Here is a 492,996-nt window from a genome sequence, read left to right on the forward strand (position 1 = left end):
AGAGGGATCTGGGCAGGCTGGAGAGGTGGGCCTGTGTGAACCTCATGAGGTTCAACAAGGACAAGTGCAGGGTCCTGCACTTGGGTTGGGGTAATCCCCAGTATCAGCACAGGCTGGGGGATGAAGGGATTGTGTGCAGCCCTGCTGAGAAGGACTTGGGGGTACTGATAGATGAAAAGCTGGACATGAGCTGGCAATGTGCTCTGGCAGCCCAGAAAGCCAACTGTATCCTGGGCTGCATCAAAAGAAGCATGGCCAGCAGGTCGAGGGAGGTGATTCTGCCCCTCTACTCTGCTCTGGTGAGACCCCACCTGGAGTACTGCATCCAGCTCTGGAGTCCTCAGCGCAGGAAAGACATGGACCTGTTGGAGCGAGTCCAGAGGAGGGCCACAAAAATGATTAGAGGGATGGAACACCTCTCCTACGAGGAAAGGCTGAAAGAGCTGGGGTTGTTCAGCCTGGAGAAGAGAAGGCTGCGGGGACACCTTATTGCAGCCTTTCAATACTTAAAGGGGGCTTATAAGGAAGATGAGGACAGACTTTTTAGCAGGGCCAGTAGCGATAAGACAAGGGGTAATGGTTTTAAACTAAAAGAGGGTAGATCCAGACTGGATATAAGGAAGAAATTTTTTACAATAAGAGTAGTGAAACAGTGGAACAGGTTGCCCAGAGAGGTGGTAGATACCCCATCCTTGGAAACATTCAAGGACAGGTTGGATGGGGCTCTGAGCAACCTGATCTAGTTGTAGATGCCCCTGCCAATTGCAGGGGGGATGGACTAGATGGCCTTTAAAGGTCCCTTCCATCCCAAAGCATTCTATGATTCTATGATTCTATAACATAGGTGGAAGAAAAAAGACCTGGTCTTTTCTTCCTTATTTTGCCATGCCTGAAAAGTGGGACAAGCAAAATATCGTCCAGTCACCTGATCCTCTTAGATGAATTCTGTTCTTGAAAAGTTACACATTTGTGCCTAAGGACCAAAGTGACCCTTAGTGTTGTGCGTTAAAACAGACAAGAACAAAAGCATTTTCTAAGGGCAGTTTCATGATCTGGGGTTCTTACTTCCAGTCTTTGCCTTAACCAAATGAGAGTAGCAAAATTTGGTGTCCCTGATACAATAGCAAGCAGGAAAAGGAGAGGAGCTGTGTGGCCTCCATCTCTTCCACTCTACCTGCATGGACCAGTTCAGCTGTCAGCGATAGCTTCTCTGCACGACTCCTTATCAGCCCCCTGACTATTTGACATGTCAAGTTCTTTTATACCTTGCCTCAGTTTCCACCTTTTCTATGATTTACTACTCAGTCATTCTCTTTGTAGCTTAATTTTCAAGGCAATATCTCTGAAACTCCCCTGGCATCATCTTGTAGGAGGTATCTGAAGCTTGGTGAAGCCTCAGTTTTCTTTCTTGACTAGCTGATCCATTTCAGAGCTATCATCTATTAGCTTTTTTTCCTCTGAAATGATTCACTTTTAAACTTCTTTCTCTCTGAACCAGCCATCAGACACTCAAGGGCCCAAAAAGTAGTAGTAAGCTGCTTTTTCTCATTCCAATATCACTATCTGTGTGGTGTAAAAATCAGATAGTGGAGAGGGGTTAGGCAGTGGAGGAGACCTTCTTCATGTGCCCTAAAAATCTTCTTTTTACCAGAAAATGGTGTGAGACTATGGCACATAGTTATTAACACACACCTTAGCTAACCGAGTTTGTGTTTAACAGTGGATTTTTTTACATTGATTCCACCATAATCAGGATTTTATACTAGAACCAGGTAACTGAACAGATTTTATTTCAGTAATGAGTACATGAATTTTAAAATACACTTTCCACCGACCACTCTTTTCACGTGTTCTCAAGAGGGCTAAGAAGAACAGAGTTGCCAATTTCACCTTTTTTTGCATTCATAGAATCATAGAATAGTTTGGGTTGGAAGGGACCTTCAAAGGTCGTCTAGTCCAACCCCCTGCAATGAGCAGGGACAAAGGCATAAGTGAGAATTTTGTTGAACTCTTTAACAAAAAACATTCTTAGGACTAGGTATTGTAATTATTGAAAACTGAGGCTGTTGTTGAAAACTGAAATTATGGTTCTGAGTTATCTAATGGTACACTTTAGTAATAGTTGCTTTTTATTCCCTAAAAATCTCAATATTTACCTCTATTCAGTCTTTTAAATGACACAATAAATTTTTGAAACTGTGTTTTTGAAACATAAGTGAGCTTTTTTCATACTTTTTATCCTCTGTGGAGTCATTTGCCTTACAGGATTCCTATTAGTGTGACTTCTTGTATCTTCAATATACACTCTTTCTACCAAGTTTCAAGCAATTGGTCCTGTCAATATTATTTCAGGGTTTGTTGGTTTCAGGAAACAAGAGTCATCACTGCAAGAGCGTTATTGGTATGTTCATTAGGAGAAATAAATGTGCTTTACATCTCTATTTAAATTGCTCTGTGATGAGCCTGTCAGTACAGTACGTGCAGAACAGCATCAGAGCACTAAAATAATAATAGGGAAAATAGCAGTACCACCTTTGTCCTTTCTTACAATAGTGTTGCTGCAAACAGTAGACAGGCAGGGGCATGGGAAATACTGCTCGTGCTGTAACATCGCAGCTGTCGGCAGAGGGGCACGAGAGTTCCTGGGAGAGCTGGGCAACAGCAGGGCTGGGAATGCTGGGCTTCAGCTTGCAATAGTCCTGCCTACAATCACTGTGAAAAAGAACTAGCCCAGCTCAAAATTCATCAGCCTGTCTTTAAAAGCCAGCAGGAGCCGGCCAGGAGTCACCACTGAAAGGAGATGTGAAAAGGCAGCAAAGCCAGCATAAGCAGATGAAAGGTTTCCGAAGGAGCCAGCTAGCAGCAGCATGAGAAGTACAATTACCAACTCTTGACACTTCTAACTAGAGAGATTTGGAGCAGATAACGAGGAGATACTTTTAATGTTATTGAAATATATCAGAATAGGAAGGATATGTTGGGAAAATAGCAATCTTCATGCTTCTTTGTCTCCTTCAGGGTGGCTGACATGCCTGGGAAAGAGGATGCTGGTGAGTCGGGGAGAGGGCGGGGGAACTACGATGCTCCTTGCCAGTGCAAAGGAAAGCAGAAGCCAGTGCCACAGCCAGTCTCCGTGTGGTCGTCTCAGCTCACACCCACAGCAAACACCTGCTGAGAAATGCAGGACCTTCTGGGAGCAGCGTATGCACTGGGCAGCCCACGAGCTGATCGCTTGGGTGATGGGAACATATGGGGTTTTTAATCACGTCTAATAACAACCCAGCTGCCAAAGGCAAGCGAGGGGATGGGAATGTGATTCTTCTCCACCCGGCGTTGTTGTGAAGCTAACTGTTGGCTTCCATGCTAATAGAGCCAAAAACAGCAGACCCAGTTTTAAAATGTAGTTCTAAGGCATAATAGCATATTTGGTTTTTGTTTTTTAATAGCACAGCTAGGAAAGTTGATCCTTTATGGAATACTTTGCTAAAATGAAAAGAGCATCAATATTTTTCTTGCAAACAAATACATATTTGAATTTCATCAAACAGGATCCTTGTAAAAATAATTATGAGAATAGATATTAGCTGAGCGTGAACCAAACTACCCCTTGTTTACCTGAATTAGAAAAAGGATGATTAATGGTAATGAACGTGTTACATTACTCATTTGTCAAAAAAGATCAATAATGTTAAATACCCCAGGAATGTCACAAACCTGCCCCCAATGCCATGCAAGTTTTATGAACAATTCTAGTGGAAAACTGTCTATCGAAGGGGCCATCCCTCCACACGCAGAGATCTGCGCCTGCTGTCCCCTGTCTCCTCACTTGGTGCTGAGGAATGACCCCTGTTAACGGCTGGGGGGGGGGGGAGGGGCGTGGAATCTAGAAAATAAGGATGGTAATTTTTTTGCTTTACTTTGGTTATTTTGCAATTCAGATCATTTCACAGGAGCAGGTATAGATACAATTAGGCAAAATGTTAATCCCCAGAAGGGGGGTGGGGGAGGATGGTGAGCTCATCAGTGGTGCCACTGTGCAGCGGAGGGGGCTGGGGGTCCGTGCTGGCGGGGCAGTCGCCTCTGCCAGCCCTGCTGCTGCCTGAGGAGAGCACGATGCAGCCCAGGAGGAGAGGCCAGAGCATTGTTTGTGGCAACAGTCTTTCCCCTTAGCTGTTCTGTAATTATTTCACAGTTTTTGTGTTTCTGTGTGATGCAATGCAAATTCCTGGAGGCAATGGTACCTGCCATGAAGGACCAATTAGTGGCCATCTCAGGAGAACTCACGCAGTTGTATCCAGTTGTCACTGAGTCAGATGCAGGGGTGGTGTATATTATGAGCAGGGATTGCTTTTTCCATCAAGAGTCTTGAGATGTTGGGAAACAGTGATGGAATAGAGCCTACTTAGTAGTTTAAAACCAAATGCCTGGAATTCATAGTAATTAAATGAACTCTGACAAGTAATCTTCTAGAAAACCTTTTTAGAGTTACAATAACACTCATATTCTGTAGATTCAAGAAGGACAGATTCCCTTAGTTTGTATAGAGGAGTAGGATAGACTCATATCATCTTCCGGATTTTTCCCTGTTTCCCCCTCTGATCTTGAGTGAGTTAAATTAACCTTCCCTTGGCTCACTTTTCCCACCTACAAATTATGTACATTGTTATTTAAGTACCTCAGAGAGATACTTCAAGTTTTAATTAGTGTTTGTAAAATGCTTTGGGTTACTTGGATCAAAGTGTGATTTATTATTCAGTAACGTATATTACTGTGCAGTAGGTGTACACATATGCATGCTGCAAAGTGGGGTGGCAGCAAATACACTCATTTGTACTTTGTTATCTGTTTGTATAATATGGGTTGTTAAGATTCATTTTCTTTGGTTTCATTTCCAACAAGTTTGATCAAAGGTGTTTTGATTTTTCACAGCCTTGGCTTTAGTATGTATTGAAGTGCATTTTTGTGTGAAAAAGATCTAATCATGTGAAGGGAAAGGACGACCAATACTCTGAATTGGACCCCTCTATACTTTTTTATTGAGCTTCCATTCTGTCTGAACACAAATGTATGCATATCATATTGTCTTAAGGGCTTTCTAGGATATGAGGTCTGAGTTCTAGGTTGTAATTTTAGGAGACTATGCCGATGAGAATCCCATTCAAAGACATGGCGACAAACTCTTATTCCACATGCCAGGACCCAGGAAGCTGGAGTGCACAGGAACCTAGGACTGTGCAGCAAATGCAAATGAACCCTTCTAACGGGATTTGCTTTAACTGATCCCTGTGAGTAAGACCCAGCAGACTGGAACAAGCCAGGGATTGTATCTGTATTCTCAGAGAGATAATTTGCCAGTAGGAGTGTCTCCCAGCTGAGTATTCAGGCTCTGAATTAATGAACTTTGTTTACATTTTCTTAATATAAGCAGATTTGTCTGCAAGTTGTTTCAACTACAGGTGTTATTCCACATGTTGGGAATGAGTCAGATCAAGCAAGAAAGCCTTTCTGAGGTTCACTGCAGTACAAACCCACCATTCCAAAGGCATCTGGAAAGCTTGAGCCAGCCAAGCAAATGTGTGGTATCACTGATAGCATCATTCAGGTCCATCTGATGCACTTACACCTTGATTTCTTTTCATCTCTGCCCTGTCCATTGGCAGGTTCATTCCCTGTGGTGCTCCTTCTGAGCCCACTCCTTTGTTACTGAGCAGGCAGTGAGAGACAGCTGGAGGAGGATGATCCTATGTTTTTAGCTCTTGAAAGCAAAAAAAGCTGTCAGAAATGTGCAGATTGGAAGGGCAGAGTGGGATATCCAATGTTGGAAAATGTACAGCACAAACCCTCCTGAAGGAGGCAAATAAGGAATTGCTAAGAGGGAAATCTGTGGGAGAAAAGCCCAGGGCTTAGGGAAGCTGTGCAAAACCAAGTGATGCGGGAAAGAGAACCTCTGCCTTGCATGATACTGCAGGTGGATTTGCCTTCAGTCATGCTGAGACATCAAACATCAAGTTAAGAAAAGGAAAAACAATGTTAAACTGCAAAGATGCAAATATAAACTTTTTATAAGATGAAGTGGTGATAATATGGCAAGGCACAGGAAAGCTCTGGAGAGGCCACATAGACTTGAGTCGGTGCTTGCTGAAGCTGCAATGCCATACCCCTATATTTCAGAGTATGTAAAGTCTGTAGCAGTATAATTACAGCAAACTAGAACTCAAAGTAACTACATTTGTTACTAGGAATTAGATCAACTGCATGATTTTGACAGAACTTTAACTGAATGGATGACCTGTATTTAAAAAAAAAGAAAAAGAAAAGAAAAAGGAACAAAATTGCTGGATGGTGTTGACCACAAGATGGATTTGAACTTAAGTGCAGTTTCTTATAGATGAATTTCAATAACTATGTATTTATTGAAATAGATATGTGTAAGTTTGCAAATGTACCCCTATATGCCCCACAATACATTTATAAATATCGGTCTCAGTTTTGTAGAACATACAAAACCAAGTGATTAACAGTGGGTTGAAACAAAGCTGACACTGGTAAATTAGAATAGTAATTCACTATGTTTTAAGACTTGAACTGAATTCTTACACAAGGAGCTAATTCATTATATGAAAAAAGGAAGAATTGCTCAGGACAGCAGCAAGGTCTGTAATAATCTGTTGTCTCTTTCTTTCCTGTCTCCAAGGTTTCACTTTTCCATGTGACCCTAAAGAGTGGACACAAAAGACATGTATTTGCTTGAAAGGTGAGAAATAAAATATATGTCTTGACTTTAAGTGGCTCCACACAACACTGGCTCTTGAGTCAGATTTTCTTGCCTGTCTACATATGGCCCTCCCTCAGTTCCTCTGCTATTGTGTTCAATGTCACTTTTCCTGAAGGAAAGTGGCTGAAATGTCGCTTTAACCATCCTGAGATTTTGGAGGCAGGCCTGAACCTGAAAAAAGAGATTGATTCTCACGGGAAAATCCTGCTGTTGGACAAGATGTAAATCACAGCTGGCTTCCAAAATTAGTGAGAAAACTAATTTTTTTTGCAAAATTGGGTAGAGGGGAGGCTAGGCTCTGACAGGCTAAGGAATCTGGCTTTACCAGGGCATGGAGCTGCACAGATCGCCTGGACACCTACAGGACAAACTCTGCTGCTGGTACCGATCCAAGGATAAAGCTATCACGTGCTTTCTTCTCACCAGCACCTTCCCAAGGTGTCCTTCATGTTTCTCAGTCCCCACTAGTATTATATAACAATTCTCATTATTATTATTAGCCACTCTCCATCATTTATCAACAGTCCTGGTCAACCAGGGAGGTCCCAGATGACTGGAAGCTAGCAAACGTGACGCCCCTCTACAAGAAGGGTTGGAAGGAGGATCCAGGGAACTACAGGCCTGTCAGCCTGACCTCAGTACTGGGGAAGGTCATGGAGCAGATCATCTTGAGTGCCATTATGTAGCAAGTGCGGGACAACCGAGGGATCAGGCTCAGCCAGCATGGGTTTATGAAAGGGAGATCCTGTTTCACTAACCTGATCTCCTTCTATGACAAGGTGACCCACTTAGTGGATGAGGGGAAGGCTGTGGATGTTGTCTACTTGGACTTTAGTAAGGCCTTTGACACAGTCTCGCACAGCATTCTCCTGGAGAAGCTGGCTGCACATGGCTTGGATGGGTGCACTCTACGCTGGGTTAAAAACTGGCTGGACGGCCGAGCCCAGAGAGTGGTGGTTAACGGAGTCAAATCCAGTTGGTGGCCGGTCAACTGTTCCCCAGGTCTAAGGCCAGTCCTGTTCAACATCTTCATTGATGATCTGGATGAGGGGATCGAGTGCACCCTCAGTAAGTTTGCAGATGACACCAAGCTGGGCAGGAGTGTTGATCTGCTGGAGGGTAGGAAGGCCCTGCAGAGGGACCTGGACAGGCTGGATCAATGGGCCAAGGCCAACTGTATGAGATTCAACAAGGCTCAGTGCCGGGTCCTGCACTTGGGTTACAACAACCCCATGCAACGCTACAGGCTGGGGGAGGAGTGGCTGGAGAGCTGCCTGGCAGAAAAGGACCTGGGGGTGTTGGTTGACAGCCGCCTGAACATGAGCCAGCAGTGTGCTCAGGTGGCCAAGAGGGCCAATGGCATCCTGGCTTGTATCAGGAATAGTGTGGCCAGCAGGACCAGGGAGGTGATAGTGCCCCTGTACTTGGCACTGGTGAGGCTGCACCTGGAGTACTGTGTTCAGTTTTGGGCCCCTCACTACAAGAAGGACATCGAGGTGCTGGAGTGTGTCCAGAGGAGGGCAACGAACCTGGTGAAGGGTCTAGAGCACAAGTCTTATGAGGAGCAGCTGAGGGAACTGGGGTTGTTTAGCCTGGAGAAGAGGAGGCTGAGGGGAGACCTTATTGCTCTCTACAACTACCTGAAAGGAGGTTGTAGCGAGGTGGGGGTCAGTCTCTTCTCCCTAGTAACGAGTGACAGGACGAGAGGAAACAGTCTCAAACTGCACCAGGGGAGGTTTAGGTTAGATATTAGGAAAAACTTCTTCACCGAAAGGGTAGTCAGGCACTGGAACAGGCTGCCCAGGGAAGTGGTTGAGTCTCCATCCCTGGAGGTATTTAAAGAACGGATAGATGTGGTGCTCGAGGACATGGTATAGATGGACTTGGCAGTGATAGGTTAATGGTTGGACTCGATGATCTTAAGGGTCTTTTCCAACCTTGACGATTCTATGATTCTATGATTATCCCTCATTTTAAGCTTCTAATTATTTTTAGTTTTCATTGGATTAATTTTCTTGTGTGCAGCAAGGAAGCCATTTTGCACACCTTGTAATAGGGCTAAGGCTGAACTATGGTCACTGAAGACAACCACCGATCCCACCAGGACTGACATGCAGAAATGTAGTTGCCCCTAGTGTGGCTGCCCGCCATTCCCCGCTGTTTCAGTGAGCCCAAAGCAAAGCCGCCCCTGAGAAGGTAGCTGCTATTCTGCATTTAGGGAGTTGGGTGCAAAACTCTGGGGCAGACTTGGAAACACTGAGGTGATACAGAAATTTAGCATTCAAGAGAAGAATCAGAGGGATGCAGAAGATGACTCTTTTAGAGGGTCAGGGGATACAGGGCATCAGGCAAAGTGAGGGGACAGGAAAGCAAGTAGAAATGTAAGGTCACTGGTGATCACCTGGGTCCTGGGGACAAGCTGTGACTGCAGACAGCGGTATGTAGTGTCCACACAGCTGCTGCTACAGTCCAAGTGGGAACCAATGGTGGAGGAGAGTGGATCTCTATGCCCTTTCCAGTGATCAAGACTTGCACCCCCCTGTGGCCAGGACATGGCCAGCTGAAAGTGGAGTATACCAGATATATACGCACCAAAGGACAGAGTGACCAGTGCCTGTACCTTCTCTTGGCCTGCTCTTCAATTTATATTATAGCTCCTTTTCTACACCTTGCCCACTTAAAGCAGTCATTACTCTTTTTTTATCTCCTAACAATACAGACAATTTCACCTTCTGCATTTTATATGGTACTGTCAGTACCCTCTAATATTTTTGATTTCAAGAGCTTTTTCTGAACCTTTTAATTTCGAAGACTAGAAATCTTATTCAGATAGTAATTCACCCTTCTTTAAAAGTCTCTACCTGTATATTCACTGCTGTGATCCAACATATCTCATTCTTGCATCTCTTCTTAAATCTTCCTTCAGAGTTCAGATTTTTTTCTTTTACCAGTAGTCATCTGCTTTAACAGAAAGTTGTAATATGCTCAAGAACAATTTGATTATTCTTTTCCTTTCAGGTTTTGGGAAGTTTCATTTCTTTCCTTCAAAAGAGGCTGGAGAGATTTGCCATGAGATGATTCTTAGAGAATATGTAAGAGCACGCTAACATCATCTGATACCTGTTGAATCAGAAATCTTCCCCCGTGTCTCATGCTAGAAATCCAAGTGCAAAGGTAGGTGTTCTCTGAGATGATGGTAATTTCCAGTAAGCATATTTAGAGGAAAGTAGTTTTTTCTCTTCTATCAAGGCTAGCCTGAAGAACTGAAAACATGTTCTCCATAATATTTTAACTCACTGGTAGCAGTTCCTCTTATTTACCTTTATATACGCATGCATACACACAAATGCATATATGCATATACTTATATGCAGAAAGAAATAACTGTACTAAAAGCTTTAATGATACTGAGGAAGCAGTCACCTGTTACTCTGCTCTGACAGTTTCAGCTGTCTAGTGAACTTGAGTTATTGTGATGATTGATCACTACTGCTTTAAGCCATATGCTATATTCAGCATCTATATTTTATATTTATAGCTTCCTGTATTGAATACTTATCTTTTCATCTTTTTTTCACAATGAAAGTGTTTTTAATAAGGTACCAAAATAAGGTGATGCTTGCTCCTTGTACCATCCTTGATATCTGTTACTTTTTTCTGAAGTGGTTGACCAAAACTGGGCCCATTTCACCAACATGTAGAAACTGGAGCCACTGAGGGTGAATCACGTTAAGGTCAGCTCGTAATGGCAGTTTCCCAGGGATGACTTCTGCTCTAGATGTCAAAACAATCTCAGCTGAGGCTGGAGGTCTTTGCCTAAAGTCCCTGAGATGTGGTGTTTCTGATGACAAAACTGCTGTAGTGTGTCTTCTGCCAGCGATGTCTCACTAGGACGTTCCCCACTTCCCTTGGCCACCTATTCTCACCCCATCAGGCCAGCTCATTGCTCCCTTGGCTGCTCTGAAAAACAGTGTGAGGGGCTGCTCTGCAAACCAGGTCACCGAAATGAGCCAGGCAGAAGGGCTGAGTGGTTTGGTGGTATCATTGGGCCCTTTCGGCAGTCTGGTTTCACGGACCATAAGCTGCAGAAATAAAATGGGCAGCACCTGAAGGGGGAGGACCCACCAGCTGGGGCTTAGCAGTGGCCAGCTCTTCCCTGCTGGAAAAAATGGCTTTGCTACTGAAGGAAACATATCATTAGGTAAAGACTGAATAAAAATAAAGTAGGAAGGTCAGGATCTTTGCTATTATTAAATGATCATGATAATTGCTTTATCTGGGCCCTGAGGTCAGTTCAGGGCTGTGCCCAACTTTCTGCCTCTTGTTTTGCACAGAATTAACTGGGATCTACTCAGTAGTTACCATTTCCTTCCCTCCCATAGTCACAATACTTATATATACAGTAGTAGTTACTCAGATGATTTAGTTTTCTTGTCCTTTCCATTGGAGGAGTGACAGTAGGAGAGGAGGAGGTAATAGCAGATTTGATCTTTAAATTGAACTCTGCGGTATAGGAGATGTTGCAATGCTTGGTTGATAGCAGAGCCTGAAGTGCAGGACAACAACTCACTCTTTGCCCCTGAAATGTTATTAGCCTTCTTTACTCCTCCTTCCAAAATAAAACACAAAATAAATAAAGCTTCCAGCATCAGTAAACTTCCTGCTGTTTGAACTGGCAGGCAGCCAACTCATTTGGACTGTTCTCCCCACTGGTATAAAACACCCATGCAAGCAGGAAAAAAAAGGCGAGAAGGCCCCTATGACTGCATGTAAAAGAATGCCTTGCCAATTTTCTGATTTGAACAATGTAACAGGAAATCTTGGACTCGGTGTTTAAAAATGAGCTCGCCTGCACTCTTTTGTAACCCTTTAATTTTCTTTTTTTGAGCATTTATCACTTAAAACCATGCAATCGTCCATCTGAATGAGTAAAAAACCAAAATCCCATAGGTACCTCATTCCTCATTTGAAGTTTTAGTTGGGATTCAGGAAAAGAGGGAGAAAAAAATATCTTTACATAGATGCAGTACTTTTCTGGGAATTTAGTCTCCCTCCTGGAGACCAGTGGCATGCGTGTTTGGATTCTCTGGTGAGTGTTGGGGTTCCAGGGCTGAATTAACGAATTGCACATGCAGTGGTCTGAGCTGCATTTTCAATATGGTTTCTGCTCCGTCACTTAGTTATTTATGGTTCGGTTATGGAAACATCCAGGTTCTGCCCCACATTTTCTAGCAATTCAAAAAAGACACGCCCTGCAGATGGACTGATTTTACAAAGGGTATTTTCTGAATACTGATTTTTATGTGGGGATTGTTGATAACTGTTAACAATTAAAAAGCATTTGATGTAAGTGATGAAAACATCTACCTAGGAGGTTTGCCCAGTGTCAGCTACCTTGAGACTTGAACCCAGGTTATTGTCTGTACATTTCAGTTTGTGTTTCTGGATTTACACAGGTGAAATGTTGACCTAGAAGAATATGGAACAAACCACTACAGCTTTAAGCTGCAGAGGTTTATCAAAAAAAAAAAAAAAAGGCAGAAACAAAGGCAAGCAGATGGCTAAAGATGAAGGTCACATCAGATTGAGAAGTTTGTCAAAATGTGATGACATAGGTAATCTGTAAACTGTTATTGCACCTAGCTGGAGGTGCTGAAAAACATTTTGAAATTACAAAAAACACTGGAGTCACCAGCACACAGGCAGGAATGATAGCCTGGAGTGGTTCTGCTCTATGGATGAATGCCAGATGTGGAAAGCGACATATCTGGAATTAATGATATTAAACATGCTTTTCTTTTATGCTCAATAATAACTCTATTATGATTGATACAAACCGCAGACACTTTATCTAGTACAAATGGAATCGTCTGTCATTGACTATATTAAATCATCAATTTCTGCATGATGAGGATCGTTTAGGGTAACTAATCATCTGTCTCGTTCTGAAGTCTTTAAGGCTGATCAGATAACGTTTTGAATACTGCCTGAGCAACCATGACAATCTAACCCTTCCATGTAAGGATTGAGAGGGGCCCATTATGCCGTCAAAGCCTGTGGAAATATCACAGCTCTTTCTCTACATAATACCCTGCTGTAAATAAATCACTCTCCACCGCAAACTTTATTGATCACAAGCACTTCCATGCTTGTGTCTAGTGAAGTCTCTACAGAATAAAATGCTGCTTTATATTTTGTCTTGTCAAAATATTAAACGGCTCTGTCAAGCGGAGTCAGGCTAGCAGTGATGGTGTAATTCTGCTGTAGCCCTTCTCATTCCCTCTTTCTATCTCAGCTGCCAAGCTTACAAAGCAGGATTTTTTTTATAAACTTTCCAATTATAGTCTCGTAAGATTATGAAGCCTTAAGATAAAGTGTCCTAATTTAGAGTGGTGGAGTACTGAACCACTAGACAAGAGCCTGTTAGATAAAACATTTCTCACAAGGAAAAGATAACCTGGCTTATTTATATACACAACATTAATGGGCAATAGAAGATAGCCTGGAATATCTCTATTATTTTACCAAGTGAGATAGGAGAGAAATATTTGAATTAATTCAAGCTCAAAGTGTTTATTATTCATGACAAAAACTATGCCTTAATTATGAGACAAATGTACCAAAGGAGGAAACTGAGAAACTCCAGGTTAGCACAATGCTTTGCATTTTCATACCCTATCGTTAGTTTGTAATTCTGTAAATAAGATAATGTATCTGTAGTGATACAGAAGCACCATCACCGTTTAAGGGGAGGACTGCTACTGCCTCCGACTTCAGCTCACGTTGTGTTTGTCATCGGATGGTCTCACTTTGACACTGCTTAGCCACACAGAGCGCTGCCCTTTATAACACCCTGTGAATCTCCTGGGAGAAAACCTGGGGTCTTGCAGAGCTTTGCTGAGAACAGCCCGGGCAGATCGTAAGGAGGTTTGGGGCCGTCCTTAGGAAGAAGCTGGAGCACTTTCAGGGCTGCTCGACGTTGTAATAGTATTCACCACCTCAGGACGGCAGAATCTTAAGCTCTGTCATGCATTTCCATATGCTTCCCACTCCAGGAAAGGCAGAATAAGAGCCAAGAGTGGTGGCATAAAGCTCTAACCTGTGCTGAAAATAAGGCTGAAACACAGAAACAGGGAGCTGACAGTGACTTCCTGACTTCTGGGCTTCTCAGGGAATCAGGGAAAATCTGGTCTCAAAATCACCATGTTTTATTCCCTTCCCTATTTGATTTTCATGCAGGCAGAGTTTCTGTTCAGGAAGCATAAATGTAGAGTTCACACTGAACCTTCTTTCTTTGGGCCTTTTTTTTTTTTCCCTGTGACAAATCAAAATCCATATTAGGTGAGAGAACAGCAGAGAGACCATCCGCAGAGGAAGATGGGCAATTGTGAAAAGAGGTCGAGAACAGAATAGGGAAGAAGGAGCGGCAGAGCCAGGGGTCAGTGGAAGGACAGAGGCCGTGAGTTGGAGGTGGACCCACTCATCCCACACGTAAGCTCCTTTCACTGAGGCAGCAGGGAGTGATCTCTGTGAAAAGCACCTACCGCAAGGAAGTCCTGACTCTTCCTGTGCCTTACAGACATGACTGAAACAGAGATACTCAGTCTCAAAACGAAAGCAGGCAAAATGAAGTTACTGATATGACAGGCATTTGACAGTGAGGGGTCATGAGCAGGAGAGTGCTGGTTGTCCCCATGAGTGAGAGACGCACGATCAGGTTCCCCAAACTTCATATGCAAGCACCCCAAAACATTTTCTTCATGTGATTATGATCAAAGAAATTTACTTTTTAAATTATTTTAGCCAATAAGTATTCCAATAGTCTAATGTCGCCTTGGGCAATATCTGAGCCAAGTTACTCTGCAGGAGTATTTAGATGTCCTAAAATGGTCTTATCCTTCTCCCTTGTCCTAGCTCTTCCTGCTCTACAAATTGCTTCCCTCCAAAAGGGACTGAAAGGCTCTGCTACAAGACTTTAACGACTTCATCTTCTCCTTCTTTATTATAATTATTGTTGTCCAATGGGGGGGAAAAGTCATGATCCTCCTACAGCAGTAATGACAATAGTTAATGACAGGAATACAGGCTGTGAAGAAGCAGTTGTTGAGACAAAACATTCATTAAATCTTTTTTAATAACAAAATATTTGTAAAATTTTTTTTTATGGAATTCTTACAAACACAGAAAGCTGTGAAATTCAGTGATTTCTTCATTAGTAATCACTATCACTCTGAACTAAAGAAAAAGTGAACGGCATCAGTAGTTGAACACTGTATCTGCTCCCAGTGCTTTGATCATCTAAAGAAATAGTATTTTTCTCTCTTCATGGTCTTTGCCCTTGGAAGCCAAGAGCGTCTGCCACTTAGCTCTGCACCTAAGGTGTTTGTATAGTTTACTTTGTTTTAAAGTCTGTTTATTTTTGCTTTTTTTTGGTCAATACTGAGGGTTTTTGTTTGTTTGTTTGTTTTATTGTCTTCATGTAGTGCCTCATTAATGAGCTTATGGAAGAAAGATCCCAGGCAGTGTAATACCTAAAGCACATAGAGATTGGTCTCATGCCATTGCTTGCCTTGCTGTAAGCATCTCTCCCAAGCCTGAGCTTGAAGATCAGCCAAAATGTCTTCCAAAAAACCCCACCTCTTCCCCATTGAGCCTGCAAGAATGCAGGAAATATTCAGCTTTCAACTAGGAAATGAAACACTAGATTGCTCTTTCCCAAACTCTGTATGTTCACGTTTCATTTCCATTCTTAAGAAATTACAATCCTGTGGAATACCATTGCTTGCTTTCTCTGGTCTCATTATGCAGTTTTGACCAATTACAGTCTGCCAACAAACCTTTCTTTTGAGCTTGATTTAAAAAGAAATGGACTTTAGAAATAAGAATGGCTTGTGGTTATGGAAAAAGAATAAACACATCCATAACTAACATACTGATTTATCTGTTTGCAGATGTTCTAGTATAGTTCTAGGTCATAGTTACAAATGCAGAGCAAAGGACCTAATAAGAAAGTAAGAGCAGTGTTCTTATTATTTAAAATGACCATTTTTATAAGTATAAAAATCAGTAATAAGCTGTAGAGTTTGCATGAAATGCAAATAGAACCTTTTCTTTATGCAAATGGAGTCAGTGTAATTAAGAAAATGCACTGTGACTGTCTTCAAGTTTGAACTAAGCTGCAGTGCTCAGAAAAATTGAGAAAAAAAGAAAAGAAAAAGGTATCACTCAAACCAGGTAACTATTAGTGACAAGACAGACCATAGTAACACCAGAGATTATTCTGGTCTCAAAGGACTGCTTTTCATGGCTGAACCACTTCAGGATCAAACTCCTTGAATAAGATAAACAACTACTTTACTTAAAACATGCTTCCATGAAGTAGTTTGCTGTCCTTTAACTTTCATTGCTTTTGTGTGCATGGTTGGTAGGAGGAGGGAAGGGAAGGGAGAGAGAGAACAGATCCCCCAAGAGTGGTGTGGTTTGGTTAAAAGCTCCAGACCTTGAAAATCTTTGCATACTAACACCTGAAACAGGTGCTTGTGGACTCATTTTGTGAGCGTAAGTTGCTGTGTGTCGACCTTATGCTCCTGAGCCTTCTCAGATGTGTAGCCAGGAGGGATCTGTCTGATTGTGTGTGATTTTTATATATCTTTCAGCTAAATCACAGGTCCTAATGCAAAATGCACTCAGGACAGCATGGGGAATTGTGACACTCCCTATAGGACTTTTCCACCATAAACCAGTAAATGAATTACACTGATCTGTGTAGTTTTTTCATCTATGATCGCTACAATGTGGATAAAGTCTTCATTTTAATATTTAATAATAATCTTCATTTAATCAGCAATCTGAGCATAATTTATTGGAAACTTCATAGACTATTGTGAATGGAGATTTTTCTGTGCCAATTACTAAGTGCTGGGAATAGGTAGGCACCTAAGAAAAGAAAATGAAATTCACATTAATGGAGTGCAGAAAACTGGAGATGTAAACAGAGGGGGGGGAAAATGCAAATAGCAATAGCAGGTAAAAGCAAGGGTATTGCTTCACATTTAATGACTGACTGTGTTAAGGACCCCAGTCATCTCCTCTGGCCAATCATTAACTGCTCAGAAATGTCCTCCCATTAGCTCTTATTGCCTAACAACAAGTTACTAATACATGTTTAACAATATTCATTATTTTTTTAACTGCCTCATAACAGCATCAGTGAGAAAACATGAGCAAATAAAAACTGCATCCACCAAGCTTTAAGACCCAGAGCAGAGTGACACAGCAGAGCTCCATTTTCTCCAGAACAGCTGTGATGCTCACCTGCCTGCGTGTCAGCCCACAGCGTTTTACCATGCTCATACATGACCAAGCACGTGTTTTATCAGAGGTGCGGGCTTTAGTGTATGTGACCAGGCAGAAGCAGCAGACCCTGTTTTTTGAAACATGAGCAGTGCAGTTTTAAAGGGATGCTGACCATGCAAACTCACATTTTTTGTTTATAACAACAGTAGATAATAATGTTGCAAGTAAATGCCCGCAAAGTTTTTTTTTATTTTGTTGGGGTTTTTTTAAATTTTTTTTCCCCAACTCTGTCCTTTCAGTTGGTCTGTATCATGTCTTTGGAAAGAGTTTGAATTCAGAAAAACAACTAAAACTACTGGTTTGTTATAAAAATGCATTGTTTTAAACACAGGCTGTCATGAGTTTAAAAGTTAAGATTCCTCAAAATTACATTAACTCGTTTCCAGCTGGATAAACAGAAATGCACAAAACAAACTAACTTGTAGGGAGTACGTGGCCACGAGCCTGCAGGGCTGCCCTAATGGTACATTTATGTCTCACATTGACTCAGAAGACCCGTAGGCAGAATTTGGCCTGTTATCTGAGGAAGTGAAAGTAGACAATTTATTGCAGTTAGATCCTCAAAAACAGATTCACAATTATCAAATAACAGAATCTGTTAGTTCTGCTGCCTTCAGTAAAATAACAGATCTCCATGGAAATAGGATTACAGGAGAAACCATATTAGATTAGGGTTCATCTGGCTCAATTTCCTGTCTCTGACAATAGCCAATACTTCAGAGGAGGGTGGCACAAATAGAGTATTAAATGTACGTATTTTTTTCTCTAAATGTATAGAATCTACCTATAAAATCATCCTGTCTTTCTCCTACTTCTTGCTTCTTTCTTTCACTTTCCCCTTGCATATCTTGGCCCTTTGTCTTTGATGTGTGATGCTTTCTGAATTTTGTGCTTAACTGGGGAAGTTGTTGAATGTTTGAACTATATCTGAATCATATGGGACTGGTAAATGGTGTCTGGAGTGTAAAAACCTGGCACAGTGAATTTCTTGAGGCTTGAGATTTGTCCACTCACTTGAAGTGCTATTGTGGCTACAATGCCCAACACACACAGGCATAGTATTGTTATTCTGGATCTGTAGACTAGTAACTCATAAAATCTCACAAAAATATCCTCTACAAATAAAGAGTCAATAATCTTACAATAAACTAAATCCAGGACCAATAAATAATATTATATTCTGTATACAAGATAGATGACATCCATCTTGTATATTGAAGATCATGAACACATTTCCTGAACATAGCAGCTGGTGCTGCCTGATAAGCCATACCTCAAAAACCTCCCTCAAGTCCATTTTATATCTGGGCCCTGATCTTTGGTTGTGACTGATGGTCATGAACTAATCAGTATGAGATGCCAGCCAGGAGGTCAGTAACCAGCTATATACGTTGTTTGCATTGCAAAGATCTGGTTGCCTCATCATTGAACCATGAGTTATGCCAGGAACCAAAAACTCCCATTGCTTAGTGATCATAGGACACCATTGCTCCAGGCAGACCGCCTTCCCTCAAGGAACAAAAGGTAGTGTCTGTATTTTTTGCCATAATTTTTTTTTTCTTCAGGGGAAAACCAAGTGAAACAGACTGTGGCTGGATCTGTAGATATTTAAGATACACAAAAATGAGTCTTACTTTTGGGCACTGTTTGAGATCCTTTTCTTTTGGGGATTTTTTTTTGGGGGGGAGGCACAGAAGCTTTTTTCTTGTGGGCTCCTATAATATACTTTTGACCCATAGCATATGGAAGAACTGCCCCCTGCGCTTGCATTGCAACCTCATTGACCAGTTGTTTAACACAGAACAACGAGACTATGATGCACATACTGGGAGCTCTAGTACGACTTACTTGCCCAAGCAGCATACTGGTTAATTGTACGCAGCAGGACATCTTATATGCTGCCAAAAGATGTTGTTAGAGTAGCTATAAAATAGTAACTTGAAGAGTTAGTGACAAATCAGTATTACCTTCTGGGCTCAGACTGAGGAGAAAGGGCAGCTCCTTATGGATTTTGTTTTGTTCTCCCTAAATAAAACCTCTAGATCCAACATGGTAATGTTTTGTCTTACCAGTGTATGTGTTTCTTTCTTGGTAAATAATATTTTAATGCCATGTGTAGCTAGTGTTTTAAAGATAAGTCATTAAAGAAACAAATTTTAATTCTAGATTTCCACAGACTTATTGAGATTATAATGAATTAAAACATAATAAAAAATAACCTGATTAAGGTTATTAAGAGGTTATATCATCTTTAAGCCATACCTCTCCTGAAAAAAGCTCATGAAAGGAGGAGCGGCTGTCAGCTGAGAGGTCTGCAGTTTGATTAAAAGCATGAAAAAGAGCCACAAATACTTTCCCACCTGGAAAGATAAGACAAAGATTTACTGTCACTGAATGTGCTGAAAAGTCCTTGTCTTCTGTGCAGCTTAGGCTTGAGAATGTCCAATTAATTTTTTCATGTCCAGCTATGAATGAAATAGGGAGAGATTACTATGATTTCTTCAGTTGTTTGAATATTAGCAAATATTTGTTATGACATTAGCAAAGTATGTTATACTATTAATACATCAGAAATGAGAGGCTTTTAAATTGAGAAACAGGAAACTGGTTATTGTCTGCTAGATTTCTCCAGGATCATTGTATCATGCTGAAGCAATGGGAAATTAGTGAAAAATCTACTAAACCAGCCATTCTGCTGTGCATACAGAGAGCCAGCATCCTTTAGCAAGCCTCATAATATCTCATCCATTTATTAGAGCTCGCCAAATAAACTAACAGTTACATCAGTCCTGCAGCAGTTTTCAGGAGGCCACAGCTCCATGAACCTGAAACTTTGACTGCTGACAAGAAGTTGCTTGAAGCAGAACTGTTATTAAGAAGCCACCTTCCCTGTAGCATCCCTGCTCCTGCTGCCATCCCCAGCTCAGCGCCTCCATCTGCCCAGCTGTACCATGGGGCGGGCACGCCAGCAGGCTCTGTCCACGAGGTCCAGTATGCTGCTGAGTTTCTCATCAAACACCCTGTGCTGCAGGGACTCCTTCCTCCAAGTACTGTGCATTGCAGACAGCCCTGACTGTGAGTTTGACAGGCGTGTACTTGCCTACGTTTATAATGAAGATGCTATTGGCAGAACCTCCATGGGTTGGGGTAAGGTGATTTCTTCAGCCAAAGATTTGCAAGATTTTGTAGGAAAGCCTTCTTAGCTTTTTCAGCATGCTTTTTAGATGATGCCACGATGCAGTCATTGCCAATATTCAGCTTCAGGAGAGGCTCCTGAAATATTTTCAGCCTCTGACTCTTCTCTCTCCATTTACAAATATCCTTGGTAAAATACTAGAAGAACTAGACATTTACTGGACACCCCCCCCCCAAACCTCTCCTTTTCTGTTTTCTATTTTCTTATTTCCTATTGCAGGCCACAAATTGCATGAGTTGTACATTGTGAAATACAGATATTATGCATTCCCTTGGGGGAGGGAGTACAAACGTAAGTTGAGTCATTTTTTTACTTCATTTTTAAACTATTTTCTTTTATGAATAATCACTGCTGTAGCAGCTCACTCTTTCCATCCCTTTAGAGCTGTGCCTGGCAATGTTTGTTGAAGCTGAAATGCAAGCATAGTATTCATACCTCTTCCTAAAGACTTGATGTATTCATCCCAGCATCCTAGCTATTAGTTTGACTAGAATATCAGAGCATGCTTCAAAATGTTTGTAGTGCTGCTTTTTAAATATGCTTCCAAAAGGGCTACCTACCCTCATTACCTACCTACCTACACACATTAATGTAAGATATGGAGGCAGGAGACAGAGAAGCTGCCGTAGCAGAAGAGATGACCAGTGCCTGTCACTTAAAAGCAGTATCTTACACCTTATGCATTGTAGGTAAATCATTCATAATTGTGCTTGGCCAGTTGTGCAACATCTTATCTGAAGGAGAAAAATTACTTTCCGACTCCCACAGAGTGTCATTTTATGCCCTAAGCATGAGAAAGCTCCACTGCTATTCGCTTAAAGAACTCATTTTTTTCTTCCAATCTTCTACTTTAATCAATTGGAATTAAGTATTTTCTGGTGTGTCCAGCAGTCAAAGGGTGCATGCTTACCTGGCCTTGGATCTGGCACCGTCAGGGCATTCTGTGTAATTGCAGTGCTTTAGCCTGTTTATGAAAATGTTGTATGCTTTTATCTACCGAGGGTGGCATCCGGGAATGCTACATTTATGCTTTAAACATAGACACCAAACAGACTCAGAAATGCTAAAGAAGAGAGTACGCTTTATTGTAAGCATGACAGTAGCAAGTTACAAAACTTTTTCATCTTTAGCCCTCCGTAGTGGCATGCTGCTAGAGCTATAGGAAAGGCTGTGCAGGGGTAGGGAGCCATGACGTTCCAGCTGCGCTCCTGTAACTCTGATATTTGCAGCCGAGATAACTAGTCCTCTCAGCTATTCTGCGTTTTAGGAAAAGCAATGAAGATAGCTGCTGTCTAGGCACCATGTCTGATTGCTATGGACTGATCACATAACGTGTTTTCTTTTAGTGGCATTATTCACATGAATTACTAACTTCAGCCATGAAGCCATGCAGTTGATGGCAGAACTCTGTTATCTCACATAATAAATTAGGTTTATTAAACCAAGCCTTAAAATAACTGTCTCATTTGAAGCCCAGTCTTAGGCTTTCAGGTCATATTTTTTTTACAAATTAACCCGAAAACACTGCTGGCATGAGTAACGTTGAGGATGATGTACATTTCCCTTGCTACGGGCTAAATCTTCAGTCCAGCCAACTGTGCCTGTGATGGATGTGTATACAGAGGTAAAGCAGAAATGGCTCACGCCCACAGCTCCTGGAGGTGCCCAGTGCCTGTGTGCACTGAGAATGCTTTGCTGGTGCTGAGAGAGGGGGACACGCTCTCGTGGGGTCTCTTCACCTCCCCTCTGCTGGGTGCAGGGTGTAGATACAGAGGCCTCCTTGATCCTCAACATCTTTGAAGTGATGCAAATCTTCAATGTAACTAAGCTGTCTTTTTTCCTTCAGCTGATGGTTTTGCTCTGAACACGTCAGTCCAGAGAAATCTGTAGAAGAGAACGAAGGTGGGGACCTGTGCACATCTGAAGCTGCTGTCTCTATGTAGCCTTCAGGTCCACAGAGCCAGAACTGCACATTCACGGTACGTGCTGGATTAGAGAGTTTTGTTTTACAAAAGGAACAAACACAAAGCATTTTAGCTAGTCTTAGACACAGAGTGACATTAAATAGCTCTCCACCTGCAGCCTAGTTAACATACTTAGTGTCATATCATTATGCTTCTTGTTAAGAACATTTAAAAGCCTGACAGACTCAGCACTTCTGCTTCCTCACACAGGAAACAACTCAGAAGAAAAAAGCTGAAATGTTTTGTTTAGTACGATGCCAAAACTCCTTAATTCTAATATCAAAGGACCAGAACCTTCCCCGCGGTGAAAGGGTTGTTCATTTTGTTCACACTGCAGGTATGTAATGTCTTTACTAAGGCTACCAACAAGGTAATCTCTTTGGGTTTTGGTTTGCATTTTGTGTTAAGACCTGAATTGAGACCATTAGCTTATTTCACTTAGGCCAGTAAGGACAACTGCCTTCGTAATTTTTTTTTTTCTCAGGATATTGGAGTGTATAGGACACCCGAGACTTGGAGAGGTATTTAAGAAAAAAGTGTTTGAGATGCTCTCGGGAATATGTGATATCCCATTAAATGCAGCCATTGTCGACAAAGTAGCAAATGCTGAGGCTGATTTTTATAGCTTTAGGAATGTTCCTAGAAATGCCAACTCAGTATGTCTCTTTCTAAACTAAAATTAGGACTGGAATAATAAGACTGTGATTTTAGTGTTATATAATAGTGACATAACAGTGTGACAGAAAGTGACATAGTCACATAAAGAAAGCCCATTTTTTTCTAATCTACCAGAATGTGTTATGGCAATGAAACAACGTATTTTTAACTGAATTTCTGAAAAGAAATCTCCTTGGAAAATGCTGCCAGGAAATAGCCACAGGAGACGGACACAAGAAGGGACTAGAAGCTGTTTAAGTAAAGGAGAACAATGAAAAGAAAAAACCATTATGAACCTAGAGAGAGAGTTAATGTCTGTATATACACGTGGGTGGATTTGCAGGCTTCATAGCAGGGCTAGAAATTGGTTTATTTTTCCTGTATTTTAGTTAAGCAAAATGCATATGATACTTGTAAGTAAAAAAGACAGTAAAAAAACCTCAAATGTTTCAGAAAATTCAAGATCAAAAAAGCAATAAGGAAACCAATAAAATTTAGCAAATTTAGCTGAATGGTCAGGATAATGGTTCAGTGTTGACAAATGTAACATAAGAAGGAATAATTTGAGCTACCCAACTACATCACTGTTGTCACTCAAGAGAAGACCTGTGCCTTATACTGGATGGTTCAATGAAACTCTCTGCTCTGTACGGAGCAAGGGTCAAAAAAGCAAACAAACTGTTAGGATGCAAAAGGTTTGGGAGAGAAAGAATGCCAAAAATCTTATAATGTCATTAAATAAATCAGTGGTATGCCCTGACCTGGAGTACTATATTCAGTTGTGGCTATCCTGTCTCAAAGAGAATGTATCAGTAATAGATGAAGTATAGAGATGGGCAATGTAAATAATTAGAAGCATGAAAAGCCCTTGATTTCAAGACAGATTGAAAAGTTTAAAATTATTTTAATGAGAGAGAAGATGGCTTAGATGGGCCACTAGTGATAATGGCTACATAGTATATAGGAGATGTTATTTATTTAGAAAGGCAACAAGTTAAGTGAACAAGTGCAATGAAGTTAGTCATTTTTGCAATACTTAATTCTCTTCTGGAATTCATTTCAACTTGGTGGCCAAGACTTCAGCTGAATGCAGACTTCAGTTAGATACGTATTTAAATAAACGTATCATCTGTGTTGCAGTCCATAAGATTTAAAAGATTTTTGAAGAGTTGCAGACTACCCCAAGTCTGAACATTAGCCAAACTGTAAATGAGAGAGTTAAGAAGAAACCTTTCCTATGGACAGGTTATTTCATAAATACTTACTACAGGGTTTCTGACGCCTCTCCCTGAAACACATCTAGTACAGGCCACTGTCAGAGAGGATATTTGAGGAGATGGACCACTGCTCTGATCCAGTGTGTCAATTCCTATGTTGAATCAATGATAGAGAGATGAAAGGTTCGATATCCCATTATCAGTCTCTTGAACCATCCAATTCTCCTCCTCTTCCCCATTCAGGTATTGATTAAATTAAATGCAGCAAGGTAAATGGGGACAGGAAAGAAATTCCTATCTTAGCACAGTTCTTTGTCTATGTGCTTTAGTCTGCATTATAAGGAGATGGTATCCCCAAACTACGGAGCCATCTGTAAACTAGATTTATTCACAACAGCCCATCCACACAAAGATGCCAATATTTGGTTATTATTTTTAATGCCATTTAACTTTTTATTATTTTTAGACATGTGAGTATGCATTTGCTGCTCATTACATGCTGCAGTTCTGGGGCAAAACTAGGTACAAAGAGACTGTGAAGGACAAACCCCTACCATTCATCTGTACACATGTGCCATGCTGACTGCTGTATGTTGTGGAAAGATTCTCTGTAGATTCACCAATCTGAAGAAATAATGAGCTTAAAGCAGTGGAACCTCTGAAAACAGTTGGCAGTTAGATAATGATGGATATGCTACAGAATCCAGAGATCTTGGTGGTGGAGGATGAATGATGCATATAATGAAAAGAAGGCTAAAGCTGATCACCTTCCCTGTTAGTATAAACACGTAAAATGCAATTCACTGTGATGATGGTGGTGGTGCATTGCATAATAAATTATGTGTCTGGATCATAAAGGCAATTTTTTATGATAGAAAAGTTTAATAGAAAATGTATGTAAATGAGCGTAACTTGCCAATTGATGCTTTTTGACTAGAGTGTTAGAGGAGAAAATAATTTCTTCTCTAGCACATTTGCAAGTTGAGCTGAAAAATGTGGGTGAGTTCCACTTTCCAATTTTGCTCACATTTTCAGGCATAGAGGGATAATAGATTAGTTAAGAGCTGTGTTTTATTGCTGTAAAACTGCTCAACATTGTGCAAAATTTTTGGAAGTGCTATGAGTGAAAGTTGGTGGTGAGGAAAATGTGATGGAAACTGCTGATTTAATAGAGGAGCAGGAGCCAGCCAGGTCCTGTTCTAAAATTTCTGGGGGCTTGCATGGGCTCAAAATTGAGCCTGGGGCTAGAAGTGAAGATTGTCCCAGCCGAGAAGCTCTAATAAACAGAGAGCTCCAGTGGGGCAAAAAACAGTCAGAAAAATAAACAAAATGCAGGACAGTAATGTATCAGAGAGAGATGGCAGCGCTCTTGTGTTTTCCACAGTTTGCAAAGGTTCTATATGAAAGATGCAGCCAGGCTGTGTGGGCCATATGATTGTATTGGGGGACAAGACAGCAGATGACAAATCAAAAAACAAAATACCCATCATGTAGGGATGCTTCTTACAGCGAACAGGGGCAGCTTGATCCTCAGGGTACGAAGATACTTTGAACCCGATTTCTCTGCTGTATAAGTTTAATTTTAGCTATTCCCAAATGTAACATTCTCCTAGGATTGTCTGCAGGGAGCCAGGCTCTCAAGGACCTGCTCTTCTTAAGATGAATATGGGGTTTTCGAGACATGTTGTTCAGACTGGAATGTCTTTCTTCACTTAGGTTTAACTACCAATAAAAAAGGGAGTGGGATATTCTGGTGATAGTGAAGTGGGTTTTTTTTTCCATGGTGTTGGCCATACTTTGAGCAAATTCGGGGTGGTTTTCTTTTTTTTTTTTTAATAATTTCAGTGAAATACGCTTTACGATATACTAAAAAAAAAGGCAAAAAACTATCTGTGAGGAAATTTTCATAAAGGAGTATTTTTCCATTCACCATTGTCCATAGAGCTGTGCAAAAGATTCCAACAAAAAATTGTCATTTTTCTGAGCCTGTGTTTTACTATGGAAAAGTAAAATTCAATGAAATTTTCTAAAATATTTTCTAAGTAAAATTTACACATCATATACAGCCAAAATAGTGATAAAAAGTACCAAATTGACATTTTGAAACATAGCAGCTTGAATCAATGTTTTGTTTTGACATTTTGATGCAAAATGTAGATATTTTTGTGTGACATTTCCAAAGCAAGTTGGGATTTCTTTTTTGGTAACTGTCCTGAGGAAATGTTTAATGATTTGACAAGCAAATGTCAAACTGTTAGAATTCCCATGCAACATAAATTCCATTGGCTGATCAGCTCTTATTCATGCCCTTTGAAGATGAGTTGAGCCTATCAATATAATAGAAATCCATATTCCCACACAAGAAGTTCCAGTTCAAATTTCAGTTCTAGCAGTCTCACATAATTATCCTTTTTGGCAAATTCTGTTAAGAAACAGTGGGTACAATATTTTGTCACTTAGAGGTTTTTTTGAGGTAACATCGAATTAGAGAGAAAAGGCATAAAACTCATATTTCAAGAGGAATCTCGGAAATTATTTCATTAGCTGAAACTGGAAGCAATTCTTTTTTTATTTAGTCAAATGCCATACTGCTCCCATCTAGACACAAGGAAAAAAATTAACACAGAAGAATTTTATCTGTGTCTCAGTACAATGCATCATTCACTTCTGGCTAGTGAACAGATGTCCCAGATGTGGAAGCTGTGCAAGGCTCTCTTTGGCTGATTCCAGACTTGTTACTAAATACCAAAGCTGAAGCACTGGTTTTCTAGAACTGCACATAGGCCATATTTAAAAGGCTAGAAACCACAGCAAAACTCCACATTTTTGCAGAAAAGATGGGTTGTCCATCTGAAAATGTTATGAAAGCTTTCTCTAGGAATATTTGGGTGGTAAAGCAACCTACATCTCTAAGGAGGTGAACAGAGCAGAACATGCTGTTTAAGGCTGGGATCTCCCAGGGTTTGGTCAGGAGTTAGAATTTGGCTCTGGCAATGACAGGGGCCCATGAGAAACTGGACTCTGAATCCTCAGCCATTACTAAAGGCTGCCTGTAGAAAGAATTTGATGGTCTAAACAGAATCACTCTGACACAGATTTCTGGGTTTCAATCCATTTCTTCTGTACAGTTACCCAAATTCACATAAATGAATGGGAAAAAAAAAATTCAGTCCTAAGGTGAATGTTCCTTTGGCAAAGAGAAGCAAAAATAAGCCACTTTGTCCCAGTTTTATTTTCAGATATTCTCACCAGGGCTTGAATTCTTATTTGTATCCAGATCCATGATATGTTTATTAAAAAAAAAAGATAAGAACCAACATGAGAGAACAACAAATCTGCTAGAAATCCACTAGTAACATGAAAAGCAGTACTAGCTGTGCTCTGCTGAAATGGTTAATAACAAAAGGAAAAAAAGAAAATTAGACCCTTTATTCTAGAGAGCGTACATTTATGCAAAGAGGATGTTTAGCTGGGGGTGAAGAGATGAGGACTTGGCTAGTTATGAACTTGTAGAATAATCATGGGAAAAATGATGAAGTGTTCATAGTGGTATAGTAATGACATACGTAAAGCAAATGTGTTATGATTAGATCAAATTGCAAAGAGAAATGAGTAAATGTTGAGAACAATGCCATGTTCCATGTGTAAACAACACATCTCTCTCCTTAGCTGGGGTTGTTATAAGCAAGCAAGAGTTAAAAATACAAGAGCAATTTTTAGAGGCAACCTCATGACTGGCAATCAGTGCTAATAAGATTCTTTTCCTCTTGCAAGATTCACAGAAAGCCCTCAATCCATGCCGAGCACATTCAAAGGCAAGGGACTAAGCGCTCCCCTTACAGGTTCATTATCATTCGCAGGTTATCCCAAGCCAAGTGAATCAGGAAAGCAAATGAATTAGTGAGAATTAAGGAGCCTCTGTGGTCTGAACCCTCTCCAAATCTCAGCTAAGATGAAAGGTAGACGCTGATGTCTTGTGTCCCAGGGTTTTCAGAATTGGAGCCCCAGTGCCGAGCCGCTTCCTCCAGAGCCTTGCAGAAATGTGCAGGCAGTTAATGTTGCCTAACGTCTCCTGACCGTGGGTTCAGCCATGTGGGAAAAGTTTTACGAGGCTGCAAAAACCAAACCCCCTTTCACTCACAATTAATTACAGGAGAGTTGCTATAGCACCTCGCTGTCAATGAGTCCGGTGTAAGCACACTTTCTTCTCATCTCGCTCAGTAATAATCAAAGATACTGGAGTAATGTCTTAGTACATAATGATATCAAATAGGGTAGTTAAAAGGCAGATCTATAGCACACTGAACCACTAACAGTACTGTTTCATTGGAAGCAATATCTTAAATGATAGGATTTGTACCTGACATGAATCAGGATCTCTAGTGTTTATCTTCCCTATTTTTATTTGTCTGAAATGATGCAGTACCTGACAAGCTTTTAATCATATACTTATTTTTAGTTGTTATGATACAATGATCTTCTTGGAGAAGCTATGGACTTAAAGTACAGTGGGTTGGAAAGATTTCAAAGGGAAGCAGTTTGTTTTCATTAAATACTTGTTACTGCTAATTATATTTGATCACTATAAAGAATACAGTTTAATTAAAGAAGCACGCCATCTAGAAAAAATATTTGATTTCCAAAGGATAACAGTATATCTTTGCATTTGTAAGTAGGGGGGGAAATATCAATTGAAAATATTCAGATACATTTGTCTCTGTGTGTGTGTGTGTGTTTGCACGTGTGTATAAATAAAACAGTATTGGTTTTGGGAGACTAGAGGTTTGGTAGGAAAAAAAAATCTATTCAAAAGAATTTTTCCAATTCTGATAATGGAATTATACTCAAATAGCTACCTTGTATCTTATCAGATGCTATCTTTATGTGTGTTTCAAATTATTTAACATAAGTAATTATCTACAGTAAAATAACATTTGGCAAATGACATTAACCAGTGTTTTCACAGCCTAGGTTTGTATCAACATTTTCATCAGATATATTTCTCTGCCATGATTTTTAATGTCATCTCTTTCATGAATGTGAAGAGTTCAGTATGAAATTACATGTTTTTCATAATAAATGTATGGGTTTAATTTTATTTTTTTGCAAATGATATTTTTCCACAAATGATATTTTTTCAGGGGTAGTTTGAAGGAAATTAATAGAAAATGAAGGCTGATAACTCTGCACATGTAACTGAAGTCTTGAATTCATGTGCCAGTATACATAATTGTTCCTTTAAACAATCATGTTGGAAAATTTTCTAGTTTTTACTTCCCCTCTTCATATAATTCCTGACTCATGACCTCCTATCTACCAGTCAGGCTTGATGTGCACCACTGTATCTCATTTATAATAATCATGATCTTTACAGAGAGATCGATTAAAATATTATGGTTCTTTTAAAATCAGAATGCGTATCAAACGAAGCCTCACTTATAAAATAAAGAAAAAGCTCGGCCTTTTGCAGAGTCTCCTCGGTGTGAACAAGATGTTGTAAAAATCTCTTAATATTCAAAGACAGTTAATCATTAAAGAGGCAAATATGTTAATAAGTTTTTATCACAATTCAAAATGCTGTTAGTTGTTCTCTGGATTACACTGTTCTATATATACTACATTTACCATGGTTAGCAAAATGAGACCCTGTCCTGAAATTTTGGGGTTTTCTTGAAAATCACCACCTCCAAAATAATACGTAGTTTAAATAAAAAGCTAATAGCATTTAAAGAATCGTTTTCCTTTTAATATGCACTCTAGTTCTTATAAAAAGTATTTCAGAAACTACAGAACATTTTAACCCCTTCTCTCCTTTAACATAAAATTGCTGAATGGAAAAAAACCCCAACATTATTTAAACTAAGGTTGAAAATATCTATCATCTGAGGCATCAACCCTAGACAATTTCTTTTCCTTGTACTTATAATTAAACATTTTTTGGGGGGTGGTTAGAAATCCCAGCCACTGCATTGCCTGCAAAGAAAATGCTCTGGGACTTAAAGGAAAGATAAAGGTGAACTACAGGATAGTGTTAAAATTCAACAAATCTCATCTTAATTCTTTAAAACTGCAATGTTGTTCATTCCTAGTATCTTTTTTTATTTGCACTAAGCCTTGTGCATTTCTACATAGAACACATTCTTCTGTTTTGCTAAAGGAGATGAAAGAGATACTTCTTTTGATATAATTCTCCCCACTCTCTTCCTAAACCTCTGTATCGTGAGATGATTTTATTAATTGCATTTTTTAATACTGCTCTTGGTTTTAATCAGTTTCCCCTAGGTTAGCTTACGTCTTGCTTTTAGTCAATTCTATTTATGTTATCCAAAGAATTAAAGATAGCAGATGCAGGTAAAATCCTTTTGAGAAAGACTTGAGCATAGAACAGAAGGAAAAAAAAACCAAAAAACAGTTAGAACAATTTCCCAGACAGTATCAGCCTAGAAAGAAGCAAAGCACATAATACCATCAAGTGTGTGCGTGTGTGTGTGTGGGAAGAGCTTCATAACACAAATATTATTTAAAATGGTGTGAATCTGCGGCAGCCTGCAGCAACAGCAACATCAGCCAGTCCTGCATCAGCGAAGCAGCGGGCCCTGCCCTTGTGCTGGCCACAAATGACCAGTGAAATCCCAGAGGCACTCTTGAATTTCTGCATTCTCATTTCATCAGCTGCAAAATATCTGTCACTCACGTCCCACACTGGGCAAAGTGACACCTGCCAGTCTCAAGAACAAGGACAAATTAATGTTCCTCCACCAACTGTATCTCAGAAATGCGTAGCAAGCGACGGTGTGAGCAATCAACAGCTAGAGTACATTGTTAAAGTTTGCAATGCATTTCTGGGGTTTCCTTTCAGCCAAGGTAATTTGCAGCAGCTGTTGTCGTTTTCTGCTGTTATTGAACATGTGCTCTGCTGATTTCCCTCCTAATGAATCTTTTAAAAATATTTGCAAATATGTGCAAAATTGCATTGCCGAGGTTTCATGAAACTGCAAAGCAAGGCGGCTCGATTTAAAACAATGCATGGGAGAGGCACTGCAGCAGCTGCCAGAGGAACCTGTAATCCAGGCACTCGCCTTATCTACTCGATCTTCCTAGAAATCACTCAGAAATATTTTGGATACTAGATATAAAATCTTAAAAAAACCCAAAACAACAAAAAACATTTCTGATGTCTGTCATCATGTCACATCATGTTATGCGATATTATATCTGCTTGTGATGAGATGCAACATGACAGGATGTAATGCAATGTAACGTATCAAAAAATGTAAATAATCCACTTTTGGGGATTAGATATCTGCTGTCAATTCCTATAGCAGGAGTCTGAACTGAATTTATTGAGGCGGATGGGAGCGCAGCGAACGCCAAACCGTCCATGATGTTTGCAAACCAGCACACATCACAGTTCACTGCCTCTCCCAATTACTTTTGGATAGTTTGGCTCATATATGACTGTATTACAATGTTAAATAAAAGTTCTTGTGGTGCACAGTCTTGTGACTCGATCATTTTGTTAATTATCACTGCCTACAGCGATCACGTCGATGATGCCTCGCCTCGCCGTGAGTAGGGGTTTGTACATTTTTAAAACTGCTCTTTGGAAATAGCTGCAGTATTTCTCACGGCAAAATGTAACTCACACAGTGTGAACACAGAATCGAGTAGCATGTATGACATAACTGGAAAAAACCCCAGTACTTTGGGCCAAACAAGAGCCTGCTCAAGCCAGTCCTGAGGTCTCCCTGAGGCTGGAGACCTTCCTTTTGGTGGCACGGCTACCGCCAGAGAACTGGGAGGAGAGGATGAGCGTTCATTTCTGTTGTATCTGTCTGTAAGTTATTGACCAAAAGCACCTGCGTTTCAGAGCTGCACAGACTCGGACACCTCGCCTGGCAGTGGAAGCTCGCCAGCGCTTTCTCCCGGCGCTGGAGGAGCGGCCTCGGCCGCCGGCGGCGGGAGGCGCGGCCGCAGTCAGGGCCCGGCGCGGCCTGTGGCAGCCGGCGGGCGCCTGAGGAGCGGCGGGCTGTGCCGCGGGAGGCGGGCATTTGAAATGATGGCAAATGTAGGCTGACTGCTCTGGGGATAAGCTGGAACGGCGGGGAGAGGGCTGTCGAGGTGTCGCACTAGCTACTGATGATTTGGGGAAATTAAGAGACCTCGGTTTACCTTGGCATAGCCAAGGCTAGGGATCACCAGCAAAGGGGGGATGCAGAGGGCAGCACCCCGGTCCCCTGGTCCCTCTCCCACCGCAGCCCCGGTCTCCCTTCCCCTCTGGCCCTGCCTTCCTGCTGACTCACTGGCGGCAGCTGCATCCAGCCCAGGATTAACCCATTTGTGTGTCCAGTGCCCGGGAGAAAAAATCCAAGCCAATGTATTTCACCAGTCATTAAGTGTCAATGGATGTTTTAGAACTTGTTTTTTATTTTGTTTCAACAGAAGACAAAAAACCACATTGTCTGAAGCCTCGTCTGCAGCACAGGCGCTCTGCAAAAACATCTCCTCACCGCTCCGACACCTTCACCCCCACTACCTTTGGCTGCATTGGGAGCTCGGGCATAGATGAGTGAACAGCATTTTAAGTACTATGTTTATTCAATGTGCTCTAAGCAGGGTTAGATAATACGATATTTATAAAGCCCCACTCTCTGTATACGCGAGGGTTGCCCACCTTGCTAGCGCTGATGCCGCTGAACCAATATTAGCAGCGGTGAGGGGTGGCTGTAAATTTTGCCTCATGTAGACAAGGCTTACAAGGTAAGCAGACAAACCCCCGGCTGCAACCGCGTGCCTAGGAATGGAACCTTTTATTTGCTGTCATAGTGATGACTTTTAATTGTCCCAATAACCAAGCTTTTAAAAAGCTTCTAAAATGTTCCCTAATAACACACTTTGGTCTTTAGCCATAGAAATGCAGAAATAATTAGAAGTGCCATTGTGTACAGTGCCTTCTGGACTGGGCTGAAGGTGAAGGAGAAAGTATCATGCTATCCTTGTCAGCTGCAAGGGTAATTACTGCTGGCTGAAATTACTCAACATTTGTTTATAAGCTCCCCAGAGCATGCTGTAAATAGATTGTCTGTTATAGTCCAATCACATTAAAACGCTGCTCCTTGCAAACTGCTACCTCCTGTTTTCTGTAAGCTAGACAGAGAAAGCCTGCTGCTCACTTATTGAGCACCAAGCACTGAAGAGCTATGTTTAATGTGATTGTTTTCATTAGCTCTTCTCTGTCTGATATTACATTTATAGTTTGCTGGGCTTGAAGACTGGCATGTTGCATCGCTTTCATTTGCTGTAGTGCGAGTGAATAGCATTATTTCTGGAGGGTGTATGCAACAGTTGATGGGAATTTTGGAATAGCAAAAGCATGGGAATATCTACGGACACTCGTTCTCCTCCTGGGCAATGGTGGTTTCCTATTTGCCTTTTAAATGCTCCTGCACTGGTTCCAGCAGTGGTCACGTTGCCTAAATTGTCCTTTGAAGGATGAGAAGTATTTTCATAAAAGGTTAGAAAGAATGTATTTTCCTTAGCACTGAATTTCACAGTATAGCATTGTCCTGTCCATTATGACCTGAGTTGTATGAAATAGTGATGCAGCCACAGCCTGTCTGTTTGATTTGCTCTCAGCATGATTTACCACATCATATCACAACAGCCCAGGTATTTCCAATAAATACGGGGCCAAATTCATCGCTGACATATGCAGACACAATTCCATTGCTATCAATAGAGTTGCATTTGCTCCCACCAAGGTGAATCTGGCCACTAAACTGAAGATTTAGGGGAAAGAAATAGAATTTTGAAAAAAACCCACCCAACCCACAAAACCAAAAACCAAGCACCCCCCCACACACTATATATATTAAAAAAATAAAAGCAGTACAGATCCATTACTGGGTACCAGGGGCAGAAATTTGTAACCCCTGTTTCATGAGTAATTCATGAGAACACACACAAAGGGTATTTCAACAGCACTCATTTTTATTTACCACTGATTATTCCCCCAAATCAGTACTGATTATATGTAGAGCAAAGTGTGGACCCATCATGTCACATTTATTTGAAAAGGCTAGCAACAACAAGCTGCCTTGCATACCCCCATAGCTGGGAAAAAGTCTAGACATTAGTGAATTTAACCTGATTTTCTTAAAACACAGACACTGCCCTGGTGTAAATCCTCATGGAAGACATTGCAGCTACGACAACTTACACCAGCGACTGAGCTTCCCGGGAAATAACACAACAAAGCAGCAATGTTAGTGACCAGTAGAGAATTATTAAAGGAACACAGATAATTGGAAGAAAATAAATGACCTGGGTAGAATAGCTACTATAAAATGAAGTGCAGGCAAAATCACAGTACTGGATGCCTTTCAGCCTCACATGTCCTAGGTGCCTTTCTCCCTAATTTTAAGATCTGCATAAAGCTTCTGTTCTCTGCAAACCAGTCAGGAAGGGATAAGAACTGGGGTTTGGATAGCCACATTTTCTTCTAACTGGAATCATTGCCTGTGGAAAACTGTCCTTCTGGGAAAGATGCTGGAGTGCTAGAAATGATGATTCAATTGCCCATTAAAATAATTCCTGGAAGTACTACTTTCTTGAGGCTGTGTTTCCAGGAATGGCAATCACGGCATCACTGCTCTGACAGTGCGATAGGTATCTCCAGAACTGGACACAGCAGGTGAATAATTCCAGTTACTGCAAGTAACACACCGCAGGTTAGATCTCGTGCTTATCTTTATTTGCAAAAGCTAACTAATGCAGCCTATTGCAGTCCTTTGATGATGAATTATACCAATTGTTTTGCAGTAAATGGAAGCTTTTTTGCAATCCAGGTAACATTTTTATGTTCCTATTACTGCTTTTTGTGCTATTAGAGAAGCAGTGAATCTTTAAAGAGAAACTTCCTACAGCTAAAAAAGACATTAAGGGGGAAAAAAGCTGGGAGCCATAGTGACAGGTACAACTAAGGCTGTATCCTTCGGTTCCCTGGAAACCAGTCAAACACTATCTCATCTTGCAATGGTTGTGTCTGATCCTCTGCTTCAGACATCTTCCTAATAATGGCAACTACAGAGGTGACTCTCTGCAAATAAGGGCTTACAGCAACTGGACATCCATCATATATCTCCAGAGCAACATTAGACCACCCTAATGGGTACTCCCGTCTTCATTATGATATTAATTCTCTAAATTTCCAAAGTGATTTCATTTGTAAAATGACAAAGGCTGGCTGCTCAGGAGACAAACTGTTTTCATCCCCCTCCTGCATGCTTACAAAGGCTTGCTCTCTTTAGTCTTTGGGGGAAAAGAAATTTGATAGCATCAGATCTCTTGTGATACACAAGGCTGCCTAACAGCTACACCACCTGCCAGTACTGCATGCCTGCCCATCCAGCCTGAAGATTTCTAAAGCAATGGTTGATGAGTAGAACATAGATGTTGGTTGGGGGGGGAGGGAAGCTATGCAGGGAGAAAATAGAGGCTGTATAAAATACTCAGTGTGAAAGTGAGGCAGGATTGAGGGTAAGGGTGAGGTCAGAGCCAAGGCTGGAAACTGAATCAATCTGAACAAGGTTGGTTTGGTTAGATTAGGTAAAAGCATGATTTTCTCCCTGGTGTATCAAAGCCTTTGCTGTGGCTACAAATTCACTGACAGCAAACCAAAGCAAACTTTTCACAAAGAGGCAATTCTTTGCATAGCTCCTGATCTCCAAACTCTTTAGGATTAAATAAAATAGAGATTAAATTAAAAAGGAAATCAGTAAACCTGTGACATTGCTAACGCTTGCCCCAAATAGTGACTAACTAGAGTGCCTGACTGAACAATAGTGAGGAATTAGGAGGTTCTTTTAAGGGCAGCGATAATTGTAACCTGACTGGTGAATGAGTTTGGAAGCAATCGAAACAAAACAGCGTTTAATGCACTGAAAAGTGTACAAGACACCAATCTCATTAGGCTTTATCCTGCTTTAAGAGACCACCCAAATGATATCCTGTAATTTGCCTGGTTCTGGATTTCCTTTCATTTACACTTGTTCAATCCTGGTGCTGTCCGCAGTCGAGTACATGCAGACAGCAGTGTGAGAGAAGACTTGCACAGGGAAGTCCAGTTCCTCTTCCCAGTGAAGACCACCTTCGGCAAGCAGCTGATTTTAGTTGCTCCTGTGAGTACCCTCTTACAATTTAATTCCCTTTGTCCTTGCTCCACTGCTAGTTTTCTTTTGTACCAGCTACTTCTACACCACCTTTAGTGACGAATGTCAGTATTCAGGGCCAGCACTCAGTACCAGTGCAGCTGCACGGCCCTCAGTCTCAGGGCATCCTGCATCCCAGGTGTCCTTCAGGTGGCAAGAAGACAGCAAAGCACCTGTGGGGGTTTACAGCCCAAAAGCACAGCCCCACCAGGCTCACATGTTCTCTCCCAGTGCAGAGGGACAACGTGGCTGCTTTGTGCGGGGTGCAGGTGTGATGCGGGTGGCTCTTGGTGTGACTGTGCTGGGCAGTGTGTCACCCAGAGCAGCACGTGGCTCCACATCCCACTGCTGCCTTTCATCAGGCATTTACTGCAAACAGAGATCTTCATTAAATTTTATAAATGTATCAAAGAGTGTTTCCATCTCACACATATGAAAATATTACTGTAAAATCTTGTTTAAAACTAAATTAATTAGCAACATTAAAAACATTGAAGAAGATGGCTCTTTTTTTCTCCCAGAGGAAGCCCTCATGTTTAGGATACAATCAAGCTCCTTTTTTTCTAATTCTCTCTTTCTTTCTGGCCCATTAAATCTTGCATCCTTTGCTGAAGATCCATGCAGCTTCAGCAGGAAGCAGACTGCTCCCCTCTTTTCCCTTGTCTACCCTACTTCCCCAAGTCTCCAGCAATTGTAGCTTAACTTAGTAGTCAGAGACTAGGCTGGAGCTGTAGATTTGAACCCCCTCACACTGAGGAGGTCACTGAACCGTAGTCAGCTCACTGATTTCTGGGTGAATGCTTTAACCACTGCTATAAAAGATGAGCAGCGACATCACCACCATCCATCTTTAGAAAATAAAGAGTAATCCAGTTGTCCAGCCCTCAAGGAAGAAAGCGTCTATGAGTCAGAGGGTTTTGCTGAATGTGAATGTGAGTTACATCTTAACGCTTAACTGAAGGCTCTGTGTGCATAGCTTAGTCCTATAGGAAATGCAATTTTGGATTATTAGCCTCTCTTCATCATTTCCTAGCAGATTTGAACATCATCTCAACTCAACATACTTTCTGCTAAAAATCCTTGTTTTCAGTGGCAAATGTGCACTACAAAAGGAACCTGGATCTTCAACTTGGATGGCTAAATTTTCCTCAGAAATCATGGCTCTTGAATGTATTTTTGGTTCTAGATATCAAGCCTGAATTTTAATGCTATAATGATCATGCCAGATGATGACTGTCTGCTGTTTCTATGTCTTCGTTTAATACAGATGGGAGATGGAGATGCTCAGCACCTACTGGTAATACTCCACTTTCCAGTTCTATAGCTTCATTTTTCTGTGCTTTAAGTATTTAGCATAAAGACACGATGGTCTGAGGTGGGTTGACAGCTGTCCCTACCAGTTATTTATGGTTTTTGAAATTTTGCATTCCATAGACTCAAATTCAAACGTGCTGTAAGGAACTCTACTGTGATTGCTTATCTCAGGGATAAACTTGGCTCCATGTTATATGCTTATGATGTTATTGATGGCCCTCTGGCCCCCAGATTAAATTATTAATGGTAAATTCTTTGTCATTTGTTTCTCAATGTCACATGAATGCAGAAGTATTTTTCAGTGCAGCTTCGTGGAGAAGACATTCTCTGTTTGCATTGAACTTCACCTTTTCTGAAAGAGGTGCTAAACTATTACTCCTTTCCATCTTTAACTAAATACTGTAGTTCCCTGTCTAAGATTAATCCATTGCAGTTGCTATCAATGAAAGCTCTACTAACACCCCAAAGTCCTGCTTTTCTGCGAAAAACATAGTCTCATATTTAGGGTTTTGTGCCAGTTTCATGCAAGTTAGCCAGTATAAATCCACTCTGGCATCATAAACTTTGTTTCTATCTATCTTCCATGGTTGCCTTCCAAAAGCTTGAAACTCCAGCCTAATATGTCTCTTCAGCATGGACAACATACTGCATTATTTGTTAGAGAAAAAATATCCCGTTTCCTAAGTTCTTTGAATGCTCTATATTAATCTAGCACAGAGCTGGATCAATCATTACCCTGTGTTTAAGCTTCCTGAACTTTACTGTGGAAGGAAATGAGCTTCCCAAGGGTGACTGTAAAAGCTATAGTGTTTTTTGTGGAGTCTGTGCTTAGGAACAAGAGGAACGTTGCTTTGCTGGGATTCAGTGGGGTGAAAGCCACTGTGAAGGGACGACTGGCGATTCATTTGTGGTGAGGAAAGCCTAGACCCATAAGGAGTGGTGTGACATAGAGATTTTGTTGTTAACTGCATATGACCTTTCTGCTTTCATGTTAGGGGACAGCAGAGCCATGACCACCTGACGTGGTCCATGCTGCCAGTTATGCATGGAAGGGTTGAACTGATCTTGTCTCTTTCCAGGAGTGGGGGGAAGTGAAAACCTGGTGCAAATGCTGTAGTCTCTTGGCAGGCTCAGTTTCATTAAGGCGAAAATGTGGCTGACAGCCACTTTTATTTGCTCTCTCCACCCAAACAATACTTTTATTGCTGAGCCTCCAGAAGACACAATACAGCATCTGACCGGTGCTCTGCTCTCAGATACCTCTCAAGTAGAAAACAAGTTGTTTGCCATTTTCTTCCCTTGTCAGATCAAACCAATACACATACTCAATATACCTATCTTGAGAAGTTTTCTTTATTGATGACTCTCACTTTCTCTGCAAACAATATATTTTCTATAGTAACCGTCCAGGTAAATAGGGTTCACTCTGGAAATAGAAGGAGCAGAACCATACGGGAGACTATAAAAATGAACTGACCTGAACCACAGTTCTGAAAACATTGTAAATTGTTTCCATACCTTGACAAATGTTCACATTGCTTAGGAATGCCTTTGTTGTTGTGACTCATCCTCTAATTGTCTGGCACGTTCCAGGGAATGGTTCTGCTCATATGCTAAATTATGACACAGGGAGATAGTTTGCTGGCTTGATCTGGTCTTTCCTGCATTACCGACAGGTTTCCATTGTGTTCCATAGAATCCAATACATGAATATCTCAAAGCTTGTTCAACTTTGTTTAATGTTTGTGTGACATCTGCTTGCAGTGGTATTTGAACTGGAGTGGTAGTGGAGAGATGTCACAACTTCAGTGGACTCTGGAGTGTGACTATACGTTGCTGGTTTGGTAGCAAACTGTTTGGGGGCTTTGTGGTGTGAAGGAGAGCCCTGCACCCTCTTATGCTTGCCCGGGCAGCTCTGAAGTAATTTTGTACCCGCTCCATGCACGTATATTTTAAGAAGTCACAAACCTATTGCATATACAACAGCTGTGTAGCATAAGTATCATAGGTCCATATGATATGTCTCTCCAGCACTGCTCTTTCAGAACATTGCCATTCAGGTACATGGGTACACGCAGAAAAATTCTGTTAGCATACATAATTTACCAAGAAAAATAGTGGTTCCACATCAAAAAAATGTGTATAGAGTACAAATATACCCCAAACCTGTTGCTCTTATCCTGTATTTTTATTAGCTCTGTATACAATATTTGTTTTCTGCTATTTGGGATGGTAATAACAGGAATTATGTCTCCTTCACTAAGCAAGCTTTTTTAATATAAATAGGATTTGTATATGCTAATTAATAATGCATTGTATCTACACTGACTACTGGATACTGTAACCCTTAGATGGAAAAGAAGGCACATAGGCTGGTCCCTTCAAATCCAAACTTGTCAGGTATTCTCTGCTCACTGGAGTGATGTTGCCTTTTTAAGAAGGTGTTTTTATTCCACAGTTCAAGATGGCGATCACCTGGGCATGATATTCTGCTTTTGACCTTGTAAAAATCATTTGCAGTTCTGAAAGTGGGAACACCTTGTGATAAAACCGTATTAAGTGATAATGACATTTTGCCAGATTGTGCTGAGAATTGCTCTGAGAAGGAGGAAGACGTTTCCATTGATTGTTCATCAATCTTCAGATTGTCTTCAAATGATGAAGAGCTCAGGTTCCTAGCCCAGCAGCTGTGTGGCGTGAACGTACCCCACAGCCACGGGGAAGTGGGCAGACGTGGCGAGGCAGGAAGGGCACTGCAGGAGCCCAGGGTGAGCTCCAGCCATGCGGACCCCCACACAGCAAGGCACGCGAAGGACAGAACACGGCCTTCAGCTTTGTGTCTTCAGAAACAATATTATCAGTGTTTGGCTTTGCTGAGCCATTCACGCTGCTTTCCAGTGCAGGAAGTGCAGGTTGATAGTGATACTATTTACAATTCATTATGAGAAGATTGCAGAAGATTGTTGAAGACAGGAACCACTGACCTCCTATTTCCCTTTCATCTGCAGGAGTACATTCATAAACGATAGTCCACTTTAAGGACACTGGAGTGGAGAATTATACTGGGCTGCTTCTTCTACAATCTTCTTTATCTTTTGGGTCAGCAACATCACTAATTGGCACTTGACAGCACTTCCAGATACTCCTTGTGAATCTCATATTGTGGCTGATGGTTGATAACATAAAGAGAAGAATTCTCAGATCCATTTTAGTCCGTCAAAAACTAGACGCTGCATAGCATGTACCACATCTGGCAATTGATAGCACCATGTTTGTTAAGGTTATCTGATTGGAAGAGCTGCAAGCAATGAATAACGCAGCAAAGCTGCATGTGATAACCTCCCCACAGTGAAACTGCATGGGATGACAGTTAGCTTCATGCTTGCCATTTTAATATTCTGGATTTTTAAAGTGGAAAGTGCAAAAGAAATGCTCACAATTTTCTGAATGCACTTGCCAGACAAAGATATCCCACAATGTGGTTAACAGATTTTTTTTATGCTGCTGAATTTTTCAAATCAATCTTTCACATCCTAAACCAGTAGGAATTATTTTTGTTGCCTGAATGCATTTGAGGGATGAATTCATTTTGCAGTAGAACTACTGCAACTTTTCTCTTGATGCCCAAAGAAGAATAATTCAAAATTCATACCCTTTGTTATTATATGTCTAAAACATAGCTTTTTCTATATACTTTATAAACTCATCTTTTCAAACCCTTGTTCAATACAAGAAAGACAGTAACCCTGCTTTTCTAATTTTCTCAAAATATGTAGGCTGGCATACACAAAGAAAGAGTTGCTATCAGCCCTAATGAGTGAAAATGATTTTATTGTATGTGATTAGTAATGTGTACCTTCTTTGCTTCATTTTACAGATTTCAAAAAGTTTCCTCTGCTGTGGACATCATGCTTGTTAACAGGATCTTCCAAAAGAAAGTAAAAAGCTATGTCAGTGCATGCAGTGGACTGGATAGCTCTGACCTGCCATTGAGTGATGGATGTACTCGTAGCAGCTGGGGAAAATAGCATAACAGAGAGAAATATTAGTGTTGCATTGCATATTTTTGTGCAATATAGGCTTTGAATCTCAAATGCCCTAACACTTGCATGCATTTCAGCACCACGTTCCTATGAGTGCATTACATAAATCTGAATTCCAGGCAGCGCTATGCAGACTTGCAAACCCTTCTTCTCTGAACTCTATTATTTATAAGATTAAAACCCCTGAGGTTTCAAATGGCAGGTTTATTGTCAAGTACAATGTACTTTTCATTCTGAATGGACAAAAGCCTTTGAGCTTACCTGAGTCTGCATGGAAACCTGCCTGCCTGCCCTCGGTGCTACCACATGTATTAGCGGAGGCCAATCTTTTCTCCAGGGGTGTGAGACAAGCATCCTGTAGGGCCCTCCACCCGTACCACTGATAGGCGCCCTGTTGAAGGAGAGCTCTTTCTTTACAAGCCTTGGGTAGATGGCCTCCATCCAGGGCTGCATCAGAGCTAGAAGCACTCAGAAAATGTTATTTGTAGAAAATAGTTATCTGCTCGGTTCAGCTTCTGAATTTCTTTGCACGACACCCACAAACAGATGTTGAACCTTACAGATGGGTTCATTATTAACAGCCATTCAATAAAAATGGCATGGGATGGCCATGAAGTATTTGCTCTGTGGTTATCTATTGTTTGATATTCATAGGGTGTGGTGAGTCTTTAAAGTCATAAATAGAAAAACAGTATAAACAGGATGGAGGAATTAAAAAAGATTTTAGAAAGGCTTTTCAAATGTTTCTAGTGCAGATCTCACATCTGCTTATGCACGTATAGTTCCAAATATCCTAGCAAAATAAACATTTAGACTGTGGTCAGGTTTATTCAGAAGCTAAGGTTTTATAAATTTTTAAATGGAGAAGGCACTAGAGGCTCCTAAGATGGCCATTAAAGACCATATTATGAGGCATTTCGTCTGAGGCATTTTAAAGAACCATAGTTGGTCTTCCAAAGTGTCAAATGTCTTTCAGATGTGCTGGTGTTAATGAAACATATATTAATCAATCTTTAGGGTGGGAGGTTTTTACAGCTGCTTACCATTGCTACATATGCACATAAAAATCTCCTCTCTTGTTCTCAAATCACAGGCAAGGGAAAAAAAAAGAAATATTTTTTTAACTAAAGAAGAGATATGTTAGCCTCTTTGACTTGAACTGCTCCAGCAAGTGATCTCAAAAACTGCTGACCACCCTGTTTGCCACGTTTTTTTTTTTTAATGCCAAGACTTTTAGTACTAATGAAGGCACACAAATAGAAACCAGTTTTGTGAGACCTAGCTAACTAACATTTTGTTAGTTTTTGTAACAAAGATAAGAGCTTTTGGACTTTGGACATAAGAATGAAATAAGTAAATAATGGTTAATATAAGAAAGGGCATTCGGTTCTTGTTTAATGGATTAATAAGAGCGATTAACCTTGTAGTGCATTAACATTTTAGGACTGAAATGTTTGTAAGTGAGTTAGTTTTACATGAAGTGTCCTTGTAAAGGTCAAAATCAAACTGTGTTTTTAAAGAAATTTTAAGCTCAAAAGTTTGTAATTGCTGATGTCTGTCCAGCGACACTAGGAATGGCCTAAATTTAATACCAGAAAAAAAATATGGTATGAGATACATAGCTGATCAATACAATTTGCAAATGCATATCTAAATTATACAGCGTGGGACCAAGAGGAATTGATTCAAGAATTAGAGGAGGAGCTATTGTCTTTAGTTTTATTTTATGTTATCTAATTCTTTATCTTGTGCTTCCAAGTCAAAGGTATTTTAAGTCAGACATATTATGATTACGCCAACAGACCATTAGAATCTTTATGTTACATTAATGGCAGTGGTAAGCTTGCTGATTTTAGCATTCAAGCATACAACATGTCCTAAGTTAATTTTGGTCACTTCCATGTGCCTGTTCAGAAGGATGAACCAATTAAAGAACGGAGCTGTGTTTATTGAACAGCCAAGATCTTGATATAACTATGACTTACAGATGCTTTGTACAAGCAGAAGGGAAACGATGCATTGACCCAGATGGTGAACCAGAGACTGTTGTGAGGATTCATCCTCAGAAGTTTGTTTTGGAAAAAAGGATTTTAGAGGTAATGTAAGACTGAGCATTGCAGGGAGCAAAGCATGGAAGTTCGTTGTTTTTATAAGCAATATATATTTTTTTTTTTTCTGAACTCAGACTCATGGATGCAACTGTTTTGGGGTGGGGCTTTCCTCCTGAGGAACATGCCGGGGGACTATTTAGGACTATGAATGACATTTCATACTGTCTTTGCTGTCTTTTCCATCTTTTGGCACATACTTTAATGTCTGTTGGGCTTTTACTTTTAAGTCTTCAGTTTGTTGGATGTTGTTCCTGCTGGCTGGGCCAGTTTCTGTGGATGCTTCACAGATGAGGAGCCTGTCGGAGGTGGCAATTACATGACTTGAGGGCTCATTCATCTCCCTTCCCTCCTGTGGCTCTATGGGGTCAAGCTCTCGGCTTTAACAGATACTTTCTAGCTGAGGCCCAGTAACTAAAGGTGTTGGTCCTTACATTGCTTGCAAGTTTCGTCACTGTCCTCTTCTTCCCCATCTGACTAAAGGAAAGAGAAGATCCCAACAATGATTCTGGGATGAACAGCACATGCACAAGACTCTGCTTTTTTTCCCCAACTATTTTCATCTTTCTCTTTTCCTACTTGAATTCTCATGTTTTCTACAGAAATGATAATCTCTTGGGGGCAGAAGCTATGTTTTATGTGGCTACGGTGACAGCATAGAAAGCCAAGAAGGAATTAGGATGCTATTTGTTAAGCGAATAGCTTGCTGACATTTAGTTTCAAGTTCTTTAATCACTGTGTCCCTCTCTTTTCCGTAAGGCTAGTCCACAATGGACATAAGGCATTTTGTACTGTGTAAATTATTAATTATTTTTCCACGTGCTTATGATACTTCCATCTGCTCAGCCACACGATTTAGGAGAAGAGTCTCCCTGTTATGTAGCTCAAATAATCTATGATATCCTTGCCTAGCCCTTGAGTGCCAGCATTGAAAAACAGAATTAAGGAACAACCAAGAGAAAACTAAATTGTAGGATTCATGTAAGATAAGGAAAGCATCTGGTCATATTATTTATTATTTATTTTTATATATGACGTGACAACGAGAGCCAGCAATCAGGACAAAGGCTGATGGTACTAGAATCTGTAAAAGAGCATGTTTGAAGGAAATTACAATCTTAATTAGTGGACAAAGCAGCTGAGGCGCTAGCCAAAAGCAAAAAAAGCACAAGACAGCTCAGCATTCGTAACAGCATAGGCCAGTTCATGGGCATATAGGGTTGTATGTGTATTGCTTAGTTTTGGCTGCTAGTGGCAATCCAAAGTTTCAGGCTGTTCAACCTTTGTTTTGGGGTATTGAGGATTTTGTAGGCTTCAGAATGGGAATTAGACTTAGCAAAGGTCTGGAAGGTGAGCTGATCGTTTGCTTCACAGGCTTAGGCTGTTTGCTTGACTTCTCAGAATGATACTTTCATGTGTACAGCATCGTGTCAGAAAAGTCATGGAGATGCTTTAGGGAGAGCTGAACAGGCAGAGAATGGAGCCTGTCACAAATGGTGGGGAAACCCCATAATCAATAAAAGAATATTTAGGAAGCCTTGGAGAGCAACAGTGAGGGGGGTTAAAGAGAGAATTCAAGTGTGTTTTTTACTGAATCCTACAAAAGGCAAAAGTGGTTTAAAAGGGGGTCCATTAAAGACTCAATCTACTTTTTGAAAATAAGATGTTTTGATAGCTTCAGATGGCATCTCTTTGCAAATAAGCTTGAAGAACCTGGCTTTACCTGCACCACAATCAGCACGGTATCATTATATAGATATTTTATCTGTTTATTGATAGTTCTTTGGTGTTGATAATCAAGCCATTGAAAAGCAAGCTTGTCACAAAATTAAAGTTGATAAAGATAACCGTAATGTCCTAAAAATGCTGGACTCACTTAGGCAGATTCCCCAAACTATCACAGAAATTTGAAGACATTAGTAGAACTGTTTCTCTTTGTTAGTTGGGAATTCTTTACATCCCTTTCCCTCCCTACTCCTCTGTCTGTATACTTTACTCCTTTTCGTTGTGTGAAGAAACACTGATTTATGGAAAGGAAACTTCTCAGGAAAAAAAAAAATCTGGGAAATTTTCTCAAGCCAACAGTGCAATTTGAGAGGACCATCCTAAAATTTAGGAAACCAGAGTTTCAATTCCAACTCGAACAGCCCAGCAGGATCTGAAAAATCACGTAACACTGAGAACACTTCAGAAGACATCAGTGGAATAACGTCTTCTGCAAGTTTTGTAGGACATGGCTGGAAGGAGGTGCAGGGGGGAGAAATCAGGTCTCATGTAGTAAGCTCAGTAACAAGCTTTCCCAGATAGTGCTGGCAGTAAGGAGATAGATGCCGTCCATGCAGTTTTCAGAAAGGAGCACAATGTCTCTCTTTTGTTTGTGATCCTCCTTGAGTGTTTTGTCACCAAAGCAGGCAGATACCCCTATCTACATAGCTAAAGCCACATCTCAAAAGCTAATCTAATTTCAAATCGTTCTGTACCCAGAGTGAAGGCAAAGAGCAACATTGTCTGCTGTCATGTTTTTGGTATGTGAACAATGAAGCACCTGAACGAAAACAGTGAGTTCATGACCATTCATTGTTGTATGGTCTTGTCCAATAGCATGCAAAATATTCACCACAATTTCTTTGATGGCAGTTTGTTTATTGGCAGTGAAACTTATAGGCAGGGGATCAGCAGTAAGTGGTAGATCAGCATTTGACATCTGAGAATTTTTTGTTAATAAAGTATAGGAATCTACTAATTTTCCTAAGGCAGGGGGCTCACCAGTGACCTGTCTCTGTGATAAAAGGAATTTTCTCACCATTACTGTCACCCCCTGAAAACCTCTGCTTTCAAAGGGCGGTTCTGAGGATGGAGGTGGGCCTTATTGAGAAATACTTGTTCTTGCCCGCTGAATTCCCAGCGACCTGCCTTGGCAGGTTCGGAAGACCATGTTCCAGTGAGGTCCTCTGAGAACCACTTAACATTGAAAACAGTTCAGACCTAACTAAGTAGGCTGTTATCTTTCCAGTCTCCTCTCTCAAAAATAAGCTCAGCATCCCCGACTTTTATTCTATTTTATAATGAAACCTGCTGTTAGAGTCACACCATTTTCCTGTTCAAAGCTTTGAAGATGGTTAGCATAGGCAAACAATCCAACCTATCTTTGAGTCTCCAGCTCACTCCTGTTTAGATGCCTGTCTGTCTTGTCCTCCTAACCTCTCCTACTCCCCACAGTTACTGCTAGTCAATCTGGAGATCAAAGATTTTGCAGTTTCATTTTTACATGCTTTGTGTTGCCAGCTAATTGAACTGGCTTTCAAATTTAAATGTAACAATACCATTGAGGCAGTTATAGAAATAAAAATGTACTGCACTGGTAGTGTGAAAAATGGTCCTGGCCCTTGCACAGCAAATGTTCAGATTGGTAATATTAATGATAGCATTTGTTACAGGCAACCTACAAACAAAAAAGAACCCTAACTAAACTGGGGAAATACCATTTTTAAAGCCAAATGCAATACTGAGAGAGCATTTCAGGTCCCTAGTGGGGTGGGGGGCATGGGGTTGATGGTGTTCACACAGGGTTGTGGGCAAAAGGGACAACTCAGTCCTATAACTATAGCCAAGATTAATTCTCTGATACTATTTTTAGAGGGCTGGTCTAATTTTCAGCAGTGGTATCTGTCTCTAAAGGGCAGCAGAAAGTGCTGCAGGATAGGTACAGCTTTACCACATACTTGACTATGTCCAAAGTATGATAAGAGGAAAAAAATAAATGCCTTTTTGAAAAGTCTCAGTGGCAGCCCCATAATATCAGGGAAGCTGCTTTGGTCCCACTGCCATCAGAATCTACCGGCCGTGGGGCCTGAAGCAGCTGTGGTCCACCTGGGACCATGAAGGAGGGCGTCTTTCGCTCTGAGCTCAGTATTATCTGTGTATTTTGAACAGAAAATTCAGATGTTAGGAGATGATTTCAGAAATATCAAATGAAGTTAAGCTTATTACCATGTTGTATCAGATCAAATTTCTAGTTATTTCTTCAGTCAGCATTTATTGTATGACTGCATCGTAATAAAGATTTCAGAAATATGATGAAGCTGTACATTTGCAGTAAACGAAGCACCTGTGTTTATTACAAATCTGTGCGCAGAGCTCTATCTGCATAGATACTTGTCAGTCAAACAGATGTCCCTATATTAGTTCTCTTTTTCTAATTGGGAAATGGAGGTGAGATGGCATTTATATCATTACTATTATGTGATTGACATATGTCTAGGCTGAAGCAGAAGCACAGCAACACACACGCTTTGTAAATAGAAAACAAACCAGTGAAAAAGTTGAATCACATGAGGCTCCGCTTGTTCATTTAAAGTTTAAAGAACAGCAAGTGCAAAATTTGTAGGAATACCGGTTGTGTTGAAGATCTAATTATGGGACAATTCTATTCCTTATTTTGTATAAAATTTGTGCACTTATATATTTGTCTAGTGTTGTATGTAAATACATACAGAGATCTGTAATGTATTAGATATATGCTTTTGGTCATAATTACTGCTTTTAGCTTTAGCATATTATTAAAAATGTTTTAATTAAAAATAAAGAAGTATCTCCCACAGTAAAATAATATCTACCTATAGATTCATAGAAAATGGCAAATAAACATATTTAATACAAAAATTGAACCAAATATTAAAATTACAAAAAAAAAAGGTGCATTAATAAAATGTACCCAGCTTTTTTTTTAGCACTGAATGTCCAGTCATGTCTGAGCCTTTATGAAAATGTCCTGTTTTGTACAAATAACCAACTCAAGCCCAATCAAGCTCATCTTTAGACTGGACTTCTCTGAATAATGCTCTGATTATCAAATGAAAGTTATAATTTTATCCAGTTACCTTCTTTCTTTCATTGCATTTTCTCAAATTTTTTTAATGTTGCTGTGTCTTTTAAATAATGAACCAAACAAATTCATATATGCAAGTATTCCACAAATTTAACAAATGCTATAGCTTATACAATTGCCACATTATCAGGTCCATAACTTTCAAGCCTTTGCTTTGGTAGAAATGAACTGGCAGTAGGAGAAACTGTAGCAGGTTGTCATTGCCTGCTAAGGATAAGAATACCTTTATAATTACACATTTTCTTCTATCCAGATAAAGATGGCTTTGAATTATCCATTTTTTCCAGGGCGCTGTATATTTTAAAAGTGTAGGAAGGAAAACATGAAAACATACTGCCTTTTGAAGCAAATTAGCAGTGAAAATGAAGTAGAAAAACATTTCCCTTTTCCTGACTGGCTTGCAACTAATGTGGGTTTCTTGAAGTTGTACATGCCCGCAAAAAATGATAAATATATTGGAAAAAGGAAGGGAAAAATGAAAGAGTAAGCTGGCCATATAAAGTAGCTGATGTAAAGATGGAGAGACATAGCCATAGAAACTAGTCACATAAATAGTCATGAAATGAAAAGTTTCAGATTTGTATTGAAGTAAAAAAAAACTACTTAGAGAAAGGCCAACAGGCCAGACTAAATAATCCTCGACTTAACGTCCAATTCTGAATCACATATTAGCTGCAGAGATTTTAATGTAAATATGCCATTACACTGTCATTACAGTGATCAGGCTGCATGGCTCACAGGTCACATCTCAGCCACTGTTAATTTTGCAGGCAAAAGCTTTTTTTCTCTTGAAATGTTAATAACTTTCTATTAGTTAATGTAGCGTGACTAAAATTCAGATTAGATATAATTCATTTTAATATCTGTGACTGGCTATCCCGATCATTTAGCAATGGTTTCCAGCTGAATACAAGATGCTAAATTGGACTCATTTGCATAGCCCTGTAAAGCAATGCCATTCTCTAAATGTAGGCATCTTCAAATTAATTTAAAAGATTTTTTTTTCTGGTTTTGCTACCAGGATAAAATCTTCTGCTAACAACTAATTGAAGTTACTATGAGCCTAACACACATCCTTTTCCTTCTTTTCTCAGGAACAAATGACTAGTTAATATCATTAACCAGTAAGGGGAAAAAAAATCCACAGTGCTTTTGAGTGCTAAAACGGCCTAATTTGGGACCTGCAGACAGACCAACCACCACTATTTGCCAGCATTGAAATACATACCCTTTCTTACTCTTAAGCACACTTAGCTACATTGCTGTATGTCAAAAGTTAACACTGGGCTGACCTTGAAATGATAACTGAATCCACTGGGTTTATTTAAAGATCTGCTATAAAACATATGTTCATTTAAGGTACAGTTTAGCTAAACTAGACAGCTCTCAGAACCTTCACTGGTTCCGGAAAAAGTTCAGCACAGTCGAAAATGCGGGTTGTTATTAATCACTAATATTCTTCCCTTAATATGCACATATAACACCATTTAATGGTAATGGGAGATACATTAGCTCCACAAGGAGAGAATGGCCCTCCAACTTATCAAACCCTGTTCTTTCAGCTCATTTCAATAAACACGTATGTGGGGTTTTTCTGGGATGATGGCTTGATGCAGTCTTGAAGAGGGATGGTCAGAAACCTTTTTCTTTTAAATTAAATGCAAATAAATAAACAAGTCTATTACTTATATTGTATTAGTCAGTATGAATCACATATTTGGCATACAATATATATTCCTGCATCCAATTGAAAGTAATGCCTTTTGAATACTAATTAGACACCCGCACATACAAGGACATAAATCAACTCTGATTTTTTTGTTATTTGCATTATCTCAGCACCTAAAAGCTCTCGCAGCCAAGCCAGGAACCCCATCACGCCTGTGTGTGTACAAACACATGCACTCACACCCTGAGGAGGATCAAAAGAACTTGGAAACTATCAGAGATGAGACGGTTCTTTCTCCTCATTTACATACATGAAACCGAGAACAAGGTCAGTAAAAACCAGAATAATGAAAGTGTCATGGGCTGACACTGCATCAGATTATGTAACTGTAAAATTCTACGTGCTTCACAGTGAAGGAATTTACCAATCTTTAATTTAAAATAATTGAGGGATGTGAGAGAAATAGTTGAGGGTGAAAATAGTGGTTAATATGCTTTCATGTTTCTTTACAGCTCTGAAGTGTTTGATGCCTCTGCAATGCAAAGCAAAAGACTCCTTGGCTGCCAATGGGATCCTAAGATTGCTTAGCACTGTGGAGTTGTCATCTACCAATTTGTCAAAAATCTTTTGCAAGAGTTCAAAAAATAAACGTGTAAAAATCATAAAGAAAATATTTTAGATAACCCATAGATTCACCTATAGGACATAACAGTATTGCTATTGTTTTCCTATTGTTGCTAAAGCACAGTAGCTATTTATTTAAGAATGTAAATACAAAGTACGAAAAATCATGATCTCTCTGTCAGTATTGGAGCCTGATGGCTTTGGAAGAAAACAGTGCAGTCTCAGTGTGAGGCACCACCTGAGTACCAGATGTAAGACAATCGTGTATGCAGTGGGGAACTGAGGCATGGTAGTGTCAAATCTGTTGATCTGCTAATATATATATATATTTTTATATATGTAATATCCCTCTGCCTTTCTCTCAGCAGGGGGCTTGTTCAGACAATTTGAATGTGATTTTTCTCTATCTCCTCTACTTTCACTTAAAAACCACGGTGTGTTCTGGAATGTTTGTCTGCTCGAGTTTTAAATGACTACCGGCACTTTCACTGGGAGTCTTTTCTGATCCCCAGCTCAGTTTCCTTCTCTCAGCTGGTCATAAAACTACCCATCAAGCTCATGAAGACACTTATGCGCAGGAATGTTAGACAGATGTGCTTTTGCATTTGAAATGAATTTGCACCCATTTTTACATCGGAATGAAACTTCCATGTGCAGGATTAATAGACAAAAATGTATACCTTTCATAATTAACCACTTAACCAACCTTGAGCCTGGAGTTTCTTTGTCATAGTTCTCTCATAAAAGTCAGACGTTTGCGTTCATTTGGTTCTTTGGGGTTTTTTCTTTTTTTCAGGAAGAATGTTTAAAATCATACATAGAATACTAAGAAACATAAATTGGCTTCAGCTGGGGTAAGTATTAAGATTTATGTAAATGCTGACTAGTATTGTAATATTAGAAATAAGAAAGCTTGAATCAACAAATTTCAATATCCATTACAGAGGTAAGGTAAGGTAAAACTGAGACCTGAATATCCCAAACTTGGAGGATGTTTAGCACTTTGTTGATGGCTTAGAGGGATCCAAGAGGTTATTGGCACCAGACAACCCTGATCTTTTGAGAACAGCTAGTTTTAAATTGGTAATTTTGTTTTCAGAGGTCTTCCTAAATTAATTGTTCCATATAACTTGGTTCTATTAGAACTTTGGGGAAAAAAATGTACTGTAGAGAGCAGAAATGAGCACGAAAACTGTCAAATCTACACAAACAGATAAACCAAAGGCAATAATATTATTTTCTGAACCTGTTGGGCAGCCAGTCATAGCACACAGGATAGCATACATATTAACTGTACTTTCTCCAACTCGTACAAACTCCTGTCAGTGATGTTTTCCAGGGTTGTGCTGGCTCTGGTCTGCCTCTCTCTCCAGAAGTGTGGCAGATAGATAGGATTACTGCTAAGGAAGCCCAGATGAGCTTCTTGCTTGGATGGGGAGAAGAAGGCTACTTCTAAATATTTTAATTGCTTCCACTTTGTCTGGGAGTAAAAAGGCTCACAAATGGCATTTCTTATCAGCAACCACAGCCTCAAAGCACGTCAATCTGTTTTACCTTGTCAGTGAGCGAAAGGGCTTACACACAACCCAATTTTACATTGGCTAAGTTCATTGTTCTGTTCCAATGTTGCCGTTGCTATTTTTCTCTGAGGTTATATGATTTCAAAATTATTTTGTATATATTTGATCTCTTCTATTTTTCAGAGACCAACCAGATGACTTGTCAGCAATTCACTAGGAAGAAGGAGGGTCACAGTAACTGTGGTCTGGGCTGTGATAAGAAGTAAGCATTGGATTAAAATCTGTAGTGACAGACCCCAGAAAGTGCATCCTCTTGCTTCAAGACCATTTATTTTACATAGTCAAAAAAGGCTCCACCCTTTCAAAACTACAGAAAATGCAGAGCACCTTATTGTGTTTGTGTATTCATAGAAAACAAAGTGCTACATTCATACCAGGTATTCCCATACAGGAAATGCTGTGGGGCAGGGGTGGCTTGGTTGACTGGTTGGTTTTCATAATCAGGAAAGTGAAACACAATGATGTAATTTAACCATCAGTTGGAATTATCTCTATGTAGCTCAAATAACTCCAAATAATCTGAGAGAATTTTTATCAATCAGTCCCTCTGTTTAAAAAATAACATATGTGAGGCAATCATGACCAGTTTATGGATATTTTGTTAGTAGAAGAAGAAACTAAATTCAGTGGATAAATTATGCATTACAAATTATTCCCTCAGGATCCAATTCAGAATGCTATTATATTGCAAAATTCTGGACTATATTTATACCTTTGTTTGGCTGATCATCAGATGGACACGTAACAACACATGTGTGTAAGCACTTTTCCTAGGGCTTTTCCAGTATAAATTCAATGGTTAGCATCTGCTCTTGCATGTCGTGCTTCCAGCCAACCTGCTACAACCTACTTTTCCTCAAGAAAGGTGGCTTCTTTCATAATGCATAAGGCATAAAGACTTTTGTGGCTCACTTCTGGACTCAAGAGGGAGATTATTCCAGCTGCCCATATCTACAGTCTGTGCTCAAGTGCATAGGTCAGAGAATTCTCCAGCCAAGAACTAATACAGCCTGTTGTGTGTTCTGAGATTTCTGGTTTAGGAACGCAGTTCTTGCAATGTGACTCAGTGGCCATAGAAAGAAATAGGCCCTTTATATCAGATTTGAAAAATAGCATCCTTTGTCTACCTCCTAAATTGTAACAGGAATATATAGTGAAGTGCTCAGCTTGTCCTTTTTTCTAGATCTATATCCTCTAGGGCATTGAACTGAAGTTACTTGTGTCTCCGATCAAAGTCATTTCACTTAGAAACTCAGGTTGAGCTTGAAGGCACAGTCTCTTAAGTGAAGGTCAATGGTTTATCCATTACAGCACCCAACCCCAAATTATTTTTGCAATTAGTAATATTTATATCTGTTTTTATAGTGTAAAAGAATAAAGAAAGGATAGTCAGCATTTTCAAGAAATACAAGTTAAAGGTGTCCTATCATTTAAAATGATATATCATGTTAGAAAGGAAACTTAAAAGCTGGCATATGCAATCTAAAATTAAATACAGATTTTGAATTTCAGGCTGTGAAGCTAAAAAGATCAAAGGAAACTCTTTACAGTTCTTTGGAATTTGGTATTATACTTCCCAGGAGGTCATTTACTCCCATAATTTAGTCTGACTTATTTTGGCTTCAGTTCCATTAAAAGTATGTAGCAAAAAGAGGGCCTCTTTTTACTTTAATTTTTAACTGCAACCTGTCAGTTAAAGGGAAAAAAAAAAAGAAAAAAGAGTGTCTGGAAGAGGATGATCTACAGAAGTACTAATAGCTTTCAAATCTTTTGACTTTTTGAGCCTGATATGGCTAGAAACTTATCTGGAAAGATTGTATTTTAACCCTTTTGACTGTTCTTGGACATAATGTGTGCTTTTATTGAAAGGGAACTTATTCACTGCCCTTGAACATATTCTGTCATTTCCACAATAACATCTCCCTCGACTGCAATGCCTTGCCTTGTTGGACAAAATAATAGGAGGACCCCAAGTTTAAGGTTCCTATAGGCAAACATCAAAAGCACACCTGTTATAAGTCAGAGAAGTATCCAGAAGTTTACCTACTGTCTGGAGAAACCCAAAAATGAGCAGGATGCCTGCTGGGATGTGAAGGCAGTGCTGATGGGGCTGAGCAGACTAAAACGTAGTCTTACTTCACTGCATTTTGGGAGCAAGAAAAGCAAGAGTAGTTTCAAACGGCTGAGAAAAATTTAAAAGAGCTTTTGCCTTTCAGAAAAGATTTGGTATAGTCCTGAGGTCATTATTTATTTTATCTATACCAGTTTCCACAAACAAGACCTAAAAAAATAAAAAATAAGAGATGCAGGTACTTTGTCCTCTAAGACCACATTAAGACCACCTGGTGGGAGCAGCAGAAGTAGTAACGGAATGCTGTTTGCTGAAATAGGAAGTCACCTTCCCCCATCAGCACCTCTCCTTTTTCCCCTGAGGAACGAAAAGAGAAGGCACAACAGCTGAACTTTCCATCTGCAAGAGGCTGGCGTTGGCCAGGCTCCAGGCTGGGGAATGGGGCAGAGAGATACAGTCTGTGAAAGGGTTTTCCCTCTGCTTGACATTCAGGCTTTCAACTGATCCTGAAGAGAGTCCCAGCAAAACCACCCAAGAACTGTGTGATCTCATTCCTTTGTTATATGGTAGGATGTATTTGCAGAAGCACTCATGGGGACAATTCAGCCTTAGGAGTTGTGTCCAAGGCTGCAATATGTTTATGTATATATATATATATATGTTATTTTGCTTCTGGTTTTGACCACATCATTTAATTATTTTGCCATCTTACATTGCAGCAGCTATTTTGTACCTAGTTCAGTGGGATTCACGCATCTGATGGTGACTTTTATTTGTTCACACCTTCTCTCCTTGTTGGCTTTCATTTACTCTCTAAATTGTTGTGACTAGAAGTTTTTGGGTGGCTTTTCCCCTTCTCTGTAATGCAATAGGGTAAATAAAACTACAAAAGCAAAAGTAGTCTTGGACCATAAAGAACATGATAGACTGGTCTTGTCTCTGGCGCTTGGGAAAACTGGGGCTCTTACTGTTCCATTAGAGTAGACTAATGATGGTCTAGTGTATACTGATAATTTCCCAGCAAGATATGTGCTTGAAAATATCTTCCTGTATGATTAATGCTTCTGAAAACGTAGCTGTTTCTATCTGACAGAACCAAATGGATTAGAAATGTTACAAATGCTTTTTTGCAGTAAAAGGAGTAGTGGCAGCAGAGAGGTTAATTCTCCTCTTTTCATGCAGGTATCTCCTTAGAAGAGAAGTGATTAAAGGAGTTTCTTTTTTGGCATAAAAGTGTTTTTCTAATCTTGTTGAAGTGCCTAAAATGTGTTTGAAGAGCCAGATAAAAGCATGGACTTCTTATTTAATGAGTTACCAGTTATATGTTCCAATGTTTATTTTGCTCTGTCATTGAAACATATTTTCTTAAAATGTCTTTTCCTTCACCACAGTCAATAGGTAATAACGATGCAAAACATTTAGGATGAATTTCAACGTTAGGTACAAAAGAATAGCTCTCTCCCAAACTTGTATAACTGCACAGACAAAGCCAGAAACAGACTGTCCATTTTAAAAAATGTTGAGCATATCTTAATTTCTCAGGGACACTTGGGACAACATCAGAATTTGTGTTGTAATTTCTCAGCAAGTTACCTACTAGACTGAGGGTATAAAAAAAAAAATAGCCTATTCCTGCCAACTGTGGCACCCAAAATGACTATGCCGCTTCACTAATGCAAGGAATCTGATCCCCAAAGTATTTTGGTTATTCTCTCTCTCTTTTTTTCTTTTTTTAATTGTTTTTTTTAATGTGGGTTAAATTATTTTCTTTATATAGGTATCAAATATTCGAGCCTAGTAGAAAATTATTTGCATTATAAAAAAAGTATCACTTAGCTTAAATCACAGATGATAGAATCCCCCCATTCCATCCTAGAAGGAAGAAAAAGCCTCACTATAGTCAAGGAAAAGTGTAGCTAAAAAGACTAGCATTGTACCCTGCTGCAAATGTTCTCTGCTGGTATTAGATCCTTCAGTGGAAAATTAGGTGCAGACCTAGGTTGTTTATTGAACTAAAGGCATACATGTGCTAAAGACAGCTCTCTGTTCTTACAAAGGTATCGACTGCTTCTATCATCATAGGATTCCCCACTATGCTTTACCACTGGGGAAGGAATAGATCCAACACAGAGAAAGAAAAGGTGTCTGTGCACATGCAGAACTTCCCTGAACAGCAGTGTCTTTTTGTGCTTCTACCATGTATTTGAAAAACTATTATGACTAAAAAAAATCCAAAGGCAGAGCTGATATATGCAAAATGAGGCTTACCTGTGATCTCTGAGGTCCCGGTTCTCCACTGAGCAGCATGCGTTCCCTGGAACTGTGTGTCTGCAATGTCCTGCCTACATCTGGACATCCAAACGGGTTGACCTTCGTGGAGCACATAATAGATTCATGGGTTCAAATGGCCATGAGGAAACTTCACTACAGCATGGAATTTGGTTGACTTGAAAATAAATTAGACAGTGTAGCATGTTAGCAAAAGTTCTAATTGTACCTACTCCTCATAGAAATAGTTAGGCCTTACATTAACTCTGCCCTTCTCAGCAATTGAGATTCTCCATGTTAAATATTTCTTTTTTTACTGTTCCTCTGTCCTCTTCATCTAAACCTGGCTGCCCTCTCTTTCCCCAGAAATTGCAAGAGTTGGAAGGCGCAGCAGTCCAGCTTCAGTATCCATTGAGATCAAACCTAAAGAAATGGACCCATCTCTATTCAAAATGAATTTCCTTTATATAAAAAACACAAAGGAAACTGAAGCTACATTTCTAAATACTGAAAAGCAAAGAATAAAAGGTGACTTTTCCCTTAAAGTGTTCTATGTCAACGTCATTTAGTGCTTTGGCAAATCCCAGGATATTCTAGGAGGACTAGTTTAGGGTAGCAAGCCATGCACGTACCTTTTCATTAGCCCCTTATTTTCAAACAGAGGCCTGCAGAAATTCCGGTGCTCTGAACCCTCACAGGGGGATGGAGCAAACAGAAAAGATCTTGTTAAAACTGTCCTTCTCCAAAGACTACTTTTTTTTTTCTTCTTTTTTAAGTACTCTTCTCTGGGAAAAGAGAAACCAGGTTTAGCTGAATATGTCCTCACCGTGCCAATTTCCAGTATTTTCCCGTGTTTGTCAACAGCACCAGTCAGTTGTGGCATTGCTTCCTATTTGTCTCTGGGTAGGGTGCATGAAAGGAAGCTGAAACGCTAGATGAAATGACTTATGTACATGGATAGATTTCATGAGATCAGACTCTGGATGTGCTAAGGCTTCTGCTCTTCCTGTGTAAACCCATGATTAACTATCATTACTATTTAGTTATACAGAAGCAGTGCTTACACAAGGCTAGTGCTTTGCTCTCGTGTGCTGCTTTCTGTCACTCATCCTTCAACCTGGAATCTTACATTTAGCATTAAGAGTACCTTGAATATACTTGTCATCCTTAGCAACCCCCCTCTGCTTTGTACTATAGTCTTTCCAAGCATCTCTGATAACGGATTTTTTTTTCCTCTGTTCTCCCTTTTTCCTTCTTCATTAAAACAGCCTTTTTAATCCTTTCTTTTCTGCCTTAGAAACAGCTTTTTGTTTCTCTGTTTTTTTTTTCTTTTCTTTGCTTACTTCTGAGAAGTTAAACTTCTCAAGGTGGATCTTCAGCCCATGGACTCTCTCTTCACAACAGTGGGTCCCCTTCGTTTTTCTCCAAACTTCTACCACAAACTGTTTAAATAATAATAATAATAATAACAAATATTTTATTGTATTTTGGAACTCTATGTGGATGATTTTATATAGAAATTACAAGCAAATAATAGAGTGATATTGAGACTGCAACATTATGCAAGGAGAGTGACATAATTTAAGCCAATCAATAAGGGTTAATGAAACCTGGATCTCATCAGAATAACTTGATATCTTTTGATGAAAACTTTAGGATGTTAGACATATATAGGTAGAAATGATAGTTTTTATGTGAAGTGCTTTGATTTGATATCACCCAACATTTTATTACGAAACCTGAATATTACAAAATCAATATAGTACATATTAAATGAGTTAAACATGACATTGGTCTCAAAATGTAGTTTGAAATGCTGGATCATCCACTGAGTATGGACGTTTCTAGAGTGTTGTTAATCTTACTATATTTGGTAATGATATGGGTTAATTCATGATGTGGAAGAAGAGTCACAATAAGTTGTAGAAAACACTAAGACTGTGAACGAAGCATATAAATAAGAGATGAAGGAATAACGAAAACTGTTATAGGGTACTTTGGGCGCAATTAAGTTGGGCACAATCAAACTATGCATTTCGGTGAAGATAAGGTCATATACTGAGGAACAACAAAGAATGTGTGTGGGCACTTAAAGGAGATTGCACTTGTCCTAGAAAACAATTACACTGAAAAGATTGGCAGGTGAAGAATGGTTCTGTGTAAAATTTCAGTGTGACCATGAAGCCAAAAGGTCTTGTCTTACCCCTGGTGAAGAAAAAAGGGACTGTAAGTAGGAATCTCTGTCACCTCTGTGGTGAGCAATGACCTCTCCTGAAATACTGTGTCTTATTCCAGAAACCAGACTTGTACAGATGTAGAAGAATATAAGAGGAGTCTGAGAAGAGACAGGAGTATGATTAAAGGCCAAATAATCTGCTGTGTATTGAGAAACTCTGAGAACACTGCCTATCAATTTGTCAAAGTAAAAATTAAGGGCTGATTTAATTGCAGTCTGTAAGTATGTATACAAAAAAGAAATGTGAAAATACATGCCTCTTCAGTCTAATTAATGAGAACACAACAATATTCAGTGAATCCAAAGGATCTCATAAAGTCTTGATTGAAAAAAGGTATAAATTTGTCCTGATGAGGACTGCTAATCATTGAAACAATTTACGTAGAACTGTGGTAGTTTCTCCATCACTGAAAATTTGAACATTAGAGCTGGATGTTTTTTTCCTGAAAGAAAGGAAAGACTGAGCAAGACTGGATTCAAAGAAATCCTGTGGTATACAGGAGGTGAGACAAGATGTTTAGATGTTCCCTTCTGTTTTCACACTCTATGAATCTAAGCAGGTACCAGTTCAAAGAATTTATCATCTTGTCTTCTATGAGATTACTCATATAGTTTAAGTTGAACAGGTGTTTAAGTGCTCTGCTGGATCAGGGCCAAACAGAGCTGGCATCATGCCATTTCAGTGCCCCTCTTGCAGCTGTGGCAAAACAGGACTTGAGGCTTGTATGCTACCAGCGATCATACTGCTCCAAGTAATTGGCTTAGAAAACAGTGTAGATTAAATGGTACAGCCAGGACTAATTTTGAAAGGAAGGGAGTACTGGACTGAAATGTGGAACGACTAATACATGAAAATTACAGCTGTGTGGCTCCAGTGATGTACGGAAGAGGTTTTTGGAGTCTTATCACAGTATTAGTCCGGGGTGTACTGCTATAAAAGCACCAGTTTTGCAGGGAGATGCTACACTAAGGTAGGAATTGTCTTCAAATTAACTGAATACACAGTAGGTAACTGTTCTAATCACTTTCTTAGTTGATGCAGATACAGTGGCATTACATGGTTGTGTAGGCAAGCTCTTAGTAACATACTAGTGATTGTGCCTTTCTTTTGTTAGCTTTTTCAATCCCTACCCTATGTAATAACTAATTTAATGATCTGATTTATGTGCAGAGATGTAGGATTATGTCTGGGCGAAGGATGCCTGAGCATTTTACACAATTCATCTGGCTTTGATGTGTAGCAGATCAAAATGAAGTTCTAAAAGGAAGAGCTGGATGGAAAGGATCTACTAAAAGACTTATAATCTTACTGCACCAAGTTATCGTCATTTTATCTGACAACTTTTTTGCTACTTATCTTTCTCTGCTTACACTCACCATTGCTACTGTCTGGTACATGCTTTCTTTTTCTCGTATCTCCTCAGATTTCTTCATCTATCTACTACTGTTCTGCCAATATGCTAATGGAAAAGATCTGGTCCCCATGTCCTGAAGCTTTTGTACTATAGCTTACTGTCCACTATGCATTTTATTTGGTTAGATGTTCCCAAACTATGCATACAATAGTACACAAGATATGTCAAAGTAGTATGTTAATACTGTGTGAGGAGCTAAATGCCTTCTCCTCCTGTCATCACTGTTTCAATTGACAGTAGAGCTAAGTGAAGTATGTTTGGAAGTTACATTTGGAATTTTTACAGTACCATCTTTTCCCAACTTTCTCAAAGTGCTGGTTCCATTCAAAATGAAGATTAAAAATACTGTAAGGTATGGCTTGGCCAAAATGCTGATCTCATATGAAATGATGCCAGACCACATAAACTTTGTGGTACTGCTTGGTACCTCAGGACAACCCAGCCAATAGGATCAGGTTTACTGAACTTCCTACTAACTCCTTGCGTCATGTTCTGTGCCTGTTGCGGCTCCGGGTGAAGTAGAGGAGCTGGAAACATGCAGACCAGAAAGTCTCTTAAGTGAGTAAGTGAATATTTGGTGAACATTTAGGCTATGTTCTTCAAAAGGTGCCTCATGTGCAGACAATCTCAGCACACTCAGGGTGGTGTTCTGGGGTGGAGGAAGGTTTGCTAGCATACACCGTGCTCTAACAACACTGCCTTTATACAGCTGTTCAGAGGGGCGTAGCAAGCCGGCCTGTCACAGGGCAGTCTTGTTCAGCACCACCTTGGGCAGGGGGCTCAGGGCTGAAAGACCAGCAATAGCTCTGCCTCTTTAAAGTGCCCGTCTCTTTCAAATGCTATGTCAAGCAGAGCTTTACAGGACACAGAGATTCATGCTTTTAAAGTGGGCACACATTCTTGTGCATCTCCCACTCCTAAGAAGAGAACTATAAAATCTTTGGGTTTTGTTGTTTGTATTTAAAAGCCCTCAAGCATCTTCCTTGGTAGGTCTGTATGTACACTGCAATTATGCATGCATTAAGCACTAAATGAAAACAAAAGGCATTTAACGTTAATTACACTGGAAAGTCACCATATTGTGATCATACACAGCACCACTATTGCTGCCCAGCTAGATATCCCACTTTCATGCAAACAACAGAAACAAATTGAATTACATAAAAAGAAGCTACATACTGACTCCCAGCAGTATGTTTTGACAAAACACTTTGTCTACTTAAATGATTTCAGATGCTGTAGTCAAAAGCCTTGACTGCAAATAATGGGTTCATAAAACCTATCTTTAAAATTTTACCTGACAGTAATGCTGTGCAAATATCTGCACTTCTAGTTCACCTTCTCCACTTGTTTACATCAGGATTTTAATAGAGTGACTGTCACAGAACAACAGCTAAAGGCCACTGTTTGATAAGTTGCTGTAAAAATAGACTGTTTAAAATGAGAATTTCCTTCCTAAATTCAGCCATCACAAAAAGGTGGTGGTTAGGAAAATATTGAGGAGAGACAATTTCTAGGAGGACTGCAATAAAGTCTTTTTGAGTTCAGTGACATTCTAACCAGCAATGACTTTGTAAGAAACTACATTTCCCATCTGTCTTCAGTTTTACTGAGAAATGACAAAAATGCAAAGAAAACAGATGGATAAAGGAAAAGTCAGGAGAGGGGGAGAGAGAGAGATTTCTTTTTTTTTATTGGCTCACTTAGTCTCCATATATAATATTTGAAGAATAAATTGACTACACCTCCTTAACCACCTGAAGAAAGAAATTAAACACTCAAGAAAACCTCCAAAGTTTACCTGTAGAGCAAAAAAGTAACCAAAGATCTTCTGTCAGTCAGTGCCCTACCACTGAGCTGCTGGCTTTCCCCATGCAGAATGGCTGTATAGAAGGTAGCTGGATGCTGATGGCCCTACATGACCTCCAGGCATGCACATCCAAGGCCCAGCTCACAAGAAGCCACCCTACACAGCAGCAAGTCTATACTGAATTGCTCTCATTGCGCAAGGTATGAGGTATGGGGAGGAAGTGTATTTTAGCCTCTCACTTCTTTCCTGAGGAGAAGGCATGATTTGGAGGGAGGTTTACTTTGCTCTGGCAAGAGGAGTGTGTAGCCACTGCTGTGCTCTTCTGTCATGAGGCAGAATTGTACATTTCTGAGTTTTCTCAAAAAGAGAGCGACTCCCCATCATCTCTAATAGCTGGTTAAGTGGCATAGCTGAATCCTATCTGAATTCAATATCATGCAGAGTAAGATTTCCATGGAGCTAGTTGTAAAGGAGAATTTCAGAGACAGAAAGAAGGGGGGAGAGATGCAGAATGGCTTAATCTATTTGGTTTGGTTTTATCTAATCTTATGTCGTGCCAAACGCATCATTGCTCTCTGTTGGAGATCTTCAGTCTCAGTAGATTTTTTTCTATAGCCCAAAGCCTTCGAAACATAGTAAATAATATTAGTATATTAAATACATACACCATGCTCCCTCGTGTTTTACCAGAGCTAGAGATATTTATGACCACCTAGTAGCTATGACATATAAAGTTGTTACATAGTGGGGCAACTTGCCTTTTTTGGGTTTGGTTTGTTTTTGTGGGCTTGTTGGTTCTTTTTTTTTTTAGTATGCCCTGATTTACTGCTGTGTAACTTCTGAGACAAAACTTCCAGTTCGGATGAGCTTATGTCTGATGCAACTCCAGGAAGAAAGACAAGAGCTGCAGTCTGTGAGAGCAGATATGAGACTGCTAAAGCCCATTCTGCCAACCTCTACTCGTGTTCACCCATATTTCTCTGACTCCTGTGCCAGTACTATGGAAGAATTCCTTTTCTACTTATTCAGGGCTTATTTTATAAATCATTCATATTCATCCATTGATCAGAATACCTCTTCCAGATGAAAGAGTTGGGCTTACCCTCAGGCCTAATACAGCAAATGTCCTGTATGGCTCTCCAGAGCTACAACACTCCTAGCCGTTAACAGCAGGACTTCACTACAAGTCTCTGGAGTTCCCACTGAAATCAGAGCCTTAATGAGCACACACAAATCTAAGCCAGAGCATAGCACCCCCTCCACAAAAAAAAATGTTGACCTAGAGACTGCACAGGTGGGACTACGGAGGAAGAAAACTGAATACTTTCAATTCTGCTAAATCATTTGGAAAAATAATTATGATTATTTAATGAAGAGTGAATTTTATAAAACATTAAGGGACTTCATCATGCAGAAGGGGCTATGAAGCAGGTTTAGTAGGATTGAGGTCAGTAAAATTAGGCAAATATCCATTGTTAGCTCTAACAAGTCAATATATGAGACTGCAAAGGCTTTAAATACACCACGAACAATAATAATAGCTTCATATCCCAGTGTTTGTTCATTCCCTCCTTATGTTTTCTGTGAACCCATGCAGTTATTGCAGGGGATTGGACCCATGCCTGATGCTTTGGGCCGTACTGCCCTTGCAAAGGGCACAGAACTGTGTGAATACCTGTGAAACCCATCCATGCGCTGAGCTCCCTAAAGCTGCAAGCCCCTTCCCCTCTCCTCCTCCTGCCTCTGCAAGCTGCAGAATGCCTCCGTCAAGGAGGCAGATACCTATGTTAGGCCTTTCTCCCTTTACTTTATCAATACATAGTACCAACAGCACAAAATAGCTCCACTTATTTCTTGCGTTCCAAGAGTTGCTGAAGATATGCATTCGATGCTGTGCTTAGACCGTGGCCTCCAAATCCTTTTTTTTACGGACAATACTAGAATGCCTATAAATTGTCAGCATGGTTATTATTAAATAATTTGTACCTGTGCAATGACTTCCAGCAAAGACTGTAAAATGCTTTGGCATTAAAAGAAGCGTCTCAATGTTTTCTGAGGAAAGAACTATTTCTGGTCAGGACCCTATGGGGAGATATTGCTGCCATTTGGGTTTCTCTTGTCTTGTCTGGTTCAATTCCCAGTCTCACTTTTTCAAGTCTTTTATTATTATGATTATTACTATTATTACTCTTATTACAGTAAAAATACAAGTCTGGATTATTATCGAGGCACTCTCTATTCTAACTGTGACTTTTAATGTCCCTGAGAAGCATATAAGAGTATAACTTTTTTGCTCATTTGCTGTATGTAAGCCATCTTCATGGAAAAGGGGATCTTACATATAGATCTGAAATATAGATCTGATTTTTCTTTCTTCTTTTCCTTTTTTCCTACTAAAAGTTCTTGTTTAAAAAGAAAGATGACAAAGTACAGTGATACTCAAAGATACTGAGAAATCGACTTGCCTGATACACTATCGGAAGGGATTTAAGAGTATGGCCCCAAAACCTGTGCTCTGACCATCAGTCAACAGCTCTGCTTCTTATGGTAAGTTGTTTTTAAACCAAGAGTACCTGAGAGATGTGTAAGGAAAATTAAGATTGCATATTGATGGAAAAAATGTAAAATACTCTGAAATATAGGAGATAGGGTGATGGAGACTGACCCCAGTCACCTATTATTTGTGTAATTTTAATTACTCTCCCTTTAATTTAAGCAGCTGACACACACTTTCAGTGGTGTTCAGAAAGTTAATAGGGCAGCTGAGTAAGGATTTTAAGGTCATATTCTTGTCCTTTGGTGCTTATTTTATTTATTAGCTGCTGCATTAATATTCTTATGATTACAGAAATGATCATTTATGTATATAATGCATCTTACAATAGTATACAGTGATGAATATTGTAATATTTATCTCTTAATATGTCTTCTCATCCTTGATTCTTTAACACTAAACTCACAAAAATACAACAGCATTTATATCAAGCTGCTTCATTCTTTACATTATTTCTTAATTATGGTATGTAGTCATCAGTTTGCTGACAACAATTTTCCTGGGTGTCACTCTTTCTTTGATTCCACACTTCCCGACTGAAATTAAAATATTGACAGAAATAATTTTGCATGAGCAGTGGAAAATTCAAAGAGGCATTTAAAGTAGAGGAGCTTCTACGTTTATCACTTCTATGTACGTTCATTTGTCCCTGATTTCCAGGTACATAAACAGTAATGTGAGCAAAACTAGTGTGCTGTCTCATCCATGTCATGCCTGTAGATAAATGATGACACTTAACTGAAGTTGATTTTTTTAACTCAAACAAACCATGATTTGCATTATAAAAATAGAGAGAAGCTGATGTTTCTGGGCCATTTTATCTTCAGAGGCGGGGGAAGAGTGGGGATTGGTAGACTACCAAAGTGCATAGAGTTTGGCCTGCTCATTTTTATAATTTTTTCCCCCATTTATCTGCCCCCTTCTCTATGCAGCTCTGTTCCTCTTGATCAGAACAGCGCAGGAAGGAGAGACAAACATGGATCATGGAATTGGCTGGGGACCTGCCTGCAAGTCACAGCAGTGGCTCTCAAAAATAAAGGTGGACAAGAAAAGCATCTTCCAAGCACTTGGTTGTCAAGCTGGAGATCCCAGAGGGATTCTCCGTGCAGGAAGAGATGAGGGTGGTATGGAGACAGTGCAGTTCTGGGACAGCCCTGCCGAGCCCATTGCGGCAGGACAGAGGGAGCTGCCAAGCTGCTGGCTGTGGCGTTTGTCTTCCGGAGACATCTCTGTGAATTCCTGCCCCTCCAGGCAGGTCCTGCTTACCCACCTCTTGGCTGGGCGTGCAACCTGGAAAGGGGAAACTCCCTGCTCCCAGCCCTCAGGCAGTGACGTGCCATCATACAGTGCCATGCCTCTCTCACCTGAGGTTGGTAATCGGAGTTTAAGGCAATGGGCACACTAATGAGGTGTGTCAGAAAAATTAAAGCTGGACTGATGACTGTTAAAATATTTCTTGTAATTCCTTTTGTGTTTTCATGAACACTTTTTTTTCTGCATAGGCACAATTCATTGCTTTGCTGTTTAGAGGTTACCTTATGATGGACCTTGTAAAACCTCATAGGTTTTATAAACGACAGTGTGTGTGATGTAGTGACACACGTCAGTAAGTATTCTTTGGTTTAAATTCATTGCAGTGAATCGATCTCATAATGTTAACAAATCTTTTTACATATCATCCTGAAATGTCTGTTCGACTTAGACAGCAAGGTTTAGATATTGAGCAATGGGTAATGAGATCATGGTCAGCATTAGGATCTGAAGAGTTATAGAGATATGAGGGGGAGTGTGTTTTCCTGCTGTCAATAAATGTTGTAAATCCTAAATCAGACAATGTTGCAGTAATATTAAGACCCAGAAATCTAAAGGTGGCATAAAAAAAATTCAAGAGCAGGAAGGGGACAGGCTACAAAGAGTCTGAACTGCTTAGCACCTCACAGGATGTGCATATGTGGTCAAGGCAACTTTCAAATACGCTGTATCGTCATCCTTCCATGTTTAGTTGCACAACTGCGAGAAAATTCAATCTTCAGTCCATCATACAAATAGGCCTGTGGAAACACTCATCGTTTTAATCCCAGCATGCTAATGCCTCCTGTGTGAATATAGATTTCTCAATTAAACTAAAGTAATTTGATGAAAGAACAAGTCTCACAGGCGCAAGTAAAGGTTTCAGTAACAACAGCCTCGGCTATTTATTGCTGGAGAAGTGTTTTCCACTGGATGGTGCATGGCTGAGGGTTAAAGCTGTACAAGGATTCTTTGCTCAGATGCACCCCAAAATGTACATGTTTCGGTGGGAAAGCCATGAAACTGTCCACAACTTGGCTATGCTATTGAGAGTGCATCTCTACAACCCATAGAGTTAAATTTCCAAGGCCCCCTTGGAGCTGGCGCAGAGATATGGAGCTCTGATGCTTTTTCTGGGATTTCCTTTGATGTAGGTCTGTGCTGACTTCTTTCTAAGAAATCTCCAGACCCACAGGCTATTTTAAGGGACGGGACAAAATGTGTGTCTCCAGCCAAAGAATAGGAATCATAAACAGGTGACATGACCTCACGATAATACAACCCATGTAGCCTTATCTACTTACAGTGTTTTATATTTTTAACTACTGGATATTTATAAAAAGTCACCATCTCTATTGGCATTTGACAAAGGACACAGTTAAATGGACCTGGCATTTTCTTATTCATGTTGTTGAGCTACTTGAATTAAGGTTCAGGCACCACGCGATACTGTGTATTTTATGGATTAAAAAAAGACCTAATTCCTGTGTAGACAACAAGATCTAACATTTCTTCCTGAGAAGTTTGATTTCGTTCTTTTTTAGAAATAGAAAAATATTTTTTCCAGCTCTTCAGTGATGACCTTAATTTTAGTGCTTTGCCTCACACAGGTGTGTGCCTTGCTTGCACATGTCTTTATGGATGCACTTTCCAAAATATGTGAGAATTTCATTTTAATTACATATTTCTCTGAATTGTACCACATTATTTTGTCCCTTTCTTTAGTTTGTTCATTTTTAGGCCATAAATATTATTAACCCACAGAGATTTGTTTCTACTTTCTTTAGTTAATTAAAGACACCGTTGGATTTATCTTGTGCTACCACCGGGAGGGCACAACAAGTGAAATATTGTATTACTAGATGGTTCATTCATTAGCATAAAATAATCGGTGCTTTTGAACACCAGCACTTCAATGTCTCAGGTTTGGTTTTTTGCAATTGCATCTAGGAAGCAGCAGCAGCAGCAGCAGCAGGATAAAGAAGAAAGGAGAGACAGACTAAGAGAGAAAAAAAGAAAGAGGGAGAGCGACACAGCTATTAAAATTAGCAGGTTTCCTTAAGAAAAGACACAGGGAATTTGACAAAAAGGAGAGTGCACAAGTTAAGCTTGCCTGGAGGCATATCTAACTGGCACCTAGAACATAACATGGGAGTAAGCTAAAGTAATTCCCTACTCTGCTACTAACAGAGACTAAATAATTACAAAACCATTCTTTCTACCACATGACTTCTCCCTTTGGGGGAAAAAAAACCCAAACAAACTACCATATGGTCCTGACAAATATTTCTACTGATTCCACCTAATGTTTATCAATGCAAAGTAATGCTATTTTTCCAAAAGGAATGATACCCCCTGATAACACACATAAATTCATAAAGACATATGCAGACATTTAATTCACGTTGCACCTACTTGGAGAGAGCTTGTCACCGCATGTCAAAGAATACAGATTTCTCTAGAAGCTTCTCAGTATCTCTTTTACTCCCCTGGGGTCACAGTCTGGTTTGCCTTCATCGTGGGACACAGGTCTGCTGTTGGCCCAGAGTCGGTGGAAGACTTTGGGTCACCGTAAAGAGACCACATGCCTAGGCATTATCTTGGGCCTCCTTCAAAACCCTTTTCCCTAGGTATTTCTCCACCCTTTCTCTGAGCTTTTCATGATTGTATGAAAAATTAATAGGACTCTGAGCCATATTGCCTTTTCTCCCTAATTGCATCAGAGTGTAAGAAGGTGAAGCAATGATATAATAGGGGAGGCTGAGGCTCCATGCCCAAACCAGGGAAATCCACTTACAGAGGGGCCCCCTCTGTGTACTGATGTAGGTGGTGTGACCTATTTCTGGGAGATTTTTTTCCATTTTTGGGAGAGACACCAGTAATTCATTCTTCCTTTCTGAGGAATAAAATAAGAACCCAGACACATTGATTATTAATCATTCATTTGGGACTCTCCTCCCTCTTGACCAATGACATAATCTTCAGTGAACAATACGTATACTGTAATTGACATTTGCACAAAAAAAAATCAGGTTATATTGTATGCATCTGCACTAATAAAAATAGTCATCTTTCAAATCCTCCTTTTCAAAGTCTCACTGAACAGACTTCGATATCTATATAGCATTTATTTTGACCTTCGCCTCTCTGATCTCCCTGCACTGGGGAACTGTACAGCAATACAATATAATAGAAGCATACTTTATTAAAATACGCATTTAGGCTGCAATCTTCAGAAGCTCTAAAGTTAGGTGCACAGGAAGTATTGCATCCATTTGGAGGTTCAGCCTCTTTAGACGTCACATAAAATGCCAACTATATATGTCACTCTGAAAGTCAGTTGCATAATTATCTTCTAAACAGCACTGTTGATGTGTTGTGTAATTGCAGTAACTCAACAGGTCATCCCAAACTGAGTCTACGCTTCTGCTTGTTTAAGATCCCTATTTTTGATATCATAGGTAATTTAATGCTATCTGTTATGGTAACCAAGAGTTATAGACAAAGATCAGTCACTCCTACTTGCAGATGAGTCACTATTTTAGCATGTCCTACTTCCAGAAATTTTTTTTTGCTTTGCTTTGAGAGAGAATGAGGACGTATACCAGTTGCTACTTCAATTGTATAAACTCTGTTTTCTTTCATAAAAGGCATCCAGATGCACATGAACATTTGAGTAATTAGGAGACAGATATGTTCATTATTGTTAGATTGTTTTATGTAGAGGTTCTGTTTTGTTTTTAGCAATTCTGAAGAAAACCATCTAGGCTTACTGCAAGCAATTAGCTCATGAGAATTCAGGCTTTTGTAAAAATATTAGCCACTAGATACAAATCTTAGTATTCATGATAAAAGAATAACATTTTATTTGTGTTCAGGTGTGCTACAGAGAGCAACTATTTTTGAGGCTGATAGAGCGATCGTGGAGGAAGCAGGATGGGCCAGTGAAAGATGAAGACCACTAGGAAATAGCACGCCTTTGAGCGCAGGGAGGGCTCCATGCCATTAGTATGTATTTTCAGAAGTGTGGTAAGTGCAGGAATCACAATAGAAAGTGGTGCATTTTATTTTAAAAATTACATCCTTAAAATAATGCACTTACGGAAATTAACTGTATTTTAAAAGTATTCTTTTGAATGATGAATCATCAAGCACTGTTACTTTAATCAGTGACTCCCTGCAGAAACAAATGCTGAAATGTATGAGAAAATATTAGTCCTAATGATTTTTCTTTGGAAAATATTACTAGTATGGTAATTTTAATTAAGGAAGAATTTAGCACTTTTGTATTTGTATTCCCAATGTCAAACTCTTTTGTTATCACACTTACACCTCTGTTATTAATGTTAGCCATGGTTTGCAAAAGAGGAAAAGCTAGTTATCAATGAATAATTCAGGCTCCATAACTGTCAGACCTCATTATTTTAAATAAGGCCTGGTAGTTCCAGTTGTAACTGGCTAATTGCATCATTTAAACTTAAACTGTTAGAATATTTCATATAATTCACAATTTTAAAAACTTTTAATACATTCAAAACTACTGTAGTACATAGGGCAATTTGCTTTAAATCAGGCTGAGAGAACTAAGAGACAGTCGAGTTGTGATATGAGTCCTCAAGTTGTTAAAATAAAAAGAAGAAAAACTGTGGTGAAATTGATATATCCAGTGGTTAAAATGAAACCCTATCATTAGAGTGAAATGATGTAAAATACTTGTAAAAGTGGAAGTTGAAAAAATTAAAACACCTGAAACTAATGAACTAAGATGTAACCTGACACCCAATGAAGCTCTGTTGCAAGATAGTTCAAATGCTGTCAATGAAAATGTTTCCTTTTTTGCGGCTGTATTGTCTGCACTGGTTTGTTTTCTGGCAGTAAACATGTAATTCCCAAAGCAGCTACAAATAGATGCCATGGTGAACAACTTGAAAAAAATTGAACCCCTGTTTTTCCAAAAGGATCCAGGGAGTTATTTTTATTTGTTAGTAATTTTAATTTGTGATTGAATACTTTGAACACTATTTTTGTTTGGTTTGTTTTATCTGATAATAATTTTCCCTTAATAATACAGACTTGATAAAGTGAGAAGAAAATACATTTTACATACATTTTTCTTCACAGTGCATGCCAAGCAGGAAGGGCCAAGGGTCATTTGTAAACTAGACTAATCTTAAAATGCTGTTCTAATCTTTCTCTTCAGCTTCATTCTTAGATTACATCCAGCAGTGTATTATGTCTCCGGCAACTGTAAAGTGAGGGAGGTTAATATATACTTTTAAATGTGCCTATTAAAAAAGACAATGCAGCTCAGGCCTGTCCTGAAGGCTGTTTGTACGTAATGCATTAAGACTTGTACAGTAAAGGAACATTATTGTCATTTTCCAGATGGGACACTGAAGTTCAAGGTAAGCTATATACGATTTCCGTAGCCTCTCTCCCCCGCCCTACTTCTGAAACAAACCTAGTTTATCTGGGACTCAGAGTCTGGCTTACAGCTTTCATGGGATGCTGTAAGAGAAAACATGGGAGACTACCTGAGTGTTGTAAAAATGAAAAAACCTATATCTACTGTCTCTGGAATCACTCTGGCATATTATTTATTTATTTATTTATTTGATTAAAAACAATTTTTAAAAAACACCACAACCCTCAGCTCTCATGTTGAAACTATAAATTTCAGCCTACATATCCATTAAGAACATCATTAAGGCTGTGGAGGTTACACAGCAAGGGCTTGGATCTTATCCGATATGTAACAGCCTTGCATTGCTGGATATCTTGTAAAAGCCATCCCTACATTTCTGCATCATACTGGAGGTCATTACAGAATGCATACAGAAACTGTATGTGTTCTTGTGTTTGAGAGCAGAATCAGTGCACCACATCATAGATTAGCTTCCCAGGTTTTCCACATGCTGAAACTGAGCCATTTCTACTTGTGCAAAAAACACATCTAGCAATAATCGGTCCCCACAGAGATGCAGACTATCATATTCTCACATTCCTTTGAGATCTGTAAATTAAAAGCCCAGGTTTCTTGGGAGATGTATCTCTTAAGAAGACAGACAGCACCAGGTTGAGTTTTGCAAATCTTTGTTTAAGGCGCGTTTAAGGACCATAAACATTCTCTCCCCACCCCTCAGTTCTAACCTTCTTCTTCATGGGAGCTTTGCACCCCCTGGGCAGGAGTCAGCGTGAGGTTTCTGCAGGTAAGTCAATTAGATTTGAAAATTTCCATGTTACCTGTATTTGGACTAGAAACATTATAAGCAAGCTACCATAATCATAGGCTTGGAATGTCTTATTTTGTCAGTTGCTATATTTTTTTTATGGTAATCACAAAGACAATGATTCTCCCTTCTCAGAATATAACAAAGTGATATGCCATAAAATGCTAAATAAGTCCTGCAGTTAATACTTTAAGTACCTAAAAGAAGTCACGCAATACCTGCTATGGTCAGGTAATATATCATAAAGAGGAAGGTACATGAGACTGAAGATGACACATCACATGTGATCTGGGTGTCTACAGTTGGTTGTAAACCTTTATCATATCTGTATGGAGACCACCAACTCTGAAGTCCTAACTTGTCCATGGTTAGACAGCACTATCTGGTGCTTCTGGTGGTTAAGACTTGTCCTTTAGTTGTCAGATTTGAGATTGGCATTCAGCAGTGGAGGTGCCCCAACAGGGTCACAGCTCTGGCACTCTGTGCCTGCAAGCTCCTTTCATTTCAGGGCTTCTTATCATCTTAGCTCTGGTTTGGTTCATTGAAGGATTTTTGTTAGGTAAGTTCCTCACATTTAACTGATTGGGGAACGACAGAGTTGACACTTGGAGACAATGGATTTGTAGCAGGGATGAACTGGGAAATAATGGTGCTCAGATGATATATATTTTCATAGAATCATAGAATGGTTTGGGTTTGAAGGGACCTTAAAGGTCATCTAGTTCCAAACCCCCTGCCATGGGCAGGGACACCTTCCACTGGACCAGGTTGCTCAAAGCCCCATTTTGTATCATAGTACATCCAGTGATATAGAATAATATTCACAACTGTATACAGGCAAGCCAAAACAATCTAACAATACTCAAACAAACTGTAAATTTGTAAGGCTCAATTAAAAGACCATTAAAATCATAATAATTTTGAAAGTCATGGTGTTATAATGATATTTCTAATTTAAATCCATACTGACACCACTCAATAGTCTTACAGTGTTTTTTTTCCTGTGTTATCTGATACCAATGGGATACAGTCAAATAGAAATTAGTAAAACAAGTTGCATTTCAGAGGAAGAAAATATTTGCTCTCTTGTCTTGCAGTGTCTGGAGACTGTTGCAATTGTTTACTGTGTTCACTTTCTATAAGCTGTTGTCAGCTCAGCTGTCTGAACTATAGCTTCATTTTTAAATATTTTTCTCTGAAAAAATACCAACTAAGTCTCTGAATGTTTTATGTTTGCAGCCACATCAGATACCAGAACAAAAAGGAGGCTTATTCTTGTCTGTCTTGAAATTACCCAGCGTTGGCTTCACCCTTGTCAAGAGCTGGCTCCCTGTACAGAAACTGACAGTCAGGTTTGGGGTACGCTAGATGTGTTTCATCAGTGAAAGGAATCAAGTTCCATTTGTGTACAGAGCATGGTCTTAAAGTCGGTGATTTCTCTGACAAAAAAAAAAGACATCTTTTTTCTTCGAAGCTGTAGACACCTGGTTGAAAAACACAGGATAACTGAAGGCATACCGTAAGTGGTAGGTGCAGATACAACGGGTAGAGTGTTCCTATTGCGCGTATTCGTTCTGAAGGGTCATTCAAAATGCTTCTCTACAAAAAAGCCTGAATGTAAATAATGTCAACTGTCTATGAGAGCAGTTGATTTAGGTCACTGAGCAGTGTACATTTGTTAAATTATATTATTCCTTCCAATACTTAACGTACATCTCAGCTATTCACTTGTTAGAGTGAAGAAAGGCAACGAGAAAGAGGCTTGTTTTACTTTACTTGTCTATAAAATCTTCACTATGGACAACCATCCACTGATTTTGAAAAGAAAGCAAACAGATGGAGGCATGCAGTGCCATTGAATATTACAAAAAATGTTTGGAAAGAAAGACTGCGCATGATTTAGCCAAAGAGGGAGATCTGAAACTAACTGCAAATGATAAGAAGATATGGAAATGCATGTGAGCATCACTTGAGAACTGTGAAAGAGCGAGGCAAGGGTTTATTATTGGGATAAAAATATCACCAAATGTCTCATCATTCTTAGATCCATTCTTATTGCAAGAAAGAAACAGACCGGGGGGGGGGGGGGGGGGGGGGAGAGAACTCATTCTTTAAAGGGTGTATAAAAGCTGGAGATTGAGTTAAATTTCAGGCTTTAAAAGTTCCCATTTCACAGTTTTGATTGAAATCAGACAAAAGTTTTCCTCAAGTATCTTGAAAATCCCTTGTATCTTTTCTTCACAGTGACCAGCAATTACACTTGCACAACTGGGCCAATGAGGCTTCTGAAATTTAGACTGTTGCCAGCCTTTGCAGGAGAGAGGAATGAAGTACAAGAGACCTCCTCCTCCTTTGTTTTGCATTCAACAATCAGATCCAGTTGCAGCCTGTCTTGCGGGGGCCCAGGGACTGTGGTCTTAGCTCTGTTAGGAGGTACGCAAGAGAAACAGGTCCCCGGAGCCATGCTGACCCACCAATTGACAGGACCTTGCAGACCGGTCCAGGTTTCCTGTGGAAGAAGGCTTCCCTCGTTACAGACAGCTGCTTGGGATGTCAAGGTAGGGCAGTGGCTAGAGTCAGTGTGGCATCTGTTGTGCAATGTGGCTGCTTACCAGCTTAGAAATCCTATAATCAAATGTATTTCAGCATAGGAAGATGCTGTTAGTCTTCTCTGTTTTGGAGCAAATTAAAGAGAACTCAGCTGTGGATAAATACTTACGGCTTCTTACTGTGTTTTCAACACAATCCTTTTATGTTTATGTGCATTTCACCTGCGAATATTCCTACACGTGTATTTTAAGTAGGGAAACACTCAACAACAGATGCATGGAGGATAATTCTTCTGCCAATTACAAAGCTACCAGGAGTGCTGTAGTTGAACTCTGAGTATACAGCAGCGAGATGAGGTAGAGAACAACAATTTTTGACACAGCCGGTCACAGCTGACATTTCTGTTCTTGATCCACTGAATCATCTGAATCCTGTAAGAACATTCATCATGGAAATAGTCTCAGACAGAGAAATAGTTTGAGCTCTCCTACAGAATCTATTCTTGACCCAATCTGAGATGTTAAGAAAGGGCTCTGATAGCTACATATATTCTCTTCACTCATAAATAATAGGGGTGCACCGTTCACTGGTCCTAGTCCTTGTGGTTACAGTGGGATTGTCACTGTTTTATTAGTTACTTTTGCACTTTCTGATGTTCCTGTAAAACAACATTCTCTTTCAGGAGATAGGCCTGTCAAGGAAGCGGGGAGAAGGTGGATGGCGTGATGAGTGGCTTCCAACACTTTGTTTATGTCTCCACGGGGTGGAAGTATTTTGTTAACTCTGCACTCTCAATGTGGATCAGTCACTGCTGCCAACATAAATATTTTCAAATATTTCACTGAGAATTGCTGCAAAGCTACAGGAGATTTTCTGCCTATATGACTGAGATTGTGCCTCCTTTGATTTCAACTTGATTTAATTTTGTAGAAGAGGCAAATACAGGATGAGTGATAGTGCAGCCCTCCAACTTGCATTATTGATACTTCCAAAGTGTCCAGTTCAAATGGGGGCAGAATGTTAACAGAACTGAGAGTATCGGTCTAGTGGCTGAAGGACAAAAATAAGCTGCCTTTTTGATCTTTGCTGGTCAACAAAAGCATGCTTTTCTTGCTCCAGGAGTCTTTCATGTGAAAGAAAATGGACAGAGATGAAAACCCACGTCTGATCTGACGCTTCGGCAAGCTGTATTTTCTTACACCCACAGGAGATGAAGATTTCTGGCCTTTCAGAATAATGGACAGAAGTAAAACAGAAGTCCCTTTCTGTGATGTGGAAAGTCACTGATGAAGTTTATTCTGTGTATAAAACATGCTCTTTACACAGAGTTATCATCTTTAAATACCTGGTCTCCGTTGAAATGAGGTTGGTCAGAAAATTGGAGACTCTGGGCATAAGCCAGACTCTCAGTTCTCTAAATGGATCACAGTGTGAGCTTTAGAAAAAATATTTACTACACGTCATCACTTTTCTGGCAGATTTTGTTTGGAGAAGCTGGATCAGGCAGAGCTGGAAGCCTGATAGATTGCTCTAACTACTGACTTGGAGTACATATAGCTGAAACTGCGCAAGTAATTCAAAATGATTTTTCAGATAAATTTGGTTTCTTATTTCCTGCATATAAAATGCCTGTGGGCAAATCATTAGTTCCATTAATTCACTAATTGTTCTAACTTACTCCACATATTCTTAGTGATTTTTTATTACCTTAGAATGCTTGCATGAGCATTGCTGTCATAGTGAAGGTAAGAAGATGGGGAAATCTGTGAGGCTTTGGTATTTTCACTCAATGGGAACAGATTAGGGACAAGGAAGAGAAAATGAGGATTAGGCAATTATAGAAAAATAAACCTGTGAACTGCTCTTGTTTCTCAGGGCAGAAAAAGAAGGAGTTTTTTTGACTGCAGTACATTTATTTCTCTCATGTTTAGAACCCATGTAACAGTCTGTTATTCTCCGCAGGTCATGCTGGTAAGGGGCAAAGCCAAACCCTGCTGCCCCCAGGCTGGACTGCAGCATGGTACAAAGTGAAGAGCAGGTGAGAGAGAGTTTCATGGGAGAAGTGATGTCCAACTGAAGTTTCTCTTCTGTGAGTTTTACCTTTTTATTCCTGCTTGACATTTCTGAGACTGAGCTGTATTACAGATTAGTAGCCCATGGCAGTAGGCTGGAGAGATGAGATTTTAGTGCGATATAGTACACAGGCACAGGGCGGGGGGAAAGCAAAGAATATGTGTGAAAAATTGAAATGACAAGGTCACATTGATAGCTTGGTTGTGGAAGCTGCCGCAGTAGTTTGTTGCATTATGATTAGGGGTGGGCCAACTAGCATCAATGAGGCAAGAGCTGGTTTGAACCTTCAGCCACTCCTCTAACCAGACCAAAGAGAAGCCCAAGATAAGGCTAAAACACATCTAGCACTGGTGATTTTTGTTTCTCAGCTTTAATGTAATGACTTTCAGCTTCTGATAATTTAGCTCAGAACAGAAAGCAGGAATCTAGAAAAATGTTCAGGACATGCATCCATCCAGTCTAAAATCATTTAATCTGGAAAACTTGATAAAGACAGTTTTATACCATTCCCAGCCTTCCATCCATAACAAAGAGCTTCATATCCCTGTTAATAACCACCCTGTTAGCAAAATGAAACCAAGTCTGCATAGCTTTCAAATTTCAGCACGGGGATTTTTAATTATGAAGCCTTCAGTTGAGATGCCAAGCTTCTGTCAAAGGGTGCAAGAGAGTAGTCTGCATACGAGGACTTGCAGTGGGAACTGCACAGAAGTAAGTGTACGATCCCTCTGTCAGCCGTTTCTCTTCTCTTTGGCTTTATCCTGTGGGAAGTAGCTTTACATTCAGATTCAGACTACAAGGGATTCTACGAAAGCTGAATTTCTGCACTGGCCGTGCTTATTCTGCGGTGTGTCACACTCCCTGCGGTGAGGGCTAAATTCTCCCTATTTTGTGCAGCTTCTGTCTAATTCAGACAAAATTCCTCCTTCTCACAAGGATTCCAGGAGAAAGCAAAGGCAGAGAGCAAGGGCAAGTGAAGACAAGCGACACAGTTTACCTTGGACTCCCTGTTTTGAATCACTTGCCAAGTTCACTGAGGTAATAGTTGTGATTTGGTTGAATAACAAAATCCATATCCAGCCTGTTTCTGAAAAGTGCAGCCAGCAGTGTAGGATTCCTCTCCTCCATTTGCGTTAATAATGTCACTGCTTAGTTCTTAGTTATGTCTATTTGTGATGATACAGTGGGACGGAAATATACAGGAGTCCAGCGTGTTTTGAAGTGGCAGCTCTAGGAGTCACTAAAATAATGACCTATATCTGTATGGGAGACTTTTTTCCCGACCATTTTCATCCTTAATGTGCTTTACACATTGCTGCATCTCTGAACTATGGCAATGCAGAGCAGAAAGCAGCTTCTCCAGCTGAGGCTGCAGGGAATGCTCTGCTACGTGGGGAGTGGAAGCATGAGGATGAACAGAGCTTCTCACCCATATCTTATTCTCTGGATAAAGAGTTGCCTGCTAACTTGCTTTCACTTTCTTTTTTTTTTTTTACCCCCTAGAAAACTATATAGCAGTGGAAGAAGGTAAAAAGTCTGCCAAAGGCTCCTTTTCTCTCGTTTACCTGCAGGTAAATGAACCTGACCTACCACTTGATGAAATCTCCTTTATGCAGGATGAAGACAGCAGCTGGGATAAACAGAAAAAGAAAAGGAGAAGAAAGAGACTTTCTTCTTCATACGTAAATTTTCTGTAATGAAAACAAAACTTGAAATTAACCTTGCCTGTGATTTTGAAACATATAGTTTATTTTTTAGCCCCTATTATTTTCTTAATGCTCTGAACTTCCACAGTCCAGGTGAGTCACCACAATTAAAAGGACAGGGTTTTCTTGACCAATTCTCAGCCATTTCTGCAAATTAAATGATGCTTCTCAAAACCTCAAAAGATGATGCAAATCTTCAGAGCTCTGTCCACGTGAGTTGATACCTGCAAACAGTGTCCAATGAACTCCTTACTCGATGCTTTTTGTAGTTATCACAGTCTGATTTGTTATTGAAATGGATTTATTTCTATGGAAAAATAACAAGCATTATATGGCTGCATATATAATACATAGATTCTGCTTTCTTTTTCAGGGAGTTTAAAGAAGACACATGACTTTGATGTTACTGAAGCTTGTGTCATAATCATCAAACCGAGCTAGTGCCAAATAAACCAGATGGAGCTTTCAATCAACAAACTGTATTTATTTTTGATATCTGTGACTTATTTGTCATCAACACAGATTTTAATAGGATAAGGTAAGAAGAAAGATCGGCTCCCAGAGAAAAAAGAGAGCCATTAGGATCTCATGCCTTATTATTTGACCTAACAACACAAATAGATGATGTGCAAATGGCAAAGTACAATACCCAACTCCAGCTGGAAGGGATTTGCTTGATGCTTTCTACTGGAGCAAAAGGTGGCATGAACTTCATCCTCCTGTACTATGAAAAATTTCAGAGCATTTCTATTTATCTGTGCACATATTAATTACTGATTATACTTGATTACATTGCTATACTAGCATGTTTCTTTTCTCTCTTTCTTTGCAAGAATATGTAGTGTAGCTTTGCCTGTGTCTAACTCAAATTGTTTTTATATACATGTTTGTATATACTGTATTGTATCCTGCCTGTAATAAGAAAGAGACAAAAATTAAGAAGGAGTTTGATAAATAACCAATATGTGTCACTTTTTTGTATGAAGAATGACTTATGAAAAAGCCCTACAGCTATGACTTGCTTTGGCCTTCTACAGAGACAGGGAGAGGCAGAGAATATATATAAAGGAAAAATAAACTCTTATTTAAACTGTTGGGTTGTTTTTTTTTTCCCCCTAAATGTCTCTTCTCTCCTTCTCTCTCCCCTCCTTTTTTTTTTTTTTCATAGTGGTAGTTCCTGTCTTTTCTGCTAAGTGAATATTGATAATCCAAAATAATACTCCACTCAGTTTCTTTTAGCATATGAATGTATCAGGACTACTGTATGAAAAAAGATGTTGTTTCCCTGAAAGCTGTTCAACCTTATGTGTAATTTCTTCTTCTTTTTTCTTTATTCACATGTGTCCTCCTAAAAGAAGAAAAAAATCTGTTTGTGGCCTAGGATGTATTTTTTGTTATTGAGACAGATGAAAACTCCGTATGCCAAATGCTCTCATGTTTACAGAGAACAAGCAATACTACACATTCCTTCCCTGTGTCTGTACAACCCCCCTCTTCATCACATCCCTGCACTCCTCTAGCATTGGAGACTTTCTGCCCCACTTGCATGAGACTGCAGGCATGGGTTGGAGCCTGCTTCCTTTGTCCTTCAGCATATGAAGAAGTTAAAACAAAGAAACAAAGATTTCTCCATTTGATTTTAATTTTCATATTTTGGTTTCCTAAAGACAACTTTTGAACGAGATCAGATTTTTGTCTTACAATGTGGGATGTTACTAGAATCTCATGGTAATGAGCTGAATGAATTGTAAGGGGAGGTTTTCATACTTGATGTTGTAAATACATTTAATATATCGCCACAATTGATTCTATTTGTAATTTTCCAATAAATCTTTCTAACAGATAAAAGATTGGGTTTAAGACTGAGATATGAGGACCATTCCATACAGTTCAGATTCTGCATGAGAAGGAGTTAATATCTGAGCACAGGGGAATCACCTCTGTGGATTAAATCTGGTGGGCTCAGGCCAGTTGCCCTCACCTCTCCAAACCCAGCACTATAATCAGCAAGTCTCTACACAGAGTTGAAGAGTTAAGCAATCATGATGACTTAACCATCAACTTGACCTTTAAGATCCCTTCAGAACAGGTTTGATCCACACTGATTTACTTTATCTCTCAGACCATCAGATCTGTACTAAAACCCTGATTGACCAGAAGTCATTTTTTGATGCCTTATGTTAGCAACGTCCCATGGCCCAACATGAAAACGGTGGGTGAAAGTCACACCTTACTGTAGTCAAAAGGAGGTTTGCTTTCAATGGAACTGGGATTTCACCCAGCAAACCCAACTGACAGTGTTTGGGTCCTACCTATGTCTGAAGGTATGTGAACCTTCTGTGGTGCCCATCATATCATTATGTAAAATGTATCGTGCAAGCTACTGTGATGCCTTTGTGACACTAATGTGCATTTAAAAATTGTAGTTTTTATTAAAAAATGTACAATGATGACATAAATTATTTACTGGGTTACTACAAAATGCTGTGTTGCCTGACATGATAATTATATTGTTCTGTCATTCCTTTGGTAATGAAAGCCTTTACTTATTTGTAAGTTATTTTTTATCGAACATGAGGAATACAACGTATCAGAAAAAAAACCTAAAAACAACATTAGGCAGTTATCTTACAGAAATAGGGGCAAATAACATAGACATTTATGGTATTCACTGAAGCTTATCCTGGGATTTCCCTAACTCCTTCTGAGTAACTTTAGTCTTTTAGTTTCCTCCCTTACTGTTCCTTCAAATGGCATTTCCATAACTAGCCATTTTCTGGGGCAGATGAATCATCTGCCTTTGTAACTCCTTTTTTGGTTTTTTAATCTCTAGGGGTAGTTTTCTACCTATCTCTTGATCCAAATATGTTGGATTGTTTCCCAAAAATACTGAGGAACTAGACCTCTCTCTGTCCTGTAGCAATGGAAGTGAAGCACTGATATGCAGCTGTCTCACTATATGTCAATTATGTATAACAATAGTGCTATGCCAGTGCTACAAATATATTTTGCTTGTTCTGATTTGACTGTCTTTCTGTCATGCATGAAATTTTATTTACTTAGGAAACAACTTGAAAACAAATTTTAAATACCTACACCTATATACCTACTCCAGATATTAAGGATGGGACAGAGTACTAGGAACTGTATGAAAATAAATTCCTAAAAGTCACAGAATAATACCCAACCCAATTAAAATTATAGAAGACAAAGTTCTGAGCACACCTTTCCCAAAGCAGTGTCATATGCTACATATGACCTCATCATTGAGTTTTCCACTGACATGATGCTCCAAGTATGGCATAAGTGGGTATATTCTCAGGCATGATGCTTTCCCACATTTCCTTTTTTGTGACATGCAAAACCACAGAGGCTTCTTCACATGTGACTTATTCTTTTCCAGTCAGCAACAGAAAGAAATACTATCTGACAACTTCTGCTAGCAGAAAGAGAGCAACTTAAAATTTAAATGGTCAAGCTCAAATACTTCTGGAAAACTTACAATTGGTCTTGGAAACAAAAAAAAAATCAAGTATTTTATAATATATTCATTCTTATATATTAATATTAGATATATTAATATATACATTACTATATATTATAATTATATATTATACTATATTTAATATGATATAAAATACACTAATTCATTTATGTTTTCTATACTTACGATACCAATAATATATAGAATATATAAATATTCATTTATATATATTTTACAGAATATGTTACATAAACTATATATAAATGATTATATATAATTATATCTATGAATATAGCATATTCATTTATGTAATATATTCACACATTCCCTAATGAATGATTCACTGTATTTCCTGGGCAGGATTTCTAGGATATTATTATATTGTGCTAGCATGGGTACTATTCTGCAGGCACCAGGTTGCCACCGAAGATACTAATCATGGAACAAAGTGGTATAGAAACTCCTATTGATGTTTTGCCTTTTAAAAGGAAGTAATTGACAGCAAAGCATATTTCAAGGTCTGGTTGCCAACATACTCAATTAAACACAATTTGGAGGAAGAGGAGGAGGAGGGGGATGGCTGGAAACTCCCAGTCATACTACGAATGTCAGCTACCTGTTGTCAGAGACCTGGTAACGTTCAACCAAACTGTGAAGTATGTGTAATTCTTCTAACATTGCTGATGATGTAGCACCAGATTTTTTTTTTTTGTCTGTGTGTGCATGTGACTACTTTTGACCATGACAGGTTTTCATAAATCTGGTGTCATTACAGAACACATGACTTGTGTCACCACTGCTACAACAAGAGAAATCTATCATGGATCGAAGTGCCAGGAAAAGTCCTGTTCACTATATAAGCCCCACTTAAGCTTTCCAAATACAGTTTGAGTGGAATTTAAGTGGGCCATAGGCCATGTTTTGCTCCTATACACAGGCATGACTTTTACGCTGTGAAAACAAACTAAAATGTAAAGCATTTTCTACCATAAAATGGAGCTATCTGAAGTCACAAGGCCATCCAGAGCTAGATATCTTCACCAGTATTTTACCTTGAATACCATGTTATTTTTTTCTAGAATACAAAGCAAAAGCAGTAAAACAGTCCAATATTATTTTAATACTTTTAACATCGGACCTTCAACCTACATATTATATTATATCTATCTGAACAGCGTTGTCTATATCCTTCTTAGATCCCAAGCTCCTTGAGCAAAGATTGTGCCTGTCTCCTTGTTTATACATTGCCAAGAGTGCTGCAAGCTACATAAAAACTTTTATTCTGTGAGAGATTCATTGTACTCTGAAAAAAAACACATTTATTTATTTTTATACGTAAACAATATACAAATATATAAACAGATAGATATATATTGGTTTACAAGAAAGTGATTGTGTTTCTTCACCATAATGCTCCTCACCTTAAGAAGCCTCCAGATAATACTGCAACAGTCTTTTTTCCCTCACCACATTTAAATGCAATGCTAACTGCTTTTTTGTAATGTGCCTATTATAATGAATAAAAGTGTAGAACCCTTTAAGATAATTATAGAGTGAAAAAAGCATGAAACTTGACTAGTAATTTAAAGTCTATAGAGCCATTTATGTCACCCCATTCTTTGCAATGAGCAAAATCCTTTTTGTGATTGATTTCGGTAAGATTCCAGCATCTGCCTTCTTTCCCAAATCTTAAACATGTTTACTTTACTCAGCATTGCAGCCTATTATACCCACTTGTTTTAATGCACTGAAGTAGGAAACTATGTACCTCTAGAGACCAAAAATCCCCACTGAGCAGCTTTGAATCAGCTATGTGATCCTAAAGATCTTTTTTATTCCACTGATATTATTTTTTCCCTATTTCAATAAAACAATGGAAAATAAAATACTCTGTTCATCAAGGCACATGTACCTAATTTCATGTAATATTTCATTTGAAATTGTCTCATTTTATTCTCTCTGATTCTGTTAAAAAATCACTATAGTGGGAGAAAGTCAAACTAGAGATTATATTAGGCCGAGGCAAATGGTATTCACCTTTTATAGTCCCTATGTTTTATAATGAAGATACTTCATTGAAACAATGATGCATACTTCAACAGTTCCCTGGAGAGCAGTGAATCCTGTTTGGAGAGATTCATGAATATGTGCATTAGCACAATCCAACTGGAACTTGCCCTTAAAAACGAACCACAAGAGAAGCTGATCACTTCCCGCTTATGTATATAATCAGAAGGTTATCATATTATCTCCCCCTCCACAGGGAAAAGCAGATGCATATTCTTCTACCACTTTAAGATGAGAAATGCCAAAGGAAACAACAATATCTCCCCCTCCCTATGCTTTCAGCAAGGTTTACTGTATGAATCCAGAAAGACCTTTTAGAGCAAGAGGAGGAGAATATACGATGAGTTTCTCTAAATGAGGATTTATTTTGCATACGATTAGTCATAGTGTAAACCTTTTAAAAAAAATTACATCTGCATTAATTTAGTCAAGGCCATCAATAAACCTGAAGTGAGTTCAAAGACTGCTATAGATGGCAGAGAGATGAGACAAACATTTCACAGAGTCAAGGCTTGCAAAGATATACATGAAGCTCTGTGTCCTGAAGATGAATGAGGAACACTTGGCAGTTCTTGAAGCAGTAGTTTATTTAAAGTACAAAGAATTCAGTGAAAAATACTTCTGGCCAGCAGTTGGTGCCCGGCTTTCAAGAAAAATGGCAGACCACCACTAAGCTAGTGACAATGATAAAGAATAGCCACATAGATTTGCAGATTTATCTTTAGGTTTGTAGCAACCTCAGCTCTATGAAAAAGAGTATAGCGATGAGACTCCTTACCACCTTCGAAAACAAACTAAAAGGAGCTACTGCCTTATGATGGTGCATATTATTAAGTGGTCATCGCACATAACAGACAGTAGCAATAAGCTTTATCATCCAAAATGAGCAATCATTTGATCTGAGCTTGGAAAGATTAAACAGTGCAATGAAACAGGAAAGAAAAAACGAAATTATTGATCACCTTCTGGGTAAAACATGCCACTGCATTATAACCACCTCTTCTTTACTCCTGAGTCTGTAACACCTGTACCCATTTATACTGGTGGCTAATTGTGCTAAATGCAAAGTAGACTTTGCTTAAAAAGATGTCTTCAATTTTATTATGGCTAGGAAAAATCGCGATGCTACTGACTGGCATGTTTAATTTAAGCTGTCAAACAGTCATTACTAAGACATCTGTGAAAATGAATTTGGAGAAACTCTTACAAGACAAAAAGCCACAAAGGTTGTAGCTTTTTTTTTTTTTTTCCAAGTATGTTTCAGGAGCCCAGCATTGCTCTTTGCAGCCCAAAGATCCTGCATACAAAAGCTTTCTGGATGTCTATGGTCTTTTGTGCGCTGGAAGCAAAAAAACATTGCATCTCTATGTACTAGTTTTTTTCACTTTCAGGGGAGAGGCATTATGCCTTCTAAATAAGATATATAGAGGAGGCATAATTATACCCTCTAAAGAGGATATAATCTCATAATTGTGCAGTAGAGCTATCCTCAGATTGCACCACAGACCGTACTTGCATGCCTGATAGATTAACACCAGGCTCAGCTTCTAGTTTGAGGGTATTATTTTTACTTAAAAGCTGGTTGAATGTTGTGGAACACGTGTGTATGCATATGTGGTTTTGTGTGTATGAAGTGCCCTATTTACCAATGCAGACCCGCCTGTCTGGTTAGTTTTTATACACATACACACAGATATAAAGAAACCAAGCACTTGAAACACTCAACTGTATCTTTTTTTCCCACAGCTAATAATGACTCTTCACCATACAAAAGAAAAACATTTTTTTTTTTTTTACAGAGGGATAGGGAGAAAGGCTAGCAGGTTTATTTTGCTTAACTTGCTGTGGTGTGTCACATTCAGCTCTAACACTGCAGCTATTACCATATGTCATCAAATAACCAGCATAAGCAGATGTGCTGTTCCTCCACAGTGACCCCACATAGAAGTTGAGAGACCAGGAGCAGGGTGATACCTATTCCTAGCCCCACACGGGCATGCACATGCCTATGCACAGTGCAAGAAAGTGTTTAAATGAAAAGAAATATCTCAGCATACTGAATAATTCACGGCTCCTAGGTCTGTTTTCACTGGGTGCATCATTGCACAAAAATTTTTGCATGCAAAATGGCAAAACCCAGAAAATTCTGATGCTTCTCTGGGTGCAGTAAGGAGACAACACAACAATTACATATATATTTTTATATCTATATATGCTTTCGTCCCTTCTGTCTGCTGAGTTTTTGAACTTGTGCAAAAAGCAGTTTTCACCAGTGTAACAGTGATGTTTGGTGAAGACAAAGCTTGTGCATCACAGCAGGGGGACAAAGAGGGGGGGATGAAGGTCAAAGGGTAAATTCCAATTGCTGAGACATGTTTTTATGAGTTGAATCTTAACCATGTGATAAGCAGCATTCAGACTCTGAGCAAAAGGGAGTAGGAATAAGCATCTGGGGGAACCTCCGCGAACCACTGTACTGGTTTGATAGCTGGTTGACAAAAGCCGGGTTCTTCCTTTCCCGTGGTTCCTTTCTCCTATTGTTCTAGTTTTCAACTGGAAAGTTCTTAGGTAATTAACACATTCCTTCAGCCTCTGGAAATGGAGATGAAAATAAGTGCTTGGTTTCTGCTGTAAGCATGGCAATTACTTCTGCTTCATACTGTGCCTTTGATTCACAGGCTATACAGAAGAGAGAAGAAAGCTGGTGCTATCTTTTTGGTAGAAACAACATGTGAGAAGGAAGGGGCCTCCATTACACAAGGCCCAAGAGCACTGTGGGCAGGAACTGCAAACACCGTGTGCAAACAGGTAAGAGCAGCAGCTTTTGCAACAACAGGTGTGGCAGACCTTCCACCACCTCTTACCCGTCTCACCCAAATAGGATAGGGAGCAACCAAGACTTTTGTCTTCTTCACAGATCCTTCTCCTGCTGGTGATCGAACATACTTCTCCTCTTAGTCGGTTTTCTTGACAGCTACATCAGTAGGAGCACACAAATCCTGCATCCAGGTAAATGATATTGATAATATCTTCTTATAGGATGAATATGTTAATTGTAGCTGTGCTGTAGCTGAACTGATGAAGATCTGCTAACCGTTGCAGAACCCTATTGGTAGCTCAGTCAGAGGACAAGGAAGGTGGGATTTTGGTAAGCAGAGACAACATCCCTGCTGAAACTCGCTAAAGGTGACTCATTAGAAGAATTTAATAAGCTAAGTGAGAAGAGTTAGCTGATGGCTATATGTCTGGCCTTGCTAAATCAAGTTCTCTGTTGATGTAATTGCTTGATGTAAATCAGTGCATCTACACCAGTTTATGCTTGCAAAAATATTAATCTGTTGGTTTTGTACAAGTTGTAGAAGTACTGGAAGTGATACCACAAATTAGGCCAAACAAAAATAATGAGCCACTTAAATGTTGTGTTACTATATATGAAAGAAGGTTTAGAAAAGAAGGTCCTCTCCTTGTCCTGTTCTCAAAGCTCTGTGAACACTGTCAGTAATTTAATATAACCAGAACCCACCCACACTGTTTGACTCCTGTGTTTTGACAGACAATTTACCAGTTGCTCTAAATCTGCAGTTTCATTTCAGTCACTGGAGCTACATCAGTTTATTCCACTTAGGGACCTGATCCAACACCTTCAAATAGCTACAGGAGGAGAAGATTTCTGCCTATTTTGTCCTGTTTTACAGTATCTGCTCCCTATGTTTTCTCATATAACAGTATGAGATATGACATAATTTTCTCGTCAATTACTGTTACAACTACCAGATTCCGTAAGTGGCAGAAAATATGCCATGCAAGCCTGATCCTGAAATAAGCACCTCAAATGAGTAAATGCCACTGACTTTTAAGGATAATTCACTTGAGGTTAAGTTTATAGGATTATGGCTGAAGTTTGTACAGGTGTGAAGTACAGTCTACTGCAACAGTAAAATTTATTAATGTAATTGAAATGTATAATTTGACTATGAGCAGAGCTGTAACATTCACATTCAAATATTGATGATATCCCATGTCCCCTGAAGGTCCATATCTTTCTAGGTGCTTCAGGGGAGATAAGTGAGCTTAGCAGCCTGAAGACCTAGTCCTTCTATGACCTCTCATGAAAGCTTCATATTTGTCCTAGAAGAATCAAAATGTAGTAATGGGGCACATTTTTCCACTTCTTAGGTTTTCATTGCAGTATCTTTCTTCTATACTACTTGTATAATTGAGTTTCCCTATTTTGGAATGGGTTCACTTGACCCCAGAATAACCTAAAATATTACTAAAATTATTTTCACCATTTTCTAAGGAAAAATTATTTCCTTTACTCCTAGTGTCAGCAAAATAATAAAATGTTGTGGCTTTGCTGATAGCACACCAGACAAAAAACATAAACCTAAATAGACTATTTGCAATGCTAAAACCCGACTTGAACAGAAAGTAAAATTAACTTTTTAATTTTGTTTAAAGCAGAGATATTAAATAATTTACAAAGTCAAACACTGTTAAAAATCTCCTTATTTTAAACTAGAGAACATTTGACAGCATTGAAGCTTTCACATAGCTAAACAAAAGCTTTCTGAGGGAAGTTTCAGAAGGCATTTCTTTATGTTTTGTCCATATTCTAAGTGCCCTCTACTGCCAAAGAAGCTGTACTACAGAGAGAGCAAGCCCTTGTCTGCAAGCAGAAAGTAGAAACCCACCCAGAGACTGATAGAAAGGAAGAATTTGATACTTCCTTGTGTGGCTTTTCAGGCTATATGTAGTTGACTTGAAGGCTACCAGCAATAGGATTTTTTTTTATAAGACAAAAAAGGAAAGTAAATCCAGTGGTGAATGGAAATATGTAATCATTTATTTCTGCTGGCAATGTGGGTTCTTCCTTTCTGCAGCTTGCTGTCCTCCATTGGTTTCTCTGCCTATCTGTGTCTGTTTTGGCATTTGAGAGACATATTTCTCAAGACCAGCTGTGATCCTGCCTAACGTGTAGGCAAGTTTTACACTTGCGCCCGAGTGTAAAGCCCCATCAGGTAGAACACAGAGAGAAGCTGTCCCTCCCCATGGAGCTGACGGGGTGCAATGGCTGGGGAAGATGGGGAGGTGTAATCAACACTGCGTGCACTCCTACCACAGAGTAAATTCCTTCTGGGGCGCAGGAAGGTTTCTGAGTCAGGACTTGCTCCTGTGGGAAGGAGCGCTCCTCCTTCCGTGTTAGAGCTGCTCACCGCACGCAGCCCAGCCTCAAACCAGCCCTCAGTGAGATGCTGTGCATTCGTTATCTGCCTTTTGCTCTGCATTTCTCAGCAGGATGATTTTCATTTTTAACGAGCTGGTATTGTTCAACAAAGACCAAAAGTGACTTAGGAGTTTCTGGGTTTTATTTTCCATACAAAGCAGTCAGATTGAGAAAACGCAGGTCTGCCGTAAGTGGAGCTGCAGGTTTGATTGTGAAAAGTTCTGAAACCAGTAGGAAAAAATGATGACGACTCATCTTTAGCCTTTTATAGGCTAAAAAATGCATTTTTATATCTTCTAGATAGTCTTAGTGCATTTAACAATTTCTAATGTACATACTGTAAGAACAAGTTGCACACATATTAGTGCATATATGTGTATGTATTTATTGTGTATTTGTGGTGGTGGATATTCCAGTCACCCTGGCCAAACTGCGAACAAACATAAATCGTAACACCTGAAGTCCCTGGTCAGATTAACCCTTCATCCTCTGTCACACCTGGCAGTGCAGTCATAGTCCCTGACAGGTTCCCAGCTCCTGCTGAGGTCAGTTTGAGACTGGGTACAGTGGTGGCGTTTGAATGATGCAGGAATCCTGGAAAAGTGGGAATTGTGGCCATTTTTTGATGGCACGGAGGCCCCGCCGGTGACTGAGGTGACCAGTGCTGAGAGTCCAGCCCTGTCTCAGGGACTGCAGAAGCTGTTGGGAGTTTCCAGAGCTGCATATTTACGGGTGACAGCCAGCGCTTCATTATAAAGAAGTATCCAAGAAATTACATTTTTGTTGCTTTTTTTCCTCTTTTTCTGATTTACAATATGAAAGACATTCCATAGACCTGTGTGACCTCAGGGTGATATTGAAAAACTATAAAAGCAAGAGCTCAGCTATATTCTCTGCTCTTCCTCATGAACATACAGAATTATTTTCTACAGTATATTCTGAAGTGGTGTGTTCAACCTGGTTTAAACAAGGCAAACTACAGGGATGAGTTTGCTACCTTTGTGAAAGGTTTTGAAACCAGTTTCCCTTGCAAAAGTATGGGATGGTACTTTTTAATGCTTTTTGCTGGGACTGAGCAGAATTCTGGGGAAAAAAAAAAAAAAAAAGTGAATTAACCCTATAGGTTCATCAGATTGTAAAGTCAGTTCTTGGAATTGTTAGCTAAGATTCCTCAATAAGCAGTTCATACTGAAAATTAACAAATTTATACACTGAACATAAGGAGGCAGGTGTTCCCAACTATCTTTTGCTTCTAGAAATACTCTCATGTTTTACCATGCAATTAAAATTATACCAGCCATATGAGATAGAGCTGAATTATTTTACACTATATATATATATATATATGGCGCTTCTGTGCATGTAAGAGTTACGAGGCTGCCTGCTCTTGAAAGTGAAGCGCTTTGTTTTGGTACCAGTAATTTTCAGCATGATAATGTTGCTTCAAGCTTTCCAAGAGCAGGACATCGGCCCTCATCTCAGTGCAGAACTCCACATCCTCAACAGATTTTATTATTTGAATCTCTGTGTTCATTTTATCTTTTGTTCTCTGATGAGAGTGGCAACAAAGGTGTTGATCATTTCCTACCTCTATTGATGGATTTTGTTCTGGATGCAGCAGTTTGAGGTGACAAATTTGATTACAGGGAGAAAACCAGACACTAAAGAGCTCTTCAATGTAGTGGAGACAGACTGAACAAGAAGCTGTGACTGCAAGTGGAAGTCAGGCAAATTCAACTGAGGAAGAAACTATGTATACAACAAAAAACGTAACTGTCCTCCAAGTAATACCAGCTCTTAGTATCTTCAGATCAAAACCAGATACTTTCAAGCAAGTTACACTCTAGTCAAGCAGAAGTTATTGGTTTTACTATGGAGGTAACCATGTGGAATTTAGTGGCTTCTGATGTACCTGTTGGATTATACTGACCTGTGGCAAAAGGTCAGAGCTAATGATATGCAGTAGACTCCTCTAGCCACAGAGAGTGGCCCAGCTCCCCCATCCTGGCTCAGGACCTCACTTTGCTTTGCCTTTTACTTTGACCTACACCCACTGCTTTCCTGCTTGGTCTTGCACAAACATACACATACACTCTCTCCCTATGTATACGTTTATGTTACGGATTCATATGATAAGTCATATGCATCCCAGTAATATGCATTACTTCAAGTATTTTTGCCCTACATAAATATTCTGTACATGCAAATACATAGCTATCATTAATATTCCCTCACACCCTTCTCCATCCTGTTTTTCATTAACTTATTATCTTGCTATTACTCAAAGAAAACAAAGACCGTAGTTTGATTTGCTTAGCACAGAGATGCACAATTAAATGCATAGAAACTCTGAATATTACCCATGGTTTCTAAACAAATACTGCAGGACTTCAACCTTAACAACTCAACCTTCAAGCCACTAGGAAAATCTCAGCAAAGGATAAGGAATGAAGCCGTTCATTTAAAAAATATACTAATTTTGCTGTAATAGAGAGAGCCATGTAAACCTCAAAGTCCTCTCCATGTTGGGTTATTAAAAAGTATTTAACAAGAAATCAGACCATATAGAAGCTTATTCTCAGCCTGGTTGCGGAAGATCTCAATAATTCCTAACTTAGACTTCAATAAGTGCTAATTAATCTTGACATTACTATGATGAAAAGTCATACACAAAAATACTACAAGCTACAGTCCTGCTTATATCAAGTAATAATGGGGTGACCCTCCTCTTGTTTTGAAGAATTAAACAAGAGAATTTAATGAATGTTGAACAATTGCAGTTAATTGCAGAAAGATCTTATCAAACTATCTGATGAAAATAAAAATTTGCTTGATAAAGACAATATTGTTGATGTAATAAGATCTATGAAGCATTTGATGTGCTTTTTTTAAGATTTGAATTGGGGATCTAGAACTATATAAAATAACTGTTTTACATATTATGTAAGTTAACCATCATCTGATGGCTCTTAAAGTATACTTGTAAGTGGGAAATTATCACTGAGCAGTTATCTTTCTAGTAGGATCTCACTGGAATTTTTTCCCACATTGTCATATTGTTATTAATAACCTGTAGAAAGCATCTAGTCACACCATTTCTGATAAAGATCTCATATAAAGTAAAGACTGAGAAGTGATAAATAAGGGTAAAAGCAGATCACTGATATAAAAGGATCTGCATTGTATAGAGAGCTGGCACAGTCAAATACGTGCTTCAATGCCAACAATGAAAGAGTGTTCATCTAGAAGAAAATAGACGTCATATTTAGAAGGAAATTCTGGATTGTAAGATTTTAAGGCAGTATTTCAAAAAAAAGAAGAAATAATGTTCACAGCAGACAGCTGAATCAGTTGTTTCTGAGTAGTGATTGCGGCTGCTATAAGTAGGGAAATGATTTAGTGAAATAAAAAGGAAAATAGCTGGAGGTTATATTGCCTTGATATTGAAGCATCTGCTGTTGGAATCCAACACTGCTGTCCACACTTCAAGGAAGCTGTTTAAAGAAATCAGAGAGGGTTCTGAAAAGAAGTGGGAGAAAGATTGAAAAGCTGCAAAACATGAATGTAAAGATCAAAAATGCTGGTGGTAAAGTTATGTTATTAACTTGATCAGTTCACACCTGAGCCCAGAGTCTTGATCATCCATGCCATATTTCTGTTGACTTAGTCTGTGTCTAGTTTGGGATGAATCTACTACTTATTCTAATGCGAAGACTTCTTCTTGGGGTGGTTTAGAAGATCTAATGTTCTTGAGCTTCACCACTATTGACTGTATAATTGCAATTTGTCCTCTCTCGATATTCCTGTGACAAAGTTAGCAAAAGAGTAGGCCCAAGACATAGGTGCAGATAAAAAGTTGCAAAATGTCACCTTGGCTAATAAATTCAACTCTGTAATTAGAGTCTGGAAGTTGCTGTATTTTATGCACATGTTCAGGAAGGAGCAACGTAGATATTTCCCCCTTGCCTTCAGAAGCACGTCTCTACACAAGGTCTGTCTCTGTGCGAACATCCCTGGTGTGAGAAAGGCCCGTTGGATAGCTGGCAAGCTTATGTTTGCCTCTGCCACAATGAAGTATGGAGTTAAGTGATGAGAGTCAGAGGCAAGGAAGGGCCTATAGTACAGAACCACCAACTTGGCTTGAGCTACTTGCTCAAATCTCAATCTGGGCATTGCTACGAAGGCAGCAGAGGTAAGACTTTGAACTTATCGGAGAGAAGGTCAAAAGAGCAGATTTTCTCAAATCTGTAGTTATCTACATGGGGAACAGTACTTTGAAAAATGCACAGTTCTTCAGTCTAGCAGAAAGATATGATAAGATCCAACACCTGGAAACAGAAGTGAGAATAATTCAGACTCGACATAAAGCTTGTATTTTTAACAATGTGGGTAATTAGGCATTGTGAACTAGCAAGTCAGGACTGCAACGGACTTTTTATCACCAAAAAATGTTAAGATCAGGTATTTCTCTAAAAGATATACTCAGTTCAACCATAGCTCTAAGACTAGAAGCAGAAATTAATTCAGGAAAGTTCTTTGGCTTATGCTATGTGGAAAAGGAGGAGATTAGAATAGATAATCATAGTATTCCATTTTGCCTTAAAATCTGCATATTTGTGAGTTTGAAAAGAAAAGAGAAAATGCAAAAGATGTGTGGAAAAGATAGGTCAATTAAGTAGACATAGTAAGAAATTCTGTTCTGTGTATGCATTTCTCTCTCTTCTGTGCAACTGGGACTCTACCCATGATATTTGAGCAGACTTGCACCAGTGCTGACCAGTCTATTTGTTCAGGAGCTGGAAGATTGTACCTCCAGCTCAGCTTCCACCGTGGATCCACTGCACTTCCCTAAGCAACTGCACAAAGTTTACAACAGAACAAAGTTGTCTGTTGTCTCCAGGGTCAGGAATACAACACAAAATAACTGAGAATGAAAACCACAAGCTTAGGTAGACTGGAGAGAACTAAGCATCTGCTTAGACTTCTAAGTTATATGGTGGTGCCACACTTTAAAGCAATAACTTAACCCATGACTCTGACAAGTCTGTCTGCTTGATTCTCTGCTTGCCCAAGCACTGAAATGCCAGTTCAGCAGATGACCTGAACCACCCATTCCTCTTCCCTGATGACCAAAATCTAAATGATATTTCCAGAAATTTCGTATTCTTTGCATCATTTTTCCCTTTTTCACAGCTCTTGCAAATCTCTCAGACACCTGGAATTCTAGACCACGGACCAAATCCTTCATCTCCCACAATGGCAATAAACTATCAGAATTTAGGATTAGAAATAGGTTGCAGCTGCCACGTATAATGCCACATATAACACAGAACGGAAAAAGTCAGCCTTCACTGCTTCCCTAAGAAAAGAAAAATTAACCCTTGACTTGCAGTTTAATAGTTACCTCTTATTTGAAGCACTTTTTCTTCCATTTATTTCCAGGAAGAAAAGCTCAGAAGTAGAGGCTGCTTACGCTTGCTGCCAGTTAAACTTTTAGGGGTAGTTTTAGAACTTTTGAAAAAGAAAAGTTCATCTTCCCTGAACCTGTGCATTGCCTAACAATGCCCATAATCATTTGCTCCTCATTTCATCAATTTCTACATTTATTATAGTTTTATCACATATTAGAGATAGCTAACATTTTTTGCATGGTTACCAGACCCTCTCTAATGTCAGAATGAAGCTGGGTGTATAAAGATTTCAAAGATTAGGATCACTGCATGGCTAGCACAAGTCCTATTTATTTCTAAGATATCATAGCAGCTGAGATCAGATGAGGTATTTGGGCCAGTAGGTCACAGTTTCTCTGGGAGAGAGGATGGTGTTTTCTGTGAGGGAACCTAAGCCCGAGTAAACCAGGCAGTATATCATGCTGCAAAGTCTCCCAAGCTTTTCTCATGGGAGACAGCGGTGACCATCGGACATCTCAGTTCTACCAGAGCTGGCTTTTAAAAACAGCAACATTAAATTGTACTGTGGCTCCAAATGTGCATGCAGACAAACTGAAGTAATAATTTTCATGAACACACTCAAACATTGTTAACATCCCTACCAAGCTTCAGATAATATTATTTTTCTGAAAATCATACATCAGCTATGTCTCTTCACATGTGAGATGACAAAAGATGGAAAAATACATTATGCTACAACTCACAAGAATCTTCCTCTGAAGCACTGACTCTTCAGCAGCAGCATGGAGTAGGTGCTTTGCACAGCCTTCTCCAGCAAGCCCCCATTCTTCACAGGACTGCCTTTTGGTGGCTCGCACCCCCACGCTGCCCTTTGTCCGGCCGCGAGGGATGGCCGTTGCCGACAATGGCTCCATTCTACGAGACAGGAAGACCACTCATACACTAAAATGGCAACTGTCTGTACAGCATCCTCTGTGGCAACTAAATGAATGTCAGCCTTGTCTTACGCTCTGTTTTTCATATAATTTCTGCTTTATTTTAAATTGTACCTTAGCTACACATATAACTCTTTGAAACATAACATTCTTCTGCCTCCAGTTTCGGACCCTCTTTCTAACACCAAGCAGTTGCTGCCTCATACAGACTTGCCTGGCTCATGTCTCTATTTAAACCACGGAAGCTTCCCAAGCTGTGGAGTCATGCAGAGAGCAGACTCACAACTTGGTGCACTGTGAAAATGCAAACCTTCCTGGCACACTTGTATTTTGTGTGCACCCTCTTCTCAAATTTCTGCAGTACTCAAGCATTGGAACAGGCTGCCCAGGGAAGTGGTTGAGTCTCCATCCCTGGAGGTATTTAAAGAACGGCTAGATGTGGTGCTCGAGGACATGGTATAGATGGACCTGGCAGTGATAGGTTAACGGTTGGACTTGATGATCTTAAGGGTCTTTTCCAACCTTGACGATTCTATGATTCTATGATTGTATGATACTCAAAAATGTGATAAGATCTTCACCAAAAAGAAAAGCAGTCCCTGAGATTACAAGCTTGGGTTAGGGCACAGAGAGGACGTCATCTGAGAAAGAAAAATACTTTTAAAAAAAAGCCACAACTTCCACGAGGAAAGCACAAGCAACCTTCAAACCTTGAAACAAGTGCAAGAAAATCACTGTCATTTGCTGTCCCACTTCTTGTGGGTGTCAAGGAAGGAGCGGGTCTGCATTTGGTGTCAGAAAAGGGTGAGGAAACTGCAGACCAGCACAGGATGTGCAGCTGAAGAGATGCATGGCTGAGAAAGACACAGTGGAGAGGAATAAGTCAAAACAAGCTCAATCTGGGAGTTTCAAAACACAGGTTTCCTCACTGCAACAAACCCTTTTGTGCCAAAGCGTCCAGACAGCAAATTCTATCTTGGAGAAATCTTTCCCCATTTGCTCACTGATTTTTTTCTTCTTGCCCTTTTTCCCAAATAAGAGACCTTATATTCAACAATATCTTGGTATATACTAGTGCATATTAAGGAAAGCACAGGCTCACTTCAGATTTTTCTTGTTTACAATTTCAGGCTGAATTCTGCCCTCCAGTCCTGACTCCAACGGGAGTAACACTTGTGTAATTGAATACAGAATGCAACCCTTAGGGTTTTGGTCTGACCAGTAACAGAACTTTATGTGTGTTTAATTCATTTTTAGGTTTAGGCATTTTTTCAAATTGGGGCATAAGTTCTGCTCTTGTGTTAGGAGTGAAAATTATTAAAAAGGGCAGAAACTTATCTTTGGTTTCAGTACAGTTGTACATCCATGCATACATACATATATAACATGGAGAAAGAAAGAGGGGGAGAAATGTCTGGAAGAGATTATTTTTAGAAAGGATATAACCATTAGACATGCTTTGTTATTGTTGAAAAAGTCTTCAAATCAAATGCAGTAACAAAAGAGTCACTTCTTGTTTATTGATGAGAATGCTTCAGCGCTCAGCTGTAACAGGGTCCTATTGTGAGGAGGAGAGCCAGCAGCAAGCTCCCTCGGCTTCACTGAGAGGAGGATCAGGCCTTGCTGTTTTGAAGGTCACTGCATAATACATTCATATTTACAGCACTGAGCACAGAATAGCCTTTTTTGTAGATGTTTACTTGCCTGTAAATTTTCTATTGTGAAAATGTGACAATATTTAGGGTGGGATGAAATATACCTAAAGAAAGAGATTAACATGGTCATAATGAAGGATATTTTCAGTAAGAAACTTGGCCTGCTTAAGTCTGTGCCTGTGATCAGTAATAACCAACCCTCTCCTGAAACACTGAATTCCTTCCCAAAACTACAGCAACCCCTAAGTTCTCAAAGTTTTACCAGGCCAAGGGAAAGTGGGTACTGTACCAAATCTGAAAGTTTAATTGAGGAAGGGGAAGAAAAGGGGCAAAGGTAATGTAAAAAGAGAACTCAAAGACAAATCTATAAAAAAAAATCCTAACACTATTTGGATTTTTACTCTCTAAAAACACGTCAGAAAGCTTTTACGCCAGTGCCAGTCTGGAGAGGAAAGGAACTGGGGAATTGTGGCAAACTGTGGTATTATACAACAGACAAAATTTTAGGACACTTTAGCAGATGGGGACAAGAAGAAATTGCCATGGTGAGATGGTATTCACCCAAGTTGTCTGAGAACTCATACGTGAAATCAAACAGTAATGGTGCTTTGGTTTAAAGCAGCCAGAGAGGCAGAGAAACAAAATGTGACTAATGTGACATTGATCTTCACTAAAGTCCTTGCAAATCATCCTAGTAACTGCAGGCCTGGAAGTTTATTTCTGAATCAGGTAAACAAGTAAAGACTGTAACAAAACATCAGTAGCCGTATGGGAAGCGGGTCAAGATTAACTTTTGTACAGCAGTCATGCCCCAAAATCTTTTATAGTTGTTAGATCACATCAATGTGTGTATGGATAACACAGTCAGTTGATACAGTGTGACTGGATTTTCAACAGACTTTCAACAAAATCCCTCACCAAAGACTCTTAGAGAAACAAAAACTTGAAGATTAGTCATGGGCTAAAGGGAAGGTATTCCTCAGGATTAGCAACTGGTGAAAAGAAGGGAAACAAAGGGGAACAGTAAGTGGTCAATTTTCACAGAGAAGGATGATTACTGGCAGAATCCTCTGGAGATCTCTGCTGGGATTCTGCTGTTCAACATATTCATAAATTGTCTGGAAAACATTTAGTAGTGAGTTAGCCAAGTTTACATGTGATAAGAATTATTCAGGCTTAAATCTATGTATAAAGTGTTACAGAAAGGTCTTATGAGTGACTCAACAATAAAATAACAGATGAAATGAAGGGTAAAAACTTGGAGGAAAACAGCCTTAAGAATACCTAGAGGTTCTCATCTCAGGAGAAAGATCTTAGAGGACTTTGAGTCCTTTGGCAATGCCAGCACAATACTATTGACAACCAAAATGCAAAGGGAAAGTTAGGAATAATCAGAAGAAGAATCAGAGTCAGAAAGTGTCATTGTGCTTTTGTGCAGGTCCCTGGTACATCCATACTCTGTGTGCAGTTGTGGTAAGCAATGCTGAGGAACATCAAATGCTTTCTGTACAAGAAAGACTGAATATGCCTTTGAGAGTCTCAAATATGTCCTTTCTGCATCTGCTGATAACTTCACAGCCTGCAAACTGAGCCTAGCATAACAGCATCCATCCTACTGCATACGTCCTGTAGGGAGTCTGAGCAGCACAGCCAACAGGAGATGCTCAGGATGTATCTCATCCCATGAGAAACAACTGTCAAGTGTGTGCTCTGCCAACCAAGCACTTCTGGAAAGAGTTGGCTTTACTATGTATGCATGTGTTGTACAGGTGGTTTGTGTAAGCACAGCAACACTTTGCCAGGCAGTGGACATCTACACACTGCTGTCCAGGAAACCTACGCTGTGAGCATGGTGGTCCTACCACCTTCCCAGGAATATCCCCTCACATCTTCTCGTGCTTGGAGGGCATCCCTATGGCTCCATGGCAGGAAGATCTAAATAGAGGCTAAAGAAGACTCCCTGAGATCTGCATGGCCAAGGTATTGGTAAAAGGCTTTTCTGCAGCAGATGCTGGAGAGTTTTAGAGAATACGCATATTCCTACATGTACATGTGCATGTCCACCTAGGTGTGCATGTGTGTGTTGATATCCCTCTATATGGCTGATACAGAAGTTCGATATTAGATAGGTATATTCCTCTATATGGCTGATATAGAAGTTTGATATTAGATAGGTATATAGCTGTCTATTGTGAAAAGCACACCATGTGTAGTAAATCATTTTACTAAGTCAGATTAAAGGTGCTATTACTCATGGCAATGTAATACTGTCTATAATTTCTGTGTTAAACTTGACATTATAAATCCTTTAATCTGAGTATTTAAAAGCTGTTCTATGGCTCATTTTTCAAACGGCATTCCAGTTAACACTTTTACTGCTAATGAACCACTAACATGTTCTCTCTTTCTTAGATAAACGCTGTTGACCAACATTATTATTTGCTCGTCAAATAATTATTTTTTTGGCTTTTTAATTTAATTGCTTCAATAAAAATATACACCAATAATGCATTTTTAATTACACTTCCCAGGTGACCTATGCAAAAAGAGGTTTTATAATGAAGCCACAATAATTAGCCTGTCACAGTCCAGTTTGGGGCTATTGTGTAATTGTCCTTTCCGTGGTTCACCTTAGTCTGACTGGAATTCTAAAAACCTTATATATTATCTCCCATAACACTTAGAAAGGTATTAAAAATGTGTGCAGTACTGGCAGAAGCAGGCTTTCTAATTATTGTCAACTATTTCCAGCGTGACGTGGCAGATTCCCTTGAGAACTGAAACAACAGCCCACTCCAGGGTTTGTAATAGGCCCTAGAGCCTAAGTAGTTGTAGACAGAGCTGTTTCCCTCAGGATAGATAATTGGTTTACATAGCAGCTCAACATCTGAACTAAATCCATTTTTTTCTATTGTCATTTCCCTGTTAAATATACATAACTATTTGGGGGTATTAAATACAATGTGACTCACTATTTAGTAGCAGAATAATTTGCATGAGCTACTTTACCTGGAATGCTAATAACTGTTATCACCCTACATTTCCATGCATAAATGATAAAATATTATTAAGGCAAAATTCTGTAGTCCTTAATCAAGCACAACTTTCACTGGAGCCACTGGGAGATTTGCTCAATTAAATACTGCAAAACATATCTCTTAGTTTGTTGGAAGTAAGATATCATCATTAAGATATTCTACCTAATGTTATTATTGGTCAGCTTATTAAATGAGACCGTATTAATGTTTTGTACAGGTATAACCAACACTGTAGGGTGCTGATCTTTTATCATCAGTTTATAAACCACTTCTATGAAATGTTCAATTACTGGAATTAATGATTAAGACACAAATATATTTACTGTCGCTGGCAAAAACATGATTCTAGCAACTAAACATCCTGAGTCTGAGTTACTACAAACATCAGAGAGATACCAAGTTTATTTTTAAAATAAATTTTACTTTAAGTTTGCAAATCTAGAAGCAGCACGTACAAAACTATTTTAAAAGCATGTATCAAGGCACTGCAATAGTAGTGGTTTCTTCTTTTAACAAAGGATATCTTACTATTTCACGTAAATAAGAAAACAATTGCAGAACATTTGAATAAAACTTATTTGCTCACAGCTTTTCAAGGAACATAACAAGAACCTGAGCCTACAAGTACTGGGTACTTCAGAAATTCAGGATTCTCAGAAAACACAGGATTACATCCTAATTCTTGTGGTTAAATATGATACCCAGCTGTGCAATGCAGGTAGAGGTTTCCTGTCTTTGACACTAAATTTGGTCATATTAGAGTTGAAGAAGCAGGACCCTAACAACAAGTCTCATCCTGCATTTTCTATTCCTCCATTGATTTCAGTGAGAATCCTGGGTGCATGAAAAATGAATATCATGCCTGTAGCTTGTTATCTGATGTACGTAAGAACTGAAAATACCATATATATTTCTAGCGTCCATCATTCATCACCAGCTCAAAAATCACATGGATGCTATGATTTCTAAAGCACCGATTCGTCACTCTTTATCTGACATTAAGATGTTGTTGCTGGATATTTTCTGTCCCCAAAAGGAAAAAATTTCAAAAAAAGGAACAGTCGGAAATCAATTCATAAGAGTGGTCAAAATGTGATACCCTGAAGTTTGCAAGTCTTTGTAGAAATACCTAGAGATATTTTGTCTCATAAGAGGTACAGGTCAGACCCTGCACACCATGACCATTGCCATTGATTTCAGTGTATAGAGCCAGTGGCTCCAATTCTACAAAATACTCAAGTCCTTGTAAAAAGCTACTAAAGCATAGCAAAACCATTAAGCTTGGGCTTAGCTTTAAATTTACACTTAAGTTAAATTGAAGGCAAGAGGATCTAAGTCTGCATTTGCCTACTACCAAGACCTTCTTGTGCCCAAAACAAAGCACTGTATTGTGATGGAAGAGGTGGCACTGGCATCCTCTCAAAGCTCTGAGGTTAGTGTGTTTCATTCCAGAGATACAGCCATCAACCTTAAGGATTTTAATGAACGGCAAATATTATTTTTAAAGCAAATCTAAAACTAAAACTAACATGCCTAACATGCTTAAATATGACATGGCATATGTTATGTGAGTAGTAAGACTGAATTTCTTAGAGGAGCAGAAAGGATGAGGAAAAAAATCAGTCATGTGAGTTGTCAAATATAACCTTTTGGCATTCTAATAAACTGTTGCTTAGATAGAAATATCAAGCTATTACTAATGGCTATTAATGTGTACATGCTTCATGTAATTTTATAGTATCTTATTTTAATATCTGTAATTTTAATGAATTGCAATTTAGGAAAGAAACAATTTTCATTTACTTTATATAACATAATTATGGACCAAATTAACCCCACACTAGTCTTAATTACATTTAGTTTCATTTGGCTGATCAAGCAATTAATGTGCCACTGTATTTTGGAAGTAAAAACCAAGTTGTTATGGTCTGTCTTCAAAAAACATGTACTCATCTCAAGTGTAGCCACTGTGTAAAACTGTCCTTTGGAATATTTTTTTTTTTGGTTTACTGTACGTCCGTATGTTGCAGCACAAGAATGTGAGTATAATGAGGCCCTTCTGCACCTGGGGTCCTGTTATACTATGCTGCTTAATAATCTTCCCTTCATGCCACCCTTTATCTGCTGTTCTCAGATTGTACTTGTGCTTTTCTCTTTTAATTGGGAACTAATTTTAATTTTGCCATTAGAGATGATAAAAAAGCCCACATATAAACTTGTATTTCCTCAAGCCTCTGTGCTGTCACTCAGCCTTTTTTTGAAGTCAGGGCTGGAACTAGCTCTTTTTGCTCTTCTGGCTAAAGAATAGCAGAGGGAGAATATTTTTAAAAGACAAGACAAGAAAACCCATAAAATATTGAGCTGCATACTGATGTTCATATTCGGGTTTTCCTCAGCACTCCAGTGAAATCAATGCCTGCAGAATGACAGCGTGAAAACAGTGTAACGGCTTTAGGATCTGGCCCATTAGCATTTAGTACTATCTATCAGTGTGGCTAATCCTTTTCAACTAATTGAGAGAGAAAACGGCCCTTTGCAATATAGGTATGTTGTGATTCTAATTGGGGCAGTACAAGGTTATTTAAGCACAGTTCATAAGCAGGGGCATTCTCACAATAACATAGGCATTGTATTACCTGTTTACAAGGATTTGAGGATGCTTTCAGAAATCATGGGATTCATGTCATAGCAATCTCTTTATGTTATTTTCAAAATTTGAAAAAGCAGTGACTTTTCTCATGACCTTCACATTTCTCAATGGAAAACAGCAATGCATTTAATAAAACAGCATTTTATTAATGCCGCTATTTTTAGAGATAATTTGTGTAGTCTGGTTTATTAGACGTACTTTCCAGCAACTTTCTTCCATTGAGAGAGTGAATGAAGCATCAGTATACAAGGGACTATACCATTTGCCTCAAGAGCAAATGGTATTGCTACTGGGACTAAGGCTTTGCTGGACCTCAGGAAAATGTGGGTCTTAATTTACTCTTCAGCTACTTCAGTCAAACTCTAGTACTTTTTTTAACTGAAGGAATTCAAAGCCATTTGTAAATCTTTTTTTAGTGTCCTTAACTGCAATTCCGAGAAAGCAATGGCATTACACTTTCTTTCTCTCCAGATAATGCTCAAAGCTAAATTTCTTTCCCTGAAGAACATTAGTCAAACTGACTTTGTAGGGTTCTTTACATGACTAAAATGAGTTGGATTTGACCTTTCATTTTCAACTGGTCTGGATGACAATCATCAAGCATATCATATTATATTCATGACAAAAGCTAAAAGATTTTCCCCCCACTCTTATTAGGAGGAAAGACAGCTCTTTTTTTTTTCCCTGTGTGTCCACTGTAAATTCTCCACTTTTCAGTTGTAAAGGGTTGATGCAAATTTGGGCAGAAGGAATGTGGAAGCGTCTGTAGCCATATGTTTAATCAAGATTTTCCTGCATTTCCGCTATTGGAACTGGCCCATCAGCCACTGTTTCCACTCAATAGTGCGACCAAAGCTGTTCGTGGGTAGGACGATGCGGGTCATCTCCAGTCCAGGCTGGGGAACAGGCTGCACATGTCACGGCTTGCAGCAGTTTATCCTTCTCATGCAAATAGTCTAACCAGGGTCAGCTCATTTGTGGTTAGCTGCTGAAGTTCAAAGGCTGCCGCAGACAATGCTTAGCAAATAATAAAAGTAAATCTGGCATAAAGTCACTCATGACTTCTCGACTGTAGGAGAAACCAATCTCTCCAAGACAGATATAAACTCTGTATCAATTGGATGACACAGTAGTTTTTTGAGAATCAGGGGTCACAGTGAAGTGTATCTTCCTGCACGCTGATTTGGGTGAGATCATGTGGAGTGTGCGAGTGAGGGTGGAGAAGTCTGGCCCTAAAGGAATAGCCTGATCAATTGGGATAAACTCAATAGGAATTTTGCCGTTGATTTCACTGGTAGGGGAAATTTAGTCTCACATGAAGCTTTACGCAGTTAGAAGCAGATGTTAAAGATGGAATTGATTATATCTAGTTTTCCCCTAAATTCTCTCCAGTAATCTTTCTAAACCAAAAGAAGGCACTATTTTCTAATTGCTGTTATATACAACATTTAAGGGAAATTTATTTGGCAAAGCACAGGCACATTCTGAGGCCTAAGCATACTCATTATCAGAGCAAAACGCAGTGTAACGAATTGCAATTGCTTCCTATCTATTTTCTCTGTGCAAAGAAAATACACTGACTACTGAGACAATAGCATTTCTTTTCATTTCTAGTGTGAACAGCCAAACCACTGTCCCATACCACTTACTGAAATAAACACTATATTGACTCCTGAGTTGGAAATATACAGGGTTTTTAGCTGCATTTGCCAGCTGGCTAGAAACCTTTGAAACATTTACAGTGATTTTATCTTCAAAGCACTACTATTTAGTTTTTAATTTATTAACTTCAGTGAAACACAGGGCTTGCTCTTCCTGCAAAATCTGTCAGACATACAGATCGTTTTAGAAAGAGGAAAGCGCAGAGTGGTGGGCGAGCCGCTGCAAGTGCAGTCCAGCCCTGAGTGTGAAAATAGGGTCATGACTCCATGTGGCGGCCTGAATATACTTTCCCAATTGTTCCACAGTATGTGGAACATACATCGGTAACTGTTCAAACTTTTAATGAACAGACTTTACTTTGTAGCAATTGGCAAAGCTGCCACCTGCCTCCTGCACTGCCACCAGATATACCAGGGAGCGGCGATGGTGGGATTGCCACACTGCTTTCACACAGAAAAAAACTTTTCTCTTTGCTACCCAGAGCTACCAGGGAAATGACACTTAGGGGCTGGATTGACTCCTCTGTATCCTACCAAAAAAGAGGTAATAAAGGAGAAAAACTAAAAGAGAAAAATAAAGCCATTCTAAAAATGGCTCTTAACATGCTCAAAAAAGACAGCACAGTTGAACTGACTCCTAATATTCTTCTAAGGAAGAAAGTATCTTTATATCTGTTAGTGAAAGATGAGTAGCATGTTGCCAACTATCTTCTCTTATTTATAAGATGTTATTCTAACACAGCCTGTTACTGTTTATTTCAGAGGAAATTAAAGAGCATCCTGAATAACACTAAACTACAACTGGCAAAATAATGATGACATTCTTTTTATCATACATTATCCTTGATTTTTTTAAATTCTAATTTTAGTTTACACATTATTCATCATACGTTTGTTCATTAGTTGCAGAAGTCAGTCATTCCGTCTGAGTCCTCCAGTCAGTCGTTGGTGAAAATTAGCTAATGTTCTACTCTATTTCACACTCAAAGCACTTCCATTATGGTTGGATAATGGTTGTACCATCAATAAAGAGTATGAATCCAGTTATGTGGAGACCTCGGCTTAACCTTTCCATATGCTATTGATATTTATAGAGCTTCTGACATAATCAATTAGCCTGAAAACTGGCACTCATGGAAGGTAAACCCATATAAAGGAACCATTGCATCTGCATTTTCATTAACCTTTCAGATAAACATGTAGAAAATAAAGACAAATATATACCATATGTAACCTACGCTAATCCCCCAAATTTTCTAATGATATTGCAGATCAGGAATAAACTTGTTTAGTGGTAACTTGATTGCTAAGTTCTGTAGCTGCTTTCATGAATGTTTTAATCTTCAGCCAGAAATCTAGAAATACCGTGAAAGTAAAATGAGATTAGCTGACTCTCATATGATACTCTTCCCAAACCAGTACTGAATTTAAAGTCAGATGCAAAGCCCAGTTTTGTATGGTAGTAACTCTACTTGCAGTCATCTGTTAATAGCTGAAATAGCATAGACACGATCTGGCAAAGAAATAACAAAACACGCTGTGTATAATTCCATATGACCACCCAGTCATGTAAGAAATCAATCTGCAACAGAGAGAAACTGAGAGAAACTGACTTTAGGTAGAACTTTTTTTTTTTTTTTTAAGAAAACACATACAAATTCCTTGTCTTCCTATGTATGGAGGATCATCCTCCATACAAGTTTCAGGGGAATATGTAAGGAAGCTGGTTTTGTCTGGAGATACCTGGCCCTGGAGCAGGAGCTGGAACAGCTGAGGTGGAATACTGGCTTTATTGTGGTTCGCGGGAATTTGTACTCCCTTTCCACTGACACACTGCCTAAGTATACTTTTGCTTTGTTGGAAGATTTACTCTGTTAAACACCTGATTTTTGTTACTCTCTTGAGTGATGGGTCAGAACACGATTCATGTTATTTTAGCCTTTTTCTAGAATAAAGATTTAGTCATAATGGAAATATTTTCATCTTGAGAGAACAAGCTATATCTAATTATTCATTAAAATATTACTACAGTAGATTAGTTGCGCTGGCCTATATGTTCCACTTTATTTGCAAGTCAGAAGGAAGAGATTTCTGAAGAAATGACTAGGAGAGTTGCAAAGGAAAGCAGCAGGTCTTCGGTATTACCTCCGTCAAATCCATGGGACTGGATCTGTGCACCTCAGAAATGACAGCCATGGCTGGCTGGGCTAGCCTTGAAAGCAGTCAAAAGGATTGCTGCCCCAAATAATACAAATTCTCCCTTACTGTGAGACGAAGAGTGTGGGGAGATGTGACAGAAGGGAAATATAGAGGGCTGTAGGCAGGCTGGAGGAAAGGACCATATGAGAAGGTATCTACCATATCTGCTATCACCTTTAGGGTTTTACATTTGGATCTAGTTATAGTAACCAGTGAAGTTGCCATTTATTGGTGAACGCAGTACTCCCATATTTTTGGACCCAACTCATGTGAATTACTTAGGGAGACTTAGGCAGACAGGGTGAAATTCCCCCCACTGCAGCTGAAAGCAAAATTCACATAGACTTCAAAGGGGCCAGATTTTCCTCAGTCATCAAAGGATGTTGGGTCCTTCGTAATAATACCTTTACATATGCATAAGTACAGGCTAAAGAAAAATGGAATAGATTATATGTAAGGAAGAAAAAGTCCTCAGAGTCTGTATATTTAGTATAGTGTTAGTGAGCTGTTTGCAACAGCAATCACTTTAATTGCAGGGCCACATGGCAAGATATCGTGGTGAACGGAGTGAAATTAGTTCATTAATTAAAGAGATATATGGCTATTACATTTGAATAGTAGGGCTAGAAAATGTAATAGATGGAAGGCTTTGTAACTCATAAGATGGTATGGTGTAAATGAAGGACTTGTAACTTTAGTCTAGCAGTCTGATGGGTTTTTGTTTCAAATCCCATCCTACGCACTTAGTGCAGCTCTAGCCTTTTATTAAAATGGGAAAATATATTGTTTATAAAGGCTACTCTTGACAAATAGTAACCAAAGCAAGGTGCAAAAAATGTATTGTTTCCATAATCAGAGATACACTGTAAAATAGAATAAAGTGATAAATACAGAGTATAATTGCTTGTTGTTGCTATCTGTCTGTGCCCAGTGGCAAGGAAGTCCAAATGAATTACAAAGAAATTTTTAATAAAAGAACAAAAAAAAAAAAAATGGGCTCCATAACCTGAAAGAACTTTGAATAAAAAATGTCCCCTGAAACTGAAAGTCCTTTTAAAATCTCCACACTTTCTCGCCGTTCTTTGTTTTTTTCTTTCCCCTGTTCTTACTTAAAAGCCTCTGGGTGATTTGTCCTATTCCCTGCCCAATAACAGCCAAGCCATTGTTTTAGGGGAGATATTTTTAATGTTGTATATTTTACTTTTTTTTTGTTGTTTTTTTTCTTTTCCTTGGACATTTCATCCACACACTGCAGAAAATGTGAACATAAGCAGCTGCAATATGAGATGAACTCTGAACACCAAATAGGTAGGCCCTAGAGGGGAGGAACTGAAATATGAGCTGCTTATTCTTGGAGCCCTTTAAACCCTCCAATCTGTTTTAAATTATTTTGGTGCCTCTATTTAAAGGTTAAATTTTTGTTGTTGTTGTGAACCATAGTTTAGTAATACAAAACCTGGGCAACATCAGCATAGAGTCAATTCACAGATTACACACCCAGGGTCTTTCCTGATCCTGCCTAAAGTGAAGCAGCATGTTTATACTTAGCAACACATTTTGACATGAATGAACTTTTCACGTCTCTGCTCATAAAATAAACACATACATTCAGCAGGAAAAAAAATCATCTCACTCAATGATCCGGCTTACATATGTTATTTACAGACCATATGTCAAAATCTAAATATGGTTATGGATATGAAGAAATTATAGATATAAAACATTGACTTCAGACCTGTGCATTAAACATCAAACCTTTTACATCTTTCATTAAATCCTTTCTTTGTGCTAAGTCTTTAGCACATTAGATTTCACTAAAGAAAAACCAAACTTATTTTCCCCTCCACCCCTTTCAAGCAAAATCTGGGGACCTAAAGCATTTTTTATGTTTTGCTTTTCCTTCTACAGTATTTTGTTTCAGGGAACTCATAATTTGAGCACTAGGGCTTAGATGTCAGCATGAGCACAGTTTCGATGGCTGCTTTTTGCCATTGCCACTTTGAGTTCAGCTCTACTATGTGCCAATGGGAAATTCCTAAAGGCCAAGGCATTTTCAATAAATTAGCATCAAGACACTGAGTCTTTGTATAGCATTTAGGTGAAACTTGATTCAAAATGCATATATGGGGATTTCTGACAATGCTTTCTTTGTTTTTTATGCAAATAGAAAAAACCTTGGAATCTCTTGAATTTGTATGATCAAAGATGACCACCATGAATGTGTCTGGAAGCATTACCAAATAACAGAAATACTAGAGACAGTTATATTACGAAGATTAAAAGAGACATTTTTTAAAACTGTGCCTTCTAAGGAACACTGTTTTTTGACAATTCATTAACTTTACGTATTTTTAATCAAACTAATTTTGAAGCATTGCATTTGACATGATACACATCAAATGTTACCGCTGGCTGGGGACTCAGAGACTTCTAAAATATAACAATTAAAAGGTTTCTGCTCCTCTCAGTGGGCAAACTAAACTCTGTTATAATTAATTAATAAGAGAATTACACACTCTTTTTAAGATATGAGCATGATTTCAAAGATATTAAGTAGCATGGCATACACTCCTTCCACTGCAGCAACTGTGATCTGAACTTAGTGCATGGATCTTTTTACTTAAACTGTGATAGGAACACTTTGTGTTTTGTTCTGCTGGGCTGTTTCCTTACAATAACTGCAACCAGCTAAAGAAAGGGTTTTCTGTAAAGATATTTTAGTTGTACAGGTCCACTTCTCTATGTAAAGATCAAAAATACATTATAAAAATGCTAAATAACTGGTTATTAATATCAAGGTACATTATGCCACAGGAAGAAAAAATGTTATCTACCTAAAAAGAACAGTGGCTATTTTATCTGCCCCTCCAGATGGAAGATTTGTATTTTTATTTTATGTTAACACAAGCAACAGAATGAAATGAAAATACAGTCCAAGAACTGATTTTTACAAGGTTCTAACAAATGTTTTGAGAATAATCTCTTTTGTGCTATTGTTTTGTTTTGTTTTTTTCTTTAGTCATGTCCCATAGTTGAAGCATTCAGGACCCTCAAGCTTCACTTCCCACCAACGTTTACTCCTTGCCACACTGCAGTGGACTTTGAGCCCAGGCCATGCTGCCTGCTATCACGACATTGTGGTGTATATGCTCATTTTGTCTGGTAACACCCCTCAGGCAGAATAATATGAATGTGATGGAATTAGGAAAAACTACCAAGAAGGAGTGAAGAAGATAGGTAAGGAAGGGAGAACGAAAGGTATCCATAGCAAGCACAACAAATACATTCTTGCAAATTAAGGAATGTGAAATTTGATACAGTTCACAAAAGTCTCTATGTTGCTCAGCTTGCTTTCAGAATGTTTTCCAAAATTCTATTCCTCATGATGCTTCTACTAAAATACGTATATTCTTGTTATTTTTAGGATGAAACTCTCTATCACACCATTGGTAGGTCTCCATGAAAGCTACAAATAATTATTTTCTATATAATAGCCCAAAGTTATTTTTTTTCTACATGTTGTTAACAAAAGTCTGGTTACAGACTATTGAAATTAGACAAATTGGAATTACAGTGAACGGGGATTGAGACGATGGGCTGTTGATTACTGCCGGATCAATACTCTAGCTGACATTAAGCTCTGTGAAGGATATTTCTGAGAAACTTGCCAAAAATGCATCATGGTTGAGCTGAGTCTCTAGGCTAATATACCTCATTCCTTGGCTGATTCTGTTAGGGAGAGGTTATCATCCAAGCAGAGTCTACTGCAAGCTCTTCTGTTGCAGAAAACTTTGCAAAAGTGAAGCTTTTTTCCTTAAATTTTGAAATAGAATTTTAATCAATTACTTAAACTTAAGTTCCTTTTACTTATTTATTCACTTTCTGGGAGAAAAAGAGGTTTCCCAGTCCTAATCATAGGACTCAATATATTGGGAAACTCTGAAGGTACAAATTGCCAATTACTTGCTACATTATTTGTGGTGTCAGCTTAGAGACTGTTGATGAAAATAGCATTTTTTCTCTTGACTTCGCTGGGCTGTGGAACAAGCTTAAAATCCACAGCAGCTAGAGAAAAGTGTCGTTCATTTCAGTTTTGCAGGTTTTTTATACACGGATACACGGTATCACGTGTATTTTTTTTATAGTTTACCATAATTATGTCTTTACTTGAAATTCATATTTAAACCATTGCATGGTTGTCATGGAATTGTTGGTAATGTGTGATTACATTATGTTGTCTTTTGCCAGGACACTTGTAAATGAGACATTATCCTTGGAGATTTTCTTGGCTGAGAATGTGAGTAATTAAAAATGTAAACAAATATTATCCATTACATATGCCACAATAATAAATACTTCAATATAATGCAAGTTAATGACTCTTTAGGGATCCAGCCTAATCCTGTTACAGAGTGTTTCATAGGTGTACAAACAAACAGTTAAACATTCAATATTTTAACATGCATATTATATTTATACAATATAGTTCTCAGTTGCCATAAAGCACCATCCCTGTCAGAATAATTATAGACCATGAAGTGTAGGAGAGGCAAACACAGATGGAAACCCACAAGGTGCTCAAGCCTTGATAGCCCTCGGTGCTCAGGACAACTTTTGGTCTGCTTTTCAAATGGGCATTGGGTAGGGGGAACAGATCTGAAAATAGGGTATTTCTTTTGCTTTCTTTCCAGTAGATAAATTGTTATTCCTCTGGCAGGGATATTTCTATTCAGAGTCTGAAGGGACCTGCCCTGGGAGGAACGTGGCACATCCAGCCCTGCCCAGGGTGCTGCCGGGAGCCGGGTGCCGGGAACACAGCATGCCTTCCACCACGGTGGTGTGGGAGAAGGGCACAGATCTGTTGGAAAGGGATCTGAGATTCAGCAAACCTTTTTGAGAGGAGAAGGTGGTTTGTTTCTTTCTTTTAAATCTTGCTCTCAGAATCAAAAAGCAAACTCAATCAGAGAAAGGCATGATGTGATCCTTCAAGCACTGAGGGAACGTTTTCAAAGGCATTAGGAGGTAATTAGTTAGCCAAATTCTATTGAAATAAAATGACATGTCATGCCAAATTCCCCCTGGCTGTGTAGATTATTCCAACTTGTAACACCCCAGCTACAAATCTTCATTCTCTCATTTGTACAATAGGACCTGCAGTTCTTGCTTCCCCATCTACTTATGCCCTTTCCAAACTTGTCTCTTGCCTGTTCTGGACTTCATTTTCCTGCCTTTCCTTATGCTTAGAACAACCTCTCAGCAAAATTAGCAGTTTGAATTGATTCTGAAAACTTCTAAACACTCAGACAATCTCAGAAACTTTTCATGTAATTTGCTGTACAAGGACAGTGATCCTAGGAATCTGCATAAGGACACAGTTGAGTCAGTCTTATACCAGGCACTTAAACCTTGCATAGAAGTGCTCTTTAATTACTTTTAAGTCATATTAGCAGGTAGGTCTTATTAGCTGCACTAGGGATTTGAAGACTTCTCTGGATGACAAAGCAAAAATCCAGGGATCAGTTTTGGAGAGGAAACAAAGACTCTAGTTTATTTTATGTCCTTTTTTTTTTTCCCTTTTTTTTTTCTTTTCTTTTCTGGGATGAGCTTCCAATAAAGCCAAACCACCTGGGAATGGGCAAGAGAAAATAGCCTGTGCTCATTTCCTAGGCTTTCTCAAGAGGAGAAGATCAGTTCTCTAACTGCTGAAGACATTGTAAGTATGGACACTTCGTAGCTATCCTCTGCTTACATTGCCCTGAGGATACCACCTGACTTATAAAAAAGGTGATGGGCTGACAGGTAGGCAGTAACTCCACCTGCACACTTAAAGTGTTTTAGTCAAATCAAAACCAATAACCCCAGAATGACATGGTCATGCCTAACCAGCATAGCTCTTCTACATTATTTGCAGAAAATCCTATCACTATATTTTGGTATATCTACTAAATAGAACCTGCTTCCTCTAAGTTTTTTCTTTCCAAAATTGTGTTACCTATTGCCTTTAATAAATGGCTTTCTTTTATCTGTTTGAATATGTTGGGTTTGCACCCCTGATGTAAGATATTTGTGCTTCACAGTAAATTCCCAATTTTTACCATCAAGGTCTTACTAATCCTTAGGTTTCAGATGTTTTCTCTCTGAATCTTTGATTTACATCTGTTTACAGGAGGGCTGACTCTCACTTGCTTTAGTGCCTCCTCTCCTACCACAGAAATGTAAAGGAAAGCTTGGTACAGTTGATAATTGATAACACCACCCTTAGTTTCTTTACAGCTGCATAAATATATAGAGATTCCACAAATCATAACCAATAAAACCAAAGATCAGCTATTCCCTTATTCTAGTCAATAGTTTACCAATAACACATACCTCAAAATACTGTTCAGGAGCAAAGCTATTGGAGTACAGCCCACAGTGCACTCTGCACAGTGTGGTAAATGAAATTCCCAAAGACAGTTAATGTACTGCGGTCTGAAGTCAGCTCGTATCAGATGTTTGCTGCCTCATTTATTTTGATTAATTGCTTCGGTGGGGGTGGACCAAAGAGGAAGGCAAAAATCCACATCGGAGAAGGCAGAACTGTGCTACACTATCTCTGTGCTTAAGAAGTAAACAAGCTATGCAGCTCTGCTGTCTTCACTCCCTTTGACTCCCTCACACTTTACAAAGAAGATTTGTCATACCATTGAGAGTGATGCAAAAAACCCTGACAGACCCGTGGTGGTGTTTGCTTTGTGCAACCAGTGCCTTCTTTCGAGAAAGGCTTGGAACTGCCGGCACCAGTGATCTGGGATCACTGGGTTGTTTCGGTGATGTTTGATCGTCCCTAGTCTTATTTTTTGTTCCCCAGACTTTTTCTTTTGCTGTCAACTCCACTACAGAGTTCCTGGAGCTGTTTTCAGGCTAGAGCCTCACGTCAATCACAACTTTTCTTCCTACCACCGTCTCTTTCATTTCGTCATTTGTCCCCTCCTGCTACCTTCTGTGAGTGACACTGCTGCACAGGGACCATGGTGGAGGCAGGGAACGGCTGGAGAGATGCATGCATACCTATCACAGCTGAAATTACGGATCTTTCCGAGTCGGCTGTGGGTGATTATACCACCTGCTAAGCCCACAGGGATGGAGCCCTGGGTGGTGATTTCAGCCATAAACTTTTCTGTTTTGTGGTGTTTACCTTTGCTATCCCCTGTGACAGGTTTCTCTTCTGAGCAGTAGCCTATGGCACTTGGCTGGGGAGACGAGACTCCTGCGCGATGTAGTACACAAAGAGTGACAAATTAAAATGACAGGGCTGTCTTACGAGATTGGGATCTAGTGAAATGAAGTATTTCTGGTCCAGATAACAGAGGCAGTGCTACACGGTAATATGTGGGAAAAGCCAGTGTAATTTTCAAGTGTCTTTAACATAACTGAGTTTGTCACTGGCCCCGTCCTATCATGTCGCATCTTCCCCAGGTGGAGCTGGGGGGACTGTGTTTGCAAAAATAGCTCCACTGCATGCTGTATAATGGAAACCTTTTCCATTTTTATCTCTGCTAGCTGTGTTAATGACAGGGGTAAAGTGAACCCAAAGAGCCATCGTGAGCTGAGAAAATCATATGATGAAAACCACTTTACAATGAAATTCTGCATATTATCTGATTGCCATTTTTTCCTTTTGATTTCAAACCGAATAAATAAGTTTAAAAATCATGTACACATACACACAATGCTGCCCTCTGATTTTCAGATTCCTATTTTCCTTTTTAACTAATAAAGAGAAAGTGTCGATCTTCTGCTATCAACATTTCATATTGTTGAGTTTTAAATTCATTGTTCTGCATTTTAAATAAAGGCTTGAAAATTACTTTGAAGAGCCCTTTTCTCCCAATGGGTCTCCATTGGATACACACAAATATTTTGTGTTCTTAAACACAACACTGATGTACACAAATGGATAATTGCCTCTACAACTTAGGTATCTAAATCTCTGCCTTTCAAGTGACATTTTGCATGCTCATTTGTGTGCAAGATTACAATGAGGCTTCAAGTGTCCAGACTGCATCAAAATCATTCCTGAAATGCTTATGCCTCTTTTTAATTAAGTTGAAGTGAAATTCATGTTATTCAAGCACTGTTAAATCAAGCTGAAGTTAGTGAATCTGAATGACATGCTGTAGCATGATTATAAACTGACTAAAATATGCGGCATTTTAAGGCACTTTCTTTCTTTCTCTTTGAGAAGCAAAACCCAGGAGTTTTACAGAGCTATCCATGGAAAATTAAAGGCTTTTTTTCGTATTACTCAAAGACAGGAAACTCTGTGTTGATAGAAGAAACAGAAACTCCTCTCAGAGATAAAAACAATTAATGCCTTGCACTAAATTGGTAAATAAAATTCAAAATTTCAGAAGCACTTTAGTAACAGAAAGATGTTTCTCGAGTGAAGTAATATCCAACCAGGAGTGCAATAGTAGCTAAGTAAGATACAAATCATAGCCCCCCTGCCTTCTCATTTAATTTCAACTGTAGAACAATTTCAGTCCATCACTGTACATGTTGAAAGAGATCCCATTATTAAAAATTCAAAATATTCTCCATGCTCTTTTATTCTAAGAACTCCCAAATGCCTCAAATGTACAGAAACACACATTTTTAATGAACCAAATGGACTTGTTTTTATAACTGACAGGAGGTGCTGGGAATTGGAATTGGAGGGGGGGAATCAGCTAATTAAATCTAAATCACCAACAGCGAAAATAATTTCCTTGCCCAGTCACTCCCAGTTTCACCAGATTCCTTGTCCCAGTCTCATACTTTATTTCATTCTCTGGTTTGGCTTTGTTACCTTTGAATTTTAATTAGATAGCTTCCTCCATGCTGCCCGGGTGCCACTCAGCAATGCACGTCATGGTGTGTGAACACAGCGTTGACAGGCTCGTTGCTGTCAGCTCCTGTGCCCCCAGCCCGACTCCCCATGCTGGGAACTGCCTTCCTGGGGAGGATCCAGCTCCACTCCAACAGCCCTGGGCTGGGCAGGCTGCACGGACCGCATGGGCGGGATCTGGTCACATATAGAGTGTGCACAATGTGATGGGACCCTCCAGGACTTTTAGCAGCTAAAATGGAAGAAGTCTCTCATCATGTGCAACTGCAACTCTGCAAAGCTTATAGCATGGCCAGATTTTCATGGGAATGAAAAAGGCTGCTTCCCTGCCAAATTTCAAGTTGCTTTTCTAAAATCCAAGGCCACTGGATACGCTAGGAAAGGAATTTGCCAGATTTCACCAGCATTTTTATTCTTTTTTTTTTTTTTTAAACTAACCGTATTCTTGGAACATCTGAATCTTCTGAGATGTTGTCATAGCAAAATGCACCTCAGATGGTTCAAATTTGGCAAACACTTGGGAAACAGAGTTTTAGAAAGGGATTTGCTGGGAAACCTTAATAAGAAACAGAGCTAACAACCCAGTCGATGTTTACACTAAAAGAACAAACAAATAAACAATTGTGCCTTTTAGTAGCCTTGACAGTAAATCTAATCAGCATAACAGATTGCAAAAGATCTTTTCCCATAAAAGTGAGAGCTTCGAGCAAAAGTTAAGAAAGGTGGATCTTGATTTTTTACTGGCTGAAGAAGGCTAGTACATACTGCAATATTCCAAATTCAAATGAAGGATAAAAATCTGTTTTGCAGAACACACAACTGTGTTAGGGAATTTTATCCTTTGGAGATAATCACTTTCAAATTGGACTTCTATTATTCACTATGCCATAATCCACCCTGGCACCTAATGCCAAAAAACCCGCATATTAGATCTGCAGAAAATTCCTTCCTGCACAGAGTTTTTCCAGATTAGAATAAGACTTTCCTTATAACATTTAGGCAGTTGCTGCAAGTACACTTTAGGTACCATTGCCAGAGCAACCCTATGCTAGGAGGCAGAAGATGGGAGCGACACAAGGAGGCCCTAGGTGAGAAGGCTTTACCTAGATCCACTGATCAGCATAAATAAGAAAAGGGGCATTGCTGCAGCTGTAGCCACTGAGCTGGAGTAAGAGTCATTTTTCAGTGGGGTGGAGACTTCAGGTGCGGTTCCTCCACTCTGGCTTAACCCAGTGTAGAGGATACTGAATATTACTTCCATATTCCCCTCCAGCATCACCTGCCTTAAACCAAATCAATCTGGCCTTGCAAGTTGATTATAAGCTATCTGGAGCAAGAGGCATGTTTTCCTTTTTTGTAAGAAGTGAGGGAAATATACAGCAACATATACCCCGTTTGTAATAAAACATTGAAACTGAGAAGCCGCTACTTAAGTTAATTCAATACTGGCCACAATATAGCTCAATCCAATTGAAACTGAATAAACATTTTTATATAAATTCAATTAATTGGTGTGGGCTTAAGCGTGCAGTCTATGTTGTGAAATTACGAACAATAACTTGTTCCACCAGCACTGTTAAATAATTGCCTTAAGTCAGAGGATGAAGAATAGAGAAAGCTGAAAATCCATTATACTCTGTAACAGTCTTACTAAAACTAATTAGCTGCTCTCTAAATTTTCACACCTCTATTTCATGATCATCTTTTCTACTTGTAAAAACAAACACATGCATTCTGAGACGAGGTAAATACAAATGGTATTTGAAACAGGAACGTAGCAGGTCCAGTTTTGAGTTCTGCTCTGGCTCCCTGGTACATGGCGGAGGTGCCAGGGGTCTCAGGCAGGGGAACCTCCCTGGAGGGAGGCAAGAGGGGGAGTCCCCAAATCAGCCCATTACGTTGGAGCTCCAAATGTTACTCAGAACTTTATACATTCGTAAAGCCTATAAAAATTTAAAAAAATCTGACCAATGTGTTTTGTAACTTGAAAATGTGTAGATTGTTGCTAAGTATAAATAGGTCTTGAAAGATGAATGGCGTCATGCTGTGCAGAATAGCAGTTAATGCTTATAACTGTGTTTGCAATGGGTTATGTAATGCAATTGAGTAATTTGGGAAGAGTAGTACTTGCTGGGAAATGAAATAGTATATTCCTCTTTCCAATTAGTTCAGCCTATCTCCAACTTATGCAAGACTGACAGGGTCAGTTTTGGGAAAGTTCTTAGACACTTATTGTGGAAAAAGTATTATTGTAATAAAATACCAGCCTTTTTGTATGAAATTTTGATCTCTTCATGGAGTGCACTCTTACATATTATGACAACATTCAGTGGGCAGAGTTGTGATGCTATGACTTCACTTTCCTATCAGGAAATCCTTTCCTATTGTGAAAAGACCAAAAAAAAATGCTTGTCTTGATTTTGTGGGCCAATATGGCCAAGTTTCATTAAGTCTTTCTCTAGGACTGTTATTTATAGGTTCACATAAGCACAGGTTTTAACATGCATTGGTTAATCTACTAGAACTTAAAAGCAACTCATTCAGCTGGTTGAGCTTGATTAGACAGGGAGACAGAGATTGCCCTATAGCTAAACTTTTTATTAATTTGCAGTATGAAATTTCTAATCTGAAACTCATAAGCATTTAGAAAATCAATGCTTTATGGAGAAAGGATAATAGAGATTGTGAACTTAGTAAAAGGGAGCCTTTTGGGTATTTACTTTGGACACATTATTCCCAGAAGATCCGAATGAAGACCTGTATCTAAACTATTTTTATGTAAGAACCGTTTGAACAATTCATCCCATTGGCCTCCTTCAGCTCATTATAAATGAAAAAGTCTTAAAACACTTTCAAAAACCTGTGCATTTTCTTGAAAGCAATCAGTGAGTGCAGACAACAGTAAAAGAGAGGACAATAACATTTACTTTCCAGCAAGACTAAGAGCTACCTTGCTTATTTATCAGCTGGAACAACATTCTGGCTGCCCATGAGACTGAAATGGAGTCACTATATTGGTAATTACTAGACCAGGACATCCTCCAGCTGTTCCGGCAAAGGTTCAGCCTTTATTTCCTCACTTTTCAGACCATGAAACTCCATGGAAAATGTAAGCATCAGTTCCTGGGCAGAACACAATCTTTTTGCACCCCCAAGCTGCCTTTACACAATGTTAGGAACTCGAGCTTGTTCTATGTTACTTCTTTTGTCTTGTAACTCTTAAATTTTGCATTTTACAGTGGCCCAGGTACAGCACCAGGCTAGACAGTTGTCCAGGTTCAGCCTTGCCTATAATGCAGTAATATAGACATTCATACTGAAACATGTTCATATGTGGTCTTAGACACTCGCATCCCAATAAGGCACTAAAACCTAAAAATTCCATATACTGGGAGGGTTCTTCAGTCATTGAATTTTTAAGCTTTGGATGGTAGGTACCATCTTCCCCTTTAGCACTGCCCGTGCCACGTCCTGAGCCCCGTGTCAGAAGTGCTATCACTTCTTTATACGTGTCCTCCAGAGAGGAGCTCAACCCAAGCACGTTTCCCACCACTCCCCAAGCACAGCATTTCCCACTGCTCCCCAGACAGCCAGCGAAGGAGGGACGTGCCTGACCTGGGCACTTGGAGTTACTCCTTGGAGGGTGCCATTGACAGAGGAGGAATTTCTCTCTACTGGACTATTTCTGTAATGTTTTGTTATATCCTTCCAACAATCAAGCCAGTGGCCGGTTGCCAAGCCGAGAGCCTGCCTTGGCTATCAGATCCCATTTACATCAATGAACAATGTTCTAAGTAAAAGAAAATGTTTGCAGTAAAAACTATCCTCAGTGAAATCAAAATAGTCAATGCATTGTCTGGGAAGAGTGGTGCTGCCCTACTAAATAAGTGTCACTTTGGAAGTAAGGATATTAACAAAAAATATATGTGTAGGCAAAGTCCAGACATTTGTTTTGACAGTACACCATTTTGCTCCCTTGTCAAACTTTCTATTTTCACTTCCCTTATGGGAAGTGGAATACATAGAATTACACACTCATTTTCAACGAGTACATGACAATGCAGGAGATTACCGGAATACTACAGCATGTATTTGCCTTTAGATTGGTTTAATGTATTTTTAGGTTTATCCAGCTGGCTTGAAGAATACACATGAACAAAATTCAAGCCCTGCTTATGCTTTAATTATAAAGGTTTACGCTGGGCCTACACTCCGCATTCTCTTTCCACAGGGGTACATTTCTGCAGGGTGATTTAGATACTTTACGTGCCTCGCTGGATCTCCTTCTTGTAAACATGCAACTTTATTTAAAATATGAATTCCTAAATAAGATGCAAATAAAATTTTAAATAAGAGATTTTCATCAGTAATTATCTACCAATAAAAATAGTTTTATATGCTTAATAATGAATATAATTGGAAATTTTTATACACATTAATGTGTAAGTATTTGCAATTATTGGTTTACATTCTTTTTCTATCAATCTTTATATCTCTATGGAATAAAAATCCAGAACATTTTTAACCTAAGCATATACATTTGTAAACCAGATAAATGTTGTGATTATCTCTTCCTGTATATAATTCCTCATGAGGGATTCAGTTAATTGAACATACCTTTCAAAACATAATCTATGGCTTAATTAAGCTTAGCAAATATAAAATTTGAAACCACATACCCTCTATTGGCAGCAAAGTTAGGGATTTTTTTTATTCCTTTTTATCCAGTGCTGTTAATGACTGCTTTGCATAGGCACATAATACATGCAGGTAGCATGACTATATCCAAAACAGAAGTTAAGTTTTTGATTTCACTGTCAGAGATCAAAAGTCAATTTTTTTTATACATACATCAACTCTTTCAATAACAAAATAGGAACTTATTGACGTCGAGTAAATTTCATAGCTTGTAGAAAAGACACATATCATTGTAATGTGTGAAATTTTAATCAGAAATGTTGTGAAGGATAAAGGTAAACTGACTGCTATAATTAATGTGTTCTGCCACAGAGATTTAGCTGGCACATTTGAGAAGAGTGGTTTATGTTAACTATTCCACTGCTTGAATTCTGTCCTTGCTAAATGGTGGTACTGTTTGACGGTTTTACGCTGCTTTCCAGCCTCCAGTAAGCTTTTCCCTTAATTTAGGGTATGGTTCTGTAGAAACTACAAACTTGCAGTAGTGCAGTGGTAGATGGACGCGCTGACGTAGATAATGCTGTACTTGGTAGTGTGTATTAAACCTGATAGCAAATCTGATAGCAAAAATTTTCAGGATTGAACCATTTGAATATTACCTTTCCTCTCCGTCTCTCTTTTAGCACTTCAAATATTCTATTTATTTTATAATTCAATTTATGATGACTTATGCCCACAGCCATAGTCTCCCAAATCAAAAAAGGTCATGTTGCCCATGGAACTCAGAATACTAAAATCTATTATCACAGCAATAACAAGGATGGAGTTATAAGAAGATTATTGTTCTCAAAACAAAATGCCTATCTGTTACATCTAATGCATTTTTGGAAAAAGCCCAAGGCCCTGATTCTGCCACCGTTCCTCGCATTGAGTAGAACCATATGGTCCCATTGGAGTTGATCTGACTGCTTTTGGAGTATGCTACCACTCAAAATAAATAAGAGTGGCAGGATCTGGCCCTGAATGAGCACATGGGCTCTGCACCCTGCCCTAGAGGTTAACAAACTGGGTAAGAAAATTCCAGGGCTGAAGGGGATTCAGCTGAGAAGGCTCTCTCTGATACATGCTCCCACCCCTCCAGATGTAGGGCCTCTTTGGGGAAATGCTCATTCAACATACATTCGCTTTAGTAGGTTTTATAAGAAGACACATTCTTTTTATATATAATTTATATATTGTCTTATTTCCAGAAACTATAAACTGCCTGTATAACTAATTGCTTTAATGAAAGAATGACAAACCTGGGACAGACAGGAAATAACAGCTTCAGAATTGCATTTTTCATTCTGAAGCAAGAGAAAGGACTTTCTGGTGTAAATAACATTTGTTCTCACTACTAACAGGCCTCATTTTGCAGTCCTTAAGCACCAGCTTCTCTCTGCCCAGCAAAGGCTAGACTGGCCCCTAAATGCACATTTTATCTTCCAAGCAAATAAAATTTTTAAAAAGTTGCTTTCACAAATAGGAAAATATTGTTAACTTTTGCTGCATCGTAAAGCACACATCAGCATGTTACAGGGCATATTTTCAAAGGGCATTGGGTTATGAGTATGCAAAACAAATCACTACGATCTGTCTGAAATAGATGATTAAAGTGATTGCCTCAGACTGCAAATAGAGAGAAAAGAACTATTTACGAAAAATCGCTTATTAAAAATCAGGGATTCTGATTCTTTACTTTGCCTCAGCCTTGGTTGTGTCAGTCTTACCTGAAAAGATCTACGGCAGGCGCCTCTCGCCATGCCAGTATGGGTGCGCAGCAGACAAAAGACATACCAGAAAGGGGAAGACAGATATGCCACTTAAATTAAATAGGAAATGAATTGGCCAGCAAGTTGGCATGTCTGCTGAGACAAATCATAGACAACATGTCTCTCAACAACAGAACTTATTTGTTTTCTCTTGCCAACAGATTCATCACTGCCCAGGCAAAACAGGCAAAATACATTAGTGTCATGGTAAACTGATAAAGAGAAGTGCCTCAATCTAGCATCCTCAATGGCGAAAGTCTTAGGGCTGTATTGATCTGTGTTATATAAATCTTGTTTTCTGTCTGCAGAAGTGAATCAGGAATGACCCTTAAGGTTAACAAACATTGTAATGTCTTTCAGCTGGGGCAGATGCCTATGTGCTCCACACATTGTATTTGGTCAAGTCCCATCTTGTCATTTTACTGCCAAGGAGCTTAACTAATTGCTGGCAATCATAAGACAGTTTGATGGAAGCAAAGAATTCCTACAATTGTTGCCCCTCTCCCTTTTTTTTTTTAGCCTTAACAAGCACTCAAAGCCATGTAGCGGAAAACAATCAACACTGAATTAGTCAGCAGGAGTCTTAGCTGAGCTGGAACTTTATGTAATTGGCATGTCATGTTCGTACACAGCCAAAAGCAGGCCTGATTAAGCTGATGTATTTTCTTTCAGTAAACTTTTACAAAAGCGGCTTTACCTCCTCTTGTTTTGGTTGCACGTCATCACATGTGCTTAACATGACATTTTTCTGGGAAGCAAAGGCGCTAGACAGTCATCACAGGCATTTTGGGTTAGAGAAATATTGCCACACCGGCATGTGAAATGCTACGTAAAAATCAAGCATCTGGAAAAAGGCAATAACAAAAGAAGCATGTTCATTATTGAAGCATAACTTTTACACCACACTTCTTTGGCTTGTGTGCACAAGTTCATTTTCTACAGCCTATTTATGCAGGTTTAAAAAAATAAGATGTTAGGTATAGTTTGTGTTAGAACTATTTCCAATTAAACTTGCATAGTTTTCTCAGGGTTTAGCAAAAATATTCCCATGCACCAAGGAATCGTTCCAGTGGAGATACTACTCAGGGCACTTAAGCAGTCCGCCCTATCTGATCTAATAAAATTTTACTGTGTGTTTCACTTTGCCCTATAGATAGATTTAGTCTTAAAATGCTAAAAATGCCAGTCTGCATGGAGAAAGAAAGTAGCTAATGCTTATCGTTAAAAGTAACTCATAAAGCTTAACGCATGCCAGCTGTATTCTTGTGCACTGGTGTGCTTCTTGTCATAACCTTAAATCAAACGATATAGTTGAACTTGGCATAGATTATTAAAGCTAAAAGAGTGAGTACTCTGTGCTTCTATTACGTCATAGTTGACAATATAAAGACAAGATTCAGGGAACTAATGGAGCTTTTTTTCTTTTGTCGTAGAAAGGTCAAGCTAGTTTTCCACATTTTATATGTATGTCATTCTCAATATAGCAACAGAATCTCTTATAGAAAACAATGTAAGTAAATGTCTCTACGAAGCTACTAGTCACCTGATCAAAAGCCAATGTTGAAAAACACTTCTAATGACTTTCTCTTATGCATCAGTGCACCTACTAATGAGCTGCCAGAAAAGGCTTTGCAAAGCCTTGCTAAGATAGAGCAGGAATGTGAGAAGCCTGAGATCTAACTTCCCTGCTGTGATCCCTGCCTTTCTACTAACAGGGAGCCCAGGCGCGGAGCTACTAATGAGCATGCTGGAGAGAGTGTCCAACCCAGCACTGGCTATAGACAATCCACCTGTCTGCTCTCCGATGCAGGGTATGGTGCATGACAGTAAGACACCCCGTTGTATTTTGTCCTTAAATAATTTAGGTATTTATTGATTTTCTTCATATTTTTATTTTGTTTGGGTTTTTTTTCTTTTCTTTTTTTTTTTTTTTTGCATTGACCTTACTCTAAATAGCAACTTATCACTCTCTTTGGAAGAAAGTAGCAAGTTTCAAAAACTGCTTTTTTCCCCATAATTATAATTTAATTTGATTTAAGGAAAACAGTGCCATTACAGCACATTATAGCTCTCCAGAAATTCAAGCTTATTCCTCTTTAAATGGAATGGTGCATCCTGAGCTCGATATTACAAAAAATGGTAAACCAATATTAATAACTTCTAAAAAAATTCCCAAATGTCCTTTATTTGAAGAGAAAAAAAAAAAACCAACAGATATAACAGCTGTCTGAAACTAAAAATAGTGCAAATTGCATAAATTAGAGCCCATATTTCAAAGGCACCACGCTCGACATCTTTATCTACAGTCAAAAGCCAGCGGGATACTGGTATAAAACATTTACTTAACTCTGTTTGCAGAAATTCTATATAAATGGAATAGTTACTGCAGGATACCTTTCAACTCCAAGCTGTTCACATAACGCATCATGACGATACCTAGCTCCCTTTGGGCTTTTCTTGAGGTTACCCTGCCAGTTAATATTTTGTTAGCCAAAGAGACAGGCTTGCAGAACAGACACTAGATAACATTGCCAGTTAGCAGTAGGATGTCACATTTACTCAGAAAGAAACATAAAAATGTAGTAACAGGAATCAGTAATAATTACTTGTATTATGCTCCACATTGTCATTGGAAAAAGCTATTCAGTTCAAATAAGCCAGCCAAATGATTTGCTGTTTCCGCTTCTTGGTGCCTCTGTTTCCTACCTGAGATTTGACATCAAAAAATATGTGGTATGTCACAGCTAGGAAGAAAATGTGTCCTCAGTGCATTATTGATCTCCCATAGTTTCTTCAACTAAGTCTTCAACATTATGAAAAAAATATCTTAGGGATCTATAGCCTCCTTTTGATACTAATTCTCACTGACATTAATGGGACTTGTGTGTGCGCACTGCATAGGGAAAAGAAAAGAACCCATTGATGTCCAGGACTAATACTCACGAAATCTAGTATTAAAATACCAGTGAATATTATTAGCACACTGTCACCTCCACACTTGTAGGCTAGTCATTCTGAGTGGCAGCATTAATTTTCAATTCAATAACTTCTGCTTCTGTCAACATTTTAACAATATTTTTTTTATTAGCTAACACCTTGGCTTTCCATCCTTAGAAGATTTTTAAATACTTGCTACTTCCTTGTTGAAAAGAGTACTTAACAGTTTAAAAAAACTCACCTGATTTCCATCATTTCAGCTGAATTTACAGGGGCACATTGGATATACAATCTTGAGAAAATAAATGTTGAGTAAAGTTCATGCATGATGAAATAAATTATTCAAGTGTATAAAAGTTTGAGAATGCTAATAAAACTGCTTGGGCCAGCTTTTGCTGAATACCTGCACTGCATTTAATGAAAGATCTCATATAAATACTTCACTGTTCTCTCGATACTTGGCCTCAGTAAATACCTAAATGGTGCCTGGTAAAGCAATCTAAGGATCCTCTAATAATGCTGGAGAGAGTGACCAGATTTATGGAAGAAAAATCTACTGATGGAGGCTCCTGAGCAGCAAGTAACTAGCTGCCAGTTGAGAATACTGGGCTCACCAGTGCTTCTGTAAACCCTCTCTGGATGCTAAAGAAATCTTGCAGCATGGCACTCTTGTCTTTCATTTTTCCACCATACCGCAAATTCCTCTTAGATCAGTGGGAAACGATGACCTTGTTATGCTGATCTGGTTATGCTGGCTTTGTGCCACCACTCACACTTGTTGGAGAGCTCTTTAACACTGTTGTATCATTCAGCAAAGAGATCTGCTCTGTGGTTGGGTACAGCTTACAGACCAGAATAAGTCAGTGGAAGGAAATTGGGTACACAAAGGAAATCAGGTGCACAAATCCCTTCATTCTCCATCCTTCCAGGCAATTCCCACTACAGGATACCTGCAGGAGACCTATAATCATTTTATCACCATCTACTTAACCATGGAGTATGGGCTAGATTGTCCACCTCTCCCCCATTCTGCAAGATGCCTACTCTGGCAGATTTCTGGCATAGTAAAGTGACAGCAGAAGACAGCTTCTGGCAACACACCCCTTCAGGAGAAGCTCCAGAGAAGGGAGGGATATTTCTACTCCTCCATTCTTCTTCTGTCCTCCTGTGTTCTTCCAGACTCTCAGGATGAACAAAGTTGCCCATATCTAACACAAATTATTACATTTCCTAGGAACATCACGTTACAAAGAACATGTAAAATCTGCCCCTTTTGTGAGATTGCAAAGCCTAGCTTGCACATGAGATGACTCACATAAAGTCTCTTTCTGTATTTTTCTGTAAAATTCTCTGTGCCCATTAGCGCATCAGCCCTATTCTCTGAGGATAAAGTATAATAGAATTAGAAGTGCTTTGAAACTGCCGACCATCTTTCAGTCTGTGCAATGAAGGAGATATGTAAGAGAATGTAGCTTTTCTAGCTCTATCTCCTCAAAAATTAGTTGATCAAAAAATTTCTATGAAGCATGTTTCCCTGTGAATGCACAGGTTTGTCAGAATTTCAAAGGGAAAACTTTGAAGTGTGTTGATAAATTTAAAAAATTATATTGTTGCAAATATTTTTTACTGTTTGATTTATTTAAATATAAAAATACAATAACATTACAAAGTTGGAACAGAGTCTGTTATTAGCACAGATTATCTTTCAAAATATTTCTTTTGTCTCTAATTTTTTAACTACATGGAAGATTTAAAAAAAATTCTTCAGAATGAAGGCAAATTTTAAAATGTGAGAATTGACATTTTTTGATCAGCTGTAATTTATCATGAGCTCACACTTTTTCTCGTGGTTTGACAACTGAGTTTTCCCTCTCACGTAATCCTGACATGAAATAAATATTCCTTTTAATAACTTTGATTCATTAGCAGGAAAGGTTGGTTTCCTCAAAGTAGCTGAAATATATATGGATTTATGACTCAGAGGAGAAGACCTCTCTAATTGATAGCAACAATTTACAGAGAGTTCCGAGAAGACTAATAGAAATGGTTATGAGGCTGGAAGACATGTATACATATAATTTCACACAGTCATAAGTAAGACATATGGGGAGAATGATAACAGTCTAAATTTTTAAAGCATATTAGCAAGAGCGATAGAGAAAAAATTAGACTGAATATCAGAAAAAAAATTTCCTGAAAATGAGCTGAATTAGGCAGTTGAATAGTCTCCAAAGGACTGATGGGAACCCAACCACAAGAGACATTTACAACTAGACTAAGAGGGCCATTTGGGTGACCTGCCAGGTTTTACTGTTTTCCATGTTGGTCTTCAAAGATTTGAAATAAATAGGTACTAGAAAGTCAAAAGAAAACAGAATGGAGAATTTTCAGATCCAAGGCTGCCGTGATATGATTATTTTATGTCTTAGCTGAGATTTACAATTTCCTCTCGTCTTATCTGCATTCCTTCGTCAACTTTGGGTGTTAAGTCAATGAAACGCTGAGTGACTTACCTTGACTGCTGGTAAAGTTAATGTGTTATAAAAGACTTTATACACGATGATTTATATATTTAGGATTTTTATGTCAATAATTATTGTACATGTTATACGACCATTTCATAAAATTACACATCACCATAAAATAACTGTATATGGCATATTTAATTTTTAACTTCTAAAGACAAAAAATGGAAGTAGTTACAATAATCATTACTTTCAATTTTATGTAGTTAAGTGGTTTTACAAAAAAAAAATTAGCCTTCCAAATTACATAGTTATAATGTGTTAATGGTAGCATAACATGTCATTACATTATGCAACTTAATTTCATAGATATTATATATAGTTGGGTATTTTAGACTCTTTTATCCTTACAGTTATTACAAGACACTAATTTCTTTCAAACCATATTCTGCTTAACACTTATTCAGTATAACCTTTGATGATTCAATTCATTTGGACACTTGGATCACATGAGAAAGTCGTGCTATTGCCTCTATTCCTTATTAGGAAACGGGAACGGTGCTCCAGCACCAGGAAACCCATGAATCCCTTCCTTTTGTATTTTTCCATGCTAATAAAACATGTTGTGCCAAGACGGCTGGTGAGGATGAAAGTCATCTTCTCTGTGCTCGTCTAATGATCACCTGTGAGTCTTGGATTCATCCTATCTAACTTTCATAACTGTACATCTAGTCTAGGTACTACAGTTAAGAGTTTGGGGTTAGATGAGATGCATCTGGGACTAAACGTCCATATATAACAAAGCTATCTAGGGTACTCAGACCTTTTAATGATGCTATTGCACTATATTGTGCTGTTGATCCATGTGTGTAACTAGAGAGAACTCAAGGACAGGAATAGTCTTGTGACAAAAAATGAAAGAACTGATAGTGCAAAAATCCACCAAAATTCACAGTTGCTTACAAAAATGAAGAACTTGAAATTCTTCTTCTGATGTATTGCCTTGCTTTTCTTTACATAAACTTAATCTGGTTTTGACCCTCCCAGTGCCTCAAAGCATTCAAACCCCTTTGGATTTTTAATTTACCATCTTCTCTATTTACTCTTCCTCTCAGGTCTGTTGTCTACAAATTTTAATCAGTATGGAATTAATTTTATTCTCAAGGTCACTAATGAATATATTGAATAATGCTGATTCCAGTTCCTGACTCCTAAGTACTCCCATCAACACAGCCTCCTACTCAGCTGCAGCTACATATGCAATATCTCTTTACCTGCTGACTATTAGTCATTTCTTTCTTCAGTAGTACTGAGTTATGGCTGTACAGGAGTATGTATCGTCAGTGTTTAAAAGACGTTTCCTTGACCAAGCTGTTGCTAATGGAAAGGTAACTTCACGGTTGTACCATTCCTTGTCTCTGTCTAGTGTGTCCGGCTGGAGGACGGTGTACAGAGCAGGGAGACAAATCTGAGGAGTCTTCCCCTCACTGCCTAGTGGGAATGATTTCTGACACATGAAGTCCCTCAAACCTGCTTAGGCACAGTCTTGGAAAGTTAAATCAGCATGGGCTATAACTGGGCTGGGAATGACGCAGTGCAACCAGCAGTCTTGTGCTTGAGCCCATGCCTGGGCCCCCTTTCAGTTAGCATAGCCAAAGCATGGAGGCAGGAATGCCAGGCTCTTTGTTTCTTCTTGGAATAAAGCATGACTGGAAATGTTAGGCCATAGATAGTAACATAATCCACAGCACTGCAAGATTTTTTTTTTTCTTTTTTTGAGAATTAACAGCCTATTTCACAAAAGCAGTGGTTTTAAAAGAGAGCGTGCAGTTACAAGAAATCAATTACTTTAAACCTGTAAAGGAAAGCGTTTCAAGGCACAAAAAGAAAGCAAAAGAGAGTAAAGCATCACACGGTACAGATAAGAAAACATGATCTTTGCCTAAGGACCTTCCCCATGTAGCAGAGTAAGATGGGTATTTTAGTTGTGACTCAGTGTAGTGTGGCATCTCAGTCTTTTCTCCTTGCACTATGGGAAATCCCATGCTCTACTTGCACTGTAGTTAAAGCCTTATCAGTCTGAGATTCCAATACCCCCTTCTAATTATAAAGTAATTGTGTATTTATCTAAATTACTCCATTATGCAATCTTGGATGGCCATACTTTACAAACAACAATTAGTTATGATTTGACAATTTTCTTATAGTTTCTTTCTCTGCTTCAAGAAGGAACTATTTTACCAGGCTCTAATGAAGGCTACTGGAGGCACTTGCACTTTTTGGCAATACAAATTGTTGTATAAGACTCTGAATTTCCTATGGCTACTTCACGCCTAAACCACTGTGACTGCAGAGTCAAACTGAAGTCAATAAATCCCTCACCAAGGTGTAGAGGCACTGTGCTAATGGATACTAACAACAGAGCCTTATGTAGGACAGAGACAATTAAAATATAAAGAGAAATCTATTTATGTATCTCTCTCTTATTTTACCAAAATGAATTCCTTCAATTTGCTAGTATAAAATGATGCTTCATGAATATGTCATCTAAACAGTAATGAAATACCTGTAACTCTCATATCTGTTATCAGGCTGGGACTGTGCATAGGCTGCTCTCTGATATGTAATATCAAAGGAACAAACCTGTCTCTAAATTCATTATTAGAGTACTGGTAATATACTCCATCTTTCAATCATCTGAAAAGTTGGCAAATGTATGCTCTGCATCACCAGTGTAACAATCTTCATCTAACATTGTAATGGATATCTCCATAGCACTTATACTACATACCAAGATAAATCATTGCCACTCCACACTCTGCAGCATATGTATTTTTTTACCAACTATAACCCATCCCAACATTTCTGCAAGGGATTTTAAATGTAGATCACAAATGAAAAAAAAAATATGCAGAATTCAATGTGCACACAGCTGTATTTTGAAGAAATACACACTTTGAATCAGCTAGTATTGACAACAAATTATTCTTTCAAAATAAATGTTGTACCCCAGACAGTTGGTCTATGAAATTCTCAATGGGAAAGTTTAATTACTGATTTTTTATGTTGGCATCTTTTATATTCTTTTTTGTATTTTAGGGCTTTTGCACAATAATCCAAATTAATGATACCTTTCAACTTTACTTAAAAACTCTGCTGACTCAGAGGACAGATCTAATGCCTACCAGTTCTGTTGAATATGTCCCAGGAAGCATGCAAAGTCAGGATAAAGCTAATTCAATAGAAGTACTGTCAAAACACAAAAAAAGGATCTCTTTATCTGTAACTGCCACCAAGCTGAATGGCCCATAGAGATCCTCAGCACAGGCAGTTCTTTTTCTGAGCAGTTTCTTCTGGCTTGAATAACTAAGTATTCTGTTTAAATGGATGTTTACAGACATCCTCAGTCAGGACTTGCCTTGATTCTCATACCAGGACTGTCTGCAACATCTGCACATTCTCCTCTTCCTGACTCCTACTTTTACACTTCCTCCCAGAAAGGATGGTTTGCTCGCCAGGATGATGTGCTGCACTTGTTTTCAGTGATAAGCTCTGTGTCAGACTATTACACCACTTCAAGTATTTCCAGATACTTAAATTCGAGGAAATCAGCACTTCAGGGCTTTTCTAGGATTTTGGGTGTCTGGTTAGATGTTGTACTAAGAATTTTCACACTTCAAGTTCTACCGCTACCATTGCAAAATCAGTGCAACTCTTGATTAATTGAAGATCACAGGTAGTACTTGAAAAATTTGTTTGCAGAAATCACACACCAAATAAGCCATCACAATAGATAACAAAAATGTTCTTTTTTTTTCTTCCAGCAAGGCAGCGCACACACACCCCAGAATCCTGCTTTGGATACAACTGCAGACTTGAATATACAAGAAGGGCTAGATACAGGCTTTCAGCTATAGCTTTGAAGATGATCTTAACAACAACAAAACCAAAAAGTTTTGTACAAACCTCACAGAGATTATCTTTTAATATTTTGGTCCACCGAATTACATGACCTATGGGTTTATGAGTATCAACACATTCAATTTCTTTCCTTAGGAAAAGTTTTTTCCTCTTACTCTAAACTGCATATGAAGCTGCATCTTCTGATACGTGCTTATACATTCCATGTTTCCCTTCAACTCTAAGTCTTCTAAGGGAGTAATTACACATTTCGTATCTTTGGAATAAGCCAGAAATTCCAGGCTTTAGCCATTTGCTAGTCAGCAAAAGCTACTGTGACTATGACTGTGAATCACTAAGGAGCACGTCCATTTTCCTGGATATTCAGCCAATTTTCCTCCTGCAAGGCCATTGAAATATTGTCAGTACCTATCTTTCCTATAATACTTTTCATCAAAACTGGTGATAACACTTCAAAGGGGAGGTAAATATCTTACCCTATTTAAGAGAGAGAGAAATCAAGATATAAGGAGGCTGAGTAGCTTCCCCAAAGTCTTTCAGTGGATCAGTAGCAGGAATACAGCCTAGGCTTCTTGATGCTCTGTCCAACTAATGTTACATGTTGATAGTCATGCCTTACTCCCTGTAAAGAAACGAGTAAAGCTATAATGACGTCATGGTTTCAGAGGCAACCAACACTTTCTTGAGACAGGTTTTAAGTATTAGTCCCTAATAACATTTTGCTTGGTCAGTTCATTTTTTTTACAGTGACAACAGATCACACAAGGCACATTAGCGCACATCGGTGCTATTTTCCAACACTGGCTCTAGAAGCAGGACAAACATCAGCAAATCAGTGAACGTGAGTAGTTGGTGAACGTAAATCTTGCTCAGGAACAAGACTGCACTGAACAGGTTTTTAGCTCTTCAGGTCAACAGCAAGCTTAGTTTCACAACAGCACTTTAAAAAAAAAAAAGAGAGTTATTTTAATGAATCTTTTAGATATGAAAACAAAGAATGCAACAGTGGAATAGCTGCTATACTTGTTAGCTGTTATATTAAGACCCATTTATTCTAAATGGTGGTCTATATTCTCCTTTCAGTTGCCACAGACATTGAATTGGCAGAAGCAATGCAAGCAAAGCTAGACGATGTGTCAGATGGGCCATTTAAATTTTGCTGTGAAAGGAGTTAATAATATTTCCATTTAAGTAATCATCTTTGAGTTCCAGGATTAACAAGCCAATGAGGAAAAAGTGCCATTCGGAGTTTCGACGTTTTCTTCTGGCTAATGAAATGCAACAGTATCAGTTTACACTTGGATCATATAGGCAAGGTTTAACTTCTGTTTTAAAACAAAGATCATAGAATCATAGAATCATAGAATCATAGAATCATAGAATACCAGGTTGGAAGGGACCTCAAGGATCATCTGGTCCAACCTTTCTAGCACAATCTAGATGAGATGGCCCAGCACCATGTCCAGCTGAGTCTTAAATGTGTTCAGCGTAGCGGAGTCAACCACTTCCCTGGGGAGATTATTCCAATGATTGACAGTTCTCATTGTGAAAAATTTACCTCTCGTGTCCAATTGGAATCTCCCTGGGAGTAACTTGTACCCGTTACCCCTCGTCCTTGCCATGTGACTCCTTGTAAAAAGGGAGTCTCCATCGTCTTTGTAGGTCCCCTTTAAGTACTGGTACATGGTGATGAGATCACCTCTAAGCCTCCTTTTCTCAAGGCTGAACAAACCCAGCTCTCTCAGCCTATCCTCATACAGCAGGCTTCCCAGAACCTTGATCATCTTGGTGGCCCTTCTCTGGACCCCCTCCAGCCTGTCCACATCTCTTTTGTATAATGGGGACCAGAACTGTACACAGTATTCCAGGTGTGGCCTGACAAGTGCTGAGTAGAGAGGGATAATGACTTCTTTATCTCTGCTGGTGATGCCCTTTTTGATGCAACCCAACATCCTATTGGCCTTCTTGGCCGCAGCAGCATGCTGTTCACTCATGTTGAGCTTCCTGTCCACCAGGACCCCCAGGTCCCTTTCCGCGGAGCTGCTCTCTAGCCAGGTGGATCCCAGTCTGAGCTGCACTCCTGGATTATGTTTTCCCAGGTGCAAGACCTTACACTTGTCTTTGTTAAACTTCACAAGGTTCTTGTTAGCCCATTCTTCCAACCTATCCAGATCTTCCTGCAGGGTGGCTCTCCCTTCCAGAGTGTCTACTTCTCCACTCAATTTGGTGTCATCTGTGAACTTCATCAGGCTACACTTGATCCCGTTATCCAGATAGTTTATGAAGATATTGGATAGCATTGGGCCCAATATCAATCCCCAGGGGACCCCACTTGTGATGGGTTGCCAGTTTGAAAAAGAGCCATTTACCACCACCCTTTGGGTGTGGCCCGTCAGCCAATTCCTCACCCACTGCACAGGCTGCTTGGCCAGGCCATAACGCATCAGTTTCTCCAGGAGGAGGCTGTGGGGAACTGTATCAAAGGCCTTGGAGAAGTCCAAGTAGATAACGTCGACCACTTGCCCCATGTCAACTGCATAGGTCGCTTTATCATAGAAGGCCACCAGATTTGTCAGGCACGATCTGCCTTTTGTGAAGCCGTGTTGGCTTTTCCCGATCACGTGCTTCATTTGACTTGTGATGGCCCCCAGGAGACTCCATTCCATGACTTTCCCGGGGATTGAAGTAAGACTGATGGGCCTATAATTACCCGGATCCTCCCTTGAGCCCTTCTTCTAGATAGGGGTAACATTTGCCTTCCTCCAGTCCTCTGGGACATCCCCCGATCTCCACAGCTTCTCAAAGATTAGAGAGAGTGGCCCCGCAATGACATCAGCCAGCTCACTCAACACCCTCGGGTGGATGGCATCAGGGCGTATTGATTTGTAGGGATCAAGCTCCTGTAATAATTCACATACTAACTCCTGCACTGATGGTGGGTCTATGTTTGGATCCTCCTGGATTTTTGTTTCCAATGCCTGGGATCCAACAGTGTTGGTAAAGACAAGAGGTGAAGAAGGTGTTGAGAACCTCTGCCTTTTCAGCATTGTTGGTGACTGATTCACCTCGACTGTTTAACAGTGGGCCTATGTTTTCCTTCTGTTTCTGCTTGCAACTTACATACCAGAAGAACCCTTTCTTGCTATTTTTGACATCTCTGGCCAGTTCCAATTCAAGTTGAGCTTTTGCCTTTCTAACTGCATCTCTGCACATTCTGGCAATGCCCTTGTAGTTCTCAGTGGACAATCATCCACTTCTCCATCTCTGGTATGCATCTCTTTTGGTTTTAAGCAAACCCAGGAGCTCGTGGTTGAGCCAAGGGGACCTCTTGCTCCACTTACTTCCTTTTCTTTTATAGGGGATAAACTGGTTTTGTGCTTCCAAGAGAGCATTCTTGAAGAACTTCCAGCACTCACTGGCTCCTTTATCCTCCATGGAAGCTTCCCATGGAATCCCTCCCAAGTGAGCTCTGAGTGAGCTGAAGTTTGCTCTTCTAAAATCTAGAACCCTTGTCTTGGTGCTAACCTTCAGCATGCTCAGCCGGATCCCGAACTCCACAATATTGTGATCACTGCAGCCAAGGTTGTTACTGACCAAGCTATTACAAAGCAGGTTTTCTTGGTTAGTGACTAGCACGTTCAGCAGCGCCTCCTTCCTGGTTGGCACATCTAACATTTGTAAGAGGAAACAGTCCTCTACGCATTCCAGGAACTTGATGGATGACATGCAAGCTGCTGTATTGTTCTTCCAACAAATGTCTGGGTAGTTGAAGTCACCCATGAGAACCAGGTTCTGTTGACCAGAAGCTTGCCTTAGTGTCCCAAATATTGCTTCATCGGCTTTATCGTCGTGGTTTGGGGGTCGGTAGCAGATGCCCACTGTAAGGTCCTGCTTGGAGACGACCCCTCTGATTTTAACCCAGAGGCATTCAATAGAGCACTCACAATCACCGTAGTTGACTTCGATACATTCGAGGTTTTCCTTAATATAGAGTGCGACTCCTCCACCTTTTTTTCCCTGCCTGTCTTTGCGAAACAGCCTATAACTGTCCATTGTGATTCTCCAGTCATGTGAGTTGTCCCACCATGTCTCAGTTACTCCTATGATATCATAACCTTCTGACTGGGCACGGAGCTCCAGTTCCTCCTGTTTCCCAGACTGTGTGCATTTGTATACATACACTTGAGGTGGTTGCTCCTCTGGTACAGATCTTGGGAGACAGCTAAGGAACACCCGTCACCGCTCTGGTTGGCCTGACTTACCCCCCAGTTGGATGTGGTGGCATGAGCATTTCTGTTTTGGACCCCACCCCTGCCGGAGACCTTCAGTTTAAAGCCCACCTCACCAAGTTAGCCAGCCAGTTGCTGAAGATTTCCTTGCCCCTTCTAGACAGGTGGATTCCATCCCTCCCTAGCATGTTATTGTCATCAAAGAATGCCTCATTGTCGTAAAAGCCAAATATCATCTTAGTACAAATTTTTATGGTAATAAAATGTGGACCATGCATATCCTATACAGATAAGACTGCTTTTCAGTGATTGGTAAGATCGCACTTAGGAGAAAGAATATTTCAACCCAGCTATTTTCTCTCAATTCAACATTTAAAAAGAAGCTCTGGCATATCTGGGTACTAGCACATTAGCTCTTCCAGGCTAACCTCTTCTAGGTCCACACAGTCATAATTTAAACCTTCAATCACATCAAAATAAGTAACAGTAATAAAGAATTAACCAGTTTTGGCAAGATTACCAGACTTCCCATTTTTATTTCAAGTACTGCATTCTTTCATTGCACCTAATATGTCTTTTATTTTATTACAGTCATATGTTGAAATACTTTAACACAAGAGTCCTACAAAAATTTCCGCTTTTAAGCTGAAAGAAACTCAAGCCCTGTGTGCTTGCAGGGAGAACCTGGCTTTTTTTGTTTTTTACCTTTAAATATAAATGCTTTCCTATAACCACAGCCTAGCAGGGAGGCAATGCCACTTGGCAAAAAAGTTATATTAAGTGCACTTGCTGGAACTGTTTATACTTTGTTCCCGAGAAATAGATTGAGTACTTGATAGTATAACACAATGAGAGGTACGGGTGGTGGAGATTGGATCGGATGCTTGGGCGGGGGTAGCGGGGAAGTGTTGCTACCCCAGGAATTTATTTTTAAAGTGTCTGCTATTTCATGCAATCTGGTCTATTTCAAAGGCAAACAATTTGCTCTTCAGAAGTATCTTTATGAGCCCCAAGGGATGAAACTCATCCCTGGCAGAAATGATTTAGCAGTATCCAGAGAGGGGGTGAACTCCTTGAGAGGCAAGGGAATAATTTTTTGAAGGGTGGCAGAATTTTAACAAGGGTCTCTAGTGAGTTCTTGTGAACCCCTTTCAGCACATCACTGTTTTATTAAAATATTCTTCTCAAAATACTGAAACACTGACAGCTCCTGTAAGCTTGCCAAAAATTGAGTAAGGAATAAAAATAAAATGTTAACTTGACATGTGTGAATAATTTTGATTTGATGATAACACCTTTTGGAATCGAGGCCATATTCAAAGCTGACTCGTAACACATTCACATTTCTAAGTTACATGAAATAACTCAAACTTTTCAGGCATTGTTCTGGTGTGGTGAAAGGAGGAGATGTTAGGAGCTGAGCTCAAGCTTTCTTCTGAGTTAAGTGAAGATTAAAAACATTTTAGGTCTTCCTGTCTGAACCTAGAGGGGCTAAGGTCGTACCTGGTGTGTGTGAAACAACTTGGTTAATGTGGGCTGGCTGGTTAAAGTAACCAACTGCAATCAGACAAATTGGGTGAATACCTAAAGAAGGAGAAGACCTGTTTTGGGTGGTTACAGATAATTTTGAGATAACTGATTTCTGAATCTGGACAAAGTATTGAGAAGATCCTGTAAGGAACATCCATATTCTGGTAGGATTCAGCATTGCACAGTCTTGCATAGGTCTGTTCCACCTCTGCATCTCTCCCAGGCTACTTCACACCGTCAATGAGAGGCAAAGCAAAGGGGAAGCTCAGGTGAATTATAAGAACCTCTTTGGGCAAACCCTTCAAATGTTTGAGGTAAAGATCTCTCTAACAAAGACCAACGCCATGCACTGTTCTACACTCTCCACGTCTTATCGCCACATTGGAATTTCAGATGTTTATCTTTAGTGGGGTAAGACTGAATTGGCTTTATTTTTCCCTCTGTCCCACCATGCTGTTGTCCCTGCTCCTGAACTCTTGACAAGTAGCTGCCACTTAATGACAGCAATGCTGACATTGGAATGGCTGTTGGTACTGTTAATTTATCTATAAATCCCCAATCAAATGCTGTGGCCAGGAAATGTGGGGAGCAAAGTTGAAGGTGAAAAAACCATTTAAACGGATGAGCTACGAATAAGTTCTACCACAGTCAGATGTATCTCCTCACAGCCAAAATCATGGAAACACATCTATTACAGCAACAGGGCTGCAGGTTTCTACTGGGTACAAGAGTACCTAGAAGCCATTCTCTATTTTTTAGTGCAAAAACAGTGTTCTTAGGCATTGTATTTTTAGATATTTCTAAGGCCTTTTCAAGGGACTCTGACCTCCTTTGGGACAGTTTCTCAGTTAGACAGGGCTGCTGCATACTGTCTTGGGGGAATAGTGGCATTTATCTTTAACTCATGTGACTTTCTCTTGGGTCCAGTTTATAAGTCAAAGTGATTAATCAAGTCCTCAGAGCTCAATCGATTGTCTGAAAACACACATGACACAAACGCACCATCCTTTATTTGGCTACTGACTCAGCCAACCTGTACATCCCTCTGCTTGGCTGAGTTATGCAGTCTGTTTTGGGCTTATGAATAGATTTAAACTCCCACTCAGGACAAAAACACAAGTGAACTTTGACATATTTCCATCTCTTCACTGGCTCCCATACATATTTAATTTATTGTGGATCTGAGGTGTAATATTAGAGTGTATAGCATTAGTAATATGGCACAGGCCATTTTGACCTCCTACCAAAAAGTATGAGATAACATTGGTAAAGACTGTCAAGCCTAATAGGCAAACAATAACTGGTATGTGAACTACCATTCCAGAGGAGTTTGTTTACCAGAGACCAAATTCAATTGCTTTGTTTTGAAAAAGAGCATTAGGCCAGACTGGTAAAAGTAAGGAAATGGGTAAATGAGGCGCTCTGGACCATACTTTGCTGTCATTCAGTGAACACACAAGATCAATGTTAATGCATTTTAAATAGAGCTAGCTCCCTCCTTTAAATAGCTCTGCTTAGGTATTCTTCTCTTTCATGTATGTGCAGATTTTATATTTGTCCTGTTACTGTACAGAGCACAGATCATGCAAATGAGGAGGATTTAGCTGGGTTCAATGAGCAAGTTATACCACCTCTCTTTTACTGACTACAGAATGTTTTTTTACATTATATGCATGAAAGCAGGTTAATAACATATTACAGCTGAAATGCTGGTCTCACCAAAGTTAGCAAATTGGAGTTCTGACTCCTACTGCAGATTAAACTCAGTCCTGTTACATTACCAAAGGGTCTTCAAATGTACAAAGGCATAATTTACAGATGTTGCAGAAATAGATGCCGTTTGACTGTATATTGTAGAAATTACATGCTAGAAGATGTATATGCAGAGGGAAGATTTAAAATTGGTATTAGGAAATCATTCAACAGAAATCCTGATAATGGGACTATTTGCCCTGATTTGCTATTATACAATCTCTTAATTTAATATCTAATTAGTTTTCCCAAATGCCATATTTATCTAAAGTTCTCTCATCAGGTAATCCATCCTGATTAAATTTTCCCTCTCACTATCTGTAATAAACACTGTGTTCTTCCTCCTTGGGTGCGTCTTGTCAACTGTTAATTTATACCTTCTTTTTCCTCTTTTTCTGTGATAAGTCTTCCCTTTCTCTACTTCCATGATATTCTGACACAGCCTTCTCTCAACTGCAGCCTTCCTACTACTTGTCTCTCCAAAGTCCTGTTTTTCTTAAAAAGGAGCAACCAGTCCTGGCCAGCTCTTCCCTAGAACTGAAAAGTCCAAAATCCAGCAAAATGCTACATGTAGGGCTACTTTCAGTGCATGCCAGTGATCCTAACAGGCTTATCTACAAGTAAAGCCAAGCACACAGCCAAGGACGAGCATGGCTCAAAACTTGCCCAGGCAGTCCTCACGCCACAGACCATGGCACAGAGCACTTGTGTTTTTTCCCATAGTCGCACAGATTAGATGAGACATTCACAGAGAGGAATCCACTTTCATCCCTAGGAAATGGGACAAATACAGTGGTAATGGAAGCAAGGACAGAGGGAATGAAAGGCGATGGTCAGCAAGTGGCAGGAGGACACATGTTTGACTCTACCGTAGCAGATCATGCCCAGAGCAGTAAAGTATTATGGCAAAGTTGTAACACCCCGGTAGGAAGGTGAGTGATAGGGCTGAGCAATGGTTCCTGACTTATTCCTGGAAAACAGTGTCCTAGAAGTACTTCCCATACCTTCTCAGAAAATTTGGAGGATCAGCTCTCACACGTTTTTTAGCTAAAAATGTTGTGCTGGTTTCCCAATCTGCTCTCACAGCCTCTTCAGATTTTGAACATAAATGAAAAAGATATCAAAGACATTGAAATAAAGAGCTACAGTGAACCTACAGTGATCTGTATGCCCGCACACTACAGCACACAGGAGCCTGGTCCTAATGAAGGGTCACTGCACCGACTCAGCTCTGTGTCGCTGTCACAGGATGCCTTTGGAATAACAGCAGAGCTGCACGACTGCCTTGTGCTTATTCGTTTGCCTTGTGGATGCTCAGATTGTGGCAACCTGTAATCTCCCAGCAGTCTGACACTCAGGACAGAACAGCCAAGCCTTTTTTCATCCCAAGTGTTGACCCCTAAAGGGCACCTAGAGAAGCGGTAGCATGTTTATGGGCTAGGGAGAGTGAGATGTGTATCTTGTTTCCACCTGCTCAGACTTGGAAGACATCACCTCCCTTTAACAGCTCATCTGGCTGCTTCAGGCTCTGGCTTCAGGCCACCTCATGATGGTACATGCGCACAATTATGTTATCATTTCAAATGACAATCCATGACAAGCTGCTAGTAGGGTGATAGTCCTCCTTGCATGGTCCACGTCTGCAGATTATTATAAACACTGACTGTGAGACGGGGCTTAATGCTTCTCACAGTCTTATCTGTCCAAATGTACTGACTTCTATTATCTTTGTTGGTGTAACTCACAGAATTTGACCCATTGCTTTTAGCCACAAGAAAAAAATAAGGATGCTATGGGATAATGCGTTTCAGTTAAAAAGAAATCTTTATGCTGCCTCGTCCTAAAGTGAATTCACTCAGGAAAGTATCTCTGGAAGATCTATTTGTGAAATATCTTCTAGCTTGACATACTGTATGAGACTAATTGAGCAATAGTGTTGCCAGTCATTGCTACTTAATTGTGTGATTGCTGTAGAACGCACAGTCCTGCAGCACGCTCACCGCCGGGTGTGCAGCCTGGATCCGAGAGGTTACACTGCCAGCCAGCTGAGCAGGGAACCCCAAATACCCCCAAGAATGCAAGCCAAGTACTAGCAAAGCGATCATTTTTAAACTGCTTTCCTTCTCATTTACATTTACTTGTCAGTGTGGCAGCTCCAACAGTTATTCACATGGAAGAAATGAATTAGGGAAACTATGGATTTTTAATGTCATTTCTGAAATTAATTTTAACAGGTAAGAAGTTGAACCATGCCCACTTTTTTCACCGTGCACACTTTTTTTCCACAATGAGGAATGATTATGAACAGAGCTTCTAAAACATACGCATACCTTTCATGCTAGAATGTCCAAATTTCCATTTTAAGTTAATTTAATTTCTGAAAGGCCAGTAACAGAAAGGGAAATTATTTTTATAGGAAGATTGCATTATAGACTGTTGTGTTTTCTCACATTTGTAACATTACAATTATTTCATTACAGTACACATTTAAGCAGAATACACTTCCAGCCATCCCAGATGTTTAGCTGCAAACTCTGCATTGGAAATTAGACGTCCTAACTTCAGTTTTAGGCACAAAAAGCTAAATGATGTTTCTTTCACTAGGAAGTCCATGACAGTTAACGAAAGGGAATAATACCTTAATGATTTCCATTTTAGAGCTAAAGGAAAGATGCTCACGTTGGCGCTCAAAGAGGCTGTAACAGGACTTCCTCCAAGCACATTCCTTTACGAAGGGAGAGAGTGCCATGCTGCGACACAGGGAACCCTTTTCAGCAGCCTGTGCTTCAAAGTGCGGCCAGCGCCGGCAATATTGCTGATACAGAAATTTTGTGTATCTGAAAATATGTCTCACTAACTATTTTTGGTAACTCAAAGAAAACAACAGATTTGTAACACCTGTGCTTGCTGCGGGCCATGAGGCTAAAGGTTTGGAAGGCTTCCCTGAGAGGCTGGTCCCTGGTGCCATCTTGTGTCGAGACCGGATTCATCGCGGCCAGTGAGAGAGGCCGGTGGCAGAGCGCTGGCTCCGCTGCAGCCACATTTCTCTGCCTCGGGGACAAAAAAAAAAAATCATACCTCCATCCCTTCGATAGTCAATACTGACTAATTGCTGCAGAGTGCATCTCTGCCACCACTGCCCTGGAAGCATCATCGCTAAGTTCAAGGGTTCCCAAAAGATTATTTTTTTTACTTTAAATTAAATGACAGAAAACGTGAGTATTCTTTTTGCCTAAATTACTCTGGTGACATCACAAGCCTGAATTTGTAGAATTCCTTTCAATGTGTCACTGGTCGGCTGAATTCTTATCATTGTCCTTTGAGGCTGTTTAGAGGGCAACGTTTGAGAGCTCACCACTATTTAACACAGGTGACAACTGAGAAATATGTATCTTTTCTGTAACAAAAATGCACAGCAGAAAAAAAGACAAATGGCACACAACTCTCAATCACTTGAAATTTGATGTATTTAAAGCCAGTCATCTAATTTGCTTGTTTTCAAAGGTGCTGAGCATTTAATGGGAGCATTCTGAGTGCCTTGATACTAAAAAAAAAAAATTATAAAAATCCCAGGGACCTTATTTGAGTATTATGAATTTAGGTACCTAATTTTGGCCACATGCTTTTTAAGGCATGGAGCTTTCCATGAAAAGAAGCCTCTGCCTGACCCATTTAGGAACCAGCGAAAAGATAAAAGAGTATGTCCAGATTTTCTTTGTGTACTTGAAGTGATTATACTGTATGCAGCAGTGTTCTAAAGCACGAAAAAAAAAATCTGGCTTTATTTGAGTATTTTATTTCTATATGTTTCTAATATCTGTATACTCCCTAGTTTTAACTAGGCTAGCAAGCAGAAATACTGTAGTGCCAGCAGAGCTGTTCTTCTTGTCCTTTAATCTGACCCAGACGAGAAACTACTAAAGATCTCACAAGGAAATCCAATCTTTGGAAATTACCAGCATGAATTCTCAATCAAATAGGCCGAGGTAACTTCTGATAAGCTTCTGAACCCAGCCTCCAAGGCTTTTGATGTTCATTCGTGGTATATAGTACCATCTATAACATTTGCTACTTCTACTCCCTGCAAGCATGCTTCACCTCTCCCACTGCATCAGTTATTAATCCTATTTTTTCCCTTTTTGAGCGTGTAGCTGTGTCTCACCTCTAATTTTGTTACATTGCTTTATTTTTAAACACATTTGCCGTTCATGTAAGGTGTTAGATTGATAGTGCAGGAAACTAAAGTCCTCCCTTTATCGAAAGGACAAGTGCAATACCTGCATCAATGGAATAAACGAGTCCTTAGACTACCTCACCTGTAGTTAGGTTAGTGCAAACCAGAGAAGGAACCTGTTCAGACATACTTGTCTTTAGTATAGCAAACCAGAGTCAAATAATACAGTGAAAATAAGCCCAATGCCTTGGAATACAACAAAAATTATTCAGATCATAACTGCCCATGCACCACCCCCAGGATTTAATATTTTGCATCCTCCCCTAACACTAGGAGAAAAGATGGGTGTTCAACCTTATTTTATTTCCCCCCGCTCCCAGTTTATTTCCATCATCAGCTCTCAGGGATGTGCAGTGCCAACACCTGCACACTTTGCTCTGACTACAAGCACATACCAGTTCACCTTAACTGTAGTCTCTGAGGTGAACAACTTTATACCATGCCCACCCTGCATTTCACTTAGGTTTTCTAATGAGTGTTTTCTTTTTGTGAGGATATATCTAGCAAGTTTCAGCATATTAACCTAGAGAAGTTTCCAGAATTATTCCTTAGCTTTCCAGGCTCTTTGCTGTACTCTTCTTCTAATGCTGTTTCATACACGTACACACTTAAGTGCGGCTGGGATTGAATGTAAAGAGTCATTACAGTGTTCTTCACAATCCCATTGCCATGTGAGGCAGTAAGTACACCCTTGTGGCTAGTGCATCCCCGTGGCCCGATTCTTCACTGTCTTGCACCTGCGGGAGTTATTTAAACCACTACAAAATGGGTGTAAATCACTACTGAGCCTGAATGGCAGGATTTCACACTCTGCAGAGGCAATAATGACTAGATAAAAGGGCAAAGCAGTGGAAATATCAGAGAAGGTTTTTTTCCCCCTTCTGTTCCTGTCATTCAAGTGCCCAATTCAGAGGAATTGCTCTGGCCTCCCAAAATACATCCTAACCCTGTAGGCGGGCAGCTGAGCAGAGGGAGTGAGGGCAGCCCTGGGGCGCTCAGCGCCGAGCCCAAGCAGACGCCCAAGTCTGGGTATATCCAGAGGGTGCTGAATACTCCAACACTACAGTGTTACCAAGAGTTTGTCAAATGATAGGTGGCATTCAGGTACACACAGTCCCTGTAATGGGGCTGGCATCAATACTTATTTCAAGCTACTTTAGTGCCGCCAGGAAAAAACATCACATCCACTGGAGCCTCTGTTCTTGCAACAAATCACAAATACGCAAAGACACCTGTACACAAGGACACAGACTTTAACACTATCACTAGCCATAAAGTTTAAAAAAAAAATCATCACTTGTATGACAATGAAATGTGTATTACGGTGGTATACACAGCCCTTTCCATCCTGTGCCTGAGGATCCCTTTAGGGCCTGATCCAAAACAAACTGAAATCATTGTAGTCCCTCTGTTTGCTTCAGTGGGTTTTGGATCAGCCCCTGAAGCTGTACAGCAATAATTAACCTATAGGGGAATCAACTTTTTAATAGGGAAGATTGTTAGGATTTATGTATAGGCAGATCTCTAGCCTTGTTCATAAACTTGTGCTTTTCTCCTTTATCCAAGCTAAGAAAACTTGCATTTTGAATTTTGTGAAAAATAATTAGCATTTCATACACTTAGGAGGAACTGAAAGTACACTTAATTATAATCAGTTACAAGATGTTATTCACCAAGTGTTTCCATGCTTTTATTCATCTTTCAAGCATGGCAAACAAGAAATTAATTACTAAAGGTCTTTCAAATATTCCAAGCTATACCTTAAATCACTTTAAAGAATATAATATTCTTCTGATTTCAAATATATAATTTCTGGTGAAATACTGGAATAAGCTGGCCAGCAATGGAAGTCCTTCACTCTAAGCCAGCCACATCTAATTATAAAAGATGAAGGCTTTGAAAATTTACATAATTGCTAGCTCTGGTAGGGGTCGGTAACATATTTGCATTAGCTACTTATGCTTCATACCAACACTTTTAAGCACCACTTATCAAAAATAAGTCTACCAAGTCAGAGGTGCGTAGGTGGCTAAATAAAACCTGCTAAATGTGGGTAGCACCACCTCTTTACGTCATGAAGAGATATATGGGCTTTGACACACAGGGTGTTTTCTTTGTCTTGTTTGTCACTTAGACATTAGAGTAATAGGTACATTAAAAATGCTCTTGATAGGAATTAATACCTTCTGCTCCTTTAGTGTGCATTTGTTATAGCTATTTACTGTGGTTTTATACACAGAATTTGTTTGGTTTAATTTGCACTCCAGAATTTCCCTCTGTTCCCCTCTCCGGCTCATTTCTCAAGCCATCAGTCTAGACGGTAGCATGGCTCCTTAACACAGCAGGATAAAAACCCTCTAGTCTAAATATATCTCTCTAATTCTTCCATGATTATTTCTCTTTTTCATATAGTACAAAAATTCTGCCAGGCCTATAGGTATATGATGTGAGAACTGTACAACAGAAAATGACAGACCAGCACATACATTTCAAAGGCTCTGTTTAGAAAAGAGTCACATTATGTTACAAACAGGTCTTTTTCTTATTGTTTGATGTCAGCAAGCGAGCTTTAAGGAGCCTGACACTGTTTGAACTTTTTTTTTTTAATTTATTTTATTGTATACGGTGATTTGATGGTTTTTGAACTCTGGATCAATTTGGTGACATTGTGGCTGATCCATTTTATCCTTGCTTTGCTGGGCCACTCTTTCGTTCTGAGGCTCCAGTCTCCCATTTTCCTCGAAAGGCTCATTAGGCCTGATCTCTTTTAGCCTTTTTGCTTTTTCTCCTTTCTTCCCCACACTGGACTCTGGTTTGCTTTATTCCTTAGGTCCCCCTATAGGTTAAGCCTAAGCTCTTATCCCCTATTCTCTTTAACTCACAGCCAGCATTTGATTCTGTTTTTTTAACCCTCTCTATGAATTACCCGGCCTGGGCGCAGCCCCATCACGTTGGAAACGCTGCCTGTGTGAGTCACAGCTTAATTTGCACAATGAAGGGTAATGATTTTGCCCAAAGATGCCTGACACAGAAACGAAATTGAGCAACTTCCAGAGACGCTGTTGAACAAAAAATAATCTTCTGGGCTGATATGGACTTCTATACCATGAATAAAATGCCCAAGGTCAAAAGTTTAAGTAGTTAAGTATTTTAAAGAATTATTTGCAGAAAGACTACAAATAAATCACTCTTGCATGAATCTGGGAATGTAGATTTGGCTATTTGTTCTCACACATTGTCTTGTTTTCTAACTACATCTCACATGGAGAAGATGAGGTTCCTGCATTATTTGTGCTATATTGATGAATACATAGACGCAAGGCAATGCCTTTTTGGAGCACACAGATGAAATACAATCAATCACACACTGTTCCTCAAGCACTGCCAAAAAAACACATGGAGAGAAATCAATCCATTTACCTGATTTCATAGCAAAACACAACATTTAAACTTTTTTACTGCTTTGGTGTGAAGACAAATACAAATTTTAATTTCTGGCTCCTTTGTCTTTTGTAGGGTTTCTCTGCTGAACATACTTTTGTTTCTCCACTACCTTTCCATCACCTCCATCTTCTCATCTGCTATCTTAATAATGTGAGAGTACCTAGACTTTATTCCCAGGTATATTTCTTTCTGAATTCTGTGTAAGACAAAGCAAAGAGGCAAGCTATTTGGTAATAACTCTTGGTTACCAGGGAGCAAATTATTACCATGGTCTCTTGACACTTCACAATGAAAACTGTCCCATCTTGGTCAATTCCATTTATAAAAGAAAATATCAGTAATTTAGCACCATTTTGGAAGATATGTTAACTTTTATGTAACTTATCTATGTTTGAGATTATTTTTTAAGGTTTGTTTATGGTTGGTTTTTTTTTTAAAAAAAGCTTGTTGTGGGAGCTCAAACCATCCCATTCAGAAAGACCTATGAAAGTTTAAATTCCCCATGATCATATAGAGTAATATGATTAACAGATTAGATTAACAGAACAATCAGGAAACCCCAGAAATGCTCAGGGAAAAAAAAAATCTAGAATTGATTTATATATAGCAATCTGTCATAGCCATATATGCATCTGAAAAATGGTTACAAAAAGTTTCACCTGAAGAGGATGCAAAAGATCTCTGAAGATGCACTCAAAAATCTCATATTTCACTGATTGTACAATACATTTCCAGTCAGTGTCCAATGTTGCGAAGCAACAGTTTGTGAAGTTAACTGCAGGCTTGTGGGTTTGTATGATCTGTTATTTTTACAAAGTGCAGACTTTACAGAAGGGGATCACAACAGGACAACTCCTGGTCAGCCAACTCAGACCAATAGTGTCAAAACTCACTTCTGCTGTTCATAGATTTTGGTAGCAGTACAACAATAACTCTTAGAAATGTATTTTTCAAAGGAGATACTAGATTAGTGATAGAAGTTCCAGATTAAAATAGAAGAAATCTGAGTGGTTTTTAATAACTGATCAATTCATGGGGACTGCAAATTATATATGAGTTTTCTCTCATATATAATTCATTTCCTTGAAGGCTCAGTCTGCTTTGCATTTTCTGAGCAACCACATATATATATATTTATATATATAGCTACACACACATAGAAGAATTTGCCAAAGGCATCATAAAGAGGAAGACTTCATGAACACCTTCAAAAGAACTTACATTTAAGACATTTATTTCTAAAGGTTTCTATTGCTTGTCACTGTGGATACCAGAGATGGGAACTCTCCCTTGGACAGCAGAAAATGGGGAATGACCCACCTTCAGAACTGTTTGGTCTGATTTTCTGGTGCCTTGGAATTTTTTGAAGTTTTGTTACTGTTATTTCATGAGAATTTTTTTTTATTCACTAGAAATAGATATTTCTTTTCCTGTTATTGCAATCTTTTCTATCACTTCAACAGGAAATTATTTGTTCAACCTCTTTGTGAAGTCATTCTTAAGACTTTTCTATTGCTCTAAATAATCCTTCTTTACCTATATTTTTATATTGCTCTTTATTTTAACTGAAATTCTATTTCTCATGGTAAGCTTCTCACACAGGGAAGAATTTATAATGGAAATGCCAATAGTTCCTATGAATGTAATTCCTTTTCTGTAAATGTCTACAAAGAAGGACGAACTTCAGTGCTACAAAGTACAAGACTGAATTTTGGGACAAATAAACAGTCATGGCTCTCCATAGGCTGTGTGACACTCATCATAGTAATAAAGTATATACTTCATCTTTTAAGCCCTAGCCTATGTCAGGGCAATATGGAGACACTCTGCTCACACAGATCTCCCAAAAGCAGTAGCTGAGACCTTGCTTTCACAAAAATGAGTGGAAAGCTCTGATCAGCTTTAATGGGGACAGGATTCTCCCCACTGTGGCTAAGTAGCTACTACTGGACCCTTTAAAAAGTCCCAGCCCACCTATTGACTGAACAGCAGCCGCTTTGGCATTCCCAGCCCCGCAGCTATGAAGGATGAACACTGCGGGTGACTCCTGTGCTGGAAGGACCAGGCGGGATGGAGGAAAGAGGGAAGGAGAGCACAGCGACAGAGAGTACACATGGGAGGAATCCAGGGTGGTTTGTACTTCTCTAAAGTTCAGTTTGACTGCCTCTATGATGGGGACAATAGCCTCAACCTCACTCAAGTCTTAATTAATGTTTATGAAGCTAACTATGATCTTCAGATGAAAGGCTTTCAAAATGACAAGGGACTTGTATAACTCAAAGAGTGAGATAAGCTTGTGTTTCTATAATACTGGTTCTAAAACTAGAGGTCAGAAGTTGATCCTGGAATAATTTCGTTTCCTGTTCACAACTAAACAGGAAAATGCATTTTGGCAGGAGCGTGTCCCTTCTCCGAAGCCCTGTTCCCAGCCTGCTCCCATCATCACCCCTCTGCCCGTACAGCTCCGTGTCTGCCACAGAGCTACCCTGAATGATAGCAGCAAGACTGTGAGCAAAATCAGGCCTTATTGTCAGTCTAAAACATTTTTTAGTGTTTTGCTTAGTGGTATCAGTCTTTATCTGGCATGCAGTGCAAACTGTGGAGCGCATCGATCAGAGCAGCTTCTCCCTGCACAAAAAAATCCTTGCAGCGCAGGACTAAGTAAAGTTCCAGGTACTTTAAATCTCTTTTATTGAATAAGTCTGTGTTGCTATAATTTAGAAGCCAGCGTGGTTCAAGGGTGTATTATTGCGTGTGAATGATAAACTGTAGTTCATGACCTGAGTCTAATGGTTACTTTATCAGTTGCAGTGGACAATTAAGTGACTGAGTAGTGCAACTGACGGTGAAGAACAGATTTTGCCTCCGAGCAGCTTTCAGGCGTTAGATTTCACTGTATCATGTTCAGAAAGGTCAGAGCTCTGGCCAGATGACCAGTATAGCAGTGCAGATGGCACTGTATGTCACCTGGCCGCTCTGGGCCTCTGCAACCTGCTGCAGAGGGCTTGGGTTCAGGGAAAGGTTATGGGCATATGCAACTGCAGCGCATTACTGGCTCATGAGGAACATGGCTCTCTTTTCACAACGGAGATGAAAAATCAGTACAGCAATGTCCAAGATGCGATAGCAGATTGCAGCCATTTTCAGGTGCTATTTAAGCTAAAGAAGCAGCTTTGAAACCTTAATTCTGATCACCTTGCTACATATGAGGGAAATGTTGATATAAATATCTATATAATTAATGACAATGTTTCCTTCCACTCTGATACCATTGCACTCTTTTTTCCTTCTCTAAGACCCCAAAAAATTAAGGCTCAAATTTAAATAGTCATGCGAAGAAGCATGTTTACAAGACAAGAGTCTAATTAATACACGCAGTTGTAGACTTGCATATGCAAATCAGGTGACTTTGTTTGCAGCTGACCAGAACTAGTCAGAGATTTAGTATGGTGCAGGTCACAGAAAACTCTTGTTCTTAAGCCTCAGTGCTCTTTTTCCTTATAAATTACCTAATTTGCATGCATAGCTCAGCTTAGGTGTAAGTTTTGCAAATGAAAGTGGGCATGTCGACATTGAAAAAATGAAGGCTACTCTGACTCTCTTGGCTTCCTAGGAAGTATGGTACACAGTATAGCTTATTTCATTCCGAAAATGGATTCAGGTGATCCCTAACCAAATGGAAAAGATATTCGTGGCTAGATCTGTGATAGTTTCTGTGAAGAGCCTGAACAGGAGACGAGACCATCTTTTGAAAGTTTCTACGCAGTAACTTCTTATGCTATTCATTATCTGATTCCAGATGATTAAGATTTCACAGTGTTTGGATGGATAAAACAATCTGAATTTAAATAATAAATAAATTAATAATAATAATAATAATAATAGGACTGTTTCAGCCAAAATAGATGATTCAGAGGCATGCTCTTGATGCAGCAGAAGTGTGGAACTGATAGCATTCAAAAGCTGGTGGCCAGCCTGAGCAACTGAAAAAAAAATTCATTGGGTTGAACGAAGATGGAGAATTATTATTCCTAATAGCAAAATAACTCTCTAAAACGCAACTCAGATTGACTTACAATGTTAATGTGGATGTGATGTGAAAAGCTTGGGTTTTAAATGCTGCTTTTTAACCCTTCCTAAGCTTTTAAAAATGGGTGCATCTTGAAACAAAACAAAACAAAACAAAAACTATTTGAAAGATAAAAGATTCAATGAAGCATTCTGAAAATGTCAGCATGAAGTCCTCCTGTTTATGCTGAAATACATTTGTGGAGCTTAAGTAAAATACGTGAAAAAATTTTCATTCCCCTAAACTGCATTTTTCAAAGATTAAAAGATGCTATTTACCAAAGATACTACTTCCTCCACTAATGAACATTCTATTTTTGCAGGATTTTAGATTGGAGGTCAAAGGAACAATGCAAATTATTAATAAAGGATTCAATTCTGTGATCCTCAAATCAAGAAAAAAAAAACTACTGAAATTCTCAGGAGTTTTGGTCTATAAAAGCAAAGCCAAAGACTACCAAAATGACCCTAAATATTATCATCTATATTCATCATTTGGGGGCCATTTTCATACTAACACTATGCCTACTACTAGATGCTTAGTTCTGGTGCTCTCATGATGACCAGTTGATGAGGACCAGTTTGCTCAAGGATAAAATCCTGATTTCAGCAAGATAATTTGCTGTCCTGATGAGTAAGAGAATCAAGCTCTCTCTTCCTTCTTTTGTGTAATAGTTTGCCAGTTAAAAAAAAAAAACTAATTTCACACTTTACAGTAAGTCATATTTGCTCTCAATTAAATGCATGGAGTACGGTGACATCTATAGGAGGCTCTATGTCTGTACATTTAAATTGATTTTTCGTGCTATCATGTATACACCTCAGAGATTATTGTGCTATAATTTGTATGAAATATCAGAAGGTAAATTAATCATCAACAATTTAACTTAGTTTAGGTCTCTCTGGAGAGTTAAAGAGAACTAGAATGCATTCTGTAAAATAAATGCTCTCAAACGCAGCCGGGAAAGCTGAAGGGAGCAGGAACAATTGCTATGGTAACCATGTAATGGGATTAAAAAAAAAAATCATGGAAAGTAGGAACAGAGCAAGAGCAAGAACACAGTACCAAATTTGTAATAGTAAATTAATGTTGTCATCATCACTGAAACTTCTGTATTAAACATTGTTTAATCCAGTAAATAAAAAAGCCACAAGCAGAAAGCAAAACACAGCAAATTATCTGACAGAATCTCATGTACAGATGCCACATTGCTCCTTTCTCTTTCTATCTGCTCTGCACACTGCTGTATAATGTCCCACTGTAGCAAACAAAGTCATTCCTGGCACAGCAAAAGCCAAAGGAGAGAACGTCCCAAATGTTCCCTTTCCCGGAGAGGGTCTTGTTGGAAATATGAAAGGTGGTGTGACTCTCAAACCTCACGGATCAGGATATGTAACTGGGAGATCCTGGCTCATGGAACTGTAAAATAATGCTCCTGCAAGCACCAGCTGAATGGCCTTGAGGGTTTCCTTAAGCTAACAGCACTCCTACACTTGGTGATTGCCTCAAGAATATATTATTCAATGGTCAATTAATTTATTCTCTATTTTCACTAGTGCAATTTAATATGGAAACTATCCCGAGATCCTTTTTGTTTTTAGGATAAAAATGAAGATATTTGTATTCTGCTTAAAGAAGATAATCATGTTTATCACTGAGAAATCCTTTTGTCTATGATTATATCTGCAGGTTTAGTCAACTTCTTTCAATTTTTCAGATTTAAGTGGAATGGTTCCAAATGGTTCTAAACAACTGCAGAAATGTTCCATACAAATGCTTTGTTCTGGCTGTGAGAATTAATCATGATTTAAAAAGAAAACCATTGAGAAAAGTTTTGAACTTCTATGTAAAGATCTTTTATCATGAAAATATAAGACACACATTTTTCAGGTTTTTGGAAATTTTTCTTTGTTTGTTTGTTTTGTTTTTTTTTTTTAGATAAACTGTGGTGAAACAAAACATACCTAAAATACAGTTAAGCACTGGTAAAAAAAAAAAAAGCCTAACAAAAAAATTCTTTTGGTCTGAAAGTTTCATCCAGCACTCCATCTCCAAAGCAACAATGGAACTGGGGGACAGCTTATTCCTCTAAGAGCAAGAACATCCACATCTCCTGGTATTTGGTGTCTAGCTGTCTCATTCTTTTATTATTCCACCAAAACAGGTTGCAGTAAGGGTACTTAATGGTGGTCTGACTACTAGGACAAATATGAATAATTTTTTTCTTTCTTCCTACTCAAATGAAGCCCTAGCCATACTTTCACTAGTTTTCTACACTCCTTTTCATTTTGGAAATTCCCAAATTTCTACCCAACCGATTCCTCTCAGCCCCAGATTCATCCTACATTGTCTGATCCACAAAATAACCAAAGACACCCTCTAAGCCACTGCAAAATTGCATGTCTATCATAATTACCCTCCAAACACACTTAATCAATGAGGTACCTCACTGTCATTTCCACCATATTACGGCATCTCTTAAACTACTGTTCCTACCTTCCCCTTCAGAGGTCAGTGACAAACATAGCATGGGTGTGTGAGGGCAGCAGAGAAGGAGGAAGAGAATAAACATAATTATTTTTCAAAAAGATAAAAGAATAGTTCAGACATCTACAAGCCAGAAACTGATATGAAAGACTGAGCCTTAATGGAGGATCTGAAGAACATTTCCTTTCGATGAGGGACTTGCTCCTTCACTGGACTAGCTGATTTCATAAAACTGAATTTTTAGTAGGCTTTGTTCTCATTTAAGAGTGGTTAATAAAGTGGTAAAGAGCTGGAATTCCCATCTCAGGGAAATTCTGCATTTCTTTAAAATTACTTAATTCAGGCTTGGAATTAAAAAAATTCCTACATTTCCCATCTTTAAAAAAAAAAAAAATCCATTCCAGTTCATTTGAAAACTTTTTTAATTTTTTTTTTTTTAAATCAAACCCAACACTCTAGGTTTCTAAGTTTCCTTGGTTGCCAGCTTAAAAGAAAAAATCCACTATGAGAATCGGAACTCCCAGCAATGGCTAAGTGGAGCCTGGATGGTTGCTGCTTACTTGCTACCAAAGGTTTCAAACCAAGCTGATGTAAGTTTCTGATTTAATCAAGTCAGCATGCTCTAACAGAAGAATGTTCTTCAATACACCCTGACAAACCAGGGAAACGCTTCCTCACTGAAATTACTGTTACATGGGTCCTCAACTGGTTGAAAAAGCTTCAATCAAAATGTTATCATCACTGCAGTCTATCCTGTCTCTACCACTGCAAGGTATCCTTACAAATAACACTCAGAAAATACTCACTGAAGCAAACGCCAGCAGGAGGGGTTGTGAGTACTTTGGAGGATGCAACTAGAATTAAAAGTCATCTTGATAAATTGAAGAAGTTATCTGAAATCTATAAGATAATTCAGTAAAGAATGATGCAAAATGCTGCACTGAAGAAAAATAAATGGGATGACTGCAGCAAACCACAAACTGAATAGAAACCAAGAATGAAAATGTCATTTGGGGTAGGATTAGCCAGACTGCCAGAAGCAAGACAGAAGAGGCGATTATTCAAATCTATTCAGCACTGGGAGATTGCAGCTGGAATCCTGTGCCCAGTTTTGGGCACTATAGTTGAAGGAAAACATAAGGACAGTAGAGAGAATCTACAAGAAATCAATACAAATAGGTTGTTTAGAGGAATGGCTGAAAGGATTAACTTTGTTTACTCAAGGTGTGATGGAAGTGCATGTAGCAGCCATCTTCAGATGAACAAAGTACTGTTAAGAAGAGGATGATGGCTTAATGGGCTTAATTTGCAGATCTATTAGTTATCGTGCAACGAACATTAAATTATACTTACACAGAAATGAGCAAACTGTTTTTAGCATCCTAGTTACAGGAGGTGTATAAGAATGTTAGAAAATTATCTGTGAGCAATGATCCATGAGTACTCTAGCTCCTCTCAAGCAGCGTGTTAGATGAGCTAATATCTACTGTTTACTTTAAACCAACTTTCTTTGATTTCTGTGAATATTTTCAGCCCACTACATTTTACTGGTTATTGCATGTCATATTACATGCAATGAATTGCCCTCGTCTTGCAAAAGAAAAAGCAATCTCTATATACCAGCCTCTCACTTAGCAGCTAGACCTGTTCAAACAAAAAGCTCTATCATTAGTTGTCCTGACTGCAGTAAGACTGATGTGTATTTAATGGCCAACAGTTGAAGGTTCTAGCCATAAGATTATACCAGGTTTTTTTCTTAGGGTCTGTACTCAAGCAATACTAAATCCATGCGACAAGGAATGAACTAATAATAGGCAAAATCAGTTTTGCTCTGAAGTAGAACTCATCTTATGTACTTGTATGAAAATGCTTTATTAGGCTACATAGACTGCTGTTCTTTTTACATTGTCTAATTAGTAAGCAAAATAATGTGTTGGAGATAGCTTACAAATTAATTTGCCACCTTTCAGCTTACATCCATATTCAGATTCTGGAACTGTTCTTAAACACAAGACTATCCACAGCCTATCACAAAAAGATGTTTTTTTAGCTTCTGCCTTACTGGACTCATGGTATTACCCCAGGGAACTCAAAGGAAGCAAGTGGGAGTGGAGAGAACGTACCTTCTGTCAATGCCCAAGTACCCCGTGTTCATTATTCAAATGTGTTCCCACTCCTCAGACATCTAATTTTCTTTTGTCTGTTAGCACATAAGCCTTTTTCTCAGAGAAATTATTTTGCATCCCGTATCTTTACCCTGTTGAGATTCTTGGAAGACTTTACTTAAAAGGAAGAAGAGAAAATAAATTTTAATGTGCAAACCAGTCACTAGGAGAAAACTATAAAGGTATATAATTTTCTGCTACAAAATAAAATGCAAAAAATTGCATGATGTGCTACTGTTTTAAGGTTCTTGTTATTAAAAGGAAATGTAACTAAATCCCACAGCAATAAGTACCATGTGAGTGGTAGTTGCTATGGTAACTTATTCTTATTAAGTAGAATAAAAAAAATCCTAAAAAAAAAAATACACTTTGTTGGTATGTAAGTTAAGGATGCCTCAGGGCAGCCTAAAGAACATAGATGGGGCAGCAAAAATGTATTTAAAAAACAGAAAACAGGTGAAATATGATAATATTAATAATCAAAACACATCTATTTTTAGATTAACACTTTCAAATAAGAGAAAGGGGAATGGGATACAGTTGCTGCCTAGGCCACTGTGGGTTTCTGTTATTAGGAAAGAAATCTGGGTTTAAGTTTCTTTAGAAGAGTGGAGAATGAGCAAACTACAATATCTTGTTCTTCCCTGAAGCTAAACTGGCATTTAGATACCAGTAAAGTGGAATTGACTTTCTTACTGTAGGGCCTTATTAAAGCATGGGCACTTTTCACACCCAGTCTCCATCCCTCAGGTCCCCCCACCCCAAAATCCCCACTGATAAATTTGGTAGAAAGAATTCTCAGCTACCGCAAAGAAAAGACCCCAGAGAAATCTTATCATTGCCTATTATACCTGCAGCAGATACATATGTATTATTAAAGTAGCCAGCCACTGGATGTCATTGTTATTCCACAGAAACATAATGAAGAAAAATCTCTTTAACTGCAAAATCTTTCAAGCCACCCAAAATGAGAAGCAACATACACCCTAGCTTCAAGCATGTACTGTTCAAGTTAGTCTCAGCATCCTGCTTCCCAAACACAGTTTAACTATTTTTAAATGGATGAGTAAGCTGTATGTCCTATATATGGGATTTAAAATAGCTGACTAAACATCACATGAATGAGTACACTCAATTGGTCCTGTACATTATCTGTGTGTCAAAGACATTTCACTTTATTTTTTAAACCGTTCTGCTTTGATTTGGACTTGTAATGTTTGGAAGCATATATGCTTACTGCAAAGAATTTCTGCCCCATTTTGGGGTGCAGGAAAGAACAATTTTTGCCCATACATGGAGCTATAGGATTGCTGTGTCTGCTACATTTCTACTCCTGCACCCAAGACTGAGAATGCACATTTCTCACCCCATTTTCAGCAAGGAATCTCAGCATGATAGTTGAAATTACTCATTATTTTCACTCATATGTCCCTTCTTTCATAGTGTCAACAAAAACTGCAGCCCTACATATGCATTGCTCTGTGCAGACCTGGTTTTGCATCCCTGTTCAGTCTGCAGCGCCAGTGTTTTGCAGCAAATGGCTTTCTGCACTTCAAGAAGAGAAAGACTGAAAATTCCTTGCCCTGATGAACTGGGATCCAGCCAGCTTGATTTCTGCACCATCCTCAACCACTTCCAGGATAAGTCTGTGCAATTCACATGTGGCTCAGGGTATTATCAAAACCAGACACAGAACCACGCAGTTGAATGGAGGTCTGGGAATCAATGCTTGCTCCAGTGACTAGTACTGCAGGGACAATCTTACGATAGCTCATGTTGTAACATCTCATACTATAGCTTGTAGCCATGCACTGCATGGAAGAGGCACCTGTAAGTCACACTAGTTACAGGATTCCTGTCAGGCTGCCTTCCTACTAGACCTGAGCTTAATTGTGTCCTGTATCTTGTTGCCAAGTCTGATAATGTCAGTTTGTCCAACATTTACACTGGTCTCAGTGTCATGCTAACCTGCTTAGAGTTACATGTGTGCTCAATTTATTGAGAACTGGACTGAAATGAAAAGAGAATTAAGTCTGGGATGAGTAAGCTCTCATTGCTCTATTCAATTTTCAGTATGGGATCTTTAGATTCAGCTCAGGATTTTTTGTTTCTTGTGCTTAGAAGAAGGTACTAAGCATCTGCTTTCTGGTCCTTTTCTGTACAAGTAGTGTCTCCTGCAGACGGATCAGGGGTGGACATAAGGAATCTCTAGCTCGAAAAGCAGGTACTCTTCAGTTGCTTGTCTTGTAACCAACCAGTCACTGCCAGATTTCTGCAACTGGGGGTGTAATCTTCCACAGTAACTGCACAGAGAGAAGAGTCCATTAATCCTTCTCATTTTTTCCTTGCTCACCCTAGTGCTCAGAGGTGTAAATCAGAGGCAGATGTGGAAGCTGGGAAGTTTTCCAGTTTCCTATTTTAGAAAGAAGTCTTTTGCATTGTGGGCGCTCAGATCTTCTCAGTCTTTCTCACAGCCACAGGCAACACCACACGGAACTCTCTGGGTGGTTAAGTAGCACTGTTTACTAGGGCTCGCATCTCAGGTGGATCTAACAGACGTATGTTCAGTTAAGTCCACTCCAATTTTCCTGCAATAAAAGTGGGCTTGGATAGGAGAAAATAAGTCTAAAGGTTAGGATGCATCTGAAAGTACGCAGAAAAAGGTTGATTTCAGTGAGCTAGTACTCAGCTGCAGGAGTAAAAACAGGAGGTAAAGAGAGGTTTCATACCTGATAAATAAAAGGTGAAGAAATTATTTTTTTCAGAAATCAGCAGGAAAAATCTGTACCAGAAGAGGAAGAAAATACATTCCTGTTCTCATACCCATATAGATGAGCCGTGGCTGACCTGATCCTAGTAATTCAACCAGACTAGTGGGATATGACTAATCTCAAGTCATCCCCAAAAACTAGTAAATCAGTAAATTCTTTTCTACTGACTTCAGCTCAGATTCAGGGAAAGCATGGCAGGTTAGCTGCCCACTTGGAGTCAATAAAAGTTACCCTCAGGTAACTTTTCATGTTAATCAGCAGTATTTACCTTTGCACTCATGTATCAGCTTTTTTTTTTTTTTTTGGTGTGTGTTTGAACTTCTTTTTCCACTATTCTTACTTGTTGTCACTACAGACCTGACCTGCAATCTGCAGTATGTGAGAAAAAGGTTTTGTTTCCCCTGATATGTATCCAAGGGAAGAGGGCTGTCTGCCTGAAAAACAAATAAATTGCCTGACATATCCTAGGTAAGTGGCACCGAATGGACCTGTCTTTAGTTTCTCTTTCAATTAATAGAAAACAGCACTGCAGGGAATTTCTAGTACCATAGAAAAAAAAAACCCTAGCACTGAAAGCACTAAAACAATGAGCAGTAAGATGTTATTATATGAGCTGCTTCTACAGAGAGAGCAAGGAGCTGCTTGGATGATTTTTAAGGCCTTTTAGTTTCAGCAGCATTTTCTCCCTCTGAATCAACTGGCTTCAGAATGCAATGAGAACATGAATTTACTCTATCTCAAAAAAATATAAAATAGTTTCTCCCTAAAAATACATGGGGCAGCAAAACTAAACAATGCACTGTTCTATGAGGCTTTGAGATAACAGTCAGGTTTGCCATTCAGAAGCAACGGACCACTCCTGACACGTGTAATGAAATAGTGGTACTCTATCATATCACCATCTGTTTTTTTACTAGTAATTTAGGACATCAGAGTAATGGGATATCCCAGTTGTTAAATCAAGTCCTTGCTACTGGAAGCCACTATACCATGTAATGACCTTTGAAAGGCTACTGACCTTCATTTGAAAACCATTTTCTGTTTTGTTTCCGGTACTGCTAATGCATAGCTACATACCGCATTGACTTCATTTCTCTTCCAATGAAAATCATCTTCTAATTTCTAGGTTATGTATATGTTCCATATCTACTCACTGGAACTTATACAGAGATACACAATTTACCCAAACTGTAAAGTGGAGTTAATCTTCACCAGTCACTAAAATCCTGCTGCTAAATACTACAGTTGAGCAGGAGTAGCAGTGAATTGCTGCAGACAGTTGCTAGATTAAATGTTCATAAATATATGATAAATATCTATATAACTGGATGAAATACATTCATGTAGTAGATGCTCTCAACCTGTACTCTCAAATTCCAGGGCCAGTTCCCAGTTTTGATAGTGATTCCCTGTGCTGTTTTGAGCTAACTTTACAGTTTTGAACTGTAAAGACATATAATCACTCAAATATCTGTATTTGTCATTTTACCAAAATCATAGGATATGACTTTAACTATTCAGGTCCTGTCACAACCCACTAATTGTTACAATCTAACTATACATCGTATCAAGATTTATCACGTACCCCCATTGGAATGAATCTCACATTGGTGAGAAAACTGTTGCAACATGATGATCTGAGTCAATTGCTAAAACTAGTTCATAACAACAGACAGAAACCCCTAATTACTGTCCGGCATGATGCCGAGGAGATACACCATGTCCTGGAAAGAGAAAAGGAAGATGGAAATCATCACTGGTGGGAAACTCTTTTTGAATGGTCTCCAACAGCAGCTGGAATTCTGAATTTGATGCTGCATACAATTATAGTTTTGTTGGGTTTGGCCTTATTATGTTTAGTACTTATAATCATTTTGTATATTGAAGTTTGGCAAAAAATGAAACAAATCACATCAATCCAGTATATAAAATATATACGATCAACTGATTCTGTATGTGAAATGGTATATAACTAATATTAATTAGAACACTTAAACTAAGATAATGGGACTCTTACCACTGATCTACAACGTACCACATATTTATAACATAGAGGCAAGAGGTAACCGTACTACTACTCTATGAGTCGATAAAGTGGATTGACTGTAGTCACGGGGTGGAGTGTGATGGACACGCTTGGCCTCTTGACCTGATTGGCAGTGGTTTGGTGCAGGCTCTGGAAGAGGTTAAGGCTTGAGCTGTAGCTGGGCCATGAACTCCTCTAGTTTCAATCTGTTCTCTGAAAACCCACAGAGGAGCAGAGTGACACATCGATGCATATGAGCTTGGAACACCAATCATGCGATTAACACATGAATAGCAGGTGGCTTTTCCAAGAGTTATTTATCAATGAACAAAGAAAGTTGTGGGTATGAGGAGTTTCCTGCATACCTTTTCCATTGCATATAATTAGACTACAAGCCACTCACTTTATCCTATAAATGTGACAGCCTAAGTGAGCCTTCTTTGAGGTCTCCCTGCTAGGCAGTGTGGTGATCTCCCCTTGAGCTAGGACACCTCTCAAGGTTGCTCCTCGAGGCAGAGAGACTTTCTACCAATGACAGATCTTTGGTAAGTGACCAATATCGCACATAACCTTGTAGTATGGTAACTTTGATTTTGTCTTGGTAACTTTGCATGCTGAATTGATGCTAATGAAACATTACATAAACTGCACGTACAATCGCTTAGACATAAACCTCTGTCCAAGTCTGAGACTAAGATTGGACCTAGCCATACCTAAGCTCCATCAGGAGTTTAGAAAGCAAGGGGGTCTACTCTGAACTTTGTTACTCGTGGGAGGGTCTTCCTTACTCTTTGCATCTCTGGTCTCTCTGTGAATCATTCTAACTCTAGTGTAACTCAGTTTTCCTTTGTATGATTCTTCCATGCAGTAATTAATAGAGTGAATCTTGCCATTGAACTTTGTTAGGTCGCACTTTTACAACATCGTATTAAAACCACTTTTGCTAATACCTTTGCTGGTGATTCCTTAAGCATTCGAAATCACTCATTCACAACAGTCACTGGTTTCATTTTAATTCAGTTCCCTGCCTGTGAATAAGCAACAGAGTTTGGTATCTGCTTCTACGACTTGTGAATTTCTCAGGGCAGGGATACCTCTGATGGTTCATGACACACAGGCACTTAAGGGCTGAATAAACCAGAAACCTCTCTGTCACAGGAGTAACAGGTAGTCTGCTCTTGTCACAGGAGATAGATTCAGATCTCCCACCCCAGAAGGTTTTCCTCCACCTTTGTATGTATCCTTTCTAGGTGACCTAAAGCATAGGCATATGTTTGTCAGTGAGAGGTTCTCCTGCACTTTGGAGACATCATAGCTGCATCTGGTACCACAGTGGAGGAAGGAGGTGGCAATGGGTAGCCTCACCAAAGAGTTTACCCATTCTATGACCAACTGTCCCATGGAAGAGATGCTCACGGAAAGAGAGACCAGGAGGTGTTTAATTACGTCTGGGCCCCTGATACACAGCCAAAGACAACAAAGCCTGAACTTGGACGAGTACTTTGCATGTTTCTGTAAGCAATGATGCTAAGCTCCAGAAGTGCTCAGTAAACTGTATCAATCATGTACCTTTGACAGTTTCACTTGTACTCTGGACATACAAATTCCTTGGGTTTACAACTTGCCAGGGTATTTATTTTTCCTTTCTTTCTGGACTTCAACAGAATACCTGGCCCATCCTAGGAAAAGCATACAATAATTTGCGGCTGCCCAGCTGGAGGCTTCATTATCAGCTGCTTCATACCTTTTCTACACACATCAAACTGTCTGTAAAAAGCTCATTCAGCAAAATGTTCCTTTCGTACTCATTTGCTGCCATTTTCTATGCTAAAACTCTTACACAGAGAAGTGGAAAGCAGAAAGTTAGACCCAAGATCATCAACCCCAGAAAGGAAAGATTTCCTAGTTTGCTTCTCGCTCTAGGAGATACACAGATACTGTGGTTTTAAAAAATGACAACCAAAATCTGTGGTGAAAAAACCTCATGCAGTTTTGGTTTTTTTTTTTCATTTGACTTCTAGTTGGTCAGACTAGAACTAATTGGAATTTGGCATGTTTCCGCAAGGAAAGATGCTGTAGTCACTCTTGAAAGTCATTGCTTGAATTAGCACCAGTCACTTCAACAGTGCAGTATCTGGAGCTCTTTAGGCTGATTTCATAGGGAATAATGGAGTAATGTTCTTTTGAAACTGGGCTGTGGCACTTTAGAAAGACAGTTCCATACAAAAGACCCTAAAATAGCACATAATAAAGTGTAATAATTCTTATCCTGATTCTCACTCTATTCTTTAGCACACACCCCCACCCCGCCCCCCATGTGGTTTGTTAGTTGGCAATGTTCAGTGGTTTGCATATGGTGCCTTCACACTTGGCTGCAGGACAACCTACTGCTTAATTTGCACTAGAAACTATAAAATGGGATGTTATCTTTTTTCAAAGGAACCTACATGATTTATGAACCTAAATTGTCAACAGGCTTATATCTTTATATTACATCGATATTATTGGAAATGCCACCTTTTATGATGATAATATTAATATTTTATCCTGAATAGGGTAATTCGATATGTTTAATACTTAATGAGTTTAATTTGTTTAAATGTAATAGATTTAATCCTTCAGCAAAAGTGATTAGGCTTAAAGAAGTAATTCCCTACCTTCAAATTGCTTGGCACTTTCGCCTTCTGATGCCAGATATTTTATGTAAATCCTAAACCTAGAAATACATCAGGTCACCTAGTTTAGATGGTGGTTTGTGACCTTAGAAATATTACTGTTTGTGGTAGGCTTGGGGCAAAGTGGTCAACAAGGTAAAAATACTGAAAAAAACCCCGTATATTCAGGCAGAGCCTATAGGAAAATAGCCTGTGGAGTTTCATAAATAATACTGCTATATTTAGATTTCCACACCCATGCCAGTGATGGGCCGAAGTATTAAAGGCCCAGTATACACTTGCAGTTACAAAGAACGGATTCTAGGACTTTTTAAAAGTTGCTGTCGCCTTTTCGCAACTGCCACTAGATGGCATTAATATCCTTTTATTTTGTATAAATGCTGTTTACATTTCTTGTGCAGTGCGGGGTCATTGTTCATTTGGCCACAGCAATGGGTTTATATTTAGGTTTTAAGTTGTTTAATTTTATTATAACATTTTCTCGTGTAGGTTACACATGTTACCTTGTAATTGGAAATGAAAAATTTTCAATTTTCCTGTAATTCCCCTTGTGTTTTACATACTTTTCTCAGCACATTGACTGCTTTCAAAGTCATACAACTTTTGAGAATTCTGAAGTCTTTAAAAGAGAAACAGATCCCCACTACTCTGATTGAATACCACTGCACTGAAAAAAATTACTCTACATTTACCCCCATGTTTAATTCTGTAACAGTTTCAGGATATACCTCTTCCATAAGGGTAATGTCAAGAAGTTCCCTAAAATAAACTGTCTTTAAAGTATCTGCTCTCTCCACTACATATTTATGTATTTAATCACCCCGATTAACAAAATAGATCCACTTAAACCATGGCAATTTTCCCAGGGCAAATCCAGAAAAAAACAAAACTAAAAAAAACCCCACATAATCAGTTAAATAACTAGAGGTGCAGGAATTTATAATGGTGAAAGTAAGCACACAATGTGTTGGAGAAATCTCAAACGCATGTATTTCATTTCAAAGAAATCAATAATTAGCATTCTCATGAAATTAGCCTTTTCTGTCATTAGGCAGAGAGGTATATTTACACTGAGAAATGGAACTTTAAAGGTCCCTTCCAACTCAAACTATTCTATGATTCTATGACTGTGTGCTAAGGATAACACAAACTCCCTTTGAATACATTAGTACATGAGGGTAGAGTATTACAGCATGACCACCATGCCATCAGCATGAGTTTCCAGAGCAGAAGAGCCACATTTCAGCACATCATTGCCTTTGGGTTAGTCATCCCTGCTAATGCAGCCTTAAGGATTCTGGTTTCAGAGTTATCTTATTTGGGACAAGGCACTACACCCTGGGAATCTATGTAAACTGGAAGAGTCAATCCCAATGGTCTCTAGAGAAACTGGTGACCTTAACCACTCATATAACTGATGGAGCTAACTATTCCCAAAAATGAAGAAGTTTCAACAAATGCTATATTTTCCAAACCTAAGAGTCCTGCTGCAGAGACAGCTTGAGACCTCCAATGCTATCTAGGCTGCAGGAGTTCTCAGAGCTCAAGAGAGGACCCTATGTGAACATTCTTATATTGGTCTAGAGAGGAGCTGCTCCTGCAAACACCTGATCAAAGATGACCTGAGTGGGGCTGTATAGCCCCTGTGAAGGAACCTCTGCACCCTGGTAGGGTTAATCCATTCTGCAGTCTCTAACCTGGAAACTTTGCCCATGGGTCATGCAGAGATGACTCCATCTGAACACAAGTTCCTCCTCCTATTACTTTGATTAAAGTTCCCTTCCCTTCTCTATTTAATCTGGATAGATGTGACTCTTACCATGACAACATCTGAGTGCCTCCCAAAATACGTTTGCCAATAAAAATATTTTCTCTATCTTCTCATTTAGTTGGGAAAGAAATAGCTTAACTATTTTACAAAGTTTGATTCTACCATAGACCATACCTGTGAGCTTAACTGAGAGCACGAACCGACTTGAAGACTTCCTTTTAAGTGGCTAAGTCAAAAGAGTTTTGTCCTGTATCAGGTGAGATCTCTGATAAATGTAAGTCTCTACAGGAGGAAGACTCAAAGGGATTCAGAAGGTGAGGATCACATCTCTCGTTCCCTCCTATTCCCATCAGACCATGGACAGAATCAGGATTGTGACAGAATAGAATTGCCATAGGAGACTACCCCATAAAGGCTCCTAATATCGAAGTATGTCTAAGTAACAACTGCACTTGTGCTGCCTCTTGTTATCATCCCACTGTTAAAAGAAACTCTTACTGTGGGTTTGTTCTTGAATCATACCCCTTTTAGTTCTTACGACTTAGTGCTGCAGGTTGGAAAACCTTTAGTAACCTCCTGTTTTTATGTTATCTTGCAAGTGTTTTACATAGTAGGATATAAAACTGATACTGCCACTCTCTTAAGACTAGGTTTTCACTCTAAAATAAATATATAAATAAATTTTTAAATGTCAGTGGAACTAAAGATATCTAGCAACATATGTTTAACCCTTATCTACTGTTATTCCCCAGCTATGGTAGTGCATAAAAGATAATACCTATCTACTTCCAGTCACTAGGGAAGAAAGTAGTGTTTCCAGAATAGGAAACTAATAATGATTGTCTTCCTTTTTGAGCTTTAGAATACTTTATCAGAACCAACTGGAGCTTCATTCTCTGCCTTATTGTCCAGAAAAAGGTTGTAAAGATAATGTTATTACATATAGATGTACAAACACCTTTTTTTTTTATTGCCTCATTTCAAACAATGTGATGCATACATGGCCTGGAAACACTCACTTTCACCCTTAAAATCTTATCATTCTTTCAAGTACCTGGTACTTAGAAAAAGTGTCGTCCCTCTCCTGACATCTACCAATTCAACCATAATTTTTGTTCAGCTCACTTGCCCCTAGTATTCTGCTCCATTTCCAGAATTTATACTTCTTGCCTGGCCTTATTAATTTATTTACTTTTGCAGTTTCTTCCATCACATGCAAGTATCTTTGCCTTCTGAGTTTTGCAGTCTCATTTTCAGATTTTTTTACCCATTTCCCTTGTATGTTCTCCTTCTAAATAGTTTTCTTTCTTTGGAAGGGTAGAATTATTGTTGCCTGCCTTAGGCCCTCTGAGTTAGCTGTTGTGGCATCCTTTATCCTTTCACAATTACAGATGACTTCGTTATTTCCATTGCTTGCTTGAAAACTACACCTAGCATAAACACCACCCCACCCCACCCACCCCCCAAAAAAAAAAGCTGCAGAAAAGTGGCAGAGAAAAAACGTATCACAAGTCATAGAATTGCACCTAAAAAGCAGGTATCAGCAAAGCAGTTAAGGTTTCATTAGACCTCATTTCAAACCAGCATCCTGTATCCATGCAGCAGTGAACGTAGAAACAGTTTGGAGCTCCAACTGGATTTTAATTTCTTCCTGCAAACAGCCAAACTCAAAACCAAGAACAGAGGTAGATGAGGTTTGATGTGTTTTTTTCTTTTCACTTTTGAACTTGCTCTCCATTTCATAGTTTTGACCAAAACAAAAGGAACACTGAGCCACAAAAATCTGTGTCCCAACCAGGGACGTATTAGGGTTTTTTTTCTTGTTTTGTGAAAAGTCTCCTTTGGAAATCCACTAAAATGCAAGGACTGAGGATCTGTGTCATCTATTCAACACACTTGATTAATGAAATATGCTTAAATATGAAGACTCCTCCTGGGTGGTCATTTTTTTTAGGTGAGGGGACACAGAAAATACAGACTTTCTGCATAATTTTATGCTCTTTGCTTCAATTTCAGCTCTATCAATAAAACATACACTATTTCCTCTCATCTTTTCCAGTACAACTTCTGCCTTCAATGAACTAAGGACTTGCTGACATTTACTGTCATGAGTACGGCACCAAGTACAATGATGATCTCAGCTGTGGCCTTCAGTTCAAATAATAATAGTAGTAGCTATGACAATGTTAGCATATGACCAAGAACAAAAATGTCTCACAAAACACATGAGCCAAATTGGGAGAACATACCAAGGAACAGTAAATGGGTAACTTGGAAAGAGACAATTCATTATTTGCTTTGTCACTCAAATATTTCCAAAAATTAATGATGTTTGCCAAATGTATGGCTAGCGCTTACCTAAGATAGCAAGCTGATGTACAGTAGGAATTCAAATGACTCATATGCTATGATGTTACTGCTTAACATGCCTTATTAAATCAGGTCTCCAAAGTGTCCAGTACAACGACTATCAAATATCAAAGCATAGAAAATAGGGTCCTATTTTTTTCATTGATGCATTGCATTTGCAATTTTCTGCGTTGAAGCAGAAAGCAATTGATTGTAATTATCGCAACTCACCTAAGTCTTATTTCTTAGAGAACCTCTACTGAGGATAACATCAAGTGCAGTGCTCAGTTCAGTAATACTTCATTGTTATGACAAACTACGGAGCCATTACCAGAGTGCAGTAAAGATGCAGAACCTTCAAGAAAAAAAAATATAGCTCTCAGGATAGAGTATTTTAATCTCTATATCTGTTTATTCAGCTGTCAGGCTGAAAGGATCCCAGTGATTTTCACAATAGAATCAGCAAGAGGGCCACTTACTGCCCCATGGGCTTTGAAGTTCCTTTGGACTTTTAATTAAACAAATCAGAAAACAAGTCAGAAGTAAGTGTTCTCATTCAATTTGCATCTCTCCATCGAAGTATTTTTGTCCTTCGTTACCTTAGTGCTGGTACAGACTGAAAATACTTTTGAATTTTGTCTTACTTTTAGGTTAGGGAATTATTGTAATTGAATTTTATAGTTAAGAGTGACATTCAGAGAGATTGAATGGCTTTGCACAAGCATCTAACCCAGATCTCTCTATATCATATATTCCTTTTCAATAATTTTGAATACACAAACAAAAAGATAAGGTATGGTAAACTGTAAGCCCTCCAAGGAGCAACTAGAACAAGTAGGCATAATGACCCAGCTAGAGGATATAAAAAGAAATTTTGGTCTTGTGCAGATTGCACTTTGGCATAACTACATCAGATCAAAACTTAAGATGACAATTTTGAACAGCAGGTCGATATGGCACAAAGCAGAAAACCATGAAAAAACCTAAACAAAACAGTGGCAATACCAAACAACCTTTCCACATCTCTGTTAACATGTACAGAAATAGAATAAAGTGAGAATGGCTCCACAGTTAAGCTGAAGTCTGCTGTAACTGTTTTTAAAGTCAAAGTCCCAGATACCTTGATAAAGCCCCTTTTGGGTCAAGTTGTGTTCCTAATATATATATCATATAAATTGCCTTAAATAAGGCTTTCTCAGCCCACAGTTACATGATTCTTGGATGTCTTCCATTAGCCTTCTGATCTTGTTTCCCAGAATACCTTTTTTGGGATCAGACTGGACCCAGAGCACTGTCTATTGGGTCCTTCAGAGAACTAAAACAAATCTCTTACAAATCAATGCATGTGAAAAAACAGGAAAGCTTCATCTAAGAAGTGATTCACAGACATGGGAACATATATATCTCAGTCAGGAGAAATTAAAATTAGAAAATCCCTACATGTGAAAGCATATACTTTTTAAAACAAGATATTTACTACTGTTCATCTGCATTAAGAAGTAGCTTGCTGCCTCAATAGTTTGCAATGAGACCACATCCCAGAGGAAATGGTGTCAGATAACCTTCTGGAGAATCAAGACCAGATCTCCGGTAAACAACCTTGTGATGGTAGTTGGATTGGTTAGATGAATGAACAGGTCTTCCACGTCTCTGTTTTTATGGCATAAAATAGTTAACTATGTACATTTAAGACTACTTTAGACTGTGTATAATACTTTGCCTGTCATTGAAGCTCCATGTGGGGAAGCAGTAAGGAGAAGTATGAGCTAACACAGACGTGCCCTCTGTGGCTGTGCCATTTGAAGAGCTCACTTCTTTAAAAACATAGTACAGTTCACCACACACAAACCAAAAATATCTAACTGGATATTTTTGACACAATTCTTTGCTATACTTTTGATCAGCTTTATTTTCTTTGTTGCATTTGCATCAAAATTATCCATCTTTTCTTTACGAACATTGTAAAAAATGAAGAGAGATTTGAGTAAGAAGCCCCAGCAAGAAAAATACCAAGCAAAATCTTACTTACTATGTTTATCAATGTTATTTCATAATATTTTCACAGCTATTTCTCCTGGAACCAATAACAATTAAAGCAGTACCATTCCAGTAATAACATTAGGAAGGATTTCTCTATTGCTAAAGCAAAAGGATAAATAATTTTTGTCTTGAACAATACATGCAAAGAAGCTATAAAGTAAATGAATTCAAAGTCTCAGTAATAAATCTCTTGAAAACCTTGATATTAAAGTACAGTTAACTATGTAGCAGAGAAAACCTCAGAGCTTTACACTATTTCCAACTTTAATTCCCTGAAATGTGTTAATTAATAACATAAATTTGATTCCAGACAACAGTCATATTCTTTGGAAGAGACAGAGGTAGATCAAATTCTGAAAGAGGAAAACACAGTAATCATCTGAAATAGCTTTCCAGAAACTGATGTTCATAGAAAAATAAGGAAGACCACTTTCAATGAGCAAATTCTTGGATAATGACTATACATAGTGTGGGGGGAGAGGTGGGCAGAGATCTAATGTGAATAATATATATTAATACTATCCCTTCCAGGTCCCAAAAAGTGACTCATAAAGTGTATCATAGCCCACTGGGTACGTGCAACACTGCCAGGCTGGTGCAGCACTGGTTTTGTTCTCCATCCCTGGTCCCTTGATTTCCGCACTGCATACATATTAGTGGGAATTATTTTACTGATTTCCTCTAGGTTTAGTATTGACCCATCATTCAAAACAGCATTGACATCAGATCTCTGCCGACAGTGTATAGGATAGGGTAGAGGTAAATTTCAGCTGACAGAAATATGAAGCCCAACTGAAGACACACATACACGTGAAACTCAGGGGATCCTGTTCCACTCTCACAGACTCTGGTGTAAATCTGAAGCAACATAACTGAATTTCCGGATCAGAAATCACTCTTTTTTCTGAGCTCTATTTTGCTTTAAATGGAGGATTCTCTTTAATACTTTATATCCACAAAATATACTAACTTATTCCATCATTCACTCACACAGTATCATTTATCATTCCTGTTCAATATCTTCATTGATGATCTGTATGAGGGGATTGAGTGCACCTGCAGTAGGTTTGCAGATGACACCAAGTTGGGTGGAAGTGTTGATCTGCTGGAGGGTAGGAAGGCTGTACAGAGGGATCTGGACAGGCTGGATCGATGGGCCAAGGCCAGCTGTGTGAGATTCAACAAGGCTCAGTGCTGCGTCCCGCACTTGGGTCACAACAACCCCATGCAACGCTACAGGCTAGGGGAGGAGTGGCTGGAGAGCCGCCTGGCGGAAAAAGACCTGGGGGTGTTGGTTGACAGCCAGCTGAACATGAGCCAGCAGTGTGCCCAGGTGGCCAAGAAGGCCAACAGCATCCTGGCTTGTATCAGGAATAGTGTGGCCACCAGGACCAGGGAGGTGATAGTGCCCCTGTACTTGGCACTGGTGAGGCTGCACCTCGAGTACTGTGTTCAGTTTTGGGCCCCTCCCTACAAGAAGGACATCAAGGTGCTGGAGCGTGTCCAAAGGGCAACAAAGTTGGTGAAGGGTCTAGAGCACAAGTCTTATGAGGAACAGCTGAGGGAACTGGGGTTGTGTAGTCTGGAGAAGAGGAGGCTGAGGGGAGACCTTATTGCTCTCTACAACTACCTGAAAGGAGATTGTAGCGAGGTGGGGGTCAGTCTCTTCTCCCAAATAACAAGTGATAGGACGAGAGGAAAAGGCCTCAAGCTGCGCCAGGGGAAGTTTAGGTTGGATATTAGGAAAAATTTCTTCACTGAAAGGGTAGTCAGGCACTGGAACAGGCTGCCCAGGGAAATGGTTGAGTCCCCATCCCCAGAGGTATTTAAAAGACGTGTAGACGTGGTGCTTGAGGATATGGTTTAGTAGTGGACTTGGCAGTGACAGGTTAACAGTTGGACTTGATGATCTTAAGGGTCTTTTCCAATCTTAACGATTCTATGATTCTATGATTTTAATTATAGTACTACAAAAAGAAAAAAAAAAAGAAACCCCGCAAAAAACACCCCAAAAAACCTCACCTGGATGTATGGGCTTGATCTGCTAATGGAGTAAATAAATATGGTCCCACTGATGCCACTGATTTACCTAATCTCAGGGTCTGTCCCTCCACCTTTGTGCAAATAAATGTTGAGGAGGGAGAAAAGAAAGAGTGAGAAAACAGAAGAGATGGTCACACAGACAACCAGACGTTCCTGAGTTTAATACACTGGACAGAGAAATCAAACATTTTCAAACAGTGAAGAAATAAAATGAGGCTTGGCATGATTTTGTTGCTTGAGATGCAGCTGAGAGCTGGATCTCTGCAGTTCAGGCAAGCCCTGCCAAACAGGTTCGCCTGAGGATTACAAAATCAGAGATAACTCCAGGTACTTTCAAGCTTCATCAGACTCCTACCGTCACCCCAGTGAGAATGGAAAACAACAGATACTGCTTTGTGAAGGGAAAACATTTCAAGAAATTCTCCACAAGCTGGGAACAGGGAAAGAACAAAGAGCAAAAGAGAAAACATGGTTTCAAATAGCATCTGTCTGAAAATAGAGCAAATGTGTGTAAGAACAATTAGCTTTCTGTGAGTTGTGTTGGAAGCACAGCCCAGGGCCAGTGCATCTCCACTTATATTTGGGCAGCTGGCCAGAGACTATAGAAGTGACTTTCCTGCCATTATTTTCTCATTTTCATTAAACTGTATTTTAGGGCACCACAAAACAACTCTATTTTCTCTACATTTTTCTCAGGCACATACCCTTTGCTCCCAGCGTAAGAATAATCTCTCCTGGCAAATAAAGCAAGTCCCCATTAATTATCTCTCTCTCTCTCCCCTCTTGCAGCTTTACTTGTAGGAATACTGCCACGACTATGGGCTGTTTGCCAAGAGGCCTTACACATGTTTTTTTCATTATTAGACTACTATAAAATTTAACCATATAAGTCTCCCGCGCTGTACCCTCCTGATGATGCCAACAGCCATTCTAAAATAGACTACTTAAGAGAGCGTAGAGACCAGGACTTTTTGCAACTCATTAAACTGTGGTTTATTTTTGCCTTGTTAGTCGATGTGTTCCTGCTCCTGCTGATGGGCACTGGAGCAGGCTCAGTTCTTATATGAGCATTTTAAAAAACATCAGACCTTGTCATGCTCAGCACTTACACAAAAATTCATTTAACTAAGCAGGAATTTTGCATGTGAGTAAGGGCTACAATACACTAAGGACCAGATTTTGCCATTTGGCATTAAAGGATTTTGGTTCTAAATTACTGGAAAAATAATGGTGTACAAGGATAGAGCTTGCTTTTCATTTTCTCCTCAAGTCACGGAGCTTAATTAGTTCTACAAATACAAAATCGTAAGGAAAAAAATTGATCCTGAAATGGTACTGTTTATCAATAGGTCACAGAGTACTTTGCAATGGAGTGTGATATCATTTTCCCCTTGTAAAATGATCGCTGGAAGTAAAAAGAAATGACTTGCTTATGACCATCCAGGGGCTCACAGCAGACTAGAAGTATGGGAGTAAACACGATTCAGGCTTTGATCATTTTAGTTAATCCTAACAAGCAATATTTTACTTGCCATTATTAATTCCCCATCGATGGTAAAGAATCTGCCTCAGATGGAATACAGCCTCTTTTTCCAGTGTGTGAAGACAACACACAGTGTAGGGACACTGGAATTTATTCTCTCAGTACAGCAAAAGATAGAGTAAATAACACTGTCCCTAATTCAACTTTCAGGAATGTCAGCCAGAGCAGTCAGGGCAGGGCACCAGCTGCCTGTCTTCTCATTTTGATCTATTGCAGTGGAGAGGCAGTAGTCTCTGATAGAAAGGGAAAACCCAAAGCTCACACACACCACAGCGAACACCCATCAAGGTTAGGATTCAAGCTTTGCACCAACTATAAAAAAGCAACAGTAATGTCGTAAACATGACTTTGATGAAATCAGGAAAAGAATGATGTTTTACATATTCTTGCTAACATGTCACTTCATTTATTTTCATGTGTCACTTAATATCTAGGATATACTGAATGTAACTGAATATACTGAGTTTAACAGCTTTAAAAATATGAATAAGAGTCACCATCCTTGGCTAACATGTTTGTAGAAGCTTATGTCTATAGTAAGCCCTCAGTTCTCTTAGTGTACACACAGCTGTAGCTGCTAGGGAAGAAACGGAGAAACACATGCCGTTGCCCATTTAGCAAGCCAGCAGTGTCTGCATTATCTTGAGCATTGTGCAGAAGCTGCACACAGGACCCTTCATTAAAGAAAATATTTTCTGGTGGAATGAAGTAAAAAACTGGCATAGCTGTTAGTTCACAGTCTTGTTGGCAGTAGTACAAGAACTCAGTAACTTTAGGTTGAAGAGAGAATAAAAACAAACAGACCATAACTGCACAAGGGCACAGACACCCTGTGCCCACTCCCTGTTTCCCCATCATGCTCACATTGCCTAAGGATGTATAGCTCAGCACAGATGGCCTTACTTGATTGTCTGAATGTGCTGATAGAGTCATTCTTTCAATGTCATTGGGATTTATTTTTCTCTCTCACATCTCTTTGTTCCTTTATCTCTCCAGAGATTCCCCCCTGTCTTCAGGCAGTTGCCCACAGCTTCCCACAAATTCCAGCCTGGCTGAGCAGAGCAGGACACAGCTCAGCCCCGCAGGTTGTGCAAGGAAGACAGCCAAACCCCAGATTTCGTGGAAACCAGCAGAGAACTGTTAACACCACCATTTTGAAATTAGTTATTACTTTCTCCCAAGGTGTTTCATCCTTTTAAAAAAACAAAACAAAACAAACAAACAAAGTGGAGTATTTGTTTTTTCCATTCCACGAATTAAATCAATGAATCTCACATTTTCAGCCTTACTCTCCTATACTTTTTCCTCAAGGAAAGCACTTGTTGAGCTCCACCCCACAGCACTAAGTAGATGAGGACGCTGTGTCCTGTGGAGACTGAGCCAGAAGGACTTTTCCTCTGAGAGAAATGAGTGCAGTGCTGTAACCATCTTGGTCACAGAGAGATGAAGATGTTCTTGCTGCACTGACAGAAGAGGGATGGCTGGTGGGTCCTCTCAAACCAAACTTTTGGAAAAAAATATTGCGAGTTACCAGACCTACCAGGACCCTCCTTAAGTTTTCTTCTAAGCGAACAATGGCAAGAGGGTCTGTAACTCCCCCCACAAAATAGTACCGGAAGGCTTCAAAAGATATTATAGAGTACTACAAGAGAACATGCAGAGTGTTAGAAGGGCAATGGATTGACAGGAGAGGCAAAGAAAGGGCCAGACTCTGACACTCACCCTGGGAGCAGCCAGCAGGGCTGGCGAGTGCTTCACTGCACAAGCAGGTCCCTTTACTGGGCCAATCTCCATCTGAACTAACACACCTTGCAGGAAAGTGCGACAGCTACAAACACCTCCTGCTCCTGTGCTGTACCCGTCATCTGTGCAGCGGCAGCAGGGCCAGTGGGAGCAGCCCCCGCGAGGGGACGGTGGGGATGGGGCCAGCAGCCACTGGGCAGGGCTGTTCTCACTGGGTGCTGACCAAGGGAGTGACACAAATTGTTTCTGTGTTGAAATGCTGGGAAGGCAGGGACCAGGCTGTGACCCAGTTTTCTCTTTAGGCAGCCCAAATAGTTTTGTAGGGCTTGCAGGAAGACTGTGGCTATCTCAGCAGGATAGTCTAACAGAAAAAAATCACTGACGAAGAGCCACCCCCTCAATAATATTTTGTAATTCCAAAGCCACATAATTGCAGGCAGCAACCCCTACTTATCTGGCCACTCAGGTCCTCACCAATAAACAGACAGATGGGGACTGGACTGAACTCTTCCATTGAATTTCAGTGGTGTTTCTCAGAAATCAAGACCCTAGTAATCCCATTAACCCCAATAGCCTGTTTAAATCCACTATGGAAGAATTAGTCAGCTTGGATACTAGCTCACAGTGTGCTGCATCATCTATACACACAGGCACACACCAAAGAAAGAAATCCTTTTTCCTTGTTGGTTTATCAGCAATCGATTTTGTTTCATTTAAAAAAAAAAAAAACAAAACAAAAAACAACACCAAAAAAAAACCCTGTGCAAATTCAGCCACAACATCTTGAGCAGCATCTTTCCATGAGAATTTAAAGGTAAGAAATACTGTTACCCATACATCCCTTGAGCCAAATCTGTTATGTGAGTAGGACCATTAATGTCAGCAGGGATAGAAAGTGAGCAGGATTTGCTCCATGCTCAGAAATAAAATCTTCTCAAGGAGATGAAATCAGACACAGTGTAATGTACAGGAGTGACTGGAAGCCACAGTGGCACTATGTGGACAGTCTGTACAATGCAAGGACTATAAAGCAGGTAGGCTTACAGCTCTGTTGTAAGATTTTACTGGAGATGATGTTAATGAGTGGTGACTGGTGCCAGTGTTACTTCAAATTGCTATTTTAATACAGCTCACATCAACAACATCACTGACAAACATAATCAAAATGGCAGTCCATTCAAGTACAAGATAGGAATATCATCCTCACTTGAAAATGAAAAATAAAGCAAGAGAGAGGGAAGACTGAAAAGGAGAAAAAATGCTAAAGGAAGAAAGAACCCGTATAATTTGGAGTTAAATCACTATGCCATGGTTACAGTGTGCGACAATCTGCATGTGGACTCCGTGTGTGATAGCATGGATACAGTCATTAGAATTTTCTTTTCTTGATTTTTGTATAGCAATGAGATCAATGTGTGCCACAACAAAGGGAGAGTGCTGCCACAAATGAGTTCGTACTGTGTATTTTTGGAGAGTATGGGCTTGATTTTGAGCACAGCATTAATTCAGCTTCCCCCCCTCCCTCCCAATCAGGTTCTCATTATGTCCTCTAAAACCTTGATTCAGCCAAGCACTTCTGTATGTGCTTTGTTGGAACATGTAATTACTTCCCATTAAAGTCAACGGGACTAAGTAGCATGGTTAAGTGCTTTGCTGAATTGGAGCCTAAATGACATCAGCTGTGCCAGTAAGTTACAGGTGCAAAAAGAAGACCATGTTTTAAAAATCTGACCCTTTTTTTTAAGCAGACTTTCATAAAAGGCCTATTTGTGATTTTGCTGTGGATTTTACTTAGTTGGCGGATGATGTTATGTTATTTCCTACCTTTCATCTCTCTCAGATGTTGCCATGCTAGTCTTTACTGAGTCTCTAGAAAACGGGTAATCTTTAGAGAAGAGGAAAATATAGTACTGAGATGACAAACATTATCCTGGTTTGTCAAAAGTAAACAGAGAAATAGAAGGAAAGCACATCCAGTTGTTGGCCCTTGAAATTTTGTAATGTGACAGACTTAGACAAGGTAAAACGTGCATTAGTCCTTGAAAAAAACGAAACAACCAAACACACACACAAAAAAGCCCAACAGCCCACAAAACCTTTCTGAGCCAGCTTATTCAGGAAAGGCTTTTGTGGGGTTTGCAGCTCTCCTTTACCAGTACCAGGCTTAAACACAGACGTGTGCAGCATGGACAGTGATGAACAGCACCTAACTGACCCCTGTCTCAGCCATATGACTGATTCAGATTTGTCCCAAAGTCCTCACAGGCAACTCTTAAAACTGTTCATGCAAATGACTCTCTCCCAGAGGCAGATTCATGGTACCTTATCCAGGTTACTTTGAGCAAGGGTACCTTAGACACACAACTAAGGATGCTCTTACTCAGTGTTCCAGTTAAAACCTCATTTTGCAAAGCTCAGCACGATGCTGGAGTGCGTTTGCTGCAGCAGTTCTGAAGAATGGTAAAGACGCTGTCATAAGTTAATTAGGCAGAACACATATCAAATAAAATGTGTGTTTAACTGGGCAAAATATATCGCCGACAGCACCTGAAAGTCTTTGAGAAGCAGTGGGGAAAATAAATCAAAGACAAAATTCATGAGCGTTTGTAACTGTCATCAAAAAGAGGTTTACTTTGTTGTATTTGAGTCCTGATGCTGTGAACACAGCCTTGGTATCTGAGTACCTAGACATCATATTCAGGAGCATAACATGGAAAATCTTATCTATGAGGAAGCAACGTCATGAGTTCCACATGACACGAAACTGATGGATGTGCCTATATCACAGAGGTGACACAGGGGACAAACTAAAACACAAAGGAGTAGATCAATGGGATCAAAATGACGTTTCGAAGTGGACAAATAGCTGTTGGTAAATAGTCAATAGTGGCATAACAAAGAGGATTGCTAATAAGAAATTAACTATCACCCCAAAATTTCAGCCACAAGCCACAGAGGCACAACAAGACAGATGTAACATGGATGCCATGGGAATGAGTATCTTAAAAAAATATCCAACCAAACCCAGGAGTAATATTACAGGAGAGTTTAACCTTTAATCACTGTTTCTAGACCAAAATAGGTTAGGCAGCTTTTCAAAAAATCTCCAGTCGAAGAACTTAACATATATTCTATTATTTATTCTCTTGATTTCTTTAGATTTTAAAATGTGCCCCTCCAAAGATCTAGGGAAAATATACAGATCATTTAAAATTACCCACAAAATTCCAGCTCATCCAATGGTCACAATAATAAACCTTCCCAGAACCTTGACCCTAACCCTTCCCAGAAAAGAATCCCACCTTTTGAACTCAGTCACCATCACTCAGTCTGCTTCCTAAGAAAAAGCTTGGGAAAATAGTTGGTTTCTTCCACTACCAACCAAAGAGGTTAGCAATTGGCCCATGTCTAACATCTAAGGCCACAACATGCAGTGACAAAAATTATTCCTGACACTCAACTTTCCCTTCTCATCCTCTCTCTGGCATTTCTGCTTTATCTGCAAGTTTATTTTGACAAATGATTTTTATCAGCTGTTTGTCTTGACCCCTCAGTGCTCCTTAAAACCTCCAAAATATGTCCCTGGAGGTAAGACAACCACCATCCTTTTTTCCATCTCCTGTTCTTGCTTTTTTCTTCTTCTTCGATCCCCAGAGGTGGTCACTCCACATGATGAACTAAGCAGAAGAACTGAATATCATGGTGTTTCTCAAAGCCATAATTAAAATTGCTCAGTTCCTTTCAGCTAGTAGTGTGTCCATTTTATAGATGCATAGAGGCAGAATAAGAGTCAGACAGAAATAGAGGCAGTAGAAGAACTGGGAACATAATGCAGATCTCATTTCCCTTCCCCTTGGCTGAGGAGTTGAACTAAACAATAGGGACAGTCTATTTCAGCCTGTTTTCAGGTACAGTATCTTTGAGAGAGCTATTTTCATAACAAAGGTAAAACCAGGTCTATATATCTCAAGAGGTTGGGTTTTTGGTTTTTTTTTTTCCCCTTCAGTCAGTGGAAAAGAGACAGGAACACCTAAGTCATAACACATTAAAATGAAAGGGGAGGGTCAGTTTTCTTTCTGTGCTGAGCAGCAGATAACTCATCTGAGCATAGCAGCGATGTATCACAGACTTTCTGGATGACAGATTGCAGATAATTAGAAAAAGAACCCTGTAACTGAATGCTTATAATCCCATTATTGATTTTTAATTCATAATCTGTACCTTATTGAACTGAGCAGCCATGCTATAAATTTAATACACATTGCATGACAATCTGCGCTTTCCAAAACTTCATTTGTAATGGGATCTGCAGCTCTTAGCTGCAGTAATTTATAATAATCATCAGTAAATATTACATAATTGATGCTATTGACTGTGTGTAAATCAGGAGTCTGAAATTTCACATTTTAGGTCAGAATCAGTCCCAGTTTTCACAGAAGAGGATTTCTTCTTTACATAAGTTTCATAAAGGTGGGGAGAGACTGAAGGCAGAATTTAATCACAAAAGGCAGCAAGCAGGTCCTTCTTTAAAGGAAGCTTTAACTTACTCCAGGCAGCAGTTCGTGGTCTGTGCAATGCCCTGAGGAGGGAAAAACTAATTCAAGACTTCCCTACTCTGATCCCTAAAGTTAGATGCTTTTTCCACTTTATTTCTACAGATCTACTGAGCCAAATTACCAGCTGGTTATTTGCACTTTAACATGCTTAGTAATTTATGCCCAGTGTCGGGTTGACACTGAACTCCATGGTGTGGCTGAGCAGTTCTCCCCTGGTACCTGCTCTCATGCCTTGTTACTTGTCCTATTTATATATTTTCCATGAGGGACCTCTTTCCTGAAGCCCTTGGGTTTTGCCTCTTCACTCATTGTCTGTTCTATTGCCTCTTCAGAAAGCCACTCTGATTTCACACTTGATTACCTCTAAACTAACCATTAAGAAATCCACAAATTCCCACTCAAACTGAGCCCAATCACTGCCATGTCTTCTAAGAAATATCCTTGCTGAAAATATTGGCATATATATCTCAGTCCTTCAGGATAAGCAGGGTAAACAGAAAGGTTTGAAGCTGATTGATCCGTTTCTTATTTCCACATGGTGTCCTGGGACTGCTTCCCTCTGTGTGTTAAGGATCGAGCCCCCGCTAGTCCACTTTTGTGCAGTGCAGAACTCGGGGCAACCTCAGGCTCCTCAGGTGGGATCCCTCTCTGTAATATGCACAATATGCTCGCTGCTCACTAGCTGAGGGAAGCCCTGGGCAAACACTGCTAGATATAAACATCCACCCTCAGACAACAGCTCTAGCATTTGTTCTTGCTTTACTTCTGCTCCTCAGAAGTGGAACTATGTTGGAGGCAATATTTGGGAAACCAGAAAGCTGGTATAACCAAAAGCTGCATACAGGGAAACAGCATCACAGGGGAGACAAGTACGCTGCCTTGTATCACCAAGCTGCCCGGTTCATCCCAGAATTGCTGTTGAAAACTGAATCACTCTCATCTGTACAGACCGTTTTGTATGTAGCAGATACCAAGATTGCAAGAATAATGTAGCAGTCATTCTGCAGGTAGAAAGGCAACCCTATCCACCATTGCTTCAAAGTTAATCCTGGAGTTAGACATTTAGAAAGCCCACAAGTTATCTCAGAGCACAGCTGTGTTTCCATGAATACATATATAGCTAAAGAGGCATCTTTGGTTAACTCTCTGTATTTGGGGAAAATAAGAAAATCTTTGCCACTCAAACTGTCCTATGCATAGACCTTACTGATGATACCTTTGATTTCACTGGAAGTTGACCTTTTCTTGAATGCAGATTCTACCGCCTAAGAACAAATGCAAATGTCTCCCACTTGATCTTAATGTACTACAATGAGTGCAATTCAGTTTCTTTTGATTTATCAGCAAATAAATAATAGACTACAAGTGGGAATAGTAGTCCTCAAATCAATCAACAAATAGTGGGCCATCATGGACTCGACAGTTAAATATTCTAAAGAAGTTATTGGTTTGGGGATGCAGACTACGTTCTTTTGCATACCAACATTTGCAACTAATTATGTTTCTCTCCTTTTACCAACTGCAAGTCAGAGTTGTTGGCTTAGACACTTTAAACCATTCTCTAATATTATGCAGATCACAGTGATAATGACAGTTTACATGCTGGTATAGGAGATCCCAAGGATCATTATAAAAGTGTACTTCAGCACTCAGGTTGCAGCCAGAGTGTGCGCACTATCTAGAATCCTCTGGTCCCAGCAGCAGCTTTCCAAGAATTTGTTGCACACATGAAAGAAAATGTGTAAATCTATGGTCAAATGAAAAGCCCTGGCAATCTGACCCAGGGAATCCTTAGGGCTGAGTGCATTTTCATGTAAAGCAGGGACATAAATACGCAGTTTTCATGTTCAAAGTTACTGGCACACGTCTTTCAAGGACAGAACAAATAAAATGCATCTATATGAGAAGTGTCACAAAACCTGATATCCCCCTAGCAATGCAGCCAGCCAAAATAGCCACAGCTCAGCTTGGAAACCATCTCACTGCATTGCAGTGATTCTAGCAGACTACTTGGTGCAAATTTTTGGCTACAATACACAGGAAAGACAGATACCTTTCCAGCCTGTGTGGAGGTGGCACCAGACTATGCGTTGGGCTGTACTTCTCTGTCTGCTCCAAATCCTTTCGAAACACATCTGAAGTCATGTACAGTGCGGGTCATAAACCTAGTTAATACATGCTCATTTTTCCTAGTTTACCCCAAATCCTTTAAAGCTACAATATGTGCATCTGGCATTGATTAGAGCTAGCCAGAAAGTCTGCTACCAACTCTCACTGAAGTCTACAGATCTCTTTTGTGATTTACAGAGCGCAATTTACTTTTCTTCTCTTTCTTCTCAGGGCTTCCATTAACTAACTTATAGCCTGGAATACATAAATTACATTCATTTTCTTAAGGTTCAGTTTCCAGTGCAATGAATCCTACAGATTTGATTGTGCTTTCGTTCCAAGGCAGCAGATTCCTATTTTCCCCTCTTCTGCCTTTCAGATGGGCTGCATCCTGCATAGGTAAGTGCTTATTTCTGATTCAAGGAACATCTGCAGGCCTTGGGAAACATTAGATTTTACATGTATTTTGCAGTAAACATTAATCAGCTAAAAACCAGAAGATTACTTTGGGAGAGAGACTTTCCTGCCCATGAGTTAAGAATGCTTTAAGCAATAGTCTATAAGGCCATGCGTGCATACACTTTATCTTACTCTCTCTCTCTCTGTTCTTACTGGTACACTTTGACTGTTTTTCCACATGCAAATTCCCCCATTCTTATTGCCTAGAGGTCAGGGCAATTTAAAGCAGGCTTCCTGCTTTCTGAGCACATGCTCTGACCACTGGGCTATGGTGAAGATAGAAGCAAATTCTCGTCCACTCTCCCACGCTTACTGCTGAAGACACCAGTAGGCACAGGCATGCACAGGAAATCTGGTTGATGCTTCTGGCGCTTAAAAGTGTCTGTTTCATCCCTATTTGCAAAAGGCCCTAGCTGCTCTCTCTCTCGTTTGTAAGTTTGTATGCACGCACAGGCACTTAACAAACCTTGTGTCAAAGTGGAAGGCAATGCTGATTTTGGGCCTCAGTTACAGTGCTCCCTGTAACTTAGGAGCCTAAACTTTGCCCAATCCCCAAGTTACACAGACCCTAAGCTCTCTGAATCTTGTCCTAAGCTCTGGAATTGCAAGGTCAGTTGATGCAACAGCAGTTGCTTACACTAACTGAGGAGCACCATGGTCCCAATGGTCAAGTCACAGACAAATAGCTGTAGAATCCTGATCTAAGATGCTCTGAAGTAATCTCCATTCATGTCTATAGGGACTACACAAAGTAGCAGTTATATTATTCTCTGCAGTTATCCGTAGCAAAGTGGTTGCCTCCTAGGGCATAAGCGCAGTTTGTAAAAGCGCATTAAGATCCTGCAATGAAAAGGGCTGTGTAAATACAAGGAGTATTCTTTCAATATGAACTGACAGAGGCCAGTGCTTCCCAGATGGAAGGGTTGCTACATTTAATGGTTTAGACATAGATCTTCATTAGGGGGCTTAATGTGTTTAATAAAGGTATCCCAAAGGCTTCTCTTCTACTAAGTTAACCACATTTTAAGCTTTGTTGATAAAGCATTCATTTTCTAAATGTCTAGGAATTAAAATCTTCCAATTTTATACTTGAGGTTATTGGCACTTCTTCATCTGAAAAGTGTCTTAGAAAGATCCAGCCATGGATTCCCTGAATCTATGAGAACTTCAGTCCACTCCTTATGAACTGTCACATAGACCACATTCATCTGCAAACCCCAGAGGTGGGATCCCCATGGCTGCTGTACATAACATTCAGATTGCATTTAGATGCATCAGATTTGCTGCATTTATGCTTTTCAGGTAAGCTGTTTAAACTCATTTAAGCATCCTAACAAGCTTGACCTACCCTTTGGCATCATGAATGCAGCTCATGAGTGTTAATGCTGTGCTGAGCTTGGCTACACACTCCTGCATGGTCTAGGAGTGCCCATGCCCATTTAGGGTCTTCAAGAACTGAGAGAAGCTGCTACTGCCCCTACTCCCACCTTGTATCCTGGGTGGGAAGTTGTAAGGGGCTCTTTTCAGAAATGTAGATAAAGATCATACTCGTAGGATCCTTCACTCTGGCCCTGAGCAAGGTATACCTCAGCTGGAGAGCAGGAAAGAATTTAAGATGTTTATGTATGCCCAAAGCTTTATACTGGCTAGCACTGACTACTCCCTGCCTCCTATGGTGAGGATTTTCAGGCTTCTCTTCTAGGTATGGGCCATGCCTTCATACAGGCAGAAGGTTATCTGAAATCCCGTGTCCTTGCTAACTGCCTAGCTGGATGCAAGGCAGCTGTTGTGGGCTATGCTCGAGATAATATAACCTGTCAGCAGCAATATGGCAATAGTTCAGATGCAGGGTAGTGCTTTCTCCTAAACCAAGCATAGCAGGGAGCTGTCTGGGCCAGACTGTATCCCAATTCTCCCCACGTACTGTGAAGCCTGCTACAGCATATACCTTACATGTTTAAATCCTTCATAACATCTCTTCCTACAAGCCTAAACAGTTTTTCCATAAGTGTTTCCTGACCAACCTTTTGTCACAGAAATGCTCACACCAATGAATTACAAAGCTATTTAAATAAATTACTAGGTTGAAATTCAGTGTCTAATTAGTCATGGATTACTTTCTCCAACTGAGTAAAAAGTACAGGCAAACAGAGGGAGAAGATCATACATTAAATATCTTAACTCTAACTGGAGTATGGAGCTAGGAGGGCCAAAAAGCCCAACAGACCATTAACATTTACAATAGCACCGTCACTACACCTGCTGAAAGAAGTTCCAGACATCACAGATTATAGGAACATAAAGCTTGAAAATATTTCTCTTCTCGAAAAGCACAAGGGACTCCTCAGTGCAAATGTTTCCTCTCCCCTCCCTCAAAATTTACAGCTGCTGAAGTCTTTCCAGCACCTGCTCAGTGGCTAGGTGCACTTTCAAATACCTGTCACACAGTGGATGGTCTTTGAGGAAAATATTAGATTCATCATTATAGTACAGGAACACAAGAAAAGTAAATATCTGTTTCTCCTCACTGCAGATAGAAATGAGAATATAATGCTGGTAGCGTGCTACCATGAAACAGCTTCCTAAGGGTTCTTGATTGTCCTGCCAGGCAAAGAAACAAACTAAAGACAGCAGTTGTACCTAAAAGAGAGATTGTTTCCCATACAGACACAGTGCTTTTCTCTTTAAGAGCAAATATTGAAAGGGGAGGATGCTGTATATCTGCACTCATTAGAATGAAAAACTGATTAAACAGATCTGCATTCAGCTGCAGTGGAAACATCTCAAAATTTGCTTTGTTCTCATTCTGTCCTATGTTGTTATATGCAGCAATTATTTATTAACTAATGATTTGCATATTGTTTTATCTAATTATCAAAGGACAGCAAAAGTAAAGGGACTCACAAAGTCTTTACAAACTGTCTTCATCAAAGAAGTGTGTCCCCCAAGATTTACCATCCCTGCAGGAAGGCCATAAGCTTCATGACAGTGATCAAGCCGTGTCAGACTTAAGGTCCATCTAGCTCAAAATTTAATTGCTTCTACTGGCCAGTAGCAGATGTCAAAGGAGAAGTGTAAAAATACTGTAAAAATAGTCAATTAGTGTTTCAGTACATTGAACGCTAGGAACGTATCTAAACCATAATTTTAATAGCCACTGACAGATTTATCCTTTATGAATTTGCCAAATTCTTTTTGAACCCATTTACACTTTTGGCTATCACAACCTCCTGTCAAAGGGTATTCCAGTTTAATTCTGTGTTGCACAAGTACTTTATTTTGTTATAAAGTTGCTGCTGAACATTTTTATTCTGTTTCTGTCATAAGAAAAAGTGAACATTCCCCCCCTCCCCTGCTTCATCTTCTCTAGGACATTCACAGTTTTATACACCACTATCCTCCTTCAATCATCCCTTTTCAAAGCTGAAATGCTTATTTAGCCTCTCCTTACACAGGCTTCATTCCACATCTTTTATCAATCTTGTCTTTTTTTTTTTTTTTAATCCAGCTCTGTTGCAGCCTTTTCAGATAAGATGATCAGAATCGTTTGTTGTTATCAAGATGTGGGAGCACCATAGATTTATTCTGTTGCATAATGGTGCTTTTCTATTTTGTTATCAATCCCTTTCCTAATAATTCTTAGCATTCAATTTGTCTTATTTTTTTTTGCTGCTGTGAGCAATGATCCAATGTTTACTGAGAAATATCTGCAATGACACCAAAATCTTTTCTGTAATGTTAGGTTAGAGCCCATCATTTATATGCATTTATAAGTGTTATTTTCCAAGTGTATTATTTTGCATTTATCAAAATTGATCTCCACCCACCAGCTTATCATCCAATTATGGGAGCTTGCTGCAATTCTTTACAGTAAGTATTAGACTCTCCTATTAGACTTCTATTCTTTTCATATTTAAGAAGGAATGCATGAAGACATTGAACATGCAACACAAGTCTCAATGGGATCACATATATAATCTCTCTTTTAGGAAAAAACTGACCATTTATTCCCACCCTTTATCTTATAGCTTTTTGCTGGGAATTAGTCCACAAAAGGATCTTCCCTCTTATCCCATGACAGTTTAATTGCCTGAACAGCCTGTTTTTGTCAAATCTACACATGCCATTTTGACCAGAAGACCCACAAGGCAACTGATTAGGACATTAACAGGAGCTGATTTCACATGAAAATTCCTTAATTAAATCACAAGGAATTATACCGATTTTGTTCTGAAATGCAAATTCCTCATTAATGTTGTGCTAGCAGGAGAACTAAGGCAGGCTTACTGGAGTCAACAGGAGGCACGCAGATAACTGGAATGGGAAAAAAAGGCAGTGGTGCTTTGAATCATTGCCATTAACACCCTCTTTATAGGCTCATTACATATGGGCTAGGAGTCTAACACTAATGGGCAATATCTAGAAAACATCTTGGCATGTTTCTGCTGTGAACAAAAATGCACACAGCTCAGCTCTGCACCTGTTAGCCCAACCACTGGTGTCAAGAAACGATGCAAGTGTAAACGGAGCTTTATTGCCCTCTGTACCTAATTAAGTGTCCACTGCAATAATCGATGTGGTTTTCTTTCTTTGGTCCTCCAGTAACTTGCAATTCTCTAAGCCATATTTTTCACTGCAGAAGAATGAAAATGGGCATAAGCCTGCCCCTAAGTGCTGATGAAGTAAGGTGCTGTTTAACATATTGACATTTTCAGTGGGCTCCCCAATATCTCCTGATTTTTTTGCCTTATATCAAGATTCCTCATCGCTGAAATGCTTTCTTTTTGCATATTCTAATTTTTTATTTAAATAGCAAGGAACAGAGCATCATGTTTAAGATTATCTAAGATATCTCACAGGTTCAAGTCTTACAGCTTTCTCTACTCAGTAGTCATTTTTTTTAAAAGCTTAGAGTATACACATAATTTACAAAGCAAAGGAAAGCAGAAACACTATGGAACAGCAGCTCTGACATGAACAACATCCTCTACAAACCAAAAACAACAAATAAATGGCACAAAGTGTTGAACTTCAACAGAGCAGTGACCTAATTATTTTTTTTTCATTGTTCATATAATAGCAGCAGCTAGGAGACTTCTGTGCTAAATGAGAAGGGGAAAAAAAGGAAGTTCACATATAAAGATGAACTCTCAGGTGCAGTATGAAAATACACCTTGACAAGGTTATTAATTTTATTGCAAAGAAATTCACCAACACAATAGGATCAACTGAAATGGTAATTGCACTAGCAAATATATTTCTCCTGTGGCCTCATATCTTAGTGCTTTAACACTGTGGTCTGAGTCTTGGTGCTAACCAAAGTTTAGACAAAGGAAATTACTAAAGGATAGCAAATTATTAAAAGTTAGATGATGTTCAAGTGCATGGTTGTAGCCCTCAGAAAATGAAAGGCAATCTTAGTTCTTGGCCTGCTTTTGCTGCACCATAGGCTAATCTGAATGCGTTCAAAATTTACTGTGGATCAGTCAGTACTTTGTTCATGCTTCTGGGCCCTAATATATAGGTTTCTTCTTTTAGCGACACCATTTAAAAATTAAAACCAAAACAGAACCCCACTCAAACCCTCAACATTTTCTTTAATTGTAGTGAATAAATAGCATTTTTAGTGGCTTGTTCCTTCCTTGGCATATTGAACAGAGTTCTAGCTATATTTACCACATTAGTATATAAACTGTTCTGTCATCACTCTCCAGTTATGCTTTTAAATAAAGCTTACATAAAGTACTGCTACTTTATAATTTTGGCAGATCAATAAAGTCAAGAAAACAGCAGCCACATCTTTCTGGTAGCAATTACTAAGATTACATTAATGGTATTTGGTGCATTTAGGCTATTAGAACAGCAATGCTTATATTTTATATAGGTGGGGCTGGTAATACCGGCTATTAGTAAGATTGCTTAACAGTTCCTATTTTAAGACCGTGTTTTTAATTTTTTAGTTGCTCATAACTTTGAAGACTTTTTTGTAGTTTAGACTGGAATTTTCCATCTTAGGTATTCTGCAGAAATATCACAATGATTTAACTGCCTCAAAAAGTGAGGTATGCTCTTTTGTCTATGTTTAAAAAATGAACTCACCATCCTCCAACTTGATGTACTTGCCTCGGAAATGTGTTAGTGTCTCCAACATTTTGAACAAAGACTTGAAATTTCATAAGGAAAGGGCTTGATAAATTCCTCTCCTATTCAGGAGAGGTTTCTTAGGTTTCAGTAGAAGTTGCTCAAGGAAGATGTCTCCTGTGACACTAAGGCCAGATATAGAAATTTAAGAGCACGTGCCCTGTGTCTCCACAGATCTCAGTGAGCCATTGCCATATCCATTTACAGAAAAGACAAGAGAAAGGGGAGAGAAGATGAGAGTGCAGGGAAATGGGATTAGAATCCATTAAAAGAAAAATAGGGATTGATGTGCAACACACAGACTGGGGCTAGCCCTGGGAAAAAGGGTGAAAAAGACAAGAATATAAAAAGCAGAAGGCATGAGAAGAGAGATCCGTTAAGGCACTAGCACACAAAGGAAGAACAGTGAGTTACTGGGGCAAAAAAAGTTATACCAGAGAAAGGACCAGAGTCCCTGGGGCTGCAGGAGGTTCTCCAGGGGAATTTAACTGATGAGCCAGCAAAACCAGCAAAAAGGTTGAAAAGCACATCTGGGCAAGGAGTGAGACTGCGTGAAGAAGATACATGGATGAAATGTTAGCCAGAAGAAAGAGGATGGGATTTGGAGCTAGTATTTAAGAAGCACTGAATAACCCAATCATCAGAGCAGGGTTTGAATTCATAAATAATGGGGGTGCACGGTGGACAGTGGGGGAGAAAGTAAAATATCATCTATCAGCTGCCTTCACAGGCACAGTCTTGCCTGTGGCCTGGCTGATGTAGGAGATCCATGGAATTAGAGGTCAGATCAAAATGGCACACGATGTTTCCAGAGATCAGCTTTGCATTCTTATGAACGTTGTTTGAATAAAACTTATGTGAGTGCGCACGCACATACGCTGTTAAATACACACTCACTTAAAAGAGAGGAGAACAAAACCCAGCATTTTTAAGCTTACTGATTGAAAGGGGTTCCCCCCCAACAGTCTTGAAACCCTACTTGAAACATCAAAAACCAAAAATATACCCAATTAATCTTTGATGAAGCTATCCATTGCTGTTTCTGATTCATGAACCCTTCCCAGTCCATTAAATTAGCGGCACTCACTTTTCAGAACACAAAGATGGAAAACATCTGAGATCACTTTCCTGTGCAGCCTCTTTTGATGTATGCTCAAGAACACAATGGAGACAGAAAGAGATCAATTCATGTCCCAGTGTTAACAGGCTATATAGACCCTAGCTTTACAGCACCTGAGTAAATACTGCTGATAAATAATGTTACTATTAGCTTTGACAGTGAGTTAAAAGCATCTCCAGTTTCAAAGCTGTTCCATTACTGAGTGAGATATGGCAAAAGGAAAGATAAATTTATTTTAAATTTTCATTTTATTATAAATTCCCCATCTTGATCTTCTCTCCGATCCAACAAACTAAAAGACAATTTTTTTTCTAAAAGTATTAGTCAGCATTATCCTTAGCCAATCATACATAAACTACCAGACCTCAGTGTCAAAGTGTATAAATAAGACTGACAATTTTAAACAAATCAGAGGTTCCTTTTCTAGGGTCTGTATGGATCATCTGTACTGCATCAATTCTGCAAGTCAATCCATTTGCCAGTAGACCTGGATAGGGATCTGTATTCTGTTAGCTTCTGTATAACAAAAAGTAAATAAAAAGAAAACCCTTAGTTTTTGCCAGCATTTTCCTTCTCATTTCTTAGCTGTGATCACCTTTCACTTCTGGTATTTTATCCATGGTTGTTCCTTTGTCTACTTTCTATTCCAGGGCCAGAAGGATAATGGCGAGACTCAGTAAATGTGTTCTGGAGCTTATGAGTTTTGACTATTGTAATTCTGTTTAGGAAAAGTACACTTGCATTAAATAGCAATAGCATTTGCATTAAAGAATAACAGAATAAGGCACTGAGGCTTAGATTTCTTACGTTAAATGTTTACACTGCTGTTAATTAACGTTGTAGAAAACTGGTATGTATGAAATTTAGAACATTACCTACATTATTCGTCATTAACTAAGCACCAACACATAGAATTAATTTCCAAAGGAATCACATACCTTATGGAGTTCTAGAATCAAAGAATGGATAGGTGCTGGAATAAGTAAAGAATTATTAACAATTTTTAGAAAAATGGAAGATTCATAAGGGCTATCAACCCTTATTTTTTGAAGGTATTGGCTGGTTCCTGATACCAGACAAAAAAAAGGAGTTACTTCCAGTTAACTCTGTGAGAGTGACTGGCACCAAAGTACAGTATAAATCCAGTTAAACTTTCTCAGAAGGAAGTTATCTAGTAACTGCCAATTTTGGAAAGTTAAAAAAGTGCTATTTAATTTTTTTCTAAAGATCTGTAAAAATATAAGATACATATATCTGAAGGACACTAGTTTAGCTGGATCACAACTCTCCATTTTGAGAAATTCAATCTCTTTCAGAACTTAGGTGATTCATACTCTTGTCTGAATCTTCAAGATTTTAAGGCCAATGTTTTTAAGCACATTACAGAAGGAACCTGGGAAAATATCTGGTTCTTCACAATCTTATCTAAAATCTCAAACGGTTTGAATGTCCTATAATGAAGTTGTTTTGTTTTTTAAAAAGAAAAAGAAAAAAGAAAAACATAGAAGAGAGATATGCTCATCAGGTATCAAAATCTTTGCTTTCAAATTCTTGCCTTCTAGAGTAGAACCCAAAATCTAGAGTTAGTGGAGGGAGTTGTGTGTTTCTGTTCAAGATTCCTGAGACATAGTCACCTGCCTTAGTAGGGCAACTCTACACAGTACACTGTGTCTACACAATGACAGTAAATCCAGATACACAATACACTCACAAAGGCCACCTGTAGATGCAGCTATTTGCCCTTGTGCCCCAGATTTCTGAGGTACCAAATAAATGGATGAAGTCCTCTATTTTCTGCCTGGAGAGAACTTCTGGTGGGAAAAGGACCCAATGAAATTGACAATCCACCAGGAAGACAATCCACCAAAATATCTTCACTCAGTAGGAAACTTGTAGAACTAGGCATTAATATCTATTTACCAAGTAAATCCATCTGTTCTTTCTCCTATGGTGGTTTTTGTTTGGTTGGTTGGGTTTGGGGTGTTTGGGGTTTTCCCCCCCCCCCCCCTCCTCCCCTTTGAGGCAGAAGGAAATGGAGTTGAGACAGGGTTGTATTTTGTGGTCAATACCCCTGTCTCTGCAGGCATCCACTTCATTGTGCACTGGTAGTATTAGCATTTGTCTTGCAGAGAGACACTCGCTACCTTTTCAGGCATCATTTCTAGGTTTTTGAGCTACGGAGTTTAGGCAGAAATTGGGGGGGGGGGGTGTAGGAATGTGAATATCATGAATTTGGGGAGCTTCCAGCATGAGGAAGACAATAACAGTCAAGACTTTTCTCATAATAATTTTTCATTAGGCACCTGAAGTCCATTTGTGTCTTGTTTTAAAGGCCTATGTCCTTTTCAGACTATCAAGTCATTAAAAAGTACTCACATGTTTTTAGCATTAACAAATATGATATCAAACCCTGGCCCTGAAATGAACTTAATGGATCTCTTAAACCTAATCTAGATTTGGAAATTCCTCCTTGACATATGCTTTGTTCATTCTTCTCTAATTAGCAGTGCAGTCATGATACTGATGAAAAGCAGGTTCCTTCTGCATGTGAAGACCATCTGCTCTTGCCAGCACACCACTATTCCTACCCCAGATGGCAACCTGTTGGTAAGGCTAAGAGGTGCGATTATTCAATTGTTCTATAATCAGACACACACTTCAATTAGTTGCTGGTGATTAAGATTCAACAGTGTTTCTGCTATTACTGTTTCATTTGTCAAGACATTCTATGCAACCTTTGCAACTGTTGCAGTGTTAAGATGCAACAAGTTTGTTGGACTGGTTAAACATTTCAAAACACATTGCATAAAAGGGTTTTATCAACTCAGGAAGTCAAACTAATTTAATTGTTGTCTAAGCACTACCTAGCTCCAGTATAATGGCAAGCGCTTGATTGTCTGTAACTAAGAATAGGGCCAGAATTCTCTGTTTGAAAGGATGGGTGTCCTGAGAAGAGAGTTATAACAAAGCTTAGCAAACATTTGTGCGAGTGACACAATTGAGAAGAAGGGGTGAAGCAGATCCAAATAGGGCCTAGAAGTAGTAAAACGTAAACTATTTCTACTTCAAATAGACATTTAATCCACTCTAGCATCACTCTCACCCAGCCACAGTATTCAGTTGTTATGAGAAGAGGAAAAATGGTCATTGCCTTGTTACCTTTAACGTTCTCCTACACGTCCCCCCTTCACAGAGAGCCAAATCCCTGCTCAGGGCTACAGCATAGGGGCACGGATGCACAAGGACTCTGTAAATCATTTAAACATTCATGAGGAAAAGAAAGAAAAAAAAAAACCAAAACTATAGAAACTTAGTACGTTGTCACAAGTTCATAGGAGGTTTGTACTTCAGTAGAGTTACACGTGGTACAGCAGAGGTTAGCGGCATTGCTGTTTGCCACCGCATGACACTGGTATGACAGAAAAGCACAGAAAGATTTGAGAGGTTTATAAAGTTCTGGTGGGGACAAATCCCACCAACCCCTGGGTAAGAGCTGCCACACACACAGTCGCAGCTCTTGAAGGGATTTCTTCCATTCTGGTAATTTAGGGGGTTTTGTGCAACCTGTTGTACCTTCTATTTTCCCCTCTTCTAAGATTACCATTACTTCATTCTAAAGACTGATGTTATTCCTATTTTGAGGCTACATATGCCTCTCGTCAATTTGATTTTTGTAGAGTAACAAACAGGATGCAACCTTGGGTGACTAATTAGGGCTCTTAACCCATACAGTCTGCTCTCAGACAGACCTGCAGAGCTATAATGGATTTTAGCGAGGGCTGCCTGGATGCAGCTGAAGATAAAAGCAGGTCATATGAACAACAGGAAAGGCCTAAGATTACCTCATACGGATTTGCTGAGGCATGAGAGTGAAGAGCTAAGAGGGCCGAGCACTCCACCACTCCTCTCATCAGCTACCCAGCATGTGTCGCCGCATCGGGTGACACAGTAGTATAGCTCATTTGTTCAGACTGGAACTGAATTTTCCCTGGCAGCTATGGGAACTGGAACTACTTGATTTTTTTAAGTGTCAGCCTTTTAAATACTGAAAAAATCCAACAATTTTATTGTAATAATACTTATATTCCTACTATGTATTAACCTTGCCATAGATTTACATATAAACTACAGGTGAATTTATAACTACACAGACATTAATCTATTCAAACACTATGTGTAAAGAATATTGAGACTGAAACATATTGAGACTCAGTCCCCCAAAGGAGAGATTGGTAAACCCGTGGTTGCCAATGTAACCTTAATTCAGGCTTCTTGCGCTATTCTTTATGATGATTCCTGTTTTTACAGCTGTTTTTACAGGAGAAAGTACTTCAATCAGCTCATCACTATTTACCATTTCTTTTAATTCCACCATTGGCTGTGTGTGTTACTCAGTCTGTACTATCCAAATATCAGTCTGGCTACAGAATTTGGGAGTTTCTCCTGGCTTTCCATTAGGACCTTAGTCCCCAGAGAAGATTTTAAATCTGACAAAAATCACATTTCTAGGCTTACGCTCATAAACCCAAACCAAAAAAACAACCACAAACGCTACCACTTTGAGTACATAAAGATCACGCTACAAAGATAACCTTAAATTTCAAACCTGGGACTCCTTAATTTTTTTAAATGCAGGTCGTGGGTTATAAACAAACTTGGAAGAAGTTAAACATAAAAGCGAAAAGAAGTTTCATCCCACAAAAGAACTACACCAAAAACACACAATCCTAACTACAGGCATCAATCTGTACCTCAAATAGATACACATACAAATAATGCATCTAGATTTACATCAGTGACTTTGTTTTAAAACTCTGTATAGACATCCATATGATTTACTTCATGAAACCCACAGATTATTCCTTAGTAGAATCTCAGAGGCTTAAATCAATAAACATTATAGCCATTTTTAGGAGCTACCAATATTTATTAAACCTCCCAGTGGGAGAGAATATATGTTTATGATGGCTCCTAACAGTGTGTGCACTATTTATGCTACTAATGGACAAGGAAGACTAGCAGAAATTGCAGTCAGATGAAACAAGTTTTCTTTCTACTGTTTGTTGATAGCAGATTATTCTCACTTAACCAGTTCTGTGATGCATTTTTAGCTACCAGACTTAGCTGCTGGACTAGACAGCTTCTGGATCCAGTGTCACTCTTTTGCTTGCTTCTTCTAAGTCATCCATTACTGTTTGCTTGGCCTGCCTGTTGCAAGAGGGTTTGTCCCCCTCTTCTCTCAAAGAGCTTATCCTGAGGACTGCCAGGAAATGAGTTCTCTTACATCCTGATATATTATTTCTGGCATAGGGGCCACATGAAGCCAGTGCTTCAGTGGAAGTCGCCAGGGAAACTGCAAGGGCAGATCACTGAATCCAAATTCCTTCTCTAGTCCTTTAGGCTTCTGAAGGGAGTTTCTGTGATCTAACTGATCCTTGTTAGTCCTGTTCCAGGTGCTCTCCCCCTATATGCTTTTATGTGTACAAACATGGGTTTCTCTCTAGAGCTACTCACTTGCCACACAGCCTTGGTACATGTTGGTATCCACATATACTCAAGCATATACCATGGGGATTCCTTACAATACTCAGTCCTTTGAGCTTGGTATTATAAAGACATGACCTACCCATTTGGCCAGATTCACTGATCTCCTGTAAGAAGGAAGTCTGACACATACTTATGATAATTTACAATTAATATTTCCTATATAGATTTGCCTCTCAAATCCACAAGGCAATGACAGAAGTTGTTTCATACTTCTGCAGGAAGCAACTTCAGTGGCCATTTAGAAAAGACTAAACAGTGCTTGAGGAATTGGACACAACAGTGCTATTCAACCAATGGTAACAAATAGTCTGACTCTATGGCAAAGTTGAAGTTCTTAAAAATTATCTTAGTATATTGACAGTAACACATCTTTAATGTTTGAAGGCTTCTGAGAACCATAATAATAATAACAATAATGTCTCCAGTGAATGGCTGAGCTGCCTTTTTCCTTCAAAAATTAGAGTGCAAGGGAGCAAAGCCCTGCACAGCTCATGGGCTCCATTTCCCCAAACCCAGTTGTTCCAGTCATGAAATAGGTGGAGCTGACTGCAAAGCAGAGATAACAGGACAGCAACAAAGCACCATTCATTGCCAGAACTCCACTAAATCATTATGACAGATGAAATAGAGACAAGAGACCACTGATACTCCATCCATAAATGTAAACACAGGGTGAAATATACCTTTAAAATGAAGACACAAGAATCACTCGATCATCTCCTAAACATGTGGCCCAGCAAAATGCAGGGGCTATGTATCCTATTGTAGTGTGTTGATGGGGAGGAGGGGGAAAAGAGTCTCTCTCCTCCATGGGTTTGGACTTGGAGGTACAAAGCAGCTGCCTTCCTGCTGAGCTCAGCTGCTGCAACAGCAGAAGTTGCTGTTGTGTGCTCTCATAATGTATTGTTTCTTTCTCCTAAATGCATTATTTGTTGCTCTTTCATTTCTCCCTTTTATCATCCTTTTGGATATTGACCTTCCCTCCAGTACCCACAATCTTGTGTGATCTTTCTCCCTTGTGTAGAGTGAGTGTAAAATGTTATTCCATGAGAACAGCAGCATTTATCAGCCCTTATTGCTAGGCACCAGAGTAAAGGGAGAGGCAGATGAAGGTATTTATCATGCTTTTTAAGCAGGAAGACAGCAAGATGCAAAACTTAGAGGACACAGTAAAACTTGTTTTACCCCTAGCGTATCATGACTTTCTAAGGAAGGCCATGGCATTAAGACTGCCAGGTGTGAGAGGTGTTACAGGTGACACTTTCTTCTTGCCTCTACCATGCACCTCTGGTAGCCTTCACCATCAGGGTATTTCCCCTTGCCAAAATCCACATCAAGCTCAGTAAACTAGATTTTCAGCTTCTTTCCCCCACCAAAGCCAGGGACTTAGAGTCTAAGGCTGAGATCTGGCCAGATTTAGACAAATGTAAACAACAGTTCACACTGCAGGGCAGATCTTCTCCATCAGAAGATCCAAGCAGAAATAGAAGTTCTAGTTCAAATAATTTCAGCTGCTTTTTTTTTTTCCACCCAGTATTATTTCTTAATTCTTCCTTCCTTTAATAGACACTTACAGGCTTGCTGCAGGTAACTGGGTCTGAACATGTTGTTTTTGAAGTGTGTTTACTTGGCAGGGAAGCTAAATAACCTGGAAAAGCTGTACCTTGCCCACCTACACCAGCTCTCTATCTGTCCCTTCTATTATGTTTTTTTCCATCGTTTCCCAAACAAGCATTGCCAAGTGCATGTCTCTGTAAAGGTCCTCCTTGTTCTATATTTGTCTATATTGAAGTGTCATTGCCTTCTATTGATTTTAACTGATCTAAGTCTGTAACTAACTGGCAATTTTGTTCTTCATTATTTACAGTTTTATCCATTTATAGTATCATCCATCTGTGATTTTTGTTCTTCCTTTCTTGTTTTCTTTCCTATTTTCTTTGACTTCCCTGAGCAAATTTTCTTTTTATTCTATGAACCCACAGAACTCTGTTAAAACAACAATCTGAAGTTAAAATAGCATCATCAAATTCACGCTCAGTCTTTGTACTATTCCTTATGCACTCTCTACACTCACAGAAACTGCAGAAAACCTGTTAGAAGTTTCTCCAGTTCACATAGAACATTTGTTACTAGGTTGATTAAAGTAACAAGCCACACACACTGTTCTTCTTTTGCTCCAGCCACAAAATCACCATTATGTGAAATGGGAAATGCAATAGTTTGTCTTAAGCACAGACTTAATCCTTGACTCTTACCTCATGCTGGCTTGTAAGGAAGTACTCAGTGGAAAAAAAGTGGCATTCATCAGCATTCTTTCCCCTGTAAAATGTTCCCAACAAAACAGGATTTTGAAATTTTAGCAGCTTTTGAAACAGAACATGTAATTCTTATTTACAGCTGCTCAAATGTAAAAAAACCATACTTACTCCTATAGAGTTTTTATAGCAGTGTGAGAGGACCACAAATTAATCAGCAGCATTACAAAAGATCTGTCTTGACCTTCTTTTTGCTCTCCAAATAAGATCAAGAGGCCTAAAACCAACCAAACAAACAAAAAAATCAGGTTCCTCAGAGTGGGAGCTCTGATAATTACTTCACCATTAGGAAAAGGAACTACTAAGCAATCACAAAATGACAAGTACCTGTCTCACACTCCCTCACAGACTGTCCTCACCTCTCAACCGTGTTTCAGCCAGCTCCAGTGACTGCTGGGATCTAAGCGAGCCTTGCCATGGCTCCAGGAAGCCTTTCTAGGGAAGGAGGGTTGGCTTCCTCCCCACCACGCCTGGGGCCCTGGCTCCCTCCTTCCCCTGCACTACCCACCTGCAAGGCAGCTCCTGGCCCCAGGCTGCTCCTGGCCTATAGCACCTGCTCTCCAGCACCACCCCAGCCTTCCCTTAAAGCTGAATAACAAAATTGCAACTGCAGATATAAAAATAAAAATTCTGTCCATCCAAAAGGGGAGCAATGGTTTCATTATTTGGAAACTGAAATGTTTCAAAGATTTTTAATTTTTTTCTTTCCTCCTCATTACCAATAAATGTGATTCTAATGACAATTTAAATTATTTTCATTTTATTTCAACAGATCTGTTCACTTTCTTTTACAGAAACTTTGGGTATGTTAGAATGCCTCAAAAAGAAAAATAATACAATTTTGCCACTTGTAGAAATATTAAAACATTTCAGCCTAAGCAAGGAACAAAATTGTATACAAACCTGCTATATTCAGTAGCTTAAATAAGGAATGGGAAAGAAAATTGGGAAAACAAAAGTTTAACTTCTCAAAATATTCCATAGAAACTTCACTAAGAAATTAATTGCCACAAACTGAATTTTTACCTTAGAGGCTCACAGGAGGAGATCTAGAGTATAGCAGGAGGTCTAGCTATGCAGGATGACTGACCCATTTATTGATTACTTAAATGACAAAATAGAAACCTTGGCCCATGCTTTCTCTGGAGGTTGCCTTGTCCCTAAGTTTTCTCTGCCAGAAGCACACACAGAAATACTTTGACACTGGGATTGCAGCTAATAAGACCCACCTCCTTCACCTCCTGTTTAAACCAGGCTGGCCCTGTAGATCAGCTTTTGTTCTCCCTGCAAAGGCTAGCACCTGAGCAGTAGCACAGCATTGAGCATAGCCTTGACCTATTTCCCAGGGCAGCTAAGCTGATTTGAAAATCATGTGAAGAACAGGGGAAAAGGCATAGCACATGTGGGCTTTACAACAAGGAGTTTCATGCTCAGGAACAGAAAACACTAAAAATTGTTTACATTGCCTTGCTAAAAAGATGCAGGTTTGGAGGTTGAAGAAAGTAATTTTCTTTAGCAGAATAAATTCCTTATGATTACAGAAAGTAGAGTTCCAGTAAATAAACCAACGCCTCTCAGTGGATTAATAAAAATGGGAAACAAAACACGCCAAAGTCATACCTCAGAAATTACTTTGTTCTCATTATGCGCAAAGCAGGTTAATCTCTCCCACGTATTGTATAAAAGTCATAAATTTTGCCAAGCCTTCTCGAATGCTATGGAACAACTTTCTGGGAACCAAATAAATCAGTACCAAATAAGTCAGTCAGTTCTCCATCACGGGGGACGGGGAGAGGAGGATGTCTCAGGTGCAGGCAAAGCGCCCAGCGGGTGCAGAGCTGGCCACCCAGGCTGGGGCAGAACGGGCCAGCTGCAGACCTCAGGGCCTGGCAAATAACCCTGGCTCTCCCGAGCTGGCTCTGTGCTTCATCCCATTGCTGGTGGGTTTCCCTCTGCTTGGGTGAACGGGGGAACATGGCTCAGAGCTCACTCTACAGCAGCTGCTCTAGGTCTGGAAGCAACAGTCTTATCTGTTATTCAGATAATGGATAGCCTGCTAAAGACTAGAACAACCAGAGGGAGTGGCCTGTCAGCATTTTGAAATGGTTTTTCACTGTTGTCCTGTAACAAAAAGTTATTTTTGGAAGCCAGAGTTTTACTCCTTACCTTTACCTGAAATGGATTTTCAGTGCTGTGCTGTAACAAAAAGTTATTTTTGGAAGTCAGAATTTTACTGCTTACCTTTACCTGTTGGTTATAAGGACCAAGTAACAGCTTTATTATGTTTATACTGACCCCAAAATGTCTTCTGTTTAAAAAGAAAGATATTTTTAATAGATATTTATATAATAGATAATTAAAAACAAAACGGCAGTAATCAGATAAATTATAAATCAGATTTAATCATTAATATTCACTCAACTAAATGGATCTGTACCCCAAGAACATCATTATTTGGTGTTCAGCATTTATATATGACAGGATTTTATTTACTTATGTACTTGCGCCTACAGACCCCAGCTGAGTTGTGGGGTTTTTACTGCCCTAGGGAATGAACAAAGACACAGAAAAAGACAGTCTCTGTCTCAGGGAGTTTACAGTCTGAGAAAATACATCAAGTGCAAAACAGAGGTGCCCAGTGCACTCTTGTGCCTTTCCAGCTTAAGAAGAATAACTAAGAATTTAGCTGAAAAATAGCATGAAGCTTCAAAAAGCATCCAGTATGCCATGGGGTGCATTTCTGCAAGACAACTGTCCACAGAAACAGGTAGCAACCGGGGAAACCAATGCCTCTGCAGATCTGTCCCATGTCCCAGACCTGTTGCCAATCAGGGCAGGGACTCAGCTGGGTCTATGGACACATGAAAGTATGGATGATGCTGTAAAGGTTAAATAGAGATAGAATTTCTCATGGAAGTCATGGTTACTGATGTAGTTTGAAATACGTCAATAATTATCTTGCAGGCATTGGGAGAAAGTAAATGACTCAGATGATTTTATTTTCCTGAAATGGCCTTTCTCATCCCAAGTAAATAAATATCATTTTATAAAAGTTATACCTGACCAGTACTTTTAATTACATTTGTTACATATAATTAGATTCAAGGCTTCACCTTCTGAATAAAACACATCTTTTCCTTTCTAAGCCATAGTTTACTCTTCATTGTATTTGTATTTAAATCTAGTTCTGCTGGCATTCTACTAAATGGTACATGAAATGAACATAATCAAGAATCAGCATCAAGGGTTTTTCTTGACTGTTTAAACAATATTTCAAGGTAGCTTTGACAAAGTTGTCAGCAACTCCCTACTCGGTAACCTTGAAATTGTAAAAGTATCATAAAGGCAGCATCATCAGAGACACAAATGGGCTCAAAAAATGCGTAATACAGAAAAAAAGTCTAATTACAACTCCAAATCTCTTGATACTTGTCCATTCAAATTCTGAAAGTCCAAAAACTCAAAAGCTGATGCTAGTGTCTAAATTCAGAATGCTACCTAAGAGAATAATACTCTTCTTCAATGCTTCTATTTGCACAGACATTTTGTGACTATAAACCAGTTTTCCACCTCTACATTTTTAGCATTACTTTTTAAACAACACAAAATGGGAAGTAAAAATAACCCTGGCTCCATTATGCAGCAAATGTAGGCAGACCTTTAATTTCAGCATGGCTCCATAACAGAAGCTGTCCACCGTGGTCCCTACACAGCCCTTTTTGCACAATCAGGCTTAAATTAATAAAGACATATAATGCATTAAGCTGTGCACATTACACTGTTCAGGCTTGAAAGTGACTAATGTTGAGTAAAGTTTCCCACCAGCTGTTTTTGTGTTGTTTTGTGCTCTCATTTGAACTATTACATAATGTGTTGAAATGAAAAATTGGCAGATAGAGGTATAATGGTTTGTTTTCTAGAGAAAAAGCAGTGTACCATTTGATTTCATAGAGACAGAATAAATCAGATCTTTAATTCAAATTGAAAAACAAAGGGGGGTATGGTAAATGACATTGTAGCACCATCATGTTCAGGAATTATTCTTACACTGTGAAGACAGGTCTTCATCACATCAGTGTCATAATTAATGATTTAGCTAAATCAACATATTTCTGCCTGAATTATCACAGCCTAAAACCATTACATACACTGACTTACTGCAACATATGAAAAAGAGGGCAGAAAAATTATAACTGGTATGTTGCATACCATTTGTGATTCCAAAGATATCCAGTGAATGCTACAAAATGTGCATAATATTGAATCAGATAGATTAAATGAGTGTGCATGCACACATACACAGTATTTATTGCAACAGCACTAATATTTTGCCCATTGCATACTTGTGCACACACAGATATGCAATCTCCTCTGAGGTGAAAAAGGGAAGCATAACAATTAGTATGCATGGCAAGTGCCCCAGTCATTAGGCTCTCACTGAGGTATTACAGAAATGGGCTGCAGTACCACCAGCTCGTTTTGAAAAGCTTTGCTGGTGTTTGGGAAAAGGGCTGAATGTCTCCTTCCAGGAGAAATCTTGGGGCTAAGATAGCATCAGTAAGTCCATTAAGCTTCTGGGAAAGAGTTAAGTCTTACCTCTCCTTTCCATGAACTACCTCAAGCAGGTTCCTCCTCACTATGACAGCTTCTGTGGATTCCCCTTCTTTGTAAAGAGAACATCAGTACCTAACCTCGTTGTTGCAAAATTCACTAGTGGTCCAACCTTATGCAGTAGCAGACTTTCACATCAGAAAGTGTCAGCTACACAACGCACCCACGCCATAAACTGTGCAACTTCCACAGTGGTCGAACCGTAAAAGATGAAAACACAATCTTTAGTTGGCATTACTTGAGCCTTTCGTCAGGAAAACACAGGATTTTTCAGCCTTTGGTCACTGCAATGGGACTTTCATCACCATATGCTTTCATTATTCTAATCTCCATGGGAGACAGATTACTTGCAGGATGAAAACAAAATCTAGTTTTAATAAGAGGTAAGTCCAAGAGCTAGGACCTTCAGGAAGTAGAAAGGCCCAAGGGGATGGAGCTGATGTGATAAATTAATCTTTCCATGTGGCAAGTGAAAAAATAACTTTTTTTTTTTTTTTTAATGCTGCCTAATCTTAGCATATATGCATTTCGCCTAGAGGTGAATGTGGGCTTAGTCTCAGACTCTAACTCTTAGTGCGCATACATAATACAGGCTTTTCGGACAGGGAGAGGCAAAGAAGTAATCCAGAAGTTACAGTGGGGCTTAACTTAAGCACAAAGCAAGTCAAATGGGACCCTTGCGGCTGGGTATCCCTCCGGCAGCACACCGGGGACAGAAAACATGAATTCACTGCCCACTCACAGTCACCTGAGCATAGCTTTTAAAATGAAACAAAACCAGTGGTTTCATTTCCCTCCTGCTCTGACAAATAAGGAGCCTGAATGAGCTGTGTGGTCCATATTTGTGTGTAGCGATACCAAACTTCAGCATATCTAAAAGTAGCCACCAGTAGGAAGCATGCATTCAGACTCAGTGGAGAAACATTATCCAAGTAGGGACTATCTGTAACCTCATTTCCAGGGAGTTATATTTTGTTTCAAATCTTTGAGCGCTGTTGGGGGTGAGAACACTCCAAATCAGGCAGAGGAAGATGACACTTTTTTTTAAAATAAAGAGGTCAGAAATTCTTCAACATCAGTTTCTATGTACTCAACACCCTCTTTTCTATTTTTAAGCACCAGCCAGGCAGGCACTTTTACTTGTAACACGTCCACACAGGTTTCCTTGGCATCTCTTAAATCCTGGCAGTGCTATTATATGTGAATGCTGCACTTTTCCATCAATGGACAAACTACTCTCTTTCCATTCCTTGTAATATTACACCCTCAGAAGACACTTGTGTTGACTGACAGGCATCTCTTTCTTCTTCTCCTTCCTTTTACTGCACTGGGATTGGAAGCCTGCACCTCATGAGGGTTAATATTTCTGATTTTCCCACTTACTTACACAGTTAAAAAGCAGTCCCATGGAAGAAAAACTTTATGCAAGGGAAGACTAGTTTAAAAATACAAAATCCCAGGAAAGAGGAATGTGGAGAAGTACTTCAGCACCTTAGTTTAAATTCAGCCCTGTAAAAGCTCACATGAAATATTCATACTTTAATGTCCACAAAGTAGTTTAATCTGATCTGCAGAATCACAGCTCTGGCAGTATAATATGTCCCATGGCCATACAAAATGCTGAAGTGAGCAGAATATGTCCATATTCCTCTGCCAGAAAAATTCTGACCTGCAGGCTCTGGTGCAAAGTACTCACTAAACACCCTGTATAACTATTTAATATATGTGCCCTCTGGAAATGCTGAAGGCTTTTCTCCTTAGGCGCCTGTCTCTGATCCTAGCAATGGACACTGTTTCTTTGTTCAGTGGCCTTATGAATAGAGGCGCTAAAATCCAGAAAAATTGCTAGCAGCATCACAGTCTATAGCGAAGGCCAGTGATTCTCCAGATTTCGCCCTAAACATAATTATGTGGAGAAATCCAACTGCAGAACTTTTGAGTTCCTCAAAACACTTTGTCTTTCATCACTCCATTGAATCAACACTATTTATTTGCTTTTGAAAGCAACTCTAATTGATTTATCTGTTGCTCAGAATAACGCCATGATAAATAAATTATCACTTAAACACGACAGATTACTAACATTTCCTTTTCTAATTATATTTATGACATATTACTAGGTTTTGCTTCATTTAAAAGCCTACATATGTTTTCCTCATCCCTGTAATCTAATCTAAGGTGCAAAGCCTGGATTTGTGCCAGTAAACTCCTTTGTTAATATACTGCTGCACTAGCAGAGTCCATCTGGAGTTACTGTTCTGCTTGATGTCACATGGCAGATCCTACCTGCACAGAAGATGAAAGGGCATTCAAGGCACATACCTAGGGATGACAGTTTTCTTTGTGATGAACCACAGAGTCACAGCTTGTTAAGTAAGACTGTGACAGTGATAAAAGACAAAGCCATCATTTTATAGCAGAATATGGCCTATCTGTACATGACAAGCCATACTATCTCTGCTCACACATGCTGACATCTCATAATGCATTCTCCCAAGTGCTGGACAGAAATAGTCCCTGAAGACAGCACCACTAGAGAGTAATAGCATACTGCTTATCTAGGAGCAAATGAATGGAAAAAACCTGAAGTGTACAATGTGTCCCTATTAACATCACAGATAAAGGGAGCTTTCAGTTTAAAGTATTTTCTATTTTCATTAGAGGTTCGATAGGTCTAGAATCAAACAATAAGGACAATTAGGTTCCCTTCACTGTAAATTATTTTGACTCTCTCAATTATTTTTTTTTTTAAATGTTGAGAGTAAATTTACAAAAATCTGTTGAGAACCTTCGTTCTTTGAGGGCTGTGCATCCATACTGTACATGCAGTCTTATGCTGTACTTAACATTCTTTGCACTTGACATCTTCCCAGACTGTCCAAACATGACTAGCTGGTGCTCACAGGCTCCCAAGCTGCCCTGCAGGGTGAAAGCCCATGGGAATGTAGGTTATGGCAAGAGGTCAACTGCCAGGCACCTCCCAGAGCAGGTGACATAGGGGGCCAGGGAGGGGACACTGTCAGCAGAGATGGCAGTAGGGAACTTGAGGCTGGTACCTTGCTGGAGGGAATGGGAAGGCCTGGTGGGTTCCTGGGAAGGAGATATCAGGGAAGAGCCATCAAGAAGGAAAAGATTTAGCTTGAAAGAAGAGAGAAATATGTAAAAGGGGTACAAACCAGCAGGGGAGCATAATCCCTTTTGCCTCTAAGGGTACTTCTCAGTTAAGTCAGGCCCTGCTCCTGGTTTTAGCCCAAGCCTTTTTGTATTCCACACACAAAAGCTTTAATGATATATTGACCCTGCTATTGGTAGAAATTGCAACCCACCTGAATCTGGGCAGAAATTAACCCATCTGCTGTGGTGATCCATATGAAAACCTCTGGCTTCCTACACTCCACCAAGGACAGAGTATCTCTCCTGCATGTGCAGCTCACAGGGGGGAAAAACAGTGTGACATCATAAAAAAATTAAGAGATATTCCCAGAGATAACCCTAGGTGGCTGCGAAATTAGTGATGATGCCGCAATGCAAGTGCTGCTTATCAGCAAGATGCTGTAAATGGGGTTAACGTGAGTGTTCAGACTGAGTACCAATCACATGGGCTAACCTGAGAAGTATGCCTAGTGCTGTTGTACATTTGAGATGCATTGGCCAGGGGCTGTAAGTCTTTAGGAGTGACAGTGAAAACCTGTCTGCCACTCTCCTCTCAAGTTGCATGGTGCACACATCTCCCTTTGCTACTGTTCATGCAACCATCCTCCTCACTGAATCTGTCCACCTAGCATAGCCAAACATCCTGTTCTCACCTGCAGTGTAACCTACCCATAAATACCTGCAAAAGTCACTGGTTAATCACCTTCAAAATTTTCCTCAGTGACACCTATAAAATGTTGACAAAGGTTAAGTAGCCTATGTCTTAAGACTGCTGCCTATCATACTGACCAGCACTGCTTTTCCTGTTTGCTTGTACCCTCCCCATCTGTTGACTGAATGTCTCATCTTCATACATAAATATTAAATTCTTTGGTATAGTTGTAATATAAGTAAGCACAATTAATAACAGCAACATTAACCAAAGTATTCAATAGGAAGCCTCTTGATGGTCATTTATATTGCTATTATAGTTAGCTCAGCATTCCTGATTTGTGTCACAATGTTCATTATGTAGATTAATTGTTTTTTTCCCATAGTTGTTGACATAATCGAATAGACACTTTTTAAAATTTCCCCTCTTCTGGACTTTAAAACCTATATTGACACTCAGGTCTCAGTACCTTTATCTCCATTTATATATTTACAGTACCTTCCTCAGTTATCCTCTTGAACACTTCCTGAAGCATCTTCCTTCCATTCTCATTTTCATGCCTTTCTTTATGGGGCTTCTCAGACCTGGAACCCTCCTGTCCCTCCCCTGATTTTGTTTTGTGGGAGTCTCTCTCTGCTAAAGAAAACAGCAAAATTATATTCAAAGACAAAATGTTTCAGAAATAAATAACTGCTAAAACATTTCAGGCACTTCAGTTGATATTTGACCATCTATATTTGATTCATACAGAACATGTATACATCACATAATGGATCTAGTACACAGAGTTGTCATGATAATAGATTAGAAAGCTCACATAATACAGTGCTGTTGCAGCTGGAGTCCCGCAATCTGCTACACCTCAGCTAATAAAGGCTGTGTCTCAGCTTCGTATGAGCTTGGACAGACAGTTTCCAGTTCCAGACCTACCACCATTCACAGCTAATTTGATATCTCCACTCCTTCACTGGTGCAGTACAGATACAGCCACAGCTAGTCTGATGTAGGTCTTCATCCTGTAAGGGTGTAGGTATGAATTTACCTGACTATTAAGGACATGCAATGTTTTATCATCATATCATATCTAATTTTACTATGGGTAAGGGACATGTTTTTGAAAGGTCTCAGTCCTGAAGTTGGGTGATCATGTGAGAGTTCCAGTTTTCATTTGAAGAGAAACTCTTTAACCTTTAAAGAAGAATGTTCAAAAATCTGCATTCATATACAGAGAACTCATTTTTTTGTTCTTAATTTTTTCCTGATTTTTTGGCCATTCTAATGATTTTTGGATACCCTGTTATTGATGGTTTACAATTGGAGTTAGCTCTACTAAAGCACTTTGTTAACTTGAAGCAGACTGAAGTTTTAGCTTGTAAACTCATTACAAAGATAATTTTTCATTCATACATTCTGAGCACAGGCATAAATTACAAGTGTCTTCCAAACATTAAATTCTGAAGAATATGAGTTTTTTGATAATTCATTTTGAAATGTTATAGCTTACCTGTTTTTTCTAGTCAAGACATCATATGATTTTGAAATGGGAATGGACAAATTGTTTTATGAAGACAATCATCATTTCACTTGAAAAAGAACGTTTTTTAGAGATTCATAAAGTATAGCTAGCTTTTCCCTCGAGTTTTTAAGCTTTCTGCACACTGGTTCCAGTTTGGATTACAAGTGCCAAAATGCCACAAAAAAGACTGTTCCCTCAGTATTTTTGGCTTGGTGGAAGACAGAAAGTGCTGAAAATTTTGTAAGAAAAAAAGCCATAGTGAGAATTCCCGCTTAGCTTTTAGATCAAAAAGGCTGATTAAGCACAGGAGGTTTGGGGAAGTTTTTCAAACTGATGTTATAAATCTGCTGAATTTTGCTCATCAATTTAGTAAACCGATTTAATACTGTCTCATGTGCAATCAATTTTAATATTTTGGGAGGGCTTTGTGTATATTTGGAATGGGATAGCCTGAAGCCTAAATCTGCCCTCAGTGACCTTTGCTGTTGGGTGAGTATGAACATGCAGAAAATATGCCTATTGACAAGCGAACCCTGCTGTTGCCATCGTTGTTAGCTATACATTTGTTTATCTTGTCAAGCAGCGCCTAAAGTTACACAGGAGAGTGACAAAAGTTAGAGATGCTTCCCACGCAGGGGAGGAGCTCCAGGCTCTTTCTGTGGCTCTTGGTGAGGCAGAGGCTGCCACAGTGGTCAGGTTTCACTCTGCCTGCCATAGCATAGGATCTGGGGGTCTGAATTTGCCATGCCTTCTATGGCAGACCACGAAAAAGCAATCTGTAATACCAGAACACTTTGTTTAACAGGGACATAGGATGGAAGAAAGGCATGTACTAGAAGCAGTGGAGGACTAGGGCTGGGTGCTACAATCAGTCTAATATTTCCCAGTCTTCTGTTGTTTCTCCATACAAGATGTTTCAGGTTCACTGCTGACCTGGAGCAGGAGTAACGCTGAGTCTCAGGAAGACTTGCCACATGCCTCAAGAACAACCACTGGAATAGGTTTAAGGTGACTCTGGTCATTCCTTTACCTTGATCCTGATCACATAGGTTTTCTTTGCAAAACATGTCTGAATACTCCAAAATGCACACAAGGGGTTTTTTTTATACAGTAACATTGATCAGAGTTTATGAATTTGCAACACACTAGTTACTCATGTAGGCGCTCGATGCACAGTGAATGTGAGATAACCTCCTCCATGTTAAAAGCTAAGGTGTGAACTTACGGAGGCTTTTCGGAAGTGGAGTAAATTACTTCACACTTATTGCTAGCTTAGAGAATCCCCAAAAGGAGATAGTATGGAGTAGCTTATGAGCTTTAAATTCACACTTCAATTTTTTTTCTTTATGGTAACTTTTCATTTAGAGAAGCATTCAGAAATTTTGCTTCTGAGAGTCTTAGTTCAAAAAGTGTTCAGTCTTTTAAAAAATGTAGTGTAGTGCTCCTGCATTTTCTTCTGCAATCCCTCTCCTCCATAAACTGAATTACACACTTTTCAGGTAGTTCTGATGCAAAATAACAAGTAGAAATAATACATATATTGAGAGGTAATACGATGAGACAGTTCTCTTGAAAAATAAATATAATGTTAACATGGATCATTGAAATATGTTACAGATAACTGAAATATATGGAAAGTTTAGTTTTAGTATATTAATAATACCGAAAGTCTCATGTAACTTCTTATAGTTTAGGTCTTGCATCTGCCTGGCTTCCAGCCTTTAATAAATTCAAAACCAAGGGAATCTTGCCTCTTGAAAAGCAGGAGCTTCCGAAGCCAGCCATCCCTCTCACACTGGGAAGAACACAACAAAAGAAGCAGTTTCCACCAAATCCTGGTGTAATTTCAGATGCACAAGAATTTTTAACAGCAAGAATCTTGAGCCACAGAATAATTCAGGTCAGGATGCACCTCAGGAGGTCTTTAGTTGAATCTTTTGTTCAAAGCAAGGTCAACTGTGTGATCGGACCAGGTTGCTCAGGGTTTTATCCAGTTTGGTCTTGGCAGCCTCCAGGGATGGAGACTGCGCAAAATCACCTGCAAAGAAGCAGGCTTGTAGCCATATTTTAAAATGTTTCATTCAAATTTCCCCTCCATTTAAAGTGCTCAAGGAGGTGGAGTGCAAGTGAACTTGCCAACATTTTTTGATATGAAATCTGCTGAAGCATAGGGGAAGTGAGGCTGCTTACTTAGAGAAGGTGTCCTGGGCTAGAAAGCACAAGTCATAGTAACATAGGTAAAACAAGACTCTTTCAGAGTCTTGAAAGGATCAACAAGAAGGTAGCTTCTTGTAGCTTCATCACTTTCCACAAGATTCTAATACAAAGTGTTTTATCCAAAATTCCAGGCTTTTCAACTAGCAATAATCTTCCTGTAAAAACTAATTTCTATAGACATGGAATTTGGTTAAAGATAAAAGATCAGCCAATCAGATAGAGCTCAGTGAGTCTAAGCAGAAAATAAGAAAAAAAAACACAGTAAAAAAATTGCCCTAAATTTCTTGTAATTCTTTCTTGCAATTGCAGTGCTGTATTAGATTGCTATAGGTATAAAGTCCTTTAAATATGATTACATACAGCACAATTTGAGGTGTTTAACTGAACATTGATCAACTGGTATTCTTTAAAAAAACATTCTTTGCAAGTTCAGCTTTGTTACTTGATACCTGATTTTCCAAAGTGCTGAGCACCTGCAGCTCCCACTGGCTTCATTTGCAGTAACCGCAGTTACCCAGGAAATCAGATCAGATCACGCTTGTACTCACGTGGCAAGGCCACAGTTTTCAGTGGAAAACTCTATATTTTGAAGACTAGGGTGTTTTTTACTTTGCTACACCTTCTGCTAAGAGGTGTCTATTTGTCCACAGCAGATGCTGGAGCCGTGTCCTTTTAAGCTGCCAACACCCCAGATCAGTGCCCGAGCTCATCTAGTTAGAGAAGAATGAGGGTTGTCATGCTGGAAAGTACCTTAAAAATAGGGGTCTGGTGCAGGGCCTAAGCCCAGCTCCCCAGTTATTCCCTTCTGCAAGCCGACAGCAAGGAAAAATAAAATACGAACAGATGCTTGCTTCTGCCCTGCTCTGGCTTCTGGCCAGACAGACTGTCTGAGCAGGTGTAATATAAGCAGCCACCCCTTTCTAGGGGTACAGACACTTATTCACAGGAACAGGGGGAACGCAAAGAAAAAGCTAAAAGAATTAGGACTCTGAAAAGTACAATTTCTTCTTAGAGCTGCCTACAAGGTGACACAACTTTTCACCTATCCATATGCAAAGGCACCATCTAAAAATCCATATTTGTGCTACATAATGTGAGGCACTTGGACAAATCAGGGTAACGCAGCGAGGTCCTTGTTTCAGTGACTCTGCAGAGCATAACTGGAGAATAGGAAAATAATTATACATTGTAAAAAGAGTGTATATGGCTTTAATTGAGATTATAAAAAGCTAACTACATCTGGGGCTAAAAAATGGTGTTATCCCAAATTCTCATTAATAGCATCCAATTACTGTCTGTGGTTATATAACTGTTCATCTCACTATGTGGCCACTTATTGCTGAAGTCTGTTGCTGCTCAGCATAAATGGCACAGAGCACAGTGTGTAAAGGCATTAATGGCATTTACTTTGCATTTTGCAGTACAAGGATAAACAAAAACATATTCTGAAACAAAATTAAAGTTGGAGGGTAGGGGTTATTCCAAGCAAATTTTATTAATTTTGTATGTTGTAAAATTAGCTCAGGGGTTTTTTTGTAGCAAAACCATATGACTATCACGGGGTATAAAAGAAAGTAAATATTTTCTGATTTAAATATGTAGTAAAATACAGCACACCATCACATAAAACATACCATTAAATTTAGAGTGTTTTTTTCCCCTGAGTACTATACAAACCAGAAAACCATACAGGGATCAAAGTGCCCATCATTAGAATATGGGAACTTTTACTGAGAAGTCTGTGTGTGGGCACTGACCAAACAAAATGTCAATGAGCCTCTGCTGATAAGAACGAGCAGAGATAAAGTAGGCAGAAAGATCTGTGAGTCAGTAAATACTGCAAACAACAATCATAGCAGGTCAGGCAATTACCAGAAAAAGAAGAAAACACCGGTAAGTCCATCAAATAAAATGTGATCCCCTCATAAGCCATGGACATGAGAGGGAAAGGCAGTAGACTAAAGCTGGAGTTCACAGGATATTAACCTTACTGAATGGAGGGCTGATAATTGCTGTTGCATCAAATCCAACAAACAACCTGTTTGTACAGCAAAATACCTATTTCCTTTGTAGAAAGGAAAACAGAGTGAGTAGTAAAGCTACTGTGAGAACCAAGGAAGCAAAATCAATGAGCCAAAACATGAGGGAACAGTTGCAAACTGAAACAATAAACAGAAGAGTTATGAAAGACCAAAACCATAGACTGAAGCAGCAGGAGAAAAAAAGAAGAGGCTGTAATGATTTCTGAGGGGATGGTTTTTCATTTCCTTCATGGTCAATGGCAAAATTTCATTGACCCCTGCTGGAGGAGGATCAGGCTTCTTAAGGCAGAAACAAAAATGGCTGAAAAAGGACAAAAAGTAGAACAAGTAGTGAAAGGATTCAGTATGAAAAAAAGAGCCAATAAATCGCTCTAATTCTTCCCCCATTATAGGCAGAATTTCTGCCTATGTTGGAATGGAGATTTCAATTTTCTGTTATCTACTGAAAAATAATAATTTAACAAGAAGTAACCACAGGGGTTTTTGTCATAAAGAACAAAACATCCAACAATTCATTCTCACAATAATAACAGTTCTTAATCCACAACACACTATCTGCAGTCTGAAAGTACACAGCTGATCCTCAGCTCCTTTGGAAGTGTTTGTGAAACACAAACTGTTTCCGAGAATGTAGTACATAAAGGTAATCCTAAGGAAATAGATATTAGCTGATATTTGCCAGCATTCAGCTTAACTTCTGAAGTTATCCCCGTAAGGAAAACAAAAATGCCTCCTGATTTATGAAAATGAGCATATATCATGAGTAACAATAAATAGATAATCAAACTGAGATTTCTGGAAACAACCCAGACACTCAATTTTATTCAAAATATTTGTCTGATGAGCCCTGACAAAGTAATAACACAGTTTACTGGGATAAAAGCAGTATTCTAAAATCAGAATTAAGCCTTCTAAATTAGCTACTATTCTGCTTTACCCAACAGAGCCTCAATACATAAATTCAGTCTTTTTCATCAAATATTCAACACGTCTTTCAAAACGCATATTAGCTTAACGAGGATAGTATGTTATAAGCCGCATTCAACATGTGCTTGCAAACAACAGCTTTTATCAAAGTTGATTATTTTCTTGATAGAATTACAAAATCAATAGAGGGAAGTGAAGCAGTAGATTTAATATCTTTAAATTTATAATATATTTACATCTAAATTTTAGAAAGCCCTTTAAAAAGCACCTCAGGAAGTGTTACATGTAAAATAACCTGAAATGGCTTGTATGAAAGGATTCGGATAGATTAAAGTCATAAGTGAGGGTTCGCAATACATGTAAACGCATCAGAATAGTGTAAGAGGCTATCCAGGAAGGTACAAGATGGCATTTACATTTTTCTTCCAAGGAGCGAGAAAAATAATACTATTATGGCTAAAAAAGGTATATATATTGACCTAGAGAGAGGAGATATTTGTTAATAAAGCAATTACAATTAGATTTAAAAATTACAAGTTAATAGTGTCAAGAAAAACAGTTTCAAAAATATATATGTCAGAAAAGGGAGAAATCTATGAAGACAGACATTTATAACAAGACTGAGCAACAATTTGAACATAAATTTTTAGTGTAATACAGGGATAAAATAAACAAGTACATACTGCTCAATTCCTGTTAAATCTCAATACCAGATGGATATACAAAGGCAAGAAATGCCCCAGAAAAAGATATCTAAACATGATCAAAGGCTCAAAAAGAAATAACTAATGTGTAATGCTAGCTGAAATGTTCAGAAAAAAATGAAAATGTAAATCAAGAGTAGAACTTCAAAAGAAAAGAAAGAAAATATTTCTAATATGAAATTCTCCCAACCTTACAATTACCTTCTTAAAATCTGAGATATTTCCAGAGGAAAAATAAAATAGGTATGGGTAAGGAGCTAGACTAACTTGAGGACAGAGGTTAATCACACGGATATCAAATATACATTTTGGGTACCTGAAACTAATAATGGACACCCAAATTCACACATTGCTTCTCTTGGCTTCTCCACGTAACAGGTCGGGATGATTTGTAGATGCTCCATCTGGAATGCCGCAGGCTACAGCAAGGCAGAATCTCCTTGGCCAGAGACCCTGGCACTCCTTGCCACGGGGCAGCACAGCTGCAACTGAAGGTACGAGGGTTTCTCCTCTCTTTCCTGACGATGTAGCTGATGGCCTGAACAGTGGTGAAAGCACTTTCCTTTGAGACAGAAGCTGTGTGTTTAATGCTCTCTGACTGAGGAAGAAACTGAACTCGAACCCTAATTCGTAAGCTGGTGAACTCTAGAATCTGATAGAAAAAGTGAACAGCATCGTCATTTTCTCCTTTAACTTAAAGAAAGGAAGACTGCAGGAAGAGGCAGCCTGTTTCTGTAGATGTGCTCTTGGCATGTTGCAAAGAAACCTCTTAGGTTAAGTCTCGGAGTAGATTGAAGCAAAGGAATGTCTGCTTCTGGGGTTCCAGTCATATTTAGAAGGAAAATAAGTAATAAGCTGACTACATAGGCATCATCTGGTGCGAGCATCCACAGAAGCACAAGTCTAGGTTCTTGGGGATTTTAAGATGGAACAGGGAGTTTCTTATTGAATTTAGGCTTCTCAAAGGTTAAATGGTGGCTGAATGGATTTAGATAATTTGTATCTACCCAACTGTTGTCTTAGGTGCCCAAATCCTTTCCTGGATCTGACCCAGGAGAGAGCAGAGTGTTGTGCCGTTAAGTGCTCTGCTTTTACAGAAAATCAATGCCTAACTCCCATTTTTTCATTTAGAAGATACTCCCCCAGCATTTGTATAGCTTGCCATTATACAACTAATTGGACACATTATAAATGCTTAAAGATATCGAAGGGCGTTAACAGGGAGGAAAATGCAATTATTTAGGCTAGTACAAAAGAATATGAAAATCCGAAGAAAATTCATATCTGTAGGAATTATTTGAGTGAACTGTAGGTGAGGAACTGTCTCCTTACTAAAATAGCAGAGGCTTCAGCATTTCTATTACTTAAAATGAGAATAACCAGGGCACTGATAAGTAGAAGAAACATGGTATTTATGGGCAGGCTGATGTAGCGTGTCATCTCTTCCTCTAATTGATGCCACTCTATGAAATAAGCTCTCTTTTCTGTTTTGAATATATGATTTTGGAGCAATTAGTGATTATCAGAGAAGCTTGTGGGAACATGACCTGGCATGGGGCTGCTGTTTGCTTGCCAACAACTTCTGATTTATCAGTTTTTACTCATTTGATCCAGGATGATAAATCCCTGCCTAGGACCTTCTAAAGTTAGTATTTTCCTCAGAAGTAAATAGAATAATGAACATAGAACTACATGAGGAAACAGCTTTTTGTAGAATAGTAATAAAGCCTACTAGACAATCAATAAGACAAATGCTTTAAAAGGGAACATCCTTTATCCTGTCTGTAAGATCCAAGGGAGAGGAAATGTGGAGCTCCAGTGTTCCTCAGAAACATTTCTTCATACCTTGGGAAGGCTTTACAGTACTGCAGGTTGACTGCCAAGCACTGAACTCTTCTCTGCTCAGAAGTTGGCATTACATGGCTCAGGAAGCTGTGTCGTTTCTTCAGAGACAGTGCTTCACCCCATGGAAAGCATCTGGTTCACTGTGGAATTTCATTTTCCTTATTTCTCTGTGAGATGAAGGAGCAGAAGACCTTCTGGATTGGAGGTTCTGACTCCAGGAAAGAGATGTGACAATTAAACACAGGACAGAGAAATTATCATGGGAACAGACAAAGTCACTCACCTCTGGAGATACATATTCTTTTCTTCAGGGCAACTTCTTTGATTGAGGAAGTTATCCTATAGCCAGTTTGTCCAGCAAAGCAAATAAATTTTAGAAGAACACATTCATCTATTTAGATACAAAGACCGACAAGAATGTAAGGAAACACATAATTGGCAGGCATTATATACAAAGTTGGCTGACCTATTTCACTCAAAATATCTTCCCTAACAAATAACACTTTTATGAAAAAAAAAAAAAAAAGTTTTAGAAGTTATTCACGTTACTAGGACTTCTTTGCTTCTCATTTTTTCTACATTTTCTTCAACACATTTTCTATATTTTTAAAATCCTCATTTATTAAAAGCCTTATCTTTTTACTGAAATACATGGGTTTTCACTAAATGAAAAGTAAAAATGTGGAATGTATATTGATAAAATAGAAAACGGAAAGAAAAATGGGAAATGGGTCAATCTTGAACTCCATGAAATGGAGAGAGCTTTAAAATGTCAGAACACCAGATGCATTTTGACAGGTAAATGTAGTTAACCATATCAGTAGTGAAAAGTTCATTGTATAGACTTCCAAAAAGATAAGCAAATAAAGAAACATAACCCCATTTTTCTATTAATGTCTCTTTTTTTAAGCCAAACTTACCTTTTTTTGGATCCTGACTTAGTCTTTTTGAATGCATGGAGATGTGCAAGCCGTAATCAGTTTGCATTTCAGATGTGGACTTCACTGTGATTCTGATAATAAATTATTTAAATGAAAATTACTTCCCTTTCCAAGAGACCTTAGGAACCTGGTGAATACAAGCCTACACAGGAACATTTGAAAGTTTCTATTTATTCTCATCACAGCAAAGGCTTTAAAAACCACTGAATAATAATAGTCCAAAATGTTGATCCTCTGTCCTTGTATATCTATTATATTAATAGTTTACTAAGCAGTATAAAGGATGGTATTTCCTTTGTAGAACCCACTAAAAGACATCAGAATCACTTCCTGAAGGCAATACACATTCACCTTCAGACAATGAGTATTTCACTTGAAAGATATTGCATTAATTTTCCAGGTAATTATCAAGATTTCAGGAAAAAAAAATCAAATAATCTCTAGGATTTGCGTAGCCCTCTTACCCGTGATATCTAAATGCTTCCTTATTTTTTAAATACATTCATTTTACTAATAAGAAACAGAGATGCACAGAAACATAACTGGCTTTTGGCTTCACTGGCTGCGAACAGCCAAATGCAGGTCTGTCAAATCCAAAGCCAACATCAAGCAGCCCGGACACAGCTGCAGCATGAATGGGAGAATGCACAGCAGCACAGCCACTCCCCCCACGTTATATGTTGCATGTGCTCTATTGGAAAAGCTTAGGCGTGATGGCTACATCTTATTCACCCACTCCATGCCATCTTTTGCCTTCTAAAGGCAGTGATTATACTAAGCAGTCTCCTTCTCCTCAGAGGCAGAAGAGCGTTTGACACAGAGGTGACTGGCAGACTACACAGTAAGTGCACACTGGAGATGAGTTATAGATAAAGGAATGAACACAGCCTGTTGCTTGACCCCATCACATTTCTCTTTCAGTATTAGAGGGAGGACAACTCTTTCAGTATTATCAGGGAGGACAACTGATGTCTGTGTCTACAAACATTGCTGTTTTCTGCTCTGCCGTACCATTAAGGAACAAAGATTTCCCAAAAAAAACTTTAGAAGAGTAAGTGCCTGGTATAGATGACTTTCATTAGTCCTCCTTCGTTCTTAAAACAAAATAAAAAAAGAAGAGCAAGCTGGATATGAGGCACCAGAGCAGCTATGGCTGCAGAAGCTCAGCTCAGATGCTGCTGTGCTCTGGGGGCCAGTGCAGTTCGAGTTAGAGCAGTCCCAGGGCAGTGAGAACACAAAATTCCTCCTGGAGAACAATCTGTCTCTTCAAGAAGATTGTTGTCATCATAAGCACATGACATGCCTATACTTCTTGCTGAATAAATCTATTTCCTAATGAGTTTTGACTCTATTACATAAATTTACATGAATTCTGGCAATTCTTAGGGCTTTGTGTTCACTGTATCATCACACATCTCGTGACAGATATAAGATTCTGTGTAAAATACACATTATCTGAACTACTGCCCTATGAAGAAAGAGGCAAGAAAACAATAACAGACTTCTTTGGATTAGAAACCAAACATCTTGGGTTTTATGTCTATACACAATTTTTTATTTTTGTCTTCATGACTACAAATAGTTTATTCTATGTTAGCGATAACCAAGACCGTTGAAAGATTATTCATTATCTGCCAGAGCTACTCAAATAAAAATGTCCATTAATATAATCAGTAATTATACCCCCATCAATCACTGAGTAAATTATTCATAATTTTTCCCTGTTCCATAAATTCACTGTGCATAATGGTCATTAAACAAAAGAAGAATCAAGATCTTTTTTCTAACAATCTCAGATAAAATATCCACAAATATTTGTTTAATTAACCAACTCTACTACCTGTCATGTCTCTGAGCAGATGTTAAGTATTCCCCTATCTCCTTTCCTAAGCAAATTAATATCTAGTTGCACAATTTTTCCTATGTGCCACAGTTACATGATTTTAATCTCACTTTCTTACCTGAGATCAGGTAGTGGTTCAGAGCAGGTGACCTGCAGTCACATTTCTTTATTCTTATCCAAATAAACATTCTCCAACCGTGAACAAAGAATTATTTTTGTTCTTTCCTGAGTTCTCTTCTAGCTTCATTCCCATTGAAGATACTGCTTGTAGGCATACCTTGCAAGGCAAAAAAAATCCAGAAGCCTGATCTGTTTCATTACTTTCTGTCTGATGGGTTATTCACTTTCTCTGCTCAAAGGTGTTTAATGGGTGTTTTCCAGCCAGCAGTATTGGTATCTTATATGCAGATCTTTAAAGAGTATGTCCTAAAATCTGTTTTCAAGCCTAAGACAATCAGGGCTAGGTCGAGTTAGCTCAGGATACTCTGCTGTATTTCCAACTCAACCCAGGCAGCACCTCTTTGCCATATTGGTGTGATAAAGGCAGAGAGACTTCATCCTTTCCCATAAATGCATGGGCATTTTCATTCCTTCTAAAAGAATACAAACCCTTCTTTTTTGAGGAATTGGGGAAAGAAATAAGTGTTTCTAGTTCTAACGCTTACCCCAAGCAGCTGCAGCAGCTCAGGGGGTCAGGGAAACAGGAGGACAGGTGGTGAAGCTTTTCCTGTTCTTGAAACATGGCAGAAAGTACCCTCCATTGGCTTGGTAATAGCAGGGCCCCCCAGCGCCTTACTCACATTTCTTAATTGACATGTTTGGTTTAAATGTACATAACCTGGAATTCCTGCTAAAAGAGACAGTTTTGTCCTCCACCATCTCTTTTTCTAGGTTGATTTCAACCTGGACTGTGAGTACATGAACACTTGTGCTGGCATACGGGAGTAGGCGGCACAGGAGCAAAACAAGGAGACAGAGATGGGAAGGGCCAGGTTTTTTGGAAGCAAATATAATTGGTGTCAGATTCCAAAGCCATAATGTTAAAGTCAGCACCCCAAAGCAATGGTACCCTGGAATCATCTCTCTTAGAGCTACTCCGTAAAACTCTCATCAAACTCAATAATTAAGATTTGCTTTGCTATCATGAGAAAGAAATATTTGTGCTGATTTAATGAAAGATGAGACACCTAAGTACTCTTAGATAAAATCTGATGATCCTGCAAAAAATCTAAAATTGCGTTGCCTTAATCCAAAACTGGATATTATAAAGACACTATAGTAATGATCTGACTGGAATCACTTACTTTTCAGTGTCAATACAGTCACAGATTTCTGTCTTCTGATGTTCCATATGGGGGTTGTATGCTTATGTATCTTAGGCCACTAACTTTGTTTCAGTCTCTTTGTGAGAGTCAACACTGTATCAGCTTTCATGTGGCCACATTTCCAAAGTTTTATTTATCAATAGAGATTTGGGCCAGGTATCTGAATAATACAAACTGGCACAGCCCTGTTGAAATCAGCACATCCATGACCTTTTATTCCAGACAAGGTTGCACTTTATAAAATTATTCTTTTAATAGCTTGTGAAGTTTAGGGGTTTAAAGTAGTAAGAAATGGATTTTCTGTCAAATTGGGTGGCCATAGAAGAGAGAAAAGCATGAATAATGCTTATAATCCCTTTAAATCCCTAATCAGTCACAGTTTTCAAGTGATTGTTACGGTCTTAGACATTTCAGCAGTATCTGGCAACACTAAATAACACTGAATTGCTTACAACTTAAGCCAGATTGATAGAAAAAGTCACTTAATTTGTTTAGATGCCCATGTACATGATGTTGCTTCCAGCAATTTTTATTCTTTTTTTCCCTATATTCTTTTCACGTACCCAGGGAATTCCCATTTTGTCTATTTTTATCCAGCGTTTCTACACTTCCTTTGTGTGAAATACTCTAACCACACAGTTTGGCTTTCACTTATTCAATTGCCACACATTCATTTCATGATCAAAATTGAAGTCTCTTTATTTTGCCCATATTTTTAATCTAATGCTAGATAATATTTAACTCTACAGGTCAGATAAAACTTTCCTGTTTAATGTTGTGTCACCATGACAAAATTCAGATGATAATTAGAGAATATGCATTTATAAGGAGTCTTATTCATATTCCACTTTGCTATTTAATGTATTTTCATAGAGCCTAGCATGATTTAGCTGAAACTCCTTGTGAATTCTTAGTCTTCTAATTGAAAATTGAGTATTTGATCCATTTCTTTAAGAATGTTTATAGAACAAAATGTGATCAATGCCACAGAATAGCATTTTCATAGGCCCAAATGTTTGTACTCTTTACATAGTAATGTATAACAATATTTTACAAACAATTTTCAAGTTCTTACCAATTTAAATACCAAATGATTTGTCTATTCAGAAATGAGAAAGAAAAAAAAAAGAAGAAATTATTTTCCAATTTGCTCTATGCTGATACGAATGAAGAAACAAGGCAGTACTGACATAAAAAAGAGAAGAAATCTGGGTCATGCATAAATACATGGTGACAAGTACCTGAAAATTTTAATTCATGCTCGTCCAAGTAAGTGGTAGAAATAACCTGGCTAGCCCTACCAGCTTGGTTTTTTTTTTCCCTTGACAACTTAAATAATGAGAATAATCACATGAAATCTAAAATATTGACACCTTCCACAGCAGTACCCTTCTTGTTGCTGTGATTTGTTTAGTGAGTCTATTCACAAGCAAGATGAATATAAAAATTAAATTCTTCACATTTGCTACTTATTCATTCCTGTTTATTTCTAATGCCTTTGGTTGGTAACTGACTGACTTGGCAATAGCCTTGCTTTTAAGCGCAGATCCTATGCACTTCATCCCAAAATGTTAAATTATCACCGCTTGGTTTCTTTTTAGGTTCCTGGGTACATGCCATTTAAGAATGTAAACACCCAGCAGACATGATGTAAACATGCAAGGATTTTAGTCAACACGCTCTTTGGGATTCCCTTCACATTAGCAAGGACAGCACAGACAACTGGCAGCTCCAAAGTGCAGTCATGTTTTAGATCTTTTAAAATCTGTGACACACATGCAGGAAAACTGTGTTTCTCATTTTCTATTAGACCTTTCTTACTCAGACTTGCATAGCACATTTATTTCCCTGGGTCATTTTCCATTTAACAGTAAATAGATTATAGCAACAGCATAGCAATCTGATAGCAGCTTTTCCCTCCATCAATAGTATTTCTATTTAAAGATGAGGATTCAAAATCAGTGTTGAAGGTACATGTTCTCTCTTCTCAGAGGAGTCAGTGTACCTGGACATAACTCAGTACATCTGTTAGTTTAATAAGGCTGAGTTTAAAATTCAAGGAAATCCTGGCACTAAGTCTTTTAAATTAAATCTTTACTGTTCTGCAGGTGTAACTCCAAAGCTGTGCTTAAAGCCAGCTCTACTGTCTGATCATATTACTTGCCTACAGGAACGCTGTTGGCACCAGCACTGTGGGTCTAACTGGTACCCATGGAGAGGGTCATCCCCACTGTATCTTGAGAAGACAAGGATCTTCCACGAGATTGTTGAGCTCGAGTCACCATTCCAAGACAAAAATCTAACAAAAGTAGATTAAAAAAGAAGGGCTCACATAAAGCTACTGCCTCCATTCAGCTTGCCTGAGCACTAGATATCCCTGGACGGCAAAGCTGGTGTTCTTGCTATCATACTTCTTTTGCTTCCTTTTTCTTTCCCACTTTCTTATTCTCCCACTTTGTCCTTGAGTTCTCTGTTAGAAAACCAAAGCTCAGTTTAGTTGGTTAACAGGTATGAGTACATGTCTCCACCTGCATTGGTTAACAGTATAACAGTAAATTAGTCAAGCATGAGTTGGTACCAAAACCAGAAAGTCAGGGAAACTTCCTTTCCTTCTAGGAAGGTAAATTTTCATCCAATGAAATGAAAGAATGAATATATGAATCTCAAAATGCAACCATCACACTTGGCTTATGTTATTGTTACTATCACCATTTTTTTAAAATTCCCAATTTGCTGTCACTTCTCAGCATCAGAATCCAGAAACCTCCTACAGTTATTAGCTTGTTCAATGGAGGCTTACCATAAAATACATACGAAGTGCAATTACTATCATAAAATACACTGGAGTGAAATTTAATTTCTCTGATAAAACCTCATATTCTGTTTCCTGACATTCTTGACTGATTGATCTAAATGATGCAGCCTTCACATTATTTTAAGAGGTTAGAGATTCTATTTTACTATTGTAAGAAATTGTATTTGGATTCCAGACCTGCAAAGATTTATGCACATATGGCACTTCAAGTTATGATTTAAGTCCAGGTTATTTAAAGTTAAATCTGGGTATGGGAGGTCGTAGGACTCGGTGGGAACTTGCAGAGCAATGTACATGAACTATCTGGGAGTGGCACTTAAATAAAAATGAACAGTTTATTTTAATGCAAAAAACTGAAAAAAATCAGCAAAGGGATGAACTGATGCAGCTGATTGATAGGTCTTCATGGCCAGCGGAAGCCCCTATAAATTGATTATGAACTAGAGTAGTAAAACAAGGCAGGAGAAAATTTTTGCTTCCAATCTTTCTCTTTCTGTTCTGCAAACAAAGAGAAACCACTGGTTTCTATCAGTTCTCAAGCTACAACTATCGTTTTAGAAAGAACAGGTATATGTTGAGGAGAAGAGTGTAACTAAACTTGGCCTAACAGTTACACTATAATATAGTATACACAAGTATTATGTATTTATATACATACATACATTATTATAGTGTGTAGTATACACAGTAGATATGCATGTATATATATGCACGCACATGTATATATAACGTAGACTGGAGTTCATAAGCTGTCCTTGAGATAGATTAATTATTTTGTTGGTAGGACACATTAGGGCCTGTTGACAGGCAAAGGTTTAGATGGGGGATGGAAGTCTTTACTGTGGCCAGGTGTACATGTTTAGCATATGACTGTGTGCAAAAGGTGAGGGGAAAACATACAAAGCTGGCCAAGCTCAAGTGAATAGCCTGGCTGAGCCGTGATCCGTGACCTTCAGAACCTGCCACAGGCTTTCATGGATGATTTCTGATGAACACAGCCCAGAGTAATTACATTCTTGTAGATTACTTGTTCCTGTGATCGTAATTATAGGTACTCTGTCATTCAAGAATTAATTACTGTGTAACTTGCAGGTTTTTTGCTTTTATAATATAGTTAGCTTGGAAGCAAATACAAATGTAATAGTGACATTGTGATCACAGGGACATTGAATGACCATGTGATCATATGACCAAAAGCAATAAGAATTTACAGAGAAACTACTGTCAATGAGGCAGACATCTGTATCTAATTCAAATATTCATGTTTGGGCTACCGATGGAAAGGACTGTGGCTGTTCTTAATAACCTGCTTATTTGTTTCAAGTAATTGCAAAAGACAATATCACAATAACAGCAAGTTGAATATCTAGCTAATCTATAAAAAAAACAAAACAAAACAGAACTTTCAAGTCTTATTAGGCATTTTTGTCAGCCTCTTGCTGCCACCTCAGGTGGGTTCTTTCACTTTTTCCTCCATCTCATTTCAAAGATAGAAATAGAATTCATTTGGAACAGAGAATGATGTCATTACGTTTGCTCAGCACCTAACAAACAGGTATCTAAACATTGCTGCCAAGATCCTTAGTAAAACTGGCTGGTGCTATATTGTTAGAAGGCAAAGTTTTCAGAAACTGGGCTAGATGCTAGAAATCTTACTTTGTGTAAACCCAGATGTGTAATTACTGCCGGAGGCTAAAAGAAAACATTTTTGGTATATTTTTATTAACTTGGGTATATATAAACCAGTTAATCTCTAATCCCATGGCACCTTTTCATTTCACCAGAGGATCAGGCAACAATTGTTCCCCTTTATGACCCTAATTCTGTGTGGCAGTATTGACTTCAGTGCAATTACTCTTAATTCACAGAGCTCTCTAGGGAGAAAGAGTATAATCAGATCCCTTAAAAATTACTAGAAGTGGGAGAGTAATGTGAGCTTTAAAGCTGCTGATTTGCTGTATTGAAATGTTTCAGTAGCAGTAGGTTGCAGGGAAGTCTATTGCCATGTGCTGCTTGTTTTAGGCACTATTCTGCCTTGCTGAGGATTTTGTTAGTAGGGAAGGATAAGTTACACTAATATATATATAAAAAATCAGGATAGTGTTTAAGAAAAAGAATGAGAAAAAATTGGTATCAAGAAAACCATGTAAATACCTCCCATCTGAAAATAAACACAGTCTGCAAAAGGCTACACGAACACAAGCTAGACAAAAAGTGGAATGGTGCTTGTTAGAGTCTGACTGACTTATCAAACCCATGGGAAGAGAGGGAGAAGAGGGATATTTATCCATGGGAAGCTAAGAGTTCTGGAGAGATTTAACAGAGGTTAAGATCCCCTGAAAAAAGAACATGTCTTTCCTCTTCTTTTATGAAACTCCAGTCCTATAATTTTCTTTTGTTTTACTGAATCAGTCTCACAATAATTTAGCTAACAGAAACAAAGGAAAAAAATTTATCATTAAAGACTGAATCTTTTGACATCTTTCAAAAATTTCCTACCATTGAAGAATATCCTAAAATTACATATGTGAATCTCAGCTATCCCATCAAATGTGATTTACACAGGAAACATAGAAACTATGGAGAGGCGTTATATAGCATAGAGGTAAAAAGGAAGGTTAAATAAATTGTTTGGCTAGTAGGTGTTAAAGATAGCAGACATTAAAAATGTCTTTTAATCACTAAACACAGAAGTGATTGCCAATTTGCTACTTATCCAGAGATTTAAAAGATTTAAAACTAAATAAGGAGTAAAATATACTTATTGACGAAACTGATTATATATAATGCTATATATTTTTTTAATTCAATGTACTTTTAGGCAAAAATAATTACCATTTTCTCCCCTAATCTAACTTCTTCTTTTCCTTTCATGTTCTCAAATAAGGTGTTTTGGCTTGAACTAAACATGCTGTTTGGCAGTGATTGTCACATAGTACTATAATGCTACCGTCCTTCCTGAGGTATTTTCACATAGGCAAAGCAGATGGTATTATAGCCAGGGCTCCACTATCGGATTATCATATCCCATGATCTGTCACAAGTGTATTTTGGAAGGATTTCAATGCTGTATACCTGCTTAGATTCATCAATTGATGGAGTTTCCCAAGACTCACAGCTGTCCATTTTCTTGTGGGGTAAAACAATACAGGTAATATTTTTGGCTAAGCAGGTATGTATGTTCTACTAGCTGGTATTAATTGGCTTGTCTGAAATTCACCCAAGAAAGTGTGTGCATTCAAGCAGCAGCAGCTGTAAGCCTATCAATGTTAATATAAAACAGAATATTGGTAACTCCTGTCTTCTTTTCTCTTTTCCTTTTTTCACTTTCAGGGGTTCTTTCTGATGGTAAAATGTTGACTAGAAGACCAACAGGAGAGACCATAACATACAAAACACAGTCCTCAGGTTAATCAGGTCTAAAGCAAGTGACACAAATGAGACATTCATCCCAGAAGGTGCTGGATGACAAAAGCTGGATCTTAAGTTAGTTCATGAGATCTGATATGAATAAATTGTTCCCTTATGACTATTTAGTCTTTTAAACATGACTATTCCAATTCAAATTATTGTGAGGCGTACACTTTGGCTATCACTTGTCCACATGCCCGTCTCCTTTGAGCATTGGCTGGTGCACCCATCTTCACTGTCTGTTATAGAAACTGAACTACAACTAAGTTAGTTTATTGTCCTTTGTCACAATTCATCCAGAGCAGCATTGTAATTTTTTTACTCTAAGATGGGGGAAGGCCAATTAAAACTATAGAAGGCAGACAGTGCTCAATTGTTCCAGGTAATAAGATCTGCCTAACACTTGCCATCTGCACGGTGATTCTACTACTCCCTATCGAATTACATTTCATATAATAAAATTAAAACAAAATTAAATCAAACTCCTTGTATCTTTTTCTCTATAGCGGTTATTCAAATTACCCTGCTCACATGACTGCTGGAAAGGAAAATATGTCAGTGCTGAGGATAGAGAGACCCGATAAAAAGGAAGAGGGAAATCTGGTAACCAGGCAATGATGCCACAAACTTCCACCTGTGAGAAGGATCGGCAAAGTTCCTGTGTTACGCTAGCACAAGGGAGCTGTGGGAGAAATAAAAGTTTTATCCCTGAATGTAAGGAAAGAATTATAGATCTTGAAATACTTTATGGGAGATTAACGAATAACACTGTAAAACATCTAACTCTTGTTAGTGAAAAGCGGTGCTGATACAAAGTAGCTCTGAGAGCCAGGAGAAATGAGGCTTCTGTCTAGATAGTTAAGAAAGAAGTACAAAGGGTATAAGCAAAGGCTGTGGTTTTTATATTTAATGTTTAGTCTGAAAAGGTTTCAGATGTCACAGACAGGTATCCTGCCAGCGTACATGTGTATGACAGCCTTTTAAAGCATCCATCAATAATGTATCACTTATGTTACATGTTAAGCCTCAGAAATTGTATTCATACCGTTGATAACTTCAGTTAATGGTAGAAATGGATCCACGTGATTCAGGGAGCCATACGAGGCAACAACATAGGCATTACAGGTAGAAAGCACAAGTAGCAGAATTTATACCTCATCTGCACATTCTGGATAATCAGAAATCAAGTCTCAGTATATCTGAAAATATCAGACATACCATCATAGGATCATATGATAATACAGTTGTGAGTGACCTCAGGAGGTATCTAGTGCAACTTCCTGCCCAAAGCAGTGTCAGTGATGAGGTGTGAGACCAGGCTGTTTAGGGCTTGATCCAGTTTGGTCTTGAGAACTTCCAAGGAAGGGGACTGCACAGCTTCTCTGGACAATCATCATGTCTATGTGGGAATAGCAGAGAAAGGACTATTGCAGCACTAACTGGGATTATATTTTTGTCCTAAATTGAAGATGTATTTGGCACCCCCTAGCCTCAAAGGATGGATATACCTAGACTGGGACCTTTGACATGGTTTGAAAACTGATGCTGACTTTCAAGTGTATCACAGCAGTCCTGAGTTTTCAGGAGTGTCCTGGTTTTGGCTGGGATAGAGTTAATTTTCTTCCTAGTAGCTAATATAGTGCTGTGTTTTGGATTTAGTATGAGAATAATGTTGATAACACACTGATGCTTTAGCTGTTGTGAAGTAGTGCTTACGCTAGTCAAGGACTTTTCAGCTTCTCACACTCTACTGACTGAGAAGGCACAAGATGCACAAGAAGTCTGGAGGGGGCACAGCCAGCACAGCTGACCCAAATTGGCCAAAGGGCTATTCCATACCATATGATGTCATGCCCAGTATATGAACTAGGAGAAATCTGGCCGGGGGGCTGCTGCTCTGGGACTGGCTGGGCTTCGGTCAGCAGGTGGTGAGCAATTGCATAGTGCATCGCTTATTTTGTATATTCTTATTCTTCTTATTATTAAGTATTAAGTATTATTATTAATTATAATTAATAAAGAATAATGATAATGAATTATTATTATTGTTGTTGTTGTTGTTGTTGTTATTATTATTATTATTATTATTATTATTATTATTATTATTATTATTATTATTATTATTATTATTATTATTATTTCCCCTTCCTTTTCTGTCCTATTAAACGGCCATTATCTCAACTCACAAATTTTACTTCCCCCCCCAATTCTCCCCCCCATTGCACTGTGGGGGGAGTGAGTGAAAGACTGTGTGGTGTTCAGCTGCCTGCTGGGTTAAACCATGACAAGGAGTGAGTGCAATGAAATTACTATTTGAGATGATCGCAATTTCTCCCTCAGAACAGCCCTGTGATTACAGATGTCCACTTCCCAAAATGTCAGTATTCCCCAGAAAAAAAAAAAAAAATTTACTAAGAGAAATTCAAAATGCCATTGGGAAATATTTCCTACCAATATTCAATATGACTTCATGGTTTTGTTTTTTTCATGATAAATTGGGACTGAAGATAAAAACAAGGCCTATGTTTTCAGCAGAAGAGCTTTGCATCTCAGTCTGTCCCTGGATCTGCCAGGATGTGGAAGTTCTGTAAGTCTACAGGCCGGTTTGGATAGGCAGTCATCAGAGTTGCACATTACTGTCCTAACTTGTCACAAGAACGTGGTGGATTTTTAAATCCCAGATGTGCTTTCTTTCCAGCTCTTGACCCAGCACATGAGGGAAATGGGTAAATGAATATTTATCTAGCTCAAATGGCATAAAAATTAATTACTGTATGTTTGCATTGATCTTTTTTTTTAAGAGTTGTGAAAGAAGAGTTGTGAAAACATCTGTGAATAGCCTGATTACCAAGCTAAAACGTATTTTCTGAGTGACTGCTTTGGGTGCTACAGAATGTACAGAAGACCTGCTCTTCCAAAAAGCATACCAAAATAGTTTGGCCATTATACTGTGAAAATAAGTAGTATATAAATAGTAAAAATGATGATAATCATCAACAGAATGAATATCTCTAACGTGATCTAATATACACCTGTCTTAAATAACAAAGAATGATAAATAGAAAAGATGTAAAATAAATGAATGCATAAAGATGAGGAAATCTTGCTATGTCTGAATATATTTGGGGGTACAACAGTGCTTTTATTACTCTTTACAGGCAGAAAAGTTGACTTTGATCTGAAAATATTATTCATCCTGCCAAACAACTTGCACTGGATGGTAGACAAGTGCTGGAAAAACTAGAAGGGGGAGACCGACAACATATATCTTACTTGTATTGCAATGAAATAGACATAATGGCAGAGAGAGGAAATCCAGGAGAGATTATTTAAATAAATTCCATCTCAGGCAGCAAAACACGCTTTCACAAACTATGATATATCATTTGAGTATCTCTTTCTGTCATCATAGATTATGAGCAAAACTCTCACTTGCCAAGTACCTGCAGTTCATTTTGGCTTCAGCAGGGTTATTGAATACAGTCCTTAGCACTGATGAAAAATCTAGCCATTCATTTGCAGCTGCATCAATATAATTCTGGAGATGCTAGCTTCAGACAGGCACCTGGGTTTGCAAATGTGGCCTATATTACATGTATTTTATCTGCAGAGACAGCAGATGAGCTCATACACTACCTTTGTGGCAGAAAATGCTGTTTCAGGATATGGGTATATCTCTTCAAATGAATTAGACAAACACCAATTTTTGTAATATAATTGGCCATGATCTTGTGCTATGACATTACGAAAGAAAAATGGGAATATTGAAAGAGAAATATGTGACCTGGATATTTGCAGATTATTGTTGACAGCAATGTGAACAACAGCACTGATAAGTACAGTGTCAGGAATAATTATTCTATACAATTCTGGACCCTACACAGTTACAGAGAAATATTATTACCATGAGAATAATACTGAAAAATTAAATGTGGAAAAATACAGTTGTAGGGAGAAACTATACATGCCAGGTGGGGAAAGCTTCGCCTACAGAACTGAGTGTTAGAATATGCTAATAATAAAATTGTTAATGACTAAGTGAGCGCAGTGTAGAAACTGCAGTTACCTTATTTAGATGAAGTGACTGTGTAAAGTATGTTACCAGAATGCAGAAAGAGCAAAGAAGGTATAGAACACTAAAAATGAAAAAGCATACTCTGTTTGCTGGGGCTTTCTGATTAACATAGAAACACAATGTACTACTACTGAGATATTTAGGGAAAAAAAAAATCACCTTCATCAAGCCAGTGTGGAGCCATTGGCACTAAAGGCTTATGCTATTTTAGTGTGTTTTTTCTTCTGAGTGAAATAGGAATTCATTTGCTATGCTGCATTCTGGGATACCATGTCCAAATTTATCAAGTTCAGTGCTCTCTGATTGAGGTCTACAAGGTCTTTGGGGATGTATAACAATCATTCTTAGGAATAGTGGAAACATCACTCTCAGGAAACACTTAAGCTGGACCAAATATCTGAAACTGTACTTAGAGTTGGTGGAAGTAAATTTTTATTTTTTTCCCCTAAACTGTTTGAATTTATATTTATTTTTGGCTACCAAAGTTTACTGCAATTGTAATTTCTGGCCAGTTTCAGCGTCTTCCCTTGTACCCTTTGACCCCAGGTTATGAAACTGTCTCTCTTCTTCATAGCAGATAGTTAATTTCTGGTCCATTTATAATTCCCTCCACCTGTTCTCTCTCTCCCTCTGTCTCTTTGGCTGAAATACACAAATAACTCACTATAACCAGTAGATAAGAGTCAGGCAAGGAAGACAGAAAGTTGAAATTCATGGGAAACATGGCACAAAGGGTTCTAGGTAGAAGGGAATGAAATTTATCCAAAATTATAACAGATCAGCCCAAGGAAGGGAAGCAAAACAAAATCCATATTTAGTTATGGGTTTAATTTAAAATATATTTATTAATATATGTAATTTGAAATAAAAACTCTGCTAATATTATTTGTACTGTCAGGACACTGGTGCCCAAAAGGAACCACTTTATATGCTTCAAAACTTCATTTTATTGATCTTAAAGTGAACCTGGGGTGGGAAGAAATTTGTGTACGATTACTGATAGAAAACACATCCAATCTGATATTGTCCATAGGATACAATAGGTCTCACTGCCTTTTGGTCACTCTCAAGAAAAATGAAGACAAGTTGAACCAAGCTCCTTCAGAGCAGCTGCCATCCTTTTCACCCCTACAGCTGTTCAGCAATGCCTCACTGTTGCTGCAGGGCAGAGGAAAGGAAAAGACGAGCTCCGGCTACCCACTGCTTACTAAGCTAGCAGCATATGGAAACGCTATCAGAGCAGGAATTCAGCTGCCACGGCCTGATCCGAGGAAAAAGGCTGAGGAATAGAAATATCCTTCTTCATCGTGTGACCTCTCTGAAGTTAACCCCACCAGCAGAGAGGTACTGTGTCTACAGAGCTGCTTGAGAACAGTGATTCCATTTAGTGAAAGATTTTGATATGGCACATTGTTATTTATTATTTCTTAGAAATGAAACTGTTTGTTTGAAACCCGCTGTGAAAGGAAATTGTGCCTGCTCAGAATGTGCTGGAGCTACACACCCTAGTTCAGGCTAGCTCTCCTCATGGTTTCTCTGGGGACACAAACCCTGGAACCCTGCTACAGTTGAACTAGGAGGAACTTCGGCAAAACCAGAAGCCTGACAACCTCAGCAAGCTCTACACCACTCCTCTACCTTTCATTGGCATTAGAATGAGAGCCAGGAATCACCACAAACCTGCTTCAAATACAAGGTGCACTTTTTCATCCTTATTGATAAAAACACAAGCAGAATGTGCAGACATAGAAGAAGAAATTCTAACTACACAGTTTACCCAAGGGAGAAGCTAAGAAAAGGAACGAACTTCACCTGACAGATGGCAGTCCTATCACTTAATGTTTGAATATACTTTGGAGAAGGCAGTGGGAACTTGGGTAGAAAGAGAATTAGTTTTAGAGATATATGGATCTAGTTAAATTAATAACTTACAGACAATAATTTACTTTTTTCATGCTGTAGCAATGAATGCACACAGATCAGAATTTGCTCCTTTTTCCAGCTCACTCCATATTTGTTACGTGTACACTTCTGAAGAGACCAAACTTAAGATAGATGTTCTTACATGAACTATAAAATGTCATCCCTGAATTTCTGTTATGATGGAAAATAGATTACAGAGAATGCATGTATTTATCTTCAATTACATTTCCCACAGTACAGAATTACCCACAAATATATGGAGCAGGGTACTGCTTTTGCATGCCATTAAAATTCCTCTATATATAGTATGAGGAAAAGAATAAATTAATAGAAGTATGTTTCATGTCTTGCCTAATTATAGTCAACGTTCCTTCTGGAACGACGGCTGCCAGAATGACAGACATAGCACTGTAATCTAGCTGGAAAATCTTCAAGAGGCACAGCACATGCTGAGGTCATCTCTGTCACTCTTAATTGGCCAGAGGGGGTCAGCACGGAGTAGTCTGAGGCACCCATTACTGGCCAAGAACCCAGGGAAACAAGATAAGCATCTAAATAATGTAAACCCCCAAAGCAAGAGCCCACACCAAAACTGTGGCTTAATATGAGGGAGTGAAACCCTGTGGTGAGACAGAGAGATATTGAAAGAGTCTCTCAGAGGAAGAAGTGGAAGCCTCATTGCTTGAATAATTTAAATCCTAAATGAATAATACAAACGCAAATATACTGAAGGGAACGATCCACTGGCAGGGCATTGAGTAGATTGATATATTAATGCTTCTTGTAATTCTGTTTTCATGACCTGTACATACTACTTCCAAAATGATTCTAAAGTCATGAGATTTTGAATCCCTAAGAATTCTAACATAGTGCGTAATAACAGCAATGTCTACTGTAGAATAACAAACTTAGCTTTTTATGAATCCTTCCAGGAAAAGTTAAGTTGCCTGCTGTCTTACTGTTTTGCCATGTGATGTTACCTTTGTCAGCCTAGGAAATTTAGCTCACAGAAGTTCTGCTATTATAGATTTTGCATTTATAATTCATATTCTTGTCATCAAATTACAGTCCCTCAGAGAGAATTACAGGTAAACTATACATTGAACAAAATCCAAAACAGGTATAACATAACTGGGTTTTGTGCTACTGAGGAATTAAACTAGCTGCAAAATTAACTAGAAATTTGTAAGCACTTTTTAGAGCGTAATTTGGTGTGGACACTTCTTTAGTCCTTTTGTGATACTAAAATCTTGATATGCTTTCTCCCACTGAGATATCTGAAGTCCTGAATACTAATAAGACCCATATTCAGACACAATGAAGAAGTAAACCTTAAGGTCAAATACAATAATCACATCTGTGCAATCTCATTAACATCAGTGGTCTTGCCAGAAATAGGAGCCCTTTTTTTAGAGAGCTAAAGTAAAACACAAAATAACCATAATCAGACCTAATTCAAGGTGAATTTTGTAACAACGATAATGAAGTATTCCCATTTTGGTATGTAGGCAACTGTATGGCCGTAAGATTAGGTAAGACTTACTAGTCCTGGGGCATCAGTGCAGTGCAAGCAAAGGCAAGTTACTGCTAGAAGGAACCAGCTCTGGCAGCAGCAACAGCCATCATGCACTCCCTATGTCTCCCTCGGTAGCATCAGCGGAGATTTGCTGTTTGGCTGCTCATGATGTTCAAACAGCTGATTTCTATCTTCTCCAACAGAGGTGATTTGGCAGTCTGTTGTCCCAGGCAACTGCATACTTTGCCTGTGCCTAAAGCCCAGCCAGTCATAATCTAACTGATGATCATTATTATTGTGAAGGATTAAAACAAAACCTAGAGCTATAACTTGAAAGTTTAGAAAGACATTAAACAGAAAAAAGACAAAGAAGCAAGAGTGATAAAACCCAAAAGGTGATGATTAAGAGATATAAATCTGTCAAGGAATCGCAAAGGCCATCTTAGCATAAAATGGGATTCGAAATAAAGTTTCAATATTTCATTTGACAGGTCCAAAGACACTCCCAGCCTTATTTAAAATTGGAAGGATATACACCATAGATGGATGAATAAATGACAGCGCACACACGATATACATGGTAAAAGCAACACAGATATCCCATGTTAGCTGGAACGATGGGGGGGAAAAAAAAAAAAGACAGACAAAAAAACCCAAGAACTATCTAGACTTAACACTATATCGCTCCAGTACAAAAATTGTTTATTCAAATGGGAATGCACTAGTAAACTTCTGTCTACAGGAGGGCAAACCGTGGAATCACAACAATAATGAAATGGAAAACATAGGACTTTGAAAAGTAACAACATTGAGTTAAAGATTATTTAAGCTGCAAGGGGAAAGACATTTCTCTTAGGGAGAGTCTCCTGGAGCATCAAAGAGTAAAAGGCATAGTCAAGTATGATAAGAATGCTGGACTAAAACTGACTGTCTCTTTTATATTTTTTTTCACCAAAAATACTATGGGAAATATGATTAGAGCTATTTCCCCAGAGTTATGTTTTCCTAACGATAACAGGTTTAATTGCTAAATGCCGAGATGTTGAAACAGATCAATAACACATCTCCAGGCACATATTCCTCTAAATTCTCTTAAGGAACTTGAGAAAGAAGTAGTTAAAATGCCACCGAAAGCCTTGAAATCGCTATTTCAAAATCAGCTGCTGTCCTTGAGGCCAGGCAATACCGTATGTAATTTTGCTGTACAGCAGCAGTGTTCGCTGGGGAGCTCTTGCGGGGCTGTGGCGAGGGTGGTGCCATGAGGGGCAATGCCACAAGGGGGCAGAGGACAAGGGATCAGTCGTGCGGGATGGGTTTTAGCTCCGGAGACACCCTCCCTCGGTATTTTGGTCTCTTGCAGAGCTGGCAACTGTACAACTTTATAGATAAAACATGTATTTCCATGGCATTCTCCATTTCTTTCCTCACACTAGAGAGGCACATTTATGATGAATTCAAACTTTCCCACTTGCATGCATATTTTCCCAATCAAATGCAAATTCTTTCACATTACTTTCTCTGTGTTAGTGGTACATTGCCCAGTTTTAATATATTTTCCTCTCACACTTCTCTCACTATTGGCTTGCTACAGAAAATTATAAAGCATTATGCACTCCAGGAGCAACAGATCATCTACAAGACTGCAGGGGTGTAAATCACCGAGATGAAAGATTTTCTGATGCCACCTATTGCTCATGTAGTTATTACATCCCATCATTCTTGTGAATTCATCCCCTGCTAAAAAACACATCTCAGATCTTGTCTTTCAGCAGCAGTTATCTTGTTTTGACTGGGGTTATCTTGATCAGGTTCTAAACTAACCAAGGTGGAAAAAAAATTGGACTCTGCTTAATGTATAATTCACATAATCAACATCAAACTTCTAGCTGCCCTCAGGAGACAGAAGAGAAAAGAACTTCCCAAGTCATGGAGTTCTGGCCCCTGCTATTTCAGTTTTCAGGCAAACATAGTGTGCCTCTCAAACTTAACATGAAAAGATGGGGCTTCGGTGAGATTTGAATTCTCAAAATATCTTTTTAATTTTTTTTAATATTTTTTTTTTTTTACCAGCCAGGCACCTAAAGCACTGGACTCTGGACTCTACGGGCCTGTAGTTGATCTAGTTTGCTACTAACTGTTGACTACTAGAAACAAACACTGGTTGTTCAGTACAGGTCACAATTTTATTGTGAATATTTTCTATTGCTGTTGTAGAAACACCAAAGTGCCACTTTTTAATGTCAAAATGAGAATGAAGTCATTGCTGGCCATTATGACTTGACTAGATGTTAGGTATTATATAAAGTGTTAAAATAAATATGCTCCTCTCACTTTATGTGCATGAGTTCTACTGCTGTCCTTGGGAACTTGAAAACATTTTTGTGGCAATATATGGGTGTTCTTGGCCAAGACAAAGAGCAGAAAGAGAAAAATTCAACCTGCAGCCTCATCCACTCTCCAAATGACATGAAAAGCGAGTAAAAATATTGTAAGAGTTTTACTCTCTAGCGTTGATCAGAGTCACAAAAATGTTGTACTTCTCCAAATATTATGATTATAAAGAATATATGGCTGTTATTCCTTTGATTCATACCTCTGAGTACAGAGATTAAAACGTTTGCTTCTGTAAATAAGCAACACTCACTTCCTAAGATTGATTATGTACCTGATTACATACCACTTAATGTAGCTGAGGCTTTGTAATTAGTATACAGTCAATTACTATGCAGCCTTCTAAATACAATTTGTGTATATATAAATTATATTTTCAGACATCATTTACAGTTGTGTAAATCCGGAATGATTCCACTGAGATTAAATGAAATTAGTCCAGAAATGTACCCACCCCCTGTGTTTCTCCTCTGATAAATATAGAGGATGACACACGGCAACAGTGAAACAAAGGCCACACCTGAGAGAAGCCCACGGGCATAAGGAAACACCTGCGCGTGTTGCGGAAGAACAGGTGGGAGGCGGTGGTTTGCCGGCTCAATATCCTGTGCTTGCTATTACAAAGAACGGCGAGCAGGTGCCTCGCTTTTTTTTCCCTGTGAGTTTATTAAGAAGCCGCCGCTGCTCTGCACTACCCTGGAGATGCCTTTCCAGTATCGCATGGCTGCCCCCAGCTCCCTCCCCGTATCACCTCGCCGAGGTCCCCCGGTGCTCGCCGCACCCGTGCTGAACGCACACCGTTCTGCCCGCTCGGTAGTGCAGGAAGCCTTAATTACAGCCTGAAAATAATACTCGCTTCCCCCGGGAGCTTCCCGAGTTATCCCTGTGGGGTGGGAGAAGCCGAGAAGAGCGAGGCGGGGGAAGGCAGGCGCCCCCCGGGCCCGACCGCGGGCAGCGGCGCCTCCGGGCGCGTCGCCGGGGCGGCTCCAGCACCAGGGCCAGCTCCGAGCGGGCGCCGCGCCCCGGCCCGGCCCCGCGGCCCCGACCCCGGCCCTGGGCGGCGGGGCGGAGCCCGGAGCCCGGCCCGGGGACGCGGCTCCGGCGGCGGGGCGGCCGCGGTGCCCGCTCGGTCCCCGCCCCGGGCCGGGCGAGGGCTGCCTGCCGGAGCTCACCCCCCCGCACCCGCGGGGCCCCGGCGCGCCCTCCGCGCCGCCCTCTCGGCCCCCGAGCGGAGCCTCGCACCTGCTCGGGCCCGGGGAGCAGCGCCCGGCGCCGGGGGGATCCCCCTCCCTCGGCAGGAGGGGTGCGTGGGGCGAGGGGAAGTCCCCGTCTGGGTCACGCTGCGGGAAGATGGGGCGATCCCTTCCATCGGGGCGGGGAAGGATGCCGAGGGCTCCGGTGGTCCCTTCCCTCCCCGCCCCCCCATCGCTCAAAATCGACCCCCACTCGCGCCTCCCCGCCCCCCCCCCGACGGGGCGTGTACAAAGCTCCCTCCCTCCCCCGGCCCTGGCAGCGCCTGGGGCTCCCCGGCGGGCCACGCTCGGGGGCCGCGAAAGGGCCGGCGGTGCCGGGAGGGCGGAGAAGCTGGGGCGGCCCGAGGTGGCCCCCCCCCCGCCCCCCCCCCCGCCGCCAGCGCCTTCGGTCCCCGCTGCCCCCCCGCAGCCGCAGTGGTGGGGGATGTGGCACGTCGCGGTGCTGCCGGGGTGTAGCTCATTCCTGATGCCACTGTTTGTCGCTGAGTTTTGAAGAGATTTATTGGCTGGCGCTTGCTAAGCCACGCTTGAGTAATCCGAGCTGCTGCGCGCCGTGGTGAAGCCCGGAGGGGGGGAACGTCACTCCCTCTGGCAGCGGAGCAACATTAGTCTTCCAGCCCTCTAACCATCACTACAGCGTCGGAAACTGCCGGGTCACAGCCATTTGCTTTGGAAAATTGGCGATGTTTGGTGCTAGAGATCGATTACCCTTGTAATCTTCCCCCCCCACCTCCTCCTGCTTACCCCACCCCTACCCGCCCCAGACAATAGCGTCCGAGCTCCTCCAGGAAAAAAATAGAACAGAAAGCAAGGAAAGAAAGAAAGAAAAAGAAAGAAACTGGGGGATGGATCTGACTCCAATAGGAAAAGCGTGTCTCTAGAAGTGGTGCTAAATGGGAAGAGATTTCCGAGCTCCAGAGGACGATGATTTGTCACAAAGGGTAGCTGGCTCGGTGCTTTGGGCTGGAGCCGTGTAGGAGATCCTTGGAGAAGTCATTGTGCACAGAAAACCGAAGACCTGTACAAACATGCCTGTTCGCAGAGGTCATGTGGCACCACAAAATACATTTTTGGGTACAATCATACGAAAATTTGAAGGGCAAAGTAAGTTCTCTCTTTCTATCTATTTTGCTACAGTAGTTTGATTCTGCTTGTGACTAAATGGACAGCAGCTCCAGACTATTTTAAGTTTGTAGATTGTAAAGAAAACCTCAGAGGTAAGGAGGGGATCCCTGGCAGGAGTAGCATTGTTTTTGATCTAGAATACAGATTACCAACTGGAATTATTGGGCTTTTTTTCCCCCCGTTTCAAGGAATAGTTTTTATCTTTGACTGTATCCATATTGTATAGCTATAGAAGTTATATCTCTTACCTTGTTCTGAACTGGTGAGATGGCTCTAAAAGCAGAGTGTACAATCTTGCTGCCTGTGCAACGTCTAAAAAAATCAGCTATATTTACTATTATTATTGTTGTTGTTATTGTTGTTGTTATTATTAATTATCATTGTCTTTTCAAAATAAAGCGTAACAGTCAGACTTTGATTTAGAGGAAACGCATACTATGCAAAGGAGTTATTAAAGGGAAAATACTTTCTTACCTTGTTGTCATGACTGCATTTTAATATAGCTGTCAAATATTCCTGCTTTGTTTATGTAAGCCTAAAATATCTATCAAACCAGTGCAAATGCATCCTCAGGGAGAGTCTGTGAGATCTTTTCCAATGCAGCAGTTCACTACCTGTCGAGGAGGCTGAAGCTGAGGTGTTTTTCCTGGCCGGAACTCTGGTTTACTGTTAACAGTAAGAAGGAACACTTGATGCTTAAAATGAATTTCATTTAGAAACAGTAGTTTTGATATATGTACATTTATTTAAATATTTAGCATATTTTTAGTATCAGACTGATGCAAACCCTTACAGCTAACTCCAGTTTATATACTTCATTATACTCAAACAGACATTACCAATTTAATATTTGTATTATTAGAGAAAATTGAAGAGTGTTTGTAGTCCTAATTTATCTAAACGCTACGTCAGTGTTGCTACTCGAGTAAAGTTTTTATGCAGTAAAGTGTATATATTTTGAAGAGAATAAAGCACTACCTACTAACTAGGCAAGTGATAGTGAAAATTCAGCATGATTGAAAGACAGTAGAAAAAGCAAGAATGAAATCTATATTTTTCTCTCCAAATATTTCACTGTGTTCAAAGACAGAATATCTTTAAAATTTTCAAGACTTGTACTGCTAACTTGGTGCCACGTAAAAAGTCTTTCATAAAGCAAGGGACCTACTAGTGTGATTAAGTAAGTAGAAATTCATGTTATTAACAGTAAGTGTATCAAAGCGACACATTTATAATTACAATGGGAATAGTGTGTTATAGTGGTAAACAGAAACAAATGAAATAACAGTTGAAAACTTTTGAACCTTTCTCTCAGGTGAGGTTTTGGGAAAGGTTGATGGACTGAGGCACAGAACTTCAGCGGACTGTGCAAAATGTTTCCAATATCACAACCTTTGGTTTTCATGTACCTTCATACTCCTTTTTTTTCTACTAAGGAACATTTTCTTTTATAAATGTAACTTCTAAAACAATCACAGATGAAAAAAATTATCATGTTCTTTTCCAGATAGCTTTGTTAAAATACTGACTATAAACTTGCTGTCATTCACCTCAATGCAAATCCCTACAGAGCAGACTGAGCTGGTTGTATCTTATCCCAGGAAGCCCTTCACTTGAGTAGAGCCCCCTTCCCGAGGCCCCACTTCCCCCCAAAAGAAGCTACTAACTTTTCAAGGGCTTTCCTGGAGTTATGGCAGACAGGATGGCGCTCATCACCTGGGTTTCCGTGAAGCTAAAAAAGACAAAATTTTGAAGTCAAAAGGAGTTTTGCAAAAGACTTGCATAATCTGGTTTTATTTCCTTAAAAGACAACTTTCTTCATCTTTAATGTATTCTAAATGTATTGATGTTTCTTTAAAAGCTATGGATCGACTTAGCTACATTAAATGACTGAAAATCTCTGCATTTCAGGCATCCCAGTGAAAAGAAGGGTTATTTAGCATCCATCCATGCAATCGACACTTTATGAAATGTTAGAGTACTAAAAAATGCATCACTTTCTTTTATTGCAGATAAAAAATTCATCATTGCTAATGCTAGAGTGCAGAATTGTGCTATCATCTACTGCAATGATGGTTTCTGTGAGATGACCGGGTTCTCCAGGCCAGATGTCATGCAGAAACCTTGCACCTGTGATTTTCTTCATGGGCCAGAGACCAAAAGACATCATATTGCCCAAATTGCTCAAGCACTGCTGGGGTCAGAGGAGAGGAAAGTAGAAGTCACCTATTATCACAAAGATGGTAAAGTCTGTTTTTATTTTCAAGACTTTTTGTGTGTTTGATTATCAGTCGATTGGTACAAGAAGTTTTGCTGGAGTAGTGTTGTAATTTCTCTGGCGTCCAGTGAAGTACACTTAATGTATACCAGTAAGGGAATCTGCCCTGAAAGTAGTGGGTGTATGGAGTATATCACTGTACGCTGACTTTAACAGCTGAATGAAGCTAGCACTGTGTTTGCAACTGTTGAACAAAAGTTCTCCTCTCGGTTGGTTTAAAGCAGATCTAAATTCCCTGAAGTAAACAGCCCTACAACAATGAACAGATGACACAAGCATAGAGGGGACATCCTGTGAATGCTAATTTTTATGAACTGTTTCGCCTCACAGGACACAGGAATGGTGTATCAGTTTCAGGGGGCTGCCTGCCTCACACAATTGGAACCATACCTTGATTTAAATGCAGTATTTTACTGGAAAAAAGTACAACAAGGTTAAAAGTGGCAAAAATAGGCCTATCATGAAGAAAGCAATAGCTTATAAAGAAAGGGACAAATCTTTTTCAGAGATGAGATAGTGTGAAGTTGGAGTACCTACAACCGAACCACAGAAGTTGTCTTAGAATTATGTTGTCAGAGTAAAAATTTTGGGATGGCTAAACTACAAAGAGTTTCCCTGTTATTCAGTGAAAACTCAACATATATCTGTTAACACTATTGCTGATATAAAGAAGAATGGCTAAATCTGCTATGCTGATGCTTTTTCCTGTTAAGAGCATTAAATGAATAAACAACTGTATTTGCAGATTAAAAAATGCATATGCGTGAAAAAATTATGGTACATAATAGTTATATGTAGGGTTTTGGTGTGTGTGCCCCCCCCCCCCCAATTACCCAGGGTTATTCACAGAAACATCCGTCTTTCAAACAAATCCAAGTAATGGATAAGCATGGTGTACCTTATTCTGTCTCTTGCTGTGTACGCTCTTGGGAGAATGAAAAGGAAATTCATATTCAAATGCTGAGCTTAAATTAGTTCTGGAGAAGTGCCAGTGTGTTGTTTGCATCAATTTTAGAATCACATGCAATGGATGCTCTCGCATTTTAAAGTCACAGAGTTAAACCCTGTTCTCAATAATTCTGTTGTTATCGTGGAAAGACTTAAGTAATATTATTTTTAGCTTAGGCTGGTATAATTCAGATAGGACTTGGGCCAACCATTCTACCCACACTACCAATATTTAAGTGTATTCTTCTTAGCACATTTTCAGTAGAGTCCTTTATTCTTGGATCTCGTTCAGTGGTCTGGAGCAGATTTTGGTGAAGATTTGTTGTTGTATCTGTGCCTTGAACATAGATTTCTCGGGAGACCTGACACCGTGTCTCTTTTACACATCTAGCCTGGGTTTGTTTTAACTTGGCGTGTGTTAAAAATAATATTGCAAAAGGAGAATGTCATTGGTAACTTTCACAGCCAGCAGCCTGGAGCACTGTTTTGAGATCTGGTCGTTTAAAAGTGCTTCAGTCTCCCAAGATATTAGGAGGGAAGGAAAGGCGCTTAACTAAAGTACTGCTTATCTGTCAGTTACCGTAAATATGTATTTTTCTAAAATGCTGAATTCTGGCATCATGCAACATGCCATAATCTGAGGCAAACCAAAGTAAAACTGTCCATGAGAATTGCCATACCTTTTGTAAATAGTTTTGAATTTTGAAGCACATTATAAATGAGAGTTATGGATTATTTAGTGTAAACAATCTTATGCATAAGGGTTCTCAGTAACTTTACTTCTGTGAATAGCTTCTTTAAATTACTAGACCATATATTTGAAGGTTAAGGAATTTCAAAAGCTACAGACAGCAGTTCTAGACAAATTTGAGTTGAATTTCTCAAAATCTGACTGGTCAAAATGTGAACAGGACTTACCATGTGCACTATATGCACTGCTAAATTTAAACAAATACAGGTGAATTATTTTGAATTGTAAATGTAATTTAAAATATCAAGTCACTGATTACAGGCAAAAATCGATAAAATACAAGATAGGTCTGACACTCAAATGCGTAAATGTCTGACAGCTTGATCATTTGTATATACAGACTTTTTTGTTTCATTCTACATAATGTTCAATTTCTTTACAAAATGTGATAAAAAAATCTGAAGTTTTATGTGGTATCATAAAATTGAAACTACCTATATGATGGATATAATAAATGTCAGTAAACATATTCTATAGCTATTCTAAATTACTGAAAAGATATGCTTCACTTTTCATCTTCTCTTACTTCACTTTTTCAAATTTGCAAATTTGTTTTTGCAATATATAGAGTATATATATAGATGCTATATATAACATACTCTGTATATTATAATAATATACAGAATGGTGATACCTAACAAGGACTTCTCTGTGTTCTGAAGCAAAATTAATGTAAAGAATTTTCTAAAAATCTGAGAGTTTATTGGCTGTTTAGTGGCACTTGCACTGTGTGCTGTGGGTGAATATGAGAATATTTTAATAGGTCAATACCAGCACAGTTAGAAATGTAACTTTCTCCATGTGAGTAACCCAAGTTACTCCAATGAACTACCCACTGCTTGAAAGTTTGATTTGATATTATATTTCATAGCCACCCATTGTATAATATTTAACATAATACTAAGCATACGGAGGAGGAAGACAGCTCATGAAGGTGTGAATCGCTTGAGGTTCCACCGTCAAGAGTTTCTGAAGACCATATTACACAGTCCTGAATAAATGCCCAGTGAATTGCAAATAAAACCTTATTCCACATCACACTATCATTTACTCTACATAAGCCACTGATTATATTAAACATTATTTTAATATTTCAAAGTAAAGCAAATGTCAGTGGGATCATACATCCACTCACTTATAAAGCTAATCTGTCATCAGAAGTCCAGCAACACAGATATCAGAAAGGGAATCACTCTATAACTAGTGCTTTTTCTTTTTAATTCTAAATACCACCTTACATAGTTTTAAAATGTCACAGCTTTAAAGTTCAACTTAGAAGGAAATTCTTGCACTAGAAAAATAGAATTACATATGTACTGGGAATTAGGATTCTGATGTTCTTTACTGGTCTATAGTCCACTTTTCTAGATGAAAGAAAGTGCAAGTTTTTGAGTTTTAAACACCTTGATGATGCAAGACTGAATACTGCTGTTTGTTCACTGCTTAAATCTTTAGGCCAGATCACACTCTTGAAGAAAAGGAGACAGAAGGATGGGATTAAATTTGTAGCAGATTGATTATCAGAAAATGGCAGTTGCTTGAATCTACGCTGCCTTAAACGCAGCAGACAGAAGATACGGTGGTCAAAGGAGAACGCAAATTTGATGTTATCATGGTTTTATAAACATGTTACCTAGACCAGGAACATTTACCTTTCCGCTGTGCAGTGTGGGGACGGTGCAGAGGAGAGGGGGAGAATACTTGTGATAGTTTTGTGTAATTGTTTAGATGGCATGGAGGTGGGATGCCAGCATTACTTGCACACCCAGCAGGCCCTGTCCCAACCACACCAGTGCCCTGTCTTCACAGAAGTTTTTAACATTTGCAGCTAAAAGCTGTGCTAGTTCTTCTTGCAGTATTTGCATCAGAATAAGATTGTTAATATAGCCTACATTTGATTTTAATTTCTCCTCACTCCTTTTTGCTTTTAGAAGGGTATTTACACAATCCAGGCAAAGTTCTGGTCCTCTGTCCTGTTAGAGTAGTGCCACAGTAGGTGATTACGTAGTTATCAAAAGAATTAATTACTACTGAGAAAAATGTTTAATGGGAACAGATGGATGCCAAAACTAAGGGTCCAAATTCGTAGGTTCTCATCACACAAGAAGCTCCACAAATGTCACTGGATGTACTCATGGGATTAAAGACTCAGTAAATTTATTTTTTAATGTAAATATCCCTTTTTAAAAGAACAATAGATAAATACAGACAAATCACAAGAACTATTATTTTGAAACAGATTTTTTTTAAAGTCTTGCCCATTAGGCATTAACATCTGCTTAATTCAAAAATTATGCTCTGATATCAAAGTAGCAATATAGTATATTCCTCACTATCCCACAACTTCATTTTCACAAATCATATAGCTATATGATCTGTATTATAGTTGAAGGTAAGATATTGTTTATACAGAATATAAAATTCTTATTTTAATAAAGTTATTTGTGGTGAAAATGTTTGACAGCTCTTCCTTTGAGGACTCCATTTTGCAGTTTAAGTCATTATTGCATAAATCATTCTTGACAGCTGTAAAATATTGCTTGAGGTGGTAAAGCTGTAAAGCTTTTGACATAAAGAGTGTAATTATTTTGGGATTGAGAATGGATATATGATAATCAGAAATCATTGTATCACACTGAATACTTTTTTACATCTTACTCTATGCTTTGTGGACACAGTGGACTATATCTAAGGTTAGAGAGTATACCTGTTAAAGGGAGGTAAGGAGATCATTTAAGCTTACTCTATACACATCAGATATTCTAGGGATAAGAAGCACTACAGAAGAGTATAGGTTGAGCAAAGATAAGATGAAGCAATTATTTGGAGAGTGTTTACAAACCTCACAAATTACTTGTCACCCACTTTGAGAAATGTAATTTACTACATTTGACTGCAAATTAAACATATTTGTATTTTCAAAACACATTAAGATTACAAACTAATATTTTTAAGGCCTTTTAAGCTCTTTTTTGAGGATAAGAAAATAAAAAAATATGTAAACATACTGACAAAATAAAGTGAAAATGGTATTAAGTGTTCTAAAACAGAAAGATCAGGACTTCATTTAGAAGGTCATCATCTGGACTTAAACCAGCATAGGTGTTTTATCACCTGTTTGTCTTCTATAAATGCTGTGAACCTACCAATCAATTAAAAATACAGCTGAAAAGAAAAACCCTTGCATGTATGTCAAGTCCCTTTAGATTGGCTCTAACATGAGGGTCAGCAAGTGCAGTTTTGACTGTAGATTCGATGCCTTAACAAGAGCTGATGAGAAAGGTCAATGAATCAAGTCACTGTCTAATACCCTGCTGCTCTAGGAGTTCTTGGTTTAAGAAATACTATCTGACCGCATTTTGATAAAGAAAGTGTTACGCCCCAACAAAAAGCTGTCCAAAAAACCTGTCTTAAAGTTTTTTCCAAACATCCTTAAAAAAAAATTTGGATCAAAATCAGAATGTTACTGAAGGTGTTTAACTATTGGAAATGGATGACCTTTTCTTATGTCTGTAGTGTGATATTTCTACCTTAGATTTTAATACTTGTTCTAAGAGACAAGACTGTCCCTTGTCCCATTCAGTATTGCTGTTTTTGCAACAGGGAGCACCATCAGCAGCGAGCCGATACCTCAATGATCCAAATATCTCATTTACCCACCCCCATTCAGTTATGTCCCCTGTGCCTGCCCAGAACTGTGGATCACTTCTTATTCACATTTCACATGGGATACCTAATGATTATGATAAAGCAGCTCTCAGATATACTAAGTAGGGGTTTTTATTGGCCAATTTCAACCATATTTTTCAATTCCTTCGCTCTCCAATATATTCTTTTTTCTTCTCATGAATGATGAATTTATTTTCAATAAGAAGGGGGCTTTTATAGAAGATCATTTTTTCCCATTCATGTATTCCTGCTAATGAGAGACTATCTGAATAAAAAGGAATAAAAATTAAATTGCCTTTAAAATTATGCTCTTTGTCAGTGTTTAGAGTCAGAAAGGCATGATTAGATATATCTAATTTTAAAAAATAATGAAGAATACAACTGCTATTATTATAGCTACTGCAGCTTTAACAGAAAAAAAATCTTAGCTTGGAAAAATCCTTTCTGACAGTTTTAACTTCCTTCATGGCACAAATAAAAAACCTGCAGGCTAGCGGATCAGGAGAAGTCTTTCGTTTCAGTACAGTGTCCAGAGGGAACTCTTCTGCCACTGGACTTCCATAGTACAGTTTTACAGCAGGATTCAGAAAGTCACAGGGTCAACTTAAACTAATCAAGGGACCCAAATTTCCCTTGCTTGAGCTACAAAGAATCAATGATTGCTGACTTTCAAAAAGAGAGTCCCACAGTGGTAAGAAAGGTGTCACATTCTGGAGTCAAATGGCACTAGAAGGTTACAATATGATACACATACTCAAAGGTTTTCTAAGCTGTTTGGAATGATAATATCCTATGGAGAAGAGTTTCATCTTTTAATTAGGCATTGCCTGACAAAGTTTTTTATCTGCTTTGAATATGTTCCTTTCAGTTTTAGTGAAAGCTATTTTGGTTTTGGGTTATGAGGCAAAAAGAACAGAAGCTGTTAGTCTATTTTTTGGTGTGGTTTCACATAATTTTATTGTGTCCTCTTTCCATCTTCAGGGTGCATCCTTTTCAATGTTACATTTTGATAAGAGAGTTATTCCGTACTCCTAATTTGCATTATCGATTGGTTCATTCTCTTCTCCACTGAATTGGCCCATATATCAAAAAGCGATGCAGAGAGCAAATCAGACATCATACCTTGCAATAGACAAGGGGGAAGAGCAACTGCTTTTCTAATAGCAGCCTTATGCATAGTTGGTATTATACAAGCTTCAAAACATCGCACTTCAAATAGTAGCAGTGTTGACATTGGTGCTGTTCTCTCTGGTTTCAAGCAATGGAAAGAGAATAGTGGTTTGGTCTAGATTTCATCTTAGTGGTTTCCAGTCCAGTTTTAAAGTGTTCCCTACATATTTGACTTAGTGTATGACTCAGTCTATGTGCTAGACAGTCCATATTCTTCCCAGCTTCCCAGCTAAGTATGGAAAAAGCTTAATCAAGCAGTATAGGATTCAGAGTAGCAAGACCAAGCAGACTATGGAAATTGCTAACTCACTCTGGAAACCACATATCTCAAAAGCAATCAGAACTGTAGCTGTGAACCTCGATCTAGGCAGAGCAGATGCATGACAATGAGAGTGGGGTAATGTGGCTTTATAGTTACAGCTGGTTTCACACAGTCCAAATCTTTGAAAGTTCACATCTCTGAGGTGAGAAGTATTGTGTTATAATTTTGTATACCTTGAACTTTTTAGTCCAGTATACTGTTTTTGTTTTAAAGGAAATAACATACATATTTTAATTATTTCTTAGAAATTAAATTAAAATTTCATTTGGAAAGCAGAATTACAGCCATAACTAGTCACAAAATGCTTTTTGACCTCCAGCATTTCCATAGATACCCCATTTTAAGCTCCCTCACCAACTTTCTGGTACAATATAGCCTTTTTGTTTCTATTTTTCTCAATTCTTTAATTCTGTAATCCCAGTGAAATATCATCAGTAAAGATCACCACAAAGGATACCAAAATTCAGTCTGAAAAAAAGTCAAAGTAAACAGTATAAAAGGGAAGTCCTGTTGTCTTTTTCTGTTTCATTAACCTGACTCTAGTTATAGATCTCATTATACCTAGTTTTGATAATACCCCCAATTATAGCACTGAAGTGTTATCCACAGAAAGAATATATTTCTGCTTCATTCTTAACAAAGAGCCATCATATCATCAAAACCTAAGGATGATGTTTAAATGTCAACATTATTAACTATTTCACTGGTGATAGTTGAGCGGAAATGACCAGAAGAAAGCTTAGGCCAGAAATCACAGCTGCCTTCAGTACTTCCCTGCCTGCTGAAATTTCTTGCTTTCCTGTCCTTGTTCCTCCATAGTACCATAGTCAATAAAAGTCCTTTCTTTTACATTTTGCCATGACCTCATTTAAATCCCTGGTTTGCTGCATGAGACTGCAACGGAAACCAAAGTCTTGCCTAAAAGGTTAGTTCAGTTCAGAGAAACACAACAAGTTTACTTCAAATACCAGGAAATTAGGATTTATCACAATACCCAAATAAACTGATCCTTGACAGTATCAACTTATGAGATTTTGGCTTCTTTAGAGCAAATGCATGGGACTATATAGTAACTGTTTCTGCTCCCAGAAACACTCCTAAAGGCCTGAGAGCAAGATATCAATACCTACAGATACAGGACTTGGCTTGTGCACCCACAGCTTTCACAGAATTAAACTGCAAAGTTTAATTTTTGCAACACTAAAAATCCTGGTCTTGAGGTATTGGAGTACTGCTGGTAGAGACATATTATGCCATTGCTAACTAGTATTAGCTGGATCTGAGCTGCTACATACAAAGAACACAAGTTATGAAAGAAACATGCAAAACACAGACAAAACCTTCCTCCATTTTCATCCACAGGGGACAGAGGCAGAGATGACTTCAGAAGAAGGATAAATATATATTAGGGTTTTTGCCTTTGTCTTATACCTAGGCTGCTTGAAAAGCAGTTAATCATCATGTAAATATGTTTCATCACTAACACACATGTTGTAAAGCACTTATTCCCAGCTGTTCTCAGACTTTGGAGTCTGTGCCCTTTTGAGATTATTTATTTCTTAGAGCACTCTCTGCTGATTTTCATTCAAATGAATGCAAGTGTATCTCTGAAAATAGCTTGCAAATTTCCTCCTTTCAAAACTCATTTGTGCCAATCTGCTTTACTCCTTCCTCTCTGGAAAAAAATGCCAGATAATCTCATTAGTATTTTGCATGTTTATGGCTGTTGTACAAGAAAGCATTTTTTAATACTTTTGAAAGAACATGAAACTCAGTAGTCCAGAAATCCTATTGTCATGGTATTTAAAGGAAAATAGTGTTGCAGTTTTGTCTACTTGCTTGAAAAATGGCTTTCAATTCACAAATGGGAAAGAAAGAAAGAAAACCTAAAGTCCATGTCATTTTAAATAATGATAATAAAAGAAAGGAAAATGTGTTCCTTTTTTTCCATCATAAGTGCCCAGCATTATTTTTGCATGATAAAATAGACCAGGAATCAATCAGTCCACCCAACAGAAAAGACAACATTTCCCAAAAGGACTATTTCTGGAGTCATGGACAACATACCATATTATGTGAGAGAATAACAGCCTTGAAGTATAAAACCAGGTATCTGTTAATCAATATCTGAGCCTTCTCTATGGATTAATGGAGCAGCTCATGAACTGGTGTGAAAGACAGCCTACATATAATGTCAATCCTGAGCCAGTCCATGCTGGTCCACAGTTCAGAGCATCCTTAGTGCTTCTGTAAGTTATACTGATTGCTTGTGGCAACAGGAATATGAGGTGGCACAGAAGTGGCTTTAGTGTTTTACCCACAGAGTTTCAAAGAAAAGTTTTGTAGAGGGATAAAGCAGAGTTTGAGCACTGTTTGTGGGTGACCACAAAACTGTATTAAGATGTTGTTTCTCTTTATCCTAAAACTTGCAAATCCCTTCTCTCGTGTCAGGAGTAGAACTGGGGTGTAAGGAGCTGCTCCCAAATGCTTAAAAAGTTAACTAAAAACTACCAACTGCTACTGCAGCTACAAGCAGAGTTCGTGTCTGATATGTGTGATGTTTTGTAGATCAGGCGCTAGGTGCAGGTGGCATCCCCCTTCTCTGGTTACTGTTTATTTAAAGAGGGGAAAAGAGGAAGGAACACATGGTCTGCAGATAGCTCTTCTTCCTAGCTGATGGGTATGCAATTCTATTTTATAAAAAACAACTACACAAACCAAGAATATTACAGCTGAGGGAGCTTTTCAATAGACCATGCAGGTCTATTTACATTCATTTCTGGTTGTTTTTTGACCTCATTTATAAAAAAAACAGATCCTGCAGAAGCACAATTGCCAGTAGCATCACTGTCTCTGCAGAACTCGACATATGCAAAACATAATTATTAGCCAGATAAATACATTCTGTGTGGCTGCTTGTATTTCAGACATGATTTCTCTCACATTTGAATGTGCAAGAGCGTTTGTCCCTGCTTCATGGGACCTGAGTGAATTGTTTCCCTTTTAAGTAACATTTTGGTCTCTAATCCCTTTTCCTTTCACCTTGGGATCATTTTCCTGTAAATAAAAAAAGTTGTGAATAAAGCACTTTATTTCCACTTTCTGAGGAATTTAAGAAAATATATCAACTGTTTTTTGAAATGACAGAGAAACAATTCTACATGTTTAACCTTGATTGTTACCTGGAAAGTAGATTATCCAAAATTTTTTTGCCCCTTAGGAGCCACAGGCACTAAAATATCAGACATAACTAAAGTATTATAGTTACGAAGATCACACTGAGGTTCAGTTGCTGCAAGGGAAATGACTGACCTGAACTTTTACATGTAAAAGCAAATGTAGGACTAGATTTTCAATTATATATATTGTGCCATATTAAGAAAGGGCATTTCTCCTTCTCAAGAGGTTTAACAACCACTTAGAGGAGCTGCCAAAATTACCTCCTACCCCACCACAGAATCATAGAATACAAACTGATATTCTATAGTTCACAACAATTTTACTAAGAAAACATTATTCTTATTAAATACATTCAATCACAGGAAGTCTGAACTGAACAACAAATTAAAGTGACTCCTGATGAGCTGATTGACTAAGGCAGTGAGTCTCTTACCTTGAAAGAGTGATTACTGTTGAAAAGCTCACAATTCCAAACCATCATTCTCTACTGTATTTTGCACTATCCTCCTCTCTTTTCTAAGACAGTACACCAAGGTTGCATCATAACATTTCCCAATATAGACAAGAGCATTGTATATATATAAGTAAATGCCACAAAAAACCCCAACCCCAACATGATCAAGTCCAAGAAACGGATAACCGAGTGAGAATATGAGACGATATTCAACAGGGAATAGTTCTGTAAAACAATCTTTACTAGGAATTACACTGAATAGGAATTATTCTTAAATGAGTATCTCAGACCATAGGCCAGATTCGAGAAAAGAGACACCCTAGGATGATGCAGTTGTGTACATGTCTCTGTCCTCTCTGTAATAAAGGATAACTTCTAGAGAAACAACGTCTTCTGTTAGAGAGAATACACACTGTAATGATTCTCAAGTGCTAGAATGGGGTCAGAGATGGCTGGGGTTATTGTGAACGGCAGAAGGGGCCAAACTGTTTCCTTCTCTTGCCACAGGGTTAAAGAACGCAAAGGTGGAATCAAGTCCTGTTCATCCTTTTCCCATGTAAGCCCTGTATCAAGTCCAGCCCTCAGGGTTTCCAAATTTGATACAGAAAATAGAACTGCCAAATAAATGACAAAGAAAAAAATACAGGAGGCATGGTTAAGAAAGTTGAGTGGCTGCTAAGCTCACGCTTTTTCCAAACAGAAAAAACTTATCATTTGCAAGTCTCACATTGGACTTTGTTGTGATAGTTGTAGCACTTATTCAGGAGAACCATGAATCAGCCATACAGAGCCCATGAATCATTCTTAAACCACATCAGTATTTTAAAAAAAAGCAAAACTCTTATCTTATCTGAGCATTATTGTCTTTAACTGGTGCTGCATGTATCATATAACGAACAAGGCTTTATTTCCTCCCCAAAATGAAAAGCTCCTACTCTGCAAACATTCAAATAGCTGAAATTTCATCACACTCTAGCTTGATTCAGCTTTTTAGGTGTATATAATGGAATCTGTCCTCCACGATCCTGAATACTTGTGCGAGTTACATAAACTTACGAGTGGGAAAATGGACATTTCTGCAGGATATAGTACATCTGTTCAGGTTCAACTAGCTCATCTCTAAACTTGATATATTAACCAGGGATATTCTCATAACATAGTTTAGATTGTAACTTTTTCCTCTCTTGGATTTCACCCTTTGTTTGTATCTTGTTTTTTAGAAACTGGCACAATCTGTATAACAAGTAATGCTTTGTTTCACATGGGGATCTTTAAATAGCAATCACTCAGCCGTGTTTGCTTTCGGAAAGCATTCTATTAGCGTGGCACATATTCTAACTAATATATAACATTTTACCATTCCAGTATAGCAAAGAAGTCCTTTTGTTAGATTGGTCTTTTATAGCCATTGTATTTTCACAGAATCAAGAAGAATTTAGCTCAGGAGGAGACTCAGGAGGTCATCCAGTCCAGCCTCCTGCTCAAAGCAGGAGCAACACAGAATTTAGACTAGGTTGCTTAGGGCTTAGTCCAGTTGGGTGCCAGGATGGAAAGCACACAGCCTCTCTGGGCAACCTGTTCCAGTGCTCAGTTACCCTCATATTGAAACTGGTTTCTCCTTATACTATGTCAGGACCTCCTCCATTTTAATTTCAAGCATTGTCTATCATTCTGCTGCCATGCACTTCAGTGAAGAACCTGCCTCCATCTCCTGGTAATTTACTCATAGCTACTGAAAGGCTGTTATTACATTCCTCAGAGCTGTGTCTTCTTTAGGCTCCTGGCCAAGGCCAGCTTCCTAAACCTCTCCTCACAAGACATGTGCTCTAAGTCCATATCCCTCTTTGTGGTCTCTTCTCGCCTCACTCAAGTTTATCAACATCTCTCCTGTACTAGGGGTCCAAAGCTGGATGCACTATTCCACGTGTGACCTATGAGCACTGAGGAAAGGGGAAGTATTGCTTTCCTCAATCTACTGGCTACAATCCTGATGATACAACCCAGTATGCTTTATCCTTGACACAGTTGGACTCAAATTTCTCAAGAGATCCCTGACTCAATCCTCTTCCACTACCTTGAACCCCGTCTCAAGATTCAAATGTCTCCCAGACTGAGGCAGTGAATATATAGGGTACCTCAGCTTTATCTGCATCCACTGTCACTAAATCACCCTCCCCACTCAGCAGCAGGCTCGCATTATACTTGTTTATTCTTTCACTGCTAACATAGCTAGCAACAGAAGCTCTTCTTGTTGCCCTTGATATCCCTAGAGTTTCAAGTCTAGCTCAGCTTTTCCATTCCTAAGACCATCCCAGCATGCCTGGGCAGTGTTTCTGTCTTCCTCCTTTGTAGACTGCCCTTGCTCCCACCTCCTTTATATGTCTTTTTTTTTTTTTTTTTTTTTTTTGCACTGGAGCTCAGTCATGAGTTCCCTGCTGAGCCAGCTGGTATTCTGATACATCCACTCATTTTTCTGAGTGTTTGGATGGACTGTTACTGTGCTTGAGGGAAGGTGTTTGAGCTATGCCCTCTGGAAAGTTTGAAGAACTAATGAGTTAGTTACCATATTTTTCTTTTTTTTTTTTTCTTAATTCAGTAGCCCATAAGTAGGTACTTTACACGTCTTTTATTATACTAACTGGCATTCCATACTACTTTTATAAATTCCTCTTACCTGAATGTTCAATATTATGTCCAGTTTTATACATGAAATTTTACATAACTTAGGTACACTTACACATGCATTAGGAAATCCTGTTTACATTGTACATTAAAGATGGTTGAAATTGCACCTAGATATTGTTTGCCAGAAGATCTTTTCCAAATGTCATTACTAATGTGCTACATGGTATAAATTCCATGTTGCTACCCACTTTGTTATGAGGAACTAGATGCTCAGTGTTTTCCTGTATTGGAGGCCAATCTGCCTGGCCTGTTAGGCATCTGCCCAGGTTTCTTTGGGAGATCTTTTTATACAAACGTGTTTGAGTTAAGAAGAAAACAGACTTTCTAATGTTTATTTTGCCGTGGGTTACAGTCATCTGAACAGCTTAATGCTAAAGATAATCACAATGGAGGTCTTCTTGTAAGTTTTAGAAGCAGCTAAACAAATTGTCTTATACTGGAAGATAAATGCAACTGCCACTGGCAAACAACTAGGGCATCCCTGGCACACATTATTCAGCACTTCATTCCTATCATTAAAGATGTGCAGAATTAAGTCTTCTAAGAGAGAAATATTTTTCACATCATGTGGAATTCTTGTAGTGGCTTTCGGTAGTGAAGTAACCTCATTGAAACACTGTCTCATCTCAGAAGAAAAAGTTTGTTGCTAACATTTCCTTACATAGGTCATGGCAAAAGACAGCGCATTCTTCCCCATTTCTCTTCTGCCACTTTTTATTTCATATTTTCTTCAAGAAATGATAGATACAGTGATTTGTCCTATGCTCGCTCTTCCAGGTTAGTGACTAGGGGAGACAGAAACCTGCTATTTCCCTCAAGGGTTAATACTGCCCTTTTTCTTTAGGCCAATGCCAACTACCCTTCCCTTACCCTGTCAAACAACAAAATCAATATTGCAGTCTGCTAACTACCTCCTGTCAGGAGCTCAGCACATCTGGCTGCCAGCATTGATGGCACTCAGCACCTGCTGGAGCTGGCCCCTAACACATGGAGCATAACGTGTCAGCAGCAGAGCATCGGGAATCCTGCAGCTTTTGTGGTACTGCAGTGATGTCAGATCCACAGTTTTAAGCAGTGCCACTTCAAATACCCATCATTTAGGGATGTGATTCCATCTGAGGTTATTAAAAAAGTTAACTGAGACATGATCTCACTGGTTTAAGTCACCCCAGTTGGGTGGCCTGACAGCCTATTCAGATCTGTAACCCATTCTGTGTTTTGTTTCAGTTCTTTGTATATAGACAAGGACTGTTAAACAAGCACAGTGTGATAATTAAAACATATTTAATGAATATTATTAATGATGAGTTCAATTGATGTTTGAAGATGTTGATAAGCTTCATTAAATATACTTCCACTGACTAAAACAGCACTGACGATATTTTTAATCGTCAATTTTAATTATTAAAATCATTTTTCTTCCTACTGCTTGCATATTTGACACTTACAAATCTGTTTGTTTCATGCTGGATTTTATTTTTAAGCATCCTAATGTGATGTTAAAAAGTTCATCGATAAAACCTGCTTTACTGACTGTCCAAAAGAAACTGTCTTTTACTCTCTTCCCATGTGACAAATAAAAGTATCTTGGGGGTGTACAACAGCAGTTCCTGGTATTACATCACCAATGCTGGTGGCCCCTACAATCAATTACTTTGATGATGCAGAAGAGAACATATCTAGCATATGCATTACAGTATGGTATTATGTAAGGATCTCTGATTTGGTCATTTTTTTTATTTGTGTGTTTTTTATTTCAACTCAGATGCAAAGCCATTCCTACTTCTACAGTAGTCAATGAGTGATTCACACACTGGCAGTATAATTGCAATCATTTCTGCATGTAACAGACACAGTGTAGTATTCAGGGTAGCTACTTGTATGTGCTTCATTTCTGCATAGGGTTAATTTAGTGTGCAAAGAGCTGTGACATATGTCTTATTTTTAATTTAAAGGAATGAGAATATACAAATCATTTCTCATTCTCGGGCTGGACCAACTTGTCATTGTCAGATTGTCCGTTAACAGCCAATTGCAAATGTTGACTTGTTTTTATCAAGGAGAATGGTTACAGATACTTGGCCCTACAAGGCTCGCATAAAGTCATAATGTGACCAAGAGCCAAAAGGATAGCTTTTCTAAGCCTTGTTTCTGATGCTGTGCTTTGCGGAGGAATACAGTTATCTTTACAGACAGGTATTACAGAATAACTTACCCTTATGACTAATGTAACTTCAGAAATGGTGTTTACTTCCCAGTTATTTATGGTCTTTATCTAAAACAATACAAATGTAAACCCAACCTCCCAAACCAAGTAAGTTTCATTTCTAAGAAGGTTTTTGAATAACTGAAAAGCTTGTGTGTTTTTATTTGGATTTGAAATGCTTGAAAATATTTGATAGTTACATATCTGATATTTAGATATTTGATAAAGGCTTTACAAGTATGTGGTTTTTTGAGACCTTGTTGAACATATTGCCCTTCTAATCAGTGAGTCATTCTTTTTTAGATACAGAATATATTATAATGTACATTTTGCAAGCAATTATGAGAGCAAAACAACTTAGAGAGATTTTAAAATTGAAGTAATTTCATACTAACTACAGCCTTAATCTGTAGGGTTATGGCATTTTTTATTATTCTTTGAAATTACCATTTTCTCTCTGGAACCCAAGATAATCAAAGGGAATATAATAGGAAATTTTAGAGATCAGGGCAGTGAGTTCAACCATGGAACTGCCCAGGTCTACTGGCTGGGAAAAAGAAGTGTATTATTTTAAAGTGCTAAGGCTAAATATAAACCTTTTTTGAGTACAGGATTGACAATTCCATTAAGCTTACGAAATCGGCCTTTCTGAAGTGCAGCAAAAAGGGTAAGCAAAATGTCTGGCTAAAGGCTACTGTACATCACCCCAAATTGCTTTTTCCAAAGCCTGCAATAGTAAATTCAGCTTTCCTTTCAATATTTTAGGCAGGATAGAGGCCTTCATGCATGCCTGTGTTGATAGTGTCTTACATTTTATGGAAATAAAATACCAGAACTGTGATACTGAACCCAGATCAGGGATCAAAGTTAACATGCTATCTCTTAGATATTACCTGCAAAGGAAACTTTCCAAAAGGGATTAAAGAATTATAAAGAAAGTTCATTATTACCTGCCATGAACATATCATCTATATATTTAGAAAAAAAAAATAGTACTAAAGAACAATAAACAGAAAAAAATAAAACCAAAAAGTTTTTGAGTCTGTCCCCTTCTGCTGTGCTACCAATACTTTGAGCAAACTGACGATGTTCTTATGCAACAGCAGTGTACAAAGGAAAAATTTAATAGGATTGAATCAAGTTGAAATCTGTTTTAGTCATGAGAAGTGTGTCAGCTTTCAATCAGTGGTGGTCAAATCATTTCTATTTCGAGAAATTTTAGGATCTGAGGGCTACAGTCTTAGAGTCATTGAGAAGTTTTATGTGTTTAAGCAAGTGGAAGAAAAGCATGAAAAAACCTGCCAGAGAAATTCCTAGTTATCTCTATGCATAAAGCTCATTTCAGCTTTAATATTACTACAGCTTTCAGTGGGGAGAGGAAGGCAAATGTGGATTCTCAAGCATACATAGAATTACTTTTTTTCTTGTGTCAAAATTCTCTTTCAACTCAACATAAGTAAAGCAGCTGGTATGGTCATATGCTGAACATGAATCAACTGAGCACACCTGGCAAGTAGCTGTCTACTCAGTTCGGTTGTTTGCTAGTTAGCAAGAATCATACTGTGTTTCTTTACAAAGGTGCCCACAATTTTAACCTTGTAATTTTTTTTCAAATTATGAGATAGGTTCACCTTTCCTTCAGGCCAGGCATTACAATGCATGGCCAGATTTCGAGAAGTTTACTGAATTAGAATACTCAGCTCCTTGTTCTGTGAGGATTTTGATTTTGATTGTTTATGGGGTATGAAAATAACGGCCTGCATTCTGTGCCTAAATGAGAGCTGATCCTTTCAGAAAATCTAGCCTGAGCTGCAAGTTTAGGGAAGTTATAAATCTGATTTGCTGCATAGTTCACCATTGTTTTTCTCTATTATATCATAGAGGATCTATCTTCTGCAATTTTAAAACTCAGTAATAATATACTGCATCCAGTAATATCTACAAATGATAATATAGAAATAAATGTAGTATTAATGTTGTCTTTTTCATTGCTGCTACTTATTTGCACATCTTTTTCATGTTACCTCTACAATAAATATCATAGGTATGGTAAAACACAGAAGGGACAAACTACGAATTCACTACTGTTCTAGAAATTATTTCTTCAGAGCAACTGGCAATATCCAGCAGTGAACACTCACTGGTTTTGGTATCAATGTTGATTTTTAGCTTTAATACAGTTTATGGGAAATACAGTAAGTAGCTTCAGATACGTTTACTATGGTGGTTGTAATTGCTTATAATTACATAATTATAATCAAATTGGATGCCTAACACTATTTATCAAACAAGGATATAGTCAATATTACCATATCAAATTGGCTTGGCTCTGTATTAAATTAAAGTGCAAAAGTCAAACAGAAAGCTTGATGTAGCACTTGAATTGGAGGCCCGTTCAGACTTCAAGAGTGAGGATCCTCTGAAGAAGTTGTATATTACAGAGCATTCCAAAAGGAAAGAAACCAAATATAAGCACTGTAAGAAATATATAAGCACAATAAGAAAGCATGTGCATAAATGACTGTACAAGACTGCATGAAATATTTTAGTCCTTGGCAGAACTGTGGGATAGCAACAACAGAAATATTTCCTTTCAGGCTCCACCCTACTAACTTTTCATGTCATGTTTCAACTGAGTCATTTCTGCAAATGCTGAATTTCTCTGTACCCAGATTTAAAATAGCTGAATTCAAAAGCAGGAAGACTGGCTTGGACATTTTTACTCTACCATGAGGAATTTAGATGTGAGGTCTGTTGGAAATTCAAATACCTAACATCTTTGAAATTAAACTTTCAGGGTTGGTTTGGGCTTGTGCCAGTAAACAGCATCTTCATTACAATGATTATTCCAAACATACAGGGCTTATAACCTGTTTACAAAATAGCACAAAGCAGGCAGAAAGCACGCAAAAGGGCCACACAAGCAACTCTTGGGTGGCATGTATCCACCAGGTGGGAAGAGAGTGTGAACAGGGAACACAGACCTTACAGTAAAATTAACACATTGATTCCATGGGAATTGTTGCAAATGCCGTAACTGTAGTTGGAGCGGTTTTTGTCTTTTATCTAGGCTTACAAGAAGAGCAGGAAGGTGAGCTAACACCCCTTTCCCTCATCTACCTTAACTGAAACAAGCACACACTAGGCAGAGGAGAGTACTGAAAGTCAAGACTCCCTCTTGGAAGTGTTTTAAACTGTTTTTCTTTCTCTTGAACCTTGATAAAAGCATGGTTATTTATAGGATAGCAAAATGTCAGATTAATGATTTTTGCTGTAGCAGAGTAAAGACATAAGATGTAAAGCAGTGTGGTGAGAAGATACTGTATGTAGATTATTTGAATGCTAGGTTTTCTTGATGTGCTTTCGTTTCACTATATTTAATCTGTTTTCTAAAGTAATCAATTAGAAAAAAATGTGATTAAAATAACTGGAGAGAAATTACCCAGGGCTTTTTGATGCTACCTAATTAGATATTTCTGAAGGTCTGATTTATGACATGTACAGTGCAGAGATACTGTAAGCTGGGCCAGAGCTCTTATTTACTCAGTTTTTTAACTACACTGCCCTAGATTGCCAGGTCTGTACAGTTTTTGTTGAATGCTCAAGCATTTCTTTCTGCATGAAAAGATCACATAACAGTAAAAAACACTTCTGCAGGAAGCCAGGGAGTTGTGCAGAAGGGTCCCTGTGGACAAGCGTCCTCTCCCAGTCATAAGAAGTAATCACCAAACAAGGTCCAAGGATTTCTAGAGCCAAGAATGAAAGGCAGGGTAGTGAGTAATGCCTGAAAATTCAGTTCAGTTTGGAGGACACTTCTCGATCTTCTCTTTCCTGCTTCTTCTTCATGGTCACGAGCAGGACACCATTAATCATCTTTGGACAGGCTAAAGCAAGGTGTGCTGGAGAGCGTGCTAGCAGCTGGTTTGGGAATCAGCTGCAGATTTCACAGCTGGTTTTTGTGAACTAGCCTGAATGACTTTGAGTGGTGCCCCTGGCTGTGCAGCTGTATCCACAGCACACAGGTGCTAATATGACCCAGATCCCCAGCACAGATTCATACATGTAGATGTGAATGTGAAGGACTATACCTGAGTTAACGCAGCTGGCAGTAAACTTAACTCCTAAGCGCTCACCATACTATTTAAAAAATTAGAGTTCCAGTGTGTCGCAATGGAAATACAAACTTGCAGCAGCCTGGGCCCAAGAAAACTCAGAGATTTCAAGAGTCTCAAACCCTGTGTTAAGCTTTGGGTCCTCTGAAACTAGAAGATGATCAGAGCCTCACACTGCTCCTAAGAGCAGAAGCAGTCTTGCTTCACTATTCCTGTCAGCACAACCTGAGAATAAGTCTGTGGAAAAACTCCAAAAGACCTTTTAACCCTTCTCACCATACCCATCTCACAGGTGTTTTGTTGGGAAAGGTCTTTCACTGAAAGACCATTTTATTTCTTCATATTAAAAATGAACTATATTTTCCTATCATCCCTCTGATGCATCAAGGTAATAAAGATGTCCATTTGATGTAAATTGAAGAGCATCTCTTCCTTTGGATCGCTCCCAAGTGCAAAATAGCTGTTCTTAAAATCACCAACATAAACAAATTATTTCCAGATACTTGTTAAAATAAAGTTTTGACTATTGCCATTTAGAAGACTCATCTCTGCCTGTTTGTTAACGATACAGCTTCATTGGCCATGCATTATTTACAAACTTCCTTCAAATACAGGTATTACCTAATTGAGGTACATAATTCCATAGGGTACCTAAGGCAGGTTCTGGAAAGAGAGCTATAGGGAGGCACATGCCCTGCAATGGAAATGCAATAAAATCAAAAGGAGTTCAACTGCCTGGATATAAAGCGAAGACCCCCTCCCACTGAGTGCTACAAAAGCACTGGAAGCAAAGTGCAGCCCTCTGTGAAAACATCTCTGAAGACAGCAAAAAGGCCAGCAGGAAACACAGGAGCCAAAAGGCAAGCTTGGAAAAAAGCAAGCATTATTTCAGCACACAGAGAAGGCTGCTGTATCTACCACGCCAAAATGTTTTGCTTCAAACTGCCAAAACAAGAATTGAATATGACTAAAATATTAAAAATTTCAGGTGAAAGTGACCTAAGATCAGGTTTTACTGAAAAATGTTCGATCTTCTAGGGGGAAAAAAACAATCAAGTGAACAATGGAGAAAGATGGACATATATATGATTAAAATATGACTTTAATATTACATTAATTCTTAATGGAAAAATGTGAATGGTCCCATTCTATAATTCTCATTACTATCGGTAACTAATAAGCTTTATGAAATGGGCAAAGAGGGGAATAATCAATATCTGAACTCAAATACTGAACTCAAATACTGATCCCAAACATCCCGTAACCAAGAAAAATATGGAGTTTCTTTAACAACACCTTCTTAAAAATTCTCAAGTTTCAAACTTATAATAGTTTTGAAATCTGAGATGTTATTAAAAGTGAGTTCGCCCTTAGATCTGCATTATATTCTTACAATGTTCACTCTGAACCAATTGGAGCATTTTTGTGAGTGACAAATTAAAACAGGTAAAAAAAGCTTTTGACCTTCTAATATGTTTAGCCTCTGAGATTCTCTGAAATTCAGTAATTATAATAGCTGATATAGAATTAAAGAAGAGACAAAATTTGCATTTTTGGCCTATATTTTATCATGCCTAATATAATATCTTCATATCATTTTTAATATATCTTATAAGGAATATTAAAAATACAGGATAAAAATAGGTCTGTGATGTACTTACTGTAGGATCCTGTAGTATCCTTTGTATTACATAAAAATAGAGAAAAAAAATCTATGGTGTTTTCATTTAATACACATATTTATAAAACTGGACAGACTTAAAAAACTTAAGATTTACCCATCATTATTTTATGGTTTAATTCTAAAAATTTTATATTTATATAATATATTTTTATATATATATTATATATATATATTATTTATATATATTATTTATATATATTTATATATATTTATATTATATATTTATATTTATTATAATATATTTATATTATAATTCTAAAAATTTTATAATTACTCTTACAAAATTGTAGGAAACTTAAATGTCTGCCTTGCTTCCCCAGAGACACCATTCTGTTTTTATAATTCCTCAATGTCTAGGCTGTATTTTAAATTTCTGTTTATCTACGTGAAGGTACTGATACTCCCTATTTCTAAAGGCATTGTTAGCGCTGCAAACAGGAGACCAACTTCCAACTCCCTTTTCTAGTTCCCTCTGCTCTGTTTAACCCTCTCCCCTGCAGTCTGTCTTTTATTCTTGCCATTTGTTTAGTTGTGTTTTGTTTTAACCTGATCTGGAAATACCAGGATTTTCCTAACTGTGCAGCCACACAGGCTAACACAGGGCAAATGTCAGACATTTGACAGTTTCATGGAAAACTGGATTACAATTCCCATTGTAGAAGTGGTTTTTACTGCTAAAAGCACTATTTCTGCCACCACCCCTTAACTCTGTGCTCCCAGGCACAGTATAAATTAGTCTCTCGGGTAAGGAGAAGCTCTGGACGAATCTCTGACTTTTTAATTAATACTGAAGACATCAACAGCTTTTACCTATGAGTTGCAGAAACCAAATATGTCAAGACCAACAGTTAAGTCATGATCAGCTGTGATACTTGTTTCAAGGTTATATACAGAAACTAAAGACTGAGCACAGATTCTTATGGAGAAGCTTCTCATCGGAACTTAAAAGAACAGTCATTTTTTGGAAAAAAAAAAAGATCAGTGTTTGCACATATCCTTCTTATTACAAAATTCCAGACACAGTTTTTCACTAACAACTATAAAGAGGTAAATTGTAGTTCCAAACATAAATTTCCTTAGAAACTAAGTTACCCATTATGCCCTAAATTATTTCCCTGAATAAAAATATTTCATGTCATACTTAGGTAAACAAGCAGGTGGTGGAAGTTGAGCAGACAGCAGATTAAGGAACAAGGTCTGTATGAAGCACTCAGATGCTTCAGGGATCAGGGCGAAATCTAACTAGGTACCTATATACATGTTAATTGCTTTTCCAGTCTTCCACTCATGTAAAATGAGTAGATGGAAAATTCAAGAATCTCTGTCCTTTGTAGCTTTATGCAAAGAGTTGGTGGATGGTAATACAAGCTTGCCTATTTATCAGCACAGTGTTATGTGTTGTACCCATTTAAAAGATGGCAGGGCTTTTACTGCAGTGCCCCAGATCACCAGAACTCTTTTAAGTCGCTTCAGTGCACATTTTTTCTTAAAAACTCTACAGCCCAAAGAGAGTGTTAGAAGTGCAAAACCAGAATGTGACCTGATACATTCATGCTCATCTCTAAGTACTTCCCAAAATAGTGACATACCTATCAGATGTGTAAAAGAACAACTACTGTGTGCTCACTAACAGCTTGTAAGAGAATTTTTAACTATTGAGTAGGAGGAGAAATGACAGCTGACCAGGGAACAGGGTTATTATACATTCTTTTTAAAAAGCATCATTTTGAACCACTTCCACAAAACCACTACTCAAGGTTAATGAAGGAAACACAAGCTTAACATTTTTTCCTAAAGAATGAACATCAAATGCAGTATTATCTCTAATACTGCATTGCGGTATCACTTCTGGGTTTCTGTCCAAATCTTGGTATGGGACTTGAACTCATGGCTTCCTGGTCAGCTTAGAAACTTACTATGAACTCAACCATAAAGGCATTCACTGTGCTTTGAATTATGCAGCAAAATACATACTGTTATAGCACAAATAATAGGAATGTTATACAAATAATCAAGGGCCTAAATAGTACAGAAAGCCAATTTAAAGACTAAGATATACTGCATTAAGTATTTTTATTTCTTTTAAAAATATTTGTGGTATTGCTGCAACAATATAAATAGATACTAAATTACAGTGGACTGGATTCTCGTTTATCCTGGTTTTACATCAATATAACACTTAGACAATTTCTTCCAGCCTATTGCAGAAATAAGACCAGACCCATTAAGCTTAAGAGTAACTAACCATGTTATTGAAATTGTATTACTAATATTTAATTTAGTGCTTCTTTTAAAAGGTAGCAGCCCTCCTTCAAGAGCTAAATATTCATGTGGATGGCATAACTAATGTTACCCTAGGACTTCAGTGTGTGTGTGGCTAGCAACGCTCTATTTGTAGTAAAGGTGACTATTTTGAATTCTACAGATGCTGTTATGACTGCTAACAGCTACTTAAATCTACAGGTATAATTTGGGTCTGCATCCCAGCATCCAAATGAAAATAAGAGATAAATCTGAGGGATGCAATTTTCACAAAGGCTACGGATATCATAGTGGCTTTTTTGACCATAGTCTCAGAACATATAGGGCGCAGAATAGCTGATGAAGAAGCAGCACAAACTAATGCCAGCTTAGTGTGTCGTTTCTCACAACAGGTAGCACTGGCAACTCTCATCATCACTCCTTTTTGAAGGCTGCCCCAGATGTGGAAACCACAACCAAAAGCTCCTTGATAGACACAGCATTAGTAAGTTATTAGTATGCTATGGAAACATCAGAGAAACACCCTACTTTTACTGGATACCAGTTAAGTGCTAACCACTCAAAACAAACGGAGTAAAGGTCACAAGCTAGGAAGGCATTGTAGCAGCAGAAGAAATGGGCTGATAATCAATTGCTAAACAGGTAAAAAGAGAGCTTGGGGAGTTTTTATCTTGAAACCTTCTCTGCTCTTCCTAAGCTTTCTCAGGTAGAAGGAGATGGTGTAGCTTGCTTTCATTTGCATTCCTGTCTGCTTTTCAGACTCATGCATACAGAAATGGAAAGTATTTGGTGAGCACTCAGGGAGTCCAGCACTCAGGGAGTCAAACACTTGCTTTGCTCTTGGCTTTTATTATGAATTAGTGAGAAGAATGGTGCGAACCACTATCTGGTGGTTCTTCTATTTGGTGGACTGAAAACTGGAGAGAATAAAAAGCTGCTCTGAGTCAAACCAAACAGGAGTGTTGAGCTGGGGGGGAGAGGTTCAATAAAGTGAATGAGACAAAAAAATTCAAAACTACTGCTCCAAGTTGGGAAAGTTAAAGAATTTTTTTTTTTTTTAAAGTGTCAAAGGAAATCTTTTTGGCTACAGAACACCTCATCAGTGGTGCAATTCACAATTGCACACTATGAAGCTGTCTAAAGAAAATGTACTAACCTTTTGAAATTCACATCCAATTCCTCCAATGTATTTGGCAAAAACTGAAATTACAAAAGCCATTTGTAATGCTGTTATAATTGACAGGAACCCTTAGGACCAGACAGTTGGCCAGATTCTGTATAAGCACCTTGTATTATGCATGTAGAAAGTGCTGGCTGAAAAGGGGAGGTGAAAAGAGTTTGTACAGTTGGATACCAGGTTTCTGGCAGCACTGAGAGTCAGAGCAGTCCTTGATATAACTGTGGTATAGGATTAAAGCAGTGCTGGAGAAATCCGTAGGGATAACACATTTGTACACATGCACAAATTCATGTAGTTAAACTCCTGACTTAACTGTCTTTGTTTTCTTGCTAATCCTAAGGAATACTTTTTAACTATCTCTTTAGATATGAGGATTGTAAATGCAAAGTGTTAGGGATGTTATGCCAGCAGGCAGTCAGGAAGATCAGAGGAATAACAGCAAAACTACTTCCATGCAGAAGTTCGGTTCCTTGTTCATTAACTACAACTGTGATTGAAATTACTTGTCTTGAACTAATCTCTTCACATTTCTTCTTTCAAATTTCCTGGAAAAACTGTTTCATAACAGACTTTGTTAGGTGAAGAAACACACACAACTAGAGACTAATTGCTAGGTTGATGAAAGGATTAGTCTCATCCAACACAGATTTAATTCACTCAGGCGAGAGGCCTTTCACTATGACAGGATAAACTCAGGATAAAACTTTTAACGCCTTTCAAACTTTTAAGTAAGAACTCAAAAGCACTTTCTATCAGTTCCAATCAAAGTCTGAAAAGTTCTGATTATTTTATTGCAAACAATAGAATGTATTTTAAAATAGTCTTCTGCAATCTAGCTCCAAAACTAAAGATATCCAAGTGTAGGCCTATTTCAGTCAGCATTTCTCTGATTTGAATGTACCTTTGCAGTAACTCCACTTCACTAGAATTGTTTCAGATGTGTTCAACAGTTTAATTGGAATTAGAACTTGGGCTAAAAACTGCACCCCAGTACATTTTAAGTTAACCCGGATTGGTATTTAAAAGTCAGGATGATGGGTCGGGAGAGGGCTTGCCACAACTGAGACTGACACATTTCTTTTTTGCTTTTAACTTTGGGATTAGAAAAATAAAGGAGATGCTTTAGTTTGGAATTGCCATATTAGCTTTTGCTTATTAGTGAGGTGAAGTGTCGCTGATCAAAATGTAACTGAACTCTTAAAATACCTAAGCTTCTTTCCTTTGCTGATGTTGCCAGTTAATTTTAAACTAGATTAGTTACTACTTGTATCTTTGTGTAAGTTTATGGTATAGTGCACTGCTGAAATACTTTCCCTGTGTTCTGATTTTTAAAAGAATTCTGGTTTACTTTGCAGTGAAGGATTTGGGAGGCAATGAAAAGAAATTGCTATAGTAATCTTTAAGCATCTAAAAATATGAAAGAAAAGAAACATGTTGATGGAGCTATTCAAATATCCAAGACAGCTTCAATTCAAGGAAATTGTGGCAAGAAAGTCATATCACGCTTTCTGTTATAATGGTATAGGTTCCTAGTTGTATCATCTGCAATAGTTCCTTATGCTGTTATAATAAGCATAGCTGTATGTTTTCCTTCATTTATGTTGCTCAGTTACAGAAAAATTACTTTTTTTTTTCCACTGCAGCATAATTGTATTGCCTAATGAATAAATTATATAACACATTTAATCCTGATTGATATTGCAGTAAAGCGCAAATTATTCCTGCTACTAATTAATGAGCACTTCTGTATCTACAAAAGATGATTTAACTAATCCAATGTATAGATTTTCTTGAGGCTAATTGTTCGGTTTAATGAACCAGATATCTCCCACTGAAGCAAGTGTCACGTACCCTTACACCAAGCAGCTAAAAGAGTTGTAAATCCCCTTGCACAATAGCAGTAGTTATGGGTCAAAGCCTGTTCTGAACTGTCTTCTGCTTGCGCAGTCTCCTTGACTTTAATGGGAATGAGCATGCAGAAGAGAGAAAAGTTTTCTACTGTTTTGACTTGAGATTTGATTTTTTTTCTGAATTTGTGTTCTGTTCAACTTTACATCACTTTAAGTACCAAAACTAAAATAAATAGAATGAAGAAGCTCAGCTATGAAATAGTCTATTTGAAAAAAAAAAAAACAAAACAAAACCAAAAGCAAACAGATAGGAAGGCATTAGTGAGGGTCTGTTACAGGAAATGCATGGATTGCTGGCTAGCAAGCATGAATCACAATAAAAGCCTTTTGGATACACAATGTCTGTGGATCTTTCACATTTAGAGCCACTGACAAATTTAGCAGGAAAAAAATCCCTTAGTAGAACAAAATACAGCAAAGCAATTGAACACAACTGAAGTCCCAGACAGACCTGATATCAGTTGCCGTTATTGACACATGGGATGGGACAAGTTAAAGACAGCTGATAGTGAATTGTAATGACGTGGTGGAATGGCATAGAGGCACTCATCTGTGAACAGCAGGGCGAGCAGAAGATAAAAAAGAGCAATTATTTGCTTAGTCACTTTTTGCTTCTCATTATTGACTGGAGTGCCAGATCATCCTCATCCAGATGTTACTTATGACATTCAGTTTTTTTCTAGGTCTTAGTCAAAATGTCAGATAACTGGAAAAGAAAAAAAAAACAAAAACAAAAACCAACCAAAAAAAAAAACCCAAACAAGTAAGCAGACTAATTTGAAATAAAACATCATGCCTGGTAAAGTGGCAAGTTAGAAATTTCATGTTACTGAATTAGTGATTTATCATGACAGTTATATTTGGAGGATTCCCTGCCATATCTCTGCCTATCGTCTCGTAAAGATATTGCCACATAGCTTCTCATCTGTGCCACCATCATTAGCAACAGCATTAATAAGAAGGGAATATAATGAATGCTTTTTCTTAAATCTTTGGCTAAAAACCCTGTTGAAATGTATGGATTTTTCCTCTTGGCATCAACAGATTCATGATTCAGGGCATTTATACTTTCTAAACTATAATTTTCTGTTGGATAAATATTTATTTAGATTCACTGCTCCTAATTTTTTAAAAGCATTCCCAGGTACATTTGAAAGACATTTCTGTAACTATTAAATGTGCCATTGGCTAAAAACTTGCATGCACTGCAGTATCAAACTTTCTATCAAAACCTGTCCCTCTGGGATTTTCTTTATTGTTATTATTATTTATTATTTACCATGAACCCACTTGAAATGGACTGAATAAAGGAGGTGAACCTTCCCTGTTAGTCTTTAATGGCAACTTCTGTTTCTCCCTGGCAGTCTTCACTAATCCATTTGGAAGGGACTGAAAATATTTGAGTTGAGGAATAACGAGAATATTCTTTAAATCTAAATATAAAAAAAGAAAAATGTTATTCCTCTAACTCTCAAGCAGTGTTTCCTGAGTTAAAACAGAAAATGTACTTATTTAGCCAACTTATACGTGAGACCTTACTTTAACTTTTTCCTCATTTGCCAACCTAGATACGCCAGCTCATTTTCATTCTCTTTTTGAGGTCTAGACACTGAAACATTATTCTCACATACCTTAACTTTAGCTGTATCTCTGATCTTTTCTATTTTCCCTTTCACATTATGCAACATCAAGCACAACAGACACCAAATATTCTATGACAGCCAGAGGATTACTGTTTCCATGTCACATAAAAAATTATATAAAAAGCAAGCAGATTACTACCTAATTATTTTCCTAATATGGCAATGTTGCCAGTATTTTGGTGCCTGGGTATTTAAGAGGCAACTGGATGCTTCTTACAAGCTAATAATTTCTGTGTCTATGTCAAGGAATGCATGCATACTACAGGAAAGTTTTTCGAAACTTTTGCTTCAGTGTGTAGTTGGGCATAGCCAAGCACGAGGATCAGTTGAGAAGAAATTAGAAATAAAGCACATTTGTATTTTCCTGATATTTTGGGAGGCTGGCTCATAAAATCAAAGAACGAAGCAAGAATTGTAGGACTGTGATACACTTGTACATTATTTGGCTAATCAGCCCTCTATGCTATGGTGAGTTACATATACAAAATTGGAGGGAGAAGTCTGACAGCTTTCAGCACATTTGAACTCATGTGGAAAGGACATCAGGACAAACTCTTTGTGAAAGCATCCAGAAGCAAAAAGAGGAGTAACTGTGGCATATCCTCTACTAAACTTTGCTTGATACCTCCTGTCATCCAAGAACCTCTGCTAATTTTTGTATATTACCGTGGCTTGTCTGACTCCTCTCAACCAGCTGGAAAAAACTGGCAGAAGTATTCTCACTCTCCCAAAGTCTTCTCCGTTGCCCAAGTGTTAATGATATTCCCTGGTTATCCAGCAGTAGCTTTGCATATATATAAAACTTGTATTTCTAGCAAGTGTGAAGTCAAGATCTTTTCTTAAATTTGTGTGTTTTCATTGACTGATTCTCTCTTTTTTCCTCTCTCTCTCTCATCTTGATTACAGACCTTTAATAAATGATTAAAAATGGGTAAAGAGTTTGACATTAAACAACTGCCGTAGCAGCCTGTGGTCTTTGCTAGAGCTACTGAGAGCATTTTTAATAAACAGGCATGACAATTTTCTCTTTCAACACCAGCGTCAATGATATTAAGCCCAAGACAGAGACCTTGGGAAGTAAGCCACAAATTTGTGACAATCTAAGCACAATGAAACTCAGAAATGCAAGATCTAACTTTATTTCCAAAAGCTTTTACTTGGTGGACAGTAAGTTAATCAAATGCATTTTCTCAATAACAGCTGATGAATTTTGATAATCACATACTGTATCTTCAGTGCTTTCCCTCTCATCTGTGTATTGTTACATGAGATAGTTTACCTTTGCCATAGTATATAGCGTAACACTGATGAACTCAGCCCGTGTACCTTCTTTTTTATTACTCATCCTGAGTAATAGCACTCTTGCATCATAGTCCAACTTCCCAAAAACTTGGCATATGATATAGTAAACTGAGATACCACAGTGTTAATGAAAGATTTGAGCTCTGGCAGCACTGATGGTTGCTGCTGACCTATTAGAACAATGTAGGGCCAGCAGGCTGGATCCTTCACAGAGTTTAACTAGACTATCTTCATTCAATTCACAAGGCCATTCTGACCTACCTAAGCTGAGGAGCTGACCTTTTATTTCTATTTAGATATACTATTAACAGGTTTTTAATGCAACCTGGCAATGTCATTTTGCTCTAGCAAAATATACATTTCCCATGTCCTCTGTTACAGTCAAATAACCATATTGCAGTGGGTGAATTGCTTGTAAATAGCACTTTAGGGTGGGTGTGCGAAGATTGGTTCCAGGCTGTCGTGCCATACTGTTTCCTTGCAAACAGCTTTTCAGTATCTATGTGTAGCAAACTTCACCTTTCAGATCCCAACGGCTTCACAGCAAGTGACTTTTCATAAACGAAGTGGTAGAAGAGCTGTTCCTATGGTTCACTGCCTGTCATTGCTTCCCTGTCTATGATGCATACATTGCACTTTGAAACTGTGCTGCTCTTCCTACAACTTCTCCTATATGTTTGCTGTTCCCACATTACTGTTCCTTTTTGTATATCACCCATTTTCCTTTAGCAGGATCATAGGTATTCCTCTCATGGTCTCAATATTATCTTCCCTAAATTGAAAAACTTAAATTCTTGACTTAAATTCATATTTATGGTTAAACTGCCTAGCAAGGGTCATTTGGGAGACATTTAGAAATGTTTTGAATACTTATCCCCAAGTTCAGCATTAGTGGATGTTATTTTTGGTCACAGACGTTACTTGTTTTCTCTTTCCCTCTCCCATGTATTCTTCCCTGAACCTGCAGTAACAGTGTCAGCAGTTCCCCTGTTTTAGCTCAGTTTTCAGTGCATTTGATTTTTGAGCCAAGTGGAAAATAGGAGAGTAGGAGGAGTTTTATTTAAAATATGTAAGACATGATCTTTTCAATGAGCCACTAGTTTCTTTTACAACTACTGCAGTGAAGTATACTTCCATGCATAAAAATAAATTTAATTCAGAGAATTACGGCAGCACTTATAAATGTTTAATGAAACTCTAGAAAGCTCTTTCTTCTTTTATGTGTTCCAGTTTATGTTTGATAAAGTACAAAATGAGAGAGTTCTTTTAGTGATCTTGTTTGTTCTCAAAATATCTGTCACACTCTGGAACTAGGATCAGGTATAAAAACACAGCAAATTTCCAAGTTATAAAAAAATCTGTTTCTGAGATATGTCAGGGGGAGAGAAAGAATGTTACAATTTTGTTTTGAAGTATTCTATTCTCTACAACTTCAGTGCCTTAAAACATAGTGACACAAAAGATAAGATCAATCTTGGTACCTCTCCCAAATTTTTTTCATGCATTTCCTTATTTACCCCGGGAACAGCTTTTCAGACAGAGGTTGTTCTGCAGGCAGAATCAGAAAAAAAAAAAAAAAAAAAGGTGTTTTGACAGATTATCAAAGGGTGATATATTTGGCATTCTTATCTGAAGTCTGCACTTTGAAGAAAGGCAGCGTGAACAGGTGGTTTCCCCACACTGCTTCAAACACAGGCGATACAAATTAAAATAGGTCAGAATACCTACACTACTCACATCTAGGTACACTAGAAGTTTGTTTTTTCAAGCAAACATCTAGTCTCCATCCCCCACTGTCATTTTTTAAGGATTGCTAGGACCACAACCTAGTTACATCCAGCTGAGTAAAACAAACTGTGTTCTGCCTATGCTAAGTGTTATTTAAGATATCATTCACTGCAGGTGGAAATAACAGCTGTATCTTCTGGGACTTGTACAGCAACTTATGTACACATGAAATTGGTTGGGTCCTCAGCTAACTGTGTCAAGTCCCAAATCAATTAGTGATTGTGGCATCCACACGCTTAAAGTCAAAATTGGGCAGAAAATTGAGAAATTGCCAATGCAAGTTTTCTTTGCTGTCTATGGTGATACACTAGCTGATTTTTCCATCCAGGCATTAATTAGCATTACCTTAGCACATAAAGTAAGGAGATAAAGGCAAGAGGAATAACAGAGTCCCGATGTTCCTTCAGGATAAGAAATTCAACCTTTTAACCAATGAAATATGTATAAAAGTCTTTGAACATTGTAACCTTCCCCTTGTGACACGATCACGACTGCATCTGATCCATTGCCACTTTTTCCAGTCATCAAACCATTCAGAAAATTAGTCAGAACTAACCTCGTTTAGCAATGGAGAAGCCCAGTGGATTTCTAGAAGGTCACAGTACCCAGCACTGCCCCCTTTTCATCCTACACTAGAACTGCGAAACTCAAAACATCTTCACAACAGCAGCATGACCCAACATGCTATTTCAAGCATGCGTGCATGGGCTGCAGCACGCCAGGGAAATTGTATGCTTTATATGTCTTCATTATCTATTTTTGGATCTTTGTATGATTACTCCAAAGACCTCACTGTTTCTCCTTGTTAAATATTTGTTTATGCAACCTTCCCCCTGCAGGCAACTGGGTTCATGTGATCCTTACTTTATAAGGAATTTCAGTCCCATATGTTGCTCCAGGCGCTTTTTGCTGCTCTACTGGCACCTCTGCTACTTGCCCTTTAACTACAGTGACAATTAAATCATAGAAAAACAAATCTTAAGCTGTAATAGAAATCTCTGCAAGCCTGAGGCTAACGCATTAAATATAACGTAGATTGTATTTAGAAGTTATAGACTGCATCTGGCCACATGACAATAATGATATAAATCCCTAAATTCCATCAGAATTTCAAGACTGACTTCCCACAGCTCCAGGAAAGCAGGTTTTGCCTGATGTACAGAATTGTTTTGATGTTAACAGCAGTGCAAAACCTTCAAGATTAATTAGAGCTCAAAGTATAAAAGCAAGAAAGGGAATTCCCTTCCCTTCTGTTCTTTCCCAATGGAGAGAGGGAATTCCCTTCCCCTTCTGTCTTCTCTCTGTGCAGGGAGGGAATCCCTTTGCTATTCTTACTCATGATGACGCTTCTTTTCTCTCCCCAAGAGCAACGGGAAGTTCTTTTTTTTCCTTGTTTCCTGTTTTCCCATAAGAGGGTTGAGGACTCCCCTTTCTTCCCATCATCTCTCCCCCAGAGGTGAAGAGGAATTCCTTTGCCTACTATTTTCTGCAGACACTCACTGTACCAGTTTTCTGCTTTAATATTTCAGTAAGGGAACTATTTTTTTTTTTTAACTTTTTTTTCCCCACCTTTCTGAGTGCAGCATTTTATCCTACAAAAATATGAGACCAGACACCCACTTCAAATTTGGTTACTGGAAGCTGTGATCTAAATATAACTGTATCCACTTAGTACTGCTCTCTCTACTTTTAAGTGCTAATGAATAATTAATACAGGGAATGGGGTTTAAAAACAAAGCAGAAAACCAGAATCTGTATTTCATTAATGGTGTTCCTCTTCAGGCTAAAGAACACCCTCTACAGCTTTTAGGGCAAGAATTTCACTTATTACACTAGAACTGTCTGGGATAATCTGCTCTTCCCAGGAATTACTGAATCCCGTGAATTAGCAAATTACTTCAAGTTCAGTTTGATGGAGGGTGATGGCCCAAAGAAACCACCACTAATGTACAGATTAAGTTCCATTTCAGTTGTATGCCACTGAAGCAAGCTTTGTGTTTCCCTTCACAGGGTAATGAGTTTCACCTGTGTGATTAAAAACAAAGAATAATGGATGATGATGTGAACTTAGTTCATTGACTATAGTACCTGTTGTTGGGTTTTAATAATTTAGAATATTGCAGATCATAGACGTAAGTGTTCTGTGATACCTTTGGTAAAAAATAATGAGGTATTTTAATGTGAAACCTCATTGTAATGTATGTCCTGGGCTAATCTCTCTTTGGTAGGATGTGGCTGGTAGATTCTCCCTGAGAATTCTTTGTTCTCCTTGCCAAAAAATGAAGTGAGCTGCTAAAGAATTGGTGAACTTCTACTGTAGAATGCATTTTCTCTGGTTTTAAATGAAACGCTCTTTTTCTTTCTTTACTGGTTTTCAATATCAAAGGCACATTCAACAAATTTTAAAGGGGGATTTCTAAAAGCCAAAGCAAAGTATAGTAATAATTAAAAGTAAAAGGAGCAATTAAGGGAAATAGTTTTAAAACCATAGAATATCAGTCATAAAAGACAGGTTTTTCTCCTCAAAGCTTTCTTCTCCTGATTGAATGTTCCCTGTTTCTTTCTGCAGCCATGGAAAAGACTGTGATATTACTAAAAATATCATCAATATTTCCCTCAATGTTTATGGGAAAAGATAGCCCCTTAGGAGCACATCCTTGTTTAAATAAAATTACAAGCCTGTTGATCCAATCCACTTTCTGCCTGGATTATTTGATTAGGGTTTCCAGTCTCACAGATGAAGCACTAGTAGTGTCACAAAACTCCTGCTATATAGTCCTTATGCTTTAAGGACTTTTAACAGAAACAAACAAAAATTTGTGACAATGTCATCTTCAGATATGTTGACATCAGCTACTCTTTCATCTTATATCTTTATAAAGGCACTGTAGGAGGTGCATCACCAATACAGAATCATAGAATCATCTAGGTTGGAAAAGACCTTCAAGATCATCAAGTCCACCACTAAACCATGTCCCTAAGTGCCACGTCTGCCCGTCTTTCAAATACCTCCAGGGATGCGGACTCAACCACTTCCCTGGGCAGCCTGTTCCAGTGCCTGACTACCCTCTCAGTGAAGAAATTTTTCCTAATATCCAACCCAAACGTCCCCTGGTGCAACTTGAGGCCTTTTCCTCTTGTCCTATCACTTGTTACTTGGGAGAAGAGACCGACCCCCACCTTGTTCTCAAACTCCTTTCAGGTAGTTTTAGAGAGCGATGAGGTCTCCCCTGAGCCTCCTTTTCTCCAGGCTAAACAACCCCAGTTCCCTCAGCCACTCCCCAAATGACTTTTTCTCTAGACCCTTCACCAGGTTCGTTGCCCTTCTCTGGACATGCTCCAGCACCTCAATGTCCTTCTTGTAGGGAGGGGCCCAAAACTGAACACAGCATTTGAGGTGCGGCCTCACCAGTGCCGAATACAGGGGCACTATCACCTCCCTGGTCCTGCTGGCCACACTATTCCTGATACAAGCCAGGATGCTGTTGGCCTTCTTGGCCACCTGGGCACACTGCTGGCTCATGTTCAGCTAGCTGTCGACCAACACCCCCAGGTCCTTTTCCGCCAGGCAGCTCTCCAGCCTCTCTTCCCCAAGCCTGTAGCATTGCATGGGGTTGTTGTGACCCAAGTGCGGGACCCGGCACTTGGCCTTGTTGAACCTCATACAATTGGCCTCAACCCATCGATCCAGCCTGTCCAGATCCCTCTGTACAGCCTTCCTACCCTCCAGCAGATCAACACTCCCACCCAGCTTGGTGTCATCTGCAAACTTACTAGAGGGTGCACTCGATCCCCTCGTCCAGGTCATTGATAAAGATATTAAACAGGACTAGCCCCAATACCGAGCCCTGGGGAACACCACTTGTGACCGGCCACCAACTGCATTTAACTCCATTCACCACAACTCTTTGGGCCTGGCCATCCAGCCAGTTTTTTACTCAGCAAAGCAGTCATGCCATCCAAGGCATGAGCAGGCAGTTTCTCCAGGAGAATGCTGTGGGAAACCGTGTCAAAGGCTTTACTGACATCTGGGTAGACAACATCCACAGCCTTTCCCTCATCCACTAAGTTGGTCACCTTGTCATAGAAGGAGATCCGGTTAGGAAAGCAGGAGCTGCCTTTCATAAACCCATGGTGACTGGGCCCAATCCCCTGGTTGTCCCACACATGCCACATGATGGCACTCAGGATGATCTGCTCCATAACCTTCCCCATCATTGAGGTCAGGGTGACAGGCCTGTAGTTTCCTGGATCCTCCTCCTGGCCCTTCTTGTAGATGGGCGTCACATTTGCTAATTTCCAGTCTACTGGGACTTCCCTGTTTAGCCAGGACTGCTGATAAATGATGGAAGGTGGCTTGGTGAGCACCTCTGCCAGCTCCCTCAGTACCTTTGGGTGGATCCCATCCAGCCCCATAGACCCATGCGTGTCTAAGTGGTGTAGCAGGTTGCTAACCATTTCCCCTTGGATTATGGGGGCTCCATTCTGCTCCCTGTCCCTGTCTTCTAGCTCAGGCGGCTCGGTACCCCAAGAACAACTGGTCTGACTATTAAAGACTATGCAAAGAAGGCATTAAGTACCTCAGCCTTTTCCTTGTCCTCTGTCACTGTGTTTCCCTCCACATCCAATAAAGGATGGATATTCTCCTTAGCTCTCCTTTTGTTGCTAATGTTTTTGTCGTCTCTTACAGCAGTAGCCAGTTTAAGTTCCAGCTGGGCTTTGGTCCTTCTAATCCTCTCGCTGCATAACCTCACAACATCCTTGTAGTCTTCCTGAGTTGCCTGCCCCTTCTTCCAAAGGTCGAAACTCTCCTTATATTCCTGAGCTCCAGCCAAAGCTCTCTGTTCAGCCAGGCTGGTCGTCTTCCCCGCCAGCTCGTCTTTCAGCACATGGGGATGGCCTGCTCCTGTGCCTGTAAGGTTTCCTTCTTGAAGAACATCCAGCCTTCCTGGACTCCTTTGCCCATCAGGATTGCCTCCCAAGGGACTCTGTCAACCAGGCTCCTAAACAGGCCAAAGTCTGCCCTCTGAAAGTCCAAGGTAGCAGTTCTGCTGACCCCCCTCCTTACTTCTCCAAGAATCAAAACCACTGTCATTCATGATCACTATGCCCAAGACAGCCTCCAACCATGACATCACCCACCAGGCCTTCTCTGTCCGCAAACAAGAGGTCCAGTGGGGTGCCTTCCCTAGTTGGCTCCCTCACCAGCTGTGGCAGGCAGTTATTTTCCACACACTCCAGGAACCTCCTAGACTGTTTCCTCTCCACTGTATTGTATTCCCAGCAGGCATCTGGTAAGTTGAAGTCCCCCATGAGAACAAGGGCTAGCGATCATGAGACTTCTCCCAGCTGCTTACAGAATACCTCGTCCACCTCTTCGTCCTGGTTGGGTGGTCTATAACAGACTCCCACCATGATATCTGCCTTGTTGGCCTTCCCCCTGATTCTTACCCATAAACACTCAACCCTATCGTCATCATCATTAAGTTCTAGACAATCAAAACATTCCCTAACATACAGGGCTACCCCACCACCTCTCCTTCCTTGCCTATCCCTTCTGAAGAGTTTATAGCCGTCCATTGCAGCACTCCAGATGTGTGAGTCATCCCACCATGTTTCAGTGATGGCAGCTATATCATAGCTTTCCTGCTGCACAACAGGTTCCAGCTCCTCCTGTTTGTTGCCTGTGCTGCATGCAGTGGTGTAGATGCACTTCAGTTGGGCTATTGCTCCTGCCACCTTTTTGGGGGGAGAAGCCCTAGTTCCTACATGAACATTCTCAGGCGCTTCTGTGGTTTCTAACACATCAATAACCCGTGCATCTTTGCTGCTGCATGGCTCTCCATCCCCTACCTCCACTGAGACGGCAGACCGAAGGACCTCACTAAAAAAAATATGGAACACTTCAGGAATTTGCATGTCATCCTTGCGCAGGGGCCATGCTAATCTTCTCTGTATTGTTCCAGTTTTAGTATATGTGCTGCCAAAGTGAGACTATAGTAAGAGCAAGTTGATAGAACAAGTGAACATAACCAGACTATTTTGAACATTCTTATTTTAAAAATACATCATATTATAATTTCATTTTGTAAAGGTAAATAGATATAAATCTTGCACTATTGAAACCCAACACCCTCTATGCAAACAAAAGATTGGTCAATCAGCCAGGTTCAGGGAAGCCAGTAATCTAAAAGTGACAGCAAGCACCATCAAAGAACTGAGAGCAAGACAGGAGCCAGGTACATTTGAGTGGTAACTTTTCCTCTGGCAGCTAACTAATTCTGACTCTCACAGTTTCAATTCCTCCATTTGAGATGGAGTTCAGTATGAACTCCTCAATACATTTTAAGCATCTGCCTCAGCCAGTCTCAGCTGGCTAGAATTTAAGGCTTGAATGATTTCATTTGTGAGTAGGCTATCTGAGTCAATGTGTTACTCACAAAAGTTAGGATTTTGCAGTGAAAATGGCTAAATTATCATCTTTCACTGCACTGTTACCTTCACATTTGTGAAATCTCAAGCATTTTTATAGCTGGAACAGTATCACTTCAGTAGAGTGGTACACTATCCTTCTCTACCATAAGTGATTGTAATGAAATCACACTAGGGAACATATAATGTTATTTTAACTTGGCTTAGTAGTTTTGGTTTTGAAAATGAAAAGAATCTCAAAAGCTATTAGTTGGGCTTTCCATTTACTGCTAAGATACCATGGAAAGGCTTTTATTTAAAGAAATATTCATAATCTGTATTTCTTTTGGTGTCAAGTCCTCAGACTTTCTCACTGCTGTTTCCAGCTCTTAAAAAGGAGCAAAATCAACAATCATTCTTTTTTCTGGTGCTTCATACAGTGAAGAAAAGGTGATAATATGTGAAGGTCACATGGACGTTATGTCTCTAGGGAAACTCTGGTTAAAGCTGTGCAAATATTGTATGTGCAAATATTGTACATGCAAATATTCCGTAAATTTTCAGTCTGGTTGTTCAGCAAAATGGGTACCATTGTCAGCCTCTAAGGGCTGCTGAACTAACCCTAATGATTTGATTTATTTACAAAGATTGTTCCATGAATAAGGCAGTCTCGGCTAACAACTAATTTGCTATGCATTTGTTTGCTCCTTCTAATCATATGTTTATCTATTCAAATTTTCTTAAGAGAGCATTCTGGCAACTGATGTACACGTTATGACAGGACACTCAGCTCTGTGATGACCATCCTCAACTCTACCATCAAGAACAGCTCTGAGGCCTGTACCAATATAAATTAGCTGAATATTCATCTTTTATGAACAAATACTAGTGTTTTTGTACTTACTGTTCATCTGTTCTTAAATGATGTGAATGGTAGGGTAAAAAGGGCTGAATTAAAGACACAGTGTCTTCAGAGATATTTATAAAATGAGGAAATTTCACATTATACTCTGCTGTTAAGACCAAAAGATGAGCTGTGCCTGTAGTAATACCTGAGGAGTGAACGCTTCTCAGGCATAAGTTCTGGTTACACTCTTCTGCCTTGAAGTCAGATAAGCTACTAACCCAAACTTTCTGGTACACAAATATACAAACCCAGAAAGAGAGCTACTGCTTCTTTCAATAGGACCTGATATCTCCCAAGTATCAGACATACCCTTATGAACTAATCTCCCGCTCCAGAAATCACATGCCAAAGAAAAAACCCACAATGAAAAGGAAGCAAAGCGAACATAAGCCGCAGAAGCCGTGCAGACCACACCGGCTTTGGGTGAGGTCAGTGTTTCCCTCCCGCAGCCAGAGCTGTGCAGCCTGTGCAGGGCCTGCAAAGGAGGCAGCTGCTCTCAATATGTACAAACAAAAACCCTGGTTCCCGTAGCAACCCGGCAGCCCCGCAAAGCTCCCTGGCTCGGCTGGGCTCAGCACGCTCCACTTGGCGGCCCATCGTCCTCCTCCCCCCCACCCACGGGGGCTCCTTGCACGCTTCATCCCCTTTTGGACAACATGCTTCAAGATTTGTACTGATATAGCCAGCTAAGGTGAACAGCGGAGGACGCGTTTCAATTCTGTGAGATGATAAATGCGTATGGCTCTGCAGGCGTGTAACTGGCCAAACTGTGTAAGAGCTTCTTGTCTTACCTTGGAAGCCGTTATAAAATACCTAGCAATGGAATGTGCTTAAATATGTGTATTTCACATGTACATCAGTAAAGTAAATACTAATTTTCTTGGTGATACAGAGTTAAAAAAAATAAAGAAAACTAAATACCCTTTGGAAAGGGAGATGGACTGTAGACAACAGCATGCTGCGAATTTTAATCTTTTTTTTTTTTAATCCAGTGTCTGCAAATTAGGTTTTGTTCGCAAGCTTGCTTGTTTCCTCACAAAGTGGAGCTACATTATCAATACAGTATTCCTGGGTTCACAATAACTAATATTTGTGTCAGCTTTTACTGGCAAGAAGCCAGAAAGAGAGAGATGTTTCATTTATTATCACTGACAAATATATAGGACCAACAAAAAAGATCTTCTCAGACCCAATTTCCAAAATTTTTTTTTGTTTGAGTTATTGTAATCACAATATTCAGATTGTTATTGTAATTAGCATTAGGTATTTCATACATAACATGTATGTTTGCACGAATCATGTTAAAAACAGAAGAATGTGTTTCATTTTGATGAGCTTGGAAGATAATGCTTTGAGCAAGATGATCGAGACAGATTTCATGTGCTCAATTGGATTCTCACAGCTAAGTGGAAATCCCACATTATACTCTTAATTCATTGTGAATAGATAATTTTTTCATGTCTCTGACAAGGAATATTTTAATTGTTTGTCTCCTTTCAATTGATGGTTCCTATCAGTGACAAACTAATGTAACAACATTCAGAAACAGAGTTCACCGTATGTTACTTCATTATACCAGTGTTAACACATGGGAGGAATTGTAGCTTTTACTGAACAATTTTTTTCGCAACACATCAAGACAGAAACATTGTACTGGCTAGAAAAAAGAAAAAGGTGGTAACAATTTCACTGATATTTAAAAGTTTGTCCAGCCCATCATGAGAGACCTATTGGTAGGAAGAGTGCTAATACCATGTCAAAACTTGGCATATAGGAAAACTGATACTCTGGGCAATGTACATATTTTCGTTATGCTTCTTTGGACTGACCTCTGATGGTTGGCTCTGCTTATCAGGAAGCACCGAAACAAAAATGGATATTATCAACTGAGTATTAGTGAGTCCTTCTCTGTACCAACATTGTCCAAGAAGTTTTCGTGTACTCAGTCATGATATTTTTTTAGACATCCATTGTGTCTGATATCTTGAGCTGGAAATTAGATGCCTGACCTCTAATGAAAGGCAATAGTAGATGGATGCCTTACTTTTTAAGTACCAGCCTTTGCTGGTACTTATAAAATACATCCTCAAATGTAGTTAGTTCCAATTTGATTAAACAGTACTAAGTTCAAAAGCAAGTGCTTCCACAGTCAGATTTTTAACATGGCTTACCCATCCAAATTTCCTTCAATCCTTTGACATTTCTTCTCAACACACAGTAAGATAAAATTTAGATAATCAAGTATCCTTACCATCAGGATCAGTTTCAGCAATTTGAGCTGCTGTAACCAAAATGTTCTCGATTGTGTAACAAACAATATCCTAGCCTGTCTCCCTGCATCACTAGAAAGCATTCAGCTCTACTAATGCCTTATGTTGAAGAGAAGAAGAGTTTGTTCTTAAAATCAAGATATGTAACACACAGCCTGGCTGCCCAAGTAAAATATAAGCACCATAAACACTTCATTTTATTATGCATCAGTACATTTAATCTAAGGGGTCATTGACCTATTTCCTTTAGAAATAAATTACAGTGGTCATGGTGAATGACACTGAGTTCAAATCCTTTTGGTGCTTTTGAAGACTTGGATGAAATGGATCTGCAGGAACAGAGAAACCTTTAACTTGTTTCACATAAACCGTCAAGTAATCACCAGATTGTAAGAAAAAGGTGTTACTACCATCCTGATCGGGTGTAGACCAATGAAATAGAAGTGAAAGCTCCAGTTTTCCATTACTGTTCTCCTGAGCTATGTGACCACCCTGTTAGTACATAAAACCGTTAGGGATCTGATGAAATTAATTTCATTCTCATGCTTTCCAATAGTCCCTTTCCTGAGAAACCTTTGTAGGCTGAAAAACTCTTAAAATTTCACTCATTTCCTACTCAAGTAGGATTCAATGGCAAAGTGGAATCAGAGCTAGTGTTTGCATTCAGCTTTCAGCTGCCACTCTTAAAATTTTCTTAGATAGTTTTATTATCTCTGTGATACAGCCAAACACTACCACAGAGTATCTTCACCTAGAAAAAAAGTTATAAATATTCACCTTGTACTTAGGTATGCCTCGTGTAAATAACATATATACTTCTATAGAAAAAAGAAAACAGAGAGATCATGATTTTAGTAACCCTATTAATTAAAGAGTATTACCTTCTCTATCACCATCCTGAATTTAGAACAAATCTGGGTCATGGAAATGTAATTTTAGAGAGCACTAAGGTTATGGAGAGCACTAAGGTTATGGAGAGCACTAAGGTTATGCAGCCTCCTGAGCCCCACACCTCAAAAATAGTTACAAGATTCATATGTGTGGCTTCAGCTTTGTGATCTGTGAATACACAACCACCAGTCACCCCTTCTGAGCATGACATCAGTGATGGCATCTCTAGCTAGATATCAAAGCTTGCTTTTCAGTGAGATGCATTTCTAACTTTAGACTCTATATCAGCAAGTTCTCTAAAAATACAACATATTTCAAACATACACAGAATGAATACATAAGTATAGAGTGCATATAGAGAAGGAGCATAAGCATAAAGGAAAAACCTTAAATTTTGTATAATTACTTTGGGTGCTGTAAACTGTACCCAATTTAGGGGGCTTATGGCCCCTAAACTGCTCTTCCCCCCAAGTAGACCATTATGTCATTTATTCTTATTCATTATGCTAATAACTTCTTGTCCAAACTTACAAAATACACATCAGCTTCCTACAGTGAAGCTTACAGTGGATAGGTGACCACAGTCTCCCACTCATGCTCTGTAAATGGCCAACCAAACAGGTCACAGATGCTTTGATGGTGCTTTGGCTGGATTGGGAAGTTTGACTGTGGCCAAGGATTCACTTAAAGTCAAGTATAAAACAGTAATGTGTGTTCACCCAAACCAGTAAGAGCTGAATATTATTCCAAACTGGAAAGTAGTAGAGTCTCATAATCAGATAGATTAACTGAGCTTCAGAAGAGCTTCCTAACATTTGTCCTGTCATACTATAGCAGACCTCAGTACCAAGGAAACATTTATTTTTAAAAATCAAAAGATCTAGTACTTTTTACAGTTTACTTTCACATGTTTTACTTCTGTGATAAGTTTCGTAAGGGATCACCTCAGCTGAAAAGACGGGATGTCCCCTTGATATACTGATAGACAGAACGACTTGACTTTGCTTTCACTCCTATGGGCTCATGGGAACATTGCTCACAAGTATGCCTCTCATTACATTAGGGAGAATCTCATGCATTTTTAGTTTTAAAGCATACTAGTATGAAGAGATCAGGAGCCACACTCTGCAACTCCTTTTGGTGCTTGGTTCGTATTAAAGTCATGGTGAGCTCCATTTCTCTTGTTAAGGTAAATCAAACATTTTTAGCAAGTCTCGTAATGCCACATGCTAATCCCTCTATGGAAGCTTCTCTCTCTGGAGACATTTTAAATGTGTTTATTAGGAAGACCATATTTATATCTTCAGGGAAGCCTGTATATAAAAGGGAAAAACCTTGTAGGGCAGATGTTGCAGTTGGCTCAAAGATTGAAACTGAGCTTTGTTTTATGCAAACTAGAGCATGAACACTTATCATGTAACTCGGATTTAAAGGAGCAGGATGAAAGAATAAAAGGATAAAATTTGAACACCTCTTTTTGCCCCAGTACTACATTATGTATGAGGTTCGACAAGGCTCAGTGCTGGCTCCTGCACTTGGGTCACAACAACCCCATGCAATGCTACAGGCTTGGGGAAGAGAGGCTGGAGAGCTGCCTGGCGGAAAAGGACCTGGGGGTGTTGGTCGACAGCCAGCTGAACATGAGCCAGCAGTGTGCCCAGGTGGCCAAGAAGGCCAACAGCATCCTGGCTTGTATCAGGAATAGTGTGGCCAGCAGGACCAGGGAGGTGATAGTGCCCCTGTACTCAGCACTGGTGAGGCCGCACCTCGACTACCGTGTTCAGTTTTGGGCCCCTCCCTACAAGAAGGACATTGAGGTGCTGGAGCGTGTCCAGAGAAGGGCAACGAACCTGGTGAAGGGTCTAGAGAAAAAGTCATTTGGGGAGTGGCTGAGGGAACTGGGGTTGTTTAGCCTGGAGAAAAGGAGGCTCAGGGGAGACCTCATCGCTCTCTAAAACTACCTGAAAGGAGTTTGAGAACAAGGTGGGGGTCGGTCTCTTCTCCCAAGTAACAAGTGATAGGACAAGAGGAAAAGGCCTCAAGTTGCACCAGGGGAGGTTTAGGTTGGATATCAGGAAAAACTTCTTCACTGAAAGGGGAGGTTTAGGTTGGATATCAGGAAAAACTTCTTCACTGAAAGGGTAGTCAGGCACTGGAACAGGCTGCCCAGGGAGGTGTTTGAGTCCCCAACCCTGGAGGTATTTAAAAGACATGTAGATGTGGTGCTTAGGGACATGGTTTAGTGATGGACTTGGCAGTGCTAGATTAATGGTTGAACTTGATGATCTTGAAGGTCTTTTCCAACCTAAACGATTCTATGATTCTGTAATTATAAAAGTATTGAGAATGTATCAGTTGACTATTTCCCAATACATTCTATTCTTGCTGGTCAATGATACTTTTTAAAAGCTTCTCCAAAAGCTGGTTCAGCAAACTGTATTTAAAATTATTATTCAATAGCACACACCAATATTTCACCTACGTGAAATGTCATGAAACTGTACTTTGTCCAATATAACTAGAATAATCAATCACATTCATTCAGCTAGCATGGCCTGCTGACAATGGTGACTCTGCTTTTGGAACTTAATGTACACATGGATAAAATGCAAAATGTTAGCATGTCACTAATTTGTTCTCCAGATAACCTAATGTTATATCCCATGTTGTGTGAAAGACTTTTGGAACCTTCACTCTTGGAAAAAGTAATGACCCATTAAACTCCAAAGCCCTGGAAAAGACATTTAATTCCTTGTTATAGTTTAACATAACAGGACACCCAAGATGACTTTCTGAATTTCATCTATCATTTTCCAGATATGCTGGACACACCTATTTGTAATGGCTACAAAACAAACAGCTTTCCTACATTTGTGGTCTGGAGCATCCAACTGGCCGGTCACAGCATATATAGACTCAAGTTCTGAGATCTTCTGTTATCTTGTTGAGACTATTTTGGGGTGAGGGGAAGAGTGAAGACAAAACAAGGTGGAAAAGAAGTGTTTGCCACAAAATTGACCCTATGGACAACATCAGCAAGATTTTGCAGGGTTGCAGCAACCCAGCTTTCACTTCAGTGAAAGGAAAAGTGAAAATAAAACACAGGATTCTCTGAATCTATAAGATCTGAGACAATAAGGCCAACACAGCCACCACTAGCTCAGGGTGAGCTTCATGTTTACCCAGTGGAGGAAAACTGTTAAATATTAACACCAATCAGCATGATATATTGATTGCTGTAAACTATATACAGCTGTGTAGCTCCATATTTAGGTCAGAAATGCACCTGCTCTTAACTTCATATCCCTGTTCCAGGCTTTTTGAAAGGGCCTTGTCTTCATCAGTGAGACAGAGGGAAAGGAGATTGTTTTTATTATTCTGTCATCATTCGTCACACCCTAGCTGTGTAGGCAGTTGATGCTTTATTTCTTTAGTAATGTAAGCAAAGAAAAAAAATCTGCTGTTTCTGCTTTTGATTTGCCCACAGGTGAAATACGAAGGGCCAAACTGACACTCAACATTTAAGTCATAGTTACATTGCAAGAGTGTTTACAGTGGCAATGACAGCAGTGACTGCCAGCGCTCAAAATCACAGCACTGATGATAACGGAGTAAACAGTTTTGGGAACACTAGGTCATCCAAATGTCATTATTTGGCATATCAATATATCTCATTATCTCTCATGTACTACTTCAACTAGACATGAAGGCAACTGTAGAATACATAGTTTTAATCCATAAACAATGCAAACAGTTCAGATCATGGGCACACTATTCATTATTTAAGAAAGTTTAAACTCTATCAAACTGTCTCATTGACTTTTCAGAATTAATGTCACTTGTGATATTGCTATGATACAGCATGCAACATAAGATTTTTTTCCCTCTCTAAATGTCAATGCTGAGTAAGGAAATTAAGTAAGTTTGCAATCGGTATGCTTTAGCATGATGCTAACTGATGGTTTGGTTTTCTTGGGTGGCATTTAGCTAAAATTTTTCACAGAACTATTTGTTCAGGAGCACAGTATGTGACACTGACAAGAACTGAAATGATAGTGTTAATTTTAACAGTCAGGAAGATCTCAGTGAAAGAAAAGAACATTTATAATATATTCACCACTATGTTATATTTTACAATGTACTAAATAGAAAGATTAATGGCTGGAGATAGACATTCTCAGTATTTATATTCCAATAAAAGTGTCATAATAAAGTCATTTCAGTTTCTAATTGAAAATCATAAATATTAGAATAGTAACATAGATGACAGCAAAATGACTTTCGGTGGCCCATGAGATGATTTTGATGGTTTGTATTCAAGTCAGCAATACACACATCAGAACATCATCACAGCAGGCACCTTTTAGCACCACTGTTGACCATTTTTAATCACATACCAAACAATGAAATGGGTACTGTGGATGAATATTGAGGGACAAGGACCAAGTTATATGACATTGACATATAAGTCTGTACTACAGCTATTTATATTGGAACTTCTCTACAGAGTCAAGGCTGCCAAGCTCCACCAGTTCAGCAGGTGGCACTCAGAAGCAAATAAGAAAATAAAACAAAGAAGATGCAGTCAGAAGGAAGTATATGAAACAGAGCAAGTAAAGCACTACGTTTTCCAAGTTTCTTGGCTTTTTATACTGTGACACACATCAAAGGATCTTTCACTTCAGTCTGATTTCTTTTCTGTGGTGATCACCTTTAACCCTATCATTATGAATATCTTGCAGAAAATTTCAGAATACCCAATGAGCATCACAGAAATTAAATTATTCTACCAGTGTACATTAGAAATAGGTCTTCAAACAGACAAAACCTTTGGGAAAAAAAGGAAGATATACCACTGATCATAAACTTATTTGGCCTTTGACATATTTTAATGCACTGAGTTGGACAGATGAGGGAGCTGTATTCCATAATTTAAAGCTGGGCAGTGCTTTTAACATACATTTTATATATAGAAGAAGTGTGAAGGACGATTACTCCATAGGAAAAAATATTTGGCTGTATTAGAGACAAGTAAATTATTCTTTCCAATTTCAGCAATGTCTGTACATTTCTCACGTGACCCTTCAGTTCTGCTAGCCTGCACAGGAGTAGAAAAGGATAGACTTTAGCCAATTGACCACTATTCCTTAGCTTGTTCCTGAAAGGACACGACAGCATGCCAGACTTGGAACAAATGCACAGAAAAACAGGTAGACGACATACTCATCCTCTACAGGACACTAACCTAGATCTTAAAGTCAATCTGTAGTTATCTATGAAATTACCACTAAAAAGAGTGTTATGAGCTCACCTTTGCTTGAGGTAGTAGATGCCCCCTAGATTATCTTCTTACAGGTATATATGTTTGCATATTTGGCCTCCCCCAAAACTCTATCTATCAATACCTCAAATTATTCATTTGTAGGTTCTGTCATAAATAATTGAAGTTGCCTCTTCATTAAACAAATTATTATTTCTTACCTGCTCAAATACTAACATTAATTTCTCTTCGTAAACAACAAAATGAAGGTATTTGATAGATTGCCAGTGATAGTTCCGTAAAAACTTACTTAATACTACCTATAGAAAGGAGTTTTTGGTTGATTATAGGTTCACACCACACACACCCACACACACTCCGTTTTGAACAGATAACCATGTGCTATATACTTCATATCAGATGCTGTTTTCAGTCCAAGACAGTATGCTCTTACCTTTCTTTTTACTGAGGGAGTAGCAGCTAAGCTGTTCTGGCACTAAAACCTCCAGCTTCCTAGCTGAAATACTCTTTAGAGGTCTTGTGCTACCCCTAGCAGAAAAATACGCATCAGTCAATATTACAGAGACTGACTTTATTCTTTTCTCTGAGGCTGTGTTCCTCTGCAATTGTGCTCTAAGACCCATGGTCCTACACAGATAAGTAGTTTGTCCCCCTTTCCCTTACACTCAGCGGACTCACCAGTTTGGGATTTTTGTTTTCTTTTAAGACATCTGAAGAGAAAGAGGACCTACTCTCTTGAGCATTTATGAGAGCAAGTTGGCATCCATCACAGGAAGCTTCAACCTCAGTATTCCTGAAAAGTAGAGAGAACAGAGCTAAGTCTGTCTATCCATCCACTGTAACAGGAGTAATATTCAGAACATGCGTTGTTTTTTTTTTTTCTCTCCAATTAAAAAAGCAAAAGAAGAAAACAAATTGTTAATAGTTTAGCTGGGTGATAAATGCACTTTATTGTGTCTTTTTCCCCTTTCATTTGTTTATTATCAGAGTAATCAGGTCATATTGCAGTCACCATTACTTTGGGAAAAACTTCAAAGTAAAGGGAAAATCAGGTGCTTGCCTCATTATGAGTCATTATGATCCATACATTTTTTTCATCTCAAATATTTTCTTCTACACACTGATCTTTTTTCCATTGTATTGAAAAAGAATGTCAGCTTTTTAAATGCTATCTCAAGGGAGCCTTAACCCTTGAATGTATTGCGTCTGTGCCTATCAAGACCTTCAAACTTAACTTGACTCAAAAAAATTCTCAGTGTACACAGGAGGAAAATGAAATAATACAGAATATTTTATATAACATAAAAATTCTCATAATATAGAAGTCAAGGAGCCCCTGAGTAACTTTTAGAAAATATGCCCTTCTCTTTATACTGACACTCAAACATGTGTAGGAATGCTATTCTGTCTATGACTATCTGGACCCATGTGTAGTCCAAGTGTCCTAAAGATTTCCTTCAAAGATCACATTCCTGGGTCACTGACAGATTCTGTTTCTTCTCATTCTCAACCCAGAAGTATCCCTGAGTTCAAGTTAAAAATCTTACCAATAACAGCAGATGCCATCTGAACTCCCTACCAGTTTGTTACAGTCTTTATTCTAGAATTCAATTCGGTATCTACAGAGTATAGACAATCCTGACAAGTTACACAGCAAACTGCAAACCCCATTTTAAAGTGGCCTGAAGCTGCATTTCCAAGGTATGTGGCTGACTGACTTTTCTCCAAATCATCTTATTTACCTTTCTTTGAATCATTTCAATAATCCAATATTTTGATTCCAAATAGATGTTAGTTTTCTCTATTTATGTTTTACTTTCATTATCATCTCCACTTGCCTTTTAAATGTGAATAAATACAACAGAATGTGATTCAGAGGAAAAAAGTGATTTCATGAGTTCCTTCTGCAGTCTTTCCTCCATATAAATTATCCTCATCTTTAAAAGCTTTTCCCAAAACAGCTAAGCTAAATCTTCCAAGCTGCAGATTCTATCTATTAATTCTTGTCTTTTTGGACACAGAGACCAGTTTATTCCTTTCCTTTGTTCCATCATAGTTCACATATGTAAACAATTGGGTTTCCTGTTAGTTCTCTAGATTAACAAACTCAGTTTGCTATTTCTTCAGAAGTCAGGCTTCTCTACTCCTACTTATCTTTAACCTGTCTCATCTAGACTATCTTCATCTTTCTTGAAGTATCTGAATTTGAACACTGCTTCCCACAGCAGACCGACAGCATTGCAAGAGAGACCCTAAAAGCTCTACATAGAGTACGCAAATCTCCACATGTTTTACAGTGATGAGACAGGTTAAAGATACACTGCTCTGTAATCACTCTTTCCTCAGCTGCACATCCCTACCTAGGTATAGACCTCTGTACTCGTCCCCACTGAACTGCACCCTGTTTTGTCAGATCATTTTATCTAATTTTGCCAGGATAATTCTAAATTCTAATCCTGGCATCCTGCAGCCCCTGCCAGCCTGGTGTTGTCTGCAAATTGAAGTGGACTTTTCAAACCATTAATGAATAAAGTTGGATAGATTATTCATATATTATTAACCACAAGGCATTTTAACTTCTGGTCTGACTAGATAAGAGAACATTATGCAAACAACCAAACTTTTCCCCTGTAATTCATTTGAAAATTAGTGTCATTTTCAATGACCTTGAGATTCTGTGGATTCTAATGTTCTGTTGCAGTTTTAAAAGCTGCACGTGGACAGGATCTACAATAAAGAGGCCTTTTTCTCCCCTTCTTCAGCCGTTGGATGCCAGTATAAGTTTAGGATCAAATGACAGCTTAGCTGAGTTTCCACATAAATGGATGTTAATCAAAGTTTGTGAGATCTGGTAATTTTTCCTCTGTACTTATACATTTACATATGCACTTCTGAGTTTCCAAATGATATACATACATACTTGTCTCCCTAAGACAATACATGGGTTTTCTAGAATAATCAAATTCCCAATGACAGCTAAACAATTTGACAAATTTTAAGCATTTTTCTATGAACGTTTTATTTTCTGTAAATGTCTCTTGGTTATTTATGTATTTTAGTTGGTTTTCATTGTTTATTTGTTATTTAGTCTTGATGTAAGTGATTGGTCTCGTCAGTCACATGGCATAGCTCTTAGCTGCATGTCTTAATGGCTGCAACTTTGAAAACAGGCAAGTAATGAATAACCAGTAGTGAATGCTGATGAATGAAAACCTGCTGAATCACTGCATAAATATTCTGCATTTGAGACAAATATGGGAATTCCTAAGGGCTAGCTATTGTTGAAGCATTGCTACAAACAAATGTCTTTTTTGGTGAATAACTGAAAATATTCAAACCCAGAGGTACAATATCATGACTGAGCCATCCAACTATTTGGATTTTGAATTCATACTTGCAAATAGTAACCTTCAACCAGCTTCCCCTAGCTCCAAAACATATCACCTGTGCTATTAACATTAAAATCTTAATATACTAGAAAGTATTGTAGCTGCTTTAGTAAATGAAGAAGTCAATTAAAAAATATAATAATTTAGAAAGATGCATCAATAAAAGTGTCATTAATCTGAAGCATACTACTTCCAGCCTTGAGTTTCTGATGGAAGTTAAAATATCACTCTAGCTATCACAATCAAAATCTGGTTCTTTAAGTTTGGACAATTCAAATGTTAACATGGGCATTTACTACTTAGCTATCCAAATCATACCTTATTAGGAAGAAGTGGCCAGTACCAAAAAAAAAACCCATAAAGGTAAAGTCTCCCAGTAAAAAGACCTAAATTCTAAGTATACTTTTCCCATTACTCATAGTCAATAAGGTTAAAATGAATATTCTAGCATTCCAGACAAGTACAATAAAGGATTTCACATCTTTTTTCTTCTACACCTTAGCTTGCATCTACTCACTTCAGTGAGAGTGACAAAACTCTTGTTAACTTTTACAGGTACAGGAACAGACCCACTTTTTTGCAAATGTCAGTTAGACCAACTAGAGAAAAACAAACACACACAAAAAAACCACCCCTCAGAGTACTCTCAGGCGCATATTGAATAAATAACAGAACTGATTTTTGGCTAGGGATTAAGTTGTAATTTTTGTCCCATGATAAGCTTCTTTATTTCATGCCCTGTGCAATACAGGTGAGCTAAACATTTCGTATTTCAATCTTTGCTGACAGACAGACAATAAGTGACATCTAAGGACAGAGGTGTACTGAGCAAAACCTCAAAGCTATTTTGAAAAATAGCTAGGCTTACCTTCTAGTTTTTTACCCAGAAAACAAACAAAAACCCAACAAAACAAAAAACCAAAACAGAGAGCTATAACAGAAAAGTGAAATATTCCTCTTTTCTACGACCCTGCTCCAGTGGCTCAGTCATTCAAAAATTAACCAAAAAAAGTCATGGTTAGAAAGGATTTTCAAAATTCTCAAGTCCCAGCCTTGCTGATACAGGTGTCGCTCCATACACATGTTGGTTGTTCGCTTCGTCTTGTTTTAGATTTCTCAAGTAATGGGAATTCCAGCTTGCCTAAAGCTGTTATTCTGTGGTCTAGCAGATGTCAAAGAACACTTCTAGCTATGGGCACTGTTGGAATAAAGTGATGGGGAAAGAACATCCTAGAGCATGAGAACTGAGAAAAGCAGATTAGAGCGAAGAAGAAAAGTGATAAAATATACTGGATGTTGGAAATAGAAATGTACCAGGAAGAACGAAGATTAATGAAATATTCCCATAAACAAGCATAATCTGTATAAACTGTAAAATCCCATAAGGGAGAACGTACACATGGGAAACAAGAAAACTGTTCTTAACTTATGAAATCTTTGTTAAATATGAAATTCAATAGAAAGTTCCAGGCATTCATGAATACCAAAGCATATAACTTTTTTGCAACATTGCCTGTCTATTTAGACAGAAACTTTATAGTGAGTTCCAGGCAGCATAGTGGGGGGAGCAGGAAGGGTAGGGCAGGGGAGAAGAAAAAAATAAATTCACAGTTACTCTGATTTCTTTTTCCTCCAGGTATGAACAGTTATCATTATCCTTTCTGTTATACAACTTCAGTCCTTTACAAATGAAGAAGAGCTGACCCAGTGCAAAGTAGGAATTAATTGTTATTTTCCAGCAAATAGTACTTTGGGTTTCCTTATCATGAGATTGATTATCTGAGAAGTGGAGTGTTTAAAACTTTTGCTAGATAAAAAAGTTGTCTCCACAGTTGGGTACTTCTTGATATTCAATGCAAACTGGTACATTTTTCTTAAAATTTAAGTTTTGTTAATGTGTGAAATCATGTTTTAAATACAAAATGGACTTCAGGACTACATCTCCTCATCAAATATAGCAAGAATGCAACTCTACGCCTGCATGTTATTTTTATGGTATGTATGTTTGCTCTATTGAAAGCAGATCTAAAAATATAGTGTCTGTAAGAGGTAGCATAGAGAGATGTAAATATGTTAATTGAAAGGCAAAAAGAATGCATGTATTTAGCTTAAGTAATACATTTTCATGGGTAATATATTTCATTATTTTAGTAATATATGCCAAAATACTGCTTTCACTGCACAGTGTATAAGTTATTACAAAGATATAAAGGCATCCTTAATCCATTTTAACAGGGCTTTGCTGGAGAACTGGATTTGTAAAAAGGAACCTAAGGTATTAGATCAAGGTACATTACATTCTGAAAGGAGGAAAAAAAAAACAAACACCACACAACAAAAGACAGCTGTCGCGATGTAATTTTAGCTACTTTTGGGAATGGACCAGAAATGAGTTTCAAGTGGGATTATGTGAGTGTCATGGGGTAGAGGGAAGGTTGGCTCAAAGACTAGTCATTAGTTCAAATGGCTTTCAGGAAGCTGGTGATGAAAAAGCCGTGCTTGGCTAACAGTCTGGATCATTCAGCTTGTTAATGTGACTTAATTATCCAATGGACAGCAATTCCCAAATAAAAAAAAAATACCTTCCTCTGTTGCTGTCTGTATTAAGAATTTGTAACTTGTCTCAGAACAAGGACAAAAGATCAGTGAGGATTATGAACCTCCCCTGGCCCTTAAAATTATATGACAAAATTAAAGAAAGGTGATCTGATACTCTTGGGTACATAACACTCGTGCATCACTTAATCTTTTTAGTGTAGAATGAATGTGTCTGTCCCTGCAATACTGGACAGGTCTGGTTCCACATCTCAATCGGCCCCTGGGGGGAGGATCACTACTTCCCTCAGAGAAAGGAAAGTAAAATCTGAAATGTTACAAAATAACACTGACCTTTTTTCAAAGTTAACAGATACTTCTCTTCTTTCTTTTGTTTATGTTCCCTTCCCTTTTCTGCAACTATTAACACAAACTTCCATAGATTATTTTTAAAAAGGGAAGTTCTGTTCATATTTTGAAATGGAGAGAATATTTTCACTTTAAACACTTCGTCAGAAAAAAATGGGAACATATGCTGATACCTTTAAATTGGTGTAATTTAGTTTCACTTGTAGGCTGAGGTAGAGCCAGTATACATCAGTTGTCTTCATGATCTGTGCCTCAGAAGAGCTTGATTTCTGGCACATACAAGAGCTCTAGCTTGTCTAGAATTGGGATGTATCACAAAATTGAATGTTGCAGAATAAGCGACAGTAATCTACTATATCCTTGGCACAGTTCCCATTGATCTTGGAAGGAGCAAAATACTGTGTTAGTGAGACACAGAAGGCACTGGAAACAACTACTGCTAAATAATGTATTGCAGTTGCATGTGTAAGTTTATAGCACATGTTCAAACTCTTATCTAAAAACCTAACTTCAGCACTGTAAAGGCATGCATTAACATTTTTGTCCAATAAAAGCACAGTATTTTGTATTTAAAATGTATGATACTACTTATCGACTGAGAACATTTTTCAAATTAAAACTGAATAGGAACATGAACACGTTTCCTAGGCAGAAAAGTCACTATCTTTAAGACAGCTTGAAACAATGAAATGCTGTTCAGGTTCTCACATAAATGAGTACACAGCCAGACTAGGAAAGGTCAGATGTAGTTAGAGTACAATCCACAAATTGTAGTTTGTTTCAGCAAGATTTTATGTGTTTGACTCAAATATTTGACTGGATCGTTAGCATCACTGCAAATGCAAGGACAAGCCTCTGTGTTTAAATAACCAAGGAAGATGCACAGCCTAGTTTCTCATGTATTTTCCTGATTTATGTTATTAACCTAGACTTCCTGGTGCGTTTTCTTAACTGACAGGGTAACTTGTTCAGATCTCAAATCTAAACACATACTCTAGCACTTGAGCACATAATTTATTTCCTTACATGATAATAAGGCAATAATATTGTCCCAGTGAAAGCATATATTCTTGCATGCTTGTATGCTTAAAGAGTGGAGTGATTTTCCACCCTATTCGACCTACAGTTTTTAACCCACAGCCTATACAGAAATGTGGAATGGCAAAATTTTTAAATCAAGCAGAAAACCCCAACAAAAAGTAGATAAGAAATGTGAAAGGCAAGTCTGTTGACAGTTATATTATTACTGAAGGCTTCAAGTACAAATACTAGTGACATGAACACTGTTTCTTACTCGATTTTTGAGAACTTACTTTCCATCATAAAAAGGAATATTTTGACCATCCTTGCAGGAAGTCCAATGTATAGTGTCATTTTGAACTTGATGCTGTCATATGATATACTGCAGTTCCTCTAGCCAGGCTACATCCCTCTTAAGAGAATTCCCATGATGCTCCACACCTTAGTTAAGAAAAAATCCATGGTATATTTTAGAAAACTTAACTCCTAAGGGTGATGGTTTCAGAAGTACAGAATGGAGTTCACTTTGTAACTCCTGTAATGATCAGGAAATATGTGGCTTTGTTTTGCTGAACAGAAAGTTATTGTGGTGAACTTTGAGAGAAATGCAAAAGGAAGAGTTTAACTTTAGTCAATGTAGATTAAATTTAAAACCACAAAAGCCATTCACAAACAAGAAGTTTTCTATGGAAATGATCTCAAATCTGCTTGTAAAGTTACTACAATGGAAACAAATTCAGTAACCATTTATAACATCTAACTTTTTGCTTTCCCTACAATCTCCATAAACATACAAGAACATATTTTGAAACTCCTTTTCTCTTTGATTTGTATAATCCCACTGATTCCTCCAGAATTAATTCCTAATTTACATGAGAAACAAAAAAATTAATCAAAAGAAACAAGATCTTTACTGAAGCATTTGAGAATCATCTGACAAGGACCATTTTTGACCATTAGATCCTTTAGGGGATCTAACAGGGATTATTTTCAAGTTCCCCTCCCTCACAGTTCCCTCTTCCCCCATTAGCCAAAATGCTCACCTTATAGATGGGAAACCAAGGGTCCTAATTTCTGCCATGCCTAACCTAGAAGAAAGTCTTGAATATGGTATTCTATGCTAGTGAATATCTTAACTACTGATATTAGTTGTTCTGCAATGGGTTTCTCTTGCTTCGTTTTCTATCTTGCTTGAATCCATCCTCCACATTTTCTTTCAGAAGCATCAACAGCTTTCCAGCTTCTACTCTATAGAAAAGAACCTCCACAGGGAGCTTTCTGAAATAAGAACATTGCAGGACAACTACATTGTTTTCTTCACTAACCAAACTATGTTTTTTCCCAAGAATACTTTCATTGGATTTTTATTTTCCTCCTGATAATGCCTCCTTACATTGTAGCAGCTTTTCTGAGTCTAGATTTTTGTGAGCTTGACCTTTCCAGCTTACTGGGCCCAACTGTTTTTGTAATAAATCGCTTCGCTTTTCAACAGCTTCCTTACTTCCAAGGCCTTTCACTGGCTTTATTAAAGTTGCAGAAGGTCAGTCTGAGCCATAGATTCTCAACACTAAATCACACAATATGAAAAAAGATTCAAATATTTTACAATCAGCATTTGTAAGAAAAGAAAGTTTACTAACAAGTTTGTTTTCAAATTTCTATGTAACTCCAAAAGTGTCAAAATCTGAAAACATATAATCAAATTATAAGGTTGATCAAAACAGGGAAAACAAAATTTAAGAAGTTATAACAGTTAGTGGTAGCATTGGTAAAAATCAAGTTTTGCCTACCTGAATGAGATTAGAGCCTACAAGTCCTTTGGGTTCTTATTGCCATATGTATGTTGGTATGTCACCGATAGAGCTAGTGATAAGTGGATTATCTCGGTCTGTAGCTTTTAGACAACCACTGAGTCATTGTGGATTTACTGAAGTGAATTCATCTTTGATATAGTCACACTGCTTACAGCAGTATTTCAGCTTTTGATGCACCTGCTTGCACAGCACATCATCTCTACTCCAGGTACTATACTAGCAAATGCTGTTCCACAGCAGAAGATATCTACAAGTAGAGCTTTAGATCCTGAAGTGCAAATACCCTTTCTCCTGGCAAAGAGTGTTTCCCTCAGAGTAATTTTAACCAGTGCCACAGGTAAAGAAAAGTTATCACAGCAAAGTTCTTTTCAGCTCCTGTAGGTACAGCTATACTAGGCCTTCTGCCAGTACAAAATTATGTAATCAAGAACCTAACCTAAAATTCTCTGGGCAAAAATTTAACACGGGTTTGACCTAAGAAAAGCATCAAGTTCCTGTTCTCAAGAACAGAAGGCACAATGCTTTAAAGTTTTTATAAAAATGAAGGTCAGATTCCAATAAAGGGAGTCCCAGAATCTCAGCCAGGAGAACTGGCACACAAAGGCCGGTTAAGGAAAAAATGTTTCCCCAAACTCTTCTATATACGTATCACACAATTCTTAGAAGGGTACATTACAGTATATACTCCCAAACATGCATGAGATGAAGAGACCGATCAGCACAAGCTTGGACCACTTAGCTGTGGTCCGAATGGGGGGAAGCAAAGCAGGAGACCTAAGCTGCCATTCACTGCGTCCACCACTGGTTTTGCCAGTTCCTGGCAAAAAGGAGAAATGGGCAGATGACAGTTATTTCTATCTGAGTCTTTAGGGATTCAGTTACTAAGGAGATTGTACAACAAGCAAGACAGTACAGATTTGGCCTTTGGTCCTTCCATATAGGCTCAGAAACATAAGACTGAAAATTTTCACCTAGTCAGTTTTCACTTAGCTGGGGACTTGACTGCTGCTGGATTAGCTAGGCTGCTTTATCAGCTTCTGTCTGCTAGTTTATGAATGACAGTTTGAAGAGCCACCATTGCCAACATAAGATTAGCATCCACAAGCCTCAGATTTATTTCAAGTTATTTAGATTAACATCCATGTGTCCTAGATGTAGGATTTCAGAATGGCAAGCTCATCTAAACCAGATTTCTCCCTGCCCCCCAGATGTAAAATGTAGATCTGTTAAAAAATGGAGATAAAAAATGCAGGTCAGTGCAGAGTGTTGGTATATTAATAAGCTTGAAAGAATGTAAAATGCATTCCCTAAGGGAATTGCAGAATTAAGAAATGCAGAAAAATTTACATAAAGAGCCAACAAAAGCCATTGAGACTAAGAATAAATCTTAGATGCGCTGAAGATATATTGCAGGCACCCAAAAGTAAGTCAGAGTTGATTCAAAAGAAAGTTTGAAGACTTATGTTTGCAGTGCTTACAACATAGCATGTAAATATTAAAATCCGATTAGCAGGAGTTGAAACAGTGAAAACTCTTAAAACCCAAATGCATGCCAGGTGTAGAAGGAAGAGTTGTCAAAAGAGACAAGATAATTAACATGTTGTGAAATTCAGAATAACTGCCTCATAAGGGAGCACTGCTGACCTAGGGAGAGCTTAATAACAAAGTATAGGGAAATTAGGACAAGACACACCACCACCACCCCCCGCCCCAGAAATATTAGAGAAAGCAGAGTTGTTTCCTGTAACTGTAATACTACAGCTGTTCCCTGTTGGATCTTTCTTCTAACCTGTTTTAAAGGTACACTGACAATTTGTTTAGACTCCAAAGTGTATTGCCTGCAAACAAGGGCAACATAAATCCCAAGCAGTTACTGTTTTGAGATGATGCTTCATGTATTAGAATGGAACCAAACTGTAAAATAAATGTCAGTGTTAACTCCCAGTTCATGGGTGTTCAAATTGATTTTGGGAACTTGTAGAGCATAGCTATTTGGGGGTCCTATCCAATTTGGTTGTATTGCCAGTGATGCAGACTACAGGTATTTAAAATGGTTGTTCACATCTCTTCAAGAACTGAAAACATTGTAATATGCCCTACAGTATTCTATTACTGCCAGAAACATAGTAGGATACAAAGAAATTAGACTTATGCAGAAAGAATGACAAATGTAATAATTAAGATAATTGCCATGTAACAAAGTCCAAATATTCAGCAATCTTTCATTAACTTTCCAACTAGAAATGTGTCTATAAATCCAGTTGTAATACTTGCACAAAACATCAGCTGCATTTAGTATTTGTGGATCACAAGATCCACCTTGAAGATTTGGCCCTAAGTTCTTCCTCCTCCCCTATCCTTGTTTCAAGATTTCAGTTATGCTTTGATAGAAAGCCCATATCATCAAAAGGTAGACATACAAAAGCCATCACAAATGTTAGAGTTTAAGAGAAGCAAATGTTTAACTGAACAGGCAGACAGTTCCATGAGAACAACCACTCTGCAGATAGCGGACCAGCTGCACGTCTATTTAATTCATGGCATACAGATGTTTGATTACACATTTGTTACATAGGAGACCATTGTGCAGCCAGGTGTTCACACGGTCAGGTCATCAAGCATTGTTTGATTATGAAGAATTCATACAGTGTTATTATCTCAGTGCTAAAGTGACATTAAGTAGGATCTTTTGCTACTTTTTGGCTGAGAACTGGGAGGTCACCTTGGTGGAAGTTTTTCTGTAAGTGGCTTAATTCTTCAGGGACAACATATGTAATAGCATCTCACTTCACATCTCATTCTTTCCATATGAAAGTCAGTTGATGAGTCAGGGAACAAACTAAAGCCCTCACAGTATTTATGGTGTGAGCTTTCCCCTTTTTTTCAACATTTAATCTTTCAATCTTGATTGAAAGAGACAAGTATGAGCCCAGAGCACTAAGAAAGACATTTCTTGGAGATTTACAAAAGCATATGAAAAACTGCCACCCTAAGATTTCATTAGTGGTCTACAGACAGAACGCTGACATGAAATTTCACATTTCACTTGAATTCTAGACAATGAAGTGGACTACTACAGTAAAATATGTTTAGCAATAGGTAGCTATAGAAATGTAACACAGCAAACATAATGCTGCCTTATGACTAGGCATTGTATAACTACTACAATGATAGCACTGGTCCAAAGATCTATCAGCTTTCAATTGACCTGCCTTTTCTTAGGATTCATCTTTCTATAAGAGGTTTGTGGATGCTATCTCAAGCAACAGCATTCAGGATTTTCTCCACAGCAAAACTGAAAAAAATATTGTAAACATTGTTGAACCCTAACATTAAATATAGACTTTTTCCCTATTCTAGATTCCATTTTGCCTTGAAATCTGCTAGGCCCTCTCCCTGAAACTGTTGGCCAATGGATCGTCCAATGTTAAGAATCCAAAGAAACTGCTATTAACTCACAGAATGTTAACGTCCAGCAGATCTGACTTTTCATCTTCAGCCTGAATATTTCCCAAACTTGCTGACACTCCACGAGAGCCCCATACTTACTCCTTTACATACTGTCATTTCCAGGAAGGTCCCATTAACCATACTCTCCCTCTGCAACCAAAACTCCTACTCCCTGCCCAAAAATCAAATACCACTTTTCTGTGGCCTTTTAAACAAAAGCCTGACTGTTTTCCAGGTGGTCCTTATAACCAAATTTACTGACACAGTTCCAGGTGCACTTGCTGGGACTTACTAAGCCTTTTGGTTCCTTGCACTCTCTCTTTTTAAGCGGAGATTTATTCATCTTACTACTGAAGTTAGTATTTGGAAGTTATGATTGGCTCTTTAAGAATGAGAGACAGGAAGGAATTAGAAAAGGAATGAAGTAGCAAATACAATAGTAAAAAATAGTGATCTCCTATACTGTCTCAACTTGTCACTTTACACACAATGCATGGAATAACACTAAAAAACATTTTTTTTTTTTTGCATTAGGCCATGATATCAGGACAATTATTGTGTTTTCATAAAAAATTTCAGAAGGCTTTAGACATCATGGAATACTGTGTCCAGTTCTGGGCTCCTGAGTACAGGAAAGACACAGGCATACTGGAGTGCATCCAGAGAAGGGCCACAAAGATAGTTAAGGATTGAAGCATCTGACATACAAGGAGAGGCTAGGAAAGCTGAGACCACTTAGCCTGAAGAAAAGGTTCAGGAGGATCTTACAATGTGTATCTTATCAAATACCTGATGGGTGGAGTTAAGGAGAGTTAGCCAAACTCTTCTCGGTGGTGCCCAGTGATAAGACAGGAGGCAACAGGCACAAACTGAAACACATTACATCCCATCTGAACAGAAGAAAAACCTTTTTTACCGGGAGGGTGATCAAGCACAGGAACAGGTTGCCCAGAGAGGCTGTGGAGTTTCCTTCATCTTTGGAGATATTCAAAACCCAATTGGGCAATGTCCTGAGCAACCTGCTCTTGCTGACCCTCCTCAAGCAGAGGAGTTGGACTAGACAACCTCGTGTGCTCCATTCCAACCTTAACCGTTCTGTGATTCTGTGGTTTTGTCATTCTCTGATCATGTACTATCAAATGCTGAGAGACTGTGGAGAGATTTTCCCAGAATCATATATTTAATTAGATATAGTCCTTCCAAGCCCTTCCTCTGAATATACACACTTTTCACACAGTGGCTATACACATACACATTATCTCATTCTCCACAGTGACTATTTTTGCTGGCATTTCAAGGCATGCTACAGGTCCACTGGAGCACCAGAGGCTCTAGTGTGTAAGATCAGCTTGTGTGCTGCTATGCTTATAACAATGAGAAAAATAGTGAGCTCTTGGAAATTAATGTTAATGCATTTATTCCATTGTCTTTTCTTGTCATATCTATGCACGTATGTGAAATCTAAGTTAAAGCACTGTATCCAACAAAATAAATAACATTCATATCCATAGGATAATATTTAATAAATATAAACATCTCACATGCAACTCAAATATAGTTTCAAGAACTAAAGCGCCTGTAGTCCTAAGGATTCAAAGGCATTTTGGTAATCCAGCTTGAACCAAACCTTTTATTTCCCTATTCTTACTGACAAAAAATCACTGATCCAAAGTCCACTGAAATCATTGTCTTTTGATTTGACTCCAGCAAGTTTTGCAGAAATGAGAAAGATCTATTAAAACAACTAGCATACAAATGACTACAGAGAAAGTGTTAAATACATATTAAAAAAAGAATGAGAAATGAGAAATTCTGCAAACTCTTTGCAAGGCAGCCTTTTTAATCATTGCACTACTAATATTTCAAGCATCGCTCTGTGACATATATGACATAATTATGAAAGTAATAAAAATGCTCTCAAGTAAGTACATTGGTAGAATTAGGTATGTGAGGTAGAAAAACCCGATATAAAAAAGAACCATTAAAAAGATCAGTGTAATAGCTTCTGTTGACCTACAAGTCTCTGTCATTTCTTATGACACCTGAATACTTCAATCATGCCTTAACTTACTGAACCTGTTGGTTCCCACCACCTCTGGAATCATGGAGATGGGAGATAAGGGCTAAACAGAAGTTGCCTAACAGGAAGACATAAAGCCTATAAGTAGAGCGCATATTACTAGTTCTCTAATGTAAAGATGCTCAGTTTAGATCCTAAACTTACTTAGTAAGTAACCTAACTAACTTAGTAACCTAAAACTCACTACCACTATCAAAGCCTATTAAGTACTCAAGGTTGGATAGAGAATCTTATGAGATAGGGTATTCTGAGAAAATACTGATACTTCTGATTTCACTAAGAAAATTAACTGTAAAGTCATTTTTTTCTTGACAGAACTGCTTTGCATTTTCCTGTCAGTGTATAGACCAAAATTAGAAGTGAAAATTAATTTACCAGATACACAGAGCATCAAAAGATTTGATGTTCAGATGTTCTAAGAAAATTAAAAAAAGGTGATTCTTGGGACCCTCAAAGTGCAGTACTTTATAGTATTCTGTTTTCCAGTGTCCCTAGTTTTCTTTTTGTACTACAATGCATTTTTGCTATTAAGATCAGAAGGCTTCGCTTTCAGATCTCTTTAACTTTGCAGAATATAGTCATGCTTAGCTAATGAGAAGTAACTAGCTAACTGGATTGAAGTTAGCTAGTTGCAGCCAGGCATTTTATGTATCTTTGGAACTAGGATGATCTGGAAGCCAACTGCTTCTGTGTGATTTCCATACATTCTCAATGTGGAATAAGGCTTGTCAGAATATACCTGCTTTAAGGTACTCATAAGAAAAGCTTTTATCAGCATGTCATGATTAGTGAAATGCTAGTAGGGTGTGAATGACTCGGTTTTGTGACCAAATTACTTGGTCATTTCTATCTAAGGTCTATCTAAGGTCTATTGGTCTATCGAATAGATAGCACGACTATGCTGAGATTTGATTCATTCACAGTTTATCATTCCAATACAGCAATTCTGTGCATCACAGAGAATTACCAGTTTACAGATCACTTTTTCAATCACATCTTATGAATTAGAACAAGAAACAATTCTTACAGTTTCCTTCCAATCTATGAACTTGAAATTTGAGCTCTGGGTCAATTTCATTATGTTCTATTTGCTGGTATACAATCTGTCTCCTGCTACAATAAACTGTACTAACAACCTTCAAATCAATGAAACATCACCTGCACACCACTCCTTTTAGATTATATTCTTCCATGGAGACTAGGGAAACTTTATTCTTCTGCAGGAACTCTGTTAGGCAGAACTGGGCTCCATGGGGAAACACTAAAGACAGAATGGGATATGCTGTTCTATCACTCCAAAAACAAGCAGCATATGCCTCTGGCAAACTTGTGCTGCCAGTTGTGGGAGTGGATAGGTCTCACGGCCAAGAAAGCTGCTGAGTGTTAGGTTTTATTTTTGAACACTAAAGAGTGTCTTCCCTACAAGACAAAAGGAAATATTCTATTACAGGCATAACTCTTGAGTAAGCAACAGCTTCAATTGCTCTAGAATAGATATGATTTTAAATTGGAAGTTGGGATAAGCACAAAACTGGGCAGGATAATATCTTCCATTTTTTTGGACAAGTGCCTATGATCATGCTCTTATTGCTACCATTATTGATCCCCTTTTCTAATATCAGTGGTACTGTTTCTAGAGTACTTATCTGTTCACTGTTCTGTAGTTTTGTTATGTTTGGATAAGTGTAGAGTAGATTTCATAGCCTTACATATGTTTTTCTGAGAAGCCCAAAGGTTATGATTAGTGCAAAAGTGCTTTGAATAATGAATCTCCATTCTTTTGTCCTGTTTGTGCAAGTAATCTAAACTACATGACAACCCTCCTGATAGTTGTCAAGTGTAACACTGAGGCCCTGTCAATCAGTGCATGACTTGTGACTGTTTCCTAAGCAGCAACAGACAAAGCAAACCCTACAGTGACGGTATTCTCTGCTTACTTATCTTGGCAGTAGCCAACAGCTCTTAGTATTTTAAACATGACTAAAAATATCCACCAATTCAGAGAATGATATAAATGGTCTTGCAATAGACCACATAAGCTGATATTATTTATCACCAATAGGTACAGAGAAGGGAAGCACTGAAAGCAAATTCCGGTAGGATATATCTGCAAGCTCAGTTATTAATAAACAAATAATTAAAAGGAGTAGACTGCCTTAATGTTTTGTTAATTAAGTGACTAACCCGCAGATTCCTATTAAAAAATAAACCCTGCAAACATTTGGTTAAAGGCTGTCCTCTGGACAATTCTGCTTGTATCTTTCAGGGGTATGCTTTGCTATAATTGTCATGAAAGATGTATTCTAAAAACCTTCACTACACCTTTATGTTCTCTAAATTAGAGAGAATTTATTCTTTGGTATAAATCAGAAAGAAAGCATGATCATATTCACCTCATTTGAGGATTTTACAAGGAAACAGGAAAAAGTTCCACAGTACCCATGATGAGTTTCATACCTCAGTTAACATTTTGCTTTCTGAAACCAGTCTTAGATTACAATATCTCATTCACAAAGAGATCCCAGGAGCTTGCAATTAGGGCAAGAAAGATACACGTCTAATTTATATTCCTGAAAATGTGCTGCTTTGGAAGAGTGAAATAGCAATATTGCAGTATATAATATGGTCAAGAGTAAACAATGTTAAGATTCATCCCTGGTATTGGTATTGTACAAATATGTGAGAATATGGGGGCAAAAGTCAGTAAAAACCTCTTTTTGCTGCAGCCTCCCAGAAAAGACAAGCAGTAAAGGCAGTCACTCTGAAAATTTCCTGTAAAGAGAGATATTTGGAAAAAAATATTAAGGACAAGTTCTGTTTTCTTTATTGTTTTTAATTTATTCTCCATATAGTTTTTTAATAGTATTTTACCACCAGAACACTTACGTATTTCATCACAGTCAAGTGACTTCATGGTCACGCCTTTCATACTGTATGCAGATACATTCAATATTGTCCCCATTTTAGAGGTGGAGAAATGAGACAAAAGAGTGAATACAGACATAGTTATTTTAAAGACATGATTTTTTAAAAGGACCGACACTGTATTTCATCACCAACATTTGTTATGTTGCTTCATAAAAATCTGACTCTCTGGCTTTTGAACTGCTCTGAAAATCTAGCTCTTGGCAGGTGATAAATGAGAGAAGAGTTCTGTAAGATGCCTGGCTTCACTCTGGACACTGTTCAGGGCACTGTGGAAGGCTTGATTTCAAGCAATTGATCCAATCTCATACAGGAAACCTACTGCAGTGACAGGAAGCTCCCATCACTGATTGCAGAAATGTAACCACAAGATCATCTGCCTATTTTTCTGTAATAACTTACCAGGGAGAGACCAAATTACTTTCCTGCCATCAGTATGGCTTTACACTAACTATTCTCAGCTTCACCTAAAGAACTGGCTAGGAGCAAAGCAGAGCAATAACACATATAAATGTAATGCTATAAAATATTACTTTTGCAAGGCAAAATGAAGTACAGTAGAAAACTTATCTTTATTGATCATCATGCACATTCTTAATATTATTTTTAGCATGGCTAGTATACACTGACTGTTCTGAGTAAGACAGAGCTCTATCCTACATCATTTTACAATACAGAACTCCCATTTTCAAGCAATTGTTTCAATTCAACCAGATTTTGCTTCTGGTTAAGCTATTACTGACCAGTCATTGATGAAATTATATATCTTATACCAAGAAAGATTAAAATTACAGGACAAGTATATAACAGAAATATTTTAATGATACTGTACTGAATACAGGTTTACAGTCTAAGCCTGCTGTCATTAAAGACCACTTTTTTTTTTTTTTTAAGGTAATATCAGTGTAAGGTTGGTATGTTGGAGGTTGGAAACTTGGTCTGTTTGTTGCTTTGAAAACAGAAGATATAAGAGGAACACAGCATTCTTTTTATACTGGCAACAACACTGCTTTATGCAGTCAACCCCACAATCAAAATGTTTGTTTTGCTTGTTGAATAAATTGTACATCTGTCAGTACTGCTGTTAGAATAGACTATAAGGGAAAGGGCAGTATTTCAAATATACACCACCCCTTAGCCTTCAAAATTTCTGTTTTGAAACAGCAGAAAATAGTATTTTTTTAAACATACTTATTTAATTATTTTGCATCAATACCTAAAGGATCTGTCATCTTTTTCTCCAGTAACCATCTTTCTTATTCCTCTGTTCACTCAACAAGTGTATCAGTATAGTACTTGTTACAGATGCATGCACTATCAGTGAATGAAGCACTTTGTAATTAGCAGCAGGATCACTGGTTTAGTGTGGTTCCCTGCCCACACTTATTTACCTTGCTGAAAGACTAAATGGGTGCATGCTCCTGATAAAATCACAGTTGGATATATGTTTATCCTAATAACAAGTTCTCTTTCCATGGCTCTATTGCAATTTTTTTTTTTACTAGTTACTACCCTTGCTAGTTTCCTATTTATGCATAAATCTACTCTGCCAATATCTTTCAGATTCCAAAGATATCACCAGATATAACTAACTTTAGTTCTTTTTTTCATATTAGTAACATTGCTACCATCTTATTTCAAATTGAAAATTCAAAATTGCTGTTTTACTATAAAGTTTCAAATCAGAATCTCCCAGTAATCTGCCAGTTTCTCACTCTAGTCCCAGACCCAAATAAAACTCTTACCAGAGACTTGGTTAGCTTTTTCTTCAAAATGTTTGTACAAACTCATTTTCGTTTTATATGCTCAGGAAATTAGGATAATGAGGTATATGTCTGTTGTGTATTCTCATTTTATACAGACTGTTTTTATAACAATATAAGTTCACAGTCATCTTCCCTGCCTAGGCTAACTGAAAAACATTAAACTCATTAAACTCTATTGTAAACTAAAACTACCTTCAGTTTTTCTGGTACACTCTGTCTGCAAATAGAGAATGACAGGACTGTCTGAATCTCTTTCCTTGGTCTCCCATATCTGGATTTTAAATTTACCTCCCATATTTAGAGTTTCTTGGAGTTTTTACCTCTTCCATTCTTTCTCTCAGGTTATTTTCTTCAGCCTGGTTTTACTCCTGGTACTATGCGCTATTCAGTTATCAGCTTGCACCAAAGAGTATGAAAGACTGAAGCAGCTCTAATTGCTTCACCTTTCTATGGTCTTTGCAGTGTTCTTCCTGAGTCTGCCTGGATGTTAAACCACCTGCAGGTTCAGATCCAGTACCCTACATACGGAATCGCTCTCACCATGACCTGTGTAGAAGACACTTGCCTGACTATATTCCTACACTACCTACTTCAGTGTCGCTAAGATCACTAGGAAAGTTAAACTCGTGGAGCTGCAGTCCATGACTTGAATGAGACTCAGTCAGACTGTGACTGCGTTCACAGGGCATGTTGTCTGTGTTTCCTTTGTCAGTGTGCTTGTAAACAGAAGGGGAAGTTCTCATCTGCAGGATAAAGAGAAGCTGCTGACTAAGTCAGCAAAAATGGACTTAAGCAAAAAACTGCTACTTTTAAATAATATGAATGCTCAAAAGCATCCTGCTAAGTTTCCCACAGGGAATAATATCCTAAAGAGTCAATGGGCTATGAGATATGTTATGGATTTGCAATGTTAGTTAAAAAAATACAAGTAATGAGCGAATCCCAGGCTCAGTATAAGATCTGAGAAACTGAGCTGAGCACATGTATTTCTTCAAGGTTGAAGAACAGTGAGAAAGGACATAGCATTAAGAACTCATTTAGCATTTGAACACTGTCTTTCCCAGGGCGTGAAGTGAATCACGCACCCAACTTGTCTACCTATCACCAGCTAACAAACAGGGCATCATAGAATCAGGCAAGTGCAGTATGTTCTTCCTGTTCTCAAATATAAAAGCTAAGTCAATAATTACTCTGCCTCTGCCTCTATGTGTATTTTTTTCTTTCCCAGCAGACTGAATCCATGTAGCTGCATTGATGTCAGTCCCACTGCTAAACCCTTCATCTCTGTATACTCACTTTGTTTCATGCAATGCCTAAGACACCAACCCCGCAACCAGTTCTGAGGTGTATAGGTGGTACAAACTTCTGTTTAGGACCCTGGCCCTGGCCCTGGCCCTGGCCCTTCCCTCTTTTTCTGACAGAACTGTGGTTATTTAGCAGTTCCAGCCAAAAAAGCTGGGTTGGCACATTTCAAGATCTGCATGGTCTCTCTAAGGAATATTTTGCAGACCAGCAAATAGGATCTGCTTTTTTTTTTTCCAGCAGGGAATGTCTCACAAGTGCTAGGTATCATTGTCATCTCAAAAACTGTTTTTCTCCATTTCTAAAAGCAGCTATGTAGTAAGTCAACATCAGTCTCCATTCACTATGTACCCGGACTTAGAGTGTGACAGACACCAGGGAAATCTGCAAAGGGAGAACAGAGTGGCAAAAGAATAATCCTCTTTCCCTTGTATCTAGTTTTTCAAAAGTTTGAGCATGTGCCAAAGTCAACAAATATGCCATGGTGCTTAGAGAATGTTCTATTTGATCTGTAGGAAGGTTGTATTGAAAGACATTTTGTCTTTGTCAACATTCCGTAAATGCTAGAAACATTTTGGTCAAAACCTCTGTCCAGTTCTATCAGGAATATGTGATCTGTTCCTGCCCTTGTACTCACAATAGTAAGTATGCCATGAAGCACCTGGGGTGGAATAACCCCAGGCACCAGTACATGCTGAGGACTGACCAGCTTGAAAGCAGCTCTGTAAAGAAGGACCTTGGGGTCTTGGTGAAGAACAAGCTGAACATGAGCCAGCAATGCATCCTCGCAGCAAAAAAGTGCAACTGCATTAGGAAGAGCATTGCAAACAGGTTGAGGCGGGTGATGCTTCCCATCCACTCAGCACTGGTGAGACACACCTGGAGTGCTGTGTTCAGTTCTGGGCTCCCCAATACAAGGAAGATATGGGCTTACTGGAGTGAGTCCAGCAAAGGGTCACAAAGATAATTAAAGGACTGGAGCATCTAGCATACAAGGAGAGGCTGAGAAAGTTGACTGTTTAGCCTTGAAGACAGAAGGCTCGGATGTATCTTGCAGATTGTATAAATACCTCATTGGAGGCAGTAAAGAAGAGTTACCCGGACTCTTCACAGTTGTGTGCAGTGACAGGACAAGAGGCAATGGGCACAAATTTAAACACATTTACATCCCATCTGAACAGAAGAAAAAGCTTTTTTGCTATGAGGGTAGTTGAACAGATTGACCAGAGAGTTTCCATCCATGGAGATATTCAAAATGTGCCTGGACATTGTCCTTGGCAACCTGCTCTAGCTCACCCTGCTTGAGCAGAGGGCTTGGGCTAAATGACCTCATAAGGTCCCTTCCAACCTCAACAATTCTGTGACTCTGTAAAGCACATGAGGCTCTCTTCCGAGGCACCTGTCACTGAATACTTCCACCTATACCAGAATTCAGAAGGCAGTGGGAGCTTTGGGGAGCTCTGATGAAGCAGCTTTGTTTCCATATTGTTTTGCTTAACTCCAGCCACATGACCTGAACGTTAAGAAGGCTAACCATTATCCATAGTTGATGGGTGAAGACCTCTTGAGAAACATAATTGTAATCTGTCACTATAGCAAGTGTTCCACTCGGCAACCAAGTCTTAACCTACAATACTGTTATCTGACTTATGGGTCCAGTTGTCAAACTAGAAATACCTACTTTACTAGGTGTCACTGAGAGCAGGATTATACTCTCTTCTTATATATTTGAAATTTTAGGAATTATACAAATGCCGTGATAGAGAATAACAAAAATAATTACTTTCTTCAAACATTGAATGGTGAACTTTACTAGGACATGGAAATTGTTTTCTTCTCCTTCCTATATCCCTGTTAAACATTTTCCAGTAGTCATTCCAATTCTATTTTCTAATAGTGATTTAAAGAAACTATGCTTACATCCAAGCATATAATATGCATTCTGAAATAGGTAACGATGCAATTAAAGGCGGTCTTTAGAAACATAGATGCATATAGAATAGAGACTAAACTAAGAGGACAGACAAGAAGAGTGGTAAAGAACTCAATTTCAGAATAGAAATTAAAAAGTCTTTAGAATTGTTTTCTTTTAGGTGTTTTCTTTATTCCGTTTTTGAGAACCTCAGGATCATTGCCTAAGAAACCTTCCTTGGCAGATTATTTCACTCTAATTTTTCTACATGTTTTTCTCATATCTCTGCTTTGTCTATGTGTGACTGTTTATAGTTTGATGACCCTTATCCATGTAGAATACTTCCTCTCTCAACTCTGTTATTACCTCCAAGTGTTTAATTTCTGGCCTATCTTTAATATTTATGAGTACCAAGATCATAATTTTCTAACCAAAGTCCATTACCACATCATTTGTCTGTTTTAAGGAAATTGCATTCATTTAGATACAGCAGCAAATCCTTACAGATTAACAGATTCATTTAGGTTCTGTGAGCAGTAACCTGAATCTTTATGCAAAATTGCAAACGATCATGTTGAAATTTGTATCTAGTTTCTATTTTTCTTATAATTTGGCCGCAAACCCATCTTTGGTACTTCAGAATGTGATTCACTTCCTTCTGTGAAAGGAATGACCTCTCCCTCCCCTACATTTGCCTGCCAGTGGATAACTTACAGCTATTGTTGGAGGTGTGTAGATGAGATGTTTCAAGGAGTTCTAGATGAGAGATTCGAGGCATTCTAGATGTGATGGCAAGTATAAGGAACCTCTGTCCAGACTGACTATTCCTTGGCATGTGCTTAGAGATTGCAAATGTGAAAGAAAGCAAGTCTTATCTATGCCCCTGTGTGACACAACTGCAGAGGAAGGTAGTGGCAGTACAGGTCATATATAGCTAGCAGAAAATGAGACTGACTAGCACAGCAGAAAGTGTACAGCAGGGTTCTGCCCCTATGTGGAAGGAGCTTCCCTAATGATGGTTTTACTACAAAGAGCAGAGTGTTCGTCTAGGTGTGATTAAGAACTTTAGAAATTGAAGTGTTTCTTTAACTGAAAGGTATTTTTCCCAACTGGCTCTAAAGTTAGATAGAATAAACTGTACGCTAAGATATAGAACAGCTTTCAACTATTTTCATGTGACAGCTGGAAAGAGAGCTGTGCTGATCTTTGTGAAGCTTTCAAGACAGGACAGAGGTGGAACTGCTTGCAATTGGAGTGCTCTGTACAGCACCGTCTGTCTTTCAGTCCTCCTCACGACGCCATAAATAAGACTTCTTCCTGAGTATTATGCAAATTTAGCTATACAGAATAAGGAGAAAGAAATTTAAAATATTAAGGTTCTATTTTATTTTACTCTTCATGTCAAATATAGTTTTCATAAAACTCACAGAGTCTGATACCATGCTGGAACAGCACAATATACTTTCTTGAACCACATTTTTTCCTTACAATGTATACCACAATTAACAGTTTGTTTCCATCTAGCTCTGTGAGTTTATGGCTTTTTAGGAGCTCCTTTAGTCTAGTCTCTCCATAAATGTGCCCCCACATGTTTAAAGAACCACAACAATGTTACATGAAATGCTAAGTGGAAAGATAAAGTGAGGGAGAGTCCTCAAGATGGGATTGTGGTTTTATTTTCAGAAGTGGCAGAGGTTACAGCCGAGGCTATGGTATGCTAACAGGATACTTGTTCAGGAATGGTAAAACTTTCCTGCCAAGATGGTAGTGGTCCAAGCTACAAAACAAAGTACAGACTAGAATGTTCCCAAGCTCAAAAACCATCCCAGACTTATGGTGTAGAAATTCTGGAAGTTACAAGGAAGTGTTGAACCAGAACTGATTCTCCATTCATTTGCACTGTTTGCACCAGTGTAGTTTAACTGACTACAACAATGTTAATTTTTTATTATCACCACTACAAGTCAAGAATCAACACAGCCGCCTGAAGAATGATATTCCATAGATGGAATTATCTTTTCTTGATGAGCTACAATGAATGGAAATGCATTGTCATCATCTGTAGTCAAATAGGTAACAAATACATAAGAAAAGGAGATAATTTGTGGAGTTTGAAGACATTTATGAAGTGGTCCAGAGACTGCCATTTGAGATCAACTTCAAAAGATGGGATTGCCTTAAAGTAAAAAAGTAGAAACAGTGGTTCATTGCAGTCTAATTTCTCTGTATACACTGCCCCTGTCAAGCATGCCACATAAATTCTTTTGTGTCAAATTATTCTGGAGGTATAAGCCCTGCAGTTTCATTCTCTGTGCTGCTGAGAGTGACCCAGTGTATCCATTAAAAACCATTAGTTTCAGATAATATCAATATCATATTGTGCTAGGGCTCTACTTTGCATATTACCTCAAAGATTATTATTAATGGTTAAGTGATTTAATTTGGGGATTCATTTTTCCTTATCCCAGCTGTCCTAAATGGCAGTAAATTTGGATTCTCCGTAGGTGATGCATAGTCTGAGAACAGAGTAAGTGTTCTTTTTAAAGTAGTCCTCAACAAATAGTATGTAAATAATTAATTTTTCCAGTAATCTCAGTCCAAGACCAGTGTTTGGTGCTTTGAGAGATTCTAAGACAAACTTCAGAATCTTCTTTTGATCTGAAGATTTCTTACCAATGACCGTTGTCTGTACTCAGAACCACAGACCCACACATAGATGTACCAGAGTCTGTCTTTCCACAGATGAACATTTGCATGACTGCTGAAAAAACAAACATGAAAATTTTCATAATTTGAAAGCATTTTAATACAACTTGTTTGTTTATTTTTAAATTGCAGGGTAGATCATGCAACACACGTGGACGCTGCAGTAAATGTTTGTAACAGTCATAGGAAACATAGCATTCCTAGGAAACACCACAATACAGTTTCAAGATTCAGAACTATATAAGCTCTAAAACCCTCCATAAATATTATCCTTAACATTTTTATGAGAACCTTGGCTGAGCAGGACTACAATTATTCTGTTCTGAGTTTAAAAATAAAATAAAATTTCCTCAAATCAACTGTCAGACATTGCTTCCAGCTGGAGCATTCATGATGTGATAAAATTAGAATGCTAAGAAAGCACACTCAACACAAATGGGATTGATTTAAAAGTCAGACTTCACATTTCAGCATCTCTGATTATATCAGCTGTGCTTCTGGTGTGTGATAGCTGCATGTGGCAAAGCATGCTTGTCATAGTGGAACTATGCGCCAAGCAGAAAACCTTTCTGTGGAGCAGGGCAGGCCCAAGGACATATGCCTAAAGGTGAGTAAGCCTGGTGTTTTCTTAAGGTCTTTCAGCATTCACTGGGTTCACACTAGGCTACAGGACCTTGGGCAAATGTCAGTGGTGAAGCTTCAATGAAGGGAAAAGTGAAAGCAGCAAGAAAAACAAACAGAGAAATTAAACCATTAAATTATAACAAATTGACGCCCTCCTTGAGAAAGAGAAGGAGGGCTGAATCTTCTCCTCACTGACTCAAAATCGATTATCTCAGACTTCAAACATGTAAAAGGTTGTTACAAGGAGAAATGTAATAAACTCTTCTCTATGTACACTGGGAATAGTATAAGATTTAATAGTAGGAGATATAATAGACTTCAAAAGTAGTAAGGAAGAACTAGGTTAGACATTAAAAAAAAAAAAAAAGTCTAACAATACAGTTTGTGATAGATTACCCTGGGAAAGAAACTCCTTGGGAGACTATAAATCCCTCAGCACTGAAGAATCACACAAACAGGTTGTACAAACAATTGTCAGGAATGATTTGATACAGCTGATTCTGCCCTCAGCAGGGAGCTGGACTAGATGAGCTCTTAAATACCCTCAGACTGTGCTTTTCTGAATAACATATGGAAAATAGGGACAAAAAAAAAAATATTTACCTAACATCTGCTGGTCTAGTATATACATACACAAACAAATAGGGCAAGTTTTTCAAAATATTTTTTCTCCTAGTAGAAACGTATAAACAGCTGGAATTTGGTAGAACATGGCACACTGAACAATGAACTTTGTGCAGATCCGGAGCTAATTTATTGGTTATGAAACCTTGAAAAATATAATTCCTAGACACTAACTCCATTCCAATGGAGTGAGGGTGACTGGATTTCCAGCATTAATACTTGCCAACATGAAGCTTAAGCCCAGCAGAATCTTAGCACTGCTTATAAGGCTACATAACATAAGTAATTTTAATTTCATAGAGTATGATTCAGCAATGTGTCTTAAATAATTTCAGGGGAAATCTCTGGGCTTTTCATGGTTTGCAGTCACTGTCATGTCAGTGGATGAACAGACCAAAAATTATCACCTTCCACAAATAAAAAAGTCAAATTAAATAAAAAATGACACTGTACCCCAAAATAAGCTAAATTCCTACTCAATACTGGGTAGACAGGGACACAGCTGGGGAAAGAAAAAAAAGGGAGTATGAAAGCATAGTTAGATTTTTAAAAGAATAAGGTATATTTCTCATAGTACTCCAGTAATGTAGGAGACTAGAGATTTAGTGTCACTGGGCAGCCTGAAAAAGTGCTTATCTGTCTACATATATTTGAAGCTCCTCTGTCCTGGGCTTTTGCTGTAATTCCTTGCTCATTAACAAATAAAACTTCTAAATAAGACTAAAGGAATAACCAAATGCCTTTATTAGAGTGTTTGTAAAAATGTTTGACAGCTGGCTAGTGCAATATTAAGAATGAAATCCAGTCTTGAAGAGGTGTCCAGGGCAACGAAGCCCTGGTCCATTGCTAGGTCTTCTATTATACAACTTCTAGAGCATAGCACTGTCAAAACTCTCATAGACTACAGCATGACTGGCATTTAAATGTGGCTTCTTAAATCCTTCTTCTCAAGTCCACTTTTCATTTGATATCACTGCCCCTCATAACAAGAAAACTCTGCTCCAGGTATACACTATGGTCTTCACCCCTCCTGGAGCTCATCTTTGATTCTGTCTCAGTAAGAAATGAGAGAGAGACTCATTCAGTTCCCTGTCTGGAAGTCAAATATTCTTGTATAAGAATTTGTTCAGAGACCTGAAATACCAATGAGCTTCCTTAGCTAAATGAGACAATCGTTGCCAAGCATATTCTGAAAGAACATTTTTAGTCATCCAGTCTAAGTTTCCCTGGTGCATCACACACACACGCAAAAAGTCAAGTACCCAATTCAGCACATTTTAAAACAGAAATTAGAAACAAATACAGGAAAAAGAAAGAGCTGTCATATTAGGTGTATGTGTTTGGTAACGAGAAACCACATGGGTTTCATATGGATGTGTTTGATTTTGTTTTATTTCTCAGTCATCTTCAAGGTTCTTCTCCCAGTATAAGTTTTTTTGGGTAAATTCAGCTGGTAACTTTGCACACTTTATACTTTACAAAGAGAGGAATTTTGAGCCTGAAAAAATTACCATGTGCACTAGCCAGTAAAGTTAATATTATCACAGATGCTTTAATGTATTTATGAAATATATATTATTAAAAGGTTTCTGCTGACTGAAGCCTGAAATCCTGTTAAAAACCACTTCATGGCACTTAAAAGCAAGTTCTATATTAATGTTGATGCACTGGATTATTATCACACAAATGCACTGAGTGATTTGTACTTCAAAAATTAATTTTGTTCAAACTCTGAATGTACATGTGTGATGACCAGAGATGCATATATTTTGATGAGATTTTTCTAAGAATTTTCTTACAGTGATTTTGTCTGATGAAGGAAGTTGTAATGCCTTAGACTCCAAATTATAAGATTCATGTACCTTAGAAAAAATAGAATCATAGAATTGTTTAGGTTGGAAAAGACCTTCAAGATCATCAAGTTCAACCGTTAACCCCTTACAGCCAAGTCCATCACTAAACGATGTCTCTAAGCACCACATCTACATGTCTTTTAAATACCTCCAGAGTTGGGGACTCAAACACCTCCCTGGGCAGCCTGTTCCAGTGCCTGACTACCCTTTCAGTGAAGAAATTTTTCCTGATATCCAACCTAAACCTCCCCTGGCGCAGCTTGAGGCCTTTTCCTCTTGTCCTATCACTTGTTACTTGGGAGAAGAGACTGACCCCCACCTTGTTCTCAAACTCCTTTCAGGTAGTTTTAGAGAGCGATGAGGTCTCCCCTGAGCCTCCTTTTCTCCAGGCTAAACAACCCCAGTTCCCTCAGCCACTCCCAAATGACTTTTTCTCTAGACCCTTCACCAGGTTCGTTGCCCTTCTCTGGACATGCTGCAGCACCTCAATGTCCTTCTTGTAGGGAGGGGCCCAAAACTGAACACAGCATTTGAGGTGCGGCCTCACCGGTGCTGAGTACAGGGGCACTATCACCTCCCTGGTCCTGCTGGCCACACTATTCCTGATACAAGCCAGGATGCTGTTGGCCTTCTTGGCCACCTGGGCACACTGCTGGCTCATGTTCAGCTGGCTGTCGACCAACACCCCCAGGTCCTTTTCCGCCAGGCAGCTCTCCAGCCTCTCTTCCCCAAGCCTGTAGCGTTGCATGGGGTTGTTGTGACCCAAGTGTGGGACCCGGCACTTAACCGTGTTGAACCTCATACAATTGGCCTCAGCCCATCGATCCAGCCTGTCCAGATCCCTCTGTACAGCCTTCCTACCCTCCAGCAGATCAACACTCCCACCCAGCTTGGTGTCATCTGCAAACTTACTAGAGGGTGCACTCGATCCCCTTGTCCAGGTCATTGATAAAGATATTAAACAGGACTAGCCCCAATACTGAGCCCTGGGGAACACCACTTGTGACCGGCCACCAACTGCATTTAACTCCATTCACCACAACTCTTTGGGCCTGGCCATCCAGCCAGTTTTTTACTCAGCAAAGCAGATGCCCATCCAAGGCATGAGCAGGCAGTTTCTCCAGGAGAATGCTGTGGGAAACCGTGTCAAAGGCTCTACTGACGTCTGGGTAGACAACATCTACAGCCTTTCCCTCATCCGCTAAGTTGGTCACCTTGTCATAGAAGGAGATCCGGTTAGGAAAGCAGGAGCTGCCTTTCATAAACCCATGGTGACTGGGCCCAATCCCCTGGTTGTCCCACACATGCCACATGATGGCACTCAGGATGATCTGCTCCATTACCTTCCCCGACACCAAGGTCAGACTGACAGGCCTGTAGTTCCCCAGATCGTCCTTCCAGCCCTTCTTGTAGAATGGCATCATGTTTGGTAACTTCCAGTAAACTGGGACCTCCCTGGTTAGCCAGGACTGCTGATAAATGATGGAAGGTGGCTTGGTGAGCTCCTCCACCAGTCCCCTCAGTACCCTTGGGTGGATCGCATCTGGCCCCATAGACTCGTGCGTGTCTAAGTGGTGTAGCAGGTTGCTAACCATTTCCCCTTGGATTATGGGGGCTTCAAATGTATGTACTAATAGACGAACACACAGAGTTTTAAATCTCTTAAGCAGTTTTCTCAGTGAGCTTAAAGAGAGCAACAGATCTTTGAGCATTTTGACAAGAAAACCCACCATCCTGAAAGAGAGGAACAGATTTGTTTGAATATATACAACCCATAAAAAATGAAACCTGCTTAGATGAGCAAGAGTTTGATTTTTTTTCCCCCCCAAAGTCTTTGACAGAGGCAAAAAAGAAACAGACTTTCAAATGTTAGGAAAAAAAATTGAGAGCAACAGTTTTCTTTTTTATGTTTAAATACTTCAGATAAAACCACCAGGAAACAGATTTTGTTAGCTTAAAAAGAGAAGCTGGAAAGGTTTGTTTTCTCTCTCACACAGATACACAAATAGACACCAACAATCAAAAGAGCCAGAGCTTGTGTTTAATTTTTTAAGTTCCCTAACCAAATACTTTTATTTCTTAATTCTGCCACAACCAAATCCTCCCTGACCTTCTGAAGTAGAAAGTGACACTGGATCTGGACTGGATTGACATCTTCCAGAGCTGGAGGCACAAGAGCATTCTCTGTTTCATGCATCCTCTTTTTTAACCACCCAGTACCCACAATTACAGCCACAAAACCAGGGACAGCTGCTGTAATATAAGAGCTCCATTGTGTCTCAACCATGCAACCTTGACTAAAGATGCTTAGCAACCAGCAACCTCTTCAATTTGCTGGTGAAGTGACTCTGTATATTTCTGATGAAAATATTCTGTTTACTTTCTTTAACAATCATTTTAGAAAATGCCTAACTCAATCCAAGGGGCAAAGTAAACTTCAGCCCTCTCTGGCCAATGGGGGACAATTCACTGGCTGTGAGTTTATTCTTATTCATAGAGTTTTCTGGTACACTTATACAAAAGCCAGGCATTTTAAGAACTCAAGGTAGGTTACCCTGATTTAACTGTTGGCAAAGCACTCAGACACAGTAAGTTTGAAAGCACAACCCACTCAAACACGCTATTAGTAGAACCAGGTGGGAAATAAGTTTCCCAATTTGGAAACACCTTTGAAATTAAAAAAAGAAAAACTTCTTCCACTATAAATTGGGACAAAAAGTCAAACTCTCCACAAAAGCTGCAAATTGTAAATCAGTGTAAATCGGTGGAAACATTTTAGCTACTTTTGAACTGCTTTGGTTTAACTTCAAGCTTTTGATTTACACATTCTTTACTATAATTCATTAAAAGTTTGAGATGAAAAGCTATTCTGGAATAACAGATGTAACTCTCAATTTAGAAAATGTTGAAAAGAGAAACTTTCTAGTGGATAATTTAGCAAAATTTACCTCATCCCGATTGTAGAAAAATTCTATTCCAATTAAAAACTTTTCTCAATAGAAAAGTTTTGCATCTGTAAATTCCATCCAGCTCTAGTTACTATTGTTATATTCTTTTGAGGATGGAATGTCAAAAAATGGGGCACACTGAAGTGATCAAATTGGGCAAAAGGATTCAAAAGATGCAGATGTTGTAGAAAATACGCTGTGAGAGAAAGGCTTTGGTGAAACCATTGTCCTTATAATGATACTAATTAATAATAATTATTCCAAAGGATAAATAAATACATTGGTGAAGGGATTCTACATTTCTTGAAAGCATCACACTCATAAAGTTATTTCCTTTTTCCTTTAACATTCATATGCTTGCTCATAGAAATCAGCCACGAGATTATATACTCCCAACAGGGTGTAGATTCAGTTTTAGAAATAGTGACAGCAGAATCTTCAGCATTTCGAACTCAGATTGTTTCATAAACTCCTGAATGAAAAGGCTGTAACTGTATAGGTTCATGTGCCTACTTTTCAGTTTAAAAAGAAGCACAATATATCACAAAGCCTATGAGAGACTGTGGAAAGAAATGGCACCTTTGAAATGTGTCTATAAGTGCACGAATGTGAAGGAGAATTTCAGTTCAGAATATCAGATGTCTTGTCAATTCCGTACTGCTGGGGAGTATGCACAGGAGCTTTCCCCATAACCGTCACTTTCTGTGCTAGGCAACTGGACAAAAATGAGTAAAGAACTGTACAAATAAAACAACTTCCATAAAAAAACAACTTCTGAAAGTTGTCTAACAAAAACTCAATGTGGCTGTCTATATGCATTTCATGATTATTTGTTTGGCTGCACAGTATCACATACTGAATACAAGGCCAAATTCACTTATGACATGGGAGGAAAAACTTGACTGAGATCAATAGATTATGATCATCTATGCTAGTGGTAAAAATACACTCCCAGTTCATGCACTTCCTTATTGTAGAAAAGACACAGATACTGTAAAAATCAAGGTTTGTCACTTCTCCAGTTTTTATGTTGTTCGTCTTTCGAATACTCCACATCTCATAAATATGAGATTTATACATTATGTACATTTAACAATAGCATATTTAACTAGGCAACGAAGTTCCATTGCCAAGACAGCATGGCCTTATGGCAGAAATTGTAACATATTTTCAAGGCTGGTGGTGCGGTTTTTTCACTTCCGTGATGAACCTTGTTTACATTTTTCTACTGCTTAGTAACACCACTACAAGAGCAGAAGAGCAGGATAGCTTAACTCAACTTTCAGTGGTACTAGGACCTAATAGGTGCCTGCTCCAGTATTAAGTTGATTTTTGCTCCAGGGATATGGTTATGATGTCAAGAATAGAGTTAGAACAAACAAGTTGGAATCAAAAGCATAATTACCCCCACAAATGCAAAGGTAGGTATTAACTAAACCAGCTAAAGTTAAATGTGCTGTCTGAGTTTTAGTACTATTTCTTTTCTTTCATGTTGAGGAAAGGAAGACAGAAAGGTTTAGTATATCAGGGTAAGAAAGCTGGCTTTTAAAAATCATTTTCTGAACATTTTGCTATCAGACATTTCTAAGATGAGAAAAGGTTTCACAACAGCAGATGATAAATAACAGAGTAGATGTTCTTCAGCATAAGTATTTGAAAAACTGACTGCTGTAAATATGTCTAAAAAAAGACAAATGAATCTGATATGCCATAAGAAATATCACCATTTCTGTACTTACATCTTAAAATATTTTCTAGGCAGCCACCTCAGTGTTTTGGAAAGTCTACATCCTTTTAAGCAACACAAGATTCTGGTTTTATATGCAGTAACTCTAATGTGGTTCTTTACTGTTATTCTGCTAACATCCTGATTTTTATATGCTGCAATGATCAATCATTCCCTGCTAGATAGAAACGTGCTATTTCTACTGTTTTATTTTTAACAGCATGTTTCATAATAGATCACATTCAATTCCATTTGTGAGCTCCCCAAAGCTCAAAATAGCTGTAAAAGATGGACAGTTTCTGGGTAAGAAAAATACTTTGTCTGAGCATGTTTACAACTTGGAAATATTTAATCCTTAATAAAATAAAGGCTAACTGCTGTGAAACTGATAATTAGAGCTCAGAAACACTGAGGCTGCCTACAAAATACTGAAATATAGGTACAGAAGTTCTGTCTATGTTTTGATAAATCTTATTCAGTTCTCTGAATGCTGATTTGAACCAGGAGGCTAGGACTGAAAGCATGAAAAGCTATTTTTGGCTCTCATTCCCTAGGTGAGGATCAAAGCAGGGGCTACATAGCCCCAGTAAATGGGGCTCATAAAAATTAGCATGGGGATAGTCATGAAAGCCAGAAGTACATATCCAGCATAGAAACCTCTGCTCAGTAGACATATGGTTCTTAAATTGTCCTAAGTAGCTTAGATGGCTACTGCAATAATCCTAAATTATACTAAATGTATTGTGAGAATAAGCAAAGAGGATACGATACTATTTGAGATTGCTGAAAGTTCAGCAACAGGACAGGCCATATTCATATTTTACTTGTGTTTAATAATACCACAGAGATGATCCAACATACCTTGACTATCTAGGATTCAATGACCCCTTGATTTGTGTGGTCATCTTGTATTTCAGTATATTTCACGACAAAAATACAGAGGGAAAGGAACAATTCGTTACTAGAACTTTAGAGTCAGTTTCAAGTCTTCACACTTGGGCACATAAATCAGGTTCAGGTTTTCAAAAAGTCTCACTCTGGGAGCTGAGTACTTTTGAATTCTGATCACTTAATCTGGTGCTAAAAGTGAGCTGGGCTGAGTTTGTTGACAAATTATGACCTACTTATTAGGGATTGAATCAGAAAAAGAAAAATAAAAGTGTATGTGGAAAATTATACCTAAGTACTGGGAGTCTAAGGGTCTGAAGTGTCCAAAGGAATGTGTCCTTCCACTAGAACATATCACAATTAAACAAAAGGTAGCTAATTATATAGAAACGCTGAAATTAACATATTGACCCAGAATAGCAGTTATTGGGAATAATAAAAAAGAGGATGACAACTTTAACCCTCTCTTAGAATTACAGAATGCAATTGCACCCTGTACAAACTTTTTTTAAAACTAAAATAAGCATGTGACTGATAGAAGCAGGTAGAGTTGTGAGAATCCATACTGCAGCCCCACCAGATAACAAAAGAAAGTTGCACTGTGTCTAGGATTAAACAGAAAAAAAATTGTCATTTTAAATATAATTGTAATGAGTAATTAGATACTGATTTTTTTACTTTCTCCGATGCTTTCTAAAGGATGCTTGACAGCAATTGGTTCTGTTTTCATTGGCTCGTCCATAGGTATCCTTCTGGGACTTGTGTAACAGTTTGTGAAGTACATTTGAAAATCTCCCATCTCCCAGATTTATAGTCATGGAGGTGAATTTTCTGTAGATGTTCAGCATTCACAGTATAAAAATGCTTTATTTCTACTTTTCAACATTTTTTTAGAAGTGATGAGGAAAGGAAAGAAGAGAAAGGAAAGGAAAACTTAAAGTACAGATTTTTGACTATATTATTCTTTCATGCCTTACTACTCCACTCTCCCACCTCTTATTTGCAGCTCTTTAAAATGCCTATTTGGGCATATATTTTCCTACTGCTTAACACCTCTTCAATGCTTTTTTGCTTGTTAGAGTGAGCAGATATTTTACAAAAGTACTTTAGCAGAGTAAAGCAAATTATTTTCCCCAGAGCTGTCTGCTGGACTTGACAATGGCGAAGTGTCATGTTGTTAGCAATTATTTCCATGTGATTGTAACAGCTCTAAAGCATTTAGCAAGCCGCTGTCTTCATTTCCCAATGAAGCATTTACCAGAATGTTTTAGATGGATGCATATATTTGATAAAGGTTTTGGACATTTACAGCAGTCTTCAAAGTTAAAAGTGCTTCCCTGTTTTTATGTGACTTTACAGATCTAGAAAATCCTTCTGGAAAAGACAGATTTGAGCATTTTAATGAAACAGAAAAACTAGACTTTATATTTCCCTCTGACAAAAAAAAAAAAAATTATGTCCATGTATCCCTGTTTTACACATACAAGATGACATATGATAATTGTATATATCAAACCAGGAGAGCCTGACAGAGCACACACTGAGTTTATGTATGCTATATGTGAGTTGTGGGATATAATGAGCAGCAAAGAGCTCAGTGTATTCTGAAAAACAGAATATTTCCATTGGAGGTTATTGAAATGTATCTGAGTGCAGACTACTACCTAATCCTTTCTACTGACCCTTTTTTGCCTCTCTGAACATTGTGGCACTTAGGTTAGGGAGCTTGCATCATTTTACCAGTGATGCAAGTGAAATTACACAGTCAATATATGATCTGGTTGGAAGCCCCTACATCACACCACTGCAGGAACGCACAACATGTCCATTTGAAAGTCAATTTGATGTACATTTGATGGAGTATGGATGTGTCTTCATGGCACGTTTCCCTTGCAGGAAAACACACTGGCTTTTTTTGAGAGGTACCTGACTCACAACTCCTAATTCAAATATTTTTACAATAGTGGCCATACAGACCACATGGCCTCCTCATACTGATTCTATATTTTTTTTTACACTTCCATGAATCCATAATATCTATTTCAGGATTTCTCTTAGGCTCGCTTCAGATAATCTAATGAACTTTTATGTTTATTTTTTGCCGACGTTTTCTTTCCAGTGACCATAGTTAAGCTCCTTTTAAGTTTACAAAGTGATATAAAACACTAGGAAAACTTTCTATCATCATTTAAAAATTTTGCTTTCTATTTACATGGGCATAATATAAATGTTATGTATAAATAATATGCATATAATATAAATTTAACACATGACATTTCATAGGTTACATAAACATTATATTGCAGCATTGCTGGAAGACATCAAATATTGTCATTTGATCTATTTTACTTTTTAGTTTATAAACTTGGCCATGGGAATTAATTTAATAGAGCTACTTCTGTAAGGAATCCAGGACTCCACATAACTCCAGGATTGCAGACCTCTATTCCAATGAGTTCTCTCTAGCTTCCTGGTGTTATCCTGTGTGATATGTGTTAACATATCAATAGATGAAGATCTAAAAAAATCTTCGTACTGACTTCCCCATGCTGGCCCATCTGTTGTCCTCAAATCACATATGCAATTTACTTTTCCCTCCAGCTCTACATTTGTTTCCACAGTCAACTTGGGCACCAAATTCAGAAGCAAGTGATAGGATATAGGTACCTAAGTATTTGATTTCTGTTGAATTAATTACATGATGGTATATTGCCAATGATGCAAACAGAATTCTCAGTCAGAATGAAAATCGTATTTTAATCCCCTTGGCTAGTGCATCAAGTCAGTTTCAAATACAGCACACTGTTACAATACTACTTTTTTTTAATGCTATATAATGCTATTAACACAGACCTAAGGAAAATATTTTTAAGCTCTATAAAGATAAATTATGAAATCGTGCATCAGAATTGTGCTCATACTCCCACAACATTGCAATCCCTATATACACAACAGCAGTGCGTAGGTAAAAGCCCAGTCATTATACGCTTTGTAACCTTTTTTCAGTTTAGAAAATATAGATTAGCAAGTAAGGAAAAGAGCAAGCACAGCAGTTTCCTCTTTCATTGATTCACTGTCTTTGCTGTGTCAGGTTCTTTGTTTTTCAAGACTGCTTTTTTCCAGCAAAGTGAAATGCCAAATCGCTCAAACCATGAGAAACAATCAGAAAGAGCTATGTTCATTTTAGAGCACTGAGTAAATTTGTAGTAGAAAGTGAGAAAAAAAAGGCAACCTGTTGCCTCTCCAATGACTGATTTTTATCTCAATTATATCGCTAAGAGAAAGGGTAAGTTCTGCTGGAGTCTTCCACACCATCAGTAATGTGTCACTTTCTTGGGACTGAGAAGACAAAATGCAAACACATTTTACTCTTATATTAATTGAAAAGTAAAGTTGTCTTCACGATTTGATATGTAGCAATAATCCAAAACTAAAGCATATCTTCATTGCTACCGAAGTTTTTAGAAGAGAAGTGTCTTAATGTTCTTTTATATAACAAGCAGTTAGGCACCCATAGTGGGTACAGATGACACACCATGCACAATGTTAACTAGTAAGAAGTTCGGTTATTAGAAACTATTTCTACAGCTTCACTTTGAAAATGACAAGAGAAGACAAGTTTAACAATACACTTGATACTCAACCAATATTTTTTTTTTTCCAGCTTAGTTCATCCATACTGTTAAAATAAATTTGCTAGAACAAAGAGGTTATATGGGGGACTTAGGATATCATTCTCTGCAAAGTGAAGGGAAAAAATATTTACATAAATTTAAGAAGAAATTCTTCTTCATAATGTAAGCAACAACAATAGCGACCACAGAGACATTGTGTCTCACCTAAAGCATGTGAAACTGGCTCTAACCAAGATTTTGGGGTAAGAGCTTTCTTCTGTTCCTTGACCTATCTCCAGAAAAAAAAAAAAAAAAAAAAAAAAAAAAAGCAACCGAAGAATCAACCAATCTAAAAAGCCCAAATCCCCAATTTTTTATTTAAGACTCTTGTAGGAGGAAAACAGCACTCGTTTAAAAGGCAGGAAAGAGAAACCCTCTTTCTGAGATGACCACATCAAAGCAGTAAACTACAATCCCACCTCCCAAATTTCTTTTCACAACAACCTTACTTTTTTGCTGGTAGGATGCCTTTAAAGGCAAGCAATATTTTGTTGTGATAGATTTGCCTGTTTCATAAGGCAAATAACTTTCTGAACTCCCGCTCTGCCTATATCTCACAACTCAAGGCTTTCCAGCAGGGAAACTGAGCTGCGACGTAGAAATTGAGCATGAATCTATGAAATGGCAGGACAGAACGCTCAAAACTAAAGCCTTTTTTTTTCCACTTTAGCAAGTTTGCATTTGTACAACCTAGTTCAAATCAATCTGATTAAATAAGAACGTATCAATGACTCAGAGGAACATAACCTACATAACCTTGTCTGGAATGCTAACGTTTTTAGTTTTGCAGCTAAAGTATGAGCTACAAAAATTTGACAAATTAAAACCTTAGCTAAATCTATATGGCTTTTAATGTCAATGAAGACTGTACCTTTCTTATTTCTTTAAACTAAAATGTCTCTATTATCTCATGAGTACACATCAATTAATCATAAGGATGTAATTCAGAATAAAATCTTATTGCAAGTGAGTGTAATCCTGCCTAATACCAATTCTCTTCTTGGTTAAAGCTATTTCCTGTACTGGACTTGCCACTGTGCAAACAAAGTCTTAATCAATACCACAAGAAACCTTAGCCAGAGAGGTCAACCTGGCACAGAGAAAACACAGCACTAATTAGTGCTGTGAACACTTTTCCTTTAAATGTTTTATTTCCATTCAACCTTGAAAGAATATGATCCAAAATTAAAGTTAATATAGATAAACAACTGCTTACATCACCAAAGCATTATTATTGGTTTGGACATTATATTAGTAGAAAGAAATGACGAGTTAAAAATCTTTTAGATGTTGGCAGAAGCGAGATTTTGTCCCCTTTAGATCGAGATGAAATTCAGGAAGAGCTGTAAGTGAAATGCCATATTGCTGCTCTGTGATTCTCCTTCACTCCCAATATTTAGACTGCTGATTTCACCATACAACATAAAATGTATATTTTTTAAATGTTCATTGCTTGGAAATTAAACTAGAATCTAAAATTTCAAAGCATTATAGATAGAACTCATGGCCTACTATTTGTACTATACAGTGCTGATAGGACATCAGACTGAGATTAATCCTGAAGCTTTAAAAAAAAAGACTTTTTGGCTTCTCTGTCCACAAAGTTTCAAGGTAGAGCCTGGATGCTGAAAAAAGCTAATGTTTTAGGCTATCCAAAATACAGATGAATTGTGCAGCTTCAACTGATTTATCTACAGTGAAAGAAAGGTAGATGAACCGGAAGTGTTTCTTCCAATCTGCCTAGCAGTAAGAATCATTCCCATACAGTGCCACTATCCCTCTTGATTACATTCCTTCAGGTGAAATTAATAGGCAGAGTGAGAGCTCATGTTCACCTACTTAGTTTTAATGTCCATGACTGGTATTTGAAGAATTTTTGCCCAGCCTCTGGAAATCATACTGTGTCATTATGTGTAACAGCTGACTACCTCTTCATTATTTCTCACAGCAGATTATGTTCATGCTGCTCTTTTCCGAGCAGTTCCATCCACGTGGTTTTCTCGGGCAGCCTTTTTTTCCCTCTAGCAGTAAAGGGACAGGAGAACATCAGTCTCGAGATATTGCAGATAGCCTGATTACTGTATTCCATGTGCACTGGTATAGTTCGTGAATAACAGGGAGCAAGTAGGTACCTTTCTGAGTAATCAAGTTCAGGAATGGTGTCCTGTTTGGTGTTAGATCCAAAGAAGGACTGAGCCAAATCAGCAGAGGAACTTTTTATTTTTTTTTTAATCTAATAATATAACCATTACTTTTACTAAGGGAAAATCAATTCTTGAATTGCCCATAAATCTCCTGAGAATAAATATGCAAGTGTTTCAGTATTTCACAGCCATATTGTGCCCTCAGAGTATGTAGGCAGCCCTATTCAATTACAAAGGATGCAGATGAAGGGTATGATGTGTCCTGAAGTGATGACAATTTGATGATTATTGTGTTTGATTTGTAACTCTACCCTTATCATTGAACTTATATTTTTTTTTATAAGGCCTATTTTAATGTGGTTATAGAAACCTTTGTTTCATTTCACCTAAGGCAGAAAATAGCATGTAAGCCTAAAAGCAGCATTTTTCTTTTTTCCGCCAAAATCAGAGACAGAACATAAGAAAAAACCAGACATGTCTGCAGTCTGTCCTCCATTTCCTATTAAGTTCTTGTATTCTGAGATATTAAGAGTGCAGTTTAGTAGATCAGGAAATAAATACCCTGATGCGACCCTTTTCAACCTGAAAAGATACTTCATCAAGGTAGATTATTTTACACATAAATGTTTTGCCAGCAAAATATTTTAAATACAGGTATGAGGGAATGACTTACATCAATTTGCAGAAAATATGTTCATTTGAGGAAGGAGAGAAACATCCTCCCCTTTTCCTCCAAATCTGAAAGTTTTATTTTCAGCTTTGAAGGCAAATTTTTGGTTCCTCCAGTATGAAAGGGCATTTTATTTCAAATTTTTCATTGATTTAACTTTAATACTTGAAATAGCCCTAAAATATTTTCTTAGGTTCAACAAAAACTTTTGTTTCAATATTAAGATACAATCTTTCTTTCTGACTTTTTTAAATTGCTAGTGATTGGAGGCCCTTTTTCTCCAAATTGCTACAAAAGATTCAGCAATTTAGCCAAGTGTTGTCATTATTTCCAGCTGAATTCTTTTCTTAACTTGAAACCATCCTGATGGGGTCCCTGAGAAACTTTCTATCTGGAGTTCCTACTCCATAGTAGCTCAATTAAATAGAAATATGCTATTCTGGACATTAAGTGTCTCTGGAGAGCAGAGAGGTGGAACTAGACTTCTTTGCAAATGTGTTTTCCCTCCTGAGCTTTCTTAAAAACTCAAGGGACATCTCCACGGACTTCAGATGGGCTTAGCCACACATCTTTGCTGAGAGGACTCCATTATTTAAATGGAAAAAAATAGAGGAAAGCAAACAGATCATAGATGAAGTGGCCAAAAAAAAAGCACTTAGTAGAAATACATGGTAAAAATTCTGTGGAATCTTATCTCCCACCTATTTCTTCCACTAAAAGCATGACATTTGGGGCTTTCTGAAACATGTCTGTGAATCTGAAGTTCACTCAAAGAAAACAAAACCCAACAAAATCTTAAAAGGTAAATGTTGTAAATGTTCTAAAAAGCCACCTGTTTTGCTTTGCCATGTGAAAACAGCTACATTTTATTTTTAACCGTATCTGTAGCTAACCATTTTAAATATTTCCAAAAACCAAATACTTTGTTCTGGCTTGAAAAACTATTTTCATTTGCGAAAGATGTTTATTGTATTTAACATTATTATTCCTCTGGAACTTTTGGGCAGATGCAGCATAATTCATCCTTACCCTTTGTTCAGCCGGAGAACCACACACCAAAAAATCAAGATATGCCTTGTCAGTGAAATGTGACTGTCTCTGATCAGTGATGCTGATTTTCAATTTAATGCATACTTTCTACCCATAAAGAGAAGAGCTGAATTTTTCTCATTACACATGGAAAACATTTAAGGAGTATTATGCCTAATCAGTGTTTTAATTGAAGTACACATAAAGGATCTGTCTCATATATGAGACAATGATTCCTCTCTTAATATTTTAATAGTTTATAGCAAAATTTATACACCACACAAAAAAATAAATTGACAATTCCCATCAAAATAAAATGTAATTTAAACTAAATCAGAGGCAATAGCTGATTTCCTAGCATGAATAGACTGGCATCAAATTGTTCTTTAAAAAAAAAAAAAACACACAACAAACCTATAAAACAAAGTAGCTGTAAAATTCAATCTTATCCGCACTGACTTACCAAATTAATTTTTTTCCATTAAATTATGAGATAAATTTTGGATAACTGACCTTTGGTAGTTTTGTACAGAAAAACATTGTGGTAAAAATAGAAAAGCTAGACGTTAAACAGGAAAATATCCATGTATTACATTTCATTGGGAAACTTCAATGAGATGTACACAACTGAGAAGAAAGTACTGTTAGGCTGTGTACAAAAAATAATCCTTCTGGACCTGCTGTTAGTTTCTTTCCAGAACCCTTACATGTATCTCCTTGATTTACAGTAACCTTCTGATTTCATTACCAAGTTTGACACTTTTCTTTGTATGATGCTTAGTCACATTACACGCAACAGACATGATATTTTTAGATGTATACAAACATAGAAGATAAAATGGGCAGACAGTACAATTCAAGCAATGTTTGCTAAACTTCAATATTAATATACTGACCTCATTTACCTCAGCAAAATATCACACAGATTTGAAGTCTAAAACATTCCACCTTCCCTTTGGGTAAGAAGTAGCTTTCATAGGTAATCAGTGCTTTTTAATTGAATTCACCATTCAAGCAGTGGTTTACCAGGAGAATGACATAAAATAGTAAACCTCTATGGGCATACGTAGGAAGTGTTGAAGGGAGAACCCTCTCCTTCACATATTTGCAAACTCAAGGCCAAGAACTTGCCAGTTAGGAACATGTTTTCTAAAGGAACTAGCAGTTTGAGATTCTTCCATTTTTTCAATGTTCAATTTTAGAAACTTAAAAGCTCATTGAATCCCACAAAGTAGTAAGTACTTATCTCCTGAAAATCCTTCACCGAGATACTCAAAATTTCATGTGCTTATAAGAATTAGATCCTCTATACATTTTATGTGATAAATTACAGGACATTCCTCAGTAAAGATCGGATGTCTTAGATATGAATGCTCATTTTTTTCTTCTCAAATCATAGTCCTTGTTAAGGAGGCATGCACAAATCACTATCCAGTAATGATTAAAATATGTTAAGAATGTAAAGAATCAGGAATCCTAAATCTCAAATGACATAGGAAAATAATGGGGATGACTAGACTTTTTTTTTGCATCCATTTGACTTCAGAAGCAGGAGAAATCTCAGGGATTCTTTGAGGTCTTTCAGTTTCTCTAGTCTTTTCTTCCCATATGTGTTTGCATAATTATGGGGAAATTTCCAGATGTTTCATAGGTTTAACTGCAACAAAAAATTGCTTGCATTTTGTTTTGCTTTTTCATTTCCTTGACCATTCATTTGACATTATTTTCTTCTCCCTATAACCTATTTTGATTTTCTTTAACATAGATAACAATTCTGTTGTTGGATGATTTGCTTTGTTCAGTGGGTTCTCTGACAGATATGCATCGTAATGTTCTTTTCATTTGCTTCAAATCTTTATTCTGGCAACTGCTCTTTCAATAGTCTTCAAGATTTTCCAAGTCATGCAAATAATTTGCCACTTAACAGTGGAAGTGGTCTTTCCTCATTTTCCTAAAGAGCAAAGGAATCACTCTTGCTAGTCAAAAATGCCTTTCAGTTATTAGAAACTAAAGTTGTGATCTTGCACTCGGAGAGATTAGGATAAAGAATTGTAGAATAAAATGAGATTTAAATTCCAGCTTAATGAATCATTTCGAAACAATACATCTTTCCCAAATAATCAGCAATCTTCACTGTCAAAACATAACTTTGCCAGGCTTTTCATCTGACACGCTGTTTAAAATGAGACAAAAATCCTATCATATCATTTTCTGGTTCTTTTGAAAACTCTTCATTTTTAGGAGAGAAAATAAGTCATTCACACTTTTCTCATCCACAAGTGCTTGGAGAAGTAAAAATGAAAGTAGGAACTGAGTATGTTGCTTGGTTATAGCAATCACCAAGCTTTGCTCAGTGGTTAAGTGGCCACTCTCCTTTTTTCACTTGGTATATACAGAAACTGATATAAGGGAGAAGACCATTTCTGCAGTCATCTTCTTTATAAATTGAAGCCAACTGCATTAAAAGTACAATAAACAGTGTCCACTTTTGATCTGTATTACCTTATTTTCTCCAACAGGTAACAGAGCCTGTTGAGACAAGTTCAGAATTCAGCTCTTCTTCATAAGGAGTTAGTTTAACCAAGGGGCTGCAGACAACAAAGGTTATTATTTTTTAACAAAACCTGGTGAACTAAGTTCCACAAAGAGTGTTAAAAGAGTAGAGATTAGCTCAATTATAAGTCATTTTCCTTGAGCAGTTGCTCTTACTCTGTTTTCCTTTTTGTGAGTGTTCTGTTTAGTTGGCAGTGCTAGTGTCTTTCTAGAGAACAATGTTTTCCTCACTTTCCTTCAGTAAAACTACAGAAAAAACCCAATGCAGGTTTCTTCCAAGACAGACTCTTTACTCAAAGAAGCCTGGATGGAGGATAAATCCACAACAGGAGAACAGATTTGACAGATGACAATCATGCTCTGCTAAGTGGCACTAACATACTAACAACAAGTAACATACTAACAACAGATAACATACGATGATGAAATGGGAGAAGGAGCAGGATAATTCACATCCAGTCAAATCAGCTAAGATGCTTCCATTGACTTCAGAGATTACTATGGTCATGAAATGTTTGATGCTTGTTCAACAGAAGAGAGGTGAGATAAAGACAAAATTCAAATGGTTTTGAGTCCATTCCACCATAATCTAGCACCCCAAAATAATGTTGCAATGGGTAGTGTTATGGAGGAAATTGAACAGTGGATGTATAATGAGACTGTAAATTGATGAAAGTTAGGATGGATGCTATTACTAAATGTAAGGCTTTACCCACTTGGAAAATGGGGATTTGAGTTTTGCGGCTGAAGATATAAAAACACAGATCTCTGCCACATTAATTAATCACAACTCGAGGATCAGCTGCAGCAACTCATTATACGGCCCATACATCAGAAAACTTCAACACGCTCCCAGCTCGTTTCACGTTGAAATTGAAAACTATCTGTAGATTACACTGGAATTCTTCAAAAAGACATAGACACTGTAGTGCCTACATATCAGTCTAGACAGTTCAGACAGAAATATTTGATTAATGTTACAATACAGAGCAATCCTAAAATGGAAGTCCCATCCATGTTGCTTCCAGCTGAAAAGATCCTCAATGTGGCTGATGAACTTTTGCAAATGTAGCTCTCCATCTATCACCACAAACATTTTTTTGCAACTGCACAGATACCTCAAAAGGTTATGCTGTCACAGGATTTCCCAATACCTATTATAGGATCTTTTAACCCTTTAGTCCAGCAAGTCAGAACGAAGTGGAGTCCTGCAGGACAAGAGTGAATGTATGAGCAGAACTGTGTTCAGTTCCTCACCCCAAATCAAACTATGCTTCACTCTAGTCAATGTAGCCAGTGCCACTGGTTTCTACTCATGTCAGCCAATTGCTGTTTCAAGAAGAGAGAGAGAGAGGAAAGAAAGATCATTGATTAAAGGTATGTATTGTCATAAGCATATGTACAATATGTCAGAGAAGGAACAGCAAACTGGACATTTCTTTTCCCATCTATGGATATTTCTCTAGATTGCCTCTTAAAACTCCATTCCCAAATAGCAACAGTCTCAGTAGTATTAGTGACCTTTGGCAACAGCATTTCTATCTTTTGGGGCTACATCGATTTTCTCTGGCTTCCATGTAGCAATTTGGCTTCTTATTGACCCAGAGCCACAAAGTGGGCAGTATCACTAGCAGCAGGAGACTTTGAGAGATTTTTTTAGGACAACAAACTAGAACATGAGCTGGTGCAGGCTGCAGTGAAAAAAGCATCCATGCTACTCTCTAGATTCAGGCAGTTCTAGGGGACTGACAACCATGTTTGATGGATGGTAGCACTGGTTGATTTGTCTCAAGATTGGTTTGTTAGGCACAGACAGTACTTGGCTTGCTTGTCTTCAAATGTGTGTCCGGGCTCCAAGGGCTCTTGTTTCCATTTGCAAAAATCCAAATGAGTAAATGCTTAAGTGTTTGTAGAGTGTATTAACATATTAATGTTGTGCCCTGGCAACATGCGGTTGCAGCCCAGAAAGCCAGCTGTATCCTGGGCTGCATCAACAGAAGCATGACCAGACCTTATAGGAGCCTTCCAGTACCTGAAGGGGGCCTACAAGAGAGCTGGAGAGGGACTTTTTACGAGGGAGCATAGTGATAGCACAAGGGGTAATGGCTACAAACTGAAAGAGGGTAGATTTAGATTAGATATGAGGAAGAAGTTCTTTACTATGAGGGTGGTGAGGCGCTAGAACAGGTTGCCCAGAGAAGTTGTGGATGCTCCCTCCCTGGAAATGTTCAAGGCCAGGTTGGATGGGGCTTTGAGCAACCTGGTCTAGTGAAAAGTGTCTCTGCCAGTGGCAGGGGGGTGGGAACCAGATGATCTTTAAGGTCCCTTCCAATCCAAACCATTCTATGACTCTCTGATTCTCTGATTAACATGTAAGAGCACAGAAAGTATGAGAACCCTCTCAACTTAGCTTGTTTTCTAGTAATTGTTGAAACATTTCAGAGAATTCTTAGGCATCTCTTTTATACATGGACCATGTACATCCTATTCATTTGTTGGGGTTTTTTTAGTAAAGATTAATGCATATTCCTTTTCTTTGTGGAATACAATAATTTTGACAGCAGTAAATGTTTGGAATCCTTGCACAGATTAACTTTCATAGTGAAATTCTCCTGTATTCTTATTTAAAACTCTGTGCAATGTACCAGCTTGCTAAAGGCTTGAAAAGGATTGGTTTGAATTACATCATGTGGAGGAGAGTCTACAACCATCCAGCCTGGTGCCTCCGCCTGGATGATTTTAATCCTGCTGATCTCTACTGCTCAGTAATTACGAATTAAGCTAGTCTAAACCTGAATGGTTCTATAGCCTTCAGAAGACCCACACTGATGCTTCCCAGGAGAATACTGTTCCTTAAGTACTATTTAAAAGTTCTCTTATTATTATGTTAAAGGAAACCAAAGCTGTTTTGTAGACTATTTGTGAGAAAACTTTCTAACTCTTTACCTTTGTGGTGTTGTAAAGAACAGCATGAGTCATGAGCAAATCACAGTCTTGAGATAACTCCCCGATTCTTACCATCACAGTGGGCAATGGGTTCAGTCTTAGAGTACCCTTTCTTTCTTTCACAGCTGTTTTTTTTACAGTTATATTAGCTATACAGCTATGTTAGCTGACTGCATTAAGGGTTATAGCTAAGCATAATATTCAGACAACTGTACTGCAAAGAAAAAAAAAAAAAGTCAATTAAGAAACAGAACGGCTAGCCTCAATGAGAAAATAACATGAAACAACATGAGCTCTCTTTCAAATAATGACTTATTCCAACTAAAAATTTCTAGGTATGTATATTTCAGTTAAGGATAAATTTTTGTCCAGAACTTTACTTATCATATAAGGCTCAGTTCTGAAGTCTTTGTGTATGGACCCAGCTAAAGGAAGACAGAAACAAAAGGACATAGGACCTGATGATTACACAGAAAGAATCTGAAAGTTTTACTTCAGTGTTAATATTCTCCTTTCAATTAGGCAGTAAAATTGCTGGAACACCCGATATCAGAGACTGCTATATTTTAAAATCCCCAATTTCATACTCTTTACTCAGTTGCACTTCTCTCAGATGTCTGCCTGAGGGTTTAAGAATTTGCTACTCCCCACTACCCATTTTGCAACTCTTCTTTAGATATTTAATAGTTTTGTACTCCTTTGACATCAGTTCATTCCTGAAAAGCACAAACACACATCCGACACAGAATTTTAGTGAGGCACTCTAGGAAATCCCCAGAGTAAAAAAGGGATATAATACCTCTTATTTCCAAATCTGCTCATGCATAACAAGGGTTAGCACACAATTCCTCAGAGTATATTTGTCTTCAGTAAGGCAAGAAAGGAAAAGACTCCAGTGAATTTATTTAATAATTGATAGTGGAAATAGACTCTAATGAAATTTCCATCATCCAGAAACATGAACTCTACTTTATATATACTGTCATTCATTTGTCTGCTAATAGCTGACTTGGCAGCTTCCTTGAATTCCCTACTTGGATACAAACAGCCAATCCACTCCTCCTGTGATAAAGCTCTGCAAATCCCAAGGGAACCAGAGAAGTGCTAGGGCTGCATTCATAGAGGCTGTATACCTCCACAGCAGCACAAAGAAGCAGTTGCTAGGGAAGCCCCATTAGGGATGAACCCTGCTGGGGAAGAAAAATCAGAATGTTTCAAAGCATATTTATCTTTTTCTTTGTAAATCCTTTACGGGTTGGAGCTAGTAGAGGACTTAGAAACCCTCCAGACAAGCACAGAACCTAGGTCTTACTTCTGTCCAAGCTTCCCACAGCCCTTTTACTCCCTACCATTTACACTTGGAAGGTTTGTGGGCTGGAAAGTGAATATATTGAGACAGAAATTCCCAACATATGATGGCAAACTAATTTCTCCATAGTACCTATTCTTTATTCTTTCTATATCAAGTGGGAAGTCTCCTGTAGCTGTTGTGTCTTCTTAAGGCACTCACAGGCACTGTGTAAGTAGTAAGCACTATATTTTCGTATAGCTTGTATGCTTATATAACTTACCTTAAATAAAAGTGCATGTATTGTGTACATTCCATGAGAAGGATGAAAAAGATATGCTTCTGACTGTAAACAATCAAATGTTTGGAGGTAATGATAATAACTGATACTGAGCTGCTTAATGAAATATACTTTACAAGAATCACCGCTCTTGAATCTCCTATTTGACCATGTATAAAATTGTAAGACTTCCACTTCTTCTATGGGTGAAAAAGCAGAGAACTATACAAAAGACAGTAGTTTATTAAAATAAAAATATGGTTTTATTACCACTGTAATAATTTTTCCTCTGAATCAGATATTTCTTATCTCAACATTCCATTAGTGTCCCATCTTTCTAGAAATAAGTTAACTGAGAAGCACAAAGGAGAAAAACAAATCTGTTGTTTCCTAATAAAGTGTTTGTCGTCTGATTTCAGACCTCAAACATGTCATCATCCTACTACATATATAGATTTTCTCTTCGATTTCAGTAGGATTAATATTATGCAGGTGTCTCCAGAACCAGGGTCTTTTAAAGCAGTCACATCAAATAATTTCAGAAGACTTAGTCTAACGATAACTTTTGTATCAGCTTTGTCATACAAAAAGTAATTTCATGTGGTTTACAACAGTGCAGCTGTGACTACCGATACAGAATTTATGGTGAATATTTTATTCTCTGCCAGCAGGTGTTCAATCCAAACTTTATACACCTCCTTAGTCAGAGAGACCTGAGGGCTCAGTTTAATTTTCCATGACAACTAAGCTCTTCCATGGCTGGCTACACAAGGTTGCTATTGAAATAATTCTTCACCTGTTACCTCAGTAATCAATAGTCTACTCTAATATTTATACTAAGTCAAACACCTCAGCCAGTTATTGTAGCTTTTATATTACCTGCATGTCAACAACATGTACACGTGCATGTATAAATGTCATAAAATAATACTTTTTATAATCTCCGATCATTCAGTCCATTTAAATAATTTATGTGTGAAAATAGCCAGGAGTTTTTTTCAATATCTGTTACAGCTTTTGAAGCACTTGTAAGAGCTCCTAAGATCAGAAGGCACTGGGGAATATAAACATTTCTTAAGCTAGAATTAGGAACCCTGGAGGAGCATTCCATGTGGAAAATTCACTGGGCAGCACTTGCATCTGTTGCAATACTGTAATGCAACACATTCCCATCAGGTTGGTAGCAAGCATCTTCGAGGCCAGAAGCAAAGTGAGCAAATTGGAAATGTGAGCATTATGAACGCAAAGAAAAGTAAAAACCTTAGTAATGCATAAAAGAAGCAGAACCACAGCCAAAACCAAAGGAACTCGATAGCCTCCACATATTCATAGAGCTCTACATTGATTTGGTTGTCTTCCTTTTTTTTTTTCTTAGAGTGAATAGAAGTGTACTAAGTCCAGTTCCTTTATGTACAGGGCCACCCAAGTAAATTTAAAATACCATTTCATATAGAATGTTAATATGAATAAAAGTAATTTTTCCTTCCTTGAATGATGCACCAAATAAAACACAATAGCTAGTAAACGCTACAGAAGCAGCAGCACTGTACTACTCCTTATCCAGCATCATACATTGGAAAAGAAACATGTGGTCTAGATTGTTGATTGAAATGACAAACCAAATATGATAAGTGCGTCTGATACACTATTAATAGTAGGCAAAATATCTAGTCAATTGCTGACTTTATAAACAGCATGACAATGTCTTTTCTATTGAAAGGCACTCACTGTATTCATATAGTATAGTTGCAATATTTTCAGCAATATTCAAAAAAACTTAACTGCAATTTCTCATTTCAAGCCTTTAAGGAACGTTTTAATTATTAAAAAATGTTACAGATTCAAACCAGAAATACCCTGGTAGCAATTCTTTCCATTTTCCCCATTCCAAATCATTAATAAATGTCATCAGTTTAGGGTAGCAAAAAGATCTTACTTTTATGTATGCTTGAAAATGATGTTTCATTGTGCCTAAGAAGGACTGGCTTTACATGGCCTTGTTCAATTTACGTTGGCCAAGGTTCCTCTGATTTGAGGATTAGTTGAAGAAGTAGTAGTTGAAGTAGTTAGTTGTGACTAACTTCCTTAGTCAAAAATGGTGAATGTTTAAAAGGACAGTTTTGCAGACTAGTGGGCAAATGATGAGATTACAAAACTGCAGAATAACCAAGCATCAAATTTTTGATGCATAGGCGGAAAAAAAATTTCTTGAGAAAGTTAAGTAATCAGTAGGGAAATATGACACAATCCAACAATTTGGAATTCAAAGAAAAGCCAAAAATCTCTGTAAGTAATGTTTTAAGAGAACAAGAATATCTACAATGTGATCAGAGCACATATCAACACTCTGAATGAATTTATTTCAGAATAAACTTGTGATTTGCTATATTTATTGGTATGTTTATAGACCTGCAACCATTCTGGTTACAGCTGAATTTTTACACTGCCCTTTGCAATGTAATCTGATAAACATATATGGAGAACTGGTAGGATACCCCTCAGCAAAAGCAAGCTTGTACCAAACCAGGGCAAAATGGCCTTTATTTTTTGAGGTTTTAGGTACAGGGTCCTCCATACTAATTTTTCCTTGGACATACCGATTTTAAGTAATTTGAAACAAAATTAGATTGGAATAGTAGTTCTAATCTACAAGAAAATTTTTGTTAATTCTATTAGCACTTACTGCACAGAGTAAAGGTGGGAGAGAACATGAAGGAACAAGCATTCAGCTAATAGTATTATGCTTTTTCTCTAGAGAAAAGAGAAACCTTGCCCTATAGAATTTTTTTTTCTACTTGTCTTCAATGTGATAGTATCCTAGATATCGAGATTGTTACGATCATTTGTCATATATTGAACAGCTGTGAAACAGTTTAACAGTCATCAAAAGATTTAGCATTTAGATATGACATTGAAAGGTCAGGATGTGCACAAAGCAAGCATGGAAGAGCTATGAGCTAGATACCATGAAGGTGGAATGTAAGACTCAGCAAAGTGTGATATCACGAAGAACAGGAGAAGTAACTGGAGGGTGAGCAGAGTGTCTGAGTGACAGAGAAGACAGCAGCCTTCAACAAGTGGCTTTGCAAGTGACAGACACTTAGCAGCAGATGCAACAAATATCCTACAAGCAGGCAGTATTATCCAGGTGAAATTTTCTGCACTACAATGGAACAGTTAATTCAGTCAATGCTCTCAGCAAAGCAGCAGAAGAAAAGCAGGAGAAAAATAAAATACAGGAAACTAAGCACACAATGAAGTGTTTACCAATTTATTTTCAGTGAATATTTCAGAATTATTCTGTAGCTAGTGGAAAAAAACACACTTTAGAATGCACATCATAAACATTTTATTTTGTCAGTAGACAAACACATTTTGGAGTCACTGAATCTTTGCTGTGTAACTAAGAGGTAAGAGGACTCCAGCCACAAGCCAAGTTCTGTCCCTTACCGTCACGGGTAAATGGAAAACTCTATCTAATCAGGAACTCTGCTGGTATAAACCAGACTAGCTCCATTGATATTAAGGGCATTATAATGATTTACTCATCAACAGATTGATGCATTGAATATTTGAAAATGCTAGACAAAGAATCGCTTTTCCTAGGAATAAGCTGGACTGAGTAGTTCCAGTGCTTCCAGATCCCACAGATGAAACTATCTAACTGTCTGCAGAGGCTCTGAGATACTCCGTACAGTGTAAAGGGAGTAAGGAATTAAACACAGTGCAGAACACGGTGGCTGTGGTTACACATCTCTGGTTGGTGCATATCCACTTTCAGGACTGTATTTCTTTCTCTCTTCAAATCATAACCCAATCAGCTGACAAGCCAGCTATCTGTCAAGAATACATACAGCAAGTGGTGAACACTGTGACATGCTCTTATGGAAACAAGATTAAGTTTCTGAATAGTCTGTAAAACACACTCATTGTGCATGCTTCCTACTCGGAAAGCACCCTGGGTTTTGCCAGCCAGGGCTTTCCATTTGGCATTGACTGCCTCTGTGTAGCTGGATTGTGTCTCATATAGCACGGCAGCTGAGTTCTGAATGCTACTGAGCAGAGGGGCACCACTGCAGACACTTTCCTTCTGTTGGTAAAGTCACAGAAGTCCGTAGGCTTCTGGAATACTTCAGCACAGGAAGGACTCTTCAGTCTTTGGGACAAGGCAGAACCTGCAATAGAACTGGAATGGGCCAAATGTTCAGCAGCTGATAAAAACAGATATAGTCACCCCTTTTGGCCAAAGATATAGCTCAGCAGGATATGTTTGTCAATATATGTAGCAGTTAAAAGGCCTGAGAGGGAAAGGAACAGAAAAGACTTCCCCCAAAAAAGGAAAGGAAAAGTGGATACGCTTTCCTCAAATAAAAACAAATTTTATACACTGACAAGAGAAACCGTTAGAAGAGACCTAGTGATAACTCACAGCTCTCACTGATGGCGTTATGACAAAGAAAATTGCAGAGCAGGGAACCCATTCAGGAGGTATTCAGTTGCATTTCATTAGATCAGGAAAGGTGATGCTATAAATAAAGCATCAGATCAATATAGATGTATCTCAATATTATCCAAAAAAGTGTGAGTCACATTCAGCTACTTGAACGGGCTGGCAGAAATTGGAGTTAACAGTTTCAGAACTGAGCATTTAGGACTAACTGAAAGTCTAAAAGTGACAGCAGAATCTACAGAGATTTGGGGTTATCCAGGACAGGAACTATAGTTCTGTGTGTAGCAGAACCTAATCCTGCTGCAAAAACCATCATGTTGTGTGACCTTGGAAACTGCTCAGACTAAAAATATGAAAGAAATTTTAGGAACTTAGGGGATCAGTTTTCACCTAATTTCAATATAATCTTACTGTCTAACTCCTTTAAACACTGGAAAAAAAACAGCCTAAAAAATTCCTAATCAAAAGCTAGGGATAATGATGTTTAAATAGAAATTATTTTTCAGTTACTATTCCCACTGGTTTTGGGTTTTGTTTGTTTGTTTGTGGTGGTGTTCTGATGAATGATGAAGATCAGGAGACTATCAGTGCTTGGCGTTATTATTATAGAGAGAGAAGAAAAACAGCCACTGCAAGACTCATTTTTGCTATTGTTCCAAATAAAATTCTAAATTATCACAGAATTTATGTTTTAAATAACTTTATTTAGCTATATTATGCTTTAAATAGCAAGAGACTATGGCATTGTTTCCATAGTATAGTCTGATGATCTGACAGCAAGCTGAAGATGTTAGGGCTATAGATATTCTGACTTCTACTTCTAGTCATTATTTAGTAAAAATATTGTAATTTTGTCTTTTTAAAGGAACAGATTTATAGTTTAGGACAAGATAAATTGGCATGAAGACTTGAGAAGTAAAATCTAAAAGAGGATTAATTCCATTTACGTTTTCAGGTATCATAAGAGACAACGCTGTAAAATTTCAGACATTTAATTGTTCATGACAGCAACAACTGTTGGTGGTGAAAATAAATAACAATTCATGACCTTGAGAATATTCCACCCACAATTACCTTTGGTGGAGGTTTTTCTATATGCTTTGTGATACAGTGTCCCATCAAATAATGAACAAGGGTTTACATTTGGATCATTACTATGTATGAAAATGCCTCTTTGTAAAAAAGTTATTGGAACAAGTGTGCATACACCACAGTATAAGCTATAAAATGAAAAAATGCATGCTGTGAAAAAGCTGAAAGGGTTAGCCTTTGAGGGGTACAAATCCACTTGCAAAACTGAAATGATGATAATATTCTAACTATTATAACTGTTACTAAAAACTGGCATAAAAAAGACCTATGAAGTATGTCCCTTTGCAGAAGAACAGAACTGGGGAGAAAAAGACCAAAATGCAGTAAAACACATTTCAAAGGAAGAATATAAAAAATCTGAAGTATCAAGAGGTTGCAAACAAAAGGAAGTCAATCTTTGGAAATAAATTAAATTAGAACGACTTAGCTTTGATCTAACACACTGTTGTGAGTGGCTGATGACTTCCGTAAGTGGAAAAAAGCATAGTCTAGTATGTGAGCATTCAAAACAGTCAGTTAATAAAATCAGATTTTCGTGATAGAAAACACAATTTACAATTGAACACACCAAAACCAATTGTGTAAATATATCTTCATACTCTTGAAACAAGATACGTTCAGCTTAATTCTGGTTCATCTGTTATGTTACCATGGAAACAAGCAAAAAATGTTAACTTGTCAATCTATAAAGCTGTGAACAACTAGAGATCACATCCTGGTCCTGGGATGACAGACTCTAAACAAAGCAGAACCACTTCAGTTACGTATGTAACTGGAAGCAAGTCAGAGCCTTCTAGGGTGAATTTCATCAGAAAGAGGAATAAGACCCAATTAATTAAAATACCTTTACACAGTAATTTCATATGTGCACACAGAAAATACCTACTATTTTTAAGATGTCCCATTTGAAGGCTACACACCATCCTAGATTTTTAATACCAAATCACACCAAGTGCATGGGCAATTTAGCTCTCATATCAAAACTAAGGAAGCTGAAATCACACACTTCCCAGCAATTGGACAACAGTTAACCATTTTATGTTTCCTGTAAGAGTTAGTATTTCTGTTTTATGAGTAAGTCAAAATACAGTGAAATAGTATTATTTATCCATACTTCATAACAAAATACAGACTCAGCCATGCCATTCATGGAACTTGACTTATTGCATTCAATATATGTCCATGGCACACCATTTCATCAGAAGCATGAAAAGTGTTTGCAGTGAGTTGAAACAGGGCCCAAATTTGTAGGATAAGAAATATCTCTGAATAAAAGTAAAATTATTGTGTGTCAATAACTACATCTGAAAGAGATATGTACTTTACTGTGTAGATATTTCTGAAAGAACAAAGATTTAAAAGCTAACTTCCAAGAAGAAGCAGGCAACATTTGCTTTATATACTATCTCTGCATACAGCCTAATTGCAGGAAAAGATTGATTTTAATTGTAAATTTTATATTTTATGTGAATTTTATTTAACATTAATTATGGTTGTAAATTAAAATTTTAATGTGAATTATGAATCGTAACAGGAAGGTATGGAGCCAAAATTAGAAAGTATATGGCAGAGATCTTTAAGTCCCTCAGTGGAAACAACATTATGGGAAATGTTTTTATTATTGCCCTAACCAAATTCTGTGGCATTTCAAAATAATATCTTTTATATGGAAATTAAGTAAAAAGGGTTTTTTAATTTAAAAAAGTAAAGTTCAAAATTTCAGTCTCGTATGCAAAAGGTATTTTAAAAGTATATTTAAAGTACACATAATGGAAGCTATGATGGCATCAAATCAAAATTGACATTTTTTGCCTTTGAAAATCTCAAAAATTATTTTGAAAGTAATCTGTCAGTCTATTTCCCTTATCCATTTAAATAGTGTGGCAGAGTGAGTGTATTTATCATACTACATGATTCAGCAAAGATTATTATTTGCACAGAAGTAATATCTGGCTAAGTAGTTAAGCACCTTAAATACTTCCGTGTTTATTATTATTTATTATAATCTTTGAAGGATGATCATGAGATTCAGATTTCATAATCATTCTTCAAAGAGAGTGGTTAAACAGAAGTAACATTCAAACATACGTGAAATCGTTAGAGTAGGCTTTTTATTTCCTAATAATAAGCAAACTGGTTTATTCACAACTAATATTTGGAATATATTCTTCTACAAATAATTGCATCCATGTAAGCCAGTATTGATATTTGGTTTCAAATAAGAACATTTGTTATTCATTATTCATTAATCTTTATTTGCTGTTTATAATTCATTATTCTCTAAAGTTAATGATTACTTTCATCTGAATGGGAAGGGAAAAAAGTTATACCATACATCATTCACTCATGAGAAATAAGAATTATTCAATAGATTAAACAAACAGTTCATCATCCATTAATTTAAAGATAATTAATTTGTTAATATTGAAGCATTACACATACATATTCCAAAAACCAAAACTGAAATAAAATTAAAATCAGAAGTTCATGTACTGAAAAAAGAGAGGAGTTGATTTTTTGCCCAGATCTGCAGTGATATCAACTGAGACGGCAAGCTGAGAAATAGGTTTCTATTTCACTCCCAAAATCTAGGTAGTAGAAGTATAAAAAGGAAGCATCATAAATTTGTTTGTGTGGCAGAAATAACGTTTTGGGGGGAGAAGGATATTCCCTAACTTTTTAAATTTGTTTTGAATAAATCAATTGGAACAGAATTTCTCTCAGTATTTTAAAACTCAACTGGTTTAAAGTCTATTCCAAATGGTTAAAAAAAAAAAAACAACAAACACACAAAACACAAAAAAGTTTATTTCATTTGATGGCTTCTATTCCAGATAATGGACAAAATCTAGCATTGGAAATGTTAATTTGAAAGTATTTAAAGTAGAGTTATATTTTTCAATTCTACCCAAAACTTCTCTGACCCCTGCTAGTCCACCCCTACTAAATATTTTATCTTAGTTTCCCTGGTATTCATGTGCCACTCAGCCAGTGCTGACTGGCTTCCATGGGCATTTTCCTTATGAATTAACGGCAAAGAGACCCCCTGTGTGGAGACATGACCGATTGTACATAATAGTTCCATAAGTAGAGATAAATTAGACAACTACATTGGTTTGCTTTTGTGATGCTCCATCTGTTCAGATCTGTTTTGCTGAAAGCAAAAAGCAATTTCCACCAGCAAAAGTGCTGTAACTTTCAGAAACAAATTGGAAGACCACAGTGGTAGGCAAAAGCAGTACATTTAACTGCCTCTGCAGGACACATGCCCAGACACCATATCAATCAGCTCTTAAGCTTCTGCTATAGAAACACAATCTCTCATTGTTGGAACTCAATTTTTTTTTTTCTATGAGCTTTAGATGCTCAGTAAAAAATAGCTTTTCTTCAGCATTTCAACATGACTGGAGAGACTTTTACACTGCAGCACATCCTCTCTTTGACATGCATTTCCCCACTGGAGCAAGGGTCTTCCTGAATTCTAATGAGAACAGAGTTTATCCGTGTTATTTTCCTTTAGGATAACTCTGGACAATGAAAAGTCTTCTTAGTGGTTCCCATGACAACAACCTTTCAGTTACCAATCTTGAACATATGGTTGGAGTAAAAGGATGTTTCAGGGGGGTGCAGCACCGGTTACAGGAAGTCAAGCTAACTTTGAGGATAGCCTTCTAAAACTCCTCCGACCAGTAGAGTGTCCCTAAGGCTGGGGGCTCTTCAAGCCTATTAATCAGTGCAAAAGCTTCTCCCATTTAGTTTAGTTGACGGATTACTCCAAAACTATTTTCTACATGCCAGAAGTTGATGTTGCTTCAGTTGTCTTCCAGGGTAAATACAGCAGAGAGTCCAGTGCTAGGAATTTTTGAGAAGTGGTTGGCCAAAAAACATGTATGAGGAATGGCTAATACAATTTTTCTCACAGGTAACTTAATCTAAAGATACAAGCAAATCGTGGTTTGCTTAGAAAGGAAATACCATGTATTAGATCAAGTACTATAGCTGGAAAAAAGCTGTAAGCCTTTGGTGCACAAAATCTTTTAGAAGATGAAATTGAGTCTGTCCTAAGTATGCAATGGGTGTCCTGGTCCTGTGATTCACTGATCTATAAGCCTATGATTCTGCAGTTCATATGCCTTAAGAAAATGTTTCATAAAGTTATACCTTTCTCATTATGAGTGTATCAGCTGTCACCTGGACTGCAAGGCTGAAGAGGGTATTTATTAAAATACAATCTCCTAAGCTTGAAATAAAAAAATCTTAGTTTTTAGCCAAGAATTGTAGCAGACCAGTATCCTCAGTGATTCAGGCATCTAATGATGATCAACTAGTTACATAAGCTTATCTTTGATAATTTAATGTGTGGGTGAAAGGGGACCTGAAGTTGAATTTTCCCCAAAACACAGTACTCTTATGAAAACACTATATCCAGTCTTTAAATGTGTATCGAGGGAATATAAATAGATTTTCTTTTTCCCCAATATTGTCAGGTTATTTTCTAATTGGTGATCAGCACTTGTAATTTACAGTGAGATTGCTGTCAATAAAAATGTTTAACATCTCGGGACTTGGCGCTGAAGTAGTGAACATTATTGAATTAAATGAATGTCCTGGATTTGTCATGATCATCCAACCCTGAATTGTGATGGAATACCTGAATACACAGCACATTCCTGCAATCAGTGTTGCATTAAATCTTTCAAATAGCAGACACAAAATAATTGTATGTAGAAAACATTGGCTGAGAATTAATTGTGTTAGCTAATTTGTGCCTTTTATATTCTTTTTTTCTAATTTAAGATGGAGCAGGCATAAAGCACAATATTCTTGCTGTATATTTTTTGTTGCAGAAATAAAACTGCAACACACTTTTCTGAAAAAGGTTTGGAACCCTATTTGCAAAGGTGAGCATAAGCAATGAAAAGAATCATAGCACATGACTGCCTGCATAGAAAGAGACCAGCCATGATGATGCAAAATGCCCTTCCAAATCCGTTTTAAATGTATTTATCCTAACTGAAACAACTTAATTACATAAAAGTACCTCTATTTCATTAAAAATAAGAAATAATGAGTAGTTATCTACATTAGCGTATATACTTCTTCGTGCATATAAAACATAAAATGCTTTATCCTGTTGCTTTAATTTTCACCTTGCTTAAAGAAAATGGAAGCTGCTTCTTTTATCATCTTTGAATGTGGTATACTCAGTCTTTAAGTTTAAAGAGCTAGTGCCAGTGGTACAGTGTTAACAGCCCTGTTAAGTTATACTAGCCTACTGCAGAATATTATCATGTCGAATTTCTGTGCAATATTATGGCTATGAACTAAATCTATTGTGTCATTTTTATTTAATCATCTCCACCTGTACAGTACAGATTAGGTACTATGGATTATCCTTACCACTTAGGTAAAACAGGACCAAAGGTAGAAGGTCTCTGTTAGCATCCAAAGCCAGTGCATGTATGTGCATATCTGTATCAGTTGCCTATGCCTAACTTCCAACACAAACATATGTTTAGTTGAACTCTGACAATGTACTTGATATAACTACAGTTGAATGGATCCCTTAGTTACAAAGCACTCATGGGATGTGATAATTAGAAACATAATTTATTTCTATACGAGCCCTTTGAAGTTAATTTATCTACAAGAAAATGTTGAAAACTTTTTCCTGCACAATGTCAATTCCAAAGTTGGAAGAACAGAGGAATATACAGTTGAGTAGGATTGAAAAGAATGGTCTGTCCTTTGCTTCCCAGACTCACAACACTCCTTTTTCTTTTTTTTTTTTTTTTTATAATCTTTAACTCTTCAGACTACAGGCAAATTTTTTATTGTATCCTGACTGTAAATTATGCAGCTATGTCTTCCTGAATCCACAGAAAGAATAAAGCAATAGCCAAGAGAGTAACCTATTCCCATTTACTTCAACAGGTGGTGACACAGAGGCCAGTGATGATAATTTAACTGTCATTCATTGTTCATCCAAGTACATATTGCAAAAAAGAGAAAATATTGCAGAGAACTACAACAGAGAACTACACAAAAGCTAAAGATCATCCTAGATTAAAACACAGAGAACATCAGATTTGTCAGCCTGAATATTGATTAATCATCTTATTCAATCACATTAAGCTAACTCAGATGAGCTATGATTGAAAAATACATCCAATTCTGACTGTCAACACAAGAATACAGACAAGTCCATTGCAAGCATTAATTTTGAGTAGTTTTTTAATATCACCTAATACATCACACATGCCAGATTTGGGGAAACAGTGCTGAACAGGAATGAACTAATAAAACCTGGCATTTGTTATTGTAACTGCCTTTGATGGAGCAGGTTTTTCACATTCCAGAATAAAAATTTGAAGAATTTTCACCATATTCCACTGGGCAATAGTGCCAAAATGGGTTTGCATTCAAGTTATCACAAAGTGCATACAGAGACAAGATTTGTCAAAACATTTTGAAATGTGTAATGATGTCTTTAATGCATGTCAAAAAGGTATTGAACTATGACAAATAAAGTTAAAAAACATGGGCTCTGTTTGATGTGCTAAAATGCTGGATACATATCTAAATGGATCTTTCTATTAAGCTGATTCATTGCATGACTGTTACAACCAAATATAATGTAAATAGGAGTTATAAAAAAATCTTTAAATATAACTAAAAGCCAAGGTTTGATAATAAAATCAGAATGTTGGGATTTAAAAGTACCTTCTCTTTTTCTTCAGTCAGAAAGAATCCCCATTTAAAAAGTTTAAAGTGAATAAAAACTGTAGTTTACAGAGTTAATTTGGAAACTGATGGCATCATCTTTGTCATTTATTTAACATTTCCCTACTCATAGTGTTGTCTTTTTAAGGTGACAAGATACGGTAACAGTATTTGAATGCCTTGTCATTTACATCTAGTCTTGAGATACAATTACAAATAGTATTCTATGTCTATTTTAAAAGTGTGCATTTGGTGTGTTTGACTAATCTTTTTCATCCTCCTTTCTGGTCAGAAAGGCCACCACTGTGTAATGGTGTCTTTTGGCTACCAACAAGATAGAAAGCAGCTGGAAGTGTTACAGTTTTATATTTTCTTCTGGGACTAAAAAAAATTCATCTCATTGCAAATTATTTCTTTCTGTGATGCAGAATTTATAGTGTTTACTAAATACAAACAGTGAATCAAGAATATTAGTATATGACATACCAGAGAAAAGTTTATATAATACTTGCAAGAAAATTAGAAGTCTATAGGGGATCAGAGTCCTTGAGGATATAATTCTAATTTTTCAATGGAAAGAGCAGAAAAAGAAAATTTGACTCAAGACTGACTTGCATATGAAGACTAATGATCAGAGTAGGAATATATTTATAAACTGACATAAAAATAAATTTGAGCCAAATGCTGAATACCTACAGGAACATACTGAGGTTACATTCCTAAATAGACCCTCTAGGAGCAATGGTACCTCTGATATCTCAGTGTCGGTCCCCAGGACTCAAGGAGACTGCTTGCTCTGTCCTAACATGATAAAAACATGATATAAACTATTGTTTTCCTGAAGATAATGACTCTTGCTATGCATATACTGGGCTAGATTGAACTGTGGTCTGATAATTTATGACTATTTCATACTATTTGCCTATTTCTGCATCTCTCTTGTATGCCCCCTGGCATAATATTGCATCATGAATTCTTGAGGGCAGATCCTCAGCCTCATAACATCTTTCTTACGCTCTCATAGATAGCAAGAAGTAAATCACACTAGAAGGGAAGCTCTAGCTTCCTCTTGTACAAGAAATTCTTGAGTAGCATAAAAGCCAGGCAGCTACCCATCCTACGTGAATTCAAAATAAAACACATGAATAGACCATTCCAAGAGCAAATGGAACTGATTGCAATTGCCAAGGGAAATGTGCATTTGACTTTCCACACACAGCTGTTTTTCCATACTACTTTGTCCATGAGTGCTCCATAAACTAATTAGGTCTGTATTACCTATTACAGACATGATCAGCTGAACCCAGATAAGAACCTATGTTTTGAAGTCTAAATTAAAAATTTAATTCCAAATCATTCTTTCTGGGATGTCACTGATGCATATACACTGCACTGAATTTCCGGTATCAACAGTGACTTGTTCATTTTGAATCACTTCACTGAAGCAGGATTTCATAGATAACAGACACAAGACTTTCTTCTGAAGTGAAATACTTCCTAATAACTGTTAGCATGAAAATTTATCATTGAAGAAAACCTTAATTCAAAAATTCATTTCATTCTACTTTTCATTTAATTTTACTCACATTTCATTTCATTTTACATTGTAAGTGACAATGAAATGTCACAATGTCCCTGAATTTTTGGTTCATATATACTCATCCGTTTCTCAAAGACTGCCAGTATAGAAGGCATTTGGTACTGGGTCTTTTTTAACTCTGCCACTTTAGCCAAAAAAGAAGATGCCAAGATGAAATTCAAGAAAAAAACCACAAGCTCAACAGAACTGCAAAGAGAAATCTGGTCCCACTGAAAAAAGTATCAAAATGTCTACTTACCTGAATGAAGCCAGAATTTCATATTTTCTATGTTGCATTCTCTATTTTTGAACCTTGTTGGCCAAATACATAGAAAACATATCTGGTTCTCTGTTAATGTCTTATCAAGGTATGAATGGGAATGTGACAGATAGTAGAAACAGATGTTAAGTTCCAGAAAAGTTAGCCACCATGTTCCTTCATGAGTAAGACTTGTTGTACCTTTCTGGGATAAATATTTCATTGTTCATTTGGGTTGATTTTGAGTAAAGTGAATCAGAGTTATTAATAACTTGGGCAGAGTTATTTGCTCAAGCTTGTCTACAGCATTGCTGGAGAACCTGTAATTAAAACAAGGAAGTCTCCTATTAAGTCCTTGATATAACTTCTAGGAATATTGGAAAAACTTTAATGCAAATTTCATTTTAAAAACAAGATTCTTTAGGGGCAGGGTGTTACTGAATATTCCTAGTATCAGTCAGAAGGGTAGTCAGACTTATCTCTATTTTTGGTATGGATCTTCAGGAAACAGATATTTCTGATTAAGATATCACTGTCTCTTGGAGGAGCTGGAGCACAAGATCCTGCCCCAAAACATGTGGCTATGTTAGTCCAGTTATTTATATAGTGCTTTCATAGATACTAATATTAATCTGCCATGAAATTTTCAAGATGATCAGACAGGAATTTCTTTGAAAATAAGTCTGCATTTGGTTAGACCATGAAAATCTTTAATCACCTGTAAGTGTTTTCATTTCAAACTGCTCTAGAATCCGGCCATAACTGTTATATGATTCTCCTTAAGGTACGATTGGAACTCTGTACTGAAGCTGTCTGAAACCATTTGAGAACCACTGTAAATTATTAACGAAAGAAGGAGCTGCCAAAGAACACACAAGCCAGGTTGGCCATAGAGGCAAATCCTCAGGCTTTGAAGACGGCCATCATTGTCAGCTGAGTCCCACGAGTTATATATTTTTAATGGAAATGCAAAATTCTTTTGTGTACGGGGTCAGGAAAGTGCAGTGTCTGCTCATCTTATTTACCACTAACATCTTCTGTAATAAAGAGATTTTGCTTTTGACAAGAGATAGCATTTTCAGAAGAGAGAGCAAATCTTTTTAGTAGGCGAGTCTGTATTTTCTGTTTCCTTATCTTTTCCACATGTAAACATATGTGAGCAACTGCTCTGTGTAATGTAAATATGGGTTTATTCTCATAAAATACACAATCACAACATAATTCAGATCTGGAATTGATTTTCAAACCTTTGAAAGATGTCAAGTGTTTATCTCTAATTTAAAATTAATTAAATAATTTTATCTTATAATTTATTTTGTCTAGATTTATAAACTCTGGATCCAGAATCTAGTTCAGGATTATCTTGTGCTTCTTCTTTGTCACTAATTCCAGTCAAAATGCTACATTCTACACAGCCGTAGATGAAAGAGCAGGGATATAAGATAGGTGATTTTATTCAGAAAAATTTGTAATACTTTTAAACCAATTATATTCTGTATTGGTTCACTGATAAAAGTTCTAAAGACTGTAATGAAACTATAACCATGTGATGAAACTACCGATAGACAAGGAGCATTCTTGAAAATTTGTATTCCACTCAAACACAGAGCTTTGTTTCTATTCTTCTGAACTTTTGAACAGCTACAGAGATATGACACATTTACAGCAAGTAAGCTTAGCACATAGGTCATCGGCCCTAGAGGCAAGTACATGTTGCTGTTTATGATGTACTAAATCTAAGAAAGTGAATGTTTGGAGCCTTTTTGATGATTAATGATCCTTGCCTTTCTCAATTAGAACAATGTTACATAGCTGAAGGAGAGCGGTATATTTTTATTTTCTCAGGTCCTTCCAGTAAGAATAAGGCATTTCCTTTTCAAAAGAGGAGGAACAAAGGAGCAGCAGCAGAAATATAGCCAGATACAAGCTGCAAATATTTCACTTACTGTAGAAGGAATATGCAAGAAAGTATACAGCCATGCAGGCATATACCATTTTGAGAGAACAAGCAAAATAGGCACTTAAGTGAAGATGCCTTCTTCCTAAAACCAGGAAATGTATGGAGTATGAGATAAGGAATGGATTCCTTTTAGAGTAACATTTACCACATCTACTTGCAAGCAAAGTATCCTTTTCAATAACTGAAACCTTTTACTTCAGCAAGCAGAATAGGGAGACCAAGGACCTCGAGCTCTTTTATGAAGGTCTGTCTGGTAAAACACTATATATAGGTCTGATTATTGAGGAGTAAAGGTCAGGCTTTGAACTACCTTCTGGCTTTTCTCCCAAGGCTAAAAATACAACCTAACCCAAGTGACAGAAAAGATTTTCAATCGTGATACTCATTTATCTCTTCTAAGCCTGTGATATTTTCTTCAAATCAATAAATCTATATTTAGTATCCTAACAGTAGAGAACAAAATGTGTGTTTACTAGAAAATAGTTGCATTTAAATACTTAACTAAAAGTGCCAATCAGATATATTCAAACTAGCATAAAGATAATACATATACAGGAGCATGAGCCTGTTTCTGTGCTGAACGACCTTACTAGCTTCGCTTAGCATTACAGGTAATTTAGGCTGTGACACTATGACTCTAATGACACATAGACACTGTTACAGTTCTTGACAAATTTCCAATATGTGAGACAGCTAACAGTTAATGACCGTCTATCCCTTGCCCAGTAGCAACTGCTGCTAGCAAATATTCTTAGTGTATAAGGTAAAATGCAAAGGAAACATCATTTTTTTTCATTTAGCAGTACTGTTTGTGACAGATTTGTTAGTAATTTATACTGCAGCCATTCTCAAGTACTGTATTACCCAGTTGTTCACAGATTTTTTTTAAATATCTACGTATTCCATAGGTATGATTATCTGACTGAGAAATCATTTATGAACTAAAACGAGCAATTCAAAAATTCATAAGGTGTAACTAGTAATTTAAAATATATTATTCTGAGGGAAAAGAAATCTACAATATCTACAATAATTCTCTGTATTCCAAAATTTCTAAGGATATACACTTTAGAGATCCCACAAATCAGGAGCTTCATACCATGGTATCTTACAGTTCTGCAGATTGAGAGTTCACTCTAAGCTTCAAGAAGGAAATGTACAATTCCTTGCTGTGCATCAGGAGAATTAATCTATAACTAGTCTGTGTGAGAAGTAGCTGGCTTCTATTTATTCCATTCTAAATGGTGCCATGGCTTTAGCTACTCTTATGCTCCTATATGTAGAAAGGGAAGCTGTGGACGTAGAGAGGCTGCTCTTCTAATCATGTATAACCTGTAGCTTCTAAATAACAGCAGATTTTCCATGGCACTCTCAATGACAGTAGACATGAAAAGAACTTTCTTCTCAATTTTTCAATTATTTTCATTTTTTTTTAGTCAAATTGTTACAGCAAAAAAGAATACTCCAGTCTTCACAGCAATGATATTGCATAATGCAATGCAGATACATTTAATCACCATTGATACACTGATGGGGAAGTAGATGGAAATAACCATCGACTTGCTATTAATACCATAGCAAAGGATAAAAATAATCCCTTGAGTTTATAAAAAGTATTGGAAGGGATGGGAAAGCTGACTGAAAGAAGATTTTAGAAGGTAATTCAGTTGCAACAGGAACACTAAAGTTGAAAGAACTTCGATGCCATCAGTTCCCACTTGCTTCTATTGCAGAGAATCACACCAAATAAGCTGTTTACTAAACTTACTAAGTCCCAATCTAAATACAATTGGGGTTTTTGGACCAACTGCTGGAAAGGCTGTTTCAGAACTTGATTATTTTAATGATTATGTACCTTTATCTAATTTCCAGCTGAGATGTGTACTTGAGCCATTAATAACCATTTCTTCCACTGCTGGTGTTGACTTTGGCTCAAATATTTCTTATCTCATCCTCATATGTTTCCATACAGGACTTGTCTGCTCCCTTAACCTTCACTTTGTAAGGCTACATATCATTTTTTCTTAGCCTCTCATTCTCTTGGCTACCGTTCTCTGCACCTACGCTGATTTCAGTTCAGTTTTCTTAAACTCGAGCACCCAGCATGGTATTTATTGTTTCAGATGAAGTGTCAGCAGTGTCTTGTAAAGTAGCATTCATATCTACCTTATGAAATGCATTTTAGGATCTCATTTGTCTTTTACACAACTTGTTTCCTAGTTAGCTCCTAGATTTGAGTATCACCATCATCAGTTTATGTTGGAAGATCTTATTCATTCCAGAGGACCTGAGCAAAATACTTTACAGATCTAAAAGGTGTTCTAAGGTCAAAAAATCCACTTCCAAACACCACTCATTCCATAGTTTGCACCAGTATACATTTGTGAATAGTTCTCCAGTGCCATTTAGATACCTGAGGTTTTAGTAATTGTAGCACCCTGTAGCAAACACTACACATCAAGGTTATCCCCCTAGATCTCCAGCCGACCCGGGCTTTATACCCCCAGCAGTAGGTGTGTCATGTTATAAGGGGCGGAGACAAGGGAGGGTCGACCCTTAACTCTTTCCGTACAGCACGTGATCTTCCGGTCGCCAGCCCTTATCTTTACTACATTTCCCCCTCCCTTAGCTCCAGTAGTTCTGGATCTTGCTGGGGAAGCTGCGTGTAAAATAATCGATATATGGTAAGACTTATACAGACACGCATCCGTTACGTTCATAGATTTTGCCCAGTCCAGCCAGTAGTTCGTCGCGGCTCCCTCATTACTCCCCCACACCATCAGGATGCATAGGGAAATGGTAACCTGTCAAGATAAGACTCAATAGATTGATTAATGTCTATACGGTCTAATATTTCGACTGGGTACCCATTCTAGCGTCCCTTTCTCGGTTTGCACACACGCATACCCACGTCCCAAGCAACGGAGGGAATAAGGGCCCCCCATTCACGGGTTTGCAGGTCCCGTACTTGAACCAAAGGGTAAGGCCCTTCGTTCTCATCGAGCCGGAAATGTGCCTGGGTTGCAGTCTGGGTTTTATAGGTGTTCCCTCGAATGGTATGATTTAAGGTAATTAGTGCCGTCGTCAACAGACGCTGTGCCCGAAATAAGGGAGGGTCAAGGGGAGGGGGAACCCCTGTTCCTGGGCTTATCTTTTCCCCCTCCCTAAGTCGGTCGAGTAACTCTTTTAATGTGCGGTGCGCGCGTTCTACAATGCTTTGGCCCGTACTGTTATAGGGAATGCCATGACTCAACTGAATATCCCAGCGCGCGCAAAAGTCCTTTGTCTTCTTGCTGACATATGCCGCTCCATTATCTGTTTTAATTTTTTGTGGGATGCCAAGTTGCGCCATACAGTCCTGCCAATGTAAAATAACTGAGAGAGCATTTTGTTTAGCATGCATAGTGGCTAAAATAACTCCACTGCAGGTATCAACTGTGACATGCAGATACTTACGTGGATTAAAGGGTTCATAAATCGTAACATCAGACTGCCATATTTGGTTGGGCTGCAACCCTCGAGGGTTTACCCCTGCCTCCCAGAGGGGACCTTTGGAACACACAGGACAAGCAGCAATCACAGAGCGAGCATCTTGCAACGTAATGCCAGCGAGCCTAGCTAAACCACGAGCTCCACAGTGGAGGAGCTCATGCAGGCGGAAAGCTCGCCTTAGGTTAGAAGTTTCTTCAACCGCCAGTACGCTCTTTGCTAAGCTGTCCGCTATTTCATTCCCAGCAGAAAGAAAACTCGGTATGGAACTATGACTATTAACATGGATAGGACAGACAGGAGCGGTTCTCATTTGCAGTGCGGTGAGCAACATTCCGGCAATCTCTGACGTTGCCCCAAGTGCCCATCGGCACTTCTTCAGTAACTTATATACATAGCAAGAGTCTGTGATTAGATCCAAGGCCTCTTCGGGCCATTGAGTGAGAGCCATCCATACCGCTTTGGCCTCAAGATACTGCACGGATTGCCCTTGATCTTGATAACTAATGTGGGTCCACTGACCATCCTCCTGCCATGTAACGACAGCTTTCCCAGTAATCGATGACGCGTCGGTAAAAACTGTGCGGCCTCCGGTGGGTTGTTCAACTATGGCACTAGCTGGCAAAAATGGAGTACCTGGATTATCTCCCCACAGGGGTGTGGTCTTAGACCTTCAATACGACCCGTAAATTCAGCTATCGCCGTTGCAGGAGCCCCACTTGTGGAAGTACCAACTCCCACTGTGCCAAAGAACAGGGCAATGCGATGACCTCCGGGTCCTTCCCTGTTAAGTGTTGAGTTTGCCTCCGACAGCGGAGAATAAGCTGGGATAATAATGTTGGCCAAGAAATTAAAGCCGTCTTTGGTTTGCCTTGATACAACCAAGCAAAAGGCCAGCCTTTTTCACCATTATTTTGAATTAGTAAACCATGGCCAGCGGTATCGGTCATGTAAATCAGGGCAGTGACCGGTTGTTCAGGTGTAAATCGAGCGAGACCCCAATGCTGGGCTCGCTCCATAATTGTCCTAAGAATCTCCTGATGGTTTCTTGAAAGAGTCCTTGGAGCTAGGGGGGAATCTCCTCCTTTCAGGAGTTGATATAAGGTAGTCATTTCTGCCTCAGATATTGGAATAAAGTTTCTAAGCCACAATAGTTGTCCAATTAATTTTTGTGCCTCATGGAGTGTTGTCACTGTAGTCCGAATTTCAAATGATTGTGCTGTCACGCTTCGTGGCCTCAGTTGAGTACCTAAATACTTTACTGCACGCCCTACCTGTGTTTTCCGAGGCTCAATGTGTAACCCATGTCGCTCCAAACTGACTATCAGCTGCACGCGTGCCTTTTCCAGTAACTCCTCTTGGTTGGACGCCAATAACACGTCATCCATGTAATGGAAAATGATGACCGTAGGGAAATTTTCGAATAGGGCGTATCGCAGCAGCTACAGCAATTTGACACAAGACTGGTGAGTTTTTCATGCCCTGGGGTAACACCTTCCATTGATATCTGGCGCACGGGTGTTGATTGTTAGGCTCAGGAACAGTAAAGGCAAAGCGTACTCTATCTTCTTCATGCAAGGGAACACTAAAAAAGCAATCTCTAATATCTATAACCACTATTTGATAGTCAGGTGGAATCATGGCCGGAGAAGGAAGGCCCGCTTGTAGCGGACCCATGTCTTGTATACATGCATTAACTGCGCGTAGATCATGTAGCAGTCGCCACGCTCCCGATTTTTTCTTTATCACGAAAATGGGGGTGTTCCAGGGACTTGTAGAGTGTCTGATGTGTCCTGCGTCAAGTTCTCGTTGTACCAATTGTCGAACAGCCGCCCTCTTTTCCTCTGTCAATGGCCACTGCTCTACCCACACTGGTTTATCTGTCAACCAGGTGAGTTTTAATGGGCGGACACAGGCAGTGGCCATTATGATAAATTTGTACGCAGCACTATATTCATCTTCTGCAAGCAACATCGTCCCAAGATGACAATGGGTAACTCAGCAATGACAGGGTTACACCATGCTACCCTAGCTTGTCCAGATTCCGGATCCTTCAACATAATTTGCATTGGGTTCCTGCTTTGATGCGAGGTCTGCATGCCTCCCACGCCTTGCAGCGAACCTCTCGGTTCGAGTGGCCAATCATCTGGCCATAGATGTGATGGGATTACTGTAACATCCGCTCCTGTATCTAAAAGGGCTCTTAACACGAGGCGTGGTGTTCCCCCCAACGCTGGGAGCCATGGGGTAACTATAATATCTACTTCTGGTCGTGTGGTCATGTTTAGGGTGAGTGCCACATACGGCGAGGCTCTATCCCCAGCCTCCTCTATTGCGCACTCCCATCTCCCCAAGGCAGCTGAGTTGGATATTGCATCATTGGGACCGCAGGCGACTGTGCTGGTCCCGGGGAAGGAGAGACTCCTGTGCCATACATTGCGCTGCTGTCGTCGGGCCTGTTGAGCTGATCACTGGGGCAGGTGGGGATGGCACGGCCCTCAGCCATCCCCTCTTCTCGTTTCCCCAGCCCGGTCTCCTTTGCTGACTCCCCGATTTGCACTGTCGAGCTCTGTGGCCTAGTCGCCCACAGCGCCAGCATCGTAGGTCTCTCTTTCCTTCCCCTGTTCCGGGGGTGTTTATTTTTGAAGGGCATTGTCGCGCCATGTGTCCTTGCCCCCCACACCTATGGCACATAAGTCTTGGGTCGCGGCAGGCCGCATGGACTGCGGCCACTACCGGTTGCATACTTTGCGCCTGTTCCTGTTCCAGCACATAACGAATCATCTGTGAAAGCGTGGTCCCTATGGGTAACTGTCTTAGCAACACTGCAGTTTGTGGGTTTGCTTGCGTACGTGCACAGTCAAGCAATATTGCCTCCTTAGCCTGCTCAGGAAGTCGAGCAACCTGGAGCGCCGCTTGCAGCCGGTCTAAAAACTTTGTGAAGGGCTCACTTAACGATTGCCGTATTTGGACCCATGGAGGCTCCCTTTTATCAAGAGCTGCGATGATGCGTATTGCTTCCTGGGCAGCTTTCGAAGATGCAGCAAAATCGCGCCCCCGCATTCGCTGAGCCTGTGCCTGAGGAGTTGCGAACTGCCCTTCACCCATCAGCTGCTCTAAAGTCACTCCTGCCATGGGATGGTTGGCCTGTTGCGCCTCGATAACAACTTGGGTGCACCGATTCCTCCACTCCTCCCTAAACAATACCATCATCGAGGGGGTCAATACGGCCCGCATCAACTGAATGATATCAAAAGGTGCAAGCGGCGTTGCAAAAACACAGTCTAATAGGACTTGGGTCTCTGGGGAATTTAATCCATGACTTTTCACCGTTGTGACCAATTCTTTCACCAACTTTGCATCTAACGGTTGCCACTCATATCCTCCACCTGGGGCTGCTCGGATAGGAAATGCTTGAATCGGAGGGGCCTGGAATCGCACTCCTTCCAAGACACAATTTTTTGCAATCATCTGCCAATCCGTCCCATTTGCCCTCTTTCGGCATTCCCCCTGGCATAAGACTTTCCGCATTTGCCACCACCCCTCTCAATCGGCTGATCAATGCCTCGAGTTCCCTTGAAACCTCGTTAGTCCGTCTTGGAAGCGGGGGCGGATGAGCAACAATCGAGGATCCCTCGTCACCCCCTTCGCCCTCACTGCTATCAGAGCTCATGGGGTAATCGTGTACAGGCTCCCTCCACTGTGAGGGAATACCAGTTTGATTTCCCATTGCCCCAGGGATAGGGGTTCCCTCTGGTGGCTCAGGTATCACTGACAGTGCCGGGGGAGCCCTACCACCCCCTCGATGTCCTGCGCTCCGCTCTCTGTGTGTCCAGCACTCGTCGATCACTGGGATACAATGGGGCGTCCTCAGGTGTTTTGCCTTCTTTTTTCTCCTTCCCGCCATCTTCCTTCACGTAGTTCACGATACTGCTGGGATCCCACATCAGCCCCCGGGACCCAATCCAGCAACCTATCAGTCAGCTCCCTTTCCACACATTGTTGCAACTCGCCCCAGGGGTATTGAGGAAGTGGCAGATCCGCTGGTGCAGGAGGTGCCGAAGGTTCCGTGGGCGGCCGCTCTAAACTCCCCACTTGTATCGGGAACACCTTTCCCGACTCCTTTGTTCCCGCTGCACCATAGTCTCCCTGCACCTCCCCTTCCTCAGTTGGCTCAGCCCCCAGTAACAACGGTTCCGTCTGTGTCCCACAGGCCACTCCTTCCCAGCCAGCCTGGGTCCCCTCCGAAACTAAACTTGTTGGCTTTTCGTTCCCAGGAGATTCCTGCCCCATCAGCACACCACGTGCAGCAGGTCGGCGCCGCCTTGCCGCAAACCCCCGCTTGAGCACCCTTGTCGTTACCGACTTTAGTACCTTTATGAGTTCCGCGAGCTCCATCGCTGTTGCCTGATCACGTCGGGGTCACCACTGTGTAGCAAACACTACACATCAAGGTTATCCCCCTAGATCTCCAGCCGACCCGGGCTTTATACCCCCAGCAGTAGGTGTGTCATGTTATAAGGGGCGGAGACAAGGGAGGGTCGACCCTTAACTCTTTCCGTACAGCACGTGATCTTCCGGTCGCCAGCCCTTATCTTTACTACAGCACCCCTCTTTACACTGTCATATCTACTTCATTGATCAATGCAGGAAGCTTCATAAATGTAGATAAGGTATTTTCCAGACATTTAGTAATTAGCATTGCAAGATGAGCTATCGTAATTGCTTGCCTGACAGTAGTTTCTCATAATTTATGATATCTTGATATATAATGCATATCCTGTAATGCATTTCAACCAATCTGTAACTATCACAGTCAATCATCTTGGAGCAGTGTCACAGTATGAGCTGCTTTTAAGTCTATAGTAAGTGTTCGGTTTCAAAAATTTGTTGTATTATAGTAAGTAGCATTGTTTTACAACCAGGCCTGCATAAACCCTATAGGATTTCCCTGAATAACTTGTTTGTCCCTGGCAGATTTCAGTCCTTAAAGGCTAGGCATCAATGAAAGCAATCAAAGATTAATTCAAAAGATACACTTTTCTCCTGTTAGTGAAACATGACTAATGTCAACAACTTTGTTATAAAATGAAAGTCTTACACTTGCCTAGAAAGCTGTTGAGTTCAGGTTTTTAGCTGAAACTTTCTGACGCCTGCTAGTATTATTATTTAAGGAATAATCAGCACTGCCTTGGCCAAAACAAAGGTAATCATATTGTAGGCACAATGGATACACACAGCTGAGGCAAAATTTACGCTGGAGCTTTCTATTGCTTGATACTGCCAAAGAAATGCCCCATGCTGGCAAAAGAATTGACCCTGTATAATCTATTTAATAAAGTAATCAGGAATAATTGTTTCTGAAAATGAATCTATAGCCATAAACAGCTTGTCATTGATGCTGAAAGAATGAGTCTTGTCCTCAGTCTGCTTGAAGTGCTTATTCTTGACCCCATGTTACCCCCTTACACAATGGGATGTGTGTCTCTAGTGATCTGGTATAGGGAGGATTGAATTAATATTAGCCAGCCAAAACCCAGTTTAATTTTAGTTCACTATGGTTTCACATAGCCACACAATTATATATACTTGCACAAAGGAAGGGGCTGCATAGAGTGGAAATTAGCAGTCCAAGACAGGCCAGGACTGCTTCTGTTTGCAGAAACATTGGCTTACACTGATGTAAAGCTTCTGTAAAATTTAGGCTTTAGTTGCACTGCCTTAAACTGCTGTTCATATAGATAGTGACTGCTCTTTGAAATTGTTAACACTGTAAAGTAGACAACAAAATTATTTATGGAAAATCTCTCAGTAATGAAGATACTTCTGAAGACAGGAAACTGTATTAACTACCAGCAATTTCTAAGCAAGTACTCACATATAATGATCATAATTACAGTAATACTTTAAAAGCTTTTTACATATCATTTACAAAAACCTCACAAATGTGCAGAACTTACACGTTTCACTAAATGTAATTCCTTTCCTGTCAAATATTGTATAAATAAGACATAAAGAATTCTCTTACACCAACCACCAGAAAGAGTGTGTGATACACATTTCTTCACTGCAAGAGTAATTTATGTTCTGAGAAGCAGCAGCCTGAAGAACTCAGTACTTACTTTCCTAGCCCAAAGGAAGCAGTCAGTCAAACACTCTCATGCTGCATCTCCCTGGAAAATATATACAACCTTTTTCTCATTACTAGAACTGTTGGGGACAGAAATTCCATTCCAGTCAGGATTGTGAAAGTTTGGCATGTAGCTTTATTCTAGGAAAAAAAAAAATGAAGCTGGAAAACTTATACTTTCTGGGAAGAACATTCTCCCTCAAAATTTTCAGCAGTCTATCCAAAACTCTTTCCTTGCATTTTAATGGGTTTTTATGGTGCATTCTGTTGTATTTTGTTTATGCTCCTCTTCTTTCTGAGCTGAAAAATTCTCATGATGGACTCACAGTACCCACCTGTCATCAGAGAAAAACAGCTTTATGATCTGACCTAGAAGGGATCTGGAAGGGAAATTTCCCTCACTGAAATTGCCTGAGCCAGGGTGTTCTAGAGATGTAACTCTAAATAATTACAGTGAGTCTTAGATGCCTAATTACCTAAATAACTCTATGAATCTGAGGTTTATCTGAGAAGAACAGTTACAACTGTTGTCACTTATGTCTCTGAAATCTTTTTCTTATCTCTTTATCCTACACAATTCAACCTACTTTGAATTTTTAATATCTTTTCAAGGTGAAAACACACTTGGAAAAAAAATCAAAAAATTAAAAAAAAAATATTTGCCACTATCTTTAAATTGTCTCAAACTTGCACTGAAACTAAACAAATCTGTACAGCTTTTCCATGAAGTCATAAATTATTTCAACCCAGGATGCCTCTGTTTCAGATACAGACTCATGCATTTGCAAGTGAATTTGATAACAGGGTATTCCTATGCTTTGTCAATATATATGAATGGCTTGTGCATACAGGCAACCTGAAGTTTCTCTCCTCCTTCTTTCACTGTCACCAGGCTGCCTACTCCTGAATGGCTGCAGTTGGTACTGGCTGACCCTGGGTACTGGTTTCATCCATCTGTATCTAGAATATTCCCTCCACTTTTAAATGTGGCAGAGGAGACAACCAGAATATCTAAGAGTGGCCACAGAGTTTCGCAGTACAAAATTGAAGTAAAAACATATTTTAAAGAAAGCAAAAATGACACTGGATAGAACAAATGCAAATCTAGGCTAAGGTGTGGTGGCAATAACATGAGATAAAACTGTTAGCTATGGGATAAAAGTCTTGATAAAAAAAAAAATCCTGAGAGTCTCAGTTTGTCTTACAAACAGACGTCTCTCTCTCTGACAGCCCTGCAGCATCAGTTTCAGCAGTGGCTCCCTCAATTATCAATTTTTCTCTGAAAATTCCCACCAACCTAGCACTGTGTCAGCTTTAGCTGGTGATAGCAATTGTAGCCATGGGGTCTCTCATTTTGCTGTACAGAGTAGTTCTGAGCACTGAGATAAATCACAGTGATAAGATGCAGGCTGCTGCTCTTCAGTAGCATCTCATTGATGGAGCTGCTCCAGCATTAGAGCAAAGGGTAAAAACTTAGAAAAAAGTTAAAGAAACATCTTTCTGCCAGCTATGTGGCTTGAGTTATTTTGAGATTTTGGCAGAAAAATAATTAATTTCCATTGCACACAGGCAATTACTTTACTTGTACTATGCATATTAAAACAAAAAAAAAATCTTTTCAGTTTCAATGACTTTCAGTGACTTTATTCTTTCTTGCACAATATCCATTGTGTTTATTTTGAAATAAGACTTAATATATTTTAGTTGGGTAGTTATTTTTCATTATCCTTCATTTGACAAGAAAATAAATGCTCTTACCCTGTTTTTGTACAACGTTTAAATGAAATAAAAGTCCATTTACATTAATTTTCTTGTGGCTAACTACTGTATTCATTTCTTCAGTATTGTGCTGCATTTTGTAAGCCCCCTTCCCCCAAGCCTCTCTGCAATTCCTTGCTGTTGAAAATATTTTTAGTTTTATTTGAAGATGTTATAACGAATAGTCTGTATATTGAATTAAGTAATCTTATGAATAATAAAACCTTATTACAATAGCCTTTGTAACACCAGTATATATTAAAGGAAGTCTAGTGAAAATGTGGCATTTAATTTGTTAGCCAGATTGAGTATGTGTTTTCACTGAAGCAGTATACTAATAGGCAGGAACAGCTATAAATACATAGTAGTTTGGTGTCTAATTTTCTTCAACTTCTGTAGCAAAATAATTGAGAATCAGATACCTAATTGTCATTTCTGTCATTTAATTCCTCCTCCAATATGCCTTTGGGGTCATGTTTAGATACTAGGGTAGGTGTGAAGGTGAACAGAGATGGGCAGATGTTAAATGGCATTTCCTTCTGTCATTCAGCACCAATGGCTTCTGAGTAGTCATATGGACAGCCTAAAAGGATTATAAATTCCATTTAACTTGCCAACACTACTGGAGTGGTTTTTTTAAACTCTTCTAGTGTTGTTCTCTTTCTGTACAGGCTTTTACAGTTAATGAATATGTAAACTGAGTCAGATATATTTCATAAAATGCTTCACAAAGCATTTTTAAAAAGCAGCAGCTACCAGATGCGAGCAGCTAATCATGCTGGTATTAAAAATCTGTACTGAAAAAAAAAAAATTGCTGTCTAGCTATACTTCATCCATAATCAGTACTTTAGGGGCTAAAGGTGATTGCTTTAGTGAAAGCGATTTGTATATTTTAACCATATTACAAAACTAATATTTAGCAAGTAGTTATTCCTTCCTCAAATATCGTAAACAAAACCAGCTAATGCAAACATATAGTTACAGAAAAACCTACGTTGGAAAGTAATTGCTGTATGTACAAAACTGAACAGAAAAGATCATTATGTATGCCATATGAAATCATTGTGTAATGCAAGTCTTCCAGGGAGTTGCTGCAAGTCTGAGCTGTTGCATTTGTAGACAAATCAAATAACAGTGGATCTTTTTCCACATAAAACTACATTTTGCCTTTATTCCTACTACACTAGGAGCTATTTAAATTCAGGCCCTAATCGGGGCATTCAGTCTAAGTGATGTGATGGGCAGAAAGCAATGTAGTTTCTTTCTTGATCTATGGAAGCCAAAGCATTGGTAAGGAGGTAGGACAGGCTACTGCATGTCTGGGTCTCAACCCAAAATACAGGAGTAGGTTGCAATTACGATAAGTATCTGCCTACGAAAGCAGTGGTAATACCAAATACATTTTAGAGATATTTTCAGGCCAAGTTCTGATACAGCTTAAATGCCTACAGTTCAAGAAGAGAAGCCAAATTGCACATTCTAGTTTGTACCGTAGTTAGAGACAGATCTACCCTAAGTTATGTTGAGCCTGCATCATGTCCCACATTGCATGAGATGGGCTGCTGTGGAGCACCTCAACCATGGAAGCACCACAAGGCTGGCAGGCAACTCCTTTTCCACACAGGTATCTTTTGGAGGAAAGTCTGGTCAGCTGCAAGCTTCCTAGGTGAGGCAGAAAGCAGATGCATATATACGCATATTTCTGCTGCTAAGCACTCAGCATAGCTCATGTAAGTCATGACTGTTTGTTTCTGACATTTTAAATAATTACCTGAGACATGAAGCCATGTCAAAACCATCGAACATAAGTATTTTGAGAAGAATGTAGAGCACTTCTATATTTCTAAGTAAAATGACCCAGCACAAAAAAAAATTCTCTAGTTTATCAACAACAAGAACAAACAGTAGACTTTCTTGTTATTGCATAAAACAGAAAGAGAAAATGATAACGGAGTAAAGTGGGACACAATCCTAAAAATGATTAAAATTGTGGTTGGTAGCAGTGGCTGGAAGCACTGTCTCACAAATGATGTGTCGTGACTTTTACCAAACCACACTTTCCCATGTCTGTCTGCTGTTAAACACAGAGGAGCTGTAAGCAGCTGGAAACAAAACAGACTTTCATATCCACTGACCAGTCAAGCAGATTATTCTTAGCTACCACAATAATATAAAAAAAAAAACAACCACTAGTGTAAGCAGGAAAAAATATTCATGTTTTCACAGTCTGAATTCCTTCCCATTTCCAAACAAGACTGTTAAATAGCAAAGGTAAAGAGCAGCTGAAGGGTTAAATGGAACTAAAGGATGGAGACATACAGTCACATATGTTTATGTATATTCAGCTCAAACCATCTGCTGTTTATATGTGGAACCTGCTAAATATGATATTGCATCATAGTAGAAATTCTTGAGGGCAGGATATTGACTGTTCAAGACCAACCCGTTAGAAGAGGGTCAAGCTGTATAACAAATAAGGAAAAAATAATCCACAGCATATTTAAGAATTTAAGACAACAGAATGATACAAGATCAATCAGATGATTTTACCAGTTAACTACCAGTCACTGAACTGTCATTAATCAATTATAATGAGATGTTCAGGCAAACTCGCCTTAACTATCTATACCATTCATGAAAATACCACTTCTAATTAACTTCTAAGTTTTAGGCAGTATACTGTGAGCCCTTTCCACTGAGGTGATATTTTTTAACTTTCAAAATTATCTATAAAGGTAGTAGGGATGTAATTTTAAAGCTTTTGCTAGTACCTTGTACTTTGTACCGGCATATATAGGATTTTGAGAGGCTAAGTACTGTTATTAGTTCTATGAATATTTTATTTTTTAACATGTCTCCAACTTTTCTGAGAGAAGGACCAGTATATACTTTTGTTCTAAAATTCTCCCTCCAGTCAAGGTTTAGGAGTCAGTCTGACAACTGGAGAACTATCAAGAAAATTGTTTCTAACTCCATCTCATCTAACAGATGAGAAAATTTATTAGTGCAACTGATTTGCAAGATAATTTTCATTTCTTTGTTCAGCAGCAGGGAAAAGATTGCAGGACAAGGTAGATTGCCAGTGCCACCATTGTTCGTTTTCTCACATTGGCAGCAAGCACAGATGTTATGCTGTCCCTTAGGGGATATTCTGTCCATATCAGAGGCAAAATTTCAATGTATCTTGACTGTGTAGAAGAGTCTCCTTGTGTTTCCTGAGGGTGTGAATAAAGCTGAATATTTCTGGCAGATGAGACTTGCAAAGGAAAAATAATAAAGAATGATATATTAAATAGTGCTGGACAACATAAAACAGCCCTGTGTGATTCAGAAAAGCAATGTAGATAGTTGTTCACATTTTGTATTTTACTGCATGAAAATCACAGATATGCAGTATTCTGCTCTAAAGCAGGCACAAAAGTATGATGAGCTCAGGACTACAAGGAATTATACATAATTGAATGTTTACTATGAAAACGTAAATCTGTCCTTCTCTGCATTAAGTACTGTGCCAGCTCTCACAAAATTAGGTACCTGCCTAAGCCATTTCAAGGGTACATTCTAGTTTCACACCCACAGCATTCTAAGAAACTAAATAGAACTCTGCCTCTGCCGTGTGAAAAGAAACACGCATCAGATGATACAAGTCCAAAGCATTCTAGCTGCAAACTGGAACAGAGCCTGTACACCGAACTTGAGCTCTGACAATAACACTTTATTTATAACCAAAAAACAGTGATACTGACTCTTCATGTGGGTGGGAAATATAGGCAATAACAAAACAGAAAAATATAACTTATTAATTTTGCTCCAAGCAATAGGATAGGATTAGTGAGATGGATAGAGTGCAAAAGCCCTTTAGTGAAGTACTGTATTCCTACCTTCATTTCTCCACTTTCTAGAGTATTGCATCAAGACATAACCCATGTGACATTTCTGCAGAAACAGGTCTGAAGAAAAATTAATCTAGCAAAAAATTAGTCCTCAAGCGTTACGTACTATTCTCAGCATTTCTGAACAGCAACAGCACTGTATATCAGGGTTATAATGCTCCCAGATCAGATCTGGATCTATATAAATGTTTTATCAAATAATAAACAATATTAACTGAATATACAATTTCACTAATAAATTATTGCCAGAGATGCTACAGAATGCTGTATACATGACCTCCATTACAAAGTTTATATATTCCAGTTTATGAATACTTAATTATAAAATAATCTGTAACATACTAAAATAATCATGTCTATAAATCTCACTGATAGTAACTTATAAATTATTAGAAAATATAATCTCTATTATATTTTTATACGTTATTAATAAATATTCCTTTTATTTAAATTTTTAATAGATTTTCAAAATGTGCACTGACAAATATGCACGTATGTTACTTTAGACTACATATGTTAATTCAGACTGTGCAAGCAATACAGCTCCTAATTTTCTAATTTATAGGTTTCTAATACTAGTCTTTGGCTTATGTCACCTGTTTTTACCCACTTCAATATTTTATGGTATCCTTTCAACTGCAAGTGTATTCCAACAGTGTAGTTCAGGTAGAAAAAAAAAATGGAAATAAAGAGTCTTTTTTTTTCCCCCAAGATCAGTATAGCTTTAGTCTACCTTGTGAGTAGCATATAGTGGTCTTGGTCTTCTGAAATACTTTGACTTCAAATGTTATATACCACAGTCTTTACAAGACATAAATGCACACTCTCATCAAGTCAGGTAGACAGGTGAAGAGAGTGAAGCTTTCTTGCATGCCAGTATCTATTTGTGAGCTTATGCTACTCAAGAGCTTGCATAGTTCTGCTACTCGAAGCCTCCTGTTTTAGGAAGGCATTACATGCAGAATTCAACTGTAGTTCCACATCTGTAATATCACTGACATAAGCAGGATTTTAGTCTTTGTCAAAGCTTGGCATAGACTAGCACTTCAGATATCACTTGTGGTGGTAACAAATTAAAAGAAGACAGATATTTTATATTGTGACAAAACTTAGAGAGTAACTGTATACTATCATTAATGTCACCAAATGACAGAACTTGTTAAAACTAAAATCTTCCATCTGAGGGCAATGTATGGAAATTTAATTTTATTGAATAAAAGTTGAATCACTGAGAACTGGGCCAATCAACTACAGCCTGAAGTCCTCTAAACAAAGCAAAATCTTTATGCTTCAGATCACTACCGCAAAGGTCAGTGGGCAGAATAAAAATGGACAGATTACCAGTATTAAGGACAAGGAAAGCATCCTCTCTCTCTGCCAGGGGTTAAGTAGCATTTTTCATCCCTCTTCCTGATGAGCGTTCTCTGTAAACTTCTAATTGCTGAACACCTATCACACTGCACTTCCTGAAACAGGAATGTGTGCTCCAGTAAGGATGCTGAACATTATTACAGGATTTAGTTACAGACACATTTCCCTGCAGAGGATTACATTTCTTTATGTAATTCTTGAGTCTTACAAGACTTATATAAATGCTTCACAGAAAAATAAATAAGCTTCATTTCAATGACTTGAGTAAGACTTAGATTTCACCTCAAAAATCTAAGCAGCTTATGCAAGGCACTTTGGTAAATGTGGTCTTTACTATGAAAAATAACCCAGCTGCTAAAATGACCTTCATATTCTTCTGAAGTGTATCATTACCTGGTGTGATAACTCTGAGGTGGCAAACACTGAGCCATTCAGCTGGGACTTCAATTGTCTGGTGTAATAGGGTCTAAGCGTCCATCTACACAGTTATTATAGTTTGAATGCTAAAAATTTGCCTTCAATTTGCATTCTGTGCTTATGAAATTCATCCTTGTCCAGCTGTTCAAAACACAGACATTTCATGCTAGGTATCTGTACAGAGATGAATTTAATTTATGATTTCTGCTGTTATGGCTGAGAGAAGAATTTCCCCCTATCTAATGGTGATGTTTGGGTCCTGAGTAGAGAAAGTGAAAAGGAAAATTGGGCAAGAGGCAATTAAATATTTCTGTTATAAACTGTTAGAACAGAACAACTATATAACACAGTCTAATCTGCTAGTGATTAAAAACTTGCCATTAAACAAGAAAATTATTATTTTAAAATAAAATAAAAAAAAAAACAACAAGTGAACGCCAGCAAGTGCCTAAGTAAGGATTTTACTACATGCTTTCTAACATCTTAAAGGAGGCCTCATAGGCAAGTAATATCCTTTTCAGATTCTTTAGGGAGGAATAACCATGAAGGCATTGCTATGGTCTATTGTACCACCTCTCAAATACTTTAAACAAGGAAAAAAACATAAGCTACAAAATGTTTCATTAAAGTAACATTAATTTGCAATAGCAAATTCCAGCAAAGCATAGAAATTGAAAGTTGATTGTGCTAGCATGCTAACATGACTCATGGATGGATTAGCAGAATATATTCCTAGTTGGATCTGAACTGACTTTTCTTTTTATTTTTCAGACACATTTTAATCTTGATTAATGCTTACCTTGTTTTAGGCAATAGGCTTTGGCAGGGAAGAGAGAGGAATTTCTTTTCTTTCCCGATGACTTTTACAGACATCTTAATCTGGAATGCTTGCTAGACTTCCCTTTGAGCCTGAAAACCACTGGCTTGCAGGACATGTAGTGTTCCTACTCTTTTTTCTCATATCAGATTAATTTCTGCTTCCATCTACCTCTTCAGTTCCCTTGCCAGTTATGGTTTAGTGAGGTTAGCCACTCTGCTTTTCTTGGGTGGCAAATGGTAACACAGGGTTGAGAGGGAGTTTCAGAAGTCCACTGCAGTAATAGCAGAAGATTAGCCAGAACACAAAACAAACCTGAACACAGGAATAATAATATTGCACAACTTCAAAAAGTATGTGGACAAAGTGCATTCATTGAAGTGAAAATAATTTGTTCCTTCCAAAGGGTATGTATACTCTTTCTAGAGTATACTGTACTTGAGTCTTTCTGTCTTCAGTTGCCCAAGAAAAGGGAACAGCCTGGGAGTTTTACAGTGAGAGAATTTTCACCCCCACCAAAACTGTTTCCCTAATTGAGGGATGTGAATTTGGACACATTATTTACAACTGTACAGCACAAATACAATCTATTAAAATCAGTATTTTGCAGCTAGTCTCAGGTATGCAAAATTAATAAACCTGAAGGAGGCCCAAAAGCACAGTGCAACTCCAAAATATAGTTTATCTAAAACAATCTAATTTAAAGCTTTTTGGAGAGGAGAAAAATAACGTAAATATTTTATTGTTAATAAAGAAATCAATGTAGATGGAATTATTTTAGTTTTCTCAGCCACTGGAAGTTTGGTTGGTTTGAGGGTTTTTTGAAACATTTCTACAGTACTTTGCCTATTCTACGAATTACTCACTTATAAGGTATCATGGGAGATGCAGCATGGCCAGAGAATCCAGCAAATACAGGGAAGGTATACTATAAATGAACTACAACTTACACCTGGCACTGTAGCAGTTTAGTATTTCCCATTTGAAAGATTAAGTTTTCACAAAAACAATTTATATTTGTTTCTTTTGTTTGATTCTTTTTCCAAGAAAAACTCAAAATTTCTCCCCAGATAACTTTATGAAAATTCTACATTAGTCAAAACTCTCACAAGAAAGTATTTCTGTAACAATTTTTCAACCAGTCCTTAGCTCAATTTGGAATCTCAAAAGTGAAATACAAAGCAATTGTGAAATTGATTTTGAGAATGCACAGCATGGTTATGAAATCCTCTCTCACACTTGCACAGATCAAGAGCAACTCATTCAAGATCTGTGTCAGTGAAAAGAAAATCAAGCTCATCTTTTGAACATTGAAATTAATTTCAAAAGACTTTGAACTGAATTAAATTTTCTGCCGCATAGACAGCAGCAGACTTGGTTTGATAGCTCTTTGCCCATGGGCACAAAGCCTGACGTGCTTCTGAGTTAAAAGAGCGCTACAGTTTCCTTATAGCCAGATTGAGAGGGGTATACGGAATGTCCTGTAAAGATAAGCAAAGTGATCAGAGTAAGCACATAGAGCTGTATGCCAATATTCAAGTACCCTGCTGATCAGCATGATACAATGACATTCAGGGTGGGTATAGCCATGATGCTGACTCAGAGAGTGTGCCTCACAGGGCTGTGGTGCTGCAACAAAAAGGTAGAGGGCTTCAGCTACCTTTCTCTGCCTCTCTCAAAGTCAATGCCTGATGTAAGCAGAAGTGAAATATCAGGAGAGAACTAACAAGAAGTTCTTCAAAAGTAGAAAAAAGCCAGGGCAGGAGTTCAGATTTTACTTCAAATTACATGTTTGTATGGATGGATTGTTTTCCTAAATAATTTTCCAAGTCTTAATTTCTCTTATACACAAGGGGCTTAGTAAATATTTCAGTTCTTCCGCTCTCATTTCAGATATCTGCACAAAGCATAAGATTTTAACTGTAATGTCTAAACAATATAAAGATAAAGTAATATGCAAAGTACACATTACAGACAATATTCAGCAGGACGCTTAAGTCAATGGGACTTCTCCTAAGCTAAAAAATTTTCATCTACTTATGTGTCTAGTTGAATCCCAGCCAATGGGCTTCATTATGCTCTTTATGGGTTTTATCATTTTGACCTTTACCGCACAGTAAATTTTGCCCTTCTTGTGGTATTTATAACATGTTCTATGCCATACTTGCAAAGGGGATTAGCACAGATTTATCTACTGCAATTAGAAAAGGATGAGCTTACAGCGGACTGTAGCAGTTGCACTCCACAGAAAAATGCATATTGTATATATTAAAAAATTATTATCTTTAAATAAATAGACCATTTTAAAATTTGTGGTATTAATGTCAGAAATGACATGAATAAAATGCAATTTACACATTTTAATTTCTTGAAGTAAAGGTGACTCAATCAGCATATAAAACCTGTAAGACCCATTAAATCTTTCACAAAAATAAGATCATCTCAGGCATTTAAGAAAATAAAAGTGGAGTTTTAGGTCTGATCATTCATTTTCCCATCTACCAAACTTTAATGTTACAAGGAAACTACAGTGTGAAGTTTTGAGTGTTATTTTGTGCACTCAAGTTTCTCATTGTTATTCTACTATTCTTCATTTTTTTCAACTGCTCAGTTCTGCGTATCATGAATGAATTTTTCAAGAAACCATACAGGGTATTTAACTATTGCTTATTAGGACCAGTTTCCCTAAGATACATCTATAACCTGTAAAAGAAGATAACTCAGAATACCTGAAGTTAAGTTTCATTTCCTGAGCCTTGCCAGAAATGCCCACTTGTCTTATTTTCATAAATAACTTATTGATTCTATGCAAAACTCCCACAAAGTTATAGCTTTGGAAGAAAATAGCCAATATAAAAATTCAAGCTGAACAATTCAACTGTAAACAATACAGTTTTACAATAAAAGGTTCAGACAATCTTGACTATTGATTACAGCGTTTCATGTACAGAACACATACGGTTTTATATACATGCATGTGTGTGTGCACGCTACATATATTTTCGGTACATGTAAGTTCAAGGGGACTGTACAGCTGAGACACCGAAGCTCTTAAAATTGCCAGCCGCCAATTTACATGAGTGAACTAGTAAGTCAAACATCCATGCTTTTTAGAAAGTTCCATAGGAACAACAAATCTAAGATGAGGTACTTGGATAATACTATTAAGATGCATGTTACTCAGTTGCTGAGGGTCATCAGTTTAGCAAGTTGAAAGATAATCAATGCCTAGAGTTATTAAACTTCAAAATCAACAAGGATTGAATGCAGCAAATAGTCTGTTATGAGAAAAATATGCCTTGACTTATATTTGACAGGGTTCTGCTAAAGGATATTTTCAAGACTGGATACATGATGACTTAGCATCAACTCTTTCTATTCTTGATTATTAGCCAGGATTTCATTGCAATTCAGCCCATACAAAGAGAGCAAAATTATAAGCAGAGTCCATTTCTCATATAGACACCTAAATAAATTATGAAAGTTGTCTTAAGAACCACCACATGGAACACGCAGTTTGACAGAGTGGGCTGTGGCAGCGAACACTGCATCATTTTGTATTATGAATTCCATTTTGCACTATGCCTGAAGCAGGTTATGTCTCAAACAAGTTACTGTAATGCATTTGAAACAGATGTCCAAGGAAGGCTGATGGATTATTATAGGAAATTGAAAGCCAAGATGGCAAATAAAAGACCTTAAACTCAGAACCTCATTCACTAGTTTTTCTACAAAAATGTTCATCAGTGGGGTGAATGTGCCAGAGACTCCCAGAAGAGCACAGGAGCCAGAGCTCAGTCTTTCTCTGAGCAGCAACCAAATTTTCATCTTCCAGGAAACATGAGGAAACATATTTCAGGAACAATTTTATCACTTTGCAAAAGTATGCTTTTTTTTTTTTAGGGATTTTGCCTTAGAAATTCCTCTACTACATCTATATTTCTTCGTTTCCTATGTTGTCCCCAAGGAGTAAATCAGAAGCCAAAAGTGTGAGTGCGTACTGTATAGTAACATTTGCCAAGAGATGCTAAGGGATCTACAGCCTAGCAGGAGCTCTGAGGAAGCATGCGTAAGTGATAGAAAGAAACACAGCAGGCAGAGCATCTCATGGGGGAGAGCCTGAGTCACCAGCTGTAGGGTTTGCAGTGACAGGACTTTGGAATCACCCATTTTGATGAAGTGGATTGAGCCTGGATGTGTGCTCTGAACTAGATGCCACCCAGAAGCAGTTGATAAGAGAACCACAATTCTATTTAGCTATTTAGTCAACAATTGTGTTCAACTTGAAAAACAAATCTGGCAAAATAAAATCATGCCAAGACTTTAAACAATCCAGCCTTCTGGGAAGGATACCTTTCCAATCCTCCTCCATTTAGTGTTTAGCACCTGAAAACTTTATTCTGGGGTCTGTCAATGGTCTGTCTCATTAATATTATTCAGCATTGACCTTTTTTTGTAGTATTTGCACTTCTCCCTAACAAAAAGCAATGTTTTCCCATTAAATCATTTAGATTTAGATACTCAGGTTAGAAAATCCAACTCACTCCATGGAATTGCTTACTATTTTTCTAGCAAAAAAAAACCTGCTTAAAGATGTTCTGAATTGCACCTAGACTATTTTGCCTGAAGCGAATTGGGCAAATACCTTCCATCCTGTCCATGACGAAGAGGAGGGTTGCAGCACATCCCCCGGCACAGACAGGAAGTCACATGAAGTATTAAGTAAGCATTCAGTCCTCAGCCATGTCCTAGGGCAAGAGTCCAGCAACTTGTGGGAGGGCACCATGCCAGCCTAACAGATGGACATACATATGGGGAGTCAGGACATCATGTGAAGCCTTCAAGTATGGATACTAAGGGCATGGTTCCAACCTAAGAACATGAGCTTTCTGTGAAGGTTAAGAGGATGTTAAGCTGGATTTACTTTCAAAAATAAAGAATAAATTCCACTGCCACATCCAGTAACAATTATGCTCTTAGTTAATCAGGTGGAGTTGTTGGTGGCTAAAAAGAGCTTTTTTCTGACAGAATTATTATGAGGTAAAGTTTTAACATTTCACAAGGGAGATTTCGTTCTGACAAATAAACATGTATTATTTGCAGGGATATGTAGTTAATAATAATGATTTTGCACTGGCAGTGCTTTGACCCTGCATCACCATCTGGCCTGTGCCTTTTCCCTAAAGGAGAAAGGAAACAGCTATTTGAGCAGCGAATGCAGCCCAGATAGCCAAATGCATCCTCCAGCAACCATTACTGGGAGGGTCAGAGTTGGGAACTGCTGCCCTTTCCTGAGGAGAGAATGAGAAGAACAGAGGCACAACACCTCCACACACATTGCCCTGGAGAGTATTAAGCTAGCATTGTTGATGCATCTAAATGAAAAACAGGCAGGGGCATCCCACAGCCATCTGCTGCTATGTCCATCAGCAGGAGAGAGAAAGAGGTTAGGAGTCATGCTTTGTGAATTTAATTCACTGCTACTCCACCATAACCCAAGGATGGGCCAAAGCCTGCTGCTGAAATGGGATCCCACTTCTTGCTAAAGTCAGAACATAGAAAACTGACTAGATCATGAAGGGCTTTTGAAATTTTACCAAGTGACAAAGCAGAGCACAGGAAATTTTATTCCCAAGTACAGGGGAGAGGCAGCATCTTGCTTTATGGAGCACTGTGTATTCAGTGCAAAGTTGGCCCAGGAAGCACTGAATTAATCTTTCAATTGAAATGAGATATTTGGAAGAAACATTAGAACTTTATGAAGATGAATAGTACATAGGTTTTGTTGATTTAAAGGACTTGGCTGTTTCTTCCAGTCTTGATCTAAAAACATAAAGAGAGGGAGAACCACTGCTTCCTCTGATTGTTAATTCCAGAGGATACAGCTTGAATTATCTGCTTTCAGCTTCCAAACATTTAGGTTCTTTCTGCTAGACTCAATAGCTCCTTAGTATTCAGCACTCTTTCCATGAAGTTACTGATTGCAATGCAAGTCACTTCTCAAACTACTTTTCACTAAACAAAGATTGACATCTAAGATTCACCAAAAGAATTTTCTGAAGAATGCTATTCCTCTGCTCATTTTTACACCCTCTCCTATTTTTCAATGTCCCTTAAGAATTCAGATGCCAGAAAATGTATGCAGTAATCCAGTTTTAGTCTCCCCAGTGCTATATACATAGGGGAAGGCTGACTTCTTATTCTGCCTCTTTATGCACGCTACGCTGGCCATTCGTACATATTATCCTATTATTTCTTTTGTGAGACAGTACATTCCAGGATATAGCTACCATTTTTTAGTTTCAGCCTACGTGCTCTGGTTCCATAACTGTATGATTAAATTTACCATTTCAGAATGCATTTGTTTGCATTTAATATCCCACTTACAGAATAATCCAAATTCTTCTATTTTGACTCATTAGCATGTCATTAGCCACTTCACAACTAGTCCTTGAAGCACCCATACATGTCATAGAAGTGATTTTATATTTTCTCCAGATCTTTTCCAAGCAAATTAATACTGTTGTCGTCATTTCTGTGGACTTTCACTAAAAACTCTGGCACTGAATTGTGATCCTCCATTAATGACTTTCTGGAAGCTCTCAGTCAATTTGTAAACCATGTAATGGGCTTTTTATAAGTATAGGGCTATTACTTTATTAGAATATTGTATAACAATCAGTAGAATACCTTACAAAAGCATATGTCTGTAATGGCTACTTGGTTGGGTTTTTATACAAAGAATATAATCATCAAATCAGATTTCTTGTCCATTAATAATGTCTGCACTACCATACTGAGTGACATTAATTATATTCCTGTCAGGTATTCTTTATTAAATTAATCTAAGATCACAAGTTTCATTATTTTGCTTAGAACTGATGTCAGGCTCACTGCCATACAGTCATTTCAACCACTATATCCCTTTTATGAATGTTGGCACAATATTAGCATTGTTCCAACCTTCTGGAACTTTGCCCAGCAAGATTTGTTAAGAGGTTACATCAGAGTTGTAGACTGCTGAGTTGTAGACCCAGACCTTTGATTACAATTTTTCCAAGTTTACTGATGTTTTGGATCTAGCAAAGAATTACCACACTTCAGAAATATTTCTTAAAGGATCTACATGGTTGTTCCATAATAATTATCACATATTTATTAACAATTTTACAACAGCTGTTGTTATTGGGATTTTTATGGACTTTCACTATTATTGGAATTATTTTTTGCTTAATGTAGTTGCATACCTACTTACTCAACTTAGTCTTGCTCTGATGTTGTCACATTCTTCTGTCAACTTCCTATATTTCATACCTCTCGGTTTCCACAGATGTGTATTTACTTTCTCCTTTCTCCATTCACTATATGCCTGCTAATTCCTATTTGCTACCTTTACTTTTGCGTTCAATGCAGATGGACTTGCAGCTAAGATTTTCAGCATCTTTGAATCATTACTCTTTTGTTATCTAACATTTTCATTAAGAATTCCAAATTTTCATTCATATATTTGTCTGGTTTCTCCTCTCAATTATTTCCACTTACATTTTTCTCAACCACAGAAAATTACCCATTTAGAAGAATCACCATTTTACTGCTTTGGATTGTTCTTTGTTTGTCTACACTGATTGCAATCAGGTCATGAAAACCACCCCTAGGGCAGTCATGAACTTCTAGTCCAGTAAGTTATTCATATTTATCAATTCTAATAAGATCTTAAAATAAAAATACATCATGTTGGGCATGGAGACTTTCCATTAGAAAACTTTTTTTTTTTACAAAAATTTCATATTTTACTAGTGTATTTGACAAACCTCCAGTACATAGACCTCCCACCACATTTATTAATATGCATTCAAAATCCCACAATTTTGTGTTATCAAGAACTCCAGAATACCACATCTCTTTTAGCTACTTTGTTTGTCCTGGGAGGTTACATCTACTTGTTTTATGCTCCCAGTAGCTTGACTACTCCCATCAGTTTTCAGGATTGGCTTTCTCACTGATGAGGATTTCCAGATCATCGTCTTTGTTACCAAGACCTCATGATGGCTATTTCATACGACAAGAATCCTTCGTTTTCTGTCTGTCTGTTCAGACACATTTTGCTGGCTTACAGTTAAGTACTATAATGCATACACTATGACTTTACATCTAACACTGTATATGATGACTTTTTTTTTTTCTACAAGTTTGGGTTTTATGTATTTCTAACTGCTTATGATCAACTCCCTTATAAAGCATCAGGAAGGGTATGTTTCTATGAGTATGATTTTCCAAGGGTATGATTTCCACGAGAAAGGCACCTATATTTAGAAAATGTTACTCCTTCCACTTGGCCAATGGAGCTGGATGCACATTGTGCTTGTGAAAGTTTGCAGCAATGACAGCATTTCTCTTTTGCCCCAGGGGACCTGCTGTTGATCTGTTTCTCTATATCACCCTTCATACTGTATGGCCATTTAATGCCTTTTTCTTTTTTATATCTATTAAGAACTGTATCATAAAAAAACCTCAATCTCCCTGAAATGGTACAGTGTAAGTGAGAAAGTGAGAACAGAATCTGGATCACTCCTTGACTTCATAGTATATTCTGGACCAATACCTTGGACGAATGAAACAAATTACTGAAATGGAGTTCTGGCTTTTTTTTTTCTTCCATTCTGCTTTGTAAGGTTATTCAATTAGTTCTTAAAATAGTTTATGTAGTTTAATTTGGGGAAATAAATGAGGTTACTTTCACAAAAATGTCTTAATCTGCACTTTTTCTGCAAGATGGACAATATTCAGCAAACCTGAGCTCCCTTTTCTCATGAACATAATAAGACATTTCTCAGTTGAATGCCCAGAGGTGCATAGCTTCTAATGAGAGTCTGGAAAAGAATAGCTGGGGGGGGGCGGGGAAGAGAAAGAGAATGAGAGAAAGAAAGAGAGAGGAAAAAAATAAAGAAAAAAGGCATCTTCCATTTTAGCACATGCAATTAAATACATACTACCTCTTAGCCAACTAGCTAAAAAATAAGAAACTAGAACCATTATTTATCAGCTAGTTGTTTTTTATAAAGATTATTTATGTTTAAGGTATACTTAACCTTAAAATCATCACATAATGTTTGTAAACACACACTAAAGTTCTGTAGTTCTTTATTTTTCTGTCAAATAAGTGTGAGAGAATATGTATCCTACCATTGTTTTTTACCTTGAGCTCTACATCTGGTATTTGTTGAGTGCTTTGCTTTAAATAAGCTTACTGAAAATGCGAATGAAAAAAGTCAAAGCATTTTCACAATGAAATCCAGTTGTTTTCAAAACTATTTTAATTACATGTAATTCCACTGAATTAATGTAATCCCTGCTGCTATGACCTTTCCTAATTAAAAATTCTCTGTCTTGACACAGACTGAAAAATAAATGAAAGCTACTTAAACTAATTTAAAAATGCCTGTTGATACAACTGAAAAAAATAGTATAACAAACTCATTTTCATAGTGCTTCATTATTATTACTTGGGTTAAGTTATTACATTTTTTTCACTGACCCCTTCAACTTCAGGAAAGAATCTGATATTTCATTGCTGACCCTTCTCAAGTGGTACTGATCTATGTCCAATAGCATTGGACATTGGTAATTTTTTATTGTCTACTGTCACATATTGGGATGCTCCATGTTTTACGGCGTTACATTCTGGGTTCTCTTTTGTTAATGGATGTAAAAGTCTACTCAACTGTATCCACATACTAGTACCTAACAAAAACCTTTTATTTTAATATGTCCTCAGCTCAAGTGTATAACGTAGCTGAGCAAACAATGGATTTTCTATTCACTGTTAATCATGAAATTTATTTTTTAATATATTTTCAGTGAAACTAACATTTCAAAATATTAATTTTGTCTCACAGGAAGATCTTGTGCAATGTATAAAAAAATCACTTTTCAATATTGTCCTTTAGAAATAATAAATATTTCATTTTGAAAATGCCTAAGTGAAACATTTCAGTTTCTCTCTTTTTAAAATAGCAGTGTTGCTTGCAATGTTTCCCTGTAAAAAGTTCAGCTATGAAATTCATCAAGTGTAGTGTATCTTGCATTCACTACAACTATATTACAGGTGTCCAAATAATCAAGCATTTATACTAAGAAAAAAAGATGAAAACCATCAGGCTTGCCTCATTCACATAGTCTGTAATATCTATAACACAAAAGAAAGAAAAATCCTCCCCAGATTTTCAACAGGCAACTTGCAAAGAGTTTACAGACTTAACAATTAATTTTTTTCAGAGATGTCGCCCTCTGTGCAATCTGCCCTGACCTTCCATGTCTGACTGCTTAGCACCTGGTAATACACTGTGTGTGGTGCGCTCAGAGGCTTTACATAGGTGAAAGGAACCAGGCACAAGGTACTTAACTGCATATGCAGAGACAGAAATATTCTCATTAACAAGACAGAGACATTGCTTTTCAGAAGCAGCACTACTTGCTATATTCTTCTGGAAGAAAAGGCAATGTATAATAGAGATTTTAGACTGTTTAGGGCCTAAATGAGTCCAAGTAACACTCATGTTTGAACATACCAGCTTTGCAAACTGCCAGTAATGAGAACCCATCCAGAAAACAATTTCAGACCCAGCGTTCACCCCACTATGCATGTACCACAGTGTATCTCTGAGAAAGATCAGTTTGAGAGAGTGTTCAAGACTGACTGTAGGAACTGGGCCTCCTGACTTCAGTCTGTGCTCTAGAGAAACCCCTTCTGACAAAACTCAAATGTAGTTTTAAGGTGAACCAAGACAGAAAGAAAAAAGCCTATCTTGCAATTTCTCCACAAGCTATGGTTTCCTAAAAATTATTCTATGTGCAGCCTGGAACCTAAATAAGTCTTTACCCTTCCATGTACAATAGTTTTCAACATTTTTCACTCTATGCTCTTTTCTTGCTCTCTATAGACATATAGCATCACTGTTTGTTTATTTTTCATTTCTCTTTCCTTGCCAAATATTTAATTGCTTTATAGCTTCTGTACACATTTATATATGCTTAAACAACGAAGCACTAGGAAACTGTCCTCCCATACAAAATGTGTTCAGCACTACAATTAATCACCATAGCTCTATTAGTGTAGGTGCAGATATTATAATTAGGAGGTTAGCAATAATTTTGTCAATGCAGTAGCATTAGAAATGCTGGAGTGAGCAGTTGAACAGTATTTATCTAGCTATTAAATTATACTATAAATGGGATTAAAGGGAGAGAAAATGAGATATTTATATAGGCCAGCCTAATAATGAACTTGTCCACAGCCTCCAGAGGGTAATTTTTTTCTTAGTTTGCTAGCTTAAAAATTCTTCCCTCACCTCTAAACACTGGAAGTTAATACCTCACAAAACCTACATCAGTCCTATAAATCAAATCTTAGTATCAGTAACCATTTCAGTGACAGAATGAATACCTATTTGATATGGAGGGTGGAGTGAAATGTCAAAGAGAACAGGTCCCATTTAATCACTGTAAGCTCCCTAACAAAAATCAGCAAAATATACTCTTCTTGTCTTTACCCATCCCCCTTAAAAATAGCTATTCAATTGAAAAGGGATATAATACATTTCAACCTGCCATCTATTTTTAGTTTTCTCTGCAATGAATCTTTTAAAAGAGACAGTCGTACAGATACATCTGCAGTATGTTTAATGCAAAGCTTGTGAATTCCCCATTCCAGCCACACAAGGTAGCTTGTTTTCAGTCAGATGGAATTGGAAAATGGTGATGTAAAGACACAGCACAGGTAAAATATAAAGAGAATTGTACAACCCATCAGTGTGGAAATATACTAGACGCATTTTAATAGTGTGGGGTTGTTATCTACTAATTCAATTGTAAAAATGGGATCAAGAGTTTCTTTGTGTTACCCTTAGTTTCCTCATTCATTTTTGACGCAGCTTTGGATAAAACACTTTTCTTTTTATGCCTCAGTCCTACCACCTTTAGAAGAAAGTAAAATAATACCTGCGCACTTTGAAGGGCAGCAACAGGCAACGTTTGCAATGCAGCCTGGGATTCCTGGAATAGATGCTCTTTATGGGTACAAATATTATCATCTGTAGTTTTAGCATCGAGTTTCCTCCTATTCCTCATGTGTGCAGCTACATAACAAATGGGGGGCGGGGAGGGAAGGAACATCGAAGGATGATTCTTTCGTTTAGAGCCAAAGTTTTGACAAAATTTAAGTAGGGTCTTTCAGTTCACATGTCTCCAAAGATCTGAATAAATGCAAAGAGCTGCAGGTAAAAACAGACGGAAATACTTGTCTGATATTTCTTTCATGTGGTTGTTCCTGGAATGAGCAAGTAGCTATGTGGTATCTGCCTCCAGTGATCTGATTCTACATCACTAAGAGCTGGACAATTTTCGCAGGACAGATTCAGTCACTCTTCCACTCATTTTTATTATATAAACAAGCAGACTAAGCTGTGAAAATCTGTTAGTAAATAGTTTCAATTGACACAGAAATGGGCTTGCAAAGGCATTTGGAGCCCTTTAACATAACATCATGTGAAATTCTGCAGGATCTTCACATGACTATTTTCAACTTAACACTACCGGAATAGAGTTCTTAGTATGATTTGAGAAAGAAAGCAAACCCTTCCAGTAAGTCCACTGAAAACAAGATTCCCTGTGACATGCTGCATTATTCCTGGCTTGTGCGTGAATAGAAACACAAAGGAATAGATTTTCAGCCCTTGATTGGTCATGGTGAGTCCCCACATCACAATACACGTCATCCCTCAATATTTGACAAACTGGCTTTCACTTGAATATTCAATACACATCCCCAGTGCACTTGTCCCTAAATGCCAACAAAAGCTCAACTAAAGTACCCTGTTTGCTTAGAGCAGACCTCAGAACGGAGGTAAATAGGCTTCTGAATCTCAAGCATAAAAGAAGAGGACTTAGCTCAGTGATAACTCACAGAAATCACACAAGGTAGAGCAAATATTCACTGGGTACTGTTTTTCTTCCAATTTCTTTTTCTTTGTTTCTAACCCTTCAAGGATACAAGGTGCTTTGCTTTACTGGTCTCATTAGTAAATTACAACCAGTCATTTTCAGGTGTCATTCTTCTGCACCATTCACAGCTTGATGAGAGTACTTGCTTGCTAAAAGGTTTTAACCTGCTTGTTACCAGAATCTTGACAACATATAGAAAAAAAATTTTGGCTTGCTTCCATTTCTTTTTTTAAAGTTTGGCTGAAAGTAGATATGGAGCAACACAATTCCAGAAGCTGCTTCAAGTATGGGTATTCTGCTTATCCTTAGGGCATTTCAAGAATGCAAAAGTCTTATCAGCAGTGTGCAAGAGAGCCTTATTTCACAAGATTTAGTATCCCCCTTCCCACCTTGCGTTCCATCTAACTCATCTACCTCACTGTCCCTGTGACCCTACCACACTGGTCCATATAAGGGGCATGTCCATGTCCTTTATCTGCCAGCATTTGGCAACAAAAAAGATTATGAACAGCAGTCTGGGCCAGAGAGTAAGACTTGAGTTATCAGCATTTTATGTGCTCCTGAGGGGCTTGTTACTGCTTGTATTTGCCATGCTGGGCATGGTGGACAAAACCGTAGCCTCAGCCTTCCTGAATGCCCATACAAAGCAGGACAGTCTTTCCTTTCCCAAGACTAGAGCATACATTTCATTTCATTTTTACTTTCTGCCTGGACAAGTATTGCCCTGGCCCTGAATAAACAGAGTAACCAACTTTCCGAGACCTGCCCCAATCTGGAAGAAGTAGAGAGAGATGTTTCTTTTGTCCGTTAGGGAGGAAAAGACTACTGGATTTGGGGAGTTAAGGAGTTAGTAGAAAGCCATGCCTTAGCTTCTCATCCCAAAGACAGACTCCATGAAGGATGGGCAAAGTCAAGAGAAGGTCTTCTGACCTTCCACATTATTTCTCCTTCAGATTATCTCTCTTTTCTTTCCCCAAAAAAGTTCTTATTAATATTGGGCAATCTCCATGAGCCATGCTGTGATGAAAGGACAAATAAGGCTGTAAATATGAACACAAGATAACAAAATGCCATTGATTATGTTTTATTACATGATGTTCTTTGTTCTTTGTATTTATGGAAGTCAACTCTTTCTTAACAGAGGAATATGAAGTTTCTACTTAGTATAACAGTGATCAGACTCTAATACTGTCAGAGTAACTGGTAAAAAATAAACCTATGGAAACAATACATATTTCACCTCATTAATAAAAAATGGGAACTATGCAGACTTTTCTGTGCTCCTTTTCAGTAAAAAGCTGATAGAGTTAAGAATAAGCTTAGTACACAATTTAATATGAAAAGTATTTAGTTGCATTTCTACTATAATCGTTAGTTTAAGATTTTAAATTAAAATGTAAGGTATAAACTACATTTGTAACTAATATGCTTTAAGTTTGTTTTGATGACAAAATGTGAATCATATTGGGGGAAGCGGAGGGTAGTTATTTCCAAAATAAACATGCTGATTATTTAATAAAAGTGCAAAGAATACCCATCTTCCTTCTCTTGTCCCTATATTACAGCACTGTCTAGCTCTGGAAAGATGTACAGTATCTCTGCCTCTAATTTTTAACTGTCTTTGGTCTTGTTCTAGTAGGCTGGCTCTTCCTTTGTTCTGTTTTGATTTATTCTGTCACATCTTCAATTTTAAATGAGCAGAAGTGGCTATGAATTGTACAGATACCTACACTGGACTACTTGTAGGTTGCATCAGTAAAAAATTATCATAATCCTAAAAAACTCTTGTATGAGGTCAACCTGTCCAGAAATTTATATATGCACACAGAGGACATACTCAACATCTTTCTTTCTGTAGCCTTAGTCAGTTGTCCACAGCAGCTCTAGTAACAAAAAATATCTCAGAAGTCATAAATGCTTTGGCACAGGGAGCCAAGATCGGTTCCAAAATATGTTGGAACCAGTCTCAGCCCCAGTGAAGGCAGTCCTCAAATTTGTACTGAGGTGGGGGAGTCTGAATTTTTTAATGATGACATGTAGATAGCAACTACCAGACATTCAGGGCAACAGGGCTGCAGAGCCATCCTGTAGAACCACAATGGATTTTCAAGGGTTCCCGTGTGAAACGTGGGGCTTCTGCAGAATTAGGACAATTACCTAAATGCCACAGTGTCTCATTTTTCAGAGATCCTTTGAGCTTGGCATATGTAATGGCCTGTGAAAATTTTGTTCCCAGGAAGGCTGAATCAAAATAGTTGCTTGGGATGTGTCATTTTTCAAAATTTGCTTGTCAGAGTTTTGCATATGAGAATGGAGGCTCTTGTAATTTGGAATGCCTTCACTGTTGTGCTAGTTGTATTGTCCTCTCCCAATTGCTTATAAACAGAGCTATTACAATTCAAATAAATGATTGCAGTTGTACCTAGAAGATGCAGCTTGATAAAAATCTGTCCTAAAATCTTCTATAGAAAATCACTGGAAAGGTAAATAGATTTTATGAAGCAGATTAATTTGTTTGATGTGCCTGCTTTGTACTGCTCTCATGAAGCAAGTCAACTTTAAACACTATGCAGCCGGATATTTAAATAGGCTTTGCTTCACCAGAATTTCTCAAATGGTGCAATATATACTTATGTAATCCTAATATATGCTAAATCTTTATTTCTTAAATATTTATTGCCACTTATCTATACATTTTGGCAGTTATTTGTTTCACACCAGCCTGTCTGATCTTGTGATATCATACTGTTGAATACATAACTACAGAATGATACAGCGTAACACAGCATATAGGAGAGCAGAATCTTTTCCTCATATATGCATATTTTGCCACTAATTTAACTAGATGAAAGAGTGGGCTTTAAAATGCCATAGACAAAAGAAAAAAAAAGCCCTTATAATCATGGAATTCAAGTTGACAAGAAAATATCCAGCTTTTCCTCTTTATCACCTCCAGCGATGATAACAAGAGAGCACAACAGGTATATTTCATGATTACTCCTCAATAGTAATCTTTAGAAAATCCAGATATATTGCTGGATAGTGTATCTATTAATTATAAAGGTATAATTTCCATAATTATTCTGATTATATCATCCACTTGCCCTGTGCCGTTAGATGAGAAATGCAAATTCCAGAAACTTCATTACAATTTTTACTGCTCATCAGAAGCATTTCTTAGTCTCAAAATAGTCAGTACAGAGACAAAACAGGGAAAACATGCTGAGTGCAAGGAAGAGCAGTGGAATGCCAGAGTGCAAATACTGAATAAGATTGTTTATAAACAAGCTACTTCTCAATATTTCTTTATTGCCATCAACTCCAACAACTCAAAACTTATCTTTTGAATTTGCTAGTATTCTTTCTTTGTACCCAACTCTTATTTTTCAGTCACACTAGGTTCTTCCTTGTTATTTTGTATTTCCTTATTGCCATTTCAATAGAGATATAGATACTGATAAGTGTATAGCAGATAACAGTTTCTGTACTAAAGACAAACACTAACAGTGACTGCAGCAGGCATTGTATTTTGGCTAAGTTGCAGAATTCCAATTCCAGTCTTTCGCACAAAGTAAATATTCTATGCCTCTTAAAAAGCCCAGGTGTCTTGGAAAAACTTCAGACTAATGAATTGCACTGCTGGTGCAACTGGTCTTCAAAGGAACTATGCCGAATTATACTAGATATGAATCTTTCCCATTTTTTGTTCCCAAAATATTTCTACATACAGCTAAAATTTTTAACCCTGTGCTCTTTTTGCCATGTTCTTAAGCGGTAGACTTTAAACAGCTTCTGCATCTCCCCAGATATGCGAATCCCTAGCTCCAGTACAAATTAGGTTTATAAATGCTTGAGAGCAGAATGTTCTACATAAACGGGAGATAGTGTCATTACTTAGCACTGTGGGATGCATTTCAAAAGCTGAAACACCCTTGCCTTCAAAAGCAGGAAAGTTTTTAAAGAAATCTGAGGCTCCTTGTCATCCTTGTTTGCAAAAACTGATAAACATTTGATCCACTGGAGTTCAGTGTTCTTCAAAGCCATGCCTGCCTCAGCCTGGCCCCACCTCCAGTCCTTTGTGCTAAAGGTGTCCGATTGGGGGTTATCTGCTCAACCTATAAATCTGCATGTCAAAACATAGTCTATATCATGAAATAGTAAGTACTTTCTTCCCAGCAAATCAATAAATATCATTTTGACTGTTTAGATTCCATTCTTATTTTTATTAGTTAGCTAAAAACACAAAGATTATTTCTAAATTCTCTTCAGACCCTCTGTTTATCCAGTCTATGTTGCAATACTTGGCCTGCAGCACTTCTATTTTTAGCTCTAATGGAACAGTCTTAAATTGCTTATTTTCTGTTTACTAAAGTCATTGAGCTTGTAACCATGGCGACTGTGGCAAGTGCCACAGCTTAACTGTTTTAGTAAATGGATTGAAAGTACAGCTGCAAAACTTGAAAGGCCAGCATGTCAATTTTATACATAGCTCGAACTGCCATATATACCACATTATAGCAAGTACTACATTAAATATGAGGAGCCAGAATCTGATCTTGTTATGATATAAATCTTTACTCTCTCTCCTCAATGGAAAAAAAAAAAATTATTATTGTGTAACCCAGATCAGGATCTGGTTTTGTCAAATTGCACACCCTGTCAAGTTTCAGTGATTACTGCATTTGAATGCATAAATTGCAGATGATGTACATTAAACCAGTCCCTAGTTATCATGGAAAGACACCATCTCACAGTTGAGTCTGTGTGAAGCTTTAGCACATTATTGTATTGCTTACAGCAATCACATTATTTTTGGAACCACTATATTTTGCTGGGTTAATAGAAGGAATTAAATCAAAACTAATGACCTTGTCAACTGAAACGTCTTAAGTTATAGTGGAAGAATTAACACAAAGAATTCTTTAAATCTGTAATTGGGCATTTGAACAAGAACACCCTGAGTACCAGAGGTGTTGAGAAATTACACCGTCTGTTCATTTCAGTATAAGCTGGGTATGTTCCATATATATGAAAACTAGGGTACTTTTAAATTCATACTTCAAATTGTATAAAACAGTTAAGTCAAATACTTCTGAAAATTATTGAAAATTATTACAACAGTTTAGAAGTTTTTTGTGATAGAATATGAAACCCCATAGGATCAGATAACAAATATAATTTTTAACAAAAACCTAAACAACATTATACAGCCCTTAAGAGATTGAGAGCTAAAATAAGAATAGTGATATATTTGCACCCATAAATATTTAATGCATGATTCATCCTGTTGTAATAGAACCAAAAGCTTGAAGAATGTTTGACATTTAGAAGAATGGGGTTCTGCTTTCTTTGCTAGTGTTGTGGTTGGAACAGCGTTCGCATTGCTACTTCTGGTGCTAAATGTTTCCATATCGCAAGTCGGTCTATGTAGGTACTTCCAGTGAATAAAAAGCAAAAAGTAAAATTGACATTTTAAAGGAGATATCTTCTGGAAGAGGTAATAATCTAATAAATTATCAAAAGATATATTTCTTTCTATGAAAATGTTCCTGTTTAAATTAAAGAATAGTGTGTTTGATGTTCAATCATTAAATTCAAAGAAATATTCTTCACTATCTGTTGGTGTAACTGGAATTGCTGGAGTGAAAAAATAGTGAAGCTTCCTTTCATTTGTGTATTTTTTTTCTCCATCTGCAGGATCTACCTTCATTTGCAACACCCACATAATCCCAGTGAAAAATCAAGAGGGAGTAGCAATGATGTTTATTATTAACTTTGAGTATGTAACAGATGAAGAGAATGTCGCATCTCCCGAGAAGTGCAAGCCAATATTGCCATCCAAACTTGTAAATCGTAAGTTACTCAATGAAAGTTCTCTGCTTACCTCTACTCTTAGCTGGGAGAGTAATTAACCTGGGCAATAATACCAAAGAAATTATGCAGTCCCCATTGCCTGACTCGTTTAAGATAGAATTCAAAACAATAAGAAGTTAAATGTAGCAAACCTGTTATAAAGTTGGCAAGATAATCTATCAGATCTTTGGTAGTATTAACAGCGTGGATCTTGTGAGTACTGCTAGGAAATATAAATTCATTAGAAGTAAAACATTTCACAGAAGTGCATTACCCTTGACAAAAACTGATTATGAACGGAAATCTGCAAAAAAAGCATTATGATACAGCCCAAATATTTCACCTTAGCCTATTCAAAATTTAATATTTCTATTTTCTTTTCCAACTAAAAAATAGTTCCTGGAAGGTTTGATTAAATTAGACTACAAAATACAAAACAAGAAAAAAAAAGTTAAAACATAATTAAACATCCTGATTTTATCAAATTGAAGTATTTAAATGGGCTTGAAGGATATGGATTTTTTTGGATATACAGAAAATTCATGTGTTTTCATTCCACTCTGGAACATAAGTAATGTCAAAATCAGAAAACTCTACACAAAACAAAAGTCCACTTCTCATACAGCTAGACTGTGTAGCTTTCTGTCCCACTATCTGCAGAACGTGTGCTCTTTTGCTGACCTTCACTCTGTGCAGCAACAGCACATGATCCTTCTGCTTTGCATCTGCACTCACGTAATCTGCTCTTACTACAAGATTTCCCAGAACATATCCCCATTTGTACAAGCTCTTAGTAAAGCACAGCAGTGCTGTAACAGTGAACGTTAAAACTCCCCCCGGCTGGCTCAGCAACAGTTGGAAAATACCTTTTCACAGTTTAATAATCTTTAATGTTAGTACGATAAAGGGACCTGAAACCTAAGTTTTCTGATTGTTAAATCAACACTTCAGCTTTCTCTAGATAGGAGACAAAGACCAGTGCAATCTTCACTGCAAGAAGTGAGGGGAGAACTTTCCCAATGTAAGCACTGTGTACTACCTGAAGTGATGACATGCTGTATTATTTTTTCTGCTAGTTATGTTGAGAAGATTGTAAGGAGCAGGCCTGTAGCTGTACATATAACAGCATTACCAGGTTCCTTCTGATAAAAGCAGTCTTTGCCATTCTTCGGAACCTAGACTTAATAATTATTATTCACCAAATATCACATGTTTTTAAAGGAGCCTTTTAAAATATTCTTTACAATACATATTTAAAATCTTGTGCTTTTATACTTGCTTTTCTTATTCTGTTTTGCAGGGGTTTTTTGAATAACCAATACAGCAGTATTTTTCATTTTTCTTGAGATAGCATGAAAACATTTTTCTCTTTCTAGTAATGTTATGGTAAAAATCCCATCAAGGGGTATCAGAAAAAATAATAAAATTGCATCAGAAAAAAAATCATAAAACTTACATCAAGTAAACTCCACTCATATTATGTTTTTATTTCAGGATGCCATGATTTTGTGAATTTTGAACACTTCCTGATTTTAAAAAACAATTTTATAACATAAATAAAATTGTTCAGCTGGTCTATGCTTAATATGGTTTTACTGAGAAAATAGAAGGTAAACTACCAATTCGGGGGGGGGGGGGGGGGGCGAGGTTCATGTCTTGAAAAAGAGCTTTTTGTTCTGCTGTCTGCGATATATCACTGTACATTTTCAAGTGTTGTCACTTGCCGTATTTTAAAGTGAAAAGCCGCTAAAGAGGACAACCGCAAAAAAAGCATTTAGTCAAAACATCCTTCTCTTGTTTTACAGTAGCTATGCCTGACATACACAGGGGATTTCCTTGCTGAGAGCTCTTGAAAAATGAATAGGTTGGGGCTCCAAGCTCAGTAAATAATAGAGAAAGATCAAAGTGCAAAAGAAGGCAAAGAAAGGTGACTTGAACCATTTTCCTGCTAGTGGGTACAGCCAGATGCCAGAAACTGGCAGAAACTAGAGCACGCACATGGCTGCTCTTACTCCTACCTAGTTGCTTGTGGTTTCAGAGCAGACTTATGTGGGCAGGATGGGAGGAATGGTGATACAAAATATGCTACATATAGCCAAAAATTCCTCTTGGCAGAGAGAATTCTCGAGAAAGAGGCCAACCTGTGCAAAACATCCAGAAATAATGGCAAGATATTGTGTACAGGCCCGTGGTGGATTTGAATTAAAACAAACAAAAGCCTTGACATTTAGAAAAGGCAGAAAGAGACCCATGGGCAACAAAATAAGTCACAAAAAAAGGTGGATTGTTTACCAGTAAAAACATCTTTTTTAAGTCATGTTCCCACCATAAGAAAGGCAAACAGCAGATTCTCTAGGAGGAAGTTAATTTTTCATTATCTCACTCTATTTAGAACATACATCAACAGGTAAAGCAGGTCCTCTGTTTTCATCGGATCACACACAAAATCGACAGTAATGGGTACTAGTTCCAAAAAAAAAAAAAAATTGCAAAGAAACAAAATCCCTTCAAATCCAGCAACCAATTTAGAGAATAAAAATAGAGAGGGAACCAGCCATATAACAAGTGCAATACATCTCTGACAAACAACCAAGATAAGCAACAGCTAATGACAAAAGACAAAAGATTTCAGATTGCATTAGCATCTACTACCCAGAAGTACACAGATCATGAGAGATTTCTTTCCAGAGCTCCTTAGATTGAGTTTTCTCATACTAGAATGTCTTTTCAACATGAGAGCAAATAAAAATGACTGAGTCAGGTTGCAGGAGAGGAGAACTAAAAGTGAATAGGAAACAAAAAGATTACAGTTATTTTCCTGACCCTAGAAAATAAGATAACTCTTCCATACTATCATTCTTCCTCTAATTGATTTATTATGAGTTGACATCAAATTTATCAAGTGTAACTTTGAAAAACCTTTCTTTTTTCTAAAAGCATCTATCCTGCTAGCTGCAGCCAACAGTTTTGAACAAGACCGCTTACCACCGTGCTCCTCATGACTGAAATCTAACACAATGTAAGAAAAAAGCATTCCATGCCATACACACAGTGAGTTCTGTTTTCAAAGGCTCTAATACAAAAGAGGGATTCCAATCTGTTAAAAGGCTGAGAGACCTATGGAAGGCAAGGGACATTTGCTAGGTTGAGCTCAGAGACTACATTTAGTTCTGGATAGGCAGGAAAACAAAAAATTACCAGCTGAATACTGGCAGATACTTTAAATAGTGTTTGTAAGCTCTTTGGGACAGGGATCCTCTCTTTTGTTATGTGCCATTATGATGGCTAACACAGCTAGGTTCTGACTCAGCATTGGGCTTGGCAGATTACAATAATAACAGATTATTAAAAAAATATGGTATGTTGCCAGTAGTTTGATGACCACATTTGTGTTTAAATAGAATTTTTTTCTAGTCTGGTGCTCAAGACTTCCTATCTCATATGCAGCAAAAAGCTGAATAGGCAGTAATGCGAAAAGTGAAGATACTGGCTTCACAATAGCAGTGTACAAATCCTTACAGCTGATCCTTTTGTTCCCTTTATTCTTCCTTGCAAGAATTTATCATCAGTTCTCTATGACAGCCTGACCAGTGTTTGTATAATCAAATAGCTAAATTGTGGAAAATCCTAGCATGCATCAAATCTGTAAAGAACTACTAAATCACAGCCAACTGAGTTTTCACGCTTTTCTGTTTCATTGCTTTTGTGTTTTGCCACAATTCTATTTTTCAGTATATGCCATTTCACTAGTAACACAAGGGAAGTCTGTGTTCATACATAACTCTCTCCTTTCAGGGAAAAAAAAATATCCTAAACCATTTTTCATATCTTTTTGTTTAAACTTCTAACCAAATTTATTTAATATTATAACTGTCCCGTCTTTATATACGGAAAGGTGAGGAAATTTCTTCTGTAAGCATTTATTCCATGACTGGGTAACATCCTCCTTTCCAGTAAGGATGTATTTGTACCATGTGCACTTAAAGTGAGACTTACAGAAAGTGATTTCTGCTGCAGATGTCCATTCATCATCCAATCACTCTTTCTAAATTTTTTCTCATTTCCAGATATGGGAATTCTATTCATTCTTACTTCAAGTCTTTTCTAATAAGTTTGTTTTCTTTCTGGTTTGCCTTTTCTTAGATCATGTAAATGTTTTATAATTCCAGAAATTAACTTCTATACCCAAAGATAAAAACACTTAATAACTTTACCCCATTTCACTTTATCTGTGAAATGTTTGAAGATATAAATACCTGCTCTTTAAGTGAAATATTTGATATTTGTTTAGCATATTAAAGTGTTAAGATCAAAAGTTTGGAGATACATAATCCGTAAAAATTGTTTTTACTCGTACTGTAATATTTCCTATGGGCTGTTCTCTGTCACATCTGATAAGACACTAACATTTTCTTGATTGTCACTACGATGATAAAAAATTATTCCCAAAAGTGTTGTTCATAAATTTTCACAATTCTAATCATTTGACAAAGTTGTATGAAATTTTCAACTTCAACTGAAATAATGCATAAATAATGGATATTTAGCAAGACGCTTTTAGAAAAAGAGAACTGCTCCTGTTAGACTCACTGTAAAAGAAAAAAAAGCTTTCTGTAGATTTTCTACAAAGAACTACATTAAGAACGGATGTGATTTTATACCACTTTAGCAAGAAAACTGTGTGAACACTTAAATTATCATTTACATTTGTCTACTAGTAACAGTTGTTAACCAAAATAAGATGAGATAAGAATTCCTGTACAGTGTGTTGTATATACTTCATTAAACTCTTTATCAGACTTCATTAAACTCCTTATAGAAGTGTGTTAAGCTACTATAACTTCTGTATATAAATATGGCTTTTAAATCATCTGTTGAGGAAAGGGAACATAAGTGCCCAATTTTATTCCCAAATCTGTCAAACATTCCAATCTGGCATGTTCATCCACTCCACCAATTTAATGAGGAATTTTTACAGAAATTTAAAGAACTGGTGTCATGAATTAATATTTGCTCCTGGCAACTGATTCTGTTCTTCAAAGCTGTCAAATATTTTGCATCCGTAAAGCTAGTAACTGCAAAATATCAAAATCAATCATGACACAGAATGGACACAGAGAAAATCAGCAGCCGTTTCACACTGACAGAAGGTCATACATTTGAGGACACTGACTTTGATATGAAGAATGTAGCTATAATTTTTCTACTCAAAGTAGACCATTTGTGGGATTGTAATGTACACATATGCACAAGTTGAGAAAAACTTCTCAGAACTTTAATTCTGAGTTGTCTTCATCTTCTGCTTTTTTACTGACCTATAAGTGCTTTTTCTAATCTTTATTCCAGTCCTTTCTAAAGCAAAACTCCTATTAATATGTAGGCTAAAAGTCAGATGACATAACTTTGTCACAAGTTTTATTCATTTAACTTCAAAACGTTTTGACTAGCTAGAAGTACTAACCTATAAGCTAATACTGGTTCCCAAACACATTACCTCATTACCTCATGGGAGAAAGCCCAGAAAGTGATTTGATTAAGCACATAATTGCATTCTGCTGAAAAGGGATATCTGAGGATTGTCTTATCATTTTATCACTTCAAAATCTATAAGCCTATTAAAGACACCCTGGAATAATTTCTTGGGTTTCTTCCTCTAAGGGAAATGAGAGGATCTCTTATACATTCAATAAATGTATACTTTTTGAATAAGGTTCAGAGAAAATGAACAGGCTAATAATATTCTTAAAACAGCTAAAACCATAATCAGAAAACCTTTCAAGCAAAGAGATCCTTCAAGGTGTTTACACTTCACCAAGTGTGGCTCTATCCTGGTCCTAGCAGTGGAGATACATCTCAGGAGTAGAGATCGCTGCATCCACTGACGTTACAAATAAAACAAGCACAACTGAAATTCAAATCAGGCCTTTCCTTTAAGTCAAAAAGTTAACTCACAAAATGGTATTTGTTTTCCTCTGTGCAGAGCACTTTGCTATATAAGTAAGCATAGCAGTTTAGTGAGAGGCAAGCATATATTTTTTTCTAAACATACCTAGGCAACAACACTGTCATGAAAAATTGTATACCATTTGATGAATACAAGTTTGCCACATAGAACATGGCACATATAAGCAATAGTAACCCCCTGACTTTGCCCAAAATGTAATGAGAAATTTGTCCAGGGTCTTATTTTTAGCTGCACCACTGGGAGCAAATTCATCATAAGTCAGGGCTAGTCAAGAAAAATTGTTTTCAGGAGGACAAAAGTTTCTATCTAGCCAACCAGCAGCATAGTTCTGACAACCCCAGTGTCAATATGTGTATTTGTCTCCAAGGTAAATTACAGTGAATGTTAGGTGAACTGAGAGAGTGTTGAACTCTTAGCAAAGGAATACAGCCCAACAGCAATCAACAGTAAAAGGCAGAAGGACCTCTGGTACTTTTACCTTCCGTGCTCCACAAATACCCAACTGCCTGATTAACAGAAAAGCCATTAAGATAAATAAATTCTATTAGTCTTCTTTTACAGACAGAGAAATACAAGTGGGCTGGCTATATTTTGTTTCCTCATGATGGCTACTGTTGGGGCTCAGATTAGAAGGGAAGCCTCCCTGGATTCTAGCCACTGTAATTAGCTGTTTGCACTACAGCCTCTCCCAGCTAGAATCACAGAGCTATTGTGCTAAATCTTGTACAAACATGCAATAAAAAAAGGCAATCTCTGCTTAAAGAGATTACAAACCAAAAAGAGGGAATGACACAGCTTTCAGTAGCTTTCAGTGGAGGTGACTTGTGCACACTGGACAAGAAAAGGAACACAAGCTGACAACCCACTGCCTGTGCAGAGACCCTGCAAATTTTCCTTTTGCTATTTAAATAAACACATAGTAAGTATGAGAAGTGAGTATGAAAAGGATTCTTGGATCAAACTAGATCCAGGAAGTTTCTTCCAGTCCTATATTTTTATTCATTTTTAACAGGTCTCCTGTCTATTTGTTCTTTTCAGGACATTTAAAACAGGTGGGTTCTTGTGAGGTTACTTGAAGGCTAGGATAATGATTTTGCAAAGTCATCCCACATTATAATCCATACCCTCAGGAAGGTACAAAGGCAGTGAGTTTTGCATCATTCTCTGATGGAAGAGAAAGACATATGTCTCTATTATTCATAATAAGAACTAGCACAGAGAACTTAACACATCTGTGCATTTGTTAAAGTGAATTAGAGATTTTAACCTTGAAGAAGGAGAATTCAAAATTATCAGGGTATCTCAGGCTTAGACGAAGAGGACTCTACTAGATAGCAGAAAAAAAAATTTAAATGGATTTGAGAAGCTTTCAGATGGACACTGGTCAAAATGAATATGTTTTGTTATTTATATTATTCAACATGGAGTAGACATTCTTTTAAGGTAAGAAAACAAAATAGATCTATAGATAAAAATAAGGGGGTTTACCACCACTGTGTCTTACTTCTCAGGCATAGAATCCTGTCATTATTACCTGACTATATTAAGGAGCATAGCACCCAGGCAAGTTGGGCATTTCAAAGACCTGAAAGCAATTGGCAAAAAGACACATAGTATGAGGAGTTCTTCCCATGAAGACATGAAATAAGTGAGCCCTGCCAGGAATATGAAATTTCTCTAAGATCATACTCTGAACAAGTGTCAGTGAATAAATCCTATTCTTCCTAAGGAGATTATGAATTCTTCAACTTTTCAGTAAGTTTCTTCCAAACAAAACTGGCACTTCCTAGCAAAGAAATCATCACTAAGAAATTAGAAGAGGTTCCATTTCATGAGAAATAGCATGTTAGTCTGGATGCACCTACTGTAGTTTTCTGGCTGAACCATTAGCCAACTTTAAAACTTGGTAATTGGAAACATATATTTATCTATGCAACAAACTTAGTAATTATCAAAGCACTTCTTAATGGAACAGTTCTTAAATTTTCCAAATAAAAAGGCAATGTACTTTTAGAACAATTCTTTGGCAGATTACATATATTGTATATTAATTCAGGCTGCACGAATTTGCTTCTAAAATGTGTGAAAATTTGATATTCTACCTTCTTTTCTTAATAGTCTGTTTATTTTTTTGAACCTGTTTCTTTTTAAGCTAAAGCTTTTTGTAAATCTAGTTTAATTGTATTTCAGATGGTAACAACCTTTCGAGTGGCTCTTCTTCAGGTAAATCTATCTTCTAAAATTCTATCTACTAAAGTCCTTTTATTGCTTTGTTCTGGTTCTATTATTTCAAGATCTCATTACATTTTATGTAATTCTAGAAGAGTGCAAGTCAAAATATGGCTCTTGCTCCCACTCTCTGAATACTTATTTCTCCAAAACTATAGATATAACAGCTAAACTATTAAATTTAGTATAATTATATGACATATAAAATCCAAATGTACTGATAATTTTCAGCTTATTACCACTGAAGCTTCTTGTATGCAGAGCATATAAAAATTTCAATCAATATATGAGAAAAAACACACTGCAGAATTTGTTAGCGGTATATAAATTCAGTGTTAAAACATAAAGAGAACTTCTTCAGGTTTCTTGTCTCAGACAAAAGCAATATTTTTTATTCTATGAAGTTTGGCAACCAAGGTGATGAAGGGTCAAGAATTTCTTGAGAACTTGATTTAATAGATGGAATGAATTCTTTTTTCCAGCTACAGAAAACCCCACCATATTCTCAGCAAGACAGCAAAATATTGTGCTAGTTCACAAATTCTTTGCATATAAAATTTGTTGTGATGCTTGCTATTTTGTTTAATTGCAGTTATTTACTTTTTCCTTCTTTTCCACTTTTAATTATGTCTAAGAAATAAAAATGCAAGATGTAAAATCTCCTTCTGAAAGGACCAAAAATTATTTTTTCTTATGGCTTTTTCACAAAAACACTGTAACTCCTATAATCTTAACATAATGAACAAGATCTAATAAAATGGCATCTCTATCAACAAATGGGAAGAAAACCAGACAGGTAAATGTACAGGTTCATATTAACATCCAAGGATATAACCATTCTGTCTTTTGAGGGTGACCTTGAGAACATTGTTCAGACTAAATTCACTGGTCAACCACACACAGCATAGCCCTACATGTAGCCAGAGACTTCATTCCCTTCCTTTCATGTTTTGACAGGCTACCTCAGAGGCCTATGTGTAGACAGGAGGATCTGGAACCATATTATTCTCTTAGCCATTCTCAATAGTACTTTTTAGGAGAAGTATAGCCTGAAGACAAAAATGTGCCATCACCAGCACAGCGATAAAACAACTTTCTCACTTACAAGGGAACATAAAGAATATTGCTGTTACTAATACTGATAGAACTCAAGTGCAATCTTAAATTTTAGAGAAAACTAAAAGAACTGAAGTGCCAAAATTAAAGTAGACCATACCAGAGGATAAAAAAAACCTGTGTGTATGCAGTACCTGAGAATTACATATTTAAGCTTCTAAAGTTAATAATTGGATATGCATTCCTTTTCCTGCCTGAAAAGAAATGAAGATTATTTAATGAGCAGAGCAAGAAAATGAGCCACTTTTCTATGCTTCTCTACATTTGGGGGAAAAGAACTGAGAAAAAACTTAATTGGCTCTTGCTCTAATTCTCTGTCCTAAGGCCTGCTGAGCCCAGACCAAAAATAAGGCAGCATCACATGCCTCAGTGTTTGCATAGAGTACATTCAAGTATTTGCTGCTATTTTAGACTGTCAATGTTTAGGGATTCCATTTCTCAAAAGCAATTGTTTCCTTCAGTCTGTTGCATGAGTTGTTAGATGGTATTTCCAAGCCTTTGAGCAGCAATTCAATAATTGCCAGTGTCTGTATTTCTGATACCCTAGATCCTGAAAATTCCTTGACAGTAGGCATTCAATTATCAGAAAATTTTTCAACAAAGAGCTGACTTGTGCTCCTTTTGCAAAAGTAATTTTGGTCATTGTTTGGGGAAGTTTCAGAACAAAAGTATTGTTGAATTAACCCATGGTCTGGAGGATAGTCTGTCATAATCGATCTGCCCTTGTCAAGGAAATCTCTCTCTCTTTAGAATAGGTTGATCTTTGTGGATATGTATGTTGTGTTCTTTAACCTTATATACTGAAAAAACAAGATGTTTCATATTATAGCTAGACCAGTCATCCGCTATGATAAAACTATGCAAGACTTGATTTTCTTCAACACTGTACCACGATTAACAGGTTGTACTGAAACATGGGCAGCTCAGAGTTTGATTTAGCTCTCAGCCTAGGACAGGTGGTACGTCATACCAGGAAGCAGTTGGGACAGTTTCTACACGTTACTTAATTCATCTTGTGCAAACTTTTTGTGCATTTGAGCTCCTTTGATTTGATTTTGGACAGTCTAAATCCAGAGAAGGTTGAAAGTTTAATAGACTAAATTTAGCTCCCAGCTAGGGAGCCTGAGACCAGCTACCACTTCTTTTCCCTTTGGATGACTTATCTGAAAGCAGCTTCAGATACTGGTTTCTGCATGAGCATGAAAGTAACAATGCTACTAGAGATGCTACAAAAACTGACTGGGCAATTCTTCGAGGAGTCATCATGACCTCCCAGCTGCTATCTCTTAGGGCTACCCTTCTGCAGTGCTCAGGGTAGAACAGGAATCCCATGTGCATAGACATGGGCTAAACAGACTTTGCATCACATCATAGCATCTACCAGTAATACTAAAACCACTAAAGAAATTGTAGTGAAAGTAAAGCTTTCTCAGTTGTAGGTGTTTCTCTGACTTTGCCACTGTGTCTAGTATCTAAGTATACATTTTCACCACTAGAAGTTTGAGGAGTACCTTCACTGCAGCAAGGCAATATTCAGGCCGAATATCATTTCCCTTCCTTCTTACAGAATGCTTGCACAGAACAGCTAGGGGAATTACTTGCCACACAAGTGTATTGGGTTACTAAGAAATCCTTATTCAGATATGTTTTTGCTGGAATACCCCATTTTCAAAATTAAATTTGTATTGATGGAGCAGGAAATTTGTAGCCGTGGTCGTCACCGTTAATAAGATCTTTTTGGAACCAATTTTCATATTCTCCCCCCCCCCCCCCCCAAATTCTATATGATGGTATTTAGTGTTTAAGAATTGCAATTTTCCATTAATGTTAACATTTCCCATTTCAATACTTATGTAAAAGCAAGGCTATTAATTTTTCTTATCAAGATAGGCTTTTTTCCTATACTTTTTTTCACAAAATTATTAACCAAAACATTTTATTTCTATGAATTCTAAATATCTTATCTTTTGATCTCCCAAAATATGAGACAGAATTTAAAAAGGCTTTCAGAAGGCAAGAAAAGTCAATTTTAATTTGCGACTTTGGAGATAACTACATCTGTGAACAGCTTAGAAATGTCCTTTCTTATCTGCAGTGTATTTTTGGACTGAGTTCTGCTATTTAGAAACTCTAAGGGTTAGCTGAGATGGCACAGAGAATAAATGCAACCAACAGATTAACTCATTTGCAAATTACTTATTCAGTGAAGCAAGGTTTGAAAGGAGGAGGTGGAATATAAGCCTGGAATTGTGACTCAGACTCAACTGCTTTCCTCAATTGCTCTTAGCAAGCCACAATTATACAAATCTCTGACTCAGCATTAAGAAGAACTTGGCAATCTAGTCTTCAACTTCATTAAAACATAAGGATTTTAATGTAACATTATCTATGTATTTATAGTAAATAGCTAGTTGCATCTCAAAAATGTTCTAGTATTGTAAGCCAAGATAAATCTGCTCTGACATCATACCTACACAAAGCAGGGGTTGTCCACTTTCAAACAAAAGATTTTACCCCGTCAGGATGTATGCCAGGAAAGCTTTCACTGACCCTTCTAGTCTATACTGGGACAGTGGGCCTGGGGCCATGAATTTTGCTTCATGACAAATTGTATTATTACTGAGCCGAGCAAGGAAATGTAATGTAAACTAGACAAATTCTGAATGGGCCTCCTAACAGCTTTAGCTGCAGTACTGCAGGAGAGCGCTAAATGTCCAACACATCATATAGCTCATTATCTATACACTGATGAGGAATAACAATACTCCTCCTCTAAAGAATATTCAAATTAAAAAGTAGGAAATAGGGATTTAAACTCTGAGACCATTTACTACAGTTTATAGAAGAATAGCAAAAAGCTACTCATTTAAGTTTTCCATTTCATGCCCAAGAGTCTTAGCAAGAAGCCAAATTCTCACTGAGTATTCTTTCCAGCTGAACTGCAGTTAGACAGCTAAATCAGTAATGCAGTATAACATGGTCATATTAACTTGGTGAAGCAGAAAAGACCATCTGCACCACCATGAATATGACTAAAATAGAGTGCCAGCAAAAAGCCTTTAACAGTGTCTAATGCCAGAAAACCTTATGAATGGTATTTTTAAGAAGTTTAATGTAATTGATGAAAAAACAATTATAGTATTTTTTTCACTTTTGATGCAATAATCTTTCAAAATTGATTTATAAACTGCTTTACAACTCAATTCTACAGGCACTTAAAAATAATAAAATAAATTTTTATGTACTTCACTAATTTCAACTGTAAGCAATTTGTTCAAGTATACTTAGTAAATTAGAAGAAATATGCATGTTCCCAAGGTGCACTCTGCTAAATATCACTGTGCAGATTGAAAATTGGCACCTCTAGCTGCTGTTTAAAACATGCATTACTCTGGTTTTATGTAACAGAGATTTCTGCTACTGTACTGTTGTGTGCATATATGCATTAAAGTAATAGATTCAATGCTAAATATTTGGAATTCAACAAGCTTTTTCAGAAATTGTCAAGGAAAAAAAGGAAGATTGTTGCATGGATTTATATTTTAAAGTAGCAAAAAAAGGGTGGAAATAAATGACCAGATTTCTAAATACTAAGATGTTATCAGTAGAGTCTCACAGGTTCTTTATTATTTAATACATTTTCAATGACTTGGATGAAAAAGGTGCAAACAGCGAGGTGAGAATGTTTGCAGATGTCACAAAATTATTCAGAATATGATATGAGATTTACAGACATATCCTGTATTACTGAGTGGCTGAGTGATAGAACAGCAAACAAAATTTTTTACAGGCATAATAATAGAGACTAAATTATCTGTTACCAATCAAGAAAGAAATCTCTCAGCTGTTATGAAAATATCTTAAATTAGCACAGGCTAGGAAAATAACTCAAAAAGGCAATCAAATATTAGGAATTACAAGGAAAGGAACTAAGATCAAAACAAAAAGCCATCTTGTCACTACATTGATCCCTGAGTCTGAGAGTAGCTCAGGCCACTGTCAAAAATGATCACATTAGAAATGAAAAGGAACTGAGAAGAGCAAGAAGGATGATCAGAGGTACACAATACAGCTACACTAGCATTCTTCAGCTTGGAAACGAGGTATACAAAGGGGAATGTGACAGATGTATGAAAAGCTATAAACATTATTGAGACTATAAAAAGGGAGTAATTATTAGCTATTTTTCATACCATAAGAACTAGCACCCTCCCCAAGGCAACAGGTTTATAACAAGCAAGAAGTACTTTTTCACAAAGGTATGCTAAAATTATGGAACTGTTTCCTATAGGATGCTTTGCAGATCAAAGCATAACTGTGTTTCAAAAGCACTGAGACAAAATCATGGAAGAAGGGTACACCAAGTGTTCAGCTTGTGATTTGAACACAGCCTCTGGCTGAGAAAGTTTCTGAACTGCGGATAGCCAGAAACTGAGTAAATTTACTGGGAGAAATAACACAATGTAGTGGTTCTTAAACTCCTTCTCCATGTATCCACTACTGGAAAATATCAGAGGTCCAACAATGTGCTAGATGGACCTGTGATGTCATCTAGTATAGTAACTGTAGCTCTTAGGCAGGTTCTGCTTTAAGAAGAGCAGGGCACTCTCACCTTCATTTCTCTAGAATAAATTCAATACTATATATATAGGACATTCATTTTAACACATTAAATGGTTAAGCTGTGCCATCAGTTGTTCTACACTTGCTGTTGGGCATAGTCATCAATGAAAGACTATTTCAAAACATTTCAGTTTGGGATGATAAATTTCAGTGCTAAATATTAATGAACATTAGCTAGCTACAAATGCTGGCGATTAAAACTGGCTGAAAAAAAAATGAAATCTTATCCCAAACAGAATTTCTTATCCCAGTAAGAGGGAATAACAAGACATTTTGAGATGTCCTCTGAGAAATCATTTTGCTATTAGTTCACTGTGGGAAACACTCATGTAGCAAAGTGATGAGTGACAAGAATCTATTAGATAAGTTAGACCGTTTATCCAATTACATCTGATCATTTCAATTATTTCAATTATTTTGTTAATTTTTTTTAGCATTTCTTTTTCTAAACTGTTTACTGTGTTTTCTGTACATCAGAAGTCCCTGTGCCTCCACCTGTGAGTTGTATTACACAACACCTTAAAATATTTGCTATCTGGATTTGGATTATTTAGAGGGACAGTCTGTAGATTTTACAGTTCTTCCCCTATGTTTTCTTTATTTGCACCATATTTTACACTTCCTCTCAGCTACTGATATTTCTTACCATTGCACAAAGTTGTTAGTTTTCCACACACTCAGAATAGCCTACCTTACCATTCAATATACCAAGCCCAACTAAGACCACACCCATGCAAATGTACAAAAGATAAATGCATTGTATAAGTGCAACTGAGACTTAAGAGCTGTGTCGCTGTTTTTTCTTCCAGCATGTTCCTTTACTTTTCATTTTTCAGCAGTACACTTTTAAGCTCATAGAGTTCCACTAATAATAGAATCCACAAATACCTATTTCAGGATAACAGCTACCAAGCAAAGTCGTTTGACGTGTTCTAGCAGTCTTTTATAGATACATAAATTTTTAATTTAGAAAGGACCATCAGAACAGATAACCTTATCTCTTTTAAAACAGACTGTAGAATCAATGCTGCTGTCCCTATTCTGAGCTCAATAACCTAGGTCTGAATGAAGTATGAAATTCTTTAACATCATGACTATAACAAACTTACAGCTATATAATATTTACATATTTGCACATTCCATTGTTAAGCATTGTAATTTATTAGGAATAGGTCAATTTTTTACAGTTATTATTATGCACTCTGACTGTGTGTGTGAAAAAAGCAGATATTCATGACAAGAAACTAATATGTAATATTTTCTTCTGTTGTATGTTTTTACATGTAGGCAGACTTTTTGGGTTCCGGTTACCTGGATTGAGACTTCTAACATACAGAAAGCAGTCCTTACCACAGGAAGATCCTGATGCAGTGATAGTCGATTCATCTAAGCACAGCGATGACTCAGTGGCTATGAAGCACTTTAAATCACCTACAAAAGAAAGCTGCAGTCCTTCAGAAGTGGATGATACAAAAGCACTGATTCAACCCAGTAAATGTTCACCTTTGGTTAATATATCAGGACCTCTTGACCATTCATCACCTAAACAGCAATGGGACAGACTTTACCCTGACATGATACAGACAAGCAATCCACTAACCCATTCCAGATCAAAGGAAAGCATATGTAGTATACGGAGAGCATCTTCAGTACATGACATAGAAGGCTTTAACGTCCATCCCAAGAACATTTTTAGGGACCGTCACGCAAGCGAAGGTATGGTAGAAAGTCAATCAGTATTCTCTGATGTACTAAGCAAGGAATTATTACAATTTTTCATAGTAATTATCATCACTTTGTAAGCCAAACTAAATATAATCAGCTGCATACATTTAAAGGCACACTAAAAATATTATGGGTCCAAATATGCCAGGCTTATTTACACTAAATACTGCTTTTAATGTCTAAGCAGACTAATGAAATCATGGGGTTGCTCTTAGAGTACCATCTGCCTTCTGTATAGGGATATAGCAAAATCGGGCCCAACATTCCTAAAGATAATATTGGTATTTGGGGGGAAAAAAATCAGGTGATCAAGTTTAAATTGCACGCACAGTTTTGTCCCATACTCGCACATATTAGATTGTCTTTGACTATATGAAATCCTACTTCAGAGATTGATCGGTTTATTTTTCTTAAATCTGTAATGGGTACATTGTATATTCACTGATCCAACACTGAGACATGCTTTTTCTCTCATACTGGAGAAAATATCCTCAGCAACTCCACTGAAATGCTTTGTGTAATGTTTAGTGAAATATTTAGTGAAATGGTGAAATGCTTAGTGTAAAATTCATGTAAGTGTGATTTTCTCTTTGTGTTAGTACATTCTTGCAACCAGCAAAATTTACAAAGACGTTTTCTCTGTCTTCTTGTTCTAATGTCTCTCCTAATTACGCAAAGTCATGGAGTGTGGTCCATGAGTTCTTCTTGGAGACAGGGAGTTTGAGAAATTTGGGAAACAGCTTAGCAAACAGACGTTTGAAAGCCCTGTGAATGGAGAGGCACCTTTGAAAGTGGCTTTTGCACAAAAGAGACACATATCCAATGCTTTTGCAGCTACTGATGGTCTAATGACTTGAACTGCATACTTTTTATTCAAGCCAGATGACAAGGAATGTATGTGGAATATTTTAAGATTTCAAAACCATATGACATGGAAGACTGCACAGATTCGTAAATTAGCAAGAAAATTAATTTTCATTTTCAATGATTGCTTGTTTTTCTCCTATTCATTGACTGCAAGTGTAAGTTCTCCTGCCTTTTGGAAGGTCCACATCAAGTGCTCTTTGCTTCTGTATGTATCCTAAAATATAAGTCTGAATGCTCCTCTGCCACCCAGAATAACTCCTAGAACAGCAGAACTAATTATTGCTTCCCGTTACTCTTCCTGTATTAAATATAATGGGTAAATACTTCTTTTCTCATTTCTGTTTCTTTTGGACTCTGATTTTTTTCAGTTCAAATGAACCTGAAAATTCAATTAAATCCATCCTAAACCATACCATTTTGCTATATTTCATGTTCACATTCAAGCCAAGATTTCAAGATCAGGATGTAGAGGCAAAAATCTCCAAGGTTGAACCTGGGTATGTCTTTTGGACCATTGCATAAGTTTCATCTCGGTTTCAACTTCCCCAGATATTTAAACTAACCTTTCAAATAAAACACATTTAAAGAGATCTGTTTTGTCAATTCCTATTTTCAGAACTTATTCTTATTAAGACACTTCCCAATGATCATTCTTCATATAGTTATATGAAGAAAATGTGTAAAAATGAGTTTGAATATTAAGCTTCTTTGGTTATGGTGGTACAAAGCTCATGCAGAAATCACCACATAATTTAATACTTGCTGCATGGTGGAGGAAATATTTCTAGCTCCGTTTCATTGAATAATATTTTTCAAATGTTAAATACTAAGGAAAATACATTTTACTATGAGGAGTCAATAATCCATTTGAATTCCTATGGCCTCTTACGTGATGTGATCATTTACAGTGTAAATAGATAAAACACTGCCACTCTGATTTCACTCTGCATAAGCTACAAAACAGTAGAGAATCTGGCCCTAAGTTTAGGTCATACATACGGATTCTAAAAAAGTACATCAGAACAGAGGATGGCTCTCAGGATTGCATTAGAATTAGTAACCATCCTTGATGCCATCTGCTTCCAAGCATATTAGGAATCGGCACCTTATGCTGAAAAGATGTTTAAATTTAGCCAGCAAGTCCTGCTTGCCTTACTCAACAGTGAGCCATAAAACCCTATTGTTGTTATAAAATTATCCATGCAAGTTAGGCAACCAGGATTCAGGCTAAATCATCTTCTCTAGACATAGAGATTCTGAGCAGAAGCTGTAGATACTGTACTGGAGAATGTAAAGCCCTAAGTAAAAGTAAAGTACAATAAGTAAAAGTAAACTACAGCCTCAATGGGCTAAATTATGGGGCCTTTGATGTTGTGAAATATATTACCCAAGGAAGCATAAGGTTTAATATATTTCCCACTCCATTTTTATTTTGCTTATGGATCCTAATAATTCTGAATTTTCCTGAATCCACTGAAAAATACTACTCTCTCTGAAAATGCAATTCAGGATTCAGATTTAGTTTTTTTCCACCTCTTCCAGTTCAAATATTAATTGAATCAGCATAACAGAATTCTGACAGAAGAGAATAGCATTATTTAGGTCAATACTAACCACAGTAATTCACCCACAGTCAATTTTATTTTTGGAAGAGAAGGAAGAGAAGGCAATTGAGAATATAAATTGAATGAATTTATATAATTTTGAATTAATATAAATTATTTCATGTGTTAAATTAATTTATGTAGCCTAGTTGCCTATCACTTTAAAATTATCATAGCTGTGGCCATTATATGCTGAAAGGTATTACAGTAAAAATGACAATTTAGGATTTTTAATTCATTTGAGTGCACCCAATTGAATTCCATTCTAAATTTGCCTATTTGACAGCAAAAGCAGCAGGGCAGGAACTGTATCTTCCACCCACCGCCCAAATTCCAGCCAAGCCCTTCTCACCTGAAATGCCAGCAATCCAGATTTTGCAGGCGGGTACAGGTTCACAGGGACGCTGCGGGAATTTTATTGTCTTCAGAAAGTGACCTCAGTAACATCCCTGCAGTCTTCTGAAAAAACAGCAGGCTTTTGAGCCTAACTCAGTCTACAAAATCTGCATTACTGCTGCAGACGCCTGGCACAGAAAGGCATCAGGCTGAGAGGAACTAAACACTCTCCCACACCCATGGTCCAGAGGGCCCAGCTCGATGTCCCATGCGCCCCAGTCCTCAGGAAGCTGAGGAAAAGCCAGAGAGGCAGCAGGTGTGACATGGTGCCACAGACAAGGGCCACCATCACCTCCGATTCCCCTCACAGGAGAAGGCCAGAGCCTTTCTCCAGAGCGGGGCTGAGGCAGGCACTCTGCAGGGACAGGGCTGCCACTGGGGCAGACGGGGGCACAGCCACCTCAGCCCTCAGAGGTGGCCTGTCTCCGGTGGACAACTGCAAGTGAATATCACCTTGAGCTCCACACACCTTTGAAAGCTGGTAAGCTGGTCGTGGTGGCCGGCAGCACACAGGGGCAGCGCCGCATCCTGCACCTGGCCCCTTGCTCCTTGCCAGCCCCCGGGGCCCGCGCCCACTCACATGCCCCCGAGCTCCTGCAGCTGGGCAGGGGCACAGACGCGAAGGGAGGGCAGCCTGTGGGTCATGTTGTAAACCCATGAATAGGGGTGGCATCTACCTATCCACCTCTGTGGATTCTTTAAAATAATAAATAATAACAACAACAATAACATTCTCCCTAAAGCAGTTTGATCTCATGAGAGGATTCAGGGCTGGGTGTGTCTGTGAGGACAGAGAGCTTTGCCACTGTTGCCTTGCGGAAAGGCACCTACGAGCTAAAGAAAGGTTTAAGGTATATTTTTCTCCTCAGTGTTTCTCCAGAAAGGCCTGCTCAGCTTGCTGCTATGGTAAAAACTTTTCCCGCCGGGAGTCCTGGGGAGGCGCGGGGCCTGGGGGTCTGTGCAGGGCCGCCTGCGCAGCCCCACACCCCACACAGCCAGCCAGCCTGCGCCAGCCCTGCAGCTGCGGGTGCCTCAGCCTCACTTCGTTACGTGTGACTAATTGCCACCTGTGACTAATTGCCACTTCGCAGGTTAGCACTTTGGACTTCCAACCCAGTGCCTGACTTGTGGAGAAAAAATTTTGTCATGTTACTGTTCAGGCAAGTTAGCTAGAGCCAGTCCTACTACCTGCTGATCTACTCCAAACAGTTTTACAGATTATCTCTCAATTATCAAAGTGACTTCATCTTGACTAAAACTCTACATAATATAATCAAGGACGTGCAAAAATATTTCTATTCAAACCATATACATATTTTGAAGCAATATTTTCTGCTTTTTCTGATGCAGATTTTAGTTGTCTTTTTTCTCTCTTTTTCTTCACTTTTATTATGCCGAAAACCAGACAATGGTCGCAATGTCAAAGGTAACGTATACATCTAGACTGTACCTTCCAGTGTTTCAAACAGCCACACTTTTTGGCATGTTACTTTGCCTGCTGTATGAAATGTTCAAATGCAACATTCTCATGCTGACCTCTCTAGGGCCAGGTGCGTTACTTAAATAATATTTGTTAAACACATAGTTATTCCCTTAACTATTGTCTCAAAGCACTAATTACCAATCCCTGGAAAAAGTGAAGGCATAGTTAAACCATCATTTAACTGAATTGTCTGTTAATTCAAAAAAGGAAGGGAGGGAGATAGAACAAGTTATTTAACTCAGTGCTGTTGTCCTTAAGGAGGCAAAACTTCTGTTGAAGCTACCAGGAGTTTTACCTGTGAAAGGATGTATAATCAGGCGGGGCCACTAACAAATGGTCTATTGTTATAAGGTGCTTAGTTTTCAGTTAACTATCTAAAAAATAAAATAATTGGTAATCAGGAGCCTTGTGGAAGTATCTTCACTTATTCCTCTTTTGTCTCCTTAAAACTAGTTTCACGTTCCTGGATGGCAGGGGGTATGGTTTCAAGCTTCCTGTAGCATTAAAATGTGCATGCATGAACTTCATTGCCAATTTCATGTCTAAACAATATTTAGTGCAGTTACAAAATTGTTTCTGTTCACCAGCACTGAGCTACATCATTTAGAAGCAATTTGAACATAATTCTTAAGTGACTTCCTCAGTTTCTAGAAAACAATTACTAAAGTGTTCAGTTTAATTACAATATTTGTAGCTATGTCTGAAAACTGGTTTGTGACCTCATGCATGATGCAAAAAGTGTGTGTACCTGGTAAAGTCTCCTCTAAACTGCATGCAGTGCATGACCTAGATTCTGTAAAGCGACTCATGGACTACAAAATCATTGCATTTGCTTCATGTGTATGTTGGCAAAATCTTGGGGAGAAGAATGCAGTCTCTGTACTGTAAAACAACTTTTATAAATGTATTTACTGCTGGTGAAAGATAATGGGTTGACAGCTCAGGAGAGAGAAATAATTTCTCAGTGCATTGTGTAAGCAGGGACAATGGAATCCTACCATTAAAATGGGGAGCTCAAACTTAACCTTAAAGAATCTCCTTTGCAGGGTAGGCAGAAGCATGTCATTCTCCCTGCGTATTCAATTCTTGGCTGCTCTGCTGAAACTGTCAATCAGGGTGCCAATTAGTGTCAATCGTGATTGTGATTTGTTATGGCCCTCTTTTTCTGCTTCCTGCTATGAGTATAGTAAAGGTCCACTAGCTGTCAAGTATCAGCTCACTTAAACTAGTAATGTCAATTAATTACCATTATCAATGAGGTAGATATATACCTTTCACCACTTTTTAAAGCAAAAGAAAGTGGATTTAAAAAGCAAGGTTTTATTCTCATGTGAAATTAAGTCTAGTATCACACACTAGGGCATGAGTCTTAGGTAGCGAAGGAGAAAGTAATTCCCTTTGGAATAGAAGCAATAAAAGATTTAAATCCCAGAAAGCAAGATTTCAATGCAATTTAAGCATCTCTAATGTTATGGGGGGGGGGAATCTTATCTACTATCTAATCATGGATTTGCCTAAGCTCCCTTAGTTTCCTCTTACCTTGGGTATCAAGAATCTTGTTCATCTGACAAATGGCCCCAACTTGATATGGGTATCAAGAATCTTGTTCATCTGACAAATGGCCCCAACTTGATACCCCACTCATGTCTAAGCCTACTCAATATTCAAAAATAATTAATTGCTATAACTATGTAGGGAAGTAGAGCTGAAAAACTGCAGTCTAACCATACATACGTAGCACACGCCAGCCAGATTAGCCACTTCACTGATTTATGAGGAGATTGTGAGCCCTGATTTATTTTGAAGACCACTTTTTAATAGACTTATGTAGATTATCTGAAAGATAGATTCAGGTTCTACCTGGGCCAAAAGCTGTTCAAGCACAGTATTCCAATTCCTTGGTAGTGTCCTCAGTACCAGGCTTTTTAGCATTCCTTGTGGGAAAAAGGTAGTGTTTTCTCCCTTTTTCCAGTGAAGCTGTTCCACAAAGAATATACTAGGTTCATCGGTCTAAGGAGAAAAAGAAGGACTGATTTTGTAGTTTAGTGGTTAGAGCACTCACCCACAAATTTTTGTTTATCTTACACCAAACAGTCATTGGACAAAATACAGAAAGTCTTGAGAGCAGAACCACCAGATTGATCTCTCTCAGGGGAGCACCTGAACTGTTAGCCTAGAGCATCGTGCCCTCCCTTGTCATCTTGAATTCCGTTCTGCACAGTGGCACAATTTGAAATAAAGTAGTAGAGGATTCCTACCTCCAGCCCAGATTAACATATAATTAGTGTGAATTTAGGAGCTAGACAGCATGTGTATAAATCCTTTTAAACTAATAAAGCAAATTCAAAGTCTGGTTCTTCAGCAAGCATTCTAAGCCAGCTGTGAGGGAAGACCAGCCCTCACTTAAAGAATTTTACAAAAAAAAAAAAAAAAAGTACAATTCAGCACTGCCTGAAGCATTTCCCCACAGCTGGTCTCCAGGCAGCTGGTTACTTTGAATTTCACTTGTTCACACCTTGCAGATACAGTCCAGCTGTTCGGCTGTTGACTCTGCAATTTACCTCATAGGCCTAATCCTGTCCCATTGACTGTTCCTGAATCATAGGACCCGTTCTTGTTTCCCTCCCAGGAAGACCAAAAAAAAACCCCCAAAAAACAGTAGAAGAATAAACATCACAGTGTTGCCCATAATAGAATTAAGATGCAGTAAGGTTCTCATGTGGATCTGAGAAGTACACTTCAATCCCACACTTCAGATACATTGTTACTGACAGTAAGACCTGGGTTTTTTCTTAAATGCATAACTGGATCTAGCTCTCACTGTCTAAACATCCTTACAATCATTTTTTTCCTGTATTATTCTCAAAAGCAAATTTTCCTTACTATGAATATTTTTGGCTTCTGGACCAACTTCATGATGACAGTACAAAACAAGTATACTGATCAGCTATATTGCTTTCTTGTTGTACAAAGAACTCTGTCCAATATTGAAAAGAATAATTATAATGGATATGTACCTCATGAAGTATACAAACTCCACATTTTTTATCTATCATGATGCACTAAAGTAGTATACGATGTTTAAGTGTATATTAAATACTCCGTTAATATTCTATATATGGGTATCCCTATTGTTTTTCATATTCTATTGGTAATGACAACTGAACCGATACATTTTGTGAGTTTGTGATACTTCAAAATTAAAAGCTTTTAGGACAATGTTAGGTTAATATTTCCATTGATTAAGTATGGAGTTACTTGATGAGTCAACAGGGGTAGAGTAAGGGTCTACTCAATTTTCCGGTTTACTAAAAGGCGTTTTGAACTATCATGTAAGCGTGAGCAACAGTACAGATGTGATAACAGAGCCTTTGCTCAGTCCAGGCACTCTTATATAATCATGTGCCCTATTTCTGCTTTTATAAACAAATGAGAATATAGTCTTTATATTCAGCCAGAATTATAAGGGAGCACACCAGCATACCCAGTAACATGAAAACAGTAAGGATGGATGCAATCCATTGACTTTATAAAAAATATTGGGGTCTATATGTAAAGGAAATTTCATTTTTACATCCAATACTAAATTTGATTCTCATTAGCAATAGAGTTATTTTAAAAATGTAGGTTATTTTTACTATTAATAAGTAGTATAGTGAAAAAATAGTTTTTAACTACACTTTTAACACATCCCACTTAAACATTAATGATAACTTATTTTTCTGCATTTGTCAAGTACTAAATATGTGTTCTGATTTTTCAGGGCCTTTTAATCATATCAAGTCAAGTCTGTTGGGATCAACATCGGATTCAAATCTCAACAAATACAGTACAATCAACAAAATTCCTCAACTCACACTGAACTTTTCAGATATCAAAAGTGAAAAAAAGTCTTCATCTCCTCCTTCTTCAGAGAAAGCAATTATTGCACCTAAGGTGAAAGATCGAACGCACAATGTAACAGAGAAGGTTACCCAGGTAAAGTAATACCCATTATTTTAGTTCCTTTCCAGTTTTGTGAAGCCAATTATCAGTGTATTCAATAGATTGTTACTCTTTTCATGAATGATTTGGATATCTCCAAGACAATTTGAAGGGTTTGAGCCATTACTCACTTCACCTCCAATTCAGTTGCAGATGAGGTACTTTACAACATTAGATGACACTGCTAACAAACAAAACTTCTCAGGTTTCTATTTTTCAATGAAAAAAAGCTGTAGTATGCACCAAGTGCCCCAAATAAGTACACTAATTTCAGTGATTCCTGTCAGTCATAAACGTTAGCTTCATTCTTTTTTCTTTTTCTCAGCTTTATGAATTGCTGATTAATGCAAGGCTCAACATGATAACAAATGGTAGCTGCTTGCGCCACTGGTATAGGTATCATAGTTACAGCTTGTAATTTGTTCCAGTTCTTTGGCTTTTCATAATGCTCTTTCTTGTGGGTATCTTTTCCATATGCGTACGTCAAAAAGGCTGTCAAAATGAAATGCAGATACCTTTGGACCGGATGTATGATATATTCTGTCATACTTGGGAATGAGGCATACAATTGAAACAAGACCGAAAACAATTCAAGATAGCATATTTCTTCACTCTAAGACAGATACAGTGCCCTCTGAAGGCAACAGAAGTTTTCAGCTAAATTCAGTATCAATATTACATTTGTGTTGTAATGTCATATAGAGATTGGCAAGGACAGGCTACCAATGTGCAACATACTGAAAAAAAAAATTAAGACATGACAGTATCCCAAATAACTTTTATAGTCTTGGTAAGCAGAGGGTTCGCCCTTAAATGCCCATCCATTGACAGACTGAAAGAGGTTAAAAGTGCTTTGTATTAGAATGCAGATAGAAATTCCATAAGGAAGATCTTGCCAAGAGTAGCTTTTGACTTACTGCTGACGTGCCTTCCATAGACCAGACTGTGGCTTCTCTACATTGGTACCATGCCAGATATTTTCCGTGCTCCTACTCCCTTTGACGGATATAAAAAGGAATGTATTGTTCACCCTCCTAGAGAAACAGAGATAAAAGTTCTATCAGTTCTATCTTGAGATCAGTTAGTGCCTAAAAAGTAATTGGATTTTTATCTTTCATATATTTTGTCTTTGATAACTAACTTGAATCTGCAACCATTGTACTTTCTTCCCTGGTCAGTTGCGAAAGATTTAATCTCTTCTGGATCCATTTTGATATGGTTTAAATTATTCATAGCACTTATACATAGAAATCTTTTCACAGATAATATGGCAAAAACTCAAGTTACATTAAAAAGACTAATTTTTATAACTTATGTAAGCCTAAGTCAAGCTTGACTGTTTATTTCAAAATTCTGACTGGCTGATTAGTGCCCGAGTGCCAAGTTTTTGTGTACTAATGACACTGTTATGGGAAAAAAATAAATTAGCCAAAAAAATATGTTTATTCTCCAGACAACTTAGGTATTATGAAAAGGTTCCATAGAAATGGCTTGGATCAGCTAAAACTTCCAGCAACATTGCTGCTAACTAAATTCAAAATTAAATTTGAAATGCTCTATAAAATCTTTACACTTCACAAAAGACTTCCAATTTAATTTGACATTGGTTTATGTCCTTTTCTAGAACTATCTTAATCAATGTGCAGAGCACAATTTGTGTAGCAAACTTTGATAATATGCCATTCATCATAATTGGAAAGAATTCCCCACAGCTGTTCCTTTCTTTCCTGTTATATTCAGTTACCAATGTTTTTAGTTGCTGCTGCAGCCTAACTCTAGGATTAGGTACAGGGAGAAACTCCTAGGAGATATAAATAAATGTAGATCTACTGAATTCAGTAGTCAAAGATCTAGTTAGCTAGTTATTCATTAATTAGATTAGAAATAGACATTTAGAAGATGAAAGTGGCTAGTTTTAACCCTGTTTATGTTTCTAATCCCCAGTGATTTCAATATGTTATATAAGACTCAGCACTTTGAAGGTTCCTCTGCATGTCTGCCTGTGTCTTTAAAATCTAAATCTCTTTGTAAACCTTGTCGTAGGCCCATAGATCCATTTTGTATCTGCAGAGTAGTGGAAAAGTGGTTTTGGAAGGTTTGAGCACAGTGTTGAGAATAGAATATGGCAGAAACGTCAGATGAGATAATTAGGATATGCTCATGCTGGCACAGTCCTCTGATATGTAAATCTGTGAAACAGCATCAAAGATGTACAGAGGGCAATATGACCTATTTAATCTGTGGGACAATATCATTAAAAGAGCAAATGAGTATAAAATGGCCATGGTAAGTTAAAAGGTCACCCTTAATCAGGGTAGTGACATTCTGAAATAGTCTTCTAATAAAAGAAGTTAGAGCAGCAATTCCGAATGTCTTTAGACAGAGCCTGAGAAATGTAGTGAAGGGATAGATGACACGATGTGCTTTTCTGGGATTGCAGGACTTGGTGACATAGAAGGCCACTTCCAGTCACATATGGCACCATTCAAACATCCATCCATCTCTCTCTTTGTACTCCTCATTGTGTATCTCCCCCCTTTCCTTTCCTCAGCTTTGCTGAGAAATTTGGTCCTGCTGCTATAACCTGACATTTCCACTACTGTGACTCCTCTCACTGTGCAACTCAAAATGTAGAGACATGGACTCTGGTATGCACGACACTAAGGTATCAGTGAGCCTCACAGTTGGATCACTGCACTCTGGATTCTCTCTCATACATCAGTAATATCAAACCGAGTATCAGCATCACAGGATGCAAGAACAAGTTCTTTCCAGAGATAACAGCTCTGTGACTTCTATCATATCCACAAGCTGGAGAAGTAATTCAGGTAGTGAAGACAGTGAAAAAGGAGGGGATGGCACATCGCTACCTTCACAAGGTAGAGGAAGAATAATGAATAAAATAAAGAGTCATGGCCATTGGTTTAGAGGAAGTGATACACTTTCAGAAAGCATTTAAAGAGGAGTGAGATGCTTTAGCAGTTAGATTTTAGTGGAATAACTTAGGAGCAGATGGGAGAAAAAAGTCTAGAAAATAATTTCAGAAGGAACAGAAGATGTTGGGGGACAGTGGTTGATACTTTGAGTAAAAAATATGAACTTTGAAATGCAGGTGGAGAAAATGACATTTCACTTCAGAATTTAATTAATAAATAAATAAATAAAATCCTCAGCATCTTACCTTTTAAGTAATACAAATAAATTTATATCTTCAAAAAGAGATAGGTTATAAATTCTACTGCAAAGACCCTTAAAATATTGTCTTACCACTTAACAGGAGTGTTCAGGACATTATGTAGAGATGAACATTGCCTTAAGATATAGCTTGCAGTGAAGTGCTGCACATGCGATGGTCCTGAATACGTAGATACTCCAATCTATTGGCCTTTCACCTGGGTCTTCACTGACTAAAACTCTTTGTGTAATGCAGAGTAGCATAACATCTTCTGGATGCCTGTTTCTGCATAACATTGACTTCTACTGAGAGGAATAGCCCAGTAGTAGCTGCTAGATAGCCCTTATTGAAAAATTGTCATTGTCATATCCCAATGTAGATATTTGTCACTAAAATTAAATTTACATTTCCATTCCACTTTACTAAGAGTTTGTTGGGTTTTGGTTTGGTTTTTTTATTTTAATCTTTCACATTATAATTTCCAGAGGTGCTAAGGTAGACTCTCTTCTAGAAGAGTCTCAACTTACTTTTTTTCATTATTCATTTTTTTTGACATTCTGCGCAGGGGGACAGTCCAATTTCTACACTCTTTTGCACTGACATGTTCAGTTGGGGTCCTGACACTGATTGTTAGAAAGACAAAAGTCTTCCCAGAGGCACAAAAAGTAGACTTTTATTAAGGAAAGCAGTGGGGCAAAAATTTGACATCTGTCCCTTAACATTTTTGATGAATTCAAAAAGGGGACTTCTGGCCTTAAAATTGCAGTGTGTAGAGGCACAACAGTAAGTGATTTTATCTTTTGTTTAAATATTGATTTATTTTAAATCTTCTTACACATCCAGTTCCCACTGATGGATGGCTCCCAAGGTGTGAACGCTGTTGTGAACAGACTCAGAGCAGTATGAAGATTAGAATAGTCAGTACCTATGCTTATTTTCAAAGACAGAATTCCTGAATACCCATAGATTAACACTGACAACAAAGAATGGCTCGCCCAGTTAATAAACTTCTAAATTATTGACCTCTTTATTGTGTTGTTTAAGAAAAACTGTTTTGTGGCTCCTGATCATTAATGTTCAGAGATTACTGATCCTCTTGAAATTCATCAGTCTGTTGAGATAGAGCATGTGGATGAAAGACCCAGTATCTACCTGTTGTTTATGATTTGTCTCAATAACTGATTTACAGGAAGGTAGAACTTTATGATCTTCAAACTATTTGTAAATAATACTTTTCAAAACAGTTTCATCATCTACCCACCTGTAGGAAATATATATATCCAAACTGGTTATATGGCTGATCAAATCACAGAATCATAGAATCATAGAATACCAGGTTGGAAGGGACCTCAAGGATCATCTGGTCCAGCCTTTCCTGGCAAAAACACGGTCTAGATGAGATGGCCCAACACCCTGTCCAGCCAAATCTTAAAAGTGTCCAGTGTTGGAGAATCCAGCACTTCCCTGGGGAGATTATTGGCTGATTGCTCTCAGTGTGAAAAATTTTCCTCTTGTGTCCAATCGGAATCTCCCCAAGAGTAACTTGTACCCATTACCCCTGGTCTTTTCCATGTGACTCCTTGTAAAAAGGGAGTCCCCATCTTCTTTGTAGCCACCCTTTAAATACTAGAACATGGTGATAAGGTCTCCCCTAAGCCTTCTTTTCTTAAAGCTGAACAAACCCAGTTCTCTCAGCCTTTCCTCATATGGCAGGCTTCCCAGTCCTTTGATCATCTTTGTGGCCCTTCTCTGGACCCTCTGTGGCCTGTCCACATCTTCTTTGTATAGCGTAGACCAAAACTGAACACAGTATTCCAGGTGTGACCTGACAAGCACTGAGTGAAGTGGGATAATGACTTCTTTACCTCTGCTGGTGATGCCCTTGTTGATGCAACCCAGGATCCTGTTGGCTTTCTTTGCCACAGCAGCACGCTGTTCACTCATATTGAGCTTGTTGCCCACCAGGATCCCATGTCCCTTTCCACAGAGCTGCTCCCCAACCAGGTAGATTCCAGCCTGTGCTGCACTCCTGGTTTATGTTTTCCTAGGTGCAAGACCTTACATTTGTCTTTGTTGAACTTCATAAGGCTCTCGTTAGCCCACTCTTTCAGCTTATCCAGGTCTTCCTGCAGGGTGGCTCTCCCTTCTGAAGTGTCCACTTCCCCACTCAGTTTGGTGTCATTGGCAAACTTCATCAGGGTACACCTGATCCCATCATCCAGATAACTTATGAAGATATTAAACAGCATTGAGCCCAATATTGATCCCTGGGGGACCCCACTTGTGACAGGTTGCCAGTTTGAAAAGGAGCTATTTACCACCACCCTCTGCATGCGGCCTGTCAGCCAGTTCCCCACCCACTACATAGACCACTTGTCTAGACCGTAATGCATCAGTTTCTCTAGGAGGAGGCTGTGGGAAACCATATCAAAAGCCTTGGAGAATTCCAGGTGGACGATGTCCACCGCTCACCCCACATCAACTGAGCAGGTTGCTTTGTCATAGAAGGCAATCAGGTTCGTTAAGCACAATTTGCCCTTGGTGAATCCATGCTGGCTTTTCCCAATCATGTGCTTCATTTACTTGTGATAGCCCCCAGGAGGATATGTTCCATAACTTTCCCAGGGACTGAAGTAAGACTCATGAGCCTATAATTTCCTGAATCCTCCTTTAAGCCATTCTTGTAGATGGGGGTGACATTAGTCTTCTTCCAGTCTTCTGGGATATTCCCCAATCTCCACAACTTGTCAAATATTATGGAGAGCAGCCTTGCAACAATGTCAGCCAGCTCTCTTAATACCCTCGGGTGGGTATTGTCAGGGCTCATCAATTAGTAGGGGTCAAGCTCCTGTAATAGCTCACATACCAACTCTTCCTTCACTGATGGTGGGTCTGTGTTTGCATCTACCTGGATTTTTGTTCCCAAGACCTGGGTCCCAACAGTGCTGATAAAGACAGAGGTGAAGCAGGTGTTGAGAACCTCTGCCTTTTCAGTGTTGGTGATGAATTCACCTCTCCTGTTTAACAGCGGGCCAATATTTTCCTTCTGTTTCTGCTTGTTGTTTACTTACCTGAAGAACCCTTTCTTACAGTTTTTGACATCTATGGCCAATTTCAATTTGAGCTGGGTTTTTGCTTTTCTAACTGCACCTCTGCATGCCCTGGCAATGCCCTTGTAGTTCTCAACAGGTATTCGTCTGCTTTTCCATCTCTGGTACGTTTCTCTTTTGGTTTTGAGCAGAAAAATGATAAAATATAAATAAAATAATATAAAATATAAATAAAATTATATAAAATAAAAATTATAAATACATACCTTGTCAGGCTACACGGTTGTTTGGAAGATTGTAATTTGATTTGCAGACACCCACAGCTCTTCTGAAAGTGGAGCTCTCAGTGAAGGGGGGGGTCACATATGAAGTGATAGTAGTTTCACTGCATGTTTTTGTAATCTGGCCAGACTCTGTTCTGTCAGCCCCAAAAGATTAAGAAATAAGTAACAATATCCCCCAAGGCCAGTCTCAGCTGTTGATATAAAAAGAACTACTATGTGATCATGACTTCAAACTGACCTTCAGGTATGCAGGCTAAAAGAAGACTAGCAGCATCTAGGACAGAGAGGGGCAATATAAGAACTAAAAATAAACCGAATTATTAGGCTATACATTTTCGATACTCTGATTCAGCTGACACACTGCACTGTTTACAACATCATGCAATAACTCACACACAAACAACATTTCAAGGCTGTTCATTTTGGAACACGAGTTGACATAAGGCAGAAAATTCTGAATTAAGGGGAAACAATTTTGATATGTCTTCCAATTACACAGCAAGACATACATATAATAATGAAATTCGGGCTAAGCAGAGCCAACATTCCCTACTTACTGTATGGAAACTTTAAATTATTGGTTTCTCCTGAAGTGAGAATCTTCTTTTTTCTATTATTCGCTATTGCTGTTCTCAATGATCAATTGACATAGCCTATACAGGAATTATTCCCTTTGTTTACAATCATACTTAGCACCCTCATGCAATAAAATTTCATTGTTTATTGTCATTATATAATTAGGCTTCATAATTACTATAGGTGTAATTATAGAAATAGTATAAATGTGTGTAATTTCATTATCATTTAGAAGGTGTGACACACCTGTGTGTGAAAAGAAGAAAAGTAGACATCATGGTGATGGCAAAACCAATAAAAATACTTCGGTCTCAGAGTAGTTATTTATACCTCTGCAAAGATGTCACCAAAACTGGAGAGTGGGCTCTTTTGCACCAGAGCAAGCAGCTATACAAAGTGCATGGAAGCAGAAAATAAAGCTCACTGTTTTGATCAATTTCAGAAGAAATCAGCATTTTCATTGGAATTACTTGTTATTGCACCAAGTAATAAAATGGCCATTATAGTTATAGATCCACAGAAATTGTGAAAGATACAATATTCCTTGATGGTGATTGCGTCCAATAGAGCCTCTTCTCTTTGTGACAGCTGAATAAGCTAAGGCATCTGAACTGCTGCAGTGTTTTGAGAAGATTTCACAACATATGGTAGAAATGGAGCAGTCAGAAAGCCCAGCTGCTTCGAAGCATGTAACCTGGATGCATCCTTAATTAGTCCATGTCCTTCCCCCAGGATCTACTTTTCTGAGAAAGGGATTGCCTGATTTTGCTGAGTTGAGAAAAAGTATCCAGTATCTTCTGTGAATTACGATTTCGAGTAATCAATGTTTTGTGTGATCTCTTTGTTGTTACTGCCTTAAACCAAATACTCAGTGATCTGTTCTGTGATGATAACATGGAATGGAGCATATGATTTTTTTAATACTAGATTGTTTTCCAAAGCAACGTTCTTCTTTTGATGCTAATATGTGGGGGAAAATAGGCAGACACAGGCTTTCAGACTGCATTGTAGTTTGTTCTGAAAATAATGAATTTGATTAATATGTTGAGAGTCTAAGAACTAATGCACTACAAAGCAAGTAAAACTGATGAAAACCAAGGTGTAGGCAGCACTTAGGCAAACCTCATTTCTCTAGACTAGAGCTCTAAATCCCCAAACTCCCACTTCATGGTGGATTGACCTTGGAAGTTTCTAAACTTGGTAGGTTGCTCAGTTAAAACCAACAATTTTGACACCCACCAGAACTGTCCCACCATGAACTGCAAGAAGTCAAGCCCTTGCTTAGCCCCTATCAAGACCCACTGAGATCCAGAGAACTGGCAGAGTCCTCTGAGTCCTCCACTTGGCATGCACAGCCTGAAATAATACCTTTCACACATGCAGTTAGAGCTGCCTTAAAACAGACATGAAAGGAGTCACAGTCTCTCTTTTATGTAACCTTAGAACCATACAAAAATGTAGTGTGGAAGAGACCTCTAGAGGCCATCTAGCCCAACCTCCTACTCAAAACAGCATAACCAAAGTTAGATCTGAGTCGGGTGGTTGCCATGTTAACTCAGGAAACAGTTTCTATGTTTAAGTCAGCATAAGCATATATTTTCCCGGAGAAAATCACCCGGCGATAGACAACAATAGCAGCTGGTATGCGGAAAGAGGGAGGGAAGAGGGCAGAAAGCTGTGGATCTCATGGGCCAGAAGGAGTTGGCGTTTTGCAAGGAACATTGCTGGTGTAGCTAACATTTAGGGTACTCACTCAGAAACAGGCAGTCCTGGGTTGTAGTCCCAGAGTATTTTGCCTGTTACTTATCTTACGTAAATGACCATCTGTCAAAAAATCCACAGAAATAACCCTGGGCACTCAGGACTCCCTCCCTCCCTGTTTGAGTGCCCCTACCCTCAAACAGTCTGGATTCTGAACTCTGTTCTAGTGCCAGACACCTCACATATATGCGCTGCAGTACCAAGATTGGATCTAGCCACAAAATGCTATAACCTGGCCAGGCAATATTTAGCATTTACCTGGAATTACATATTCACCCCTATTAAGAGTCATTTTCATCAGACAAAAAATGCAGGTATGTTCAGCTAACAATTTGATCTTAATTTCTTGCAAGTAACGAGTTTCCCTTTTAGTGTAATACTAGCTAATACACAATGCGAAAAACTGGTGGGTTATTTGAAAGATTAACCCCTTCAAGGAAATAGTTACGTTCCCACACATCACTAATGAGATACATTGATGAATAAACTAAATGTGAGAACAAAAGTTCCTGCAGTTTGCAGCTAGTAAGGTGATGATATAACTGGTGCTAATTATAAAGCAGTTATCTTCTACTACTGATTAGAAACCAGGTGTCCTTAAGCATATAAAGGAGAAACAGCAGCAAGTCTATTATTCTTTTGGCTTGGGCGGGGGGTAGGAGAGAAGCATGTGGATTGGTTGGTTTTAAAGTATTGACAGCTGAGGAAAATATTTTCTGGTTAGGGTTTGTTAGGGTTTGGGATTTTTTTCACAGGATTGGAAACAGTAGGAAAAAGCAAAGGCCATTAAGCCCAGTCAGCACAATATGTTGTTTGATGAATTCTGAATGCCCTCAAAATTAATAAGCCAAATGAGAAGGTCATTCTTCCCATCTATTATCTGTCATGTGTTAGAACTTGGATAATGCTTTCGGCTTGTAACTGGTGATAGGATCAATAGAGAAGTGCATACCCAGAATAGTTCAGAGATAGTGCTTTTCAAAAAAAGAAAAAAAAAAAGGAGGAACACTCCTTAAATTACATTGAAATATCAATAAAATCACAGTAAGGGAAAAATCAGAAACCAGCTGTATGAATCAAAAATCAAAAGGTCATTGAATCCCAAATATTATGTTTATGAAATAGTATGCTAATCAGTGTGGTAACATGTAGTTGCAAAGGATTTATTGAGCTTTATGGGTGGTATAGCATATAGCTATATAGCTCATTAGCATAGTTCAACAAAAATCTATAGAAAATATTTACTAAAAGTGGCTAGTTTAGGCCATCTAGAATGTAGACATATACTATAAAATTCAAATCTATCTGAAATAAAGCACCTAAATTGCATGAATATTTAGTTGATATTCATAGTACATAGACAACTCAAGGAGTTTCTTCTTCCTGATATCAGGGTGGCCTTGTATTAGATTTATCTTAGATAAGTCTGTTTTCCTATGACAGTTGAATAAATCTTTTATTGTAGCACATGGTGGAATTGTCTTTAAGGTACTTTAGGTGTATTTTCAAGCATAATTTTTTTATTCAAAGAATTGCCAATTTTACATTAAGGCAGCATCTTTTTAAATATGAAAATTGCAGTAACTACTGTTCATTTAATATCTTGGAAGCTGGCATGAGAAGGTATGTTCAGCTCCAGACAGCCTGTTCAGAATACTACTACTGATAAATGAGAAACATTTATTAAATGGGAAGAAAAGTTCTTCATTTCACAGCTTTGCATTTTTTTCTAATCTAAGAATCCATCTTCTTTGAAAATGTTCCACTTTCTAAATGAATTCTATTAATTATGAAGAAACCTACTCTCTTTTGAAACAAAAGAAGAGCTGTATGGTATGGTCTCACATCTGTACCAATCTGTTCTGTTCAGAGAAGTTTAGTTTCACTGGGTTTGTAGGTGTGTTAACAATGGAAGACTATAATCAAAGGAGAGTAACACCTTTTGCTGCAGCTTAGTCTCTAATGATGTTAGTTGCTGGGTTTGGAAGTGAGCAAGAAATCAGTGCCTGCAGCTCATGGTCATCCTGTAGAAATTGTGAGAGGCCAGCTAATTTATTTTGATGAATTTTGTTAGGATAGCATGCAGACTGTAGCCTCCCTCCAGATTTTCAAATAGAGCTTGAAAAATAAATTTTGTTTAGGATAGTAATTTCCAGATACAATATGCTGTCTATTTTCTCTCTTCTTTACACTTACAATATCAAGTAAGCTAAGGAAACTGCAATAGTGAATGACCCATTCTGCAGTTTACACAGTGTGATAAATTAGTCAATATGTCTAGAAAACAAAGAACATTAAGAACATTTAAGCTTACAGTCAGGCTTCTATCCTAAGCATTTTTCCACTGGATTGAGCTCTTGATGCCTGCAATCATACCTGTGATCAGCCATAGTACCGAAAAGATTTCCATATCTCCCTGGTTAAATCCATAAATAAAAGGTTCTGTTCTCTCCTGAACATGAGCTTCATTTAGCATAACACAGGCAAGGTAGAGCTTCTCAAGGAGTTATTTTTGGCTCACTGATGCTGTGCTATCACAACATTTTTTTAGAGTACCAGAATAGCTAATGAAGAATCATCATGAAAGTCCTACCATGTTTTGCCACAATTCCCCCAAACAAAAATATGTTTTTACGTCAGAAAAACAGAAAAATGTCTAATGTAAGATCCAGCTACTAACTGAGGAAAGGCAAGTTAGTTTGTCTGCTCAGTTCTCCATGGTCACGACTCCACCCTGTTTCTCTGCCTAACCAGTATGAATTGAATCGATAGCTCTAGAAATCTGGGTCGTGCTTTTATAGGTTGGTTTTGCTAGTGAAATGTGATTTGTATCACCACATTGTGTGTACATGTGTATGCAATCTATTCCATCTCCCCTTGCCAAATGGCTTTTTGGTTGGAACGTTATCGACTGAATTTGGTAGAAGGTTGAGTAATGCACTAAACTTTCCTACAAGTGGTGTGAAGAAAGGAACCTGAGCAGAACACTAAGACTAAATGTCTCCTTTAAGTGAACCAGGTTGGCATATGCTCATTAGGCATAAACACTGGAGAGCCACAGGGGAGACGGACATTTCTAAATGAAGCTTTTCCCCAGCTACCAGAGCAGTTTCAATTGCAGTTCACACCTTTTTATACACTAAAGGGTCTAATTACAAAATGCAAATTTTCTAGAAACTAAAGTTTGCTTATTTTGCTGATTATGGAAAAAATATTTACTATGAAACTGAAGGTTAAACTTCAATATGAATGTATGCATAAAGATCTTTTCTCCATTTCTCCTTTACTCCTGACAGTTACATCAGTAAGTACTGTAATCATAGAACCAAACTATGGCTGTGGCTGCTTCATTTTCACTCCATCCAGTTCAGATATTCTTACAGCTTTTACATGCTTCTTTGGCTGCATCAAAATGTTTGACAGCTAGGAAACCAGTCTAAATGGATAATAATGAAAGATATATTTTTCATAAATATTGTGAGGAAGACGAGATAACATCAACAAGCACAAAATCTACTTTGTTTTGTTGTCATGCCATGAACAAATGATAGAATATATCTTTTAGGTGGCTAAAAGCCACAGCAATAATTTAAGCCCTTATTACAAATGTGACCCTTGGTGTTTTGTTGTCAGACATATAAATGCTTGTTAACAGCTTAGTGTTGCCAGAAGAGCAACAAATAACTCACAAACTCTTTAGCATTTTGAAGGATAGCATTTTCTGTCTTCTGAAATAACACCTTGTAGTGAATTTTAAAGAACAGGATTACACAACTTTTAAAACATATTCTGGCATTAACATTTGCTAAAAATATTCAGTTGTTAATATCTCCTTCTTTGATAATCTGCATATCACTAATTTAAGATTTAAAGTTCAGTAAAGCACACTCAATATATCTCTATGCTTCTAAGTGTTGCTCTGATGATGCATTACCCACTAATATGAAAGTAATTACATACTGACTGGCAGAAAGAGGCTCCTGAGGTTTAAGATCTACAAGCCATTTCTTAATTTTTTCATGGAAGATAATGGATGGAAAATGAACTATAAAAATACTTCCTCTTTTTTGATATCTATCTTCATGAGAAAATAAAGGATAGGTTAGAGATAGTGAGTTTTCTAAATTATTAAATATATTCAAGTTTGGTGAAGCAATTTTGTTTGATAGTAACATCCACAGAAATATTATTTTCATGAAGCCTGCACAATTTTACCAAACAAACATGAGAAGAAGTCTGTTCTACTGCTTTAATCTCATGGCATACATAACTTTTCTTGACAATTTGAAGATTTTGCGTTACTGTTTATTTAAGTATCTTTAGCTGAATAAGTTTGCCTAATTATTTGATAGTCTTATGAAAATGTGGCGCTTCATAAACTCAGTCCTGTAAGGCACTCAGCACCCCCAGGAAGTCCCAGTGCTCTTAAATCCGAGTCGGATTTGAAAGTTTTCATCACCACCGAGGAAGGATGTTACCCTATCAAATGGAGACTAATTGGGTGACGTTTCTTGAGGAATCTTTGTAAATCTTTAAGACCAAGAATAGTCTTGTAATTCTCTTCACATGGAAGGTCAAATTACTTGATAATAAGGCCTGCCTCTTTGCTTTGTATTGCAGTATTGGTTGGGTTCTCTGATGTACTATTACATTTCTGGAGATGTCAGTGTTCATGGATATCATTACATTTATATAATGCAAGCACTAGTGAAAGCCCCGTAATTGTTCAGTACAGCTGCTATAATTTCAAGGCATCAACCCAATCACTGTATGCAGCTGAGTCATGTTAGTGATGGATACACATACTGTGTGGGTGTGGGTTTCACCCATGGGATCAGATCTTAAATTTGTTCTCTGTTTCATCATGTTTTAGATGACATGATGTAAAATATTATTATTGCTTATCTAAACACCACGTTCATGAGTATCATGAAGTGCATTTTAATGACAGCCCTAAACAGAAAATACGGAGAGCAAAGAAGAAAGATATACAGAGAGGTAATTTTTAATTCTAAAAGTACTAAAATACAAATTTATGACACACAGAAAGAAACATCAAGTAAAAGTTTTTCTGCTGTTCAGGCTGATCCTTAGATACCTACCCCCTTTTACAACTATACACTCTAATTCATATATTTTATCATTTTTTAAAAGCGTCTTCTAAAAGACCTTCCATTTCCAACTCAAATGCCACTTGCTATCACAGTGCCATTAGAATCATAGAATCATAGAATCATAGAATCATTAAGGTTGGAAAATACTTCTGAGATCATCGAGTCCAACCATTAACCTAACTTCCAGGTCCACCTCTAAACCATGTCCCTAAGCACCACATCCACACATTTTTTGAACACTTCCAGGGACTGTGATTGCACCACTTCCCTGGGCAGTGTGTTCCAATGCCTAATCACTCTCTCCATGAAGAATTTTTTGCTAATATCTTATCTAAATCTTCCCTGGCACAACCTGAGTCCATTTCTTCTCATCCTGTTGCTTGCTACCTGGGAGAAGAGACTGACCCCCACCTCGCCACAACCTCCTTTCAGGTAGTTGTAGAGAGCAATAAGGTCTCCCCTCAGCCTCCTCTTCTCCAAGCTACACAACCCCAGCTTCCTCAGCCGGTCCTCATAAGACTTGTGCTCTAGAGCCTTCACTGGCTTCGTTGCCCTTCTTTGGACAGTCCCCAGCACCTCAATGTCCTTCTTGTAGTGAAGGGCTTCAATTAACATTGAAGCTACAGAAGACAAAAGTTAAAACTTCAGCCAACAGGGACAGCAAAGAGCCATGTAAAACCCTGTTGGCAGCATATTACTTTCTCAGAGTTGCTTCCCACAAGCCTTCCCAGCAAAGGCTGGAAAACAGCATTTCTCTCCTCTCTTGGAGGAAACAAGCAATTTGAAACAGGTATTTTGAGGTAGGCTTGAGATGACAGTCTTTCCATCTGAAAAGGCTTGCAGCTTCAGCTACACAAATTGTACACATTACAGTGCAGGAGATTAAAGAGGAAGCAGAGCACCAGAAACCATGCATGCAGGCAGCAAAATATTCACCTGTACCAGTGAATCCATATCAAAAACCTCAAAGATGGAGATGTAACTAAACTACATAAGGCAGAGAGAGAACAATTCAACTGACATAACTTGAACAATCACAGCAGCAGTGTTACACTAATAGGTGCACAAGACCTTTTTAAATGAATATTCATCTCTATTTCTTGTGATTTTCAAATATCAAATTAGTGATTTTTATGGCAATATATTAAGAGGTTATGTCTAAGTCTCAGTTAGAATTCTTCTTAAATTTTAACACCACCAAACAGCCTTAACATTCAACTTCATTGAAATTTTTTGGACATTTATTATAAAAGTTACTTAACACTAGACCAAATAGATTCCACATACCACTTAAAACTTCCCCATTTTTTTCTTCTTTTGCACTATCTCATTGCCTACCAAGTTGCAGTTTCTCCAGAATATTAATTTACTGAATATCCAAAAACCTTTCCAGTGTTTCTGCATTTCAGTTAGGTTCAGAATGCCACAAAGCCTGTATTTGACTAACCCAAAAAAGCTTTATTTAGTGGCAGATTGACTTCTGGAACAAAAATAATTCAAATACACTTAGATAAGCTTTGAGTTTTTCAGGTTCAGTCATTAATAACAAAAGTGCTGTTTCAATGCCTACCTAAAATTACACTTGGAGAATATGTGGGCATAGTCCAAAAAAAAAAAAAAAAAAATCTATTGTGCTATTTCTGACCCCGCAAAGAAAGAAATATTGAGTCCATTGTTTAAACAAGAAAGGTTTATATCCTCTTGTATCTGAAGTCCCAAATGGGAAACATATAGGACAGGCAAGGACAAGTCATATTTTCACACAGCAGCAGATTTTCTTTAACAAAAGCTTAAGTTAAAAAATATGGAGGCCATTAAAACACTGTGTTATAAGACCTCATGGATATACATCAAACTGTCTGATAGAGAAAGTTAAGTATCAGCATTATATACAAATTGTCATACTACATAATTTTAAAGCATTAATACAAACAGAAGAGTAAAACAAGAAGACAAGTATTACCATTCCCCACCATTAGTATTTCTTAGTTAAGATGTTCTTTAATAGGTATCCTTTGAAAAACATGTAAAAATATCTTTTACGCATAAAAATGCCTTTTGATGCCGATGTGTGAAAACAGCATATAATGTTGTATTTGGAGGGCGCATTAAATCAAAAGCTCTTCAGCTTTCTTTCAGTACTGGTGTAATCTTGTTAGTTGTTCACGTCAGCATTAAGGAAGACAATCACCAAGATGAGTGAAATATGAAAGACCATTATAGTCTTCTGAGGAATTAGGCAATGCGTACCATCAGGGAGCAAATGTTGATTTAATTTCCATTTGTTCAGTAATACTTGTGTAATATTTATTTTTAGGTCTTTTTAGATTCAGAGATCGCTTTAGGAAGTCCAGTCTGTAGAGGTCTAACGGTAATGGTATGAATAGAGAAGAAAAGGGAAGAGATATCCTTGCTAGTTATAGCTTGGTAGCTTCAGTAGAACTAATACACAGCAGAAAAGAGAGCCAGGAGAGGTTATATCAAGAGAAGAGAGTTCCACAAATCTAATAAAATCTCCAGTGCAAAATCATATCCTCTTTTAAAGCTGAAGTAATACTGCTTCGTTTTTTGAACTGCACTATCATTCGGATTTAAGGTCTATGGTCATGATAAAAAGGGTTAATTATTATAGGAATATGGCTTTAGCTTCTGTTTCTGCTTCACATTTCTTATTTTTTATGTTTTCCCAGTTTTTCCTGTTCAATACTGTTATTGGCCTTGTTAATAAAGATCTGAAAATGAGTTCAAAACTACCTGTTAAAAGGAAGAGATTGTTCTCGAGATCTAAGGGGTTTTGGATAATATTGGCAGTCTTGATTCTGCACCATGAGCTGCATCAGAGAGCAAACAGGAATAGTAACTTAGCTTTACTCGAACTTAGGAGATGCTACCTTCCTTGATTTCCTAGTCATCAACAATAAACTTGTGCAGAGTTAAAAATGCTGCTGGAAAAAATCTTTAATCCAAATACCTTTTCATTTTTTTGTGAAATTACTTAGAGATCATTGAGATTAACCTAACCAAATAATCTATGGAAGCCTCCTATAAAAATGAGAAGTGTATGAATGTTCTCATGTCACCTCTTGCCTATGTTCTTTGAGAAAATAGAACATGCTTTACATTTCATTAGTGTAGTCACCTTCGACTGTTACACTCAGATATTGAGTACGGATGATTTTGGCTTTCTGACTCGACTTTGAAATGTATTTGGATTAGAAGATCTGAAAAGTCCAAAGTTCTTCTGAATTCCTTTCCTTGTTTTTGACTGGTTTCAATAATGTCTATAATAGAATTATCCTGGTTCCATTATCATCTTGTTTACATTGTCATGTAAATTTCATATCTTGGCTGCTGAATACACTTTATACGATGAGAAATTTTAAAGTTTCTGCAATCTCTACTCATAATAAAGATATTCAAGTCTCTCAGCATACAAGGAGCTGACATGTTGCTAGATTTGCTACAGCTTCCCTGACTTAAAGATTCAGGAGTGATCATCCATTCACCTGTCAGGGCTGTGCGCCTAATGTTGGACTGAGCCCAGGAAGATATTGGCAAAATAATATTTTTTCACAGCATATAGTATTTCATAGAAATAAATCATTTTAACATTGTATTTCAATTTCCATAGTTTTACACAAGATGTTTTATGGGTGAGATAAATGTTTATTTTAAAGTCCTCAAGTAATTTGGGACTATATTTGTAGTTTGAGCTTTATTAAATGTTTATGAAATTCTCTTAACATGAAAGGTGCTATACAAGAGCTAATGTTGTTAGTAGAGGCTTTACTTTAATTCATCTGTGGCACAAGCAGCAATGACAAAACAGTATTTAGTACCGAATACAACTACATCATTTAAGTACACAGTTCATATGAGACAAACATTGTTTCTAGTTCTTTGGGTTTTACTGTATACATTTGCATTCTTTAATAAATTTGGATTGAAAATGCCTCAGAACAAAACTTACAAATATACATGTGATACATAGCAATATGGGTCTCAAAGTCTCTTGAAACTGTACAGTTTGCATAATAGACAACAAAAATAAAGTGTTTTCAAGCAGGAAATAAAAATAAACTGTGTTTCTCCAAGAAGTGTCAAACACTGTTGCTGCGAGTGGTGCTGCAGATCCTATAACAAGAATCCCCTACACAAACCAGCTATCTAGTGAAGCATATGGCCAATATGCTGCAAAGCACATCAGCCCAGTTTGGCTCCTTGACACTTCACCAAGAAACACCACAAAAAACAAGGTCTTTTGAACAAAACACAGGGCAGAAATGTTACCCAGTACCAAGCAGGTTTTCTTGAGGGGAAAGATGATAGAACTGTCAAAAAAAAAAAAAAGATAATACCACAAACAGTGTAACTCGGTTTAAAGTGATAAAGGCTTAGTGAATCTTTTTTTTTTTTTTATTAATTGTCACCTGATAGTACCTCTGGTACATACGCTTCCTTCCTCCTTCTGCTTAACAGAGCAGCTGCCATTAATAAATTTTCATTCTTCTTAAATATCTTTTCTTTCCATTGCAGTGAACTACTGTTGTCTTTGAGAAACTAAAAGCTACCAAACACTTCAGAAAGATAAATTTGTCTAAAACTGTGTAAATTTATGACAGTTAATTCATTCTCACTCCATATTTTTCTGGGTATCTGATTGCAGCCCTTCTATAATAAGTGCCACCTTGAACTTGTGATCTTAGAAAGTAAACACATGAACCTAAAAAGAGCAAAAGATGTTCACCAGCCCTATCTGTGTGAAACATCTGAACCAAGATTCTCAAAGTCAAAAAATGTGTTTAAATGAAGAGTCTTCTAACTTGCAGCAGTGCTGGTTTAACAGTGAATGGGATAAACAGGAACACATAGGAAAAGTTGAATTTTATATCAGGATTCTTTATTCAAAGGCAAAATATAATACAGTTTATTTGACTTTGACATTTTCTCATTATAAATGAATACATCTTATCACCTAATACTGCTTGTAAAACACACCAGTTATAAATACATTCCTGCTTTCACCAGCAAAACTAGTGTAAGATGTTATTTCATCAAGGCTGAATACCCCTAAGATGTTTTTTAAGAGAAAATCTATTGCAGCTGGTTTGACTTTTGATAATTAGCATTGTAGTCTTCTCTTTAGTAAGAGTGGACGCTTGGCTTTCTCATCATGTCATGTCCCAAGTTTCAGAGACTTTTTAACACTGCAGTACTTTAGTCTTGTCCCACTGCTGCTGCTTACTCTTAAAAACATTTCATTCCGTAAGCCACCTGTTTTACATTCCAAACTATAAAGAGAGTTTCACTGTCCAGAAGAGATAAGTTAATAAAATGTCTTTTCACTAACAGTGAATTTGTGAATTTTGTGAAACTGTGAATCTATTTTAAGCAAGTAGAAATAGTAAAGGTCTTTTGAGTGGATTGCTAAGTACACTGAAATATTCCATCTAGCCAAGATGGACAAGATCGGCCAACACCAGTACCCAGGCTTTGCAAGGATGTTACAAAACAGCAAAAGGATAAATTCACCTCATATTCAATCAGTCTCTGTTGAAACTGCCAATATGAAACCCAATAATGTGTTTTCTCTTTTTTATGTATGTGTAACTGTGATTTTTTTTATTTGAGAAACAAACTCCCATCTTCTCTCTCTTGATCCGGAAAAAAAAAAAAAACCAGTTACATAACAAGTGTTTGTTTTCACTTCCCATTGCATGGGAGTAAGTAACGCAGAAATTTAAAGTTCTGTATCACATTATGAATATGAAACTCATAACCATCAGTCAGCCTCTCCTCTTGTGTATGTCTAAGAACATGAACATGAAAAAGTTGGATCCATGTCTGCTATAATCACTTTTATACTGCTCTTTCCTCTTTTTGCCCTATTGGGGTTTTGGGTCTTGTATTCTTCACTTTCTCCTAACTTAGTCTAAAATAACCTAGGAATAAATGTAACTAAAATGAGAACAGGAGCCAGATTTCAGAGCAATAAGTCCAATTTACATTATGTGTTCTCTGAAGTGAAGAACACTGGCTGAAATTTTCAAGCAACTGCAAGAAACATGTGAAGGAAGCTTCATTGTTCTTGTTGTCTAATCCATTTCCTTCATTGTCTTAAAATCCAGCAGGAGAACACTGATATAAATTTTATAAACAGCAGCTCCCTTGCCACATATACTCACACTGCTCTCAAATACTAGGAAAACATTCTTGTCAACCCACCAGGTCGGGGGTCTGGAAGTATTAAGACTGCTTAAGAGACTAAGCAATGCCTATGCTTCAGCTTGCTGTCAGCTAGTGTGTTTAATGCACAAAAAAATAGCTAGCACCACTAGTTAAGTGCAAGTCCTAGTTACAATATAAAAAATAGATGAACAGCCTCTACCATCACCTCAGCATGGTACTTAATGGCTGCTTGAAGGTACCATATAATCTTTTGGATGGGTTAATTGTTTCTTTCTTCATAGTTCAAAGGAGAAGAGTGGTTATTAACCCTGGTGTTCTCACAACATTTTCAGAGTAGAACTTCACTGAACAAAAGTGCCACTTAGATTACTAAGAATAGGGTCTAAGGTTTATACAACACTTGCTGTTGGAAAGTTAAACTGAAAGGAGTGTGTTGACCCTTATAATCTTATAAGATTATGTTTGAGGAGCATGAAATTTCTCAATCTTGAACAAGCTGAAATATCAAATTCCAAACTACTTACTGCTAAACAAAATGCAAATAAAAGCTCACAAGGTTGCTGACAAGGTATTTCTCCTTCCAGTCGTCATTTCATTTCAGTATAATTATTCATTTTCATTACTTTTGAAAGGTCTGATTTTCTGAACAACATTGTTTTTAATTAGCAGGGGAATAAGGAATAAGTAGAAGTAACTCGTGGAAAATGGATATAAGATTTCTTGAATATGTCACTTGCCCAAATGGGTTGTCACCATCTGATGTTTGTTCAGTGGTCTGTGTAAAATGAAGTGGTGGTCTGAGTCCCATAGGATTTGGAGAGCACTTGCAAAGCAGAAGGCAATAATTAACATCATTGCTGACAGTCTCTAAAACTATGCCAAGCACTGAATAGAGATGAAAACGTAATTTACCTTTTTATCCTTAAAGGTTTTGTTCCTTCATGTCAGAGCTCAATGAGACTGGAGGAGCAGCCAAAGGAAATTTGTTTTATCTGGTGCCCACACTATGCTTGTTCTTTGCAACAAAGCAAACATTTCAGCTTCTAGAGCCAGCAAATCAAGCAGTGCATACAAACATAATCCCTTCCAAATAAAATTGAAATCCAACTTCGATATCACCAACAGATAAAAAATCCACACTTGTAAAGGAACGATAACAAGCTTTAGGCATTGACAAAAGTAGAAGTGAAGCAAAAGGCAATGCTTCTGTGGTACCCTTCTTTGTCACACCTTTAGCTGTACTAGAACTATAGCCTCAGTGAAATTTGTTTGTGCGTGAAAGTTTTCCACACCACAAAATTCAAAGTGGAGATAGCTGTCAAGGACATTCACAGATCTTTCTCTAACTTTTTTATTTCTGGTTGCCTACCTTTTCTAATGAATGTAGACACTTTTGTAGTGAATATAAGCTGATGATAATATGCTTTGGGAGAAAAACACTACATCACTGCAAGAAAAGTCATTCACTGGCAAGGTTACCATGTGGTGGATAAATGAATTTGATGACATGTTTAATTATGCAGATTTTATGGACCAGATATGCCACTTAATGGTTGCTACAGGGAAGAAGAATCAACCTGCTGTGGAAAATTGTCAATGAATTTATTGGACCTGGCAGAGATCATGAATTTCACAGAAGTTTAGTTTGCCAAAACACCAAGTAATTGAAGCTTAATCCACAAAACTACAATAAAGTACTATTTAAGTTTGTTCTCTATTTGCTAAGTTTACTGAAAGTAGGAATAGATACACTGCCTGATTACTGACATAGTATATTTCTTATTCTAGGTTCTATCCTTAGGGGCTGATGTTCTACCAGAATATAAACTCCAGACACCTCGCATCAACAAGTTTACTATATTGCACTATAGTCCATTCAAAGCCGTCTGGGACTGGCTCATTTTGTTGCTGGTAATATACACCGCCATATTCACCCCTTACTCTGCTGCCTTCCTTCTGAATGATAGTGAGGAACGGAAGAGGAGAGAGTGTGGATATTCTTGCAGCCCACTGAATGTTGTAGACTTAATTGTGGATATTATGTTTATCATTGACATTCTAATAAACTTCAGAACAACATATGTAAACCAGAATGAAGAAGTGGTAAGTGATCCAGCAAAAATAGCAATTCACTACTTCAAAGGCTGGTTCCTAATTGACATGGTTGCTGCAATACCTTTTGACCTGCTGATTTTTGGCTCTGGCTCTGAAGAGGTAAGCTTAAATGAATAAGAAATCTTAAATCTTAAGTTTTGACTTTACTGCAATAATCTGTATATCCTAATATGTTTTTTGCTTGTCAGTTAATAGGCTGTTTAGTAGTCCTACCCCATCTTTTAAAGGTAAACTAAAATTAAATCTTCCTTAGTAGAATAATGTAGAATATTAGCTTTCATTGACAGGAGAACAAGTTGAACGATTCAGCTAGTATTTTTCAATTATACCATATTTGATACTATCTTTAGAAATAATGAAATAAATACATCATGTATGAAGGATTTGTTCAAATGCTTTTATTTAAGAACTGCTCCTTTGATTTGCTGCTTGCTTTGTAAAAACTGCTCATGTAAGTGAGCATGTAAGTGAGCATGTAAGTGTTGTGTTGGCATTAGAGCATTAATATAAATTTTCTCCGTTCAAAATCTTTAGATAAGATGTTTACTCAGTGTAAAACAGATCAGCTGTAGTGTAAACTATACCAGTTAACAAAAAAATTTGGCTGTTGTCTATTTTATCAAGAATATGGACTACCAAAAGAAATAAATAAAGATTATATGGGGTTAACCTTGCCAAACATGACTAGTGTCCTCACCCTATCTATACAATAGGTTAAAAAAATGTTCAATATGCATCCAAAAATTGCCCAAAGGTGTATAAAACATACACTGTGTTCTGGATGCCTGACCCAGTTCTGCCTCCTGCCAAAGAATTTTATTTAATTTAAGAAGGGCTAAAGTTATAACATATTTTTTGATGAGAAGTGAACTGACAAGTAGAGAATTGGGTTTTTTTGTGATGCATAGAATACAGCAGTGTAAAAAAAAAAATAGCAGCAAACCAAGCAAAATATGAACTATTCACTTTTCAAAGGACACAAATCCATTTCTTAAAATTACCGTTTTGCACATATTGACATAAGAGGAACAGACAGTTTTGTGGACCGTATGTGCATCTCATTAATTGAGAAGAGAAAAGTGAAAACTACAAATTAATCAGCAGCCATTAGCATGAAAATTTACTGATCTGACTGTATGCCTCCATGTCACAATACAGAGAATGCAAAAACATTTTCATTTTAAAATTAATTTCTTTTTATTAAAGTCATTTGCTGTGACAGCAAATATTTTTATGTCCACCCCAAAAGCCCAATCTGAATTCTGAGCATACGCTAGCTATCCTCACAATTACATGTAAACTTAACTAAGTATGCCTTTAAGGGTCAGTATAAAACAACTGGCACATACCTACATGCACCTTGAGAGTCTCATGAATATATTCAGTCTTAAAAAATTCAGAAGTAGGATGAATATCAGTCATGCTTTTCTTAAACTCATTTTTCTTTTTTTCCAGTCTCCTGTACTTCTGAAAAATCATTATAATAATGTGGTCTAATTCAGCAGTCATGGAAATCAATAGTAACGTTCCTAATCAATAGTGATACTCCTACTAATTTGAACATGAGTGTATACACTCCAGGTAAATGAGGAATCTGGAGAAACATGTAGGTAATAGCATGCAGTAGAAACTAATTTTGTTAAAGGAATGCAGTAAGGAGAGAGAGAGTAACATAACGGACAGATGGAACATGTTAATAGTTCTCTTACCAAAAGAGAACTTTCCTATTCAGAAGGTGATTAAAAAGCTCAGAGATTCAAAAGAAACTTTGAACACCTTTTGCATTCATTATCTGTGGTAGGTCTCAGTCTTTCTGCAGATTTTTTTCTGTGGTTTTGATAGCACAGACACATGAAAGACAAATATTTTGACAATGGCATTACTTCTAACTTCGAACACATCATTCCACTTCAGGTGTGGTCTGCATCCCTTTCTGATCACTGAGCACTCATCACTGCCAAAAATTATGTTCAGTGATTGGAAATGTGGAACATCAAGAATTACAACAGGGACCAATTCCAAAGTTCATTGAAGGAATGCTCTTTGGATTTGACCCTGAACATCATTCTTCCACACCTCCCCTGTTACAGACATCCTTAACGAGTAAAGTGCCAGGTGCTAAAGTGATGCTAAAGGGATAACTTTAGCATAAGATAATGTTACAGGTTACTAGCAAACAAATGCATTCTGGCAGGTGCGTACACAAATACAAAAGCGTGGAACCTGGAACAGAAATTATTGGACCATGTAATGACTTTTTCAGTATTGCAGATACAAGTAAATTAATTCTTTATTCCCTTGAAACCTAGTAACTGAACAGTTTCACTATCTGGAAAAACTAGTTTGTTTACCTAAGCAGCAATGAAATGGTACAGATTATGACCAGTTCATCATGCCATCATGACTGCTCTCTCTCATTCATGGTATTGAATATGTCAATCACTTTTTCTAAGCTGCTTCTTACTGCAGTTTTGCTTCCTACATTGCTAACTATAATATTTCTGCAATGATCCCTTTTTGATAGTTTAGCAAGAGGAAGCAAATGTAAAACTGTTAGAATGGAGCATTTTTCATTTAATGGAATTTTTTCAGTCATAAGGGTTATCTTTTTTATGAAATAGCTCTTTTTTGTTATCTAGAGATTCTTCAAATAAGATCCCCTACGAACAATTGTATTGAACAGTCTTTTTATTAAGCAACATAAGCTCCAAAGAGAGCTCCATGTGTGCTCACCCAGCTTTAAAACACCTTGATATCAAACCAAGCCTAGAAAGGGCAGGAGATAATAATCCAAATACCACATGCAGCACTATCTGAATGCTTCCCTTTGAGCCAGACTTTGTCAACCATAGGAAAGCAACAGAGTAAGACAGTTAACTTTCCAATTTCTAAAACAGGGAACTAATATAATTTTAAATTATTTTTTTCTGTTTAAGCAGACTCAACACAAAGTGATTATGGCTGGTAGTAAACAATTCTCTCTTTTTTGTGTATTTTAAATGTTAAGTGACATCCCTGATACTTGGGAAGATAAAAATAAGGAGTAGATGGACTTTTTACTTTCTGTTCTTTTGGCAGTTTATTTTTAATCATTCTGCTCAGCTGAGGAGTCTTGGTTGGATTTTAAACAAATAATAGTTGCAGTGGCACAGCTCCTTAAAGCACACACATAGGTGATGCGCATGTACAAGTGGAATGCTGTTTAAGATTACTAGATATTTTTAGATATATGCATTTAAAATAATACACTTTTTAATGCATTGATCAGCTTTTCACTTCAAAGACAGGTCTGTTGTAGGAAAAAATCAAATGGATATATAAATAACCAGAGTTTCTTCCCTTTCGTCTAGAACCTACTGCAATAAAACATACAGACAAGTGATGGTAACAGCTTCAGCAAGACAATTTTCATATTTATAGTTTTATTAAATTGAGGCCAGAGAAAACACTCAGCTGAAATACGCAGAAAACAATGAAGGCTTTTGCTTTTGTAAATTTAAATAAAAATAAATACATCATGATGTGTATATCCAGCATACTCACAAAATGTAAGAGTGAATGTGTCTTCTATTTGTAGCAACAAATCAAGAAAATAGACGGGTTTTGGCTAAAATGAAGACATAAATCAAAGTACTCTTGTTCTTTTCTTAGTTTTGACATCTTCACTTCACTCCATTACACAGTGTACCTGTTAAAGCAAACTGAAAAGAAGAATCCCACATTTCTAGAATTAGAGATTGAACCTAATAGTCCTGACTGCATCTCCACTGGTAGAATCAGTACTTTATCCCCTTCAAATTAAAATATACTTGAAAAACAAGGTCAGAAAACATCTCAGAAAGAGAGTAATATAGTTTCTTGTACTCAGTTTAGCCATTTATTTGGAATATCTATTCCAATGAATTTCAAGTCTTTTACACTGAAGACTGCGTAGCTGGTCATGCAGGCAGTCTGCCTTTGCATTAGCAACTCTGTCGACTGAGTTGGACTGAGTCCAGGATGATGCAGCATTAGGGTAGAGTCTCTGGAAATTATTTAGGTGGCTGGCTAATATCAGAGAAGCATTTAGTATCAACTTTTTCTTCCCTTGTTGATTGTTTTTCAAGATGAAGCAAAGAGGAACCCCAGCACTGCTTGAGCAGGCAGTTATTCATAGACCATTTTGGCAGTCCTTTATCAATGGCAGTGGAAGTACCAGTACCCTGCTATAAATAAGAAGTTTTGGTTAGTTTAAATATTTTTATTTAATTTCTGTTTGTACTAGCATTTTCAGTATCATGATGCATACAGCATAAAGATCTTCAACAATGACAGTGCTCAGAAGAGGCTATTAAGGTAATGGAGCATAGACCGAAAGGCAAAATTCTGGCATATATTAGAGATTTTTCCAAGAGAGAGAAAAGAGTTAACTATGCTTGATGCTATAGTACTCATATTTAATAGATTTATTTACAGGGTGCAAAAAAGGTAGAAGGTTGATGATGGTTTTAACATAAAAGATAGGTAACAAGAAATTATTGAGAAACTGAGGACCTTAGAATACCAGGAAGCTGGAAAGGACCCTAGCAGATGAAATAGTGTGTAAGCAAGTGCACATTAATGCACATTGGAAGAGACGGTTTGAGCTACTCATACACTTCAGTGGGTTATTTGGTTTAAAAAGAGACAAATAAGAGATGACATTATAGATTTATACATTAATGATAATGGATGTTATGAAGAAAGAAAAAAAAGAAACACAAAAATCTGGAGGAAACCTAAGGATTTGGCCATCAGTGAGAAAGTCATGAGTCATAAATGTCTTTTTTCACAGGCAGAATACCATTTATGCAGATAATTAATTAGGTGATACCAGCTCCCTCTTCCAGTCTGATACAACAATAACTTCTTAATGATACCCTCTGCAATCAGATAGACTGATGCCCTCCTTGTTGAAATCGTGCTGTAATCAATTGCTGTCCATCAAAATAGCCCCCTGCTGTGATCATTTCAGCATCAGGGCTTGAGAAACTGAAGGTATAAACTAATCTCACTGTTAAAAAAGAAGACTAATCAGAGTTAAGGATAGTCGCTGCAATGTATAAGGATTTTGTAAAATAAATTCAGTGACCTATACTTAGAAAACGTAGTATCCATGAGCTCCTGTTTTTAGAAGGTCATTTTTTTCCCTGGAGAGAAAATAATTGACAAACTTTAACCTTTCTCAAGCTTCTTATTAGCAGAACTGAATAATTATACCAAAACAACTAAAGATGTCTTCTATGTGGTTACTTAGCTCATGAAAAGAACCACGTAGGCATGAAAGAACCATTGTAGGCACGATGTATTATTTATTTTTTGTGCTATTACTAAAGTCAAAACAGAAAAAAAAAACAATACACTTTTAGTCCACGTCTCCCTCCTGTACTATAGCTAGAAAAAATCAAACAGCATTTGAAAGGCCAAATAGCACAATAACCAAGCAAGGCAAAAATATCAAAATTACATTGGCTATACTGGTTAACAAAATGTTAGATTGGCAGATTGGAATATATAAATAGTGCAGTGGATAAATCTAAGCTGATCTTTTTTACTTTTCTCTATAATTTTGTTTATTTGTAATGAAAAAGTGAATTTGAGGAAACAGAATGTCTGTTTTGGCAGAATCCATTTTAAATGGTTATTACCTTAATGCCTTTATCTTTTTAATAAATCTTACCAATTGAAAAAGACTTCTTCAATGTCTTGTAGGTATTTTAGATTCTGAAAGTACTTAAGTATGTGCTATGGTCCTAATGAATTCCAGTTTAGTCAAACAGTTACATGCCTTACATAAATGGAATGCTGTTTGCACTGAATATACTATAGTGGGTGAAAATTATTCTGTACCCATCTTCTACCAATCCGGATTCATAGTTTCAGTAGCTATGAGATTCCTGTGTGCTTCTGGCTTACAGTAAATGTTGCTACTGAAAAAAAAAAAAATCCCACACACAAAAAAAAAAACCAAACCAAAACAAAAAAACAATCCTGCTGTGGGTATCCAGTAACTCTTGAACCTGTAGTCCAGCTAATAAAGCTAGGTATGATGAAAACAGAGCAGCAAGCAATTCAGAGAAAAGAGTAGCATCTATCAGATTGCTGTTTGCAGACATTAATTGTTGGCACTGGATGGGGTAGGGTGGGTAATTGACAGAGTAGGACCTCTGCCTCCTTGGGTGCTGTGCTGAGCAAAGTGTTCCAGCACACCAAGGAAATTACATTGCATGAGGCATAGTTCTGACACCAAGTACTTCTGTCCCTGGCCAAGTGACATATGGGAGGTGGACTATTACTGTGTGAAGGCTACATCTACACTGAGAAGTGGACAGCATGTAAAGGCACACCAAAACCTGTGGATCGTGCTTGCCACCTCTACTGCCAGCTGTATTTTAGTGTCAAAGCCTCTCCACTGTGTTAAAGAAAATTCAAATTCAGGATGAGTTTCTTGATGGTTTAAAGCATATCCAGTCTCAGTCATGCTGATTTCATCCTGAAGAGATGGAGTTTGTATGTATTACACACCTCCAGCATACTCCAGAACTCACACTGATGCAGTATTTAACCATGGGATTGACACTGAGGACGCGTAATATTAGCAAGTCTTATCTTAAGAATGGGGTGGAACACTGTTGACATATTTTGGAGTCACAATCTACCTTCTGATCTATTTAAGGGGCATTGCAGAATATGTTGCCTCTGGCATGGTGTAGACAGATGACTACATCTGTAATAGAATAGTTCCAACACCCCACTAAGAACAAATGTTAGCTTTTCTTAAGATTGCTCTTTTCCTTAAGGGATCATAAATATTTAAGCCTGATCTACCTTACCAAAAAAATGTACCTAATGGCAATATTCACATGCTGAAGCTCAGCCTGGGCATAGCTTTTTGAAGGATATGGTATTTCAGGCTGATGACGTCACAATCAAGGAAACAGCCTTCTTTATGTGACAATGAGAAATTCACCCTGAAATTATTCTCTGTGATTCTCTGTTGAACCAAGGAGTGTTACCCAGTGTTACCCTACATTATCCTCTTGCTTATTTACTCAGAAAATATGAACAATATATCGAGCTGTCCACTGACAAATGCAGCCAAGAAAGCCTCTGTTTTTGTTCCAAGGGCTTTCGGATTTTATTCAGAAACATGGTAAATACAAGGATCTAATAAAACATAAAAACTAGTCTAATACTTGTTGAAAGAAAGCTTTAACGTGACACATAGTACCATCAGAGTGGTTTGTAAGGCTCGGAAAACTTTTCCAGTTAAGTGTTATGTAATATACGTGCATGTTAAAAAAAGGAAGAAAAAACTTATCAAAAACTTATTCATTCTTGACATTTACTGAATACTTTAATATATGTTCAGACTTAATGGAGGGGAAAAGGTAGCTGAGTTCTTTTTGAAATCAAGTAGTTACTGTTTACCATGTTGTCAATCATCTCTTTTACAAGGAATTAACAAGTATGAAAACAATTTACTGATTGGAAATTGTAAATTTACATTAATAAACTTATCATTCCTTTAAAAAGATCAGAGCCTCAAAGAGGCTGCAATGAATCATAGTGCAGGTCTGCTCTAAAAAGCTTGGAATATATTCCTGGTTTATAACTGACTCATATTTTTCTTTAATGGTATAGTACTTTTATTACTGGCTTCTACCACTACACCTGCAAGCTTCAGGATGAAAGATGCAAAAAGAAGATTAATCTGGAGTCTGGCAACAGTAACTTTTCCATGATTTTCTATTCACAATGGTGCATCTTCTTTTACCTGTATAGAGTGTTCTGACCATTAAAAACAGGAAGAATATTTGCAGAATAAGATACTTACTCTTTGGGACATTTCAGCCCTATTCCTTCTCTCTTCTAGAACATGTGTGCCAGAGCATTACAAGGAGTCTCTGAGTTAGGAACGAATATAGTCACAGAGCTTTGTTCAAACATCATAAATACTTATTACCTACAAGGTCGGTCATATAGTTATGAGTAGTTCCAATAACTTACAGACTTCAGCATGCCAAAACATCATGAATCTAATGGATCATTTAAGTACATTAGGGTGGATTGAAGAGTCCAGATCAAGAATAATATTCCAAATGGAAGAGTATTCAGCAGATAATGACAACTTCAATATATCTTAATTTAAAATGTACATTTCTTATTGTTTTCTTCACTGTTTTTATAATAAGTTTGATAGTTTAAAGAAAATGAAATTAAGATTACTTTGAAATGGGTTAATCTACTGGTTTTGCTGATTCCCCAAAATTATGGAATTTGGACTGGTTTATTCATGCTGATTATTCATGAAAGCATATTTGCTAACAGAGAAAATCAATTTCTTTTTATATCTTATTTCTACAGACAACAACATTAATAGGTCTTCTGAAGACAGCTAGACTTCTGCGTTTGGTGAGGGTAGCACGGAAATTGGACAGATATTCAGAATATGGTGCTGCAGTTCTGATGCTCCTTATGTGCATATTTGCACTAATTGCACACTGGCTTGCTTGCATTTGGTATGCCATTGGAAATGTAGAAAGACCTTACTTGGCTCACAAGATTGGCTGGTTGGATTCTTTAGGAGAACAATTAGGAAAGCATTACAATAAGAGTGATGCAAGCTCTGGACCATCCATCAAGGACAAATATGTTACAGCACTTTATTTTACCTTCAGCAGTCTAACAAGTGTAGGATTTGGAAATGTGTCTCCCAACACCAACTCAGAGAAAATCTTTTCCATCTGTGTCATGTTGATTGGCTGTAAGTAGTTTTAATTTATTTTTTTTTTCTTTTTTTCTCAGTGTTTGAGCAAATGACTTAACAGTCTAAGCTAATAAGATTATAAACATGCAGCCGGAAGGGCAAATTCCCAGGGGAAGCAATGTTATATGTGAAAATATGTTGTGACTCATGCAGTGCCAGGAAGTAGTGAAGTTGCTTGACTACTCAAAATCTGTTACGCAAACTGTCAGAAGTTTCGTGTTGTGTATCAGTGTCTGTAAGCAAATCCTGTATAGGGTAAGAAGCTGAGTTTTGAGTGGATTTAGGAAACTATAGCCCATCATTTTTTGATAATCACAATTATATTTTATGTGTTGATTTAAACCCTGAACCTATAAATATATGTGTACCTTCTTAACTCTGCCCTTTGTTCTTAACTTGTACTTAACCTTAGTTCCTAGTTCTTAGTTCTACCAAGGTCCGTAAAATTAGATGAACCTAACTTAACAACACTAAATTTAGGAATACAAATCTCCAAAGATAAATATTACCAACTTGATTACGATTTAGTATTTAAGCCTCATCTGCTAACTGAGTTGGTACTGATACAATCAAATCAACATCTCTGAAAATGTTATTAGTCTTATCTGAGCTGTTTTACATACAAAGTACATCGTAAGAACTGTTGCATCATCTGCAAAACCCAATGATATGACTAAAGTAAGTTTTGTTTCTGTTTAATCCAGCACTAATGTACGCTAGTATTTTTGGAAACGTATCTGCAATAATCCAAAGACTCTACTCGGGAACTGCACGGTATCACATGCAGATGCTGCGAGTAAAGGAGTTTATACGCTTTCATCAAATCCCCAACCCTCTGCGGCAGCGACTTGAGGAATACTTCCAGCATGCGTGGACGTACACCAATGGCATTGACATGAACATGGTATGTTGTTCCATTTTTCAGGCGCAGATGCTGAGGAATAGATAAATGCATGAGAATTTAGAGAGAGATTGTAAGTCTTCAGTATTTATGAGCTGTAAAAGTACAAGCTTAAGAAGGTGGATATATAGCAATTATTGAAAACCAAGCCATTACAAGTTTGGCATCCAAGCATTTAACTGCCTAGTTATTACAAGCTATATCAGAAATCTGAACTCTCACTGTGCATAGGAAAGCTTGAGAACTGCAGTTGACTACTATAAGCTTAAGACAAGGAAAAGAAAATCATAAGTTTCTTATTTCAGATAAAGCTGTTCCGAATTTTGTTTGTTCTTTGGCCTGATTTTCACTTCCAGTATCAAACAAGAGTATCTTTGTTGGTATTTACAGAGTTACTCTTCTATAAAACCTGTGGAGATCAATTCTTTTTCAAAATCCTATTGTGTAATCTAGAACAGGTGTATTGGGGGTGGGTGGAAGAGAGGAGCAGGCAGGTGGATTAGCTTCTCTTTTCAGAGCGAAATATTCTAATCATACTGTCTGAACAGTAGTTTGCTTGCATTCACAACCACATAATTCTGCACTGAAAGTCAACACAGTACTACTAACCATTTAGCAATCCATAGAATCTCATTTCTAGGAAGTGGCAAGGCACAACACTCATATTTTCTGTTCTTGATAAAAAAACTGTAAATGTTCCTTATAGGAAAATATATTATGTGGCCAGCTAAAAAAGAATAACAATCTGCTAATGAGCAAAAGTAAGCATCTATATTTCTGGTTTATTTTCTGGAGACAGCAACATTTTTTCTGAAAAGTTGACATAGATGTGAAGACACTGAGAGCATTGTGCATCTTAAGGATCTGTGAATCTGTGTCTCTAGAGGGATGCTTTCCAGAGCTATTCTCAGTTATACATTACAGACTTTGCAGAGCTCTCCGGAAAGCTGGCAAGAACAAGAAAATCTATACATTTTTGTATCAATTTAACTAGAAATCAACCTCCAAAATTTTGACATAAATTCAAACAGCTTCCGTGTAGTATCTATACATATGTTTGTGAATGACTGTCAGAGTGGTACACTTTTATGAAGTAAGCAGAAACAATGGTCTTGATTAAAAGCTTTTATAAAGCTGAATCACTGACAGCTTGACTTTATGGTTACCATTAAGTAAAGCAGATCTTAAAAGCAAGACAGCAAATTAAATATATTGGGCTTTGCCTCCCACTTCCATGAGCGTCCCCTCCAGAGGGATATTATGCCCAGTGCAGGACAAGGATACTTGTATAAACCTCTGCTGGGGATTACTGCCATGGAAGGCAATGTCAGTAGCTTCACCCTGTGTGGCACTGAATGGCTCTAATTCCCTCTGATGGCAATGGGATTGTGGGGTACTCAGCACTTTGCAGGATCAAGCCCTAAGCTGCAGGTGGGTGCAGCCTAAGCCTCAAGTAGCTGTTTGAATTATTTCTGAAGATATTACAAAATCATGTACGCCTTAACTAATTCATTACCACTAATGGATGTACTAAGAACACCTGTTTCACATGAAATAGTAACTAAAACTGGATGTTGTCAGGTTAAACTTTGCATAATGCAGGAATTGGTGTACTGGAATTAGTCTTGGATTTGTCATTAATGTGAAATACTAACTAAATGGATTAAGCAGCCCATATTCTGCAACATGATTGTGAGGCAGTATGGAGGCTTTATTTTAAATAAAATGTGAAAAAAAATCAAGTTTAGTATCTTGTTTTATTATCTTTTATTTCTTATTCTGTTCACAATTCCATCCCACAAGTATGGCAGTCTCTTAATTTTCTTAAAAAGTGAGTTTGAATATGATACACTTAGTGCAAGGATAATATAAGAATTGTGTGATTTATGTTGTACTTATGAAAGATTTATCTCTTTCCTGTCTGCTTCATACCTAAATACATGGAATAACACCACCCACTGGTAAGAGCAGGAGGTATTTATATCAAATTTAATTCCAGTATAAAGTGTGGAGAATATCCATGTTATCTGTCGGGTTTAGAGCTTGTTCAATGCTTTCTAATTTTAATTGTAACTTTTTGCATGATGAAGGGGTAGATAGCAAAGGGAAATAATCCAAGTAGAATCAGATGTGGGGCAAAATGGTTACTAAAAATTAGACATTAAGAAATGCTAATCTAACCACATTTATTAATCACTGTTTTACCCCACAACTCAAATCATGCTTTTCTGCCCAAAAAAGGTCATGTGCATATTGGTTTGCATTAGATAGTTGCTCTGTAGGAATGTCACTCTGACAAAGTTGCCATGCTGATCATTCTGCATTTTCCTTTGCGTGAATGCTCTTAGTTCAAACCATATATGCATGTTAGCACAAGCACCAATGAAGTTTTCTTGGCTATAAGCCATGTGCATATGAGATGGACTTGCATGTGGTATTAACTTAAGTTTGCATGAAATATTTGCATTTACACACCAAAGAGCTGATACTGTCCGCAGACAAATGTATTTGACTCCTGTCAATATTTACTGGGAGATTTTTGCAAATATCTGAAGGCAGAATTTGATCCAATGTGTGTCTTTTTTTCATTTCATGACTGAAAATCGAATAAAATTCAAAAACTCAATCCTCTTTCTCCTTTGAAATATGAAATGCATGAATAATTTACATTTTATATATATATATGTACATGCAATGTATACATACACATACTCATATATATATATAAATAATATTAGAAAATATGTTTCAAATTATTATCAGTAATATACTTAAGAATTCAGGAAAAAAAAAAAAAAACCTTTTCACCTCAGGAATAATACTGCACTAAGGCTAAATAAACTTGATTTCCTCAACAAAATCCTACCCTTTATATTGAAAACCAGAAGATAATACTTTATGCTCATTTGAAATGGCTAAACTTAAAATTAGCTTTAAAGATCTGCTGGTGAAATATGCTGAGAACATTGTTTATTTGTTCATTTGTTCCCCTCTGCTTCATTTCTACATCTCTTTGATTATGTTTCATTGCATAATGTATTTTGATAAAAACAGTTCCACATAATTATGCATGGACTGGATAAACAGGATTTGGGATTTATTTTAATCTGGATAAAAATCTTGAGTCTATAGAATAAGCACAATTTAAATCATATCCCTGTGGTATACACTGGCAAAGTTAAATTACAAAAAAATCATTTACAGTGTATATTGTTTCATGAAAGATGTCACAAGTCCCAAAGATTCAAAGATATTATTTTTATTTTTTAAACTATCCTGTTCTGTTTTTCCTAAACTCTCTTTGCCTTCTTTTCCCCTCTTCATTCCAATGTTATCAGTCCAGTACTGATAATAGCATGCCTGTGACGCTTACCCTAAAAAGACGACATATTTAGTGTTTGACAACCCTTTTTAAGTTATGCATGTATTTTTTACAATCCTCCCCCCCCCCTTCTTTCCATGGATCTTCTGTGCATCTGAATAGCTTTATCAGTTTATTTTACCTTTAAAAAGAGTTCAAAGAAGTAAATAAGTGGGACAAGCTTTGGAAAGTGTTTAGCCAAATGTACGTGTTAATTAAAATTTTGGATGTGGGACAGATTCCTTTTTATTTTGGGTTTTACCCAGTACCATGAAAGGAGAGAGCAAGTCAGAATTTTTATATAGAAATTTATGGAACCTTCTCCTGCAAGCATCCAAGCAAGTGGTTGATTTTACACCTGTGATAAATTGTCTTGGCCACAGTGATCATGCAAGCACAGCAGAGCACACACCTATCTTGAAGGTTCAAAACCAGCAATGTTACTGTATGAAATAAATGCCAGGTTCATCATCGCTTTGGCAAGGCTTCTTTTGTGAGAAATTGGCCACTGGATGACACCACTACCTTTGTTATTCTTGCTTTTCCTCCTACTGTGATCACTTCTTATAACCAAAACAATTCTACCAACAGAACTATTGCCCGTAGTATTCTTTGAACCAGAAAACTAGAAAAGTAAATCAAAATTTCAAAAATAGCAGGGAGAAGTTCCTTATACCATCAGAAGGGTTATCCAAATTAGAAGTGTTTGGAACAAAAAGTAGTAGTAATTGGTTAAACAGAGGCAATATGTATATAATATAAGACATATACACCTATCAGAAAGTATTTCAGATATGATTAGCTGTAGAGCTGTTCTTTCATTTTCTATAACAAGACCACTTAAAAAACGTGAATGCCTACATTTAATCGAGTTACAGAAAAGAAGACCTCATAGAAAAAAAAGTCTTTCAAGAACATCAATCTATTTGCAAAGTGATCCTTTATCAGTTTCTCAGCGCATTGTATTTTGTGGCCTAATGTCTCAAAAACAAGAGCAATTAACAATTTTCCACTATCACTATGTTTTTGGAAAGACATGGATCTGGTCAGCTTCCAGCTTCTACAGACATTCACCTTTTCTGTTGATGAGGAAGTCAACAGTCTAAGAAACTGAAATCATTTTCTGTCCTCCTCACCCAGCAATGTAACATATCTCAGAGATCACCTTTCAGATGTACTCGGAAACTGTAATAAAATTATAGATGAAGAATGATCCACTGCAGCTCCAGTAATTTCAACATAAAAATGTCACACAAATCTGTGTCATGGCAATGACTGAAAGCAAAAGATCCTAATTCTTGATAAGGTTGTCAGACTTCAAATCTCATTGAAAGGTGAATTAGCATATCATCACACACTGCTGCTCTTCTGTCTCAGCTGTCGTAGGGACCTCCTTCATATCCTGCCAAAAACAAACAAAAAAAACCTGACCTGCAAAATTTTCCTGTATGAAGAAGAGGAATCATCAGAAATAATCCTTATTCTGTGTGGAGCCCATGAGCTGCTGGAGCAGAATTATTGCCACCTGGGACCTTGTTCATTCTTTTCTAAATGGTGAAAGTCCTTGGAAATGTTTTGGCTTTCTGCTTATAGTTAATTTGTGTAATTAACTATCAAAGAAATAGTAAACTCTAAATTCTTTCTAGAAATAGAACTAGGTTGAATTACAGAAAGGTTTAGCCTAGATTAAGATGTTATTCAGATCTGAGAGTCAAATGTTTGTGACAGAACTAAATCCCGCACTACTCTTTCCATCAGAGGCAATAGGTACCAGAGGACAGAGATCCTAATTCAAAATCTATGCAGTGCGATTTGTGCAGCTAAAGAGTATCAAAATAGTGCTACAATTACGTGACAAAAAGATAAAAATTAAAGACATAGGTTATTTCACAAAATATATGACTTACTATGAATTTATTTCACTCATTCTTACAGAACAAACTAAGACAGAAAAAATGTTAATTTTGAGTATAAATCCCCACTAGAGTAAACTCTCTAAGGCATAGGTTTTGCTCCCTGTAATTAGTTCAAAAATTATTATTCAAATTGTTCAAGAACTTTATTCAGCATTTAGTGATGCCAATGTCAACATATCCCGAGATCTATATTGTGCAGATGAGATCCAAATAGAGATTAAGTATGCATAGTCTATGACACAAAGTATATTTATTCCAGCCTCTTTATACCTTCAGCTGCTCTAATTTTTTTTTTTTTTCATTTTTTTGAGGATCAGTTTCTCAAACCATTTCACAGGGAGAGATCAAGACAGGGCAGGAAAAAACAGATAATGGGGGGAAGGACCAGAATTACTCTTTCAGGTTATGCCAGCTTAAATTTTCAGATGAGCTAGAGAGCCTACCTTTATCTTTCCCTCTATATGCTGACTACTTGCCACTAATAAATAAGTCTGACTCTGATTCTAGGACAAGAAAGCCTTAGTCAAAATGGGTTTCAACACACCCCAAACAGATCCACAACACAGAAGACCTCTCTTGTACCCTCTTCAACTGCTGCCTGGCATTTAACATTTGATCCCACCTACATTTCAACAGAGAAAATGTATGACAGAAGATTACATGCAGAATTAAAGGAATATCTTTTACTGCCAGACTGCAGGGACTGGAGCATCTCTCATACTAGGAAAGGCTGAGAGAGCTGGGACTGTTCAGCCTGGAGAATTGAAGGCTCATGGGGGACCTCATCAATGTGAACAAAAACCTGAAGGGAGGCTGTAAAGAAGATGGAACGAGGCTCTTTTCAGTGGTGCCCAGTGACAGGGCCAGAGGCAATGGGCACAGACTGAAACAGGAGGTTCCGTCCAAACATGAGGAAGCACTTTTTTACTGTGAGGATGACTGAGCACTGGCACGAGTTGCCCATAGAGGTTGTGGAGTCTCCATCCTTGGAGATATTCAAAAGCCATCTGGACATCATCCTGGGCTACCAGCTCCAGGTAGCCCTGCTTGAGCAGGGAGGTTGGACAAGATGACCTCCAGAGATTCCTTCAGATCTCAACCATTCTGTGATTCTGTTGGTATAGAATGTGATGATATTTCCATGTTTAATGACAATTATTGTAGCTAATATCCCAATTTGCTTCAGCTTGGGTGCTTTCTACATATTTTCTGTGGGACAGATGTCAATACCTGTTCCAGAACTGAGGAGAGAAAATCTAAAGATTGTAATGAATTTTATCATATATCCAAACAAAACAAAGTTATCAGTGCCCCAAACATTTGCTAGTTGTTTGAGGCTAGGGCACATAAATGTCTCCAATTCTGTTGTCACAAAGGTGTCTGATACGTGTATGAGTGATACCTTGTTGTCATCTTGAAAAAGAGAAATTAATGAAGCTGGACTCCCTCTCCACTTATAAAAAAACACATTCTCTAAGGCAATATGAACCATGTCCCTACTATCCTCGCTTATTCCTTCATCAGCTTCAATCACTTATTCCACATAAAAAGTTTTACTTCTCACTGAATGATTCTTTACTCCTCTCTAAGCATGCCAAGTAGATAAACCAATGTTATTTGATGTGGAATAAGTTCTATTCCAGACAGGATGAGAAGACTGAACTTAGACTTGATAACTATCAAGGAGAGACAACTGGAGCCTATGGTCACAGCATCATAACTGTGTTTTTCCCTTTTCTTTTTTTTTTCTTTTTTTTTTTTTGGGGGGGGGGGGGGAAGGGGTGAGGCTGCTTGTATATCTTGTTACTTTGCTTTTTTAGGAGATCTGTGTCTCTTGAATTATGCAAGAGTTCTGATTCTAACTATGATTCTAACCATGAGAATCCAGGATCTTTTCTCACCAGGGCCCAGTGGAATCACTATTGAGGAGATACTGAGTGTAACAATAGAAATATGTCAGGAAAGAATGGAATGATTGAAACCCAAACCTGTATTCAAATGATTTATTAATTTTGGATTTGTCATTGAGAATAATGCTATTTAAAGAGCAATACTAGCTTTATCATTTCCAAAATTTTATTTTGAAAATTATTTTATTTTTGCATCACCTAGTCCTGCATTCGTGTAATTTCAAGATTATGCTGGCTTTTAGTTGTTTAGAAAAGTGTATTTTGAATTTTTGTTGTTACATTAGTGTGACTTAAATGTGTTTAAAGACTCCAAAGGCTCACAACAAAAGAAGTGAAATGCAATATTTAGAGTTTTATTATTTTCAAGGTAGTCTCATGATTTTGAAGACTGCATGGATGATTTTCTAATATTTAGAGTTGTCAGTATGTGTACACGTAATGTATTGATGTTGATTGCCGCATTATAAGAACATGATTTTCAATACAATTGTTCCTGCTCTACACAGACAATCAAATATAACTGTGAGAATCAGATACTTCCTTATTAACACAAGCTAAAAACTGATGGATAAGAAATATTTTCTCAAGGTAATGAAAATCTGAATATTACAAATGCACATGGAGGCTTGGGTTGTCAAGCTGTTGTCTGTACTGCACAATACAAAACTTAGTTTGGAAACATCAAATTCTGTATAGTGTCAGCTACTGGACTTGGATTAAATACCTCACTACATACAATGTGAACGATATGGTAAGCTCCTTTTAGTAATGTAGCATATAGCAATGTTTTAACAAATTTCTCTTCAAATCAGCTTCTTTGTTGCATTTCTATACTTGTGTTAGTTGAGTAATCTCCAAAACTCCATTGGAAATCAGTGTTATTTGGGCACCTGTCTTCCTTCTAGACATTTGACAATTGTATTAAAGAGTAAATGTTCTTCCTCTCTGATGTATAACGACTATTTTAGAATGTAAGCTCCATGGGGCAGGGACTTTTTAATCACAGATACTTGAACAAAGGCTAGTATCTTTCAGATATTATTGGCATATAAATAACTATTAACTAATATGCAAAGGTTTTAGAACAGTTTCATATTAAGTATAAATTAATTACCAAAATAATTGTTTCTTTAAAGAAATCCCCAAAGTATCTTCAGAAATATAAACCAACACACATGGTCTGCATGGTTTTTGCTTAATGGTAAAGTACAATTCCTTGTTAAATGAGATAAACAGAAGCTGATGTGGAAAATTAATACAATTTATCCTAAGGCTGTGCTCTTGACTTCCTAACAATTCAAATATTTTTTCTTGTAATTGAATTGAAAATGAATTGAAAATGTATTTCCTATTTTGCATCCTATAAAAAATTGAGCTCTTCTAAATCGTATTCAGATAGACATGTAGAAAAATAATTACTTCAAACTAGGTCTTTTTCACTCACATGACTAGAGAACAATTTCAAAATAAACACCTGCAATTTTTCTCCACCTCTATCATTAACCAGACGTATTTGGTTATCAGTTTCTCGGTATCATTCAGTAAATAAGTTGCTAGAACCCACAATATTTTTATTTCAATATAATTACATTAAAATAAAAAAAGTAATTGCATACTAAGCTATTTCTAGTGGTGTGATTGATACTGAAAACAGAGCGGCACCACAGAAGCTTTTCATTTATCATATTTTCTTTTGCTTATTGTTGTTGAATGCTGGCTTTTTCTGAGGATGTATAAATTTCATGTGGTAATGCCCTGTAGATCATAATTTATGTATATACGTGTGTTAAAACATTCTGTTATTTCACAGCATTGATTTCCATTAGCAATCATAGAAACATTTCAACTCAGTTAAAGGTACTAATATTTCATTTGTAAATCATAGCTTGGCTTGTGTGGACAGAAGCCTCATATCAGAAACTTGTTCATCTTCTCTGTTAGCAAGGGATCTGAGTTGTGAATATCTTTATGCAATAAGAGTGAGTGCACAGACCTTTATTGTGCTGAAGTAAGAATTAATATAGCAACAAGTGAATGCATTTTGTATATTTTTTTTTTCTGTGCAGGAATATTTACGGGTTTGTAGAAAAACAGTGCAGAGAATAAGCAGGAATGAATTAATAGACTGCTCTAATAACAAAAAGACACATCCTGTCACATATTCATAAGACTGGTAACATCAGGTCATGTTTTGTGCTTAGAAATATGCAACAGGTGTAGCCAGTCCCAGGGAAAGCATATGACCCATTAACATCATTGACAGCAGATAACAGGATTTAACAGAAAGAAAGGGTGGTGCATAATAATGTGTCAGGCTCATTCCTTAACACAGCGGGCAGATTCACAAGGTGGGCAATACTCCCATAGAAGTCTGTAGCAGAAATGTTTATTGATTCTAAAAGAAGCAGAGGAAAGATGATCCTAGACAATTTAGAAAAGCTCACACATAATGACCACGTTGTAAGTAGCTCACTTTTTTTCTTCTGAAGCAAATTAACATGTTACCATGGTACCCAAGAGGAATCATGTGGTTCTACTCCAGGCAAACTCCCATTGTTCTAAGTAAGAGATGAGCAAGGACTATAGCAACTAGCCCTGTGGTTTGCTGAACTAATCATCTTCCTACGTAAATCTGCATAACATCATTGTTTCAGTGGCACGTGTTGCTTTTTCAGATAAAAATCTAAGTCCTACACTTGCAAGCAGAACATATTTAACAGGAAAATCCCATTAAAATGCCCTCTCTCTGAAAAACATCTGATCTTGTTCAGATAGCTCTCATTTTACAAGTGTCATGGTTATTTCAGCAAAAACCTCTCTTATATTAAATGTAGTACTTTTATAACTGATAAAAAGGAAATAGACATATTAGTCCAAATGGGTGAAATCCAGTCAAGACTCTCTCTTTAGCTGTCTTATTTGTTATTTTACTGCAGTATATTTATTCATATACCTTGATACCATTTCTTGCAATGAGAGAAATCTTAATAATGAATTTTGTAACCACTACATACATTAGTATGTACGTTGGCATTCACATTGTATAAGCTTTGCAATGTAGATTACACTATGCATTTGTTGAACTGTAATACTCTGGCAGCTCTTTGGGCCACCTCTATTGGTATGTGACTTCTTTCTTTCTGTCCAGGAAGAAAACACAAAAATTACATAAAGCAACTTTCATAGCATTGACATGAAATCCTTATGCTTGTCTTTCCAGGTCCTGAAGGGGTTTCCAGAATGCTTACAAGCTGACATTTGTCTGCACCTCAACCAAAATTTGCTTCAGAATTGCAAAGCTTTCCGGGGGGCCAGTAAAGGCTGTCTTCGAGCTTTGGCTATGAAATTTAAGACAACACATGCACCTCCTGGAGACACTTTAGTGCACTGTGGAGATGTTCTCACTGCTCTTTACTTTGTGTCAAGAGGCTCCATTGAAATCCTTAAGAGTGACATTGTTGTAGCCATTCTTGGTAAGTAGACTACTACAAGGCATGTTAAAAGAGTCAGGGTATTAAAAAGAAATATCCATTGTTGTTCCTGGGGAAGGAAATTTGTAAATGCTTTACTCACTGTTATTTGAAATCAAGCAGAGAAATGATTTGTTTAAGGAGCAAAGTCTACATTACTGCAATAATTTATGTGTGCCAAAGAGCCACGTCCTTGGGGATATCTAAAATGTAAGAGCAGAGTGAGTCAGATTTATCCTTAGGTAAGTGGTAAACTGCAAGTTGAGGCAAGCAGATACCAGATTACTCCAATTCTGATTATGCTGCAGCAATCAAAGTCAAGGACACCCTTTTCTTGAACAGTGTATGAGGATACTGAGACACATAGACCCCCTATACGCTAGCTGGAGAAAAACATATATCTACTTCAGGCATTCAAAATGTCTTCTAGAGCTTTTCAGAAATGTCTGCTTCTGCCCACTAAGCATATAGAAAAGGAAGAGAATAAGAGATTAATCTGGTCTAGTTTGATACTTAAGTGTAATAACACCAGTGTTTCCCCTATATCCCTTATCAACGTGTTCCTGTTTGTATATCATAGGGAGTTACTTGTTTTCTTTCCCAATGAAGATGGCTTAGAGCAATGTTCAATCCAGCTGGAAGCTCACCTGCAGCTGGCAATAGCTCTTACGTGGAACTGATAAGACTTCATTAGCTGCAGCAATTTTAAAAGTAAAATAACTAAAACCCTACCTAAACAAGACTACTGATTTGTTTCTCCCATTTAATATCAGGTAATAAGAAAGCAAAGAATAATTGAGTAGATGAGTAAGGATTTTGGTGTATGAAAACCTACAGCAGCTGTGACATCATTCATATGTTCTCCTTTCTGTTTATCATCCACTGTAGGAACTTACAGACAGAAAACTAGCTGAAGCAAAACGTGGACTGGTAGCAGTACGTTGCTATTAATCCACTTGTGACTGATTATTCTGCTAGTACTTTGCAGGGTGGATACGTGAGCAGAAGTACAAGGGTGTGCCTATGGCAGTCCTTCCCTAGGTTTAGATGGTGTTATCAAGATAATTTGTCATCTCATGCTGTTGCACCTCATCAGCTGGGCCAGCTTTAGGCACAAGCAAAGTAGGGAGCATGCAAGTATAACAGTGTGAGGTTTTTACTTACCTGTGTGCTTTTGCCTGATTATGAACAGTGTGGTTCATCAAGGGTTTCATCTCTTACATCAAAAACATGTAAATTTCTATAGCACTCACAATCAAGAAAATCTGACAACTTTATGAACTCAGTAATTTCTTCCCAGACCAAAGATGCAGACTGGTCAAGTTTTGCATGTTATGCACATCAGATCCCTGTGCTCTCACATTGCAGCAGAAACCCAAATAATTGCAGGGCAATGCCACTGCATCTCTTCCAGCCTACAGCTTCTCACACCAGGAGCTGAGGTTGGAGCCCCGCTCTCCCAGGGAATGGTGGTCCAGACAGAAAGCGAGACAGTTGTGCACAACTGCAGCCAGAAGGAACCGCTCTGTTGGCCCACAAGTGTTGCATGATCCATGAGGCAGGAGCCTGCCTGATAGCTGGTTCCAGTCAATGAGTCTGTGGTATCTTAAAGAATCTGCTAAAAAGAATAGAAGATGATACAAATGAAAATTACTCTGCAATGAAATCACACAGAAACCTAACAAAGATTAACAATTCTTAATCAAATATTTTTAGTTAATAAGTCTTTCTGAAAAACCTACACACAGAAATGGACATAAAAAACACTTAGTGCTTTGTCCTCTGAGGTTGAAAAGATTTCAGCCCAACAGAGGTAGCATGGATGAAGTTTCCACCCTGAACAACTATTGCAACTTCATCACAGAAATCAAAGAGTTCTGAGAAATTTTGGTTTTGTCCCCCATTTTTCCTCAACTCATCAGTACTGTCTGATGCTGCTGAGTAAGGTCTGATCAGTACTGACCTGACAACAGTAATGCTGTGCCAAATCCTTAGAAAATACAATGGCTGTGGACCTCGTAGAATCTACCACCTCTTTCAGCTTTGCAGACAAGATATAAAAATACTGCAATTGTGTCAATAGTCATATTGTAGAGAAGGTATTATATGCCTTGAATAAGGACCTCTGCATTAACAAACATTAAGGCCAGAAGGACTATTAGATTATATTGGCTAACCTCTGTTATATCACTGACTCCTGTTACATTTTGTACCTTTAACTATATATGTTGTGTCTAATGAACGATATTTGATGAAAGAAAAGCAACAGGTTTTGATCTGAAGACATAACAAGATGAAAAAGGGATCACTTTTCTTGGCAGTTTATTTCCATAGTTAATCATTTTTATTGTTAAAAGTGTGTGCTTTATTTCCAGTATAAAATTGTCTTCCTTCAATTCGTTTCCATTGGTTCTTGCTATGCATTCCTTATTATATTGTAGAGGCATTTAGTACCAAGTAATTTTTCCTCTCTATAAGGATATATGCAACATAATCAGGTTACCTCTTAATCTTCCTGTTGATAAGCTAAACAGACCGTGCTCTTTAAGATACTGTAAATCAGCCCTTAAAGCATTTTTTGCATCTTCTAGCTGCTTGCTCACCCAGTTTTCAGCTTCCTTTTCAGAAAATGAAAAAACCAGAACTATTTGCAGTAACCTAATATAAAACCCACAAATGTTTAACAGGGAGGCAAAATCACCCCATATTCTTTTTTACCAGTTTACTGTTTCTCAGTTGCTATGACCACTATTTTCCACAAGTGTTCTCCCAGTTCTCCCCCAAACCCCATTTTGCAGGTAAGCCCTGCAACCGTTAGTTTACAGCATATTTTGCACAGGTCTATATTCTACGGCTGCTCTGCATTTATGAATGCTCTGCATTTATGAAGGTTAGGTGCAGATTTGGGGAAAATGAGCAATTAAATAGAGATGACAATTTTGGCAAACAGGTACTGCAAATGTGTCAACATTGACGGAAAGAATTGTAATAGTATCAAAATAGAAGCAGCTATGTTAAAGGACTTCTTCAAAACAACTTCTGTGTTTTGGAAGTTTTGCATTCCCTCTGAAAGATGTAAAAACTAAGTCATTTTCTACTAAAATATATTTCAAGTATGGTCTGTTTCTTCATGTAATTCTTAATAAGATGAGATTCCAGGCCAAACAGGTCCTGGACTCTGCTGAACAACATAAATTACATCTTTTTCATCATAAGAATGTGATTTAAATCGTCAAATAATATTTTTATGAGAAAGGACAAAGGAACTTGCTCTACTCATACTGTTTTGATGGAACTGAAGAAAAACTGTGATGAAACTAGATTTGGCTTTCACTTAGTCCAGTTACATGTCTATGTAATTTCATTGATTTTAATAATGTTACTTCTAATATTTAATAATAATACTTTTGAATTACAACAACATATGTGCAATGGTAATCTGATTGTATCACTTCATGTAAAATCAAGTATTCTACACCATTATCATAAAGAAATACATCATTCAATTTAATGGCTTATTCATGTTTAAAATAATAATCTCCATCTAATTTTCTTTCTGCAGGGAAAAATGATATTTTTGGAGAGATGGTACATCTTTATGCAAAACCAGGGAAGTCAAATGCAGATGTGAGAGCTTTAACTTACTGTGACTTGCATAAGATCCAGCGAGAAGATCTACTAGAAGTTTTGGACATGTACCCTGAATTTTCTGATCTCTTCCTCACCAATCTAGAACTGACTTTTAATCTGAGAGATGAAACTGCAAAGGTACATACAATAAGTGATTTTTTTTCTTAATATTGGGCCGAATCCATCCCACAGTAACAAAACTTGAAAATAGCAATTGAAATACCAAGGTTAACAAAATTAAAAGCTAAAAGCCTGAGGCCAAATCCTGTTTTAAAAAAATATACTCACCTGATTGCTCCTACTGAAGTCAGTTAAATTCAGCAGAAGTCAATGAAATGATTCAGATGATGTTAATCTAACAGGATTTTGTTCTATATTTAAAGAGTATTAAAGTTTCAGCCAGAGGGATTTTGGATATTTTGCTGAAGCCGTGGAAAATATGTTTTTTTCAGATGACTATATCCTGGGTCACCACAAGGGGAACTTTTGACACTAAATATAATTGTACAGCCATAAAATAAAGATAAATCAGATTATCCAGATTCATTCTGTGTCTAACAATAGAAAATATTTAATTGCCTTTCAAACATGAATTGTTAATTCTCTTATCTTGGAGTGCACCCTACCTCCTAGGAGACTAAAAGCATAAAAGGGACTTTTCAAATTTCACTCAGTCTTCAGATTTTCAGGTATTCTTGGTCTCTTTTTCCCACAGTGACTCTCCTAAGTGTCCCCTTTTGCCCAGATTGCATCTTCAAGTAAGAAGAAAAATTACCAGTGTTTCCTTATCTCAGACTGCTGGGGTCAGTCTGAATTGGGAAAGAAAGGGGAGGTTTGGCCTGAAGGGGAGAGGGGAAAGGCTGTTGCCCAGCTCGTGCTACTGGAGCTAAAGCTTTCCCTAGAAAGTTGCAGGGTACAGTAGCACTGGCCACGAAACATGGACTACACTGCCCATAGAATGATTAGTTTACATTTCATTATTTCTGAGATACTGCCGTTTTGTGGCTTCTGACTATACTTTTAAGGAAAAGCAGAGGTTCAGTGAGAAGGAACTAACATAATTTGGCCTCAAAGGCCTTCTGAGAAACAAGGAGACAAAGAACGCTGCGTTTTGGGCTGTAAATGATAGGGACAGCTTTGCTAATCACATGTGGATCTTTAGTTTAAAAAATTAAAACAAATATAACTTCTGACAAGAAATGTCACATCTTTTTATGCTGAGGCTTTTTTTTTTTTTAATAAAAGATCATTCTGAAAATAAAAGACCAATTCTATTCTTTATTTTAAAAGTCATCCTTTTGTGTTTGTGGAAAAGGTCATCATTATTAATTACATGCAAAATACAATACAATGAATTTATAGTCTAGTGATAAATTTAAGTTAAAACTGAAAGTCCACATATTTGAAAAATTCCTTGAAGATAAATTCGCATTAACGATTTTAGTCTGAGCAATTATTTCCTGCAATTACATTGTCATCAATGTTTTATCATTATTTTTTCCTCAGATCTGAGAAAATTGAAACAAAACTCCATCGTTTGTGTTGTGGTGTAGAATACACAAAGAAAGTCCTCACTGCTCAGTTCCTTAGAAATTTTTCAGTTGTTATTTCTTACTGCTGTACCAGCCACTAAGAAAAAATTGCTAGACTTCACATATACAGGGAAGGGAGGACAGGCTCACCCATGCCTCTGAGCTTGCAAAACCAGTTTTCTCTAGCAATTCCAATTGCCTTCCACTGTCTATTGCAATCCAGAAAATCATCCCCCAAAAGAAGTGATGAGCACATTCTGATCTTCAAAATATCACTCAGATCCAGATTTGTTATCTGAATAATAGGTGCTTCTGCCTCAACTTCTGCTCCTGTCCTCCTATTTATGTAAAAGTGCCTTTTTCTTCCTGTAGTTATTCTACCAGTGGGCCACCACTGAAGCACCTTGCCTACCAGGTTTACAATGAAGGGAATAGAGAAAGATGTAAACACTTCCCACTTCCTTCCCTCTGCCCTTCTCCCACATGCAAATCTGCTTACTTGAGTGGTATGGGAAACCTCACTAGCACAGGGAAGGGAAATAGGCTGAAGCCAATGCCATGGGTATGTTCACAAAGAGCATAACTGGTGTTATATTTGCTTATTTGTAAATTTCTCAGTTTTAAATAAGTAGAAAGAAGAGTTAAATGCAACTTGTATTTATTATGGAAAAAAAGCACATCCATCTTCTATAAGATGGATAGAAAAAGACAACATTGTGTTCTGCTATGGAAATAAGTATCTGAATGAACTGAATCCGATAGAGAGGAAGGGAGGGTCTAGAAAGATAAAATAATGAAGGGTAAAGTGTCTGGTGTTTGTCAGCCTTATATTTATTGTTGTAAAATGTAACCTTTATAATCTTTACCATGTACTTAAATATAAATCTAATTACAATCAGTTACCACATTACTTCTTGCAATAGTATACATTCTCTGTTAGAGGTTATTTAATATTTTTTTAATTAATTTCTCTAAGTTACTTAAACCACATCTGTGCAAGTTCAGGAAGCTGATAACACATGAACACACGGCTTTCCATGTAAACATTATCAAAATACTTTTGTTTCACCATCAAGTGGTGACATTGTTGGTTTCGCTCAATCTGCATGAACTTTTTAATGTTAACATTGAGCAATACCATTAGTTGGGGATGGAGAGGCTGATTCAGACTGACTTGTGTAATATTGCCTTTCTTAAAGCCTGAACATGATTAACAGTCAATCACCTATTGAAAAACTGCTCTCTTTAGATGGGACTAATCTGTCATTATGTTTCATATTTCATTAATCAAGTCTGACCTCATAATAAGATCACAAACTACTAATGATACGGATGGAGATAACTACAAACTACGAAGACGGAAATTGTCCTTTCAAAGTGAAATAGAGAAAGGTAATTAACTTCATTTCTTACATTAGACAGCACTGCTTCATTATTCATTGGTATTTCACTTGGTAATGCTTGGTACATTAAGGTCCCATGTTGGCTGTTACTGTAGCAGCTTTTCAGAATCCAGCTGAGCAGCAAAAACAGTGTGTACATTGTCCCCTATATGGTTATATATGACTAGAGGATATCAGTTTCACCCTTCCATGACTTCACACCTCTCAGTGCAGAGCTGTTCAAACACTAAGCTACCTTATTGCCCTTGAGATATGCATATATATATGTATATTAAACAATATCTATTTTCTGAGACACCATGTTTTAAACTGTTTGGAGAAGATAGTCTATTGGATTATTTATTAGCAGAGTTGATTTTGCTTCCTCAGCAAAGTGCTTTGTTGAACTTGATGCTAGGTAGTGTTTCTCCCTGGAATTAAAATATTTTGTTTTCAGGACAGTAGATTCACCATAGTCAGATTTTGATTCATATGGTAATGTGTAAATGGTTGTCCTGGCAAGAGTTCAGGTAACATTTTCTGTGCTTCCGTTCACCTTAGAGGCTTTTGGGAACAATCCTAACAAAGGAAAATTCAGTGAAATATTAAACTATGTTACCAGTATTCAGTACTGCTAAATACGAGGAACTGTAGATAGTAGCTGTGGTCAGACAGCAACAGTCATGAAGGCAGCTACACTGATACTCACAGGATTTTCATTTTTATGTAGGGAAAGCACAATTCCTTGAATAACATTACACTTTTATGGTCCAATGGTTTGTCTGACAAATTACTATTTCTGGTATGCCTGTCTTTCATACTCCACAGTTAAACCCCAATCCTAAATGCAGCATAATACCAATTTTGTAGTTGCAGAGTAACTGATCATAAATGGGAACACTTTAAACGTACATAGCAGGCGTAATGCTTGATGAAGGAAGACTTTAATCCAGAGTGTGGCCACTCAGAACAATGATATTGCCATTCGATCAAAGAAGCAGCTTTAGGGCAGGAAGCCAAGACTGACAACAAATCTGTCAGGAAAATGTCCCCATGAAATATTCAATCTGCTCTTCACAAAGAATCTGTTGACAGAGGCGCTTTGCCTGAATAACCTTCACATTTCTTATGAGAAGACATATGCTGCCACCTAGACAAGATGGAAGCAGTCTTCCATGTTGTGCCTGCTGCAGAATTACAAATAGGCTCCTCAGGTGTCAATGTGGTACCAAGACCCCTAGGCTTTTATGGTTCTTGTCCAGTAGACTACACTGCACATCCTCTTGGAGACATTTATTTGCATTACTTTTGAAAGAATACTTTCACGCAGTTTTGTCTTTGAAAAAAACCCTTGCACCATTGGGGAAGAAGAGACAAGACTGGCAACAAGCTCCTTAGTCCTGGTAATGACTGTATGGTATCTGGTAATGTCTGAGTTAGACAGAAGTGCAGTACATTGGAAGTCCATCTGAGGAGAAGATGCAATCATAAGAGTCTTTTGCCAAGAATTGAGAATACTTTTGGCCCACTGGATTACTGCCCCTGGCTGGTCCCTGTTCAGATTCTCTATATGTTGCCATAGCTGCAGCAGACAGCTCGTAGTCATAGACCTTCAATGTAACTTTTCTGTGACCCATCCTACATCCTGTATGAGGTTGTAGAGTACTAGAGGTTACTATTGGCTTGTAAAGTAATATTCTATTGATTTCAGCACTTTACATATAGGAGGGAGTGGCATCATATTTTGGTCCAGCATAGTTAGTCTATAATAATAAATATTTGGGGATGATCCTGTAGACTGCCTCAGAAGAACTGGAGTAGAAAAGACAGAGTTCCTGAACACACAGCTGGCAAATGCATTTCTGGTCACAGTATTTTGACAGATAAAAAATATGTGTTGTATGATGACTTTTAACAATCATATTTTGATTTCAGAACTACACTTTGAACAGGATAGAGACATCCAGCATTCTCGTTTTAGTATTTTGATATTTTACATCTCACTAAATTCTTATTGATTTGTAATTATCGTGGAGGGGTTGCTCATGAAATGGTCTTCTTGCTGGCATTCTTTACTTTCAGCTGTTGACCTAGTAGCTTATTATGCAGCTTGAAATTGTATTGTTTCCATCTTTAGTGTGATCATCAGCGATTTTCTCCCTTTTGGAATGCTAAAAATGGGATTGTGTTATCTCAGCCTTTAGTTAATGCTAGCCTGATTTGGACCTTGTTGCCATGGTAACTCTCCCTGCACGAGTTTTATCAGGGGTTAAACAAAATCAACACAGCTCTCTGTTATGCATCTGCGGTTAGTACCACTACTTTTCCAATTCCACACAAGACCTTCTCACTCCACCTATACATATTTCCACCATTTCTTAGCTGTGTCAACAAAAATTGATCTTAGCTAGTACATTGGGCTCTGCCATAGTGTGATATTTTAAAGGGTACAAGGCTACTTGAGAGACCAGCTTGTTCTCTGGTTTCCAGAAAGGACTGCAATACCACAAGAGGTCCCCTGCAAAAATTAAAACTTACACTACATAACAGCTTATTCTTGCTGTCACCCAAAAAAAATTCTTTGCAGGTCTTTCAGAATAAAGGATAATATTCCTTGCACAGGTGCAGGTGCAGCCTTAGCCAGTTGCCATAGATGCTTGACAGTCAGCCAAGAAACTCTCTCCATGACTGCTTAAAACAAGCAGTATTCCTGCCTGGCAGTTCCAAACAAAGCTCTCAGCTGGGTTGACAAGTTAGTCTCTTGGTGAAAACTGAGGGACAATGAGCTGCTCCATCTACATTCACTTGTCTCTTTCAGCAGTACAGAATATAATCCTTTCTTGCCCGTTTCTCATTTTCCTCTAGTAGTTCTGTGGGAGTCAGCTAAATTCAAGGGAAACACATAGGGGCAAGAAGTTTCTTTCGCTCTGCTAGTTCTGAGTGCAGATCTATTATCCGATGCTGAATGGAGCATCGCTAGAGTTGCTTACATCAATATGAAATCCAACCATACAGGTGAAAAACGCAAAAGTTACAGGCAGATTGTAAGCAAGCTCGCTGAGAGCTTGAAAACGTGAGGCTTTGAAAAGACTTTTCTGGAGTTCAAGCTTTATTACTTTTGCTAGCATCTTGTTTAACTTTTTATTAATTTTAGCTCTAAAATCTTAACCTTCTTGGGACTGTTCCAGTGTCCAATTATTCTCGTTAAAAGATATTCTTTGCATTTAACTTTAACTCATGTGACCCTTAGCTGAAGGCCATCAAAATTCTGGATCTGTTCTGGACACTCACACGTAATTTTCTTGAAGACATAGAAGCAATCAAGTATGAAATCTTTTCCAATGAGAAAACTGATTTGGGGCTAAAACTGCGCTTGTTACATAGCCAAATCATAGCCATCCTTTGTTCTTTTGACAGGGTATATAAAATCTTTCCATCATAGCTGGGGTAATTAAAATACTGGCTAAATAAACGGGCATGGACATACTAACTGGGAATGTAATGATGACCTCACTGAAATACATCCTTATTCTGGATTTTTAGCTTCTTGTTTTTAGCAAAAACAAGAACATCATCCCACAGACTCTAGCTAAGAGGATGATAAGAACTCCAATGGAGTTGTATTGTTAAGTTAGTAACCAAAGATTCAGGTAGCTAGCGATACTTAATCTTTAACTTTTGTCAGCTGGCCCAGGCAACTCTTAATAAGGAATTTTTATTTCCATGGATGTGATTTTAAAAGGCCACGAAAGAAAGTTCTTATGAAATCTTGTTACACAATTACTGTATGCACTTGCCCATGTTGACACAGACTGTAACAATCAAGTGGGATGTAAAATGCATTTTACAGTGTTTCATATTTAGCATATTGTTAACTAAGTAAACTTTTATAATACTTAATTTTAATTTGAAGAGTTATGCTTCTTGACCAGGCTTTTCCAAAAGTATCTACTGATCTATTCCCAAAGCAAGCACAGAAGCCAGAGCTCTAATAAAATTCTAATTGAATCTTGATTAGTATAGCTACCTTAAGTGTGTGGTGCTTGTAGGTACTATCCAGGCTAAGAAGCCAAACCATATTAACATAGCTTTATTACACAAGGTATCCAGAGGCCACAGCTGGCAATATAGAAGACAAGGAAATCTTTCAGAAACTGATTTTCCTGCCTAGAAGTATGAGGTGAAGCAGTACCAAGAGAATGGGAAAACACCCCACTGCCCCTGCTCTCTCCCATTCTTGTCCCCTTCCCCCAGCTTATTTATTTAAATGCTTACTTTATGATTAGATGACTCAGCCAAGCACTGTGCTGTGTCCCCAGCAGGAAAGAATCTGGACAAAAATTGAAGGTCTTACTTAACAGTGTTAAACTGTTGGTATTATGCTGATGAAGCTTGCTTGGGCTTAATTAGAAAAGAGTTTCTAATATTCAGCCAGAGTGTTAGGTGGTTAAAGCACCAGGAAACAACTAATGTCTTGGCAGGCAGCACATGGCTTGAAACAAGACCTCATGTCCCTGAAATCTTACCTTTAGCATGAAACCCCTAACAAAAAGTATATGGTCAACAGAGAGACCATCACTGCAGTTTTCCATCTGCTCCTATTATTGTTATTGATATTGCTGTTACCACAGTGCCTAGGAGCCACCTTGGGGAGCTTCCAGAGAAGAGTCTTGTTTCCAGGAGTTACTCCCAGTGAGGCTGTTTCCAGAGGCCAAATCTGATCAAAATGTTGTATGCAGTCACACATACCCATAGCCATCCTTTGAAAAAAAAGTAATAATAGCACTACAGTGAAAGCTGAACTCCTTGTAAAATAGAAGAGAATTCTAAACTTGATAGGAGAACTGCTTTGGCCTTTGCCCTGGATCCCTTCTGAGGTGCATGTTTATAATTTTTTGTTTCTGATTTTTTAAGTATAGTATTATTTCCTGAAGTATAAGTCAAGAGTTGTCCTTCCATTAATATCTGATTAGCGTTAAAGCTGATACAAAGCCAGACAGAGCAAAGAACAACTGAGATAAGGCTGTCGCTCCATCCTAACTTATCTCATTTTACTAAAAATGGCACAAAAGAATAAATGAAGGGTTGCATACTCACTTAAACTTTAAAATTCTTGGCTTTTTAAATGTGTCTCAAATTCAGTTATTCAAAGCTAGCTCCCTTCTTAGTCCATTTAAAAAAAGGAACATGGATCCTTAAGGAAAAGTTACCCAGTTTTTAGTCCAGGATGGTGGGGGGGGAGGTTTCAGTGTCTTCTGCTCTTCCCTATTTCTGGAATTATCCAAACCTTCATAGCTCAGAGAGGAAACACAGCAAAGGACACATTAACTTAGAAAACTCTCACAAGCAGCACTGAGACAGAACAGTAATTCAAACAACTCTCTCCAGTACAGTTCATTTCCTCCACCATCACTATCCAACCCACTGGAACCTCTCAGCAAAATTGCCAGGACTTGCTGTTACAATGGAATTTCAATAGTTTGTGTCTTTAGGTTCCCCAGCGAAGACCTAGGAGTTCCCAAATTACGAATGAAATTGGAATTAAAGGAATCTTCTATCATTAAAAACCATCACAGAAAAATAAGAACGTTAAACCTTTTTACTACTGAGAGGAGAAAATGTTTTAACTTTCCTAAAATACCACCATTAACCCACTTTTCCTAGGAACAGGAATCTTCCTGCATCAGTTTCTAGACAGACATTGTTTTTCCTTGGTGTTAGTCAAATACCACACAGATATGTGACAGTACATTTTGTAAGCAGGGGGTCCTAAAGACAGGTGGGAAATTTGAAAGGAAACATAATGAGTAGAAGTGAGGAAGAAGGAGGAAAACAAACAAGTGCTGAAGAATATAAGGATTTCCTCACCCCAGGTTTCAGGAGCCATTGTAAGTCTTTGGCTTTGTTTCAAATTTTGAGGTCTGACAGGTCTACAGACATCTGCTGTACCAAGCTGCTGAACAAGGACTTATAGCTACACAAATCCATGTGGCTGGTGGAACTTTAGATAAATTCTTTCTACTAGCTTAAGAAATCTGTCAAGAAATGTGTGTGCACCTTTAAGAACTCTTGTCTCTACCATGTTCTGAAAATGGCCAAGCTTTGATAGAACTGTATCTGTTTCAAAAGATTATTTTTAAGCCAAAAAAACTCTGATGGAAAGAATCTGTTTTCACTTGTTCTTCATTTCACCTAAGTTCTGCTGATTATTTTACTGTAGAAGGGCATAACTGTATATGATGTTGACCGAAGGAAAAATTACAGGAATGTAGCCAGTCCTCATCTCATCATAAAAATCTGGCACTGTTGCTAAGTTAAATTATTAATGAATATGTGATTACTTCAGGTTTCATTACATTGCTCTTTTTTATTTCTAAAATTTATAATCCTGTGGTCCTCAAATGTGAAGAAATATTTTTATCACTGAGTAGGCACTGTGTGCTTTACTACTTCCTCTAATTATAACCAAAAAGCTGCAGATGTAACTTTCCACTTCTAAAAGTGAATACTAGTGCAACTAACCGTCAGAATACTATGTGATTATTTAGATTAACAGCAGCAAATGAAGTGTATGTGAAAGGCAGCCTTTATGTTAATTCTCTCACTATACTAAGCATTATTATTATCTTTTATGTGATATGTAAATAGTTTTCCTGTTCAGAGACCCTTGCTATAAAAAGTGCACTGCAGATTTTAACAGTATGGTTTGTTGTCAGAGCTTTAGGACCAACTACTTCTCCTGACTTTTTCAGCTGAGACCGTTTGGAAAATATTTAGATCTGAACTTCTCAGGCTGTCCAATAGACATTTTGAACAGCTTTCAACCTACTTTTCTTTTTTCATGCACACTAAATTTGTGATTTTTCCATACAGTTTTCATGCATTAAAACCCATCTGAAAAGTAGGTAATTTTTCTTGCACTAATAATTAGACATTCTATTAACTTGAACAGTGCTATAATCATCAATGATGTTTCTCCAAGGACCAAGAAAAACCCCTAGAGATTAATACTAATTTATGCTTTCTTATCACTTCAAGTTATTAGTTATAAGGACTTTATGATTAAACTTTTCTTAAAAGTTTTTGCTTTTTTCTGTACTATTTTGTCCTCAGGGATGTATTGGTAATGTGCAGATGTTGGAGCAAGCTATGCTTTCAGCAGGCACTCAGAAATGTTTACGAAGGCAGCACTTCTCAGTTTCCCTGATCACCAGTCATGACCTGAGATGATCATGACAGCAATAGAAGACTGTCCTGACAACGGACAAATTTCTCTTCAGCTGAAAAATGGTAGAGTGCTTTGTTCAAGTTGTTCATCTTCTGGAATGGACTTTCAGATGACCTTTCCTGGGACATGTTCCTTGTCAGGACATGAGTTGAGGCTGGTTTTCATAAACATCCCGATGTCATGATATGCAGCGTCAGGACCCTGAGGCTGAGTGTAGGCCAAGTTGATTCTGAGAGACAAGAGCTCAAGCACTAAAATTCAAGATTTATAAATGTCTTAGGTTTGTTTAAGTGAATTGAATTCAGGGTAAGTTATAGTACTTTCTGATGTTTAAGAAGGGTTAAATATCTCTATAGACAGAGCCAAAATCAGTTTGCAGACAAATTTTCTGGTAGCAAAGGTGGTGTAGCTCTCATTTCAAATGTTGCATACAAAATGAAGTCCAGAATTTTATCTATTGCTTGTCATGCATTTGGAAAGTTTGTGGGGATCACGTTCTCCCATTAGAAAATACATCCACTTAAGTTCTTCATACTGTTTCCTGTAAGACTGTTTGAAAATCAGTACTGTTTTCTCCCTAAAGATTTTAAATTCACTAAAATTAAGCAATAAAGAGTTAATAGAAATTGTGAATTAAAAATCCATTCTGAAGTCTGTCATTGGAAGGTCCTGTATGAAAATAATTTTCAAGTAAAAATATTAATTGCAGATTGGGTTAAGAGACCCAACCTGAAAGATCCAAGTCAAAGAAAGGATGGCAACAGGAACAAAAGTGTCAGACACCTTGCCTGTGGATTTCGTTGTTATAACAATATATCTTAAAGGAATACAAATTACTTTATCTTTTTTCTTTTATTCTTAGATATATGAAAATATGGCAAAAAGGTATATCTTCACCATAGCAAGTTATCTACTGAATGACCAAACACTGGATTGCTTTTCATTTTCGTGTTCACAAGCAGTCAGCTTCCTCCTTTTTGATATTCTGCTGTTACCTAGCCTATCAGAAGGCACTCAGTTATATTTAGCAATGTACTCCATACCAGTCACATTCAACTAAGTATGAAGCAAACAGCAAGGAAAAAGAATTAGGAGCATTTTAATTAGCACTTTAATAGTCCTAAATTCCCTGATTGACATTCTATAGAGTAGTTTAGCCTTCATACAACTTGAGCAGACTTCTCTGGAATCACCCCTCATTACATACTGGTCCTGCTCCACAATACCAGTAATTTTTGATATTACATAAATATTATGCATTGATTGTATTGTAAGTGAAAAGCAATGATTGCAGGAATTAGGATTACCATTTTCCCTGACTGATTTTATGCTGCTCGCCATCTATATGGTGGAAAACATAGGCATGGTTTGAACACCAGTGTTCAAATTATGTATCAACAGCTCTTGATTTTTTGATATTTTTGAGATTTTGCACTTTTTCAACCCTGTTTGTGGTATTGTATTTAACATACTATCTATCTGAAATGCTTGGTCACTGACTTTTCATTCCAATATTTGCTGCCCATGGTGCACGGGTGGGCACATAAGGCATTTTTCTGCTCTCTGACAAAGTAACTGATATTTTTAAGTTAAAGAACAGATAACAAATAGTCACGATGACTAGCAAATATTTTTTTCATATGTAGGAAAGACAGATTGACCACCACAGGAATATTTGTGAATATCACATAAGAAAGAGCTAATAACTGTTGAATCAAAATACTTGCTGGGAATCTGAAGATCTGCAGACTTTTTGAGCAATCAACCATCCCTCCTTCCAAGTCACAGTGTGCATTTCTCCTTACCAAGGGACGTACTTGGTGTAGCGTAAAATAATATGGTAGGTTTTTTCAAAGGAAAGGGAAGATGTCATGTCTGCTGAACAGATTTATAGTTATGCAGATCATGTTAATGATAAGGATTATCTCTTTTATGGTTTGGGCTATAAATTGCTTTCTGTAGGGGTGAGGAAGTCATTCACCTCATTTCCTGCACAAAATTGAATTCGTCTAGGCATATTATGGGTCTTTTTATTGGATGGCTGAAAAAGGGAGCAAAACTTTGCCACTTTCTGAAACACTAGGCTACATAGCTAGCCTGATGAAATGTGACAAATTCCAGTTAATGAAATTACAGTAATATTAAACAATGCTGGTCCACATGTAATATATTACTGACACTTTCACCAATATTGTTTGCAGCAGACTAATACATTAAGAGAAAATATGTCTAGATCATGCAGACTGCCACTGTCTGAACAATGCAAAACTTCAATACTACAGGCTGACCACGGAACACAAAAGAAACTTGTTTGATCTCTGGTAACCATCTCACCAAGCTGGATTTTATGCCAGTATTTCTGTGAGTCTATGTCATAGCTATATTTCATTGCCCTCATGACAACCCCATTTCTTCCCTTCCCTTGCCAGTGCAAGCACAAAAAGCAGGACACAAACGTTCTGATTTTTCCCCAGGGCTCACTATTGGGGCCAGTTCTGTTTAATGTCTTTATCAATGGTCTGGACAAGGGGATCAAGTGCACCCTCAGTAAGTTTGCAGATGACACCAAGCTGGGTGGGAGTGTTGATCTGCTGGAGGGTAGGAAGGCTCTACAGAGGGACCTGGACAGGCTGGATCGATGGGCTGAGGCCAATTGTATGAGGTTCAAGGCTCAGTGCCGGGTCCTGCACTTGGGTCACAACAACCCCATACAACGCTACAGGCTTGGGGAGGAGTGGCTGGAGAGCTGCCTGGCGGAAAAGGACCTGGGGGTGTTGGTCGACAGCTGCCCGAACATGAGCCAGCAGTGTGCTCAGGTGGCCAAGAAGACCAATAGCATCCTGGCTTGCATCAGAAATAGTGTGGCCAGCAGGACCAGGGAAGTGATCCTCCCCCTGTACTCAGCACTGGTGAGGCTGCACCTCGAGTACTGTGTTCAGTTTTTGGCCCCTCCTTACAAGAAGGACATTGGGGTGCTGGAGTGTGTCCAGAGAAGGGCAACAAAGCTGGTGAAGGGTCTAGAGCACAAGTCTTATGAGGAGTGGCTGAGGGAGCTGGGGTTGCTTAGCTTGGAGAAAAGGAGGCTCAGGGGAGACCTTATCACTCTCTACAACTACCTGAAAGGAGGTTGTAGCAAGGTGGGGATCGGTCTCTTCTCCCAAGTAACAAGTGATAGAACAAGAGCAAATGGCCTCAAGTTGCACAAGGGCAGGTTTAGGTTGGATATTAGGAAAAATTTCTTCATCAAAAGGGTTGTCAAGCATTGGAACAGGCTGCCCAGGGAGGTGGTTGAGTCCCCATCCCCAGAGGTATTTAAAAGATGTGTAGATGTGGTGCTTAGGGACATGGTTTAGAGGTGGACTTGGCGGTGCCAGGTTAACGGTTGAACTTGATGATCTTGAAGGTCTTTTTCAACCTAAACGATTCTATGATTCTATGATAGTTATTATGAAGATTTTGGAATTTCCAGACAGCAAATGTCAGAGGACATTGCCTGTAAACTTGGTACGCACCCAAAACACATAACAGGCTAAGACAAATCCCATAAAGAGTGTAAATGATGTTTGTATGTTTGGTAAAGCAGGAAGTTACAAAATAATCATCTTCAGCAAAACACAGTTTCTAGCAATCAGAATCAGAGACTGAAACTTATCTTACTGGAAAAGGAAGGAGGAAGCACTGGGATGAGGGGTTTTTTTAATGATGGCATTTATTTTGGAAACAGAAGAGAAAGGAGAAGAGAAACCTTTTGAAACCTTGAGTCTGTGTGATAGAAAGTGAACTTATCCATACATGCACATACACAGATAGAAAACTCTTCCCTTCTAGAAAATTCATTCTGAAGCAATGATGGGATTTCATTACAAAAGGAAGGAGGAATTGGATAAATTCACACTCTGAATAAAGCACTACCTAGATATTATTTGTAACATATTTGCACTGAGCTACAGAGGCAGTGCTAAGCTGTTGAGCTGAGGTACAAATCTTGCACCATCATCAGATCCTAAAGAGCCAAATAAAAAATACAGTTTCCATTTTAACTCCTACTCTAGGTGCAGAGTATCACAGGATTATTCTCCAGACAGTAGAATCTTTAGCATTAAATAAGAGTCTTTTAAAAGGAAAACAACTTTTGACTCTCTGAATATAGCCAGATGGCTAGCAGATAAAGCAATGGCAGTAAAGCCAAAGATGCATATTTTGAAACAGATCAGCTGATGAACAAATCTTCCCTGATTTCAATAGGCAGGACCCTACATTCAACAGATCTCCACTTTCCTTCTAATGCCAGTGAGTTCATTATACCTAGACAGCATTTGGAAAAGAATATGTTCTGTTGTTCTGATATACATGGAGACTAAATGCAGGGATATCGATTAAATTACCCTGGTTTTACAGCAGTGTAATTGTTAGCAGAATCTGGCTTCTTATTTCTAGATATTTTAATATTCTATGAATATCACAGATAAGACAGTCTGCTACACTTCAGCTGCTATACAATTTTTTTCATTGGAGTCTCAATGACCTCCTCTTAAAATTAGTCCACTGATTGATTTGTATTCCACAGGGTGCTCATTACAGCTACTGTTAGTGCACAAATCCCATGAACATAAAAAAATACCCTAAAAAATGGCAATTTCAAGCTTTTATTAGAAGGTCTTTTTCACAGTTGAAGTCAGTCAAGCAGTAGGTAATTAAGACAATTTACTGTAGCGTAACTGTATGTATTTCACCGTATATTCCCACAAGAAAAGCCATGGGAGACATCTACATTAGAATTTTCTTCCGAAGCTTTCTTTTGGTTTTGTACTATTTTGGAGATGGGACTGCAGAGAACACGGTACTTGACTCTCCAGTCTGAGCATCCCCCAAGAGCTTTACGCTGCCAGTCCATTTGCTTTTGTGCTGATGCCTTCGCAGTATCAGAGTATCACTAGTGTTGCTTATAGCTAGTAATCCTGCTCAACAGAAGCAAATAAAGTCACTTCAGTCCAGGGCTTTGTTAATTGCCCTTGGAGACTCTAGAGGGTACAGTTACAGGAGGCCTGCTTTAGTATTGGTTTTATTTTGTGCACCATTACCTGCCCTCACTGCTCACAGGTGTCTGGACTCCTGCAGAGTGCTGTGTACAGATATTGCATTCTCTTTATGTGCAGATAAAGAGGACTAGATAAGGCCACAGTTTCATTTCCTTATAGTGACCAGAAAACAGAGAAGAAACCTAGGGAATATACTAAATGTTGTATTAACCGCTGCTGTAGGCTGTAAAGACTACAGACATTCCAGAGCTATGTTGATTAGTAATTAGCACAAAGCAGATGGGAAATCATGCTGTCTCCCCAGGAAGTTAATGCAAACTAGTTACAGTATTTATATGTTGTTGAGACTACTCTCCTAAAATGTGTTTTAAATAAATAGCAGAACTGGAATTATCTTGACATTTCAGTTAAAAATAGGTAAGACCAAATATTGAATTGGAAATTAGCTTCAAGTTTGTGCTGAAAAGAGATCAGGAGTTCTCTGTATTCATAAATGATCATTCTTGGGTTTAAATCCTATTTAATTTTTACAACGTATTTTTAAAGGCATCTATTTTAAATCTAGTTTTATTTGCCGCTTCTTAAGAGGGCTGATTCTGCTGTTCCTCACTACAGACCTTGAATGTGATTAATAAAAGATTCATTCTCGATGGGTATTCTGCTACCATATATACCACAGCATGTTGTGTACTTTTTTTTTTTCCAAAAGATTGGAGGTTCAGAGAATTGCAATTAATTCTAAAGGCTAAGGAATTTGGGCTACTTTGGAAAGTTGTTTTGAGATGATCCCACAAAGACAGACAAGGAACTCCCTTCTTTTTGTACCGATAGGGTTTCTCTCTACCATATCAATCCTAAATATAGGTTTGACAATAATGAGCATGGAGAAATATGCTCTCTATTTAGGTGAGCCCAGACATTCTGAGGTTGAGTGGTTGATTAATACATTTGCCTTTTCTGGGAAAAGAATAATCAGCAAAGACTCTTATGTGGGCATAACTTAAATGGGTAGTTCTGATACTGAGTCTGACATCCATGACTGTTAGCCTGTCAAGACTGTGAGAAATGCCCAAGAACGTGAGAAATTGGAAGAGAGAATGAAATAATAAATTATTTTTTTAAAACTTTGGAATATAAGGCTTTCTCAAATCTCATCCTCACCAGGAAAAAACAGTGAGTAAACAGGAGGGCCGTGTCAGATAAAACCTTTGCTGTTTTGATATAAGCAACTTTTTGCATGAGTTATGGCTTAGGAACGATGAATCCTTACATGTAAATGTCTTCTAGGACTTCAAAAGAAATATAAATGTCCTCTGATACAGGAATCAAAAAAAAGTTTTAAGTAATTTATTCTAATAGACAGTGAACTTCCTAACTGGTACAAAAATCATCTCCATCCTCAGACTAGAATAAACCAGAACACAATTTCATGAACTGCATATTATTGTACACAATTATTTCTATTTAACAGATTATTTCAAAGAGAATGATCAGAGTGATCCTGAACCCTCAGGGGACACCACCAGATACTATCAATCTATTAAGAAACACTTTGAGGTGAAAAAAAGTGGGTCATCATCTTTTGTGTCCTCCATTGAAGATGAGCAAAAGCCCCTGTTCTCTGGGATAGCTGATTACCCATCTGTTACAGAGAAAACCACAGAGGTGGACTTTGAAGAAATGGTTCATGCCACAGAAGAATTTCTTATTGACAAAAGAAGCAATTCTTGCAAAGGTAATCTAGCTGATGTTATTTTGTAAGGTTTGAGTAGACATCCTTTTTTAGTGTAATTACCAAAAACCATTTTCTGAATGGTTCTATTGACTCTTTACATAATACTTACTTTTGTGTTTCCTGAAAGCTTAACAAGAAAAAATATTGTAGATAAAAAACTATTATTTCTCAAAAGGATTAATGTAGTTTAATATACTGGCTGTGGGACTGGATTACAGAACGTCCAAAAGGCTATTCCAGCCTTTGTTAATAAATCATTTTGTAACTGATCTGCCTTAGGAAAGTCATTTAAGCAAACTCTTTTAAATTGTCAACTGGTACTGGACTTCCTTGAGTGCCCATGGATGAAAACTGCACTCAAAGAAGTAAAGAATCCCTCAAAGGGTGTTTGATATGCCAAGGTTGGGTGACAGTAAAAAATCCTAGATAATGAGAGCTAGATAAACCTAGTGATGGTTGCACATGCACAAAAAAAATGTTTTCAGGTAATTAGTTTCATTCTCTGTATTGACGAGGCACAACGAAAATTAAGTGAAAAAAATTCATGATAGCTTGAAAGACTGCTATCCCATTTTGCTATACATGTTGGTTAAAAGGAGTGCCATTACATCACACAGACCAAATCCTGACTTCCATAAGTAAAACACAAGAACAAAGATTTGGCCTTTTGTATATGACAAATGATCAAAAACTGTTAAGCAATCTCAGTTAATTTTACATAGAGTTAAATCACATAATTAAAATTACATCTAATATGCTAAAATATTAATTTTCTCAGTGATGTGAAGGGAAATTAATGAAAAACCCTGGATTAATATACAATTTAAATATTGCTGAAAGTTCATTTGTAATTGTTCCAGTCTGAAGGGAAGGATTACATATATGTAATGCTGTTTTCCCCAGCAGTGTGTTTCCATTGAGGCAATTTAACCACTTAACCATCATTCAATAAACTTTAGGCTTTTAGGCTATAATTTTAAACAATCCTAAGATTAATCAGACCAAACAATGTATTTTTTACATTTCAAAGGTATGAATACGTGAAGTCTGGTCTCCTCAGGTTAGGGCTATATCGATCTACACCACATAAACTTGTTGCATACATACTGCAATTTGAAAGCTTACCTTTCCCATATCAATAGCCAGAAATGTGTCCTTGCAGCTATAGCAACGTTTTCCAAGGCAACCTATTGCAGATTTTATTTGAGCTAAATTTAGCATGTCTAAAGGTTACATATTTTGATTAAGACCACATTCTTTTTTCCACTTTGTAATCTAGCATTTCTGGTAATGTGTGTGAAAGCTCATTAGCTTCCTTGCAACTTTCATAAAAACTTCAAGGTCAATAAAATAGGATCAGCTTTGATTGATATATGTTTTAAATGAAATTCTTATTCCTGCTATTAATTAGAGATTGGTTATAACTTACCAAAAAAATAGTTCTAAACATAATGAAATTTAGAAATAAACTCTGCTTGTATGTATGTATGTTTATAATCCACATATAATTCTTGAATACAAATGCACTTGTATAAAGCTACCACAATTCATTACCTCTGTGACTGATACACATTTAATTAGTTTTGTTTCAAGCTTTGGTCATTACTGTTGATGAATGGAAAGACTATTAATAATGTATTGGATAATGTGGGCAGAAACTGCATAAACTTCTCTCTCATAATCCTGAAATGCAACTCATAACGTTAAAACATATGGCTCTCTTGAGAAGACCTGATAATGTTCCCATAGCTGGTAATCTATATATCGTGGAAAAATGCTATTTTCTGTTTTCACTTGATCATTATTTGGACTATAAGATTGATTCTTGAATTGTTCAAGTGAACCAAATTATACATCTATTGATTTAGTTATCAGTCTAGGACTCTTCAAGCCCTGGAAGAACATAGTTATAATAATATAACTATATAACAATATTGATGCCCCATCCTTGGGAACATTCAAGACCAGGCTGGATGGGGCTCTGAGCAACCTGATCTGGTTGTAGATGCCCCTGCCAGTTGCAGGGGGGATGGACTAGATGGCCTTTAAAGGTCCCTTCCATCCCAAAGCATTCTATCATTCTATGATTCTAAAGTTGTAACTGCTGTTGGGCTTTTCTGGGGATACTTGTGTATGTGGAAGTACCTGAAAAGATGCTTAGAACAGTACAATACCGTATCTTATAGTGTATTAACGTGCTTATAGTGTATGAACTTATTTTAAAATTTGAGTGTCAATTCGCTTGCTTTGTCACAAATTAAATATTTATTGTAATAGTCTACAAATACATATTCTGGGACAAAAAACAAGATGTGATTTCCCTGGGATAATCCATGGCATTGAAAAATATGTGATTTTATTGAATGATTTATTGTGTAAAATAACCAACAACTTGTTTTTTACAGGACATTAAAAAGCAGTGAAATGTATGGCCTATATTTTTAGTTTCTACTCCTGAAATTCACTGCTTAAAAGTAAATCCACTGGATTTACAACATCCATTGCACCTACACCCATGGTTTAAAATTTTACCCCTGAATTTGTCATAGTCTTCTCCCTTCACTTTGCTGAGAGTTTTCCAACTTCCTTGGACACTGCAAATTGTGCCATGTGTGCCTGCTAAAACCAAATTACATGCTTCTCTGACACTGTTTTCCTCTTTCCTTCTGTTGGCTTAAGTGGCTGAGAAGTTGAACAGGTTTCTGTGTAGCCAAGATGAAATCTCTTTCCCCTTCCTTCTGCTCAGTGCATAAAATCAGTTATAGGTCATGTCACATGACATTCAAACACTCTCTACAGCTCCAGGAAACCTTGTACCACCTGCTAACCGAAGACCAGACAATGCAGTAAGCACTTTTCTCTTATAAAAAAGAGAAGCAAGTCTCCTCCTCTACTTGGAGTCACATAGTGAGAGCTCCCCTTCCTGGCTAAATCTGCTTGAAATGCGAAATCTGAGCAGGATTTTTCTTTTTTTTATTATTATTTCTTTACTTCAAGCAACACTGCTCAAAGATGTGTTTGAAAAGGATTAGCTAATAGCATTTGGACAAACCTCTCACATGTCACCCAGTCTGTGTTTTTTTCTCTTTTCTTTGAAATATGGCTCTGGTTACTATGGTTGTTTAGAAAAAATTCACAAGTGTGAAATGACTGTAACCTGTGCTGAGTTATCAGCATGCAGTGCCAAGAGAAGTGTTAGGAGAAGCTCTGAGCAAACCATTCAGGGATGTGGGATTCAAATCCAACTGCTCGTACAACAGAGGCTGACGCTTTATAAGCAGTCAAGGATTTTGTCCAGCTCTATGTTGAAGCAGCAGCCTGAGTGCAGTAAGAACTTACAGTACATTCTGTAACTTCATGCAGTTAAATAATTATAAATACAACCCTAACGGGCATTGTTCTGAACAGGTGTTAAACAGCCTTTTTTATCACAGCAGAGGAGAATCTGAGAGGTACTGAACAATTTTTCACTGTCTGCGTGACAACAGATTCACTCAAAGTAGCAAAGTCTTGAGGGGGGGGGGGGGGGGTAGGTGTAGAAAAAGCACTGTTCATCCTAAATATGTCACCTGTAGTCTCTGCAAAGCTCACAGCAAAATCTTCATTCTATATCAGATAAGGGTATGTGCAACTAATATATCCCATGATAAATGATTTGTAACCTTTCACCAGCTTGGTGAACAGGAAAAACAGCCTAGCGCCAGGAATGTAAACTAATTAATAAATGCACAGAGGTGTGAGTTAAGCAAATTGAAAGAGGAAGGAGAAATAGCTTACACCAGAAATGCGAGCAAAAGGAAGGAGTGCCCCTGAGTTCTGCTGGGGTGGTAAGGTGCAGTGTTTGATCACAGAGATCCAAGAATGGGGAGGGACAAGAGGGATGGAATTTGGGCAGGGCAGGTACAGGGTGGCACCTGGAGTAGTCATCATTTTTTTTTACAAAGAGCTGGAGATAAATAAATAAATATAAATGGCTCATACAAAGAGTACATTTTTATATACTTTATATATTGTATATACAATATGTAAGTATTAGAAGGGGAACTACATTCAGCAAGCTAGCCAAAACTCTGAAGTAAGATCATAATTATGCAATCTAGCTTGAAATAAATTTATTTTCTCTATCTTAATCCGAAATTTTACCTGTAGTTCAAACAGGAAAAAAGAAAAAGAACGAAATAAGGAATTATTATTTACTGTGAAGTTTCATTTAATATTAAAGTGATCTCTGACCGACTCAGCAATGCTGACTATTTAATTCTTTAAGGATTCACAAATTATTAAACAAAATGAACTGGCACCTTTCACCCCACAGTACTGTAAGAGTCTCCGAGACACACTTTACACTATGATGTAAGGATTGGGTTGGGGACTAGTGATGCTAAAAGCTACATCAATGAAAATTAATTTCCTTTCTGAAAATAATAACCAGTGTCCCTTTGCAGCCAGTATGATCTGCATTAAATGGCGTCTGTCTCAGAGAAAACATATTACACTTCACCAACCTTGTTAAGACAAGCAGTGTTGTTACAATTATTGGTAAAAACGGCAGCTAGCTGAGGTCTGGCAACTTTCTCTGGAGGGGGCGTTCCAATGTACTGTAATGCATGCCCAGTGCTGTAAATGCAATGCACCAAGTTGTCCTTTTACACCAAAAAGCTAAACAACATTCAAGGGTAAGAGAAGAGGTTTTAGCCAGGTCTCTGAAATACACAATCAAATACATTCAAGTACATTATTTAATGCACTTAGGTTAGAACCAATATTTCTAATTTCAATGAACAATGAATTGCTAAAAAATTAAAAAAAAATAATAAAAAAAAACCACTTGAAAAAAATGGGCCTTCATTGGTAAAATAATAGAAAGAAAACTAAAGAAATAGGAGCCATTCAGTGGCAGAACTCTGATGATGCTGACCAGACAAAGCTGCTTGTTTATCTACAGCTTCAAAATGTTAGCGTGTTGCTATTGTTAGGTTAGAATTTTATAATTTTTGGATGTGACCACTTTTATCTTTCCTTAAATAGTAGTAAGGAACAAAGAGAGTTGTTCAGGCAGTATGCCAGCATACCAATTTGACTTTCAAGGTTTTGAGAAACACTAGTAAGTGGGATGCTTGGGGGGTGCCAAGCCCTCTCTAACAGCATGTATATGAAACTATACTTTTATATGGTTTGTTTTTCATCAGATATCACTGATAAAAGAGACTGGGAGCAGGAGAACATCCAGGAGTACCAGGTCTCCCCAACTCAGTCAGCATTACCCCATGTTACCTGGGGCATCTGTGAAACTGAAAGTGACTTCATATATGGGGAAGTGGAGAATCGATTAGATTTACTTCAAGAACAACTCAACAGGTAAAAACAGAGATATGACCAAAAAAAAAAAAAAAAGATATGTGTGAAAGACTACATAATACAACTGGTATTAATGACACTACAGGAGGAATGAATTTGCTCAGGGAGTCTCCAAAAGCATTCAGATCTTCAGAAGCTCAAAAGTACAAAAATATGCCTCATGGGAATATCATTTTGTTGTCTATATGTATTCTGAGGAGCCTAAATATCACCTAAGTTCAGTCTTCCAGATTCTTGGTAAAACCTATTCTGCGAATGCTGGGTACAAAATTTTTAATACATTGCCAGAATATTCATGTCACTTACCTCTAGGTATCCACATTAGCTACTCTGAATTGCCTTGCAGAAGAGCCTTTCTCCTCAATTGACTGTTTAGGAGATCAACTTATTAACAAAGACGCTGTAGTGATGCACCTAAACTTGTTAAATTTAAATCTCACTTCACGCAGAATGCTGTGCCCTTAAGAGTGATTCCTAGATATTTACATGTCCACAAGATGACAATTTTCAGTATCTTCAATATCTGAAGTACTTCTTTCCTGGAGACCCAAAGTAAAACAACTGCCTTGTTTAAAAAAGACAAATTCCCTTTTTGATGCATTAACTTATTTTGCAACTGTCTCTATAATGAGTAAGACATGAGAGTATGCAAAGGCAAAATACTTATACCTGTTACAACAGAAAACAGAGGCTTTCTTTGTCAGAATCCATTATTACCTTTGCTTAATAAAATGTCTCTTCCTTCTCTCTTTTGCTCTCTGATACTCTGCTCTTTGCTGGCAGCTAAGCAGCACATCTTATAGCATCTTAAAAATATGGTTACAGAATTTTGATCCATTCTACACTATAATTTACCATGTAATTTCACTTAATTTTAAATTGCCCTATGCTCAGGTCTGTGGCTTTTTTATTATTTTCACGCTGCAATTCCATTACTTTCAATATTTTTCCATGACAAATACTATGACACGCACCCAGCCCTAATTATACTTTATTAGCTCTTCATTGGCATTCTGTGCTGTGTATTTTAGCAATCAGTTTAAAGCCAGGTTAACTGCATATTGCTTCTTTCATCTACCATAAGCCAATCAAACCATAGTATTTTTCATTTCTGAATACTATACAGTACATTAAAAAGACATTTTTAACATGTAAGCCTAAATTGCCGTAATTTCTAATTGCAATAAAGTCGAGTAATCTAAGTAACTGTAAATGTCACATAACTAAATAGCTGCATGTTCCCCGTTAACAGTGTGTAGTCTTTTGGTTACATTTCTTTTCCTGAAATAATCTTAAGCTCTTGAAATGGAAGTTATATCTCAAATTTACCCATAGCTTTATCAAATTCTTATGCAAGTTCTCAGTATTTATTTGAGTGAGAAAATATCATAGTTGCTGATAAACTAAGATTTAAATTGTTATGGATTTTATTAAATCATTTTATTCTTTAACTCTTCTCATGTTTTTAAAGCTTTTCATGCTTTCAGGATTTTGGGCCTTGTTGGGTCTTCTATGAATATAAAAGACAGTATTCTATGCTACTTATGTCAACTCTGACCTGCTGGACTAAAAAACAGGGTCACTTCTTTCTGACCTTTTCCATGCCAGGTTAGAGGCTTGGCATAACACTCAAATTATTAAATAGATATAGAAGGCTGGAAAGCCATTGTACAAGGAATACGTCCCTAGAGCTATTTCTGTGTCTCCTCTTTAAGCAATTGGAATTTCATGGAGGCTGTGAGCCAAGCATCTAAGGTTCTCCTGTTTGTTCATCCTTGGGTGGCATGTCACAGATTTGTTTTAAATTTTGGAGAAAGGAGGGAGAATTTATATGTGCACTGATGATGAATAAAGACTACCAGAGGTACTCTCTGATTTGAAGTACCGGGAAACTCCCATCAAGTGCTAGCAAAGTAAGAAGGGAGCAATTTTAGAGTTAATTCAAAGCCAAAGACAATCGTTGATGCAAGTCCTCCAATGCTAAATTCCTTTTATTCACTGAGATGTTAAGGTCCAGGTTTAGCAGATGGAAGTTCTCTGGATGGTGGCATGCTGCTCCTGCTGCAGTATTTTCCCCTGTGGCATCAGCACCATGCTCGTGTGAGATCAGCCCATTTGCAAGTAGCAAAGAACCAAGGGAGCTGAAGAAGAGGGCGAGTAGGGCATGACTGACTGTAACCTCTGGGTTTGGGCCTTTCTTTGAGAGCTGATGCCACAAGACCAGCTTCTCCCGATGAAGGAAGAAACAGCATCCTAAATATCCTTTGGGCATACTTTTCATGTTAATTTCACAGATGCTTTTATAAATAAATGACACAGGCAATGGACAACTCTAACATGATAAAAAATAATATCAAACAGTGAAGCACCTGGTGAAAGCAAAAATCTGTCAGCACAGGATCAATTCTGCTGCTGTAGGGAGCCCAAGTAGTAACATTCACAACATTAGTAACATTCACAACATTCAAACAGCCTTTAGCTGCTGACAAAGATTTGTTTACTCTGTCAGAAGATGAGTTGCAATACAGAAGGCTGTATATCTGTATTACAGTCTGTCATAGCATGTTTTGTAGCCTTCCAGCAGCTGGGGAGGCACCATAGGCATTACCTGTTGCTCATTTTGTCATGGATCTTGGCAAGACCATTTGAAAATCACTTCAGTGCTATGGAATTGTAACTATGAACAATATAAGCAGCTCAAGTGTTTCAGAAGTCAAATACAAATTTATGAAAAGGGAAAAAAAAGAGAAAAAAGACACTAAATTTGAACATCAGAAATGTTGACATTAGTTCTGAGGCCTGAATAAGTCTGAATAAATTTTCATAGTAAGGAGACTTGGGCTGTTGGTTTTTTTAATGATCTTGAAAGCATCTTTCATTTTCTAACTGTGGAAAAACACAAATGTGGTTTTCTGCTTATTTCAGTGCATTGTATTAGCACTGGGAATGTCAGAATTAATTGTCAGATGCCTCAGAAATAGTGTCCCGTCCTCAGCCAGTACAAATCAATTTCGTTACAATGAAGAGAGTACATTTATTCCAGTTAATTTCAACCAAAGACCTGGTCCCCCGTGTTACTTTTTGTTGCAAACATAAGGGACAGTAATAAACTCATTCTTAATGCAGCAAAAAGATCAGAGACAAGCATGCAGATATGTTCTGCAAAGGAAAGGGAGAGCCAGCAAGCTTTGGAAGGGCTCAGTACTCCCTCTTCTGTTCTTTCCTATTTAAGACACGATCATGTCATAACAAGCAATAGTTCGCTTTATTAATATGCTGCAGGTCCCTCTTGAATGCATCTGTAATCAGTATGTTAAAATATACCTGTTCCTGACCATGAGTTAACTGATGATGCGTTACTTCTCTAGGCTTGAATCCCAAATGACTGCTGATATCCAAACCATCCTGCAGCTTCTGCAAAGGCAGTCGACGCTCATTCCTCCTGCCTATAGCATGGTGACTGCAGGTGCAGAGTATCAACAGCCAGCAATCCAGGTGATACAAAAGCTTCAGCCTGCAGCATCAATTAAAACAGACAGAAGTTTCAGTCCTTCATCTCAGGTATGTATATGTACAATTAGATCAAAAGAGGTTTGCTCATCTTTTTAGCTTATGATGGAAGAAATGCATACCAATCTAGGTGCTTGTTCACTAGTTTAAGGAATATGAAATTATTTTCTTGACCTAGCACCCCCACAGTGGACTTAGATATCACAGTTTCAGAGGCCACGTTTTCTGTGAGGGTTGTAGAGATCCATACAATGATCTTAAAATCAGACTGATTTATTTAATTGTCATGCTCTTTACAAAAGTTATCAGAAATGGTAAATACTGGACACAGCTGTAAACCGCAAACTCTTTCCTAGCATCAGACCTGCCTGCATGGGTGCATCTGCCATAGATCCCATTCATGAAGTCCTGAGAAGCACCATGACTATGTTTTTCTCAAGGTATGGGCCAGACAAGTCCAGCTGATGCAGCAAGGTGGTTATACACATATGGAAGGGGGAGAGTCTAAAACCATTCTTATGTCCAGTCCATTGCTACTGCTGGAAATATGAACATACAGAGCTGTGACATACCTGCTTTTCCCAATACATGTTTTCCACCCCAGTTCTGTTCAGGCAAAATTTGATGATTTTCCAAATTCGTTTGGAATTTCTGGAGGCTAACAGCTTGGGCAGAGATGTGGCATATTATTTCCAAACAGACTGCTGTATGTCTAGGAATCCCACATCAGTCACATAGCATATGATTAGCAAATCCAGCATGCTTGGCTATGTCAGATTCCTTGTGTGTATGCTGGAACACATATGGGCACGGTAAGTCCAACACATCAAGAAGTCATCAGTTTGCATACATAAACATTATCAGGGCAGCAAATGCACAGCAGTAGTTTTCAGAAGTGTAAACCCACCATGCATATACCTGCACAAACATATACACATATCTCTGTCTGAACAGAAATATGGCCACCTTCTGCAAACATCAGCAGGCACACTGCGCACTTCACACAAATTCCGAGGCTAAAAGTGAAGGAGAACTGAATGCTGAGACTGGAATCCAAATGGTTATAATGTTCAGAATGATGCAATTCCAGAGTTATGTTTTAAAACAAAACTGCAAATTCAAGAATGTTGAATGAAATCCATACTCTTAGATCGGGTCTCAAGAATATTCAGTCCTTGAGAAAGGGCTGTTCACATGTGTATCTAGATGTCATATGAGCAAGTCTGAGGAGGGGACAAGATATCCAGGCTTCTACAATTAATCAATAGAATTGCATTCAATTACATTAAATCAAATGCAGTGCCATGTAAAAATGTTTCAGTGCACTGCTTAATTTTCAAACATGATTTTCCAGCAACTATCTGAACGTGCTAATTTTGAGCAGAACAAGAGCCTGGAAGAGACCAATTTAATTATTACCATCTTGTTTCTTCTCCTCCCTTCCAGTGTCCTCAATTTCTAGACCTTGAAAAATCGAAACTTAAATCCAAAGAATCCCTCTCAAGTGGAGTGCATCTTAACACAGCCTCAGAAGACAACCTGGCTTCTTTTTTAGATCCAGGACGTGACCAGTCTGTAGAGTGTCCCCCACAGCGTTGTAAAACTTATCTCCAGCCAATTAGGCACCCTTCCTTGCCAGAATCTTCACTAAGCACTGTAGGAATCTTGAGTCTTCATAGGCATGTTTCTGATCCTGGTCTTCCTGGGAAATAATACTTTTATACTATTACTTCACATAAAAATGTAAGTGCTTTTAATGGCTGTTTTTCCTTTTTTTTTTTATTTAAATCCTCAATACTTGACTCAGGGGCTACAAGGAATATACCATTATATGCAAAAGTACTGTATATTTTCCTAAATCTGAAGCTTGTAAGGTAAAGTTGGGCAGTTCTGATGTAAATATATATATATATACACACACACTAACTGTATGTTCCAAATGTAAAACTGCCAGCATTCTCAAGGCACCTTATATTTTTATTTTTTTTAAATAACATGCATGTTCTGAAATTACAGTTTACGTTGCATGGAGATTACCATTTACTGCTGTCATGGAAATCGTATTTTATTGTGAACATGTCTTCAGGGCAAATAGGAGACCAATAACAATAATTCACATAGAAAAAACTCCTACCTGACCAAGCCAAAATTCAACCAAAATCTTCTTCTAGCTCACTTTTGAAAACTGATTTATCTTTCTTGTAGTGAGCTTTTTACAATAAATCACACTGATTCTAAATCTAAAGAAAGACTAAGGTAACCAACCAAGTCTTCTGGATTTGAAACAATTAGGACAGAGAAGCCAGCCTCCTTCCAAACCAGTTGAAGTAGGGCTGCATTTTAAGAGACAGGAAAACTCTGCCACATGCTGGAAAGTATCACCATAGGGCGCATTCACAAAACTGCATTAATTGAACAATTTGTTTCCAGTACTTTTTTTTTTAAATTGCATCATAGAAGTTAGCTGTCATGAGCAGGCAGGTACTCTTCATCTGTCACACAAACATAATCAAATGCAATAAATATAATTTCTATATATTATAGAAGACTGTGTTCCTTTTGTTCAATACAAATTATTAACAATCGGTTTAATTAATAAATACTTTACACATTTTTGTTTTGTAATTATTAGAGTGGTTGTTTGCAGTTATCTGTTTTTACTGACTGGCCCCTCTACAATGATCCTAGATAGAGTATATATGTATGTGGACACACCCATACACCATGCACACGTTCCTGTATGCGTGCATGTGTGTATTTTATATATGTACATATGTGTGTACGTATGTGTGTACACACGTGTGTGTATATACCTACACTTACATGTAGGAGTATAGATATAGAGCTATATATATATATATGTATATATGTAAAATCACTTTCAGGAACAATTGTAAACTTTCTTATTACGAAATGAGTAAGCTTAGCTTGTGTCCAAAGCTGACTACATTAGAATAAAATGATTTAAGGTCTGTAGGCTTTAAATACAGTATGTACTGTATGTGCATAATGCTTTGTGAATACTTAGATTTAATTTTATTAAAATATTATTCTGCTTCAAATGTTGTGTTTATTTTAGGAGGAACTAACCTTTTTATTACTGTTTATAAATATTTAAAAATGGTCACATGATTTTCTAATCTTAAAGCTTTAATGTGAAAGTCCTCTAGGAAGAGAACTGGTTTCAGAAAAGCATGTAACCCTGTTAGTGGGGGAGCAGTTAAATTTTAACTAAAACCAAACTAAATCCTCTGTTCTAAACCAGTGCTACAGAGAAATGCAATAGTGGTCAACCCTCACTTTAATAGATACATGTATTATATGTTGGGGTCAGAATGATACATAACATTTTTAGTCATACACCGCCAGTAGAAAAACCCAAGGTGGCTGAATCTTCTCTCATTTAAAGTCTGTGTGTGTGTTGAGCTAGGGTCTGCTTTATCTTTGCATTAAAGATACAAAAATGAATTAACTGAACAGCTTTGTAAGTGAAAACAGAAACCAACCCTTCCCATACAAGATTAAATTTTCTTCCACCTCATGCTACTTTTGATTGTCAAAAGGTCCAAATGCTACAACGTGCTGACCGCTCTTACTTCTACCACGATGACAGGAGGTCTGCACTGCTTAGTGCCTTGCAGGATCAGACCCTAGGTGACAGCATCATTGGGCCAGTCAGAATCTCTGCCTGCATGTACTCCATTGAAAGGGGAGTGCTGAATAACAAAGTGAAATAGCTTCCGCTTTTATTTTTTAAATAGCAAGCATTAACAACTTCTGCTCTGTCTCAATCTAGTAACTAATATTATTGTCTGTTACAAAGAACAAGCTAGCACATTTTCTAAAAAAAGTATTTGTGGTTATGCTACATTTAAAACAGTCTGGTATAAATTAAAAATAAAATTAATGAAAAAAGTATAATGGATGAGCATTGCTTTTACAAAATGCCTTTTGTCCAATTTCATCACTTGGTATTTCACGTCAATGCAAAGAGACTGAGCAAAACAGGTGGACTGGGGAAGGAGTGCTGGGGAAGAGGAAAAGCAATGACTATTTCAATTAGTCTAAGTGAAGGAAAAGCTCCATCCCTTACTCCTTTTCTTGGCTCAGAGAGGCTTTGTTCCTTGCCTTCTCTTTGTATTTATCAAGAAGAAAAACCTCAAATGGGGGCAACTAAGGGAGACTTTGCAAAGTTACGGAGATTCTAAGCTCCCTAGACATCTGCCAGTGAATGAAGAAACAAAACACGAAAGATGACAACTTGGTTGACGATACTCTAGCCACTCACTCCCTGCCAAAGACAGACCTGCCTTCTCAGATACCTTCTTTTCTTGTTGAGGTACAGTGAAGCACATGAAGACCCCATGCTTCAAGCTTTTTTCTTCTAGGGACAAGTACAAACCATTGGTTTTGGAAATGTGTTAATTTTCTAAACAGCAAAAATTCTCTCTCTCTTTTTTTTTTTTTTTTCTTTTCCCCCCTGAGCAGGGTTCCCTTTAAGCCCAGTCTGTTTCTGACTTGATAGAAAAGGGTCTGTGTTATCCAAATCAAGCTGGCAATAATGTAAGTGTTGCGTACCCACACATCATAATACACAGCTGTAACATATCCATAGAGGCTTTCAGGACTTTAGGAGATAAGTTTTGGTCTTGCTTGTGGTCAGGAACACTCATCTTGGCTATTTACATTTAAAAACTATGGCTAAAAATATGTATAAATTATAACTTGTAGATACAGAGAAGTATCCTGGAAATTCAAGAATAGCCAATGTAGCTGAAGTATCAAAGCAATTGGAACAATCACTCCAAATGTGAGACGGTACAAATCAGCAGAGCTCTTCATGAAGTTCATCAGCTTCCACCAGCTGTGGGTCTAGTTCAATATGTAAAGCAAACGACAGATTGTGATGCTTTTCAGTATTTAAGCTGTGCAGCAACCTGCAGCATTTGCATGTGCACGTCCATCTACACGCACAGATTTACAGCAATACACGTAAGTCGTGTCTTGACCTACCCAACTCTGCGGTTTCCAGGGTGCGTGTGACCAATTGCACGCCTTTCTCTCCTTTCATGTTCCCACTCTGCTCACTCAGCGACCGCATGTTTTCTGGTCTCCCATCTCACAGCTGTCGCCCATGGATGAACCTGTCTTCCCTTTTCCCGCTGCAGACTGTGTCCTAGCAATCTCTCTGGTGAGCGCAGTCACTCCCCAGAGCTCCTGCGTGACTGACCAACATTACAAGTAACATCCAAAAAGCTGAAAAGCACTGCTGCTCATGGCCTCTGGCTGCGTGCTTAGGTGAAGCAATTTGAGTTTTGCCCACAGATGAATTCTGTATCCTCCCGTTTGAGAGCTGCTGAGCTAGCCTGGACACAAATAGAATAGTGAGAGACTGCTACAGCAGCGTCGTGGAAGGCATGATTCCTCGAATGAAAATTGTACATGATACCACACCTGCAGATTAGAAGCTTTGATGTTTCTATACTCTTCTGTTAAATATTCGTACACTGTGAACAGCTGTCTACACTAGTATTTAAGGTTTGACTCTTCATATGTTGGCTTAAATCAGAAATAATTAATTCCAATGGAGCCAGCAGTTATATGCTATCACATTATTCATCAGATTGGGAATTGGATCTAGTGGGCACCTCCTCTCCATTCATCTACAGGCTCTCTCTGTATATACACACGGAATGATTTTTTTCCTCACATACTGAGCTCAGTCTTAAACAGAGCAACAGCTTGTTATTTTTAACGATACTTCTGCAGACCCAGAAATTGGATTTTGGCTGTTTCTAAAACGTTTTTGGGCATCACTAGTACAGTGGCATTTTCAATATCACTGAGATAGTACCAAAAACTACTTCATTAAAGAAAACCTAAGAATTTTTCTCCACAAAAACATCTGCACAGGTTCCTCAAATGCACAACATGAGTAATATATTCCAAGCTAGCTGTACCAAGAAATAACACATAGCAGTTTGTAATTCATTGGTACATTGCCAACTTTAAATACTTGTCATTAAATACTTTTTACATTTTGGGGGTAGTATTATAGACATTATTTTCCTCCCTCTTACATTTTTCAGAATCTCAAATTGATGATATTTTGTCACAGCAAAAGCAAATGGCTTCTAAAAGGCTACAATTCCCAGAGTTCTTAGTTCCTGTAGAGCAATATAATTCTACTCAGTCTAAATTGACTAAAATCCAGTAAAATTTTGACAATGAGAGAAATTATGGAAATGAATAGACAGTATTTTTGAAAAAGCATTATTAATTATGCTGACATTATACACGACTTTAGCATCTTCTGACTGTTATATGTAAAGTTCTGCCGTGTTTTGTTATTTAAGAGATTAGGCACAATGAATTTCTAGGTAGTAAAGACTTAACTGATCAAAACTCAAATAACTGAAAGCAGCTGCTTCCAACAAATCTCACTGTTTCCAGCTAATAGCAAAGCTATTGTAAGATAGTCTTTGGGAAAACTGTTAGATTAACTTCATCTATGGACACTCCAAGCATGACTCTCACTTTCTAGTTATTTAAGGTTAAAAAAAAAAGCCTGCATAGTTAAACTGACATCAAATGTTGATGCATGAAGCAGAAATATCTGGTCTGCTCAATGCAACCATTTTTTTTAGTTTTTTTCATTCAGACAGGCTTTTAGAACAGGGTAATTCTATTCTTTCAGTATTCTTTCAATCTACATGAAACCAATCCATTAAAAAAGTTTTAGTAAAACATAGGATATGCACAAGAGCTCAAGGATAAGGCTCATAGACAGACATAAACAGTAGATATAGGAATTTAGTATCTTTTAACATCCTAATCCTTCACAGAAGTTTAGCAAAGACATGAGACAAGCCTAATGGAAGATAAGCGCAATTCAAACATGAGCATTTACTCCCCATTTTGAAACCTCTAGTTGCCAGGTATTTCCAAGAACGAGAAAGTGGTGGGCCAGCGGATGAGACATCATGAATTCGCACGGCAGGTTTCACATTCAAGGAGGCAGCTGGCAGCAACCAACCACCCCTCTTCAGATCCAGTTCTTGGAGTTTAATCTTCTCTTTCTGCGAGACTGGCATTGTTGAGGCTCAGTGCCCATTGCGCTGAGCTCTTCTCAGAAGGAAGCAACGCCTGTCACTTGGGCCCTGTTACCATACAGGCTGTACATCCACTGCACTACATCTGTTGCAAAATAATGAACTTTGCTTGTAGGAAATTGCTGCCAAATTAATTGCTGCCTTGGTCAAGTCCAGATTAATTCTATTCAAGTCAGACAGCTGGCCCCCGCTTCTTGACAAACAGAGGTTCCAGATTCAGTAGGAGTTACCAGTGGCGCATAAAGGGCATTCCAGTAACCGACAAAGCAGGAACATGAACCTGGTGCCCATATTCACTAACAGGAGCAACTACAAAGTGAATTAAAATGGGTCTGATAAGCCAGGTCTGTGTGCTGAGGCTACTGGTTTGTGGGTTTGGGGTTTTTTGTTTGGGTTGGGGTTTTTTTTGCCTTTTTTTTTTTCAAATTTTGTTTTTAAACTGTAATTTGTGACACTTTACTCAAACCTACACCATTACTTCCAGCTGCTCCAAATGGTTGCAATCATGCATTTAACAAAGTTTTGAGTTGGGTGGGTTTTTTTTTCTCCCCCTCCTTTTTTGCACACAAACAAAAATGCAACCTCAATGCTCCCTGTTAGTTTACTCTTACCTCATTATCACTAATGCAAACCCCACTAAAATACAGGGGGATGCACTCGTTTGAGCTGTAGTATCTAGCAGCCATGCACAAACAGCAAGGGACCTAGTCTCACTTTCAAATTTAACATCAATTTTTTAATGAAAATACCGGCAAATTGTAAAATTGATTCAGATCAGAGACAGATTTGGTATGCAGCCACTGGCATATTTTCACCAGCTGTCCAGACACATAATTAATTTTTAAAGTAGCTTCTTACTTGGAATAAAAAGAGCATACAGGAGGTCCTTTAACGTGATTACTCTGAACCTAAAATTTCCTTCAGTTTTATTAGGAGTGATATGTACTTATGTCATACAGCAGTCCCGGTGTCACTTATAACATCTACTCTATACATCATGTTTTTTCTACACATGAAAACAGTATATTAGCAGCTAAGCTTAATGGAAGAAAAACAAACAAGACCCACAGAATTGATCACCTGAGAAAATCAAAACACCAAGTTTTATCAAGGATACTAAAGGAGCATGTCCCAGAGCTTGTACTTGCAGGAAGGCATCACTATGGCAAGCTTACTTTTTCTCACTGTGCCCTTATGTATGAGTAGTAGATAGAACTGCATTATTAACGAAGAAACATTTTTCTTCATCTAGCTACTGGGGGGGGTGGGGGGTGGGGTTTAATGCCCACTTGGGAAGTTCTTTGATTATTAATGAATGCAAAATATGGCTATTCTCTTTGGAATAGAAATTAGATGGACCAAATTAAAGCCTCCCACAGGAAGCATTTGCCCCTTTTATGCATTATTTACATTTTCTATATTGAAACTTTATAATGTAAAGTTGGAAATACAAAGGAAGTTTTGAAAATTAATCTAGATAAATGCTTCACTACTACAAGCTGTAGCAAATCCTGTTTGTGTAACAGGTTTTTGTATAATGCAGTTAATAAAAATTGTTATTTGCTTTCAGAAAAGATGTCCTGGAAAATCGTTTACTGTACAAATAAAAGCACTTGTAGACTGCACATATATTCAGTATTTTATATCACCATGAAAACTTATTTGCAAGAAATCTAAATAGGCACAAATAAATGTAATGCACTTATTTCAGTCATGAGCAAGACGATGGGAACATTTCATTTGTGACTGACTTGAGTTTAGTTACTATAATGCCAACACCACTAACAGGGATCCAAAAGGGTTGAATACATCTCTCAAAAACACTGAGCAAAAAAAATTTAATTGTATTTAGTATACTCATAACACCACAGGAATAAATGTAAAAGCACAGGATTACACAGGACACCACTCACTGGCTTGAAGCACACAGAACAGACACAAATTTAGACCTTTTCAGAAAATCCTATGCACACAGCAATCCCCATGTACCACATTGACCTCCATCCCTCAAGTAGAACTGGACGTTATATCCCTCTAACTTCACCAGCTGAGGAATTCAAAAATCTAAGATAATGTCTAGTTAC

The 492,996-nt window shown here is 38.1% G+C and overlaps 1 protein-coding gene, 1 long non-coding RNA gene and 1 other non-coding gene across 6 annotated transcripts; 1 reads left to right on the forward strand and 2 right to left on the reverse strand.

The window, feature by feature from the left end:
- Window positions 1–189,208: 189,208 nt before the first annotated feature.
- LOC148052359 (uncharacterized) lies at window positions 189,209–198,077 on the reverse strand. Of its 2 annotated transcripts, none has more exons than XR_015699078.1 (6): window positions 197,916–198,077; window positions 197,001–197,106; window positions 196,830–196,893; window positions 192,187–192,274; window positions 189,966–190,000; window positions 189,209–189,543 (listed from the first exon to the last, which is right to left on the reverse strand). It is a non-coding gene; the product is annotated as an uncharacterized LOC148052359 (long non-coding RNA). The 2 variants fall into 2 exon arrangements; XR_015699079.1 differs by lacking the exon at window positions 197,916–198,077 and adding an exon at window positions 197,249–197,333.
- Window positions 198,078–236,629: 38,552 nt separating this feature from the next.
- Window positions 236,630–486,648, forward strand: KCNH7 (potassium voltage-gated channel subfamily H member 7). Of its 3 annotated transcripts, none has more exons than XM_087733494.1 (17): window positions 236,630–237,153; window positions 239,187–239,417; window positions 387,629–387,784; window positions 395,940–395,972; window positions 403,005–403,433; window positions 408,246–408,269; window positions 411,556–411,770; window positions 433,714–434,139; window positions 442,426–442,825; window positions 443,533–443,732; window positions 454,137–454,389; window positions 457,949–458,154; window positions 460,841–460,940; window positions 474,669–474,932; window positions 480,122–480,290; window positions 483,659–483,851; window positions 485,247–486,648. In XM_087733494.1, the coding sequence occupies exons 1-17, from the start codon at window positions 237,078–237,080 to the stop codon at window positions 485,511–485,513; spliced, it is 3,642 nt and encodes a 1,213-aa protein (XP_087589620.1). In that variant the 5' UTR covers window positions 236,630–237,077; the 3' UTR covers window positions 485,514–486,648. The 3 variants fall into 3 exon arrangements, with proteins under 3 accessions (XP_087589620.1, XP_087589621.1, XP_087589622.1); XM_087733495.1 differs by having other exon boundaries at window positions 454,146–454,389; XM_087733496.1 differs by lacking the exon at window positions 395,940–395,972.
- On the reverse strand, window positions 276,608–276,713 carry LOC148052360 (U6 spliceosomal RNA). The gene has a single exon (XR_015699353.1). It is a non-coding gene; the product is annotated as a U6 spliceosomal RNA (small nuclear RNA).
- Window positions 486,649–492,996: the final 6,348 nt, after the last annotated feature.

Source organism: Nipponia nippon, unplaced genomic scaffold (genome assembly GCF_047370975.1).
Source record: "Nipponia nippon isolate SJK-2023a ecotype South Korea unplaced genomic scaffold, ASM4737097v1 scaffold_5, whole genome shotgun sequence".
Classification (NCBI taxonomy): Eukaryota; Metazoa; Chordata; class Aves; order Pelecaniformes; family Threskiornithidae; genus Nipponia; species Nipponia nippon.

Bases quoted from the DNA above. Each gene is read 5' to 3' on its own strand.
- KCNH7 (XM_087733494.1), top strand. From the start codon at position 237,078: ATGCCTGTTCGCAGAGGTCATGTGGCACCACAAAATACATTTTTGGGT. The intron at 387,785-395,939 runs GTAAGTTACTCA...ATTGTATTTCAG, and splicing joins GCCATCCAAACTTGTAAATC to ATGGTAACAACCTTTCGAGT. The intron at 411,771-433,713 runs GTAAAGTAATAC...TTCTTATTCTAG, and splicing joins TAACAGAGAAGGTTACCCAG to GTTCTATCCTTAGGGGCTGA.